A 465,480-nucleotide genomic window follows, 5' to 3' on the forward strand; every position below is an offset into this window, starting at 1 on the left:
CAGCAGGCCAAGCACATAATTTTTTGTTTCATTTCAGTGCATGCAAAGCCAGAAAGGGCTAAAGACCTACTGTCTGTAGATCTCTAAACATTGGCCATCTTTTAAACTTGACAGTCAGTCTGTTTTAAAACTGGTGGCCACAGAGCAAAACTAGGAATTCTTTGCCTCATCTTTTATTCTACATTTCTTCCTGTTTTTCTCAGATGGGGACAGACCCCTCACTGGTGAAGTCTCTCATTTATTTCCAAGCATTTTCTCCTGGATCACAGTCCTTTAACAGGGTTAAACTCAAACCATTATAAAGCAAACTGAATTCAACATGCACATATTTGCCAGACAAATTGAATTTGCTTTCACTCAGTTAATTAGGATAAGCATCAATTCTCACATCAACTGTTTTGCATTCGTACACAGACACGGCCTCCTCTTCTTCTCCCTGCAATTGCCAGCAGAAGGCCAGCAGATTTGCTGACACACACCTCGTGGTTCCTCTGTGGCTCATTCAAAACCATCTTCTGGTTCTCACAAGACTCTTCCTAGACTCTGATATCCAACACCTCCTGGAGAAGGCATCTCAGTTTTCACAGTCACATCTCAAGCTTCAAAAGAAAAACCTACCAAAAAAACAAACAAACAAACAAACAAACAAACAAACAAAACAAAAAAAAAAACCAACAAAAAACACCCAAAACCAAACCAAACCAAACCAAAAAAAAGCAGACCAAAATTGCTAAAGAAAGAAGAAAGTAGATAAAAAAGAAAACATATTTCTTTTTTTTTCACCTTGCCCTAAACAGATAGCTTCAACCCTCTTGTAGACAAGCACAGATTAGTTTAGGAAATCAGGAACAAGAAGTGGCCTAGAAAACACCAATCCCAGGACTTGGTGTTGCTGTGGCTGTTACCCCATCCCAGTGGCAGGGATGGTCACATGAACTTGTCTTTCTTTGTCCTTCATTATATGCCAAAGCACAAAGCCACAGGACACTATTAATTTACTACACTATTAATTTATCATTATTATCATCCAAGGTTTCCTGTTTGCTGTATCTTAAGGCACTCCCAAAGAATGGTTATTCAAAGATGGGAGCTCAGCTCACAATGAACATTCAAAATTTAAATATTATATCAAATCTTTGCCTTTTCTTCCCTTTCTCCCCCACATGCTCCAGAGGCCTGAAGTGCAATATTATTGCTTTTAGCTTCACTAAGATCTGCAGAATAAGGCCAAATTCACTCATCCACACTCATCGACTTAGCCCAGTTCTTCTAAGATAGATGCAAGCACACAGGAGCCTAAAGCACTACAAAAGCTGAATCTTAATCAGAGATATTTGGTTACACCAAGGTCCCAAGAACATCCTTACCTAGCGGCAACCTTTGTCTTTCAACCCTTCTTCCATGTGTTTTCCTTTGAATCTAAGTCCATGCAGCTTCTTAATCAAATCACAAAATAATCAGCTCATGATCACATTTTAAGGGATAAATAGCACCTGACCAGCATTAATCACTCATTACACCCCACGTGGGTGGCTAATTCCCAAGGACTTCCAATGAAATCTAGAAAGTGTTATGTTTTCCCTAGAACACAGTAGCCTTCATCCAAATCAAATGGAATTTTTCTATCACGTCTGATTTGTTAACACTGCAGATCTCAGAATAGATATTGGCAATGTTGCTAATAAAAACATGTTGAAGTTATTACCCTCATTGAAGTCCTATAGGATTTCATTAAAGCTAATGCAATTGCCCCAAACTTTAATGGTTAAACCACACTTTTCAAATCATCTTACAGGCAGATCATTGCCATTACTGTACTTATTGGTTTCCTTAAATACCAAAATATATCAAGGAGTAAAAAGAGATTGTTTAAGCAGGTACATTTCCCACAAAACATTGTATTAACCACGCTCTAGCATAGCTCTAAAATCAATAGATTTCTATCTGGGAGACAAAAGCAGGAAAGGTCAGGGGGTGGGTTATTGTGAACTGGTTGGTGATCAATCCTGGCTGAAGACATGACTTTCCAGTTCCCATACTACAAAAAACCCCAGCCCCCACTGCATTTTGTTGTGTTATGCTTTTCCCATTATGCAATGTGGTTTTAAGAAGTGCACCCTACAGATTGTGACTACTTTGCTAATATTCTCATCAAGCCAAAGTGTTCAGTTGTTGCAGCACAGTGGGTGGAGGGGGGGGGGATATAATCTTTAAAAATAGATCCTAAAGTCTTTACTTAGATTGCAAAAAAAAATTCTTAAAAAAAAATTAAAAGAAATCCAAGCTACCACATACTCCCCCATTCATCTGAAAGTGATTTGTTGGCAAGAATAGAAATTTGGTTTCCAAGGTACAGTGGAAGAGCATAGAGACAGCCTGAGGAATGGGATAAATATGCCATATTTCTCAGTTACACAAGGTGCTGTAGCTAAGGGAAGAGGCAAAGGGGGTACCAGTATGAAGCTGCTTGCCAAAAACGCCCCAGAACATTTGCATGTAATGCCTTGTGCTGGAAAGTGGAGTACAGGTGTGACTCACTGCTGAGGCAGCCGTGCCAGCCACTCTGCACAGACCCTGCAGGGCTCAGAGATCCTTTACAGCTTGCTCAGACAAATTCCATGTGCCAGCTGCTCCTTGAATGGGGACAGGCTCCCTCCAGCTTTCACAGAAGGACCCAGTGACACTTGCACTGCTGTGATCCTTCAATGGGTCTGAATCCTGCGGGAGTTTCTGGCAGCGCTGGCGCCTTTGCTGCAAAAATCAGTATTTAGGGAGATGCAGCCCTGCATGGCCCTTTCACAGGCTGCCAGCTCTCCTTGCCTGCAGAAACACAGCCAGACCTGCCAGATGTACCAAGGGACAGGGAGGGTTTCCATATGCACCTGAGGCCAGGAGAGAGATGGTGACAAGTTGGGTGTAGGGGCATGACACCCAGATCCTTGGGGTGGCTGCTCCCTGCAGAGCCCCTTGCAAGAGAGGGGGGATTTAACTCCACTTTAATTTGCACACAGCTCTGAGGCTCCTGCTGAGCATGGGGCAAAGCAGAAGAGGCTGTGGGAGAAGGGTTTGGATGAGCAGTCCCTTCACAGGCTGAGCTGCTTTGTGGGAGTCACAGCCTGTGGTGGGATGAGTTTCACTAAGACTGGAGTGTTCTCAGCGCTGCTTTTCATTGAGAGGTCTGTTCTCATGCTCAGCCTGCAGGCCAGAGGTCCTCAGCTGGATGTCCACCCATTGTTCAGGTGCTGGCTCAAGTCTGCCTGGGCTCCTGTTGCAGCTTGGCCAGTTCTCCACACAGGGCCCCTTTTGCTCCTGTGCACCCAGAGGGTCCTGGAACCCAACTGCAAAGGGGGCACTGTCACCTCAGATGGCAAGGTGGGCTCAACTGGATTGTGAACGAGTCACAAATGAGAGATAGAAAACAACACCAGTGAGGAGAGAGCAATGTGCTTCAGGCTGCCACGGCTGGAGTAGCCTGGGAAAGCTCCAGTACGTGAAGTAAAGACCAGGCTAACTGTGCTGACCTCCTTGTGAGGTTCATTCTGTGACCCAGCTTTCTCCAGACACCATTTTTAGCATAAGAAATTGCTTTAGCTGTCAATCAGTCAATCAATCAATCAATCAATCAATGATTCAGCCTCATTGATGTTAAACCTCTACCCTTAGTGGAATATTACCTGGGAACTGATACACAACAATGGATACACAACAATTTCATTCCAACTTCTTCCCTTCAGAAGTAAGAGATATCAGTTCTGTCTTATGCAGAGAAGTCCCTCAACCCATATTTCCCATTCCACAGCCCACGTGAACTTCTCCTCAATCTTGCGGTGATGTAAAAGTCATCCAAGGGCAAGGAGATGCCCTAGATTCACTACAGAGAAAACATCCAAAGACACTCATAGTTACATATTTTCTTCTCCTGTGAAGTACTTTTGCATTCCTGGTTTATCCCATAAAAACTCTCAGCCCAGGACCCTTTTTCCAGGTGGCCCCAGCTGGAAGAATCTACAAACTCCCATGGTGGTGTGGGAAAAGACACCAACTTTCTGTGTGTCCTTCCAGCCTGTGGGAATGCTGGGGGGAAGAATGAACAGTTTGAAAGACATCAAGACTCAGACATATCCGTCTGTGAACTGCCTACAGTGCAAAGCTTCTTGCACATTATTTTGAATTGTATCCTGTAAGTCAATAAAAGAAAAAAGAGACAGAGATAAGACACCAAGCACACTTCTTGTGCTTCTGCCTGAAACCATAGCACAGAAATACCCCAGCTCAGTGATGTCCTGGCTCCTGCATGGCAGTGGGCTGCACAGCACTGATCTACCCCTTGGGCAGAGATATTTCTCACAGTTACTTTTGAGGCTGAGAGACCCCTTACCCAACACCTGATATCTAGAAGGAGATAATAAATATTTCACATTGGGCTTACAAGTATATCGTATGCAAACACCGTACATCCAGCTATAGGTTAAGTATTTGAAGTTAAGTAAGTAGAAGAGCGTTTGATCACTTTTTAAATCACTTTTGGAATCATTGTCAAATCACTGTCTGTACTATCATTCAAATAATCACCAAAATCAGCATTAAATATCTGCCAAATCATTGTCAATTCCTTGTTAAATCTCTGTTTCACTAACATTCAATTATTGTTTAATCACCAATTGATTTTCACTCAATCACCAATTAATTTCCATCTGATCATCATTTGATCATTAATAAAAACTTTAAGTTAACCCCATAGCTATGCCTTCTCATACTTCTCCTCTGACAGAAGTCTCAAGGAAACATGGTAAAGTAAAGCAATTTTGGCACATTCAGCCCCAAGCCCCCCAGCTGTGCCCAGAGGTCACCTCACTGAAACACCACACTCCCCGTGGAGCATGGAACTCTACTGAAGCTGAGCTGGAAATGCATATGATTCATAATGCAGATAGCATCTAATGGTTGGGTTATTTTCCTTCAATAAACCTTTCCTGAACCCAACAATTTTTCCTTTCTGTGTCCCCACCCCTCATCCTGCTTCCGCCAATAAAGGCATTTCCTATTGCAGCCACAGGAATGCTCCATCATATCCATGCCAAAATTTCCTACAGCCTTCCCAACATTTGTCCTCTGAAATGCCTGAATCTGCATGAAGGCTTTCACACAGCTGAACAGTTCTCACAGAGCAACTGGAGAAGAGCTCAGCAAGATGTTGAAAAGCCAACCAGCAGGTAGCTGGGTCAGCTCTGCTCCTCCTTCCCTGACAGCAGCTGGTGTAAACCTCTGCAGGGAGTGGAGGAGGGAATGGAGCATCCCTGTGTTGAAGCAATGCTCTGTCTCCTCTGGACTCAGCCATCACAAGTTTCAGCTCCAGGCTTTTGTTTTGAAATCCCTAATTTTCATGGTGTGCTTATTGATTTGAGCCGATAAAGCATTGGGTAGATCAAATACCTCATTAACTTTCAAGAGAGCTACATTGCATCCTGATTCCATAATTTAGATATTTTGTTGCAGAGCTATACTAGGTTTGGGTATTAAACCACCTTTTAAATATTTTTTTTTTTCAATGAATATGAACATGGGTTATTCCTGGGTGGAGAAACATTATTGTTGCAAGCCTGAACTGTGCTCAGTCTCACCTGGAACAGTCTACACCTGGGGGAAAGGTGTAGCTCTGGTGACGTGGTGGGTGCTATCATCTGTGTTTTGCTCACTGGAAAGGTCCCACCCAAGCCCTGCTTGCACTCAGTGAGCATGAGGTGTCCCTGCTGCAGAGATAAGGGGGGATTGGTGACACTGGGGTGGCACTGCAGGGCTGGCAGTGCTCGTGTGGCTGCAGCATCTGGCTGGAGGGATCAGTGCAGGGAAGATTTCAGGCTGTGCTATGCAGTTCCTAGGGGAAACAGCAGCACTGCTTTTCAGAAAGATTATTTTTCATTTGATTTCACTTTTTCTTGCCAGTAAAAGATTCCTGCAAACACTGAGCTTTTAAATTAAAGGGAGTTAATGAAAGTGTACCTGTGGTAACTATTACCAGGTCCCTTGTACATTCAACGGTCGCATTAAGATGATTTCTTATTATCTCTAAATCCATTCCAGAGGTATGTTCTTGCTGTTACAGCCCTCCTGTGCACCATTGCAGGTGCAGGTTTGCTGTCCAGCATGGAAGATAAAATACAGTCCAACTGTGTTGCTACAGCCCTGACTTGGTTTTTCATTTTTTTATTTTTTTTTCTGAGACAGAGGAGCTGGGGCTTACCAAGATTCCTGCTCAACCTTGCCTGTGGATAAAGCATGTTCTTGTATCCACATCCCCTGGGCATTCCTAATGCAAATGGATACTCCACCTAAAAGGAGAGATCTTTTGTTCTAAGAACAGAAATGCAGTTTTCAGCTGAGACTGTGCTGCGTTGTATGAAACAATATTAAACAAGACATAAATTGAATATTATTTTGGTATAGACAAGGCTGTCGCAGCCTCTCCAGCCCCCTGGATGGATTAGGCTGGGTTTACTAGTAAGACAGACTGTCCAAAATATATTTGGTGCATTGTCAGTCACAGGCAGCTCATGAAATACACATTTTCATACAGCAGTTGCTTCATTTTGATTGAACCAGGCTTTCATCCCTGAGCTCTTCTCTCTGATACAGATGGGGAGTTTTGCCACTCTTTTAATTTTGGTCCAATTCTGAGTGATTAATTGTTCCTAATTCATGATGTCTTGGCTTTTCTTGAGTGGGATATTTATTCACTGAGGGGTCAGGTCAAACAATAGAAGCAGCTTCCTAGAGAACTGGTCAGTTCCCCAAGCTCGTCAGTACTTAAGAATGATTTGGATAATGACTTTAATAACTTGCTTTAATTTTTGGTCAGCCCTGAAGTGGTCAGGCAGTTGGACTGGATTACCATTTTAGGTCCCTTCCAACTGAAACAGGCTCCCCTCCCCTCCCCTCCCCTCCCCTCCCCTCCCCTCCCCTCCCCTCCCCTCCCCTCCCCTCCCCTCCCCTCCCCTCCCCTCCCCTCCCCTCCCCTCCCCTCCCCTCCCCTCCCCTCCCCTCCCCTCCCCTCCCCTCCCCTCCCCTCCCCTCCCCTCCCCTCCCCTCCCCTCCCCTCCCCTCCCCTCTCCTCCCCTCCCCTCTCCTCCCCTCCCCTCCCCTCCCCTCCCCTCCCCTCCCCTCCCCTCCCCTCTCCTCTCCTCTCCTCTCCTCTCCTCTCCTCTCCTCTCCTCTCCTCTCCTCTCCTCTCCTCTCCTCTCCTCTCCTCTCCTCTCCTCTCCTCTCCTCTCCTCTCCTCTCCTCTCCTCTCCTCTCCTCTCCTCTCCTCTCCTCTCCTCTCCTCTCCTCTCCTCTCCTCTCCTCTCCACCTGCAGCTCCTGAGCCTCCTTTACTAATGTGAATTACAGTATCCACCAGACAGAGGCTTGAAAACAGTTAGGAGTTGCCTTTTTATCTTCAGGTGGAAGTGAGAAAAAGAGCTGCTGAAGTGTTTCCTCCTGGGAAAGACTGTGGAATAAAAATAAACTTTGGGTCAAAGTAAGCAAAGCCATTTCTACACATGTGTGAGACTGTTGTCTTTCACTCCTGAGCTCTGTGGGCTGGTCTGAGGAATTCTGTCCTTCTAGGCAGCAAGAATCTTCTCCCAGATCCCATTCCACCCTCCCCTGGACACAAGCAATATTTGGGAAGTTCTGAATATGGCAGAGAGCCACCACTGCTTTGGAGTGCCATGGAGCTGGGGGGTGGCTGTGCCCTTCTGCAGTGCCAGGGCCTGATGTGCCCTTAAAGGTTTGGAAGAGGAGCTGGGAGCCTCATCAGCAGTGCTGGGTGAGATGTGGCATTTAGCAAAGCTAAACTTGCTGCATGGCAGCTTCACATTCAGCATTCCATGTGTGGCACTGGGACCGAGTACAAAGATGTTGTCACTAAGCAACAAAACAAGAATTTGGCAGGAGATTGTGAGGTGATACTAAACCTCCTCCCCTCCTGCCTCCTCTCCACTGCACCAAGGCCACCAGAACCAATCTTACCTATGTGGTGGTGGGGAGCCAGCAGTGGACAAGAGTGTTGTGGATTAATTCAAACCAAATGTGCCAGGTGTGAAGAGAGAGCCCACACAGGCAGGAGCCTTGGTGTTCTCTCAGTGCCTGACCTTGGGATCAGGCAGACAGCAGAGCAAGGCAGGAGGTGGACAAGGCATGAGATGCACTTGAGCACAGAGAGGGAAGATTCCATCCCCAGCACAGGGCTCAAGACTCTCTGAGCATTCCAAACCCAGAAACCCAGGGCTTGAATGAACACGAAAAATTGTGTGGTCTACTTGCAGAAAAGAGATACTGAGAACAGTGGAGGGCTATGAAACACATAAATCTGATGTCAGAAAAAAACACCTTGAAACTAAAAATCTAAAGAAACTAGGGGAGAAAGATGTTTGGAACCAAGCAAGAGAGAGTGAGCAAGACTGGTGCAGGGGATATTTTGGTATTGAAAACTGACATCTGCCTGGTCTGTGCCTTTGCATTGCCATCAAAACAAACAGCCAATGTCCCCAGCATTACAAGAAGAGGCAAAGTGACCCCAGTGATGGTGATGGGTGGCATGTTTCCATTAGTGTCCTGCATGTGCAAACAGATAGAGCGTCACCTCCCAGCTGCCAAAACACTGCTGCCTTATCTACAGCACAGCCAGGGTCGCAGGGAACAGAGAGAGAGAAAATATGACCATGCTCATTCAGGAACAGCTCAAAAAGCCTCTCAGCTGAAGGTCTCATCAGGGCAGGTTTGCACAAAGCTGAGATAAAGCTGCAGCAGGTTTTCCTCTTGCCCTGGACATTTCACATGGGTGTCCCCCAGGAGAGCTGCATTTCCCCATCATGTGGCTCCTTGCTGACAGGCTGCCTGGTGCCCTGATCACCCAGAAGGTCACCCTGCACCTGGCCCATAGTGGGTGTAGTGAAAAGGAAAAGTACTGGGAATGACACATAGTCCTCGTGTTTGTACCACAGAGCCTGAAGATTCCATGTTTAAAAAGCTGAACCCCATGGAACTGCATTATGGATGGAGAGGGAAAGGGGTTTGGTCTGTCTCATCTCCAATGAAATGAGTCTCCTGTGCTCAGAGTTGGCGTTCAGAGATGTGTCCCTGGGTCCTCTGAAACTTTCAAACACATTTGCTATCTTCATCCATGTTTGATGGAACAGGACATGGGGATTTATAGAACAAGGGGGAATGGCTTTAAACTGTCAGAAATTAGGTTTAGATTTCTCATTAGGAAAAAATTCTTTACTGTGAGCATGGTGAGGGCCTGGCAGAGGCTGCCCAGAGAAGCTGTGGATGCTCTATCCCTGGAAATTTGGAAGGCCAGGCTGGATGGGGCTTTGAGCAACCTGGTTTAGTGAAAGGTGTCTCAAGGTTCCTTCCAAGCCAGATTTTTTGAGAAGCACAGATCATATGGGTCCTGTTCATATCCAGTGTTTTTTAATAAAGAGGCTTGTGTTAAGAACATCACTGATCCCTCCTGTTGTTTCTTTCAACAGAGCTTATGTGACCCTGAGCCCCCAGCATGGACAAGCTTTAAAGAATGTGATTTCATATTGAAACCAACAGCAGCAACATTTGGAGAGCTACACAAAAGGGAAAATGTTGGTAGATTCACCCAATACTTGTGTTGAAAATAATATTCCAAAGCATTTGCACCTATTTTGTCTTATTTTTGTGTGACATTTAAATGCACATTACCTATGGGCTTTGTTCTGATACCACATGCAATGGTTAATATTGATACTCAATTCAAATACTCTGGAGCTGGGCCAGGTCCCAGTGCCCTCCTGAAGAAACTTGGGAAGACACAGACCCAGCCAGGACTTCAGCCAAGAGTGGAAAGACAGGAGCATCTTCTTTCTCTTCCACTTGTGAAAAGAGACTTGTGAGAGTCAGCTCTGCACAGGAATGAGAGATGGGATCAATGGGATGGGATGGGATGGGATGGGATGGGATGGGATGGGATGGGATGGGATGGGATGGGATGGGATGGGATGGGATGGGATGGCACAGGATGGGCAGGCTTTATGCCTTCCTACAGGATTATGGAGGACGCCATGCTAGGGAAGGACAATTCTTACCTGGCCTGCCTTGTGCAGATGCAATGCTAGCATCTTCTCTGGTGACATCTTCCATGTAAGCAAATGGCCAGAGCTGGATGTAGGGTTGATTTTAATAAATTATCATGTTCAAGTCTTATTTCATGACTCTTCTGTTCTTCTCTTTACTTAATTTACATTTACATTACCTTTGCACTTGTGCTTTCTCCAGGGATCTGCAGACACCCTGGCTGGCAAGGTGACATCCTGCTGGGGTGACATCCTTCTGCATCCCTGCAGTCCATACCCCCAAAACACACCACACACATTTGTGGCAGACCCATCCAAATGTTGTATGTGTTCCATAAAACCTTTTAATTCTCAGGAGCCTGTGGCCTTTCTCAAGCCAGAGGTGAGGAAAACCAATCATTATTAAACTGGTGAATTGAGAGTTAGAGGTGGGGGTTTGGGGGGGGGTGGGGGCGGGAATTGGTGTTTTAGTGTTTCGGTTTGGGGTTTTTAGGACCAAAAAAAAATGACAGGGGCAAAAGTTCCCTGTTTCACAGTTCCTAAGGTCACACTTCATATTAAGGTTCCATTTAGAAAGAGCACATAATTCCTTGATACATGTTGAGGTGATTGATGAATCATTTATTGTGCATTGCTATTGAACTGCTGCTCTCCAGAGCTGTGATTTAACCATCTATAATACCTGCAGCTGCTGTGGACACAGCCATCGATAATGCTGGGACACAAAGTATTTGTGTGCATAACGTGCTTACCACATCTAACATTTATGAATGCTTTATAAACAATTTATAAATGAAATCTTAATATACAGCATAACCTATTTTTAATGTTGTGGCAGTTACATAACCTGTTTCACCTTGATTCATCTCAGTTAACTTCGGGCACCTTGTGGAGGTGTCTCTCTTTGTAGCCCTGTACCATTTCCCTCTGAATTTTTTTCCCCTCCCTTCTTCCCACTGCTCGTTTACTCCTGTTCTGCCTGAAAAGTTCTGGTCTGGGATGCTGCAACCTCACAACCTCCTGTGTGATGATGCTGCTTCACATCAGCAACTCACTCACATGTGCACACACTAAAGGAAAACACTCCCCTGCCTTTTCTTTGCCCTTTTTGACCCAAACCCATTGCATGGGTTCAGCCTTGTGTGGCCACACAAAGAGGTGATTCAGGCAGAGGAATGGGGAGGGAATAGCATCTCTGGATGTGAACTGTTGGGAAAGGTGCTGGAAAGAAGATGCCTGAATCAGATCATGGCATCACTTCAGCCACTGGCCTGGACCAGTTTGTAAGGACATGGGTAGACCCTGGAAAGCAAAAGGGCCCAGTTTCTGACATAGATTAGTGATGACATCCTCATAGTCATTAACGAGATGCTCATTGTTAAACTGTTTCAAAAGTTGGCCTGATTTCTCTCTGGCAGTGTATACGTTGTTTTGTTCAAGCTGAATCCAGGCTGAAGAGGGGCTGGAATTGCTCTTCTCCAGCCACGGCACCAGAGAACGCTGGGCTGTAACAAGTTCTTCTCTGCAGAGGATCCATCACAGAAACAGTGCTGAGCTGCCTCATTGTTAACACATGCCTTCCCTTATGCCAAGAGATTCCTGAGCAGCTCCTGAGGAGTTTTCCTGTGGCTGTGAAGATGGAGAGGCTGGGAGGATGTGCAGGCACCAGCCCTTGGAGGAGAAACTCTTGGAAGAGCGGCTGCAAGCAGGAGGTGGCTGAGCACTGCTTTGCCTGGTGCACAGTGCTGGGGACAACGTGGCTTCCCAGACAAGCCTGTGCATCTGATTTACACCTCCAGGGTGCATTTCTGTGATTTGTATAGCCTCACACTGAGCACATATTGGCCTGGAAGGACTCTCTGCACTCCCAGACTTGTATAAATGCAGTGCAGATTTTGGTGAGATGCCTTCTCCCTGTGCCAGGGTTCCAGGGAGCCAGTGGTGGTGACAGCCCATGCAACACAATGGCATGTGGGCCTCCATGTCAAAATTGCACATCTGGGCACAGGGTTTGCAAATTTCCCAGGGAGTGTGTGCCCGAGTTAGCTGTCAAAAGAGGGCCTATTAATGTGTTATTAATGTGTTTTTATTGATGTGTTTAACATTAGGAACATGCTTGCATATCTGCTGAATCAGGAACACAGGGACAGGAAGTGAGCAATGCATGTTAAATGACATGTCATTTACACACAAAACCCACTGGTGTTATGGAATTGATGCATCGTGAATGCAGTGGCCCAAAGTATCCTTCCAACAAGAAACACCAGATGGTAACAAAACAGACAAGTTCCTTTTCAACTGAAATAGCTCAACATGCTTTAAGGAGAGCATCAAACTCCAGTTTAACAGCTGAAATTGGGTTTGAAGCAATTTTTTCCCCAATATGAACCAAGTGTTAGAAGGGCTCTAGCAGCGATGCAGAGGAAGGAAAAAAAAGAAAGGGACAAGTTGATCCTTTCTGTTGGGACCAAACAAAGACAAGCAGAAAAGTGCAGCAAGTGGAAGAATCAGTGGGAAGGATGAGGTGAGAAAGAGCAAAATGAGAAGCTGAGAGCTAAAGAGATGCTGAACAATCCAAGAACCCTGACCTAACCCCAGAAGGAAACAGCTATCATGGAACACTTGACACAAAAATTTTGTTCAGATCTTTTGTGTCTTCTGTATTAAGAAAAGAACATGAGTGTTTGAAAAGCTCTGTAAAGCAGCTACCTGTAGGAAAGCCTTCAAATCCCCCCTGTGCCCACACAGCTGAGCTGCAAGCCCAGAGCTGCAGAAGGTTTGGGTCCATCCCAGGAGCTGGCAGCCAGCACTGCTCTGGGGTGTGCAGGGAAGCAGGACGGATGCCCAGCCCCACTTCAGGGACAAACAAAGTGCCCACACCCAGGAAGGGAGCCAGAGGACTCAAGGAAGGGAGGGTGCAGCTGGCCCTCTCCAAGGAAACCTTAAGAGCTTCTAGATTGGGAATCCAATCACAGGAGCCCCAGGACTGACAGAAGGAGCTCATACAAGGCTGGGTATCAAATGGTTTTTAAGTGCTTGCAGTCAGCCTTCCAAGATGGTCCTTCCAGCCTTTGAGCTGTTTCTTGAAGGATGGAAAGAGTGATAGACTCATAGAAGGCTTTGGGCTGCAAGGAACATTTAGAGGTCTAGTTCCAATCCTCCAGCAATGAGCAGGAATCTCCTCAGCTGGATCAGGCTGTTCAGAGCCCTGTCTAACCCAACTTTGAATGTTTCCAGGGGTGGGGCAGCCCATGTGGGCAACCTGTGCCAGGGCCTCACCACCCCCAACATCAGCATTGGGACACTGAGACATTTCACAGAGTCACAGATTAGGCCAAGTTAGAAGGGATCCACAAGAATCAGCAAATCTGACTCCCACCCCTTCCCAGGACCATCCCCACGAGTCCCACCATGTGCCTGAGAGCATTGTCCAAACACTTCTTGAGCTCTATTGGGCTGTGACCCCTTCCCTGGGGAGCTTGTTCCAGCACCCAGCCACCCTCTGAGTGAAGAATCTTTACCTAATATCCAACCTAAGCCTCCCTGGACACAACCTCTGCCCATTTCTTGACTTTCATGTGAGTGCCTCTCCCTCTCCTCAGTGGACAGTGAATAGGCACTGACACAGGAGCCACACTGTGGAGCAGACAGGGTTCACCACCTCTGAGTCCATCTAGGAAGAGAAAGTTTGAGTGAAGTTGAAATTTCAGTTCCAGGGTACAACACATTGTTTCAGAGACACAATGCAGAATCAAGAGATATGCATTATTATCAGCAAAACACACAACGCAACCAAGAGCTACAGACTAAAGAGATTAGCAGAGGTATAAATAACAAGCCACAAGTATTTATTCAGTTAAAGCTACATAACTTATGCTTCTCCAGTGCATTCATACATGGGATCAACATCTGCTCACAGCAATGGCCATTTAAATTAGGAATAATTTATTGCAGCCACTGGTTTGTATCAGATTTACAATGAACAGCTCAGCTCATCATGTTCAAAATAATTGCTGGGTGTTTCAGAGAAAAAAAAATAAGTTTTCAGTACTGAAAAAGGAAAGCAGATAAGAAAGGTATCATCCTTCTTTCAAGCAGTACAAGGACCAATCCTGACAGCAACCCCAGTGATTTTAAGCACCTTTCCCTCAACCCTTCTCCAAATTACACATACCCTTAAATATCTTCCTTCTGGACAAGTTAAAAGTGATCCCCAGAAAGAACTTCTTGTGTTTCATCTCCCTCACCAAGACAAGTAGAAGTCTGAGAAAATTGGGGAAGATATCATAAATGCCAAAAGCAACTAAGTGTCCAAGTTGACAAGGGACAGAGGAGTCTGCTATATAATGAACAGATAGACCCTTAAGGGTCAGATCACACATAAGAACTTCTATTTATGCACACATATTTCAGATTTATAATGTCATATTGGATACCTAGAAAATATGCAGCCAACTTTTGTTATAATAAAGCCTGTTCCCATTCCAACAGCTTCAGTGGGCTGTAGATAAGGATCCTGTCTAAGTAAAAGGCACAGGAATGTTGCATCCCAGGACGGGCTCCACAGAACAAGACCCTCTCTTCTCAGAGAACACTGTCAAAAATTAAGTAGAGAACAGTCCCTTAGCTGGATAAATTGAAGAATCCTCACTGCAACAGCATCTACTTTACAATATTTTTATTTCAATTTGGTCCTTATAAAACCTTAAGTGTATTCCTAGAATCTGCAGATTATCTTCTGGGAGCACTAAAACCCAATTTGGATTTTACTGCAACAGTGTTGTGCAACATGGTACAGACACTCATGTCAAAACCCAGCTTTTACAGAGAAGATATACTGGTTTCAGTTCCTGCTCTCCTCGGATCTTATTTTTCTGTGTGTTGCCTATCCAGTGACAGAGAATTCAGCCTCATGGCCCAATCTGGTCAGCCAAGCTCCACCAGCACAGAAAAACAGGCCCAGCTCAGCTGTGGGACCCTTTTTTCCAGGGGTGTCTCAGGCCCAGAGCCAGTGCCAGTCTAAGGAACAGTTTTGTTACTGGACCTCACTGACAGAGCAGTGAATCATTGCAAATAAACCTTCAGCAGGGCTCAGATTTCCAGCAGGTCAAGACTGAAAACTCCACTTTCAAGGCTGAGTCCAGAGCCACAGCTCAAGCACAGACTTAGATAACACTGCCACAACACAGGTTTTTAGAGATAATACCCTGCATACACTGGAAATGCAGCTACCATGCTACAGCCACAGTCCCTCTGGTTGGGAATATATTTAGGATGAACAGTCACTTGCAAGCATGCAATGAATGGGGTTTGGAGCACTGTCTTTCCTGTGGAAAACACCAGGCACATCTAAAAGTCCCCCTGGGCATGATGCAGAGAGCCAGAACTGAGCAGGAAGGGTTAGGCCAGGCATTCAGTGGGGGCCTGTGTTTGCATGAATTCTAAAGAAACAAAGAATCTGCAAAGAGGTTGTACATGTAGATTTAAATAATGTAGAGCTAACTGGAGTGTCCCTGCCACATCTTGGTGTATCCACCCCCAAAGCATACTACCACCAAATTTAACTATGTATTTGAGAAAAGACTGAGATAGGTTTTAAACACATGATCCACAAAATAATGTATTAATCATACAACTAAGACATCTTCCTGCTTTACATGGGGTAAAAACATGTCTCACTATACAAAAACATTATTCTGAAACATAGGCTAAATTATCAGTACATTCAACAACTACTTTCACATTCAGGAATTCCATGGCCTTAACTGCCTAATAATTAAACTTAAAAAAACCCCAAACCTTAGGAAAACCAAAAAGAAAAAAAGAAAAAAAAAAGGAAAAAGGAGACACATTTAAAAAGCAGTATATTACTATGAAAAATCTGATAAGAAGAGTTTGCAGAAACTCACAAAAAGTTATATTAATGATCATCTCATTAATTCTTGTGGACCTTTAAGAGTCTGCAAATGTTTCAAGTGACTATGACGGTGTAAAACAGAACTGTGAAAACCTAAACTCACAGCCAAGCCTTAGGCAGCCCAAAAGTTGGCTTATTTATTCTCTCAAGGACAAAACTCTTCTGCTCTTCCTCACCCTCTCTCCTTTCTAGTTCATAGATCTGCCAAACTAAAGGCAGTGACTTTACCAGAAGCAAGTGGCACTGGGCTCAGGGGAAGGAGAGAATAACTGGAGGCTATTCTTACTTTCAGTAACACACTAAAAAGCACCACTACTTCTATTTGCTACCAAAGACACCAAATTCTCAGCAAACAAATAAACAAGAGCAAGCCAGTGAACAAATCTAACAGAGATCTATATCCCAAGGGAATATGCCATGAGTCCAGCATAAATCAGCAGTAATTTCATACAGATAACACAAATCTTATTAAAAAATGATCAAACAGGATTATTCAAACAGGATTTAAGACCTTCAAACACATTGAAAAATTCAGCCCTCAAGACTCTTTCAAACCACTGATGTCAATGGAGTATATTGAAGTACAATACATATAGTTTCAAAGGCTTTCTGGAAACAGAGGAAAACTTCAGCATAGTTATAATCTCTCTCTCCCTCTGAAATTAGCTAAAGCAGCTGTCCAAATGACTATCAGCCAATTCAGAAAGTGTTCAGCTGTTCCTCCAAAGCAGAGACTGTGTCCTGGGGTTGGACAGAACAAGCTGGGGTCAAGCAGAGGATGTGCCAAGCATGGCTGTGTGCTGTGGGTAATCAAGGAGCACAAAGTGCATTTACAGCTTGGTTGGGACCACGGGCTCTGTGGCACGGATGTGGACACTGGGAAGGCAGAGCCAGGACAGAGGCAGCTCCCTGCTGCAGTTGTCTTCATGGAATTTGATATTCAGGTAGAAGTCACCCGTGTAGAGGAAGAGAAGTGCTCCAAAGTACACAGAGTCTTTGGTTGGCTTTACCTGGCAAAGAGAATACAAAAATCAGTACAAATAAACCATCAACAAAGTAAATGGATTGCAGTTTGAAATTCATTAGCTCCTTCAAAGGATCTCAGAGTACTCCAGATTCACATCTTAATAATGCTTTCATACAAAAAGGAGTAAACATCTCATCCCTATTCTAGTAAAAACATTACTCTAAGAAATTAATCCTGTTTTTCAATCATGCAGTAAACCTGTTCCAGAGCTCAAAACAGAAAATGAACCTTTAGGAGTCACTGATTCGAAAACACAATTTGTTTAAGGTAGAGATCACCCTAAATCTCTCCTTGGACTTTATTTACCAACATCTCTAATAAAGTTTTAAATCACATATCTGAATTAATGTTAAATACATGGTTTAAACACCATTTAACAGATTAGCAGTAAGTAAATTCATTCTCACTTATTACTGAGACACAATCTGACTGCAAATTCTGATCAGGAACTTAGGTGACTATCATTGAAATAATGAAGTTTAGCAAGAAACTTCCCAGAAACAGTAGCCATCCTGATTTTACTTGTCCAAATTAAATATACAGAGTTCACACTGTTTCTACATTTATGTATCTTCCTTCATCACAAATCCATCCACAATCCATATCTTCACAACAAATAATATATCTCAGTCCATCATTTCAGCAAGACACTTCAGTAATTTCTAACTTTAACACTCCCACCACTGTTCAGCATGTGATAATGTTTGAATTAGTATCTGCTTCCACAAGATGTTAAATCCAGTTTCAGGATGCCTAGAACTGAGTTAAAGTTACAGCAAATGCAAAACACTAAATCAACACAAAGCCATTCCACTGGACGGAATTTTTCCAAAAATTGTGAAAAGGCAGCTTCATCCAAGCAGAAAAATCCCAATAAAGGTTGAGGCTCTGAGACAGGTGATCAGGGCTGTTCCCCACTACAAAAAATTTCATTGCATGGTAAACTGGGACATGGACAATGGGGTGTGAACTGGGAAAGTGCTCGTGGACACCCTTTGCTGAAAGACAACTTGCCACTGCTTGGGAATACCAGAACAGGGATGATGGGAAGGTCATGGTGGGGCTGAGGGGGAAGGCAAATGATCAACAGAAGATTTCAGGGATGGAGGGAACTCAAGAATATTTCAGAGAGCTGAAAACTTGCAGCCACGATCTTCCACAAGGCAGATTCTCTGTAGCTTTTAGAAGTGAAGGGAATGAGCTGTTTCCATTTTCTCCTGTTCTAGCTGTTTTTTGGACTTTCACTGCTGGGTTCTTTAGCCAGGAGACATGTATCTTGTATAGTCCCCTGGGCTATCAGTCAGCTTTGTTGGACCTCCCTAAACTGGAAGAAGTCCAGAGAGGAGCCACAAAGTTGCTAAAGGTACTGGAGCAGCTTTTCTATGAAGACAGGCTGAGAAAGTTGGGGTTGCTCAGCCTGGAGAAGAGAAGGTTGAGTAGAGGCCTCACAGCACCTTCCAGTATTTGAAGGAGCTACAGAGAAGCTGGAAAAGGCTCTCCATAAGGATCTGTAGTGACAGGACAAAGAGTAATGGGATCAAATTTAAAGAGGGGAAATTTAGGATACATATATGGAAAAAATTCTTTACTGTGAGGGTGGTGAGGCTCTGGCACAGGCTGCCCTGGGAATCTATGAATGCCTCATCCCTGGAAGTGTTCAAGGCCAGGAGAAACCTGGGATAGAAGAAGGTGTCCCTGCCTATGGCAGAGGGGCTGGAATGAGATGAGCTTTAAGTTCCAATCCAAACCATTCTGTACTTCTATGACTCTAAATGGCAGCTCCTGCACAAGGGCCTGTCTGTTCACAAGCAGCCACATCCTCAGAGCTGGAGAGCCCAGGCTCCCTTTGGTTTTGGTGCTGAGCACTTCTGCTGACCTACAGCAAACTTGCATCAGCCTCGTGCCATCCACGTGAAGGATCAGAGCAGCCACAGCTGTTCCCTGACCCCGTCCTTGGCATCTCCCCTCCTCGCTGGGTACAATTCCTGCCCTCTGGCCCTGCGTCTGGACACGCAGAACAACATCCAGCCATGTCCCCTCTCACTCCTTCCCCTTCTCCCAGGGCTGCCTGCCTCACTTCTGCCTCACTGGAACTGATTGACTTTCACCCAGAGGAGGGCAGAGGCAGGCACTAATGCCAGCAGTGGGTGCAGGCAAACAGCAAACGAAGCCTCCTGTGCACCCTTAGCTGTGTCAGGCTCCTGGTCCATGTTTCCTGATCTCACTGCACCATGAAGGAATGTCTGTCACAGCACAGCTCAGAGCCCTTGGCAAGCAGGAAGGAGGCTTCAGGCTCATCAGCATCAACACCAAACACCACAGTCATGGTTTGGGCTCTACCCACATCTGCTGTGCCACAGCCGCTGTATCAACACTTGTGGTTTGGAGAAGAAACAGGGAAGAAAAATGAGCTTGAAACCTTCACCTTGATCAAGTGTAAGTGGCTCTGCAGAAGTTACAAGAGGTTTCCTTCAAAATAGGAACCAACTTTGGAATGTAAGGCTGAGTCTCCAGTGGGGCTGCCTACAAAGATTCCCAAAAGATCAGACATTCAGCTGCAGCAGTCAGATCAGTAGAGGGTCACATCCAGCCCAGCTGCTACACCAGGCACAGGACTAATTTTGAGGTTAAACCTACATTTAGGACTCCAAGGTGTCCAAACTACACTACAAAAGGAAGATACCTAGTCAATGAGACAATGGAGCAGGCACAGAATGGTCTCCCTAGGCAGCTTTGCAGAGCCAGAATAGAGTTGCCTAAACACAGGCAATGTGATGGCCTAAGGCACTGAGACACCTGCACAGAACTGGGAAGATGCCCAGGATGTCTTACAGGATTTCTGGCAGCACCTGGTGCCTGGTAGGATACCCACAGCACCTGTGTGATGGCAAACATCTACTTTTAGGCAACTGAATCTCAGCCCTGTGTTAATGAGCCAGGTTCTACCTGCTGCTGGCCACACCTCCACGGACTCATGGGAGCTTAGTGGGCCAGCACCCCTGGTAACACCTCCTCATTCAGGTGTCTCAGTCTGGAACTGAATCCACCCCAATGTCTGTAAAGTGGATGTCCACATCTAAGCCAGCTGCTCAATTCAAGGACTCACCTGATCAAATGCAGAATGAGGCAAAATGTTCCCTAAGCTGCATAAGCTCTGATGACTTGCTCAGCCATTCAGGTGGTCACCTCTGGAGCTGGCAGGACACACCACCCCACAGTCTGCAGTGCCTGACCCAGCTCAGCTGTGAGGAACACGACTCGTGCCTGACCCAAATCCATGTTGTCCTCCAGTCCAGCAGCACGCAGCTCTGGTGGTGCCACTGCCCAGATCTGTGCCTCTGTGTCTGTTGAATCATTCATCAGGATGCTGACATTCCCATGTCAGGGCAGAGCTAAAACAGGTTTTATTAAAATTCCACCATTCATGGAAACAAAGAGGAGCAGCTCGTACCTCGGAAAATAATGATCGAAAATCAACGAAAAAGGTCCACATTACTCCTTTGTTCCACCAAGATAGAAGAAAAATTAAGTTTCTAGTGCGTCCTAATCCTTCCCTGATTTAGGCTACCATGTGGGACTGCGATTGCTTAGAACTAATTACTACTTATTTATACTGCTGTAGTACTTAGGGAGCTCAGTTGGAGATTAGGGCTGCTGCCAGCTACTGCTCGCTGCCCCAAAGAGTTTACAGTGTGAATAAAACAGTGCCAAGAAAAATAATTTGTTCCAGATGGGCCACAGAGGACCTGCCAGAAGTGAGCAAATGTTCACCATGGCTTCTGAGCTGATTCAAAATGACCATCTACTAATGAATTTCTCCTCATCTCCCACTACCAATCGCTTGAGCTTGTGCATGATAACACACACAGGAAAAAATCCTGCTTGAGGATAAGTAATGGCACAAGCAGGAACAACAAGAGAGGATGGATTGCTGAAAGTTACAGGATTCTCCACAGAAGGCAATATTTTAGGTTTTAATTTGGCAAAAAAGCAACTCTGTCTGATCAACTAATTATTCAACAAAAACCAGAGGTAAGAACTATGAAAATTTAATAAACTTTATGTTGTGAAGCAAGATAAAAAAAATAAATAAATCCACTGTATTTTAATGGGTAAGTCCATCATGTTAACTCATGTTTCAAAATCACCCACTGAATAAAAAATGTCAAATATTTAAGTCATAATGGAGAAAGTCACTTTTTCTGTCAAATACAGAGAAAAGTAAGGTTAGCCAAATTAGAAGTTGTGCTTAAAAATGCAGACTTTACTTAATTTAAAATGCATGGAAATAACTCAATATCCTTCAAAATTTTCCAGAAAATACTTTGCTTTTTGAAGTAGCATATCCAGCAGAGACTTTGTGACACAAACCCAGGCTGCTGCATCGAACTGAGTTAAAAGCACAAAGAGGTGAATGAGCATCATTACATTACTTCCAAGATAAATCTTCTAATTTGGACTTCAAGGCACAAGAAAGGGAAATACAAAATTTTGTGACTTTTGCCCTTTCAACAATTTATATTCACGCTGCAAAGTAGCATGTGCATCCTTAAAATTCCTGTATATGCCCCCTGTCTTCCAGGTAGCAGCAGAAACTGCTTTGAGACTTTTTAGTCTGGAACCAAAAATAATAATTTTTGAGCATAAGACTTAATCTGAAACTAACACTTAGGAAGACAGAGGGATCTGTTGGGGTTTTTTTGTCCCAATAATGAAGTTCCTGCATGACAACAGAGTGAATTCTCAGGGTGTGAGGAGTGTCTGCCCTTGCTGCAATACCTGATGCTCCCACTCGTTCTTGACCACGCACCAGTGATACACCAAACCAGACTTGATTCTCCATCCTTCCTCCCACCCAGCTCAGCCCTGCAATAAATCATGTCAGCATCCCTGTGCTAGTGTCAGTGTGAAGTCAGCCCAATTAACTTAAACTGCTGACCAATGTCATTTTTGCTAAACTGGACAACTTTGGTCAGAAACAAGTGCTCTCAGTGTCTGTCCTGATGGGCCTGCTGGGGGAGAGGGAAGCATCTTTCACAAGCAACTGGGAAAGGGCAGCACCTCAAGCCACTTCTACTAAACAAGGAAAATAGTCAAGTACCCATGAAATCAGGTTAGAAAAGTGGTGGGGACATTTTTAACAGCTTCCATACAGCAGCACTGAGTTGAAAACCAGTAGGGAATCTGGTCCAGTATCTCAATTTTTATTTATAAAAAAGAGAAACTCTGTCTTTCAGCTCACCCAGACATGAGCTTCTTTGATTTTTTTAAACTACTCCTGTCTGATTTTTGGCCAAACTCAGAGCATAAGCACAATTCTGAGTATGGCGGTTCTTCCCCAAAGCATCAAATGCACAAACCAGTGCTTTCCTTGTCCCCCCAAGACAGGTGGAAGTTTCTGAAATCTATTTTCTGTTCCTAAATTAGTTATTATGAGGGGAGAAAGGGCCTCTGGCAGACATAAAGGATTCTTTTCCACAATCAGGGCTCTATGCCCCAAAGAACGTGACCAAGCACTTTCCCTAGGAGCCTGTGTAGCATCCACACTACACACAGCGAAATGTAACACTTCTTGCCTAAGAGTCGACATTTTGTTCATTTCACCTTTTTGTATGGAAAGGAGGACAAGCAGCAGAAAACAATTCTATTTTTAACTTCTTGGGGATTGTGTTTACAGGAGAAATGTCAAAATACTGAGCAGTGGGGCAAAGGCAGGGACCGTAACGTATGAGAAGGCTGCCTGGGCAGGCACCAGAGATGTGACCTCCTGACTTTTTGCCCCATAGGAGACTCAATCAGAAGGTAAGAATACATCACACTGACATCTCCCTTTTCCCTCATTAGCCTGGAGGGTCAGGCCCTTTGGCAGCTGGGCATCCAAACACCACCACCCTGATTAAAAACTCCACATTGTCAGAACCAGAGTCAAAGAAAGCCATCCCTGGATGATTTCTGCTGGCATATTTAAATTATTCAGCTACAAGAATGCAGTTAGCCCCCATTAAAAATCAAGCTGATGGTATATTTCATGCTCATTAGCTTTTAGAAATATTTTCTTCTGTGATGCGTAATTGAAAAATATGCATGGTGACTATCTCTCTGTGATTAACCTTTAATTTCTTTCTAACTAAGGTTCACTTATATATTTAATTTTGACAGGTACATTTTATTACCAATCTGAAGAGCTGACCTAAACAAAGGTCCTAAGCACTATCTCAAACACTCACCCCATTCTTCATGTTTATTTAATGAGTTACCAGAAATGCTGCTCATTCCATTCTGCAGCACTGACTGTGAATTTTCATTCCAGGTATTTTGTTGTTGTATTTTTGGGAGGGAAAGATGTGGGAGATGCTAGTGTTATCTGTATTTTCAGTGTCTTGCCTAAAAGTGAAAAGCTCCTAGACTTGAATTTTCTACAGAAATTGAGAGAAAAATCATAATCTCAATTGTTTTTAAAAAGAGGCACTTTTTTGCCTCATTTTATGCATTTCTTTATGGTTTTATAACAGTATGCTAAGCATCCAGGAAATGAACCAGCTCATCAGATTGGCCATTAATGCTTAGCATTTTCTTTTTGCAGTCTGTTGCGTTTCCTCAGGACCTGACTAAAACTGATTTGCTGAGTTCCTTGGCTTAGCCTGGGGAATGTTTCTTATGGACTAAGGAAAAAAAAAAAGTTATTTAAAATCTATTACTGCAGGCTGCGCTGGGAGACTCAAGGGACTGGCAATATGGTATTGAACATTCAATCTAGGGTAACCCATTCACATTCAGCCAGATCTGGAGTGACCAGAGATTGCTGCCTCTGATAATTTACTAGTGGTTTACATGGTAGGAAATTGCAGTCTTAAACCATTTCTGAGAGACCATTCCAGATGAACACAGCAGCGCTGTTAGCAATAGCTGCCATAATCATGGGGCTTTCCAAAAATTAATCTGCTTTAAAATGCACAATAGAGTAATGAAGCCCCTTTCAAATGCACATCATTCAAAATCCTGATACTTGCGATCAGACAACTCACGGTGTCGATGTAGAAGGTGTTGGAGCCCACGAAAGTGATGGCATCCTGCAGCTCGTAGTTGTGCACCCCATTCTGGTAATCCTGGTAGGGCATCATGGTCAGAGCAAAGGGCCCCACGCTGTGCTTGCTCCAGTTGGTCAACTTCACCTGCAAGGGGACAGGGTCCCCCACCTGGCAGGTCACCACTGCGTCGCAGTCACACACCTTGCCATCAACCAGGATGTCTGCAAATCAAGAAAACGAGTCCTCATTAGGCTGGACACCTGCTTCAGAAACAGCACTAATCTTGGCAGGAGGCTCAACAAGACAAAAGTAACCTTGGTGAAACCAGGAGTGTGGGACAGTTAATTCTGGAAAAGGAAACCCGGTGCTGTGCTGTTGTGCAGGGCACCTACTTGAGAAAAACCAGCCCATGAGGGCCTGATATCTGTCCACAGCTGTTGAAAGACCTGTGAAAAAAACACAATTATGATTTATACACAGGCACCAGAAGATACTTTTTAACCACCTCCCTTGAAGGCCAAAGCCACAGACCATTTCTCATGGTTCTGCAATCAACAGCATGAGGTGAAGGGAAATACAAACAGGAGCCATCAACACAAACAACAGCTAGAGAGATCCAGGGCTGGAGGCCCATACTCATGTGTTACAGCCAGAATAAATCCTTCTGTACAGAGGTGAGCTTTTGGAGCAGGACAGACATTGGCAGAATTTGCAATGTAATACATAAATTAAAGTACAGATTATAAGTAAAAGAGGGATTTAAAAATTATACCAGAGTACTACAAGCTTGTTCACTCTTTGCACTTTAAATCACTCTGGGATTTCTATTTTTAATTTTCTACTTTTCTTTCCCTTACTGGGACAGCAGAAAATATAAAGCCTCTAAATTGGTTACTGCTGGGACAATGACAGCCAGAGTAATGTGTCCATTAACCTTGCCCATTTGCTTATACAGAACCAAAATGTTTCATTACCAACACACTATGAAATTGCCAGTCCAATTCCCTGCTCTGAAAGGGTTCCCAGTTGTGCAGTTTTACTGTATTTTTCAGATGAGGGTTATCTCCAATGCACTATTAATACAGGAACATTTCTATTTCACTATGGGTTCATGTTCAGAGATAAGAGAAAGCCCTGGGCACATGTAAGAAAGCATCCTTTGTGTGAGTACCTATCCCCACAATCTCATATGCCCATGGGGCATTTCCATCACTCCTGCTCCTCGTCAGTTGCTTGCCTTTTGACATACATCATATTATTCACATTAATCCTCTGCACTGAATTTTAGTAATACCCCTTCTTCAAGGAAAGACACTATTTTTATACTTCAGGAGTTTTCACAGGAGAAGGAAATTACACCAAAGTGATTTTTTTTTAATCTTTGTTGTGTTTTGTTGCCTTGGACAAAAATTACAAAATGATGCATATTTTTGTGATGGTCTTTAGATTGGCAAACTGAACAAGCCTCAACACAGCCACTGGATAAAAAACAAACCAAAGTTATTGCCAGAGAAGAAAAAAGTTCAGACAGGAACATTTACTCCAGAGGTCAGGCCAGCAAAGTTTAGGTACCCAGATGAAAACCTCTCCTTAACCAAAGCTGCCCAAATGCAGCAGCGTCAGATACAAGAGGTTTAGCAAGAAGAGCACAAAAAAGCCCTTCAGTGCTCAAGCTGAAGCTGTCCAAAACCGGGGTTGGTGTCCCAGTTGGAACAGCCCCTGTCCCAAACTTTCCTTTTTTTTTTTTTTTTTTTTTTTTTGACAATTAGAACACTGTTGAAGAGTCCTGGAGTGCTGTGTCCAGCTCTGGCTCCTCATTACAAGACAGCCATGGACACACTGGGGAGACTCCAATGCAGGGTCATGAAGAGGATTAAGCACTGCTCAGGCTGGGGAAGACTTCAGGGGATCCTAAAAGTGTGGATGAACACCTGGAGGAAGGGTGCAAAGATGACAGAGACAGGCTCTTTGACTCAGTGTTGCCCAGTGGCAGGATCAATGTGCACACACATAAAAACACAGAAGCTTCCCTCTGGCCAGCAGGAAATAATTTCTTTACTGTGAAGGTGACCCAGCACTGGCACAGGCTGCCCAGGGAGGTTGTGGAGTCTCCATCCCTGGAGATACTCAAAAGCCATCTGCACATGGCCCATGGCAAGTGGCTTTAGGTGGCCCTGCTTGAACAGGGATAGGACCAAATGATTTCCAGAGGTCCCTGCACATCCCTGTGATCCTCTGGTAACTGATAATCACCACTGCATCTTAGGGAAGGACTAGAAAACATTTATGGCATTGGATTTCTTCTGCAACAGCACACTCTAATGCCATGGCTGTCCTGCCCAACGTGATCAATCTGCTTCTTGCAGTATTGCCCTTCACCATGGAGGTGAAGTAGTGGTTATAATGGCATCCCATTATCAGGGATTAACTGACTTGGGTTTCCCAAAACACAAAGAATGTGTGTCTGAGGATAACCTTTGTGCTTCCCTGTCTCCCAGCACAGAGCTGAAGTCCAGTTGCTTCCTTCTAAAGCAGTGCATTTGTATCAATTCATTACTTTATATCAGTTCATGTTTCCAAGCTTCTCCCTGCAAGGTGACTCCTTCCATTAACTCAAAAAAAACCCAACCCACTTGTTTTCTGCTTCCTTCACCCAGTGGGTTTTACTGCTGTACAAAGGGTTAGATCCATAGACCAGCACAAACCTTTGCAAATACTCCCTAAGCTTAGTGGTTGAATCTATATTTTCAAGCTGCTCATCAATTGCCTTTTAGCTTCAATGGTCTGCTGTAGGAATTGTAAATGAACCCTTTGCCCTCTATCTCTACCTTTGTATCTAATAATAGCTCAGAGAATTTCTTTTTAGTATCTTCATGAGAAAACAGAAAATCCAAACAAAATGGAAGAATTTAAATCTGGCTCAACCAGATTAATTTTTCTTCTCATTCCTAAATAAAACCCAAAAAAATCAATTATTTTAGGTTGATTTAAAAGTGTGTGTGTGTGTGTGCACGTGTGTTTGTGTACATATTGAGAGATTATTTCCTTCCTTCCCAGAACACACTTCCCTCCTGCAGTACCAGAGCCAAGGATCTCAATGAGATGTCAGATGAGAGAGCACACATGGCTGGCGTGCAAAATACGATGGAAAGGAGTGTTTAAAAACAGCCCCTTTCATCAGGGAGAACAGCTTGGTTTGACAGGCAGCTTTACTCCCTTCCTGACACAGAAAACATCTCACGGACCATACGGATTTGCTTTAATATTTTCATCCATGAGCAGAGGAAAAGCCATGTGCACAAGGTCCCATTTCTGCAGATTCAGCTCACTCACACAGATGGCACATAAAAGCTGAGACTGCTCACACCACTGCTGTGAGAGTGAATCATTACTGGCTTTGGAGTACAGGAGCTCTGAATCAGAAGGTGCAGTCACTAGCACAGAAATCAGTCGTGGCTGTCTCTCCATCCTACGAAGATTCAGATACGAGAGAAACAGCACTTCAGAAAATTAGAAGGACCAACTTTAATTCCAACTGCCAACATAAATTGCATTTTAAAAGTGGCAGCATAAAATATGGATGACAGAAGAGGGAAGGGGGGAAGCATAAAGAACTAGCAATCTCCCAAACTCCTTCTAATTAAAAGTTAGATCATTTTTGAAGTAATGCAATAAGCCAATGGAATGCTGTCCTCCCCACCCTTTTTCATGTTCATTTACCTACAATGCCCACTTGTGTTGGCATCCTTGGGTGCCAAAATTACCATGCAATGCCTGGCAGCCATGGAAAAAGGACCGACATTGTCTCTGCCACACATCAATGAACAGGCACAGGACATGTTCTCTTTTCTCTGTAGAACATTTCCCAAGTGATTATTGTATCAAGGGAGAAAATGTTATCCAACACATTTTGGAAGGTGGAGGATGAGGCTGCTACAGCCACTGAGAAGGGTGATTGGAAAGCTTTTCTTTTTCATTGACAGCCTTTGCCAAGCCTTTTAGGATCTCCATGAATTAATTAATCTTTAAGATGGAAAAACTGCTTAATGGCCCAGTTGATGGGTGATGATTATTGTCACCACAGGAAGTCTGTGAGTGATCACTATGCAAAAATAATATATCAGAATTCTTATAATGCATTCTTTCAGGACCTCAGAACTCTCAAGAAAAAGGAATTAATGTTACTATCAGGAAGACAGTGACTATTCCACAAGAAAAACATCATTTACCATCACCTGCCAGGTGCACTTCTGTCTATATCACCCAAAGGAGCCACTTGGAAATGAACACCAAACAAGAATAACATTTTGTGTTATTTACTCTGCTCATATTAACACACAGTAAATTGTTCTTGACACTTTGTCAAGTTCCCATGCAAGAACTCACAACTCATTTGCCCTCCTGTATATCAAGAGTCCTGAGTCATGGCTAATTGTATTTTCACACCCAAGTCACTCTTTGCCACTATCAAAGTTTAATTTTGGAAAGCCACATACAAATACATTTAATCCCAGTAGAAATGCATATTCCAGCAATGTTTTCTCTCCTCATTCATTTCTGAGCTGATTTTAAAAAAACAGGCTGCAGAGAAAGGCAGGGTAGTTTTGCTTATCTTTACAGGGAGGGATGGAGAAATTTCCATTGGATATTACCCTTTAAACTGGAAGTGGAATCCCCAGCTGAGGCACTTGCACTGGCCTCTGCCATTCTCTGCAGCTGGGAACTTGGCCCAGGACTTTAGGCAAACACCTCACAGAAGGAATGGCTTTGCACAAACAAGTTGGCCAACAAAACACAAGGCATCAGATGCCCAGATTAATAAATACTGCTCACACAAAAGCTAAAGAAATCTTCAAAACCAGAAAAGCAAGTCATGCCTAGCTTTGCTGTTATAGTTAAGGTACTCCATCAGTCAACCACTGCAATTGTTAATTAAAAAATACTAGTTTTACTCATCTTGGTCTGTGAACCAGGAGAGCCATAGCCTGGGGTGGGAGAGGAGCAGCATCACTGACACCTCTGGATAATGTCCATCAGGTACTTTGATGAAGGAAAGCCAAAGACCCAGAGCCCATGCTAGAGTTGCTGCAATGAAGATCTCATGGAATGATTCCGATTTTCTGTGCTCAAAAAATCTAAAATACTGATTAAAATATTTGCCCAGGCCAGCTTTCATTCTAATTGCCTTAAAAGAACACAGAAAGGGCCAGCCGTGGTGTCTGGAACAACTTCTCTATATTTATTTTCTTTCCCCTTAACTCTTTTTGCAAGAGTATTGTTTGCAAGGAACTTAACACTGAAAAGGGAATTCTTTTTGAAGTCATTTATTCAGAAATAGGCTTAATCAATTCTCTCCATTCCTGATCTTACATTTTATGCAGCTGCAAGAAAACTCAGAAAGGAGGAAAAAAATCTGTACTACAGGCAAACTCTCTGTACAGAGCAATTCCTGCCTGTCTCCACACAAGCAAGTTTCCCATCCCTCCCTTCATGCTCTGTATCAAGTCAGCAAAAGATTTGTCAGTCTGGTTTTTGGGGCAGCTCAGAGGAGCAGGTGACATGTGCCATTCTATTGAGACAACAGGACCCCTGGATTTTCCTGTGTCTCCTCTAAAGAATGAACCTAAACACTGTTTCTGTTTCCCCTCTTTGCACTTGCTCTCCCTAGTGTAGACCAATTTCCCTTCATTTTCCAAACCGTTCCTGCAAATTATTTGCACACAGAGAGGCAGATTTGGTTACATTCATTTGTGCACGATGAGGTCCGGCAGCACTTTCAGAGCTGAATACATCCATACAAAAGATATTTCTATGAATATAAAAACTATGTTCCCTGTCACTTTCATCAGGAAAATGCTGAATAGTTATTTAATACCACAAGACCCTCTTAGCTATTTGCATTAAACCTTCTGTCTATGATTTGGACCTGCTCCCTGCACCAAACCTGAACATCTTAATTTGGAATAACATCCTCATATTCATTCATTGTTGTAGTGACACAATAGTGAGGCAAATCCAGCCCCTGCTGAACTTCCCTGCAGTCAGAAGTACCAGAGCACAGAGGCATACAGATGTTTGTGTTGTAACAGGGTCAAACTACACAGATATCTCACCTCGTCAACCACTGCTACTCCTGTCCTAAAAACTGTCCTTGTACTCAGAGCCTGCTTCTCCAAACCCCCTGTGGACCTGAAGATTTCAGCTCCTCTTTGGGTCAAGGTCCTTGGACAGCAATGAATGAAAAATACAGAAAAGGATATGAATAAACTATTGCAGCTTCCTGCAAGTAACAACAACCCAGAGACCTTCAGCCAACATGGGGGCATGAACCAGAAAACAGGAAAGCTGGCGGTGGATGGGATAACTGGACATGAATATAGGCTGGTAAAAGAGGCAATTGCTTTCACAAGACCTCTGAGCTGCCCCGTTCCTGGCAGACTTCCCATTCCCAAACATTTTAGAATTAAATTAAGGACACTTTTTTTTTTTTTTTGCTCCAAAAGTAATTAAAAAGAAAAATACACTTAAAATATAGTTCTAGCAACAATGAGCAATTAGTGTTTGATAATTGTCCGTGTCTTCCTATTTAATCACTCTTTTGCAGTGCCCAGTATGCTGATGACAGATCCCAACTGGTACCATTATCATTCTTGCCAAATTGTTCCCAGTCTGTGTCTGCTCTTAACTCTGTGATGGCAACGGGGCTGAGGATGCTGCAGCATCCCCTGGGACTCGCTTGCAAAAGAATTCCTCAACCTTGTCATTTGCCCTGAGTAAGATTTCTTCCTCCAAATCAGTGCAATGTTTATGTCCAGTTTTAAACTCCAAGACATGTGACCAGCATTCTGTTTTAGCACTACTTGATCTTGGCTATGAACATTTAAATGTGGTACAACCTTCTTCCATTAACTCCAAAAAACAGGGTCACGCTGGCTGAGGAGGGAAGCATGAACGTGACTCGTGCTCTGGGGTTTGACTGCCTCCAGCTTCTACTTGGGCTCTTAAAACCTGAATGCACATTAACCACAGATTTATTTCAGAAATGTGTCAGTTCAGTTTAACCTCCCTGGTTTTGGTGGGAGTTATTTTACTTCACACATGCCTTTTATGACAGACATTCCTCCTTCCCTAAGAAACTGATGGCACATGGATGGCACCTGCTTGTCTCATCCTCTGGCAGCCAAGATAACCTGTGATTTGGTGCTTTGCCCACTTTGCTATCAAGTGAAAATAATTTCTGACTTGATAGTGCTTGTGCCCAGTCCTAATCTAAATGCACAAGGGCAGATCCCTAAGATTTTAAGATGCTCAAAGCTCTGTGTTTTCCAGTAAGCCTTTTTGACTTATCTTAAAATATTCCATGACATGGCCCCAGCTTGCTTAAACAGCCTCGTTTATGAACGTAGGCCAACCCTTTTTTGTCTGCTAATCACAAGCAGGTTTGACAAAATTTCTTCTTATTATCTGCTACACAGCCTGGAGGTCAGGCTGGCATACAGTGTGTGTCTTGTGTTTGAAATCTCACAATCCTGGGATTTGCATGTTATTTTAAGTTATTGAAAACTTTATTTCTATAGCTTTTCTGTGTCATGACTACTTTCAGAGCATTTTTTTCCAGCCCTGTAGGAAAAAAAAAAAAAAAAAAGAGAGAGGGAAAAAAGCCCTATAATACATTTAAACAAAACTAAAACCTAATAGGAAGTATCATTTAACACTGGTTTAGGTATATTGGCAGCTTTGTGCAAAACCTCTGCAGGAACTGAACTGAATCATAGAATGCCCTGAATTAGAAGGGAACACACAAGGATCATTGAGTCCAACTTCTGGCTCTGCACAGGACAAACCTAAAAATCACACCATGATGTGACTTAACCCATAGTTTACTGAAAGCAAATCACCTCTTTCCTCACTGGTTGCTTAAAGAGACTTTAAATTTTCTCCCTTTTTCCTGCCATTCTGCAGTGATGGATGTTGGACAAACCTCTCCCTCTGTAGAAGAGACTTTGAAAAGCCTCATGCCAACTTTGTCAGAGTGTCTGGCTTGTGGCTGCAAAAATTAATGGTAAAAAAGGAGCCTATAGCACTTTGTGCTGTTTTGAGAGCATGTCTCAACCTCAAAGCAGGTTTAGTCTAGACACTGGATGGATTGCAGACCTCCAGGGAGTGTTACCTGCTCTACAAATCAGTGACAAGGGCAGTGATTGTGGCACGTTTGCCATGGAAATGGCAGTGAACTACAACTGCTCACAAGAGAAGTAATGCCTATTTAACAGCAGAGACACAAAACTAGGCCCCGATACTCAATTTTGTGCATGTAAAGTCTAATATGTGAGTTCAGTCACACAGCTTACCGACCCAAAATCTCGTGGAATTAGGCAATATGGAAGTGGATTTTTTTTTTTTTCCTTCTACCATTTCAAGTGGAAACAGTATTTTCTATATTACCCATTCAACAAGCACACAGTGGTGCTCTGGACTCTTACAGAGATAAAACCTAACAGGGAGGTTTTTGCATTTTTTTTCTAAGTTGCTGGTTAAGCTAATCCTATGTGTAGTATAATTGTCTTTTTTGTGGCCTGTAGGAAGAGATCTGTGAGGTACTGTCTGAAGCAGAAGGAACTCAAATGCAGGTGAGAAGAGAGAGGACACAGCAGTATCTTCAGATGTACAGAGTCACTGGTGCAAGATGTTTTAAGTACGTAAAAAAAAGTTATACTGACTATTTGCGGAAAACCTGTGGGTCTGTGACTCATTTTCCATACTTGTCTTAAAAAATAACCATGATACACTGCATGAGATGTCCAAGCCATAAGAATTTTTGTGTCTTCAGAGATCAGGCACAGCCTGGTACGAGATAATGTATAACCCCCTATTAACAGGCAGGTAGATGATTTACCACATTTCAGTGCCTGTGTAAACATGAGCAGGAGGGCACTGAGCCTCACAGGCCTCCTTTAGCCCAGCCACGACGGAAATGCACTGAGCTGAGCTAAATGAGGGTACCAAACGTGGCCAGGCACAGACACTGCCACTGCAGCACTCAGCAGGGCAGGGCTGATGTGGGAGGACCAGACCACCTGTGCCCAATGTCCACACACTGGGGGTGCCCACCAAAATTAACATATTCTCCACGAAGTTTCTTTGAATGTCACTCACAGCCTATTTCAGTCTGATGACTCTTAATTGTTTCACTTGCCACTGGAGTGTCTTAATTTTTTCCAATTTTCCCTATGTATGATTAGTCCACTTTTGCATTAAGACATGAGACAATAATCCAGGCAGACGTGAGTTGGAAACCCTTAAAACCTACTATGTGATCTTTATTCTGATTGCATCCTGCTTCTATATCATAACCTGTCTCAAATTCCAATTTGAATGAACAAAAGAACTGCAGTAATAGATACGTGTAGATGGAAGTTTACAGTCATCCTCTGTGACACAAATCCATATTTTTCCTTGCTATATTGGATATGAACACTCAAATAACAATCAGGCTTAGAGAAAAAAAGAAATCTTTAAGACTAGAGTCATCAAACCAAACTACTTTTGGCCTTTCTCTGAGATATTTCTGTTAATAATTTACTACTTCTAAAACTGAACATGCTCAACACCTCACTTCTGAATTTTTCATGAAGTCCTTTTCTCCCCATATCTGTCTTAATTTCAGAAATAAAATCAGATTCCTTCCTGCCAATCTCAGCTTTCACTTTGACTTGATATCCTCTCATGACTCATGCCTCCACAGCCTGTGATTAAATCCTGATGCTGTTTTCTAGAGAACTTCTCCAAAACTGACCTTTTTGCTCTGCTTACACTGCCAAGCCCTTCTCTGAGATCTAACTGGATTGTACACCTTAAAAATTAGAGTCACTTCATCTCTGCTTTTGAGACCTTCAAACTTTCTATTCTCCTGAAGCCCTTGAACCAAGTATCACCCTGTAGGTCCATGACCTGGCTATGTCCACATGGACCTTGCATGGATCTCATTCCCAGCTTTCTAGATATGGCAGTAGAGCTCAGCCCAGGCTAAATTCCCACATAATGACCCATCTTTTCCTGTGCCAGAAGAAACCCATTGCTGAGGTCACACTGCAATAACCCAGAAACCTGGTGATTGCTGCAGAGGTGGCAAACTGTGCCCACTGCTACCTGAGGGCTACCACCTGTGTGCAAAACTACTTCTCTCTCATTACTCTGTTAGATTATTTTTCCTATTCCTCCTCCCTGCTCACTTTTTTTTTTACATATACAATATGTATCTTTATAGCATACAACATATATATTTACATGGTATATATAAAACATAAATAACATATATTTACATGTGTGTATATATCTATATCATCTATATCTATATCTATATCTACATCTATAGCTATATCTATATCTATATATCTCTATCTCTATCTCTATCTCTATCTCTATCTATATCTATATCTATATCTATCTATATCTATATATATCTATATCTATATCTATATCTATATCTATCTATATCTATATCATCTATAGATATAGACATAGATTATATAGATGTAGATGTATAGATTAGATAGATAGATAGATAGATAGATAGATAGATAGATAGATAGATAGATTTTAGATAGATATAGACAGAGATATGGATATAGATAGATAGATACAGATATAAAATGCTGGACTATAAGCACTCAGGGACAAAGACTTATAAACTCTTAGGGATCGCAATATTCATGCTCCTAAGAGCTTAGCAGAACAATATGCATGGCACCTAGGAGTACACAGACCTATTTTCCTGGAATGTGAAGATGGCACTGCTAGAGAATCAGAAACAATTAAATTAAAAAAAAACAAACCCAACCCTAAATAAATTTTAAAAAAATCTTTATTTAAGTATCTCACATCTCAAATCTGGTGGGGCAAGGAAGTGAGCACTGCACCAGGTTTCCATGTGGGACACTGAGACATTTTAGGGAGGAGTTAACCTGTCCTGGGAAGTGAAGTAAGGATTTCTCAATAAGCAGAAATTAACTAATAAACTACCAAAAAGAACTAAGAGGGGAAGTGACTTCCAGAAGATAGAGAAAAACATCTTAATTGTAAGTCTTCAAAATCCCCATGCTGGCTCATTGAGGTACCAGCTCCTTACAGGAATAACTCTTACACTAAACCAAATGTAAAGCCTGAGGATTCACAGGACATGCAGGAAGAGTGCACAGGGGATAAAAGAAAACCCAACCACAAGGAAAAGTAAATTGAAATAAAAATAATGCTGTTTCAAAGAGAATTCTCTGAGAAAAGACTTAAAGTAAGAGCCTAGAAATCCTTTCTTTCCCATCACTGCATTTTGTGGGAAAGAAATATCAGCACAACAGAGTGCACAGAGGATGACAATTTTGTCTTTAAATAAAACTGCAAATATGACATTGTGGGAAGAGAAGAAAAGAAATACTGAGTTCAGCTAGACAGAGTAAAAAATTAAATCTTCTCCATACCCAAGACTGCAAGGCATGCCTTGGGCTTCATCTGTCAAGTGCTGCAAAGCATTCCTGCAAACCCCTCTCCTTTCCATTGACAATCTGGGTGCCAAAACCTTTTTCCTCACTCAAACCCTGCAACTGTGCTCCAGCCTGGAGAGCTGCTGGGGAAATGAGCAATGAGCAGGTGTCAAATTCTGTCCTTTTATCTCTGGCTTTAAAAGACAGACACAATTATGTGCAAATCAGCGTAGTGAGGCAGCTGATTAAGTCCCTTTTCTAAGAATTATTTTCCCAAGGCTCTGTGCACGGGCCAGCCAGAGTTATCAGCTCATCTGCAGACACAGTATGGTGGCTGCTCCACCTTCTAGAGACCCACAGACATAGAAACAGAGATGAGAAATGACTAATTCTTCACCCTCCACATCAGGCAAAGAGCCCTGCACTGTCTGACAAGGCCTCTCTGGCACAATCTTTCCCTGTTTTATGTATTTTGAGATTATGTGGGTATGTTTGATACACATTACTAGAATGCCTGGGAAATGAAATGAGATTGTAAAGTATAGGAAGTTAAGAAAGGTGAAAAAACTAAAGGTGAAAGTCTTCAAAATTCACTGTATGGAAAGACTTTATGGCTTCTTCAGTCTACCTCTGAAGTCACGTATCGTTCTGTGGTTTTACATGTGAAGTGCAAAGAACTGCATCGTGTTTCAACCTACAAAACAGGAACAGAAAATCCTCCCAAGCCCTATCACCTGTTGAGACCAGATTTTTGACTTTATGAAAAATCCATGGATTTAAATTACTTAGGGGTCTGGCAAATGGTTTTTACTTCGCCATGCTGGAATATAGAGTTGGGGGTTTTTAAATTTAAATTTAAAAAAAAAAGGATAAAAGGATAAAAGAAAAATAGCTTTTGATGGTTTGAACAGACCTAAGAAAGGAAGTTACTCATATAATATCAAAAGGAAATTTTCCTTGTAGTCTTAATACAAAGCTTGAGTGTACTTCCAGGGATCCTGGTTGCCAGCCCAGCCCCAGAAGTTGTGCCCCTGGGAGGGCAGTATTAAATAAAGCCTCCTGATGCCATCTACATCAGTGCTGCTGTTTGCAGAAGCACAGCTCCAAACTGTGCATGTGGGATATGACCCTCAGTGCTAACTTATCATCCTTACATCCATACCAAGAGAGGCTTCATATGCATCCTCATTATGCAAAGAGGAAAGGAGAGAGGATCATTTTGTCCTGATCCTTTCTAAACAAAAGAAGCAGAAATTTTCAGTGCCAGGGAAATTTTTTCCAGAATTTTTCAGGTCTCTAGCAACACTTTAGCCTATGTTTTTCCAAAAATATCTTTGAAGTAAGAGAGTGAAGAGAAGCTCATTAGTTGCTTGGAAAGTATATAAAGCAAACAGTGACATATAATGGAAACTGTTCCCAAGAGCATTTGGATTTCAGCAAGTACATGGCGCTGGGAGTTAACCACTCTATTATGTGGGTTGTCTTTTCCAGCATTAATTTGTGAAAAAGTCCATCTTTTACACACTTGCAATCCAAACAAAAGGACAAATTAAGAGAACCAAGCACAGAAACCATGCTGGGCAATGGAGTGCTGCAGACAAATGCTGCCAGTAATCTATATTCACATTGTATTGCACGAACTGACCCAGAATTAACTATGGCTGCCCTCTCCTGGAAAACTCTCGGGAACAAATGAAGTTTTCTCATCCACTTCCATTAATGGCATTAGCATGCTTGGTGGCAAAACCAGAACAACTGGATAAACAGCTACAAGGAAGCAGTAACAAGAGACAATAGAACGGAACCATTTTTCCACAGAGGTCCTGAATAGATATTCCAGTCCCACTTGTAAAGCAGGGATACAACTGAGCTCACTCAGAGAATGCAAACTGAGCTTCCTTGCTTCAGGTTTTAAAATGGATGTCAAATATCAGGATGGGAGTAGGAAGAAAACAACCTCCAGTCAATTCATAGAAGTTCTTCACATTCAGATACCTGAGAGCTTTAGGAAGCTTTATTGGAAATCTTAATCTCCTTGAGGTTCACTGATCAAATACAACATGAACCTATGAGCTCCAAGGGACTAAGTGCTGGCTCCAGGCTCAGCAGATCATCCTGCTGGTATGTCTTTGTGCACATCTAGAGAGCTCTTTCTTCACTCTTCAAATAAAGATGGAATTCCCAGAACAAATGAGGATGGGCAAGGATGTTACTATGAGTCAGCAAAATGTCCTGACCCATAGCCTCAATGTTATTGCTAGAATGGAGGAAGGGTACAGGTGGTTTCAGCCTCCAAACCACAGCTACATAATCACCTATTAGGAAATCATTCAGAGACCTTTCCTCTGAAGGCATTTTTGGTTGAGCTTATTCAGTAGGAAGCTCTTAAAATCATTTCTTGAGAAACAATGGCATAAGATGATAATTTCGGAAGATCATTGGTGAAATCCAAGTTATTACTTCTTCCATGAAGGTATCACTGAATCATATCTAGTGATAAGAGCACGGAATTACATGCTAATATTGTAGAAACACAGTGAGATTTCATTAGATTTAGTTATCAAATTGATCAATAGAGTATCCCTGATCAAAACAAATGAAAGGAATTCACCTTTCTTCACCTTCATGAATTAATCACCTTCATGAGAGGTTTGACTTTGAAAGCATTTTAAAAATTGCATTAATCCTAAACATCCATCAGAGTAGAATAATCTGTTAAATTAAGCATTTTATTCAAAATTGCAAAGTTCAGTTCAAGCATTTTAGAAGCTCAGTAGTAAATATCTACAAATGTAGGGATTTCCTAAAGTTTCTTCACTATTTTCCTCTTTATCCACATTGTTCCTGACAATTTTTTAATGTCTCTTGCATTTGCCTCTGACAGTATCCACAGAGCACGAGGCCCTCCATGAAAACAGGCAAAATCTGTGCCCTTAAATAATCACTTTGTCACATAATGACCAGAAATCTCCATGTATGCAATGAGCCCTTTCAAATGCCACATTGAATCTGCCTCAACGAAAAGTAGCTGTAATAGGAGGCAGATGCTCCCCAACAAGTTTGCCAGCTGTTGAAGCCATATCCAGATGCTGTGCTCACGGAACTCCAAACACATGACCTTTCAGGAAAACAGAAACTTGTTCCCTGTCTTAAAATTGCTGAGCCAAGACTTTTATCTGCATAAAATGCAATAAATTAACTCTACTCCTGGGGTTCCTTCACAAGTATGGAACAACGAACTCACAAAACAAAGCAACAAAAAATTACAGTAAAATAGAGGAGAATTGTGTTTGACAGGAAAGATCAATTCCAGTTGTCTTTAATTACCTGAATGATATAAAATTCAGCTATAGCATCCACTCTCTTGTTTTCTCAATTCTATTTGTAGCTGGGCTCCATTTTTACCTTCCAGAACATGGCAGCCTCAAGGAAAAAAATGCTTTGCATGAGCAAAGGTTTATTTACTCTGATTATTTTCTTCGAAATCTAATATAAATAAATATCACTATCTTCTCTGTATAAAAGACTAATAAAATTGTTAAATTGCTTGAAAATTAGGCAAGCTTGAGCTAGTCTTAAATGAATCTAAGTATTTCTCTAAGAAAATAAAGCTGTTTCTGCCACAATGTGTCAATGCTTGCTATTAACAACAATCTGAAAATGAATTTTTCTTGAAGGTGTGGCACTAACAGGAATGGAATATTCTCTTGCATCAAAGAGCAACTACCGGTAAAGACCAGCAGGAGGTCTGTTGGTGTTTTATTTAATTTTTAACATCTCAAAGTCATTCAGCAGAATGGATTGCTGTCTTTACCATCCCAAAGCACCTCATTAAACAAGTGAGTTAATCAAGTATACTCCGCTAATGAGAAAACATGATTAAAAAAGTTCAGAGAAGTGGGAATGAGGAACAAAATTCACAAGAATGAAACATCCTTTCAAGCCAGAAACATGCCCATGGTTCTTAAAATGTAAGGTGCAGTTTGGTTAATAAAATATAAGTGATAATTACGTCTTCTATGAGTAAACAGTAAATAACCTGGTCAAAAATACAAGAGGATACTTTCTGATAGGAGTCTGTGGGGATAATTTTTGTCCTGACCATGGTTTGATGGTCTAGAAAGGAAGAGTCTTCCAGCTTTATGATAAGATTCTGTAATTAATATACAGGACTGTATACCCTGTATGGCTTTGGCATTTGGGTTATTTGCATTTATTGAAAATTGGTATTAGGACCTGCTGAAAGGTATGCACCCACTAGGTTTAAAGGGAAATACAAGTAATCACATATTCTAGGTATCAGGTTCATTTTTAAGATAGCTAATTGATTAACTATTAATAATAGTTAATAATGGATTAATAGCTGGGAGCTATCTATACATAACAGCTAAACCAGGGACATTTAACCATGGCAACTTCCTCTGCCCTTTGACTGCACATTTGAGAGTCACTGTAGCATTTCAGATCTTGGGAGTTCTCATACATTCCTTACCCATCCCTGTCCATAGCTCACTAAATATAGACTTTTATTCTGAATTATGCCTGTCCAGAAGGACTCCTTCCTATTCCAGTAACAGCTTTTCTGTGCCTAGAAGTACAAGGTGTGGTAATACCTGGAATATTTCTACCTGATACCAAAATGGAGAATGGGCTTCATTTACTCAGTCAGCCTTTCCCCTGCAAATGCAGGAGTATTTAATGCACATATTTACTCATGCATTGTGAATTCATGGACTCACAATAACCCCAGCAATATATCTAAATATTTGAAAGCAACTGTGGCAGAATCACTTTGGAAAATCCTTCTGAGACTGGCGTGATGTTCATTTTCTTGCAGCCTGCTGAAATATTTACACAAATCTTTGTTCTGTGATGCGATTTGCCTGTTAATAATACTGAGCAGCAATCTACCTTGCCTAGACTTCTCAAAATGGTCCTAAATACATGAAGTCTGTAATGAGAATATGCATTGTCTGGAGCTTTGGACTGTAATGTTCTCTTGGATCATTTGCAAGCGTGGCTCTTTATTACTTGGCCATGGCATGAAATGCCATCAAAGCCAGCAAACACCATTTCCCTGACTGCCCACTCACCAAGTCCTGAGTAGAACAAAAATATGGCACAGGCTCTACTGAGAGCCCTGGAAAACCACCTGCCATCTTTGGTTCTGGGAGTTGAGAAATTTGTCCTTTGCAGTCACAGGAATGGCCTTTCTGTTGAGATTTCCAGGAAAGAAAAATATAGCTGTTAATAAAACAGCCAAAGTTTATCTGCAGGTTGTTCCACTAATAAGCAGAGCCAGTATTAAAATTGCAGCTTTTCCAGCTTCTCTGCTGACTTGCAGAAAGAGACCTGGAGCAATGAAGGTAACAGTGATTATATGAAGTGTGTCCTAATACTAATACTTCTGAAAGAGTTAGAGCAGATTATTAGATTCAGAAAGATCACTCAGGTTCGGGGGAGATAAAAATTCCTTTCTTCTCCAAAGACTAAAAATTATTTTAATTGTCTGGTTGCTTTCTCTTATATTTCTCTCCTTTATCTTCACTGCATTGCTGTCACGGGTCTGTTAAATTGGAGCACCCAAAGGATGCCTCAGGAAAGAATGAATCCCTACTGAAAGCAGGTATCACATATCTAACACACCAAAAAGTAGTGATCACGACACAAGGACTCAAAGAAGAAGACTCAAAAGTGGCAAAATAGCCTGGATTTATGTCCTGCCCCATCATTCTGGTCATATGAACCTGTCTTTGGATGCTGGCCCTGACTGCCTATGTTTCACTGAAAAAAAAAAAAAAAAAAGTCACAGTTGCTACTTAGAATCACAGAATTGTTTTGGTCTGTAATGCTGTGCCCCCATGACCATGGCATTGGTTTTCCTCACACTCTGCCCTGCCACCAGTTGGTCTCAAATGCTCTCCAGCTTCTCCTAAAATACCTCTTATCAAATCCAGCTCTTCAGAAAGGCACATACCTCAAATGAAGAATCAAAATTCAATTTTATTGTGTAACTCCTGTCAACACAGCCATCCAAAGAAATATCTTATTCTGCATTCTGCATATTTTGTCTCAGAAAATGTTGTTAACAATGGAAATAACTGGTCTTATTAGTTCTTTAGGGAGCAAGGCAGAGAACAGGCATAGCACTGCTCTCCCCAGCAGGTAGAAATGGAGAAAAGTCAGAGCTCTGATGCTTCTCGAATATACTGGAAAAAGCTACAGATGTCTTTTGCAGTGCAGCTTTCTCAGGTAATCCTCTACACAAATACAGCAAACTCTCTTCTCTGTAAATTCTTTGCAGTCCCACTGAATGAGCTCGATAAAGCAAGGGAGGAGAAATAACCAAATTTGAGATTGAAAAGACAGGTAATCTTCAACTGTAAGAACACTATGATTGCTTCATGTACAGTAGTTCTTCTGAATTATCCAGTCTAGTTTCAACTTAAAAATGATGAGACTTCCACCATATCCTGCAGAAAATACCTCCACAGTTCAACACATCTTAAGATCTTATTGTCAAGGCTCCTTCAGTCTCAGTCTAAATGTTCCCATTCTAATTTTACCCCATTACTCTTAGTTATAGCCCATATTCTGGCCTCAAAGTAATTCCACTCTCACATGGTGTTGGTATCCTAATATTTCTTTCCTTCTCTACCCTCTGGCAAAGGAAGACATTAGAAAAATACACTAGAATAAATTAAAATTGTCAGAAAAGCCAATGAATGCCAGATAATTTTAAGATAAATACAATTAGAGCAGTTAAAAATGGAGGAGGACTATTAGATTACCGAATGCATCCCTGAATACAGGATACCTTAAATTAATCCAATATTAGATGTGATGCAAGACAAAAGGTCAAGAAGAATCCTGCTTATCTTCTTTAATTTAGAATTTCCTGGCCTTTATACAGTATCTAAAAATACTATACAGCTGCACCCGAAGGTGTGTTAATTTATTTCTCAGAAACCAACTTAATTTCTTTTTAAAAAATGATGCACTTTGTCTTTCAGCAAACTTATCTCCAGTGGGAAGACCTTGAATAGGACTTAAGCTGTCTGTCAAGCCTGTGTTTTCTCCAAGCTGAGTGGGAAATATTTCTGTGCCTGCCTGCAGTCAGGTACAACTGCTGCATCAAATCCCATTTCAGCTGCAGTTTCAACAAACACACATGGGAATGAGGTACTGGAAGAATATTTGATTGTGTTTGTTTACCAACAGTGTTGATGTCAAGCAGCTCTGCCTGGCAAAAAAAAAAAAAATTAAAAAAAAAATACATTTGATTTTTAATAATTCCACAACTCTGATAGGAACTGTGCTACAAGAAATACCATTTCAGGGCATCAGAAGAAAGATAGTCCTCATGAAACAGCAATACATCAAAATCTCAAACTTGTAATTCTTGTGAAAGTTATTTTTAAAGGGAATAATAAACTTAAATACATTTTCCCAAAGTCATACCATGTACCATGACTGTGATTACCAGCAGTCTCACTTCAGTTTGGTGTGGTTTTTTAGTTTAGTTTTCTTTGTGATTTTACCTGGATTACTTCATGATACAAGGAATTTCACTTTTTTTCAACATAGGAGCCTCAGGGAAGAACATTAAAGTTGTTCCTAAACTTTTTAAACTAATAAATCCCAGTCAATTTCCAAAATATCTAGCAGGCTTCATGTGTTACACAGTCTGCCTTTACTTTTAAACACTTTTCTGAAGGACTGAAAAATTGCTTTGAAAACATCAGACAGTCCAGAATGAATTCTGTTCCTTTGAATGACATTGATTCAGATATCTAGACTCAAGAAAGCATTTTCATGTAACAAAACTCTTCATTTTGGGGTCAATTAAAAATAGATTTAGGAGCAAATAAGGTTCCTTAGCAACTTAAACAAAGCAGGAAAAACCAGCCATTGCCAACCACCGAGGGAAAACCAAAGTGTCTCATCTCTTTGCTAAATTACCTTCATTTATTTCATTAGCAGCCTCTTCAGGCCTCTTGTATGAGGGACATTTGGTGCCATGTGTAACCATTTCAGAAAGGATATTTTCATTCTGCTAACCAGAGGAGGAAGTCAGGCTGTGCTCAGGTGTCCCCGTTTTTGTCACTGGGGTGACTTTGCCCTTTGCTCTCATGGGACCCCACCCTGAACTTGGGGGTTCCCAGCACAGCGAGGACCTGCTGGAAGGAGCCACCAAGTTGAGGGAGGATGGAGCACCTCTGTTATGAGGAAAGGCTGAGAGAATTGGGATTGTTCAGCCTGGAAAATAGAAGGTTTTGGGGTGACCTCATCATGGACTTTCAGTACCTGAAAGGACCTTACAAGAAAAATGGAGACTTTTTCCAAGGCATGGAGTGACAGGACAAGGCAGTATGGCTTCACTCTGAAGATCTAGACTAGATATAGGAAGAAATTCTTTACTGTGAGGATGGTGAGGCCCTGGCACAGGATGTCCATAAAAAAATGTCCCATCCTGAGAAGTGTTCAAGGCCAGGGAGGGAGCTCTGAGCAACCTGGTCTAGTAAAAGGTGTCCCTGCTAATGTCAGGGGATTGAAAAGAGGTGATCTTTGAGGTCCCTTCTAATTTAAACCATTCTGTGATTCTGTGTTTTGCTTTGTGCTTCTTTGGCATCTCATTTAAGAGGTCATTGCTTTGCTGTTTTGGTTCTCAGGCACTATGAAGAGCAAGCACTTCAATAACAATACTCTGGTTTGTATGGAAAAAGTAGTGTATACAGCAACAATTATGACACCTTCTACTTGGAAAGTGCAGGGAAAGAGATCTGATAGAACATGAATAAATGAAAAAAAGCTTTTATTCATGATGATAAAAGCCTGAAGAGTCCAGAATATCTTCTTCAAAAACTTCTTTCTTCTCAAGATATGTCTGGCAGACTGTAGCTTGAACCATATGCCCCAAACACTATTTGGATTCTCATCAATCTTTGGAAGGTCAAAGGGATCAATTAAGATTTTCAGAATTTTAATCCAGGGCCAATTAGTTTTGCAACAAACTCTTAAACCAGGTCTGAACAGCATAATTTGGATATCAATTATAACTCTTTTGATTCAGATTTTGCAAATAGCCTCCTGAGTCATAGGCTGTGTTTAAGAAGCTGCACTCACTGTGTTACCATACACTGCAGGAAAACATACTACTTTTTTTGGTTACTAATTACCAATTAAGTGATTGCTATTTCATATTAAAGTGAGAATTTAAAAGCCTCAAATATGTGTATGACCTTACAGACTTAGACTTTAGGGAGAATAACTGGCAAAACCAGATGAGAAAGGCAAAGAGAGCACAAAGCACTGGGAAAAAAACAGCCACAACTCCCTGTTTATGACAATATATTTTAGAATCTCGCAAATATTTTTTTTCTCTTCAGCTGGAAAGCCAGGTTGAATCAGGTCAAGGGTTTATTATTTATGCTAATAGTGTAAACAAAAAAAGCCCTGCTAATATACCTCAGCTCTTCCATCCTATATATCACAGTGACTTCTGTGAGAAGGAGAAATTTCCTTGCAATTCTTCCTGAGCCACTGTCCTGGCTTTTAAGATAAGCATGTATTCTATTGCCATCTGTTGGAGGTTGGGCAGTTTATCTCTTCCAAGAACAATGTCTCCCTCCGGGGAGATATCTTCTGTTAATGGGCCATTGAATGATTCACTGCATGACTGGTAAAGTTACATCATCCCGTTGTGAGATGCTCCACCCAGAGGGAGGAGCCAAGCATTCTTACCTGCATAAAATCAGCACTTTTTGGGACACTGGGAAGCCCCTTCACTGGATTCCCAGAGAAGCAGCTCTCTTCTCTGCTGAATTCCCAGAGGAAGACCAGGCCCAACTACTGCCAGACCTTCAGAGAAAACTCCACCATTCTAGAGATCACCACTTCTGCAGCATTTCATCTGCCACTCCAGGAGGAGCAGCCACCATTTAACTGGACTACTACCAACACCCTGACTCCTCAGGGTGTCAGATTACTGACTCTATCACTAGTTTTGTTTGTACTAATTACATTTTTTTTTTTTTTTTTTTTTAGTTAGCTTTTCTCCTAGTAAAGAACTGTTATTCCCATTCCCATATTTTTGCCTGACAGCCTTTTTTAAAACTGTGGTCATTCAGAGGGAGGGAGTTTACGTTTTCCATTTCACAGGAGGCTCTTTCCTTCCTTCACAGACTCCTGTCTTTTCAAACCAAGACAGCCACTGCCAGCAGAGCAAAGCAGAGCTGTGCTGCTGATGTTCGCCTCTTCCTCGAGCAGTGTGCACCAGCTTCCCTCCATTCCTATTTTGCACACAGGATGAGATTTTGGTGAGTAGACTAAATCCACAGAGCCCTGGAAATGACAGCAACATTTTCCATCACCTGCTGGCTAAAGGAAAGGCTGCTTTGCCTTGGTGTCCTTCTGCAGCATTTTGTATCATTAAATGTTAGACTACAAGGACTGGTAAGAGAGAAGTAGATGGCTCATGCCCTTCTCTCTTTTTACCTGTTTTCCAGGGGATAGTTCCCTTTTTATCCTCCTCCTTAGCAAAATAACTGAGTTCTGTGTGTGCCTCAGGATTCAAGTAATTTTTAGATGCTACATCAAAGCACTTACACTAAATAGCTCATCAAATAAAGGGTCTAATAACTGGTATGAAAAAGGTACATAAGTATCACTCCAGACTTAGAAGACCAGACTTTGTTTGTTTTTTTTATAATCGTAGCAGAAAAGTATCACCTGCTAAAATAACAAATATTATTATTATTAAGAACAGCTATTAACATAAAACTAAATTCTTTCCTTTGCTTGACTAACCTATGGCTTCCTTTTCTCCAGCATTTTACTTGCCAACACAAATAGAGCACACACACTTCACAATCCTTTTTAACTGATACTTTCAAATTTTTACACTATTTTAAGGTTCAAATTAATTTTTAGCCATGTTTGAGGTGAAAGCTCAATAAAAGTCATAAGCCAAGTTGCACGGGGTCTGATCATGACATAATGGGGGCAGCTCAGGGAAACATTGTGCTGCAAAAATGTGTCCTTTTTTCCCAAAAAAGGCCTGGGTACAGTTGTTGTAGGTTTTACATGGAAGACATGAAGCCAAGAAGCTGCAACTGTTTTTAGAAAATCATAGAATATCCTGACTTGGAAGAGACCCACAAGGATTATAGAGTTCAGCTCCCAGCTCTAAACAGGGCAGCCTGAAGGACCACCAAGAATCTACAATTAAAATTACAATTTTCAAGGGAGTAACAGAGTTGAGGGGTGGAAGAAACCCTTTCATTTACCTCAACTTCAAGCTGGATAAAGCAAGCTTTTCCTTCCTCTTAATCTGTTTTTTAATGATGCTTGCACAGTGCAGAGAATTATTTAATCCTGCCCCAGCAGCCACTGTGCTGGACTTGCACAGGAAATGCACAGCAGTGGCCAAAGGGAGGATCAGATCACAGCCCCCAGGTGCCTGGGGGTTTATCCTTGGACAAGAACCCCAATTCCTACCTCCAGATAAACATCCCATCCCTATCCATCAAACAAAAAGTTGTAAGGGAGGTGCTCCTAACATGAATAGCAGGGCTAAGGCAATATTCCCCCCCTACCACGGTGTTAGATGAAGGGCAATTTTCCCATTTCTCCCATTGCTTCCAACATTTGCCATGAACACTAATCCTGAGAGTGGAACATCCTGGCTGTTAGGGCTCTCAAATGCTGACTACCCTGCTCATTTTGACTAATAAAAATGAAAGCAAGCAGCACATTGAATGTATCCAGCCATTCTATATTGCTCACAAATTCCCCTGTATTAACATCTCATCTACAGTGTAATGATCTACAATTTTACAGCTTTCCAGCAGCAAAATAAGGCACTATTTGGAACATTCTGTAGAGTTATTTCACATCAAAATAATGGTATATTTGCAAACGGTTTTTCAATCCCTGGATAAGTTTTATCCATCTGCCCCTGAAACCAATCTGTCTTCAATTTTTTTAGCTGATCCTCACCTATATAGCCGTATAACAAGCTCCAGTCTTCTACTTGCAAAATGAGTCTGTGATGAGGTATAAAGTTACAAAGGTACAGAGGAGATTTCCACACTCTGGCATAGGTAAAGAACAGGGAAGAAAAATTATTTCTGATATTAAGCTTTTTTGCTCTTTCTCTTAAAATATCCCCTGCTGTGCCTCAGGAGTTGCAGGGAGAAACTCGAGTTGCACAAGCATGGACTGTACAACTCAATTACCAAGATCTGAAGGAAACTCATGTCCTCAGACAGCATCTCTGAGGTTTCACCATGAACACTGCCTGATCTAATTAGGAAACACTCAGCATCTTCATGGCAATTACTAAAGAAAATAATTATGACATGATATGACCACTGTCTTCTTTCAGCTGGAAAAGCAGCATAAAATGACAGGAAATGGAAGTTGGACAGGAATTAATAAAACAGCCTTGGGCAGGAGAGCAGAGAAGAGATGGTTTCATGAGAAGGTACAAGCGTTTTTGACTGGAAAATGAGGAAAAAGTAGCACATTGCAATCTAAGGACCAACAGAAAACAAGTCCATTTAGTCATAAATGAGCCAGGGACTCACCATGATAAAACAGGTTATGCTTGCAGACAAATGCCTACCACATCTTATCATAAGAAAAGAGCTTTTATGGTGTTCAGTTCATGGCTGTCCTACTGTCACATGCTTGCCCTCAAGAGATAGCAAGGTGACAAGGTATTGACAATCCTACACCCATTAATGGCATGAATTAAATCTCTTCCAACACAGAAACCAATCTGAATAATTGAAAATACTTTGAAGTCTGCACAGGAGTTAATCTGGTGGTTACAAGGGAGAACTGGAAAGCAAGACACTCTTAAGTGCAGCCCCAGCCCTAATTACTGATCTGCAGGAATTTTATCACGTGAACTTAACTTCCCTGCCTCAGTTTACTGATGAGTACAATATTAACAGGTGGCTCTGGAGTAATAAAAATAAGGCAATCACTTTCTAAAACAATGCAGCTGATCAATGCAGTGCTCATGCAATGCAGAGGTGCGAGTCTTAATTAATGTTTATAAAGTGCCTGAAGAACCTGAGAGAGCTGGCGCCGAGGGAATAGAAAGTATCATTACACTTATTTTGCAAAAAGGCATGAATATGTGATTATAATTTTATTACCCACGCAGATTTATAAGGAGAGTTTGAGCACAAAAGAAATTAAACTTTTTTGACACTTTCTCTGCAGCGCAGGTTCATTATCAGAGCCGTGTATCAAATGAAAAATGTAAATTTAACAACTCACTCTTAAGATCAACTATGAAATCATACCCAAACCCTCACTATCTTCAAGCAATGTATAAGCAAAACACTGTGTGACAAGAGTGTTTTAAAAGTCAGGATTGTTATGTGCTTACAGCATGACACAATCTCAGTACTTTCAGAGCATTCATTTACTATAGCAGCTGTATTTTCCCCTATATTTTGATTATCTTGACATTTTCTAATCATGAGAGTTATAAAATTTAAAATTATATGGCAGGCTTGATAGGCTGCAGATTCACAACTTCAAGTGAAGTTATTTTTTAAATAAATGTTAAATTGCATTTCTACAGAAGGAGAGTTGTGTTTTGGTTAATTTTTGCTTTTTGAATGCTACCACAAATTTCTTCTGATAATACAGTGGTCTGAGTGACAGCAGAGAGATTTTTCTTTTCAATAATCCTTGTTAAATATTGACCAAAGATGCCAGTTCTGTCTTTCACCATTGAAATGAATTCATTTTGGCACAATAACAGCAGGGTTTTTTTTAGTATGGTTCCTAGTATGACTCAAAAGTTTCTAATCTGATCTTAGAATTTGCACAGATTTCTTTTTCCTCAGCAGCTCTATTAGTTTCAGGCATTTTAGTCAGGGTCTGAAATTTGACTGGGGAGGTACAGCTGCTTTCATGTAAAGCACGATGCTTTTCCCCCTCAACCCAAATTCTTATAAATAATACTCTCTGTAAAATACTGTCCTCTGTATTTGTAATCAAGAATTTTTATCCAGATGCCCTCCATGTTCCTTTTACTGAGCAGTCCCATTTCCAGTACCAGGTTTCCCTCCCAAGCTCCATGTCCAGCCCAATCTCTAAAAGCTGTGAATCAACTTACAGGCAACTCTACAACTACTTTGTTTGCAGGCAGATTTACAGCACAACTATAAAACAATTCTTTAGCATGACCAGGTTACCTATCTCTTACCCTCTGTTCCTTTTCAGAAATTATTTGGCTAATAATAATGGTCTATCACATGGTTTCAGTTAGGAATTTAAACTTTTAGTTTAACTTTTTAACACAGAACACTATCAAGACTCACTTCTTCACAGGTATCATTTGGAATAGTATTTTTTAATATTATCAACTGCTTAATAAATAGACATAAAGGATTAAAAAAAAAAAAATTACTGAATATCCTGGCAAAGAAACATCCCAATGCGTGATTACAGTCCTCTGTCCTGAATCTACAGTTCTACACATTGGAAAATGGTGTAAAAGACTTCTATATTATGACAGATGAAATGTAATGAAAGATGAAAACATATTCCAAGGCAGTACAATTCATAGGTTTTCAAACTGTAAATGAGTTTTGGCTTTGAACCCCCCTAACATCACAGGGAGGAATGTGACCCCTATTAGCCCTGGAAGCATGATGTGAATTTGGATTTGAAGCTCAGCTCTCAAAGGGGGGTGTTTGTGTACACTGAAGTCTTCTCCTCTCTGCTTAAACAACAAATAAAGCAGATGCAGACATCAGGTGGATAAAAAGGACTGAGATCTTGAACCATTTCTCAGAAGACAACACTTAGCAAATCTGCACCGAATACCAACAGAGAGCTTAAACTGAGATTAACACACTGATTTCAGTGCTGAGATTCATGCCAACCCTTGCAGCAAACACATCTGAAATATTATTCCTTAGTCATATTTTCCAAGAAATTACAGGTTTAGTCAGGCTGACCTACAGCTCCTCCAGAAATTCAGTGTGCTAAGAAGTCTATTACTTTTATTCATCTATGTCTTTCCCCATGGAAGGGCTGAGAAAAAGAGGTCTCAACGCCACGTCTGCATTGTTTGCAGAACTTAGTCTTCCTGCATATATTTACAGTGACCAAACTCTTTGTTTAGACACAGTTTCACTGAAAATACAGCTATCTCAGAAGGCAAACAGCAAGGCAGAAAGGAAAACAGATTATCAATGTTGTCTCTGCAGCAGAGTCAAATGAACTCCCTAAAACACTTAACCCATGAATAAAAGTTCTGATGGAAACATCATTACCCAAGAACTTCAGAGAGACCAACGTGGGATGACCAAATGTTTACAGACACAAGGAGCTCAAAGTTAGATTGCCTTTGAAGTAATCAGATCACATCACTCTGTACTGTAATAAAAATACAATGCCTTGGAGAAATAAAGGAAGAAAAGGACTATTTTTCATTCTTTTTTGGTAGATCCTGTGGTGTCCTAGTAACAGAACCACATCCCTTAAACTCACTGTAAAGCTTATGGTGCTGAAGCCTCTCAAAGCCACTGCAACTACACGTTTTATAGCATAGCAGAAATAACCTCATTTTACATTCTGTAAGGAGAGGAAGGTGGTTTAGAAATACATCCATTTATGTACTTGTTTCTATTCTTGGCAATTTAAAAAGATCTACACAGTCAAAAGAGGATGGTGGGTAATAGAAGAAATATCCTCTTCTACATATGAACAACCAGCCACATAAAACATAAAAATGTGGATTGGGCACCAACTCCTATTTATTTGGATTCTTAGGTCTTTATATTCCAGCTGTAATGCTTCAGGCTGACTTTGGCTAAACATAGATGTGTCCTCTTCTAAATTTTAAAAGAAGCCTACAAAATATTTTGCTGTGTAATAGCAGCAGGATATGTACATTTCATAGCTTGGATCTCCAATTAGACTGAAAAAGCTTTATGAAAGAAAGATCATTAGACCTACTTGATCATGAGAAACAGGTTCAGAGGGGGAAAACAATTTGCTAATAGTTACACCACCACTAAACCTATGGGTGGGAATAGAACCCCCAACTCCTCAGCTCTGTCCCCTCTGATACTGCCTCTAACAACAAATCTGTTTTCAACACGTATAAGAAATAATTGTTCTGCACTTCAAAAAAGTAAAGAACTTAAAGCTAGGTAAAAATAATTTTATTCCATTTTCTGAAGAATGACACCTTTTGAGGCTTCTTTTTATTTAATTCGTAGTTTATTCTCTTTCAGCAGAGCAACCAACAGACTCATCACTCCTTTGAAGTCACTTTCTTTTTCCCACACTGGCATAGACAATTCTTTTCTCCCCTTCAACAGGAAAGGTGAGCTGCAGTAGAGATGTCTGGCATAGATTTAGGATATTATTTGCTATGTATCTGTAAATGCTGTAGTGTATCTAGTTTCACAGCTAACTTTCAAAGCAACACAATGATAAATAATAATGGATTTTCTAGGAATCATGAAAAAGGAGACAAGGGGGTACAGCCCTGCACAAAGCACACTTCATGAAATGAAGCTGACAAGAAGAGAAGGAATAAGTAAAATTTTTATGTCAAGGTGAAGAGAAGCAACAGAGAGGGTGGAAGAGTGCAGCCCCTGAAATGATCTTCCAGTTGAATGCCAAAGAAGTTCCAGAGGGAAAGAGGAAGTGGTCAGTCTCTGTCAGCAACAGAGTAATGAGACAATGAGAAATAAGCAAGGTAAGAAGGAAACCTTGCTGGTCGTCACATCAACCTTGGCCAGATGTTGCAACTGGAGATACCAGAGGTAGGAGAGAGGCTGTGGGGATGAGCCACCATCCACCCTTGAGGCATTTGCACTCTGCAGGAAGAGCGGCTGTAGCTTTGCTGCAAACTGGCAGAACGTAAATGGCACCTGCCAAAACCCAGCACAAAATCTCTCATCACTCCATCGCTGGTGATCCTGCACATCCTGGGCAGCAGGAGAGAACTGATCCCATTGTGCAAGGCAGCTCCGCAACGCCTCTGCCAACACTTCTGTTCATTACAGCTGCTCTGGGCAGGGCTCTGGCTGTCTCATCTACCATCCAACATGCTCTGACTGACTGCTGGTAACTTGGATGAATTTGCAAACTTTGTTTCCACAGCTGCCTTCAGTCCAAAAAATGCATTACTTCAGTCAAACAAGTTTACCATGACACTGACTTTCCCTTTGCTACCATTTCTGATTTAACCAAACATCTTATTTTTCTGTGTTACTTGTTTTCTGTTTCTGCCTTCGGTCCAAAAAATGCTTTACTTCAGTTAAACAAGTTTACCATGACACTGACTTTCCCTTTGCTACCATTTCTGATTTAACCAAACAGCTTATTTTTCTGTGTTACTTGAATGGTCCTTAAAACATTCCCTCAAGTGTTAAACCTACCTATCATAAAGTATGTTTAATTGAATACAATGTATGAATGACTGAAATTGAGTACTTAGAAAACTACCTACATCTAACACAATTTGCTACAATTTGTACATGAATTTGTTACTCATTGCTGCTCTTTTCAGAATAAATGTTAAAAATATTTTCAAAATATTGGTTTATGAATAAAACCAACTATTGTCTGACTATGAGCCTGTGAAATCTTTTCTTTTGTCCAGTTTGAGCTGAAATCCAGATATTTACTATCCAGCATCTGCCTGGTCATTATCTTCTTGCTTTCCTTCCTCCACCTGCAAGGGCATCACATCACTTAATCTCTACCAACTGTACCAAAATGCTGTGGCCTATTCTGTCTCTGGAAGATTTCCAATACTTTCAGAAAGCAGATTGCAGTGTACCAGTAATTGCAGTTAAAAAGAGTATATAGCTCCAGTAGCTGTTATTTATCCATTTGACATTCTTAAACATACACTTGGAATACCTACAGAGTTTCAACAAAGCTTCAGTGAAGTCTACACCTGCACTTAGGTTTTCATCCCTGTAATTTGCAGGTCGATCTTGTGGTTTCTTTTATTGCCAATAATTAAGTGATTCAAGGTAGATTATTTCACTCATGAAAACTTACATTTTGCTCCAAGGAAACATGCCCTGGGAAAGTTATGCTGCAAATCCTTCCCACTTGTTGTCTCTTCATGGAAACTCCAAGCACATCCCCAGAAATCAAGAACCTTGTTCCTCATGCCTGTGTGTTGCTTCACCAATGTACAGGAAAAAAAAGGAATGTGTTTTCTCACAGAGCTGTGGAATCACTGAGGCTGGTAGGGACCTCTGAGCATCACCCAGTGCAACCTGTGCTCAAAGCAGGGTCAGGCACAGCAGTTTCCCAGGTTTGAATAACTGCAAGGATGGTAAGTCCACAACCTCTCTGGACAGCCAGTGTCAGCTTTCAGACACTCTCATTAAAAAAAAAAAAAAAAAAAAAAAAAGGTTTCTTATGTTTAAATGGCATTTCCTGAATTTCAGTGTGTGCCCATCACCTCTTGTACCACTAAAAACCTGGCTCTGTCTCTACATCCTCCCATCAGATATTTATACACATGAGTAAAATTCCCTTCTCTGGGGTGGCTTCTTCCTGCTGTCCAAAGAAGGCCTCATGTCCTTCTTTCACTGTCAGTCTGTGGTAAATGTTCACCACTGCACCAGCTGCATTGCTCTGCTCTCTGAGAGTGACCCAGCAGCTCCCAGCTGATCCATCGTCCATCTCAAGGCAGAGTTCCATCCATTCTCCCTCCACTCTCATGCAAAGTGCAAAACCTGCTGTGGATCCTTGCTACCCTCCCCTGTCACTCCTGTTCCTATTTTTTGCCTCACTTGGTCAGGCAGATCCTGTCTCTCTGGAGCCACCTTTGATTCCCAAAGAAGATCCCATTGTCATAGAAGCTATATCCTCATTGCTGACCTGCAGAATCTGTCCACTCCTTCTCTGGTCCTCCCCACTTAAGGAGAAAACAGAAAACAAAAACCTGGGCTGCATATGCTCAGTCACAGCCTATGAAACCATCTGGAAATACCTGCTGTGCTCCAGGTTTCCTTGACTGGATCAGAGGTGCCCACTTGGAAGTGGACAAATGCCCAGTGGCTGGACAGGCCTCAGCAGTCTACAACACCCTAGGACTGAGCCCCTGGTCAGCAGAAAACATCCCCAGAGTGCTCAGGCTGAGAGATGGGGGTTACAGCCCCCGTGGGAGGGAGCCACCTGCTGCTATCAGCACCCTGCTCTGGCTCAGATGCTTCACTGGACAGAGCTCCCAGACCCTCATCCACACCCAGAAGCTGTTCTGGAGCTGCAGGTGGAGCAGGAGCCTTCCTCCAGAGGCCAGATGTCACAAGTTCCGGAGTTTGCCATCACAGAAATCTTCATTTCCCACTCTGATTAGCTGACTCCCAGCATGTCCCTCAGTACTGTTGGGAGCTCAAGTTTTTTGTGTCTTCGGCATCTTGGGGAAGAACCAGCCACTGTCTCTCTGGACCACTTACTGAACCAGCTGCTGAGCTGTGTTTAAGGCCTGCAGCTAAATGGGCTTCTCCATAGCACCTGCTGAAAGGGTGCTTGATTTCCCCCAACCAGGAGTCAGCTGGAAAAGGAGAAACTCGAAGCACACACTGATCAGGAATGACTGGAAGAAGCTATTAGAGCCTGCTGGAAGTTATCCTTTCCAACCAAAGCCAGCATCACAAAAATCCTTGAAGAGCTCCCAGGAGACCTGTGACAGCCCTAGATGTTCCCAGGAGACCTCAAAGTAAAGCACAGAAACTGCTCGTCTGTTGGCTGCCTGTTCCAGCTGCATTCACCTCCTGAATTTACTGCTGAAAGCATCCTTTTTTATTTGGAAATAGAGAGAACAGTACAACTTTAAGGATAAAAAATACAAAAGCCATCAAGTGGAACCTGCTTAGCTTGTAGTGGAATAGGGTTGCTAAATCCTATCCCATCACTGGCCCAGACAGTGAAAATTGACATTTAATCAGAAATACTGCAAATTTCTACATTGCTTTGACATTATCCATTTTTCTTGGTGCCTTTATTTTCCTGTGCAACCAACAGCTGTTACAAATATCCGTGTAAAAAAATAAAATGGAAATACTTTAAAGATTTTTTTAAAGTGATGTGGGAAACAGAGAAACAATTAAGTTTGTGATGTTGCAATTATTTAAAACCCATCTACCAAAACTCAAACTTCCAAACATTAAGGGGCCATTATGGTAGATCAATGAGGCATTACATAAACTCTACAAATGAGGTGCTGATTAGAAACTCCACTACAGAGAACAGTATCTGAACTTCCCATGGAACAGACAATGTTGGCAGACAGATGACTGATTTCTCTTCTATAATGCTGACATCACTAGCCCAGAAAGAAAGCATTTGTAGTTGTTCTTCTCCTTCTGTCTTTTGCATTTATAAAAGAGAAAGTAATTCCAAGGGTACTGATAACTTAGAGCTTCTTTTTCTTATGGTTGATTGACTCAATATCAGCTTCTTTTGTGAAGAGGAGGCTAAGGGGGCTATAGTCTCTATAGATTATAGGCCTACCACTCTTCCAAGGGGATTGTAAAGATGATGGAGACAAGTGCTTCTCAGTCATGAGCAGAAGATCACAATTTGGAGGTTTAGACTGGATATCAGGAAATGATTCTTCACTTGCAGAGTAGTGAAGTGCTGGAAATGGTCATCAAGGGACCAAATCTCTGTTCCCTGGTCAAATCTCCAGCCTTAGAGGTATTTGAGACACATTACAGGCAAAGCTGACCTGATACTCTTTGGACTGCAGGACTTCCAGCAGCCCCATCCAAGGGACATTCTCACCTCCTATGGAAGGGGCTTTGTGGTGCCTGCAAAGGTTTTTGCCCAAACTGCAACCCGCTCATTAGTGTCACTCCCTCATTCTCTCAAGTGTGTCTCCTCTCCTCCAGATTTCACAAATTTGCAGGAATTTCATTGTCACTGAACTCTCTACCTCTCTATCAAATTGCATAAAAAATTGGTAAACAAATTCAAAAGACATTTGGGGAGACTGAAGGAGAAAAGAAATTCAGAAATGCAAGCACACTTTCTCTTTTTTCCAGACAGGAATGATCACACATTTAGTTTTCATTTTGCTCTCACAAAATGGTTCCAGAACCAGTGCCTGTGGTAATTCCTGTCCTTTTCAGGATGTCCTGAACACAGATGTTTGAAGGCACAGAACTACCATTCATCTTCCCAACACATGTACAGTCTTACTCTCCAGAACACTTTTTCTGAAACCTATGGTGCCAACTCTGCCAGACAGGATCCCAGACAGGGCAGACAACTGCTCTGACCTGCTATTGTGATTCCTCTGTCCTGGCTCCCATGTAACATTTATTTCCACGACCTGATCTGCAAATCCAGATGAGGATATAGGGCAGGACAGAGCAGATGGAACAGCATGTTATGACCTCCTGGTGTTATTTCTCCTCATGTAATGACTGAGTAGAGAAAAAAAGTTCCAATGTCAGACTCTCCAAAATGCTAAAGCTGAGATCAAAGTCAGCAAATAAAAATGTCAAGTGAAAGATGTTCCTGTGCATCACAAATAGCAGCACTGTCAGGCAGTGAGTCCTGTGGGACAGATCTAGCTGCCCATGTTGGGAAGTTGTTAGGACAGAAGATGGAACACTTCATGCTTCATGTATTTAACTGGTCATTTCCACACTTAATGATTAATACAATGTGCACCTACACAGTGCATGAACGATGCCTGAAATACCAGCCATTATCTCAACTGGGTTGAGAAAAGACAATTTTGGCTTGCTTGGAAGAGATTAATTGTCCATTATACACTCCCAGGCAGATCTGCTGGCCCAAATGCTATGGGAAGAAGACAGACAGACCTCTTTTGAGCTCTGACTCCATCATAAAATGTCTTTTATTTACCACCACCTTTCACCAAAACCTCCTCAAACCTTACATGTAAAAAAAAATACCAAAAGTCCTTTGGGTTTCTTAACAGCAACCTCAGTCCTGATAACAACCCTGAATGAGAGAGAGCTGTTTGATCTTTCTTTTGTTTCACTATTTGACAAGGTTGGCTTCTGCCTGGTAAGTGACAGCAGCAGCCCTGTGAATGCCATTCATCAATTTCCTCTTTTGGAAAGAAGCTCAGGCCAATTCCTGAGTGATGGTCAAGGCTTCTATGGGCACCACCTGTCCACAGGCACATCCCCGAGGCAGATCTCTGTTGTCATAAATTCCTCACCGACAGCTGAACACATCCAGAGCTTTCTGACCCACCTCACTCCTTCCATTTACAGAGGGGGAAATCAGAAGTCTCATTATGTTAAACCACTCAAAACAGGCAGAACTTTTTGTGTCCATCTGAGCCAATGGGGTTTTGAGAGACTGACAGCATTCATCTGCTTCACCTCAGAGGTTCTACTCCAAAAAATATCTTATGAGCTTTCCACCTGGATTTGGGACTCTGTATTATGTATCACTTGTCTTTTCTGCATCTTATTCCTCTCTCATTTTCATTGTTCTAATTATTCCTGGTTTTGTTGGTGGGATCGATATTTTTATTATCATATTTCACTTTATTTCAATTATTAAACTGCTTTTATCTCCACCTATTGATCTTACCTTTCCCTGCTCTCCTCCCCATCCCCCTGGGGAGTGGGGAGTGAGCTACACAGTTAAACTGCAACAGAGATAACAACAGTACTTTGTTCATATTCTTTAAGACTCAGAGTATTAGTCAGCTAAAACCCATTAGAAAACCACCCACAAACTTCCAATTCTTTTTTCTCTTTTTTTTTTTTTTTTTTGAGAGGCTAAAATCATCTTTGTCAGAAATATGCAAAAGAATTGTGTAATGCATGTTTTATTCTGGTTTTCTTAGCTTTTCCTACACTTCTGAGCTAAAGCATCCCCATTTTCTCTATTTTTTGTCTCCTATTTGCACAAGTTTTTTATTCACCCATGAAATTCATTAGACATTACTGAACACAACTCTAAGCACAACACACACCAACTAACAAATGGGGAAAAAACCCAAACAAGGATGAGTGAGCATAATGACTCATATGGGACAATTAAAATGTGTCTGTAATTATTACTAGTGCTGAAATTTTACAGCATGACAATGAGTTAAAACCAACATACAACTAAAAAAAGCAAAGCCTTGCAAAACCACCTTGACAACAAGCAACCATATGAAAAAGATAAAGAGCAACAGTGAATAAGTGAGTTCTGCTAAATATATTCATTGGCTTCACCATTATCAGCTAAACAAAATCCCATTTCCAATGCAAGACCTTTCTTTCTGCAGTTCATTTCACTTCTGTTTTACAAGCTCCTGACTGAACACAGGATTTCCCCATTGTGTATTACTCAATCCTTGCCCAAAAATATGCATGGGCACTGGGGAAAGCACCATTACTTCCTATTTTCTCCTTATGTTTTTTCCCCTAAATTTTACCTTGAAGTTAACCAGATTTTCATGTTCCTCCACAGCTATTAAATTAGGAAATCAGAGCTAAGCAATGTGCACACTTCCATCCTTTTGGGTCTCCAGCTGTTTCAACGACCTTTTTTTTGTTAAACTATACAAGAACTTCCTTCCATTCCTAAATTCAAAGCTTTATTCAGAATAATCTGCTCCCAGTAGCTAATTTAGACATCACAACTGCTCTTCTGCATTGACAACACAGCCAGCCTGGTCTGGCAGCACTGGATTGTAGGTGGCCTGAATCACTGATCACTTTCCCAAATTCAGATGCTAAAGATAGGCTCCTATAGAAAAACAGTCTGAATATGGCCCCACATCTCTGCCAGCTTTTCTCCCATGATTTGTGTTTGCCCAGCCCTGAACCTCTCAACATCTCATCAAGGATGCTGCAAGAAACACTCATCACTTGTGTGTCTCTTTCCTGGAACTTGCACCACAACCATGTCTCTGCTTCTATCCCTCCTTCTTAATGCTTCCCTTGATTTAAATTATGCAATCCCTATTTGCAAATAATTTGTAGATCCTGTTCATAATCTGCTTAATAAAATTTACAGACTGCTGCTCAGAATGGGGCTGCTACTGCACAAAGCATTACTGACCATGCAATCCAAATGCCCTCCCAACAGGACAGAAATGCTCTCTCATTCAAGCCATCATCTCTATCTACCTAAGACTTTTTTTTCCCCTTTAGCATCTCTTCAAACTTTTTTGAGTTAGTTGAGCTGACTATTAATTCATCTGCTTGCTATTTGCCAGGCTTTGTTGCAGTCAAAGCAAGCACAGTCAGGTGACTGACATGAAATTTGGTCTGAAATACAAATGGCTGTGAGAATTTTAGTGCTTGATTCTGCCAGCCTTCATTCTAAGAAGAAATCCTGATTTATAAAAAAGGTCACCTTTGAATGAGCAGCAGCAGTGTTGATAAAAATCTGCAGGACTGAGCCTTATAAATGCAATTTTTTGCAGGTTATTTAGAGAGAACAAAACAAGCAGACAATCAGATTTAGACATCTGTTTTAAAGACAACTCTGCAAATTGTCTGGAGACAAAAATAGATTATTAGCAGGAAATGGAGTTTTCTTAATATTGAATTTGATCCTGCCCTACTGAAAATCAATGGAATTTTGTCGCAGATTTTCATGTGAAAGGGACTTAACAAGCAACATATACAAAAGCAGACTTACAGGAACTGTCAAGGAGAAAGCTCAGTTAGGATAAACCTTCCATTTCAATATAAAAGTGTTCCTGCTTGAGAATGAAAGAGAAACATGGGAAGAGATAAATGTCTGATTTGAGTGGAATTGCTGAATGCAGTAGTGGAACCATACAGCTTTCTGCATAATCCATGAAGTATAAAAACTGAGGGAAAGCAAAGAAAATCCAAAATACTTAGGTCCACAAGAGTGCAGTTCCATGCAAAAGTGTTCAGATGGAAAACACTGGTGCTTACCTTAGTGAAGCTATTTTCATTTTTGTATCTTCAAACAAAAATATCAGAATATTTTACCCATGCCAATTAACCCAGAATCCTTCTCGGACACACATCCTTATTATACCAATTTTTACAGACTACAATGACACAGAGTTTGACTCATTAAAGGCCAGAAAATGAGTCAGCAAATGAAAAGAACCCCAAAGCCCAGTCATCCATTGTCTGTGATAACCACTGAATAACCTCTCTCTTCATCACTACTCAGCCTTGGGAATAAAGTCACTTATCTGAGAAATAAAACTATTCCTTACTTGATGTTTGCCTTTCTTTTTAAGTTTGTTTTCTGCTATGATTGCCTCCCAACATTTCCCAGCCTTGCACACAGACTGATGCACTTAATTTTGACAGATACAAAATCCGTCTTAAATCTGCTGCAGTGTTTATACTGGGATGCATAAAAATGACTTTGTGAAACAGAATCTTGGAATAGAAAATGAGATTAAAAATATTTTGCACAAGAAGACTTCTCTAGGCTATGAGAGAATAAGGCTATACAAACCTTATTCTCCTTCTCCAGATCGCCTAAAGGGGCCCCTACAGCAGAACTACTATCTTTAATCTTGTTTTTGCTTTTCAGCATGTATTTTATTTTCTTCTCTCTGCTAACAATACCCTTAGCCTCTCAATAGCTCCTGAGTTCACCTCCTAAAAAGATATTCTAGGATAAGCCTCGTCAGTATTAGATTTGCAAAGGTTTAGAAACAGCTTGGGTTCTCTCTGCTAACAAACACTTAGTGATAAATGCCTTCTCAAGGAGTGTATTTCACAAGTGATTTGGTCAGTATATGAGCCAGTTTGCTTTACAAGCATGAACTTCCCTGGCCTGTCAGTATTACTGCAAAATAGAATCATTTTCCTAAATGGTTTCATTAAAGGGACATTGTGAGGCTGAGTAGGAGCTATTGAATGAAAATGGACACAGTGCATTCTTAGTCATGCCAAACCGATCTGTGGCATCAGTCACAGAGGTTTCACTAAGAAAAAAATAAGAAAGAAGAAGGAAAAAAAAAAAGTCTCCATTGCTTTATTTGGAGTTGAACTCATTTGCAATAATTCTGAAAGATTCACTGCCACTGTGGCTACAGAGCCCTCATAAGCCATCATCGAGCCAATCTGTCAGGAGAACCCAGGATGAGTTATTGTCTGACAATGCCAAGACTTTCATTTGCTGTGGAAAATCATAATTCTCCCTTTGCTTCAAACAATTCCCTTTCAATTGCCCCCCACCTTATTCAACCCATACAAAGCCATGATGGGAATATCAAGAAGGAAGAGCAAGCCACATGGAGCAACCACAGCCTCTCCTCGAAGGGGTGTCACTCTGAGCAGCAACAAATTCTGCATTTTAATGAAAACCAGGAAGATGAGGGCCAGGAGAGCATCATGTGAGACAGCTGTTGCTATTTTTAATGTACAGCGACGCTGGAGCACAGACTGTGCCTCCCATGCTTTGGGATTTTTCAACTTTCTCTGGAAGATGGGAGGATGGGATATCCTGAAGGAACTCCACCTACACAGTAATTTAACATGGCCCATGGGCATGGGCACCAGGATTTTTCTTGCTTCTTTTTCTGCCTGAAGCCCACATTTGAATTTCTGGAAGACTGAAACATATATCCCTAACGTCTTCAGGCTGGTAATATTGTAGTTGAGTGACACTTAGCGGGCTGTGACAAAAAGAGTTGATGATCTGTCCTTCATTTCTGCTGAATCTCTGTGTGCACTTCCACATAGGAGGGTTTTCTGGTCAGGTACAACACACTTTTTCCTAACCTGTCCCATAAAACATGTGCAATTGCAAAGCCTTCCACATAAAAGCCATATAAACAAATACAACCATTCTCATCAATAGGATTCATCTCCTCATACTGCAGCCATGCAAAAGCAAAATCCTCTCTAAGTTCATGGAGATAAATACACTTCCAAATGTATTTCCACTCCATCTGTCCTGGGCAGCTCTTGTAGGTTGGGAAGAACTGGCCTGGGACTGTATATATCACTCCACTGACAGTGGACAGAGCCTGGACTTTCAGACATTTCAAATTAAAGGAGATTAATATCTATAACTATGCCTATAGTTCACAAGTGAGATAATTATGCACAGACTCCTACAGTCACAACCTTGACAGTAATTCAGTGGTCTGCCTTTTTATTGTTGTCAATATTTTGAAGGGTTTTTTCTAATGCCAAATCCATTTTCAGATAGCATGAGCATAAGAACAGTTGAGAAATATGTAGGTGTCACAAGTGTAGGTGGGGTTTCTGTAATTCATCTTGCTTCATATCCACTGTAAAGATAAATATCAGTGCATGGCAATACACTTGGAATTTGTTTATCTTGCTGCTGATTCATGGCTTATTGGTCATTAAAGGGAAATCAGTGACATGAAGTTATATTTTTGTTTAAGTAGCAAGCAATGCCAAAACATAATGAGGACAAGCAGATATAAACTTTCAATGGTCTAGGGAAAATACATGATTTAGCAAATGTGTGGTGTTATGCACAACCTCCTATAAAATAAAAGGAAGAAGAGAAAGAAACAAGAAAAGTGAAAGAAAGGAAAAAAGCTGCCTAATTTCCCTGGACTCTCACCCACCTTTCCTTCCAGCTTGCTCTACATTACAGATCCCACATGCATCTCTGTCAAGACAGCCTATGTGGGCTCACTGAAAGCTTCTGTCACCCAAGCTGGAGCCTGAAACAAAACTGAGAGACAAATAAATCATGCTACAAAAAACTCACACACCACATAGTGGGCTCTTTTCTCCTTCCTCTTTTGATTTCCCAGTGCCTTTTTTTGGTCTTATGTGATGCATCTTGCAAAGGCATTTGGCAGATCAACAAAGCTCTTGCACCAAGACAATTAATCCTCATCATCCTTAGTGTGACTTGTGCTAGCCAACTAAATCTAAGATCATTTTCTTTGTGAAATGGGATCAGATCAAAACCCTGATATCAGAAAGCAACTGAACTTTCCAGAAGTTCACCAGAGTGAATTTTCTTGATATTAAGAGTTCCAGAATATGACCTCAAATATTTATTGATGGAACCTATTCATTCCATAGATTGATTGAACCTTCCAAGTACTGTGGGATGGCTTTTTTTTTAGACTTAATTCTGGTGTTACCTGCAATAATAATATATTTGTGCAACAGCTGTACATCTGTGTAGTTAATGAATTAACAGAGCTGAATCAGACCAGTCATTCACTGTGTCTGCTTGTCTAGATACTGAATTTGATAATAGACTGTGCTCTTAGCAACAGGATGAGTATTTCAGGATGGATATATTATGGGGGAAAAAACCCTAAATGAAATGACTACTGACTACAGCAGAGTGAGGGATGGGAGAAGGACTGATCCTTGGAGAGGGCTTTAACTGAGCTAAGCAGGAAGCTTTAGCCACACACAGGGTATATTCATAAAGAATAAAACAAAAACAAATTGGCATATCCTACCCAGTGTTTCACTCCTGTTCTTAACAGATAATGATCAGTGCTAAAAATACATCCGAAAAAAAGCAGTCTGGGTACCCAAAGGTTTCTTACTTCAACAGAAAACCTTTCAGAGAGGCCTCTTTGCTGTGATGACAATCATCTCTATGGAGGATTTAAATCTCCAGCATTTTTAAGAGAACAGTCTTAACCAATCTTAACAATCTTAAATGTTCTCCTCCCATTCAAATCATCACTACCATGGCAAAACCAAAATTCATCCCTGGGCAAATATTCAAACCATTTTGCTGCAGTATTTTATGGGGGGTTGTTTGTTGGGTTTTGTTTGGGTTTTTTGGGTTGTTTTTTGTTTTGTTTTGGTTTGTTGTGGGGTTTTTTTTTGGTGGTGGTTTGCTATTTTTCTTCCTCTGTACTTCAAATGAGTTGCCCTAGAGGCTGTTCAGAGCAGAGTACCACACTCCTTACTCCAAGTCCTGTGCTCTCAAATTTCAGATGTAATTACTCCACTCTGACCCCTGGAAGTGAGAGGAGTTGGGCAGAAAAATCTCAGTGAAAAACAACTCAGAAGTGGGTGATATTTACAGGCAAACAGTAATTTGCCAAACCTGTGGTTGGGAGGCAATTTCACACATTGCTTTCCAAGATCCAAGGGCCTCTGTACCATGTTTTATGCAACTGCAGCTGAAAGCCTTTTGCACAGTGTGAACTGCCCAATTTAGTGCAAATAAGTTAGTTTGCCTCCTATATCAATACCTGCCAATGTTTTAGCATAAAAAGAAATGAGGATATTAAGGCTATTTCTTTTTCAGACAGCATCTGGTTGGCTATTGTGAAAATGCTAGGGTAGTTGTTCACATCCATTTTCCATTTAGCCTAAATTAGCCTTTTAAATTTAAAAATACCCTAGATTTCCCTAGTTTATAGTTTTTGCCTTTGATACTATTTCTGAACTGATGGAAACTTCAATCAGAATGTTCTTAACCTCTGACAAATTGAATATTGAGAGAGTATATTAAGCAGAACACAAAAACTAAATAGATTTTTGGAAGGGTTGTAAAAGACATGAAGCAAACTAGAATAAAAGATAGTTGGAAAAAAAATAAGATTGATTTGTAAGACTGAGATCTGATTTAGGGCCAGCACTCATTGAGAAAGAGTGCCTTGTGTTATAATAAAAAAAGAAGTAATGATTAATGTTAAAATAATAGTTTCCATTTCAATTTGTGTGGGTACAAGTAAGTTTAAAAAATGTTATGCTTTCACAGTGGTAAATTAGTGCATTTTGCCCACACACTTTTTTTTTTTTTTTTTTTTTTAAAGACAAAGTTATAAAAACCACAATTTCCCTTTTGCAATGCCTAGTCACCAAGCCAGGTGCAAAGTTTTAAGGCTCAGGATTCTCAGTCTCGTGTTCAGACCCCAGAATTAAATTACATCATCTCTTCTTTCATTTTCTTGAACACAAATTCAAAAATACCTTCTACCTCAGGGTGCCTGTTTCATACAGGCACAGATATAACATTTTTACAGGTTACCTGCTTTTAAATCCTCACTCTGGCTGAGACAGGGCTACAAAATCGAGCTGATCCAGACAATAATTATTGATAATCAGAGAATTTCCTGCTTTCAGATGGGATGGAAGAACAGCAGTGACAGCCTGTGCCATGGCACTTCACTGTCTGTCTTTCCATTTGTGATCTGAATCTGTGCGTAATGCATGTGATTCAAAGATAATGGAAAATCTGGCTTCAGAGGGAGATCATTGAAAATGTGATCTTTATTTTTCAAAAAATATTTCAAAGAGATGAAACCCACAAGGGTGAGCCCTGAGACCTATCCAATATTTCCATTGAGACTTTAAGTTTGAGAAGAATAATCTAAAAAAATAAAGGTAAATTAATTTAACTTAGAAGTGTTACTGATGATTTGGAGCAAACAATAAAACTCAACAGGATTTTGATGACAGCCCAAAAATCAGCAAAATGCAATCCACTGAAGAGGAAGATAAAATACTAACACACAAATGTTTGAGAGATTTGTGAGAGAATGCAAATGTAAATATCTAGCTGCTAAAAAAAGAAATTGCCCAAAAACCTGGCTTGGGGACCAGCAGCTCTGGTCCAGACTGGGTAACTAGGCACAAGTGGCTTGTAAAGGAAAATACCAGAGGTTCCTCTGGGCTGTGCTGGGAGAGCATCACTCCATGCCAGGCAGTGCTGCTGGAGTTCCAGCACCAGCCCAGCTTTGGGTTTGGCCATCACTGCGTGACTCAGCCAAGGTCAGTGGGAGAAGAGGTCAGAAATATGGTAGGAGAGGTAAGAGGCTTTCCCTTCACCAAGAGGGAGTGTGTTCAGTTCTGCTAGTGAACAGGGAGAAGCTGTGAGGGGGAAGCCAGCTCCTACCAGAAAGGTTTTTAAACAGGATGGGAATGGAGACCACAACAGGACTCAAGTGTCTAGTGGGAATCTGGTGTTTATTAATCTTGAAAGTCTGTTTCAGGTAAGATTGTATTTAAATCTCAGCTCCAAGAGAGACATAAATTCCTGCTTCTCATATAAATTTTTAATGCACTTCCATTATTAAAGCAAATTTTATTCCAAGGAGCTTTGCCTCTAAAATTAATCAAAATATTTTTGTTGTACTCCAGATGAAGCAAAGACAGAATTCCAGGAGCCTAACACAGAAACCAGACTTCTATAAATAGACTGTGTGGAGTCTGATTTGCTGCAAGTTGAGAGGGTAGGTCACATATCACATCTCTCCAGGCTGATCAGCATCGGCCAGGTAGTGCTTGAAAGGCAGCCCAAGATGGAAAGCAAATAGATTGATTCAGCACTGAGCTCAGAAACACACACTGAAATGAAATGAGAGCTGAAACTACATTAAATGCACTGATTTCTTTACACATTTGAAAACAGAGTTTGAGGTGTCTTTTTTCCTCCCCTCCCTGTTTATCATTCTGCATGCAAATGCTGAAAATAAAGCATGTTGGCTATGAATAGGTGGAAGTTGCATCTCTGTCCCAAACAGAAATAAACCCTAAAGCATCTCTCTTGGTTCTTCCCAGTTTGGGCAAATTAACCCCTGTCAACAGCAGAGGTGTTTTTCATGGCCAAAACCAACAAAAGCTCCAGCCGGGAGAACTAAATCTAATGGGCCACGCCTATGGTCTACCCTCAAAGCCCAGCAGAAGACCATGGAAGGGGATTTCTGATTCTGGACTCCATGTCAAGGCAGAGATGTTCAGCATAGCAGCACTCAGACATGACCCAATGAAGGGATGAAGATCTAAGGGAGGCAACAGTGAGGCACAAAAAAAGTGTTTGCAGATACAGAGAGGTCTTTTGCCTGCCCCTCCAACTGTTTGTGGGGTTACACAGAGCCATGCTCACATTCATGAATTTTATGCTATGGATTTTGTTGAAAACAGGCTTGAAAATGCCGTCCCAATCCTCTTTCCTTTTATTTGGTATATGAGAAATAGTCACATACCTAAATACAGAGCAAGATGCCTTTAATGAGAAAATCTTTCTCCTTGAGAGAAGGAATTTGGTCCAAAAATCAATTTTCTCATTAATTATTTGTATCAACAGAAGTGCTGACACATCAAACAATTTACTTGTCTTCCTGTATATTACCTTCAGGTGACAGCCTTTTGCTCAGTGCCCAGAAAAATATTTCAAGGATTTCAAAGCTGCTACTTTTGGGGACCTCTCCCCAAGACTGCAGAGATGAAGCAGTTCCAAGCACCTGGCATTCAACCACTGAGCTTCACTCAACGCTTTCACATCCTTTTCTTTCAACCACATACTCAAAAAGGACAGTCATTTTCTAACCCATTCCTTCAGAAATGGAGAGGGGAAAAAAGAACATTCATAACCTTTGTTTGAAGGTTTGTCCCACAAAATATCTTTTGTGAGACTCAAGAGAAAATGGGAGAGTAAAAACCTCCATGGATGCCACTTTGATCTTACACCAGGAGCCCATAACACTCTCTGTCTGACTCCATTTTGGCTAGACAGGACTGGCTTTCCTCAATGTAGGAGACAGTGGAGGAGTTAGGTCACGTGCCTGGTTCCATTCCAGCTTCAATCCAAAGTTGCTCTTGACACAAAACCAGAGAAAACTTGGCAGCATCATCTCCCAACCTTGGGTTGAGTCCCAAGCAAAATTCCAAATGAAACACAAGGTCCCAGATCTGCATGGAGAGAAAATGCTGGCACTGATGCTGGCAAGACAAGCAGCCAAGTTTTGCTGGTATCTACATGGTGCTTCTCTTTCAGCTGCCCACAAAGAACTAATATTGCTTTGTGTGGGCTATCTGCCCTGGAAATTGGGATCTAAAGCCAATGAGAGGGATGTCATGGGAAGCAAAGCTGGTGTCAATCCTTGTGGCAGGGTCATGATCTCCCAGGCCACCAAGAGACTGGAGCCAAGCAATGTTGAAAATCCCAACAAAGAGAACGAAAAGGAAAATTTAAAGAATAACTAAACAGTTGATCACATCAAAAAAAACAGCTGTACTTTTGCTCATGAGGATGGATGGATGGATGGATGGATGGATGGATGGATGGATGGATGGATGGATGGATGGATGACTATTCAAATTGTCTCTATGTAAGACAGAGGATTGGGGCCTAATCTTTCCAGAACATTTCTGGCATGAATAGGCCAAAATCACCAGAACTGTGATATCTTTGCTTGCATCAAGCAGGATATTTACACAGGGGTTGAAAGAGAATGAGTAAGGATGCCAAATTGCCACTTGATGCTTTCCATGATTCAGCCCTGGCTGCTCCCTGGGATGCAAAGCAGGACTGGTAACCACCCAAAGTCAAAGCAGCCCCTCACAGCCATGAAGTCATACCACAGATTACACTGCACAGACACTAAATAAGCCTGTGACCAGCTTCTTCCTCACACAGACTCACTTTTTCATTAGCCTAAACTAAATGGTGCCCACAGAATGGAGTCAGACCTCACGGCAAGCGCTCAGGAGGACGATATTCTCAGTGCTTTACAGACTGGGAGGAAATTTTTCATTCCCTGGAAGTGGGCAGAGAATCAATAGCTCATTTTTCATGTTATGGTTATTATGCCCAGTGCTTCACAGGGATTGTGTCATATACAGCCTCTATAGCAACAGCTCAGATTCCTCACTCCTGTTTGCTCTGTCAGTGGCAGTAATTGCAAAAAATCCCCAGGGCTCAGGAGTGTTTAGCTCCAACTGGGAAATACAATAGTGGACCCAGTAAAAGTAAAGTAATAAAGAGAGGCCACACAAAAATGAAAACAACTGCAGCATGACACCTTTCCAGTTCCATTAGAGAGACTACCCCAGTGGCAACCCAGGTCCTCAAAGAAAGCGTGTGGTAAATGGTTGGGGTTTTATTGCAAGTGCCTTTCACTATTCTACAGGAATTGCTCCTGAGCACTGCAGCAACATCACAACACTGCAGACACTGCATTCCTTGAGCAGCAGAAGGCTGGGAAGCTGATAATAACTTGGAGCATGACTCTCCCCTCCCAGGCTCACCTTCAGGCCAGGGCAGGGCAACCTCATCTCTGTATTCAACTTTAATCAACCTGTGAGTGCAGAATGGACCTGCCATGAGTACAGAGCTGGGAGTTGAGGGGAGGGAACAAATACTGTCTGCTGAAACACACCAAGCTATGAATCCCCCAGACCACAGCACAGAACTGAACATACTTTTGGTTTGGGCTTGCAAAAGAGACCTGACAGCTAAGAGAAATATTAAGACAACAACAGAAATAAAAGCAAGCAGGTTGCTAAATACTCCTGCAATGGGTTTGTCTTTCAGGTAAGTGAAACATGGCATTGAGTATAAAATGGGTCCTTGGTGGCAAAGACTTCTAAACCAGTTTAAGAATTGTAGACTTGCTTGGGCTAGAAGAGACCATTAAGGGTTACCCAGTCCAACCCCCCTGCAATGATCAGGGACATCAGCTAGATCAGGTTGCTCACAGTTCCATCCAAGCTGATCTTGAATATTTCCAGGGACGGAGCATCCACCACCTCTCTGGGCAAACAGTGAAAAATTCCAAAGGCTTGTGGGTCAAGGGCTGATTCCAAACCAGGGACTGGACCTGCAGCCCCACCCCTGCACTGAGCAGGATGGACATTGCAACAATGCACCATCAGCAGGTAAAGCCACCCTGTCTCACAAAGACCTAATCCCAGCTCAGAACGATTTAATCCCAGCTCAGAATGATCTAGTCCCAGCTCACACCCCCTGTGACAGGTGAGCAATCCAGTGCCGGGTGAACTCTGCTTCCCAAGGATAGGAAGAGCCAATATGAAAGGATCAAAAAGCAAGGTTGCTATGAGCACTTGGCTGCCACAAGCCAGACCCCCCTGTGGTAACTTTCCTAACACCTCCTGCTTAAAACACCAAAAGGCAGAAGAATCATGATGCCTCACTTTCATGGGCTGTGTTTGTTCTGAAAATGGGCATGGAGTGAGTTTCTGCCCTTGTGCTCCATGGGAGGGTTCTGTCCCCACTGAGTTCCCTCAGGACACCCACGCCAGGCTGTGACAGCTGTACCACCCCAGTCACATCCCCAGCCTGCTCTGTCCCTGCAGCACATCCCTCCTGCACGTGCCAGGCTCCTGGTGCCAGGGAGGAGCAGGAGGCAGAAACTTCTCTCACTTCACTGGGGAAGTGAAAACTCAATCAGAATGAAGAAGGTGTTGAAGAAAGACCCCCTCACCTGGCTTTCTTCATGTTCCACTGACTGCCAACTTCTGTTCAGGGCTGCTTTTCATTCAGTGCAGACTTACAGAGGAGATATATAGAGGAGAATCATTTTTTAAGAGCTGTCCTGCAGAGACAATGACAGGATACACTGCCACTGTTACCCTGCTACCTTCCATTCCTAACCTCTATAACAATTCCTCTGACAGCTTGTGTAGCAAATAGAAGTCATTTGCTACACCTTCAATTCACAACTATAAAATTCCAGAATTTCTTATTTCTGCAAAACATACATATTCATATATATATATATATATATATATATATATCTGTATGTATGTATGTATGTATGTATATATTTTCTTATAAATGTCCTTCAGTGCAAAGAAAACAAGAATATTTTATTTTCACCCAGATATACAGTAGGAAGGTTGAAGCTAGACCTAACAAACCTTTGCAGCCTAAATGGAAGTTGCCTGTTTGTATTTACAGGAATGTGGAAAACATTTCCATGAAATTCCTTATAGACAAGAAATGAAAAGCACTGATGATTGAACAGCAGAAAAAGATTGAGAAAGCTGGTTAGACTCTCATTTTCTCCTGACTACACAAGCAAATGGTCTATCAATAAAACTAAAAGATAAAAATTGATAGGATGAAGCAGCACACACAGACCCTAATTCAATTAACCTGCAGAAATCCCTGCCAAGAGTTTCAAACCAGGGCTGATTTTCCTGTGTATTAATACAGTTTTCACTCACTAGATTTGAAATGTCAGAATAATTTATAGCACCAGAGAGCAAACTGATGGTTGTCTCTGATCAAAAAACCTGCAGAAATGTTCCACCACTGTTTACAGTATTTACAATTGCTGATACACGTTTGTCTTCTGGTACAAATATTTGGCTATGGCCATTGCCAGAGCAAAACCAATTTGGTCCTGAAAAGATATTCTACTATTTGCCTTATTCAGTGTCTCTAAAAGGGCTATCTCTGCATATAAATAAAGGGTATTTGATGAAGGTTTTGCAGGCTCAGTAGTGGCCAGTTTTACCATCAGCCTGTGCTGAAGTGGTAATACATGTTCTTGACCCAAGTTGTGTTGAGCACTGTATCTCCAGGCAGTGAAAGAGGCTGGAATGACAAATTTCATTAATTCACTTCATCCAGCAACTGCTTTAAAAGGATTTAGCATGAGAAGCAGAGCACAAAGCTATCAGAAGAACACTGCACGAGTGAATAGAAATTGAAGACAAATGAGTTCCTTGTGAAATCCTGCAATCACTTCTTTAAGCAATAAAGAGGTGGTTTGTTAAATAATAGACTAGAACAAGTCCAATAAAATAGAAACTGTCAAAGTATCCTTTTCAAAGTTGCTACATAATCTTCCAATTTTGCTTTCATTTGTAAACAGTAACAGATGATCAGATTCTATCGTCATCTTGTCTGGACAATATCTTAGCAGCATTTGAATACATTACAAAATGAAAGAATACCAGAAGAAGAAAATTTAATGTAATTACCACTTTCTGAAAATAGATTGTGCATAACATTCACTTAATATAGCTCAAATAAAGTGAGAAAGAAATCAAGGATGAAGAAACTGTTTCTTATTTAAGACCAGATACAAACAGCTTGTCCTAACCATCTCTTCAGCATCTACTTCCCTTCCCTGTGTGTTGGACCAAATGAGCAAAAATATTTCTGCCAAAAGTAGCAGCACGTTACTGCCTGACCAGCAGCCTCAGCCTCAATCAGCCCAAGGATGCTCTGGCTTCACTGGCTCCAGACCTTGAGTCGGATGAATCCTCTCCCCCAGACACTTTTTCCTTCACAAAAAGAGAATGAAAGGACAGAAAGTGAGAAATTTGCAGTAAATTGTGTCCCAGTGCAGCAGCAGCTCTGCCCTTGCACAGTGCCCTCCCATGTGCACACAGAGAATATGTTTTCCTGGAAGTAAGAGGATAAAAAATGCCCAATTTTCCTCAAAAGCTCGTGATTACTGTCCCATATCATGTCCCTGGCTCCCACCCAGTCTCTTGTGACCCCATCAGGGGTACAAGAAACCCTCTCTGTCCCACTGAGATCTTCACCTCTGCCAACTTGTAGAACATAATTACTTTCTGAGATTTCTGTCCTGTTTCAAATACTGTTGAAATCAATCACTAACTTGAAAAATTACTGGGGACAGGCATACAGGCAGCATTGAGGATACCAATTTCCTTAGGAAATAAAGATAAAAAACAGTTTCCTGCCTGTAGTGCCAGACAGAAATCTTCCTTCCTTAACCCCATGTATCTCAAGCTCTACCTACAGCCATCCTAACTTACAGCCAAGCTAAAGAAACAAGGTACAGCCTTGGTTACATCAATCATTAACACAAGAGCAGCTGATAACGAAAGTGCACAATGTCCATGTATCTGTTAATCATTAGAACTGCAAACATCCCTTGGCCTTTTTTTTTTAATTCTCAATCAGCAAAGAAAAAAGGCACAGTTTTGAAGGAAGAACTACTACATTAGGGCTTTTCTCAAAGCCCTTTACCCAGAGAAAGTTTTTTGTCCTTTTCTCAACTAGTCTTCACCTGTTGGGCACAAACTGAAAGGCAGAATGGAGAAAAATGAACCATCACCTGGGTCACCATATCTGCTCAAGAAACTGATATTAGAGTCTGCCTTCATTTAGTTGACATTGAAAAGGTGCTCCACTCTAGCAAAATCAGCATGACATCCACTGGCAGAGGCTAAACCTAGAGGAATTAGAATGGGAAATTAATGATGAATCATAGGGATGGCTGACTTTTAAAAGACATGAAAAATTCAAAGCAAAATTATGGTATTTGTCTGAAAATCCTGTGACATCAACCAGAATTTAGTGGGTCCAGTGCAGAAATGAAGAAATTAAGTAGTAGCATCTGTGATATTTAGGAATAAAATCACCACAGCAATTCTCCTTCAGACCCAGTCACCAGATCTGTGAAAAGGAAGGAGATAAGAAAGCAGGATGCCTTAAAGGAGAAGAATACACTGGTCAAGAACTCTGATACCAGGTTTTTGCAAAGAGATTTCACGCGCAGTTTGTCATTCCAATATTTCTTTGATGTTTCTTGAACAGTAGATGGGCACTCATTGACCTCCCTGTGCCTCAGTGCAGATGCCCGTGGCACTGAGAGCACCCAGGGACACAGAAGAATTCTGAAACCCTGAATTTGGGGCAGGGCCATGCCACTGGTGTGCTGGGCAAAATGGTGGCTCACTGTGAGCTTTGTTTTTGCCACCTGTCAAGTGTGAAGGATTCCCTTGTGGGTTTTCTGTTTACTGCTTCAAGGTCTACCTCTGAAAAATATTTCAGCAAAGGCATGTTACTGTTAATTCAGGAAACTTTTTCAGGGGTTAATTGTAAATCTTCAATACAAAAGATAAGACTGTAATTTTCTCCTAAAATAATAGGCTCACACTATAGCAGGCATCTGCTTTGGAAATTAAACACCTTACTCAAAGTGAAGGCAAAACCCTTTGAAAAGAGAACAAAAAGCTTACTCTTTTTTTTTTTTTTTTTTACTGCTAAGTTCTTTCAATGCTTTTCTTTTACTCCTCTGCTGAAATCCAGAATTAAAACAAAATTCTAAGTTATGTATCTCCAGTTTTATCAATTGACACCTTTGATTTTTGTTTGAAAGGCTGCTTACTTGTCACCCCCCATCTGAAAAGAATATACAAGATTTCTGCTGCATTGATAATTTACATGTCTATTGTTAGGAATAAATTTCAGGAAAGGTTAGATGAGACATAACTTACTGGGAACCACTCTGTAGGATTGCAGGGAAGGTTACAGTAATGTCCTTTCAACAGGATAAATAACATATCCATTCACTACAAGCCAACCCTGTCATGTTACCTCATTTTAATCAGCTCTTTTATGATACAATATTCATGTGGAAATTGGGCTAAAAATACCCCCTGCCAAGGTGATTGAAGAAATAAAACTGAGAACTTTATTTTGCATATTTTAAGATCAGGTTTTGTCCAGAAATAATGTAGCACATTAATTGAATTCCATGTGGGGAAGAGAGGGAATGAAAGCAAGGGGAGGGAAGGAGGAGATGGGCCAGGAGCTATTGCCTGTCCATCAATGATTAACCAGCCCAGGCTAAAGCTAACACCATCTTCTTGCACTCCTCAGAAGCAGTCATTCAGCACCTGTGATTGCATTCAAACAATAAAAATTACAAAGCCAAATGCTGGGCTTGCAGGCTGGACCGTGGCCACTCAGCAGCACCCACAGAAACACAGGGGGCCAAGCCAGCCCTGGCACACATGTCCTTTCCCAGGAGAGGAAAATATTGCTCCTGGGGAGCTCTAATCTCCACCACACAGCAAGACTCAGCTGCCTAGGGAGTCATTAGGAAGGAGAAAAAAATCATCTTGGTCTATTTGAAGAGGTTTATGAAGGAAAGGGGGAAGCACTGACTTTGCAGAAAAGCCACGGACAGCCATGGCGTTATGTGGTCTCAGAGCGATTCCCCCAGTGGGTGTCATTCTCTGCTCGTTCAGTTTAAAATCAAAAGAAGATATTTCATGTTGCTCATCCTGCAAGCCCAGCCTGGTGCACTGAAAGATCAGCCAGCGACCTTTTCCCACCAGTATTCCATCCTCATCCCTGCGCCGAGGAGTCCAGAGACACAACCCAGCCCTGCTTGATCCTTCACTCTCATATTGGCTGTGCCACGCTGACAGGAGAGAAATTTGTATCTGTCAGGTTATTAAATTGATCTAAGAGAAAAGAATCACAGGGGACTGAGGCTGGGATGAGGTAGCTCTCTCCACAGCCACACGCTGAAAACTTCCTCCTCCTTTTCCCCCAAATCCTTCAACCAAGCACATGCAACCTCCTGTCAATCAAACTCATGTGAGGCTCAGCGTGTTCATCTTCCACAGGCATAAGGACACATCAATATAATGGAGACCAGGACCAGTCCTGGAAGTTCCATACCAGTGGTTCTGTGAAGCTGTAAGCTGGTTTTTGAAAGGACATTTTGTCAAGAATAACTGCAGCAGTACTTTTGACTTTTTGCAGCTGAACTGAAATAGATGAGAAGTAATAGTAAACCAATTAGAACAAAATTGACTATCACAATGCATAGAAAAATTACAAGAAGATCCATTTCTGCTTTTTCAGGTAATAATTCCACTCTACTACATTGTCATAATACTCTGCAAAGAAAATTCTCATTCAAAAAGCTCCCATCTGACATTAAGAATTGGACTTTCTCATTCTAAGTAAAAAAGAGCCTCTGTTTCCTCTAGTTATTTTCCTTTTCCCTGCATAGAAAGAAACTGAGCATAACCAGAGTGGTGCTTCTGAGCATGAACTGTTACAGGGTTCCAAGGGATGTTTCTCAGGGGTCAGTACCACAGCTGACACCGTTTCCCATCTACACTTGGCTGATCAGATGCAATGAGCTCTCAGCAAGTTTGCAGATGACCCCAAACTGGGGAGGAAGAGCTGTCAAGGTGCTGGAGGATTTTGCTGTTCACAGGGACATCCAGAAGCTGGAAGAATGTGCTCCCAGGAGCTGCACAAGGCCAGTCCTGCATCTGGGAAGGAACAATCTCAGGAGAGATGTCCAGGCAGCTAAATGCACATTGGATTGCTGCCCTGAGAGCCCAGTCTGCAAGTTCTCTGCTCAGCTGCTTCACCTGGGATACAAAAAACAGTTTTGGAATGCTCCCAGCACAAGAGAGATGTTGACAAAGTGGAATGAACTCACAGGGCCAGGGGCTGGAGTACACAATGGATGTGGAAAAGCTAAAACAACTGGGAGAGGAGGCTCAGGAGCTGCTCAATGCCCTGAGAACAGGGGGCTTACACAGAAGGCAGGGTAAGATTTTGTCAGAGGTGCAGAGAAGGAAGGGAAATGATTAAAAGTTTTAATGAAGGAAATCTTGATCAGAGATATGGGAAAAAATATTTACACCAGCAGAAATCTCCCTATCCATGAAGATGTGCTAAACGTGCTGGTACTATCCATGCAATATGACCTAACCTTGGAGGTTACAGCTCCTGTGAGCAGTTGGCTTCCAGAAGGCCCTTCCAAAAAAAGGTTTTCTATGATGCTCAATACCTAGATCTCTATTCTATTTTTTTTTTTTTTATGATATCTGCTACAGGTAAAGGCAGGCAAGAAGGCAAGACAGTCAGGATCCCACCACTGCTTTTCAAGAAAAGAGAAGTAAGGGTACAACTCAGACTTGGCACAACTTATCCACATCTTTAAGGACTTCAGAAATGGAGAAACAGAAGGAAAGCCAAAATCTACTGGTCTTTAGATAGGAGGTGACCTCCCTGTTTCTTCTGGTGTTAAGAGAAAGAGCACCTTCAGCTTTCAAACCATCGGGAGATCTCAGGCTGACCAAAAGCAGTTGATCTGCTGTGACTCAGTTCCCAGTTTTCCCTCTGAGGGAGTGAAGAAATAAAATCCAGAGGGCAATAGCAAGCACAGAGACAATGACTATGTTCTTCACAACAGCAGCTGTGTCTCTATTTCATCGTGTCATGCTTAGATCATTTTGAAAACCAGCACCCCTGCTATGCACCCTGCTGCACACGGGGAGCTCATCATGCAGCAGCACAACTTCAGCAGCCAAACAGTGGCAGAAAATCACTCCTGCTTTTCAAGTTAAAAAATTAGAGATCAAAGAACAGGGTGTTTTCTAGGTCATGGTGTCAGATTCCAGAGCTCACAGTTAACAGGCTTCCTGAAGAACAGCACAAAGACACAAACCTGCACAGTGGTTTTATCTGGTTAGTCCAGAGAATAGTTTCACTACAGGCTGGGCTGGGGAACAACAGCTCTAAGTGTGCTGAAAACTTCCTAGCTTGTACTTTTAATTGTAATTAAGCATCTGTATGTTTTGCTAATTTAACAACCTTTTGACAAAAGAGACAATTTTACTTTAAGAGCAATAGAGCATGGAAAGAAAAAATGGTTTTGGGATACTATCCTTTTAGTATTTTGCCTCAAAAACACATGTCTTAATGACCTCAACAAAGGTTTAACAGAGAATTTACACCTGGCAAAATTATTTTAAAAATTCCTGAATTTAGACTACATGGAGTTAGATTAAATCCATTAAAATATTCAGGAGGAATGTAAAATCATTGTAGAAATAGTCCCTGACAGAGCTCTGGTGATCAGGACAGTAAAAAAGGAAAAAAAGGAAAAGCAGTTATTTGAGTGTCTGTGTCTCTTCTCCTATGACTACTGATTGAAACAATAATTGGGTAGCAAAAGTAAAACTACTTTTTGTTTTCATTCATAATAAAGTCACTCATATACTGGTATAACAACACTTATTTTGTTCTGAGCTTTTAAAAAGTTTCCAGGGCATTAAGATGATGTATGAAATACAAACTCTTAGAGGGAAATCTTTAAAAATAAATAAATAAAACAAAAAAAAAAACAACAAAGCAAAATGAAACACCTACAGTTTTAGTGCCTTGCAGCATCCATACCCAAAACTTGAAATTAAGGAAGCAGCAGCTGAACAAAGAGTTGACTATTTCTTTGCAAAACTTTTCATGCTGGGATAATAGATTATGCTTCATTTTTATGAAAGATATGTCCTTAGCAAAGAGGCATATCTAAATGTCTATAGGCATTGATCCAAATTTAGCAACTGGAATTGCTGCATTCTATAAAGCACAATATGCACAGGCTTTCCACATGGGATCTCTAGCAAACAACTCCTAAAGAGGCAGTCTGGAAACTAGGAAGGAAACAAACACAGCTTCTTTGTAATAGCAGAGCACCCCAAGGACACGCATTTCTATACAGGTAGCAGAAAATTGAAGGAAAAAGGAAAGCATAAAAATTAAATAGAAAGTTTCTGGTTAATCTATCAGAACTCCTTTGCTAATTTTAACCCAGCGAGTCAGAGAAGTGTCATTGCTTTATTGACTAATCTGTTTGGAACATCAAAACAGTTTTGGTTCTGTTATTGATTTCCTTTGTTAAGTGATTAATTAGTTGGGGTATTGCATTCCTCTTTTTTCCTCATGCTTTATCATTTTATGAAGATATTCAGGGCTGCAAAGCTTCACAGAATCCTAGAATATTCTGAGTTTGAAGTGACTTTGCACAGGGCACCCCAACAATCCCACCTTGTGCCTGAGAGCATTGTCCAAACTCTCCTTGAGCTCTGTCAGGCTTGGGGCTGTGACCCCTTCCTGGGGAGCCTTTTCCAGTGCCCAACCACCCTCTGGGTGAAAAACAATAACCTTTTCCTAATATCTAACTTAAATTCAAACGAGGGAAACTCTTTGGGTTTTTTATCTGTGGAAAGACATTTCTGATAACTCATTGCCTTAACAGCAATATCTAAGTGAACTAGAAATTTAGGAAGAAAAATAACATGAACATTTTCAATTACTTCCTCTAGAATTTAGAGACTAGAACTAGACATGCAGTTCTCAACAAATGATGCTCTAGCACCAATAATGTCTTTAAACTGCATGGGTGAACTGAAGCAATTAAAAAAGGGTAAAAGCATGGTGCAGTTCCTTCTCCTGTGCACTATTTTCTTTACTCATACACAAAGAAATGAGATGACTTCCATTTAAACTGAAGGATTAATAGCACTATGGAGCAAATACTCATTACTCAGGAGAAAGGATCTTTGAAGACAAACCAGCCACCATCAATCTCAAAATTCTAGCTGACCCTAGTTACACACACACATTTTGTCAGCACTCCTTTACTTCAGAGTTAAAGACTCAACTTCTTACTAATATGATAAGGCAAGAAAGTTTATATCAAAGCTATAAAAAGTAGCAACATTTTTAAGAAAACAGAGGCCTATTAATTTTTCTACAAGCTAAAACAGGCCTTTGAAGCACAACCCAAAATTAGATGCTAGGTACTGCTTTAATCTGTAGCTCGCTGGGCCCCCTACAAAATATTCAGAATATTAAGAAAATTATCTTAAAAATTTAAAACAGGAAAGTTGTCAGTCATGCAGGGGGAAAAATGGCAATGCTGGGTTCAAAAGGGGGAAGTGGGGAAGAGAAAAAAACTGTTATTCCTGAAATGAAACTTTAGAAAGCAATTTTTTCTCTTCCTTATTTCCTGCAGAAATAGCTCTTCAAAGGCCATCTTCATGCTCTTTGGGTGACCTTTCTGCCATTACATTTCACTGCCTCCCCTGAAGAATATCTTTTTAATATCTTGTTAAACGGGGAGGGAAACGTGCAACGAGCAAAACCCTCTGAAATGGAGGCACTTCTGCCTCAGTAAATACTTTGAGGATGTATAAAGTGCAAAAAAGGGTCTCTTATTTCCAAAGGCCAGAGATATTTATAGAGTGCTTTTTATCAGTGTGTAGGGAAAGTGGCTCCTATACAGTAAAAGAAAACTAAATGAGTGAGGGTTTTATTGACTGCTGTACATACTGTCAATGAGAATATCATTATTAATTCAACTAAACCCACAATTTTAAAATAAAACCAATAGTGGCCAATCCCCTAAAGTCTTTGAACACAGTCTGACATTTTATTAGGGATTCCAGAATGCAGGAGGAGAGGCATTGCCCTGATCAAGCATTAAATGAGATACTTGGCTGGGAACATCTTTCAGTATCACTGCGAAATAACACACTGATCCCATTCACCTATAATGAACAGAAAAACATCTTTTTCAAAAACTTATAGATGATCTTTTCTTTCTTACCCTCATTTTTCCTGCAGTGAGAATTTGTTAAGCTTTTGTCACCTAACATTGGTTCCCCCAGTTCCTCCCCTTCTGTGGGACACAGAAAACTTGAAAGTCTCTTTTGTCTAAAAATTTTGTGCTACATTTTCTGCAAAAGACACCAAATTACCTGTATTCAGATAGACTGCATTTCATATGTATCTTTTCTTTGGAAGAAAATTCTGGCTAAGATTAACAGGCAAGCAGAACACTGGTTACTATTTTAAGGGCATTTTAAGGGGACAGAAATCAGGCTTTGACATTAGAACACTGCTTGAGTCAGAAAGTTTATTTAAAAAATAAAATGTTGGGAGAAACAACAATGCAAAATCCCAAGGTCTTGAACAGAAAAGATTTCTAATTATCCACTTTCATCCTTTCTGATTTGTTCAGCAGCACCAACTGCCTTGTATGGTCCCTTCCACTCAAAAGTGCTTGACAGGAAGGCTGTCAAGTTAAAATTACTTTTTTTTTTTTAAAGATAACTTTAAAAATAATTCATTCCCACAAATCGTTGGGACAGCCAGGGAGGAGAAGCAGAAAAGCAAAGAGGGATAATTTACCACCCTTTGCACTCATAAAATGGATACTTAGAAACATCAGGACAGTAAATTTCTCCAATTTCTCCACTTCGTAGTCTGGGGGCACCACGCCCATGAAGCAAACCAGAGTTATGAATCCCAAGACCTCTGCAATTCCCCTCCAGCATGGCATTTCTGGCAATGTGTCCCCTCAAACCCAAGGCACAGCTCAGCCTAAACCTGGTGTGTTGCCCCAGGCAGTTCCCAGCCAATTTGCTGATAAATACAGAGAAATCTGTATTTCTCTGGAAAATGCCCAAGAGGTGCCTGAGGTGAGGCAGTGCTGTTAGAAAAAGCAAATTCTCTTATTGGTCATGATCCTCCACACCTGGTGATCCTTCAGTGATCAGTCTTGACTCCCTAGATCTTACTGGAAAGCTTTTGGGCTTAAAACCATGCTTCATTTCCCTTTTTTTGATATGTCTATCAAGTAAAGCTTTTTATTCCACCTAATGCCTTCACTCACTTGGACATTATCAATTTAAGCTTTAGCTCTCAACCTTAGACCAGACTGTAAAATAAACTTGTAAAAGATTATTTCATTCTCCTCTAAATCAGCACTGGAGTAAGAGGTAGAAGAATGCATCTGACAGGAACTGCCCAGGACACCTCATCAAATAATTGAACAGAGATTCAGTGATAATCACTGAAAAAGTCATTTACTCAGTTATTCAATCAATATTATGCTATTTATGAGTTACTGCTCAAGTATTTATAAATACTGAGGATAGTTAATCAAAAGAAATTAAAATCCACGAGATGCATTGTTTCCTTGAGCAAAATACCCATTCTACATATTTTAACATCTTTATGCTATTGTCACTGAGTCTATATATCCTTCTGAAAATAAAAATTCTGCTTTCAAATTACAGCTCTCCCCACCTACGTGATTTTATACTTTCAACAGTATAAATTACAACTTTCAATACTCTGAATTTAGACTACAGATTTATTTTAGAGTTTTCAACATATGCTCTGACACACAATTAATTAAATCAACATTCTTTGCTATTATCCTTGTACTGATGTGCTGGCAAGTAAAAGCAAAACTTTTAGCACTTAGGAAAATATACTACTGGTATAAAGAGACATTTGCTTGGACTAAGAAATTTTATAATGTAAATTAGATGGTTTTGAAGGGTTAGAGAATTTAGGTTTCTAGCAAAACATAAGGCTCAGGTTTGCTCTCTGGGACAGACTTTTACTACATTTTACTGCTGTATTATATTTTGATGGGAAGGTCATTCTGCACTGAAAAAGTGAATTATCTCATCTATGGGTCTAGAGTTTGGATTTATATCTTGAATTATGTCATGGCTGATGGACACAGGTGCTCAGCTCCAGAGTCCTGGTTCCCCAAAATCCAAACCAGGGTCCTCTTGGAGTGCACCATGGCTCCCTTGCTTTTTGCCACCTGACTACTGAGAAATATAAAATACAACTCTATGGCAATAATGAGATTTAAAATTTTTATTAATCAGAAAGCATTTTGAAGGTGACATTTTTAGACTCCATTTAAAGCTTAGATGTACACAAGATTGTCAGAGCAGAGTTGGGCATTTGGAGATTTTGTAGTGACAATACAATGTAAAATCATTGTCAAACAACTGTAGTATGAAAGTGTTGAGATATTTCCATGCAGTTCTGTGTGAATATCATAAAAACTATTTCACACCCAGCCCTCCAGCAGCACCTCAGCAGCTGTTCCAGGCCAGGTTGGATGAAGCTTTGAACAACCTGCTCGAGTAGAAGGTGTCCCTGCCTTTGGCAGGGGATTAGAACAAGATGAGCTTTTATGTCCCTTCCAACCCATTCTGTGATTCTGTTGAAGGAACCAGAAAAAAGTGCTATTCCCTTTCAATGCTGCAGGACCATCAGAAAGCACTCACAGAGCGTGTAGATGGAACATCTCCACACTCCACATCTTTAAAGTCCCATCTGGACAGTTTATTTAATCTTCATTTTTAGTGCAGCATAAAACCCTGTAAAAAGCAATGCCCAGAATGGGGGCCCTGAGGAAGCAGCACAAACTGCCTGTGGCTGGAACAACTCCTTGTTTAGACCACGGAGGGAGGATGGAGATGGAAAGCCATAAAAGTGATCCATGAGATTGAGTCTCTGGAAAACAATGTGTTCCTACAGCAAACCAGGCTTTCATCACACAAGATGTATTTCATTATGTGCAAAGCCATTCTGAAAATATTGCTTATGCTATTGAGCAATCAAAGGGATTTTTTTGGGGTGCAGTTGCTCGTCATTTCTGTTCTTTGTACAGATGGTGGAAGCACAGCAGACCCTGCCTCACTGTTAACTTTGGCAATCCTCCCCATCAAACCCTGACTGCCTCACCAGGACATGAGGCTGGAAAAGTGAAACCAGAAATTTTAGAAAGCCCTCACCAATATACTGATGACCTCCCCTCTCTCCAAAGGACCAATCAGAAAAAGGAGACCTAATATTTTGGCAGACCTGAAGAAAGAAAAATCCTCACTTGTTTTTATCATTTGTCACTTACAGATTAGCATTTGGTTGGTCAAGGGAAATGCAACACACTGGAGGATCTAGCTTTACATGCAAAAGAAGCTCCCATCATTTACATTTAGAAAATTGCCTTCCTTATCTGGAAATTGCCTTCCATACCCCTTACCCCACTATTTTAAAGGAAAAAATATATCTATTCTCACATATATACATTTTTTTTTTAATAAGCTTTCTATCTGGGGATACCCAAAACCTCATTTAAATTACTGGAGTTATGTCCAGAATGCCAGAATGCACAAAAGTTTGCAGAGCCCAGCTCAGAAATGAATAAGGGAGATTGCTGCAGTCCTCATTAACATGCTGCATTTCAGTTTTTGTCTTTCCCTTTGGGTAGTTACAGGCACAGCATTTTCTTCTGACTTCATTAATTTTTGCTGCTATCAGGTTTTGATTACTTTCCTCTCAGACATGCTCTTAAAGCCAACCAATACAGTCACATTCTAGCAAAATCAGACCAACATCAAAGAAGCCTGTGTTTATGCCATAAAGTCCACACAATCCAAAATTATCCCCTCAGTGACAGCACCAAATCATCACACAGGGAGACAGGAGTTTCTCAAGAGCACGAGATGTCACAGCAGGGTTTTAATTTGCCCACTGGAAAATCCATTCTCAAGTGTTTACAGAAAAAAGGAAAGATAATAGATGTGAGACACTGGAGACAGATTGTATCATCTTTTCACGAAATCCATTCATATTCCAGTTCCTCCTTGCATTCAAACGAAAAGTCTTGCAGAGCTGTGCTGTGACAGCTGTCCCTGCTCACAGCAGCAGTTCCAGGCATGTCTCACCCAAGTGCCCGTGCCAGGCCGTGTGTACTCTGAAAAAAGAGCAGATTATGCTCATCTTTGTCACCTCCCTGCTCTCTTTACTGTCAACAGCTGGAGTCTTTTTTGGTGTTTAGATGATAAATTCACTGTATCTTCTCTGCATGCCACGTCTACTGCAGTAAGTCTGGGAGCTGTACAATAACAGCAACACCAAAAAAAAAACCAAACCAAAACCCAAAACCTAAAATATATTCTGTAAGACTTTCACTGTATTATTATTGCACTATAGCCCATAATTACTGCTAGCATAAGACTACACACAAGTAATGTTTTCCACTATATGTTTTAACAAAGTTCAGGTATATATAAGAGTATTCCAAGTGAGAAACAAGTAACCACATAACTTAAATCATTAACTGATTTGTTTAGGAAGGGAACAAATTCCCAGAGCACCAGGCAGAAGTTAGTTCATCCCCTGGGTGAATGGAGAGATGAATTCAGCTTCCTGAACTATGCAATTGTCTTTATTTGTCACTATAGAAGTCTTATTAAAATTCAATTCAAACTTCTATTAAAATTCAACCAATCATGACATCAAACACCACTGTCTGAATTTATACAGATGCCTAAAGGAAAGATAAAGGCTAAAAAGCCTTATCTCCTCCAGTGTTAGACAACATCCTGTCAGTCAGTTCACAAGTTTCTCTCAGAAGAAGTTCATCCCCTTGAAAAGGGCAGTTTAGTATGTGAAGGGAGCAGAGAATGAGAAACTCAATGTAAGAAGTCACAATAATTGACTGGGAAGTTCTGAAGAGAAAAAAAAAGCAGACTTTTCTTGTTCCCTCCACTGACTGAGCAATAGAAATGCTGTCACAAATCACTGGTGCAGCAGGGATTTACAGGAGGAGGAATCCTTCCAGGTCAGATACTATCCCTGCAAAAAGGTAGAAAAAGGAGCAAAGTCTAGCACAGTTCCCTCCATCACTCACATTTCCATATTTTCTCCTTCAAGACTTCTTTACTCTTCAGGAAATGAAATAAAAAAAAAAAAAAAAAAAAAAGAAGAAAAAAACAAAAACTCTAAGCCTTCTGGAAATCCAGAAGTTAATTTGTCCTTCAGTCAGAATTTATATAGTTCCTCTATGTTATATTAGATATTCCATCATGCAGATCCTCTCACCCATCCACAAAACACCACCCCAAAATGTAGCTGCTCTTTATAAAATATGCTTATGGATACTGTCTCTTGAAGAAGGTCCTGATGAAGACAAAAGGTTTAATAAACAGCATTGCAGAAGAGTTGTAGAGGTATCAGGAAAAAAGTCTGTCTCTCAGCCTCTCAGAATACATTTATACTGGATTTAAAGACAGCAAGGTCAGAGACTTAAGCTGTACAGAGAAATTACTACATTTTTGCAAAATTAAACAGAATTCTGATTAGTAAGGAGAGGAAGACAGGGCTAAAAATGCTTCTTTAATGTCAGCTACTGAGGGATGGTAATGAGCAGGTCTCTGAGTGTGCTGAACCACAGATCTCCTTGCACAAAGTCCATCATTTGGAAATGTGCACCCATCAAACCTTCACCCCTGGGGAACAGAGAGCAGCATTTCCCTTAAGGCTGCCTTTGAAAGGCAGAAAAGAGCAGAAATGCCATAAACTCTCTACAGCTTACAGACTTTCAGCATATAAAGGATTGCTCTGGGACTTTTAACTAGATCTCAGTATTCTTCAGATGCTTGAGGCCAATTGCCCAAGTAATGTCCACACAGAAGAACCAGAAGCTCCCTAGAGATGGAGAGCTTGGAGAACTTCCAAAGACAAAACTGTTCTTACTCAAAACAGTGAGTAATCCAGAACCATATGGATCATGGTCTGGACCATCTGGACCCAAACATGCTACTGAAAGGGCCCCACCATGATGGATAATTATCATGTTACAGATTCATAATAAAACTTTAAGGAAGCAGCCTCTGAAGTTGACATCACCCAGGGAAAATGGGAAGAACAGGAGGGCTGAAGCTCCCTGAGAAACGTGTCAACAAAAATGTATCAATAATGTCTTACTGTACTGGAGGTACAAAATCCTGAGATACAGGAGAGCTCTCAAAGTGCCCTTTTTATCCTCCTTGTACATCCTTCAGAGTAGAGACTCCCTGCGTGGTAATGGAAGGAGAGGCACAGCAGAAGGAATTCCAGATGAGCTCCTGGATGGGTAGATTTGCTGTAAAAACCCAAATCCTGCCACTGCCTTGTTCTGACAGGACACCCAGAGCAAAATGAGAGGGAATCTTTCAGCTTGGACATCTTCCAGTCTGTTAGAAGATATTGCAGAGCCGGATCCTTTTCCCTGCACAGCCCCAAGCAGCCACATCTGAGGCTTTTCCTCCATCCACTCAGCTGGGATTTGAGAAGCCCCAGTTGCCTTCCTAGAGCTGGATGCAAACAACAGAAAGGATAAAACACAGAGGCCAGCTTGTCCATGGAAAGAGTGCAGCCTGGCAGGAAGAAAACCTGGAGAACCAGTGCCCTGCCCGGCTGCTTTGGAAAGAGCAGCACAGGAAAACCCTTTGGCCAAGGTGATAAAAATAAATTAGCATCACTTACTTCCTGTTTCCTCAGCTGGACACCTTTCCACCACAGGCACAAAGTATTGGAAGGTTATTTTCTCTTGCCACTGGAAGCTTCTACCTCTTCAAGAGCCTGTGTACTGCCTGGCAAGCAGACCATGCAGACTCATGACATTACAGATTATTGGGTTTCCCACTGTTTGTTTTCCATCTCAGCCCTTCGTAATGCCATCAATTAAAGGCTAAATTTATAACTGGCGTGTTTTTTGTAAAAGAAATTTACTCAACACTTCTCACTTGTAATGTGATTATTTTTTCTTATGGTCTTCTAAAGTGTTTCATGAAATTAAAAATTGCAGTTAGCTCCAAGACAGGAAAGAAATACTGGAGATTATTCTAAGCAGCATAGCATCAACCCCCAATTACCATAAAAAACTATTTATTTAATATGTCAAGGCTAATTGTGGCAGCCAATCCAAAACTTTCAAATAAATAATTAACAGCTGAATTTAGGAGCATGACATAATCAAGTTATCCACGGCATATGACAAGTTAAAAAAATGTATTGGTTTTATTTGAAAAGAGAGGAATCTTTGCATGAAGAATATGCTATTTCTGAGTGTGAATATATATGTATGAGTAGAAGGGAAAGCTGGAGGAAGAGTCATTATTCACTTATAGCCCTAATTCATAGAAATTTCAACAGAGAATTTACAGAGCAAGTAATCTACTTTTCCTCTCCTCCTGGTAAACTGGAAGTTAGGAAAGTAAGAGAAAAGTGGGAGAGCATGTCTGAGTCTCCGTTTCTATTCTGATATGCATTTAGTTGCACCTAGGAAAGTTTAAATCAGTCCCAGTGAGGTCCTATGTAGGAAATAGTTTATAGTTAACTCTGAATTTCTCACAGCATCTATTCTTTTTCTGTGAAGTAGCACCCAAGCCTATTCTCACTCTCAAATTGGCTTATGATTTTGGATCAACAGGCTAATTGGTTATTCCAACAATTCAATGTAATACAAGAAAAGTTAAATTCTATTTCAATGTGCCAAGAAGGAAAATTACCTTCTCAAAATCCCAGAGTCACTACTTGGGACAGTATTGATATTGAGACCCAGCATCCATCTGAATTACCAAAAATTACTTTATGAGAATCCACATTAATTAAAAAAAAAAACCAACCAAACAAAACAAAACAAAAACCCAAAAAAAACCCCAAATACAAAAGGCAGGGCAGGTTCATAGGACACTACTGCTGTAGCTCATGATTAAATGATACTTTAAAAAGTTGGGCAGGTCTGAGGGGGGCTGTCAAAATACTGAACTTTGTGGTTTCACACACAAGTCCACAAATCAATTCTGTCATCCTTGCTAGAACTGGTGAATCTTTACCTTCCCCAAATACCAGCCACAAGTGTGTGAAAGACTCATCTTCTCTCTTCATTCTGGCAGGGAGCTGTGGTCAGTCTCTAGGCATGTTTTTCAGTGTATTGCAGGGATTGTTCCAAGTTTCTACATAAGATTATTCCAGGTTTTGTACAGATTCTCATTAAAGGGACCAAGCCCTGTTTGTATAAGGATCATAAGAGGCAAACACAGCACAGAACATGGATTATTACATGGAAATATCCCCATTCTGCTCACATGTACTGGAATCAAAAGTCTGTTTAACTCAAATCCTGGAAATGTCCCAGGAATCACTGACTACCCAGGTGAGGATACCCCCTCTTCAAGGCTGAAAAAAACTGCTTCTCTCCAAGCCTTTTGCCAGAATTCCTTTTGGAATTCCTTGGGAAGAGCATTCAGCACTACACTCTCAACACTTTTAACAGACCAGTGCCAAGCCACTGCCCATTACTTCCTGTGTTCCCATTTTAATTAGACTTATTTTTGTTTAAATAACTTGAATTTCACTCTAAGATTATTTGTATTAAATATTTTTCAGGTTATTTTTTTCAAATTATCACCACCATCATGTTGAAAAGCACTCCACCACTGAAACCCTTTTATGCAATGCTGTTGCCTTAGGAGACCAAACACATGGAACAGGCAACGCATTCAGGAGGTGACTTTGTGCCAGTGTGTGACACAGCCAAGAAGGGACAAGACTTGCTTTTGGTTTTTTTCTAACAAGGAGTTCATAATTGATCCTCTCCACATGAGCCAGTGTTTGAAGAGCTGATCTTTCCATGTTGGAGTGAACCCTTGATATTTTATATGGATAAGAATGTATTTTAACTATGCAAAATAAAATATTTCAGCAACAGCAGATCAGGGGGTTAAATTCACCAGAAGTCATGGAGCTTTCCTAGTCTGCCTCCCTAGAAGAGAAGAATTCATTGAGTTTTTTGTAAGTATGAGGTACAGCAATCCTTTACATTAGGGGATGGTGTATATTGCCCCATCCTTGGAAGTGTTCAAGGCCAGGTTGGATGGGGGTTGGAGCAACCTGGGATAGGGGAAGGTGACCCTGCCCATGGCAGAGGGGTGGAATGAGATGATATTTAAGGTCCCATCCAATCCAAACCATTTTATCATTTTTATCATTTTTATTTTATAATTTTTATCAAATGGATAACTTTTCCTTCTAATGCCAGACTGTGTTAAAAAAAAATAAATGAAATACATAAAGAGGTGATAAGCAGAAATGAATAAGTTACTTTTGCATTTTCCATTGGTAACATTAAACCTATAACCACAATGCTGTTCTGATGTCAGAACAGAATGCAGGACAGTAGGGAGGCAGGAAAGAGAGGGAAAAAAACCTTGAAGGTTGGCTCATTTTCAGTAACAGACTTTAAAAGCCTAATCTGTTTAGTTTATCAGAAAGATTGTAAAAATTGCTTGATTAGTGAGTATCTCTGGAAAGAAAATTGCGAGCAATAAAGGACTCTCTAGTGGGGAAAATTGTTACTAAAAGTAAGGGCTGGAAGCTGGAGCCGAAATTAAAATTAGGCAGGGAACAGGAGGATTACTCCTACCCTGACCTCTTCTTAGGAAGACCAGGGCCTTTCTACAACCAAACCTAAGCTTCTGAGCACAATGTATTAGCAAGGAGGGCCAGATAAGCTCCCAGAACAAGGAGGAGATCAGATGGAATGGCATCTTCTCACTGAAGATGTTTCTAAATCCCATGGAGTCAAGGAGATCCATTTGCAGTGGTTAGTGGGAGAGGAAGGAACGACAGCAATAAGCTGGGGCTTAGAATGGGATATAAGAAAGTCTCTTGTTAAAAATGGGGAAAGAATCTGCCAAAAAGTGCACTCAGCAGCTGTGAAGGGCAAGGCTGGGAAGGCTGGGTGGGAGGATCAGGAGTGAAGGATGTGAAGGGTGAATGCAAATAACTGCAGCTCAAGCAATTACTGAAGGGACACAAGCAGGGAATGACAAGAGCAGGGTGGTTTCTTAAATCAGGGAATATGGGGGATGAGCCCCTCCCCTGAGACAGGGATTCAATCCCTCATGGTTTTGCTCATGTTCCTGCTCTTTAGTCACCTTCTGAGGGTGAGCAGGAGTTGGGGTAACACATACTCATAAAGATGGAGACAGAGCAGACAGAGACAAAGCAATAAGCCTAAAACACAAATACAAAATACATCTTTTCTAGGTATCATATCTATTTTATATCAAATAGATGATATCTGAGTTGGTTTTGGAAAATCAGGGAGTGTCTGACAGGGATCTAATTTTATTGGGTCAAAATAGCCATTAACAAAGAGTTCTCTATAGAAGAGGAGATAATTTCCATATATCTTCTTAAATGCAATGCTTTGTAAAGAGACATCAAGTCCATATTAGCTTGTATTGAATGCAAAAGGGAGGAAAGATCCAGTCAGAGGTCTGCAAGAACTAGGAGTTTTTCCATCTTCTTGGACTCAGAGCTTTTCATAAAACTGATTGACTGTTCACCCTCTCACATATTTATTCATTTGGCAGCCTGGTTTCCCAGAAAGCTATCTCAATTCAACAATGCCTGTGGAGCAGAGACAAAACCTGGAAAAAGGGAATGATGGATGATTTGCTGGTGTGGCAGTGTAAGAATGGAATGGCAAGGGCCTCATCCAGACATCCTCACAACAAATAGAAGAGCATAAAAATATTCACTACCAGCTAAGAAAGAAGGCAGCATCAGAAAACAAATGGGAGCTAAAGGAAGCCAGGCAGAGCAGCCTGAAGAGAGAGGGGATGAGGAAGCAGGAAAGGAAATATCTGAACTGGTGCTAAGCACAAAGATGTCACCCCTCAGAAAACAAAAGCAGCATGTTAATCTTTGTATCATGCAAGAGGCAGAAGCCAAAACCAGTCTGCAGCTCCTTTGAGCACAGCTGAAGGCATTGCTGCTGCCCCTGCTAAGTGGAACTCAAGGTGCAGCCTCCAATTCCATTTCTGTGTTGTTCTTCCTATATTGTTTTATGTCATTTTAAATAACTACACCCAGTGGGTCTCAGTTCGGGCTGGTCTGTGGACCAAGTGATTTCACTAACAGCTGTTTCCTTCATTTTCCTTTTCCACATGAAATCATTTTGTGTGAAGTTATAGTTCCCCATGCAACTCTGAAGAATTTCTGGGAGCGACTTAGCAGTGGGCAGGGGTGAATTAGTTAACACAGAAAACTTTCTCCAAATTTCTTCTTGGACAGTGAGCAGTACCCAAGAATACACACAGGAAAGACAGGACCATTAAGTTTTTTGAAGCTTTGTTGTGTGAACTGGAGTCTGTCACACCCTACATCCCAGTGCACCTCAGGACCAGTTCTGTAGTCCAGTTTGTCTGTGCAGATTTATGGGAAACTGTGTCAAAAAATGCTCTCCTGAAGTCCAGGGCAGTGAAACCACCATTTCTCTCATCTCCTCAGGATCCTGAACTCCACTATCCCATGGTCACTGCAGCCAAGGCTTCCCTTGAATTCCACAGCAAGAACTAGTTCTTCTCTGTTTAAAGGGTCAGGCCGAAGCTGATCATGCCCACCCACCAGCTCCTCATTCACCTGTGTCTGGAAGCTGGCACCAATGTACTCCATGAGCCTCCTGAATTACTTTTGTCCTGCTCCGATGTCCTTCCAGCAGTTTTTGGGATGGTGAAGGTCTCCTGTGAGGACCTTAACCAGTGTCAGTGTAAATCCAGGTGTGGCTTCTTCCAGCTCCTTGCATAGGGACACCTAGCACAGAATCTGCCCTCTGAACCCAACCCAGCAGCTCCCAGTTGCCTCTTCACCAGTTTATGTTTGCATCCTTCTGTCTAAGCATATTGCACTACTTACAGCTTTGTTTTCCTTTGGGGATCAAAACCAGAGAGTGACAAAGTGCTCTGGTTTATCTTTCCTGCTTGCGACACTCCGGCGCTTCCCTGCTGCACTTGCAGGGATCCTGCTTACCCTACCTCAGCTCCACATGGAGAATAAAACTAGAAAAGGCTGCATAAAAAATACTGAGAAACTATTTAGAAAGGAATCACAGATGGAGATTTTTCTTGGCCATTGGTATTGTGGAGTGTCCCTGACCTCACTAAAGTTCCTTCCTTTCTTCCAGGATCATTCACTGTGAAATCAGCACATATTTAGATTTGCATCTCTGCAGCCAAAACCATGCTCTTGAATGTCTTTATTTTCCATTGCTTTGAGAAAATCTGCAAATAAAGTGTTGTTTTAACAGTTTGCATGAAAACACAGCAGTGACTAAGATCCATTACACTACGTTTTGAGCCCAGACACCTAGAGAATTAGCTAAATGTGCACAATCTACCTCCTACATAAGTGAAGATTATGGTTAACTCCCTTGAAGTCAATGCAGTTAAGTCAGTGTAAGGTAATATAAACAGGAGTAAAGTCTACAGCATTATTTTAAAAAGGAGGAAATACAAAAAATAGAAGTAAACAGACCACAGTCTTTCTGCTAGAAAGTACAAACAACCACCTACATGAAGAAAAGTGGAGTAGGTGTGTGTTGGCCATTATTGATATAATTAGGATCTGGTTTTAAAAAATATGTTTTTACAGAGGAGAAGATACACAGTAAAAATGTGTGTCAGCAAGTTATGTCATTTCAGTTATGTAATTGAAAATTAGGCTTACATACATGACATTTTTATCTGCAGATAAATCTCAGAGGATGCAGGAGATGAATATTACAGAATTTAATGTTGCTCTTAAAGCTATAATTTCAACATTTGACATCCTAAAAGTCGCAAGAAGATCAGAGCTTTATTTGAAAGAAGACACTGCTGGACCTTGCTCACCTTTTTAAGGTGTTTTCACCTAAACAAGGTGAACTGAATTAAATAAACAATTTCTTTCTCAGAGAGCTGTGTACATGAGGAAGACTGGGATGAGCCCTGGAAGTTTTGTACTGGCAGCAGAGAGCAGAGCTGGTGGGATGGAATGGGAAGGGCTGAAGGAGAGAAAGCTGAGGATCACAGGAGGTTAACAGATGAACTCTGGCTGCAGTGGCTGGGTGGCACTGAAGTGCAGGAGCAAAATGTGACCAGAGTGGCCAATTAAAAGAGATGAAAAACTGCTGGAAAAAGAGCCAGGCATTAATTTAAGAAGCCTGACTGTGAAGTGAACATATTCCAAGCTAGGAATGAAACTAAGTTTGTGGATAATAAAAAACACTGTAAATCTTATTAAGCAGGAAGTCTAAAGAGGCTTTTCTCTCGTTTTGTACATAGGAGTCTGAAAATCATTGCATTATTAGATTAGCTTACAGAAAGGTAGTCATTCAGTATCCCAATCTTATCCATGGGGAAAAAAATTTTGAAGAAAAAGATTTATAAAAACCACTGATGCCAAGGCCTATAATTGGAGAAGAAGGATGGTTTAGCCCAGAGTTGGGATAACAAATGCTAGCCCAGGGAACTCAGACACTGAGTTCAATGGGGATTATAAAGCTTAATAAAAGGCAATACTAGTCAGCTCTGGCTCATTTTTTTTTCCCAGCATTGAGACAAGAAGTAGTTGCAAGTGCTGGCTGCAATTGTTCATACTCACTGAACAGTTTCTCTCTGGCCCTAATCAGAGTCAGAGGAAATGTCCCTACCTAAAATGAGTTCTCACTCCTCGGTCCAAGTGTGACTGAAAGGCTGCATGTAAAGAAACAAATCAAGAAGGCAGCTCATAACTGCAAGATTTAGTCACATTGCTCTAGTCAAGGACTTGAGGAACCCAGGCTTCTTTCCCTGCTCTGCCACAGTGCTCTTGCACACCTTGAGGCATGCAATGAATTCTCTCCCCTTGCTTCTCAGCTGCACAGCAGAGATAAAAGTTCCTCCCTAATTTAGGAGAGTGCTGTCAGCCAAACAAAAAACAAACAGGGGGTGCTCAGAACTAACCACACTGTATAAAGTCAAATCTTAAAATTAAAAATTCAGGAAAGGACTTGTATTCAAAACAATGTTAAAGTACAAGCTAAATATACAGGTTTATTTAAACCACTGTGGAATAATTAAACATTTAAGGGCACTTCAGTTTCAGCATATTTTCATTCACTGTCCTAAACAACATTTCAAATGCAGCCAAAGCATGTTCATTAATTCCTAAAGATGCACATAAAATCCTGAAACTGTCATAAGAAAATTTAGCTGAAAGGAGTCCAGGAATTCAAATTCCAAACTAGCCTGGCATAATTAGCACAGCAGAAACAAGGCCCTACTGGGAAGTAAAAGGAACTTTTAATTTCATACAATTTTGTACCAAAATTCTCTAACCTATAAATCAATTTACCAGCTCAATGTAATGCAAGCTACAAGCTTTCTCAAGTATTAATTATTCCTAAGTATTTAATACTTAAAGCAAACCAAGCATAGTCTCAACTACTGTGACTCCCTCAGATGAAACAGAAAAAATTCAGTTTTCTAAACCATCACTATATTATAACAAACCTCCTTTTTTTCAGGTGTTGAAGGATAGTCTTTGCAATTAGATATCAACATGGAGAGACAGTTAAATATTTTTCTATCTGCTCTTCACCGCTGAAATTTAATCTCATATGTTACATGCCAGCCATGAAGGTATTAAGAGAGCTTCATGTCCATCACTTTTTAATCATATGCCTGTTGTACTTTCAACCTCTCCTAGTAAAAAAACCCCAGACATTGGATTTATCTTAGCAGCATTTTGGAGTTCTTTTTGGTTATTTCCTATATATCAGCAAACATTGCCTGCCAGGTTGTTTGTCTGATAGTCTTGATAATATTAACAGTTTTATTCTCTCGAATGTTATGCTTTGGTTTTTGTTAACAGATCTGTTTTCTAAAACTCTCTGTAGCATCAAACATGATCAAAAAAGAGAAAAACACGTGGACTTTAAGCTAGTAAAGAAGCCTTAACCAAACTGATAAACTGGCTTCAATCTGAAGGGTTCACAGTTTTTTTTTAACTGATTATCTCAGCATAAGCTCTACCCAATATCCCACACACACTCAGCACCTACTAGCAGAGACAAATAACATATTACTCTGCATTTACAGAACAGTAATTCTAATTGACCAGAAAATATGCATATTCAAGCACAGGATGTCTGCACCAGTCTCAGTGGGGTGTTCTCTTCAAGAGACACTGGTACAAGCCAGAGATGAAGCCAGAGGGCACCTTTGTGTCCCCACTTCTGATGCTGCATAGTTGGCACTGGCTGAACAAGATCCTAAAGTGTCAAGATATGGGACAATTCCGTATTTCTAGAATTTAAACGTAAAACATTATTTTTTATCTATATTAAAAAAAATAGGGGAAAAGAAGATAATATGCCATTTCCTTCTGGTAATATCCTTTTTAAGCAAAACTAATATATTCCTAGTTGAGAAGTAATTACAAATTTTTGCTGGTTCCAGTTTTATTTAAGTTCCTCTTATTTCTCATTACCCAGTCTTTGCAGATATTACACTTATTGTCACTGATACCTCTCCAGAGGTTTCCTGTCAATTTCTGATGAATTACCAACACAATGAACAATTTCTCTGTACCATTAATATCACAGAACACAGAATGGTTTGGGTTGGAAGGAGCCTCACAGATCATCCTGTTCCAACCATCCTTGCATGTGCAAGGACACTTTCCACTAGACCAAGATGGTCAGAGACTTTTTATTATAATTACCATTTTACTTTAAAGGAAGCACACAATCCACACACTGCATAACTTCACGTTGTAGAAAATATTGAGTTTTTTTTTCTGGTTGCTTTCTATATGCTGCAAAAGACTGTTTTTCCTCTGCTGTGTCATTCTCATTAATTTGCCTTCCAGGTTTTCCCATTTATTAACAAAAGGTCTGAATCACCTGAATGTGAACAGTCAGAGCCCCTACAAGAGGTTTTGTAGGGATCCACCAAGTCTCCATTCCTAAACCACACAATTTCAAATAATTTTTTCCAGAGATAATGACAGCTACAAAATGAGTTTTAATGTACTATCTTGGGATAAGTGGGAAACATTCTGGCACTCCCTAAAAATACATTTTTGAATCAAGAATAGCAATGTCCTGATACAAGCAGCTCTAACACATTTTCCCACATGAATCTCCATCTTCCTTCAGCTGTTGTTTGTGTCTTTGTAGTGCCTATGTTGCATCCTTTGTTATGTTTATATTCCTTGTAGACAATGATGGAGACCATAACTACTTAAGGTCTAAAGTAAGGAATTATTTCCCTTTACAAGTTTTAAAATTGAAAAAGTGGTTGAAAACCTTGGATCCCCTTCTGGCCCCAGTGGTTCTTGGGTTTGTACTTTTTGTTTCAAATGTGTAGACTAACATTGAACCCTAAGCTGATCAGAGATGTAAATCAACATATTCTCCTGAAATCATCTTAAATTCACAGAAATCTTCATTCAAAAGTGGAGAAAAATATCCTAGCACTGACTGAAAGCAACTTCCTGGTGTGGTCACTTGGCTCATCAGTGCATCTCCAGGCATTGCACCAAGAGAACATTTCTTCCATAACTTTATTTCTGTGACTACCAAGGCTGCTCCAAGCTGTTCTGAGTGATTATCTAGCACTCATTTTCACTTTCTTAATAATAAGATGACAGCATGCAGCAGATAAATTGATTCACACAGCCCCAGAATTGATAAATTCTGAACTGTAAGGAGATTGCTGTTGCCATGCAAGTCAGCAGGAATCCTGAGTTTGCTTGCTTTCCTCCTCCTCTCTTTTCCACAAGCTCAGGCAGAAGGGAGTTTGTCAAGAAAACTTTGGGAGGGGTAAGAACAATTAGAAGAAGCACAAACAGAACAAATAAAAGAGCAACTGTGCATGTACACACAGAGAAGAAAAAAGCTGTATAAAGCTTTATCACCTAAAGCTCTCTTAAGGACCACATCTGTAGTGTGTCCATTCCAGAAGGGAAAAGGAGACTGCTCACAAGGTGTCAGCAATGGCAGGAGTGGGAATAAAGCAGTGTGGCTGTTAAACATCTCCAAACCTCCCTCAGGTGCTTCCCCACATACAATAAATCCCAGGAAAGGAAGCCAAAGAATCCTGTCAGCTTCCCATAAATGTGGTTTTCCCAATAGATTCCACATCTAAGATAATGAAAGAAAAATAAGGAGATTTTAACCAAAATGTGTTCACATGTAAAATAATAAGAATCAACCATGGTAGGTCCCACATCTGTATTTTGAGCCAGGCCATTGACTGGAACCTATGAAAAGCTTCAATGTCCATCAAGATTCAGAGTCCTACAAGAAGCCTTAATTTCTCAATTTCCTGACTCCTTAGGGATTTGACTTTGCCATTCAGTCTTACCTTTCCTGGCCTAACCCTCTTTCAGCCTCATTTTTAGAAATCAGACACTGACTCCAGCAGCAAACTGGTTTTGGGGTGTCTCATAACCAACATGTTTTGATGATGAATCAAAGAAAAGCTGACCAAGAACCTCACTGCTGAGATTTACAGACACACAAATCATGGACTCACCTTGAAACTGTCTTGAGTAAAGAAACTGAAATTCTCCTTCCATCTGCAGAACCTGATATTGTCACATTACAGCTGAGGATCCTGTGCCCCACTTTGTGGAATAAACACTGTTTTTAAGCAAAATGCAGCTTTAGAATACTGTGGTATTTTTAGTGACTAAGAAAAACTACCAAAGGGAATTCCCAAGCAGTAATGCAATTTAGCACGCTAATACTCACTTGTACTTTGAAAAAAAGCCATTAAATTATGTCAGTATAAAATATGCTGAAGAAATATTTGTAATGTGTGTACACAAACAACTGACACAAACATATTTAAGGAAAGCTGCCACCCAATGAGACGGTGGTAGGGTTTAATTTCAAATAAAATCAATTTAAGGTACTTGATGTGTCCATACCAAGGCAGAGGCTTTTTGTAGTGAGAACAGAAGGCAAAGTATTGGGAAGAAACTATTCACTGTGAGGGTGCTGAAGCCCTGGCACAGGTGGCCCAGAGAAGCTGTGGCAGCCCCTGGATGCCTGGAGGTGTCCAAGGGCAGCTTTGATGGGGCTTGGAGCAACCTGGGATAGTGGAAGGTGTCCCTGCCCAGGGCAGGGGGTGGAACTGGATGATCTTTATGGTCCCTTCCAACCCAAACCACTCCATGAAACTCTTTGTACAGCTACTCTTAAGGAGCTGATGTTCCCAAGGAGTCCATCCATACTCTCTAATACTTCCCTCACCTGTCAGACTTGAAGTGATTTTTAATTGCTTTCTAATTAAATCAGGATGTTATTTTTCTCTACATTTGCCCTGATTTAAATATTTGGTTAAATACTTTCTAATTAAGATAGGATATTATTTATATGAGAAGTCTGATACTTAATGATGCAAAGCAGAGAGCTGCAGTTCTTTCCCATGGAACAGTCTCAGATCACAAGGTTTTCAAAATTGTAACTTAAAACCTGAAAGCCTGAGATTTATTCCCTCCCTGTTGACCTCAATAATAAAATCTAAGAATTTCAAAACTTGGTGTCTGGAGTGAAGGAGACTTTCTTCTTCAGAATATTCCCTCTAAAGATTGATTTTTTGAGGAAAAGCTGAAACAATTTCTGAAACTGTGATGGGTTAATTTTCCAGAAATGAAGCTGCACTGAAGGCAGCAATGAAAATTGACATTTGACAACAGTATTACATTATTTAGTGCTGACATTAAACAAGTAATATCTTTTGCTGCCACTGCAAAGCTTTATATTGCATCTATCAAGCACTTTTCAGGTTTTCAATGCAGTCAAAATGCTAATCAAGTTAAATAGTTACTGGGAACATCCTGATTTAACGTTTGCTTTGATTTCAGTACTGGCAAACTTCATATTTCTTTATTGTGCCTAAAGTTCAAAATACTGCATGGTGTCAGAAAGGAGGAGAAGAGCCATAAGAACCCAGTTATCAGAAAAATGAAGTATCAGCAATCAAGGGTCTAGAAATCAGCCTATTTGGACCCAAGTTAAACAAAAAGCCAGAAGTAGGGAGATGAATGTTAAACCACACAGGCTTTCCATTTGCAAGATTAAATAAAGATAATGAAATAATGATTCCTCTTCCTTCTGCACAAACTAAGTCAGCCTCTGATCTCTGAATACTAGAATACTGTCATTATTATGCTGCATTAATATGCAATATAATACTTTTCCACTATTTTGAACACTCTGCAGGAGTCTGGTGGTTAACATTCCATTTTAGAGAAGGCAACACTGTGAAAGGGATGGCAAGTAGCAGGCTCTAGACCACACAATAAGACAGAAGCATCTATTAAGGTAATTGCTTCATTCTCAGGATATTACAGCATGCTAATATTTCCCAATGAAAATTCAAAGTCTCAGCCCAAACGCAGCATGAAAACAGTGCCCAGCCCTAGCTCCTGGACAAACATCACAAGCAGCATTTTGACTGGATACATGCAGAAAGCACACAGACTCTGCAGTGCCAGCAGTGCCTGCCTAGTGAATCAGCCCATTTTTGCAGGCTCTCCAGCTACAACAGCAAGAGCCTGAACCACCTGTTGGCGGCATAATGAGCTATTAGCACCTTTGCTTCAGCAATTCACTGACCAGAGGTGTCCCAGCACAGCTCTTTGGGGCTGTAAATGAAAATCCTGCAATTGACAGATGCTACCACTACAGGCCTGCCTGCTCCCACAGCCAAATATGTTGTTGCCCCAATTATTAAACTTTATAAACCCCACTGGGGAGAGTCATGGCCATCTAAACAACTCCTGTAAGGATCATCATCTATTTTACAGCTGATTTGTGTGTTTCCTGCTGAGAAGTAACACCATGCTTTTAACTGCAGCTGTTTGTTTTGATCTCACCACACTCAGTGTGGGTGTCAGAGGAGGACTGGGATGAGCCAGAGGCCCTGGTGGGAGGAGGACACTGCACTTGGTCTGACCACCCTTTTCTTTTTTTCTTTAATCAGTAGAATCACAGAATCATTAAGATTGAAAAAGACCCCCAAGATCATTGAGTCCAACTTTTGACCAAGCACAACCACGCCAACTAAACCACAGCACCGAGTGCCACATCCAACAGTTCCCTGAACACCTCCAGGGATGGTGATGCCACCACCCCTCTGGGTAGAACCTTCCAAAGCCTGACAAACCTTTCAGAGAACAAATTCTTCTGATTTCCAACCTGAATCTCCCCTGGTGCAGCTTGAGGCCATCCTGTCACTGGTCACCTAGGAGAAGAGGCTGATCCCAAGCTTCTGTCAGGGAGTTGTGAAGAGCAATGAGATCTCTCCAATGTTCACATAAAGAAAAGAGTCAAATACTGGAGGCAAGTGTGTCTAAATATTTGAGATAATCTGACACAAAAGAAAGTATTAACAGGAGTCTCTTCAGTAATTTCTTCCAAAGAGAAAAGGCAGCCTGAAGGCAGAGACATGATAATTAAGCTATTTAATGAAAACTGAAGAGGGGGAAAGGCTGCTACAGAGCACCTCTCACTGCCACACAGGAATCCACTGTCCAGCCACAGGAAAGAAGGAAATAAAATCTCAGTATTGCCCAGAGGATGAAGATAAGGTTCTGCCCGACGGTCTGGGATAACAGACAAGTCATATTTTGGGAAAAGTTGGAGAAGGGAAACAAAATCCATTCTGAAGTAGGAAAAGGAGATGCCACTTAAAACCTATTAAAATAGTGAAAATCAGTGATGATAAAAATTGCTCTGACATTTGGCAGGGAAGGAGAGCTCCCCAGGAGATCTTATAACAGTCGAGAAACACAAACACGCCTGCATTTGGTAAGATAAAAAATTTGAGTCCAAGTGATTCAACTGATTTGCCTCAGGCCATATGAAAGCTTCACAAAACCTGGGTGTCCACACAGAGACCCCCACCAAAAGCCAGCCTCTGCAGGGGGAACTTCTCTGGCTTGGTCTGCAAAATCAGTGTAGCAACACAAACTTCTTCTGATCCTCATCCACATCATCACACTACCCAACAGAGTAACTTTCCCTGTGAAAGGACTGGTACCTTCACTTGTATTTTTTGGAGCTGATCTGCACTCCACTGATCATCTCACTTTTTCTTCAGTAGGAAAAAATCAGCAGTGAAAAGAAAATTCAAAGAATTTGTAAGTTTTATATAATAATTTTTTTCTATTCTTTTCACCTGGATTATGATTTTGTTTATGACCCAATTTCTAAATATTATACTCTAGATAACCTCTAACTTTTTCCTTGAATATGTGAGGTCATACTGTCTTATTAATAACTATAATATAAAACATATCAAATACAAGACCAAATACCAAAAAATTCCTCTTCTTTTACTAGATCCATTCTCATCTTCCATAGATATAAATACAGAAGAGATTGATGTTTTCTTAAATAAAAAAAAATACAAACCAAAAACCAAAGAATAAGATATTTTTATGATATATTTTGGAAATAATTTAAAATTATAAATCAGTGGTTCATTTTTTAATTGTACAGCTTTTCCTGATACTTTGAGAATACATTAGCTCAGCAGTATCTGTAGTTTACAGTAGCAATTAGCATCCTGGGGAGTCAGCCACAAATAACAAATTCATAAACAAAGTAGAATTAATCAAGGGAAAAATTAAAATAAGGAGGAGCATGCATAATCTTAGGATGACAGAACACCTAAGAGAAGCCCTTGCTCCAGGCAAGGATTAGTCTGTCAAAATTATGGTCAAATATTTAAACACTATTCTTTCTCCTTAATGGTTTCTGAAGTTAATGCAAAGTAATGATATAATTAAATAATAACCGTATTATGGCCTGTCTAAAAATTAAATTCAAACCATAATCACCTCGCTAAACTTCAAATTGTCCCTTCAAATTTTTCATTTCAGTAGGAGAAGGTACAGGGGAGATGCTCTTACCCATCAATGCATAGGCAGAGAAAATAATGGGCAGCAGTGAACAAAATCCCAAAGCTAAACTGCTCCTAAATGGAAAGATGTGGGAGAAATGTCTTCTGCCATCACATGATTAGATTATCAGACCAACAGCAAGTAAAAATCAGCCCATCCATTATTTTATGTACACAAGATGGAAAAGGAATGGGAACAGCACAGAGCTGCAATCTCACCTCTGCCAGCTGAAACCTGCCCTTGCTCAAAGGGAACCCCAGGCTGGCTTTGGCTAAGCCAGGCTTTTCTCAGGAGTGTCCCCTCACTGTCATGTGCTGGATATCAGCTACAGACACAATTCCCTCGTGGATTTCTTCAGCTGCAGTGAGGGAAGAGGATGGACAGAGAGAAGGGAAGAGGATGGACAGAGAGAAGGCAAAGAGGTCACTTTTCTCAATTCCCTTTTCTTACAGGTAACAACTCACAGCAGAAACACAATTCTGAAATCCCAGTCATACTGCTGCATGAAGGGACCACACACTTCAGAGTCTGCTAAAATTGTCTGCCAAATCAGGCCAAGGCCACTGGCCAGCCCTTTATGCTGAGATTCCAGTGCTGGAATCTCAGACTGGGCAGCAATGCATTTCCACTGATTCTTCTATTCAACTGTTCATATTATCAGGGCTATAATTTCACTGGCAATATGTTGGGGTTTTTTTATTGTTCCCAATCCATGACAGTCTGGAAAAAGTACTCTTTAAGGAAGATATTTTTAACAAAGCTCAGCACAAAACAAAACAGAGATGGGGCTATAGCACTTCTGACCAGCAGACAACTCCCCCAAGAACACCAGGATCAGAGATGTTTTACCAGCAGCACACAACTTGTAGTTTGGGATTTTTTTTGTGAAGCTTACCCATACTTTGTGTAACAGTACTTTAATGAGCATATTTTTAAGGAGAAACTCTTGGAAGAAGAGTCCATGCAGTCTACTGGAAGGCTTGCTGTGGTAAATCTAATTTACCTAGAAGTGCTGAAGTACTGACAAAGACAGAAACTTCAAAAAAGAAAAAAAGAAAAAACCAACAAAACAAAATAAAACAAAACCAGAAAGAACAAAGACAGAACAGAGATAGAATCATCCAAGCTTGTCAGAAAGGCAGGAAACACTGTCTGTCTTGGACACACTTTACTTAAGTATACCTTGCAAACTCAAACTTACAGGAAAATTTACAAGTGCATCCTTAAACAACAAGATAAGGCAGTTATTGAAGTGCTATGATTTGTTTTGCATCTCAATCTAAAATAGTTTCCCTTTAGAACATCCTGTTGAAAGGCAGAGAAGGGCTCTGAAGTGCTATTTGTCTTATATTTGTGAGAAAAAGCCTTTGTACTTAATATTGGTTGAGACCCAGAGTATTTTAGGATTGGAAAGGCCACTTAGATTGCCCATCTCGTACATGAAAGACTGAGAACAATTCCAAAACAGCAGAATTAATACAGTCTTAAAAGAGAAAAATCAATGCAGCATTTGTACTTCTTTTTTTTTCTTGCCCCCTTGAGCACCAAAACATTCACTAATTAGACTTCATAACGCTGCTCCTGGCTAGGTAACAATTATCACTTCCATTTACAGGTTGCTAACGAAGGAGTTTTGCTCAATTAGAAGTGAAAGGATCAATATCTGGCCATACCACATCTCAAAAGGACAGAGGCCACTGCAACCTGAAGTGCCTCAATCCACTGGGTGACAAGATAAGGTGCAATTAGTTATGCATTTTCTCTGATCAAAGAGAGACATTTCTAATGGACTGCCCTGCTCTGGCAGAATGTGCCACTATCTTTCCTCTTTGTAACAGCAAAATTACAGTGAAAAGAAACAATTTTCTACAAAGCAAGTCCTAAACACAACAGTGCAGAAGCTATTTTGGCATCTAATGCTTGATGTTCTGTGCTGCCTTTATTCTTAAGGCAAAGGGTACACATTTCATCAGCTGCAAGCTGAGAAGGAGATCTGTACACAAAATGAAGATATCCCATAACTTAACAGAAAGGAAAGCAAATGAGTCACTTTAAATTAGAATCAATGGGAACAATAATCCTACAGCTAAGTCTTGATATTTCTCAAGTACTTTCATAAATTTTCAGAAGGGGCATTTATACCACTTAAACTAATACAAAGCAAGGGATCAATATTACAAGGGTTTATTGCACCAGAGAGATTTAAAAAAATTCAACTTGCTTCTGTGCTTCAGCTCTTCCTATCTCAATTCTCTCTGTTCTCACTGTCCTTCAGTAATATATAGTAATTAAATGAATAAGCTCAAATTGTTTAAAATATTTGCAATATTTTATTATTTGCACCATTTTATGCAAGTTATGTATCTTAAAAGTGTTTCAAGGATATTTATGAGCTCAAACAGAACTGATGGAGGGCTAAAAATCCATGCTATCCATGAAGACCTATTTTAATTTCCCAGAGCCTTGTACTAACCAGGGCTAGTTTACTAGGAAAACTCAGTACTGGCCAGGTGTTTCAATTCTTGGAAGATTTCAATTCTTGGCTACATAAATACTTAATCTTCCTTCTCCTCACATTTCTTTCAGTCTCTGGCCTTCATTATAAATCTCTGCAAGGTCTTCAGAAAGCAGAGTTGGTCTGACAATCAAACCGAAAGCCTGAAACTCTGTGGAATGTCCTGCACAGTAAAACCTCCTGTGCATTGTTTCAAGAACCACCTTGCCCCACAGACTGCTCCACGCAGTGTGTCTCTCCCACCACTTGGGACAAGACCCAAAAAGGCAGCTGGGCCATCCTGGCTCCAGCAGGGAGGTTGTCAGTGCTGTCAGCTCAGGAATCTGTGTTCCAGTCCATCATCTTCTGGCCAAGACTGTGATGCACTTATAAACAAGGAGACAGATTATAAACTGACTTGATGTAGTGCAATGATGGAAGTGACATACATGGAAACACTTTCTCTCTTCTGGCTGTGTCTCATAATCTCTCTCTGCCTTCCCCCATGACTTGATGCTTTCTATTTATTCTCTTCCATATGTTTCTGTATAATGGAGAAAGCACAAATAAACTACAAAGTACAAAAAGGAGAAGAGACATCTCTCTATAATTACAAACCTTGTTGTGTGATGCTTTGTATCTGTTGAGCATTTGGGGAAACAGATTTTAAGAACAGGTTCCATTAACAATAATGGGACAAGTTTCCAAAGTAATACAAGCTGGTGCACTTCACAGGAGCAAAGGCTTTCATTACAGACTTCAGGCAGTTTTTCCCTTTGCTCTGCTAAATCACTAAATCTAAAGAGTAAAATCTGCAGCTTTTGCCTACTTCCATAGTGACAAATGCTAGAGAGTAAAACTCTGTCCAGGCACGCCAATAGTGTTGCAGTGAAAGAATAAACTGTACTGTTTCCAAAGCAGAGTCAAATTCTTGATCTCTAACACTGCTGGTTCACTATCTCTATAGAGTGTCCACTAAAGTGCTCAAAATAAGCAGAACTACCCAGACAAGTTAATTGATGGCCAATTTGGCATAAGTAGCACGACAGAGGAGCATGTGAACTATCAGCACACCCAGCTTAGTTATTTCCATGAAACAACAGATTTACAGTAATGGGTTTTAGCATGCTTCTCATTAAGGAATTCTTTTGGACCCCAAGAAGGAATAGGTGTACATCTGTGTTCATGAGGATTCCTGAAGCCAATGGAAAGGAAAACTCTTGAGATGTGAAGAGGAATGTGAAAAGATAATGTGAAAAGATAATGTGAAAAGATAACCAGGACCCACTGTGGTCCCTTCACACTTCACCCATTCTGTGATTCTATGGTTATGAATTTTCCCTCTCTATCCAATTAACCTGGTGATCATTTTCATGTAAGAATTTGCAACCAGGCTCTACTTTTAATATGCAGAGTGCTAGAAAACACTTTTGCTAAGACACTTTGCTAGATATATTTCTAGTTATGCATGCAAATCTACTGAATTTCACAGAAGCTGGTGTACCAGACCTCTGCTTTACCAACATATATCTCCAATGTTCTTTTTTCCCTTAGTTCTTTAAATAATTTAACACATGAAATTGGAAGGTGCTGATTTTTTTTAGTAAGTTAGAACTATTTCACAAAGTTCAAAGATGCTCTAATGACATTGGATGGGACAGCTGGAAGCCAGCAACAAGCATTGCTGCAGCTCTCTCTTAGCAGGCACAGAGAAGTTTTAAAATACATACCGAGGATGAAGCAGATACTGCTGTTGAAAAGCAAGTGCTTTGCTTAAGTTTGCTCGGTAAATTTCAGAAATGTTTTCATTAAAAATTGAAATTAACTTTCAGTTGCTTGGGCTCTATATTCTGTTTCAAGTGTTTTAGATGCAGTGGTCTGGTTTTCATAAAAAATTCTAAATTTTTGCTTCAGGATGTTTCTGTATGATTGCCAAGTCTCCCTTTAAACTAATCTCCCCTCCCTTCCCGTCTACTGAGCATTTATCATTACCGCACTTATTAATTTTTAAAGGCTGCCCTTCTTCACAAGAGCTAAATAGGAAAAAATGGGAAGGTGGAACCATGACAGATAATATAAATCTGGAAAACAATTTCCTTCTCCATTCACAGCTGCCAAAACTCAAAATACCCCCCTCTTTATGACTTCATGCACTGCTGGTGACTTACAAGTGAAGTAGAATTCGTTCCCTTGCATTTCAACAAATATGAGGAACAGCAGATTGGCATGGATGCTTCTTTTCAGTAGCAGTCATCTTGTCTGGCCAAATACACTTTTTCCTCCTTCTGTGGAGACAGAGAGATCTCCTGGCTGGCCCCTTTCCTACAGAGCAAAGCAATACAAATCCAGACGAATCCTGTAACTTCCAAGCATTTTGTCAATTCTGAGCATCCTGCCAGTGATCAAACCAAAAAATTTCCTGCTGAAAATATCACCTGCACTGAGCTAGGGATGGTGCTTTTCCAAGATCTGCCCCAGTTCTTTTCCACAACAAAACTGTTGCCATTTATTGTTATGGCATTTAGCAAAAGAAATTCCTGGACCAAACCCCTCTCAGTGCTCCCCTAAAGTGGTACTTTAATACAGATTAAAGAGGCTGAATAGCCTCAACAGAAATAAGAGATTGGGTTGCTTTTATACAAACCAATGTCTTTGAGATCATGTTGTGGCCTACAGGACATATGGTGCCATTTTTTGATACAAAGCAGTTGCTAAACTGCTGAATTTCTACCCAGAAGTCTTTTGTTTCGGTTTGGTTTGGTTTGGTTTTTTCACAAGCAGTCACATTTGAAATTATAGTTTAAAGCCCTATGTGTTTTCTCTTTAGCCATAAGAAAACTTTCTTTAAAGGAACTGCAAAGTCTAAAGCAAGAAAAAACTATTACAGAATCAGAGAATCACAGAATGGATTAAGCTGGAAAGGACCACAGCAGAGTCATCTGGTACAGACTCAAACATTCTATACTCTGTTTAACCCTTTAAGGGTTAATTTATCCCTTAAAGTTCCCTTAAGAAAAATTATAAATCACTAAAGTCTCTAAATGTATTCAAGCTGTGGCTGATGCTGCTCTATACAACCAAAAATATAACCTGAGCTGCAAGATCTATTTGCTTGTGCTTATTTAATATTAAGAAAAATACTATTTCTGTCTCCCATTCTGTTCAAAAGTAGATGAACAAGTTTTATTCAAAGTTGAAAAGCCATGTATTAGGCTTCAGGCAGATATCAGGATGGGAAAAAATTCTCCTCAGAGGAAAAATTCAGAAAGGTTTAATGTCACAGGCAAAGAATTAGAATGGAAATATTCATGCAACCCTAAACGTGAAGATTTTTGCAGCACTTTTTGTAATCAGTGCGGATGTATTTAGGTAAAATTTAATTTTCCAGGGCAATCATAAATGCCTCATTTTCCCAAGAAGCCTGAGGGAGACTGTATGTACGAGAGATAACACAGAGATTCTATCAGAAGGCAATATCTTTGGATATAAATAACATGAGGAAGCACAGATGCAATTTCATCAAATATCACCTCCCCGGAGTACAGACAAGACTCAACCTCTTTCCTGGTGCACACTGAGCATCGTCCTGCTGCATTTAGAGGGCTCTGGATGGCAGCATGCACAACTCTCCTGTTGCCATGTTCCAAACTGTGCCCCTCACCTGCCAGGTGGTGTTGGGATTTCTCTGGGTAGGCTCAGACAGGGCTAAAAACTGCTTTGCAAAATAGGAAATGGTGCTGGTTTCAAAGTGTTTTACAGCACAGGTCTGTATCCACTTCTTGCAGCTCAGTTCATCCCTCTAGCTACGAGGCTGGATGCTTTAGCTCTTGGCTAGGAAGAACCACAATATCTGCAGCTTTTCCTAATATGGTTTTATTTCTCTCAAGAGAGGACAGAAAAAAAATTGCCATAATTTGGCGATTGTAAAATGCTGTTCAGCCCAAAAATTTCAAGAGAAATGCAAATATTTCCATGTTTTATGAATACTAAAATAACAGCCATTAATCAAGTAAAAAACCTGATATTTTATCCATCATTAACAGGGATACTCTCATTACTTGAAATAAAATACTGATGTTTCCTCATTCTTTTCTTTCAGAGAAAGGCTGCAGCACAGCTGTTCTAAAAATACTCTTTCTTTTACTTTTTTTTTTTTTTTCAGAATCATCATTATCACCTTTGAAATTTATAGCTATAACTTCAATTGGATGTGGAAGAACAGGACAGTTCTGAGTACTCTTTCAGATCCTGGCAAACATCTTGGAAATAATAGATGAGCATCCAAAACCACCAGCTGAGGAAGTGGTAGAAATCCCATTGCTAGATCTCAAGAGTAGATTAAAAATAAATACAAAGAAAGCAATCAGCTTTCCACAGAGGTGCTGGAATAGGCCAGGTTTGTTTGAGTCTCAAAAGTTCAGGTCTCAGAACCTGACAGAACTCCAAATGCAATTCCTTACATTAATATCCACTCTCCAGACACACAGGGCTGGATGCCCATTGGGCTCCCTCTCCTCAGGACACTGGTGATGTTCTTGTGAACCAAAACACTGATGGCACCACCTTACACAGAGCACTTTGCACATGCAGGTACATGACCAGCAGCAGGGCTGGGCACTCATCCAGGAAAAGAAATCCTTATTTAGCCCCATGTGCCACAGTGTTTCTTTAACACAGGCTAATCTTGTTTTCATTCTGCAAAACTTTCAAAAGGCCAAACTTTCTTTTTGTTGTTCTGCTGAAGAACATTCAAATCATATCAACAATTTGTGTCTTTATTTTTTTCCTGTTTTCCCTATCACTATGTTTCTTTTTAAAAAAGATTAAAATAGAGTTTTTCTTCTCCTAAGATCAGTTTTTCACAGGGAAATCCCCAGCTTTAGTGTTTGGTCAGGCTGGCTCTTTCCACCTTTCTCTCTCATCCAACAGAGACTCAGGAAAAGAATATCAGGAAGTCAAAACACAAATGGAATAATGTCCTCTTCCGGCCAGTTGTACTGGGCTGATCCAGTCTCACCCACATATAAGGAACCTCCCCAAGCAACTTCAGATAAATTTACAGGAGACTGAGCAGAAATTCCACCCCAGTCTTCTCAGACCTTGGAGATGCCCATCCTTCACTGCTGCCAGGTTTAATGACCAAGACACAGCCAAAAAGCAGAAATCCACCACAGGATTCCTCCAGGGCATTGAGAGAGGGGGATGGAAGAGAGCTCTAGGATCAATGTTGAGAACAGACCAGTTTCACCAGCGCTAGAGTGATGAGCCACCACAGCACCCAGAAGGTATAAAGTTGTCAGAAGAACAGAATTATCTTTTAATTGTGGCACTTGCAAGCATCTATCTGGAGACAAAGATGCAAAGTCATGGCAGTTTGCAGTAGTGGTTTCTAAACGCTTCCAACCACAAATTCTCCTCCCTGAGCAATGAACTTGCTTTCATTTACTCTGCCAGGGTCTTTCCCCCATTCTGACAAATGCTGGTCTAATGGGGATGCACATAACCCATCACACTCACAACTCATTTCTGGGATGCTGCATGACCTAAAGGTTCCCACCAGGCACAGGATGGCTTAACCTCACCTCTTCTGTGGAGATCAGAGCCATAACTTAAATCAAATTCTGATGACAAGGCCCTGACCCAAGGCAGAACACATGAGTGTTTGTGGAAGAGCAGCACAAATACTCATTGGAATATGGTTTCTTTTTTAATATTTTATAATTTTTTAGTGGATTTTTGCCTCCCCTCAGCAACTGACTTGCCATTAAATAAAGTCAAATATTATTATCCTCCACCAAAAATTAAGACCTCAATTGTTTGCTGGTCACTGCAATCAAAGCAAGTCTAATCAGACAGAACAGCTCACAGTGCTCTGCCTTTCCTACAACCATTTGTTAAATGTATCTGATTTAAAACAAAAAAAAACCAACCCAAATGCAAATTTTACACATATGAAAACACCCCACATTGACACCAACTACCTGATTAGCATTTTAGATGCAGTAAAATCGAAAGGTAACTTCATACAAGTCTTTCAAACCTATTTCTCCAAAGTAAATCCAATGGCTCAGTAAGACTATAAACTTTCCTTCCTCTACCCCAGGAATGGGTTATTATTTCAATTAATAAAGAACATGTGTTGGAGATGCACATTTTGACCTTCAGAGAAGCAGGTGAGACTGTGGGAGAGCTGTGAAGCCATTTTGTCTCTTGTCAAGTATTTTCAGACTCCAGGTGTGTTCAACTCTGCTCAGAAGACCAAGACGAGCCTGGAAAAGTGAATGTCAGGAACCACAGGAAAGCTGGTAGGACAGATTTTATGTTCCTATTTCATTTTATATCTACTGTCAATGAGAAGACAGAAAAAATGGAGAAGCCAACAACCAGATTTTATGAAGGTTTATTGCCTAAATATTACTTTTGAATTTTGTACTCACAGACAACACAATAATGAGGTGTGTTTATTGATGGAGGGGAGACTGGGCTCTGTTTAGCACTATAACAGACTGAGAGACATTGCAGTGATATGTCAGGAGGGCTTGGTAGAGACTAAAATTAAAAGCAAGCCTCACTAAATCTTAAAAATGGGATTGCTACATCAACAGCTTGATGTATATCTTCTATTGTTGTTCACAGATAATAGTTATTTTCTGTACCTATGAAGTACTTTCTGTATTAAAGTACTCCTGCCATCATAAAACACTTGTGAAAATTAACAGCCAACTTCTCTTCTGCACTGAATATTAATTACTGTATGAACATTTCTTGCCACACAGCTTTCAAAACATCTTCTCTCCTAGGATACTTAATTTTATGTGGAAAGCAATTTTTCATCAGCCCACACAAATTAGTGAATGGAGAGGACATGCTGCATCTGACTGCCTGTCTGAACTCCGAGCAAGCGCTCTCCCCACTGCGAGTTACAGGGCTTGAAATGAAACATTAATTATGTTTTTTATTTATAAACAGGATTTGATCAAAGGACAGATATGGAGTGGTAATGGTAGATGTCAGTGGGTTTATTAATAAATGTTAGAGCTGTGAGGCAAATGCTGGACCTGGGTTTAGTTAAAATGAAATGTTTCATACATGTCACTGGAGTGAGCACTGCCAATACTGTCAAGATGGAAAGGTTAAAACACAGGTATGAATGAATACAGAGTGATCAGAATTAGAGTTACAGCAAGCATTGTAGGTGAGGGGGATTAATATAAAAAAGGTGTTCAGGAGGAGAGAAAACTCTTGAAAGCAACAACCCTAGAGCCCCCAGAGAACCAATAGACAGTAACTCAGACACAGCCTTAAACTGGCCAAGACAGCAAGGTCACTGGCTGCTTATGGAATACATACATTAGCCCAAATTAGTTATTCCTGTTTGTCACAGAGGACTTCACATCAAAACCAGTTCATACATTTCTCAAGGCTGGAAAGGTTCAATGAGATTTCTGAGCACAGTCAACATTAATCATTCAAGAGCTGAAGTGCCTAAATTAGTATGAAAGATACTGCAGTAAGTGCAGCTCAGCCAAATAATAATTAAATTACTACTGTGAAGAAAAGAAAAAAGACAGAACGACAGCACTGTACAAGTCCTTGGTTTGAAGAAGGAGGGCAGGACCCAGCAGAGGCACCTCTCACTGCTGCATCTCCTTCTGAACTCTACTCTATTGGATACAAGGTGAATTAAAACCTCTACTAGCTATTTTCTCTTTTTAGACTTAGCCCTAGAAACATTTATAAACAACACTAAATCTTTGCTCCTACACATCCAAGTTGAGGTCACTGCAAAAATGTTTCCGAGATCAGCTTTCTCCAACCCTACTGAAAATTTACAAGGGATTTCTTAACCTGTTCATAAAACACAGTCTAAAAGTTCATGCCTTATTTCCCTAGCAAAAGCAATTGAAATGATACTCCATGCTATAAACTAATTAAGATGTTGCTTCCTTTCACAGGAGTCAAATATTCAAACCTCTCATATTATTTTCATTTTCTTTCTGCTTTTAACTGCTATCAGATAGCCCAAATAAAATATTTTTCTGGTCAAAACCTTAAAGAAAGAAAAGGGAAAAATATACCAGCTTTCTAAGTTTTTTTATATTAAGAACATCTTTTGTTCCTGATAGTATGCTTATAAATAATTAAAATACATGAACAGCAATAATAGCAAAATATTTTTCTTATAAGGCTTGAACTCAACTTTCTATCACCATGCTGAGCCCCTATTTATCTTGCCTGTGGTAATACTTTATAATGATTACATAAAGAGGTCTATTTTAGGGAGGCTATATCTTTGATCTCCCTTTATATACATATAGAAATCACTTGCAGCTGACAGATCCATTACACTTACACATGATACTCTTTGCCTGCAAACAAAATACTTATGGAATCATTTTGTTTCCTGTAGAAAAGTGTTTTCCTGCTTCTCTCAGCACATATCATGGAATCACAAAATGCTTTGGCTTAGAAGAGACCTTAAAGATCATCTCAACCCATCCCCCTGCCATGGGCAGGGACACCTTCCACTGTCCCAGTTTGCTCCAAGCTCCTCCAACCTTGGGACACTTCCAGGGATGGTGCAGCCTCAGCTTCTCTGGGCAGCCTCTGCCAGGGCCTCACCACCCTCTGGGTATTGAATTTCTTCCCAATATCCCAACCAACCCTGTCCTCTGTCATTGTGGAGATGCTGCCCCATGTCCCATCACTCCATCCCTTTTCCAAAAGTCGCTCTCCATCTCTCCTGTGTGCACTGGAATGGGCTCTAAGGTCTCCCCAGAGCCTGTTCTTCTCCAGGCTGAACACCCAAGCTGTCTCAGACTGTCAGAAATAACTGAAAACACACTGTGAAAATCAAAGAGGGCACTGATTTCTCAGGCAAGCACATAGAATTTATCACATAGAAGTTTGTTATTTAGATTTTTTTTTCTATTAACTGACACATAAATACATCCAATTTAAAAAAATCCTGCCTGCAAACAAGGCATTTCTAAGGCTGCTATAGTTTGTTAGAATTTTCTAGAAAGCAGAGGAAGCGAGAAAGGTGAAGGTGGCTTTTTTTAGTTTGCCTTATGGAGGAAGCACACAGCCAAGCCCTTTGAAGCACAGGACTTATTCCAGTTCTGCTGAGCCAATGGTGCCTCCAGCACCACCTTTCCCATCATGTGCTTCACCCCCTCCTTCTGAGGTCTTGTCTTTTGTAAGATCATTCAGTTCTTCATGTATTCTTAGTCAACTGAAGAAGTTCCAGGAATTATGGACCAAATAAATTTCCAGGTGCTTTTCCCTCAAAGTTCTCAGTAAATGCCTTACACAGGTTGTGTTCATTATGTGCTTCACCAGAAAATAGTTACAGTAATAGTTACTAGACCATAAGGGAGACACACAGGGACAAAGCCAAGATGTCTTGATGTCTTCTATCAAATTTGGCCTACATATTCCAAAGAAAGAGCAAGGTCAAGACTACTGGGAAAAGGAGTTTCTCAGGACCCATATACCAAGGAAACAGTATCATCTCAAGTTTCTCATCAACAAACCTGTCCATATCTAAGTGTCAAATAAAAAAAAAAATTCCTCTGCCTTGAAATTTGATTCCTGAATAAGAACAGCTCATGGGTTTCTCATGTTTCAAAGGGTTCTGGAAATATTGTTCTGTTTTATCTTTTTTATCTTTTTATCTTTGTATTTATCCCATACAAAATACACACCCTGATTTAAGTCAGATTTAAACATGGTATTAAATGGGGAGAACTGCTGTTAGGATGACACAGACTTATTTACATTAGTCCCAGATTGATCTCAATGACCTGCAAGCAGTTTCCTCTGATTTGATGAACCATATTGACAAAATAGAATGAATGCTGCAAAGCACTTATTTATGTCCAAATAAATATGCATTTGCCACCAAGACTTTGTACAATATAAGCTCTAAACTCCAGAGACAGGGAAAATATGTGCCCCACTGGGGTACAGGCTCTCTGTTAGAGTGTGACTAAATCTACTCCGCTGGCAGAACTAGATTTAATAACGTTCTTCTCCCTCCCAAGAATGTTATAAAGCTGCATTAACATCCTCAGGCAAAAGTCTTCAAAAATGAAAAGGAATATTGTTTCTATTTTAGAGATGTGATAAAACCCTATAGCCAGCCACCTACATAGTAAGTACTTCCATTCATCTTGGTAGCTGAAAACCCTACATTCAGATCACTTCTAAGTTTAGAATAAAGTAGTATGGGAAGTTAAACACTTGAGCAAATTCAGGCTTGCAGTTACCTTAGTTAAAGTGCAATCCTAATTTATCACCCGATTCTTACTAGGAATCTTTCTGTCATCTTTCTAGAATGAATACAGATGACTGCACAGAAGACTTAAGGCATATAGCAAATAATATGTACTACATGGATTTTGGAGAAGACATCCTTTCATGCATCTATCAAAACCTAAACACTTCATTAAGAGACAAATCCACATCCAGTAGAATGGAAAAGAAACCACCAGAAAAAGAAAGGTAAAAAATCATTTCAGCACAAGGAATCAAACAGGCAGACCCAAACTGCACTTCCCAAAATAATTTGTATTTATGACACTGCTTTAGGTCTCTTTGCTAAACTACCTGAAAAACAGACCACAGAGTTCATGCACAGAAACTTTCAGCAAAGCTCTTGTTTTATTGTTAATGTGGAATATGAAACAATAATTCATTGTTCATGACCAGATACTATGACAATGAGCAAATTTAAAATAGGCTCAGCACTGGTATCTGCAGCAGCAAGAACTGGGCACGTTACCAGCACTTGCTGTACAACTGCTGCCTTACAGTTGTACTAACACTTAATCCTTACCTCTTTCACTTCTCTTTTACAAAGCCTAAGTGTAAAATGGCACTAAATGCAGTGTGAAAACACAGTAATTCCCAGTTGTCTTATTAAAACATTGACAAGGTTGCAGTGAGATGTGCTGGAGAGGCAGCTCTGCAATGTAATTACCATGTGGTGGAAGGAAACCTTGTCTAGAAAGTGAGTTCACTGAGATGATATCTTCATATTTCTTCTGACTGATTACCTGTTCAATAAATAAATATAATCCTATTTTAAATAAAAAAGAAATTTGTAGACTCCTTCATTATTACTTAATCTCCACCAATAAAAGCTTTTCTGTAGAGGAAGGGCACAGTACCAGGCAGAGATTCACCAAAATGTTTCCAAATGCTGTAATGTCATAGTGGCAGCACAAACTACCCATAAAAGCACTTAAGCTGCCAGTACCCAGAACAGCACATAAAATCCAAAAAACTTATGGGAATTACAATGGTACTTACAGAAAAGCTTAGTACACAGACAAATTTCTAACAACATTAGAAAGCTCCATCACTGCCACCAAGATGGACAAATCATGGACAGGGCCAGTGTTTAGGTGACACTGTACAAGCAGGAATAATCCACTTGAGTGACATCTTAATTAATGGTTCTTGAATTGCTGGGGAATAAATGCATTTTTCAGATACTTCTGAATTGCTAAATAATGTGGTGAATCCATTACAACAACCTGCCTGAACTTCCTGCAAGTCTTTGAAAAGTTCCTGTAAGTCTTTCTGATTACTGCTGTGATCTTTAATGCTCCACTATCCCCTACACCCTTGGCAGACAGCAGCACGTAGGCAGGGGCATGGCATTGCTGGGAAGCTGGAAGATGCTGTTCTTAGCAGAAAAGGAACGTGGTAAAGTGGGTGAAATGAGTAAAAGTGCTGGAGCTGATTTCAAGCTGCAGTTGCAGATCAGCTGCACTTGCATCCTCCTGTCTCCTCCACCCAGACCTGGACCTGACTCCTGGGCTTCCTGGCTTGGCCCTGGAGCTGTCTCCAGGCTGTGGATTTCCTGGGCTGTGTGTGATGCTGAGCAGAGCCTCTGGACCCACTCCTGGCTCAGCCTCTGTGTGCTTTGCCATCACCTGTTCCAGGTGGAGCCACTGGCCACCATGGCACCCTCCGGCCTTTGGAGCATCACTCCTCAAAAAGAGGCACCTGAAATCCTCACAAATCTTCCTGAAATGCTGCTGGGCACAAAGCAACCCCAGGGAAGGCATGTTGGGCTGATGATGTGACAAAGCAGTCGGTGCCTTGTTCCATGACTGAGGGCTGACAGATGTCTGCTCCTTCAAAGTGATCTCATTGCAGGAACACTGCAATTAAACATTAAACACTACCTGTGCCTGCTCCTGGAACAAGGAGCCAGTAACTGGAATTCTTTCTTACTAACTGCAGCATCATTCTAATATGAGGATGAAAAGGTCCATGCTCCTGGTGGTCCTCAGCTTTGTGTGAGAGGCAAAGACCATCATTTCCCAAAACATTTACAGTGACAAAATTACCAAGATTGTAGAAATTAAAAAATGCTTTTATTATTACTATCATTTTGTTGTTTTAATTCTTCAGACAAATTTGGAAGACAAATTCTGCTCTGTTAAGAATTTTATAATCCTTTTTGCTCCTGGCCTTGTCACCCATCCTGACTCAACCAGCTTTCCAGGAAAGAAAGAATTTACAGTAGGGACATCTTTCCATGAGAACAGGGGTGGTGGAACCTTAAACTGTGAAGTTTTTGAGAAGCACCCCCAACATGGGCACATGTTATCAAGTTTTCCATGTGCCAATACCAAGATGAATCCACTTTTATCTTTTTATTTTATGTGGTGCCTGGCAACAAAGATGGAGATTCTGCTGTAAACTTGTATCCCAAAATGGATTTTGAGTTGTAAAGCACACTTGGACAGTGGGAAAACTTGGTTACAACTGTGATTCCTTCATACTGTTTTTGCTTCTAGCTCAAATGTTTAACCTTGTCCTGTGACCAAAAGGGACAGTAGAATGCCCTTGCCTAGACAAACATAGTCTAGATATAGAACATGAAAAATTCAGATGCATCTCTGAGATAATATTAAATCCACAAATTTATTTGAAAACTAGATTCCTTATTCAAAGGATAATTCATAAATGCCTTCAAGAATAATGATTCAATGCCATGAACATGGAATTAACAACACAAATCCATTGCTCATTTGTGGCAATTTCACGGTGAACAGAGATGAAATGTCTTCCAAACCAAAGAGAGGATTTTTCTAAGATTAAAAGTAATATGTAGCTTTAAGTGGGTTAATATTTATGTTAGACCAGTGTAGCAAATCTAAATACACAAAGAGATGTAATTCAAGCTTTAGAGAAAACTGCAATTTAAAAATGAATTAAAATCAAATTAATCTTTGCCCCGTCCCAGTGTAATGATTTAATTGCAATTATGAAATCTGTAGCAGAAAATAATTTAAATGAAGAATAAATTACACATATAACTGAACAACGGCAGAGAAAGCTAAAGGAGAAGTACAGCAACTGAACAATAAAAGGGCTTTGCTAGAGGTCAGTGCTCATTATTTGCATTAGAGGTACTTGGGAGTCAGCTGCACTGCAGAAGAAAACAATTTTATAGCAAACTTGTGAATTTTTGAATGAAGTAGACTGGCATCTGGGAAAGGGTATTTCCATAAACAAATGTTGACACGTGACAGATGGATAGAAGGGCTACTTGAGGACTACTGTATGCATTCATGCTTTTCATACCACATTTCTCTTTCCAGGCTTCCTAGCAACAGAATTTTTAACTAAATCCCTCAGAAACCACATGTTCTCTGAAGGACTCACTACCCTCCCTCTAAAGGAGCATTTGTGGGGGGAATTCAAGAAAGTCATTCAAGAAAAGTATTAAACAAATGCTCCTCCTGGTTAGCAGAGAAGTACATGAGCGATCTGAGCTGGTTGAGATGGAAAATTTTAAAAAATATCTTCCAGACAGGATTTGTTCCAATTGTGCCCCATTTTGTTTCATTAAAGCTGAGCCCTGAAAACATTTCCATCACCCAGGAGAGGACAAACCACGCATGGTGAAGGTGCGATTCCTCAAAGGTTTTACAAGGAGAATTCATGCTCTCAGGGCATGAGCCAGGTAACCACTGGCAGCAAACTGAAATCTGTGAGCACCTGTAGCTGTAAGCTCCTTGTTGGCCTCTATTTTGGCTTTTACATTTCCTCTGTCTGTCAGCAATGCTGGAGATATTGTCTGAGAATATTGGCTCAAACACCATGAGGTTCAAGACCTGAAAGTGACATGAAGCAACCCTAGAGGACAGTGAAAAAGAGAATGCCCAGGGAGCTGACTGTGGAGCAGTAAATTTAAAATAATCAAACCACACAAGGTCTTAAAGGCATTAGACTACACATTTCCCCAAATGACAAGCATATATTGCTTCTCTGCAACTGAAAAATAAAATTCTGTAGAAAAATCACTGAAGAATAAGGGTAACTTCCCTCATTTCCCAAAGGAACAGTGAAAAATAAAAAACCAAACTATTCTGCTACAATCTGGTATTTCTACAATATTTTTCTAAATTTCAGAATGAAAGATGTCAGATTTGCACTGGAGACAGTCCTAGTAAGGTTTGACCCTGACTCCATCTCACATTTTTTAACACATTGCAGCAGATATACTATTTGGAGCCATTAATTCAACCCAGGAAGAATATTTGGGAGTATCCAGGACAATGAAAACAAGATGAGAAAAAAAGAGTATTATCATTAAATGCATTTTTATTCGTAGCCATGAACATACTAGTTGTTGCCTTGGGGTATGCTTATTAATATATTTATCTGTTTTTTCCTTTTTTTTTTCCCCAATTGAAGCCACGTAGGTTTTTATAGCATTTAACACACACAGCTCAAATAGGGAGACTCTGGATATGAACACATACAAGTTAAAATCATGGACTGCCATTAATTCACTAACAGAGAGCTACATGATTTCCCAAAGATCAAAGCATGCATTTTTTAAGTCACAGAGTGTGAATTTATCGCAAATTAATCTTGATTCACTGACATATCATACGGATCCTTTCATGATTTAACCATGCATTGCATATGTGAACTTGCTGAAGTGCCAAATACTCCTACTACCTCAGCATGTATGATCCTAAAAATCTTGAAGACACAAAGATGTTCCTCGTAGTCTCCTCACATGTCTTTCAGGCACCTCTTCACCTTCCATTTTAACCAAGACATTTTTTTAGAAGGCACAAATGCCCTGTTTGGTTGTCCAATTTACACTGAAAATTTCTTATTTGCCACACAGCAATTTGTCTGGAGATTAAAACCCTTCAAATGGATAATTAGTCCTGTGCTTGCTCTTATTTCCACTCTGGACATGCTTTCTACAGAGTCAGGGCAATGCTTCATCCCACTGCCAGTTCCAGAGCCCTTTCTTGGCACGTTCCTGTTATTTTAATACATACACCAAGAATCCACAGGCTGTCAGCTTCTCTCAGAAGACACAGGGATCAAAGAGAATATACTCTTTTCCTTCTAATCAAAACTAACACACAGGAAGTATTCTGCTAAAGCCTGTATTGACTGTAGTCTTTTTGAGTATCATCAGCAAAACGTGGAAACACAAATCCCTGGAGGCAGCATGGACACCAGTGGATATGGGAGCACTGCACACCTTGCACCACTCATTTACCCAAGTCCTTGCTATTGCCTCAAAAACCTCATTTACTGACATTAGAGCCAGCTCAGTTTTTATGCTCTACTTTTGATAATTCATGTACTGGTTTTGATATATTATTGGGCATGTTGTCTTTTTTTCTTTTTTGCCATGGATTTGGCCATGTCCTTTTATTGCCATGGGACTTTTTGCCATATATTCATTACGATATGGGTCATAATTTTTAGAGAATCTATTACTCTATAGTTCAATGAGATATTTCTTAACTCCTGTCACAAGGAAAACTGTAAGTTTTAGCATTTAAAAGATGCAAAAAACCTCACAAACTTCTGGAATAATTTATTGGATTTATGCCACTTGGTGCTTTTAAATCACAGGGCTGATGACAGATGCATTCACCTTCCAAATGATGACTGGGCTCATGATACAGAAGTTTTTCATCTCAGACGTCCAACATCACAGCATTTACAAAACTAAAGACATCTCTCCCTCCATGGTCAGTCCCCTGGCAGACACTCCAGCTATGTCAAGTCCCTTTGCAGCGATGTTTAACTTTTCCCTGGGTTTTTATTATATAAAAACAACTTTTAGTGAAGATGTATTTGGCTACTTTACCACTGGGAAAGGAAAGCAATAAGGAATGGTGCATTTTTGACTGCTGCATACCTTCAGGGATCAGGTTTATAAGAACCACAAATTAAATGGAACAGATAAATGAAAATCCATCTGCTGTTGGGAAAACCAAGCCTCATAGCCCTGAATCCCCCAAAAGAAACTGTACAAATTTGTCTCCTGAATTAACATCAAAGGTTGTGGGGAACAGACACATATGAAATCAAAATATGAATGTACCACTGACTTTGCCATGGTTCTGCCTGGTAAACTTTTGAGGGAAAGGAACTGTGATTTATTTTGCTGAATAGTAGGGCATAAAGTGATGCTGTTTGGGTTCTGCCTTTTTTCCTATCTTCTCTGTATTCTTCACACATATATTTGTAGCACTGTAGCCTATTGTATTAGTGACTTGTTTACCTGTACTTATCCTTGGTCTTTCCCTAGGCAGAAAGATTCAACAAATTCCAGAGCTTCAAGCTCCAGGAAGTAGAAGGTCCTCTACTAATTTGGTTCTTCCTGGGAACCAAGCCCAAGAACCACTCATGGACTTTGAGATCCATTCTCATGGACAAAGCACAGCTAGTGCTAAAGGGAGGCTCCAGAGAAGGGGCTTGACCTGGGGGGAATTGCATCACCACTTGTTCTCCTAACTGGTACTTTTTATCAATTCTGCTAATTTCCTAAAACCTATAAAAATGTACTTTCCCTGGGGGAAAGTGGGCTATTGTGGACATCTTTCCATACCTGCCCCTGAAGGCCCTTAAAGATCCCCCTTTATTTTACCTCCTTACTAAAATTATCTTGAGTTTAATTTGAGGTTGGGCAAAAGGCAACAGTAGTAGTCAAAAAGACCCCGGTATGTCCTCAGGTAGAACTTCAAAGACATTAAATCGGTGGTTTAGTTTTCAGTGGTTAAAGGAAAACACAAGAAATAACATTTATTTGATGTAATACTAATAACAGCTGCAAGTACCTAGATGGTGAAATTCATCTTACTGGCAAACATATTTGAAAAACTATTCAAATTTACTCACCTATGTTTATCACAACATTCTGAATCAAAATGTCAATCCCTAATTTAATTTTGCTGAGGAAGAAATCAAGTCACAGTTCAATGGCTCTTTCAAGACCCAAAAAGGCCTCAGTGAGAAGCTCCTAATTACATTTCCTATCACTGTATAACCCATCTTCCTTTGCACACAGCTCAGTAAGTGCTTTATTTAATCCCCTTCTCATTCAAAATATCAGAAGCTGAAACTTTGCTCTTAATTTTGTGTTACAGATTAGCACCTTTGTTTTTGCTGTTTCTGAGGGAAATCCCAATTATGCTTTATTTCCCAACATCACACATAAAACTGCAGTTTCTTACTGTATTCCTTTACTAGTTTCCTTTAAGCTGAACTTAAATTTTACAGCTTGGCTGTGAAAGATATAACTGGAATAATTTCTTCCTGAGGTGACAATTGGAAGAGACCTGAGGTGACAATTGGAAAAGAAAAAAAAAATTACAGAGGAGGCACATGGCCTTTTAATTGACTATCATGACAATTGTATTACCCCAGAGATAGTCATTTGAAGAAATAGTCCTGGCAATAAGACATTAAAACAACTATATTTTCTATGTCTTGGGTATCTTTCATCAGAGGTTCTCAGTGCATCTACAGTCATTCATTAATTAAAGTGTAAGAGCTCCCAGTGTCATCAAACAATTACTGCTTATCTCCCCTTAGTAAATACCAAATCAGGGACAGGGACATTTAATTTCTAGGAAGATTTTCAATAAACCCTTCCCATCTGACATTCTTTTATAGATGAATTAGGTTTCCTAGGTGGATAGTTGAGGCACTGATGAGCTGTATGTGAGGCAGAAAGAGATGTGAGGCACAAGCTGGTGCACACAAATGATTGAACATCCCAGGCAGCTCAGAGCCAAAGGCACTGCAGAGAAGTGAACCAAAGGAGTCCCAAGATAACTCTAGCCCTCCCTATCTCATAAAATGCACAGCAGCCTCAAGGTCCAAAGTTCCTTTACAAGGAAAGCTACTATAATGGTTGAAACTTATTATTTCATTGATTTATACAACAGGTTACATCCTTATGTACCTTTTTTGGCTTCCCTGAACAATGCTTTCCTCAGGTTTTTGGACACAATTTTCAATTTTTTTGGACCCAGATGCAAGCCTGTTACAAGATCTTGTAGCAATGAAGTCACACCCAACTCTCTTGTAGGATCAAAATGCAGATCTAATACCAAAAATATAAAGTCCCCCCCTCCTTTAAACAAATCCAGGACATGAATTCTTCTCCTGTCTGCTAATATTCAGCTTTGTAAAGTATTTTAGATGCAGTTTTTATGCTGGACTCTACTCATTATGCTTTTAATGTCCAGGAATTCTGAAGCCCTTGTAAAAGCCTTATGGTTTAAATAAGAATGTATTAATTACTTCAGTTTAACTTTAATTAGACCTTTGCCACAAGTTAGACTTAAAAAGAGAAGGCTGCCTTCCTCTGTCAAGTAGGTGTTTTAATCACCCTGAATGAGCAGAAATATTTCTTTGGGGCAGATAAGTACAATAAACTTTGAGACATTCCAGGGCACAATGGTTTGCATATAATACAACAGCCTTTTCAATTCAGGGAGCTGAGATTCGTATCTACATGGGACAGAAAAATTAATTTGTGGGCCTCAGTACAGACCTCTTGGACCTAATCAACATTCCAAGCCTCTCTCAGAAACAGTACTTGAGTAGTTTCTTAAATGAGAGCCCAAACGAAATAACTCTGTAAAGCCTGAAGTGACAAAGCTCAAAGGGAACAGTAATTTTGGTTCATGATTATGTTTTCTATAGAAGACGGAACAGAAATGCATATTAATGAGAATGAAAGGTTTGGAGAGAGATGACCTCTTCTTACAAACTTTATGTCTTTTATTTCATTAGCTATTGAAAAGAGTCAGGCCACCCTTTTTGCACTGTTGTTCCAACTTTTCACCACTTACTTCACTATTGTCCAATAGTGAAGATAGAGAAACTCAAATTCTGTTTCATCTTCAGTGCTTAAAAGATACTGTGGATTAAGATCTTTTACCAGCACTAAGCAATGCATGACTCAAAAATGAGTTCCATGAACATCATCCCTCAGCAGGCTCCAGAGCAGATCTAAAGCCACTGGTACAGTATGACACCTCAGCCTCCACCTGCCTCTTTATGGAGCTCTTTGAGTGGTAGAGCTAAAGAAAAAGAAACATAAAACATGTTCCTACTCACAATTTTAATCAAATGAAAATATTAAACTGGGGAGATAATTTCCCTTGTTTTAGGCCAAGAGAAACCATGGTCAGAGTGTAAGACAATGAAAATGAAGTTTCTTAGAAACAAGGAAACCTAACCAAATCCCATGCTAATTCTAATTCTCCTTGCAGTGTTTAAAAAGACTTCTGAGAAATTTCACTTGTGTAAGTTTGATGCCAAGAAAGCATCAGCTGTGCAATGAATGGAGCAAAAGTGATAACTTAGCAGAGCCCAAGTGAATCAGTGAGGTGATCTTGTCTTACCCTTTAGCCTTAAGCAGTCACTTGGCACATGCATGGGATGAGGCCTTTTCCCCATTTCTCATACAGAACAGAATTGCCTCCTATCAGCAGAAATGAACATTTCTCCATCCTTTTAAAACAATCTCCTTCATGTCTCTCTAGTCTGTGTGAGCACACTAAAAACTCCAACAGCAAGACAACAATCTCTGCTCCTGTAAAATAAACAGCAGGAAACTTCCTAGCTTCTCACATTCAACAAAAAATTTATTTTAGTCCAGCAGACCAAAGACACATTCCTGCTAAAGCGTCCCTTGCTTGATGAAACAGCAAAGCCATTTTCAACACTGCTGACTCCTATTTTGAGCTGCATTGCATCAAACTGCACTATGTGGGGAAGCAGCCTACAGAAAGCACAATAGCAAGTTGGTCTCTAGGGCATCACACCTGGCTTTTCATGGACCTCCCTCATGAAGAGTGTGGGCACATACGTGAAGGCAGCAAGAGAACTCATAGTGTTACAGAGCCTTGCTGTGAGCCAGACGTCTGAGCTACTTGAAAGTCCCAGCAAGTCTTTGTCTGAGAAAACAAGTAAATAGCTCTTTTTATTTGGCCTTTATTGGAATAATTGATGTTGCTATAGAGAACACAGTCATAAATTTGATCATCATTCTCTCAGAAAACCAAAATAATCTTTCTAAGGAATAGTCTGAAAGCAAGCACAGTAATTTAGCAGATAGATTAAACATGACCATAACTGCAGAGAGAATTTACCTTGCAAATTAAGAGCCTACAGGTCTAAATCTATACATTTAAAATGGTACACAATGCTACCTTTCCTCAAAGGCAGTTCCAAATATCAAGTGAAAACAGAATTTTCAGATATCATACACTTCAAACATTGACTTTTGACAGTTTGTACTTACACAGGAGAAAATCATCCCAAAGAACCGAGGTTCCAATTAAATCTCAAACTTTTTTATCTGAGAATTTGGTGGCCAAAAAACTCTTTCAACTATGGGCACAGGAACAGAAGGGATTCAGGATAGGTTTTTTTCTCCCTACCCAAAATAACTTTCAGCAGATTTTCTCAAAACTCTCTTGCTCTTCATCCTTTTGAGTACAGATGCCAGTGGCTCCATGGCGGGAGTTGGGAAAGCACCCTTAGAGACACTTCTTGCCCTTTTTTGCTTGAGTTCTGTCTTGGCAATCACTTGTTTTTCTTTGAGTGGTGGACTAGGTTCACAGTTCAGACAAAGGCAGCTTGCTCAAGGCATTTTCCATTGGGGAAACCATCCACAAGGCCACTTACACTATCTTTCCCCCTCCTCACAGCAATTAATTAAAAAAAAAAAATTAAAATACTCCAGACTGCAAGGTTGAAACTTTTATTATCCAGACAAAACCACCTCAACTGGAGCTTTCAGCTGGTTCTTTAAAATCCCTTCTCTCAAGATGGAAAGATGTAACAATTTTCCCACCAGTATGTCTCAGAACTGTGAAATTTCACTCATCTTTACATCCTCTGTCAGAAGGAATCTGTGGCTTCAGTACACAAAACATTAGCAATGTTATTTTATGGAAGTTCATGTTTGTGGAAATCAGATGCTGAATTGCACACGAGACTCATCTAGACCAACACTGCCCCTGCACCAAGTACTCCAGGAGGAAAGAGCTTCATCCTCTGGGACAGTGGAAGGGGGGGAGACAAAAACTGAGCAACTCTTTTAATTTTTTTGCCATGGTCCCAAAAAACCTTGCATTTAAAAAAAACCTTGAACAGAGGCTGGAAAATGGTACTAAACTTTTTCTAAAGTTTCTTCAAAAAACACCAAAGAAATAGAAAGTGAGTTCTATTTTTAAAATAAAAGTAACTTTACCCATTTCCCAAAAGTTTCTCAGTTTTCTGAAATGACACTCAGGTCGGCATAAAGTGATTTAATGAAGGTTCCTCTGCACCAAGGCATTCCTTCCCAAGCAGCAGGGAGAAGCTGGCAATCACCCCCTCAGCATGCCAGTGGCACAAAACAGGATTTTTATGGGTCTGCAGACAAGATCAGACAGAAAGAAATAAATTCTCCCTGGATGAGCCAACGGGAATTGCGTGTCAGCACTTCATGAGGAATCAAATTTCCTTCATTTACTACAAATCACATTATATTCCAGGAATTCCTATATGAAATAGTCATTCCTCAGGCAAGGTCTCTTGCCTGAGGTAGACTCTGAGTCAGATCTTCAGAGCTGGGCTCCTGGGTGTTGGTGACACAATGTCACGTGCTGATGAGGGCAGATCCCCTTAATTTCAACAGGAACATGGCTTGGGCCCATCACTTCTGCCTTTTAGAACCAAAATGCATAAATAATATCTCAGGGAGTTCTTTAATTGACAGCTTTATCTGAAGAGAAGCCCTGATCTGTTAGTAAAGTAATACTGGTAAAAATTCTCAAATATCTTTACTCTTAAAGGGTAGAAAATTGAGTTTGTACCTCTAGTCTGGCCTGTTTCCAAAACTTGAACATCTGCAAACTTTAAATCCCCTTTTTACTATAAACTCAAAACAGGCTTAACCAGGAAAAAGTTCATATTAATTACTGAAGCTAAACAGTGCTAAAAAAAAAACAACAAACCCTGAAATACTAATTATTAATTTATCCTTTCCTGAGACAAGAGTGCTTTGTAAGAACATGAGCAAAAATAAGAGTAATATCCAAAAAATTACAATTCTGCTTCACATTTTGGGATTTTGATTTGCCAGCAAGGGCCTGTGACTTTAACAGATGATTCAAAACCCAGGAAAAAACCAAAACAATAACTGTATTTCCTGGAGAACTTGCCCAAAGTTAAGACATTTATAATTTCTGCATTTTAATGAAACAAACAAGACAACCTCATCTATTTTTCAGGGTGTTAGAAAGAAAATAAACAAAAATTCTCCATTGCCTTAAGCTTTCCTTAGTCTGTCCAACAATCATGTTAGATATCTTTTCACTTCACAGTTAACCCTTGAAAAGGAACACTATTGATAACAACTATGAATATTCAAGAGCTCTTTCCTTTCCTTTCCTTTCCTTTCCTTTCCTTTCCTTTCCTTTCCTTTCCTTTCCTTTCCTTTCCTTTCCTTTCCTTTCCTTTCCTTTCCTTTCCTTTCCTTTCCTTTCCTTTCCTTTCCTTTCCTTTCCTTTCCTTTCCTTTCCTTTCCTTTCCTTTCCTTTCCTTTCCTTTCCTTTCCTTTCCTTTCCTTTCCTTTCCTTTCCTTTCCTTTCCTTTCCTTTCCATCATTTGGGGTCACAATCAAAGAGATGCTGAGGATCATGAATTAACCTGAATCACCAAAGACTGTGGAATCAAAGGACATGCACAAATCTCATCAAGGTGAGATGTTTTATGCCATGTTCTGATATTTATACCCTTAAAAAGCAAACCTGAAGACTGATGGAGTTTGAAGGCTCAAGGGGAAAATGGACATCTACTCTTTTTCACACAACTATTAATGGTCAAAATGTTTGGGGCTGTGTGCAGGAAGTGTTCATATAGAATGTCCAAGGCTTAGAAAGAGCATTATCTGGCACAGAAACACACTTTTGGTGACAGAAACCCAAATTTTACTAGCAAAATCCCCCTCAACAGAACCCTAAACATACTGTGGTGGAAGGCAAAGATAATTTCTGAGAAATTATTTCCCAATGGCTTCCACCAGAGAAAGGAAAGGAAGATAACTGAGAACAGAGCATGCAGACCTGCCTTTGCTCTAGTCCTGTGGCAGAAAGACATACATTATTCTCAAATTCAGTTTCACTTATTTTCTCTAAGTTCTAATTACTACCAGTACTTTAATTACTGCATTTTGCAGAAGACCCATACAATAACCATTGAAAAAAAGTCATTAATGCTAATGAAAAATTCAATTCCAATGACTTCACTAGGTTGGCTTCCAAATTCAGCTTTTAGAGCCTTGGAATAAAAAACTTTGACAGTTTACATTGTTAAATAATTGAATGTCATATAAATGTCCTCTTTTAGTCATCATTCATTTAATTATCTCCACTGTTGAAATAATGCAATAAACCCATGCTGATCAGTATGACTTAGCACTTCCAAGTCTGGATCTAAGAATACAAAACCAATTATAGTATTTTCCTCCAGAAAGTTCAATTTCCATTTCAGTTTATATCTTCTAATATACATGATTATTAGCTCCTACTCTTGGGTTCACCATTCAACTCAGACTATAAGAGAAATATATATTTACATGTATTAAAAAAAAAAAAATAAGAGGGCAAGAACTGCTGAAATCAACTAGGGATTGAAATAAAGAAGAAGATCAAACATTACTTTTTTTTTCTCTGCATCTCTACAAAGAGATTATTTTCCCTTTTTCAGTAACTTGTCAACCTTTTGTCCCTGGAGTGTAGTTGGTATTTCTTGTTTAAAACTCCATAGTAGCAAACTGATCACAGTTAGCCCAGATGTGGGATTTGAATTGCTATAAATTTTTTTGAAGTGTACGTGTATTAAAGTCCATATTGGAGTTTGTAACATAGTCGTATCTGAGGTATTCTTAGAATGGATGACACAATGCACAGAAAACACATATTTTGTGTTCTGCTGATTAATACATATCAGTAAATGTGTATTTTATTATGATTTATTGGTCAGTAATAATTTATTGGTCAGTAATAATTTTCCCATTTAATATAATTTCAAGTGGCAGTATCTCTGTATTACGTCCTTATACCAAAATATTTACAGGAACTCGCAAATATGGATATAGTTACATGTGTGTGCTACTGCTACAGGTTTCTGTCTGCAAAAGGGAGATGCTGTATGTGAAACACAGGTACTGTTCCTCAAGACTGTAAGTCACTTTTATTCACATTAAAAATAATCAAGCATTTGCTGGCTACCAGGAAGAATCCTCAAGCTTTTCTAATCCAAAAGGGGCATTTCTGCTTCTTACAGATTGTCCACTTGCAACAAAAGAAACTTGTAGCTTAAATCACCACCACTTCTTTTTAAATATTTAATATTCCAGCTTCATTCATCCCATTCTCTGAATTGTTTTCAGCAACTCTAAAATGAAGAGTAACAACAATTTTTTCAGGGGAGCAGGTTCACTGGAAGCATGAATCAATAATCAACCAAGAGTCTAAGCCTTTGTGACATTCTTCCAATATTGTACTACCTTCAGTGAGGGATGAATGAAAAAAAAACTAAAGGAATCCTACATCCTTCTCTCTGATCACTGCAGACTTGTATCAAAGGAAATCTCAATTTAGAAAGAAAACAAAACAGGAAAAATAAACCAAATCTGTACACAAGGTCTTGAAATATAACAGGCAGAATTCTTGCCATCAATAAGCATGGACTTTTTAACCTTCTCTGGAGAACTCAGCTTTTGGCATTAAGCTTGCACTGGGAAAAAAAATGCAAACTGTAACATTCTCATTTTCAATCTAAGTCATGCAATGGGATGAATCATGTGCCCGAGAGTGGAGCAGAAAAGCTTGTAATTTTTAAAAGTCATTAGCTAGGTATGCTGGCTAGAATGATTTTCCTCCAACACTACTGAGTAATGAGGAGAACAACTGAACTTCACCTTCTCTCATGGTGGAGCAGCGACTGCTCCTGCCAGTCTGCCTACCACACATAAAGCACTTAGGGCATGAGGAGTATTGCCAAAAAATTCAAGAATTCACAGAGCAGTCCCATCCCTGAGGACACCTGGGACCAAGGATGGTTGAGCTCATCCAGAGACCAAGCTGCCACTTCCACAGGTTGCACCACCTCTAACACACCCACCAGCCCCAGCTCAGGGAGAAAACAGAATTTCTCAGAACTTGGAGTGTGACCTCTACAACACATGCCACCAGAATCCTGCAATTTATCTGTGCTCACATGGGAACAACTTCTAGAAAAACATCAGGTGCTGAGTGCTGGTAAATCCAAACTCTTCATGTGAGTGCCCCTCAGTGATTACTGAGTTGTTCTCCCTGTTCAGAAAAGCAACCTGGTTCAAGTCTGATATCCAGCTTCAGACTCCAGTTTGTTGAATCATTTTTTTGTCACCACCAGGTTTTTTCTCCAATTTCCCAACTCCATTCCTTGAAAAAGATATGCACAGATTGTAACCAACAGCCCAGATCCTTGTCTTCCTACAACAAAATACACTGAACTCCCTCCCAATCCTTTTAACACATTTTTCTAGTCATCTGAGCATTTCTGAATCTCATTCAATTTTTCAAAACTATTGCTATTTTTCTTTATATCAACAAGCTAGGTGTGACTATGATGGTCTAAAGATGTAAGTACACCAACATCTGCTCACGTGTTGGGAGCCCATATAGCTTTAACTTAAAATCTTTATTATAAAATAATTACTGAACAAAAAAGGAAAGATAAAAATAACCTACAACTGAAAATGTGCAAAGAGTATATATAAAATGGATATATATAGCTATATATATATATTTGGATTACCATATTCAGGTTTCATCCAGATTTCCATAATGCTGTTACATAAAGATAACTGGAAAAAGACTGAATTTAATACACTGTACATGATGTCTTCTGCCTTTAACAATGAAATATTGCTAGTTAACATTTTCTCAAAGGTTTCTTTGTAAGGAACAGGGCCAGCTCAGAGAAGAGGAAGGACATAGACCACCTCAGTCTGGGAAACTGAAACCATGGACAGTGAAGTAAACCTCTAGGGCATAGCAAGTCTTCCTTTGCATGCAAACACCTAAGAAAAATAAAAATGTCCACAGCCTATAATGACATTTTTATAAATAATTCTTATTCTGGGCTGGCAAGGGATAGCTGGTTAAAAGACACACATCAAACACATGCAACTGAGGCAGTGTGACACACCATATGGGTGTAGACAGCCTACAAAACCTGCGTTATTCCATGATGCAAATTTCTTTTAAATCTAAAACATTTCTGACATTGAAGTATTTGTCCTGCCTTAATGGCAATTTCAAGTGATGAGCTTACAACATTATTACAACAACACAGTAGGAATCAATTGGAACCTTTTAATTTCACATTTTGCAGGAGTCATGTAAATTAAGTAACTCTGGTTATCAGTCTCATAAGCAGCTCTAAATTCACTGATACCTAAAAAATGCTTCAGCTAATCAACAAGCTAAGTGAAAATATTTCTGTTTTATAGAGTTAGTTGCTTCCAGATTTGAAAATAAGCATTTGGGTGGAGTGAAATGAAAGAGGCAATTGGAAACCAATTAGCTGAACTGAAAATGGAAATGGTTTCAGCCCCAGATCTGCAATCTGCACTGAGACTTGCATCAGTGTTCTTATTATATCTTATGCTTTGAATTGGGCTTCACGTGATGAAGAGCTGCAAACACTCCCTGGTTTAGTAGAACTGGAGTATTTTGATATTTATCAACAATGGCAGCAACACAACCAACACCCACATTTTGGTTTATTTGCATTCCTGAGTTTACAGCTGTTTAGGCAGGTGGGATTTTGTCTATTTAGAGATATTAAATTCAGACTGGGAACTTTCACCCAAGGTTGCTCCTCCACCCTGTTAGAAGTTTATTCACCAGTGGGATTTACCACAACTAATACAGCCAGAGTCAGGACACTAGAGAAAGCATTCCTGGGCTTCCCACTTCCCTGGAATGGGCATTTGAAAAGCAGATATTTGGTCACAGTTGGGCTTATACATTGTGTTAAGGGGCAGCACATGAAACACAATTATTTCTTTGGAGCTGCAGATATGTTAATGAGACTTGGCAACGTGGCCTGCTTGCTCCCATTTAATAACTTTGCTGTAATGGTAACTGGTGAGTGATCTCCCATTCTTATTTCACCTCTTACTCTCTTCTATCCTGTTGAGGTAGAGGAGCAATCCATAGGCTGGGGGGACATCTGGCAGCTGGTTACCATCACTCCACTACACACCTCCCCCAGGCAATGACTGCTCATGTGCTAGATAAATTAAATTCTGTGTGTACATCCCTTCCACACACATCTAGAGTTCCAGTGTCACACACTTCATCCTGAATGCACATGGTATTCCTCAGAGACTATCATGTGGCTACAGCCAGACAGAAATACTCCATATGGTGTTGCTACTATACCTATAAAAAGGCTTTAATGAATTCTTACTTCATCCTGCCACAGAAGAAGTATGGAAATGTAATGCCTGCCACATTTTGTTGCTCTCAGCCTCTCCTGCAGTCTGTCCTCCTGTGTCTTTTCCTCTCTCATTCTGCACTAGGAGACTGTGCTCACCTCTAGCAGGCATCTAAGAACATCCATCGCCCATCTGTTTGAGTTTAAATCAAGCTTCTTTCTTCAATCTGTTGCTCATGCTGCCCATTGGCTCTTGGAAGAGTTATTCTGCTTTATCCCCTCCTTGAAGCATTTCCTTGGCTTCACAAGGGTGGTGCTGTTGACATGTTAGAGATCACTGCCTATTGTGGTGAGCCACAGCATCTCCTGGTTTTCTTGTGCCCTCCCCAGCTCATTCAGTAATTTCCTCCCCTCTTTCACATAGATGGTTATTTCTGGACACAATCTCCTTTTTTTGTCTCTTTGCTTGCAGTGCACCAGTTATTCAGCAGGATTAGCAGGATTTCGAGGTTCCATGATTACACAAATAAGAAATAATAATTAACTGATGAGGAGTTTGGGAAAATAAATAACTAATTTTTCCATTTTCATAGATGGTATTTTCTAATTTGTTTTCCCACTTTAGCACTTATTAATGTTTTCAAAAAGGGTATTTTATTTTAGGTTTCTCCTTATTTTTTCCTCTTTTTTAAAGACAAATTATCACAATATTACTACTAAAACTATTTATAAACACTAGAAAATTATTCCTATACATTAGACACAGACACATGGAAATACAGTCTAGCTTGAAGATAGCAAGGGGATTTTCATTGTTGAATAGGAACAATTTATATCTCTGGCTAGTGGCTGGCTTTCCAAAATCCTCGCCAGGATTCATAGACATGGACAGAAAAAGCAGCACTATTTTAGGTTTCTGGAAGAAGGCCATTAGTCACCATGAACACTTTACAGCTGGTGTGCATTGCAGGGGCTGTTGACCAAATGAACCTTTAAAGGAGAGCAATTTTAAGCCTACTAAACTTGGACACATGCCAACTCATGAGGAAAAAAAAATATCTTAGGAATTAAGGAGAAAAAATCTCTGTTAAATCCCACAACTTCTTGCTCAACTTGTGCAAGAATCCTCCTACAGCCTCAAGAATACAGAGAATCCCATGGAAGGGTAAGTTGAATATTGTCCATTTAGAAGGTGCTAATGAGCTCAATCAGTTCTAAATATATAGAATAAGGGGAGGTTAGGGTTGATTTTATGTTTGAGGGTTTTTCTAAGTTTCTGGATGCATAATTTCAGGTGATATTTTACCTGAATTGTCTGGTGGCCAAATGTGTCATGAAAGGCATTCAAGCTTTCAATGGGAAACGAGAGAAGGATGTTATGAGGCTGAGGCAGTTTCAGCTGAATATTTCATTTTGTGGTAGGAAATACACTGAGGAGTTCAAGCTTATGAAACAGAAAAGGCTTGGTCCATATTTTCCCATGTTTTTTTCTTAAATAGTGACAAAGGCCCTGCAGTGATGGAACAATCACAACTTTTCTTACAAGACCTAACATACAGAATTTTCCTTTTTTCTTTGGCTTTAAATTACATTCCTTTGCATCACATAAAAATTCGTGGTCTACACTGCTGAAGAGCAAAACTGTAACAATAGAAAGTAGGTATTGCAGAGGAAACAAAGGAAAATTGCTACTATATTTACAGAAATTCAGTATAATGCATTACAGCTTCCTTTGGCAATGCTCTAGAGAGGGCCCTACAGCCCTCTGTCAACAGAGGCTTCAGCTCAGAAGATCTCATTTGTTTTGAAAATGATCTCTCTTTATCTGAGTAGCATCTGATTTCTAGTCTGCAATTTAAAACAAAATATAATAAAGAAAGTTACTCGACTCCAACACCTCCAAAGATCAAGGGAACAGAGGAAAGCAAGCAAACAAGAACAGTTTAGAAGCCAGTTTGATTTACTTCCACATTTTCAGAAAACAAATTGGTGTTTTAATATTCCAGGGGCAAAGTACAGTAGTTGAGCTGTCAGATTTCAAGACACACTCCAAAGCTGTTCCTCCACTCAATTTTGTGTATTAAACATACCATCTGGTTTGGGTCTGATCCAGTAAAACTAACCTGCATCCTTCAAATATCCTTTAAATGCTGCCTGCTGAAGTTTTAATAATTTTATGAATATAATGTGTATTCTGCTCTTCCTTCTCAATGAATCAAGAGCTTGCTTATATTTTAGTGTTTAGCAGTTTGTGTGCTCCTTAAATCCTGCCCTCAGACACATTTAGGAATATTACAGAGCATTCCAGATTTCCCAGAAGCAAATTCCATTCTGAAACTTTATCTGAGACAATAAACATTCCCTAAATTACTTTAGTGCACAAAGCAACTATTTAAGTAGAGTTCTTCAAACGGTATCACCTTTTGGTATTACTGATCTCATCTCATTTATAGTTTATATGCACAGTGCTTGCACATTCCCTTCAACATTTAAATATTTATATACCAGTACTGCTCTGGGAGGGAACACACGCCAGTGGCTGTTAGCAGGATGTAAAGCAACATTTGGATTGGTAGTCAGTGCAAACCTTGCTTGACTTCTTAATAACCATCCAGATTTCATCACCATGCCACCCGAAAGCATGTGGCATGGCTGGAGTTGTGCCAGTGCATTTTCTGCAACTCATAGAGCTGGGAAAGAAAACCAAACTTAGTTCCTTAATACAGGAAGTAATTAGGGCAGAATTCAACTGAGCAGAAGTAACTGGGATTCAGCACTTTTACACCTCCCTCTGCTCCCCTCAAGGCTGGTGGGGGACACAGACATCCTGACCCAGACAACAATTCCAACCTTGCCTCTTGCTACACTCCCAGTATTAAAGGCAGCCTCATACAACAAGATAAGTCATGGACAACTATGCAGGGTAACTGAATCTTGTCCTTACTCATTCTGTTTGAATACATCTTCCTTTCGCCAAATATCACCTGAGATAATTTTAAAAATACATATTTTTTTTTTCTTGGGTGTTTATACAAACAAATGAAGAGTCTCTCTAATGAATGCAAGGTTCTATTTGCTTTCTCCTTCGCTACTCAAATCAAAACCCTGCTTTGAATGGAATGGATTTGTTGATTTGTTGGTTCTCTTCCACAGCCTATAGCAACCTTTCTTCCAATAACCCTGCTTTGCACCTCTGATGCCAAATGGTAGATTGGTTTTGAGGGGTTTTTTTTGGTGTTTTTTTGCTGTTGGCTAGAAATGGAAAGGGAAATAGTAGTGTGTCATAATATACCTTCATCAAACAGTAAAATGTGATGTCAACCCTTCATGTAAACTTTGGGCAGACCAGGAAGTAGGAAATTACAGTCATGGTCTTCCCTCTTTTATGGATTTCATGGAGCTATGCAGATCAGTGGAAAAATAGGCAGGAACATTTATAATTTCTGCAAAGATAATCTGAGATTTCAGGTTCTTATATACCAAGTGAAGTGACTTTGCTGCTGTTCATAGTGCAGAGAGGCCAAACACCAACCCAGCAGTTTGGCTTAGAATAAATTCAGCAGGGAAGTTGCTCAGATTTATGGATGTTTCCTTGGGGAGTTTGTCCCTGATTCACAGACATTACCACCAACAGCTAATATTATATCTTCTTCTCTGACCTCTTGTATGTCCCAGGACATATAACTTCATTTCTTTCTCCTACTGAAACTCCAGTCCCTTGAGTTAGGACACAAATCTCCTCCACAGGTTTTCAGGAGATAAAGTTTATGGTTTTCCCTTTCCAAGGGTCACAGATGAATCTCTCCTGAGAGATGCTGGAAATTCAGTCTTCTAAAGGAGCTCCAATGGCCTCAAACACTAAATTTGTATAAAGAAATAAAGCCTGACCAGGCAGGTAAGAGCCATGGCAAGTCTCACAGGGTTAAACTCCCTTCCTCCCCAAAAGAGTACATCCTCACAGCTCCTATTATTCCCTTTAAGGCTGAAAAATTGTATGATTTGTGATTGCAGAACTAGAAGAAATGCTGGAGAGATCTTTACATATATAGATACTTTATTCCATATTGTCCTTCTCATTTTCTCCTGAAGGAAATGGAAGACAGGGATGGAAGGGGTGATACCTCAGCAGGAGCCAGCTACTCTGGTTCTTTTATTTGCCTCTTATATCAGCAAAAAGCTAAAAGAAGACACTGTGGCACAAGGTTAATGGCTCAGAATGGACTCATGCCTTTGATTTTCTGGCTTTGCTTCCTGAAACATCTACTGGCAAAAAAAACCCCAAAAACTTTCCTGAGAGAGCTCAGCAAAAGGACTGTTTTTTCCCCAAAGTAAGTGTAATTCCAGGTGTAATTCAGAACTAGAAAAACACACTGCAAAGACAAATCATTATCTAGAAATAGTGATTTAACTGTTTCAAAGATAGGAATTTCCCTCCAAATGAGAAGAACTAACAATCAGGAGTGCAGGAAAAATAATGGAGGCTCTAAAGACCCAAAGTTGAATGGCAGAAGCAACACAACTTCCTCCACTATGGTCCCTAAAAGAGTTGATTTACCTTTTTAATGACCTATAAGCAACATGTAGAAAGCTACAAATGAAGTTATTTGCTGCAGTTAATAACATTAATAATATGTAATACAATAGATTATATAATATGCTATAATAAATAAAACACAAATCCAAGGGGGTGGGAAACCATTTGGCAAACTGAGTAACATCCTTGCTTGGTTCACAGTAGTGTGAGGAAGAACCTGTGGTCACTTCCACAAGGAAATTTCCTGCATGGCAAAATAACAAAACAGAATCTAAAATGAGAATGTCTATTTTGGAACCCTGTGGTTAGAAGGAAAAAATCCCAGAATCTTTATCTCTATATTAATTATTTCTTAGTTTTCTTTCCCCTAATGTTGTTTTTATGCAACTATTTGCATTTATTAAATTACAATTTATTTCAGATCAGAAGGAAAATAAACATCTGAATGCCTTGTACTGGAAGAGAAAATCAATATGACAAAGAAAATTTCTAATATGATAAAAAATTTACATCTAACCAAGGCAGAATATCAATCCTGCTGCTTCTGGCTCACATTCAGTCTCATGAGGAGGCGGAATGAAAATTTTAAAAAATATATTAACAAGTAACACCACCACTGTTAAAAACAGGATGCCAGGGCAAAAAGAGCCTAAGCAAAAGCACACTCTGAAAAATTTAGATGCAGGAAGGGTAAGCAGAGCAAATATCAATTTTTTCCCTATCTATTTTTACCAATGAAAGTACTAATGGACCAAAAGGAGTCAAGAATAGTAAGTCCTTGGGTATTTATTTATTGCATTCATAGCCAGTGACAAACCAGGTGCCTTAACTTGGTCTCATCGTGACTGGCAAATGGTCACAACCAGCTGACAAGGAAAGCAGAGAGAGAGCCAAGAGAAATCTCTCACCTCCCCAGATTTCAGCAGCTCTAGAATCCCTCGCAGGGTTGGAGATCACTGATGTGACTTGTGGATGTTCACAGCTCTGCTCCCCCCCCCAGCACAGCTCCAGGCACGACACCAGCGCTGCTCTCTGTTCTCAGAGCCAGCTCTGCAATCTGCACAGAACTTCCAGGGCAATTATGTTACACGATGCTCTCAAATAAATTCAATTATTAAACAACACCATATGTCACTCCCCTCCAGCTGGAAGTGCAGCATACACTTACTTTGGTAAAAAAATCAAAACCTGCTGGAGGAAATAGTATTGGGTGTGACTAAAAGCCCCATTCTCTGCTGTGGGATGGGGTGATAGTGTGATTATAAGTTTGGGTAAACTTTCACCTCCTCTCTTAGAACTTGTTCAGTTTCTCTTTCATTTCACTCTCCCACCTGCAAAATGTTTGCCTATGTAAATTCTCACTCCTGCTGTTGAAATTACCTTCCTAGCCTGATAATCTGGAAATATCCTTCCCTTCCTCCCAGATTACCTAAACTATTACTGTGCAGAGTCATCCCCTCCACCCAATGTGTCATCTCTAAAAACAGCCCCTGCATGTTCTTGGCTCTTGATCCTTGCTTTGTATCTTGGGTTTTATTCCTTTGTGTGGCCCTTTGCTCCTTCTTGAAGCCACCAAGCCCACAGCCTTTATTTTCTCCTCATTTTTGTTCTCATTGTTTCTCTTTTATCCTCCCTCAGTTTTCCACAAATGGAGCTGAAGAGTATCTACTGCTGCAAGGTTTTCCATTAAAAGACTTTTCATTACAGGAAAAAACTCAACAATTTCCAGACAAATTGTATATAAACTACAAAAATTTGAAACACTTAACATGTTATAATCTTAAAACCAGTGCTTTATAACAAGACCAAATTTTGGATTCTTTAAACTATATTTTCCTCCTGTGCAGAAATCATTACCTGCAGAAGTTTTACAATTTCCTTTGGGGTTTATAAGGATACATATAATGATAATAAGGAACACTGGCAGCATGGATTGGCAATTTAAAAGCAAGTTCAGTACTTTAAAGTCTGTAAGACACACATACTCTGGTATTAATCTTCTACAACCACCTGTTAATTGCATCCAAATAGTTTTTTCATTTCTGATTTTGCCTTTATGTTTAAATTGTTAAAAATATAAAAAGCATGAGCAACACTAAAGAGACCAGGAGCCTAGAGTGCCACTGCTTGATGCCAGAGTTTGAAGGTGGAGAAGTCAAAATTTTCCAAAAATTCCAGTCCCTGTTAACTCCCTACCTGTACTCCTCTGGTTGTGAAACAGACACTCCTTGGAAGGGAGGAATTTCCTGTGCTATTCCCAACAGAAATGCCCAGGAAATTTCAAAACTCTGGACAACACATGGGATTTGGCAAATAAAATAGGGTGGCTCAAGTAGGAAACAGAAAATGCAGAGGAGATAAAAAAGAGCCTTTACAAGGGGAGAGGCTCCTGATGAGCTGGGATCACAAATCCAATCTCCAAAACTGATTCAAAAAGGCACTGCAGTACAGGCTCTATGCCTGAGATAAATGCATTTACAAGCTACACCTAAGACCAGCAAAATAAAGATTATTGAAGAAAAAAAAAAAGAAAAAAAAAAGAAGAAGAAATAAAAAGTGCCCTACAGAGAATATGGAGAAGAAGAAAAGCTTTGTGTTATAAGGCTTCCAGAGGAGATATCCTATTAAATATTAAAGTAAACCCATTATTCCCTTCTGCCTGCTAAGAAATACACTGAACACTGTAGATACAAGATCACCCACCAATTTAAGGTGAAGAGGCTGGAAATAAAAAAAAGCAACACCCTTAGAGATTCAGACCCTTAAAATTATGAAAGATTTCTCAGAACTGGAAGGATAAAGAAGAAATACATAAAACCCAGAATTGGCTACCAGCATGGCTATGATGAAAAGCACCCTTAATTGATAAAGCTTCCAATCCTAAAACCCAGGCACTGAATGCTATCTGACAAAAATCTCATTAGCCCTGGAATTTAAACACAAGGAGATCTAAAACTTCACAAAGAAAATAGGGGAAGGAGAAACAGCAAAAGACAAGGTAAAGAAAACAGTAGGATGCTAAGTTTAAGGGGGAAAATGAACAGTGAGTCCATTCAGTTCATTAGGAATAGCAAGAAATACCTGATAACTAGTTCAGAACAAACAATGCAAGTTTTTTTGACATATTTTTTAAAGGATTATGTGGAACAAATACATCTTCACATAAAAGACAACCAACCCTGCTATGGATTGACATCAACTTCAGTAAAAACAAGAAGGTGAGAGGATAAGGCTGGATAATCCAGTTATACTTGAGTTCATATCTGAATTTGACATGCTTTAAAAGAGCTTAAAACATTTATTAGTAAGTCTCTTTTGTAAAATCTAGCAAGTAAAAACATTTCCTTCTCCCACAACTAAGGAGAGTTGTACACAGGAACTGGAATAACAGCTTCTTATATAAATCTGTTGATTAAAATTTTGATGCAGAAATGCCTACCAAAATGGCAACAGATAGAATAAAAGCTATACTAATTGGATTTATGCACTTAGAAAAGGATTTATGGTAAACAAAAAACCCACAACTGCAGGTAGTCATAGGAGCTCCTTTAGGCTGCCTCAAAATATGCATTAAAAAAACACTCCCCGTGATACAGGCACTGAAAAGTACAAATGGTTTCAAAGACTAATTAGATAAATCCATCTGAAAAGTTCAGCATGACCTAATAAACACAAAGCTGTGGATCAAACCTCTGGCTCAAAAAGTGTCCAGGATGCAGTTTTCCAGAAGTAGAAGGCCACCCATTTGGTAAAGTGTTGCTTTAGGCTTGACATTTTATTCCCTAAAAAACCCCTTAATGCTACTGGCCACTGTCAGAAGAGGGGTGCTAGGTTGGGGGACACCTCTGGCATCATTAAAACAACTTTTGGTGTGGCTGCTCTTTCTACACCCCAAAAATCTGAAGAGAAGAATTGAAGTGCTCTAAGAAAATATTTATTTTTCAGTGTAACCTATGGGCACCTGGTTTTGGTTTGTATGAAGGCCTTACACCTGCTGCATGGAAACACAGGAGGGTCAGGTTGAGAGTTTCTGATATGTGACATCCCACAAGCCCAGACACAGGGGATGCTACTGAGAAGTTCAGCAGTAAAATGCAGGAAAAGGCTTGTTATTTATAGGTAGGTACCAGACAGAGAACAAAAGGGGCAAAAGGGCTTCTCAGGTCTGAAAAAATTCAGATCACTCTGTCTAGAAAATAAATGAAAACCCAGTTATTTTTCCATATGCCTTCACTCCCCTACCTAAATCTGAGAAATTGTCATCTTCTCCTATTAAATAACACTTTTAAAGGTGGTATGATTTGGGTTCCAAACCTCCCTGGTAAAATATAAGAAATCTTACTAAGAAAAATATACAATATCCCAATTTTCTATTGTTTTCCAAAGAAGAAAAAAATAAGTAAATAGGAAAGAGGCCTCTGCTGACCCCGTTTTGAGGAACTGAAATGCACAGACCAATGGTTATTTTTACTTGCTTCCAGACTACAAACTTTTCAAATGTAGAAGGGATGAGCTTCTTCCTTTTCTAAAAACTTTCTGTGTTCCAAGAAATGCTCAGAGCTAAAAGCAGACCTCAGTTCCACCTCTCAGAGTAGCCAACTTCCCAGAGTCTGAGTTGCAAGGGCTGAAATGCTGCCCTATTCTGTATTTTAAGGCACTTCAGAAAATATCCAAACATGCTTGGGGTTTAAATGTGATTGTCACCTAACACAGAAAGTATCAACAGTAAAAACAATGCACACAAGCTAACATTTGTCCTCTCACACAAACATTTATCTCTATCCATGTGACTTTACAATCTCCCCTGTTCATCCTCAAATTATCTACACTGAAAAACATGGAAGTTTTCTATTTCTTCCCCAAAATTATGTTAAATATATCTGTAGATGAAGAACTCAGATTTTTTTCCTTTTTTCTATTTCCTCCTGCTGAACTTCCAGCATCAGGTGACAGATTCCAACAACAGCTGGGACTCTAAACTTTGGGAATAAATTATTTCTTTGGTGTGAGCAAGCTTTCTAGAAGAGATAATCCTTTTGGGTTAGACCAGCTACCTTGGCTGGCTACCACAGGTGTCCAGAGCTCTTCCCCACATCCTGAAGTAAAGCAGAGCAGTGATGATGATCCCATGAGGTAAAGATTGGCCTCACATTGAAAGGCACTGAGAAAGCAGATTCTACCAGGGCTCCAGAAAGTGATGAATCCTCTGTAAGGACATTTTCACCATTGGATTGGGAAGGTGTCAGTGAAGCCAAAAGGATGATCCTGTACAGAGAGCAGCAGACATTTGCTTAAGCTGGTGACTTGCCACGATGTGAATCTAGGACCTTTGTTTCTCGAGAAAACAACTGAAAGGGCTTTTTTTGGCCTAAAATAAGAGAGTAAATCCATCAGATTTTCCATTTTGCATCCCAATGAGGAATAACTGAGCGACTTCCAAATCACTGCTGCCAAAATAGGAAACCATTTGAGATGGCCTGATGAGAAAGAGGCCACTGAGTGACCATTAGCCCCTGACATAAAAGATGTACATCAGAAAGAAGTGGGAACAATGACACACAAGATCAACTTGCAGCATTGCTTGTCCAGCTATGGTATTTTTTTTTGCTTTTGGATGTGCTGCAGACAATCTTTATTTTACTCAAATCTGCCACGTGCCACCAGGCAGTGGCTTACCCAAGAGATGTACTGTACTCACTGCTTAACAACACAGGACATTTTCATGTGAGCCACAAACACATTTGGATACAGGACTGATACACCCCACTCTAAAGATTGTCCTGGGCTCTTCCAGTCCTATCCCACAGCCATGTGCTGAAAAGCAACCTAAATTCACCCCAGCTTGGTACCTCTGTTTGAGGTACCTTTAGCTGAGGTGTCAGGGAACAGGTTGGACTTGATGATCTTGAAGGTCTCTTCCAACCTTGTGATTCTGGGATTCTGGGATTCTCTGCTGTGACAGCCAAGATCTGGAATTACTTCAGTGCCTATGGCAAAGCAGAGCTCTCTGCTAAGGCACCCAAGCAGGAACCTTGTCCAAACAAAAAACCCACATCCCACTGACAGAAACACTGTGACAAACACCATTTACACAGCACAAATGTGTGATTTTAGGGGTTTCCTCCAGGCATTGGATGAGTCAGCTAACAGAGGCAATTCTGTTTTGGTGGGAACTTAATTCTGTTCTAAGCCCTCTATACCAGACACCACAGCCAATCTTCATGACCACTGGGTGCTGGCAAATGTGCTCAGTCTAGACTTACATATAAAAATCTGCCTGCAGAGGGACTGGGGGTAAAAACATATTGCTATTAATTAAGACAATGAAAACGGGGTAGATTTTGTCTATAAATTAATTTTTGGAAATAAAAAAAGGGGTAAGGGATATTCTAATTTTTCTGCATTTTATAGTCATTACCATTTATTCAGTTACATAAAAAAGCCTGACTTCTACACCTGGATGTTCATACAGCAGTTGAAGTCGTCACCAGCAGGGACTTCCTAATTGCAATGAGAATTTCTCAACCTGTAGAATAGAAGGGACCATTTCAGATCCACACTTTACCTTCTCCCAGTCCAGTTCCACTAATAATTCCCATCGCCAAACATATTTTGCTGTCATGAATGAAGCAGGGTCAAAATGAACCCCTTGAATGTGGGTTTCTTTAGGAATTTGTACCTAAACTGATGAGATACACAAGTGGGAGAAAAGGAATAGCAAGGATGAGACATCACTAAACAATGTCCTTCAAGGCATGACACTGACACCAACAACACTTCTAAAAATTGAATTCTGTCACTTATGAGCAAAACAGACTACTCTATTTTGTAAAAGGGTGCTCAGTAGTATTTAACATTTAAAACAGTTTGACTGCAGCACACACAAGACTGGACACATCAACCACCCAAGATGTCACCCAATGAGGGAAAGTTGAACCAGTTTGCCAAATTTGATAGGGAGGAGTTGAATCCTGGCCAATATGCTCTCTTCTCTCATCAGAGAAGTTTCAAGAGTCTCTGTATGCCAGTAAGCAGTGCTTTGTTTTCACATCAAACCCATAAAAGGGTGGGAGAGTTGTGGTGCTCAAAGCTCATTTTGAGCTAACTCAAAGGACACAAGAGAAAAGGCTGCAGAGATTAAAAAACTCTGCTGGTCATTTTCAACCAGCTGTGAGATCTGGCAATTGATTAAAAACCTTAGCTGAATATGGATTACTGACTCAGGAAACAAAAGAAGGAGACAACTTTTAAAAAATTGGAATTTCAGAACATAATAAAGAAACCCCCTTTTTCCTCCACTTGTAAGTTTGAGGCCTGGAGGTGACCCTTCAGAACAACACGCTGTACTTACAGAAAAATAAAGTTTTATATTTTTATATGAGGCTAAAACAGATCTAAGATTGAAAGTCTACAAAATTGAAAGGAAACATATGGCTGTTTTAAACTGTTATTAGCCTCATTCAACTTTATCATTAGCTCAACTCAGAGGTTAACACATTACATATTTCAAATTAGCCAGTCATATCTGCTACAGGCTTGCTGAATAAATATCATATAAATCACAGATCCTGACAAGACTTAATAGGAAAAGCTGCTAAACTGACCTATAAATATAATATATTACAATGCATCAGCTGGTGTTGCCACTTTCTTGGAAACAGTGGAAGAATTGGGAGAGTTGTCTAATACCCTCTTAAGAGGTTTTTTACATGAATACGGGGTGAATATTCAAAAACTTAAACCCAGGGAAGCAATCCCACAATCAATGTTTTACATCTGAATTAGTCTTCAATAATATGTTGAAATTCACAGCAAGACTCCAACACCATCCCCTATTCTAATCTTCTCTGATCTGTCTGAAGCAACAGTTCACCTCTTTGACAAGTGCATTTACAGTTATTTTAAAATCACTTTTTTGAAATCCAGCAGTTCTGCAAACCCAATTTGCTTTGAATCTCATTCCCTCTTTGCTGGGGGAAGCAGGATTTAATATTCATGATCTGTGCTCCTGTAAGGGAGTATTTGCAATTCTTCTGATACATGTTACTGGGTTAATCATATTTTCTTTCTTGAAATGTATCTTTTGTTCCTACAAAGGTAATGAAGGAGAGTTACTCATCTCCATAATGAATCTTGAATTTTAATTAAACCTATTAACTGAACATGTCAAATGTTTGTCACTTTCAAAGCAGCATAAAAATTACAATTAGCAATAAATATTACTTATTCCCATATTGCCCTGGATTATATTGCAGCCACAGTATCTATAACAAGATCCTTATGCTATTTTATTCGATATTAATATGATTTATTATGTTATAACAATGTATTTTATTCACTCCTCTGCACCACCAGCTGCACAAAGGATAAATTGTGTTGTAGAACATGCTGGCATGTTCTGTACAGTACCCCCTGAAATAAATGAGTCTGCAATGACACAGACACACTTTCCCTTATCTCCCTTAACTTTGCATAACACGCTCAAAATGCATCTCCTATTCTGCAACAAGTCTAGTCAAATGAAGAATCCACATGAATAAACATAAGGATGTAAGAAAGCATTTGAAAGATCAGAGAACAGCAGGGTTGGGATATCCTTTGCCATGGTACCTGAATATCTGATAAAAGTGTACAGTTTGAAGGACATTGGAGATGAGAAGCAGACTCTGCTTGGAAAAGAACTCCTAGACTAGCAGCCTTATGGATTTCCGTGCTGGCAATCCATCCTGCCATGCTCAGCACAACAATTCTGATCTCCTCTAAAACCCCAGGATCTAAAACTGAACCTCTGTTACCATCTCCTCACAGAGCATCACCAACAGCAAAGATCCCAGTGCCATCAACACCAGTTAATTAACACAGCCCTACAGTTCTTAATGCCTCCAACGGATCTGCAGACACCCAAATTATCTCCAAATATTCATTTTGGAGATAAAAATTCTATTCCTCAGATAAAACAGGATCTGAAGGCTGAAAAAATGCTGGCCATGCCCTCACATCCCAAACAGCTTTGCCTTTGCTAAAAGAAATATATCATGTTAATGGATTATTCACTTAAGTAGCTCCTTTATTTCCTTACATCCATTTTTCCTTGGAAGCATGGCAAGAAGACCAAGAATGTTTATAAAGTGAGATGTCATGATGGATGCAGTACAGGCAACTGCATCAAAGGGAACAGAAGAGCATGCTTGCAACAATCCAGCACAGCCCTTTCAGGAAGGCTTTAAAGCCTGATGATGATGATGCACAGGCATTAGTTGGCTGTCTCTGATGAACTGCCTTCTAGGGTCCCAAGGAATAAAAGCAGAAAAAACACTTTGCCACACAACTCAGCAAAAAAACTACGTAGAAGCTACATAGAAAAAACTACAGAGCCATAAGCAAGCTTTGAAGAGTGGCATCAAGCTCCTTTCTAGATAACTCCTTTCTAAGTAAAACTGGGAAAAATAAGGTTGCTTTATTATTATTGTTGTTGTTATTATTATTACTACTGTCTGATAACTCCAGCTGACAGAAACACAGTCAGCTCTCTGCACATTAATATGCAAGTGTGACAGTGTCATTCTAGTTTTCATTACTATTAGTCTGTAGGGCAGGAGAACAAAGCACATTAGCACTGAGATATTTGGCTGCTAGAAATCAGTGCTTTCACTCCTGTTTTGATGTGCTTGGTAGAAAAGTAAATATAGAAGTGTTTTGATCAAGGAGGGGGATGATTTGGAATATTCCCTGTAGGTACAAGATAAATAAAAACTAACTGCCTTCACAGTGGGCTTTAGATTATAGCATAAAGCACCCTGGTTTACTCTGTTAAAACATAACACAAGCAACAAACAGGACTCTTTACCTGGACTCCTAGGAAAGCAAACATCACATGAACCATCTATTTTATACAATTTTTGTCAGTCAGCATCATCCCAGTCTTCTGAAGGGCTGAAATACAGAACACTAAACAACATCAGAGACACTACCATAATTCACAATCTTAATGGATATATTCTTGTTCCATTACACCAAATATTGATTTACTCTGTATTATTACAAATATTATGGAAGCTGCTTGACACTGATCTGCTTTGAATGTTGGTAATCAAATAGAAAGAAGTGCATTTCCCAAATCTATAAAGAGAAACATTGTTTTCCAATCAGATAATTGCCAGAGCAAAGTATGATGATGCTAAAGTTATAGAGATAAGAACAATCATGAATGTTCATATGGAAAAAAAATCCATCTAAACCCTTTCCTCTCCTGATTAACTAAGTGCTAAAGCCAAGGTGGTCACATGGAAGCACTTGGAATGATTTAGAATTTCAGTGACACCCATAACTTGCAGAATTACAATAATATTCATAAATAGTCCTTAGAAAGTGACTGAAACAGTAGAATTAGGAAAACACACACAGACAATGCCTTATATCTAAATGAGATTACACTAAATGAAAAGTGAACAAGAATGGTATTTAACACCAAAATCTGATTAACATGGATGGGGACAGAAATACCAAATTTTGGCCAAAGGGAGAATCAACCTCAGGCTGGCAAAACCAAGATTTCCTCTGCATTTTCAAAGGCACCGTGAACTCCCTGGTTCAGGCTCCAAGTAGTGGAAATGACAGAGGACAGACCTGCAGCTGTTATGGCAAAAAACCCTGAAGGAACTCCAACAGGAGACACTGCTGGAGACCAGGGGAGGTGGGAGGGAGAACCAGACAACTTCTGCCAGATGCCTTGGGGAGACTTTCTCGCTTGCTCCAAGTGACAGTCACACATCCTCAGCTGAGCACAGAGGCACATTACACATCTATTTCCATGGATCTCAAAATTATCAACTCCAACTTCCAGCCTTACATAAGTGCTTTTCCTCCTTGCTCTCCAATATTCCCAAAACTTCCTCTAGGAGGCTGATCGAGTTGGTCAGGAGACTCCTCAAACCACTTTTTCTCAGTTATTTAATCAAGATAACCATGGTCTTCTGTGGCCAGCCTAGCATATCCATAATTCCATAGAATTATAAAATGATTTGGGTTGAGAGGGACCTTCATGATCATCAAGTTCTAACCTCCTGCTATGGACACCTTCCACCATCCCAGGTTGCTCCAAGCCAGTCCAACCCGGCTTTGAACACTCTCAGGGATGGAGCATCCACAGCTTCCCTGGGCAGCCTGTGCCAAGGCCTCCCCATCCTCACAGGGAAGAATTTCTTCCTCATATCCTGTCTTCTGTCAGTTGGAAGCCATTCCCTTTGTCCTATCACTCCATGCCCTTGTCCAAAGTCCCTCTCCAGCTCTCCTGTTGCTCCTTTAGGGACTGGAAGATGTCCTAAGGTGTCCTCAGAGCCTCCTCCAGGCTGAGCCCCAACTCTCTGAGTCTGTCCTCACAGCAGAGCTACTCCAGCCCTCTGAGCATCCCCGTGGCCTCCTCTGGACCTGCTACAACAAGGTCCAGGTCCAGGTCCTTTCCATGATGGTGGCCCTTGAGCTGGATGCTGTGCTCCAGGTGGAGTCTATTGATGTACAATAGATACAAAACATCTTCTCAGCATCTTAACAACACACAAAACACTGCTCCACATAATCATTATGTGGGTACATTTCTATTGACTTAATAAATGTCTTATGTACAATTTTATCACCTCTACAGCAGTAACAACTCAGGACAGTCTTTGGAAACTCCATCCAAGCAGCCAATCAATGCTGCTGGGCACTCAATTCAGACTAGACAAAGCAGGATGATCCTCCAATGAAAAAAAAGTCCAAAATTTGGCTACATTTTTATTGCAGCTATTAGACAGTCAACATGCAACTTCTTGCAGCTGATAGATTTAATTAGCTATTGTCTGATACAGAGCCAAAACTATTTTAATCATCTGTCTTAAATAATTATGTACAAATTTAAAAAGTACTCTGATCACAGAAAAAAAAAAGAAGGTACAAGTGGCACTCATTCTCAAAGCAACTAGTGAAGGAAAAGCCTTCAACTCCTGCAGGAAGAATGATTTTTTAAGTCAAGGACAATAGTTTAGACATGGAAATAGATCAGAGCAACTTCCCAGGACTTGCTCTGTGTGTCCAAATATAGACTGCCTTGAAATTTATCATGATACCTTATAGCCACAGAACTGATTTAGGAAATTCAGACCAGTCTGTCTGGAAGCATTTGGAGAAAGGAAGATAAAGAGATAAAACCTACAGTTACAGCTAAAAAAGAACAAATAATTTTTTGATCACTGTGCACATGAAGTTATCAACTGAAACACATGCAATTACATTAAATTAATTCAGATTAAAAAAAAAAACAACAAAACCAAAAACACAAAAAAAAAACCTAAAAAAAAAAAAAAACTAGAAAGATTAGATGACTGAAGTCTCTTACTAAAGATACAAATCCAGAGCTGTGTAAAACTTCTAGGAACAGAGATTTCCCCACATGTCCATACAAGCCAATGTGTGGAGAAGCACATCTGTTTCTGATAGACTGACAGAAAGGATGTAGAAAGGATGCAGTTACAGATCCTCCAGCCTTATACAAATACAAACCTGTATTGCTTCTCTTCTTTTCCCTCTCCTCTTAAATATTCATTTACAGAGGGCAAGCAAACACTCTGTAGGCTAAAAGATGCTTGCTTCATTTTTCTTTACAGAAGACACTGAGCAAGGATGCTACAATGATGAATCACTTCAAGAGAGGCAGATGGATGTTTTTGGTCTGATGATCTGATGTTGCACCACATACCAATGTTGATTAACTATTACTGCTTAGCATATGAAAAGACAGAGTCCAGAAGCACAGCCCATTCATTACTTTGCTAGTTCACATGTACTTTAAATAAGTATTTAAAAATGCTGCATCCTATCAGTAATGGATACAAAAAAAGTGATCATCAATTTACAGGCCTAATTATGCTTAATTTTCTAGAAATGACATGAAGGGTAGAATTAGGGAAACATTTTTCCTCCTTGCACCAAACCATGCAGAAGGAATTTAAACCCAAAGAAAGATGCCCCTTACTAATGTACTCTGTAAAACAACAGGTGTGCATACATACTGAAAACTGTTTCTCCTCTCCCATTTCTTTGTCTTCCACAATGAAACTTTTCTGTTCTACACAAACATCAAAAGGTTTGGGTTGGAAGGGACCTTAAAGGTCAGCTAGATCCAAGGTTACTGCCATGGGCATGGAAACACCTGTTCTGATAAAACTTCCCCAAGACCCACAGAATTCCCTGTGTGTAGTTCACACCTCAGGCAGGGTTCACACCAGAACAGACACTCCACAGACACGTGGAGCTTTTGTTGCTGGTTGTGTCAGTCTGAATTTCTGCAGTGTGCACATTCCACTGGCTGACAGGAAACAGCATCAATGTGGGGTGTCCACCTGCACACCCAGGGGCTTCTCCTTCTGGCAATGAAGGCAGAGATGAGACAGAAGTGGGAACTTTATGTAACACAATAATAAAAGAAAAGCCTTTTGGTAAGAATATAATCAGATAAGCTATATTCCTCAAGAAACTCTTAAACCTGAAGGATTAAAAAGTGTAAAATATGGAAATATTTCTTCGGGAGGAATCCATACGTGCTTTGCTGTAGCTGTAAGTTAATTCACTGCCTCACTTTCAATTTAACCCATTCCATCCAGACAAGCTGATGTACCTTTTGAGCTTCAGTTGGTGTAGAGGACAAAAGGAGCCACAGAGTGTTACCATGATCTTTTAAAGAGGACAAAAGGAAAGCCACAGAAATACAGAAACACAGAAATACAGAATGGTTTAGGTTAGAAGGGACCTTCAAGATCATCCAACCTCCTGCCATGGGCAGGGACACCTTCCACTAAACCAGGCTGCCCAAAGGCCCATCCAGCCTGGCCCTGAACACTTCCAGGGATGGGACAGCCACAGCTTGCCTGGGAAACTTGTGTCAGTGTCTCGCTACACTCACAGCAAAGAATTTATTCCTAATATCCAATCATCTCTTGACTGAATATTGGATATTGATTGGTACTCTCTTTCAGTTCAAAACTATTCCTTCTTGCCCTATCATTCCATTCCCTTATCTGAAGTCTCTCTCCAGCTCTCTTGGAGCCTTTTTAGGGACTGGAAAGGGGCTCCAAGGACTCCCTGGAGCCTACTCTTCCTCAGACTGAACAGACCCAACTCTCTCAGCCTTTCTCCATAGCAGAGGTGCTCCAAACCTCTCATGAACTTTGTGGTCTCCTCTGGGCCTGCACCAACATTCTGGGGGTCCCAGGGCTGGATGGCATCCATGTAAACAGAGCACTGTGATTAGGTACTACAGTCCTGCCTTCAGATGTTCTTTATTTTATAGATTTTGATGGCTTCTGCCACATGAGCTCACTAACATTTTAAATCTGTGCCTTGTGAATAACACAACTTCCACAGACCTTGAAAATACAGGATCAGCCCTAAAGGGCCAAGTGCTCCCCACTCATTTTGTAGCCCCTATATAAATGGCATTTTGAGTATTTAATTCCTTGCATACCAAGCTCATGTGGGGAGCAGGAGCACCTTCTGAAGATGACTCAGCACTGACTTTCCAGGGAAAGGTGTTCTGATATTGTATAGTCATGACAGCAGCACCAATTGTGGGCACGGAGGTATTCACATCATATACAAGGGGAAAAAATTGAAGCATCAAGAACACGATTAAATGAATAGATCAGACAGCAGAGTCTATTTTTAAAGTTCCAACAATAGCCACTTATGAGAAAACAAAATAAAAGTGCTTTAGGAGATCAGCCCTAACATCAGCTGCCCAGTGTGCTCCTCAGATTTAGGGACACAGATAACGTAGAATGAGAATATAAAAGCTATTTTGGTCATAGTTTTATGTACTTTTAAGTTCTTGCTTTCTTGACACAATATAAACCATCCCTTGACAATGTCGTTCTGCTGCCACACCTTTCCCTACCAGAAAACATTTGCTTGATATTTTTTAATTGATTATACCGAGAAAGTTCCAGGACTGTCTGCCTGATTTGGGATGAGTCTGCAATGCACTGAGATGTAGCAGTTTGATTATAAGGTGTAAGAACTAAGAGGTGTAACCTCTTAGGAGCACACAGCAGTTGCTCTTCCCATGGAGCAGTGCTATGGATGTTATCCAACTGCACGTACAATCTAACACATGTACTCTACTAGTTGTAGAGTCTGCAAGCCTAAAGGAGAGGCAAAACAAAACATTTTTTAAAAAGTCTTTCCTTCCCACCCTAACTGCCAAACTCTGAACTTCTCTTCCTGTTCCTTGGAGACAAGCAGTAGTATTTCTGGGTTTGCACAAGCTTCCATGCAGCTCCATGCTGCACTTCAGTCTGCTGCCTCTTCCGTGCAGAGCAGAGAGGCTTTTGCAGAGCTCGAGGGCAGGTGATCCGTGCCAGGCCAAGTGCAAACCTCTCCCAGCCCGCGACACGAGCTGAACACATCCTTGGCAGAACTGCTGCCCGAGCACCGAGCGCCGCCTGAAGCTCTCTCCTCCTCCTCCAAACGGATTAATTTTTTAAGATAACTTGCTTTTCTCTTCCAGCAGGGAAAGAGTGGGGACAGACTTCCAAAAATAGGCTAGCCTGTCACAACTGCTAACTGTCACACAGTGCCGAGATTGGAGCTGATCTCTTGGGGAGGCGGCTGAGAACAGAGGGGAGTAAGGAAGCAAAGAGAAAGAGTAATTTCTCTCTCCATAGCCCAGCCAGAATGGAAATGAATAGGCAACCTGTAATCAATCACAAATAATACATAAGCCAAAAATCAGTCATTCTGAGTAAAAATACATAAACCTATCAGTTTACCAGCATTTATTAGCACAAGTGCTATATTCTGCAGCATCAAAAATGATGCCCAAATGTACTCTCTGACCAAGGTCTCACCAGGAAAAAGACAAGATTATTGCCCATTTAAACAAATTGATCCAGCAAATTAAACAAAAATGCTCTCTTTAAATTCAATTTTCAAAATGCTGTCCTAAAAAGGCTCCTGTCCACGTGGCCTCTGCAGTACCCAGACACTGAAGTCACAAGATGACTAGAAAAAATGATGTTTAGATTTTTGTGAAATGAAGCTCCATTCAGATTATGCAAATTGAAAGCTTATTAAAAAAAAAATTATAATAAACCCACTTAAACCCAGGCAAAATTTGCCCAGTACCAAATATTTAAAATTAAAGGATAGGAAAAAAAAAAAAACAAACCTAAAATGCATAATTATTAAATGGACGAGAACATAATCTCATTGATCAGTGATCTTAGCTCTGTGCATTCATTTTATTAACAGGTCTGAAAAGGAATATTTAAAAACAAAATCCTATTAAGACAGTCTTCATCATCCTTGCTGATGTTTTTTCCTTACCACTGCATGAAGGAAATGTATTTTTTTCTGTACAATCTTTGCCAATATCAGATATTAAGTATGCACTTAGTTGAACTGCAAGACAAGATGTTTTCTGATGCATCTGTGTAAGATACTAACCTCAGCATCAGGACAAAAAAGTAAAAGATTAAATAAAATTGGATATCATCACTAATTCATGAATTTAATTTCCCTTTTTAGGTCTAAAACACAGCCCACTTGTCTGCAGACAACAACAGCCTTTTGTTGTGTAGAGTCATGAAACACTGATTTAATAAGACAGAGATATGACTGAAGAAGATTATTTGATTTTTTGAATGATGACCATACCTAGAGGCCCTGGGAATGACACAGCCATGATTTCAGGTGCTGAGTACAAACCGTGGGCTCTGCCTGACAGACCCTTCCTTCTGTGTGCTCCCTTCTTTATTTGTACTTCTGATACCACTCTCACAAAATAGAACAGACATGGGAGCTAAACTTTATTATTATAATACTTCCTGAATCCTGTATAAAGCATTGCTTTGCTCCAGATATGAATGTGCAGTACAAACACCAAGTATTATCACTTTCCATGGATCCCATGCCAGAGTCCAGGAAAGGACAAGAGAGCAACAGCTTCAATTCCTGCTCCTCAAGAGAAAATTCTTCTACTAAATATCTATGATAACCTATTAAAACAAGGTTGATTTGATAGGGAACACGGATGAGTAAGGCCTGTGACAATGCACACCATCATTACAGTCATCAAATATAACTGAGGGCTCTTACACAGGTATATCACAGCTTTGTCCTCTCCTCCAAACTTCAATTACCAAAATAAAAGCCTACTTAAAGAAATAATAACCAGTGACATTTTTTCCCTTAATGTCAGATATAAGATAAAATTATTTCCAGTAAACAACTCTCGAACTAAGAGTTTGAAGAACAGCACATAAAAAAACACAACACACCCTTTCAACAAGCCCTCACCAGGAGCTCTTTATTCTCACCCAGTGTTTATGAGAGGTTTTTATGAGAGCTTCTGTGGGGCTCATCCCTATCAGAGCAGACACAGTGATTACTGTCGGGGAGAGAGCTCTAATAACACACGTGGCACCTCGCCGGGAGCCAAAACACCGCGGCAAAATATCACACAGATCACAAAGCAGCCAGATGGGAACAAAACAGCAGCTCCCTCTGGTACAGCAGGAGAAATCCTTCTGCAACGAGGAGGTGACTGGAGTCCCAAGGCAATTATTTTGTTATCTAAAAGTGGCTTTCAAATTCAGACATTCTGCCCTAAGACCCCAGCAAAAGCAGTGTTTAGGTGGCTGCATGGAGGTTTGTCGCAACAGTTTTCAATATTAACTCTCTTCTGGTACAATATTAACTCTCTTCTGGTACAAGTAGCTCAGGGAGAACCAACAGATTTTATGTGTATCACTGACTCTTTGATCACCTCCTAATGGAAAATTAGACCTAACTTGGATCTTCTCTTTTTGTGTGAAAGATACCCATGAATTATTGGTGGGTTAATAGAAAGAAGGGGGGAAAAAGGCAGATATCTCTAATAAAGTAATTATAAAAGACCATGGCTTTAAAACAACTGATTCTGTACAGAATAAGGCATCTAGAAACAATTACTGCAATTTCTTCCCTGATCTGAATCTCCTCAAAGATAGTTCTTTCAAGCAGATGGCAAGGAAAAAAATACTGAATGTACAACATGGACATTACTTATCTCCTGAAACACCTTGGCAGCCTCAAAAATTGGCACATCCCATAACTCCAGCTCAGGGACTGACCCTCACTCAGAACATCCATCTTATGCAGTCATCCTAATGAAGGAGCCAGTGTCAAGAAGCAAACTTTGCACTGCTGGGGAAAATCTTCTCAATTCCACATTTCTGTGTGGAAGGGCAGGATGGAAAAGACAACTCTTCGGGGCACACAAAAAAATCCTCTTCCACTTATTTTCTCAAGTCAAATCTAAAGGCTTGCCAAATTGCTTGGACACTAACCTGCATTTACCAAAGCAAAATACTGATTCACTGCCCTCACTGGAACAGAATGATGGTTAATACTTTTTGCCAATTATCTGCTCCTACCTTTCCATTACTGAGATGGCAATGCATGTATCACAAAGGGGTTTTGAGTGTGTGACAAGGAGTTTTGGCTACTGAAAAATAGTGCTGCACAATTTGCAAACTCAGAAGGTTATTTCAAGACAAAATTGCCATGAAACACTGTCATTTAAATAATGAATGGCTATGCTTGCTCGCTTGATTTCTTTCTTCTAAAATAATTTTTCTTGCTTTCTGTCAGTTGGCAACAAATTCATCTTAACATTTGCATTTCAAGCAAGAAGAGAAACCCAGACAGTTGCTCCAAAAGGACTGGAAAATGTTCTCTGAACTCTGGTATGTACAAGCTATCAGAGCCATCCAAACTAAGCCATTAGTAGTTTGCCAGGAATTCAGAAGGAACCTCAACTTTGCTTAGAGGATTTGGAAGTTGCTCTTCTCTCCCACTTGAAAAAGCTTTTCAGTCTCATCCCAGTCTGCAACATCCATTCATTCAGATGAAAAAGGGCACCTCATTCTGCTCCCTCCCCATATCCACAAAAAGAGACACAAAATGTCTTTTGCATAATTTATGAGCAAAATGGCTCATATGGGGGTCAAGTTTGTAGTTGTTGCATTGGGATATTTTTTGGTGGTGCTGTTTTGTCACCACCAGTCACCATGGAAATCACAGGTCAAGTATTCAAGAAATAAATGGCCATCCAAGAGTCATCAAATAGGTCCAACTCTCATTATTATTCAGCAATAAACCAAAAAATGGTTCCTGTTTGCAACAGTCTACCTTAAGCAAAAGAAAGATGTGGAAAGAAATCATATTTCAATTGCTTGCACCACTATAGAGAGCAGGGCAATTTTGGGCAACAGATTTTAACCCTGTTAGTAAGAAAGAATAAAAAAATAGAGCATTTGTTTGGGCAGAAGGGAAAATAAAATTAACACCTCCCCACCAGGTTTTGTACAAATATTGACTATGAGATGCCTATGAAGCCAACTGGTCAACATTTTGTCTGATAATTTGAGTTTGCAGCCTCACAGACACAAAACATCTCCTTTAGAAGTCATCTCAGCTGATTTCTTTGTGTACTGTGGGTGTTTGTCAGAGGTCCCAGGCTGAAAGGCTGGCACGTTCTCGTCCCCTCTCAAATAGAAAGGAGCACACAACAAGTCTTCCTAACCCTAAATTCCACCACAAAGGCAGCCTCACCATCTCTTTGCTGCAGTGCCTTACCAAGTTTACAGTAAAAGAAAACACAGTGCACAGACAACACTGCTCAGGAATAGTCTTGGATTTTTTTACTCTAAAGTAATACTGATGTTAAATGTGATTACTTCACTGAATCAGTACCATATCAGAATTCACCATATATAATTGACTGTATATGTTGGCACTTAACTAATGGTATGTAATATAAAGAATCTGATTGGGAACTGGACACAGGCTTTATACAAATTCAGATAAACACACATGTGTATAAATGCATTTAGAGAGACAATAAAGATCTCCACACATATTTCCACTCTTGACTCTCATTTTACTGGGTGGGATGCTTTTAAAGACTGTGTCATTTTATTTCTGCCTCTAAGACAGCTTCTTTGTGAAAAGAGAGAAAATAATCAAAGAGTTTAATTATTTTTTAATCTCTTCCTGAGCATTCAGCAATCCTTCAGTGAATTATTTCTACTGCATTCAAACAGGCAAAATAAATCCACCACAGGCTAACTCCTAACTCCCTCCCACCCACATATAAATCCTAACTGTTGCCCACTTTCAAACACAAAAGAATAACAAACAGCAACACCACAGACTTTTAGGTTAAGCTGAAATGAAGAAAGACATAACATTCAAAACTATTTTAAAATATGGGCAACATAAAAAACACAGAAGAAAGACACAAGATACAGAGGCACTGGTTGAAAACTATTTCACTGAGAAATTCTATGAAAGATTAGCATTGAGGAAATGCAGATGTGAGAAAACAAGAGATTTCTTATCCATATTATTTAAAATGGCACAATGCTTTTGTTATACACAAATATATATATTAAGACTGGTGAACTTGTACAGGCAGAGGGTGGGTGAGATGACCTGCAGAAACTGTCATCTTTGGAATTGAAATTATTCTATGGAAAGGAAGAAATTACTTTACAGGATGAACTGAGGGTGGTAAATCTTTGTGGAGAAAACATCTTCCTAGGTACTTGAATAATTTATAGCAGAATGGTGCAATGGTCACTCCTGGTAAAATTCTGCTGTATTCAAAGATTCCACAAATTCAGAAGTTTTAATCATTTTATATATTAAACTCATGTCTCTGCATTAACACAGCCTCTCAGAATTAAAAAGGTTTTCACAGTAGCATATCAAGTGGATGATTTTAATGGTCTTTCAAACCCAGTGCCAGGCAGAGACTCAAGTGACATAGCTTTGAGGAGAGAAAGTGAATTTAGAGGCTGCTATTTATGTCTTCCTTATATTCCAATTTATTTCAAAATATAACACCAGTTCTAAGGGATTATAAATGCAACAATTTAACATTAATGCCTATTGTTTGAGTCTCTAATGAAGAAATTAAGCCCCAAATCCATTTGCAGCCTCATACACGATTGTCCTTTGCATTTTTTATCCATAAAGATGCTCTAACTCAGAGTGACTTTTGGCTACATTTTTTCTCAAAAACTAAAATAAATACCAAGAGAAGCTGGCAACATTCAAAACAATCATCCCTGAGCTGAAAACACAAAGATAACAACCCCAAACAACAGTTATTAAAGAAAATAGGCAGAAAGCAGTCCTGTCATCCAAACCTGGAGGCCCAAGGCCATCATCACAGACAGCTCCAGCACCCAGGAGGTGACAGAGGTGTGTATAAAACCTCTCACAGCTCTGAGTGTACCCAGCACCTCCAGCTGCCCAGAGCCAAGCAGGAAATAAAGCAAAGCTAGGTAATAAACCCTGCCTTAGGGTACAAAATGTGGTGCAACTTTGTTCATGGGCATATTTGTACACACACATCCCATTAGGCAAAAAGAATCCTTCCAGTTTCCAAGATGTGCTCTACAACCATTGCTCACTGTCACAGCTTCTGCTCCTTGCTGACATGTTGCATTTTTTTAACTCCTGTGAAATAAACTCATGGACAATGACAGTCCAGATCCAAAAACAGTTTTTACCTGGCTAATGAGAAGTCTGGCAGGAGCTCAGCCTGAAACCAGAACTTTCTTTGAGGTGTTCTGCACACAGGTGCAGTGTTCAGCACCTTCTGCATCAGTGTATCAGGGTTTATTTTAGCCTAAAATAAACAGCTGCAGGCTCCCAGATCAACAATTCCAGCAACAGCCTGGCAAACCTGGCAGTCAGATTTCGGTGATCATGTTCCCATCTTAAAATACTCATCTCTGCTATGTTTTACTATTTGCAAGGATATTCCTAAAACTGAATACTTGGTAAACCAAGTGATAGAAATTTCTTCCTTGGATTTTTCTCTGTGTGTTCAGATTATTCTTCACACTGTGTGTAAGGATGCTTTTAAACTCAGCAGCAGGAGGGCTCATCTCTCATGCACCACACGGCTCTGAGGAGACACAGCTTTTTTTTCTTCAGGACCTTTGGTCCTACTGGCCTCAGAAGGACAACTTAGGCACAGACTTTAATTGTGCCCTTCATTATCTCACAAGAACGTGGTCAGTGATCAGGACCTTGAAGCATGCTAGCTCTTCCCCATGCAATTTTCTCTATTTTGTTACCCAGAAAGTCAATCAGTGAATGCAGTGATTTTCCTCTCAGAATATGCATTTATTTTTAAAAAAACGTGATTAATGGGTCTTAATGTAGCAGCAGATCTTACACTTGACAGAAAATAAAATCTCAACCCAACATGCTCAACTTTAAAAAATGCATAAGGGTAACTAGAGCAAAAGCAAAGCAGTTATGTTCTACAATGCCATCTCAGGTCTGCTCCCAGAAAGCATTAGCAAACTAAGATATATTGAGTAAAAATTAAGGTGGCACTATATGTCTGATTTATTCAAAAACCTCAGAGAACTGAGGAAAAAAAAAAAAAAAAAAAAAGACTTTTACTTTCATCCCTGCTTTTGTGCTTCCTGAAATGTTAGCAACCATGGCTACCAGACGTCAGTGTGCTCTCATTTTCATCACCATGAACTACCAAAAAGCAATACATCATTCCCACTAAACTTTCTTCCTCTCTCTCTCTCTCTTTTTTTTTTTTTTTTAAATAAGCTTCACATAGTTCAGTATCAGCACAATGGCAAGGTGACCCCACATATGTTACCCTTTTTGCCTAAGAACTTGTGAAATCAGCATTACTTAACCTGCAGGGCAGATTAAAATCAGGACCTACAGTGGTAAAAATCCACAGAAACATAAAACCATAGAATATCCTGAGCTGGGAGAGATCCACAAGGATTATCAAGTCCAACTCCTGGTCCTGCACAGTAACCCCAACATTCCCACCATGTGAACGGGAACATTGTCCAAACACTTCTTGAGCTCTCTCAGGCTTGGGGCTGTGAGCACTGCCCTGGGAGCTCTTCCAGTGCCCATCCCCTCTCTGGGTGAAGAACATTTTTCTAAGACCCAACCTAAACCTCCCCTGACACAGCTCCAGCCATTCCCTTGGGTCCTGTCACTGATCACCCCAGAGATCAATGCCTGCCCCTCCTCTTCCCCTCATGAGGAAGCTGCAGACCAAAACTGAGCAGCATCAGTCTTAAACAACCTTAGGACATTGGTCTTCAGTAACACCTGGGCCAGCATAATCTACAAAAAGAACAATAAAGCCCCTTTTATTCAGTGTTCACTTACTTTGGAGACAGGAAAATTAATAAATAAACAAAACATGTAACCCCTGGGAGCTATGAACAGTGGTTGTACTTGCTGGGAGGTGAATTTTGGTTACCTTCAGACACATCTTGGTTCTCCCATCCCAAGCCAGAGCAGCATTTGTGGGATAAGAGACTGCCTGTCTCCTCTCCTCCCAGAATCAGCATCTGCAGCAGCTTAATTATCAAGCTACAAATAAACATATTCAGCTTGGTGCATACATTCAATTACAGATAATGAGCTCTAGACAAAAGCTATTGAACTATAACTGAAATTCTATGAGCCCGTACACAACAAACCAAGATTAAATCATATGGGCTAAGGACAAGCAAAAAATATTCTTCCCTTGAAAAGCATGCAAAGTAAGGAGATTTTCTGGGGAAAATCCGACAAAGAGGTAATTGTCAATACCTATTATTCTCTCTAGTCTCATCCATTTTTCATAATGTTCCAGCAAAAGTTCAAGTGGTACTCAAATATTTTCACTCTCACTGTTGCTGTTAAAATGAGATGTTTACAAATAAAACCTTAGTGTTTGCTCAAAGTCCAACTTTATAGTACCATCAGGGTGAACCATAATGTGCCACATGCCTGCAAATAAAAGCTAAGACAAAGTGAAGCCTGAAAGGCACATTTTGGAAATTTCTGTAATTTCAAACTCTGTAGTAATTCACCAAATAAACTCCAAGTATTAGAAAGTTGGGAAATTCAGAAATACAGTTTACGTTAAAGGAAATGAAAACATCAAGGGTTCAGAGAGGGAGAGATGAAGTCAGTGGAAAACCCTGACGTCTGTCCAATGCGTCAGGAACAGGCAGGAGCTGCACAGATTAATTTCTCCAGCTCCAAGACAATTTACAAATGTACATAGAGTTCTTTGAACACATTATGACTATGAAAATGTTTTGCTCTTTCAGTTTTCTGACATATGGGAGTGTTCTTTACATTGGCTTTTTTCCTTATAAACTGAGTTTTCGTTTGCAATGGAATGAAGATTCTAGGATTGTGCATGCAAACCTTATCAGAAATACAGTTTATTTATCTCTTCAAAAAGGGAGTGTTGTAGTGTTCCATCTGAAAGGTTTGCTGTAATCCTTCATCCTGGATTTAGTTTATTCAGATTCTAAATATAAAATAATCTGGAAACGCTAACAATTGCTTCTGCTCAGTATCTGTCCAGTGGCTGCAAGTTCATCACAATTTTTTATTTTGGACACGTCAGTTCAGACTGCACTCTCCTGATAGCACAAAATTAAAACCTCAAGTGCTGCCTCCGACTTCCAGCACAGCAAAACCCAGACACAGACAAGAAGGATGATTACAGATCACAGAGGGCTTTTGGAAGAGGTATTTCACTTTGTTGCCTATTGCTAGAGAAAATTGATCTCTCTAGCCACAACCTGTAGCAAGCTTTCACAAGACTGCAGCTATGCCCTTACAAGCATCCCAGTCAGCCCCTGGACAACCAGGGAGGGAGAGCAGGCAACTCTGAACAGATTCTAAAACTGACTTCTTCCACATCAGCAAGATGTTGAGAACTTGCTACACAGCAAGAAGAGACATTTTCCCTTCTTTCCAGGGTAACTGCAAATTAATGCAACCTGCCAACAGCCAAGGAAAGTTCACCTCATACAAAAGAACATCTTCCAGTAGACCTGGAGCATGTTAGCCTGACAAAACCCAGCTGCTTTCTCATAACTCAGCTGTCAGATGGCCACTGTCTTGGAAAATATTGCTCTGTGAAAATACCTGCCTCCATAACCCATTGTCACAGTATTCCATACACAATGTTTCTACATCTCCTCTTGGAGCCACCACACTCTGCTGTTGGGGCTCTGAGGTCACTTTCTTGCCCTCTTTAGTGTCACAGCTGAGGACTGGAGTTGTATCTGGAAGTGGCCTGGCAGAGTTTGGGGAGTGTCTGGATGAGGCTTTAAGTCAAGTCATATGGGTTAGTTTTAGGTAGCTCTGAAAAGAGCAAAACCTGGACTCCGTGATCCCTATGGATCCCTTCCAACTTGATATTTTCTATTATTTTATTATTTTATAGCACCCCTTTTCTGTTATGCAAACTCCAAAACTGTCAACTGACTCCTGTCATCCAGGACTTATTGTACGGATGAAGAAATTTTTCTCAGAAGATTTAGTCTGAATGATTAGACAGAGTGAGAAAAACTGGGCTAGACAGCAATAACAGAACAAAAGAACAGAGTTTTGGGTGAAAAAGTGTTGAATTTGCTTCATGTTCCTGTAGTAGCCATCGGCTGCTGCATGGCAGTAGCCAATGAATCACACTTGCTAATGAGGTGGGAGTCAATCCTTTGCAAGGATAAGCTTTGGATTTATTTTCTCAGGTATTTTTACAGCATAGGGCACAGCTTGTCATTTCAAATGATCTGGTTCTCTCTCAGCTGTATCAATTCTTCTGCTCCAAGCTTGGCACTGAGGCACTTTTGTTGATTACTCGGTGCCTGGCACAAACTGTGTGTCCTGAGAGGTGAAACAGTCACACTCTGTGTGCAGCTGGCCTCACACAGGCTGAGGTTAAACACAGCAATCAGTGCCAGCAGCTGAAGAACAGATCATCCAGCAGCTCCCCTGGAGGGTCAGGGATGGGTAACTGCAAGGATGGAGACCAAGGTGCAGGAACTCCTGAGGAGACAAAGCTCCCTGCAGGACAAGTGACATCTGACCTGCCCCACCTCTCTCTGAATGGGAGATGGGACTCAAGACCACCATGGGGTCACCAAAGTGTCTGCAGCTCAGCGGAAGCTGAAATTACACAAACATTTTATAAATACCCAAAGAGAAAACTTCCAGCCCCATACAAAAGGCTGCTCTAAGCAATTTAATATTGAAGGTCAGGAGGACAAAGCAATCAGTAAAACCACAGAGGGGATTAACCAAACAGATCCTCAGGCTCTGCTGCTGTTCCCAAAAATACTTTCTGCCCCAGGTTGATGCCTAAATCTTATCAACAGGCTGATTTAAACCCATCCTTTTTGGTCAGTCACATTTAAATCTGTTTTACACATCAAGTAAATTGTGGTGTCTCCATGTCTCTATCATATATTTCATATTTCTGAAAACTATTTTCTATTTATGACTATCCTGTCAGAAGACTCCAAAAGAACACAAAAAATAAAAGACCCACCCAAAAAGAAACAAGCCACAAACTTGCTACTTTAAATAATGTGCAAGCACACCAAGCAAAAATCAATACCTAGACATGTGTTGGTTCCATTACAATTGACATGTTCTTTTAAGTAAACTATTATTAAGACATAATTATAGGAGTACTTGTGCTTTTAGCAATCTCTGCTCCCAAAAAGGCCTGCACAGCTTTTTCCTTCCTCAATTCTTTCACATAACTTAAATAAAACAGAAAAGCAATATATCTGCTCAATGAAACTATAGGGTAAATTCCATTAATTCATCCAAAAGCAAGACAACAGATAAGCACATGAAAGCTCTATAGTAGAAAAAGACATTTCCTGGGACAGGCAGCAATGGGAAGAAATTGCAAAGATTCCTGTTAAAAATATTTTTCTTGAACTTAAATCCGCTTGTCACCAATGATCCAAGCTGTGAGAGTGCAGAAAATTCTTCCCCTAGTCCCACCAATTATCTCCACTTCATTCTATTTATAAACTGTGCTCATTTGTGCATTTCTTGCACAGAAGAGGAAGGGAACTCGAAGAAGCCAGAGATGGTCAGAACCATGGCAAACCAATGTGGCACTTATTCTGCTATGAATAATGTGCAGTGATGAACAGAGACAATGAGTGCCAAAGTGCCACATCTTTGTCAAGAACTGAACTTCCAGCTCTTGGTCACTGTCACATTTTCAGGATGCAATTTTAGAAATAATTTGTGTTACACTTGTAAAGAGTTGGAGCAAAATCACAATGCAGTTTTAGAAAGAATTCCCAGTAATAACATCACCATTTAACTGCAAAAAAAATCTACAAGATTAAGTCTTCTGCCACGGAATGTGACAATGTCTGATGCAAACACTTTAAGAATGAAGCAAATTTAAAAATAAGCTTCAAAACCTCTGAAGCTCTCTGGAACAAAAAATAGAACTGAAGCACAAAAGCTGAGGGCCAAGGCAAACTAAAGTGAGATGCAAGCAAATAAGGTTTGGTACAGGATTTTCATGGACTTACAGTCTGGTCAACAGAGGTTCAGGAAAGGAAAATCATCCTTTTAATATTAATTTAAACAAACCAGTTCTGACAAGGAATCTACATGATCTTAAAAGTGAGCTAAAAGTGCCACAAGATATGTTACAGGCCACAAGAGGAGAAAAGAAGGCAATTTGCTAAAAGCTGAAAAAATTAAAGGAAAGCAGAGAATATGGAACTTGATTTGAGAGGTGAGAGCCACATCATTCGGAAGTGAAGCCAAAGCTCTTGCTATCTGATCAAATGATGAGCTGGAACCCATGTGGGAGTGTTTGGTACAGCCAAATACACGAGTGAGGATGCTCACTGCAATGATTTCAGCTCACATGGTATCAGAAAGGTACAAAGAGTGTCAAGAGGGTCAATTTAGAACATTTATGAGAAGCTGAAGGACACTGCCACAAATCTCTCCAACAACCTGAATTCCCCAATGTCTTTTGCATCCTGTATCCAATGCCTGGGCATGGCAGTAGCTGAAATAGCACTGGCTGAAATGACCCACAAGGGCACCTTAACATAAAAACAAAGGCCCAAGTCAAAATGCATGTGTGAAAGAAGCTGATGTTACTCCCCTTGAAGTGGATTTGCTTTGCTCTGCTGTGGGGAAGACATAAAATTCAGACAGCCCAGCTACTACACCCACAGCCTCTGTCATTAATATACACTACAGTGAAATTGTTAAATAATGAGCATTAAATGCATTTTCTGCCTTTCCTCTAAGAGTTAGGTAAGTCAAAAAGAGATACAGCAAGTAAACTGCAATAAAATCATATCCCTAACATCTTGAAATAATTGCTTTTGATGACTATCTCACTGTCCACATTTAATTTTTTTAAAAGTCCAAATGAGTAAAAAATAGAAGAGCCAGCACAGTGCTGTTGTTTGATGTAATACTTGAAGGCAACTATAAACAGATCCACATCAGGGCATTTCCTCTCATCATCTAATTTCAGACTGGCTGGAGTCACACACCTGATGGGAAGTGTGAAGGACACCTGGGCTGATGAGCTGCTGCTGGACCCACAGATCCAGGGAAGCTCCAGAGGGGACTCTGAGCTCAGCTGGGGGGACTGTGGAGGTGACAGGTGCATATTACATCCTACCCCTGACTGAGAGCAAATCCTTTCAAACAGCAGGGACGCAGTTTTGTTTCACTGAAAGCCACAATTCTAATTTGTCTTGAGTGAAATGCAAGTGTCAGCCTTCCTGAAGAAACAGTCACAGGGTAAAGAACTGGTACCGCCTTTCTTGGAGTCTCCTAAAATGTGGGAATCTGCCTCTCCCACTGCCCCCAGCATGAAGAATCTTCATCAGAACACCATACTTCTCCCACTGTTACATCCTTGGGACAAAAAAGTAACAATCACACAAGAAAAAAGGGAAAGACAATGAAAATGGCTGTGATGCTCTGCATTGCCTTCCAGGTAAGATCCCCCAAGCCAGGTATGTTGAAGAATCTCTACACTGTGGCTCATGATAACAATTTTGCTTTCAAACACACAGGGCCAGTCTTCCAAAAAATCATGCAACTGGTGTGGTTGACCACTCCTGTAACAAATCACGCCTGCTCCCATCATTCAACAGCTTTGTCCAATCTTCTCTTTATCACTTCTGCTAATCATAAATCCTCTGCATATTTCACAAGTAGTTTGGACACAAAAATATTCACTTAAATAATCAGCAGTGTGATCTCTCCACTGGTACACATGTATTATTCATTACTACGTGATCTAAACAGCTTGCTCAACATGCCTGGGGCTTCTTTAACTTCCCACAAAAAGGCTGACAGAGAACTTTTTTTTCCCATTTTTAAGCACCCACAAATTCAGTTTAGTCTATATGCTAAAGCTTTTCTGCTTTCTCTTCCCCCAGCTCCTGAGCATAACAAATCACAGGAAAATCCATCAGGAAAAAGTCTGACGAAATGATTTCTAAATTCATCACCAGACTATAGTTTCAGTCTGTTGTTGGGATATGAGTAAACCTGATTGTGTTTGCACAATCCTCTCCTTCTATGCGAATAAAGGACAAAGAATCTAAAATGAAATTCTGACCTGTTTTCTGCACAGGACTTTAAAATCCCCCATGTATGATAGCAAAACCACTTTTGCTTCAAGAAGCAGAAATTTAAAATGAGTAAAATCCTTACACAAATACTTAGGAAGTGAGTACCACCACAGGAGAAGGGGAAGGACAGAGAAACATGAGGAACTTCATCCTGTTTAGGACAATCAGGTTGGCACAAGCATCTTTTTCAGGGAAGTTTTTACTCTTGAGTAAAAACAAATCAGTATGACTCACTAGATCTCACTCACCTTGTAGTCACCAGATGCCTTTCCACTGCTGAATTTTGAAGCTCTCAAATGTAGATTCAAGCAGGGTAATGAGTGTTGTCAGGCTCAGAACAGCTTATTTCTACTTGCCACTCATTCCTGCAATTGTTTCTTCCTGAGGTAAACTCATCATATGAGCTACACTGAAACAACTCACCAGAATACCCAAAGCTCTGCAGTAACTGATTCCTGCTATTGCAAAGGAAACCAGGCTGTAAAGCAAGGCTCTTCTTGAGAATGAAAGGCGTTTTGTTCCTCCTTTCCTTACTTTAATCACATCTTTGTCTTCCCCAGCTAGCACCATATGAATGCTGGCCGTCACTTCAGTGACCTTGCCATTCCAGTGTGCCACGTTATTTCCCCAGGCATAACGTGCTTTCTTCTAAGCCCTATGGGATGAAGGATTCTGGGCTGCCACCTCCAAAAAATTCTTTTCTTTCCCGCCCCTTTTCATCATTGTCCAGCAGCTCAGATAGAAGCCAAAACAGTATTTCCAAATAACTTCGCACATGCCAATCTCTCGTGTCCCAGTGTGGCTGAGCAAGTGTGTGAGGATTGACTCTGCACCTCTAAACTGCATTCAGTGTTCTCATACACTAGTCAATAAGCAATTCACTCACAAGCACATACTAAAATGACATTGATAAAAACCTCATGAATGTGATTCAAAAGCAATTGAACAGGTGAATAGCCAGGTGCCAGCTGTGTGCAGCCCATGAGAAGAAACATGAAGCATCTTCTCAAAAGCCTAAGTCTGGATTCTACTGGCAAATGGATTTACAGGAGGTTTTTTGCCTCATGAATTAATTTCTAAATTCAAAATAGCTATTTTTGATTAGCCATCAATAATGCAGGATGCCTCTGAAATAACAGTTATTCTTTCCATTCCACTACAAAAAGTGCCAAGAATAAATCCTTCCATATTTTATGATAACTGAGTAATGGAAAAATTCTACTAACCCAAAGCATATTGCACTGAATCTCACTAACTCACTGATTCCAGCAAAGAAGCCTTTCAATGACAGCTCAAAGTCATATGGACAATCAGGCAAGAAAAACAAAGCACTTCTAAAAATCAGAGCCTGTGTTTATGGTCTGACAATTAACAGATGACCAGGTTTTTAAACAGGTATTAAGTAAATATTCTGACTTGATTTTAAAACTAAAAAGACCTCTTGTTGATTATATTAACATCCTCCACTATTTGACATACAGGCTTGAACAGTGTTTTACCACATATGACAGTTCAGGTCAGGTCCCAAGGAAGCAGGTTGTGAAATTCACATCAGTGACAAAAATAACTGGGTCTGTAACACACCTTGAGAACTGCCAGAAATGCATGATGCTTATGAAGAAGCGTGATCTTTTTAAGCATGACTTTTGATGTCGTACAGCACTGCCCCATATGTCCAACCAAATGCCATTTTTAAACCCCGAGGATATATTTAGCACAACATACATCATCCTACTGTCGTCATTTCACTGAACAAAGCAAAAGACAGGCTCGTGCTAAATGATGCAGCCTCGGCTTGTGTCAGGAGCACAGCAGTGGAAGGACTGCAAGACCAACGACGGCTAAAACGCAGCCAAGGAAGCTGAAGAAATAAGATGGCAAGATAGATATCAATAGATTTGAATTGTGAAGTCAAGAATAAAGAATGGAAACATAAAACACGCTGACATAGGAACTGTATCTGCTCCTGACTAATCTCTGCTCCCCTGCCATTCGCATAAGGCACCATCTGATCTTTCAAGTTCCTGCATGCATGATGAGCTCTTGGCTACAGCCTGGGCTGGTACAGCCAAATCTTTGTGATTCCACCTGGGCAGGACAGAATGCAAGTTATCACTTCCGACTGGCACCATTTCCTATGCCCAGAGTGACCCTGCATGACAACTCTATGCCTCATTACACCAGCCAAGAAATTAATGTACATCGCCAGCCCTGTAAAGCTTACTGTCATCTCAGCAGAAGCTTGAATTATTTACCACAATTCAGAACAACTGAGTTGTTTTTTGATTTTTGAGAGCAACATTTAGTAAAGAATAAAACATAACTGTTTTGGGAAAAAACCTACAAATATCTTTTGTTATTCTGTACTCGATGTCCATTGCAACAAATCATTTGTTCATCTCACCTTCCTGCTAATAAACTGCCTTTCTGATGCCTTTGGAGCCTCATCAATCACACTGTAAATGATGAGATCCCCTTTCCCCAGCAAACTTGAGTGCACAATCCTTTACTGCACAAAGGAGATCAAAAAGCAAAGCCAACTAATTCAGCCTGCACTGAAGGACAGAAAAAGCAAAACAGCACTTGGCATGTACCCGAGTTTTAAAGTAGGCTTTAGGATGTGAGTTTTGTTCAGTTTTTAGGGAGGTATAGAAGGTAGTTAGACACTTCAGAGAGATATTTCACCATCAGATACTGCTGATCAATCCTAAGGGAATAATTTTGTTTTTACCATTTACCCACAACAAAAAACAGTGTTTGTGTTGAGCAGTATAAACAAAAATATCATCTAGCAAAGAAGCAGCAGAGTGAACCAGCTTTAAAACCAGGAGTTTGAGAGGAAAGCAAAGCACAGCCAAGGCCTCGTGCAGGAGTCTGTGATGCACTTCAGGTGTCCACACCAGACAGCTGCTATTTCCTACGCCTTTTCTCCAGAGCTTGCCTTAAGACACAAAATAACTTGTCCAAGCTGCTAAAATCCACCAGAGCAAATGGGAGAAATGCCAAAGGATGTGTGTGCTCTGCTCCTCCATCCTCTCCATCACAAGGTCAACTCCACTAAGCAAAAGCAGTTAAGCACTGGGGTTAATTTGGACCTACAAATAGTTGCTGCCAAACACAAAATTATTAAGGTTGGAAAAGACCTCTAAGATCATTGAGTCCAAGCATTAGTCTAGCAATTCCAGGTTCACCACTAAACCATGTCCCTAAGCACCACATCCACACCAACCAGGCAAATTCTTCAGATTCTTCCAAGTTCAATAGCATTTGGGATCCCTTTCTTCAATTTTTTTGTAAAACTGGTAGATCTTTAAATGACATTTGAGTCCTCCTCCACTATTTTTAAATTTGGGGTTGGTTACCTGATAAATTAAAATGTAGTGAGAGTGAACAGAGATAAGTAAAAGCCTAATTCCACAGGGATCAGTCAAAACATACTAATAAATGCAGGGAATAACAAGTGAATTCTGCAGTGAAATATCCTCCCTTTCTGGCCTGGTAGTTTCCCTTTGTAAATGCTATGCCTGCACTTGACTTTTATACACATTTAGTGCCCAAATGTCCCACAGTTTGCTCAGAGTTCATGAATCTTGAAACTTTTGACATGCCTGGGAGATCACCCCTGAGGGGCAGGTTACCCACTAGGTCCTGTGCTACTTGCTGCTACAATTAAACAAAACCTCAATTTCTTCTTCTCAGCACTTGTCTTGCAGAGTTTGCTGGGCAGTGGAATCCCCAGAGCTCCCACAGCTGCTCCTTCTCTGCCTACACCTCTGACACACCTCAGGGGACTTTAACTCTGCTCTTCCTGTAAGTGAGAGAAAACCCCAACTACCAGAAAAAACTTCATTATAATACAGAAAAAAAAAAAAAAAAAGCCAGAAGGTAAAGATGGATTAATCCAGGTTCTCAACCACAGAGAGGGATGACTGAGAACTTTCACCAGTGCCCAGGTCCCAGCACATCTGAGGTTCACACGAAGGTGTCCCATCTCAAATCACACTTATCAGCATCTTGGCAATCTCTTCAAGGCTTCAGGGGTGAAACATCCAAATTTCAATTGGAAGAAGATCTACAGAGCAAACAGGGGTTGAAAGCAGGGCAAATGGAGGAAAATTTCTAACAGAAGTGGGAATGAGAGGATAATCAATTTAGAGATAGGCAACACTCCATACCAAGCACACCAGTGATAGCAGCAATTGCCAAATATTCCAATTCTTTCTGCCACCAGACAGCACAAATAACAAATGACTGAAAACTAAAGTAAAGAATCTAAGCATAGAAATAATCTCCTGGTCATGACTGCCAGCCCCTATAGATAACAAGGGCTGAAAATTTCAGGACACAAGAATAATTTGTAGGGAGTCAGACTGACACCTGGGACTTCAGATAGAGAATATATTCTCAGCAGGAAGGGTGGAAGGGCAGAACACAGCTGACAGTCTAAGGCACACAATTTTTTTCCTGTAGCACAAATATTTAGATATGCTACCAAGAATGCCCAGACACAGAAAAACATTCTTTATTAAGAGTGGCTTGATTTACTCTGAATCCAAATACATTTCCTCTTGTTATGCTACAAAAATGAATACCAAGAATACAACAGCACTGCAAGACAAAAGCACAAGTACTGCATGTACCATTTACCTTGTGTATATACACTGCCTGTGTGTGTCAAGATGACATCTACTTTTTCATCTAATTCCAGGAAGTATGAAATATTTAAACTATGGTCAACCCTTACATCCGAACTACAGCAAAATGAGATGTCCCATGAAATGAACCTTGCCCTCCTCCTATCAGTTCTTTTGTGACACCTTTGCTGAAGAAGCTTCCAAGTCCTTCTTTAACAACATCCTTTCTGAAGCACCCACTCCTGTTTGGAGAAGTTCCAGGATTCAGGGTAGCATTTTACAAACAAGGGACATCACTGCTGTGAGATTAATGTGCTGAGATGAAACACTTCACCTGTGTTTGGACAATACTCTTATTTAATCACAGTAATACAGAGCTGCCTGTGCCACAGCAGTGTGAAAGGCATCACACCACTGATCCTGATTTTTAACTATGACAATATGTTTAGGAAGAAGATGTGTGAGGAAATGTTTAGGGTGAACATTAGGAAAAGGTTCTTCACCCAGATGAAATCTGAGCATTGAACAGGCATCCCAGGGCAGTGGTCACAGCACAAAGACTGACAGAGCTCAAGGAGCATTTGGACAATGATTTTGGACACATGGTGTGACACTTGAGGTGTCCTGCGCAGGGGCAGGAGTTGAACTCAATGGTCCCTTTGGATCCCTTCCAACTCAGGATATTCTTTGATCCTATACATAACAAAAGCTTTTTTTTTTTTTTTCCAGTAGAACACATTCAATTTTTCCTCTTGCCCCTCCAGATGTACATGCCATCAGATAAGGACTCTTCTACACCATCTTCTCAGGCCATTGCTAAAGAAATTAATGCCCAAATTCTAGCATTTTATATGAACTTTGACTGGAAACAGGTTCTGAAGCATTTTAAACACTTCAAACTTATTGCATAAACTATAAAACAAATTCTGCCCTTCCCTTCATACATAAAAAGTTCTGCTTCTATAATAAGAACAGGGCATAAACCATGGTGATATGATGACTTTCAAGGCTTAGATGGAACATGTAGAGAATAGTTAAATAGATGTCTGTGCAGAAAAAAACCACCCTCATTTTCTCTTGGAAGCTCTCCTGTGTCCCCAGGGGAGTTTAAACAAAGTCTGCTTACTTCACTCAGTCATTGCTGAATAGTGGAACACATGAAGAGGTTCCTGGATAAATTTTGAGGAGAAAGTCCCACTCCTCTGGATGTCTAAGGACCTTCTAACTGTCTTGTTTTGAGTTTCTGACTTTAATATCTTTTTTAAAAATCACAAATTTTAAAATAAAATTCAATTAAAAATGAAAAGGCTTTGGTTTAATTATTAAGGATTAGATAAATTGCCTGATAGTCTGAAGTGCTGAGCATCCAGCAAGTCCCAAAATATTGTCTGGCACTGGACTGACCATAATTTCTACATGAATTTAGGAACATAACTGCATGGATTTGGGTTTTGGGTGAGTTTCGTTCAACTCCCTGGGCAGCTTCACAGTACAAAACATTTTACTATTCATAATTCAGAACTACAATACTGGTAAATTTGATTAACATTAATCTATTTGTAAACCTAAAAAATCCAATGCCACCAGTGGAGTCCTTATGAGTAACCCAGAAGTGTCATACTTATGGAAATGCTGCCTTCCATACTTGAAAATCATTTGGGCAAAGCCAAATAACACAGGAAGATCAATATAACAACTGAAAAAAAAAAAAAAAAAAAACAACAACACCAAAAAACCAACCTGAACTGAGACAAACACCAAACCAGAAATAAATTATACATTATTATCAAAAAAACAGTAAATAGCCTATAGAAATGGAGGCTCCATGGAATGCTGCCATCTACAAATTGCTTTATTTAGGATTAGCTGATACACAAAAATGATTAAAAACCTGCCTGTAGAAAGAATATTATAAATGGTTTTAACTAGCCATGTGAACATGTTTCGAAAAGCACCAGCTTGTGTAGGAGCACACATGAGCAATATGGCAATTTTATGGTTGGACTCGGCGATCTCAAGGGTTTTTTCCAACCTAAATGATTCCATGATTCTATGATTGGTGGTGTGCAGCTATGGTGCTTCTCAGATGGAAAAGACACAGGACCAAAATAGTTGTTGGCATCACCACTTATGGGGACAACATCAAAGAACAGCAAAGACAGAGACACAACTCTTAATTAGTTCTTAATTGTCTTACCTTCCTATTAATAAAGGTGATGAACCCCAACAGGGCAGAGAAAGGAGCTGTTTCATACAGGTACATACATGAAACCTCTTTGGCTCCTTACCTGGCACCTTGGGGCTCTAGGCTTGTCCCACACTTAAAACTCTAATTTCATGATTCTGAGGATCATTTTTAAGAAGTACCAATGAGCTGTATTCAGTCCTTAATTTTTGGCACTGATGTGAAAGCTCCATTTGGTGATGCATCTGCAGCGCCGGGGAGGTGTTTGAAAGGTGGGAGAGAGGGTGATTTCCCTCCTCCAGCATATGCTGTGATTATTTGGTGATTTCAATACACATTCCAAACACCAGCTGTGGTCAAGGGGACCTTCTGTTTCTGTGTGTGTTGTGTTTCTGTGTGAATTGCTGCAGCTCAGGAAAAATCAAAGAATGGTTTGGGTTCGCAAAGGCTCTTAAAATCATTGAGTTCCATCCCCCTTCCATGGGCAGGGACATCTTCCACTATCCCAGGTTGCTCCAAGCCCCATCCAACCTGGTCTTGGACACTTCTAGGGATGGGGCAGCCACAGCTTCTCTGGGCAACCTGTGCCAGGGCCTCACCACCCTCTCAGTAAAGAATTTCTTCTTAATATCTGATCTCAATCTCTCTTCTTTTAGTCTGAAGCCATTCCTCTTGTCCTGCCACTCCAGGATCTTATCCAAAGTCTCTTTCCAGATCTCCTGGAGCCCCTTTTAGGCACTGGAAGCAGTTGTAAGGTCTCCCTGGAGCCTTTTCTTCTCCAGGCTGAACAGCCTGAATCCATAGTGGAGGTTCTGTATCACTGCCTGATCACCTTTGTAGCCCCGTGCCACAAAATGCAGCTGATTTCTGTGCTGGAACATTGTCAATGGGTGGAATTCATGCTCAGATACACAGATTTTTGCAAAACATGTATTTTTTATCATCCACTGCACCTGATTGGAACTTTTGGGCGTAAAACATATCTACAAATGCTCCTTTCTAATGTTAAGTATTCTTTATGATCTAACTAGGCTAATTACCACTGAACAGCATAGCAGCTATGTCCTGGAAAAAAAACAGGTAAACTTTTTTTAATCTTTAGACCCAATCTTTTTTACATGCTTTTGCTTCACTTTGTTTCTAAATAGGCAAAAATAAAACTTGTCTTTTCCCTTTTTTTTTTTTTTCCTTGAAATTCTGGTAGAAACTTTATTCTGTTTCCCTTTGTACTAAATACTGTAGATAAATAGCCTGAGAACAAATAAAAAGTAAAGAAATAATTCATCCTGTGATCCTGGATTCTGCTGACACCAAACTTTTTCTAAGAATATGCATTTCCTATTCACAGTACTGTTAATTCCTGCAGCACTCTCATGTTTTGTTCATTAACTTCCTTTTAGCACTACTGTAGATTCAGGGAAAAATATATGCAAATGGAGCAGAAAACAGAGCAGGGAATACAGAAGTTTGCTAGTTTTACATGAAGCTCCAGGAGCAATAACATTCTCAAACAAATGCAACAAAAAAATCCTCCCACGCTGCAGTGTAACAATCAATTTGTTTGCCCAGAGAACTTCTAAAGCTCTCATAAGGGAAGAAATATCTGAGACAGGCACCTCAAAAATATCAGGGGATGGAATCCGTAGCAAAAGCTCCCTACAGCAAACTGCAGGAAAAAAAAAAAGCTTCCAATGAATAGACAAATTAATTTAAAAGCAATAATTAGCAGTCCTGTCCTTATTTCAGTAACACTGACCCCTTTTACATGAATTTTCATGCAGGGAATGCTCAAAATAAAGTACCAAAGTTGGGATTTTTTTGCAAAGGTAAAAAACACTCAAAAAGGAAGATTTCTGGGAAAAACTGGAAACTGTACGAACATGGAAGGCTCCAATAATACCTTATTTCAGAAGCAATCTACCAAATCTCATCCCAAATCCATTAATGGCACCATAAAACTGTGAATAAGGCCACACTTCTATGCATGTGCCTACAAATTTAGCCATTTACACAGAATAAATGAGAACATGGACACATTTGAGAGGAGTGAGAAGGGTTCATAGAGATCCAGAAATAAAATACAAATAAAATCATGAAGAGTGAAAATACCACCTGTGATGCTAGAACGTGTACCCTGTTTCCCTTAAATAAAATTCCCTGCAAAGATGTATTTCATTATAAATTCTAGAAGTTTAAAATAAATGGCTTCCCTGAAAGAGAAATCTTTAATAAAGACAGATGCTCTGCAGATGCATCAGTGCCTGTTCATTTTTTCCTTCTAATTAAAAGACCATTTTAACTCCTGGTTGAATTTTTCCCATTCCAGTGCAGTGTATTCCAGAGGGCTGCAATAACACAACTTCACACACCCATCCAAACAGGATTTCACATCTGCCCAACAGGAACTTTGCCTCAGATTCCAATTTACTCCATAATGGATTACATGGCAGAGATTCATTCAGCTGATTTCCATAATGACAACAGTAGCTGAAAAGAAGTACTTGCCCACTAAATGGAAATGTGACATCAATATTAAAGTAAACATTCGAGTCTGTTGAATACTTTATTGGCAGCCACACTATTTTAGCTTCAAAATAAATTTTTCCCAATAGCAGCTTTTATTTCATTTCAAATCCATCAGCTCTTCTGCCTGCTAATTCCCAGAGCTGCCCCTTCAAGTTTTTAATCTTATCTTTCTAGTGTGAAAGTGCTGCAGACCAGCATTTTAAACACAACAGTGCAACAGTTTTTGAAAGCTATATAAATCGTGTGAAAGACTATCCTATTAATTCCCTTTCTTGTTACCAATTTTTCTCTTTTATTTACAGGGCTTGGGGACTTGAAAATTCAGTTACTCTGAGGGAAGGACAAACTTCAATTTCACTGGGACCTCTCCTCTGGCTCTTGACATTTTCAGAAACCTGTGGGACAATACCATTTGGGTCAGCCAGACATGGAAATTATGCTAAGCCTAAACCAGATCAATTTTAGTTTGTAGCTCTCAGATAATGACTTTGTGCTCAAGGCATTTTACAGAGACACCAGCAAAACAAGATATCTACCTTCAGAGTATCAGACTGGTAGTACTAAGAAAACCCTGGCTGGAAAATAGGTTGGTAAACTGATTAAAGAGCACCAGAGGGTAGAGAGGCAACTGGTTGTTTTATTCTGCTCACAAGGACCAGTATCTTTGTGCCAGCTATTAAAGAAATTATCCTGTGAGCTGTAAATAGACAACTTCCCTGGTTTAGATGCAAACATCTGCAAGTAGCAGACACAGAGGAACTGAAAACAAATATTTATTAGATAATTACCAGAGTGCAAGCCTAATGTTTTATGGGATTTTTGTTTTTTAAACATTAATTCTCCAAGGAGAGAAAGGATTAAGATGATGCCACATGCCACTAATAAGCCACTGCTGAAATATTTTATTTATATTTTTTGAGTTAGAAGGATTGATCTAAGTATCTGAAAGTTATAAATATTAAAGATAAGCAAAAAAACTTGTCTCTAAGGCAGCAAGTTCTTGCTGATAATATAACCTTTTGCACCTCTCTAATCTGAGCCATAAAATTGCACCAGCCATCTGGATCAGGATCTCCCTAGACCGGTCTCCTTTTCCCTCCAGTGGTGCAGTGGCAGCTGGAAGCACTTTAAGAAAATAAGATTTGCATCTCTCCAAGCCCCCTTAAAGGAGATGCACATAAGAAAATTCTGTGCTTGCCCACTGCAGATAAAAAAACTGAGTTTGCTGCAATAGATGATCTTACAAACATCAACATCTGCCGGGTCAACTCACACCACCAAATGACCTCCACCAGCTCACCCAACCTCTTGAACACCCATTTGAGACAGTGTCCCCATCCCATCCATCTCCCCAAGCTCAGACATCAATGGCATTTGGTGCCACCAAGACACTTCTGGAATTTCACAGGCTCAAAAGTTTCTTTCCTGCATCCCATCCAAAAATAAACCTTCAAAGATAGGAGTACCCTTGAGCCGTGCTCAATTCCTCCTTGTCACACATTTGGTTTGCTCAGAGAATTAATTGGCTTTGTGGAGCATGAAGAAACAGAAATGGCAATATGTACCTCAATTAGACACTATTTTTAAAATAATTTTTAAACTTCATAAATTATGAGACTTTAAGGACTTTAACAAGTTTGCTTGATTCACTTTGATCAAACAAGGTTAGGGACTCATTATACCATACATGCAGCTGTTTAACAACATTAAAATACACCATCAAGTCAATCTTTCTCTAAGTGACTTCGCATCACACAGCAAGCAGCTCTAAAAAGCCCTGTCATTTGCAACTGGCAATCATAATTCTGGCAGCACTGTAAGAGGCTTTCTTAATTCCACTGGTGTTTAAATTCATGAGCCAAAAATCATCATAAATTGTCTTTTATGGCTGTCAAGAACAATGATGGATATTCTCTTATTTAGCCTTTTGTGACTTATTGGGAGCCTTTGAGTGCCTGAGAAGTGTTTGCTACACTGAACAGTAGATTGAGACTCTCCTATTTTTATATTGGAAAGACACAGCACATAAAGTAACAACCTTAGAGCCTGCAGTCAGAACCCACTGGCTCTTTATAAGCAGACTTACATCAGCTCTTAATAATTTTTATAGATATTTGTTAGAAATTTTCAGCATAGTGAAAATAGAGGGTGAATACTCCAAAAGAAAATGCCACCTTCTGCCAGAAAACTGAGGCTGCTTTGCCATGCTCTGCCAGAGCCTAAGGGGAATATAAATGGACTGACAAGGAAACACATGATGTGTCACTGATAAAATAATCTGGCATTACGAAAGGACCAGTAGCTATGGCTCCACCAAGAGACCAATAAAAGTGCAAATAGCAGCCTCTTTAGAAATCATTGCTCTCCCTCCAATATGTGGTGACAAACTCTGTGACAGAATTTACTTCATGCTATCAGCCTCATTAAATAAAGCAGCCTGTCCCCATCCACCCACAAGGCCAACTCCAGAAGTCTATGGAAAATATTGATTTTTCTTGACTATGTTCAGGTCAACGATGCAGTGCAATAAAACAGTTTAAGACAACTATTCCCTTTCCAGCTCATAATTAGAGCCTTGAAACTCTGTTTCTAGGTCTTGGTCTGAGATCTCTTATCAATTCACTTTGACCTTAGGCAAGCAAATTTCAACACTGGGGAACTTGCTGCTTGCTGTAAAATGAGCAGAGTGAACTTCTGTCAGAAGGCTGGTTTGCTGGCTTTGAGACTTTTTGATCCTTTAACATTTAATGATGTGATAAAATGTATTTCAGTTTGAGATTGTTAGATAAAACACATCCTCAAGTGAAATCATTACATGTGAATGATTATGCACCCAAGGATCTGCCAGGAATTGAGCCTCCCTGTATATCAAGGAAGAGGAACAGGCTCTGCAGAACAGGATCTCCAGAGATACCCTGCACCATCAGTGGAAGAAGTTTTTCCTGCATTCCCACTCCTAGGAGGACCTGCAGATTTTCCTGAAAAAGATGAAATTTTGAACAGCAAAGAGACACTGGTGAGAGAGTTAAATCCAGAAAACAAGAAAAAGCAATTTCAATTTCTAGGTTTAGGTAAGACACAGAACTATTTCCCTGCTATTGCAAGGACCAAAATCAGCCTTTTCCTGCTATCTACTCTATGTATATCCTATATATACACTACACAAAGGATGGAGCCTTGAGGAACCAGCAGAGATATCAAAGCTCATCTTGCCAGACCTTCCATATAGACCCATCCTTAAGGAATGGACATAGAACTTTGCAATTTTTTTCCTGTTTGGATTACCTGATCTTTTTTTGATTAGTTCTGCCATTTATAGTGGGCATGTATAAACACCATTTTTTTCCTAACTCCACACAGCAGATGATAGCTGGAGTGGGTGCACCCAACAACAGCTACCAGAAGAACCTTTGAGTCACACTCTACACACACAGAAGGAAAAAAAATAATCTTCAGGTTCTGAAATATATTAAAATGGAAACAGTTCAATGTTTTAAGAGAAGTGGGAAAAATTTGCTGGCCTCTTCAGTAGTGTTATTTTTATTGCTCTGCAAATTTAGACATTGATCTATGGGGGATTCCTGTGTGATTCCAAAACTTTGAGGAAAATCCTCTTCATCCTAAAGTGCTCAGACAGGCCTCAACAATAGAATCAAGGATTCCCATCTTTCCAGACTAGGACCAAGAAAACATTGGTTTGCTTATCCACATTATAAATTCAACCTTTTTCACTCTCTTTTCTCATGCTGTCTGCTTCAATTTTTGAAGCTGACAGCGTAAGAAGAACCTGAGTTTTGTGGCTTTTCATGAGGTTATAACCTCTTTCTAATTTAGGAGCTGAATATTGAAGGATGTACCTTGCCTTCAATAAGATACACAAAATCATACAAAGTCCTTGAGACATTTGGAGTTTGAGGCTCAGCTTTGAAACAAGAGCTATCATCTTGTTTCCCATTTCTGAGAGTACAGCCCATAACAGCACTGTGCTGACTGCTCTTGCTTAACTCTGTGATTTCAAGGTGATTTACTTTTCTTGGGCACTGAACACACACCTGCTGAGAGTTAAACAAAATTTCCATCTTTCTTTACCATTTGGGTGATCACATAACTCTCAAAGGAACTATGATGTATATGTACCAAAAATATCCATCCAATCACTTGAAAGTAAATCTTGTTCCCTCTCTTCTTTATGGAAAACAGAGTAATAAAAGGACAATTTTTGAATCCAAATGTTGGTGCAAATGCTATGTACTTTTTCAGCTTTGGCTTAAGATTTTCCCAGCAGCTGCATCCCAAAAATTGTGCACATGAGCTACACAGAATCTCAAAAATATTTTGAAGAGAAAAATGCTATTTAGTAGTGAAGTATCAAAAATACTGAAATTTAAATCTTTAGATCTGATTTTTGTTAGATGGCATACAAGATGCACATTCAGGTTGTTAAACTGCCTCTTCAGGATATATTTATAGGATTTGTATTAGCAAAGAGCTCCACAGAGGCAGGGAGCTTGATTCCCATGGAAAAACACCTGCTCCTCCAGCCAGCAAAGCAAGGCACTCACTTGGGCTCTTACAAAACCTCCAGGTCAACACTGGGCTGTCACTGACTCATTTCATACTTTAGGTCAAGGCCACCATCCAAAAAGTGACAGAAATCCACTATATAAACAAAAATAATAGAGTGGTTTGGATTGGAAGTGACCTTAAAGATCACCTCATCCCACCCTCCCACCATGGGCAGGGACACCTTCCCCTAGACCAGGCTGCTCAGAGCCCATCCAAACCTTGAACACCTCCAGGGATGGGGCACTCACAGTTTCTCTGGGCAGCCTGTGCCAGGGCCTCCTCACCCTCACAGGGAAGAATTTCTTCCCAATATCCCATCAAAACCTTCCCTCTGTCATTTGAAGCCATTCCCCCTTGCTCTATCACTTCATGCACTTGTCCAAATTCCCTCTCCAGCTCTCTTGGAGCCCCCTCTATGCACTGGAAGGGGCTCTGAGGTCTCCTCAGAGCCTTCTCATCCCAGGCTGGACATTCCCAGCTCTCTCAGCCTGAGCCCAAAGGCAGCTTTAACCTTGTCACCAGTCCCCACGCTGGCCCCAGCGGTGTGGGACCATGGGCTGATCCACCTCGCTCTCCTGGAATGGTTCAACCCCAGCAGCAGCAAGAGCACACAGGCAAGGACTCCTTTTCCATCTCCAAACCACAAGTGCTGTCTGAGTGTGGCCTCCAGTACCACTGGAAGAGCTCTGAGTGATCCATCAGAACTGGTTTTCCTCCAGCAGTGAGAAGTCTGGTAACACAACATCCCATTGTAAAGGAAAGGTTTTTTGGTTCCTTACCCCATAGGCACTTGAAACCCCCATGCTGGGCAAAATCTTTCTGTCCTGGTACAAACAAAACCACTTCAACTTACAAAGGACATGAGATTTAAAATATAGGACTAAGAATTTATTTTTTTATAATGTTACGCAGCTTTCAAAACTGTTCAGAACAGGAAATGGCCACCAGCAAAAAGAAAGCAGAGAGATAAATAAAACTGCATCACCAAATGAAAGAGCAGCACCCAAGTCTCTCCTTTTTTGGGTGCTTTCACCATAACTTGTTGCCATGAGCACGCTAAGCCTAGAACATTGTTTTCATATTGATATGGGAAAAAAACTGCATAAAGCACTACTCATAATGCAATGACAATGTACCCATCTTATTAAAACTGTCCTTTTGTTTAGTTTTATGAAATTGCAGGAAAATTAAGAGGTCTTGAATACAAATACAGTTCCAATGCTACACTGCAAGGAGGAGAAGAGGAGAAACAAAAACATGAACATGCTGAAACATGAACAAGCTGAACACTTTTTTAAAGCCATCAGGATTTTAAACTGATCCAAAAAAAAAAAAAAAGTTAGTCTTTGATGGAATTTGAAATCAAAAGTAGAAGCTTTTAGAAAAAGCTGGTATATAGAATCTCTTCTTTATTTGCAAAAAGCAATAGGATTTTGTGATGGGCCCCTGCCTCACAGTGCTGGAAGGTTTCTTATCACCATCCTTTTCCTTCTGGTTTGCTGTGTTATGACACCTAGTGATGTTAAACGGCTGTATGAAAGCCATGAAGTCTGGTATATGGAGTGCAAAAGTAGACATGAAAAATGAGGAAAATAAGAATGTGATGGTTCAGCTCAGGTCCTTCCTATCAAGGCAAAGCATCAGCTAAATATAATAATAACAGCAGCCTTAATTACAATAGTCATCTTCAAATATTACACAGCTTGACAAAGCCAGCTAAGGGACAATCGGGGGGACAGCATCAGAGCTGGAAGCAAAAAACAACTCATTGACTTTTAGGAAATAATAAAAAAAAACAAGTGTTAACATGCAAACACAACTAAGACTATTAAATATTTCAAGATATTCTGTATTGTCATTTGTCACTCAAATGCAAGCTGCCAGAGATGTGGCTGTGCTTGATCTCAGCAAATCTTAAGCCATTTTTTGAATGAACTTTTAAAACACACTTTGGAACATCTCTCAGGTTGAGAGATTAAATTCCAACCTAATGAGGTTGTAATTTAAATTAAATTCCCACCTGATGAGGCTTTGGAGTTCTTTGTTTCCCTGTTCTCCCATTTACCCTTGGATACTTCCCTGTTCCTCAGCATGTGGTTTCTGAAGAAAGGGTAAAAATGAAAACTTTCTATTGCTCCTTTTTCTATATTCTGCAGAACCTTAAACATAACTTCACCATTTTAAAATTAGATGTTAAATTTGTAAAGCTTACTACACATTCCTGCTTCCACTGCTAATTAACAGCTTAAAATAAAGACATTCATGTTCTTCAACTCTGCTGGAACACATTTATAGAACAAAATGCTGTAGGAAAGTTGAAGTTACTGAGACAGGCTGTTACTAAAATGCAAAACCAAGCAGGAGAGTAACCAGCAATGTCAACTTGTCTATGAAGAAAATACTGGACAACTGAAACTTAGAAGATATTTTGGGGACCAAAAACAGGATGTCTATTGGAAGGAGAGTAAAAAAGAATTGGAAATTGGTAGCAAAATTAGTCAAAGCAAAGGAACTGCTCTTAACAGCATCAAATTCTTGTACTTTAGTCCTACTGTACATAACAGCTACTAAAAGCAGACTGAATATTTATAAGTGAACTGGCAAAGTAGCAGTTTTGCTGTGTCTTTTTTATTTAAAATCATCACCGTTCAAGAAATGGTTCAAGGATGGAAGAAGTCTCATGAAAAGACCTACAATCTTGAAAAAGAGGAAAGAATCAATCCGGTCATCCTAATGGAAAATGTCAAACCCAACAACTTCCAGGCTGATAGCTCTGACAAATATTATTTATGCACACAAAAGTAAAAGCTGTGTCCTTTTCTCTATGCAGCAATCTCAGAAACAAGTTAGCACTACTGACTTGGGGCCAGGGTGTTATACTCAAGGATTTAAGGATGAAGCATTTCAGATCAAAGAGAGCACCTGGCAGCCCAGGATGCACCTGAAGTGAGAAGTTGCCTCAAACAGGGGAAAAAGCTACTGATATTTAGCTGCATCCATCCAATGAGGGTTCAAATTCCAGATTTTCAGCTAACAGGACAATAATCAGAGGGAGAGATGTTACAATGAAGGGGAATTTAAAATTTAGCAGAATGCTTTGAATAGTACAACTATTTAAGAAGAAATCTATTTCTGAATGGTAACATGCAACACATGGTCAAGTTGTGAAAACAACTCTTAAATCCCCATAATCTTCCTCTTTCCTAAGTGACCTTTTTTTATTTCCCCGTTAAAAAAATCCTCCCTGAGGTCCTGTGTCCTATGTAATGTCCCTGACCTTTTCCTTAATTCCCTGACAAACTTTTCCTGGTAAAATCTGTTATTTCTAGGAAAGAATGAGGACAGAAGAGAGGGATGCAGTGCTGAGGTCTAACCCAGGGAAGCACAGCCCCCACTGGGTGGCTGAGGCAGCCACTGTCAAGGAGTGAAGGAGCAGAACTCGAGTGCTGCTCACTCTGGTGGAAGGTTTTGCTTTGTGCTTTATTTCCTCCTCTCAAGTAGCACAAGCCAAGCTCTCAGAACACCACTGATGTGGGGCTTCATTCACCCAGCACTCCTGTGTGTCCTGGAGCCTCGTGGATGTAAAGAAGCTGATGGAAACAAGGGAATTCAGAGTTAGGGACAGGGTCTTAAAGGAGTAATTTCATTCTGCTTTCTGCAGCTCCCACCTGACAGTGGGAAAGGAGAATTAAATGGATACAGATTTCTCCACTTCTTGAAGCTCAAGTCAGAACCAAGTGTAACTCAGGAATCTTTATAACTTTACACAATATTACATCTCCTATAGAAGTGATCCAGAACTCTACTCCAACTTCCCATTGAAGAAGAACTGCTGTACTTTGCAATGTTTGAACCACAGGCCTACAGAACACTGCCATTAAGAGAGAGCTCCAGTAGTTTTCAAAGAATGATACAATGGTTTGGGTTGGAAGGGACCTCCCATGGGCAGGGACACCTTCCACTACCCCAGGCTGCTCCAAGCCCTGCCCAGCCTGCCCTTGGACACTTCCAGGGGTGGGGCAGCCACAGCTTCTCTGGGCACTTTTCAGTTTACCCCACAGGTTTGAAAAACCAATCACTTCCCCTGCCATACAAATGACATATGAGGAATAGGTAATCTCTAAGCACAGCGAAAAGGCAAGTGTTTATTTTGGTAATTGATGCTCCACAAAGGGCTGGGCAAAAGAAACCCTCTAAGACTAAGCTCAGTGTTTCAATATATACTTCTCTTTTTTTTTTTTTCTTTTTTTTTTTTTTCTTTTTTTCCTTCCCCCCACCCCCCCCCAGTTTTACCTGATTTGTGCCTGTACAGACAACTCCCCCATTTCTGGAAAGCTGTTAGACAGCACCGTCTTTAACACAAAGACATTCTGTTATTTTTTCAGAAAGTACTGCAGCATGTACCCAAATACAAAAATATCTGCTATTTGGCTTCTTACATAAATTGAATAATAACAGCTAAATTATTTCCAAATATTCCATGAAAACTTCCCATTGTCATTCAAGTCAGTTTTTTCAAATGTCTGAGCATTATTAAATGTCTCAGCATCTGCTTTTTTCTTTTGATTTTTTGATTTAAAAGCTTGCTTTTAAATTGCTTTTGATTTAAAAGCTTGTTTCTGGTAATGCTATATTCACATGTCAAACAGTTCTATGTGTTGTTCTGTAATTAAGCAAAATTTAATATTGGGTAATTAAAATATCAGATTTCTAAGAACTGAGCTTCTCCAATATCTTATTTTCAATTAAATTGAAATTCTAAATAAATTCTTAATTGAAGAACAAACAGTAAAGAAAGAGAATTTTTCACTTAGCACTTGCTTTTCTAAAGTTTTTCTCAAACAATGCCAATCTGATTCTGAGGCTGATATACTTCCAGTATAAACACTGCATACTCTCTTATACTTTTCAGATTTAAAAAATTACATGATTAAAATGATTAAAAAAGCTGAGTACAACACAGGCCTTTGATAGATCAGTGTTTTCTGGTATTCTGCCTCCACCCTTTTTAGCCAATTGCAACCACTCAATCACACACAAGAATGCCAACTCCTGCCAAAAGAGAAATGTTTAAAATTTCCATTTCACCTATTATTACAACTTTTGCTTCTAGTAGGAAGATAGAAAGGTAAACATGGGGGTAAAAAAAGAAATCAGTCAGTATTCAACATGTTTGTGTACATGAAAAGCCATTATTTTAGATTTTTTTCTTGAAGTACTGTTTCTCAACTCTGCTGATGGAATCAATCACAGCATCAGCAAGAGCACACAGTATCAATAGCAACATCTCAAAATTTTGACATATTTTTAAACAAGTCAGTAATTACACGGTTTTTATGTTTTTTCTTCTACATTCAGAAGATAAGACTAAGGAATACTAAAATTCAAAACAAATATACTATTATGAAAGTAATCATTAATTTGAGAGTGAACTACTAAACATACAGGAAGTCAAGGAAGAGGTTCTGGTTATTAACAAAATAAAATATTAAAGGGAATATCCATATTATCCTCTGTTCCACCCTAGAATAAAATATTATCAGCAGTAAATAAAAAGGAAACAGAGAAATTTTCAGCCTTCTGCTTGCACAGCTTTAGTTAGACACAGAAATCAAGGTGTGGGCTGAATTTCACTGAATCAGTGAATTTATACTGACATAAAATTGCAATGAGACAGAGCTGAATGGGAACTATATTCCTGCAGGCTCAGCTATTTCACCTTCTCTAATAATACCTGTAGACCACTGAGCTGTTGACATATTTTTTCCCACTAGTAAGAAATGCTGATGGCAAAGGTAAATGTAAATCTCTATGTACATAGAGATTATAAAAATTGTAATTACTTCCACCTATATCAATTCCTTACATTTTTCTCTTACATTATGACACCTCTCTTGCAATTTTAATTCTTTTTTTTTAAGTTAATTTTTATTCAGACTGCACCTCTTCTCAAAGTTTGGTTTGTTTTTTTTTGGTTTTTTTTTTTTTTTTGTTGGTTGGTTGGATTTTTTTTGCAAAGGGAAATCTGAAACATGAATATTGTTAGGGCTTGGGCCCATTGAGTTATCTTTTTATATTTATAGGGTACACACAGAAATGAGATGATCCATTCTTGGCAGCACACTCTCTGTATCACACACTAACATAGCATCAAAATATGGAATAGCAACAACCTCAACCACAGTTTTTCATTGTTATTCACTACATGTGAAGGGAATCCATTTGTTTCAAATTCTTTATGAATTCAACTCAATATGTTGCAAAACAGTCCTGAAAAAGCCTGGAGTCAAATTGCCTAAAGTAAATAAAGAAAAGCAAATTACTTTAAATTCTTCACCTCTTACACTTCCTGCAAAAACACAAGGTTGTGCATATTGCCAAGCATCTTTTCACAATAATCAGTTTCAGAAAAATTGAGATAAAACAAAATTAGCAGACTCTTGCATCCACTCCCCTGAAATATTAATTTCTGCATATTTTCCAGTGTTTTCAAGCAGAGGAGAGAGTCCCACACGTTTGGGCACAGAGACCACTGCTAAAGGTGACTTTTCATGGGCCAGCTGGTGCCTTCCTGCCAAAATGCTCAATCAAAATCCTGCCCGGGGGTAGGATCCAGCTCAAGAGCAAGACATCTAAATTTAGTCAGCTGCAGGTAGGTTTGTTCACATGCAGTTGGCATTTCCAGCCCCATGGAATGGAGATGGAGCTACCAAAGCTGGTGATGTGCGGGAGGAGGAGGAGCACGACAAAAACTCCTGGGAACTGCTCTACCACCTCCAACCTTTCACTGTTTAATATCCAGCAGGCACCCAGTCACACTGAAAAATCCCTTTCAAACATATCATAACATATATATTGTGTAAATTTTTTGCATGCATATTATAACGTCATAATCTACCATATGCATTTGAAATTTCTTTGGTAAGTTTTAAGACATTTTCATGTGCTTCAGAAGTATTTTATTTCTGGCAACTTCTCCCACTATTAAGTCTGTAGATTGATCAACATCAAGCGATAAATTTGTACCATGTCCATCAAACATAATAAAAAATCCAACCTGTTTGGATTCTCACCTGGTTATTCTCTTGTTAAATGTCATGCTCATGAACATAACCCCTACATCTCACATTCCAGGTTTAATAAAACCACCTCCCTTCCCACTCTTCCACTTGCATTAGAAGCCACAATTTAATACCTTCAAAGAACAGCTGACACCTTGTGGAAAACTTAAATAAAACATTCCATTTTTAAGTTTTCATCATGTCACGTATGAGTTTTTTGTTGGCTTGTTCATGATATATAACATCAAACTACTTGTTCAAGCAACACCTCTTTTAAAAGTCCTGTTCTCAAAGAGAGAAGTGGTTTCTACAGCAACCAGATGTGAAATCTTAAGTCCAAGATTAGCACATAAATAAAGCAAAGTGTGAAGGAAAAGGTTCCTTTCTGCTATAAAGAACCAGGAAAAAACAGCCTCAATGAGGTCTAGTGAAAGAGCTATACATAAATATGAAGTTTCAGGAACTTTATCAGCCACATCAATTTACCAAAAATTTCTTCAGCAGTTATACTGAATCATAAACATCCTCATCCTGTGTGCAACAAAATTCTCAAAGTCTACTCTTGTATCACATTTATTTCATGGATCTTCATAACTCAATATCTTAATGTCTTTTCTCCTGATTCTCCCCTTTTTGGCATAACCAAGCAGAATCAAATCTTTCTGGAGGCTCCAGTGTATAGCAGTGTGCAATATGGAAAAAAAATCATATTTGGAGGAAGACCCAACATAAGTAGCATCTCTGGGGCTAGAGAAATGGCTTTATCAGAGTGACACACACAAATTAAAAAGGTCCATGTGTCTGGACAATAATTGGAGCATCAAGATGTGGATGAGATGACAGCACTGAATGAGAAAAGAGCAGGGAAGGGTGCTAGAACATTTGCAAGGCAGTCATGGGGTTATACTTTTAAGCAGAGATTAAGCAGCTAATTAATTGATTAATCAAAACAATTAGCTAGATGTCAAATCACCACAGCGACAAATTTAAAGTCAATTAATTCAAATATTCAAAAGAACAGCAAATAATTAATAAGGAATTAAAGAGTTTGTTAATTATGTGGCAGTAGATTAGTTATGCAGAAAACTAAGTGAGAAGCAATTAATTAATTATGCAGAGAATCAAATGAACCACAAAATATTTATGCAAAGAATCCCCACAAATGGGCAGTTTAAAAGCAGATGGTGGGAAAATGCTAGGGTATGTTTAAAAAAAATGTTTAATAAGTTTCAATTGCTGGCAACTGTAGTTAGATGAGCTATTAAAAAAACTGTTTGAAATAAGAATGAAAGTCAGGACAGGAAGCAATTGACTGAGGAGAATCAGGTTGTCAAACAGATCTGTGGCAAAAACTCATCGGGACTCTGGTTGTTATTGACATCTCCAAGGGGCAGGTCTGCTTTAGAAACACAGGACAGTGAAATTCAAATGCATACTGGAAGTAGACCTGTGTCAGATTATTTTATTATCATAATGTCACCATATGCTTTGCCTCTCCCCTTTGCTCACTGCCCCAGTGCTGCACCCTGCACTGTGTTCAGTTTGGACTAGAAGTTAATTAGGATTCATGTCTTACATTCATGTGTAAATTGTCGTGCATACAGCTGTAGTTTCAGACAAAAATAACACTCTGCACGAATATTATCTCCAAAATTTAACTTCCCCAACATGCCTTGGTTAAAATTGTAAATGAGCTGCATATGGGAGCTGAGAAAAAGGCTCTGTTTACATCAGTAGAAGGGAGTGAGATTCACATTGTGGTGCCAGTGTAGCTGGAATGGAATTTACACAGATGTGATGCTACAAACTTATCTAACGCTAGGCCTCAGTAAGATGAAATGTGGTGTCTGCTGAGAAGAGTTATTTCATTTCAAATGCCTGATTCATTATTCAGAAGACAGAGATGAATTTTTAACACTTCAGCTAATGCTGACTTATGGGAAAAAAGCCCCACTCAGATGGAAATGATGACAGGGCTGGAGCACCTTCCTCACGGAGAGAGCTGGGGGTGCTCACCTGGAGAAGAGAAGCTCCAGGGACACCTGAGACCTCCTTCCAGGGCCCAAAGGGGCTCCAGGAGAGCTGGAGAGGAGCCTGGTGGAGTGACAGGAGAAGGGGAAATGGCGTCAAACTGAAAGAGAGCAGGGTTAGATTAAGTTTCAAGAAGAAATTCTTTACTGTGAGGATGGTGAGGCCTTGGCATCACTGGCCCAGGTGGAAGCTGTGGCTGCCCCATCCTTCCCAGACAGCAAGGTACAAGCTTTTCAAATGGAAAAAAGAACCGCTTGTATTTTTCCATACTTAGAAAATCTAGCCTAAAAATTTCTGTTCAGAATTTTAAATTAAACTTTTCAGGAAAAACATTCACCCACAACAGCCTGACCTGAGGTCTGGAGCTCTAATAGGATACACTTCAACAGTTGTGTGAAATTTGGGATAGAAGCACTATTTATCAAAGTAACACTTCACATATTCAGGACCATGGTCAGAAACAACACAGAGTTTTGCAAATGTGCACAGAGCAGAAGTGGAATAAATAAATGGGGATAATAAACCACCATGTTAACCTCTTTTTCATTTAAAACTGACCCCCCACTATCACTTCAAGACAAGTCTCAACAGAAAGAGACCATCACCATAGCTGAAAAGGCCATTGTGCTCTCTTAACAGCTGCAATGAAAATCACTTTTAGGAACTGCAGTTTTATAACCTGGATGTTTTCTGGAAGTATATTTGTCATTTGTCAATATATGACATTTGTCATTTGTCATGTAACCTGACAGGTTATATGCACTGCAGTGAAAAGCAAATAATTTTTATTTTTCTGACACACACCAACTACTGAATGATGTCATAAGAATAAAATATGTAAACTCATCTTGGTATATAAAGGCATTTGGAAGGTATATTCCAAATATATTGAATATATTCCAATATATTTCAATATAAAGAATTGGAAGGTATAGTCTTACAAGTGCCCTCTCTCTCAGACTTCTCTACAGCCACTGTGGTAGCCCTGTGAGATGCTCAGTCATAAATAAGAAAGAAAATAAAACCAGTAAATGATACTTTAAATTGTATTAGAGATAGAGTGGAATGAGATTCTTGCCAAGTGGGGGGAAAAAAATCAATATTATTTAACACATTTCTAGATTGCCAACCACCGCAGCACATAGGAGCTTACAACAATAAAAATACATTTCAATACAGTACCAACAGCGAGCAGCAACAGAATCGATCAAAAGCTAAGTGAAATGCATGAGGCTTTGGTTCCAGCTGAGAAAGCTCTCCTGTCCTCCCAGAGCAGCCTGCACAAAGGACAGTGGGTTCTGGCTAGAAATTCCCGTGGTTACAGCAAATCTAAGGGAAGCCAGACTACAGCCAAGGTTTAGTTCAAGAAAAAAATGTTATTAAGTGGAAGTCAAACAACTGAATGCACAGTGTTTCAAAGTGACTCAAAGGTACAAGAGATGAAAATGCACCCCAGTATTATTTTTCAAAAAATAATTCTGGATTCATTGCAAGACTCCATATTTAGAGCTAGGAATACATATATTAGTCAGGGACAGTCACAAGATATTTTTTTTTCCAGGAAGAAAAACCTAAAGCATTCAATAAAAAAGCCTATTGACATCAAAGATCTTAGTGTACCACTTTACTCTGACTAGGGAGTCGCTTAGAGCAATGAGCATTTCCTAGATTTACAACTGAATTTTAAATGAAAAGTTACTTTCTTCCAAGTGTTCATTCATTAGTAAATGAGAAATAAGAAAAAATGTTGAATGTTTTCTCATACAGTGCTTTATCTGACTAGGAAATTACTTCTGTTTTCAGGCAAATATATCATTTTACACATACCCTTAGTATCCCCCACACAAAATACATGGCCACATTGCTGTGACTCTTAGCAGCTCTGAGCATATGAGGAAAAGGGGGAGGCAGCCTCAACCTTCTGATTTAGATAAGGGTTGACGAGGTTTTCTCAGATATCTCTGTTAGGAAATGATGTTCAGCCAAATTCTGAGGTATTTTTCCAGATGGCTGAGAGGCAACTCTGAGCTACTGAGTCAATTTGAGTGTCCAGAAACTCAACCCTCAGTGCACGTGCACATCAACTCCACAAGCAGCAATTCCACATAACCCAGCAAACAGCATCCAAAAGAGTGTGCTGATATTGCCATGAGGCCCAGAGACCTGTGAGGGAACATGCAAATGCAACCTAATTCACAATGAAATTTCTCTCCAAGAAAACCCTGTAGAGGAACATGCAGACGTGCTAAACATCTGATCCGTGCATGGCAGCTGTTGCCCACCTCCTGTGCAGCCACAGGCTCTGCTGCTCTCCCCTCTGGCTCTTGCTGGTTGCAGCACAAGCAGATCTAAAGCTGAGAAATGCAGGAGTGCCCCAGCATCCCCACAGAAAGGCAAGGATCCCCAAAGCAAAGCACAGGACAAGTAAGGAGAGAGGCAGGGAGGATGGCTTTTAGCCTGGGGAATCTGCAGCTGAAGGTTCACAAACCAGAAAACTGAAACCCAGGCAAAAATTACTTCTATCCCATTCCACCCAGTCACAGCAGTGTTTTCATCAAAGTTAAGCTACTCAGCCCAGTGTCTGATTCACTGGATGAAATTAGGTGCTTTCAGCCCTCAATTTAAACAAAAATTAATGAATTTTAGTATTAGGCCTGGCAGTGTGATACCACCCAGGGCACTGACATCTCACAGCCCAAACCCTGGCTTTGCAATATGCAGAAGCAGAACATCTCACATTCCAGACCTCCAACTGGCCTCATGCCTTTTCCAGTTAGGCAGTCTTTATTAATATTATTAATACAAAGAAACATATGAGCCAAATGCTTTCATTGCTTTCCTAATCACCTTTATTGATATTTGCATGGAACCTGACTGTTTTCTCAGTCCATCTGTTCCTGCTGCTCATTTATAATGTGAACTCTTAATTCTGCCTTGTTAGAACTGGCTCATATGGAGAATTATGTCAGAAAAAACAAAGGGTTGTGATTTCTAGAGGAGAATGGGAAGCAGAAGCTACTAGGCTTGCTATTAATGGCATTTCTAATAATCCTTAAATAGAACTGCTTGTACATACAGACCTTTTCAGGATGTATTGACTGTATTAAAAAGTCAAATAAATGTTACATTAAACTAAAAAGCCAATCTTTTTTTAAAAAGAGTAAAAATATTATCTCTTTTAACCTTTCTTGAATGCAACCAGAGCAATAAGCAATAAGATCTATGGTATTTAAAAGACCCCAAGCTATCTTCACTACCTATGAAATGTTTAATTACACTGGCCAAGAAAGAATAATTTTTGACAGGATAAATTATATCTCCTCTATACCACCATGGGAGCAGCCCACTAAAACATTTGTAATGTAGACTATTGATCATGTGCTTCGTTGTGCCACAGTAAATCTGAGATTCAAGCCTGCTTCACACATCCTAATCCATATGCCCAATTTTATTTTTGAAATAAATATATATGAGAAGGACCTGAAAATTCCCTGAGCTCACATCAGGCCTATTCAAGAATCTATTTAATTAATTGTAGTTCATTTTTCACTGGGAAAATAAAATGGTATGTGTAAGACATTCACTACTTCATTAGCAACTTTCATGTATTTCTAGTTTGAAACTCATTTCAATTTGCCAAGATAAATGCCTTGATTTTTCCTCTCTGCTTAGTAACAGCATGCAGGGTAATAGAAGCTGGGAAAGGCAGCATTTTTCTTTGAGCAAATTCTACTCAGCAGGATCCAAAACCTTAACTGGAGAAAAGCACCATAATTTGTTGAACATTAAATGCTCAAAAAACACCAAGCCCCACCTTTCTGAGAAGTTCTGAGGAAAAAAAAAAAAAAAAAAACAACAACAAAAAAAAAAAAAACACCAACAAAAAAACCCAAAAATTCAAACAAACAAAACCTGTACTTTTGTTATTAGTGTGTTAGCCTGCAGAAGTTAAATTTGATTAGGGTAGTCAATAATGCTTGGAAAGGGTGATACATAGCCCCAAAGAGCTCTTTCCTAGAAAACTGAGATGTAATGAATGAACCAGGCACAGCCGCAATGCAGAGCTCTCCCAACAGCCAGAGCTGAGAACTTCCCTACCAATCCTCCAAACAGCAGCTGTGATTTCTTTTTCTAATTACAATTCACTCCCATCTCCCCCCCCAGCCCAAACTAATTTTAACCTAGCTTCTTGTTAATTAACTATGTTAATTGCTAATGATTCTTGGCAGATTTAGGAGGTTTCTGCAAGCACTGGCTCTAATATCTGTGTCTAAATGCATAGTCATCCTAATAAAGTTAATAAAAGATTTCTCCCTCCAGCCTTGACATACTTTTAATTCAAAAATCTATCTCCTCTTTACCTGAAATCTGGCTGTGAAGTCCCAAAAAATTGAGAGAAAATCACTGCTGAATATACTATAAGCCAGAAACCTCTATTCTTTGGGATATTTTCACCTGAGGGTCTCTGGATACACCATAGTTACTAATTTCTGAATTTATTAGGGGAAGAAAAATAACATAAAAGTGCAAACTAATTTCATCCAGCCATTAAAATGCATTACTAAGTACTGAATCTTCTCTAAGATTTGGAATTTAATGAATTAAATCACCTGTAATGGCATGGAGCTGAATTTAGCCACAACCATTACTGAGTCAATGGAAGCCACTGGGATTCAGCTTCATTGAAAGCTGTTTATTTATTTAGGCTTTCAATTGTTTGTTTACCCAGGCGCCAGCTAACTATAGATTTCAAAATGCTGGCTTTTATAATTTTAAATTAGTTTTTAAACACTTATCTGTGCATTACAACAATGCAACCAAAGGATGTCATCACAGTGATGTTTTAGCAGGATTTTAGAGAAGGGAATCTTGAATCATCTTCCCTTTAATTAGCCAGGATCTCCCACCCCAGGAACCCAACACCTTGCACTGAGGAAATGCTCTGGATGCCCTTTATAAACAAACACTTATTGAAAATAGTTGCAGAATGCTACTGCACAACTCAATATTCAGGTTTTGTGCTTAGAAAATAAAATTAGTAGACAGTAGCATCCTCCCCAGTCCTGTCTTGCCCTCCTTCCTCATTCACTTTGCACACAATCTGCAGCAGGACAAAGGGCTTTTAGGATATTACTTTCTAGAGAAGCACATGCTTTCCTGCCATACTGTTCACTGCAGGGATGATCCTGCAGTACCTAGAAACAAGTGACCTCCCCCAGAAGTGTGGAAACCACTCCAAGCTGTGATTCCAATTTGTGCTAATAGGTATATCCAGGGGAAGCCATTCCCCCTTGCCTCCTTGCTGCTGTTCTCAGGACAGGACCACTTCCAGCGTGTTTTGCTGGAGGTTTGTTAACCACAGCTCTGCAACAAGACTGGTGAGAAGGGGGAAAAAAAAATACTTGAAAGTATTTGAAAGCAATTTTAGAGCGAATTCTGCAGCCACGTAATAACAGCACTGGGCCCTGGGAAACAGGAGCTGCCCACTCAGCCAGCAGGTAACTTAGCAAACAGGAGAGTGAAACTGCTAGAAAATAACTGCTAATAGGACTGGGAAGAAAAGTGACAACTTCATCTGTACCAGGATTCACATCCACAGCAACATGCATGTCTGACCTGCAGCAAAATGAGCAGTTCACAAGTCTTAGTCCACAGGGTAATGAAAAGCTCTAAAAGCTATAAATTTTTCACTCACTCATTACAAAGTGACAAACATTTCCGTGTCACAAAGGTGTCATCACTAATTTGTCTCTGCACCTCTTTGATATGTTGTGAATTTAATATATGTCTAACAAAATACTCTGTGATTGTCCTCTCTATTCAATCTTTAAAACCAATTTTTATGATTTTGTGTACTGTTTCAGTTTTTCCTAGTGAAGTTCAGAAATACTACTGAAGATTTTCCTCCTCAAATCCAGCATAAACTCTTCTTTCAGAAGCCCTTCAGAATTGAGAGACCACAACTTCCAGAAGATAAAGGACTGAACTACCATTAATACAAGGGGAAGAAGCCATTCAGGAATAAAACCCACCCTAATTCAAAACTGTCTTCTGAAAAATATTCTTCACAGCTCATCAGTCCAGAACCCTGCCAAGATTCTTCATTCTCTCAGATCCTAATCTCCAGCAATGGGAAGAATAGCCAAATACATCAGCAAACCAAAATTAAGTGTGAGTTAAAGTAGCAAGTAGACAGAAGCAGCTCACAGAATGCATCCTCAACGAAACATGAACAGCAGCAGTTGGGATTTGCCAGAATTGTCACAGCATGTGACTCCTGCCAGATTCCCTGAACAATTTTAATGTACAGCCATAGAAAATTCCCTGCCATTTCACAGTATAGAAGAGCTCTCAAGCTTTAGGTCCAATATTATATTAACTTAATAAACTTCAATATATGTATTTCCACAGTGGAGTTTCCTCTGTACCAAAACTCCAATAAATGTACCAGTCTTCAATGTACCAGGTGGATTTTGGTCTAATTACCACTCATACTGAACTTTTTTTTTTTTTTTTTTTTTTGCATAAAATATTTCACACACTCATTTTTATTATTTTTCATTTTGGCTACTTCCAAGAAGATATAAATTCAACCCTTAACATTAATAATCAAAGTCTCCGAGGGTTCCACTTACACCTGCATAAAAAGCACTAAATTAAAGAAAAGTCATTGCATCCAGCTAAACTTCAAATCTTGTGTGAGATTCCTTGAATTTAACTACACATGGTTAAGTATCTCTTAAGTAAATAAAATGCTTACAAATAACGTGCTGATTTACTGTTAGCCTGCCCCATTGCAGGAATACCTTAATTTATTACAGAATCACAGAATGACTTGGGTTGAAGGGACCTTCAAGATCATCTCATTCCAACATTCCACTCCCTGCCATCATTTCTGTAGGAACTTTCCTCAGATTGACAGAATTTAGCTTTCTCTTAAAAAAAAAGGCAGAACGACAAAAACAACAAGAAAACCAGCAATCTAAATATATCAATGCATCTGGTAAACAGCTCACATGATGACCATTAAAATCTATCACTAGAATACTACTGAAAACTATTGCAATATAAACTTTTGATACATTATGCTGTCTAGAGTTTTATTCCACCATGGCAGCATACACTATCATACAATTTAAGAAAATACAGCAAAGGATATTAAATACAGCAGCATTGATCAGACAGCTCTGCCTTAGAAAAAAAGGACCATAAAACTGATATATGCAAACATTACTTCATTGTGATGGCCAGCCTAGGGCCATAGAGCAAACCAACAAAGGGAAATTATACTTATGTGCATCTAAATATGGGGACTATCAGATGATCAATAGTTACTTGCTTGCTATTTTTCTGTCTAAAGAATCATAACACAGTAATGGCTGCAACAAAAAATCATTGCACAGCTTCATAAATTTTCCTAAAAAAAAAAAAATAAGCACTTTTCATTTATGAGCAATGCCTCAAGGCTGATGGTGATTCATCCTTAAATGTCCATCTAATCTCAAAAGAGGGGCTGAACCTCTCCCAGCCAAGGCAGTCCTGAGCCTCCCTCCAAAGCAAAGAAGGTGAAGGGAGCTCCCTTCAGCACCTGCTCAAGCCCCTGCTCAGTTGTAACTTGGTGGTGCTGAGAGCCACGTGCAGAAGACCAAAGACCACCAAATTCTTTACATGCAGTTCACTGGGAAGTTTCAAAAAGAGACGTGTTTGGATATTGCAGGAAAAAAATTCCATAGCTTTCTAAAATTACAGCTCGTTTATCAGTTCTCCACAGCAGGGAAACACACAGGAGACCTGTGGATTTGAAAAGATTAACACATGATCTGGAAAATGATTGACTAACATAGGCATGATGTTTGCTGTCAATGGAAAATCATTTGGAATAATCAAAATCAAAAGTTTGCTGCAGCCTTGCACAAGGCACCCAAGTGATGGGGAGATAAAATGGGAGCCCCAGCTACCCTGTTGATAAAGGATATGAGAGTGAACTTAAGTCCAAGAAGAAGGGAATGGTAGGGGAAGGTGTTTTAAGATTTATTGTTTATTTCTCATTATCCTACTCTGATTTCATTGGTAATAAATTACGTTTTCCCCCCAGTCAAGCCTGTTTTGCCCATGACAGTACCCAGTGAATGATCACTCCCTTCCCTTTCTCACCTCATGAGCCTTTCCTTATGTTTTCTCTCCCTGTCCAGCCCAGGAGAGCAGTGACAAAGTGCTTTGTGAGCACCTGATGTCCAGCCAAGGTCAATCCACCTGGATAAAGCACCTGAGGGATGGGGTGATGAAAGAGCAGCTGGAATGCAAAGGGAAGCAGAGAGCTCTGGAATATGAGGGAAGCACTGACAGCTTCTTACTCATCACCACTCTGTAAAGCAATCTGAGCTGCATGGCCAACAGCTCTGTGAGTGCCACAGCACACAACAAAAAACAATTATTATTGTGAGACAATAATAAAGGGAGCAGGAAAAAAAAAAAGAAAAAAAAAAAACACTCCAAAAGGTATAACCAAAAAAAAAAAAAAAAAAAAGAAAATCAAATAAACTCCTCCCAAAAGCCCACAGCTCTTTCAACATGAGAAAAAAAGCCAAGCATTTTCATTATATAACTGGTAAAGCAGGAACTGATACAGATGTATAAAATCAGGAACTACAAAATAAAGATGACAAGGGACTAATTCTTCCGCAGTTCCACGTGACACAACTGGACAACTGGGACACGAATAAAGTTATCAAGTGACAAATATAAAGCAAACCCTCGAAAATACATTTCAGACAGCACAGATGAGCTGTGGGACTTTACCACCACCAAATGCTGTAGGGGCCATGAGTCCAGAAGCCCACAGAGACATCAATCTCACTTCTGTAGCATCACACCATTAGCAGCTTTTAATTCACTGTAGCTGCAGATGAGAAAGTCCTGAACGGGTTGTTCCCAGAAGCTGGGAATGTAAATTCTGGCCGTGCATTTATGGGAAAGGATCATGTGGCATTGTCCCTGCTCCTTACACTCCCTTCTGAGCCACCAGCTGGGATTGGAAGACAACTTGTGCCATCAGAAGAAATAAATCTGTGTCCTCCTCCTGCAGGGCTGCTCCTGTGGGCAGGTGAACAAACACTGAAAGAAGGTGAACTGGAGTGTCCCAAGGGGATCACAACTGAACTGGGAAGTTGAAAGGACACATCACACAAGCCCAGCCTCCCAGGAGGTGCACTGGAGTGTCCCAAGGGGAACATAAATGAACTGGGAAGTTGAAAGGACACATCACACAAGCCCATCCTCCTCCTCCCTGCTTCTGTCTGCAAAGGAGAGTCTGATTTTGATGCACTGAGCAGCCACCTCACTGCTCCTCCCAGTTTAAGTACTCCAGTGCTGTGGGAGCCTTTCACTTTCCTATTCAGTTTACTGAGCCTCTAATACCACAGATCTATCTTCCTGCTCCTGGGAAACTTCAGGCGGTCACTTCTTCCCCAAGAGAATATTTAAGGGCAGAAATGTGGTTTACAATACCAAATTGTCTAATGTTTACAGTCTGTTTCTGTGTAAAGGTGATTATTTTTCCAAGAAATACTAAAGAAAAAATACAACAGATAGCAAGGGCTGGATAAATAGTCTCCCAATTTAAAATCTACAGTATTTTACACAAAATAATTTTAACTGAAAGGAAAATCTAAGTGCTCATTCATCACTGGGCAGAAATGCTGTTATGAGTCTCCAAGTCTAAGAGCTGAAGCTGTGAGAGGCTGAGATCACTGTTCCCAACAAGTAAAAAATGTTTTTTTTAAAGTACTGACATAAAATTCTGCTGCTTGGTATTTCCATTATGACAACTTCCAAGAAAATTTTAAACCTGTGATACATATTTAATAACATAGATACCTTACACATCATTAACTTCTGCTGACACTTTATCTTTTCCCCTCTTTTCCTTTAATAATATTTAAATTACAGAGGATGATTTTAAAGTATCATTTCCCAGATCTAAGAGTACTACTGTTAATGTCTAATAGGTTTGCCAGCACTATTCTAATGAGATTTTGGGGATGATTCCTACTGTTGCAGTTGAGTTTAGACATTTGAACAATCTGTAGGTAATTTGTAGGCAACTACTTCAGAAAGATGACAATTAAAAGACAGTTATTTGGAGAACACTCAAATTCCCTTTATTTTCTTTTTTTTTTTTCTCCTTGTAATCAATATGCAAATTTAGGCATTTAAAACCAGATGAGAATTAGAGAAAAATGGTGCATGTATAAATAAAACAGGCAATGTGATTACACTCCCCTTTTAGTAAATGCCTTTAAATAATAAAATGCCTATAAAATTCATGGCTATAGTTTGTGTACAGTTTTGTCACCATCATAACAGAAATAAATCTTCTGAGGGGATCTGAATTTTACAAGGAGAGTAGGCATGGGGCTGGTTAGAGATGAAATAAAGACAAGGGCAGATGTTAGGCATGGAAAAAAGCAAGAAGCTTGATGTAACAGAAGTGATGGATACTGCCTAAAAATCTAGAAACAAAGGCACTATGAAAAAAATAAAAGTATATGTAAGAATTATCTGCTCCAAACAAGATGAGAAAAAAATTTGAAAGCCAAGAGAATATAATTTATATGGCAGTAAAATGAAAATGAGGAACATCAGAAGCAGACCTAAAGCCTCCATCTGATGATTGAAGCTGACATTGTGTTTGTGTGTCCAAGACCACTATAAAAGAATTCCACTAAGTGTTTAAGAGATAAATTAGAAATATCTCCATCTAGTAACACAGAAAACTTATTTCTAATCACATAAATCACTCTATTGTTCAACACATCCAGTACCAGTTTATTTTTATAATAAGGTTGACTATCTTATAACATGGATTAAAAAAAGACATTTTTGAAGCCTATATTATCCATTACCACAATGATTCTGAGTACAGCTTCCAGCTTGAACAGTTACTTGTTTCAACTCTTTATCATACAATTTCAGAATTCATTTTATCATCAGTCTTCAATATGAGAATATCAATCATGATGCAATTTTCACTGGAATCACAATCACTAAGAATTATGTACTAAAGGACTTGAGGAAGAGGCACTCCAGTGCACCAGACAAGGAAAAGGTATTGTCCCTCAGAAGACTTAAAAAGCACCTAAGGGTCTATAATAAAATTGATGACTTCAAGAGTTTTTATACTGCTAAAAGATTTTAAACCACAAGTCTTAAAGTTTTATGTACACATTGGGTGGCAGGAGGTTAAATGCCTTTGCTGACTCTCATGGATTTATAGTCTCACAAATGCAAAACAACCAGCTATGAAAAGCTTGCAAGGACTGAAACTAAACAACTACATCCTAATAAAAAGGGGAAAGTCCTTACTCTTGATTATCATAAGTAATGAGCTAAAACAAAAATAAAATCTAAAAAAACCCAGGTTGTCATATCACCTCCAGGTGTAGTTTTATCTAAGTGATCCTAAGGACCAAGCCAGTTCTCAGTTACAAAGGACAAGAAAAGCCCTGATGTAAGAAGAGATTGATTGATTGATTGATTGGAGTTCATGCTATTCAAAAAGGGACATTTGCAAGTAATGTCCCTGCTGCTTGGAAAGTGCAAATTCTCCATCTCAAAACAGCTGTAACAATGCACATTTAAAAAGTCAAATCTTCTCTCAAGAGAGAGTGCACAGAGACATTTTAAACATTTACAGAGAGAGCAGAGCTTTCCACAGCAACCAAACAGTGCCTGTTAATGAAGAAAACCTCAAAATCCCAAACATTATTTGAAAATAAGTGTAGTATTCAGAATAATCAAGTTATAGCTTGCAGTTGCATTGAAATTAATGTTTATATCCCATTCCAGAATTGCATAAACCATAATTTCAGAGAAAACAGTGTAAAACTGTAATAATTTTAAATTTTAATTAAGAAAAAATACTAAAGATACCTTTTTCACTTAATCCAGGAAACTTTAATTGCATGTCCTGATGGGCAGGCCATCTTAACATATGACATTAGAGGTGAAATTCTTGTTGTCACTCACCCAAAAATCAAATTCTTAAGAACTGAAGTCAAACCAGGATTTATCTCTGAGAACTTAAAACCACACCCATAGGATGAATGACATGTTCCAGTCAGGGAAACATTCAACACCTGTGGAAGCACCTAGAAATACACTGTGCAACATTCAGATGGAAATTCAAATTGCTTCAGGAAAATAATTCCTGGGTTTTATTCACATGGAGGAGGGAGGACTAAAGCTCAGCAGCATCAGTTGCTGTATTTTGCAAAGATAAAAAGAAGCAGCAAAGTTCCCCTTCACCACAGCTACAGTGGAGTGTCTCCCAGGAGTACAAATATTCAGTAATTAAGAGGGTCTAATCAGCTCCCAGGACCCACCTCACCATTTCATTTTCTTCAGACTGCCAATAAAGATGCCAATTACAGCTAAATATAACAGAACAAGATATGCTCTTGTGAAGTACAAAGAAAGATCACATCTCATTTCAAATTGGTCATCAAATAGCTAATAAATTCTAATGGGCTTTCATTGCTTTGATTTTGATTACAAAAGAGTACATTGCAGAAAAAAGCTTTCAGAGCAGTTGTACCACAACTCAGCCAACTCTGTCAGGTCTGGGAATGTGATAAATACATTATTTTTTCATAGAATTGGAGAATCATGAAGGTTGGAAAAGACCCCTAAGACCAACTATTAACATAACACTGCCAGGTTCACCACTAAACCATGTCCTAAACATCATAATGTGATTTTGATACATATGTTGAATTTCGTAACTTTCCCCAAAATAGCAATAGTAGGGTTGATAACCCACACCATCCTAAATGAAACTGTGAAAATTGAAGTAAAATGCACAGCATTTCACTTTTTCTCCTTCAATCATCATGGCCTGTCATGAAAAAAAAAAAAAAAACAAATAAGTAACACCCCACATTTTACCTGCTCTACTTATTGCCAAAAGTAATCTATCTTTACACAGTGGGCAATTAAATATTGAATATAAAAGGCACTGACACCATTAGAGCTTCCTCCCCCTGGCTGAGTAGCAATGTGCAGAGCCTGCAATTTTATTTTTACAGAAGGAAGTCATATACCCCTTAAGGATACCACAGCACAGCTGCTAATCTTGAATACCTCTCTTACATCTGGATCAGTAAACTCCAAATGGGGATGAATAAACAAGATAGGTGGTGGATTTTTAAAAGGCAAGTGAAACAAAAATAGAAGGATCTTTTTATAGTAAGAAAAGCCTGGGGGAGATCTCACCACCTCTTCTCTCTGCTGAAAAATGCTATTTGCTTTTTAATTAAAGCTTCTCCAGTCTCTTTTTGCAGCCTAATTTTCTCTGAGCGCCAGCACGTCTGAGGAGATGAAAAATTCACTGAGTAATGAATTTTAGATTTGAAGAAGTCAGCTCTAGAAATAAAAAAGGCCTCCACACATAGCCAAGATTTGAAGGTGAAGTGATTTAATGGCTGACTTGACTTATTATAATTATCATTATTCATGTTGTGGTGCCACCCAGAGGCTTTGTGTTAGGTACCATACCAATAATACAATTTCAACAATAAATCTGTTTGCAGAACTGTGCAGGGGTTGAAGAGACCAGGCAGACTTCAAGCAAGAGGAAGAGCAGAGGCGTGGCAAGAGGTGGGAAATGAAGCTCCAGCAGCTACCAGCACTTTATCCACCATGGGTTTGCTTGTTAGCAGGAAACCAAACACTTCTAGGGAAAATCACCTGGCACAGGTCACTGGCCCTGGAGCAAGGGAGAGGACACCAAGAGTGACAAATATTGCAGCAGGACACTCATGATAGAATGGGATCCACCCACCTTCTGTGCTGTGAACCTCAGTATTTCAATAGGTATGGCAGGAAGAAGGAAATACAGTGTACACTGCAAGCTGAGGGGAGGTGGAAGGTCAAGATGAGAAGTTGGGGCCAAGAGGGAATAAAACCAGAGGTGGCATCACGAAAGGCACTAGGAGCAAGGGAGGTGGCTGTGGAGCAAATGTGAAGGGTTGGTATCATGTGGATAGTTTATAGTAAGTCAAAACAAAACAACAATGCATGGCAATGTTGGTATAATGGAATGGCAAAAGGCAATTTGATGTGTCAAGTGATTATCTTTGGGCTTTTTAATTTTAGATTATTCCTTGCCCAGTGACAATGCTGCTCTTTCTTCATAGTGAATTTAGCAAAACTCTTTGTGGGCAGCTGCCCACCACCTTTTTTACACAAGAAAATCCACTCTTTATATAACTCTCCAAATTAATAATTAAAAATAATTATGTAGAAATTCTGATTAGACATATCTAAACAAAATCAGAATTGTAGGATGGGGGAACAGCTTGAAAATGCATGTACAGAGGAGAGGGAGGGGTCAAGTTACTGTCAGTAAGTTTTTTCTTCACTCTGCCAATCACAGAGCTCATGCAAACTTCTCACCAATATTTAAATCCAATATAATAGACATGAAATTCAACTTTGCTAAATTGATAGAAATCTGACCTTAATTGTAACAACAACAAAAAATAAGCCAGTAACTTTCTGTGATGCTGTGGCTATGCCCTGGAAGCTCTGCAAGGTTTACTGATGTTTAGTAGCCATCCTCAGACTCTTTTCAAAGGATATTCACATCTGTGATGATAACAACTACAGAGATGTTTTGACCTGTGTGTTCATCAGATCCAACTAAAGGAAACAATAATATCACTAAAATAATTCCAATTATTATACCCAAAATCATGCTGTTCCATAACTGCCTTGGGACTTTGTTGTGGGACTGTAAAGGAAATATTCTGTATGTGCCATGAGAACCTAAAATCAGCAGCAGTTATATTAATGTATATTTTCTGCTTCACTTCCTTTTGACTTTATTGCTGCTCATCATTCACAAGGCATTTTCAGTCCCAATTTGTGCAATCAGAAGGTTATCAAGCACCAAAAATCTTTAACCATTTAACCAGCCCATCCTCTGTGTTTATTAAAGACAGGTGTCCTTTTATTCTCACAGGCACTACTGCTTAAATAAAACATAACTGCAACTACTAAATCCCAGCCAGCCCTGTAAGGACATAGAGTCAATTCTTTCATCCTTGTAAATTAAAGACTGGAAACAGCATACCAAACAACTAAAAGCCTAACAAACAGGCTGTTTTCATTACACTTCATATCAATAACAGTTGTCAAAATGAAAAGAACCAAATTCAAGCTTCATTTGCTTCCCACAAGCCATTAGGAAATGTGTAAGTTTCTGTTTTGATATGTGAAGGAAGCCTTTATAGTCTCATAAATGTAAAAATAAAGGAGCTAATTTATGCACTCATCAACAATGGAGGATATAGCTTGACAAGTTTATATGCCTGAACACACACCCACCAATTAAAATGGTGAGGATGGGTGATCACATAGATTTCTGGTGTACCACACAGGGCAACCTCACGAGGCTGTCATCAAAATCAGATGGTCTTGTTCTGGAGAAGACATCTGCTCCGTCTCCTTTTCCCACATGAGTGTCTTGCTACACCCAATCACTTCTGAGACATTTCTGTCTTGTTGGACCTCAGAGGCTTCCACAGTGAAGCCTCCACAGCCTCCCAAGACAACCTCTTCCCATAACTTTGTGGTTTTTTGGGGGTTTTTTTCCCAAATACATGGTATAAAAATACACTTTTCATTGAACTGTACATAATTTTTTTTTTTAACCATGAAAACAAGAAATCTGTTATTTTTGTGTTGTGGTTAACCCCAACCAGCAACGCCGCCCTGCAGGGCTACACACTCACCCCCCTTGCTGGGATGTGGGGACACCTGGAAAGGTAGAACTGAGAAAACTCATGGGTTGAGACAAAGTTTAAGAGGGAAAGTAAAAGCTGTGAACACAAGCAAAGCAAACCAAGGAATTAATTCACTCCTCCCCATGGGCAGGCAGGAAAGCCAGGCTCCACCCACAGAATGGTGACTTGGGCAGAAAACATCACTCCTTCCTCCCTCTTGCCCCAGATTTTACTGCTGTGCACAGCCTGACAGGGTTTATGGAACATCCCTTGGGCCAGTTTGGGACAGCTGTCCTGGCTGTCCCCTCCCAGCTCCTGGTGCATCCCCAGTCTCCACTGGCAGGGCAGAGGGAGGAGCAGAAATGGTCTTGATGCTCTGTAAGAAATACCTAAAACATCCTCATGTTATCAACACTGCTTTCATCACAAATACAAACCACCTTGCAAGTCACTGTGAAGAAAATTAACTATCCCAGCCAAAATCAGTACAAGAAGTAACATATTACAGGGCTGTCATGTACCTCCTGGTCTCCTGTCAAGTCAAAAAAGATTCTCTCCTTCTGCTCTCAGATCCCGCTGTGCAGATGTCTAATCAAAACCATGGCTGTACTCTGAATTTTCTGTGTACCCTGCTAGAAAGGATCACCAGAAAATCAACAAAGGCTTCTCTCCTAAACTTAGGAGCTCATCTTCATTCCTATAAAAATCCTTACATTCTTCACTCTAGTTCTTCAAGTAATTTCTCTCCCAGCTTTCCTGTATATTTAATGTCTTCTAGGCAACCAACAGGACTGGTAATGAAAATACTCATCAGAAAGTCTTTGCTGAGCTCCATTCCACACATCCTGTCAGTCTCAATGAATCACTCATAATTTTTCTACAGGTGGTTTTCCAAGGAATTCCACATTCCTGTACAGAAGAGTAATCCAAACCATGTGTCTTCAGCTTCAAGTGTTATGAGAAGGAATGTCAAAAACCTTACTAAGCTCCCCAAAATACATAACCTGGTTCTTCTCTCTCCATAGAGATTGTCACTTCCTCCTGCAAAACCAGATTTCTTTTTTCTTGATCATTTCCTGCTCATTAATTTCATATTGAGGGTAGCAATGCCTTTGGTGGTTTTTTTTTTTTTGTTGGTTTTTTTTTGGTTTTTTTTTGGTTTTGGTTTTTTTTTTTTTTTGTTGTTATTTTTTTTTCAACTCCAAAGGATAACAACAATTTTAATCTGTGTAAAAGTTCCAAATAATGAGGTGGACATACCAACACATCAGAACCTGTGTTACTGTCAGTTTGATGAGCAGCACACATACAAAATTCACCAGAAGTGCCAAAAACCAACTCCAAGTAGAAAATTCAGCTGTTTGAAAGAGCAGAAGCATGGCACACATATTCTTTACATTCCAGCCATTGCAAACAGGTCGTTGCCCACTTTAAAGGGTGAGTGCAGTGCTCATTCTTGGTGCACTCCTGATTTATGCCTCCTTTTGCACAGAGCACTGTGGCTCTGCCATATGAGACTATTTCAGAAAGACAGTAATAAATGGCTTTATAGGAAAACTGATATTTTTGTGACTCAAGGTTTCTTGCCTGGCAATGGCTGCAGATTAAAATGGCTGAGTGTGCACTTAGCAGGCCATTTTTTCAATTATGTACCTTCACAGACCCTCAGGTTGATATAGGTGTCATAAAGAATGAACACAATACACCAAACCTAAACAAAGTATTATTTAAAAATATACAGATTTATGTTCCTGGACCAACACTAGCAAATACCTGCTGCTTTATATGAAAAAAAATGTGCACCAGGACAGCTGCAAAGTATTCCTGAAATATTATTTCTTTTTAATGTAGGAAGTTCCAAATGTCATTAAGCTGATTGTTTCGAAACAGAAAATCAAAGGGAATGAGAAGCACGAGCAGCACAAACAGACACATTCTAGTTCAAAAATTGGGATTTCCCAGGTGAATGCAGCTCTACATTCACTATAGATAAAAATTAGCATAAGAATAATAAGGAGGAATGGGGAATGTTATTGCAGAACTATTTAAAAACTTGGTTGTACACCCATCCTCTCTGTGAGCAGAGCTTTGTAGAATTGCAGGGATTTTAGAAAGCTGAGAGATTTCAGAAAATGCAGACTCCTTTCTGATGGAAAAATAATTCCTTTCTGCAGAAACTCAGATGAAAGTGAGAAGAAAAACATTTTTGTCCTGCATTTGTAAATTAGAATTCACACTTGTAAGAGCTGAGCAAACAGGAATTTTGTATTCTCACATCACAAGCACAGGTCTCCTTTAACACAGCTCACTTACTGGAGTTCTCACACCAAAAAGGAGAGGAAACTTTGGGTTTTGTTCATGAATATTGAGTGAGGTGCTAAGAAAGTGTATCTTCAAGACAACAGTTTTTGACTGAAAGCTGCTCAGCACACACTTCCCACTGCATGGGAAGGACAGAGGGAGGCTGGGAAATGCAGTGAATATTGGTCCCCAGTTCTGGTTTTTCCACACTTATTCCAGAGTATTGAAGAGCTCAGTGGAAGCTCTTAAAAACCTCATCTTACAACAGTAAGAAGTTATAAATATTCAAGTAAAATTTCAAGAAGGCCACTCTATTTCCCTGTCAACACAACAAAATGCCAAATGCATTAGCCAGAATTTCAGAGGTTAAAATTCTATCAGGTAAACTTGAAAGGTTTGATACAAGATTCAGAGACAACCATAGTGACCCATCTTTACACTCTGCTCCCAATCCTTTCCTATACCCAAGACAAAAATTGGAGCAAAACAGAAGCAGCAACAGTTTAACACTGCAAGACACCAATCCTTCCTTGGATAAGTAAGAAAGAAATAATTTTATGAATCTACTTGCTTAGGAAAACCTGTGATAGAGATGTGATTTGTATGTGTGATGATTAATCTAATCAGGATGGATAAAAGAAAGCCTTTATTGATAAACAATCTCTTTTTTTCATCAAAAGTTTTGTGGTGAAAGAAAGCAGACTTGAAAAAAAAAACTTCTACCCCATCTGGTTTAAAGCATATGGTTATAATGCTACTCTAACAAATGTTTCTCTGATCCAAAACACTGCACACTTCAATACTTCTCCCTGTGCCATAAAAATTAGTTCCAGGGGAAAATCAACTGACATAAAGTGATTTTATAGCAGGATGACATTTATAAAAAATTAATGTTCCACTAATTGGTTGGCTGGGGCAAAACATGGAGCAACTCAGCTGAGTTTGAGTTTTATGATGATGCTTGCAGAGTGGAAAAGGCAAAACTTTGTGTATCTCACTCAGATTTGCTGAAGTGTATCAGGTTCCATAATCAAACAAGGTTTAGTCAATCACCATCTCCAAATTAAGTTGTCCCTTTCCAGTAACTTTTTTTAAAACACATTTTATTACTTCAACCAAATTTGACAAAATGAGCAGAGTTCTTAAGGTATAATATTCTGAAGGGCTTCTCAAAAAATTAATGTTATAGAGATGAGGAACTCCACCAGTTCTCAAATTAAGTTACATGAAAGAAGAAATCAAATACCTTTTAGCTATTACATCCAACACTTCCATTTTCAAGTCTCCTCCTTCATCCCTGCCTACAAAGGAAAAATTATATCAACCTCCCTGCATCTCCAAAATGTCACCTTCCAAAATCAGGCACAAAGTTTTGCTGTCACAGGATGTTCCAACATGGGCCTGGGGAGACATCTCAGCATCATTTGTGCAAAACACTCTGGCAAGGTAAAGCAAAGATAACATTAATGCACATAAAAGCTGTTACTTGCTTTTTGTTCTGTTTTCTAAAGTGGCTGAAACAGAAATGGGAGATATCAGAGTTGGTTCAGGTCTGAAACATCATCTGAGAGTCCAAAGCAACTTTTGTGTTCAGTTTCATTCTTCCACTCGGGGCACAAATGCAAACTAAAAATAGTATTATTTTTAATTAATAGAAAAAATGTTCCTGTGTCATTTTAAAAAGCAGCATATCAGCATCACACACACACACACAAAAAAAAGTCTCTGTTGAATCTCCCTCTTTATAACAAAAAAACTAGAGACAAGATGTGGGACTTAAAACTTTTCCTCTGCTGGTTTCCAGCCAGATGTCTCCTCCTGTGATGAAATTAGAAGTAACTAATACCTTCTATTAGTTATCAATTTTAAATCTTGTCCAGTCATCTGGGGAGTAATTTTTAAAGTATTTATAAATGCATTTTATTTCAACTCTCTCTGTAATTTTTCTAAAGATCTAATTTGCATTTTCTTTGTCATTTCATCATGACAAAATCCCATTTATTTAGACCCCCATTGCCACGAAAATGACAAATACTTCAAAATAAATTTACTCAGCTAAGTTATTTGAATTAATTAACACAATTTGGACAGTTTTTTAAGCAGTCCTAAAGAAAATACTTTAACAGCTCATTTCAGCAGCAGCCTACAATAAGCAGGCACATTTTCCTAAAAGCAGAGTTCAGAGTGAGGTCATATTTGCCAATATTCTGCCTGAATCTGGGAAAGAAACCTTGCAGAACTTTTGATTGATAATTTCCCTTCCAAGGTGATTGATGCTGACCTTTCTGCCAAGGTCTGAGGTGCCATTTCAGACCAGAGACTCCTTCCCTCAACATCCAGCAGCTTAAGTAAATGATAATATTTTCCTGAGAACTAAACACAGCATCCACAGCATCCTGTAATATTTCACATTTCCAGCCCCAACTCTTTTTCCACCTTATGGCATATTCTCAAGTCAACAGTTTATGCTTTCCCTTTTCTTTTTTCCCCAAGAGGAATTCATGATGCTAATGAACACTTGGAAAATAAAACCCACATATTAAGTGCTCTCTTATCCCACCAATAAAATGACAGCTCAGAGTCACCGGTTCAGCATCCTGGAAATCACTGAGGGATTATTCCACTTGGCACTGTGTAAGTGAATTACTCATTATTAGACTTCAAGCAATACAAATAATAGATTTAAACATAACAGAACGTAATTTTTATCTTTGTTTCATCTACACAAGCCAGGGAAAACTGATGACTTCCAAGCCTGCAGAGCAGACAAGGAAACTCTTATTTCAGGAGCTAAGATTACCAAATGAACTGAAAAATTTGCAGAACTGTGTGTTTTCCCAGAAAAAAAAAAAAATTTATCACCAGCAAAAGCATCCACCAGTATTGTTTCACCAACTCTCAAAATTTGCCTTAAATAAAAATAAAAATCCATACTTCAGAAAACAAGCTGAAAACAGACTTTTTTCTTCTAGTTCTTAGGAAAACTTATTTCCAAATAAGGAAGTAAATACTGTTTTCTCTAAGCCCATGTCACACTTCATACAAATGACACAATTTGCAACAGGTCTGCAAGGCTGGAGCACTGCAATAAGTCTCCCCTCAGCCTTCCCTAAATATCTGGGGTTTGTTAGAAGTGTTCAGAACTGGACTGCTTCCTCAAGAAAACAGGATTTCTTTATCTTGTCCCTTCCTGACAATTTAGGATGCAAAGAACACAGTGGCCTCTGCAATAATCCCTTTTTCTGTGCTATGCAAATGCAGTCACTGCTTTCCCTCTGACACCCCAAACTGAGCCATGGACAGGATTTATTTTCTGAAATTTTTTAAAACTGTGGTTGCATTTGACATTTACCTTAAAACCAGGAGCACTCATAGCCACCCTCGTCCCCCTTAGCTCCTGACAGAGCCCCAAAGAGAAGGAGCTGAGGAAAAACTGAATTAATGCATACAAGAACCACCTGCTTTGTGCCTCCAAATCTCTCAGCTTCATCAGAGCCCAGGGCAACACTGCTTAATGTCAAAATTACCCATTCCCTCTGCTACCAAAATACATCAGCACTCTGAAACCAGTGAATAAAACCCATTTCTATTATTAATGTAGATCTCATTCATTTCCATTGCCATCAACATTTGGAAACTTTTTACTTGTTACTTTTTTCTCCTTGCAGGAGCACACATTTCCTAGGAGTGTAAACACTGACAAATTTAAGGTAAAAAAAATATGAAAAATAGATGAGCACATAATATAATGGAACATTCACTGGGATGAGTACAAAAAGATTTATAATTTATTTATATTTTATGAGAAAGAAGAATTTGCAGTTTGCTTTGGGAATCAGGAGAAGCACTTACAATGCCTCCTAAAGCAGCACAAATGAAACAGCAAGAGTCTGAAGCAGCTCCCACATTCCTACTCCATCCCCTGCCTTTACAGTATATTGCTTCCATTTCTACTAATGCTTACTCCAGGTAACATCACTTTAAGCACCTAAAACAAAATACTACACACATGTTAACAAACTATGCACCTTCCAGTGTAATTATGAAGGATTTCTCAGACTCTCATTCCAAAGTGAATATCTTATTACTATGGCTTCATAAAAATGAATGTTAAAAAAAGGAAGAAATTAACACGAAAAAATAGATGTTAGAATACATACTGTTATCTACTTTTTAAAAATTTCTTCTTGATTGGTAGTGCTGCAGGAACACAGTCTGATGTGTTCAGGGGGAGCCATCCCAACTCTCTGCAGCTGCCCCTTGCAGGCATGGGGATCACACAGCAGGGTGGGAAATCCATCCTGCTGCCCTGAGAAGTGCCAGGGTGTGATGGAAATCAGAGGACCTGTCACTGAGGTCAAAGCTCTGGCACATAAAATCAGGAACAGGGAAGGCAGCCAGTACAGTATAGTAATCTAAAGCTGATTCTGTCAATATTTGGGCAATTTTGGATTTTTTAGAAAGCTTTCAACTGCTTTGCAGACATTGACAGAGAACCTTGTACATGTGTTGTATTATTGTGCCCTTAACACTAGAACAAATCTGTGAATGATCTTCTGACAGTGGTGAAACTTTAAACCTGAAAAGAAGAAAACCACTTTTTTTAGTGGTTGAAAAACCCCCCATTTTCTACATTTCCTGTTGAAGAAAGGCCAGACTTTGTGCCAAGCCTTCTGAGCAGGGCATAAAAAACACCAGTAAAACACAGTGTACAGGGAATAATCCCCACTCAGGAGGCAAATCTCAGAATGCTCTCATGGGAAACCTTTGGTTGAATGTGAATGTGAATCTTTGCATCTGGCAAGACCAAATTTCAAAGCTGCAGCTGTACATAGGGGCTGAAAGGAAACTCTGCCATGAGAACCATTCCAATTTTCCACACTGTCAAGAAGACACAGACTACACACACAAGGTTTAAAATACTGACAGTTCTATAAAGGTTTCCAGCATTAAAAAAAAAATAAAAATCCCTGAGTACAGGCTGGGATGGTTACTTGACATCAAAACAAAATAATCTCTAATTTGTTTCCCATGTTGCACGGCACATCAGCAACAACCTCAAAAATTCAGTATTATCCACCTAACATTCTGACCAAAACAAAATAACTTCAGACACTACCTGAGATGTTGTTGAAAGAAGTTAAAAAGTACCTCAAAAACAATTGATGGATGGCTTTGTAAACTTCCATGATACTTAAACAAGGATAAATCTTGCTGGAATTCTTCTCTAGTGAGGGCTATTTTGTACAAGGGAATGGACTGATCACTGACCATAAAAGAGAGGAGAATCCTTTTATTTTTATTTTTATTTTCTTTCCCTGAAAGCTTCCTGTTAAATTCCTTGTCTTGGATGAAATATTACTGTAGCAAATTGTGAAATTGCAAGAACATGCTGCAGTAATAAAAGCCCAGCTTGCTGCAGGAGCTATCAGGGAAAGAAGAACAAATACAACAAGGCTGAAGTGAGACAGGACACAACCCTCAGAACTTCTGGTGGAATAAGCACCAATTTTTCTATGATATGAACTACAACATGAAATTTTCTTTGAATAGAATTTAGATTTAATTTACTAAACCATTCCATGATTCTGTGACATTGCAGGGTCACTCTCACACCAGGCTCTGTACATGGGACGTGGCTGCAGATTCAGGTGACCGAAGGAGGTTATCACTCATAAAGATCCTAAATGAAACTAAGATGTTTCCAAACAATTTTAACTGACAGCAGGGAGCCTGTTGCTTTAACAGCAGCATGTTCTGATGGTGAAATAGCTGCCCTTTGCTTAAATTTAAAAATGAGGGAGAAATGGAATGTTAAATTGAGCATTTTATATAATAAATATGATTTTGTTCACTCCAGCTTCCTGCAGTTAGGCAGGTGCCTAGATTTATGCCCTGGATGAAACCACTACATTGAACTTCATTTGAAAAATGTATTAAACTTTAGTAAGTTTGATGAAAAAAGACAGAAAAAAATGCCAAATGAGGTGAGGATTAGCTGAAAGCTGGAGTTTGTATGCAATCACCTGCTGTTTCACTCCACAGGCAATGCAAACTATGGTACAGCAGGACCCCCTTGTGCCCTTTTAACCCTTACATCCCCCGCATGGTCACTCACGTTTGGTTTGTAAAATATTTCAGTATGAACTGATTCTTGATACTACTTATATTTCCACTTTCAACTTCTGTTCTGTCAATTCAGTTCCTAAAAGATGAAGAATGGAACAAAAAAAGAAAAAAATGTAGGTATGGAAATTATTTTTAGTCTGGCCACAGAAAGCAGTAGTGCAGAGAAGATAAGCTCTCCTGGTATGTCATGAAAGAATTAGGTGCAGACAGAAAAATTAAATTACACAGCCTATAGAAACACCTTTTTGATAGCTTTGCTGCAGTTACAGCCTGCCCAGAGCCCACAGAAAAGCCCAAGTCAGGTCAGAGCAGCTCAGTGTGCACCAGGAGAAGATGTGTGAATGAGCATCCCTAAGAAAGAAGAGTTCACTCAAGTGTGAGACTGCTTCTGGTTTTAATTCTGATTTTATTATAGGTCCCCTTTAGGATCTGTCTCTACAGATCTGTGTCCCATTTATGCACAGGGTAAAAGGAACTGCACAGTCAAACAGGGATTTATAAATTAGGGAAGTAGTGGGAGATTTCCTACAGGTCGATTTTCCTGAAAATATAGAAATATAAAGGCAACAGCAATTTTTCCAATGAAATGGGAGAAGGGCTGGGCTTCCAGGATAAGGGGTAGAATGAGGAGCTGACAGATGAAGGCTCTATTGCTCTGCTCCTGATGTCTTGGAGCAGAATTTGGGAAATTTTTGACACAGTGTCAGAATTTTCCCTTAGAAATATCAGCAGAACCCCAGAAGGCCTCAAGGTCTGGATATTTTTGGTTTATCAACAAGACTGATGGAGACATCAGGGTCTCTGGTAATATTGGATTGATGCTGTACAATTATTAAAACTGCTGCATCACTAAGACTTCTGTCAATATGAAGCATTTTTAATTAAACATATATGATTTTAATTCACTTTCCATGGTATGGTTTGCAATAAGATCTGCCAGGTGTGCTTGACAGCCAGAGTGGGTTAAACAACTGAAATCCAGTAAAATAAACCTAATTTGAGTCTATCCTGTGGTACTTTTTATAGAGAAAATGGCATTTTTTCACTTGCTTTCTTAGGCAGAACAGGAACTACATAAAATTAGAGGGATGTAACTATATAAAAACCACAGGGGAACTTGGCTCCGTGTGTGTATCACTTTACACTTGGTTTTTAATGATTATTTTGTAAAACACGTTCTCACTGAAAATTATTTTTCTGAATATAGTTTTACATTTCTTACTTTCCTGGAACCACACAAGGAACTTCAACAAATACTGGTGCCCACTCACTCAGCCAGAACTGGTGGAAAGTTAAATATGAAGTACATAGTGAGCAGGGGAAAATGCAGCCAATCTCCTCTTCTGATACAAGATTCAATTACTCTAAATTGAAATGTATAAGCAAAAATAGTGGAAAATAAAATTGTTTAGAAAATAATCAAAATAAGTCATAACTCTAAATGCATCATATTTGGCTTTTTTTTAAAGGCACTGCAATTGCAATTTTTTTTAGTTCTATAGGAACATAAACATGCAAAATATCTCATTTAAAGAGAGAAGTTTTAAAAATATTTGTAATGATTACTGGAAAGAAAGAAGTCTTCAGAAAAAAGTCTCCTTGGGATTAAATGCTTGTTAATCAATTTGATTTGTATTTTCAAAAGCTCTTCTGCTAGCCATCATGTACAGATGCACTGCCAAATTGAAATAAGAAGTTGGTTAAATTCAAATAGATTTTTGCAATTAAGAGCAAAGAAAATTAATCAACCCAATACATACAATCCTCAATATTGTTCCAAAATACAGAGATGCAGCTAATAAATTTCCACATTCTTCTCTTCCAAACATTTTTCAACTCACGGAACTGCAATCCACAACTGAAAGTGCCCCATAAGGGAAACTGTGTTAATACATGAAAACTGATTTTCCATAATCTCACCAACAGGCAAATGCCAGAGCATCCAACACCAGAAATAACCTGAGATTCCTGAACTAAAATAAGATCACTGCAGGTTTCCCACCATCATCATCCCCACTGAGTTCCTGAGAAGATGAGATGAGCTACACAGGGTATTCTTCAGGCATCAAACCAAGTTAAAATCAACTTGAAAGTCAAGAAAGCCACCCTCTTCCTAAGCACAAACTTCTTTTCAGGCTTCTCTGCGTCACAGGAAAACTGAAAGCAAATTTTGCAGCTAAAGTCTCACTCTGAAAATCTTAAAAAAAAATTTGTAATTTGAAACTGGTTCTTAAGGCAGGATTTGGTTAAGGCTGGTGAGTAGAGTTTAAAATCCTCCTTGTAAGCCTGAAAGGTCTGGGATGTTCCCCTGCCTAGAGATCAAAGGACTGGGCCAACTTTATCAGCTGCTGCAGAATTTTACATTTCTGTTGAAATAAGCAGCTGTTGTGGTCCTCCAGAGCAGAAAGAAATCTCTCAGAAATCTGCATCATAACTTCTCCTGGATGTGCTGCTGGTCACACTTGGGCTCAAAAGGAGAACTGTGCATTAAATTATATTGAGAAGGTAAAATCTGGGGCTTCCAAGCTAAATTTGAAGGGATGTTAAAGATCATCTCATTCCAGCCCCTGCCATGTCAGGGACACTTTTCACTGTCCCAGGGTGCTCAGAGCCTCACCCAGCCTGGCCCTGGGCACTTCCAGGTGTCACCAAAATGAAAACCAGAAGCAGCAGCACCAACTGCTGCACTGGGAGTGCACAAAGAGAGCTGTGATTGGCTTTGACCAGAGAAAATAAATGAATTTTTAAGATTTCTTTCCACTCTTTTTTGCCCCTTCAAAGCAGCTTTCAGGCCACAAGCATAACAGCATGTGGGAATCCAAAGCTCATTGAGCCATTTCTGTAACACCTGATTTTATCAAATACGGTGATTTCCTTATAATAAAAATATTGAAGGAAAAATACTGAATGCCCTGACTATACTACAGAGATTTTCAGAAACATCTAGAATAGAATTTTTATTTGTCTCAAGTTCATATCTTTCACTCTAACTTTTAATATTTAATCTGAAATGAAAGGAGAATGATTTTTATTTTATTTGCTGCTTTGCAAGGGATTTTAAACCTGTATAAATCAATCTCTTCTATTGTAATTATTTACCCTCACCTTAAAGAAGAATTACCACTTGCCATTTTTTTCCTGCATTACAAATTATTTCAGATTTCATAACAACTGGAAACATTTAACAAATTTTTCTTTTCCTCCTATTGTAACATCATACATTGTTTGTGCAACTTTCCTATTTTTCCACACAGTATTTTTCATGTTAAGCCTCGTGGAGCTAATTTTTGAGATTAAGCCTATCCTGAGATGAGCTGGTTTTTCTAACAGCCTTTGTCACTGAAGAGAACAGAAAAAAAAATTCACCTCAGAGTAATTTGGAACAATGGAATTAAAGAACTACAAAACAATTTCAAGGGACACAGGTCAGCACAAATGGCAGCATTATGAATGGCCTAGAAAAATACAATGGGGAGAGGGAGATGAGGAAAGAACAGGTCCTTAATTCTGGATTGTAATGAAACATTAAAATTCTTTCTGTGGTGAAGAGGGATCCCTGCTTGTTCACTGGGGCTGATGAATGCCACCAATTTTGGTTCAGCTTCACTTTGCTAAAGGGCTTGGAGAAAATTTCAGTAACAAAAAAATAGAGCAATAATGTCATTATGGCTCTTTTCTCTTTCTGAGTTGGAAAATCACAAGTGTGTCTAATAAAATTCAGCAAAGAGGGAACAAGGGTACTTCAGGTGACCTGGGGATGATCATTCAAGAAACAGGTTATTGGAAAGCATTGTACTGCCAGCCTTTGCAGTGCATGCATTATTTAGATAAACTCACTTTATTTACCTCTAAATGTTATGCAATTCCTGTGTGCAGCACAAGAATTAATAAGCTAATTTGCTGACTTTATTTGTCCCTGTTTGCACTGAAAGGACCACATCAGTTTGTTCACCCACAGATTCAGAGTTTGGGAAGAAAATGGTTCCAGGAAAAGACAGTCAATTATCCTAACTATTCTAATTTTAAAATGCTAAAATTTGTTTTCAAATCCAGTAGAAATCTCTTCAGCAGCCTGTTGCCAGTTTAGAACTCAAGGTCCACGTTTCTGCCCTCTTCAGCATTGCTTTTCCATTTATCATTTGTCACACATTTCTGCCATGCTTAAGAATATGGAAATATCACAAATACAAGACAATTCTAACAAAAATATGAAGTCACATCATTGCCCAAAGTCCCAGTAATACAAAGAGCTCTTTCTTTACAGTGCTTCTAACTTCCTATTTAGTTTTGAACATTTTTATTAATTTTCAACAGCCATACATCACACTTTGACAAAGATGGTGTGTGTGTACCTTGTAGGATTTATTAATTACTCTTTATGAAATGTTTGTAGAATTCAGTACAAAGCTTAATTAAGAAATACAGAAGTTTAAATCAAACACATTATGAATTTTACACATTTGCAAAGCAGCTAGTTAGAGTATATTTTCATCCCTTAAGGATTTGCTTACTGCAGAGTAGCCAAAATATTCATGATACCTAATTACTTCCTTAAAAAAAAAAAAAAAAAGAAAAAAAGACAAAAAAAGTCCTTCATTTGAAATATTAATTCGTTTCAATATTTCTTTAGGACTTTTTTTTGCCTCTTTTTGATACTCTAGATTGTTCCATTTAGTGAAAAGCCAAAATGTAACAGCAACAAATATATATGCAGTATCAGGCTATGCTCCCTGTATTCCATCTGTACTCACATCTACTTTATGTTTGGTCATTTACACTTGAACACACAATATATGAACTGAAAGAGCTGCTCCCTCCTCAAACATGACTCAGAATCCTTGGTGTCCACACAAGGTCCTGAGGCTGGAAATGCTTCACAAAACCAGCTAAAACTACATTGAGTCCTTTTTAAATTTTCTTTCTTATATTTTCTCTTTTTTTTTTTTTTTTTAATATATGGGTTTAATATAACCATATTCAAACTTTAATTTGGTATGCCTGGGATGGTAAATAGCAAAGCACCATACTCAGCTGTTATTATGAAGAATGAGCTGCCCATAATCTGTGTAATAGAACAACTCTTGCTAATCCATCAAGCACTTTGCCAAGGACACTGCAGGGACACCACAAGCACCAATTCCAGGATTTCTGCTCAGGACAGAAGCATTTGCTGGGATAAGGGAGAATATACTTTGTTGTGATTAAGAGATTTCAAATAAAATAAAAGTCATTCCACAGCAAAGCCCTTTGCTGTTGATCATTTTTTTACCACTGTTAACCTATGGAAGCTCTGAGGTTTGCTGGGCCACAGCATAAGTTTCTCCCTGAACTTCAGTTCTAGACAGGCAAATCAAGAATGGATGATTTGACTGGAATGTGACACTGCACACAGGTCTGAGTGCACAGTCCACTGAAACCACACCTTGTCAATCAGCTTCTCAGATTGTTCTGAAAATCTTTTGATTAGCCAGTACTAAATTCTTTCAGAAATTCACTGAGAATTCACATTTTCTCCCTCTTTATCTTCAAGCAATAAAATCATATTGCCTGCCAGAAAGGCAAAAAAAAGAAAAAAAAAATCCCCAAAACCCAGCACTTCTATACTGCTCATAACACTGCAACATTTATGAACCAGTGAGCTTTAATGAAAGCTGCAGCATTCAGCTTTTCCATGAAGCATGATGAGCTTTCCATAAATTGCTGCCACGTTTCTCCTAGAGGGATATGAATAAAGTCTATTTATGGAATATTCAGCAAGTGGTTACAGGGTGAAAATATTACTTGTTTCTTCAAAAAACGAAATTACCAAGTTTCTGTATCCTGGATTCCACAATCTTTTCTTCCCCTCCAAATCTGAATTTCTTTTGCACAAATACACACTAACCATATAAACTAAGCTGACCCACATACAGCCTTAGTGCGTTTTTTTTACAGTTAAACATGCAAAAGGAACACTATAAATACAAACATATTAAACTATGTCTAGAAATAGAAACAGCAGCAAAAACATTTTATGGAAAAACGTGAAAGCAGAGACAGAAAATATGGACATGCTTGAACGAATACAAGGATGATCAGGGTAAAGGAACAAAGACCACTAAATCTTGAAAACTCCCAATTTACCTTGGCCAATTTGATTTAGGTGGCAGGTATATGTGCCACAGTGTGACAACCACAGGTAATAATTATTCATCCAGAATTCATTATGTGGTAAAATCCTATTTCCAAGGAAATCAGATATCCATTAGTCTCATGTTTAGCTTTAACTCGATATATAAAAGTTGTATGTTCCTAGACAAGCAGGGCGTAATTCCAGAATTATTTTTTTCATAAGTTATACAAAAGAATGTGCATAATTAGGAGCCAAAAGCCCTTTCTTATCACATCAGACAGTTGAGTCTAGCTAAAAGGTAAGAATAATAGTCAGCAGTGTACTTAAGTCAGGGATCCAAATATTGCTAATGCTAAAACAAATGAATGACTGCCTTCAACAGACAATTAAATTTTTTTAAATCACCTGTTTTGAAAAGGTCTGAGGCTGTTAAAATTCCATGTGCCTTTTCTCTCTTGGAATGATACATGCAGCCATCAGCTGATAGGATGTTCTAACATAGGTTATATTATTAAGCCATGTGAAAAGGCATTGGCAATTATTACTAATTTTATTTTAGGCATCAGCACAGAAAAGTAGCTGGAGAAGTTCTTTTCAAGAAGTTCTCTCAGTCTGTCCAGACAGATAAAATGCAGCCATCTTCCCAAAGAAAATGTGTGAGGTTTCAATACCTTGAAAGGTCAACCATTCTCACAGAATTAAGTTCTTAGAAGTTCTGGTGTTATTTCTTGGAAGGAAAAACTAAATAATAATAGCACCATGAAGTTAGCTTGGCAACAAGCTTCTAGGAAAAAGCAACTTTCTAAAGAAAATATTAGAGAAAAATTATTAAAATCTCTGAGATGGAGATTTTGACAGAAAGCATTCTCAGGGTGCCAAGGAAAAAATGGGAGTTAAAATACATAAAAATCTATTACATGTACTACACAACTTATTTATATGCATTAATAGCAATACACACAGCAAATCTCAGGAACAATGAGAAATACAAACATGTAACTGTAAATACCACAAATTTTCTCAATGGGTGCAAGTAAATCTGGATTATTTTCAGTATATGTGCTGATCCAGAAGGATAAGCACTGAACACAAATACCTGCTGCTTTGGATTAAAGCTTATTTTGTGTGTTTTTTTAAATAAAAATCATGTTGTCACACTTCCAAGATGATGCCATATACTTTAGCAGATGAAACTACAGAAGGAGAAAACAGTTGTCTATGAACAAGTTTTCCTGTGTTAACCTTGAACCTTTTTAACACCTTAAACTAAGGCAACAGATTCCGAGCTCCCATTCTAGAAAAGCTTTTTAACCCTCAAACTTGTTTTTCCCTTTCCTCTCCAAAACCCTAAGTCCTTCCTCTCACCTTAAATTCTAAATATAAATAATGTAACTACTGAAGAAAAGATTCAGTGCATGTAAGAGACCTCAGCAAGAGATCTGTGAGGAAATTGCCTGGGAGTGTTGGGGTGGAAACGTGGAGCCAAACCTGGCTCTAGCGCACGTTGGCGTTGGAAATTACAAAACAAGGATGGTATCACTCCTTCCCAAAGACTGGCTTGGCATTTATTTTTAATAACAGGACTGGTCCTTCTCTGAGTGGGGTCTGGAATGGATGATGGCACAGCTCCAGTTCACCTGCATTCTTTAAAACTTCAGCAGCTCGCTTACAATACCCCTTTGCCAAAATTAAACCAAACTAACCTCTCCAAAGCATCACAGTAGATTTACAATAATGGTGGGAGACAAAACCAGATATTCTGAGAGTTGAAACTGCAAGATTTTTCAGAAATTTATTCCTTCCTTTTCAATCCTTCTTATTTAAGGGCCTCCACCTTTAATCTAAATGCTATATTCTGAAACTCTGGGTTTATGGTATTTAGATGTGTTTGCAAAGCACTTCAAAAGTGGAATGTAACTACTAGGAGTAATTTTATAACTATCAATGTAATAAATGGCATGTTTCATTTCTCTTTATTCCTGTTCCAAAACATGCAGTGACAGTGTTAAATAAAAGGTGTTACGGTACAGTCTCTACACAACATAGATTAGATTAGATTTAGAACAAATTTTAGCAAGAAATTCTTTACAGTGAGGGTGGGGAGACCCTGGCACAGGGTGCCCAGAGAAGCTGTGGCTGCCCCATCCCTGGAAGTGTTCAAGACCAGGCTGGATGGGGCTTGGAGCAACCTGGTCCAGTGGAAGAGGTCCCTGCCCATGGCAGGGGGGTGGAATGAGGTTTAAACCCAAATCCAACCCAAACCATTCTATGATTCTATGATTTTACAACTCCAGGAAACTAGAAACAGTATAGATACTAAATAAAGTGTTTCCATCTGTGATTCAAAGCAAACTTCATACTCAAATAACAACTACACAAATCTCCATAACCTCCCACATCATTATGTGGGTATCAAATTTAATTCCAATTCTGTATTTCCAACCCTCTGGGACAAAGCAAAAACATCTGTCTTTATTTCAGCTGCCAGTCTAACAGTATGTTTTAAGATAAATCACCCTCTATGAATAATTAATACTGTTTTCTCAGTCAGATTTGTGATTATTAAGTCATTATTTGTTTGTTTTCAGTGATGATTAATCTGTTTTCCCTTCTCATGCTTAGTCATACAACTCTGAAGGAAAACAAAACCCTCAGATAACTTGCAAATTCTGGTTAGAACTGAGCAGTCAGAAGAGTTTTGTATTTCAAAACATCCAGCTGAAAAAGTACACAGCCCAAAGGATATTCTGCAGTGGGGTTTCCTGTGCACAGAAAAAAGCCTGGGTTATAAATTGCTCCAGCACTGGAAGGTGTTGAGGTTGGCACACTGAAGCCCAGGGACACAAGCATCGACCACAAAACACAATTTTAATGAGGATCACATAAAGAAGGGTTGGGATAGGAATGAAGGAAATTTCATGTCCTTAACAATCCATTTTGTGTCTCTTTTTGGGATCAGATTATCTGAGTCTGCAATTCTCAAAGCAATCAAGACAATCATCCCACCAGCCTTTCCAATCACTGATGTCATAGAAAAACTGGCATTACTCACTGGGTTTGTCTTCTGTCAGACTGGTCTGGTAAATCAGTACAGAGTATCTGAAACAAATCAGGTAGTAAAAATACACTAAGTAATTGAGGAAATAATCTAGAGGAAGACTTGGCAATGATAGGTGAAAACTCCTTAATTTGCCTTACCTGGCATCAGTACAAACACCAGAGGCAAAACCCAGTACACAGCTGGGAAGTGGGGGATGCACAAAGACTGTAGCAGCCCTAATCTTAGGACAATAAAAAAATTCTCCTCAAACTACACTTGAGGAAGGAGAAGGAAAGCAACAGGTTGCAGCATCAGGAAGACACTGGGTATTTGACATCCCATCTGAAGTTCCTCTGAGCCTCAATAATGGGCTTGGAATAAACTGAGCACAGATTTGTGGATCCTCTATCTGTAGCTAAAAATAAGACCTCTTCCTAGAGGTGGCTTCTTGCAATTCCAAGATCAGGAAGGTCTCTGGATATAAATATTGCTGTGATGCTGAGGGAGATACTCAGAAGTCCTCTCAATTGAAAGGACAGAAGCCTAATTCCACCTTGTTGCCAAGCCAGTGACAGGCAAATGCAGCAACAAAATAAGATCTGCCAAAAAGGCAAAACCACAACAGAAAGGACTGATCTGATGCTCTGAAGATACTGACAGCAAGTCAGTACAAAAAACATTTGCTTTGCTTATTAACCAGGGATGCTGCCAGCAGCAAAATACAGTCACACAGTTTTAGTTTAATCTCAAAATGGTTGTGAAAGTCCCAGGTTATTAAAATCCCTGAACAGGATGCTCTGTTCTGACCAATCATTTCCAAGCTTTATTCACCACCATTCACTCCCAGAGCCTTTTTCAGCCAGTATAATGAGTCATTCACTGGTTAAACCAGGAGGCTGTGAGACTGAGCTTCTCACTATATTACTGTCATATTTTGTAGCCTGAGGCAAAGTAATGATCTTTTCTCAGTCTGTCTATATGTAATATGCACATTATGCTTCTCACAGGGATATGATTTGTTCACTGATGATAAAAAACATCTCGGCATTCTCAAAAAAAACAGCATCATAAATCCACAAGAGGGAAGCAACAGGGGGAAAACAACTATTTCCCCATACCAGTGCAGCTGGACAATTTAGAAGCGGCAAGAAACTTTTTACCTAGAATTATACCATTCTCCAATATCAAGTTCTTAAATATTTCTAATTTTTTTTTTAAATCTTTCCAAGAGAGCTTCCAGTCTTATTAACCTAATGTTGGCCAGAAGAAGAAAGTCAGAAGTTCATTCTGCCCTCAGAGAAAAAACCCATTTGACAATTCCTGGACATCTAATCTGGACCCAGAAGGGATGAGATCTTCCACATCATCCCATGAATCCTGAGAGAATGGGAACAGCAAGACTTGAGCTCTGTCAGCTCAGGAGAACCACACAAGCCCAAAAAAATCATGGAGATGCTGTAGAGCATCTCCAACAAGCTGAGTTGGAAAGCAGGCATGGGAGAAGATGTTCAGGAAAGCAACCAGATAAAATGGAGAAGATAGAATTTGCTTCTGCAGCTAATCAGACTTGCTCATTTATTTTATCAAATTCCACTGTAGCCTTGGTCAGCAATGCAGTAGCAGAGACTGATAATGACATTTCTTCAGAAAGGCACAGCACGAAAGAGGAGTTCCAGCAGTTCCACAGGAAAATTTTGCAACCTTTTTTTTTTTTTTAAACTATTTAGACACTTGACCTATCCAAGATGTTTTTTGCTCAGAATCATGTTTCATGTTTCTAACTCACATTTCACTTTGTTAGATGCAAACCATGATGTCCAAATTAGACATCTTCATAGGCTGTGCTTCCACACACCATACCAACATTCTCCTTCCATGTTTTTAAAAACATGTTTGAATTATTCACTCTGCATTTCTGAAGCTCAGAGTTACTGGGTGAATTGGCAAAATTATCCTTTAATCTTCAACTTTTAATACCTAGGAACAGACTGATTATGTTAGAAGTCACAGGTATTCCCTTCAGAAGTGTCAAGGAATCTTTTGAAAAGAATTTTTTTGGCCTACTGAAATACAACTTGGCAGAAACATAGTTCTCCCTAATGAAGTCTTGGGTTTGTCTATATTTGTCTTGAACACAACACAGAAAAATTCTGTGAATTAACAAAACCAGTATATGTTTCTATGTAGCTGCTGAGGCCTCTGCATAGAGCAAGCCTGTAGGTGTATTTATGCAGCAAACAAATTCCATATGTGGGCAGGCAATAGTAACAGTACCTTTTATCACATCTTATCTGCTTTTCCAGCATGTCAATGACACACAAGTGAGAATCTTGAACAAAGAGGAAGATTTTACACTGAGACTTACTCATTTAATCAACAACAAGAACAACAAAGGTAATTTCCAGAATGCTTTAGTCTTTCAGTATCCTAATTTATATTTTGTCAACATGAATTGCATTGGATCCCAAATGTTGAAATGCCACATAGAGAAAGATGCAGCCAGACAAGGCAAACTTACAGCTCTCAATTCCTTACAAATCTTGAATGACACTCAACCACAAGCAGGAAACCACAGCAAAAATGAATCTTAAGACCCTTCCAGAGATTCATGAGAGCTTTAAACAGACAATAAAACACATCAGCACTTACCATCCACCAGCAGCAAGCCATTAGCTGCAAATGAAATACATTCACTTAACAAATAGGACTGGAATCACAAGTCATCCTGGTTTTGCATGAGGGATACAGCATTAGCATTGACAAGACTCCCAAAATGAGCAAATTTAAAGGACAGGACAATTAAAATGTTAACCACTGCCTGCAGCCTTCTTTGCAAAAGTGTTCCCAACATTGCCACCATCAAGCAACTGCTGCTTCAGATAGGAGTGAAGTGCCAAGATCTTGCACTTTGTTTTAATTTGAACTGGATCTGCAGCATAGGCTGGGTATATACAATAAACTGAAGTCACAGATTAACTCAAGTAGATAAGCTGAACTCTCCAGACACTGCTCTGTAACAGCCAATAAAGTGAAGTGAAAAGATGACACCCTCAGATGTACATACACAGCTTTGCACCCTTCCCACACCTCCTGAAACAACTCAATGTGCCTCTAATAACAATCCTTGATATTTCAGATGTTGCAATGAGATTTAAACTGAAAAGTCTAAACTGGAACTTCAGCTGTGTCAGGAATCATTAATCCTTTTATAGAGTAAACAGGAGCCAAATCCATTTTGTGATGACAGACTGCAAATAAAGGGACTTGCAGGGCCATCAAACATGCCAAGAGCATCACTGCAAGATGCAACGTAGGTATATCAGGTCAGAACTAGGTCAGAACTATATCATTTCCATATTTCATAAGGTTTGCCAAGTTCCAAATTAGAGGCAATCACATAAATCTCAAAACATGACAGCAAGAAGATAAAAATTCCCCTTGGTTAACAAACAAATGAAGACAAGAGTGTACACGTCTCAGATAAAGCAGAAAGGTGAACAGATGAAACCTCCCTCAAAAAGAAAATCATTCAGATAACAGTAATTATAGGCAAGTATTCTTGTCTTCACTACAGACACAGATTTGACACTTCCACTCTCTCAGAAAAACTATGTATTTGAAGTATGAAACCAGTAAAAAACAACTGCCAACTGCTGCATGTCCACTGACTCTGTGTCAATACAGGCTGGAATTTCTTTACTCTGTGATTGTTTTCAACCTATCTCTGCACAAGGAAGAAATTTAGGGGAGAATTTAATGATTACAAAGTGTTTTAGCAACAGACTTGCACTGATTTTTTTCAAATTTACAGCAATTTTGAGTGTCAGTAGATACCAAATTTACCAGTCTTCAGTTTCAGGACAAGACACAACCAAGCAGGAGCATTTGCCCACCGGACTACAAAAGACCCTTCTTTGTTTTTACTAACCAAACTACCAATGGTAAAAAAATAAACACCAAAAACCCCCCAAAAACCCACAACAAAAAACCCAAACAATTTTTTTAAATCCCTTTGTCTCAGAAATGTTTGTCTAATAAAGCAAAGTGGGTGGTATGTGAACAGGTAACTGTGAAAACAGCAACCATGGGGGAAAAGGAAAAGATTGCCATACTGACTGTAAAATTTCAACAAAGACACAACCACTAAAGTAATTACAGCCAGTCTAAGCCCTAACAGGAGTGCAATAGTCTAAGACAGCAAGAGAGATTGCAAACATGGGATTGCTCAGGGCTAATGAGTATGAAAAGCAACAAGATTAACTAGAGAGGTGGAGGAAAACTCACATACAGCCATACTCTAGCAGCTAGAGCACTTAAATCATATGCATTTTCACAGAAAATAAACACAATTTTATTTTATTCTAGGTCACTAGTCTGTGACCCAGAACTTTCTTTCCCTACAACACCTGGGCTGTAAAAGGTACAAACCTATGAAGCTGTAATAGATGTGGAAGCCATAAACAAATAACTTATTAATCTGCAGTTAAGATCATGGATTATAAATTTCTGTCATTTTTTTATCACATGCTGACTCTTTTTGCAGTCCAAATGAGCCTCTCTCCACCTATGGTCCCTGTTCTCTGACTGGCTCCTGTTTCAGTGATGGCAAAGCTGAGTTAGGAGCTGCCTCCTGCCCTCCTCTGTGCCCATCCCTGGGGGTGCAGGACACGCTGACCCAGCCTGATCCCACCCAAAACCAGAAGCTACTATTTTTTTCTGGTTTGGTTTTCATTTGTTTTTTCCTGCTGTTTTAGTGAGTTGAATTGAGTCACTGTGCCATGAAGTGACACAGCCAGAAACACCCGAGTTTCTTTCACACAAGAGTGAGAGATAAGAGATAATGTGACTAAGCAACATCTGGCAGTTTTGATAGGAGCAACCCATTACTGCCTTGTCTTTTCACAAAGCCATACCCTCCTTCCTCTGTCTTTCCCTTCAGTCAATGCCTATTTACCTAAATCTCATTCATGTATGAAAAAAAAAATTGACTTGAGATCCATTCAGTTTCCCCAATTCTTTTTTGACAATTTTTCAATTTTTTGGTTTATCTATGTAGTGAGGACAGGAGCTGCCTGTTAATGTGTGCTCACTCTGTGCTGCTGCCTGGCACAATTCTTGCAGAGGGAACAATTTATCAGTTATAACCACATGGATTTAGCCAAATACTGCATATACAGAAAGCTTGGGAAAGATGGTGTTAAAAACTGCTTTGGGTATACAGAAAGAGTAGAATTAAAATAATTTCCTGACATGAAAGAAACTCTTTTAAAAGGTATGGGTTAATGGACTCCATGTGTCAGAAGACAGGAACCTTCAGCAGCAAGACCTTGAATAAATTCTTTGTGAAGTACAATTAATTTCATTATACCCTGAGAAGAAAGTGTACCCATCAGTGTATTATTGTACTCATACTTTTCCTATGCTACGTTTGGTGAATAAAAGGGTTACATAGCAGCTTATTATTATTAAAATATTATTATAGTGCCTGTGTCTCCCTAAGGAGCAAAAAAACCCCTCTAAACTCATATCCTCCAAAAAATCTTTTCATTTTTGTAAGCCATCTGTCAACAGGCCATTTCTTCTCTGTCTTCCCTTTGATCATAAAACCCTAATTTTCTCAATGTGGCAATTAATCTCTTTTTCCCCTGATTTTTATATAAAGATATTAGAAAACTCTCTGAAGCTGCCACACTGTAGTCTCAGCTAATATATGCAGACTTGTATTCCTATAATTATGCTTTCTCCCCCCACTCATTTCTCCCTTCTCCCTTTCGCGTATCATCTATCGTATCTTGTCTCAATAGGACCACATGATCTTTTTGTGCTCACTGAGTTCCTACCCAGCGTGCTACAAGCTGTCCTGTGCCAGATATAATTCACCCACCACCCACAATTCTGCTCCTCAAATTACCAACAGAAATGTCCAGGTTCTTTTTCCTTTGGCAAACACTGATTTTATGCCTCCCGTTCATGCACTGCACTGATACAAAAATGAATGGTGTAGATGTCAGGCAGAAAAGTGTGTGCCTGAAATCTTTCACTACTTCAGCAGATTGTCTTTTGCTCACATTAGGTCTTATTTAATTTAAAAAAAAAAAAAATTGAAAAAAACCCAACTTTCCTAGAATGAATCTTTTGAAGAATGGGTATTGAGACAGTCTTTGGGAAAATAAAATCATCCTCCTAAGAAGCAGAACATTTAATGTGATTGGATACATCACTCCCCAAGCCTTCATTTCATGCACAAAGTCCTTTTGATGCTTTATACCTTTGGTGTCACAATAAAAATATCTTCTTATTACTGAGGCACGATAAGAGAGTAAACAGCAGCTGTGTGATAGCACTGATGTAGCAGAACAAATCCCCCTGAGGATTCTTGACCTTTCAGCCTTGGTTTTCAATGCTGCACCTAAAAATAGCTTTTCTCCACTGACAAACACTACAGCTCCGTGCTGCAGAATAGCAATGAGGAGCTTTATGCTCTAATGGCTTTGCTATAAATAGAATCTCTTCAATGCTAAAAGCTCTTCATTAAAAGGATTAGTGACTACAACACACAACAGGAACAGCCAATACCAAACCTCAGGTTTTGTAGCACAAGCTGATTTTAAATTTATTCAATTTTAAGGTTTATGAAGTGACTGTGCAATTTGGTGAGTAAAAAAGAATGAAAAAGAACCCCCTCCCCCCTTCCAGGCAATTTTTGGGGGGGCTGATTTTGGTATAAAATTAATAGTTTGAGGAATCAGCTTCCTACTATTCCCATTTTCTCCAGTTCGATGCCAAATTGACTGTATAATGCAATGTCAAAATGGAGCACAAAGTCACAACAGAACTGATGTCAATGCTTGAGCATAACAAATGATCAGTTCTCTGCTAGAGCAGAAAAATTCCCATTCCTGCCTGGCTAAAACAGGAACACAAATTCTCCCAGGGCTGGGCTGTGGCTCGTCTGTGCTGCAGCAGGAGTCACATTTGGGGACTGAAGCAGCAGGTGACAAAGACAGGGACGAGAGGTGAGCAGTAGAATGGGAACCCCACTTCCCATGTCTGGGTAAATACCTAAGAAAGCCAGCATTAGGGGATTACTTTGAGATATACTGGCAAATACCATTGGTGATGCCTCAAAATACCCAGCCATGGTAAGAAGACCAAAGACAAAATGTAAATAATGCAGAAATAAGGCAATTTTTTTAAGTGACGAGTTATCCCAACATGGCAATAGTAAAATGTTGCCCAGCAAGTCTGAAACTTCCAGGAAAAATATAAACTTTACTTGCCAAATATTGCTGTTGAGAAAGGACAGGAATGAAGAGAACTCTGATTCAGAAGGCTGTGAGAGTAAAACTCCCTTTTATTCAAAATGCTCTGCTCTTTTATACAGAGCTCCGCAAGGACCAAATCCCTTGGTTCTGAAGTGAAAACAACCCACCACCACTGGTGCAGAGTGCTTGATGCACAGTGATAGAACTTAACTATAAACAATGTGAAAAACAAGACAGATAAAGAATTATTTACATTCTTTCCCAGCTCTTTCCCAGGCCTCTGCCTGGATAGAAACTCTCAGTTTCTTCCTTTGACTGAATCTGAGTCCCACAGCCAAATGCAAGATAAATTGACCATCTACAAATATTAGAAGAAGACAAGCTCATCAAATACTCTGTTAACAAAAACGCGTCTGAAGCCTTCAGAGATTTTTAAATTTCACTGATACAAATGCTGGTGAATGTGTAGTCAGTCAAGGAAATTCAACCCCCCTGAGACTGATTGTTTTTGAAGATATGCAGTAACTTTGCAGATCCACTGGAAAAAGGAAACTGTCCCATTCCCAGGTGCAGTTTTTCCTCCCATCTTAGCCTGGCCTGCAGAGCCACCTGTCCACGAGCCACAGCAGCCAGCGGCGCTCACAATGAGCCCACAAATGGGCAACTGCACGTTCCAGGCACTGGCCAGTCCTGGGCCCATACAAGCAAGATTTCAGCCTCAAATAAAAGCCTATTTCTTGGGATAAGATGTATACTGAATATCTTATCCCAAAACAGAAGGTAATTGGAAGATATATACTGAATTTCAAGCCTGCAACCCACTGAGGTGGTTAAGGACAGGAACATCTGTCTATGGAGCCATTCTATATTTTAAATTGACAAACCAGTGCACCTCTGATTGCCCATCAATGAATTCCACTCATGGGTCTTTGATTTTTTTTTTTTCCTAAGGTTCTGCAAACATGGTCTTGCTTCAGTACTTTTAATTTGTTTGAATTAAAGCAGATGTGGTAATGTAATTCATTTTTTTTTTTTTTTAATAAAAGCCACAGATCTGAGTAGTTGAAAGCAACCGCACATTTAACTATATTCTGGGTTTTCCTCTTTTATATTTGTTTACTTTTAGAGAACAGAAATTTTATCAAACATAAGCCAAATTTAGATTTCTAAAATAACTAAAGATGGCTTTTCCCCCTCTGACATTTAGACAAATGGGACATTTTGATTGCCTGCAAAAATTGCTAATACGCAGAACTGCATAGTTTTTTCATTTTAAATTAGAGGATTTGCTACTAACATGCCATATGCTGTGTGATATGTTTAACAGAATGTTACACTTCTAATTGCATACCAATCAAGGCCTCGTATTTTTCAACAATTAGCAGAGTAAAGTATACATTTCCTCGTGTCGTTGGTGCTTTCAGGCATCCAACAACGCCTACAATATTTTAATCCACACTTCTTCCAAATCACAAACAAGATTTCTCTTCAGCGAGAGACCTCCAGATACTGGAGAACGAAAAGGAGAGGATGGGGCAGAGGAGAAAGAAAATTGTATTTCTACTGACAGCATCATCCTTCTGACTTCTCAGGATTTCCCACAAAAGTCTGAGATGTTCAACCCCATAAACAGGGAGAGGATCTTAGCTGGGGTTTTATGTGAATCTGTTCATAATGTCTTGACTGGATGATGTGTATGTATATGTGTATATATATATATATATATATATATATATATATATATATATATATATATATACACACACACACATAAAAGAAGTCCGCAGCTATTTCTGACACCTTAAGGATCTTAGAAAATGAATTTATCTGTAATTTCAAAAATCACCCATTTTCAGGGTGAAGAAAACAGAAGCTCTCTAGTCTTGGCAATTACACCTAGTTTGAATGTAGTATGGGATTGGAAAACTCAGAAACAGTTCTCCAGGTAGATCTTGGTAACCTTCATTTTTAGGCAGCAGAAGGTATCCAATCCTGATTTTCACCATACAGTTTTCAAAATTTTCAAGACATTTAATGCTGATTATAGCTAGTTTTTTATTTGTATCTATTAACTCGCTTGCTGATACTCAAATTTCACTAACAATGATGAGTCTCCCCATCATAGAATTTAGTATTTGTAATGGAGCACGAGTGAGCTACCTAATGAATAGTAAGATGCTTTGGATTCATTTTAATCCCTGTTTCAAAACAGAAAAAATCCCCAATTATTTTCTCCTAGACATTATCACAGATAATCTAAATTTTACAGAGTTAAATATTTACTTGTGTTTATTCCTGTGTTTGCAAACTTTAATAAATTCAGTTTTCTATCAGAATATGAAGTAATAAAATTAAAGATTGGAAAATCACTGCTTATAAAGGTAGTTGTAATGTGCTATTAATTGGCACATACCATGTACCCAAATTTAATTTCTAGTGAAATGCTCAGGGCCAGTGGAAACTTTAGCACTGGAAATATTTTAAGCTTCACATGTATCTCCTGCTTCATCAGTGTTGTCTCAGAAAACCTCTTCACACAACCTCCTCTCTAGATTTTTGCCTGCCTGAAAAGGCACAGGAGTCATCATGATATTATTTCAGTTTAAAGCTTCTTCTCAAAGGTGTTTTAAAAATTTAATTACTGCAAGTTTATGTATAAATATTACCATCCAACAGTATTACCTAATGGTATACTGGGAGTAAATAGAAATGCTCTTACCATGAACTTCTGGGAATAAAGACAATAACTGAACAGTCAAGGGTCAGATTTGGAACCTGTGCCACCGAGAAATGCCCACAATCCATACAGAATACAGTGAGGTTCTAATTAGAGGAGTAAACTACAATGTGAGATAACTGATGAGACTGCCAGCCTGCTTCAAAAGCTCAAAGGAGAAATGTTTTAGAACCTACAGGCCACTAAATCTGAATAAAATGTAGTTCCTGGGCTAAATGACATCCGTGGTTTTCTGCAATGTTTTGGTCCCTTCACCTTTAAATTTAGGCATGTAATAATTTTCTGCTGAGTTCATACCATCAAAATATCCAACTTAACTTAAGGTTTGCTGATTATTATGGAACTTTGGCAAACAAACAGCTCCACAGTCTGAAATTCCAGCTGAATGACAGAGGTAAATGCCATCTGTGGTATTTTACATAAATCAGGTAAAATGACTAGATTATTACCAAGCTGCCAGCACCAGAGGAATACAAAAGACATTTCAAAGGAGAATGAGAAGGATTCAGAATGATGTCATACCATATATCAGGGCTGTTGGTAATTTCACTCAATACATAGCCTAATAAATGATTTATTACACTAACAGGAGGGTTTGTGAAGGTTAATTCTGCATGATGAACAAATGGCTGGATTTATTTTACCCTCTCAAAATAACAGAAGAGTTTCATTGTCTGCCACCATGCCTTTTGAAGAACAGCTTCCAGATTATCAGCGCCAACCTCTATTACGAGCTGCCTCCCCTATCAGATGTGTATCACTTCATGTCACACTCCTGCTCCCTTCTGCTCATTTTTACTTGTCTGATTCATGCACAGCATTCTCAGAGGTACAAAACCATGTACCTGTGACAGCCACAAAGCCAAAACAATTCCTCACAAGCAAACAATCCTGTATTGCATCTTTGTCATTCCTTGTCTTGTGTCATTCAAGAATTTTTTTTTTACCTTCGTGTAGCATCTATTTGTACTGCAGGGATTCCTGAGTATTACTGACTCCAAACAACTGCACTACAACCTTCCCAAAAATGCAGTTATTGTGTAAGGAAAACTAACATGAATTTTTTAATTCACTTGCACATCTGCAGTTGCTAACTGTTAAATTTCCAGCTGGTAAGGCTGACACTGCTTTATTACACTATTGGTCATGGTGCTGAGTACTTGAAACTTGAAATTTAATCAAAATTAACTTCTAATGATTTTGGTGTTTTAATTATTCTGTATTTAATCAGAGTGACTACATTATTATCCATCTTAAACATTCAAGATCCTACTAGAGATACACTAGAGAGACACAGCAGCAACTTGTCAAATGCTGTGTTGTAGTCAGGCACCAGCAACTCTCACATTGGTCTTAATTCATAAACTTCAGTTTGAGCCAGAAGGTTTAACAAGCTGGATCTACTCCATCATTGCCTGTTTCAAACTCCTGCTTCTGAGACAGGCAATGCTGGTTTCAACAGCTTACATCATGTTCTATGAAATACTAAATATTCACTATAACTTGGTGGTTAAAGAAGGACAACAGAGAGCCTTGGAAATTATAGCAGAGATTCATTTTAAGGTGGATAATTAAGGATCCATGTCAGGAATAATGCTACTGAAGATCTAAGCTTGTCAAGCAGATCTAAGAAAATGAAAAATACACTTTCTACCAGACACAGACAAAGGCTACTGAGATAATTGTGGGGTGAGAAATAAAAAAAAAAAAAAAACAAACAAACCAACCCTCTGCTATCAAAGAGACTGGGAGAGTTAGTCCTGACTGCTGTCTCAAGATGCACAAAAGAAAGAGCAAGAGTGGTAAAAAGCAAACATAAGAGACCGAGAAAAGCTATTTCAACTAAAGAACAATATTGACATGAGAACAAAAGAGCTGGAAATGAGTCACAAATAAATTTAATCTTGAAATTCCTATTTGCAGTAAGGATCTAAAGACGGAGCTCAATAAGTTTACAAAAGGCTCTCCAAACAAAATTATATTGAGACACCTTCTGCAGTCTACTGAATTAAATAACATGAAGATGTATATTTCATGTTATGAGATTAATTTAAAGCAATATGAAGACAAAGCACAATCTACCAAGTACTCATGAGCAGAAATCATTCCCTTCAAACACAGCCAAAATGTTTGACAAAACCAGTTCATAATTAGCGAATGGTGAGCGCATTGCTGATTAATACCTTCATTAGGAACAGATGTTCAGAAACACACTCGTTGATCCAGCAAAAATACATACAAAATTATAGTTGCTAGGAAAACAGAAGAGGTCATTTTGACTCTAACAGGCAAAAGTTCAGTTTGTTCACTCCAACTGACAGCTGCTCACTGACCTTATTTGCATCCCAGCCTCAGATCTGAGATCACATTTCTCACTGGTTTTTATTTTCTGTGCTTCACAACTGCTTTTTGACTATTTGGTTAGTGAGATAAACCTGGATGTTTTCTTCCTAGAAGTGAAACATGTATGAGAAAAGAGAGGTTGGGAGTTAAGCACCAGAAAGGAGCTCAGTGGTCAGGCCAGTGTGGACACCCATCCCTGGGGGGTCAGCGCCTGTTTTGGGGGATTTACGCCTGACCTCAATTACTGGGCACAATGAAGAAACTATAAATATGTCTAATTTCAGAGAAAGGTTCCAAGTGGCCTAATGCAGAGCTGCAAAGTCGTGCTTTACCCAGCCTGAGCTCTGAGTAAGGCCAAGCCCCAGCCAAGAAGCCCTGCCAGGTCTGGGCTGCTGATTGCACCCCAGCAGGTGAAATCTCCAGCTGAAATCTGCAGCTTGTGAGCAGCCCCAAAGCAGCTCTGAGGCTCTATGTCCTGCTAAAACAAATTTACTAAATTTACTAAATGCTTCCACACCTTCGAGCACTGATGGAAGGCTTCCCACCAGAACCATTGAGGCTGGTGGCACCTGCTTCTGCTCTCAAGTTTCTGATTTATGGTCTCCAACGCTTTTCATACCTGGGTTTTTCCTTTGACTTGAACAACTCAACCCCATCTTTCACTCAAAAAACTGACTTGATTCTTTATCAAAGCACAGAAATGTAATTATCCTCTGACACTTCTTTTAATTATTGACTATTCCTCCTGCTGCCTTTTTTTTCTTTCCTGAAGTTTTCACATGAAGCAACCAATCACTTCTCTGCGTAATTCCAAACACTGTTGAGATATTTTACCCTTTCCATATCCTACTAACTTTTTTAATTGACTCTTCCTTATTTCATCTCATGTGTCTGGCTTTGATATAGAAATTCTGTAACAGCTCTGTATGTGTCTGGTATTACTGAGCCACAACTTCATATGACACTATGCAAAATGTAATGAGTAATAAAAACAAACTCGAGTATCATTTGACAAAAGCCCTTTTGTACAAAGCCATCCTACAGAATGCATTTGCTCAGCTTCCCTTCTATATTCTGAGATGGAAAAAATGTCTCTTCTTCTGTAACTTTTTCTAATGTGTCCACAGGTAATGAGAAATGTTACTAAAGTGACCCTGAATTTATGCATAGTAACGAAACAAACATTAAACAAAAAGTCCAAGTTCCCTATTAAGTATACATTATGAATAAATACACACAATTACAGCTCAGAAAATATTTTCTGTTTCACTGGCTTCTTTTGTAAAATCAAATTGATTAATGATTCAAACAAAACAAATTAAATTAAGTTTTATTATTTAAATTAAATTTATTAAGTGTGTTAATCCAAAGGTCTGAGATAGAAAATAAAAACCAAAAGTAATACCTAGTTCTGATATTGTTTTAGTAAAGGGACAACAGGGAAATGCAATAGGCTAAGAAAAATGGAGAAAAAAAAATCTCATATGCTAAAAAATAGACTGCTAGATGTCAAACTTGAGAAAGACTGAAAAGGAGAAAATGAGAGGACATGAAAGAAAGCATTTCAGTCAAAGCATAAGTTTCTTCATACAAATCTGTCTGCTCTGATCTCTGTGCTGCTGAGGTTTTGACAGTTGGAAGCTATTAATTTCAGAATTACAAGGCTTATTGGGCTGGATTTATGGTCTTTGCAGTTGGTAATTCACTTCTGCTTCCTTGATGAAGTAAAGGACTACTTCAGAATGAACAATGAAAATGAAGCCAACTTCCCTCTCCTCAAAACGTCTGGAGAGCTTCTGCTGATGGAAGGTCACACCGGCCTTAACCAATGAGTCAAAATACATGAGGTGGGGGAAGAACTCGTGGAAATACTTGGAAAAATTTGCTTTTAGTATAACAAAATAAGAGGGAAACGTTCAATTTATCTTGATTAAGTACAAACTTCAAACTACAGCAGAGTACACGGGCACTTTTACCAAGAAGATGTCATGGCCCAGTGAAATGACAAATTTTCCTGGTGAGAAAGGGCCTGATCCCAAGCACAGCACGGCCAGTGAGGCAGCTGCTTTCATTTACAGCAGTCCTGGCTTTCAGGTCCAAGCATGTGCATTGGGTTTTTAAAGTGAAATAAAACAAAAGCTGAGAAGCGTCAGCAGCCAGAGAAGAAAAGCCCAATGTCAGCCTCTGGACTGAGGCTCCCCTCCTGTTTATTGCCCCAAATCAATCTCATGTAAAACCCGACCTCCCCAGGCTGTTCAGATTAGTCCTCCACTACAATTAGCATATTTTCCATTTCTCATTCTCTACACACTTAACTGTACAATTCGGTTAATTGTTGAGCAATTAAAATATTGCCTGATCAAAGCATTTTTCTTGCTTTTCTTGTTAATACATACATTTTCTGATCTAATTTCCATTTTTTAAGTTGTCCACAAGCTGAAACATATTTTTTCTAATTTTTTATTCAAATGGTATTTTCTATATTCATCAAAGTAATAGAAATCTATTTCCCTGCAGATTCACTGATATGTTTTCACCAACTACCTTACAAGACAGCTTTTTTGTCTTTTCAATCTTCTTCCTTACAATTATCTTCACACAGTTCTTTTTGAACATGTAACCCATTGTCATAATTATTACAGTAGCTTTTCATTTTTTAATTTGGATGTTCATTTAATCTATTATTCAATTTTCTTCTAACAATACCTAGAAAATGAAGTACCTTGCATAACTGCATGACAATTTATCATCATTATGGTGTTTCTCAATCACCTGTTATGGCTTAACTGAAATGTCATAAGGAATACTCCTATACAGAAGTAAATAAGGCATGGCTGCTCTTTTTTTTTTTTTCCTTTAAAAATATAATGGTTTTCTAAATTAAATATTGAACATAGTCACTCAACACAAAAAAAAAAAAAAATTCATTAGGCCTGATCAAGCTTGAATGAGTTAGTTTTTCTTCTTCCACAATGTGCTATTTCTTTTCCTTTTTCTGTATCTGATTAAGCACCAGTTTTTGGTACTTTCCTCTCCACCAGTATTTCTACTTGAAAGTTATTCTAAAACCCTTAACATTGTGCTGAAAACCATCTGTGCTCCCATGCCAAAAGTTGCCCTACTTCAGCAATTTTTCTGCTCTCCTGGTCTTCTGATGGATTCCTGGAGAACAGTCAATTTTTGATTTTGCTAATTAAAAAACTGCATCTCAGAGATACTGCAATTCAAATCAAGCAGACTGTAGATTTTCTAAGTAGTGAACACAACTTACTCGCCAGATTTTCTCAACTTCGGAAAATTGATCAAATTTTATTCAGTGTAATATCTTTGTAGTATAAACCTGTTAATAGTCTTCATTCCTAGATCACCTATGAAACTTTACATTTGCTTGTTCTGGTTTGATTTGAGCTCTTCTGCTAAGAAGTTTCATTAGCGGTTTGGACAAATGTCACGTACATATTTCCTCACACCTGAATTACTCTGGTAGCTCAGAGTGACACCCAATTAAATAATTTCTAATCACTTCAGACAGATGAACATGTAGCAGATTTCTGTGTAACTTGTCTTGGAACATTTCATCCATTTCATTTATGGCACACGGTTTTTGAGATTACTGAAATATTGTAGAAATACAGAGGGAGACTTCTGACCAAGACCTGCAGTGACAAGATGAGGGGAAAGGGGTTTAAACTGAAAATGGCAGGTTTAGACTGGACTTAAGGAAATAGTTCTTTACAATGAGGGTGGTGACACAGTGGAACAGGTTGCCCAGAATATCTGTGGATGATCCTAGACCAGTACTTAGACTTCTCCATCAGTAATTATTATCCCATTTTTCTTCCCAGTCTTCTCATTGCTTTGTTAGAAGTAGTGGACCTGAAGCTCCAGCTGCCAGTCCCTTCAGAAATCTGGCATGAAGTAACCACTGACACTCACACAACCTCTCTCAGGCCAGTCCCTAAGAGGCTTTGTTGATTTATTTTCACTTTAGGGTGCTATCTTTATTCTTAGCATCTTTCCTTTGAAATCTCTACTGATCTGGTTGTATCTGAAACCTTTTCTGTATGAGTTTTTCTTTTCAGTTTTGAGTTCCTACCCAAGGCTTGGGTAGGAATTAGAAACAACAGCTGCTTCAAAACACATCACACAATAGTGTGTTTTGACATGAGAGACCATTATTCCTGTGCCAGATGCCCCAATTTCACCAAGTTAGTCCATTTTTTCTGAGTACTACCCCAGTCCCTCAACACTTCCAGGAACTAAAGCATGTTGCTTGCTTGACATTGCCAAAATATCCTCCAAAACAGCCTGCACACAAGCTGCTAAGATATGAAAGTGTTCCCACCTCTCTTGGATCTTAAAAATAAAAATGAAAAACCTGAAGTTTTTTCTAAATGGATGAGAAAGGTCGGTTACCTTGCAAAATCCATTTATCACCAGATTGTTGGTTGTCCTGTGAATCAGACTGTGATTTTCTACCTTACAGACAGCTTACTCTTGAGATTTCCTGGCTAATGCTCTTGGTTTCATCTTTCCAATGATGACAGTGGCCAGACTACCATAATGCTAAAATAGAAATAATTGCAGATTATTTTAGTTTGGTGAACAAACACAACAATATTCACCATTTTTCTCAAGGGCAAGCCCTTATATACCCTGCTGATTAGTTTGCATTTCCAAGCCTGTATCTATATAATATAAATTATCCTGTCTAGGGCCTAGGAGGGGTTTGCTTATTAAAAGAGAAAGTAAAACTACTTCCTTACAGTTCCCCAATAAGTTCAGTTTCTGAAAACATATCCAATACAGCCTTGGAATTTCAAATACGGAGCAGGAACATTGTAGGACTGCCCTGGCTAAAACCAAACTCTAAATAATGGTCATGTGTGCAGAAATCTGGCTCATTTTAACTAAGCCCATGGGGTTGAGATTGTTCAGGGGACATCCAAAACACAGCTTAGAGGTGCATCATTTACTCACTGGTGGACAACACAAAACATTTTCCTGTGTATTTTGGATGCAGTGATCTCACACTGCTGAAATCCCTTAATCACATGAATTATGGAAAGATTTAATTATTGTCTAAGGTCAGGCTGGAAACTACAAAATAAAATTGGTGAGCAGCTTCAGTAATTAATGTTAATATCCGCAAAACATAAAGCTGTGAAAACTGATTATGATTTGGTGCTAAGACATACAGTTAATTATTAAGATAATTTATTTTTAAAGTAATGCTTCCATAAGATGCTTTGTGAAACTGAACCAGACTGAACTTCCAAACAAGCTGACATGAACCATATGCTCATAAAACATTTCAAAATACTTTTAAATCAACATCTTCTATTGATTCCAACCACCTGTAAGGAACAATTTAACACCACCTTCACTTCTGAGTTTTTTAGTTTTCTCTAAGTACAATATTCTTACATGCTGCAGGTAGGCACAGAATTTATTGTGGACCCACAACAAGGTGTAGCATTTTCTACCAATAAGTAAATAATCAAGACTTTGTCTACTGCCCATCCTTTTTCTTATTTATGACCTGAGCAGCACCCAGCAGCAGTGATTTTAGTTCTCCTGTAATCACATACTAGGAAATAAAATGCACTGCATTGTGAAAAGGCATCCAAGTGCACTTAAACATTAAAACTGTACTGAAATTCACTTTTTTTTTTTTTTTTTTTTTTTAAGACGAAGGGAAGAATAAATGAAATTAACAAACGAAATGAGTGAATGGAAGCAAAATCTATTTCTGGACTTTTTCCATGGTGAAGCTTGACAAATGCATGTTTCTTGGAACACTACTGTTAGTAATATTAGAGTTCATGTATGATCATTGATTTTCAGTTTTTCAGTTAGTTGCTGTGGAGAAAGAAAAGAATTTGCTTGATATATTAAAACCTCTAGCACTTTTCAGTGTCTACATTCTAAGTTCCTAAACCAATTTGCTCCAATAAATCTTGCCTCTTATACACATGAGGGTCATCAGGAAAAGATTTCTATACCTGGTGCTTGCAGTCAGTGAAGGAAGTTAAGTTTATTTTGGTTTATGTAGGAGAATTCAAGGTAAGTTTCTGTTGTGAAATTGTTTTCAGCATTCAAAGTGTTAGGAGACTCTTGTTTCAGAGGAACTTCTCCCTGAATGCAGGAAAGTCCCAAGCCCAGCCTGTTCCAGGGTCAATCAGGAACCACTTTCAAACTCAGTTCAAGTTCAAACTCTACTTGAAGTTCAGTAAAATCTTGAGCACACATTTCTACCTAAGATAATTTTGCTATGGAAATCAGAAGAGCACCATCAAAACTGAGAAGTGTTCTGTCCTGGGACTTTGCTTGATTGCAAAGTCAGTGGCATAAATCAAATAAAGATTGAAAAAATCCTGCACAGGCAGCAGCTACAGATGACTCCATCAGATCATTTCCAACCCCAGCATGGCACACGCCTTTGAGGAGGTTTACTTCTCCTCATTATGATTTGCAGGCTCTGTTTCCTTGATTTGATGATATTAATGTATTCACCTCAAAACCACATCTATGCCTACATTTGGTTTGTTGCCCAGCTGCAAAAAGAAAATATGTCATAAATTTTAGAGAACATTGAACCTGCTGGTGTTGAGCAAGATGATGCTTTTCAATTATGTATGATTTACTCACCTGCCTCACAGACAACTTCATTTTACAGAGACGTCCTAAATCTTAAAATCAATTCTAACAACATATTAAGAACTCTCACACCAGCCTTTGAAGTATTTTCTTTTTTATGATTCCTCATGTCTTAAATACTTTTCCCTTCCCCAGTCATTAAATCATATGAAATCAAAACAAACTCTTCACTACAGATCACTTTTTTCCCTTCTCTATGACAAATTTCAAAGGTAACTTCTTATCCTCAGACTAAAATTTCAATGTCACTGACTTTTGATTCTACTCTTTGCCTTGTATTTAATGAAAAAAGGACAGGATTGTCAAATTTACATGAAAAATTGTTTCAATATGCTTTCATAATTCTAGAGATGTAATATTAACTCTTATATGAATTAAATATGCCAATTTTAAAAGGAATGTTGGAGTACAGCTTCTACAAATTTGAATAAGAGCCAGTCATTTTTTTAATCAAAACCATGTTAAATATTCATTCATGTTTCACTGTGAGCACTTATAATAAAGTAAACCCTTCAGTGTGACCATCAGTATAGCAAAATCCTTGAATAATCATAGAATCAATTTTTTTGCATGAAACTAAGCCAAAATTTTAGCCAGTTTATGCAACGGCTATGTCACAATGATGGCTAGTGGTAAAGAGTTTATATTAAAACACAAGTTATTGTTAACATATGGAAAAACAAAACTCAAAGCAAAGCCAAGTTGTAAATACAAGCAGTGTAATTATTAAAAGAAAAAAAAAATCCAGCTGATACTACACTAGTACAGTATTTTAAACTCTTAACTTGTTTCCATGCTTATAAGAATTGAATAGGAAATACATTCTGGCACTGAAAGAGAATTGAAGTCCAAAAGACAGTGTGTCACATTGTCTAAGTGCATGTACAAGGCACACACATCCCCTGGCTGTCCAAACATTTCAACAGCTCCTTATGACTTCCACCTACCAAACAATAATAACAATCTCTTAATTTCTCCTGCATCCCACACATTATTAAATAAAAAATTATTCTGTTTTGCCATGGTGCAGTCTGGAGGGACTGCAGGAGCTGCAGGTAGGGTTACCTGGCTACAGCACTACCAAAGGTTTAACTGCTGAATATTCAAAATTATGGTGAACTAAAAGAAGCTAAAATGTCTCCATTGTCTTTAATTTTCCATTTTTGTTTTTGTTTTCAATGCAATCAGGCATTTAACCAAAATGTCCTTTTCAATAATCTCTGCAGTAAACTACAGCTTCCACATGAACATACTTTGTGTGTTATACAAAATAGATGATATTCATTATCAATTTAGGACTAGGGAAAATGAAACAAAAAATGTTAAGTAGACTTCTGCAAAACTGAACTTTCTCCTAGTAAATATCATATGTAAGTGGTGGCAAACCAAGCATTCAATATTCCATAGGATCTCCCTTTCCCTGCTTTGCTCAGTGTAGAAAATTAAAATGTACAACAGCATCAGTCAACAGACTGTGCTTCAAAAGATTTTGCAGCTATGAAGCAGAGAATATCACAGAGTTTTGGCTGAAAACTCAAGTAACTGGGACTCTTTAACTGAATTAATCAGCAGCGTGAGAAATAAGTAACTCCTCAGGAGATTTTATTGTAAATCACTGTTTTTCAACCAGTGCATCAAAGATCACTATTCAGGCAGGAATGCCAGGCACAATTCTGTGATTCAAAAAGCCTCTTTTCCTAACAAAACAGTGGAATTTGGCATAAAGAGAATTTAAAGGAGCAAACCAAGGGTACAGGGAAAGAAGAAAAACACATTTTTCATCCTTAAGGTGATGTCCTATGCAGAAGTGCCAAAGGAAGGTTTTCCACCACAGAGCCCAGGTTACAAACCTGCTGATGGTCAAAGCCACCCTGCAGAGACAAGGAGGGACTGCTCACAACACACACCTGACACAGCCACTGCTTTTACTGGTGACTCACGGCCAAAACCCTTCAATCATACCAAAAAATGCTGCCAAATCTTTGAATTCTCTGAAGAACTGAGGCCAGGTAAGCTTGATTTCAGAGGTAGTTGATTATGGCTAAAGTTGGACATACTTACAAGAAACGACTTTAAACCATTTTTAATCTTCTCATTTGTAAACAAAGCGCTCACAGGTTTTAGCATATGAGTTGAGGGTGATCAACATGCTTGAAAAAGACCAAACAATTAAAAGAGTACACAAATCATGGAGTTTGGGGTCATTTCAATTTTAATAATTAACACAGGCAATAGGGATGGATCATTGTACCTTAATTTTGCTCCCCATGTGGTCATCAAAATATTGAAATAGAGTTAAATAGAGCACAGAGTTAAATTTGCTTTAAAAGCAAAAGCTTTGGCAACAATTCGCTGATGACCTGGGGACTTTATCTGAAACTTGTAACTCACATGGAAGTGCTGGGGAGGAAACATCCCCAGCACTTCCTCTGAACAAGCTTTGTTGAGAACCTCAGACAGAAGTTACATTATTATGACTCTTCAAAATGAAATTAATTTAGATTTTTACTGTGGGAACATCAATCTAAATGGACAATTAAGGCAAGTAATTCTTCCCAGGTCCAGGAGTAAAAACATTTTCTGCACCTCAAAAGCTAGTAATGCAATTGTCTGGGCCATAATAAGAAATATATCACAAGGACATTACCATTCATATGAAAAAAAATCAGAGAAATTACTTTAAAAACACACACTGTAAGAATAAGGAGAAGACAACTAGGACTGAAAATTACAGGAAAAAGTGCACAATCAGGTTTCATATTTACTACCAATGAACAATGGTTTTTAAAATAAAACAGATATCAATTCTACATTTATCTTCAACTAAGTAAAACAGCTAAAGGAAAATAAAATTTCTACCAAATTCTCTGCTATCACAGATTGTCAGTAAATTAAAACATTATCATTCTCATGCTGCTGAAAATTACGAGCCAGTAGATTCTCTAAAAAAGATCATCAATCCATTTTGACACCACTCACCCCACTGGAGAGGAGCCAACTGCAGATGCTCCAGGACCAGCTGATTCAGAACCCCTTCCACACTTGCTTCCCCTTCACGCTTCAAGGAAGGGTAAATTGGAATTAAGGAAAATTTTGTTTCAGAGAGGAAAAGGGCATGTGATATGCACAACTTTTATTATTGCAAATCAAAACGGCAATCTACAGATTCATTCATATGGTTTATTAATCCATAAATTGAGTGTCAGTAAAAGTACAGCAGTTGATATCTTCTGAAAATAAAAATTTAATTCCACTGAGAAGTGTTAAAGCAAAGGTAAAATATACTTGAACCATAATACACCACAAGGGTAAAAAAGTCTGGGAGCTGCAAAAATGCAAAACCTTTAAGTATATGCTACAGGATGAGAATTCAAAATAATAAATTAGGAACAATCTGAAAACAAAGAGGTTAACATTTGATAGGGCAATAGAAAACAGAACAAAATTTAACAGGGCAACAGAAAACAGAACAAATGTCTGTCAGGATAGTCCTGACTGCTGACTTGGTGCCATTTCCATGGGGGTGCAGGGACAGTGACAATGCCATTACCAAGGGCAAACATCAGACCAGAACCACAGGCACAGAACTTGCAAGCTTCCATTTCTACCCTGCATGAGCTCAGAAACAGGCCCAGATTGAAAAGAGAACAAATTAGGAAATGGTTCTGACTATTAAGGACAGCAGAGCACTGAAATAAACTGTTGTGGACAGAAGAATCTCTTTTGAAAGGGCTTCAAAACAGGTTATACAAGTGCTAAAATAAAAGCATAGACAATATCCAATGTCATGCAAAGCCAGTATTATCCATTTAAACAAATTAGTAATAATTTTGTGTGATGAGTCAATCAAGATAACTTTTATTTATAACAGGAAGAGCACTGGATTTCTTTATTTTAATTCCCTGACTGCAGAAAGGCACTGAATTCACAGGGCTTGGATGCAGATGTCAGCACCATCTTGTATCCAGGCATCTGTCCCACCATAATTAAGGAATAAGCTCCTAGTGAGATTCATCAAGATTTCCACCAGCTGCTCCAAAAGTATTGGAACCCTGGTTCTCAAAAATATATATATAAAAAAAAATAATAATATCTGAGCTTTTATCAACAGCTTCTAAATGTGATCAGCTCCTTTTCTGTAAACTCTGGAGAGGGACACACATCATCTGACTGCTGAAGTACATATTCACCTGTGTCAAAGAAAGAAAATTAACAAGCACCGCAGATAACTAATTTCTACCACAGGACATAATCTTGCAGGGTCTCCAGGAGATTAAAGAAAAGTCTTGAAAGCTCAGAACAAAAGCAAATATAACAGTGATTGAGACTCAAGAACTCAGAGATGACAGAAGAGGAAAATCAATACCACGTATAGGATTCTTGCCATAATTTTTTTAAATATTCTCATTATACCCTGAAAAATGTCATATATAGCACGTTTTTTCCTCCTAAAGAGACCACAAATAAAGAATTCACAAAGCCCAAAGAATCTGAAAGTTGTAAAAACATCATTAAAGAAAAGCATCTATTTGGAAAAATGAAGGCAGCAGAATATCACCTTAGAATAGTGCTGCTACTGACAAATGAGATTCAGAACACCAGCACAACTAAAATAATTTCCATAAAACACACTGGAGGGTAGAGAATAATTTGAATTACTTCACAGATACAGCAGATAAATAATTCTCTTATCACATCTTTAATCTAAAGACTGTAAATGAGAGAAAACACTAATAAAAAGGCAATATTTAAAAGATGCTTTAAAATAGAGTGGCTGCCATTAACTGTAACATTAAACAAACTTTTATGTAATTTACTCACAACAGACTCACAGTGGTGCCTGGAATATCACAAATTTTCACTGCTTACAGCTTCATAGAAAGCTTAATGTCTCAACTAACACTATAAAGTAACTATAAAACAGGTGATTCTCCCTTCTTTATTGCTGGTAAATGTTACCAAAGCAGATCCATGTATTCAGAGGTAGAATATTCCTCCTGGAACATACAACCACAGGAGGCAGTGAGGCACATCTGGGCTGCTGTGTCCACTCAGGGCTGCTCAGGACAGGAGAGATGTGGAGCTCCTGGAGCAGGGCCAGTGCAGGACAACAAAATGAAAGGATGGAGCATTTCTCTGGAAGGGAAAGGATGAGGGAGCTGGGGATGTGCAGCCTTAAAAAGAAAAAACCGAGAGGGGAGCTCATCCCTGTCTGTCAGTGTCTGCAAGGAGAGCTCAGAGCAGGGCCAGGCTCTGCTCAGTGTGCCCAGCAAAGGGACAAGAGGAAAGGCAGGAACTGATGCTCAGGAAGTTCCACCTGGACATGAGGAATAATTTCTTTCCTGTGCAGTGACCAAGCACTGAACAGATTGCCCAGGGAGGGTGTGGGGTCTCCCTCTCTGCAGATATTCCAGCACTGTCTGGACACACTCCTGTGCCTGTGCTCTGGGATGGTCCTGCTGGAGCAGGGAGGTGGCACCAGGTGACCCCACTTTGGTCTCTTCCAGCCTGAACCACTCTCTGATATTATTCGTGGTTTTCTGGTCACACATTTCAGGAAAAAAAAAAAGTTAGAAATCAAACTGAATGGCTCTTTGCAAAAGCTAAAAATATATAAAAAAAAAAAACCACCACCGGCAAAAACAAAAAACAAAAACAAACAAACAAAAAAAAACCACCAAAACAAACCAACAACAACAAAAAAAAAACACATAATAACCAAAAAAAACCACACCAAAAAAAACCCAAAAAAACCCACAAAAAAAGCCACAATAAAAAAAAACACTAACAGAAACAAACAAGCAAGCAAACTAAAAGTGGCAAAAAACCAAAATAAAAACAACAAAAAACCCACAAACCAACAAACAACAAAAAAAGAAACTCACCAGAAAAACCCACAAACTGATTAACAGAGACAATTGTGTAACAACCCAAAAGCAGTTTAAGTTCTCACAGCCCAAATTTTCAGATAAATATATTTCCTTATTCCATCACAAGCACCAAGCTCATTTTTAGCCCACTGCTTATTGTCATCTAGAGGCAAAATGAATTCTATAGACAACAAATAGCTCAGTGAGTGTTCTTGTGCATTAATCTGGAGGTTCAGGGTCTTATTTGTTTATTTGTCAAAAAAATTGTTGTATTAGTTTATCTTAGATACATGGCGATGGCTTGTAGAACTGATGAGAAATTTAAACTTTCACAATTCCATGTGAAAGAAAAATGTAGCATTTAAGTGGTTAGGCCATGCACAGATTATTTGACTCATGAAATAAATTGAATTTGTCTAATAAGATCATTGAAAGAAGCAGCAGAAAGGAGCCTGGAGGCAAAGGAAGGAAAGGTGAGACTGAGATGCAACCAAAAAAATGAACTTGTTAAAATATAAAGGAATAAACACATAAAGGAATTATATGTTCACATGGACCTACAGACAGAGATGGATCATGGAATTCCATCTCACTGATCTCTGTCTCCTGAATTTATTATCAGGCAATTACATAAAATTGTTCATTACAGGACAAATATGAAACTTAAATTTGCAACAAACTCATTACCTTGGAGATGAAAAGTGACAAAAATACGCAATAAGAAAATATAAAAGGAACACTAGAGAAAAGTTTACTCCAGAGTTTGCCTAAGACAAAGCCTTTAGAAGTCAATGAAAGCAAAGGAGTTGAACAGGGGTTGCCAAGATTCCCTTTTATTCTTAGCTCAAAGTCAAAGCTGATAAAAGACACAAGTATAAGATCCAGGATTTAAAATTCATTGAAAAAGACTGCCCAGATAAACACAAGTACAGACTGCCAAGGTTAAGTCTGACCTTGCAGAATTTATCTACTTAACCAAATCTCCACACATTTTGCTGAGGTCTCACTGCCATCACAAACCTGCTCTTCTGCTGGAGCCACTTTGCTGACCCAGGTCTCATTTCCTGAAGTTAAATCTTTGTTATTAACAACACAGGCATCAGCCACGATCCCAACATTGACTTCCAGCACAACAGTTCATATTTAACAGTTCAAGACATTTTCATCTGCACAATCAAATCAGCCCCAGCAGGGCCTCAGAGCTAACAAACACACAATCACCAGATGCTGTTTAAAAAACAAAACAAAACAAAACAAACCTAAAAACCTATTTTTTCACAGTTGACACGCTTATTTCACGTTTCTGTAGCAACAGATTGAGTATGATATAAACTGTTTTGTACCAAAAACCTAAATGACAGTCAAATGAACCAGTTATTTCCCCAGGGAAAACTTTGGTCTTTTACACTCCCTGGATTGCCTCATGTGTAGCTGGGTACTCACAATTAGAACATAGTCTGTTACCTAAAACCTACTGCTTAAAAAGACAATAGTTTTTTAAAATGGCTTCTATCTGGAAGTTACTCATGTTTTTTCTCCCTACAGCACTGCATATCTTGCATCCTAAAAGAAATTATTTTCAATACATATGTCCTTTGCAAATAAATGCAGGTGGGAGAATACACATAATCATAAGAAAAATAGCAAATGTTCATAAATAAGTATTATACTAATTAAAAATAAATCTGCATTAATTGCACATTTTATTTACAGCTGTTGCCTTATTCTTATTTTAAGCTTTCTGCTTGATTATTACTGTGGAATTTTAATATTAAAACTAATTATAAGCAGTTATTTATGGTATTAAATAAAAGTTATTTTTGCAAACAATAAGAAGCAGCATAGAAATTTAAAGAAACCTTTACTGATGCACAGAAATTACACAGGATGTAATACTCTCATAGCTGATGATTCATATTTATGATCAAGATAAAGTCATCAAAAATGGAATAGACACAGAAAAGTGAATCTCAATAAGAGTTATCAGTGATTTGCTGTCAAGCAAATGATTTGCCTCAAGGTTCTGTCTGATAGATAATAATTTCAAAATTCTGATTGGCTGCTTTGATGATGAAATACAAAAACATTCATAATTTCAATGTATTGGAAAAGATGTCAGTGTTCACAAACCAAATAAATGAGTGGAATTTATGAAGATCACTGAGATGAAATGATGAAAAGTTTCAAGTACCACCCTAGAAAAAATCAACAAATCTATAAATAAAAGTTGGGAATAATAATTCAGTCAGTTATGCTGGATCACATGTACAAAAAAAAAAGTCAACCAGACAATAGAATTAAAGACTAGTTCTCAGAGAAAGCATCATCTTTGAAACCTGGTAGGTACAATTTTATTCTGTGAGAAATTTCACCTGCAGTATTGCCTCCAGCTTTGGATCCCACATACTGAGAAAAATAGACCTGTAGTGCAGGACAAAATCAGCAATATGACGGAAAGAAAATGTGCTTTGAAAGACATTTTAGCAATTAGGTTTAAATATGGCAAACAAACTGAAGAAATGGCACAAAATACAATTCAAAAAATGTAAGGAAACATTGCAAATAGGACAGGCTTCCTATACATCATAGATATTAAGGTTGAAGTAAAAAAAAAAAAAAAAAGTCTAACTACTAGAAAAGTTAAATATGGAACATGATATTTGAGGTGGCACTGGAAGTCTGTCTCTCTTTTTTTAAAGGCTGCTAGGGCCAGGTTTAGAATATTTTCAAGAAAATGACCCCAAAATGTTATGGTCTCATTTCACTGAAATAGCAATTCCTTCACAGTACATTAGAAAATTTCTCTGGCTGCAATCAAACCTGGGGATAGCAAAAAGATGGATGAAAGAAAGAGTTTAGTTTTCAGAAGTCATTCTCTGACCCATCCCTCTGCCCAGCTGCACAATTCACAGAATAATTTATACTGAAAGGCAATTCCAGTCACTGTCCAGCCCTGTGCTCAAAGCATGGAAAAGACTGAAATTGCACCAGGCTGTTCAAGGCATTGTCCAGAATTTTTTAACGTCTTCAAAGACAGCAATTTTACAGCACTTTTGGACAACCTGTTCCAGTATCTGAGCACCCTCATTGTGAAAAGGAATTTTCCTAGTACCTAACTGGAATTTAGCAGTCTCCTCACAACACACCTTGCCCCAAGAGTCAGATGAACTTCGTTGACTGCTGTAACTCCCAGGCTTTGAGGAGGCTGCTCCTGGATGCCCAGCAACTCCACTGGGACCAGGACCAGCACCTCTTCCAATCCTGCCTTCCCCAAAGTCTCCTCTGCTCAAGTCCAGAGTCATTATCCTGCCATGTGTCCTCCTCACTTCCTTCAGGATATTGAGCTCCATCATCCCAGGACAGCTCCAGCCAAACTTCAAACACTCCTGCTGGATCATTTGTTCAGGGAGCAGATCTCACACAGCACCTACCAAATCAAACCATCCGACACCTGTACACAAAAACTGCCCTGAAATTATTTCAGAAATAAGCTCACCTGCAACTGGGAGACTTCTTCCAGTCCTTAAAGAAAAGCTCATCCATCTTTGCTTCTTGTTTGGGTGGTCTGTAACAAATGCACAGCACCTCACTCTGTTGGACAACTCTGTCCTTGGTCAAAAAGCTTTCAATTGTCTCATCCCTCCTTTCCTAATAATTCCCTGTGCACACTCTAATTTCTCTTCCACATGCTTTTGCAAGTCCTGGTATAAGCATCTGGCGTGGGCCTTGGATCACACCTCAGGGCAGGGTCTGTGACATGACCTCACCTCACCATCCCTTTCCCATGTCATGCACAGCCAGGACAGAAAAGTTATCTGGGGAGCTCTGCGTAGTTCGGAGATGATGGATAACAAAGGGATCATTTGGCAATACCATTCAAGAGACTTGCAAAATGCCTCCTCTGGTAGGAAATATCAGTAATTCTACTCCTTTGTAATTTTGCAAATTCTTTTCCTCCCTTGGCTGCACTGAGTCTGACTCCTGAAGGAAAACAAGGCCAATGCAGCTGAACTATCCATCCATTTCTCTGCCTGTCTGTCCATCAGGATAAACTCTCCTGACCTGTGTCCAATTACTCTGATGGGAGAAAAATATCTCAGAAACCAAGTTCCTTAAACTTAGCAGAATGAAGAGTAGAATATATTTTTTTAAAATTGACTGGTTCATATCTAAATATTGCTGAAGGAAATAAAAGGATGAAGCCAGAGAGGTTCAGGTAGGACATCAGGAAGTATTTCTTTATGGAAAGGGTTGTCAAGCATTGGAAAGGACTGCCCAAGGAGGTGGTGCAGTCACCATGCCTGGAGGTGTTCAAGAAAAGACTCAAGTGTGGCACTAGTGCTGTGGTTTAGTTGGTGGTATTTGGTCCAAGTTTGAACTTGATGATTTTGGAGGTCTTTTGAGGTCTTTTCCAAAATTAATGATTCTACAAAGACTAACTCTAGTTGGAACATTTTGAAAAAGAATGTACACATTTCTTCAAGGATTTTTAAGCATATGTGAAACTTGTTGCCTTTCATTAATTAGATGAGTTTTAGTTCCTGGAACAGAAAGAAAAATCATAGCAAGTATTAAAAATACAGAAACTAATGGTAGCACTGAATTTAACACACAGCATCCACACACTATTCTACTGGTGTCTAAAGTTCTGACTTTCATGTCAGCCACAATGGTTCTAGGATCAAAGCTGGGGTTAAATCCAGAACACAGAATGGATGCAAACAGTGTTGCCCAGCAACTGGAATGAGTGAGGATGAATTTTTACACCTTGACAAAATTATTACAACTATGCATTCAATTCCAGTGTAAGAATTCATCTGTGCTATCACAGAATATTTATATCTTCCCATAACACAGACATTTTCTAAGTGAGTTCTGGTTAAATATTGACATTTTTTTGCATAAAAGGAGCTTTCTGAAATGTTGCTTGGGGAGTCTGGACTGAACCAGGCATTAGGAATCTCATTTATGTCTCAAGCCTTGCCTTTGACAAATCCTGATGTGAGTTAATCATCACAGGATGGTTAAGGTTGAAAGGGACCAGTGGAGGTCATCTTGTCCACCCCCTTTTCAAGCAGGGTCCCCAGAGCACAGGGCTGTGTCCAGGACAGCTCTTGAATATCTCCAGGGAAGCAGATCCCAGAGCCTCTCTGGCCAACCTGTGCCAGTGCTCAGCCACCCTCACAGTACAGAAGCTCATCCTCACAATAATTAGTAATGAAACATCATTTCAGATCACTGGATAAAAGTACAATTAAAAGTACAAACAAATCAAGCATGATTTGATTGCAGTTCTTCTCTCATCTTCTGCCACCCCCTATCATGTGAATTTGAGGATGATCCGAGTGAAAAATATAAATCTCCAGGGAAGTGCTGAGTACCATCACATGGCTTGGGGGACTGTTTACTGTACAGAATGTTTCCTGAAGAAAATCATGAGAAAGTGTATTTTTGACAAGCCAAGCACAAGATTTTTTTATAGAAATCACGACATTTATAGCAACACCATTGGTTTATTTTAACTCTAAACTGAATGTAATTTCTTATTAATAATCATAAGGCAATATTCTACTGCATTTAGAATTATTGTGGGGATTTTATGTTTAGAATGATTAAATCATCACACAAGTCTTGTCTAAGCCTTAAAAAGCTACCTAAGATTAGATACATTACTAAATCTATAAAGAGGACTTGGGAATAAATTATTCTAATATGTTCTAATTTACCCAAATTTAATTAAATATATGCAAACTCTCTAAATCCAGCTTCATTAATTTCTTCATGATTCAGTGACTCGGTGTGGGGGAGAAGAGAAAAATTTGACCCCATGAATCTACTACTCAGCAATCCTAACTACACTTCCTGAGTTCCCTAAAAGCTGGAAAAAACACACAGCATTTATGTCATGCCCAGTGACTCAGAAAAAGCCATTATAGGATGACCCAAGCATTGCCTAAATAATATACAGCACAATTAACCTTAAACAGTCTATAATTATGATAAGCTTCATAGTTCTAATTATTTTCTTTTCAGTAACACTGCCATGAAGTGAGTTGAATTATAAAATAAAATGTATCAGAGGGCATCTATTTATATACTTTTAAAGCAAGTATTTATGAAAGGATATAATTTTCCAGCAAATATCCAGCTTGCTGTTAATCTCCAGGCCTCTTGCTTGCTGCCTTTCTTCTTCCAGCTGCTTTGCATTCGCCAACTGTGCCCCATCAGTTGGGGACTCTGGGAAGCTCTCAAAATTGAACTTGTCCACCTGGATAGCCATGCTGCAGCAAAGGAAAAGAAAGAAAAAAGCCAACGTCATCATTCCTGCTGATATCATTTCTGCAGAAACTGCACACTGTGAACACAGGCACTACAATATCTATATATTGGTTTCAGTGGCAGCCAGTCTGTAATTAATGATATATAAACCATATGGTTTATGCTACTGAAAACAGAAGTCTAAGCCTGTTGATGGTAAAAATATTTTACAGATCATCAATCAACATCTTAATGACTTTGTGAGTGGTGCACAGACATTTATTTTGCAGTTGCAAGCAGATGACCTCATGGTTCTGCAGAGGTTCACCTGCCTCCACCCTTGGTAGGTGCTCAAGGGTTGCTGAAAAAAGCAACAAGACTGGGCCAAAAGCTGAAGAATATTCTATTTAAAGTTGTTTATTAATACCAAGCCATACAAAAGGGAAGCAGAATATTATAAATGAAAGTGTCTCCTGAAGTGAGCTATAACACACTTAAAGAGCCCATTGGTTTCACAAGGCAACTTCTTTACTTTTCCTTGCAAAACTCAGGAAGGAAAAACAAAATAACCACAGAAGAAGGGCCTTAATGTGGCCCTTGACTTTTTTTAAGAAGACATTTCTCTCCTGCTTTGTCCATCTTCATGAATTACAGACTGTATTAATTTCAATATCACAGTAAAATTCATTGGTAGCAAATGATTAAATAATTGCTTTATTAAATGTACTGTAAGGCATAAAAGGTAATCAAATTAAATATAGTACACTATAATGCATACTAAATACTGATATGTTAAATTAGAATCACTAATCTAATATAAAAGGGATTTTAGACCAGCTCACATCACATGAAATGTGGTTATGGAAGATCTAATATACTATGCTGCCAAAGCAGCTGTAATTTCCTGAATTGTATGAAATAGAAAATAATTAGGGAAGAATTAAAATATATTGCTCTTGAGATGACTTTGCACTTAAGAAGACCAAGCAACAGCTTTGAAAACCATTCAGGCGGAAATGCAACTACAAAACTGAGAAGCAGTCTGGGAAGGATATTTCACAAAACACAGGATTACTATCATCCTTTATCTATTTCTCCATAAAAAAAGGGAAACATATTCCATGAATGTTGCCAAAAGGAAAACACCAGCAACAAATGTCAACAAGAAAGCGCATTGAAATCCCTCCAGACCAGAAAATATTTTCTATCATTCTCATTAATTTAAAAGAATCTTGACCGCAAAAGAAACTAGGTGAATACAGATGGCAATTACAAGGAATAATCTAGAAGTTTGCAGTGGGAAGATGAATTCAAATAGGCTTTATCAACACTGAGCAAAAACTGACACCTGAGGAGAAGCTTCTGAAGTTTCCCCTTCACCATTCTAGTGGGAGACGTCCATGCCCATGGCAGGGGGGTGGAACTAAATGGCCTTTAAGGTCCCTTCAACCCAAAGAATTCTATGATTTTATGACAAAAAAGTTCAAATACAGCACTCGGGCAAAGGTTTCTACAAGCTCCCACTTCTGCATCTTTGCTGATCCTCACATCTCAAAGGTGGAGGAATTAATCTGTTCCTCTCTAAAGGGAGGGGTTGTTTTGGCTATTTTTAATGCAGTAAGAGATCATCAGAAGTTCTCCATTTGCATGCAGAATCCATCAAGTGCTGGGCATATTCAAAAGCTGAAGATGAGTTATAAAAGTGGATCACAGTAACTGCCAGAATCAAGCCAGAAATAAAGACAATAATGAAAAACACCCAGATACAATCTGAAGAGTGGATTCTGAAACAAAATGACCCGGCCTGAAACTATGACTAACAACATCAATTCTTACTGGCACTGAAGTATGATTTGATTCTGCAATGGCAGGATGGGTTTCCTGGATTTTGCACATGGATGACACAACTGGAATATTTTGAATTTCATAGTCCTTGTTTCCAGCCCTCTGTGGCATGTGAGCAGAGGCAAACCCAGTACTTCATTTCTATGATATACACAATAATGCTTATATTCTCCCAGAAATATAGTTTGTTTCCTATAGCTGTATTTTAACAAATTGTCTTTGCGTCTGGACAGTCAGAAATATTTAGAATCCATCTCTGAAGGGACCAGGAAAACAGCTCCCATCTAATTAGTGTTGCACTTTTCTAAGTGATTGGTATTTGATAAAAATATTCCTGCCTAATAATATTTAATATGCAACTGCAGCATTCAGATTGAATTCCTCTGTTGAAGGATCATTGCTGGCAGTATGGTCAGTATAGTAATTTTTGTCTGGAAATTAAATATGCATGTAAGCACTTTGTATCCCAACAACCTCCAATAAATCCACATCAGCTTTAGGAATACAGCCTGGATTGCTCTGAACTGTTCATTGTTCATTTCTGCTTGAAGTAACTTTTATTAAGCTCTAAGTTATGGAAAACTTTAGTAAACAGGGCTCTCAGTACTCAGAGACTCTACTAAGTTTTCAAATCTTCTATGTTTTTATTTATAATGTTTATACTGTATTTAGCACAGTGACACCTCACATCACATGAGAAGCTACAAAAACACCCCCAGCGACACACTTGCCAGCTAGAAAGTGAAGAGTCTGAGTAAAAGAGAACTGCAGAGAGAAAAATATCCCACAAAACAGTACTATGAACACAGCTCTAGGTAGGATATATGAAAGCAATAAACAGAGATAAAATAAAATGTTCAAGACTATAATTTCTCTCAAAGCAAAGCACAAAAGAATTAAATCCTTGCTCTTTTTCTTAAACATATCTGCCTTTCATCATGCGTATTCTGCTTTCTCTTGTGCTAAAAATATTAATTTTAAGTTTTGTCTCTGCATTTTTTATCTGTAATATTCTTCAGTATTTTTTCCTCAGCCTATGGAACAGTACATGGGAAGGCTTTGCACAAGAACCAAAACAAAAAATAAACACCATAACCTAAATCAGTCATTCATCCTGAAAAGCGTGCCCCTACTCAAATCCAGCTTCTTCACTTTCTTTTTCAATATGAAGGTTTCTCCCCTCTCAAGTGATGCATTTCACCAGGAGGTGTTAACGAGTGGACAAACATTTCCCAGAGCCAGCTGATGGAATGAGAAAATGGATAAGCTGGACAATGAATTACATCCACCAACTGGAAAAAGATCTTTTTCAACTTTTAAGTGATCTCTAGAGACCACATGAACCTCACCCTGAGGAAGGAGAGGGCAGTGAAAGGCAACCTTTTGAACATCATCAACTTTGTCACTGGGCTGTGCATCAGAACAGTGAGACTGAAATGTATTTTAGCCAAAGAAGTCGTTCTCTGCTGTCTTCTGCAGTTACTTTGTGACCTGTTTCCTGTCAAGAGTTCTCTGCACCTCTCCCCAAATTTGTCTTTGCTTGTTGTGGTATATAATAATCTATGGATCTATATAGAAAAAGGTAAAATTAGACAATTCAGTCTGAAACAGGCATTCAATTTATTGCAAACAGCCAGGATAATGACAGCTCACATCGTGCAAGGGCACCTGTTTCTTGCCCTTCACAGTAATTATATATCAGGGAAAACAGAGATCTTAAAACTCAAAAGTTCAGAAATAAACTTGTTCCAGGAAAAGGGACTAGAATTCCATTTTAACTTCTTTGCCTCATGAGGAGCTATTGAAATTTCTTACTAGATGAGCTTTCAATAAATAATAAGATATTTGTATAAAAACATTGCATTATGCAAAAAAAAAAAAAAAAATTAAATATCCAATCCTGCAAATGCAAAACAGGTTTTGTTTCTCTCTGGCCAAATTTGTCTGAGCAGGAGGAGGAATAAAGCAACAACAGTATTCATGAATAATGAAACAACCATGTTTTGAAACTACTGGGTTTTGTCACGAAACCAGCGCAAGCCGTTGTGACAGCTCCTCAGACAACTGAGCATCGTTACAGGGATGCAAATTATTCAAATACAAATGAAATGGATGAAGAGGAGAAGGTCAGCTCATTGGCAATGCTGATGATGGGTCTGCACGCTATCATCTCACGTCATCTGTCAGGATGGCTCACAGGGAAAGAAGTGACAAACCTGATGGCACAGCCAACATCTCCATGACAGTCACCTAAAGTCCCATTAGAGTCACAGTGCAGAGCTACTAAGGGCACTGGACAGCTCATTTCACCTCTTCTCAGAAAAAGAGTTGCAACTTTACTGGAAATCCTACCCTGCCCTGACAACAAAATGTTCAGCAGAAAGGATTTGCAGGGAGGAAAACAACTTCCTGCAAATGACATCACGACCGCTCCCGAGCCAGTTCCTTCCAAATCCCCCTTTCCCAAAGCAGGGCCACTTAAAACCAAGCAGCACTGACAGCTTCACAGAAATGCAACTGGCAGAGAAAATTCACAGGGGAAAAACTGAGGAAGAGAGTATCACTGGGCACGCTGCAAACTCCTGCCTTTGTTCAGGAGGCAGTGGGCAGGTCCCAGGCACATCCCATCCACCAGTGACCCAGCTCAGATCTTTCCATGGCCTCCTCTAAATCTATAAAGTGGAATTAATTACGTGATACTCTCCAAATAAAATGAGGTTAAGAGCAAGCCTGGTATTAAAAGAAAAGCAGCAATATAGTGAACATAAATAGATTTCATCTTTCATTAAGTAAATAAAACACTGCTGCTTAGCTTGGAAGAATAAAATATAGAGATAGTCCTTATTTAATTATTCTTAGGAAGAAACAATATAACAGGAACCCAAAAACTCTTCCTTATGGCTAACTATCTATTTAAATACTATAATCCACAGAGGAGTTTGCAAGCTGCTTCTAAAATGAAGCTGACAGGAGGCAGTTGGAGACTTTATTCAATATTATGTTTCCTGTGTATGCTCCTTTCTTATATAAAGTACACAGTAGGGACACTATGCCAGACCATGCTCCTGCCACTTATGCAGAATGCTTATGTGCATGAAGAGTCCCTGCACATTCAATGATTTTAAATTTCACGAAAACTTTAAGTGATGATGATCTTATTGTTCTCAAATTCAAGAGGGGAAAAAAAATGCATAAGGCAAGTTTCCTTTTAAAATTTTGCCTTGATTCTTTCATTGTGTAATCTCACTTGTAATGTATAACCTCATGTTTCAGGTGCACATAATTCCACTCTAAATGCAAGTCCTGCAGTTGACACCAAACTGGATGTGATGCCCCAGTATATAATAATTTACAGGCAAAGAGGGATCTCTAGTGAGGTGAACACATATGTCTCATTGGCTGGAAATAATAATGTAAAGTAATGCAAATTAACATATACCTTGTGTTTACTTGTAATTGCTTCAAAGATTTAGAAGTACAACCTGTATTTCATTCACTACTTCGAAATACAACTATAAAATTCAGTAGCTCAAGTGACCCAAAAGTAATGGTCTCTCCTCCTGGCCTAAAACTGACAGCAGAAAGAAAAACAATGGCTTTAATATCTGAACTGTGCAGAGCAGAAGATAATTTTTTCTATTAATCTTTAGAAAGGTCAATTAAATTTAAAAATTTGCATTTAGAACTTATTTATTTAAAATAATTGAAGAGGAGATGAAAGTCAAACTATAGCACTGAATATGCAACAGCTTAGACTTATCTGAGCGACAAAATTAAAGACAATAAAAAGTTAAACCAGGAAAGAATTGTTCCACTGGATATAATGTAATATTTGAAAATGGAGCAGTGCTAAGAGATAGTTGGCTACATAAATCTTCTGCTTAAATGTGATTATGCTATGCGTGCTGGGCATATAGCTTCTTAATTCCTAACTCCAAATCTGAAAACCATAAACTGCAAATGAAGAGGCAGGACAATTAACTTCAACTTGCCTCTTTTTGTACTTGCCCATTTAAATAATTTGGACTCTCATGGCAATTGCCATGCAGCAAAGCTCTTAGCTACCCAAAGAAATAGGAAATTTAAAATAATAATAATTATGGTTATAGCCTACTTTACAAATACACTTATTTCCATAGGGGGAATATAAGACCATTAATCAATAGCCTTTCATTAGGAAATTTGGAAAAGCCTAAGTACAGTAATACTTAAAGATTGAGTTAAATATCCTCCCTTTAATGCAGCTGAAGTACACAAGGATTTCAAAATTCTCTTTATCCAAAATAATGCCATACTGTACCTCCTACCTCTCTCTCTGGAATACCACTAATCAGAGAAATAAATGTCAAAACATATATGTTTATTTTCAGCTGCTCATTTGTGTAATTCATTATTGTCTTCATATGGCAGGAAGGTCAGAAGAAAATCTATGCAAATCAAAACCGTGGAATTTTGTGCCAGATATAACAAACAAGACCAAAAAAATCTCAATTCTACAGTCATGCAGTTATCACTCCAGCTGTCTGAATACCCCCAGGAAAAGACTGAGAAGATTGCCCACCCCAAAATACAAACAGCAAAAATAAGAGTGGAATGAGGTCAGGACTGCTGTTCAAAGCATCTTTACCAGGAGCCTGACATGAATAAACCAGGGGCTCACCTGGCGCAAATCTGATTTCCATTCTGAATCTGCTCACATTGAACACTGAGGGACAAAACCACCAAATGTCTCTGCTCCTGGAACGTCCCAAAGAAACCAGAAATGCTGGTCATGAATCACCCCTGGATCATTTCCCAGCCTGGGCTCTGTCCTGACCCAGCACTGATGGTTTTTGCTGCTCCCAGAGCCCTGCAGGATGATCCAAAGGGGTGGAGCTGGGTGTTTGCAGCACCCCAAAGCACTCAGAGGGATCTCACAGCCTCCTGCACATTATAAACCTGGAGCACCAATGCACTTTTGCATGAAAAAGAAAGACAAAAAAGAACAGAAAGAAAAATTGCCAAATTCCCATAGCTCCTCTTTTAAAGGAATGTGACTGTGATACGTGGCACACAGCTGGAAGGTTACTTCAGAGAAGATGCTGAGATCCTAGTCAAAAACCAAATTAGGGAGCAAAAACCCCCAGGACAGCCTGTACATCTGGGAAATTATTCACATGAAAGGACTCCATCTCAGTGGCTACTCTAGGGAAAATGCAGAGACACGGAGCTTTACACACAACATAAGGAAAATATAAGTTTTTTCACAAAGGAAATGATTCAAACATTTTTTGGGTACAATCACAGGATGTATGAATGCTCTCAGTGTGCAAGAATACACATTTTACCATGGACTGTCACTTCAAGATACAATTAGATGTTACATTCATAATGAATTATTAATTTACCATCTACTTGCTTGTCTTCTCTTTTTATACACAAAGGTAGTATTTTCCCTTTTCCCAAAGCGCTGCAGTAGAAGTTCACCTCAAGATGATTTAGTGTAATAAACAGATTCTTTTTCAAGTCACTGTTTTCCTAGTATAAGCTGTATAATTTTATCACGCCTGCAAACTTCACATTTTCTGTTCAGAGCACTCACTCTTTGGTGAGTCTCTTGAAGAGTCTTTTATTTCAAGCTAACCCAGTCCATTGACTTTAAAATATTTATTTTGCCCACAGACATCGATTCTTTTCACCTCCAGAGTTGCACAGATTCTATTACAGATTCTCAAGTCCCAGATGCAAGTTTTGTGAGTGATGCCACATTTAAAAAAGGAACTCTAGAATCTTTGTCAAAGAGCAAATATGGGGGAACAGCCTGGACACCCTCAGTTTAAGAAACCAAAGTACCAGAACAACAGTGAACATCTCCCAACAAAGCAATGTGGTCCATGAGGTTCAACCTACAAAACTCATTCTTTAACTAGAGACAGGAATAATGTTCACAGACATGAGTGGGAGCACAAAAGCTTTAATTATGCTCCCAAAATCTCAGCTCACAGTGAGCGTGTGTCACAGGTTCCATAGCAGTCAAATGCTCAGCACTAATAACACAAATGATACACATCTCACTCACCCACACACAATTTCACCTAAACCATTTTTTTTCCAAAAATCACTGTATATATTAGAAGTTTATTTAATGCTTTCACCAGCAATGACACCTGTATGTGTGTTTAGAAGCATGCTCAGAAACAAGCTATTTTCAGAAAACAAACCAGCAGGGATTGTTCACCCTAGAGAGGAAAAATGCACTGAGGAAACCTCAAAGCAATCTTTCAGTACTTAAAAGAGGGTTATAAGAAAGATGGGGACAGATTTTTCATCAGGACTTGTACTGATAGAACAAGGGATAATGGTTTTAAACTGAAGACAATAATGGGTAATAAACCAAGATGCTGCTTCTACTGCTTCTGCTGCTCATTATACTCAGCCTTTGGCTCATTATACTCAGCCCTGGGTGCAGCTTCAGCCAAATGCAGAGCAGGGGTTGCCTTCACTTTCATCATGTTTATGTTGATTTACCCTTGCACACTTTGCCCCACACATATTGCTGAGCTGTGTTAGTTGTCTGTTGTGCTTTACCAGTTTATCAGAAAATAAGTACAGCTCTAAAACACCTTGTAATTTTAGCCAAAACTCCCCGTGTGGAAATCACCATCCCAAATAACTGCCCTGCCAGGTGCCCTCCTACTCAATGAGCCTTGATCTTGAGCTCCCCTGGGAAAGGGCAGCAAAGCCAAATGTCCACCAGACTCTGATCTGAACACTACAGCTAGAAATTCAGTATTTATTTAATTATTGTGATGGAATGATACTCATTTAGGAGCAGTTTCCTGCCACATTAACTTCCTTTGGTCAATTAGGGTGGTATAGAGCACATATTATGTATGGACAATGGGTCCTGCTCACAAGTGGCCTGATGTCCAGGCAGTGGCCAACTCATCTTCAAAGAACTAAAACAAATCAAACAAACCCACTAAAGTCAAATGAGATCACGGGGATTTTTACTCCTGCTTCCTGTGGTTCAGAAATAGTTTGAACAAAGTAGTTTAAATTTTGGCCAGGGAAATCTCACCTGTTATCAAAGTCATGCTTGGGAAGCTTTCACAGACTATGCAGCTGTGTAAAGGATCTCATAGGTAAACCCAGGAGATTGGGGTTTGTGCCACTTATAAAGCAACTTTCTTGTCAACTTCATATACACAGATCTCTTATGTGAGAATGGATTTCTTCACTACATTAGGAGGAAGTGAAGGAAAAGGAACTATAAATACTACAAGTCACAAGCAGTCAGCTAATGATGTCTGCAAGTCACCTCAGTTTTAAAAATCAACTTGTCCGAGCATCCTTTCTTATCATGGCAAGCACAAAGCCTCCAGCTGTGGAACAATTTAAAACAAAACCCTCAAAATATAACATTTCCATTACAAGTTCACACTGAAGGTATAATTTGAAGACTGCTACTAAACATCTTTAGAATTTTCATGATTTTTAGGAGAAACTATTCTTCTTAAAATAAGGCATACATGATAAAGGAGTGATAAAACTTTATATTTAAGTATTTAATTAATATCTACTTGAAATAACTCTTAGAAAATGTCTAGCTTTAAAAATATGGAGATTTTAGACTAACCTTTATAATGCCTCAGAAACTAAGAAGGGATTACTTCAAGTAAAACATTAATGAGGTATTATTTAGAAGCTTTGGCAATGTTTTAAAATATTTAAATATTGAAGGTGTTTTTTTGTCATCACTTATGTTTAGCATAGAAATTTTAAAAGTCTTTTCATTCACCTAAATCTAAATTTTATGAACTAAGAAACTATTTTAATCAATATTCTGTTATTCTCTGTTAATTTGTAATATTCCTTTACATAGAATAAAAGTCTAGAAGATGATGCTATCTAAACTTCTGCCAGTCAAATTTTCCATTAGGAAAAAAGGGAAATTGTGAGGTAAAATTCAAAGCTATTGAAATAGAAAAGAGTGCTTTGCCATCTCTTTTATGAAAATTACATCTACTTTTCACTCATTTACTAGATTTTTCTAACTATAAAAAACACAGGCATATCTGGATTTAGGCATCTATTTTAAACTGAATTCCTGTTTAGGAATCAGATTTGTTCTCTACCTTTAAAGAATGGCAAAATTATCATAGTTTCACTTCTAGCTTATGGAAGAGTTTAAATTCATTTTTATATAGATCACCAACATGATTTATCTTAAAATCATGCTGTGCCATCAGGCTGCCAGTTTCTGCAAAGAAGACAGAACCCCCAAAAAAACAGAGAAAGAACAGACATCAATATACACAGAGCTTTGGGCCTATATGACAGTTCAAAGGAAAAATATTTTTTGTTCTTTTCCATCTTTTCCAAAGAGCAATTTAACACAGAAATTTCAGACTCAGATTATCCCAAAAAGATAGATTACTACTACCAGAAAAAACTGTACCCCAGATTGTGTAGCAGTTTTATAAAACTCCCCATCTACATCTGAAAAGTCACCATGGTTCTGATGCACTGATTTGCCCTGAGTTACTCAATTAAACAGTTATAAATGGATTAGAGGGTTAATACAAAAACTGAAAGTACATTATTATTAAAATTGGTTGTATATATCCTATGCCAAGCAAATAATGCTGTAAATACAAAAAGCAAAGATTACACGATCTGCTTTGTTCCCAATGTAAGCCTTTCACACAAAAGATTTCCTTTTATTACTTACTATTCTCCATTTCTCTTCTTCCATACAACTACAAAAGAGATGCCATCAAGCAAGTAAATCGAGGAATAAAGCTGCAGAGATTTTTTACTCCCATTTATTCCCTTTGAGTCTCCCTCAGGGATATACAAATTGGAAATTGCTAAATTGTCATCTAATAGGCAGAAACAACGTAGGCGAGACCAATTAAGTAAAAGGCAGAAAGTTGTATTACACATGTAATTAAATTAAATTCTTTGACTAGACTACATTAGAATTATTCCCAAAAAGGACAAAACTCGACTTCAATCAGCTCATGACACATTGTAGGACACGTCACTAAAATAGTATATTAGGAGTTTGGATATTACTAAAAACAGCACTTTTCTTAATTGTAAATCAAGTTACTTCCAGGTGGTGAGAAATTGGCTAAACAGCAGCATTACCTCCTAGATATGCAAGACTTTAATGGTGCATAATTGAGTAGAAAGTCATAAAAAGTAGTTTTCTTCTCATTTTTTTAGCTGTAATATCCTTCAGCTTGGTCAGAACCCAGGAAAGCACCAGATCAAATCACCACCTTAGCTGCCAAATGTGAGTGACAGTAACTGGGGATAATTTGGCTTGTATTCACAAACATCATCAAAAGGAACAATGCATTGGGGAAGAAAAAAAGTGCAGTGCAAACAATTCTGACCTACAAGGTTTGGGTGCTTCATCTCTTGCCATTCTCAGCACTGAGCCCAAAACCTCCTCGTTGTAGGCACCAGCTCAGCCTTCTCCTTGTGCCACTGCACAACCCCTGGAGCCCAGGCTGAGATGGAAATAAATTCCAAAATACTGGAGCTGGAGCCCAGGCTGAGATGGAAACAAATTCCAGGGACTGTCCTGGACTACAGGAAGCAGAGGAGGAGGAGGAGGAGAAGAAACATTTACCTCTGCCCATGGTGCTTTTCCACACTTTTCTTTCTGAAAATTGGCTAAAGCAGGCAAAAAGCCATCAGCACCCCATTTTGAGATGAGCACTATTCAGCTAAACTATTAATTGTTCATCTAGATGATAATCAAAATATCAGAAATGGATTGGCAGCTCTAAGCACAAACTGCCTTTTGGAATTAAATCAATTCTGCCATTGTCCAGCAACCAAGGGAGACAAACATTTTCACAACCTCTGTACCCTAATCCAAATTGGTATTTCCTCCCGGTAATTCTCAATAACTCACTTTTTATCTATTTCTTTTTTTATTATGTTTCTTAGATAATACAATTTCAATGGAAAATCTGTGACTTTTTGTCTAAGATTTCTATCCTATAGAAACACATTTGCCAGACAGGCTGAAAATCTCTGGTTGAAGCACTATCATTATTTCAATATTGTAAAAATCAGCTTATTGTTTATGTCATACACATACACAAATTAAAATGGAGACCTGGAAAGGAAAAAAAAGTGATTTGCTTTCTTGATTGAATAGCATGGAAATGCAGAAAATGAAAAAAACACATGGCTTAAATTGCCTTAGGAAAAAATTAATCCATTTACATGAAATGAACAAACAGCTTTTAAAAATCATAGATATTTTTAAATGCTAATTATTTGTATAAACCAGTTCCTGTGCACAAGGGATCAAATATAAGTGAGTTAGTGTAGCTGACAGCAGCAGTGAGAAAAGCAAGAGGCCATGAGAAAGACAAAAACCAGGGCTTGTTTTGGTGAGCCTGTTCTGAGGACAAGTAGTACAGACATAACCCACTGCGTAATGTCACCATGTGCTTGCAAATATCACTGTACAGGAGTCCAGCCTGCACAGCCTCTCAGATAATGCCAGATAAATGGCAAGAAGCTCTCCTTCAAATTACAGATGAATGATTCTTCCCAGAAAGGGAGGCATAACAGCAAAACACAAGAGACAACTCAACAAAGAAGCTGCTCTGAGCCCACATGGAACGGCCCCAGAAACAATGAGCACTGACATGAAAATATTCCTCATGTAAATTCAAATTCCATCGTAAGAGTTGTGTACATGTAGTTATTGCCTGCTGTCACCATGTAATCAGCATCACTAATCATCCCATAGCTTAGTCCCATAAAATTCTCTATTTCATATTGGAGATCATGACTGAATATTCCAAAGTCCCATCCTATTTAAGTCCTTGTGATTCAGAAAGAAAATAAGTGACAGCTTGAAATAAGCTGCTAGTGATGCCCATCTTAAGAGATGCTTTCCATCAACATATCAAGAGGTAAAAACGAAATATTGGTGAAGTGTGATGTGGATTTATTGTGCCTGAAATTGTTGGGCTCGACAGAGTTGCTGTAGGAAGAGATGGGGTAAAGGCTGCTCACGAGTAACACAAAACATAATAGTAAGAAACAGGTTACTGCATTATTTAAAGAACACAGCACAGCTCAGTATTTTATGTATTATTATTACTGATATTTTAAAAAATATCTCAATGACTTAAAACAGATTTCCCTTTCCAAATTTATTACTTAATGAGTCTAGATCCAAATGAAAAATAGGACTTCACTCAACTTTCATCATGATGCCTCTGCTCTTCTACCTTAAAATTAAGTTTTGAATTTCTTAACATTCACCTTTCATTTTATTTTACATACATACTCTGCTTTTCCCTCTAGTGGATAATAAATAATATACAATATAGAGTGTAATGCCTGGGAATAAATCTAAACTGAATTCAGGGGGGGAAATGAAACAGAGTTGTTACATTCATGTCAGGATCCAAAACAGTAAGGTCTGATCAAGCAGCTAAAAAGACAATGCTTGTAACAATAATGGGTATCAAATATGCAAGAAGAGAAAAAAAAAAAAAAAAAAAAAAAAAAACCAAACCCTAAAGATTTCCAAGTGCATGGTTTTAAAAATGGTGAAATATTTACTCAGTCTACCAATGTCACCACATTTTTTAATCATATTTCCTCCGAAAGTCAGTAGACTTCATTATTTCTTCTCTACAGGTGAATACTCTGATTGTTTCATGATTTTTATTGTCACAAGCCTTTCTACAACAATAAATTATCCTTTCTTAGGACAGCTTTAGGAGAGATGTAGGTTTCATGATGTGAAGGTATAAAAACATGTTCTGTTTTGAGGTTCCCTTTTTATTATAGTGGAGAAATCATCTATTCTCAATCTCAACTCTATTAATAATTAAAAAGGGGTTTTCTGCAGCACAAAAGCATTTTCAAAATATTGACAAGTCTTTAGACAATACCTTTGCCCTGCCCATAAATGCTCATTGCTTAAACTGAGTTAACTTGAGGCATAATAACATTTTCTTTAATATGCACTTGTATTCTAAAAAACTATCCTACAGTTTAGTGGGTCACTGACTCCAAATCAAATTTCTTTTGTTTATTATTCTATTCCTTCCTTCCAGTCCTCTAATCCGCACACTCAGATTATTAATGGGGTTTTCTTCTATTCATTTCTATCAATAACAAACTTTTCCAAAGTCACTGTTATTCTTAGAAGAGGAAGAAAAGCAAAAGAAGGACAAAATTTGGCAAAGGAACAAGAATTCATTTAAAAGTTCTGTAGATAATGCACAGTCCAGGCTATAATGACTCTCCATATCACACTCCTGCCCCCCAGTAGGTAATAAGTTTTTAGCATTTATAAATATGAAAATTTATTTACCAAAAACTGGAAGCTCTTTTAAGATGCCCATGTCCTCTTCAGTGTTTATGTTCTGCTTACACTCACCTCTGATTTAAATCACTCTTTTAATGTCAGCCCTATAACCTCACTCAACATCTCACTCAAGCTCTGACCCATCCACATGCTGCTGGAAAATGACCCAAAAAAGGACACTGTCATTCCCTGGCACCCTCCAGCTTCTCTCAGTGTTCAAACTGAATTCAATATAAAAAATGAGAAAGATAAAGGGAAAAAATCAGCTGAGTATTGCAGGCCTTACAGAGTTTGTCATCAACTCCATCAAGCTGGGTGTTAAATCATTCTCTGGCCTCTCCACCACCATTAAGAGAGGAGTTGCATCTTTTCCTGCTGTCAGTGCCTGTCTGGCTGATTTGGGCTAAATTCACCACTCAGTTAAGTGCGGAGAGGCTTCCAGACCATGCACTTCCATCCTGAACTTCAGGGCATTTTCATAAATCAAAAGATCAAGCAGCTGTTGGAAACTCATTTATGGTAATATGAATATAATTACTGCAGCTTCAGTGAGCTCTTCCTAAGGTATTTTTAATAAGAGCTGGAACTGAGGTAAAGCAACCATCGTTAATCACAACAAGTGAATCAGACACACAGCTGGGCTGGGCCAGTAAAAGCACCCACAGCAGAATCCAAGCTTTGGTTGGCATCCCCCTCACGTGAAATTCCAGGTGTGTTCCGTGCTGAAAATTAGGTAAAAGACATTGTGTTTGATGTTACCTCTTTTGTTTGGAACCCAGAAATGGCTCAAGCACATCAAGGTGCTTTGGGCTTCAATTTGCACTGTGAGCACTCACCAGGACCTGGAACACAACGGAGCCCAGAGCTCCAAAGCACTTCCATGGAACACAGATCCTGTCTCCTAACCAGAGAAAAACCTAAACACGGTAAGGGCTGAAGATGAAAGGTTCCTTTTTGCAGATGCTGGCCATGAATCATCATCAAACAAAAAGCATGGCTCAAATTAACTCCAGTAAGTGAAACAGCTGCACAATCATCTCTAGAAATCTTTGTACCTGTTTGAGGAAATGACAAAAAGCCCCTTTAGTTAACCTGAAGTGCCCATATCCACTGGTGCAGAGACCTCCATATGCAGCTTTGGAGTTTCAGAGAATTCAGCTGCACATCCTGGTACGGAGAGAGCTTCTCACCTATGAAAAGCTGATTCTATTTACATAAGAGCATGCAAAATATGAAATGTACACCAGCCCTCCCCCCCCGAAGATGGATAGATACACATCAGTTTTCCCCATGAAGAGATATAATTTTATTTCAACCTCAATCACAATACTTAACTTGAACCACCATTTTCTGAAATTCATAGTGAGTCTCTGTATTCTGTTCCAAGTGAGAGGAAACCTTGTGAGGAAGACACTGAGTAGTGTTTCCAAGCAGCTTTCACAAGCCTTTTCCTAAGGATGGAGGAAAAACTGGCAGGCAAAGCAGTTGTTTTCACCAGCAAAGACCACCAGAGCTGTCTACACTGGTGTAGAAATACCCATTAACCTGAGGGAAGGTGACAAAGAGGATGTTCCTGCAAGATCTGGGGTGCCACCATTCCTGCTGTGTTTCAACACCTGCCCCCAAGGCAGATAAAGGGGAAAGACAATCTCCCTGTGAAGCTGTAGATCCTTGCAGGAGCTCCATCACAGGGTCAGACGATGATGATGGCAGCTGATGGCAGCTTTTGCAAAGCCAGGTCAAGCCCCAGAGGCCCCCACTGGGCACAAGGAACTGCATTTTCCTTTTCTCCAGCTCCTTAAACAATTGGATTTCTCACTGGCAGAGTGCTTTGTCTCCTTCTGTCTTAGCAAACAAGATCTAAGCTGCAGAACGTGCCCACTGCACCCACCTGTGACACAGCAGTGACACAGACCTGCCTTAATTCAGCACATCAGCTTTGACATGTGTGTTGGGAATAATGCTGTGCATGGGAAGAATTCCAGGTATCTCAAGGATGCAGAGAGATTATACACTTCCATTAACATTAACTGTGTTACCAAGAAAAGGCTTGCAAGGTGTTATTGGAATTTCTGTTGAAGTTTCATGGAAAGACTGAGACAGATTTCCCTGGAATATCTGAGGAACAGTGGAGGCTGCAGGAGGCCATTGATGGCAGAAAGGCTCACAGGCACAATCAAAGCTGAGGAAGACAATTTTCCTCTCTGGCTGGGGTTGCTAAATGCAGCTTGACTGAAGTCTGCTCCACCTCTCCCTTTGAACACTGAGACCTTCCTCAAGACTGGGTGTTCTGAGACTTCTGTTGTTTTCATTTAAATAGAGGAAACCAAGGAAGATCAAACATCAAAAATCGAGTGAGGCCATCAAAGCCCAACATCTTCAAAGTCAACACCCACAAATTCAAACCCCCTGTACATATTTTTTTGTCAAAGCTCTCAGAACACGAGCAAAGCAATATTCTAGAAGAGACAGCAAGGATAATAAATGCAGCTGCAATGTGATGTTAAGAATGACACAGGTAGATTAATCTCCTCCCACAGATACCCACAGATTTTAAGGGCATTAATTAATTGAGGAGAAGTTGAAGTATTTGGTGACAAGCAGAAGGAAACACATCCCTGCTAGAAAGCATACATGAGGTGATCACTGAAAGAGGAAAAAAAGCCCATCTATATCTATTTTAACAACACAAAAATGTGTCAAAAGCCAACTACACAAAGAGAACTGACGTAGTTGCTGTAAAACATTTTTTCCACAGCCAGTTTTTATTAACAGAAAAATACCTGCAGATCCTAGACTTTGATCAAATAATGTGTGCAGAAGAAGCAAGGTATTTTATGAGATTCCAAGACAAGCTTCTCTCAATCCCATCAAAATGCAAGTCATTGCTGGTGAAACTTCACTCTACCAGTACCTTACACATCAGTCTTTCTCTGGGCATCTTCAATTGTAAATGTATTGAAAAAATAATGATTAATGTGCAGGTAATTATGGTATCTATTTTTTTCTTCTCGTTTAAATTGCTGATTCAAACCTTAGGCTAGTTTAGGTAAAGCTGGGGCTTGGGTTTTACGCAGTGGTTTTCAGAAATGTCTACAAATATAGCATAAAGATGATACACAGTACAAACTATACCTATTTGGGTTTTTTTAAGGCAGAAAGCCACACAACCAGACCAAAGCAGACAGAAGCTGCTTCCCAGCAAACATAGAGATGCACTGAATCATTAAGCCACCACAAGGCTTAAAAGGATAAATCTCAGCTTTTAAGTGCAAAATAGAATTCAATTTTAACCACGGAGCCATGACCACTGCCTCTTTAACAATGCTATGAAAAGCTACTTGGCTTGTCAAATTTAAAAAAGTCAGTGGCACATAAATACGCTCACAAAAGATCTAAAAATAACTTCAAGCTGTCCACCCTCAAGGTCAGAAGGAGCAGATGCAAAGAAATAAAGCTCTACAAAGAGCTTCCAATAGGAAAATACTACTGACAAAAGTGAAGGTGTAGCCACTGGTCCACAGCTATTTCTTTACAGTTCTTCTGTGTCAACTTCTGCTGAGTTGTACCCATGCAGTTCTCACCAGTGAACAACTTTGCTGGTGCTGAAAGAACATTTATTCAAACTTACCAACTGAAAACAAACTTTGGTGCGAGTCCTTTCCACTCTTTATCAATGATGTACTGAAGGAGAATAAAGATGGATATATTTGAGGTGCATTAAGGCAGAAACCAGCAATTTTCAGTGTTTCAGTGCTGTACAGAATGGCTCATTACCACAAACACAAAGGTCACAAACAATGCTGATCCTGCTACATCAGGAAACTTCTCCATGTTGATCTGCTAATGGATTCCTCTCCAGCTCCTGATGGAAACCAGATCATCACAGCCCAACCATTCCTTTAAGACATTTCACACTTCTCAGAGTAGAAAAATCAGAGGAAATAGTGGCAGTGATGGGGGCTCAAACTGCCTTGAGGATTCCCTTTTTTTTGGCTGTAGCATGTCCACACTTGGCAGAATGTCCTATCCCAAGGGAGAGAGCTGCTCTTTGTGGACCTTGAGAAACAATCTAACAAGAGCATCAATAAGTGTGCTCTGAACACCAATAAAGTAATTCCCTAACACAACAGTTTAGGGATTTCAATGATTCTGCAACGAGCTGAGTTTATGTGGCATGCAAAAGATGAAGGACTGAGCCTACTCTCCTGTGATTTGAGAGTCTGATTAAAGGAATCTAAATATTTCAAATTTGATTTTTCAAGCATGCTCCCATCCCCTGATGCTACAACTTTTTTTGGTTTAATTACTATTATGCCTATTTTAAGCTTTAATGTTTTCCTTAAGAATGAATACAGAAAGTATTCAATTACTGAAGTAAGAAGTTAAGGGCTGAAACAAAGCTGTAAGAAATACTGCAGCCTGTCAAAGGTGATAAGTGCCTCTGATTATCCTTGACTGCATTCCCTGGGCTCAGCATTTCCTTAAATTGCAATACTCTTTTTTAAAAATAGATTTATCACCATATCCTGAGGGTCTTTCCTATTTTTAGCTAAAGCTATGCACAAAAATACCACTTTCCTCACTAATTATATTTGATTTTCAGTTTCAGTGTTACTGGTAAGATTTGTTGAGTTTGGGCAATGCAACCTGAAACAAGTAATGAACATTAAAACAGTTTTTTAAATCTTTTTCATGAATCTCCCTTCAACTGGATGAATAAATAACTTTGGAGAAACTACAAAATGCTTTTAAAAATAGGTATTAAATTAAATGAGGTGAATTTGGCTGTTACATCCTTGAAGAAGAGCAATGTAGTCAACTGTGGATCTATGCCAAAATGGATTTGTTGAAAGGTGAAGAAACAAGCAGAAAGGGTGGTCAGGCACTGGAGCAGGCACAGGCAGAGAAGAGGTGGAATCACCACCCCTGAGGTGTTCCAAAGACAGGCAAATGTGCTTAAGGACAAGGTTCAGTGATGGATCTGGCAGTGCTGGATTAACATTTGGACTCAGAGGTCTTTTCCAGCCTTAAAGATTGTGTAATTCTACAAATTAATGAAGTTTTTTTACTGTGTGTTAACAAAATTCTTCTAGCACACACCAGGTATGTATGGAGAGAAAATGTTTGAAGCAATTGTTTAATAATGCCTGATGAAAAGCTGTGATTGGGTTTTTTTGTTGTTGTTGTTTTTGGGTTTTTTTTTACTGAATATGATAGTAAATAAAATAGCTGACCATGTAGTAAAAACATTGTGTATTTACGTGGGTGGAAATCTTAATGAACCATTGAAAAGAGTAAGTTTATTTTCAAATAAATATTTTTCTTGATACAATGGGCATAAATGGTTCTGCTCCATAGAACAGTTATCTAACTGAGGAAAACAACAGGAAAAGTGAATTGATTTAACTGTTAACTGAAACTCAGAAAAATAACATTTTTTACAAGCTGTCAAATATCCATTTCCATTCTTCGTTGGCAGAAGATTCATCAAACATCAGTCAAAACAGAAAAAAAAAAATTGAAACAAATACTGTGTCTGAGGAGAAAAGTTGTGAAATTCCAGAGATAAACTTTAAGGTGTGACACAACTACAGAATAATTACTTCTAGGAAAAACACAGAATTATCTCATGCTTCCACAAGTCAAGATGTTCTTCTACATAAAAAGCCTAACTCAACTATTGGTAACTTTTTAATAGTTTTGAAATATTTTTAAACTGAAAGAGGAGAGATTTAGATTAGGTATTAGGAAGAAATTCTTAATTGTGTTGTGAGGCTCTGGCACAGGTTGAGAGAATCTGTGGATGCCCCATCCCTGGGAGTGTCCAAGGCCAGGTTGGACAGGGCTTGGAGCAACCTGGGATGGTGGAAGGGGGGTTCCCCATGGCAGGGGGTGGAACTGGATGATCTTTAAGGTCCCTTCCCACCCAAACCATTCCAGGATTCTGTGATCCTTTGAAGACTAAGCACAATCAATGAAAAAGATGAAGATGTGAAAATAAAGAAATGAGGTGTGATCTGGTGTCCCAAATCAACAACCGACTGAAAATATAGCTAAGGCCACAAGGAAAAGGAAACTACATAACAAAAAATATTCAGTATTTTGTATTCCTTCCTTAAAATAAATACAGCAGTGTTTTCAAATAAAGACAAGTCCAGCCCAGGACCATGAAGATGATTAATGGACATGAATGTTTGCCATACAAGGAGAGAACCCAGAGAAAAGAAGGCTCAGGAGGATTTTATCCAAAAATTCTTAATGGGGGCAAGAAGAAGCCAGACCCAGGCTCTTCTCAGTGGTGCCCAGTGCCAGAACAAGAGTCAATGGACACAAATCAAAATATGGGAAATTTCATCTGGACACCTCTAAACTTTTATTATTGTGAAGGTGGTCTGACATTGGAACTGCTCAGAGAGGCTCTGCAGTCCATGACTGTGTCTGTGATTCTGTGACCTTGATCATAAAATTATCAGTTCTGTCTTCAAACCACTTAGGAAAACTAAGAGGGGAAAAAAAAAAAAAAAAACAGTCTGAAAGTTACTCTAGAATTACTCCAGAATGTTTATCCTCTAATATGCCCTGAGTCCAGATTTTGCTTATTAATAAACAATTAGAAAGTAAAGGGGGAAAATCTTCAATGGAAAAATAAATAAAATATTCCAAATTATTAAAGATGCTAAAAAACACAGAACAAAACATTTAGGGGATTGCTCTAGATGAATAAGTCTGTCATCTGCATTTCTATTTATCAGGTGGAGTTTTACAGAGATAGTTTGGGGTTTTTGCATTCAGTGCTTGAAGGATTTCTTGCATACAGCACAGTTAGCTCAGAAAACATGTTTAACATAGTGAAAGAGAAATGTACATAGGAACTTCTGGGATCATCTCCTGCTCATTATCCCTGCCCTCACAAATTATGGAAGTTTTCTGGTACATTCATTTCCCACTGCTGTTTCAATTAATTTCACCAAAATTAATTTTCTGCAAGGAAATCTCCAACCTTCAGTTACTCCCAATGTCTAAACAAAATATTGCCAAAGGGAGAGGGGGAAAAAAAGGAAAATTCTCTTTTGCTTCCAAAATATGTTTAGTTGAGATAGGGAGCAGCTCAAGGTGAAGGAGTGAGAGAAAAACAGAGACTAAACCAGGAAATGAGTGAGAGAGAAAAGAGGAATGAGCTTCAAAATAAGCCCTGAGGAATTTTGTAATTATGGGGTTTATATTGGCTACTTAATGCACCCAAAATTGATACAAGGCAGACAAAATAGACACCCCAGTTCATCATCTGATGGACACAGTCTGCAGAACTTGGAACCTTAGCACCCAGGGGAAAATACAGAGAGAGCACAAAGCCAAGTGAACTCACACAGGTCCTCTGAACCAGCAAACAGCTCTCAAAGTGAGCTCTGAACTTCACAAAAGAGAGTTTTTACAATAAAGCCCAACCATAAAAACAATTGCAGAACTGCATTTTACTAAAACTTTTATTTACTACAGTGTTTATGGGTGCCAGTTCACTCTACAACAACATTCTGTATCAATAAATCACTTTGTTTAAGGAGTTCTTGATGAGCAGGGAACTGGGTTCTAATGAGACTCTCAAGTGCTGAGTTCTGTCACAGAAGGAGGAGGCTGCTGGGTCAGAGAGTTTTAAGGAATATCAACCATAACACACCAAGATAACTCAGGTGAAGCATCATTAAACTCCAGATAGATTAAGGATTTGCTGCAACAGTAAAAGTTTTATTCTCTTTCCATCTGAGAAGGTCAAGTTGGCACAGATAAGCTCAATATCATTTATCTTTTGGAAGCACACTGAATCACTAACAATTGGGATGCAACATACTCCTTCCTAAATTATATTTCAGGGATTCTTTTCTGCTGGATTCAGGGGTGGGGAAAAAAATCCTCCTTGATTACCTTCTCAGATTTTTGATTACCTTGCAACAGATTAATATGCAGTGCTTACATGATTTCCTGCCCATGGCAGGGGGGTGGAATAGATGATCTTTGAGGTCCCTTCCAAGACAAAGCATTCTGTTATTCTATGCCTTTATAAATCAGTTAAAGGAACTCAAAAAAGTATGTTCACTATACAACATTGATTCACTCTTCATGAGCAGACAGCTCTCCTCCACCAGAACTATAAACCTCCTTATTCTCATGTTTTCTCTCTAGCTCATCAAAATGTTCCAAATGTTCCAAAATCTCTCTAGCAAATACCTGACTCAAGGATCACAAAAATACTGACAACAGACAGTTGAGTAGCACAGAAATAGCAATATTGAGAAAACTACAAAAACAAGTAAAGCACTGTTCCAACTTTATGCCAGTATGTTCAAAACAAGTTATTTTAAATTAATTACTACTGGTGAGAAAAAGCAGAAAAGAAAACTAATACCCCATCATTAAATCACACCAAATCAGCTAATTTGGGTATTTTTTAAAATTTACTTTCTTTAACTTTTACGTCCTATACTTGCACTTTTATTCCACTAGCTAGGAAAAAAAAAAAGAAAATTGTAATACAACTCTCCATCATTATCAGGCCTTTTCTGACTCTTGGCTGTTTAATTCCTTATTGATTCTTTCTTTTTTTATTAATATCCAAAATGAAACAGATTCTTTGCCTGCTGAGGACAAATCTGGAAAGAAATCCATGAATTCGCTAAGCAGCATAATAAAGACTACCCTGTCTCATAGACAATGCTCTCTGTAGGAGCAAACCTCTCCTTTACCTTGACAGATGCAATTCAAAATGGGGCTCGGTGTGAAATCAAAATATTGAAACTGTCAAATAGAATCACTCTTCTGGCACATCATGCAAAATGGAACCTTTATCTTATAGACAAGAAAGATGGTTCATTTCTTTAGCAGACCAAGGGCTCAGAGATGGTTCAGACTCTGCTGAGGAATGCAGAGCCCAGGTGGAAGATGAGCACAAAGCAGAGACCAAGCCCAGAGCAGAGGGGAGGAGTTTGCACCTGGGAGGGGACAATTGTCCTGCTGGGCATGGGACAGGTTACAGGCACAATTCTCCTCTTGGTGCTCCTGGAACATGTACTACAAAAGGAGGATGCTGTGCTTTTAAAGCTTTCAGTGAGATCAACCTTCTGTCCTGAACTGATGCTTTCTGCTGTTTCACTGATCTTCCTGTGGCACAGGAACCCATCAATATTCTCATTTCTTTCACTTGTTTTTTCTTTCTACATATGCACTTTATTAGACTGTGACCCTAAAATGCAAGTTTCTTTCCAGTCTAACAATTCCCAGCAGTCTTCTCCATCCCTGGCCAGAATCTCTGTGTAAATCTGAAATGACTGAATGTGGTATACAAACTTGGAAATTTATTTCTCTAGATCAGTTTTTCATGTCCTCCAAACTAATTATTGCTTCTTGCATTTCACAGTCTCGACAAAGATTACAAACACCTCATCAACACCAAATATGACCATCTGCATCATTATTTCCAGAAATATTTAATCTTTATATCCAGATCCCAGACATTCTGAGTTGGAAAGGCATATTACTGCTTCTTTATCTTGTGCATGCTATTAATGTTTTCTAAAACTGCTTCTGGAAAGTCAAGTTTTGTTTCCCTCAGGTTATATAATTTATTTCTTATTTAGTTCTGTACATTATTCAAGACCTTTGACAATAATTACTTTTGCTTCAAACACTAGGAGAACAACACTGGGTTTGGAAACTTGACAGACTTATTTCTGAACTGAAGCAAGGAAAAATGTTTAAAAAACAATGTAATACAGATGTAACAGTGAAGGATGATTATTAAGAAAAATAAATTCCAGTCAAGTAGCAGAATATTGCCATAATATGCATTATTTATATTAAATTCTTTTAAACCCCTGTAGGTTACTATTTCTGTGCAAGAGTGTAACTTTAGTGTAGATGTATTAGACACCACACTTAGCAGTAAGTTTAATTTGCATGATTTGAACTAGACTTGAAAACTGATTAATTGCCAAGTGATCAGCTCTCAGCATATTTGCTTTTCAGTGGATTCAGAAAAGCAAATTCGATTCACTGTTAGTTTTAATGCAACGTATTTGCAACCAAGGAATTGCAATTGTACACTTCTCATGGAATCAGGAGTGCTCATGAGCAATAAGGAGCTAAAATAAAATATGCAACACACCCAGAGGTACCTGTAAGGCATCACTGATGGACTTGCTGGGTACTGACAGAACTTTTGGGAGCCTAAATCAAAACTACACTTCTTTCAGTCCAACCATACAAGGAGCTCATCAGAGTAAAAGGGGTTAATATAAAATTACAACTCCTTCCTCAGATTTGGTGTCCATGAAATAAATTCCTACTGCCTTGTTGCATGCAGTATTGTGACTAAATCATTATTTAATTGGATCCAACATGCAGTGAAGGCACCAAGGCTAAAACTTCCAGCAAATTCCACTATGGAAATCAGGAATGCAGGACCTGTTCTTCTTCCAAACAAGAACTGAGAGCCCAGCACACATTAAATTTCTAAAGATGCCCAAGCACTGACACTGGGGGATATTCCACATCTAAGATACGGCAAAAAATTATATTCTACCTTCTTCAGTTTTACTTCTCATTCCATTTGCAATCATTTCAAGTAAAGTACAGCACAGAATACTCCATTGGCTTAAATCTTCTACTGTGAAGAAGATAGAATCTCATGCCCACAGAGTAATGCCTGCAATTTCCACCATTTTTATTTAAATAATTCCACAGTACTCCATGCCTAAATAAGAAATTTTTTTTTTCTTTAAAAATCTAGCCTAATGTTTTATTTCTGTAATTCCTACCTACATTTTTCTGTCATGCAGTTGCTACTTTTCTATCTGAATCAGCTTAAAATAATCAAAATGTTCCAAATAAAGCAAAGCAAATAATCCCTCAGGTACTCTGTAAAACTGCACTTGGAGATTATTTCATCTTAACTAAAGAAAAAAACATCTACGCTGCTTGTGTTTTCTCAAGCAACCTGCTTGTGAGGCTTAGCTGTAATTTGTATGCAACACAAATATGTTATTGCAACTAAACTAATTCTGAAATCTGCTAGCTTCTTTAAGATACAAGTATTTAATTCTTGATTAGCATGTATTCAGTCTCCATGCACAAATGGACATAACCTATTTGTAGTTTTTCTTCAACAAAATAAAGAAAAATATTTTGCCAGAAAAGAGGGTACAAAAAACCTTAAACCAAAACCAGATTTTCTTTTAACAGTATTGAGATACTGAAGTATCTCTCAGAAGTCAAAAAAAAAGTAAAAATCGTAATAATTTTTAATCTAAGAAATCAGACACCCACCACAAGCACTGCCATCATTTTAAAGGGACAAATTTACTTACACTTCAGAAATTATCCTTCAAGTTATGAAACTCTGATTATTTTTTAATTACTATATGATAGTAAAAGAAAACTCTGAACTACAAAAGCAGCTTCTGGTTTTCTAATATTCTTTCAATACTCCTCAAATAAAGGATAGGAAAGATAAGGAATGCACAAGATAAAACTCAAAAGCCTTCAGTGTGAAAATATAATTATGAATTATACATTATAAAATATATTTTTGAATACAAACATAAGTCTCCACATATATCTGTATATATATCTATAACAGTCTGCAAGAGTGAGGCACCAATCTCTGCCATGGGTCAAATCTGGATTAAAGAGAACTGCAGGAAGCTCACCAATAAATGGAGATAGATCTTTATTTTAAGATCTGATAATGATGAAAATTCCCCCTTAAGACACTTAAAACCAGTGTATTTGCTAGGGAAGAGAACAGCCATGAAAGAGGGAGAATGATAAAAATGAAAGAATCTCCAGATTTTCTGGATCTAGGCAAAAGGCAAGGCTGACTTCACATCCAATCAACAATGTCAACCACCTTTAAAAAGGGATAAGGAAAAGGTCAAAGAAACTGAATGTGATATTGGAACTATTTTTTTATCTTGGAAAGAAAAAAAATAAACATCAAACAAACCAAACCCTTTTTAAAAGCAACAGATCTGAAAAGGTAAGGGTGAGAAGTCATCAGGCTGGACCCCAGAAGTTTTTCTTGGGACACCACATTCCTTGATCATTGGCATTTCAGGGAGGACTTCCAGCATCTCCATAAGTCACTCATCAGCTGCTCTGTGTGGGGACTCCTTTCATCACCCACGACCAAGTCCCATCAGAGGCAGAGATAAATGCCTGGACTTCTAAAAGTGCTCTTCAAAGACTTGGGAGCAGAGAGAAACAGCAGCTTAAAAGGAATCATGTCTGAGTTTCCTCAGTCCTAGAGAAACAGTACACTTAATACTGGGATTCTGTTCTTTGTGAAGTTACTGTGCTCCTTACAGTCAATATAACAACTTGTCTCAGGTGCAGATAAAATCTCAGAATCTTTTATTAAAAAAAAAAAAAGAAAAAGAAAAAGAAAAAGAAAAAAAAGAAGTTGAGGAAAGCTTGGGAAGTATTTGGTCAAAATCCTTCCCTCTGAGAAATTTTAGCAACCACTACATTCAGTACAGCACACCTGTGCTAGGTGACCCTGCTTGAGTAGGGGTATGGCACTATCTGACCTCAAAAGGTCCACTCCAACCTAAAAGACTCTGAATGATGCTGTGACAACACATTTCAGTGATATTTTTGATGGAGAATTCACATCCAAACCAAAATGGTCTTAAAGTTTCTGAGTATTTAAACTACACTATTGTCACTAATGATAGATGAAGAAAAAGCTTGGAATGGCTCAAGCTGTCAGGAGCATATGCTTCATCCTTTAATACATCAGGGTGGAATTTAATGCAATTTTATACAAGTGCATTTTTGCTGCAGGTTTTATTAGAGAATTACTCTCCATGAGCTTTCCCAAGCCTCTTACTGTGAGCCATTGATAAACTGGATTCACACTGCAAGAAAGCACAGAACTGTGTCAACAGCATGAGCACTTCATTCAGTTTCTAACTCTGCTTAGTCCCCCTGAAATATCCAGGTCTAGAATTTAACACAAACTGCAAAGCAAAATCTGGAAAAAAAAAAAAAAAAAAAAAAAAACAAACACAAAAAACACAAAAAACCAAAAAAAAACACACTGACACTTTTGGTAGGTCAACTGAAATTCCTTTAGAATCAGGTGCATGACTAACTTCTATTAAGACATTTTCTAGTTCCTCCAATAATAACAAAACCAGTAATTATGACTTATTAAATACTTTCTTTACACTTAAGTGAAACACATGAGAAAACATTTACTGCTACAACTTAAATTACTATTTTCCTCTTTTCTATAATTTTGTATTACCCCTTAATCTTTTGTAATTCCTGCAAAAGCAAGTTTTCAAACAAGTACTGATCAGAATCACTTTGTGTCAGGGAGAAAACACACACAGGAAAAAGGCAGCCCACTGCCAATGGATCTATGATCAAAATGAAGATATAAAACTGCTGAGAAGAACAAAAACCATAGTCAAAAAGTCACAGTCAACACAATATAAAAGTCAACAGAATAAGAAAAAAAAACCTTCAGTAGGTGTTCAGCTACAAATTCTAAGCAGCAAATGAGCATAATTTGCTACATAAAATTAAAGTTTAAATGCCTCAAAAGCTTGAAAAATTATCACAGCATGTGAACGCTGTTTTATTCAACCCACATTTAATTTCAGATTTCCATCAGGGCTCAGTTATTTCCAGGACAGACCACTGGAAGAAATTATTTGTCTTGAACAATGTTGCAAATTTCTACATGACTGCAAGTCATCATTTTAATTTCAGATCACCATTGCTGATGTATTTGAAATAAAAACTTCTGGAAACCTTGAGGAGGCTCTATCCAATACCCAGCTCTGGTCCCACTCTGTTTCCATCTCCACTCAGGCAGTGCAGGTGCAGCAGCTGCCAGGACAGTGAATTCAGCACTCACCACAGACCCAGAGGAGCAGGTTGTGCTCCTGCTCTTGGCCCTTTCCTGCCCAGAACATCACTCCCTCCTTGGTCTCTCAGGCTCCAAATCACACCTTACATCTCTTTAATAACATACTCACAGTATATGGGCAATAAAAGCCATATGAGAAGGACTTTGTTATCCCAGGTCATCCTTTAGACAAAAAGACCAAAGTTTCCAAAAAATGAGCAAAATGTCAGCTTTCAATTCTGTTCCTGTTCAGATATTCTAAGTGAAAAAAACAGGAAAATCTGGAAAGCTCAAAGTGTGTCAGCAATCGTAGCATCCAAAATCTCAAGGAAGAGAATGAGGAGGGCTCTACAAAGCCCATTGAACTGGCTTCACAGTGACAAAATACCAATTTTGGATCCCACAAAGCTCTGCTAACTTCATTTTAAATTACATGAAAGGCGGACTTACTGTCAACAAGATATAAATCCTGTCCATCTACTTAGCACAGAAAAATCCTTCATCTTATCCTTCATGCTAAAGAAGAATTAAAATTGCTGAAAGCCAATGACAGTCTTCCAGATTTTGGTTGGGTTTTTTTGGGGGTTTTTTTGTTTGTTTTGTTTTGTTTTACATTGTAAAAGAGGCTTCTGTTCAAAGTTATATACAGGAAAAAAACAATGGCAAATAAAACACAGCCCTGCACAGCCCTTGAGGATGAATGTAATTCCCAGGCCCCCATTATTTAATTATTTCTAAAATTTCTAGCTTTGTAGCAAATTCCCATTCTCGGGCACGAAATTACAGTCCTTGTAAATTTCTGCTGAGGAAGCATAGGAAGAAAATGAAATTGTTCTAACCAGTTCTAGTGTATTATCTTGGACTTCAAAGCAATAGAATGCATCATCCTTTGTGCTTCAGAGTCAACACTGAATAAACATCTCTTATATCTTCTAAGCTTGCCTTGTGCTAAACTTAAGTGCTGATCTACATCAGGACTGAATGGATATTACAGTGAGAAAGCTCAGTGTTTAAAGGTTGGGAAGTTTTTGAAAAGAAGAGTTCTTCTCTTACATTTCAAAAAGAAGGAAAAGGTCAAGTGACTGCTGGCTGCACCTTTGGGTGAACTCTGCCACACAGAGATGGGCTGAGTGCAGAACAGTGGTTGGACATGCATCTGTGTGCTGCTCCTCACTGAAAAGCTGAGAACTCCTTTCCTTTCCTTTTTCCTTTCCCCTTTCCTTTCTTTCCTTTCCTTTCCTTTCCTTTCCTTTCCTTTCCTTTCCTTTCCTTTCCTTTCCTTTCCTTTCCTTTCCTTTCCTTTCCTTTCCTTTCCTTTCCTTTCCTTTCCTTTCCTTTCCTTTCCTTTCCTTTCCTTTCCTTTCCTTTCCTTTCCTTTCCTTTCCTTCCCTTCCCTTCCCTTCCCTTCCCTTCCCTTCCCTTCCCTTCCCTTCCCTTCCCTTCCCCTCCTCTCCTCTCCTGCCCTGCCCTGCCCTGCCCTGCCCTGCCCTTGCTCTCCTCTTTCCCCTTTCCATTTTTTCCCCTTTCCTCTTCCCTCACTGCCATGGTCAGATGTCCTGTCACTTTGCTGCCTTCTTTAAGGCCACGTTTTGTACCCCTGGCTGCAATCCCACTTCCCTGCTCAGCAGAACTGAGGAGCAGTGGCAATGCCTGCCAGCCCCACTCCAGCTCAGGCTTCTCCTCTGCGTCCCTGTGCCACCCTGGGAGGGCTCATCAGGTCACTGCTCTCTCCATCCTGGGCCTGGAAAATGGAACTCCAGTCAATCCAGCAATTAATTTTCCACTTCTCAGCCACTGGGAAGTGCAGCAGTCATCCTCTAATACACCTACAGGAAATTAAACAATGATATCATCAGCCTATGAATAACTTTTAATTCAACCTGCTGCAGCAGCAGATGCCAGGTAGCTGCATCTGGACCAATATAGCACCTGGCCCAGGTACCAATATAGCTCAGCACAAGGCAACTCTTCTGTTTATTAGAGGCTTACTTTAAATTAGCTTTTCAGCTCTTCAGGATATGGCTTGTTTCCCTCTATCTCTGCTGGTAGTAATATCTGCTAATAAACAACATGACTAATATTTAATAATAATAGTAGAGGTCTGCACAAACCAAACCCTTGTCTCAAGAGCAATGCTATTGTTTTGTATCGAAACATTTGGAGGACAAATCTGATAACCTTTTAGTTACCACTGGAAGTTATGATTTAGATTTGTTGTTTTCACACTGAGGAGCACAACAGAGTTTAGCTACCAATTAGTCCTACCCTGTAAAGCATTTTCTCACTAATTCTGCTAATTCATTCCACTAAGGATCTGGAACTCAAATGAAGGAGGAGGGGATGAGTTAAAAATAGCAGCAGCAAAAAAAGGAAATTTAAAAAAAAAAAAAAAAGCCAATTAGTAGGCATTGAGGAATTGCCACAGTAACCTTTGTCAGGATAAATTTAAAGTATAATGCTCCAAGATAGTTACTATGGTGACCATGGGCCCTTGCAAGGTACCTCTAATGAGAAATGCAGTACCTGTCACACAAGCAAGTAGATGCAGCAGCAGCAGCCCAACAGACTATTTAAAGACACTTTTCTTTCCTACTCCTGTTTTTCAAAGAGCAACAGGAAAATAAACTGCTACTCAAGTAGCTTTAATATGTGCATTTTTTCATTTTTTTTATTTTTTCTCCACTCCTTCGGTCACTGAACTGTTAAGATCTCAGTGTAAGATTTATCCAAATTGAACAGGTTAGATTTACAAACATTACCCACACTTTGCCTACTCTTTGCAAAATAAATTCAACTCACAAGTCACCCAAAAACTCCAAGGAGTGAAAGGTTTTTACCTAGAAAAATTATATAGACACAGGTTTAGAATAAGAAAACAAGAAAAATGTTTGTGAAAAATCTTCCATAAATTCTCTTTTTTGCCAATACAATGTGCAGGTGTTATCGTTAAAAAAAAAAAAAATGTATTTTACTAGATGGAAACTATCTCAGATTTATGTTTGGTATTTTCTCCAAATACAGATAAGTACTCAAGAGTGAACAGCTTAAAAAAATAAGGTTTCTCTTTTTTCTACACAAAGTTCACTTAATTTTCAGCATTTACAAACAAAGTCTATTTCAAATCTGGGCTGTCACTGCCACCACAAGCACCCTCATTAAGGACAAGCTTCGATTAACTTGTAACAATGCACACAAAATGACACAGTTCCCATCAGGACCCTAAAAAACACACTTCAGGACTGTGAAAAAGAATAAAACTGTGCTGCAGCAACTCCTTAGTACCTGCCAGTGCTGCAGCCAGCTCTGGCTCCCCAGCACAGGAGAGACCTGAGACTGCTCAAGGGGCTCCAGTGAGAGCCATGGAGATGCTCCAGGGCTGGAGCCAGACTGGGAGAGCTGGGAATGTCCAGCCTGGAGAAGGGAAGGTGTGGGAACCCCGGCCTTACTCTGGGGTCTCATGTGGTGGTGAAATTCCTCCTCCAACCCGTGCTTCCAAAGAAAAACTCTGCAGGCTTTTGCTGTTCGGTCTCAAGGCAGTTTATTGTGAGTTATCTAACAGATTGTCTTCTTGGGCTGTGACTATTTGATCAGCGGCCTGGGCAGAGGCACACACACCCCCTGACATCCTCTCTGTCTGCTGTCTTCTTTTTCGCTCTCCCCGCCCAGGGCTGCTGCTATCTTTTATATGATATGTATTACATGTTTACAGTTTTTCCCCAATACCTACTACCTATATTACAAAGTGCTTTTCTACTCTAAACCAATCTGTGAGTGCCAACATCACCAAGAACATGGAGGCAAGGAAGAAGAAGGAGGAAGAACAGGATCAGCCCACTTTCCTCCATCTTAGAACTTCTGACCCCCATGTACAAAGTAAAACCCCCCTGTACATGTGTTAAAACTCCCCTGTACAATACTAAAAAAATTTCCCCTCTGTTTTTTAACTACTTTTACTATACTATCTAACCTTTTGTGACTGCTTGTTCCACCTCCAAAGTTGGTAACTCAAACTCAAAATCACAGCTGTTTCCAGCTGCCTGCCAAGGTCTAAAATGCTTCTGACCAAGACCTGGAACCTCTAAAAATGTCTGAGAGACATTTTGAGTGCCAACTGGAAGGCTCCAGGGAGACCTTAGAGCATCTTCCAGTGCCTAAAAGTAAGTGAGAAAACCTGAGAGAGAATTTCTACCAAGGCCTGCAGTGGTTTCAAGTGGAAAGAGGGCAGGTTTAAATTGGATGTAAGGAAGGTGGCTTTTGTGATGAGGGTGGTTCTGGCACAGGCTGCCCAGAGAAGCTGGAGCCCCTGCTCCCCCCTCACTCTTCACATTGACACACTTCACTGCAGCTTTCCACTCGTAGTTTTTTCCTTGATCAAGTCTGATTTTCTTCATACCAAACTCAGTCTTCATGCAGCAAAAGAATCCTATTCATGCTTCTTAATTAGCAATAAATTACTAAACTGCATTTTTTTTTTACCTTTCCCAATGCTAAAGACACAGCTTCTCTCCCTTTAAACACTGCAAATTAAATACTAAAATCCTTCTTTAAGTAATACATCTAAGCCCAAAGCACTCAGGAGAACACATTGTGAAAACCAGATCAATGGTAGTTTGTGATTTAAATAGGTTAAATGTGGGTTTGGCAGCTTTGCAGCCAAGCTTTTGCATTGATATTAGCAGGTGTTAGATCTCCTTGAAGCTGCAAAAGCTTTGCCAACTCATCAGGAGATGCACAACTCATTAACTCAATTTTGATATAAAAGATAGGGCTGAGAAGCTTCCCTGATGAAGTAACCCTGGAAGGAAACTTTGGTGGTGAGTATAATTTATATGTTAGGCCCTCACTTGTCAAAGGAAAAGGTTTTAGCTGAGATAATTCCCTGGCTGGGATTTTACCACACATTTCACAGCCTACTATTAACAGAATTAATATTCTGCCATGTGTTCTGCAGAGCTGACATATATTTCAGGTTCAACTTTTTTTAAAAAAGACAATTAATAAATAATTCAGGAAAAATACTCCTGACCTAGTAAACTGTTAGAGCAGGAGTCAGTTACAGAGAAAAATGTTGTCATGCAAGCAATGACTCATTAGATTCTTTCTAAAAGAAGTTTTGTTTCTGGAGACTTACACAGGTAAGAGGAAAAAAATCCATTTTAATTCTGTGAAAGGCACACTAAACCAGTGGCCCAACTCTGTTCTGCTACACTGAGTTTATCTAGTTGCAACAAATACCTGAATTTATCCAGATTATAACTGTTTTGTTGTGTCAGCTCTTTCAGCTGACTAGAAAGATTAAATCAAAGGTTGCTCTCCTGCTTGCCCAGTGCCTTCCCCTCTCAGTTACAGCACGGACCTAAAACCACCTGCTTGGCAGCAGTACAATTCAAGGGAAAGAAAACCCTAAAGAGGAGAATAAGCAACAGGGGAGAGGAGAAATAGAGTATTTGAAGCACCCAGAAGAGCACCTGCCATTGGTGAAGAAAATCTCTATTTCACCCCAAAATAATCCATTATAAACAGCCTCCAACCACATCCTCTCCTCAGCAGTGCAAATCCTGTAACAACTGCATGTGTGGGAACACTCCAGAAACCATCAGGTTAGGAGTTCAGGAAAAAATCTGTGGACAACAGCAAAATTTTCACCAAGAAATAAATTATTTAGCTTGTTAAGACAAGAATCAATAATCCAGTTTCCATTTAACCACTTTAACAACAGTTACACCAACCAGCAAAGTTTTATCCTGTAATTGGGTGTGGGTAAAAAACTATACTATCAATCATCTCAGACTATTAAACTTGAAATACTTTCATACTTCATTCTTCTATTCACAATGTGTGCTTGCTTTTATCTTCTCTTTTTTTTCCTTCAAGTGTAACATTGGATTCCTCTCTCATAACAGGTTTCCTTTTGCAAATATTTTTTTTCCTAGCACTTCCTTTCAATTTAAATAGTTTTCAAGTATCTTCTCATTTGGTGAGATCATTCCAAAGAAGTGAAAACATCCTGCCCAGTGCTGATACAAAACATTCTCCTCAAAAAGATGCTTGTTTAGTACTCAAGCACTACTGAGCCAGAGGTAGGATTTTCACAGATGTATTAAAACCTGGATCCAATTCCTAAGAGGTAAAAGGCAGCCCTGAGCTCATCATTCACTATTTAAAGCTCAGATTTTTTTTCCACCCTGTTCATCACTTTGGATTTATTGAGACTGAAGTTCACCTGACACTTCATCATCTTGTCCTCTCTAACTCCTCACATCAGCTCCCTCCTTCACAGTCCAGTGCCAGGGACCTCCCCAGCCCTCTGCTCGCTCCTCTTCCAGCACAGTTCCAAACCCACTGAGCAGTTCAGGGCCCAGCCCACATTCCAGAGGGGCTCCAATGAGAACCTGAGCTCTCCAAGTTATTACTCCCTTTCTTAACTAATTCATAACTTCCCCTTCCTATCCCAGAGCAGCTTGGACTCTCTATCAGCTTCTGGTGGGGAACTCCTTCCCATGTCAAGAATGACATTAATTAAGACATTGTTGGAATTTGTGGTATTGATGATTTTGCGATTGTAAAAAGTCTCTGTTTTTTTGCTTTGTTGCTAAAGAAGAAGTCATAATTTGTTTGTGCTGGTTTTTAAGGTTGTTTATTCTTGCTTATTTATAACATGTTCTGCTGCCCTGCTGTAGGTTTGTTTTGTAGGGCAGCGTGCAGGGCTCTGCCCTTTAGTGGGATGTTATAAACATTATATACTAGAAACTATGTGTGTTATATTTATAATAATGTGCTAATATTTATTGTTTATGTTGAACAGTGTATCTTCAACCTAAACCAATAGAAAAATGCCAATACTACAGTGAAACATGGAGGGCATGAAGAAGGAGAAAAAGGACAAGACACACCCAATTTCTTCTCTCTTGTCTTTTTTGGACCCCTAATCTAGAATCCTAAAATTTTACTTTTGCACCCATGCCACACTTAATTATTACTCATATCAAACACTCAGAGCTTGTAATTCATCCTGTAAGATTGAAAACTCTTTTCCATGGTCAGAGATCACAGACAGTGTCTCTGGGGGATCTGTCCAGGGGGGTTCCTGACCCCTGCCAGGGTCCCAGAACTTCCAGGGCAACCAGAGGGAAGCTCTGGATTCCCACAAGACATGAATTAATTAGAGCCTCCTCACCCAGAAGCTTGTTCATTCCTGACCAGAACTTCAATGGATTTATGAGCTACATCTTCCCTGCACAAAGTCCCCTTTACTCCTTCCTAGTTCAGCAAACTTATTGAATGCAGATGTACACATAAATCTGAAATAAACATGTAAATAACCTTCTTCAGCACAAGTCACCCTCTTTCCTAAGGGTACTTAATTATTATTTCAGATATCAAATCTGGAATGTTTCCATGATGTCAGGATCTTTTATAGACTGAAAGCACCATATAAGATAAGGAGAAATTTGGTAACTGCATATATGGAGGTTTTAAACACACCTCCTGCACTAGGCAGAAATCAAGGTACTACACAACCAAGACAGAGTTGCTCTCCCACTGAGGGCCAGGAAATCAAACAATTCCCAGTGATCTCATTTCAGAATTGTCAATTATACTTCATAATACAAGGCTAGAGCAGAATTCTTCATTGTGATGAAGAATTAGAAAGAATGTGCATTTTTGAAAACCTCAAACATGGCAAAGCTCTCACTGGAAAAGTGGGCTGGAGTGGACAGGAAAAGAGGTTGAAAGAGAAAGATTACAGAATTTACATCCCCCCTTTCCCTGCCAAGATTAGACACTTTAATAGGGTAAATCACAAATTGTATTAAAACTTAGCAGAATACTGGTTTGGTTATTTTTAATTCAGGACCTATAAATATTTCCATTATTTCAAAGAAGGCTTCAACTTTTTGCCTGTGATCCCAGTTATTATGGTGGCATTGGTGATGGGGGAAGAAAACAGAATTTCCAAATCATTATGTGGTGACACATTTCTTAATTGCAAAATGAAAATGTCATTAAAGGTTGGCTTTCTATACTACAGCATTTACTTAACATCTTTCAGTGATCTTTTCAAATCACTGTTGTTTTAGCTTTTGTTTCCAGTTAATGAAGGCAAAATTAAATGGATGTCAGGCATAAGGAGTAAATTCAAGCTGATGAAGCACTAATTTTAAATGAGTGTTCTCTTTGAATAAAATACTCACAAGCCAGCTATTTTAATTATACTTTTGATCATCTAAAATAAATTAATAGAAATTGTATATTTTAATTTCCAAGTTCAGGAAATCCATGCTGCAGCCTCCCGATCTTTTACAGAACATCAGAGAACAGGCAGGAAGCCAAATCTGGGCAACATCCGAGTGTAACTTTCATAAATCCTCAGGCCATTAAGGCAGACATAACTGGCAGCCACTCAAGACAATCTTCTTTCATCCCATTAATGCAGCCACCGTGTCACCACAGCCACAAAATACAGCCAAGTGCTCCTCAATACAGGGAGTACTGTGGTCTAAATTAATCTATTTATCTACAGATATCGATCAAACTAGGTGTGACTTGGAGCTGCACCTACACCCAAAAACTCAGCCTCTTACTGGCAGCATAAACAAAAAATGACCTGAAATGTGTTAGGGAGGTTTTCCACAAAAAAGAAAGATGATGGTTAAGTGGAAAATGGACTAAAACTATTCACTTACCTTCACCACTTTGTCCTGCAATCTCTAAAGAGTCTAAGTACACCCAGATAACCTTCACTCCTTATGTCCAAGTGTCCAAACATCATAATAGAGCAATTTCTTAGGCAAATGAATTCCACAGAGTTTTTTTCATCTGTTAGATGAACATACAGGGCACCAGGTTTAGGTGACAGTGAGCAGAAAAGGTATTGCACCTAACTGAACCTATGGAAGAGGACTGTGCAAATTCACATTGCTCACAATAACATGCTATTTAAAGTAAGACATGAGTTAGAGGTCAAATCCTTACCAAAAAGTGGCACTAGGCCATCTGTAACAGCAGAAAAAACAAGGAAAAAAGGCTAAGGGAAAAAATGTCCTTCAGGGAAGGATAAAAAAAACCCAAGACAGATTAGGACAAATTTTGGAAAGACAGGAAGTCTTGGAGAACAAAAGAAAGCAATAGAGGAACCAGTTCCTATGGGCATATGCCCATAACACATGGGCATTGGAAGAACATTTGGGCTTTGGAAGAACAAACAGGTTTACCAGTAAGTAGGTAGATTTACAAATCAAGGAATAGTGTAGGTTGGGAGGTTCCTCTGGAAGTATCCACTCAAACCTGGAAGTTGTCCAAGAAGCCCCACGCTCACAGCACAGCACCAGACAAGTGAATTATTCTTGGCATTGCTGCTCCCATCCAGGCACAGAGCTCAGGGCAGCTCCCCCTGCCTGCCCTGCCTCGGGCACTGCTGCATCCCACTGGGCAAGAAAGAATTCTGAAACAACCTCTGCAACAACAAGCTCCACAGCCTGCCTGGAATTCACACTGCAAGGCAAGTCTGACAGAAATTTGGGCTGTGCCAGCTGTGCTGGAGCTGCAGAAATGCACACCCCACTTGTCAGAGCTCCTCTGGAGGGCACCTCTTTGTGCCTCGTGGTTGTCTGCCATCGTTTCACTCAGGACTCCCAAGTTTCTGACACGGATTTCACGAGGAGAGACAGAATATCTCAGGTGTGCTGACCACAGGGCAGGTTTGAGACAAAGCAGAAATTTTGATTAAGTATCCATCTCACAGAAATATAGGCAAACGTGGGGAGAAAAAAACCAATGTTGATTAACACAACTTTCCTTTCTCCTTCAGTGTTCAGAAAATCTACTGGAAAAAGGACAAACCCCAAAGTTCCATGGAATCTTTTCTTCCTGGGAATACTGGTATTTTTATATTTTGTTTTAGCAGGGCGACTAATTCATTGTGAAAGGTTGATAATGTTCACCTTCATCCCTCATTTTTTTCCATCACCCATCAATTTTGAAACATGATTTTCTAAAACTACAGTCTGAATGTACTGGTTTGAATATTTGTGAATTAAGAGCAAGCACAATTCATTTCAACTCTGATTTTCTTCAGGAAAAAGTAATTTTTCCTGTTTAGCTTGTTGCTTCATTGCTATCTAACAAAATAAACAATTATAATTTTTCTTTTATTCTTACTTTTTCTTCCTCATTCCTTGCACAAAAATGAAAACCCAATTAAAAAGTATTAGCACTTCAGTCAATTCTTTTAACAAGCCTGCACTTTGTCAAATGCTTCCACAGCTGTGCTTAGCACCTAAAATTTCAATAATGAAATAATTTTTTTTTTCGAGTATTGAAGAAATTAAGGAAGGAAAAAGTCTGGCTTCTTCTATGAGAAAAAAAAAGCTATTTAAAAAAAAAATTCTAAATCAGAATCCTGAAATCAATTACTCTGACTTTTTTCAAAAGACAGCTTTTGAACCCTGCAAGTCCTACAACCTGTAATCTACTTAGGATTTAAGGGGAAAATGAAGTTGACTGCTCTGGATTTTGAGTGATTTATAGCTCATTTAAAACTGGAACAGCAGACTCGTGCTACATCTGTGTGATATTTTGTATAAGGGCCAAACTATCCAGCCATGTTTATGTAGTACCCTATTAAACTTAATAAATCCTGTCAGAGACAAACTTGGCCTGAGCTCACAAAGCTCCTGCTTCCCCAGCTGCATACACAAAATATTATAAATAGTGCAAATTGGGTCTTTTGAGGCCAAGGCAATGTTCAGAGAGGTCAGAAAAACTGCCATGCAGGCCAGATCCAGTGAGTTACTCACCCCTGATTGAGGAAAAGGCAACTGAAGAAGTGGGAAAAGAAAAAGAATCTTATGGAAAGTCATGTAATACCAAAAGAGGTGCCTGCCCAGGGCAGTATCCCAGGGTTGATACAATCCATACACTGAGTTTTGGGGAAGTGAGGGAAGGCAATAGGAGAAATAACCCCATTTTCTCAGACAAGTCTGAGAAAGTTGACCCAAAGGAAGCTCTTCAGCCTCTTTTTACTAGCAGCTGGAGACGAAAGTTCACCTCAAATACACATTTCTTGACAGAAACAAATGCTAAACTCAAATGCAAATCATAGGAAATAGATTGTCTGCACATTCCCTGTGGAAATACATCCTGACTAATCAGAAGGATGATATTGCATTGGGGCCAGGACAGGGAGAGGAACAGGAACGTATTGTCGTAAAACCTACAAGGGCATTTGTTTCACCATCAATTACAGGGATAGAGCACTGGAAAAGTCCTTCCAGTTGGGAAGTGTGGCAGTTGCAGGCAGATCTTTGGCAATTCCATGGAGGACACCTCAGTACCAGCCTTTGTGAAGGTCTTTGCCTCCACTTCTCCATAAGAGAGATGGTCTGATGATGCCCGAGGCCTTGAAATCTCTTTATTTCTAGAAGCATTCATACACAGCTCAAAGTTCATTTTTTATTTCTATGTTCGCTTCTCTCAACCTTAACAGGAGAGCCCTCCTCTGTCCCCACCTCATACAATGCATTAATAATGCCTTTAAATTTTACTGCACTTGTCAGCCCAAAGTCAAAGGTTTTTATTTTCACCGCTCGCCTGCAATTTCTCCCATTTGATCTCCTCTTTGTCCTATGTGTGACCAGAACTGAATATCAAAATTCCCTCCTATCATTCCCTCTTTCTGTTTGCCTCTCCTGCTCTCAGATCACATTTGGGTTTTGCAGTGCAGTCACACCCAGGATCCCTGGGATCAACCCTGGCCTTCGCCCCTTACAAAGGAACCAGGACCAGGCAGGGACACGCTTGGAAGGGACCTTGAAAGAGCATCTGGTTTTCAAGGGATGCAAATGGATTCCTTGAGTGTTTCAGCTACAAAACTGAAACTTCTCTTTATTACTTCTTCTATTGCTCCTTCTTTATTTTTTATTTATTATTTATTATTGTGCGTTATTTTGCCGTTCTGTTTTTGCAGAATCCTCCTGCAGCATCTCCAGTTTTTGCAAAGTGCTTTGAAATAAATATGAACATCATAACTGGTTCATACTGGACCTGAACAGTGGTAGATATATCACCCTTTCCTACCCAAACAATTCCTTTACAATTTTTTGTTGAAAATAACTAATCATTCACTCAAAATTATGTACTATGTTTAAAGATTGATTTGGCTATTAGTTGAAAAAGGCAAGCCTTAAGAAACTTAAAAGTGTATTTAACAACTGCCAAATAGGAGACAAAATAAAAACTATTCCCTGACAACAAAGGGTAATTTTCATACTTTGGTTAATACAATTTGACTTGAAGGTATCTCAGAAATATCCAGCTGGCCATAGATTCAACATGAAGACCAAGGGCAACTGCTGTGAAAGTTTATTTTCTCTTGACAGCAGGCAAAGCCTTAATCATAGCAGCTTTGTCTTTAAAACATAAACTGTAACAGCAATGTATGGAAAAAATCATTAATCTCCCATACAGACAACATGCCCTGTCATAAACAGACACACAAATTAAACAGTGACTTGGCAGCTGTGAGAAATAACAATCATCACTGAGTTACATATGGGTTATAAATTTATTGGGGGAACTTTTGGTTCAGAAAATGGGGCAGAATTTTTAATTCTCGCTCCCTTTGAAATAGGACTTATTTCAAAGAGTTTTCAAAATGTGCATTGTTAACTAATACTGCAGAAATTGCAGCATACCACTGCACAACTTCACAGCTCAATTAATCAACACATTTACATCAAATAATTAAGCAGCAGAAATGGCCCTCATAATTAGTATGCACACAAAGGACTTTTAAAAAAATTCTTTGGTTTCCATGGATGAAAAAAAAACACCAGACTATGGGATAAAAGGTATAAAAGTGAAAATGATAAATTTTTTCTTCAATTATTCTTGTCTCATTAGAACGTAACAGAAAAATATCAAACTGGGTGAACTCAATACACACAAAAGTTCACTTAGCAAAACTGAGCAAAACACCTATAATTCTGCTGATAACAAAAAAAAAAAAAAAAAAGACTCAAAACTTACTGTAGAGTATACGTGTAAGAAAACACACTCATTTAACCTGTAACCCTGCTAAAAGGCAGGGTAAAACTGCTGACCCAGAAAGGAGGTCTGAACTTCAGTGTTGACTTTGCTGCTGCAGTATTTCTTCATCTTATTTTTAATTAGGCAACTTCCAATTAAAAAAAAAAATGAAAAGGCCAAAATTCCATCATGTTCTTTCACATCAGCATCCCCTGGGTCACCAGCACTTGTCAGGACTTGTAAATTTTGCAGAAAAGCCTCTCTGATTTGAATTACCAGCAAAACTATTTCCTCATTTACCATGGCCTGTCCTGTTTGCTCTTCATTTTTCAGCTCCTCACACCAGTCCTGTCCTGGGCATCCAAAGCTTTAACCTCCATGGTCCTCACAGCACGGCCAGACCAGGCTGAAAAATCCAATGTGTGAATGTGCAGAGCCCAGGGTGGAGTGTCACACATGGGGAAGGTTTCAGCAGCTCAGCTTTGCTGTCCCACAAGGACAGAGGAGAGAATTGATCTGCTCAGACCCTCCCCACCATCAATCTTCCCCCAGCGCCTCAGACACACCGTGCACAGAATGGGGATGGAAAGGCAAGGCAGGGTGTGTGGCACAAAATGAGATATCCTGGGGCACACAACGAGATTACATCTATTACCATAAATTATGAGGTGATGTAGGCATAAATGAGGGCTGTCACGAAATTTAATTTTAATGGTTTGATAATCAAGTAAGAAACACAATAATTACCATACCTACGGTTTTTCAATAAATTCAGATCATTGCTAGTGGCAGCACTTTTTTGTTCACAGATATTAATATAATTCCCTCCAAGAGCTGTCTGCTATATTTTTCCATGTCAGAATAACCTGTTGATTACCTCGTTGCTGGGATAAACAAGTTCAGATTTCCCACTGATTACATTCAAAACAGTTTCACTTTGCTCACTGCAAAACTCCTCTAGCAGTGCAGATGACTGCTTCAAGAAACAGCTTTTTTCTTCCTCAAGAAACTGGAGACTCAGCTAGTCCAGAAAAAAATCTCTGGAGGCTGAGCTTTCCAATAGCAGACATGACAGAATTTGCTTCCTTCATCATCATGTGTCATATGTTCAACTGGAGAGGTGAACAAAACATGTTGATGCCACTGTGTGATATTTTAAATTAACTGAAGACATTGCCAACACCTCAGCATCACTCACTGCAGCCAGAACTTCCACAGAGTAACTTGGCTGACACCATTTCCTCAGGACAACAGGTCTCCAGTGTATTTCCCTGTGAATATTGAAGTTGTAAAAAAATTCCTGCAGGTGTAAAGCAGCAAAAATCAATTTGAGTTGGAATCTAGCTTTGCAATGAACCCTAAAATTATTTTCAGGAGTTCAACAAACAACTGTCCAAAACTCTTGCCCCTCTCTTTTCTTCAACCAACTCACAGGAGAGGGAGGACAAATCTCCTCTCTTTTCCTTCTTTACTCCAAAGAAATCTTGTTCTCTTGTCTCCTCATCATAATCTTGTGGGGAAAAAAGACCTCAGACTAAAACATGTCACTAATTGTCCCACAATGGGATACAAAAAAACATTTCAAGTCATGTGGAAAGCAGAGATGGGAATATGAAGTCTCTAATTAACATCTTGGGATACAGGGGAAATAAAAAGGCTGATCCTTTCATTTGTTTGTCTGCAAAACAAGCAGTGATGAAAGACAGAAAGATAAGTGAACAAAATAATCACTGAGCCCAAATTATCATTTCTGACTATAAAATGACAGGGAGCAAAATGTTTCTCTATCCTAAAATAGAGGGAGAAGAGTATCACTTCTCAGAAACACTGCTTATGTATATCTCCGAGAACAGCTACAATGCACACAGTAAATAATCAAAATTATTGGCTTATAAAGTACAGCAAATTGTAAGTTTTAGCTTTTCTGAAAGCTAAAATGATAATTTTCACTAGTCAGCAGAATAATCTTACTGTAGAAAAAGGCATCTATTTTCAGATAGTCTTTTAATGGCCTAAAGGACATATCTTTTCCTAAGTAGTACAATATCAGTTTTTCCAGTGCTATTGTAGCAGCTATTATTGCCCTGTCTCTAAGTTAATTGAAGCAAACTGCCTTTCAGACCTTAAAATAAAAATATTGTGCACTATTCTACACATTTGATCCATTTTACATGAATACAAATAAGACAGAGAACAGGAAAGGGTTGGAACACACCAAATAATGTGAACACTGCAAAATGGATCCCAGGTACTGCCCTTGATGGGCTCAGAAAGATTTGGCAATGCCAGCACTGATCTGCTGACAATCCCAGACTTGTTTTGGCATTTCTGTTTCTATTTCCTCACCCCTCCCATTGTCAGGACCATGGTCAATTGCACAACTGCATTATAAATCAAATATATTACTGAGTGTTCTAATAACTGCAGCACTCAGGAACTTCCATCAGCATTCCTCATTTTCCATGGGAGCAATGCAGGAATCCCCTGCAAATTCCCTCTCAGGAGGGAAAAAATTACATTCTACAGTGACCACTCTGTAATGTGAAGAAGAGAAGCAACACATCAAAATTTCCAAGTTATTTTACTTTCTAAACATCCCAATGGGAAGCAGAAGAGGCCAGAGTAAGCAGGATGCAGAATTATCCTTCCTTGTGGGTCTGGAGGCAGAGAATATGAAAACACTTACAGTCCCCAGCAATAACAAAAGGGACAATGAAAACAATTTCCTGCTGCCTCCACTCTGTCAGGATGGGAGATTTCAAAGTGAGGGTGATGAATGGAGACAGAGTAAATTACAAAAGGAAGAGAAAGTGACCAAAGCTGGCAAAAAGTCGTAATTTAAATAAAGGTGGAATGAGGCAAACATTAAAAATGAGGGGAGCATCAAAAAATGTACAGGGAAAATGAAAGAAATAATGAACTTGATTGAAAAACTTCTCTTGAAATATTAATCAGGTATTAATAACAATTGATATCCAAAGAAAAAAATTCCTAAAAGAAGACTCTAAAAGATGGATGTGTTGAAAAGCTTTGTATATTTGGGTTGTAAGCCTTGGTTCAAAAACAGATTCCAGGGAATTCTTGCCCCATGTTAAAAAGCAAAGATCTGGAGCCATTGCTTAAAAAGGGAAAAAAATTCTCCTTCTTTTTTTTTCTTTTATTTTTCCCCAAAGAGTAGCAAAAGCTTTTTCCTAGGAGTGGGAAGTTAATTTTAAAGCCCAGTGTATGTTTCACCTGCTTTTCTGCAGTAAATCTATTGGAATAAAAACTAAAACTTATAGCAACATAGGAGCCATATACACAGGTTTACAATGAAAAGAAATAGATAATAAATGAGTTTAGAAACAATAGAAAATGTGCAATTTCTAACCAACATGAAAAAGGTATTTGTCAATAAGAATAAAAATAACTTTAAAGGCTTAAATACCTGCAACACATATAAAATCTTATTTGATAAATGACTGTTTCAAAAGACTTATTGAAAGAGTTTATATCCATTGCAATGTAATGATTTAAGGATATTTAAATTTAGATTTAAATCCATAGGAAAAACAAAACTCAATCAAAGGGATGCAAAGAAATTTTATAACCTGATTCGTAGCATAATTTTTATATGTTATATATTGTCCCAAAAACTGGGAATGAAAAATTTCAAGGGGTTTGAAAACTACAAAAACAATGCAGAAAAACAAGAGGCATACAAATAAAATCATAAAACAATATAGATAGGAACAGTAATATTTTGGTGACTGTCTAGACTGCTTTTTAAAAAAGAAAAAAGACAATTCTTTCCAAACAAAAGGAAGAAGCAATGTATGTCACTGACGTTTTTGTCCATCGCTTGGTAAAGTAAAATTCAACCTGAGTTTGAGTCAACACGTTTCCACTTGGTTGTGCTTTGGGAGGCACCAAGGCAAAAAGCATTCCAAATGTACTGCTATTTTACCTATTCTGTAATTCTTTTTGACAGCTGCGTTCCTTGCAATTAACACGGTTTGACTTTGAACTTAATATTCATCCAGGGATTTGCAGACATGAAAACATCCCTCTTTAACCAAGTTTCTCAGCTGCAGCCTTAAAGAGTGCAGCACAACTCTCCCAGAGAAGAGAGCAGTGCAGGGAGCCCAAAAGCAAGAGTCCCTTTTCCACATTATCACCTTTCCAGGATGAAATTGGAATTCAGATGCAATGATCATCTGAAGGAGATTAACCAGGCAACCCTGGGCTACAGCCAGCAGCAGGAATCTGAGGCAGGTGTGTAATGGCAAATAATGGTTAATAATGAGCTGTACATCACTCTAGTAGGGTTGTAAGAATCAATACCCACAACAGTCTGCTTGATCTGAAATATATTTTCCCACAGAGACTGGAATTGCTTTTTCTTCAATTCTATTTTTCGTTCCTGTTGTTTTCTTTGTAGGAAAAGTGAGGAAATGGCTGGAGAACCAATGTAAAGAAAATTTAAAACTGGGAAAGGATAAGAAACTACTGAGGTCAGGTTTTAACATCAGGATTACATTCAGAGCACATGGAAATTACATTCAAACACTGTACAGAAGTTAAATGAGCTGTACACCTCAGTACCAGCTGCTTTGTATTTCATTATTTCCAGGATCACTACATGCAGAGCCCAAATAAACTTACTTGAGATATTGCTAAAACTTAGTGATGCACCTTCAAGAAAGAAAAACTTTTATGTTCTTTGACACATGTACAACATTTAAAAAGAACAACAGGCACCTAAATGTCATCAGATGTGTACAGAAAAATAACAGGGCTAAACCTGGGCCCTTTTGGCAGTGCAGCACTCACCGCTGACACTCCCCGGCGTGCAGAATTAAATCTTCATTGTTCCTGGCACTGATGGTCAACTCATGCTCTGAGGAATTGAAGACATCAAGAAGGAGGTGGCACTGCCGGGTGCTGTTCAGATGGAGGGGAAAAAAAAAAACAATTTCAGTGATGATATTATTGTATGTTTATCAAAATTACTGTTTATTCATGGATATAAATATATATACAAACAATACATGCATTCACATAGAGGTTTTATCTCCTCCTCCAATTGTAAGAGTATTCTTATCCTTCAAAAACAACCTTTTTAAAAATAGATACTTTTTTATTGGTAGAACTAAGCAGAAGGATACATCCTAAAGTGAAGCAATCCCATGACAATTCTGACCTGCACAGTATCAAACCCCACAGTATTTGTTCACCTTTCTATATTCTCACTTTGCAGCTTTCACATTTACTTCTGTGGAGAAAGCCACAGAGATTTTTCAGTTCTTTAAGCCTTCAGGTAAAAAAAAAAAAAAAAAAAAAAAAAAAAAAAAAAAAAAGTTGTATTATTTTAAATTACCTTGACATTATCTCTTTAAGACACAAATTTGCAAACAAAAATTTTAATTGGTTTAAGTTCATAATAAAGGAGAAATTCCATTTCCATGGCCTGTCCACAGAGCAAAACAAGCTGGCAATTGGAATACTTAATCTTAATTTCTCTGAGAGAGAGAAAACTCTTTCCCCCCTGTAAGACAGGCAAACACAGGCACTTCTCACAGAAAAACTGAATATTTTTTGGCTACTATTCTTCAAATCCAAATCGCCTCAGATACATTTGATAGAAATACACCAACTGCATTTCTGGTAACCTCAGAAAATAATAGTGATAAAGTTGCAGAATAGAAACCTTACTGCAATAGTGCATTCCAATAAACTTTTCAATTATAATTAATATTTTATAAACTATTTTAATTATGTTAATTGTAATAAAAATAATTTTCTAATTAATCTACTATTTAATAAAATGAAGTGCTAATATTTTCAGTAATTCTTTTATTCTAGTTAATATTCTGGAAAATTTTATTCTAATTTACAGCCTTTTCTTCCTTGTGAGAATAAGCAGAAATAGCAGCATTAATGATAAAAATATAATACACATGAAAATTTATTTGCACCAGGTATCAAAATGCCAAATCCTATCAGATACCTGCAACAACACTTTAGCAATCTAAATGAAATTCCAAACTTCCCAAGAGGCTGCTGAACAACCCAGAAATATCCCCAAAAGGGAAGAAAGAGGAATATTGGTGGGAGTTGTCAGAGCCATCCTTCAATGTGCATGAACAAGCTACAGTTGTGTGCCTGGGGCAACCAAGAATATTTATATTATTTATATTTATTTTATATGTATTGCATAGCAGTTTACAATTGAACTGAAAGCCATTCCAAAGGCAATTAAACTCAGAGCTACAAGAGTTTAAGACCTGTTCTACCGAGGCTGAGGTCACCAAGTGACAATAATGCCACCTGCAGCCAGGCCCTGCTGGACAAGCAAGCACTGCTGTGGTCAGGACCAGATCTCTAAGCAAAAATAAAAAAGCAAAAGTGGAGGTGGAGGCTTTTTTAATATATATTTTAAGAGATTTCTCTCTCTTTGTAAAACCCCAATGACTACTGAGTACAGAGGGGGATGCAGAGAGGCAGCTGAGTGCCTGAAGCAAGCATGTCAAAACTCAAGAATTCAGAACAAATAAGGAGACGTGGCTCTTGTTAGAAAATTCCTTCCTCGGAACTCACAGGAAAGAAATAACTGGAAGGGCAGTGCTTGAGTCAGGTACCAGGAAGGAATGGAAAAGAAAAGGGGGAACAGCTTTTATCACCTTCTCCCTCATCTTTGGCAGAGTGGGACGAGACCTGTGAAGTCTCAGACGACCTCTGCATCTCCAGCAGATACAACGTGATGGTCTGCAAGAGCAACTTCCAGTGTAGATTAGTTTTAACAACTTAATATGGAAGGAATTTGTTATTTCTGCCACAGCAAACCCAAACAAAAAACATTCAAGCCTGCTGCAAAATCTTCTGGCAGTAGAAGCAAAGTTTTGCAAATAAAACAATTCATGCCACAAAGGACTTACACAAGCAGCTGCCCTTCAGGACTAAACAACATTGATTTTAAAAATTCCTAAATATGAATTCTTGAAAATTATTCATCACCACGACATTTATTTCCTCCTCTTCCAACACTACACGACATAGACACATAGGAAATTTTAAAGTTTATTCTCAAGGGAAATCTTTAGGTAAAAAAATAGAAAACTTTCAAGTTACAGAATTATTACAGTATCTTGAAAACTTAGAAGAATTCAGATAATAGTGTGAAAGAACTGAAAGTAACATTAAGACTGTAGAAAAGGTAGCACTAGATCTTCAGAATAAATACAGGAGAGAATCAAAGAGACTATTACAGCAATGAAAACCAAACACAATTAAAGGTTTGTTGTTTTATTTTTTTTAATTCAAATAGGAAGCTTCAAACAGAAGCTGCATCCAAGTAAGGAAAACAAGAAAGCATAAGCTCTGGCAAATCAGATATAATGCCAAAAAAAAGTTAAAAAAAAAAAAAAAAAAAACCAAAAAAAAAAAGAAGAAAAGAACCCCTGAAGTTGTTAAAAGAACAATTTGATGAAGATCTGAGAACCAGCAGGAAGGTTTTTTTTTTCTTTAACATTCTTTAACATTCTGCAATCAGTAGGATTGTGTAGAACTCAGGATGCTGAGTTACGAAAGTTCCAGGAAACCAAAGAATTAACAAGAAAGCCAAAAATTATTATCAATTTTCCCTCCAGCAGAACATATAGAAGGCCATCCTATGCACAACAGGAATTAAAGAACCTATTTCAGTGTCAGTAAAGATTTGAGAGGCAAATAACATTTATGCAACTGTGATAAAGGAACTCCAGTAAGATTTTGCTGAACTCCTATATTTAAGTGCAGCCAGAAATAGTTGCTTAAACCAAGCTCTTTACCAGAAAATATCAAACATTAAATTGTTTTAAGGATTTTAAAGCAATTCACCAAATCTTAGACCACTAGAGCTGACCTCAACACTATGTAAATCAGGTTTTTTTTAAGTCTGACAGTTTACAAAAAACCCTTAAAACACTCAAAATAATAAATGGATCTAAAGTTGATTACATGATATACCATAACGGCACACTGACACATTTGGCAGAGAAACACCAGTCATAAGCCATGGATTTCTGGAACTGGGAAAGACTTGCCCATATATACACAATTTATACTCCCTTCCCCAAACTGTCCACCACCATGCAATAGTTTACTCTAAATATTTAATTGGTGGAGGAGGGTGGATTTTGAGTCCTCTAAATTTGGTTAAATAGGTGTTAGTCACCATTCATCCCAGAGAAGGCAGAGAACCCCACCCCTCACATTTCACACATTCTGAAGGGTCACCAGTGGCTCCCTGTTCTTTTTTAGGGGTCATTTCATTGTTACCAGCTCCTTTTGAAGGTTTGGGATGAACACATGCAGAATAAATCCCTTTCTGTTCAGGTGGGGTGGGTTTGTGGTTTAGGATGGTGTCAGACACACAACATGAAACCATCACCAGCTGTGCTGGACCATGAACAGACACCAGGATACAGAACAAAAGTTCATGAAAGGGTTTGACTCTTCTTCCCATCTAATGGGAAGTAAGTCTGGTCCAATAAACTCAGCCTACCAAAATATCACAGCACACAAACATTCTTCCATTTTGATCATCTTCCTGATTTGTTCATGATGCTTGCTTTTGAAAAATCTTCCATACATGTCATGTTCAAGGTTTTCTTTGACAAGTGACACAAAATTGCAGAAGGTTGTAGACATAAAAACTAGAATTTGAAGGAGATCTTTTCAGTAGATTGATTTACCATTTGAACATCTCAGAAATACAAGTTTAATCAATGCTGACATCAAAAAACAATTAAGAAAATTTTTTAATTGAAAATTGAGTTAACAGTGTCTTAGATTTCTAGTGCATAAATGAATTTCTGTTATCATCTACTGTAGAACTGAGAACACAGCACAAGCAAGAGTTAGCAGCACAATGAATCATGCTGTATTTTTAAAATCTTACAATGCCAGTTATGGTTCCAAAAACAGTCACAAAACTAGGGCCATGGGAACTTCAGGCAAGTGACAATGACATTGTGATCTAAAAATCTCTTTCAGGAGGATTGTGATTACTTGAAATGACAGCTGAGGATATTCTTCAGTAACACTAAATACAGAATTAAACCCCAAATGCAGCTGCAACGATGGCTCACTTCAGTGAACAATCTCTGCAGTTCTGTCTCCAGCTTAGTTTAAAAGTCACTTTAAACAAGAAATTCTCAGGAAGGTTGGCAAGTTTTCTGCATCCTGACTCATCTCTATTTCCCATCAACAGAAATCATGGAGTATTTTCATATCCACTTATTTTTTTTTTCTTTGAACATCCATTGCTGCACAGAATGGGACAGACAGGGAAGAGAAGCTTTGGCTCTGGTGACAAGGGTGTGACAGATGACAACCCTGTCCTCCAAAATCCACTGACCAACACAAAGAGCAGCACAGCAGAACAACCATCCACACCACCTTTGTTGATGCTCTTGTGTCTTCAGTAGGGTCTCTTTAATTTCATTTTTAATCAATCATCTAAAAATTGAGTTCTCAGTACTAACTTCAGATGATTAAGTCAGTTTCTCCACCTTACTGGCAAAAGGTCTTTTCACAAATTCCAAGAAGCGTCCTCATCTGACTTCTCCCAGTTGGAAACCTTTTCACTTTTGCTAAATATTCCCAGCACATCTATAAATATTTGCAGATTTATGTTCTGACATCTTCATGTGTCAAACCATAGATATTTAACATCTGGATCTCAAAAATCAATTCTCTCAATCTGCAAGCTACTTTCTGCTGCTCTTTCATGAACCCACTGCAATGTTACACCATTAGCAGAAGTTAAATACCTCTGATTACCAAGATAATTTAACTATTGGATGTAACCTCCCACATGTCATGAGCTAGCACTCAGTAGACTCTATATTGAGCTCAATGGTATATAAATAAGGAATATATTTTAGAATGACATCCACTCCTGAGAACATTAATATAAATCCATTGCTTGACAGATTTTCCTAATGATTTGTCAGTTTAATTGCACCAAATGAGAGCTTTATTTCTTTATTTAGTTGAATTTGCCTGGTTCCCAATTTGACTGACTTTTATTATTAATATTTTTCATTAACAAAACAGTGACTTTAATACTAATTATTTTCTCCATGTAAAAACATCAGATCAATTTAAGCAGGTCACATCTCAGTCCTCCTGCAAACCAAACACCCTGCTCCTCAAGCACCCAAACAAGAGAGGTTTTCCTCCACCTTTCAAAGCTCGATGACATTTTGAACACCAAAATACTGAGAAAGAGAAGACCATAAGCAGCTGCCTATCAGTAGGTGACTGATTCTCATTCTGAATGTAGCAAATGTGAACATTTAATTTAAAAAATCTGACTATATAAAATCAACAAGGGTTTCAGAAACTGGTACATAACTTCTTATCATACACCAAAAAAGTCTGTTAGAGCACAGCCGACGAAACAATGCTATTTAGTCTTTCCCTTGTATAATTTGTAAATATATAATAATCAGGATTTCTGAGCCCTGGTATGGAATTAATTCACGTGGTAAGGCAATGACAGGAGACAATTAGGACAATTGTACTACATAGATGCATCTGCATTTTATGGTATGTAAGTGGTTAAACAAGTAGATCCCTGAAACCCTTCAAGATTTCATTGAGCTGCAGGACAGAGTAGGAGAACTTTCAACATTAATTCCTTATCCCTTATACCCCATTCCAGGGCATTCCTGATGATGCTCCTGGGACAGTCCCCTCCCTGCACACACCAGCAAGCAGAGCCAAGGATCACAGGGAACATTTCCCAGCACAAGGCTGCTCTGCCAGCCCCTTTGGGTGCAGGCAGGTGAGGGACCATGGGGTGACACCCAGGGAAGGACCTGGGAGCAGATGAGGAGTTCTTCAGGGATGTTCTGTCAGTTCTTTACTGCCAGAACATGCTCTGTCCCAACAGCAGGGCTGAGATCTGAACCAGAATTGTGGGTTGGAAGAGCAGAGATCTGAGCCAGAATTGGGTGTGGGCAGAGCAGAGATCAGAACCAGAATTAAAAATGGGCAGAGCAGAGATCTGAGCCAGAATTGGGTGTGGGCAGAGCAGAGATCAGAACCAGAATTAAAAATGGACAGAGCAGAGCTCTGAGCCAGACCAGGAGCAGATTAGGCACTGCAGCGTGGCAAGGGCTGCATCCACCCCATCTCAACCCCACAGAGCAGCACAGCCAAAGGTTAAAAGGATCTGTTGTCATGACTAAACAACTGAAGATATATTTGAGATGTGGTTAATGAAGCTTCTCCCCATGAGGCAGGAACTTGTGCATGAGGGGAAGATATAATTTTGCTTAGATATTTAAAAAAAACAAAAGCCAAGCCCAAATCCCCAGTTGCTTCAGTGATATTTCCCATGCATTTCTGCTCCAGCAGCTAAATAGAAGAAATACCAATTAAGTTTGGAAGACTTCTATATAAACCATAATCTTTATGTTACAATGGGGGGTGAAGTGTTTTCATTAACATTTTTCCTGAGATTTTTCCAGTAAAGGCCTAAGGGAAGAATCAATGCTCAAAGTTTTTTTAGTTTGCTTTGACTTTTTAAGCCCAGGAGTTAGTAAGCTGTTTCTTACTTTTGTGGAGGCAAAAAAAATAGAAATAATAAAATAGAAATAATAAAATGAAAAAGAAAAGGAAAAAAATTAGATAATGAAAGCAATGCTAACTTCCATTCTGAAATGACAGCTAAGGAGGCAAATTATAAAATAAAATTTCTTGTAATGACTAAACCAAAATAGCTCAGCACCTCAGACAGTACTTAAGCAATGAAGTCTTAGTGGTAAACCAAAAGGAAATCAGATGTGAGTTTTTACCAGAGCAAGCAAAAGTAAAAAAACCCAAACTTTTAATTCGCTGTCACTTTGTCTCAGATATTGGCAGAGATTATCAACAGTAAAAACCCAAATTTTGTTTCCTCTAATGATGAACAGTTATCCTCAGCAAATTGGGATACACATTTCCGCCATTTTTCATTCTAAATTATAATATCAAATGCCATGACTTCTCCTGATGGAGAACCTGCACAGGGATGCACAAGAGCAATACAGATCACTAAAGCCAAACACATGGTACAAGCAGTAAGAGGTAAGAACACAAAATCCATTAATGACTTAGCAAACAATATATACCTAAAGTAACACCCAAAATGAAAAAAAAAAGCTTTTTGACAGGTCTGGCAAGAAAACATTTCTAAGAGAAATGTAAATATTACTGCCTTTTTCTCCAACTCAGTAAAGGTTTTAGGCACCCTTAAAAGCAGCCACATCTTTAACTAAATCTCCAATCATCAAACCACTGAAAGTTTCCACGGACTTAACTGATCAGAGTGGTGAACAGGCAAAGGATGAAGCAAACACACACAAGGTGAGCTGAATTGGAGCCACTGAATACAGCACCAGCTGCCACATGACCTGGGAAGCTGTGCCCTGCAAACACAGAAACTCTGCCTTTGAATTAGCACCTCCATCTCTGTGTCAGGATTTCAAGATTAAATGCTTGCCCCACATCATGAATTCCAGATTGACAAGGCAGGAGTGGGATAACCTTGGCCTGCACAAAACACAGCTGGGAAAGCCAAGCACAAAAAGCCAAAATCCCAACAAGGGAGAGTCAAATAAAAGCATCAGGTTGCATTTGAATCTTTTATGGAAGGTTTGCAGCTTCACCCCCAGTCCACCCTGTAAGGAATTGCTGTGAACCACATAGCAGTCTGTCCACTAAAAATATACATTTTGAGAGTATGGAGAGCTTTTTTGAAACTAAATGGAGGGAACTAGGAATTCAAATAATAAATGAAATCTAGTTATTTTAACCTCTATAATGAGTCTTTTTGAAAACTATCTTTAGCTGATGCTGTGGTACTTCCAGGTTGTTCAAGAGAGATCACTTATTCAATCTTTAAAACCTTTCAAAGGCTGAAGAATATGCCATTGCAGGGATGAAACTGAACATCATTAAAAAGGGGCCCAGAATTTTGCAAACAGTTGTTCTGAATACTGTGTTCTGCCTTTGCCAAACAGCATCAGATTTGCTTTACTTGAGCAATTCCTAGAATAATAAAAACATGTTATGCTACACTTTCAAGCAGCAAAATGCTCAAGAAACTTGCTTATTGATAGAACCATATGGTTTCATAAAAGCTGGACACAAATGACTCATTAAAAATAATCTTGTCTCATTTTTGAACATTTTCTTAAAAAAACTATTGCAGTGTTTCAGTATCTTTGCCGAACCTAAAACTCCCTTGCTAACTGCAAAGGTCATTATTTGCTGTATCCCCTGTGGAGAAGAACAGAATCCCATCCCTCTTGGCATTAAAAGCTCCACTCCCTTGTCAGTCATCTTCCCTTCAGCAGGAGCAGAAGTTGCTTTAAACATATGTTTTAGCAAAAATCCTATCTTATCACTCTTCTTGCTCTAGACTCTCCAACTTTCCTTCATGTTCAAGCCTAAAACTTTCCTTTATGCTTTTTTTCTTCTGCTCACAGCCCTGATTTTCAGGCTATGTTGCTGCCACAGGCTGTCCATCCATCTTTGGACATTTCTGCCATGGTGTGATACTAGTGACTCAATTCTTTCCTTTGAAAATTAAATCTTCACCCACTATCTCCTAGACTGGCATTTCCTTCTTGCCCATCTTTAAATTTCTGAAGTCTGTCATGAAAGGGTCCCAGGCCCAGCAGGAATCTCTTGGAACAATTAAGTTCCCTCTCAACTATTATTATTATTGGTGTTGCATACGTAACTGCACTGAAATAATCTCAGAATTTAATCAAACCAAATTCTTGTTCCCACTGTGCAATAATCCTACTAATTATTAAAATAGATGCATTCAGTGGCTGATAAATCTTATGCAAACAGATTTTGATTATCACAGCATTTGACCACCATCAAGTGTTGCCTTGATTTTAAAATTCACTAAGACATGTGAAACTACTCTGCAGTTTACAAGAGAAAACAAACACCAAACGAGAGTCTGGTCACAATTTATTTGTAACATCATTCACATGTGCATTTTCAGTAAGATTCTGTTACAAAAACCCAAACTCTGTACTACACAACACACCACAACTGCTAAGAGATATAGAAAAAATATCACCACGTTGTACAATAAACATGAGATTTCCAGTCTCTGCTAAAACACATCATCATGAGAAAACATCTGAACCTCAGAAGCTGCTGAATGCACCTGAATTGCTTCAATAAGCTCCTAAATAAGCAATTTAGAAAATGTCTTCAAATTATTCTTTACCTACATGATTCTGATGATATTAAAAATGTTTCCAATGTGGTCTTTAAGTTGTATTCAATAGGACAGAGACAATGAGTGAGATCTCCAGAGTCAGGGTGAGGCTCACCTTGTTGCTGGCAGGGTACTGATGCGAGTGAAGAAAACAGAGGGCTCCACCTCCACGTGGAGGCCCAGGGCAAGGTTCCTGTAGTATCCTTCAGCATGTCCTGGTCCACCAGAGTACTTGAAATTCATAATGGCTTCCAGTGTCTAGAGGAATAAAAGTCAATTCCTTGTTAGCTATTTTTCACTACTGTGCATTTCACAAGTTCAATTAAATTAGGCCACAGAAGTGATTTGCAAATTTGCTTTCCTAACCCATCCATTCTGTTATCTCAGTAAAAAAGGCAATCTAACAAATAACTGCAGCTTAGGCAAACAGTTGCCTAATCCTTTTGAAAACTAAAGAGTGCATCACAAAGTCAGCTAGACTTCCCTTTATATAACTCCTCTCCATATCACATTCAACATCAAAAAAATAAAAAAAAGATGCTTAAAAGAGTTAGGGTTTATTAAATGCTGCACTCCTTCATACTCTTGAAAAATATTCACCACTTCACTATCTAATCAAATAGAAAAGCTTCAAAGTTTGGGGGCAGATAAAGATTATACAAAGCTAAAAGAATCTGGCCTCTCAACAAGTCACTGAAAACTTACTCTCGTGTCCATGAACTAACTGCATGCATCTTGTCTTTGTGTTCATTTTATAGGAAATGGCTGGTTAATAAATATTAAAAATGAGGATGATTCTCTAGCAGGAGCCCTCTGCACTCAAATTGCTCTCAGCAGCACTGAGCCTTTACTTTTGTGAGGAAATTTGGGGCTTTGTGTCTTTCCCCTCAATGAACAGCACAGGAGCAGCTTCCCAGCACTGTCCCCACGTCATCCTCATGTCCAAGCTCAGACCAACCCTTTGATTGATCCAAAGAGATTATTCACCACCTCCTCTTTCATTATGTTCCTGAAATATGATTTGCTGGAAGCAAGGTGAGAATTTGGGAAATGTCACTGGAGTTGTTTTTTATTTCCTCCCTTTTTATTCTGGTCCTCGGGCAGCTGCTACTGCCACGCCTCCGAGCAAGGACAGAGGCAGTGCCAGCCCTCCAGCCTGAGATGGGCAGCACATATTATGCTGAAGCCTCTATCTGGGAGGACAGACACTTCTTAAAAGGCTTTAGAAACAACACCAATTTTGTCTTTGTTTGGCTTTTAGCTCATTCTTTATTAAAAAAGGCAAAAAATGCCAAACCTCAAGTCAACAACTTATCCAGGAAAGGAAATCTATTTGTCAGACACCATCAAGCCTCAGAAAGGTAAAAGCACTCTGCCTTTCAACTGAAGATTCACAAAAAAATTTATGAGACTTGTTATTTTTTATCATGAGCTCTAAGGAACAATCTAAAGATTTTCAAACTTACAAAAAACTCAATTTCTGTTTGATATCATTGTGTTTATAAGTCTGGCAGAAGGAAAAGAAACCGAGAGAGAATAATCTTCTTAAAATAACCACATTCAGTGATTTAAAGAATACCAAAATCAAGAGTTTAATGTTCTGTTGCATGTGTGCACTTAATTGTTCTGTCTATTTCCAACTCGCTTTTAAGTGGAATAATTTTAATTCTTAATTTAGTTTCATTAAAATTCATGAGAGTCACCTTACAATACAAATAAAACCCTTCACTGGGCACTCTGGACATACCCATCTACTCTGTTTATGTCAATTCATAATTTGTACTTAATGAACTCAAGTTTATGTTATGTCAGCAGAGCTAATCAATATTAAACACAAAAATATAGAAGCACAAACCCATACACAACATATTTCATCCTAATTAACCAGCTGGACTATTTCATAAAAATCAGAGCCAGGCTCTGTAAGTACAGGGATCTGACACTGCTTATGTTGTAATGTGAGAATGGACTTCTATTTCAATTAGGGCATGGTGAAAACACTGTGCATGTTCTGCATTATTGCTGCAATGCTCACAGAGTCCTGCTGGGAAAAGCTCCATGGTTCGTTCTACAGAGGACCATGGAAAAAAGCTGCTTTAGCAGGACCAGCCCTATGTCATTACAGGTAAACACTCAACAGATTTCAGCTTGAAATGTCACAGAGCATCACTATTCCAGATTCAAACTCCTTTCCATCCTAGACTAAGTGAAAAACCTCCAGAAAAAAAGCTAAAACTACAACCATTATGTGCCACTGATGAGCAGGAGAATTTAAGGGCACCATCATAATTTTGGTCCCTTGTTCCTCCCTGCAGTGAGGAATTTCTGGGGAAAATCCTGCTGCTGATGCTGTGTCTCCTGCAATCCCACTGGAGAGAACAGGGAGAAGGAAACTCAACCATCTTCTGTTAATCCAGGCAGCAGCAGGACATCCCTTCTCACCCAAAATGTAAGATCTAACTGGGCACAGTAAACACTGAGGAGACAAGAGATTCTGACAGCTGCAGAGCTGTCAAACCTCTGTTCTTTCTCTGGCCATGATGATTTGCAGGAGTCTATGAATGTGCATGTGCACACAAAGAAAATCATCAGACAGGCTTTACATCAGGACTGTAGATGGATCTGTAGGGGAGGAGCATGACTGAAGGAAATAATTTTTTTTAAGGAGCCTTCAGGTTGTTAGAGAAAGTTTCATTGCTTATGATTTATGTAATATGAAGAGAAAAAATATTTCAAAAACCCCACAACAACAACAAAATTCAATCTCCTTTAAAACCTCAAAAATTACTTAATCTATAACATGAAAGATTTGTCATCTCTATGATAGAACAAAAAATAAATCCTACTTTCATACACCTACAAATCTAAAATAATTGACCACTCTCTCCCACAGCATCTGCAGAGAATGGTCCAAATACTAGAGCCCCCAATTTAAATAATGTTATACCCTGACTCCTTGTGAAACCTACAGAAATCACATCCTGTGCTGCAGATTCTCTTCATCCTTACAAATCCCAATATCATCACTTAGATTTCTCCAAATTGCATCACTGCAGACTGAAAATGAGATGGCAAGGTATCCCTGGGAATGTCATTCTGCCAGCAGATGATCCATAAAAAACAAAGGGAAGGAAGGAGGGAGCACACCAGGCTCTGAGGGCAGGCAGGAAAAGAAGCCTATTGTTAACTATTGAACACATCTGAAATTCAGAAACCTGGGGACTTTGGGGGATTCTTGTTCTTAAGGCAGAGCTCCATTCTGGAAACTCAACAGTAAATATTTACTGTGATAGCTTTTGCTTGATAATTTTTTTATGATTTCATTGGTCCTTCTTCTATTGATGAAGAAAAGGAAACAAAAATGTTTCTGCATCGAAGTTCCAAATGAGAGATTCTTATCCAACAGCACCCACTATCAATGACACCTACCAGAAATACTCTGCAGATAAACTATCAAAAATTGCTGGTTTGGTTTTTCATGCATTTTTTTTCCCTCAAAGTATTTTCAGCATAGAGCTGGCACCAGTTTGTTCTCTCATAATAAAATTTAAAGCACAGTTAGAAAGGAACTGAGGTTTGATGCCACAAATACAAAGTAAACCATTGGGCACTAAAGTTTCTTCACTCACTGGCAACATTCAGCACCCACCTGCCAAAACCTCCGTGGTGACTCTGAGCAGAAACACCTCAAATACTGATTTTCAATTGCCAATTCAATTGCAATCCACAGCTCAGAGCAAGTATTTCTACTGAACTACTACCACAGTACTTCCTCCACAAAAACAGAGGGTCAAATCTAAAGAGATTTTCCACCTAATTCAATAGATTATTGCTGCTCATGCAGAAGTTGGAATGTTACTGAGCACAGAAAACCCCAAAACAGGCAATGACAAAAGAAATTGAGAAATGAATGGAGGAAAAGCTGTGTGAAGGGCATTTCTTGTGCTGCCAAGTGAAATAATGGTGCTCAGTCCTTTCTCTCTGCATGTTCTCAACTGAGGGATGGTTGACTGAATACCACACTCAAGAAAATTTGCCACCCAAAGAAGTGCTCAAAATTCTGTGTGGCAAATAACACCATTTTAGCTCAAGAATTTTCTTAGGCCAAGAGCATGTTAAGGAAGTATAAATCAAGGATAGAAGGGCCCACCTGCAGAGATGCAATCATTATATGCCCTATGTAAAGGAAAATAAAACTTCCACAGAAGAACACAAAGCTTCATCATAATTTGTGAGCAAGGCTCACATACACTGTGCTTTCAGGTCCTCTCTAAATTCCCTTAGTATAGTAAAAATGACACTAAGAAGATATCAGTACTTAATAGAAGATGAAATGTCAGTGCTACAGGCAACTTGCTCCCAAGGAACTGCAGATGCTGACTGCAATGACTGAAGAAATACCAGACTGTAGCACTACAGACTCCTCCTTAAATCCACAACATTTAAAAACTAAAAACTAAGGGGGAAAAAAATAGCATGAAGACCAGACTGAAAAATATACAAATTCATAACATAATCTTTCCATTTTAGCTTCTGAATGGCTTCTAGAATACAATTCTCATTAACGAGTATAACTTCTTATGCAATTAGGGCTTGAAATTTGAAAAATAATTTATTCTAGGTGTGTAACCTTCCAATACACCTTCCTTTGGAAAAGGAAAAAAATACAGATTACTTGCCCAACTGTAAATACAATTTATTCCCAAATCCTATCCTGGCTCCTGATCTGCTTCTCACCCAGATTACCATTAGCAGCACTGGCTCCACACATTTCTGAGTATTCAGCCATTTTTTCTGATTTTAGCCCATTTTCTCACCTATTGCCTTGTGTTTTCTGGTTTGGGCGTGGGTTTTTTTTCCTTAAACTTACTATAAACCCCAGTTTTGTTAAGTTCTCTCTGCCTCCCTCCCTCATTCCTCTTCTCTGACAATTCCACTCTCATTTTCAACTCTGACCAACAATCAGTAAAATCCTCATCAGTAAAAAAAAGACAAAAATGTGCTACTTCATCAGTTCCATCTCACAAAAGGCACCAGAGGATCTGTCTCAACAAAATGAATTTCTCCATTTCTTCTACTGGGTGGAATGCTGAAAATCTTTAAAGGGCTTTGTGTAAATAAACCATGGATCAGGAATTTCAGCTGCCGAGCTGTAACTAATTAAACGATCTGGCAGTAACAAGGAGAAAGTGAGTTTCTCCAGTTAACCACACTCTTTTCAAGGGCAGCAGGTGAGCCTGGCAATGCCCAAGCTCCTGACAACAGCAGAGATGTCCCCAAAAATGTGGAGCACTGGACCAACCTCAAAAGGTCCAGTCCTGCATGCTGCAAGCTTTGAATGCAAGCACGTGGGAAATGCTGGTCCAGGAACACGCTGCAGACACAAATACAGGGCATGGGACACAGCTGAATCTTTTTTATTTTAAGGAAAAGGCCAAAAAGTGAGTATTGGGAAGGAAATGGAGATGTCTAAATAGCTGAAACCAAGGAAGATGAGACTCAAATACATCAAGCTTCCACTTTGTAGCAATTTGTGAACACAAGGGCTGTGTCTATATTGAGCACTGAGCTCCTGGCATTTGGAAATGCACACAGCTCTGCCTGTGTATTCATCTGGCTATCAAAATTAATAGAGATTAGCACTTTCTTGAGCTTTATTTGCAAAAGAATTCCTGACATTTTTGCTTCTTCCTTTCATCACTGAATCTACAGCTCACGGTTCCACATGGTAACCTGACAAAGAAAAAAGTCTGTATAAAAAAAAAAAGAGGCTTAAAGGATGATTTTGTGTAAAAAGAATGAAGCTTAATAGCAGTGTTGGGAGAAGCAAGTGGTGCCTCTATGTCCATGGGCTGAATATCCTCCTGCCCACTTGTTCTCAGGAGGATAAAAGGAAGAAAAAAAAAAAACAAAAACAAAAAAAAAACAACACTCCCACACTGCTAAAGAGATAAAACAGAGACACTTCTGGTTAGCTTCGAATTCTGTAATTCTCCTTGGGAGGACAAAACTCTCCAATCTAATAGGAAAAAAAAATATGCCACTTAAATTTTTATCCTCAAGAAATGTTATCCTCAAAACTTCTTCCCTGCAGGAATTCACAGCATTCCCTTGCACTCAGACCTTCCTTTACTTAAAATGCTGCTATTAAAAAGACATTTGGGAGGAGAAGTGGAGTTCAGCAGCTGCTATGAGGACAGCATCAAGACTTTACACCCCACAAGAGTTAATTCAAGATGAGTATTGTTTCAAAATTGAAAACAAATTGTTTCTCTGTAATGTCTTTAGTGTCTGGCACAATATTAGGCTGCCCAAGAAAGGTCCATATTTAGAAATGAAGATAAGGATTTGAACGCACCAACAAATTTTTCTGCCTGTAGAAAACACTACCTCATTATTATTAAAAAAATATCTATGATAAATTGAATTTTTACTTGAAAATGATTGGTGGGATGAAGTACAAAGCAATATCACAGAATTATAGATTCACTAAGGTTGTAAAAGACTTCCAAGATCATCAAGTCCAACCATTGACTTAGAATAGGCAGGAAGAGATGCATTTGCTTTGCAGAAAGAGATTTATTCATTGCACTCTCACTGGACAGTAGCAGTCTCTTCACTCATGGCTAATCTTTCTGATACACAAAATGTCCTTCAAGCTTTTTGCATTTTCATAGATGATTTGACTGTCCTCTTATTTTTTTTTTCTTTTTTGCTAAAACATATATCCTATGTTTTAAAGAGAAATTAAGCACCCAAGAAAGGGCAGAAATCACCTATACTTTTGTCTGCATTCCAATCCTAAAGCAAATCTGAATCCACTGGAGTACTTCACTGATCAAGGTAAAATTCCTAGTTTTGCCCAAGTAAGAAAAGGAGACTCTCCCTGTAGATATTGTTCCTTAGAGCACCGAACAGAGCAGTAATTGATAGCAGGAGCCCTGAGACATGCATTATAAAAAGGACATGCATATGTAATGATCTTGTAGTGCATATGTAATAATCCTCCTGGACCCAACTGCAGCACACACTCTCCATGCTAATTTTTCTCTTCTGTATTCCATTGAAAATACACTTGGCAACTACAAAAGCCAGGATAAAATTCTTAACAACTGCTTAAGCAATGAAATAAATTATGCCTTTGCAGCAAGTCAGACCTTTACATGTACAAATACAAACAGAGCCCACATTGCCACCCCTGTTAAGCTTCTCTATCAGTCTACCACACAATTCAATGTAATTTGTAGACCTGTGTTAGCAGGTGACTTTACACACCCAGAATAGTGAACAAGGTGCCTGTCGTGTGCAGCTCTGGTGCAGTGTTACTCAAGTGACTTTCAGCAGCAATTCTTGCACCACACCAGAGTTTATGGAGCTCATCCATCCAAATTTCTGTCTAGTTAAACCTCTGAACAATGAAAGTGCTGCATCTCTCAGCAAAAATAGCACAATGGCAAGTAGCTGAAGCTAAATATAGCTCCTGCAGGCATATACTGGGAATTAAATAGTACATTTTACCCCTCCCCAACCTTAAATCAGTAAGCTTCAACAAGGAATCTCTAGTGAATACACACAGGAGCTCAATAAATTCCCCTTAAGCTTACAACGCATATTCTGAATCTGTGCAGGCTAAAAATAGCCATGTTTATAATGAGAATGGAGATGTGAGCAGAATAATATTCAGTTTAAAAGCAGGCCTGGTGTAGTCATTCTGCATTAACAAATAGGGTGAATCAAAGGTCGCTCTGACAAACAGATACACGGGCTGACAGATAAAATATAATATCCAGCAATCTTGTACTGAAGAGCATTCATCTCTCATTAAACTCTGCATTTCCTAATTGACTATTTCAGCCACATATTCACGAGTGATTTTGTGCACATTTTTTAGCTGAATACAAGTTGTTAGTTCCTAAAGACAGAAGGGAGGAATACACAGCATAATTCCCCTGGATAATATTCCCTCCTAGAGTTTAAATCCCCTCTGGAAATATTCAGGAAATACATAATTATTTTTGTTATATTAATCACAGAATTCTGCCTTCTTTAATTAAAGGCAAATTGCACCCAGACCTCCTGGGTCCTACTACTGCAGCTGGATGCCCAAGGGGCTGATGCCCATTCTCAGCTGCCTCAGAGGTTTCACCTCCCTCAGCCTGAATTCCAGCACTGCTGACCACAGCTATCACAGCATCTCAGTCTTGGCTGGGTTACAGATGAGAGATTAAAAATAATTTAAACACAAGTAACTTTTTCGTGGAACATTCCCATGGAGAGTTTTCTGTCTGCTGACACAAAACTGCAAAATGTGTTAGAAAAACGTGCTGGGAAACAAGGCAGCCCTGCACGCTGGTCTTGGAGGATGAGAAGGAATGGAGGGGCAAGTCAGAAATGTTCCTTAATAGCTTCTCTGATTCTGAAATCACAGAATGGCATCAGTAGGAAGGGACTTTAAAGACCATCTCATTCCAACCCCCCTGGCATGGGGACACCTTCCACTAAACCAGGTTGCTCAGAGCCCACCAGTTTGGCCTAGAGCACTTCTGGAAATGGGGCAGCCACAGCTTCTCTGGGCAACCTGTGCCAGGGCCTCATCATCCTCATAGTAAAGAATGTTTTTGTTTTTATCTAAACCAAGCCTACTCTCTTTCAGCTGGAAGCCATTCCTCCTTGTCCTGTCACTCCAGGCCCCTGCAGTCTCTGTCCATCTTTCCTGTTGGCTCCCTGCAGGTACTGGGAGGCCACAATGAGGTCATCCCAAAGCCATCTCTTCTCCAGGCTGAACAATCCCAATTCTCTCAGTTCTTCCTCACAGCAGAGCTGCTCCAGCTCTCCAATCATCTTGGTGGCCTCCTCTGGAATTGCTGCAGCAGCTTCATGTCCTTCCTGTGCTGGGCCCCAGGGCTGGACACAGCACTGCAGGTGAGGTCTGACCAGTGCAGAAGGGCAGAATCTCCTCCCTTGACCAGCTGCCCACAGTGCTTTGGATAAGTCCTGCCCTGACTCTGAAGCAGGAAGGTAGAAAGAGAGAATAAATGCAGGGAGACATGTTGATGAAGAAACCACAGACATACACACACCCTTCCAAGGGGAAATCTCTCTATGTGGAGACCACCTGGTTCTCCCAGCAATGGCTAGGAACGTGCTGGGTGCTGTAAAGCAGCATCACTGCACATATTTCCTCACTGAAACCTGTTCAGATCACCCTCTAGGCAGAGTCCCCAAAGAGTAAAGGCACAAATGCTGGCAGATCCCTTCTCACTAAAGGCACACCCCAGTGAGATGTGGATAAAATCAAGATGTGGGCACAACAAAGATATGTCTCCAGTATAAAAACCCCACATGTCATGAAACCCTAAATGAAATTACATATAAACCTGGTCACAATTCAGAAAGAACTTCAGTAAAAAACAGAAACAAGTGCTGAAGAAGTGACTCCCAGCTGGGACTGACACCTCTGCTCATTGCTGCTGCTTATTCACAGGTAGGTCACCTCTCACTTCAGAGACAGCAAGCACAGAACTTTCTTTAATGGCTCCACACCACATCTGGCTGCCCCAGACTCAGCAAACAAGCATTGCCTCCCAGAATATATTCCCAGTTTACCAAGTGAGATTTTTACAAAGCTCTACAACACTACTAAGGTCTGCAAATGGTGAGTGCAGGGTGAGTCCTCTTTCAACCTTCCCACAAAAGCAACACCACCAAGCCTGAATAGGTTGATATGCAACAACCTCAACCCTGGATAACACCACAAAGTTATTCAGTTTTGTTTTTTCATGCCAAACATTTCTACACTGTTTCACTCTTCCTCAACCCCTTCCTGTTTCTTCTATTTCCACCATGTCCTTTGTGAGAAAAGAGGGTAAGATAGCACACAAAGAGAGGTAAAGAAAAAACTTCTTAGTTTGTTCTCTATTCCTTTACTTTCTAATATTCTGTTTGCCTTTGTAGAGCATCTCATGCTTCCAAGATCTCTACCCTGCACTGCAATAGTTAATTCAGAGCCCATCACTGTGCATTTGGAATTAAGACTCCAGATTCTTCATGTGCATTAATTTCATCATGCACATGTGGATCAGTGATCTTCATCTCAAACTTGAACCCCTATTTCAGGTTAAACCTGTAATCCCTAAGAGCTGGTTTTCATGTGCGCTACCCTTGATGATCTTTGGCACATTCCCAATCACCCTAATGCCCAGATCCATTAAGAGCAGGCACAGGCACAACACAATCCCAAGGAACCAGGCAGGAGGCCCCCCTGCAGTGTGCAATTTATCCTACCTTGAACCAGCTCAACTCATGATAGGACCTTCACTTTCATCTCACAACACACATCTCTCAAAGAGCTTTTTGTCGGTCTCTGGGAGTGTTTTAGGAATCAAGTGAGCAGTATCAATGATTTTCTCTTTTTTCAGGAGCTCTGAACATGCTTCAAAGAACTTGGACAGATTTGCTTACCATGATGCTGCCCTTCATTAACAAAACCCATTTCAACAGTACCTCAACAAATGCATCCTATAATAATACCCTACACCCCTAACAACCTATGTACCCTTTAACCCAAATAATAACCCTGAAACTCTGCAGTTTCATTTACCACATTTATCAACAGTAAGTATAAAGTAACTGTTTTAATTGCTCTGCTTCCCCAATGGCACCATACAACTTAACTTGTCAAAGTTACAGACTTTTGAACCACCAGAGAATATGAAAATAATATTCCAGACTAAGAAGGAAGAATCACATGCACCCCCCTATGGGCACAAGGTCTTACAGAGGTCCAGAGTTTCTATTTTACATCACAGAGATCCATCCCATACAAATGGTTTCATGAAGGTTTCAAATCCACTCACTGTTCAAAACACTCTGCTGAAGCCAGCTCACTTCACTATGTGTATAATTTTTATCATAATATTATTGTACTACACTCTGAAGAAAAAATATACTCACACCCTAAAAGATAAAAATCATCCTTTTCAATAACTGAGGTAACTAAAAGAAACTATGCATCCAGCAAATCAGGAAAAAAGAAATCAAATTCTGTAAAAGATTCTTGGAAATTATCAGATTTTTATTGGAGAGCTCTTTGGAATTCTTGGGTTAAACAATCCTCATTTTTTCAGGAATTCCTCTGATTAGAAGGGATAGGCCCAATTAGTGAATTTTCAAAAGCAGAAGCAAATTGAGAAAGGGGCTTTAAAAGAGGAATACTTGAAGAACTTTATCTATAGATCTGTTTATTCAGCACAGACATTAACACATAAATATGAGAGACTGAGCACTTCAGATTTTTCAGCTGCTGCTTGGGTTGGAAAAAATTGCTCCAGTAGCACAATCACTTTTAAAATCACTGAGCTAAATTTATCACTGATTTAATGAGTTTAATGTGGAATGAATAGTGCAAATTCCTACTCCTTAATATAATGATCAAATCTAACAGAATAAGAAAATAGTGAAATTAGTTTTCAAGAACTAAGACTTCAGAAATTAAAACTGTCCTCTAGTCTGGCTAGAAATGGGTTCTTCGAGTTGCAGAAAAGCAGCACTTTTCATTCTGATATATCTTTCATCTTTCCCTGGGCAGGCTCTTTGAAAGTCAATCTGCCAAGCAACGAAGCCTTTAGTCACACCAAAAAACACATAGTCAGTGCTCCTATAAACTCTGTATATGATTCCCTCAAAAGTTTCCCTTCAGGACAGGGAATCTGGACTTAGCTCTTCAGTAAACATATGAAAAATAATTGAAGATATGAGTCAAATAAAGAAATGACATGAAAATTAGTTTCCACTCTTCATTGACCCCCATTCTGGCATAATTCAGCCAGGTGGACAGAGCCTCTGCTGGCTGGCTCCAGTCCCACCTGCACTGAGGATTCCTGAAGGCTAAGAATACACTTTAAATTCTGTGATATTACCAAAAATACAGACAAATTTTCCAGAGGCAAAGGTCACAAAGCAAATGAGAGGTGTAACATAGTGCTCTCTCAGAAATATAGATTGATAAAGGACTTCTCAGTGACAATTTGACCAGTCTGCAGCAAGGGTTTGGTGCTGATTTCTGAGCATGAGCTCAGACAATACTTCAACCAATCCTGTTTGTAAGCTGCCACATCTGTATTCTCACACAGAGCAATAATGCTCTAAAAATAACAGATCATCCTAGAAAAATAGGGAGGGAAAGGGAAAAAGGGAAAGGGAAAAGGAAAGGGAAAGGGAGAGTCACAGTTCTGGATTTTTGCTTGCAGAAGTGTAGAATCCAGTTTTGCTTTAGCATCATCTGGACTTTTCAGAGGAAAGTTTGTACTAAACAATCACATCCACATGCTGTTTTCCTGCTTAGTCTAGTTACCTGATGTTTAAACCACTATCTTGATTTTATTTAGGATGCTAACTTGATTCCCAACCTAAAGGGTTAGCACATACTTAAAACCATTACAAATGCTTACTTAAAAAACACACTGAGTCACCTCTGAGCACTTCATAAATATGCAGCAGGAAACTCCCAAACAGTGACTCATAACTTCAGAGGTTTAAAACATAATCGTGCATTTTCCAACTGTTACTCATACTCGATTAAATGCTAAGCAAAACTCATCCTTGCTCTGTGAATTCCACTTGACCACCCATTAAGCATGGCAGAAAAAAGAGCACAATGGGAAAATACAACCAAAAGCAGAAAACTGGGAAGAGTGCTGACTCTTAACAGCTCCTGTGGAAACACTATTTCATCTAAACATACACTGAATATTCTTTACCTTACAACTGATGCCATGAGTGGCTTTTGTCTTTACCTTATTTCAAATGAATGACTGAGGAAAACAAACAACTAAACCAATTCAACAACTTGTTTTAATCTAGAAAAAAGAAAACATGCAACAATCTCCAAGTTTCTTCTCCATAAAATTCTATTTGTGTACACTTATTTAGAGATGCAACTCAAGAAACCTGACTCACTCCTGGTCAGACAATGCACTGAGATGCTCTAGCTACCTATTCCTACAGAATTATGATGCTAAGAATACAAGCTTAATGGGCTACTTTGTTAAACATCACCATAATACTTCTATTTCATCCTGAAATGGATTTTTTTTTAATTTTGACATAACTAAAAATGTTATTACTGCAAACACTTTGATTTCTGTAAAATTAAGAAGAACTCCTTACTGGCTTTGTTAGAAATCATTTCACCAAAAGGCAAGTTAATGTATCCACACTGTAACAAACATGGAGGTGTTAATGCTTCAATTTACAGCAGCAACACCAGCTAAAAGACAGGAATAATTTTTGGTATGATCCCACGCAATTATACAATAGTCAGTAGTCAAAAGACACAGAGCCTCCTATTCTTGAAATATTTCTATATTTTCAGGCAGAAAAAGAGAGTAGGGGAAAAGGACAATTCAAATAATTATGCTAGAACAGCAATTTTATTTTTTAATTCAATTTTATTTAAGCAGAATGATGGGTCTTTGCTTAAAACAATTTTTTTTTTTTTTTGGTCTTTAGCTTGTTTGGGAGATTTCAGATATTCTGAGGTTTCTTGGGTGGGTTTTTTGCGTTTTGGTGGGCTTTTTTGACAGAAGTAATTACATTAAAATTAGATTTTTTGAGAAATTAGATTTGTTTCTAAAGTGTCAAAATACGTAATTTCAGCCATCCAGAATTCATTCTATGCCCACTTTTTTAGCTCAAAAATTAGAACACGGCCAGGAATTGTATCATTTAAAGGTCAGGAACTGTTTGGCAATAAATTTAACTTCCCTCTTTTACAGAAGAAAAACAGTAGCCAAAAGTTGCTTTTAAAAGTCAAGCAACAACTAAGCATCAATACTTGACTCCATATTCCTGCATCTACATGACAAGTGTCACACCCTGCTTTAAAAAATATAATAAGATTATAAAGAATCAAGTTGTTCTTGTCCATCTCTAAGATTTTAATTTTATCACACCAAATGGTAAACAATCTGTTTGGCAACTTATGATCTATTTTTACCAGGTAGTAAGAGCATAACTTTTTCCTATTGAAATAAAGACACAGAAGAAATCAGTTTAAATATATCATCATTGCAGCTTTGATATAGGAGAAGTGTAAATTACTCCTAAGGTCTCTGCTTGAGGGTTGATTGATAATTGTTTGCTAAGGTAACCCACCTGCATTCAATCCAGGTCAGAAAGAAAAAGCTAAATGATTTTTAAAAAAGGAAATTAACTTTTCTAAAGCAGGCAAGAAACCCTAATGAGTTCTGAAAAATGAAATTTATTAGACTTGCATGTAATATTACAAATGTTTTTGATAATACACTTGTGCCAAGGCAACTGCATTAATCTCAAAATGTTAAAAAGAATCATCCAAGTTCAAAATACCACAGGATAATATGAACCACAACATTATGATGGGACCTGAAGTCAGCCCAGTTTTGGAAAGAAACTGGGCTTCTGTCTCCTACCATCCTTTCTTTCTATCCACTAGAAGTTATAATATTCTGAGAACTGGTACCATTTAAAAATAAATACATAGAAAATTGAACATAATTTTTAAAGCTCTGTAAGTAAGTTTCCCCTGCCCACTATACTCTCACACTTTTTTAATCAGTTCACCTTGGTGACAATCCACCATGGGACATTATGATGACACTTTCAGGGCTTGGTTTGTCTGGACCAGGAAGATGCTTTTGTGTTCAGTCTCCACCTCATTCTGATTCTTGTCTTTGTTCCCTTTGCAGGGTGGTCTTGAAGGATGAAACTAGATCATTTCTGGGTGAATTATGAGGGCTTCATCAGGAGAACCACCAGCAGGTCAGGCCAGGGGTGATGTTTCCCCTCAGCTCAGCCCTGCTGAGACCCCTCAGGAGAGCTGTGCCCAGTGCTGGGCTCCCCAGCCCAGGAGAGACACAGACATTGGAGCAAGTCCTGCCCAGGGTCACCAAAGGCTGAGGAATGTGACCACCTGAGGAGAGACTGGAGTACTCTGCCTGGATAAGAGAAGGCTCAGGGAGATCACACCTATCCATATAAACATCTCGTGTAATGGCCTAAAGAAGATGGAGCCAAGTGGGCTCCAACAGAAAGATGAGGAGCAATGAAATAAAGAAAATCTCCTTTAATCACAAGGAAGAGTTTTATTACTGTTAGCATAGACAAATACTAGAAGAAGTTATAAAGTGTCCTTGGAAATATACCAAGTGTTCTTGGAGATATCCAAAATCTGAGTGGACACGGCCATGAGAAAGCTGCTGTAGCTGACCATGCTTTGACCAGGTGTGCTGTGCCAAAACATCTTGAGACATCCTTTCCAAAAAAAAAGGATACTGTGATAGCAAATTGGAAGGTGCACTCCATCCACTACCAGACATTCAAGTCCATAAGGTCAGGTTAGAGACAGTCTGAAATAAAATCCACCCCTCCTCAAAAGCATTGGCAGTACAGACATCTTATCCTCAGCACTCCCTGTTTCTCTTTAAAACTCTGCAGGCTTTTTTGCCACATTTCTTACAAATGCAAATACATTTTGTCACCAGAGAGAGATGATGATCCAATTTTTGCAGCTCCAGTGAGTATCCCTGGCTGCTGAGATCTAGCATCCTGATGGCAGAGCTTCCATCCTTTCAGCCATTCCTTTTTCCCCCTTCTCAGTACTCACTTGCTTAATCTCCCCTTGTGAAGCCTTGTGATCTGCTTCCACAAATGGAAAATTCTCTCCCTCTCCAGAAGGTTCATGTGGGTTTTCTGCTTCCTATTTCTACCTCTATTGGGATCAGGATTGAAAGCACTTGAAATGATAGTTTGTGTTCAAACTCAGGTGTTTATTGTTTCTTATCAATGCCACAGCCTCACAGCAATGAGTTCTGCAGTCTTTCATTAGCAGGGCACAAAATGGCCAACTAGCTCTTGTTACAAGGTCTTTTAAGGCTAACCTGTCCAAGAAATGATACCTAAATTATTTTCCCTTTTAACTCAGTAACTGATCACTCAAAGCCTGCAATGTGGACTTTTCTGTCCAATTACAAAATACCACCCAAACTCATGAAGAAGAAGGAAGAAGGTGAAGAAGAAGGAAGAAGAAGGTAAAGAAGAACAACCTGCCTCCACCCTAAAACCGCTATCTTGCTTCATATTCTATATGAATATAGAATTATATATATATATATATAGAATATATATTCTATATACATTACTATATTCTAAAACACCAAACTCTAAGTTTTCCACCCTGTGATATTACACACTTCTAACCAACTACACACCCCTAATGCCAGTGCAGTTAATCAATTTGGAAGCCTGCTCACAGCCTCAGGTCAAATGGGGTGTTCTATTGTAGGTCTGTGTCTTTCAGCACAGAAAGTTTAAAATTCTCAGCATCCAGGGTTCCAACAGTTCAGAACGGGCAGCAGAGGATACAGCAGGCAGGGATCTTCCTGCCACCTTCTCTGCCACCCAGGGAAGCCCTTGGAACAAACACAGCCCACAGCTCCTCTTACCTGAGCACCTCTGAGTTGAGCTGTGTAACAGGTGAGTGACTGAGCATTTTTAAGGGATATCATCAACTTCACCACTTTCCAAAGTGCAGTGCACAACAGTCTGCACCATTCCAAGTATACCCCAAATTCACAAAAGTAACTTGTTCATGCTCTCAGGCACTTAAATGCAGCTTTTGTGCTTGATTGATTAAATCCATGTCCATCATCACCTTGAGCTTCTCTCCAGCTTTTTTGTGTGCTTCGTTGAGCACAAGAGGAACTCCCAAGATTTTTTCAGCAGAGTTCAGCCACCTGCTTCAATGAGCTCTGATGTGTGAAGAGAAATATACAAGATTCCTTTTATTTCCTAATTTTGCTCTAGTTTAATCCTTTCCAGCTACATGACATAAAGAGATCCTAGGGTAGGACAAGCAAGTGTTCATGTAAGGTTTTATAAAAACAAGGCACAGCTAGACAGGATTTCACCCTGTTTCCCATTTAATATTTCAAATCATATAGATAGAAAAATGAGAAGGAAAAGTGAGAAGACAACTCTTACAAATTTAAATAAAAATGGGGTTGCTTTTGACATACATAAATTCCACCTTTTCCATTTACAAGATTGCCAGTTGTCTTGAATTTTGTCACAGGAGACTCCCAGTTTTGATAGACCTGTCATGTGCCCTGTCAAACAAACTTACAAGATATTGTAAAATGTGTAGAGGGAAGAATCTTTCTATTGTGGTGTGGGGATGACAGCTTTATGAACAATGTCAAGGAAAAATGTTGTTCTACAGAGCAAATATCTGGCAAGTTATTATACACTGCTCACCCACTGCCCACATTACTCAAATGTTTCAGGCCTTGCTCTCCCTTTCTTCCTGCTTCAAATTAAAATATTTTACTTTTTTATAGACTATTTAAAAAATATAAAGAAAGGCCAACACAATGAACAACTTAAGTTTGGTAACTGGAGAGAGAATAATTAGGAGGTTAGCCATATAATGAAGATTATAATAGAAACTTAAACTACAAATGTCCTGTTAAGTGGCTGCATGTTTTCACTGGTTCTCTTAAAGTAATAACACTATGTGTACTCTCATATTTTGAAGTGCTTCTTTGAAACATCTGATGCAATAATAAATGCATGAACATACAAATATAAATCAAAAATAAATCCTGGCTTGCACTAAGAGTTCTAATACAAATCCACTCTCTAAAAAGTTACAAATCAGTACAATAATGTAAAGAATAGATGCTTTATACTCCAGATTTCTTGCAGCTCACAGCTCTTAGCACTTGCTAGGATGCATCTTCAAAAATATTTAAGGTAGCATGTTTTAAATGCTCATTTGCTGTTCTGTCTTTCAGTTTAAAAAGTACTACACGACATGTCTGAGGTTTTCCATAGCTGGACACCTGTTCACCTGCATTTACTGAGATTCATTCCTATAATCTAAAAGGAAAGAGCCTTTATCCTAAATGAGATAAAATCCACCAATGACACAGTCTGCAGAGAGAAGTTCTCAGTTCATACTTCTAAGAAATGGCCACATACAGCACCAAAATAGAGTATCTAAAGAACAGTGCCAGAACACAAAATACCTCTCAACCCACTCTCCCAGTCACAAATAGTATGAGATTCCTTGAAAATGATAGGAGAAATGGGTGTGAATGTCTTTTTCTGCACAAAACAAAGCTGAATTCTACGTTATTCAATAACCCTCACTGATCCTCTCTTCTCTGATCCTGCTGAAGGTTTCTCCAGAAGAACTTTCACCATCTCCCTCCTTCAAGTGCATCTTCACATCTTCAAAGACCTCCAGTATGTCAAGCATATGGACTGTGAAGCACTGACTTCAAAAGCAAAATAAAAGCCTGGTCCCCAGTCTATGGGACACACTCATGTGTCCACTAATTCTGCATTACAATTTCTATCAGTGTCCAACAGAGCCATCAGGCTGAGCAGTACACTGTGGAATTCTGGCATCACGTTTGCCATCTGTCAATCAGTGCACAGGCACAGAGATGGCTGAAAGCAGGTGACAAACTGCAATTGGCAACTTAAACCATCACAGCACTTTCCAGAGATGCTCGGTGTGCAGCAATAGTAATATTCTTTTGTTGTTGTTTGTTTTTGTTTTTTCCCACCACAATATTTTCCACATAAAATTTTTCAGACTGGAAAAGGGAAAGCCTCAGGGGGACTTAACTGCAGCCTTCAGCACCTGAAGGGAGCCCACAACAAAGATGGAGAGAGACAATTTACAAAGGCATTTAGTGACAGGACAAGGGGGGACAGCTTCAAATTGAGAGTAGGCTTAAGTTAGATATTAGGAATTCATTTCTTACTGTGAGGATAGCAAAGCTGTGGAACAGGCTGCATGCATTCAATGATTTTATGAAATTCTGTGTTACTCAGTGATATGGTTGATCTATTAATCCATTTTGCTTTAAATCTTCTCTGAGTTGCAGCAATGTGCCACCTTAAAAAAGATCACTGTGAATTCACTGAAATGCCCATCATTCTAATGCAGAGAAAATAATCAAAACCTTGAATTATGTTAACTGAATTTGTAATATTATGTTCTGCAGTTTATCATTTTGCTAAGGTATGGCTGAAGTGCAGCACTGACTTCAAAGCTCAAATATCCACAACCTTGTCTAAAAGATCTCCTTTTATCCCACAACACAGTGAGTCTTCCTCACTTCTAGAATACCTGTCCTGCACTCATCTCTAAGCCTGCAACTATGTGACAGGTAATAAATTCAGGATTAATCTAATATATTTTAAGTCATTATTAATGGAATTCACTAATCTGCCTATGCTTTTAAGTGGTTGTATCACTCAAAACATTAAGAGATGTGACAGACAATTCTTGCATGCAAAGTTCCAGATTGCTGATTTATCCACATGTGTGGAATGTTTATTTCAGTCAAGCTAAGAATTTGGTGTCAAATGTTTTAATGTATAGAAAAACTACTCAGAAATTCAGCTTTGTGCTGCTGCAGATACACAGCACCACATGGAGGAGGGCACAAGGAACAGGAGAAAGTATTGTAGTTTGATTTCCTGCACGATATCTAAAAAAAAAATTATCTCTGAAAGACCAAAACCTCTTCCTTGTAAAAAAGCCCAATACTCCAAATATGCCTGCAAATGTTCTCATTAGAAATTTTCTGAGTATTTTAACAGCAAATTACTCATTAAGTTCACAGCTAAACAAACTAAAATTTGATTCTGCTCTTAAAACAGCAGTTCCTTTGAATGATCATGATGGATGGTGTAATAAGTGCTTTACACAGCAATATTTTCATGTTTTAATTACACACACACTCAGCAGAGCTCCAGGTATCTTTTTCTGCACCAGCTCACAAAGGATCCCTTTATCCACTGTTACTTTGTCCACATCTTGAGAGTCTAAGGGATTTTATAATGAATATCTGACAAGCAAAAAACCAAAAAGGAGGGCAAAAGGATCCTCTCACTTTTGGGTGGAGGTTATTTCCAGACCTCGAAGGCTGCAGGAGGAGAAGGGCAGGAGGAGCAGCCAGCCCAGAGTAGACCTCCCCACTGCAGCCCAGGAATATTTCCAGGGGGATTCTGCCCCTCTGCTCTGCTCTGGGATTCCCACCTGGAATGTTGCATCCAGCTCTGGGGCTCCCAGCATCAGAAGGAAGTGCAGCTGCTGGAGAGTCCAGAGGGGGCCACAAAGATGCTCCAAAGGCTGGGACACCTCTGCTCTGGAGCCAGGCTGGGAGAGCTGGGGCTGTTCAGCCTGGAGAAGAAAGAGAAGGCTCCAGAGAGACCTTAGAGCCCCATGCAGTGCCTACAGGAGAGCTGGAGAGGAACTTGGGACAGAAGCTGGAATGACAGGATAAAGGGGAATGGCTATTAACTGAAAGGGAGTAGGTTTAGATTAGATACAGGAAGAAATTCTGGGCTGTGAAAGTGGTGAGACCCTGGCACAGGTTTCCCACAGAAGAGCTGAATGCCCCATCCCTGTCCAAGGCCAGGCTGGATGAAGCTTCTGGTTAAGTGGGAGGTGTCTCTGCTCATTGGACTGGGCCAAAATCAACACCACCAACACAGGTGGAGAGCTTACACACAGAAACACCAACCCTTGGCCCTTCATAACAAAAGATTCCCCACAATTATTCCACTTCCTGGCAGAGTGCAATCTTGACTCTTGTCTGTTTCTGTGCTTATCACCATCCATGAGCTTTTACATCTTACTCTGCGCCCCATCCTACTGCTGGAAGGAAGCCAGGGGAAGTGTCTGGCAGCCAACCAAGGTCATCTCACAATATTGGAATTGTCTATAAAAACATCGTTTTAATTTAAATTTTCTTCTTACTAAACCTCAAAGGGGTAATTTTCTTCTCTCTTAAAATGGCCTCAGAAAACAACTGCATTCAGTCACTCAATACCATTCTAACATGAACTCACTTCTCTCCTGATTTCTTTTCTGATATCATTTGATGTCAAAATTTTAAGCAATTCTTGGTAGGAGTCTAGTGTACTTGTTAACAATAAAGTATATACTGGAAATAACCTGAAAAACTCAGAAGTTCTGATTCAGGATCACAACAGGAACTCAAAAAGGCTAATCCATAAAATACAGCATGCAGAAACTTAACAATATGTTCTTGTACTTATAAAGACTGTGAAGAACTGAATCTTTCTGGATCTTCAACCCTATGGCTCATGCCAGTTATATTTTTATAACTCAAAAAATAAAGCACTCAGCACTTCATGGATGTCAAACCGACAGATTAAAATTAACAGTAATTAACTGGTGAGTTAACAATAATAATTTTTCTCAATACTTACTTTAAATTGTCTTTCCTAACACATTGTCATTGAATCCTTTATTTTCTGTTCTTTTCAGATTATTAGTTCTCCTGTTCCAGCCCGTGTGTCATCATGGAGAAGTTCTGACTTGGTCTAAATGCAAGCAGCTTGTCAGAAACATGACCAAATCTGAGTTAAATATAGGTGGTGAACCATAGTAAATATGTCACTTACATTGTACTTCACCCTTACCAGTTCCAAAACCAAAAGAAACTATTCACATTTTATATTTTTATTAAGAAAACAAAATGTACAGAGGTCAAGTTACAGAAGATTTCAGAAGTGCATTTGAGCTGTGGAAATAAAGAAAATATAGTTTAGAAGTCAATAACACAGACTAAAGAAAGGAAATCCTTCGTCTTTCAAAAGGCAGCACTCTTACTTTGGGACAAGGCACTGATTTTATATCCTGGCATTTAAATACATTGCTGAAAGGATTCTATTTCTGCTGAGACATAAAACCCAATTGTTTTCACATGCAGAGAATTGTTAACCTTCACGTTTTAGACAAATTTCATTTGGACAATTACATTCCAACTAACTACTCCTGTGATTTCAAATGTCTAAGAGTCACCAGAACAAATGACACCACCTTAGCTCTTAGACCAGAACATGAGGAACTAGAAGGTCACTGAGATAAACAGCAGTGTATGGGTAGACAGTTTTAAATGTCAGCAAGGCAATTTGTGTAGGATATAAAATGCAACTGAGAATTAAGCAGCATTTTTGAAAATTATGCTGAAAAGTTTATGGGATCTTTGGTTAAGTCACAGGTTAGGGACTCATTCACTAACCCATGAAACTAAGTTTTAAACAGTAAGACCATTATTTATTAGTAAAAGCTGCTTCTGAGTTAAGTGGAGTTACTTTCCATAATTTGGCCAAAGAAAACCCTGCTTTGTGTGTATAACATCTGTTTCCAGACACCAGAGATTGGAGTAAGGACAATTCTTCAATATTCCTAACAAGGAACACTACAAGCACACAGGAAATACTGGATCAGAGGGAAACAGGTAATCAACAAGCCAAGAATTTATAAAAAAGTTCATACAAAATAATGACTGACCAAGTGCAAGATTGAAAACATTACCTAAAATAGCCTTGAAAATGGGTAAAGTCAAAGCAACACATTGCTTAGAACTTATTAGGCAAGATTAAAAAGCAGAACTTGCTTGATTTGTTCAAAGACTTAAGATGATAATATCAAAGGTAGAATTTTAGAAATGCTTGAGAAGAGTCAGAGTAGGAAGTGTTTTTTTCATAACATTTATATTTTTTCATATAGGAACTTTCTCTGTTTAAATCAACTCCATGTATCAAGCACTGGAATGGAACCAAGGTGTTTCAATTATTTAAAAAATTGTGCAAAACAAAGACTTTGGAATAATGGAAAAAATAGACAACAAGAAAATAAAATAACTAAATCCTCTTTTTGAAATATGACAGGAAAGTTTAGCACTTACAGTACAGTTTTTTTTAAGATAACAGCCATTCAATAGACTGTAATCTGATAAAAAGAAGTATAAAACTACTTCTTTTATGGTACAAAGAAGTACACCAGGAAAATAAGACAATATTTTCTGACTAGATTTATTTACTTGAGATTACGTTCAAGACCTTGCATTGCCATTGGTGAGATAAAATATCCTGCTAAAATAAGCTATCACTCCTCTGAAAAATAGATAGAAGCAATGAAACAGCACTTGACTGCTTGACATCCAACTGCATCCACCTAGCAAACCACAACCATCTTGCTGAAAAAGTTTCTGAAGCCCTCTCTGATGAGTTTATGCACTTATCCCAGAGTAGATGTATAGATATTTTGTATATTCTGTAGTAGTCCTGTGTATCATGTTTAACTTTTGGAATAAATTGGCACCTAATGTACTAATCCAAAAGGTTAATTTCCTTTAGAAGGGAAGAGATTATCAGTCTGGTTCTTGATGCACCTCAAACTTACACTCTACCACTTCCATTTGATATCACAGACATAAAATCCAGCCTTTCAATGACTCCTCTAAAATTACCCTACATTTTAATCTTTGATGGTAAATTCACTCTTATTTAAACATGAGATCTACTTTTTCCTTTAGTTAACACTATCTTCCATAACACTTCATTCTGTTAAACACGTCAGTAACAGCACAACCCATCTAAATCTTAAAATACAAAAATAAATAAATGCACAACCCATCTTAATCTTAAAATACAAAAACACCTTGTAAAGAAAGAGCTAAAGTGAATGTTGAATGTTGAATTATTTGTTAGCTCACCCTTAACACTTCTAAAAAAATTGTATTAAACATTTGCAGCATGACAGTGATTTGCTCTGCAATATGGTATCTCCTTATGAAGACATTTTTTATTTTTATTATAGACATTTTTTAAAAAGCTCATTAGTACTTTACTTGTAGTGAATCCAATTCATTCATACGACACTCATAAAACACACCTATGCGTTGCTTAAGAAAGAGGAATTTCCTAAATGCTCACAGTCCTCTGTCCATCCACTTAAGGTGAGGAGAAGCAAGTTACGGAAAGGAACTGCCTTCTAAACATACCCCAAAGTGAGATTAAAACACAAACAACATTAAATGTCAGGATCCAAAGCAATAATTCAACTTTATTTTTTCCCCATAAAGGAGGAACAAAAGACAGAAAATAGGAAAGTGGGAGAATGCCAAGGATGATGATGAGAAGCACAGCAAAGGGTTACCCTGGCCATGGCTGCAGCGCTGCTCACAGGTGCCATGGGAGATCTCCCTGGGTGCCACCCAGAGCTGCCAGCCAGGGAGCAGAGCCAGGGCAGCAGCACCAGCGGGGTGGAGCAGCCTCGTGGGAGCAGCCAGGACAGCAAGGCCAGCAAAGACTCCAGCATTTGTGGATTTTGCAGCACCTGTGCCTGTGGAATCCTCTGAATCCTCCCCTTCAGGAAAACCCCCAGTGCCTTGCCTTGGAAGAATAGATCACTGAGTTTTCCCCACCTAGGCTGATAAGGAGGACTCAGGCCATGGTGCTCTGCAGCACCACTGCCAATCTACACTAGATTACTTCTGCCATTGACCAGCTGACACTGCCCACCCCAATTATTCATCCCTAATCCTCCCTACAGGAGGATTGCTGCCCTTGCCCTGCCCTCTGCACCGCCCTGTGCCCTCAAGTCATTGGTCACTGACCCCACACTTAAGCCTGTGCACACCACATGGTTTTGTCTTTGTCCCTGGTCCCTTCAGTCTGCTTTGGAATAAACCTTTGCTGGAATACATCATACAAAGACCCTTCCTGTCTTTCCTCTGCTGAGCTATCCGTGGTGTGCGTGTGTGTGCATGGATTTGAAATAGCTGCTCTTGTGGCCTTACTCTGAGCAGCTCCTGAAAGAGACACTTTGAAGAAGGTTGCAGCATTTCTACCACCCTGCCACGCTGCAACATGGGGCAGGTTGGGCACTTGCTTATTTTGAGGGCTTTGAGAGTGGCAATGTCACATCCACCTCACAGCAGCAGAACTTCATCCACCGTGCAGAACTTCATCTCTGCTCACCAGAAGTTCATTGCCTACCCCTCGGTATCCAGGCCGAGCTTGCCTGATGGATCAGGAAGTTTACTGCTTGCTCACCTGATGGATCAACTACAGGCTTTTTTAATGACCTTCAAACAGCCTGCCTCATTTTCTAAAATAAAGCCGTTTCTAAGGTTTTTGTTAGAGGCAGTTCAAAACCTTAACTTTCAGAGAAAAGGCAATGGAGAAACATTCCTTACTTTTTACTCATTCACCACACCCCCAAAAGTCTGACAGGTTATTGACAGGAAAGCAGAATCACTGTTTTGGAGACAAGAAAATAACTTTAAAATCAGACATTCAGTTTCATAGAACTTTAGACTTTGTAAAATAGCTTTATATTTGTTGGTGAGCTTAGCTAAAGGTACAAGAGAGCAGAAGAGCCCTATTCTCTGCCAGATCCTCATTCATAAGGTCTTTTTGACCCATTTGCTTAGTACTTCAAGGCAAGGGCATTTAAAATTCAGACAATGAAAACAATACCTGGAGCGTTATTAATGCAATGATCAGTTAAATCTGACTAATAATTAAGCAAGCTAGTGAAAGTATATCTAATTACATCGGCGCTCATCAAATTAATGTTCTGATGCTGTCATGCTGTTTAAAAACTACTTTTCTTCAAAGCAACAGCTTGATGAGATTTTTCACAACCAAGCCACTACTTTAGACCTGATGTTTTCTTGACCTTTCACATCTACAAACCCTAAGATCTTGGAGTACAGTGAGTCCCAAACCTATTTAAGTTGGCTGAATTAGGATGTGGCAGTGACTGCAGAAATCACAGCCCAGTACAACATTGCACAGGACAAAGCCAGGCAATCTTGAAGGATGTTAATGTGCAGTCTCAAAAAACAAAGCAACTCAGCAGAAAAGAATGCAGGCTCAATGAATTGCCCAGAATATTGGTTTTGAAGCATTACACCTGTCTCCCATTCTCTGGAGAGATATCATATTACTATACATGACAAAGTCAATGTGCGTTTTAAAGGATTAAGCGACATAATACAATATTGAGACAAAAACAGGATCTGGAAATTGGAGGTTTTAATGGTTTTGTTAAGAAAGCTCATAGCCAATAAACACTGTTTCCAATAACTGTAGTGACTGAAATATAATTGAACATCTGTACAACTCCCAATTAGTACTCTCTCAAAAAAAAATCTACTAGCACAAACTGTCAAAGGGACAACAAAATTGAGAGAAAAATAAATTAAAAGACAGTAAGTACACCCATTGAAAGGAAGTTCCTTCAAAGTTATGGCCCAGAGACAACTACCACAGTACAGAAATGGAGAGCAGTGTAAGCCACTGAGCCAGAACAGACAAAGAATAATATATAAATAAAAAGACTCAAAGTTCCTGTGAAAAATCATATCTGGATAACCAAAGAAACAGACATTTTGCCAAAGATCAATTGAATCCTCCATCCAAAGTCAAAAAAATTCAAGAGGTTCAAGTCCAGCACAAAAACAGCAGCAAGAATATCTAGGGATTCCCCATCCCTGGAAATGTTCCAGGCCAGGTGGATGGGGTTCTGAGCAACCTGGGACAGTGGAAGGTATTCCAACTCCAGGGGACTGGAACTGGTCCCTTCCAACCCAAACCACTCTGTGATTTTGTGATTCTAAGTACATGGCCTAGAGAGGAAAAAAATGTTCCAGCCTTGAGTATTTCATGATGCAGAAAATGCACATTATAAATACACATTAAAGTGTTTTCCGTTCAAAGCCTCTTAATCAAAATTTTAATTTTTCCATGGTATAGCTAGAATCTCCAGAAAGTTTTTACTTGCTATTTTTGCAAGTATTTAACCACTATTTGCTCCTTTATGGTAATAACTATTTACCTGATTATTTCAGCAAGAAGAGAAAAAAAATTCTTCAGAAGTGTCAACCGTGAGCACAAAATTATAGCTGAGTCCACTAAACCAAACTAAATATAACCTTAGAACCAACAAGCTCTCACCATTTTACATCTGGAAATTGAATGAAAGATATATTAATATTACTGTGCACATACTGCAAACACATGGTTACAGAGGAAAAAGTGAGCTGTTTTTCTAGGTTATCTTGAGTAATTATGTACAGGAATATCAAGAGCTGACAAGCAAATCAGGTGACTGCTGAAATTTGGGACAATAACTTCAAATAATGCTGAAGACTTAACAAAACACCATCAGCCTTCATATAAACCAAGACTAACTGAAAAACATTTCACATGTGGGAGGATTACACCTAAAAACATTACACTAAAACATGCAGCTTAGCCTCAAAACTCTGCAGAAACACTGATCTCATTGGCTACACCTGGACAAGTTGGACATCACTAAAACATGCATGGTAATAAGTCTTTCTTCCCTGCAAGAAAACATTGAAAAGACAAAACCATCACAAAAAAGCCAACATTTTCCTTCATATATTATGACTGAGAGTTTTCATGCTTAAGAAGGTTTTATGCAATATTTCATCCTCAGTATAACTTTCTACTGTTACTATAAAAACCTTTGAAACTTCCAAATTACTGACTTAGGAAGGCAATTTTGGTCTAGAGTGTACCAGTTATAGTGTCTTCTAAAATATTTATAACTAATAGTAACTAGAAATAAATGGTTTCATGTGTAGTAAATCACTTAATATATTCTGTGCAAGGTTAAAACTTAATAAAATATCTGCTCTGGCAAGCTGAATTATCACCTCCATGTAGATCACTCTGCTACTTCAAATTAACAAAAAAGAAAAATCAGTCTTCTTTGAATTAAAATGTCTCTGTCAATAGGCTGATTTCTACAAAAAGTAACAGAACTAATGCTCAGTGCACTTAAATCTTTCACAAGCAGTAAAAATAAACTTCATAAACATATATACCATGTATAAATAAAATAAGTCCTGCATCTTTCCACACTTCTGGTGTACACTACTTAACTTGGCCATGTTGAAATTATCCATAGTCAAAAAAATGAAATACATCTCTATAGTCAACCAATACATTCCTTTAACCATTTCATATCTGCAAGGAACTGCTGCATATAATTTAACATTTCATTTCAACACTATCTAGGATCTTGATAAGGAAAAATAAGAGAAGGAAATGGGAGAATGTATTGTTCCATTTCATACCCCTGGTTAGTTGTGAACTTTTAGAAATTGTAATCGCTTAATGCAGTTGAAACTGATTATGGAAGTTTAAAAAAATATATAATTAAATAGAAATTATGAATAATTAATCCATATACTAAAGGTGAAACTATTTCTTTAAGGGAGTCTGTGTTGAACTGAGTTTCCATGATAATGAAGTTACTGGTTGTCTTGGTTCACACATGTCCACTGCATTTCTTGTCCCTGCTGTGTTTGTCAGCATTCTGGACTGCTCAGCCAGGTAATTAACAAAAGCTGTTGTTAATTTGTTTGTTTTAATTCAGAGTCTTCCACAGATTTCCTACCTTTGGCAGTTTAGTGAAAAAAGTTTTGAAAGTGTAAGTGGAGAAAAAAAATATACGGTTTTTTTTCAAGCCCCAATACTGTAACATACTTTTTTTTTTTTCAGTTATTTTACTGCTTGATGACCCATCTGCCTTATGGTACTTAAGTCTGTAACAGCCTAAAGAAAAAACTAAATGCCCTGTTGAATAAAGCCTTAAAATAAATTATAAGTGCATGATACCCAAGAAAGCAAAGGCATTCTAAACTCTGTACCACAGATGAACAAAGAATTCACTCCTACTTTTTCCAGTTGTATGCTAATAGTGCTCACTACTTTTTTCTTACCATACCTGTTAAAATCCTTTTCTAGAAGAAATATCACAATTGCAGAAATTTTAACAATTCTACTGTCACTATAATCAGTTTTAGTTTAATGAACTAGTTCATTAGACCTGACAGCTGATGGCAAAAAAAAGCACAAAACACTAAGATACTATTCAATTTATAATCAAAGTCATTCTGATATTAAATATTTGCCAATTCAACCCAAACATTACAGAATGCCAGAAGCTGGTTTAAAGTTTTTTAATCCATGAAAGTTGTCTACTTCTTAGATGGACCATAGTTTTTAGTTACAGCATTGTTTTTTTTTAATTCAGTTTTGTCTTCCATCTGAAACAGCTTTGTGACTATAAACGAAACCCCAGGAAATGAATTTAGCTCTGCTCAGCCAGATGTAGCAGATCTTCATCTTCAATCAGGTTTTCACTGAAATGACTCTATTACTCATCTCTCCCAAAGCCAACAAGTGAACTAGTGATAGATATTTGGATTAAAATTTGGTTATTTCCTATTTATCCTTTCTCCTAACTTGTAAAACTCAGAGAGTCGCGATAGAAAACATCAAATAACAGCTATTAAGTCATCAAAAATTCAATGTGCAAAGGTGGGAAACAGCTTCCACTGGGGACAGGACAAACATGAAGAGGAAGAACTCGCAGAGAAAAGAGGAAAAGCTGCCTATGATTTCCTGCAATAGCAAGGGCTGGTCAAGATTAAAGGCAGGCTGTGGAACTTTTATGACCACATCTTCTTCCAGAAGGGCTGAGGCATTGCTTCTCTGCAACCTTCGAGGGAGCATGATGGAGAGACTGGATGTCCTATCAAAGTCCTCCCAACTTTACTTTCTGTGGCTTGTTTAGCATCTCTTATGTAAACATGGACAGGAAAATTCATTCATGGCAGCAGGAATAGTTGTTTTAAAAGTCAGTATTGAAACTGAGAACAAACTAACTGAAATCCTGCTTTTCTCTGGGAAAGCTGCTTTCCCATTAGGTCAAATAGGAAGCTTTCTAAAAATATTATGTTACAAAAGCATATCATAAAGCAATATTATTAACTGAAGCTACCTTATCTTAATAGCATACACATAAAAGAACCTAACATTTGCTTTTGGTTAACCAGGAATTTGAAAATAATTTCGGTTTTACTGACTTAGGTCTCAGCTGCAAAAAGGACATCAATGTGTTTGGCAGCTACAGACCAGATAACCTCACCTCTCAATGAAGAAAGATGACAAAGTATAATGAAAAATATAATTTTGTAGTGTTCTGTCACACCAGCAATCTCCCGTGTATGACGGAATCTATAATTTTTCAAGTTCTAAACTTTGTCTATATTACTAGGTTAACCACTCACAAAATCAAGGAAACACCAGGTACCAGAAAGCATTTCATGAATCTTAAATGTTAAAAGAAAACTCTGGTGTTACTGGTAATAATAAATACCATTCCTACAACCTTCAGCAGGTGAATGACTAATACAATCACCAAGACTAGCATGCACATTTTTCTCATCAAATATTTAAAAAATAATATTATTTTATTTTTTAAGGAGTAGTGATCTATCACTCAAAATAATCTGGAGATATGAATGCTTCTATATAGGTGAGAGACTGTCTTTTCTTATGTATGAATTTACTACCAAAACCTCTGAGTGCAAAAATGCTTACACAATTTTTAAAACATTACAGTCTAATAATGCTGTTAATAAATACATAAAGATATAGCCAATATTTGTCTAAAAATTCCTAAGCAAATGTTCTGAAATATGACACAAAAGATAATACTCTTTATAAAAAAAGATAGCACAGCTTTTCAAATACAGGACATTAACCACAGCCCTGCTATCTTCTTAGTTCTAAAAATACATTTTCACTGTTTCTTTCAGCATTTCAGGTCAACTCTTATCCTGCTTCAAAAGTTAGTTTTCACAATGCATTCATCTGTGCATTGAGTTATTTTGTGAATCACAAAGTAATTAACCTTTATTCAGTACATTTCTGGTTCTGTGACAGGAATGGCATTTCTCCCTCAAGCGTTTCCTCAAAAAAAAAAAAAAATTCTACTCTTCAGTTCCCAAAAATGTATAAAAAGACACACTGCTAAATGTATACCAAAAGACAAAAATGTAAGAATGGTCAAGGAAAAACTCATCTCTGCTACATCCCTGTAATATTGCTTATTGGTAACTAGGTCAGAAAATATCCTTTACAGAATGTTCTGGTCACTGCCAGGAGGTTCTTGGGAAACAGCCCCTCTGAATGCCCACCAAGGAGCAACAAAAACCAATGGCAGGAGAGGGAACAGGGATGCCAGCCTAAGGGGGCACTGCCAAGCCTGTCTGGGGACTTCCCCTGTAGCATGAGCAGGACAAAAGGAAGGACATCTCCACCTTGACCACCAGGCCTTTACGACCCATGGTGGCATCGTGCCCTGTCGTGGTTTGACAGGGAAGTGAATTTTCTCAGGAAGTTTGGGTCAAACCAATCAGTGGTAGGGGTTGGATATTGGCACCTGGAGTGACCACTGAAGGCATGGACACACCTCTGAGAACACAGGGGGTTAAAAGCAAGAACACCCAGAACTGTCTCTTTGGTTCCAGTCATTGGAGAGAGCAAACCTCCCCTGCCCAGCCACAAGCTGGGTGAGGGAGGGGAAGCCATGTGGCCTGGGGAGGTAGGGCAGGGACTGAAAGGTCTGGAACCAAGCCAGCTCCTGATGGAAGGGTGGAGGAAATCAGAGATGTCTTTGTTTCCCCCCCACCCAGAGGGAAAGAAAGTGGGCCTGAAGGCACCTGGAAATTTGCCAGCAGAGGAGAAGGAAAATGGGGAGGAAGGTGCCTGGCATGGGAGCTGGAGTCCTGGGCCAGATTTCAGCCATCTGGGGAGTCCAGGACTTTTAACCCTTTCCTGGGAAATGAAAGCCTTATGAAATATTACTCATCCTCAGTTTGAAAGAGAACAGAAACAGTTTTATACCTGAGATGTTAGGAAAAGAAGGCTGTGGGGGAGATGATGGAGTGGCTTTTCACTGGACTTTTCTTGTTAGCCACAGACTGAACCAGTTTCTCCTGCAACAGAGACTACATTTTTAGGGGGGTGCAATGGTGAGGCAAGACACCTGCTTCAGCAACTACCAGCACAGGAATGGAGTGAACAGAGAAAAGCTGAGGAGGGTGAGATGATGCCCTCTGTCTTTAAGAAGATGAAGATCTCTGTTTGCACCCACAGCCCCATGGGAGGAGGAAAATGGGGGGACTGTGGTCCCAAAATGAGACACTGAGCTGTTGTTTCTTTTGGTCCTTGGCAAAGCATCCTTAAGGAAGCCCTATGAGCAGTCTGTCCATGCACGGTGGTGAGAGCACTGTGACATGAAGAGGAGACTGTCACACTGGCAGATTTTCTCCGGGCAGTGCCATGTGTGACATAGAAACACAAGAGGTGACACCTGTGTTTCCTGGAGGTCTGTGGTGCAGGAGAGACTCTTCTCTCGCTTGATGGACTGAGTATTGATTATCTGAAGGGTGATGAATTGATTGAGGGTCCAAGTTGTGTCTCACTGTGGTTTGTTGGAGTTTGGGTGGGGGGAGGAGGAATGTTTAAGAAGGTTTTCATTCTGGATTTAGTGTGTGTCTTTTATCATAGTAGTAGCTTAATAAAGTTCTTTCTCCTTTATTTCTAAGCTGGGCCTGATCTGCTCTGTTCCTGATCGCATCTCACAGCACTTATTTGGGAAGGTGTATTTTCATCGGGACACTAACATTGCGCCAGCATCAAACCATTACATGTCCAGGGGCCATTGTTATGCATGTCTGTACAGTGACCCAGAGGGCAACAAATTCCTGCAGTGGCCACTCCCAGGAGAGCAGCGCTCTGAGGAGGCAGCAGCTTCTCTGGAGGCAGCAGCTCCCCTGGGAGATTGTGGCCAGTGTTCAGCAGAGCACTCCCACAATGTCAGAAAAGCAGGAGGCAAATGCCCATGGCCAGCCCCGTGAGGGGCAGCCGCTGCTGTACCGGCGGCGGCACCAGGTGAGGGCCGGGGATGGAGGGACAGCCTGCAGTGGGAGCTGGGGGAAGCCCTGGGGCAGACACAGCCAGGCCTGGCACCAGCCATGCTCTGCGGAGGGGCCGGTGCTGGGATGGCCCAGGCACAGCAATGCCCCAGAGGCAGCGAGCCCGGCTGGGAACCCGGCCCAGCCTGGCTGCCGTGGCCAGCACCGGCCTTGGGGCCAGGCCTGGGCTTGCAGGCACGTGGGGGACACTGTGCTCACACAGCCGCCTCCATCCCGTGCCTCCTCCTGCTCTCCACAGGTGACCCCCAGGCAGCCACGGGCGGCACCTCAGGTCACCTGGATGAACAACACGGAACACAGCAGTGACACACGGCCACAGAGACTGTCCGTGTCAGACTTGCCAGCTCTCCACGGCCCTAAGTTGCCATTGGCACCTCCCTGCCAGCTCAGCCCTGAAAAGCAAAGAGCAGCAACGGGAACAGTCACGATGCCCCATTAGCCAGCAGCAGCAGCAGGAGGCCCTGGGTCCTCTCCTAGAGGCACAGCACATAGCCAGTGGCCACCAAGAGATTCTACCACCTTCAACAAGGGCCACTTTGCCTATTGGCTGGGCCTGGGAAACACCTTCCCAGGCAAGGAGAACAAAAGCAGCAGGGCCAAGGCAGGGTCATGGCCCGCCACACATGCAAGGCACGTGTGGTATGACAAACTGCACTGCAACCCAGCCAGATTGGAAGCATCTCAGACACTCTGAAACAAAGGAGCTCATCACGGTGCAGGTAGGGCATGGGGGCAACACTGCAGCGACCCATTTGCATGCCTGGGCCCGTATCTGTGGAAAAACAGGTCCATCAAGACCACCTTGACAATCCCCAAGTGGTTAAGTTTCTGACAAGAGCCAGAGGGAATTAATCAGCCAGCTAAGCAAACTGTATGTAGCAAGCAGCTGTGCCCAGAGGAAGATGAGGCTACGATGCGTCGTCTAGGTAAAATGAGAGAGGAGCAGGAGAAGATGGAAGACAAAGTCTATGAAGAGATGTTTAAAGCCATCTTCTCCTCCCTGGATGACAAAGGAAGGCTCATGAGGTCCAGGAGCATCCCCAGTAAAGCATCCAGCCTCACTATGGAGTCAGTTGCAGGCCCCTCAGTCCCACACAACGCACACCATGACCAATGACGCCCCACAAGAGACACAAACGTCCTCACAACTTGTGCCTCCTGAGCAGTTGTTGGCTGACTCGGGCCCTGTCATGGATAATTCGCTGCCCGCCAATGCTCTTGTCACGGACTCCGCAGGAGAGGCACAAAACAACACAGAGATCGAACATCCTGACCTGTTGGCAGGCCTGTGCTCTGTCTCTGGCAACTCCCCATCCTGCGCCTTCCTCTATGACCTCCTGGAAATGTGGGAGGAAGAGGAGCTCCATGAAAGAGCAGCGGCAGCAGAGAGTGACAGTGAGCCAGACAGCCCGTTGTTTCTCTCACTGCAAGAGGAGGAAGCAGAACCACCAGCTTCTTCCATGGACAGGGATCCCTGCATCGAGCACCACAGCCAGCCTCTCCCCATGGCATTGCTCCAAGACTTAAATATGCCAGTGGCTGGTCCCTTGCCTGCTGACCCTGAGGAGGAGGCCGACGCAGTAGGCATGGAGGCTGGCCGTGCCCAGGCTGCCCCTCCCCAGGAAAAGCCCTGTGGGGATGAGCCGCCGGCAGGACCTTGCCCGGTGCCTGCCCAGCCCCAGGCACGCAGCGTTCCTGCCTGCCCCGCTGGCAGCGCGGCCGTCCCGCAGCCCCCGGCCCCGCGGCGATGGCGCTCCATGGCCAGGAGGGCCCGGCGGGCTCTGCGCCGCCTTTTCTCCTTCAGCTGCCTCAGCGGGCAGCAGGAGCAGTGAGCCCGGGGCCAGCACCGGGACGGTCACCAAAGATGCTTCAGGGCTCACCCTGGGCAAGCCGAGCTCCCAAGGGCAGCCACAGCTCCCGGAGAAATTCGCACCAGGGAGAGTAAAACACCTGATGCACTGAATGGATGGATGGCACCCAAGGCAACCACCTGCTCAAGGTAGGTCCTGCTGCCGGCCCCAGCCCCTCACCCCCAAGCCAACAGCAAGGCAGCCTGGTCAGGGAGAGCTGGCTAAGCAAGGATGACAGCTGCCTTGTAGAATCCCAGAGGAGCTTATTCTAAGCCTGGCTACATTTTCCAGGGGCATCCCCACCCTTCCCTTCAAGGCTGCATTAGGAGTTGACAACTTCTACTTGAGCCTCAGCCTTGCAGGTAAATGAAGGCAAACCCATTCTCTCTTCACATGGCAAATAGGAAAACACCTCCCTGGATCCTTGTTACATAAATTGGAGAAAGCTGCTAACTCCTGATGAATGACCCTAGGGCTTCACCTTTACAGGAACATCTGGGATGCCCAATGCAGAGACGTGCAGGGTCAGGATGGACCGAGAGGATGCTGCTGGAATCAAGCATCTTGGACTGACCTCTGCTTGATCTCTCCTCTCCCCACCCTAGTCTTGCTCTTCCGCATATCCCCCCACCCTCGATCTTCCACGCACCATCCTCACTCTTCACCCTCTTTCCTTCTTGCCCTCCTCTGTCCCATTCCTATCTCTCTTCCCCACCTATCTTGTTCAATAAAATCCCCATTGTTAACTTCCATAAATGGTCTCATTGGCACCTTAATTTGCGCACAGAAATCTCTCGCTAATCCCATCTCAACAGGGTCATACATCTTCACACAGCACTCGATATCTGTCCTCCCCATTGGCCACTACAGTTCTACTACCCTGTTCCTGCTGACCACAGTATTGCCACTGGCCTCTCTTCTCACCTGACCACACACCAACCAATATTTGGGCACTGTTGGCCAGCACCCCCAGGGCCTTTCCTGCCTGTCCAGAAATGCCGTTGTGGCCAAAATGTCGCCAGTGGCATCCTGCCGTGCCTTCAGAAGAGCATTGCCCTGCTTGATCAAGTGATCCTGTCTGTCTACTCAGCCCTATCGAGGGGCATCTGGAGTGCTGTCTCTCGTTATGGGCTCCTCAGAACAAGAGAGACTTGGAGCTCCTGCAATGTGTCTACTGGAAAACAAAAAATATGATTAAGGGACTGGAGCATCTCTGACAAGATAAGCTCTGAGAGTCGTGCTTGTTCAGCCTCAAGAAACCCCACCTGAGAGGGGGCTTTTATCACTGTCTCTCAGGTCGGTGTCAGAGGATGGACCTTCACAGTGGTGCCTAATAAAAGGACAAGAGGCAACAGGCAAAAACTGATGCAATGAAGTTCCACCTCAATATGATGAATAATTTTTTTACTGTGCAATGACCCAGCACTGAACAGTTTATCCAAAAAGGATGTGGAGTCTCCCTCACTAGAGATATTCCAGCACTGTTGGGACATAATCCTGTGCCATATGCTCTATGATGACCCTGCTTGAGCAGGAAGGTTGGACCAGACAACCCACTGTGGTCCCTTCTAACTTGATGCATTCCATGATTTGGTGACATTCTAACAAAGACTGGCTCACCCTGAAGTGAACGAAGTCTTATTTAAACAAATCAAAGTCACCTCCCACCTCCTTCAAATGGAGAACAAAAAACTTTCAGCATGCACTAGGAAGGTACCATTGCAGGACACAAGAAATCCATGACACTTTTGTATTATGGAAAGGATAATTTTTTGTCACAGATCTTGGACAGGCCTGCTTTTTTTAATCGTTTGGAGACTTCCATCTGCCTAAAGAAGCATTGTTGCCATATGTCAAGTTACTTTTACCTTGGTAAAACACATACTTTTTGTACTAATCTGCTTACCCAGCACTTTAAAGTAACCAGAGGATATTCTTGGCTGCTCTTTTATCAAGAAGAGAGATGGATGCCCTTTCATTAAGGCTATAAAAATTAGTTCCTTGTACTTATGAGTCAGAGCTTTCTGAAGCAGCTTGCTCCTTTTTCTCATAATGGAGCATTCAGCTTTCATCAGCAGTGCTTCCACTAACAATCCTAAAACCAACAGCCTAAAAAAATCATGATGAGTCCTTACAAGGAGTCTGGCAGCAATAATATTCTCTTAAATACAGACAGACCAGATAAATGCTGAGCTGGCCACAAATTTTCAGACAAACAAGAACTTGATGGATTTTGAAACTAAGAGGAATGGGGCAGCTGGACAACCAATCATTTGCAGGATTTCTCTTACAATATAACAGTGCCAAGCTCTTCTAGAAAAAAAAAATGTAGCAGGGAACGCAAGGTTCCTGGAAGAGTGGATGTGGATGCCAAAATATACATGTCAGTATCAGAGGACATTCAGAAAAAAGTTTTGAGAACCCCATGTAATTAACTCATGACCTCAAAGAAATCTGACCAAGTCCATCAGTCTTCTTTAGAAGACCAGGATGAAGAGAAAGGTCTTTGTGATGTTAGGCAGAACATCCAAAAACATGGCCCATGTCTGCATGGTGAGAATAACATTTCTCCTCTTTTCCAAAGACCAAGTTTCAGGAGTTTTAACTTGAACCACAGCATTCAGGAATTACAAAACTTGATCCCTTGGATCTCCTCATAATTGTCAATGTTCTATACCAGTTTTTAAAGAGATCAAAAATAATATCACACAAACCAGATACAGCTTGTCAAGGAATGTTTTGCAAAATAAATTTCCACTTTGTCTAAGTACATTAAAAATTTCAGCTACAGTTGCCTAAGAATGAATGATTTCTATGCACACATGGGTGGAACTTTCAATGCATGGCTTCAATACACAGAATTCAATACCAATTCTGTGTCTTGAAACCATGCATTGAAAGTTCCACCTTTATGAAGTCAGTAACATTTTCAAAGATTAAGTAACATTTAGGCTTACTGAGTTTTTGATATAACTTCATATCTCTTTTAAATCTCAGTTCAAATACAGGCTATTTGCTTGAGACTTTTAGGCATCTACATGCTACCAAAAACATGTCATGCAGAACATGTCAGTAGAAGGGGATATGAACTGTTGTTGGCCATGCACACTTGATAAATGTGTGATGGAAATTATTATTTCTTAGATGGAAAGCAACAAATATGCCAAGCAGAAGATGAATGACAGCAACTCAATCTACAAACCATATCTTCAGAATTCTATCTGTTCTCAGTCAAGAGAACAGGAAACTGAGATACACAAATGCAAACAAAGTTTGTTTTAGGACTCCAAGCAGAAATAAAATCCATTCTGAGAGGTGATGCTCTTTGCAAAAGGCTGTATATAATGTGTTCTTTGCAAAACACCAGAGGAAGGTACGTGCTGTATCACAGATACTATCAGTAACTGGAATTGAATACACCAAAAGGCAAAGCTACAGAAATGACATTTGATGCCACTACCTAAAACCAGTATCTCATAAGTAAAATAAAAGGAGAAAGTTTCATTTAAAATTAACATTAAGAAATATAACTGGATACCTCTTCTTCTTCATATCTGAAAAGCAAAAACAATGTGACCTAAGCCAAGCATCCTATGTCTTAACAACAATACAGTTCCACATCTTCCTGAAGAAACAAATTCCTACCTTTCCATCTTTTCCCCTTAGTCAACCAGTGTTATCTGCTTCAGTTAGAATGAGTTTCAGCCAACACTCTTAGCCAAAACCCAATTTCAGTGACACACTAATCATCTAAAGAACCTGACCATCTGTGTTTCATGAAAGAGAGACGTAAAAATGAGTATTAGCAGCATATTGATGAAACTGCAAACCAATCTGTCACAACCTTCTTTGCAGTCTCACATAAAAAGCACAGTTGGCAGGAATCTAAAAAATTACATGAGAAAGCTTCTGTAAGAGAACAACTGCTTCAAATAACTCAGTTGTCTGGAAGAGAATAAAAAAGGGAGTAATTAAAGCATGGAACTGCCAAACATTAAGATAACATGGAGACCTGGCAACCATCTCTCATGGCCAGTGAAACCAAACACAGCACTTGTGCTTCACATCCCCTGTTGGCAATATAATACTACTAAGCAATAAACCCAGTGTGGTTTCAAACCCAGCATGTTTGGAGGAAGAAGATTCAATGTACTTGAGAACTTGAAAATTATCAAATTTTTTTACCTTCACAAAGACTCCATAATACTCCATAATATAAAGCAGGAACAGCTGTCCTTTATTACCAATGAGAATGCTCTCCTGGCTCATATTAAACTTGGTATCCACTGTGACTACAAAGACCATTCCATCAGAACTTTGCATTTCTCCTTGCAGAACTTCTGAAATTCCTATTGGTGCCAGTCTCAAATTTCCCAAGATACTTTTACACTCAATCTCTACCACTTAAAATGTTTACTCATCACTCAAGCCTCATTCAGAAATTTGCTGAGGACACATTCTGTTTCACCATCTGGATTTTTCATATATTGGATGGCATCAGCCTCATCATCATCAAAGAATCAGTCATTTCTTCCAAGAAAACAAAGAGGTCAGTCAAGCTTGAGCTGAGGGTGGTAACTCCACACTGATTGTGCTCAACCATGTTCTTCTCTTTCACATGTTTGGAAAAGCTCCATCATCTTATCAGAAACTCAACTAGGCTGAGCAACTTACGCAACCCCAAATCTGCCTCCTTATCTTTCCTTTAGATAAAATGCTAACTTTTTTTCCGTCATCAGGAGCCTTCCTGAGTTACCAATCTCAAACTTTTTGTCCCTTCAATGTGAAAAAAAAAAAAAAACCGTCCTTCACCAGACTTCAAGAAAAAATTGATTGCATCACTTCAAAAATCACACATGGGTGCCATCTGTGGAATGCTACTCAACCATAAGCTAACGCTTTCCTTCAGAATTCTCCTCTCTACCAAGACACTTTTTCATGCCCTCCAGCATAATCTTTACAAATTTTTGAGGTTTTACTATAACTTCAGATATTTTTTTTCTTTCTCTTTCTATACATTCCCTGGACTAAACACCAGGTTCTCCCACAAGAAGCTGGGGATCTACCTCATTTCTAGACACAATCAGGCACATTCCAGTATTGAACAAGAAAGATAAACTGCAGCATGATTCACATTTCTGGTGCAAAATTTAAGCAAACCCATTGAAAGAATCTGCATTTGTGTTCATTCCTTACCATCTTCACTATTAGAAAATACAGACCACATTCCTTCACTGATTAAAACAAGTTACAGCCAAGAACACCAGTTAAACTTATAATTGCTATTAGCTAATTAAACACAAAAACATAAAAGCACCTACATTACTTGAACATTTTTGGGGCTTTTGTTGAAAACTGGGCATAAAGTAAGATTATTAAGGAACAAGGCATTGCATTATATTTTTTTTAATAAACTGCTCAGCAAATTAATGAGATTTGATAAAACCTGCTCAACAGAACAGCAAGAAGCATGAAAAATACAAAAAAATAAAAAAAAACTTCTCTGAGGAGTCAAACCAAACAAACTTGTTTTTTGAATAATGTAGCTCTGGGTCTTAATACAGAGCTTTTGTTTCTGGAACAAACCAGACATTCCCATAGTTCTGCATTCTACAATGGACAGCAGTGCCTGTCTGAGGAGAAATACGACAAGTAAGGCATGAAACAATCATCACTCTCATCTATACTCAGTGTCAAACAAGTTTTTAGCACAGACACTGCCTTTGGACTATCTGGGCAGCAGGCTATCTAGCAAATCCAGTTTCCTGTTTCTCTTGTTCCATGTTGAACCTGTCTTTTGTCATGGCCTTCCTAACATTTAGCTTCCTTTTGATTAGATTAAAATTTCACCACAGCTGAAGAAATCTATTAATACTGGCACTGTCTTCTTCTGAATATTAATCTTACTACAAATCTTCCTAAAAAAACAAAGCTAATTTTAGTTTCCATTTTTTAGGCAGGTGTGATATATATTCCATGTCCAACATATAGCAGAAAATGGATACATTCAATGACAATGATGATGCACTAAAAAAGCATACTGATATTTTTATGATTACAGTCATTGTATAAAAATAAATATAGCTTTTTTAAAACGCTGTAATCAAACAAACAAATTTAAGGGCAAATTAAAATCTATCACTGCTGTCCACGAATCACAGAAGCCCCTTCCCCAACTCCACAACAGTAAAACCAGACTGGGTCCTCTTTTCCAGCATGGTGGATAACAAATCATCCAAGCCCTGTTCAACCATTTTTCAGAGCCTGCTACTGCTACTCATGGCCCCACAGTGCAATTCCCTGCAAACGTGACAGCACAAGCAGAACAAAAATAAACCAAAGATCTCCAAAGTCCTGAAAGCTCCACTACCACACAGGTCTACACTCTCTTCTCTGGTGACTTTTTCAGTCATGCCACAGTGCTGCAGCTGCAGGTTCCTTACAGGGAGCCCATAAACCTCTAAAAAACACTAAAAACAGAGTCTGTTCAAAGGTGGGACCCGATGGCCTCACTCCAGTCACATCTTCAGCCTCCTCCGTGCTCAGACAGAACAAACAAAGCAGCGGGCTCTGCATTAATGCTTGGTAAATACCTACCCCAAAGAGTGACAGAGTCATGGAACTCTCCCAGACACGAGGAGTGGGACTAAGAAAGCTGCAGAGGACTTGGGCCGTGCAGGGTTTAGCCCAAATGAAGGCGCATCCAAGGCTTCCACAGGCACCCAGCCTCAGCCAAGCTGGTGCCAGGCAGCCACGGCTGAGGCCCCGCAGCAGAAAGTCTCACAAACCCACAGCTGCACCACAACACACAAATGTCCAGCCATGGGAAACCTTTCACATCAAACCTCACCAGAACACAGACAAATCACTAATTTGGTACAATTCTGTTATTTCTCCAAAGGGCCGACACTAACCTCATCAGCATAATGACTTTCTACAGTACTGAGTGCATGCCTACACACACTCATGCTGTACTTGGTGTCAATCCATTACTAATCCAACATGAAATAAACCCCACTGAAATCAAACAGCTTAACAATAAACACCAACAAAATGCAGTAAGAAACCTCTTACAGTTTGTTTCACACCCAGACTTCAGAATGTGTAATACTCAAGAAGTTATTACGCTTTTTTTCCAATTTTAATTTTCATGTGCTTTTCTGCATGTATCATTTCTTTGATTATCATGTCTGGCTTTGTTCTTTCTTGCAATGCAAAAACATGTTGGGATATTAAAATGTTACTAAGTGTGTACAGATGTATAGCTTCTATTTGAGCAGCTCAGGGACTGGTAACCATGGCACTGCTTCCAAGAATAGAATTATCATCTGTAACAGCACTCATGCTGTGGCAGTTGACAGAATGGTTATAAATATATCTATTAGCAGCCTGAGCTGAATCTTTAAACAGCACTATAGGGACAGCAGTTGGCTAAAAATAGCTTGACAATATTGCATTTGAACACTTGTCCTCAGAAACACTTTGTCACATCCACAGAGTGAATTTCAATATTTTTTCCTGCATGAAGCTGAAAATGAACTTCTGTGGCACACAGGAGACAGACGGTGTGACATTTTTTGACCTCCCTCCCTCCTAGAACACTACAAATAAAAGCACAACAGCAACAATCTTGAAAAGGCTGCTATAAAACATGAAGTGATGCCTAGAATTCAAAGTACATGAAGCAGGAGCAGAATCAAAACTCATTTTTCAAGGAGGGAAAAAAAAACCTCATGGCAATCAAGAGCAGACAAATAATCTGTGTGAGCTACTGCAGTTCAGCTTCGTTCTAACACACATCCATAGAACTGGAACAGGGAAATGATGGCTACACAGTTGTTACTAACAGCTGTATGAGCCATCACTCAATAAGAAGAAAGAAAAATTGTCTCAAAACAAGTTTCTAAATACAGAAGATTTCATTAATTCAGACATACATTCTCAATAAATACCTTTTGCTTGCCACTTTTAATATTTTCCTCATCTTTTTAATCCTAGTTGATACCAGTGCAGTAATACCACTGTGACCGGTTCATCCAGCTGATGAAAAACAAACCAGTGTCCTTTATTACTCAGGGAAATGCTTGCATTTCTTTACATTATCAAATACAATTGCTAATTGCCTAATAATCATCTGTACACTGGAAAATGTGACTCATCAAAAAAAAAAAAGGTATGAATGATGAAAGTCTCTACTAAGAAAAAAATGTGCTCACAGAGTACATCATGTCATATAGCACAAAGTATTTTAGCTGAGAAGAAATCCCTAGAGGTTCTATGATCAGCCCCACTCAGTGCAGGGCTAAATTACAGCAGGTGGTTTCAGTGAGCCAAATTATGAAAATGGAGATTCTGCAACATCTCTGAGCAGCCATTTTATGTCTGAGTGAACAAGAAACTTCCTAATATGTGACTGCAGTTTCTTATGTTCCAGCTTGTTCCTACTGCTTGTAATTTGGGCAGTGCCCAGTGACAGACAGTGGGCACAGAATGAAACACAGGTGGTTCCTTCTGATTAGGAAACATCCCTCAATGATCAACCTGTTTCCAGCACAAACCCAAACCATAGTCCCACACCAGGCACTATGAACAAAGTTAATTCCACTGCAGCCAAAAGCAGCACAGGGTGGAGCACTGGAATGGGTTTCCCAGGAAGCTGTAGAATCTGCCACCTTAAATATATCCAAAAGTCAACTGGGCACAATCATGGATGCTTGACTGCCTGAGCAAGGTAGAACAAAGACACTGTCCAGATCTGCCTTCCAGTCTCAGCCATTCTGCACTTGTGCTATTGTTTTTTCACTGTGCATTTCCCAGATGAGCCCAGCTCCTTTCACTCTACTCTCTGCCACCAGGGAACACCCTCAGCCACCTCCACCTGGAGCTGCAGGAACCTCAAATGCCACCACATCCATTGTGCCCTCACTCCAGCATCTCCTTGTCCATCTTACACTGAGAACCCGAACTGGGCACAGCATTCCCAAGTGCTGAGCAGAAGGGAAGAATCCCTGACCCTGCTGACCACACATCTCCTGGTACATCCCAGTTGGAGATGGCCTTCACTGACAAGGCACACAGACACTGCTGACTGTTCCTTCATCCATACATCCAGTTTTTTTCTGCCATGACTTTCTATCCAGCCTAAGCCATTGCCTAGGGCAAGAGAAGTATCCAAATTTCTTTTATTTTATAAGCATATATGTGTGTGTGTGTGTGTGTGTGTGTGTGTGTGTGTGTGTGTGTGTATAAAGTTTCATTAACAGTGGTTTTGAAGGGTATTATCTACATTAAAAATAAGAAATTAAACACAGCTTAAAATGCACTGAACTTGTGTTCTTCAGCAGTAAAGGTAAGACCTTTAATATATACTTCCAAATGCAAATGAAAAGAAGACCCTAAGAAAAAATTATCTCCCAGCCAAAACTAAATAAAGCTTCTAAAATAGGTTTGAATTACACCTTCCATCTTTCGTGATGATTACTTAAAGATGAACTACAACTTAAATAGAACAAGTTCCATGTGTTGTATCCTTCTTAAAGCTGAGTTTTGGTAAGGGAATATAATATGACATTTAAAACTTAGACCATGAAAGTCAACTCCATCGTAGTATGAGACTTGAATATTCAGGGGAGAGAATTAAGCTCTTGGGATAATTAGAATTGCTGTTTTCATAAGGCATATGGATCAACTTGACCGTGGCAGTGAACTCAGGCTGCAAGGCAAAAAGAATTAACATGTCTACTTAGATTTGCCCGTTATCAACTACACTTTCTTTAAAGTTTAAACACTTCCAATCTTTTTTCTAGATTTATCACAGGGGAATTAGAACATAGAGCACACATTACAACTGTGAACTTCTGAAAATCTACTGACAGTACTACTCCACATCTCTCTAGGATTTCTGCATATCTGCCAAGTGATATTACCACCATGAAGACTTTACTCAACCAAAGTGTGATGCTGAGGGCTAAAGAAAAATCATGTCAGATCTGGTAAGGTACTTCATCACAGAGAAAAATTAATGAGAGAACAAGCCTTTAGAATGAGCAGTAGCTCAATTGATACCATTCCTTTAAAACATCATCTAGGTAACTGATTTTACAAATAAAACAAAAATTAGGTTAAATCTTTGTGCAAAGGAAATTAATTTTTGTTCCACTTAGCTTTAATGTTGGCTACAAAAGTGCTGTTATTCCAAGGATGCAAAAGCATTGCTATGATCTCCAATTAAACCACAATTATACCACAGATGTAAACAGAATAGTATCTATTACTTTATGACTCTGTCCTGGTATAATTATTTGGTCAAATAGCATTTCAGAGGATCACAGAATGAGTGGAAGAGACCCACAAGAATCATCGAGTCCAACTCCTGGCCCTGCACAGCATCATTCCCAACATTCCTACCGTGTTCCTTGAGAGTGCTGTCCAAACACTTCTTGAGCTCTGTGAGGCTTGGTGCTGTGAACACTGCCCTGGGCAGCCTGTTCAGTGCCCAACCATCCCCTGGGGGAAAAACCTTTTCCTAATATCCAACCTAAACCTTCCCTGGGCACAACTTAGGCCATTCCCTTGGGTCCTGTCACTCACTGGTCACCACAGAGCAAAGATCAGTGCTTGCCTCTCCTCTTCCCCTCAAAAGAAATCATAACTGCAATGAGGTCTCCCCTCAGTCTCCTCCAGGCTGAACAGACCGAGTGTCCTCAGCCACTCCCCATGTGGCTTCACCTCCAGAACCTTCACCATCTTCTGTACCCTCTTTTGGATGCTCTCTAGCAGCTTTACATCTTTCTTATATTGTGGTACCCAAACCCACACACAATACTCAAGGTGAGGCCACCCCAGTGCAGAGCAGAGCAGAGCAGAACAATCCCCTCCCTTGCCCAGCTGGTGATGTTGTGCCTGATGGCCCCAGGACAGGGCTGATCCTTCTGGCTGTGAGGGCACTGCTGACTCACATTCAATTTTCCACTGACCAGGATCCCCAGGTCCCAACCCACAGGTGCTTTCCAGCCTCATTCCCCAGTCTGTCTTGTCCTAGATTGCAAGGCAAGATGTATTCAATTGCCATCTGTTTGAGGTGTGGCAGTTTTCTTTATCTCTTCCACAAACCAATCCTTCCCCCCCTTCCCCCACCCTCCCCCAGGAGACATCTGCTGAGAATGGGCTATTGAATGTCACTGCGTGACTGATAAGAACTAGAACATCCCATTGTGAGATGCTCTGCCCAGAGGGAGGAGCCAAGCATTTCTACCTGGATATAATCTTGAGTTTCTGGAACACCAGCACGACTTTTCCTGTACTGGATTTCCCAGAGGAGCAGCTGCCTCTTCCACTGCAGGAACACTGCACCCTTTTCTACAGGATCACTGCTCCAACAGAACCACACCTGCCCCTCCAGGAGGACTGCAGCCATAATTCCCAATTGGACTGCGGCCAACACCCTGACTAACAGGGAGTCAGGTTGTATTCTGACTCTGACTCTGTCAGTGTTATTTTGGTTCACTGCATTGTTTATTTTAACTTTTTTTTCTTCCCTAATAATGAACTGTTATTCTTACTCCCATATTTTTGCCTAAGAGCCCCCCCCTTAATTTCAAATTTATAACAATTTGCAGGGAGGGGGATCTACATTTTTTTTTTTTCCATTTCAGGGGAGGCTCCTGCCTTCCTTAGCAGACACCTGTCTTTCCAAACCAAGACATGTCTGCACATCCAGGGCTGCCCATCCCAGGTGCAGAATCTGGCACTTGCCCTTGCTGAGCTTCCTCTGGCTGCTGACAGCCCAGTCCATTTGTTCAGGTCTCTCTGTGAGGCCTCCCTGCCTTCGAGGGCATCAAGAGCTCCCCTCAGTTTTGTACCATCTGTGAACTTGCTCAGTGTCTCTTCCAGTCGTGTGTCTATTTATGAGATGTGAAGAGCACAAAGCCGAGAATGGAGCCCTGCAGAAGGCCACCAGTGACAGGTCACCAGTCTGATGCCACCGCTGTCACTGTCACCCTTTGTGCTGACCCCTGAGCCAGTTGCTCGCCCATCCCATAATGTGCTTACCCAGCTGAACAATTTGTCCAGAGGGACACCATGAGAGGCAGTATTGAAAGCTCTACTGCAATCCAACAAGATGACATCAGCTGGCCTCCCCTGCCCACCAGGTGGGTGACCTGCTCACGAAAGGCAGCCAGGTTTGAGAAGCAGAACTTTGCTCTCCTGAAGCCGAACTGGCTGTGACCAATGACTGCATTGTCTTCCAGGTGGTTTTCAGTACCTCCCAAAATAATCTCCATAACTTTACCAGGCACTGAAGTGAGACTCTCATCAAAATGATTTTTTTCTCTTCAAGTAATTTGTTGCATATATTCCCTTAGAAGTAAAAGAATACCAAAAGTTGCCTGAATTTATTATAATTTTATCAGATAGTCTAAAATTAATCATTAGCAAGTATCAATTGGCTGGCTCCATTGACACAAATGGTCTCGATTGGATAAAGCACAAGCTACTGAAGCCAACAGAACTACTGAAGTTCAACACAGATAGAAAAAATAAAAATAAATTAATTTTAAAAAACCCTACCACTGTTTGATATAACAACTTCAGAGCAAACTAACATTTATTCCGAGCTATAGCTGACTATATTTATGGTTTCTGTGTTTTATCTCAGTCACAGTGCCATCTGGTGACTATTTATACCCTTATACATTTTAAATAGATGGTATCTTTTAGGCTCATCCAACCACCTCATGTCATCCATTAACCTCCTCCTAAGTCTGATATGAAAGTGAGGACAGGAACAGTTTTCTAGGAAATGGAATGATTCCAGATTTCCATTTTGCATGTTCTTCTTGTGAACTTAGAAGTTCATTAGGAACAGAGTGGACTTTAAGCACTAAAGTATATGAATATTGCTATAAAAGAATAAAATTTCTATTGCTGGAAATGAAGAGCATGGTCTCAAGAAAGAGATGAATGGATGGGTTTGCTTTTTGTTTGCTTGTCCCTGGAAATTGGCCTCTAAAAGCCAGCTGTGCGAGGACAAAGAGCACAAACTGCCTTTCAAGTCGTACTGCTAAAGTTACCACAGCTTTCACTGAAAAAGTGGTGGTAGATACATACATTTAGTGAAGATAACTCAGTATCGATCAGCTTACTGTGTCCACATATGAAAAATTCAAATAGACTTCCCAGACTTGTTACATATTTTATCTCTTTTAACAATTTATAGCAGTTATGAGCCAGCTCTGACATTTTGATGAAAGCAGCAACATGGGAGAAAGATTTATGTTGGTGTTAACCTTTATTTTTACCCCTTCCCCAAACTCACAAGAAATATTCCCACCATTATTCACCCTTCAACCCTTCCCACAACAAAATAAGTGACAAGATTGTCATATATTGCATATCTATAAAAGAAGAACATACATTATACCTGGCACTGTTTTTCCTTAATAAAAAAATGCTGTATGAAAAATACCTGATTAGCACTTAAGGCAGTATAGACAATTCCCCAAAATCCCCATGGCAGGGAGGCTGGAACCAGAGGGTCTTTAAGGTCCCTTCCAACCCAAACCAGTCTATGATTCTATGCAGCCAGAAACTCTTACAGTAAGAAAGAGGCAGCTGTTGAACACAATTTTTAAATAGGCTGCTGTCTCTCCTTCTTTCTGGAATAAAAGTAATCTATGTAATATTTCACTTATTTCAGGCTTCCAACAGGCAAAACCAACTTCATATAAAATAAATGTACATACCTGATGAGTTAGAAAATTAATTAATATTGTTGTTTCTTATGCTCACTGATACTGCCTCAATTTCCAGTCCAATATCTATTTTGTTATTAAGCATATTCACATGGAATCAAGTGTATAAAACATTAAATATTACTTCAGCTGCTATCAGTACCAGTAGTAACAAAATGTTTCAATCATCCCATAATTAAACAGTTAGGATGCTCAGAGAGAATAATTATCTCCTATTTTTCGGTGGAAGACACTGTCACATTCCATTTAGGGAAGAACTTTTAGCAGGCCTGCTATTCACTGCATATAATAGGAAAGGCTGTTGTTTAAAACCCCAAATCTGCTGCTTCTGATAGTTTCACTGGAAGAAACTGCTCTGATTCCACACTCAGTAAAGCAGAACTGTTCTGAACATGTTATGCAGGTCAACAATTTCTGATTAAGTTTTCTTTCCATAAACCATGCTATTAATAATTTTTCCATTATTCACTGTTTTGTAAAAAGCACTTCACTCCCCAAAAGGAAACAGTTTTGGTTTTCAAGGGTAATACAACCTACTCCTGACAACAATGAGCATACACAACTATTTGATAAATTGGAGGGGGAAAAAAGACCAAATCTTTCCCAAATAATTGTAATTAAACTCATCTATTCTCTTTCATTAACATTCCAGAGTGCCACAGAATCATTTTCTGTTTACTTGAATGAATATTCATTACAAAACTGACTGGAACTCGTGTCCACCTCCTTCATGTGCTCATAATTTAAAACAAACTCTCATCCAGGCTGGGCAGTCTTGTAACACTGCAGTGTCCTAGCCAGGAATTTGTATTTCTGGTGTATTGTACTGAGCTCACAAGGCCTCAGGATTGAGATTTGTTCAGTTTGCTCTGATTCACCTGTCTGCAAATTTATTTTATGAGTTTTAGATGCCACAATAATTTGTCCACCTGACCAGGATACTGTGTCTCATTTGTTTTAGTTGTCTGAGCCAACCACAGCTTCACACACAGAGTTGCAAGAGGCAGTTACTCTACGGAGAATGAGATATTTAGGAACAAGATAATCAAGTGGTGTAAATAAATAAAGGCCCTGTCTGATGAGAGACACTTTGAGAGGTTGCAGCACAGCTGTACAAGCAAAACTCCACAGGCTGTAAATCACTCACTGAGAGTCAGATAAAGAAATGCAGGTACACAGCTGGACAAAACCCTGCTCAGGGCTAACAAGAACAAATAACATCTAACATAGGCTGATTTGGGATGTAACAAGGAACCACAAACCAATGAAGAAAAAGTGAGGTGTAAAAACACATTAGAAAGTGCATCCTAGAAAAGAAACCACCTGTGCTGTGTTCCACCCAGTGAAGGACACTTCACCAGCACTGGGAGGGTGGCCATAGCTCCCGCCCCTCTTCCTCTGCCAAGAATTTGGTGTGTAATAATTCCAGCTGTATTACTGTTCTTCCTGTAATGATTCAATCTGGACTAAGAAGGACTAAAAGGCTACAATTTTAATTCTAAATACTGTACTAATACTGAGCTGGCTTAGCCATTGGCTGTAAAACAATAAAGGGTGGCATTGGGTGACTTCTAGAGGTGCCTCCCAACCTCAACCATTCTGAGTCTGATTCTGTGAATGATGCCTTATCAATAAATAGCTGGATAAATAAGCAGATGAGATTGGAATGTTTCTTGAACTCTCTGTGCTGTGTTCTTCTATCTGACCTTAGACTTACATCTCTGCTATTTTTGGAAGAGATACTGTTCTGATTTTTGCTGTACAGCTCCTAGCCAGTGAACACAACTCTGTAATGCAACTATTAATTTTCCTTAATGGATTATAACCTAAAAGTTCAAATAATTTTGTCCTTTTACTTATGTTTTTCACCCTAACAGTGATGAGTGATGTTCAATTTACCTTGCACCACATATTCTCGAGACTTTTTTGTGTACTGGCAAAAAATGCCACAGGAATGCTGCAATTCACTGAAGAAAAGCAGAAAGATGTAACACAGCTAAAAGAACACAGTTTGATGCAGAAAAAGTATTTCCATTTTTTTATTCTGAACTTGAACCCTGAAATTCTTGGATGAAAAATGGCACAGAGCAACCCACAATAAAATGGAAAAGTAGTCTCCAAAGAGAGTGCACTGTTCTGAACTGGGCTAAGGTCTTGAGAAGGAGACTTTTAATCCAAAATTACTGTGTTAAGATTCTGGGTCCTCTGCAGTTCCTAGAAATATTTATGTCAAGAAAGAACAGTCAACAAAAGTCAACCCTTAAAATCCACTTTTATAATAAGTGAAAAATCTATTCAAAATGCCTTTCCTGCTCGATTCAAGTTGAACCAGGCAAGTGCCCACCCTATCACCAGCCTATTCATCTGCCTGTCATTAACAGCTTGTTGTTCCTCTCGACAAGAGGAAGTTACAAAATTTCATTCCAACTGTGACATCCAGAACACCACCTATCACATCCCCTTTAATGATTAAAACATTCAGCACAGAACCTCGGGGTAAAAATTCAGTTCACAGAACTCCAACAGGGCAAGGTTTCATTGAGGTTTTCAGAGCTTCACAGGAGAAAGGGGAGAAGAATCTTTCTACAACTACACGTATAGACATCCATACAATCTCTTACTCAGTGGAAATAAAACAGCCTCACATTCATATTAAATAAATAATGGTGGCTGGTTTTATTTCCATTATTAAGTTAAAATCAAACAGGAATTCTGGAAGATGCAGTCAAGTTGCAATTGAAATAGATTTCTGAAAGTAAACAGGCTCAAATGCTTGACTTCAGCTTTCACCTAAAGAAGCATCTTCAAAAGTAGCACATTTTCAAGCATGTGTTAAACAGAAACAGCAGCAGTCAACTTTCCATTTTAAATGAACAAATTTGTAAACTTGTTTGGAAAGAAGTAAATTAAGAACTGACAAAAATGACAGCTGAAAGCAGTAGAACAGTCATGGTATTTTTTTTTCTAAATATAAATCAAGTAAGACTGAAATATCTTCAGTTTCATTTATAAAAACAAGTTCTATTTTTCTTTTTTTTAAATCTACCTACTTGCATACAATTTTAACTGGCATTATTCAGTTTTAAATTTTTTTTTATACTGCTCAAGTTACAGTTCTCTTTTTTTTTAATCTCCATGTTTATATACTATCTTAACTGGCATTAATCAGTTTAAATTTTGTTTCATAATGCTGAATGAATTAATTTTATCTTGCAGTTTCCAAGTTACTTGTAGCCTATGCAGCTTAAAACCTGAGCCACAGATTAGAATACTAAAAGCACCAATATATTTTATGAAAGTATACAATTTTCCAGGGAATACAGGATGGAATTATATAGAAAAAAAAGAAAGGATACAACAGGAGAATGTGAAGGCTACATAAAGCACCCAGATTAGTAACCAGGTAGCCTTCAGTAATATTCCTCAAAAATTAGCAGCTCCATATTCCTCTGCTCCAAACCTAAACATTTGTATTCATCAAATCTCTTTCCTGTATGCTCACAAAGCCTTGCTTGCTCTGGGGTTTTCTTCCTGCAAACTCTGTTATTGCATGCTTATATCACAGATCTTCAAACATTTCAGTAACTAAGGGGTATCACTAAGTGTAGACTACAGGCTTAGCCTGGTTACTAACTAAATGGGGATATTTCAATTATTTTATGTAATGGAATCTTAGAAAAATGATCTTTCTGCACACTTTTTAATATTATGCAGTCTGAATATTCCCAAACTGGTTTAGTGCATTATATTATTCAAGTTTTTAAATCTCAGAAATGCAGAAACTCATAAAGGCCTTAAAACTGGTAATTTCAGTCTTTTGTATCAGTGGTATTCAAGATACAACAGATCAATACTTTCAATAGAAACATAAATGTGCCTGCTGAAAAAAGATCTCTCTTCACTGTTATTTCTGGAGCTTTCCCCACCATTTCATGGTACAAACCTCCAACACACACAGACACACAAAATCCATTTTATTTAAAATACACACTCCAGTATGTGGGATAGGAAAATAAACTACTTTCCACGTAATATGAATCCACAAATGAAATATTTGCATGTTTTTATGACATAGGTTTACCATTCACAGTCCACCTTGTGATATTTAATTAATGGGAGGGAAATGTATTTGCATCGTGTCTAAATTTCATTCTTGAAATATTTAATTTGCATCAGGAATTCCTGCTTAGATTACACTTCAATTTCTTAAATTAAATAATGTTCAGTTCCATGTAGGCAACAGATCTTTTCAATTCCCAACAGTCATTTTTCTAGACTCTCTTCAAAATCTATCACAAGCTGGTGATAGAACAGGCAAACTTCAGGTTATAAATCACATGGAATTTAATTTTTTAAATATCATGAACTCTCAGTCATTGATAACTTGCAAGCAAAAAGATGAGTTAATTTACACATGCATTCTCTCACAGTCACTAATTACTTAACTCAGCTTTATCTTAAACTATATATTTATGGAAAATAAAAATTCATTTCAAATTAAACTCTCTGTGAGGCAACGTGGGGAAATTTCATTTAGGTAGCATATTAAATATAAGGCTTAACTTTCAATTAGATTTCTTTAAAAGAAGGTTCAAATTTCAGTAAGGAAAAAAAAAAAAGAAGAAGGAAAAGGCAAAAAAGAAACCACCAGAAGTTGCTGGGATGCTGTGATAATTTAAGCTGAATTTTATCCAAATAGCACACAACTTTGGGTAGGACATAAGGATTAACACATTTAACACTTGCCAAGACTGCCACAACACTGAAATGTCCTCTTGAATTAATTTCAGAACAGGTGCATCCCTACATTTCCAAGAACGATTCCAGCAAGATCCAGCTTGGAGAGGTCCTGGACAGGGACAGGCAGAGTCCCCATGGGGATGGGGACACTGCTGACATTTTCCCATTGCAGTCACAGCAGCCATGCAGAACCCCAGAAGTTTCAGAGCCTTAACTCCTTCTTCTGACTCCCCACATGAAAAAGTAAAGGAAAAGTGAAAACCTTCTCAGGAGGAAGCAAGGGAAGCGATGCAATCGAAAGGGGGGAACATTGACAATTCCCTTCTGCTTATTTGCAGCCAAATTATTTTGTTTATATTACTGCTTAAAACCTCTAGCTGTAGAAAATAATCTTAATTCCTTCTAGGAGATCATAGATTTGTTTTCAATCTCTGCTCTGAATATTCATTAAAGATGCAGTGTAGCAATTTGTAATAAATTATTTGATCATAAGCTGATAGAAAGACCTGAAGAAGTGGCATTGGCAAGCAATTAGGGAAATTCCTGAGACAGGATAAAAAAAAAAAAAAACACCAGCAGCAATCACAAATATTTCAAAGAACTTGGACATTATCAAAGAATGTAAAGGAAAAGGCAAGGAATACTTTCAGATTTCAGAGTTTTTCCTGTTATTTTCCTTGCAGCCTTAGTTATTCCACTGATTGCTACTGAGCTAAAGCAAGGATGGGCACAGAGGAAAACAAGACCTGAACTGAATACAAAGAGGAGATTAAAAGCATCATCCTGATACTGTTAGTTCACAAAAAAGGTGTATCTTTGCCTCATCACAGATAAAGCATTACTCGAATTAGGAACTGTGTATGCCCTGGAGTCAGTTACAGAGAAAATGCTCAGCTATTGCCAAATTTGTGTGACAATAACCAAAAAAGCCTTTCTTATTCTCCCTGTCTCAGCATATTTGGTCACTCTGTCTCTTAATAAAAAGTATTTAGATATGAACAATGTATTATAGAAAAACAGACATCGGATATTCATAATCCCTTCACATTAAAATTCATAAAACAGTAGGATTTACTCAATCCATATTCCTTTCAATTTAGAATTCCCTAGAAAAAGCTCAGAACCTGGCGTTTAGTTTAAAAAATTGAAATATTGAAACTCCACATTAGATCTGCTCCATCATTTCAGAGCAGCCACTCTAGATCTGAACCTACTCCCTGAGTATTAAATGCTGCACAGAAACTCTAAACCTGTAATATCTGTTTTTCATTTAATTGCTTTCAAATCAGAGACAGAACAAAACCCACAGACAAACCTGCAAGGAAATGCATTGTACTACACAGAGCATAATGTGGAAAAAACACTGTTTCAAACCTGCTGCTATTCTTTAAGATTTTCCCAATTCATAAAACAGCAGGAAAATGTAAACCAGCGAGCTGGTGATGCAGAGAGAGAAGTACAGAAAAATTCCGTTTATCCTGGGTGATGAGCTAAAATTCAAGACTTATTTTTAAGGGTCGGAAAAATAAAATGCCCACCCCAACTCCAAACAGGTAACCAAGCAAATGTAAAGGAATACATCTTTAAAACACAGGAACTAAATACTCAAAATAATCTGTAGCTTCCTTCAAAGGAATGCAGCAAGGTAGGGGGAAAAAAAGAGGGGGAAAGAAAATATGTCAGTGAAGCTGAGAAACTGTGCTGTGCTGCAGAACTCCACGCTGCCCCAGAGCCAGTCCTGCCTATTTCTTTAGGTTAGTCCAAAACCAATTTTAATGAAAAGCTCACTGTTCTGAAGATTTTAACAATTTGTGCCTAAAGGATGAACAGCTTCTCACTTTGTTTGCTGCATTGTGGAATTTTCAACTCCTTAAAAAAAAAAAAAAAAAAAAAAAAAGTTTTATTGTCTTAGAGACCAAGTTTATAAAGGTTGTTTTCCATTGTTTTCCTAATCCTGGAACCTGCAGGTTTTGGTGTCCAAAAGCAAGTTCCACTTCTAGAAAATTCAGACTCTGCTGGGAAAGCACAGGGAGCAGTGGCCAAGCAGTTTCCTGTCTTTTCTGAGATACACAGAAAGACTTTCTAACTCTTCTGAAGGCAATTAAACCTTCAGTCACTGAGACAACTGCACAAAGCTTTTACTTTTTAGTTCTTTTTAGCAGGGACAGGAGCCAGATAATAATCACAGAACTATCAATCCAAAATCATCAAGTCCAACCTTTGTCCAAATATCACCATGTCCACTAAACAGCACCACAAAATGCCACATGCAGTCATTTTTTGAACACTTCCAGGGATGTGACTCCCTCAGCTCCCTGGGCTGCCTCTTCCAGTGCTTAACAACTCTTTCAGTGAAGAATTTTTCCTAATACACACTGTGAGTGTTTTGAAATAGGGAGATTTCGTTGCTCTGAGGAAGGAAGGTAAAAATTATGATGCGAAATGAAAATGTACCAGACTCAGAATCACAGACAGACTTCTATCCCCATTGATGTTCTACATACCCTTAAAAAGTCTGATGGTCATAGTTTGCTTTTTTTTCTGAGTAAGATGCAAGCCTGTGAGCTGAACAAATGAGGCAAAGAGAGCATGAGCTGAGCCTTACAGACTTTCACACCTTAGGCTGGTACAAGGTACTCAACAGATGGCAAGATTCCTGAAAAGCAAGCCAGGATTTTGTACATGGCAAAGCAACAGTGAGTAGAAAATACTATGAGAGATGAGAAGAGACAAAAACAAAAACCAAAATAAAAAAGGCAGAAAAGCTTCAAAGAGCTCATTATATCATATGAACAAAAGATTTTCTGGACAAAGGTAGAAGCATGTCGGTGTTCCAGAGGAGGAAAATCAGTGACAGAGACTTTGCTCTTCTGATGTTCTTTGTGCATGGGAGACACTCTGCAGGTGTCAGAACTGATCTGGGCCCCTTCTCCTGTCTCTGGACAGCAGCAATCAGAAGTTATGGGCAAGCAGAGCTATTTGAGATTCCTGCTCTCAGGCTCCTTCTGGTATTATTTTCCATACATTCCTCACTGGAGCGAGCTGGCTATTATGAGAATGAACATTAGAGAAACATCTATGAATTTTGTCTAAAATGCAGAATGTATTTTTTTCTCAAAGCAAAATTATTAAGTCGATTAAGTTAACCTGAATTCCTCCTCCCTTTCTCTCCCAGCCAGTATTCCCTAAATATTTGTTCCTGGAATATGAAGGCCCCTATTTATGCCTTCCTGTTCCTCAGGAGGTAACACACACATCTAGGAGAACCTGGTGTGATGACCACTCCGCTCAGCAGCACTTAGCCTGGGACTGCAGAGTGCAGAAAACATCTTGTTTTGTACACAGTTATGTCACAAATTCTGATTTTCAGGGGAAACAAGGTCCCCTGTATACAGTAAATAAAGAATGTCCACAGGGTCACTGTGTTACCTTTTCCATCAGGGACTTTTCAAAGCAAGTGGCTTTCACAAAGGAGGTGAGGTGAGCAGAGCTGTCACTACACAAACATCTGAGGACTGTATTATTTGGGTTTTGGGGGGAGTTGAGAATTTTTACTCCACAGAAATCATAGTAAAAGTTACTATTCAAAGTTATTAGTAAAATACAGTGTTATAATTGCTCAGATCTGGGGACAGCTTTTGCTTTTCCTCAACTCACCTCTCCTAATTCGAACATTACTCCCAGGAATATTCACTGCAGTAAGTGGTGTAGAACATGATAATAAAATTATTTCTACTTTCTATTTATTTTTCAGTTAAAAATCTAAGGATTACCCATAATTTCAACTCTATTCTATCCAAACTTGGAGATCATAACCCACACTTGGATACCAAGTACAAAGAACAGTAACAATTCAAAATATTTTACTTTTTCTGTGGTAGAAAAATTTGTCATGGTGAAGCTATGCATTATAGTTGCATGACAGTACTACCACAAAGGAAATCCAAAAGGCCAGTTTCAAAACTGAAACATTAAAAAAAAAATGTTAATTATAATTCATACAACTTTAAAACCTTACAGAAATACAGCTTCAAGTGCAAAACCAGCACTTTGAGGGTAATCATCACTGAGCTGTATAATAGTGAAGGAAAAGCACTGTCCTCCTTCCTCCGGAATTTGACATTTCTGTCATACACAAAAGTTAAAAAAAAAAATCTAAAAATAATTGGTCCCATATTATCTCATTTACAATAAGTAGAGAAAAAAGATACCTAGGGCAGAACGTTTTTTATTTGCTTTAAAGTCCAGTGGTGGAAATTGAAGGTAAGACGAATTAGAGCTAATGGTAAAATGCACTTTTAAAAGGCTATTTCACCATTACAGGAACTGCTGTAAGAATGGAGAAAGTTTTCTGCCATTGCAATATTTCCATAAAATTGGCTAACTTCCAAAAATGCCTGCTTCAGCTCAGAGTTCTTGGCTCAATGCTGAAACCTCATAGGTAAATTTATCAGATCAGATTAGATGGATGATCAGTAGAATGTTTTCCACCAAAACTACAAGAATAGATTCCCAGCATCTGGATAACATTTCATCTTTTTTATAATTTAGGTAATTTGCTCTCCATTTGCAGCTATTCCCCTCATTATTCTAGCCTGGAGCACCTATAGTATACAGGAGATTACCAAGCAAGCAGATAAACTCAGGGAGAGGATTTGGATTGCCAACTGCACTGCACTGACCAACAAGAGGTAGAAAAACAAATGAAGAATAACATGGAAAAATTAAAACAAAAAGACACAGACAGCTGCCCATAGGAAACAAGCACCATGCAAAGTGCAAGATACAGAAATGGCTTTTGGTAAAAGCTGGAGGTTCTAGGCAAAGAAAACCTAATGTTGAATTTCTCCAGCAGTGACGAATGCAGGATTTCAGATGATTTTTTCATATTCTTAAGAAAAAAAACTACATCACCTGTTTCTCACCTCTTCATGGGATGGAGCATTTGGTGCTTATTTTGACAATATTTCCAATTTTATATCTTGTGTGATCTTGAGCAAGCCATTTATTCCTTGTTCTGGACTGTCAGCTACTGTATTAAATAGCAGCAACGGTAATAATTGTTTATGACTTGCATTATACAGTAGTAAAAATATTACTTGCATTTGCACAGTGTCTAACCAAAAATGAGTAGAATTTCACATATTTACTCAAGAAAGTTGCTGAAATGGACTGCTCACCTCTCTGGGCATTTGACACAAAAATATAACCCAGCTGAAAGTAAACTTGATAAAATTTAGACACATTTGTTACTGCCATGAAGCTTCCTTGCTCCAGAGATTCACTTTATTACAAAATATGTGTTTTAATTGCTTCTTGTCATTTGTCTTTTTCTCTTCTCAGACCTATTTCAGCTAAACCAATAATGTTTTAAGAGCCCCAGGTTTAAAATTAGCAAGTCATTCTGAGTTCTCCACTCTTACCAATCTGCAAAGTGTGATGTATTATGTTCACTGTATTTAATAACTACAGACAGCTGAAGCACATCCAAGTCACTTAACAGTAATATTTATACTAATTTATCATCAAAATACACACCTCTAAGTGGTGCAGCAAATACTCCACACAAAAACAACATGCACCAGTGGAAAGGATCAATTTCCCAATGTAATATTCATAGTACTTTTGATCTGCTACCAGAGAACGTGCTTTTTATTCCATTTAAACACAAGAACATTAGGAATTTAATTTACTCTAAGATTAAACTTACAGAAAATCAGGTCTAAATGAATCATAGAGAACCATCTAAGAAATGACACTATTTGATCAACACCCTCAAATTCCTACACTTTTCCCTCTTCACATAACATTTTTTTCATCACCTGCTTTTCCCTCTCTCACATCATCAGTCACTGCAATACACAGCAAAATCAGCAATTTAATGACAACACAGAGAAACCAATTTCATAAAATGACCAACAAAATATGAGCTGGATCTTTTTTATCTAACACAATATTAAAAGCTGCACTTATTTTAGTCTCAGGTTTTTTCCTCTTTGTCTTACAAAGAATTTCCTCTCCTCTACTTTTGACAATTTTAGATAATTTTCATTGCTTAGAAATTTCAGTATTTTGAAGTCAATGTTGTCCTACTCCCCCTAAGAACAAGTCAGCCTCTGATTGATCAATGATAAATTTAGCACATCATCATTATTAGTACTAAATTTAAAACCTTTAAACACACTTGTAAATAAATCTAAATTCTCTTAAGCAATTCCTCTTCCAGACCATCTTATTAAAAACTTGCAATCTAGGACATTTAAAACCTGGTTTACCCATAAACATAAAATGTGGAGCTTGCTGGAGTCATTCTCCAGTCACCTCCCTCAGTGAAACAAAGTTGGTAAAGCAGATTCTGAGGTGCCCTTTCAAAAATTCTTTGGCATCAATTACAGCCACCACAGTCTGCACTTCCCATTTCTTCTGAGCAAAACTACAACACCTGACCTGCCCTTCTGGAGTCCCCACAGTGCTAAATTACTAAACTTCATTCTCTTTCTCATACTCCTGGGGAAGGCAGCTATTAAAAATGCCACTTCTAGCTAAACAGAACATTCACAGTCTAAAGACTCTACTTTTCTTTTATCAAGATGTTCTTTATCTCTTTGGCCAGCTGTCCAAAAATCAGAACAAAACTCCAATACTTACTATGATCTGCGTCTATGATTGAGGATTTGAAAATATTTCAACAAAAAAAAAAGTTCTTTGAAATATTAAGAAATTGAACTTGCCTGCAGATTAATTTATTTATTCTCAAATGGAGAGAAAAAAACTATGGCACAGTGTTTATCACAGCCTGCAGTACAGCTATGCTTCATTACTTGTCAATGCACTGAGTTTTGTGGATAAAAGACCACAGAAAATTATTAAATCAATAAAATTTCTGGAATTTCAAAGAAGTTCCATCAAACATTTGGGAAGACAACACTATCATATGCAGGATGAGCAATATTTAAGTAAAAATGCAGCATGAGGTTGAAACCAACTTCAGCAGCAAATGTCTGGATCTACAACGGTGTAAATGTGCACAAATAAGAACCAAGTAAACAAGGCACCTGAAATAAAGAGTGGTCTTTGACCCAAACCCTGTCTGACCTACCTCATCTGTTCTCATTAAAAGAGGAAAACTAATCATGCAAGAACTTGCAAGTGCAAAATTAATTGACCCCCAAAGGGATTCTGAATTTGTGACAACTGACCATGGAGCACACAGCAGGTCCCATTTTGAGAGCTCCAGGCTGCAGAGGCTTTCTGACCTCTGGAAAACATTTTGAGGAACTTTATCATCCAATGCAAGCAGAGCATTCACACAAACATCTCAGTTTCTCAGTATTCTTAAAATTTCTCACAGACCTGACTGGACTTTCACCCTGCTGTTCCAGATGTTTGTTCCAAACCTCCCTCCCTCCACTTCAAGTTTCCAGCTCAGCAGGTCTTCATGTGAGCCCATCTTTATTATTTCTCCATTATTCTAACCCAGTCAACATCCCCCCCTATTCTCCCCTCACTTTCTGTTCAGCCAACACCCTCCTACAAAAGCCAACCTCAGTATTAAGATTTTTTCCTGACTTATCACAATGTCATTATGGATGTGACCACCTCCAGCTGTTCCCATAAGCTCTGTTTATTGTGTTGGTGTCAACTTTCATTTTTCTTTGTTCATCTTTAGACAAGAAGGAGATGAAGTGTGGTTTATACAGGAGACTGCTCCTGCAGCTACTCCTGATGAGAGATTTTTTTGGGTACAAACAGGGTATCATTACTTGTTTTCTGAGTGACAATGCCCAAAAAAAAAAAAAAAAACCCGCTGCTTTTGACAGGCAGACAGTGAATCCATCCAGTATTTTTCTATTAGTACTTCACACAATTTTTAATACTCCTTTCATGTCAAGTAAAATGGGAAAAATAGTAAGTTCTAAAACATAGTGCATTGAAATTGTAGATTCTACTGTGATAATATTGAATGTAAAATACAAGACAAGCTGAATGAATTGAATTTATCCAAATCCAAGAGGTAGTAGGGTTTTTTTCCCACCCCTGGCTCTAGGGAGTAGATTTAGTCAAGTATTTTCTTAGTGCTCTGAATTACAGTCCTCTCTAGGGCACAACAGACCGTTCCTTTCTTGAGAGACCAATTCACAGAAGAAGAGAGGAAGAGGAGTGGACAGCAGAAATTGTGTGGAATACTCAACTATTTATAGAACTCCAGGGAAGGTAAGCAATTCTGAACTGGGCAGGGAAGGAAAATGGAAAGCATTTAGATCCAGACTGCTCAAAAATTGCCAGCTTTCATCCAGATCCAGATCATAATCACATTTTGCCAGACAGGTACCAACTGCCAAAAACCCATCTCTCCCTTGTTTTTGCAGAATAACTCTATTTTTATAATCCACTTTGTCTCAAAGAAAAATGTAATTCTTGGCTGGGAAGGCAAGAAAAATCACCTTGCTGACCTGGCAAAGGTTGATGTGGCTCACAGCTCCAATCTGAGCAGGTTTCAGGAAATGTGAGTGGCCTTCTGGCACTCACATCAGAAATTGTCAATTATAAAAAATAAAATAAGTATTATTTTGATTAAAAATCAGATTTGGAAGTGAAAGAGCTTTGTTTATTTTTTATCTTCTACCATCTTGAAAGTTATTAGGGAAAAAAGAGATAGAAATGTAATAATTGACATGTATAATACTGAGGGAGAACTCAGGGCCACAAAATTTACTAGCATAGTAATAAATTCCAAAATAGGACAGTGTGGAAGTACAACATTTAAACTGGACTATATATTTGTGCCTAAGATCTCCTTCCCATATTCACATTTCTTCAATTAAAAGGAATCTAAATTTCAGTTGTGTTCTACAGACTCAATATCTACTCTAATTTCAGCAGCACCCAAAATTATTTTAAAATTATAAAAAAATATCCCACTTACTCTGTTTAAGGGCTTAAACTTAGAATAGATATAAGGCTTATGAATAAAATGAATTAGAACTTAAAGTATCAACAATAGAAAGTTTAGCAGCTCACTTTCTTTTAGAAGAGTAAAGTCTGAGAACTGAATAGAAAAAAATCCAATTAAGGCCTCTATCTCATCTTAATACACTGCTGAGTAAATCAGAAAAGATACATTAAAGACAGTGTGTTAAATTAAATTAGCTCTACATACTGTATTTTAACACTTCCTACCATTTACTGAGAGTGAAGGAACAGAGCAGTTTTATGAGAGTACTTAAACCTCTCCAGCTTCTGCAGCTGAATCTCCAGCATTACAGCTCACATTCAAGATGCAGAGGGAAATTCTCCTGAACAAACAAGTCTCAAAACAAATAAAGAAGTCAGCCAAATCCCTCATAAATTATAAACCAGCCCTGTCTGCCAAACAACTGGCCAGTAAGCACTGGGAATGTTTAACAGCTTAAACCAAGGTTTTAAAATCTCTCAATATTCTTTCAAAGTCTTCATCACCCAGCTAAAAGAGTTCTCCATTTCAGCTCTTCATTTGGGTTGGACTGATCTCTAAAGCTCAAATCCATATGGAATAAGGACTGAAGTGCCAGGTTGTTTCTTCCATCTGACAAGAACTAGACTACACCACATAATCTCAGCTTCCAAGTATGAAGAGCAGAGCAGAATTCCCCAGGTTAAAACTGACACTGTGTTTGCTGAGAGATGATGGCATCTGGTTAAATTTCTCACTGCAGCTTTTGCATGAAGATATAAAATACTTGAATATCTGAACACACTGCAGTGTTACTCAAAAAATAACAGATTCAGCCTCAAACCTGACAGTCACACACCACAGCAATGGTGAAAGGATGAGTTACCCTAAGCAGTGTAAATCATCCTTTCATGCAGATGCACCCTAGAACGACCAAGTAGTTTAGACAAGGCTCAGCACAAAAACCCATCACTGAACAGCAGAAAAGCGTATTTGAACATAATATTACAGCCTGAGATTCTATTCAGCTTGAGAGTATAAGCAAGCTTTATGATGAGGTCATAAAGCAATTTTTACACGGAATTTATGAGCTCATTTTAACAGTCATTTCCAGAAGCCAGTGACTGGTTTATTAGGAGACAGCCTACAGCAAAATTGGAAGCAGAGATTGCAGAGAAACTCGACTGCAATATCCAAGACTGAAGCACAAAATCTGTAAGGCAAACAAGTAGGGAGGGAAGGTTCTAAGTATGAGGCTTATAAATATCTGAACAAGGACATTTCAGAATCAGCAACATGAGAAGCATTAATTTACACTCACTTTCATTTGCAGAAATTCACTTTTATTTGAAGATGGGCTTATGCACAGTATGCAGGATTGAAAAATAACCATTACCCCTGAATACTCACACCAGACACCTATTGTTAAATCATGAATAAGTGACAGCAGAGTGTTTTCACCACACATACAAATTGTTTAAGATCCATCTTGGTTCTTAACTTAAAAATTCCCACTTGCTTCTTACATTAGTCCTTGTCAAATCAATCTAATTGGCACAACAATAAACCAAATGTAACCCAGAGCTCATCCCAAACTGCACCGTGAGGGACAAGCAGTCCACAAGCCCAGATTTGTTCTGCTGCCACAGGGAGAAACTCAAGGATCATTTAAGGAGGTTCTAGAGAACTCAAGAAGGTTCATAAATATCAAACATTTTGAGACTAAGCATCAAAGGGAACCTTGGATCATCTCTCATGTGCAGATCCCAGCTTGTTTCATTTCAGACAGCAATGTCTGAGAGAAAGCATTTGACAAGTAACATAATTCATGTACTCAAAGACACCCAGTCTAAACCAGAGAGACTCAAATCCAAAACTACAGCAAATTCCTCAAAACTCAGCCAAGATAATTGGACCACAGCACATTCTAATTATATCTGTAAGTTCTTAATCGACTGGATCGTTTACAGTAACTCCCTGTATCTATGGTTTGGAATTTTTCTGGCTTTCATTTTAAGCTATTGGTGGTTCCTATGCTGCTTCCTACTAAAGAGCAGTGTTAAAACAGAAGTCACAAGCAGAAATCCACATTATCACAGAATGCCTGCCTAAAGAGGCAAATACATCTCCTCAGTTATAACAGGTATTTTCTTCTGGTCATTTACCCACTACCCAATATGTCTGTCCTTGTACATGGAGATTTAATTTTGTGCATAGCCCAGTGAATCAAAAAACATTTCTAGCATAATTGTAAATAGTTTTGAGCTCCATAGGCATTTTTAATCCAAGCAGATCCAATTATTGGTTTATAGTAGTTTAACTGGGACAAACTGCAGGCACACTACAGGTGCTGTATAGCAGTGATGCACACCAGGCTCAGGACACAGAGACATTCACTCAGCAAAGAATCCTTTGATGTTGTTGGAATGTGTATTCCATACTCAACATAGTTTTGATCATCTGAATGGTTATTCCATCATGAAATACCAATTAAATCAAAATTCATTCCATGTGCCTGGCAACAGGATCCAGCATGTGCCTTCCCACCACACTGTTTTGCTACACATGTTAAAAACCAAGTTTCTCCTTTACAGCCCTCCAACATCCTTCAAATACTATCACACAGAGCACTGGGAACCTGCAACTTCTTTGTTGCCAGGACAACTGATTGACAAGCAAAAAGTGCACCAAAATGCTTTTTTTCTTCATGTACTTGGTGCAAAGTTCTGCATTTCTAGATTTTTTAGTCCTATCTTGAAGCAACACTGCCATTGCCACAGTGACTGAGAAGTGTCTATAGGTCAGACATTCTACACAAAGCTCTGAACTTAAAAATTAATGCTGGACATTTTGTTCACTAAATAGCAATTTTTTTCCTCAATCATGCTCATTTATATTTATAAACAATTATGAAACACCTTACTATGCCATAAAACACAAAGGCTTTAGTAATTTTGCTAAGACCTTTCCTATGCTGCAGTCATGTTTTCTGTGCTGCAGAAGCAATTAATGATGAATTAGCAGTGCTATTGGTCCAAAAGAAACAGGCTTACAAATTAACAGCTTCACCTGTTTATTGCTCAGATAGAATTGTGAATATTGTCACTGTGAAGGAAGCAAATTCACAGGCAAAGCAAGTCACTGAGAAAAGCAGAGCCTGTGTTTGCTTCTCAAGCACATGTGAAGCCAAATTTTGCCATGTAAAACACTCATTCTAATTCCTGACAGGATGAGCTGATGCAGAACATGGATCTGTGCAGGGAATGTATCAAATACTGCACACAACACAACATTCACCAGAAGTTGGGAAGAGACCAATGAAGTGCTGCAGTCTATTATTTACAATCTTTCTTATTTTCATCTCAAATTGTATCTTCTTCAAATATGGCCATTATGAAGTTAAATTTATTTCATGCTCTAAACAACAACTTTACACCTTCATCAGGTAAGATCTGCTACAGAAAAGCAAAGAGCAGCTTAGGCTGGGGCAGACTCTTGGTAAGCACAGTGCAGCTTCCACCTACACTACTATTCTTCCACCTACACAAATGTTCTTCCACCCTGCTACTTTTATTTACTTTTCTTTTACTCTCTCAACTATTCTGTTTTATTACTTGTATGAACACCACTAAAAAACCTCCCTGCAAGAAGGCCAAGAATTCACAGAGAAGCACCTTCTCACAGAGTAAATAGCATGAGAAAGCACCATGAGGTGAGCTGACAGCTCCCCTAGTACACCACAGGGACAGACAACTCTGCAATTTCCACTCTTAGCCTGATCTTTCTTCACCTTTTTTGTTTGTTGGCTCTAATATAACAATCCAAACTCCGAACATCAAGCTGTGCTAAAGGAAACCAAAGGGAAATATTTATGAGACTAGGAAACCTTTGTTTTTTAATCACACAACAAACCATGGCACAGTACAACAAAAACCAACAGGTTTTACTTATTTTTATGTCATTCCCCTACCTTGACGTGACTGAAATCACCAACTTTGCTGCTTTCTTGGGGATTAAGAGGTTTGGTCTCCACTCTTGGTTTGACAACCTGTCGGAAAGGACTGGAGAGTGGGAGTCCACTGACACTGATTCCATCTGGAAAAAGAACAAAGAGAATTACTTTTGCTTGTCTAATACTATGTTTTGTTCCAATTAATTTATATCTGTATTATCAAAGGGAGAGAAAAGACACAAAAAGTGGTATTAACCTTTTAAACAAAAAGACAGAACAAAAGACAAAAATTATTTGGCTGTTTCTGCCAGGACATCAAAAAAATCAAACTTGAATGCACCAAAAACGGTGAATATCACAGGGAAGGATAGAAACTGCATTTGAAATATCATAACAGAGATATCAGAGTTAATAATATAAAATTAGTTTTAACATTTACAGTATTAAAATAAAAATCAAAGTTTGTGGTTTTCCATGACAGTGTGATCCTATCAGCTCTTTAAGAGCCTTAAATTAATTTATAGTACAATGATTTCGTTTTAAAGTATATATTGTGCAAAATGACAGAAAATAGAGATGTCATGTTTTGTACATCTACTAATGCAAAAATAGATAAAATAATTCTCATTTATAAAGGAGGTAGAATGGAAACTTAATGTTTCAATTGTAAGAGTCAACAAAAAAGCATAAAAATACCCTGAGAGGAATGTCTTAATTTTGGTGCTTAATCCTACTCTGGGTACTGGCACACACAGGATGACAAAGATACAACACAACAACTTAGCAGCCTCTGTTACTGCCAACAAGGTGTAACTTGAAGGTAAATAAATGCACTGCAGCACATTTGGGGTTCTCCACCCAACCAGGCTACACTCTAAGCACAAACTTTAAATGTTTGAAAAATTACTGCTGAATCAAAAGAATTAGAAGAACAAGAAAATTAAAATAAGGAAGCCTTAACAAACAGTAAAACTAGATTCACTATTTGTTATTATTTAGATCTGCATGCAAAGAAGAGAAAGATTTTGTTCCTTGATGCTGTGCAGAGCAACTGTAATCCACAAACACCAACTTAATACAAGCAAAATCTCATGTACAGCAGCAGAGACATACAGCTGAACACACAGGAAAAACCAAATTGCTACACAAAATCCAAACATATTTCCTAAATTGCTCCTATGAAATCTGGACATGTTGAGGATACATTCCTCAAAAGAAGAAACCATAAGGACAAGATGGAACATGAAAGGGGGTTTTGCTTCATTAAACTTCACAGGTATCCAAATGAGAAAATAAAGGGAATATTCCCATATTCCCTTACTTGCAATTTCCTTCACTAAGTAATTCTAAAATGCACCTTAGCGCTGAATAAATATGCTGTTCTCCAATTCCTGGGGGAGAGCAGGACAAGAGGTGAGAGCAACCTACTCGTGCAATGCAGCAGGACCATGAACAAGACAAAAATACAAAAAGAAATACACAACTACATTTGATCACAGGCTTTGAAAGCTGCTCTTTCAAAATAAAAATTAGAAGTTTTAATTGAGGAAAAATATTCTTCCCCAGCTGATGAATGATTTTTACTAGTTCTATATTTAGAACAAAAACTGACACTGACTGGTACATAAAACTGCAAATTAAAACATGAAAAGAACCAAGTATGAAAACCTGCACGGCATTAATCAGATTTTTCACTTTTTAAATGGCATGAGCTTTATTTCTTTGAGAGAAGAATATATAATACCTAAAACAACATCACAGAGATACAAGTAATGCCTTTCTTAATTATTTTATCCTTTAAAATCCCATTTTATTTTTAATTTCTAGAGTTGGGGAAGAAAAGACAATAGTTTAAACATTTTCTCTGGAAAGAAGATATTTTTAACTCTCTAATTTGTATCTGGAAAAGGAGGTTTTCTAGCAAAGGAGACATCAGGATGAAAGGGAAGTCCAAGGTAACTTGTTAGTGGCTGAACTTTCTGTCTCAAGTTTGTGGCACTCACAGAGTCAGTGCCAGGCCCTTTGTTGTGCTGCAAATGCCTCAGCCATTCACAGCCTGGACTGCTCAAGGCAACTTCTCTGCCAGAGAACAAAAAAAAAAAAAAAAAAAAAAATTTCTACCACAAACAACTATTTTTTAAATTATTTTGTTTCTTCTGTTCTTTGATCAGGCAGCAATGGGGGAAAACACCTTGACCAACTCCCTTGCAATACATTAAATAGTCAGAATGGGAGAAATCCTGTTAAAAACTCTGGTAGGCTGCAGAACTTAATGATGGCAGAAGAAAACAGTGAGCATCAATGAAGCAGTTCTCCAGAAGTTTTACATATTTATATTTTTTGAGATTTCATACATTTTCTCTCATGAAGTTTAGAGAGATGGAGATGCTCAATCCTCCAGTTTTCTTTTGTCAATCCCTATTGTCAAACATCCTGAGCAGCCTTGCACTATAAAAAGTATAATTATCTTGCTACTCTGTCCAGAAATTTTCCTAATTTCAACAATCCACACTGAATATTTCCATGGTAACAGCATATGACCAACACTTTTTCCATGGTAACTGCAAAAACACAGCTTGCCTTTCCAACATCCCAGTCACTGCTGTCATAACAGAGCAAAATCTCTTACCAGCATTTCCTCTCTCCTATCAAATGTTAAGTAAATTGTCAATTTAACTTCATTAGCCACTTTCCCAGCACACTGCACAGAACCCTACAAAATTTCTTACTTGAATGAGGGAGAGTGCATTCAGGGAGTTAAACCTGTAGATTTACAATCCAGAAACTGAGCACAGAAGGAAGAGGTGGCATGGGACAGCTCCTGTCCTGTGTCACACTGTGCTGTGCAAGGATCACTGGCCCGACCCAGGGGACAAATCCACTTTTCAACAGGTACATCACAGCTATGGAGGTCCCAAACTCCAAACTCCTTGCTGTCCCAGACAAAAAAAAAACTGTTCCACTGACACCACAGAGGTTGGGATTCAGAGGCTGGGATTCTGTCCAGGCAATTAAATGTCACACAAAATGGAAACAGTGGAACATTTTAGGCTGAAGTGCTGCTTTTTCCAGGAGAATTTCATACAATCCAACAGCAGTGCAGAGCTGCTTCCTGCAGCTTCCTGAACAGCAGCACAGGGACCCTGAGAGAGGCAGGAGGAGGAGGAATCCCAGAATCATTAAGGTTGGAAAAGGCCTCGGAGATCACAGGGTCCAGCCTATGACCAACCATCACCACGTCAATCCCGCTGGCCTGGAGCTGCATCCCCTCCTGCAGCCCAGGGATGTTTCTGGGGGGATTCTGCCCCTCTGGGGAGATCCTCTCTGCTCTGGGGAGATCCTCTCCAGAGTGTTTTGTCCAGCTCTGCGGCTCCAACACCAACAGGATGTGGAGCTGCTGGACCAATTCCAAAGGAGGCATCAAAGATGCTCAAAGGGTTGGGATGCCTCAGCTCTGGAGACTGGCTGGGAGAGCTGGAGCTGTGCAACCTGGAGAAGCCCCCAGAGAAAACTCAGAGCCCCTTTCAGGGCCTAAAAGGGATCCAAGAGAGCTGGAGAGGCACTTTTTGCAAGGCCATGGAGTGACAAGAAAGGGGAGGTGGCATCAAACTGACAAGAAGAAATTCTTTATCCAGAGCATGATGAGGCCCTGCCTGGCACAGGTTGCCCAAAGTGTGGATGCCCCATCCCTGGAAATGTTCAAACCAGGTTGGACAGGGCTTGGAGCAACCTGGGATAGTGGAAGATGTCACTGTCCATGGCAGGGAAGTGGAATGAGATGATCTTTAAGGTCCCTTCCAATCCAAACCATTCTATGATGCTATGTCACAGAATCACAGAGTTTTTGGAAAGTACACAGCTTGATCATAACATATGAAAACTAAATGCAACCTCAAACCATTTGTTTATTTTGTCAATTCCTACCTGATTGAAATTTCAAAACAAAAACCTCCTGGTAGGCAACATCTCATAAGAATACTGTAACAGCTTTGAAGTACTTTAAACATGCAGAAAAATAGAAAAAAACGTGAGACAGGAGACAGACTCTGCTTGCTGAATTTGAATGCCTTTTCTTTTTTTCCCCTAGAAAAAGATAACTATTCTCATGATGCGTGCAGAATTCTAGAAACTTGCTGTGTGCAGCCACAAAGAGCAGAATAAAACGAGAACACACAGAGGTTTTGAGTCAGTATAATCCACCCTCCACACTTCAGGTGGGCACTGAGATGCAGCTCCTTCCCTCTCTCAAAAATGTGCCCAGGACCATCACAGGAGGGACCCCAGGCAGCAGCACTCCAGGCAAAGTTCCTGGGAATGCAGCAGCTCTCTGCCTCCCAGGAGCAGGGCACAGCCAACATGTACCAGACCTGAGTTCTTCTTAGAAACCCCATTACCCTTGAAGACAATAATTAACAATAACAAATGCACTATAAGCAAGGATTTATGTCCTGAGGTTGTTGAACTAAACTAAAATTGGAAGATAAATTTATAATCAGGGTGAACACAATGAAAGAGAACAAATGAAGTGTAAAGAAGTTCATAATAAACACTAGAGATTATGTATGCAGATTACATTAGATGCTAAAATAAAGTGCCTCAACAAAGGAACAGCATAACAGGATGGCAGGTTTATTAGCCTGTATGTGCCAATAATCAATTTATTGTTATTTGCCTCATGTCTGTCTTAGTTATTTACATTGTAAAGATTTGGGGTCTGAAACACCAGCTCTCTGTGTGGTTGTGTAGTGGCTGGTAAAACTGGAATAGCCTGAAGTACTATGGCACTTACATAGGGTTAAAAATCCCACCCTATACTAGTGAAATCATGAGACAAGATGATTTATCTGGTTTAAAGTGCAGTTGGAAGAGAAAAGGGCACCTTATCTTCCATAAGTACTAAAGCTGTAATTCAAGAAGAATTCTCTAGTTCTCAAAAAAATTAAGAATATTTTTTAAAGTTACACAGTGATGAATTTACGGAGGACACAGAAACATCTGTATTTTAAAAAAATAGAACAAAAGAGAAAAAACCCTTATTTATTCATTTTAACAGTACAAACACATCTTCAAACTACAGAGACAAAAGAAAAAGCTTCTTAGAAATGAAGTCACTTCAAAAGAATACTCAGAACAATTAAATGTTATAAAGGCTACCAAGCAGAGTAACATGGAAATGATAACACTGGAACATCTCTGTGGACCCCATCATCATCATCAGTGATACCATTATCCTAATAGAGTCCTCCAGGCTACCTAGTTTCTTGGAATAACTGGCAAGAGAACATTTAAATTCCAAACCAGGTATCATTCCAACAAAAAAAAAAAAAAAAAAAAAAAAAAAAAAAAAAAAGCTTTGTCTGTATACTTGCAGGGACATTTTGAAGTAGATAAAAACTGACCATTAAAGCAGAAAAACAAAACAGTGACTATGAAAAATACACTGGTCTTGCATACCAATGTTAAAAAATATCCAAGATTAGTGCTCCTAGAAATATATTATTATTGTTCTGCAACCTTTTTCCCCCTAGAGTCATGCCTTAAGTTTTAGCTTTCATGTTTCCCAGCTTCTGTACTGCATTAGTGTGTAACTCTGAACTTTATATAAAGTGTTAGCAAGTTCTCCTCACAGTTTAGTCAGACAAAACAATCCTTTTCCAGCCTGAAAACCAAGGACACCATTGCAGCTTCAAGCCCAAAAAGTGCAAAGAACAGCGAATTGAGGAGAGCAAACTGGGAGGGTGGGACTTCATAACCTGCAGCTGTAATTGGACAATTAAGCCAATATGTAAATGAACCAAAACTTATAAAAGTGTGAAAACTCCTGACTCGGGGTCCATCTTGGGCAGAGGCATGGCCAGGCTCTTGTACTGGCCAAGGTGTGTCCTTTGAAGGCCTTTTTAATAAATTCCTGCTTTATTCCTCTAACACTGCCTAGCCTCTGTTCTAGGAGCCTCTCCAGGCACCAAGAGATGGGAAGGAGAGAGACTTAAGGCACAGATTTGCTTCTCTCTCAACATGTAATTAATTAGTTCCTTTGATGAGTTTATGAATTTAAATAGTCTCACATTTGTCTTTAGGTTCCGTATACAGGAAATAAATGAAAATTAACATTCTACATAATGAAGTACTCATTGCAAATTAATTCATTAACTTTGCAAAACACTGTCCCCACGTAACAGGAGCTTTTTTAAAAGCCTCCAACAAGTCACATGTACAATACAATCCAGAAAGAGCAGCTATTGTTCTCACCCCATTCATTGTCAGGGAAATGCTGAATTTCAGACACTTCAGTATAATAGCTGGAAAAGGGAATTCATTATGCTTATAATGTGAATATCCTGTTGACCTTTTTAGTCACCTTAACAGGTGACAGAGATCTCACTGCTTCAGCTGTTTGCAACTGGCTATACCCAGCAGATCAAGGGCTTCCCCTGCCTCACCCAGTGTAACAACCTCAGAATCAAATTAAATGCCCATGCTGACCTTCTCAGCCAGAGGAGGAACCCTGAACCATCCAGCTGAGGGACAAGAGATCCAAAATTTCACTAAGATTTGTTGTAAACATGGATCTCCCTGCATGGATCTTCCAAATCTTGGTCAACTGGCTCTAAGATACGGAATCACAAAATTGTTAAGGTTGGAAAGAAACCTTGAAGATCATCACTGTTCAACTGTCAGCCCACCACCACCATCATGTTCACCACAAAACCATGTCCCCCAAGTGCCACATTCACACATTTTTGGAACACTTTCTGGGCTGGTGATTCCAGGGCTGGTGAACAGGGCAACCTGTTCCAAGGTTTCCCAACCATTTCAGTGAAGAAATGTTTCCTAACATCAAATCTAAACATCTCCTGGTGAAACTTGAGCCCATATCCTCTCATCTTGTTACCTGGGAGAAAAGACCAACACCCAAAAAGATGTCAAAATTCAGCATAAATAAATGGGGGGAAGCAATCCTAAACTTATATGTGCAGTAAGAGGCTCTCAGCATATCATTTCTGTTGAGAAGCAAGATCATGGAGCTGTGGCTCACACATTCATGAATCTCCCAAATTAATGTTTAGCAACAGCCAAACAAGCAAATGATGAATTGTGCATTACCCCACAATTGTAAGGAAAGGAATATAAAACAAAATAAAGAGCACCATTAGGTCATTACTTGAACACATATATCAGCTTTCAAATAGTGTGTACTGCCTCCCTCAGACAGAACTGAGAGTTCAAAAGGGACAAGGCTGTTATGTGGAACAGTTCCCTTAACAGGAACAACTGAGCCCTCAACAGTTGAAATCCCCAATCTGCTGTGACAATACCCTGGGAAAATGCATCAAATCACTGCAGGAACCATGTTTAGAAGATGTCCTGTTGCCTCTCTCATGCAATTAAAAAACCTGGAACACAAGGCCACCAGTAAGTGCAAAGCTGCTAAAAAGTAATTTAGCTGTGACTCCTCTTGCCACAGCATGTTGTGAGGTGGTGACAGGAAGAATGAAGAATTTTAGGAAGGAGAAACCCACTAAGGATAAGTGTCTAGAACCAGAGAAACTATATTCAGCCCTGGAAGCTTCTAAGATAACAACAGTTACAGGCCTAGAGGAAAACAGATGTGCACAATTTTTCCTGTTTTGTCCCACTGGAATCTGCTCTTAGCCACTTTCACAGTCAGGATATTGGCTGGATGGTCACTGATCTGATCCTGTGCAGCCACTTGTGGTTTTTCTTCCTTCAACCTGGAAAAACACCCAACGTTTTTCTCTGTGAGGCAGTACACCATCAACACACCTCAGCAATTCAGATTAATAACCTGGTTTACTTTCCAATTGGATAAATGTGTATCATCAAAAACATCAGTAATTTATCCCTTCTTAACCATGTCCTGCTTACAAACACTGCAAAAGGAAAAATGAAAAGACATGGATGTAAAAATTGCCCTACTAAAGACATGCTGCTTTTAAGAGAGAAAAGAATTTTGATCATCATTGTAAATGTGGTTGGTCTTCAAAAGGAAAAGGTACCACAGTACCCTATGATTAAAAGTCATGTCATAGTTGCCATTGATTTTTCTAGCTCTTTACTGTTCTTCCCATCAGGCTCTTACCTCCTCTTTGGAAACTCCAGCATATGTAAAGTCAAAAGCAATACATAAAAAATAAAGTAGCAACTGAATTTTCAATATACTTAGCATCTCTAATAACATTTTCAAAGGACAGGGAGTACACAGCACACACAGATGCCAAAGTTCCAACAATGCAGTAATGGATGCTACTCCTTTGTCATCGCTAAATGAGGGAAGGTTGAATTGCTTCAGCTACACAACCTTTCAGAGGAGCAGGAGGTAAAAATGGTGTTCAAAGATTTTGTTCATCTGCGGTCCATAAGAGTTGGATGCAGGTAAACAGAGGCCAAAATCCAAATCCCACAAGTGTTCAGTGTCCATACCAAGAAGTAAGATATCTTCACCTCCTACAGAATACTTGGGGTTTATGTTATTGCATCAGAAAACTCCTAGACAAGTGCAGCTTCAGAACATTTTGGACACTGGGCAAATGAAGGAAATTTCATATATATATATGTGTGCATATATATCTATATATACATATCTACTATGAAATCTCACTTGCCATCAAGGGGCATTTCTCAAAGTCCAATTCCCTGGCACCCATGGCTTCAAAATGTCCGGGTGTGCTCTTCCTTCACTTCATCATTTTCAACAAGTTCTGAAATAACTGCAGTGTAGCAACACTGCAGGGTTTGTGCTGTAAAGTCCTAAAATATTTTAAAAGTATCTTTATATTTTACATTAGGAAGGTTTCAAAACCAAAATCTTTCAATCATTACTAACAACTACTATAATTTTTGTCTAAATGCATTTGCAAGGTAATTCACAGAAATCATTCCTATTCAACCTGAATAAGCTCTGCATGTAATTTTGTTGTATTTTTTCTGTACTGAAAGATTACTTATAAAGATAATGCATACCTGCAAGTGGATTCTGGGAAAAAATCCAAATAACAGAGGATTTTTAATACAGGAGTATCTTGTTTTGTCAAGGTAATTTAATCAGTGTAAAACTTATCAGACAAATGAAAAAATATAGAGTAGAGTAATTACTCCAGAAAGAGTGTGTTTATTATAAAAATGAAATCGTTATTACAAGTATCTGGTACTTGTAATTCCAAATAATTCTAATAGAAGCAAACACTGCAGCTTCCTTTTCTTCAAAATAAGTTTAAACACATGGCACTTTCTCTGTAGTACCAATGTTAGGGAAATTCTGCCTTAAATTTCAGTCTGTCACTTTAGGTAAAACTGCACTCAGCAATTATTCAGAATTCTGAAATCCTGGATAATTAAATAATCAACTCAATGCTATTTTTCTTTAAACCCCACTAATGTTTGTGAATTATTTTTGTTTACCCTCATAAGGTAAGGATATAAAAAGATACCTCAAAACCACCTTAAAAAATATTCTAAAACACAAGGGCAAGGTCTCATGATGGGGAAGCTGGGCCAGACTCTCGTGCCCACAACTGTCTCAAAAATTCACCCTTCAATCTGCAGAGCTCAGCCAAGGGTTGTCTTTGCTTTACAAGACACAAATCCTCAAACACGCAGCCACATCACAAATCAGTTTAACGCAAAGGGCACAGCAATTAGAAAAGTGATTCCAGCAGCACACACAACCCTCCTAAACAAGGAGAAACGAAAAACTCACCATCACTGAGATCCTGCAGAAGGTTTTCTTGGCAAGAAAAGTCCAGCTTCACTTTAATGTTTACAACCAATGTTGCAATCTTTCCAGGTTTTAGAGGAAACTGGCAGAGGGTGTCTTCTAGATTCCAACTCAAGAAATCTCCATACAGCTTCTCTGTATCAAAATAAGTAAATATTTCATAAGCATAAGCCCTGCATTAAGGAAGTTTCAGTTTTGAACTGCTGTAGAGAGTACTAATCAATCTGTCATATCCTGTTTAAAATCTAAAATATTCAGAATTAATGTATTGAAATTAATGTAGCAACAGAAAGAGAAACTACTGGGTACTGACATTGACCTGGAATCACACAAATCACAAAGCTCAAAATACGAATTTAAGTGAAGAAGATCACTACTAGAAAAAAACACAAACCCTGCACAATAGGCATCATTAAATATAAACTTTAAATATAGCCTGCAGGGGTTCTAAATGTTCATGTAGTTTTGAATCCTACACAGTTCAGCTCAGGAGGTGTCACATGAATGCAGAGTACTTTTCATCAAAATAACCCAAACTTAATCAGCTGAAATTCTGAAACAGCTGTAACATCATTCTTCAGTTATTTACTGACCAATATAGAAGGGTAAGAAGACTATTGGCTTTCATCTTTTTATAAAGTCCTTTCTAAAAGCTGAGAAGCAGCTTTTTATAAGACCCAATCATTAAGGATGCTAGACAGGATTAGTAAGTGACAAAAGAAAATTTGTTTAATAAATTTTTTTGCCATTGGTCCACTTGATATATGGGATCTGTAATTATTAAGTCCTCCCTCATAAGCCTGACATGCCATAAAATTATACAAGGGGGAAAAAAACCCAGAATTTACTGTTCATCTACACTGAGTCTTCAGCTCTGGCCAGGGTCAACCCACCCCATCCATAAATTTATTCCTATATGCAAGAAGACCAGACAATGCTAAATACTACAAGAAAGTCTATTGGTACAATAAATAAGCATGATGGGTTGATTGGGAGAGTCCTAAAGATACATTTATTGATTTATTATAGCAATGCATGTTATCTCCAAAGTATACAGGAGAATTCTTCTAAAAGCTCATTTAAACACCTTTTGAGCACAGCTTTGCATAACAGGGACCACTGAAAGTCACACAGTTCATCTCCACATCCTCCCAGGCCACCTGGTAAGAACAAAGTAATTAAAATCTGCTGTGATTTCAGAACCTTTCCAAAACCACCATCTAAGATCCACCTGTGAGGGAGCAGGGTGGGCAAACTGCATCAACTACTGCAACCTGCAATAAAGGATCTTTCAAAAGCAGCAATCAGAATTCCAGATCATGTCCAAATCATCTTTGGTCTCCCTTTCTAGGAAAAGGAGAAAACAAAGAGAATATTTTTTCCATTAACTTCTACCTAAACAATAAAAGCCTTGCCTGAAAGATATTCTTCTCACAGATTACCAGATGTTGTTTTGTGTCTTTCCCCGCCAAATCAATAGTATAGATTTCTTTATAAAAACAAAGACGAGGTAAAAATGAAAAATACTCCCAAAAACTTATTTCCTTAAACTCATCTCCACCTTACCTAATGATATAGCTGGAACTATATCACCATTCTGAGTATTTTCTTCTACTTTCAAGAAAAAAAGTAAGTTAATAACTATGGCAATCTCTAGCCCCTTTTCCTGTTAAGTAAAAATCCAGTATGCTCAAGGAGTATTTCCACTCAGTGTAAACAAAGAATGACATATCCCAAGCAGTGGAGCATCAAACTCTTTCCAAAACATGTTTTCATTAAGTAAGAGATCTATTTGAAGACATTACAAGTGAAAAGACTTTTAAAGTGAGAACAGCTCTTGCAGATACTTTCTAATTAACACCAGTAATTACAACACAAGATCTAAATGCTTGAGCTAAAAGCTAAGCTGTAGATGTGAAGAAACAGCTAATTTATATTTATCTGACACTTGGTTATAGTTTAACAATGTTGACCTTGTTCAGTAATCAGTATTACAGTGAATAATTCTCTGGCTTCAGACCTCTCAGTTCAGTGGAAGGCTGAACTGGGGCAAGCCTGCATTCAGCTCTTTCTCAAGCCCAAAATCTGTGTTTAGCAAACATCTTAAGTTACAAGCAACTGTTATCAAGAGTTGTAAATAGCAACCTGTTTCATTTTACTGGGTACTAAATCACTAAAATCCTTACAAGTATCACATAAAAGCTTACCCAGAAACTAACTTTGGGTCATCCTAGACCAGTCTAAATTTTAAGATTTTAAGGTCTGCCAAAGAAAAAGTCCACATTTTGCATAGAGAAACTTGATAGAAAAGTCTTCTGAGAACACAAGAACTTCCATTACTTTCAATCCCAAATCCCCTTTTGCTATAGTTTATTTTATGAACTCAAAATAACAATCAGTTCTAAATGCACAGGCATTGGCATTCACACATTTTAACTTCTCCTAGACCTGGTGGACAGAAATGAACCTGCAGGACTTGTGATGCTCTTTGCAATGAGATAACACATTTAGGAAGGAAAGAAGCTACTGCACAGGAGTAATTGTGCTCAGAGCAGAGTGAGAATATGTGAGAGGAACAACTCTGCAGACACCAAAGGTCTGTGGTGGTGAGGGGCAGGAGATGCTCCAGGTGCCAGAGCTGAGATTTCCCTGCATCCCAGGAGAGCCAGGGGAAGGACTCCTCACCCTGAACAGCAGCAGGACCAATGTGTGATGAACTGAGTGCAACCCCCATCCCCCTCTCCCTGTGCCACTGGGGGAGAGGATGGAAAACCTGGGAAAGAGGGAATGGTGGGGGGACGTGTTTTCAAGATATATTTTACTCCTTATTATCCTATCCAATTTTGTTAGCAATAAAATTCAATTAATATTAATAAAACAGGTGAATTTGTTTTGCCTGTGACAGTGATCAGTGGGCGACCACTCCTGGTCCTTAACTCATGAGATTTCCATTGTATTTTCTTCTCCCTGGCCATTTGTGGAGGGGAGTGACAGAGTAGCTTTGATGTCGTCTGGCATCCAGCCAGGGTCAACCCACCTCAATAACCAATTCCAATTTGAAAGAATTTACAAATCTTTCTTCAGCAAAAAAAGGTAAATAAATATAGTCCCGGATATTCACAGAACTTCCTGAACCTCAGAGCAGATTTTTCATTGTGTTCTGGCAGATGTGTTCAAAGGCCATGGGAAGAATGCAGCTGGACAGGTGAACCTCTTTCTCTACATTTAAATTCCTGAAGTCTGTCACTTCTAGGAAAGATGAGTGAGGATTTTGCTTCATCCAGGTTCATTCCATGTGTGTAGCTGGGCTCACCACTTGTGCTAAGATTGCCAAGTGGGCACTTCTCAAGTTTGAAAACACCAGAGTTATATTTGCTCCTCAGTGGATCCAATAGTTGGTTTATCACAGCCTTTGGACTGCACTCCCTTATCTGTGACACAACAAGCCTCTAACAAAAGCTGACTGGAGCCAAAGGGAAAGCATCCAGCTCTGCACAGGTCATCTTTCCAAAAAAAGGATTAAACTGTATGACCCGGTGAGGGACAGTGTAAGGTGACCCAGAGCTGACCCTGGCAGCATGGACATGTGATGTCCAACCTACAGATGCCCCAGCTTGGCTCAGGGGTGCAGTGAGACACTAAAAGCCATGACAGACACGTCTGTTGTGGCAGCATGACAAGTCCCTCTTGCTGATCTGCCTCGGGATCTGCTCCACAACACACGGCTGCTGAAGGACTCAAAACCCTGTGATGTCCTTCATGAACTGCACAGGGGGAGCTGCAAGTTCTTATTTATCTGAGGGCCAGAGCAGAAAACCCAAAAAGCTGCCCCTGATGGTGACAGAAGTGAAGTAAGGGAAGGCAAGTGTGAAAGTCTTACCTCCTGAGTTTCTCATTAACATGCCACCACTCACAATAATGCCACAGAAGTTGGCTTCCTCAAGGACAGTGACTGGCTATAAATCTAGCAACAGTAAAAAAGAGAATTTTGCCATTTACAGCACTCATCTTTGTGCTAAAAGCTGTGGCTCCAGAAACAGAAAGTAGGGAAATGGGTCAGGCAGGCAGCAGCTGCAGGAGATTCACGAGCAACTGCCAAGGCAAAAAGAAGCAAAGGAAATTTGGTGTAACAAAAGATGCCTGAAAGCTCTTTGTGTTTGGCTGGAATTGGCCAAAGCTTCTCATGGGCTCCTGAGCCAGTGGCAAGCTGTGCTCAGGCAAATGAAGGTGACCACCAGCTCTCAAGAAGACCTTGAGCAGTTTGAACAGGCATATTTCAGTGAGGAGTAGCACAGAACAACCAAGAGACAACTTCTTAACACACTATGGACACCTGCACATGCTCTCAACTTGATGTGTAACACCAAGAGTTTGTGTGGCTGTTAGAGATGGTTTAATGTCCTACCCCCACGAGTTCCATGTCTGTACTTAATGACCGAAAGGAGCTGCTGACATTACAAATCTCTGGTTCCCTGTTGGCCACCACAATCCCATCTCACTGGACAGTCAGCCCAGCTCATGCATTTGTATCAATTTAGGGTCATAACTAAAATGGAAGAGAGCCCATGAAAAAAGACAAAGGTCATCCCCAACACAAGAAAGATCTGTTGGAAAAAGTCCTGAGGGGGCCACTAAGGTGATCACAGCACCTCTGCTATGAAGACTGAGAGAGTTTGGGTTGTTCATCCTGGGAAGAGAAGGCTCTGGGTAGGTCTTAAAGCCCTGTCCAGTGTCTAAAGGACTCCAAGAGAGCTGGAGAGGGACTTTGGATAGGTCATGTAGAGATAGAACAAGGGAGAATGGCTTCAAACTGACAGAGGACAAGTTTAGCTTAAGAATTGAGAATAAATTCTTTACTGTGAGGGGGTGGTGAGGCCCTGGCACATGTTTCCCAGAGAACCTGTGACTCCCCCATACCTGGAAGTGCTCAAGGCCAGGCTGGATGGGGTTTTGAGCAATCTGGAATAGTGGAAGGTGTCCCTGCCCATGGGAGGAAAACTGAACGTCCAAGGTCTTTAAGGTCCCTTTCCACCCAAACCATTCAGTGACTGATTCCATGACACTCTGCAACACCTCCATGCAATCACACTTGAAATAACATAATTATTGTATGCTTAATGTGGACTATTAGTTCTAATTAGCCTTTCTCAGTGCTTCACAGTTTCCATAGCACAGTCATTTAAAAAGTCACACTTCAGTTTCTTTTTGTCCTCCAATAACACAGTTCATCTCAAGCATACAGCTCCAAATACAGGGGTGCATTTCACTTCTGTGAGACAATGCAAGAAACTGAACATTCTACTTGACAGGACCCTGGAACACCTTAAGTTCTGCATTCAAAGGAAGGTTAAGATGATTTCCAGAGGTCCCTGCCCCCACAGACATTTCTGATTGCCTGATTCTGGTGGGACAGTTCTCACACTGTCAGAACAAATATCATTCTCAAAACTCACTTCTGTTTTTCTGAGATAGGGATTTAAGTTACATTTTTTTGAGTATGCATGCTTATAGTATCATCAGAATCTATAGTCAGAAACTTTATTTTTTCTGATAATTATCATGCCTAATAACATTAAAGACACTGACACTGTCAGACACAAAGGGTCTTCATTGCAAACATCTTCAACAGAGAAAGAAAATATAGGATGCAGTACAGTTAAAAGTTTTACTGAACTTAGAGGTGAGTATATCAACTATTCTCCTTTTCTCCCACTGTTTTTAACAAAAGTTGTTATGGAGAGATGGTGTTTTAAAGTTGGCATGAGTCTCTTTTTCAGCATTGTGAACCCATTAACTGTGTAATGTTATGTACAAAAATTCTGATTAACATGTGATTTACAGGCCCATATATTCCACCATTTAATACAAAAATTTCTCCACTTCACCTGAGTATTTCTCAGTTTTCACCTGAGTATTTCTCCATTTCACCTTTATTTGGCCTCCCCGTTCCATACATGCAGCCCCTGGCCCATGAGGAGCATGTTGGAATTTCTGCATTAAGAATAGTAAGTCATCATATGTTTAAACTCCTAAAATTATTCCTGGTAAAAAGTCTCAGACCAAAACTGTATTTTGAGATGATTGACAACTCCTATTCTCTGAGGTTGTGAAGAAGGGGATACTCTGTTATAAAAAAATCATGAGCTTGAATACTGAAATGAACAGAAATCACAAGGTATCACAGTGAATTTAAATGCTCTGGCACTGACAGAATAAAACCTGCAATAAAATAAGGTATTTCTACTGTCAGTAAAGATTATGCTGCCTGTCACCTGCAGTACTTCTGTTAAGATCATTTCCATAACAATCCCTCAGAGGACAAACCAAAAAAAAAAAATAAAACATCACAAAACAAAAACTGGATTCACCTATCAGACCACTTTTTAATACTAACATGGACAGAGCATTTCAAGAGAATTAAGTGTACTCAGGGGATGTGCTGTATTTCATCCAGAGCTTCAATTATTCTTTTAACTCACAATAGCTTATTTTATTTATTGCCTTGTCTTTTAAAGTCTTCTCTCCATTTTTTTTTTCTTACTGCTCACTGAGTAAGATAGAAACAGGCTTATTTACTTCCACTCCCTCAAGTAGGACAACATTACTGCTAATAGTAATTTATTTAATGAACTAATCAGCATATTTAGACATAAGGAGAAAATAATTTAGATCCAAGATTCTTCCTCTTTACCAGTAATTGCCTCAGAATTTTTCCCCAAGTAACACTGCAATTAAATCTAGATTTTTAAAAAGCAGGTGCCCTTTAACACAGAGATGGTTCTACAATTTCCTTCATCTTTCTACATTTCCTTACATTCTCTTTCATTTCTATATTCCTACAATAAAAATAAAATAAAAATATTATTTGAATTATTTCAGCTCTGTAATGGAGACTATGATATTTATTCTAAACTGACCTAAAAGAAGTATAACACAAATAATCTCCCTTTAATAAAGAAGTCAGCATGATTATTTCCATTAGCATACACACCCTTAGTGTTGACTGTTTTTGCTGTCACCTCCAGTTTCTCCAAAGGTTCTGTCCCAATATTTTCTAATTTAATGATGAGCTGCTGGGCCTCTCCATTGTACAGCTGGACAGACACATTAGTGGAGATTTCATCCCCTGAAGAAGGCTGAAGTGTATGAGCAGACCTACAAAATGTGACAAACAAATAATGATGATGAAAACGTTAAAAGCCTGTCCTGGTTACTCCAATCACTATTCTTGGAACTCGCAGAAACTACTGCTGAAGACACTAAATAACGTTTTCCATTCTAATTTTTAGAACAATCGAGGACAAAAATTAATAATTTATGCATAAGACAAGTCAGATTTCAAGCAATATAGAATACATATTCTAACTCTGAAAGCTTGCTAAGCTACCTGCAAAAACTGTAAGGAAGGGGAAATGAAACCAAAAACCAAGAGCAGGTCACTACAATGAGCAGGTTTAGTGGACAGGGCAGGGATAAACCTCACAGCAGAGGGTCCTGGGAAAAATTCCCAGTGTGAAAAGTGAAACAGTGACTAGAGATGAACCCTCTGGAGCATGAATGAGGGAAGGAGGTTGCAGAACAAGACAGATGGGCAGAGCTTCCATTCCTGACTGTACTTCCTGTGCTAATGCAGAGTGGTCAGAAGGAATCAAGGACAGAAGTTACTGAGATTAATGACCAATAATTCCACTTCTTTTTGCAGGTATTCCTGCCATCCTTCCCTTTCACCCTGTCCTTCCTTACCACAAGACAAGCAGCCTCCACAAACAGGATCTTTCAGAACAGATCTGTGACAAGGACTTCAACCAAGTGTTTTTTGATCATTCAGAATGTACTGTCATGTACTGTTAGCATTTCAGGGCTCTGAAATGTGAGCATGTGGAGTGAAAGGGAAGAAGGAATTTCTTTTTCCCCCCCTCATATTGAGACAAAAGTATAATGGAATTGCATGCTAAAAAGCAAAACAAATTATGTTTTCAGTTACTGTATAAAGGTACATGTACCTATTAGTGATTCTTTTTCTGTATATTTTTCTCTCTTATTTTTTTCCTTTCTTCTGTGATAATTGAGCTGAATTAAAAGTCATGCCTGGACTGGATTGTTAAGATATAAACAGTGAATTCTCGGCTTGATACATCCTTCTTTGCCCAAAACCAAAGTTTTGACCACAAAAAAAAAAAAAAATTGCAAAATTATTTCTGCATATTTCTGTGAAATTCCATGGTTTCAAGCAGTAAAACAAAAACTTCAGATTTGCATTCTGAAACAAATAATGCAGATTTAGATTATGTCCTGTTTTACTTAAGCATTGATTATACACTCAGGTAAAAGAGCCTTAATTCAGCATGTGACTAACACTTAAATATGACAAAATAAAATCATCATTTAATTTAATTTTTCACCTTGGAAGGGAGGTGCTGATCTGCAGCCTTGGCAAAGCTGGAATGACTTCAACAGTGCAGCCATTGGTCTTCACTCCTGGCAGATTGTCCAGAAGGCAATCACTGAAGACACCAAAAACTGAAGTATGATAACCTGAGTTTTAGAAGAAAACACCAGTTATGTTGTGAACTGTTCTGTTTTCTGGCAGGTCTAAAAGTACTAAGTCTCCTGGCCAGATCTTGTCAATCTACCTGCTACCCAAATCACTACCTTCTCCACAGGAAATTCTTCTCAGGACACATAGTAAGTACAGGACTTTCAAACCCCTGAAATAACAACATTAATAACTACCTGACAATGTACAAACACATGGTCACCTCTGCATCTGTGGCATGTAAAATAAAAGAAATTGCAAAGAGCCTCTGATTTCTACAATGCATTACAGTGACTTCTGCAGAATTCTTTAGAAGACCAACATCACAAGTCACAGTACGGACACCATTTTATACCTGTCACCAAATTCCCTGGGGCACATAAAATATGTCAACCTTCACCATATATTCCCTGTTTCCTCAGAAAAATGTTTTTGGGAAAGAATCTCAACTACATCTAGAAGGATAGAAGAATCCTAAAGGAAATTATTAATGGAAAAAATATGCATGCATAAACACAAACACCTGCCATGAAAGACCACAGCTTCTGAAAGTTCAATTTAGTGGAAAAATATCTCTCCACTGATTCCTTACCAGGCAATATTTGTGAGTTATATCTGAAGGAAAATTTGATACATTGACATACAAAAAGCTGCCAAGTACAGAAATCAACTCCTGTACTTGCAATACATTTTTAGTATGTGGAACTCAAAAGGAGACAACTACAGTACAAATGTTCTGAGTGCTTTGATGCTATTCTGTATTTACCAAAATAGTTTCTGAGAAAAAAAAAATCACATGAAAAATTGTTTTATGAGCAGACACAAAAGCATTTAAGAAACACTCAGTGAGAACAGAGTGTCTTCAAGTTCAAAGCCATCTTCTTTTAGTGCTTAGCTTTACTAAAATGGTTCTTATCCTGTATCCTAACTTTGCATTCCAGGAAGACATATTTAAAAATCTGATTTGGTAAGATGATTCACTCCTACTACATGTAGAATCCATCCTCTCCACATATGCCTCCTTCTCTAGGTCTGCTAGCCTTTTGTAAAAGCTCTTTAATTTTCTTTCTTACTACAAATAGTTTTATTTAGGCTTATGAATGAAATGATATCTTGACTGCAGCAGGCCATACACCCAGGCTAAATTGTTTCCACGGAAGCAATCTGCAAAAATTTCTGTAATCTTACACAAACACGATTAATTAAGGGAAAAAAAAACCCTGCAAGATTATCTCCTGCATTCTTAAGAAAAAAGTTCAAGTAATCCTCCTCAGAAGCTTTCCAAATGAAAGCATTAATAAAGGGGAGCTGGAGTTCATTATCCTCTTCCTCTCACACATGAGATACTCCAAGAATGTGCTTGTTACTGCAGCCAAGTGATTCATCAGGCTGTTTTTAATGAAGCCTGGTACAGGGAACAGATCCCCTGCATTCCTTTTTTCTTTTACTTGCTGAGGAGAATTCAGATTGGTGAACACACACATGGCAAACAAAGCCATGCAACCCACAGGGGTGTAAAGCTCAGGTTGTTCTGCCAACAAGGAGTGAGAGTCAATCCCTTACCATTGACAGTGATCTGCCCTGTGGTTTGGGGAACACCAACCAGAGTCACGGGATAGAGCCCAGATTCTGCAGGGAGGGAAAGGGCAGCAGGGAGAGATTCAAATTCTACTCCAGCTGTCAAGAGACCCTGAAAAAACACATTACACAGATAAATCCATTTATGATATACACTTACATTTTTATGCTACATTCTTATATTTTATTCCCATGCATTACATCAGCCAAACCTTTATGATTTATTCCCATTTACTCATAGCAGTTATTCTGGGGTTTGAGTTGCAGTGACTGCAGTGTGCAGCCAGAATTACAGCAGGATTTGTATTCAGCATGGAAACGTGTTCCAGGAACTGAGCTGGGAATGACGTATGAAAAACTAATAAAAATTGACACCAAAGTACAGTAAAAAAAATCACAGATATCATCTGCACGGTGCTGTTTTGTACCTACATTTAATTGTACCTGTGACTTTAACTTGAATATTTGATAGTGCAAGTCAAACATCAATCACAGATCTTGCTTAGGTTTAATTATATGCCCAAAATATGTTTTCTAAAAGGAAAAAATAAAGTATTTACAGATAACAGGGCAAGTCTAGCTTAACCATCCAACCTAAACATTTCAGTGAGTTGGAATAATGCATTCATTTTGCTGAACTGATCCTCTCAAGCCTAAATGCCTGCAGTTACTCCCTTAGTGTCACAGAAATCTTTTAGCATTCTAAATTTAAAACATGGGACAAAATGAGAAATGAGGCAGAAAAAAAATCACTGAAGAAATTTCTGAACACAGCATTACTGTTCTTAGTAGACTGGGAGTTTTCTTTAAGCTTGGCTAATGAATTGAAGATGCTTGAGCATAGAATGTGCTATTAAAAGTAAACTTGATTTTGAAAAGCATATAAATCCAAGTTACCCATTGTTTTTTCTATACATGTATTTATTTTTATTTTTGAATAAAGATGCTACAAAGACCTCCATCAATAAAAGCAGTAAGCACAGCTGCATTAAATCTCAACTCTTGTGTGTATGTTTAATGAGAACTGAGAATGCTGTTAAAGAGGAACATATTTTTGTGAAGAGAGATAAAAAACTGATGGCTTGAGCCACAAAAAAACACATAACACTCCCAAAAATCTGTAAAATCTTTGTTCTAGCAATTACTTCTTCATGGACTTGACACTCTTGAGACAGCACCTAATACAGCCAAAGCTACTCTGGCTTTGTGGTAAGCTACATTAGAGAACTCTGTCCTTGAGACTGCACAAAATTCCATTTCACCATTGTACTTGAGTTGTAAGTAAATACTCTGTCACACCCTCATTTCTACTGAATTTTTATTTTCCTCCCATTTCACATACATATTTCAGCCGTCAGAAACCATCCACAAAAACACAAGTAAAACCTAACTTTGTCTTTCTAAATATTCACTACCCAGTGTATCAGAGTATTGAGCCTCTTTGATTCCCACATTAATCCTTCCAGTGGGATTCACCCCACAGAAATGGGATGAACATTCTCTCTTTAATACTGATGTAGCCTCAATTTTCACCACAATTCTGCTGGTTTTGCTTTGGCTGAAGTAAACCTTAGAACACAAACAAAAACTGACCAAAACACGCTTCACAACTCACTTTTAAAATTGGTACAGAAGGCTTTTAAACTTTATTTTAGTCTCAAAACCAATGATGTATCACTTGGCCTAATATTCAAATCTATTTGAATTATTCAGGTTTCATCTCATCTGAAAACTTTCATCCAAGGACTTCAAGTCCTGCAAAATCAGTGATAAAAACCCCACAAACCCTCCAGTGTCTTGTTTACTACCACCTGTAGCAAATGTAAATAAAAAAACTGACAGGGACCCCTAAATATTCTCTAGCATGTACTGCAAACTTTGAAAACAAAGGGATTTTTTAGAGAACAAACAGAATGCAAATGCCAAAACACCTGCACTAAGCACACACTATGCCTGGACTAGAAATTGAAGAGCTTCAAGTGCACTAATACAAAAACATGAAAGCACCAGTCTATTCCCCCACTTTCAGAGTTCTACTGTTCAGTAAAACTTCAAAGTTTTGAAAAGTAAAGACATGAAGAAAGCATTAAAATTAATCTAAATGGGGAAAAAAATCGATATAAAAATCATCTAGACTTCAGATTTCCAGATATAAATTGAAATCAAGATATTTACCCTTAATACTTAGGCCACACAAGTGAGTTTTAAAAGACAGTGACATATCTTAGAATGTCTGAAAGATGATTTCAAGAGCACAATTTGCTGAATTGCACAATTCTGCAATATTTGCCCAACATTGCCCTCTGGTGCCTGAAATTTTGCAGTTTAACAGTGAAAACCTAATAAAGGCTGAAGTACTCTCACACCCATTAACTACAAAATTTCAGCCACACCACCAAAAGTAGGGAAATGTGTTTGATTTCTTTTCCTGAGAGTTAGTATTACATTATTTCAAGTAGTAATATTTACTAATCATTTTGCCTCCACTTGGTAATCATTTCTCTTTCTGACCCTATAGAAAAAGACCATCCAAATCCAAGGTTTCCTCTAGGGAATGTATGAGTCATGTATACACAAAAAAATGTTTACATTATTTGTATTCTTATAAAACAATTTAAATTGTCTTAGAGAGAATGTATGCGTGTTTTTATCACAGCATGTCTTTCAATCACTTCAAATCTCATTTTAGTTTTAGAGGAACAAAACCACTTGCATGTAAATGGCAGCATTTGGGGATGCTGTTAAAATAACATGAGTATGTAACTGCTTTTTTTAGGCTTTACTTACCAATCCCAAAATGCAATCATTCTTTTTTTAAAGTAACGCGACCTTCAAAGTTAGTTTCCATGCTGAACATACTTGTATACCATGTTGTCAAATACTTTACACAAAAACTGTCAAATATTTATTTTAAAGAAAATTTTCCCTACTATTTCTAATATGGTAATTTGAGGCAGACCTAGAAAAACACCAAACAGAGTAATTTTTATTCTTTTTCCCCTTTCACCTTTCTGTGTACATTCTTGACTAATACAGTCTCCACTAAATGTAGTGTAGCAGTAATTAAATATTCTCTCAAGACAGCAGAAGCAGCAAAAGATGTGAACTCAGGAAAGAGCAGTTCATGGAAACAATTCAAACCATCATAAGCAAAGTTGTGGGGTTGATCATACACTCAGATTTACCAAAATTTTAGATGCTCTTTTTAAACATCAACATAGAGCTCTTGACTAATAGCACAATTTAAAGCATCATTAATCAAAATACCACACCTGATTGTGTTCAAATAAATACAGGTCCCAAACAGAAGGAGAACCACAGAACAAATACTTAATTCTTGAATAATAATTAAGTATTATAAATTATAACATTCCCGTGGGTTAGGCAGTAGCTTTTTTTTTTCTTGATATTTATTTATTAAATACAGTTTACACTGTTTGTAAATCTTGTAGCTTTCTTGGAACCATGGCTGTATTTTCCACAGCAAGAGCAGAGAAAATGCTTTCCCTCAATACATAACATTACCTCAAAATGCCTCAGGTTTGGTTTTTTTTGTTTTGTTTTTGTTTTTTGGGTTTTTTTTTTGCTTTTAATAGGAAACTTGATTAAAAAAAATATGAAAAAGCAGTTAAAATCTTAGAGAACATAACATTTTGCACTGCATCTTCATGTGCATTTTAGCAGTTGATCTCCCCAGATTGTACTGTTAACTGCTTTTTGCATTTGTCTCAAGATACAAAACAAATCCACTGGAGATTTCCCAGAGTTTTTTTGGATTTTTTTGAAGGCCTGAAACGTGAAGATCATATTTTCCTGCACAGAAAACTGCAGTAATGGCAGTAACTGCAGAACAGACTGCACAAGGGCTGGAGACCATCACTCACAGACCTGAACAAGGCCATTCAGAAATCAACACTCCTGGCAGAAAAGGGGAAGTGGTGGCACAAATGCACAGCTGAGCATCCCATCTCCAGGTGGATGTCCCCCAGCACCAGCCTGGCAGGAATATTCTGTCTAACCCATCACAGCCAGTTGTGGTTGGGCTCATTTTTATCTCTCATTCTGCTGATTTGAAGTACTTGCTGAGTTTTATTAAAGCATTTGCTCTGATCAACCCCAAGTTCTCTCCTATTTCACTTTATTGACTCACATAATTGTGGGAGCTAATCAATTCCATGCTCCATGATTGAATTATTTGTCATTTTACAAACACTACTGCACTTTCCATTGGAGCAGCTTTCTGACTACATGGACAAAATAGAAACATGAAATAGAAAAAGAAAATGAACACAGAAATGGGGCAGGAATGAATAATAGGTACCTAATTAGAGTCCCAAATTAGGAATATTCATGGCAGGAAATTAACAGTAAAAACAACAAAAATGGGCCAAGATCCTTGAGAACAATAAAATAAAATAACAAAGAAAATCAATGTTCAGGGTTTATCATCAGAGCAACACTAATCAAAGTCTTGTGTCCACAGTCTCACATCAAGCCTAGAAATTCAATGCCTTTTACTTAAGCACACCTCAATTAACCTACATGGACTCAGCATTAATACTTCAATTAATGAAAAAGCTCTGGAAGCCTTTCCATGGAGAATCATTCTCCTTAAAAACCTGTGCTCAATGCTAACTTGTTTACCATCACAAGAGTAAATCAACAAAAAGAAAGACACAGTAGGAAAAGTACCATGGCAAAATCTTGGATTTCATTTAACTCAAGAAATGAGTAATTTATCAGAACAACAAATCTAAATTGAGGGACGGGGGAAAATTTAAAAAAATAAATAAGACTGTAGATTTCAGTACAGTTATATATTGGTGAATGGTGGAGAATGGAAAGGACAAAGAAAAATTAAACCAAACAATGGAGAGCTCAAAGATGATTGGAAACAAGCCTGGATGATCTTGCAAAGGTGAGGTGCTGAGTCAGGCAGGAGGAAAAAAGTTGTGGGGAAGACAATTTGAAACTGCCACTAAACGACAGAAAAGGATACACTTGCTATGAAACTAAATCTGTGAAACTAAATAATCTGAAGGAATGTGATACCTGATAAGAAATCAGACAAGAAAAGGGTATAGGAACTGCAGGCATGAGTACATGTTAATAATAAAACACACCACTTTAAAATATTAACCAGCACTCTGAATTATTAAAATGAAAACAAAAGAGTTTATTCTTATGATAAAGTAATGCCTATTTCCACATTCCACATAGTTCACAGATGAGACTGGAAAATCAACAACTTAGTTTGGAAAGAAATTGTAGAGGTCATCTTGTTTAGCCCAGTGCTCAAAACAGGAGTAATTTTGGTGATCATTTAAGTTTTTCATACCCTGTTCACTCAAGTTCTGAAGATTTCTAAAGATGGAGGTGTCAGGTTCTCTCTGGACAAGAAGCCCCAGTGTATGATCCCCTTGTGCTTGGGAAAAGGGAGTTTTTATTAGGGAGGGAGGTTTCCCATGGCTGGAGCTCATTCCCTGATTCTCATCCTCAGCTGGGAACCTCTGGATGAGCCCAACTCTGATTTTGCTGCACTTTCCCATTTTGGGATTGAGCAGAGCAGTAGGAATTACCCCGATATTCCTCTCCTCTACAGGCTGAACAGATGTCAGTGGTTTTGTCATTTCGGGACTTCCAAACTGGCCTCAGCTCCAAAAGAAATTGTCTCTAAAATTCCAAATCAAGGGGAAGAAGCACTTTCCTCAACTTGCTACAGTCTTGATAAAGATACAAATCTACCAAAATCAACCAATTTCTCCAAGTGAACACATTAGTGAGGAGCAGAATTTCTCAAAGCACTGACTAGAGTTACATTAATCAATGATTTGCATCTAGTTGGCAAATTAATTCCTCTTGTGCTTTCCAGTGGAACTGGAATTCATTGTTAATTCCAAGACAGAACTTTATCGTGAGAACAGTAAAGAGAAGCATTGGTGCTACTACAATTAATTTGCTCTGGGAATGGATGTCGTGAAGATCTACACAAATAACTGCATGTAAGCACTCAGAAGGAATTTCCTCATTAAGAAATTTTCCAAGTTTTTTAAATATATAACATCATTATTTACACAATACAAATCAAACTGTCACTCAAAATGTTCTTAATCAATTAATTCCTACAGAGACTCTTCTGATGTGCAGCTTTACAACTACTTTTTCTATTAATCCCTAAAAAATTTGAATACTTCTGTGAAGGTGATTGAAAATGCTGCTGGAGAAAGCAGCATGTTAGCTTCCAAGGATTAACTTTATTGTGCTATAAAAACAAAATCTTTGGGCATGTTCACTTCCCATGGAAAACCACTTTATTATATGTGGTTTATTATCAGTAATTTAGGTCAACTTGTTTGACTAGACACTGCAGTAGACATATCAATAAAAACAAAACCCAAACAAAAATCATGAGCAAATAAATGTACACTGATTCAATTACCTTGACAGAACAAAGGGCTCTAAGAGATGTGATTTATATTTAAAGCAATACTAAAGGTAAAAATATTTAACGTAAAGGAAAACACAGGATTAGGACTGAGTGGATATTAAGTTGGTCTGGTAGTTACAGAACTTTTAACCTTTAAATGGATAACAATTTTTTTACATCCTGTTAGCTGGAATAAAGAAAGGGAAAAAAACCCCACTATTTCCTTTTTTTCAGGATGCACTGCAAGCAGCCAGCTTAAGTAGTAGAGAACTTGGGCTTGATCCTTCCAATCTCACATATTTCTCCAGTGGTTTGACCATTCTTTTCATTTTTTTTTCACTCCCTTCTGATCATCTGATTAGAGTGTTTTCAAATAACAAAAATCACTGGGAACAACAGATCCATGAGCTGAAGTTTTTATTAAAACCCAAAGCTTCTCATATCTAACTATTTTAGTTCATCATTTTTTTAAACTGTGGTCAGAATGAGAATTTGAAAAGCAAGGATGAATGTGGACTTTTAAACAACAGTAACAAGCGTACAATAATTATTAGGTTTCAGGTATAATTATTAGTTGAAAATTAGTCTATGTAAATCATGTAGCAGGAGTTTTACTCAATGCAGAAATGTACAGAACTGATTTATGGGTCAGTGCCAGTAAAGTATTTAAGGATCCTGAGTTGCAGAGATTTTTCTTTTCAATACCTCATCACCAAAAATATAAGACAATTGATAACACCACATCGTTAAACTGAGGTTATGCTGGCTTAAACCATCTTTAAAGAATATTTATACAAAAACATGTTTGAAAGTCTAAATGAGATTCTTCTTCAGAAAATAGCAGAAAGAGAAGATTTAGAAAGATGCATACCATGTTTTCTACTCGGAGCTCAAAAGGCATAGGGTTGTACACCATCAGCTGGACTTCACACACATCTCCCTGGACCCACTGGAAGTCTGCAAGGAATAATCACAGAATTAAGGCAGGAATTACCTAATCACAGGGTTATAAATAAACAGCACCAGCTGAGCTGTCACATTGCTATAATGCTTAATATCTCTCTGTAATCTCCACAGCCCAAGTCCTACTCAAGAGCATTGTGTGACACCAGCTCTAAATCCCAGGCAAAGCAATGGGTGAAGAGACTGGAAACATTCATTAACACAACAACAGTGCTCTAAAGACCCAGTGCTTCATTGGCAAAAATAACTCAGGCATCAATTCAAAACACTACTTCAACACATCCTTCATGTTCAACATTTAAAGGTTTCCATACTTGGAGTTATGTAGAGTACACATGGCCTTGATATTGGAGACCTGGAGAAGAATCAACCAGGTAAGAAATGAACACAACTGGAAGAAGAAAATCACAAGTCTTCATACAGGCACAGCTGATTATATGGAGTAAATAAAGAGACAGTGAAGTAAAGTGGGCCAGGTAAAAAGATGTACTGCAGTTTATATCTTAGCACAAGGGAGGCCAACTTTAAAGATACTTCACTCTGCCAATTTTAATATTTTTTGAGTTTTATAATTTAAGCAGGTAATGTTGGACTAGTGGAAGGTGTCTCTGCCCATGGCAAGGGAGGTTGGAACTGGATGATCTTTAAGGTCCCTTCCAACCCAAACCATTCTGTAATTCTATGGTTCTGTAGGAGATTATGGAGAACAGCAGCAGAGATGCAAATTCTGAGTAATTGTTCAATGCAAAAAGATTCTTTTATATCAGCACTTCATAACCTTTTCAACCCTCAAGCTCCTGTTTACATTCCAAATTTCTCACAGTGAACCACATACACCTGAATTCAGATTCTGAATGTGGCAAGATTCTCCCTGCAAGCTGAGGATCTGCAGTCCAAGTAAACAAAAGGTGGCTTAATTACATTTGTTAAATAAATCATGATTATAAGCTAAATTAGAGCATACATAGATTAGTTCTTACTAGTTTACCCAATGATTTTAACATACATTGCTAACAGTTTTTTACTAGGATATTAGGAAATGTCCAGTAAAAAACCTGGATAATCAATACTAAGACTTTAATGCACAGTTGAAGCAATCTGTACTCTAATTGTACATTCACAATCATTTACTTTCTGATTACATTTTGCAGGCAATATTAGAGAGCTCAAGGGAGATGTACTTAATGTAAATGTTTAACTCAAATTAATGCTAGTGGAAATTAAACACATACATTCACAGATGTTAATGGGTTATATTACTGTGAAACCTGAAAAGCAAAACTGTTGATTAAAACAAAACATTCAAATTCACTGTGGTATGAGATGTTCTCTGCATTTTATATTTAATTGTTTATTAGTGTCCATGATGTCTTGTGCATTCTGTAGCCTCCAAAACAGCCTGCACGGGTACAGAGTTAACCATTGTGGTTTACTACAGCAACAGAGGCACCTGCAGTAGCACAGCAGCACTGCAGTCCTGATCTCCACATTCTATCACCACTGAGGGATGTCTTTTCTGAGCCCAACAGGGCCCTCCAGGCCCAGGATTCATCCCACCATGATTCACGTATGCCAATGATGTCAAACCTCTGGGACTGGGCCAAAGCTTCCAGCTGGTGTTTGTTCCTCATGCTGTGGGCATCAGGGTAGAAACATTTCAGGTGTGGTACCTTGTGGCCAACTCCTGGTGAAGCAGATTGAGGGATCCCATCAGGATCCTCAAGGTTTGGCACAAAATCCCATTGCTTATCACTGGGGAGCCTGGTTTTCTCCCTTTCCCCTTTCCAAACTAGTTCAAAACTCTGTTACCAAGCCCCATTGCTCCTGTGCTGGAACTCCTTTTCCCATCCAAGAAAGGCTCATCCCATTAGGTGTCAGCAGGCCAAGTGTTGATAGATCATCCCATGATCAAAAAGCCCACATTTTTTCCATTTACACCAACCTTGGAGCCACGCATCAATGGAGCTGCCTGTTCCTATCAACGCTATTCCTTGCTTCTGGAAAGATCAAGGAAATCACTCCCTGTGCTCCTGATCCCCCCACCAACTGTCCCAGGGCCTTGAAGTCTCTTTTGATTGGCCTCAGACTACTCTTTGTCGTTTTGTTGCTGCCAGTCGGAAAAACCAATAGCAGACAGTAATCAGAGGGTCTTTCTAGACTTGAATTTTCCAGTGATGTCCCTTTCCTGAGCCCCTGGGAGACAGCAGACCTCCCGTGAGTTGGGCAGGTCTGCACATGGGGCCCTCTGCTCCCCTTGGAAGGGAGGGAGTCTCCAATGAGGACAACACTTCTACTGCTAACAGAGGAGGTTGTCATGCAGAGTTTGGGGGACCTTGCTTTAGGAGGTCCCTCTGCCCCAGAAGAACCCTCAGCCACCTCTTCAGTTGTTTGGCCTTCTCATTCCAGAATCTCACCCCTGTTGTAGAAGGTGCAAGTCCTACTTGTCACATTCTGAGGAGGAGGAGGAGGAACCTTCCTCCTGTTACGTGCAGTGACCTGGTTCCATCCTTCCCCTGTAACAGACCCCTGACTGACAATCCCTCCACTCATCACCCTGCTGGGTTCTGAGTCCATCTGCTCTGTTTCTGAGTCCATCAGCTCTGGGTTCTGAGTCCATCTGCTCTGGTTCTGAGTCCATCAGCTCTGGGCTCTGAGTCCATCTGCTCTGGTTCTGAGTCCGTCTGCTCTGGTTCTGAGTCCATCTGCTTTGGGCTCTGAGTCCATCTGCTTTGGGCTCTGAGTCCATCAGCTCTGGGCTCTGAGTCCATCAGCTCTGGGTTCTGAGTCCATCTGCTTTGGGCTCTGAGTCCATCAGCTCTGGGTTCTGAGTCCATCTGCTCTGGGCTCTGAGTCCATCAGCTCTGGGTTCTGAGTCCATCAGCTCTGGGCTCTGAGTCCATCTGCTTTGGGCTCTGAGTCCATCTGCTCTGGGCTCTCAGTCCATCTTCTCTGGGTTCTGAGTCCATCAGCTCTGGGTTCTGAGTCCATCAGCTCTGGGCTCTGAGTCCATCAGCTCTGGGCCCTGAGTCCATCAGCTCTGGGCTCTGAGTCCATCAGCTCTGGGCCCTGAGTCCATCAGCTCTGGGCTCTGAGTCCATCTGCTCTGGGCTCTGAGTCCATCTGCTCTGGGCTCTGAGTCCATCAGCTCTGGGCTCTGAGTCCATCAGCTCTGGGCCCTGAGTCCATCAGCTCTGGGTTCTGAGTCCATCTGCTCTGGGCTCTGAGTCCATCAGCTCTGGGCTCTGAGTCCATCTCCTTCTCCACTGCAGAGACAGAGAGGTGACCACTCAACTCCACCCTGGGCTTGAGGCACAGCTGTGCCCAGTTCTGGTCCCACAGCTGGCAGGGACACAGACAGACTGGAGAGGATCCCAAGCACCACAAAGGTGATCAAGGACAGGCAAGGAAGGAGTAAAGGAGTGAAATATCCTCTCTGGGGTGAAGAGAAGGTTCAGGGGCAATATCATCACAGTATTCCAGAACTTCAAGGACTGCATAAAGAGGACAGAAGTCCTTTCCTCATAAGGAGCCACAGGAAGAAGACCAAGGGTGATAGACACCAGTTGGACTGAAAGAAGTTTTAATTTCTTACTTTTTTTTTGGTTTTGTTTCAGTAAGAACAGTGATTCAGTGGAACAACCTCCCCAGAGACATGGTGGAGTCTGAATCAATGGAAGTTTTTGAGATGAGTTTGAAATCCCCTGTGAAAAATGTGGGCAATGCTACAGAATTGCTCCCTTAGGGGAAAAGGTTTTGAAAGAAAAGGTAAAATGAGCTGTATTTGTATCAGCTAATGCAGGTATGACAGAGCTGTTGGACTTACTAACACAACTATATTATATATTCTTCCTGCTTTAGACTATCAGCACTCAAAACCAACAAAACACTTCATGTCAAAAATCAGTAGGTTTATTTTTTATGACTAGCATGTTATTAAGGCAATTTAACTACAATATAATTATCCCTGTTATTGTTTCCAATCAGAAAAGCTTATCAAGTTGAAGGCTGAAAACATTTCAAGACTTTCTAAATGGGTTTTGTTTCCCTTTGGTTTGTCAGCAGTGCTTGATTTCCTTTGCTGTAAAATAATAATTTAACCAAAATATGGAGTACTATCTCCATGTAAGAAAAACAGTTCATTTGTTATTGTTGTTTTTAATTAATGTTAAACACATGCTATTAAAATACTCTCATTAATTTTGAAGTTAATAAATTTCTCAGCTTCTTTCAAAGGAAGTATCTGCTTTTATTTTGTATTTCCTTTTGTTCATTAAACTTTGAAACATTAGAGGCTTTTAGCAGTGACTGCAATGTTTATATACTTCAAAAGACAAACGCTGTACAGGATCAGAAGCAATCAGACATCTCCTTAGGCTAAATAAAATCCTAAAAGAAGAATGTTCACTGTAAAATGTAAATCTCCCACACAAAGCACTGAAACAAATCCTAACCAGTTAAAAAATGCAGGTTCCTTTTGTATGCATCAAGGAATCAGAATACTGCTTTATACAATTATGTGACAAAACTGGGAATAAGATTTTATTTAAATGAAGAAAACATGACACAGTATAGCTAAGAGATTAAATGTTGAAAAATTAATAGTACTTAAATTTTCAATAAATTATTAAGAGAAATCAAGAGAGCACTTCAAGATGTTCCCCTACATGAACATTTTTTCAATTTATCCTTTAACTAATTCGTCTTAATCTTTTTATCATTTCTTATCCTTTCTGTTTTGAAATTGAAGCAGTGCTGCAGCAAAGTCACACTGAGCCAAGTGCATCCGAACTGCCAGACCATCGTCCCTGCCTCTGCATCCCAACTGTCCTGCTGCAGCTATTTACTGAAAATACACATCACCATAAACCCAACTGGAAAATGTGCATGTTCTACTCAGGGTGAGGGATTTCACCTTACTCATAATCAGTGTCCTCAGCAGGGGCACAACCCATTTTTGTGGGAAAGAGGAAACCACAGAGATTCTTGGAGAGCTGGCCCTGCAGGCAGGCACAGCCCAGTGAACAAGGAGCCAAGTTAAAGCATCCTGCAAGTTTCTGGAGTTTTTACAATCAGTTCTGTTCCACAGTCACACAGATGTTTTTGTGCTGACATTGATGCCTCTGGTAAAAATTATCACCTACATGATATGCACAAAGGCCACAAAAAGAACCACCAATATTTGTAACTTCATCCAGGATTTAAACAAACTTCTGATCTTTTTCCAATGGCATGATTACTGCACTGACAGGCTTTACAAGTTTTATAAAAAGGAAACTACTGATATTCCTAACAGGGTTGAAAAACTTCCACTTGTCTGACCTGTCCTTGAGTAAAAGAAGACAGTTCATCACTCTGAGTTTATATGAAACCAGAATAGGAAAAGGAAAAACCACAACAGTGCATTTTCCCCAGGGCACTGAAATGGTGATGGCTGCCAAGCAGAGCGTGTTAGAACTAAGTTTTCCCTGAATTTTCTTTGTTTGAGAAGAAAATAAAACTAGTTTATCTCTTCTGAAAAATCAATATTACCATCTATGAGACTTTATTCCTCTTTTGAATATCAAACTCTGCCCCAGAGAAAAAAAGATTTGTTCCTTCAGGACTTGAGGCTAAAACACTGGTTATCTCAAATAAAAGACAGCAAAGTTCAGATTTGCTTTCCTTAACCACAGAAGATTCTGTAATATTGTAAATTATTCTTACCTATTTTCTTATTTCGTTCTTCCCCACGACTATGTGCAATAATTGGAGAATATATGAAGGGGCTTTTAGTTGACACATTCTGACCAAGTAAATTTTTCATTTTGTGAGGTCGGAGACTGGTTGGGAGGTTCAAGAGCTTCACAGATCTGTTGAGTAAAAGAAATTTCTAATTATTTCATTTATTCTATTTTGTAACAGGTGGCTGTGTTAAAAAATAAAACCCTGATAAATATGAAATATCAGTCTGAGAATATCTGAAATGGAAAACTTGAAGCAAACATTTACAGTACAAAAGGAAGAAACACCAACCCAAGGAAACTAAAGTTTCAGAAAGCTCTCAAAAAATAAACAACAAAGGAAAAAAATCTTCTTTAGACACCAACAAAACCCAAACTAGAATCCAGACAAGATTTCACTAGGCAACACAAATAAAGAAGCTTCTCCACAGTGAATAAAGCTGATTTTAATACAGTGAAAATGCAGAGTAGGTGCTGGAAGGAAGAAAATGTCCCAGAACTTTGAGTGGGTTTGTTAAACAACCAGAAAGCAATTACAAACAGAAAACAAATGATTTATCAGATTTCATCCCTGCTATACCCAATTCCCTACAATGCCATGCAGGGAAATCAATGCTCTTCCAATGCTGAGGGGAAAGTAAAGACTAAACTTTGGGCAGAAGAACAAGCAATAAATTGGTGGATATTCAGTAAAATCAGCAGCATTCTATAAACCTGTAGGACACCTAATTACCTCTAATCAGGAACTCAGCACAATAAAGAACAGATATATCAGTATCACACTAATAGAAAGTAGACACACACAAGAAACCAAGATAATGTGTTTCTGCTGAAAAATAATGAAGCTGTAAGAGGAACACTACACAGAGTTCTCGCTGTGAAACAAAGCACCTGATAAGAAATTACTAAATAACACTACAAGTAGATTGAATAAGAGATAAATCACATCCATATGTTACATGTTGGTGATACTTAGTGTGGGCATCAAAATCATATAAAAATTGCTGCCAATGAGCCTGAGGAATAAGAAGGAAACTGTAAGAGACTCCTGATATTTCATATTTTTAAACCTCTTCTGATAGAGTTTTTTACAAATTAGAATGCAACTTAAAGCAAAAGTGTGAATTGTACTTATTTGAGGAAACAAACATTGAATTTGATATAGCAGTAATAAAAAGGAATTTTCTTTGATATACAGAGGAAAGTGCTTTGCCTCCTTCATGGTTATTATATAAATACTGGTGGATAACCTGCTTTAACTGAATGCATGACAGTGGAAGGAATTTTCCTCCAACATGTGTCAGAGAGCTGTACCCTCACAGGTCAGACACAGAAGAGGGCAGATTTTTTAATTCCTTTGAGTGAAAAGCTTCAGTCAGGTCCCCTGGCCTGACAGCACTGAATGCAAATGAGTGACAATTAAGAATTACTGATTTCACTAGCTACCCAGAAGATCAAAATCCTATATTTGGAAAATGTTAACTAAAAACAACCTTGCTTAGATGGAAAAGGATTTTTTTTTTTTTTTTAAGAAATCCCACTATACTAAGAAAACAGAGGGAAGGGAAAAAATGGCACTGATCAATTTGAAGTAGTAAGGAAAGTACGTAAGGATGACTAAAACCAGCAGTGGTGAAAAGAAAGAAAATTTTCTGCTTTTAAATAGATTAGCAAGACAATTACCTTTAACATAGGTAAACCATAAAAATGGAAATAGTGCATTTTTTATCTAAGAAAATACCAGATGATGATTTTATATTGAATATGAGTAATAGAATATAGTGATTTTGCTTTGCCAAATCTCTTCTATTGCTTTTAAAGTACTGGGGAGAAAAGGTAACATTGCCACTGTGTTCCTATTTCACTGTGTTCCTATTTCCATGTCTGACAGTATTTTGATTAAGAAATCCACATCCAAAATAAGCACCCCACATTAAATGGATTAAAACTCATTAGACCATGAAATGCCAACAGTAAATAGAAGTCATCCCCATCAGTAAATGTGTGTTTCTACAGGGCTCTAACATGGGTTGAATCGTAAGCTAAGGTTATTCAACATTCATCAAAATGACATTTCCACACATTTATAATTGATGTCACAAAAATTAGCACGATTTAGCTCAGAGAACTCTGCAGTCCAGCAGCACAGCTGGTTCCCAATAGGCTGGGCAGCTCTACAGCACCAGATCTGCTGGGCAGATGTAACTGGAGCCTTTATATCTAAATTCAACTAAAATTGTATTGGAGCACAAATTTTTATTACTATGGCTTTTATAGAAATTTTAACAGACAAGAAGGAGGAGGAGAGGAGCAGCAGTTCTTAAATGTTAAATAAAGTTGATGCTGGGTTCCTTGCCCTACAACAAAACAGAAGGAGCTATTCCCAACATTCAAAACACAGCCAGGTCAAGACAAATTGATGATGTGTGGATATGTTTGTCCCCTTCTCTCAGCATACAAAACATTTTCATTGACATGAAGTCTTTCCCACTGAAGTCTTGGGAATCTCCTGTCAGAGTTCTAACTGGCCTCTTCTTCCAGCCTCTTCTCCCAGGTAACAAGTGACAGGATGAGAGGAAACAGCCTCAAGTTGCACCAGGGGAGGTTATAAATTTGATCTTAGAAGAATTTTCTTCATGGAAAGGGTTGTCAAGTATTGGAAGGGGCTGCCCAGGGAGGTGGTGGAGTCACCATCCCTTAAAGTGTTCAAAAAATGTGTGGATGTGGCATCTGAAGATATGGTTAAATGGTGAACATGGTGGTGGTGCTGGGTTAATGGTTGGACTTGATCACCTCAAAGGTCTTCTCCAGTTTTATCTATACCATGGTTCTATGATGCTATGACTAAATTCATGACTCCCATTAAGGAGGATTCAATCAGCATTTCCCCCATTTTCTTCACTATTCAGCATACTTCTTCTGAATAGGAATTATCTTTCCTTCAAAAGAAAATATTTTCTTTCAGTCTTCTATTACTGATACCCAGTGGGTATTTGTCTCTTTCTGACCCTCTCTAATGTTTCATGCCAGGCTTCAACCTGAGCAAGTTCATTGGCCTGACTGCATGATGTGCCTGAATGGAACTGAGATTTAGAACAGGCCAGCTTGAAGGTGCCAGTTTGAAAATGCAGCATCTGGAAAGGGAGAGGTACAAAAAGCACCATTTCCAGGTGAGTTCCAAGCTCTGTGGATGGAGACTGCATCCAATTCCTGGACCTTCAGTGTTGAAATGATCAAGTATTCAACTAAAATCTCAGCTGTAGCAAAATACCTTCCTTCAATTGAATAACAAACTGTTGAAGGACTGTTCTTCAAAAAACAAAAGTTCTCTCTTTCTGAAACTAAAGGCCACAAAGTATTTTCTGGTCAAAGGCTCTATTTTTGATCAAGAGCTTCTCAAAACAATTTGACATTTTGACATTCTTCCATGTTCCTGTGATCCACACGCATAAAGTGAGATGACTGCATCCTTTCAGTATCCTTTAAAATCTGACAGGTACTGTGAAAAAGTTAAAGATTGTGTTTTGGTCTTACTTCACAATAGGCAATTTGGTGAAGGGAACAGGAGGTAGCTTCAAACCATCTGGAAGAGTGATGACTTCCATTGTCCCAGGGCATTTTGCCGTGTAGCTTTCCAAGCTCTGCGTGACATCTTTCTTTTCTAGAAAATAAAATTGAAAAACAATTTCAAACTCACATTTCATTGAGACTATAGCCTTTTTTTGTACAAAATAACTCAACTGGCATGCCAACTAATTTATGCATTCAGCACTTGCAGTTATGTTCAACCTCGACAGATGGATCAAATATAATTAAGTGACCTTAAGCAAAAGAGTTTTCTAGATTACTCAGAATTTTTTAAATGCCAGTCTATACCTACTTTTTGTTAGGGTTTTTTATTGTCAAAATACAATTTTTTACAATTCCACCTATTAAATCTATATATCCAAACAAAAGAATCAGCTTCACACACATTAAGGTTATTAATAATAGCATTGTATGGGAACAAGGACTGCTCTGAAACATTCGATAAAATAATATCAAAGGCAATGAAGAGAAACAAATTACTTTTGATGTTAGCTTGTGTGAAAACTATCTAATCCTCAAAATAATTGTATTGTGTTATGCTACTAAATCATAACAGGAAAGAAAGATTTTCTTTGGTTTTGCTTATAAATACAAGAACATTAAAACAAATATATATTATTTGGGTTATCTTCAAGAATGTACAAAAACTTCATATTAGTTTTATCCAGCAATTATTTTCAACAATACATAAAACTGCGTCTCCAGAAAAAAAAATCTATTTGGAAATACACAAAATTGTATTTGATCTTTATGATGCCTTCCAACCCAAACCTTTCTACGACTCTACGATTCCACATTTCTCTGATGAAATGGAAGTCTGCAAACAGAGAAAAGCCTGGCAGTATTTGTTTAGAGGTGAGAATGAGGCAGCTGAAGACCTGTGTTGTTTTAAAGTGAGTATTTACAGACTGTTGGAAGGAACCTTAAAGTCCAAACCTGCTGCCATGGGCAGAGACACATTCCACTAGACCAGGCTGTTCCAGGTATGTGCTACCAATAAAAATAATTATTCAATATCAAAACTGTATCTAGAAAATACTTAAAATACCAATGATAAAACTAAACAGGGAAGGGTGATAACAAGTAGTCATCAGTAGTAGTACTACCAAATAAACCTGTTTAGAGGGGTGTACTGGGTTATGCAGCAAGATTTTAGTAGCAAGGAGTGGCTCTGGGAGAAGGCACCAGGGTATCTCCATTCCAAACAACCCCAAAACAAACCTGCTGCTGCCCAGAGCTGGGCCAGTCAGTTATGCTGGTGGCACCTCTGTGAGAACATATCTAAGAAAGGGAAAAAAATGCTGCATAGCAGCTGGAGAGGGAGGAGTGAGAAAAATGTGAAAGAAACATATCCTGTAAACTGTGCCAAAAGTACCAAAACCTGCCCAAAACACCATCTTGGGTCTTGAAAAGCACAAACATCCAGCAATGCTTGTGCTGCCCACACCAACCCAGCTCAGTTTGTGAATTTACAGCCACAAGGAGTACACACTCCTTCAAAGCAAATCAACATTGATTGTAACCCCCTTCACTATGTAATTAATGGCACATAACTGACAAATTGCCTTGCTTGTGTCTGTGTTTCACTGAACAGTCTCTTGAGCCATTCCCCACATTTTAATTGCCTGTAAGGAATATTCCCAAAACCACATTAATTAGACATCCATATATACTCGGAGCAGCACAGCACAGCCAGGAGTTGTAGTGGTTCAAGGCTGAGTATTACCATCAAACTTTCAGGTTATTTGCCATATTATGAGCAAGGGCACACAGTGCAAGCAGAATCCACCGAGATGGAAATCTTCACAGCTACCAGGAATGATGAAGGTAATACTACAGCATGTGCTTAACTGTGCTTGAAACCAAAGGTCTGCCATTCCAGAGCACTGCTTTTCATTCCCTAGTGTGAAACACTGTCAGTTGTTGTTCTCAAAGAATGCAGGCTGCCATCTGCAAGAAGAATTTGTTTATAGATTTTTGAGTCATGTGGTTATTTCCTGGTAGCAGCTCCCCACACCTTCTATGAGAAAAAAAGCCAAACCAAACCATTTTTCTATGTCGATGTGGTATGAAACACAGCTTTAAACATGCTGCTGCCAGGCCAGAAGCTCAGCTCCTTTTTCTTAGCACCACATCTCAGCCAAGATGCTGAAGGAATCCACATCAGCAGGACACGATGGGAAGCATTCACAATGCAAAAGAGCTGCTGGTCCTGCCCAAGAGCCACTTCTGAAAGCAAACACTGGAACCTTCTCCCTCGAGGAGCATCTCAGCTCCCTGACCTCTGTGGCCTAATGGTAGCCAAAAACCTGCTACAGTCTTTGCAGCTCTGAATTCTCACTGGCAGCTCTGAGTTCTCAGCTTCTGGCTGCCTGACATCCTCTTCTGACAGAATCTCCTGGAAGGAGCCACTGAACTCCTCAGCCTCCCTCCTGACCCATAGTTAGGAGATTTCTGTGACTGTTATCACCAGCACTTACCTTTTTGAAAAGAAGAGACAAAAACCAGCTGCTCTTGGAGGTCTTTACCCACCTGGTGCCTTCATGCTTGTACAGGTCAGCAGAAAGGCAATCACCACTTGATCCTGTGACCTGTGATTCACCTCAATTGCTTTAAAAGCCTGTCCTGCAGCTGGGAACACTACTGGATACTCTTGTGTATTAGAGAATCATTTATTGAGTGAGGAGTGACAGCTTATTTTCTCATCTGTATTAACTATGTTCACAATTTTTTTTTTTTCCCCTCACTTTCTCTCCAGACTCACTGAAAGACTAGGATCACAGAATGGCTGTAACCAAAGAAAGCTGAGCAAAGCCTCTGGCAGCACTGGCATGTGAGCACATTCTGCTCAGTTTGTTCAATATAACCCCACTGTATTTTCCCCATTTCATACTAAATGGGCTTTGACTGCTTCTGACAACTGAAAATCTTGCAAGTCCACCCATACTCTTAAGAATTTCACTGCTCAACTACTTCGCCTCAACATAACAAGCACTGGTTTTGTGTCCAAGCTGCTTCAAACCTTTTAATATGAGAACACAAAAATCTGAGAGCTTCAGATGCACAGTCAGAAACCATTAATGATTGAAAGTTACTAAATGTGAAAAAGACAAGACTTTCTGCTCGTTTCACAGTCATGTGGAGCAGTATTTCACAATAATGGAGCCATTGAAAAATCAGACCAGGACAGGACAGAAGGTCAGTTATAGACTAACATTTTTAAGCACTTTAGTAACTGTGATTTAACAGTGTAACACAAACAGCAGTTCATGTCTTGGCAGATAACACAGAAAATGAGAAGAACACAATTCCTATAACTGTGCTGTTTAATATTTGAAGAAATTTTAAATAGCTGTACTTGGGTTCAGTCACTACCCATTGAACACTAAGGCAAAGAATAAAAGCACAACATTTGTTCTTTGGCAACAATTAGTTGATGTTGTGTTGATCAAGTCACAGTGTCCTCTGCAGAACAACCTACAGCCAGGTGGAATAAAGAAAGGGAACATTTCCTGTCTGACCCACCAACCCCACTGGAACAACTTCATTTCCTTATGGAGCTCACTAAAGTATTGAAAACAAATAGCCCAACACCTTCTGACTCCATTTTTACCTCAGTGATAGACCCAGAATCAACATTTTAACAAAAACCCTCATTGCCCAGGGTGTTTTGTGCTGGCTGAGCTTTCTCCTTCTCCCTAGAAGACATCAAATAATGGTCACAAAGGGGAAGTCTGAGGAGAGCTCCTGCAGCTGTCCTGACCCAAGTCTCTCAGGACAGACACAAACTTATCTCCTCAATGAGTTAACAATAATATATAAAAAGACAGAAAAGGCAGTCTAATGACAGAAATAAAACAAGAAGGTTTTGTACCCATAAACATAAAATAGCCTTCCAGTGCCTGGAGGGAGTGTACAAGAAAGCTGGAGAGAGACTTTTTACAAGAGCATGTAGTGACAGGATAAGGGGAAATGGATTCAGACTGACAGAGGGCAAGTTTAGATTAGATATTAGGAAAAAAACTATTTTCTGAAGCTGGTGAGGGTCTGGCACAGGTTGCCCAGAGAAGCTGTGGCTGCCCCAGCCTCGGAAGTGTTCAAGGCCTGGTTGGATGGGACTTGGAGCAACCTGAGATAGTGGAAGGTGTCCCTGCCCATGGCAGAGAACTTTAAGCTTATTCAGACTATTCTGTGATTCTGTGTATTTCCTTCACACACACACACAAAATGAGAATTGCTTGGTGAGCCCTGGAGAAGAGAAAGTCCATGTCTGCTTCAAGTGAATCTTCAGCCTCACTCTGCCACAAAGATGCAGATTCTTTAAACTAAAGAATTTCAAAAAGGCAAAAAACCACATTAAGACCATCACAAAAGCTGCAGTAGAAATTGATTATTCACATACAGCAACCACTACACACCTTTTACTCTGCAGTTAATCACAGATTGCAGGGGGTGTGCAAAGCTCCTCAGCCTTTCAGGTAGTGCCTGAGCTCTGGTTTGGGCAGGGAGCACCACATTTGTGTATTCAGGGCATCCTCCTTTTCCTAAGCACAGCCAGGCCAGAGGTGTGAGCAAAGCACCTGGGCAGGAGCTGCAGGATCAATCCACTCCTGCATCACCAGGGCTGGAACTCAGCAGACAGAGCAGCTCCTCTCCCCTGCAGGCAGCACCTGCTGCTCTTCCACCCCATTAACTCTGACAGGGATTGGGTGATGGCACTTTCTACAGTTTCAGTAACAACAGCACCACTAATATTTTTCTGAAAAATACATGCAGCAGGTAAACACAACTTCAGACTGCTCAGAAATCTCCTACTTGAACAAGCTGCTTTGACAGCAACACAGGAACCCTGAGTGTTCATCCCACTACTGCAATAAATGTGTGTTCCCCACAGACTCCAAAGCTGTTCTCATGCAGAAAGGCACTGGCAGTCAGCAGAAAGTATGAATCCCATTTCTTTAAGAAATCAAGCAACATAAAGCTCTAAATAAACACAGCAGAGATTAATGAAATTCACTGTTTGACAGAGAAAAGAGCAGAAACTGGAAGAAAATAATTAATCTATGCTATGAGACAGATCTGCTTTAATGAACAGAGCATCATCAACTATATCAGAGACTGACTCCACCCACAAAAAGGATTCAGTTATTTGCTGTATAATAGCTCATCTTTGAAAAATAAGATCTCAATTTACTACTAACTTTGCAGGAAAGGGAAAGGAAATAATATTTTACACACAAATAAAAATAGCTCTCTTTTATAAGCAGAATGTTTTCTGCTTCTAAAAAGACTGTCACAGAGACAAAGAATAGGAAGAGACTACTAAACACATCACAGTCTTCCATTACAATGTTTTTAATGATTGTATAAAATGTATACATATGACGTCCCAGCCAGTTTGCACAAAAATATTTCTATTTAAAACCTAACTTTAAAAAATCGACATAGCTGAAAACAGTTCATAAAGATACCATTAAAAATTCAGTGTCTGGTTCTTCACCATATCTCAGAAATTCAGATGTCTGCATACTTTCAATATTAAAAAATATATATTTTGTACACACAAAATCAGTATATAAACCACTGAAATCAATACTAATTTTTTCAGGTTAAGGAATACCAGGAGTCCTATTTTTACAAAAAGTGGGGTAAAGCAAACATAGATAACTTCTATAAAAATAAATGAAGTTCAGGACTGCTGCAAAGCTGCTTATGGGCAAGGCAGGTTGTAAATATTCAGAGATACAAAGTAGTAACTGTTAAACACATCTGATCCTGGATTTCATGTGGAAGAAGCAGAGGCAGAGGATGGAAAGAACACCACACTGATTTCTGCAGAATACTTTCCCCAATACACTGCTATGCAACAGGAATTTGGCCAGAAAGGTTTATCAGGATTCAAAATTTCAATGCCTCCACCAGTGTTGCCTCAGAACAGGATGATTTAATTGTTGAAAAAACTGGGAAAGTGTCTGAAAACTTAAAATGAAAACATGTCAGGTCTCTCTCCTAATGTACAGTTGAGTTTTCCTATCCCTCTGTAAAAACATCTCTTCAGTACCACTCCTACCCCACTCATCTTTCCTTGGCACATCCAATCAGGCTCAATGGACATCAGATGGGGAGCTCACTAAGGTACAGGGATGATCCATTTTTAAACATGGATATTTCTTTTTCCATATGGAATGCCAATTTCAACAGCAGCCTTGATTCCAGTGCTTTAATTTGAATTTAGGGTGAGAGAGTAGTACTGAGTCTGTGAAATGTCATATAAAATATATTTGAATTTTAGTAATATAGCACCTCCTAAAATAGCTTCCTTTGGTACAAAAAAAATTACCACTTAATAAAACAGCACAAATTCTTCATTTTTTCATCTTGCCAATTGAAGTAGCTCTTCCCCAATGGAATTTTTTTTTTCCCCCGGAATAAAAACCTTGCAATGTGCCTCCACTTGCACACCTGTATCTTTTCCCTCAGTTAACTGAGGGAAATCACACTTCAAGATCAGAGGTACCTACATGAAGACAGCAATTTTGGGCTAAAGCTCAAAGACTTCATTTTGTTCATGAGTGACCTTAAAAAATTAATAGGAAATTTTTGCCATAAAAAAGCACTATTTTACTGTAACAACTGATCATAGCCTAAGAACTTAGCAATGGCATTGGCTGGAGTTTTTGTCATACCTCACTGACACACAAGTCTAAGCAAAGATAAATCTTGTGTGAGACTTGCAGGCTGGCCTGTAATGCTAAATATTTGATGCACAGCACATTATTTTTGTCATATAACACATGACTTAAAAAATTGTTGTGTTTCATATTTACTGCTATGCAAATGAATTTAAATATTTTATTCCAGTTGCTAGTTTACGCCATTTCATTCAAACTTAAAAAAAATCAAAGTCTAAAATATATATAATTTAGGGAAATAAATTACACTCTCTTAATAAAGCAGTTTGAGAGAAGTTATTAAGTAAGTTGGCTTGTCTCTACAAAACACAAATTCCAGGGAGACATTCTAAAAGTGTGGGGTTTAAAAAAAGCAGGAAGAAGTGTAGCAGTGCTAAAATTTGATAGCACAGAACTGATGAAAACACAAAAGCAGATGAAAAGCAGCAGAAGTCACAGTACCATGATGAATAAGACTTAACTGGCTTCTAAGGAGTCTCCTACTTCACAGAAAATCTCCCAGGTCTTTTATTCCAACCCATCAGATAGCATTTTCATTCAGGCTTTTTCAATATATTCATTCTTAGACCACGTTGTGCCACTGCTATACATCAAGCACACAAGGTGACAAGCCTGTTTAATTACATTTTTATACATATATACACACACACACTTATTTTTATATAAGTACAAAGGCAAGATATGGCATTAAGCTGTGAAATATTTCAAAATAATGGCTAAGAACTACCCAGGCTGCTATAAATATTCCCTGGTAATTATACTGTAGATTTCCATCTTCATCCTGAAATCAGTTAATTTCAGTATTATAAGACCAACCAAAGTTGCTCCCTTTTGAAAGGTTTATTGGTTGGGCAACACCAACTTGCAGGTACTTTTGTCAGCTAAAATACAACACAGTGCATTAAAACCAGTTCATCAGTGTCAGTTAAGTAAACCTCACTCCAACTCTGAAGTTTACATCAAGTTTTAATTTGCACTAAATTCTCTGTTCAGTCTGATTGAAGCATTATTCTTTTTAGCCCTTGCAATCAGTAACATTTACCTTTCTAAAAATGAATTTACATACTACAGATGATCTAGGAGAAATGCTGCCGTAATTCAAATGCAATTTAAAGTATTTAAAGCATTGCAGCACAAAAGAGAAGCTACAAAAGAGCAAAGCAGTTGTGCTTTCATTGCACAGCTTTGGGGATTACCTGTGACAGCATCAGCAGACTCTGGAAAAGCAGGATTCCATCACAGCATCTCTTATCCTCCACTCTCAAGAAACATTATCACAATCAAGTCTACTCTAGAAATTTTTCCAAATAACCTTTGCTTGGCAACAAATTGTGATATTGTCACTTTGCCAGTTTCTTAATAGCTGACATGTGTTTTGACAAGTGCTGCTTTGGGCTGGGGTAGAGTTAATTTCCTTGACAGTAGCTGGGCTGGGGCTGTGTTTTGGGATTTGTGCTGAAAACAGCATTGATAATACAGGGATGATTTGGTTATTGCTGAGTACATGACTGGGAATCTCTTTCCTCAACACCCTAAACTCGTTCTCTAATTGTTTCTATCTCTTCTAATCATTAATGAACCAACATACCCATAGATGGTTTTTTTGTTTGTTTTTGATTTTTTTTTTTAAATTCAGGACATTGACTAAATCACACTCATTTAAATGTTCCATCATTCCTTGAAAATAAATCATACTTCAAGGATATTCTAACCTCTTCCTATTAAATCACAATTATCCACACACCTCCTATTATTTATTAGAGCTTCTTATAATGCATCCAGTACTGAGGCCAAACTTACTGAATTCCAGAGGGGTTCAAAGGATGGAATTTGGTTTACCTCACTTCAAGAGAAGCATCCACAACCAGGGTCACTTAGTACTGAGACAGCCATAGGTGTGTAAGGGGAGTGATGAATCTTGGAAAAAGAACCACTGCTGTGGCCAGGGTCACTAGGAAGACTATGACATAGATATATCAGTTTGAAGAACTTCCATCCCTCTTGAACTCTTAAAAAATACAGCAAAGCACTTGTCATTTGTAATTTTAAAGGGAAGATAAAAACACTTTAAGAAATTAACTGCAACTGTAATTCAGCTGTTTAAAATTAAAAGGCTTTTAGTGCCTTTGAACCTTATCTGGTACCTGAAATTTATTACTGTTCATTTTACAGTTCAGATCACTCCCCACCATAAACCACTTCTAATTACATTTCAAAATAATTTCACAGATTTATTCTCTGTAGAGAAAGGACCAGCCTTGGAATCTTCTTTCCTAAACAGAAAACCTTGATCCAAATTTTCTGATACAGCTCAATCTTCCCTGAGTGTCTCTTTCCATATCTCAACTATCTTTCAGTTCTGGCAGGCTTCCTGCTTCTGTGTGAAGTTATTATTTTTCATGAGTTGAGCAAGTTACACCTCAAAATCTTTTCAGGGCTTATGTCTTTATTTGTAATATTTATCATCTTGTTTCCTCTAACCTAAATATGAAAAACAGGAGGAAAAAAAAGAAGAGCAGCATTAGGAGAATAGGCAGGAGAAATGGCAAACAGAAAGGAGAAATAATGAGCAACCAGCTCAAACTGAAATGAGCTGAAACTCAACAACTCTGGCTACAGCTCTGAAAACATGGGGAAATCAGAAAGTCACAGCAAGACTTGGACAAGAGAGCAGGAGGCAGTGAGGTGAACAGAGTCACAAGCTGCTCCAGCTCCCTCAGAAAAATATGGCATTTTAAATTATTCCACGGCCAAAAGGTATTTATAGGCTCACAGGTTACTCTCATCCCCTGCTCCAGTGAAATCCATTTAGCCCAATCTCATCCCCTGCTCCAGTGAAATCCATTTAGCCCAGTCTCTCCCTGTAGAACCCACCAAGTGCCTGTGCAGCTTCACTTCATTTTCCCAGGTTTGGATGGAAATTCAGGACAATGTTTCATATTTAAGTAAAGATCCTCAGAAACTGAGTCTAGTCCTTACTGCTGCTTGGCAGGAGGGCTACAAAGGGTTAAAGTCATTTCCACATTCACTTCTGGCCTAGCTGTCAATTTTCAGGAACCCAGTTTAATATTCTTCTTTATTTTCCATACTTCCACATAGCAATTTGAAATTTAAATGACACTGAGGGAATGCATATGCAATCTGTTCTATTTATAAAAATGTCTAAAATACTGCATAATTTCCTCTTTCAAACTGCAAGATGGGAAGACATATTTTAAGAGTTGTAAGACACCACGTCTGACATCACCAAATTACATTCAGCCCAGGCTTATCCATAATTTCTAAAGATAAACAAGGTTTGGGTTTTCTTTCTTAGACCAAGCTCATCACTTCCTTGCAGAAGGCACAACCTCACCCTGCCAGCTGACAACAACCATCACCTGAGCACAGCAGACTTGAAAGGAAAAGGTTCCAAAAGTACTCTCACATTAATGGTGTGAAGTCCCTCAGCTACCAAGAAGTCCAAGCTGTCAAGGCATCAAGGTGGCCTGGCCAGCCAACACTGACAAGTCCATCCCAACTCATCCACCAGATGAGGAGAACTAAAACAGCATTCATCAGAAATTTGGGAGAAATTCTTCACTAGTTACAATGATCTCAGTACAGGCTGAAAATAAACATCTTTGTTAGTATCCAATGATTTAAGAAACAAACACACAGATGAGGAGGAACAGACACCAGGATATTCTGGGAAGTTCTCTCCATCACCTACTGTCAGTTCAAAAACAAAGACATCCAAACCCCTGGTAAACAGATGAAAAAAATGACTTCTGCATGTTTAATGTAGAATCATCACAGAGTCAGTAGTTTAATTTATTAAGTACATGAGCAGTTGAGAGCTCAGATGTGAAAGTTCTCACCTCACCAGAAGACTGGAAAGAACTCAAGTGCAGCAACAATAATCACAGGACAGGAAGATCTTGCTACACTGAGAAGCACTGAGAAGTGCACATTATTTCCCAAACAACAAAACAGATGAACCTTGGGGATCTTTAAGAAATTAGCTCACCAAAAAAAAAAAAAAAAAAAAAAAAAAAGAGTGGAATAGTCCTATCCTAGTTTCATCCCATGCTATGCATGGTGGGTGAGAAAACATCACCTCAGCACATCAAAATCCCTGCCACCAGAAGCAAAGAGAAGGAATCCTGAAATCCTGGAAACCTGCTGAATGTATGAAAGAACATGAACTTGCAGGGGTGAGGGACTGTTCTGATCTGCTCAAGCTGAAGAGAGACAAGTTTTACCTTGATCCACAAAAGCAGGAAGTAATTAGGTTCTGAACATACCCAAAAAAGAAGATTAAAACACAAACAAGGTTACATGTTGGGATCCAAAACTATAACTTCATTTTTTTCATAGAGGATAAAAAAGGAAAAAATAGGAAAATGGGAGAATGCCAAGATTGATGAGGAGTAGCACAGGAAAGGGTTACCCTGACCATGGCTGCAGCATTGCTCACAGAATGCCATGGGAGATCTCACCAGGTGCTCCCCAGAGCTGCCCAGCCAGGGCAGCAGCACCAGCAGGATGGAGCAGCCTTGTGGGAGCAGCCAGGACAAAGACTCCAACACTTTGTAGACCTCACAGATTTTTGGCAGGTTGGGCACTTAGTTAGAGAGGGTTTTGTGAATGGCAACCTCACATCCAGCTCCCAGCAACAGCACATCACTGGTGACCATCATCTCTGCTCTCCAAAAATCCATTGGCTGCTCCTCAGTACCCAGGCCAAGTTCACCTGATGTGCCCAAAGTTCATTGCTCCTTTCCCTAAAAGATCAACTGCAAGGTCTTCCAATGGTCTTCTAACAGGGTGCCTCATTTTCTAAAAGTTAGCAGTTCAAAGCTTTCCCTTTTAAACCACAAATCTTCCAAGAGGTGATGGAGAAACATTCTCAGCTCTGTACTTGTTCACCACAGGACTGCCTGGTGAGTGGAGTCACATTCCTTAGCAGCTGTCTCCAAATAGTTCTGTGTTTAGAGAGGCTGTAACAGATGAGCCAACTCAGAATTATTTGCACTCAATGCAAGTCACAGCCCTTTAAAGAAGAATGAATATTATCAGTGAAGAGCCACAGTAAGACAATGGCATTTTTTCCAAATACCTGACATTACTCAATTCAGATTCACTGAGCTGTACACACAGTTTTGTTTCAAAAAGCATTATGCAAAAGGTAGGTTCAATTCCAAGCAATTGTACATTTTAATTCTTATTTAAAGAAAGTGATTCTTAAGGGCGTGTTACCATTAAAACATAATAGCTTGAGATTTGAGGTTTTACACAGAACTTAGTACCTCTTTTTGCTTAGCGAAAGACTGCATTTTACATATTTATGCAACTAAATAGCTTAATTTTAAATCAAACTTTTAGCTTCCATGTTGTTAAAATAGTGACTGACATCTCCCATTTACTTGATGATACTCTTTATTTAGATTTGCCAGGCTGCCTGGTTGGAGATTCAAGTAAATTCAAGTAAACATAGACAAGCTGTATTTTAAAATGCATCATTAAATTCAAACATTAAATTTTGTTTTAAACACAAACCAGTTTTGACTATGCATTTCTGTTCCATTAATAGAAGCAAGAGTTTCTAATTAATAGATCTAGATTTCATTGGAACAAATAAATCTCAGCAGCTGAATTTCTATTTGGAGAATAAATATTTTTTTCTGTTTTCTGAAGTATCAGCAACCCAACTTCAACTGAACTAGTAAATGAACAGAATTAAATTTAAAAACTAGAAAATGTTCCCTTTCTGTGTCTAGAGGCAGCTAATCCTAGAGAGAAAAAGGGTTAGAAGGTGAAGTTCCAGAGCCAAATGCTTAGCTGGTAACTTCCTCTCAGCTTAAGAGTTTTCACTTCTATTTAATCTGATTTTAAAAATGATCTGCAAACTACATGAACTTCAAATACAATAATAGAATTTAGCAGATAATCAGGAACAAGCTTTAAAAATATGAAGTCTATTTAGGAAAGAACACATTCAAGTGAAAACTGACTTTTGAAAAGAGTGAGTTTTCCTCCACCCTTAGGAACTCGTGACTTTCTGTGCAGCATATAAAATGTGGAGTTCTGAGCACTCTTGAACTCCAATACACTGCATAATTTTTGTTTTCTAATTAAACCTACAATTGATTAACAAAACCTGGACATTTCAGTCATGTGGCATCAGAGAAGAGCACTAATGACACCTTTTCACCAGTTTATAAGGGAACTGTTCCCAGTAAGTAAAATAGTAACCTAATCCTCTGCCTTCAATTCTCTTGCTTTTGTCCTTTACTACAACTCAAGACTGAAGAAGTTTTGTTGGTTTATTTTTTCCTAATATTCCAATCTTTTTAGAAGAACTATAAGGTAATTTTTATGCTAAATGGTCCCTTGCACAATATCAGGTTGGACTTCATGATCCTGGAGGCCTTTTGCAACCTTAATGATTCTATGGTAACAAAATATCAATCTCAGCAGAGCTACAGAAAAAAAAAAAAAATACAGGCCAGAAATACATTTCTGGCATTTCTTAACAATAAAAGACACCAAACTCAACAGCAAGTTCCATTTTGGATGCATTCAGGATAAAAGGAAAAAAAAATACTCAAATGTTTTTTAAACAAATAGGAGAATATTTAGTTTGATTTTTTCAAAGGCACTAAACATCACAGAAATATAGAGGAACTTAAGGCCACTGTCCCAGCTAAACACTGCTTAACTCAGGTCCATCACATTCAGCTTCTGAAAGTTAGAAAGAGAAAATGGTTTGGGTTGGAAAGAACCTTAAAGATCATCTAATTTCAACTCTCTGTTGACTGTCTACCATCAACAACCCACTCAGAATTCCCCAACTTCCCTGCTCTCCATTCCTTCCCAAATTACTTCTATTTCAAAACGTAATCACATTATTTGACTGAGGGTCAGAAGAAAGTGCAAATATCTGCTTCTTTAAGAAGTCCTACCTTGGTCAGAAAGGAAATCCAGCATGGTCTGGAGCAGGAAGGAGAGATGCCTGACACACAGGGCAGGATTGCCCATCCTCCTGGAAGCATAGACCAGCTCGTGGAGCAGACGCATCTGCACTGCAGCCCATCCCCTGTGAGTTCCTGGGGAAAATGCAGGTATTTCATGTATTATAAAGCTGGAAATCATCACAAACACGTTGGTTTTGGTTTTCTTCACATGCTAAGCAGTAATTTTATGGCACTTATACCAATCACCCAATGGTTGTTACAAAATCCAACCCCTGTACTCAACACAAAAAATAAGACTGTTCTATTTGCTTGAATATCTAAACATGAAATCAAGTTTTGTTTTATATACTTGTCTATTGACTAATAAATGTTAAATTCAAATTCTGAGTACAAAGTTAACACTTCCCAAAAAGCAAAATAATACACAAACCTTTAAAGTTTTATATATTTTTTTTAATTCTCTAGACAATGTACATGAGATTTCATACAGAAATTGAAATAATAGAATCACAGAATGGTTTGGATTGTAAAGGACTTTAAAGATCATCTATTTCCAGCTCCCTGCCATAAGCAGGGACACCCTCCCCTAGACCAGGTGGCTTAAAGGCCCATCCAACCTGGCTGTGGACACTTCCAGGAATGGTGCAGCTGTGTCAGGGCCTCCCCACCCTCACAGTAAAGAATTTCTTCCTAATATTCAGTTGAAAGCTACTCTGTCAGTTTGAAACCATTCCCCCTTGTCCTGTCACTCCATGCCCTCGTAAAGAAAAAAAACTTCCTGGGAACTCTTAACTCTCTTTAAAGATCAAGCAAGAGATATTTTCCCTAAATGCTTTCCCGGCCAATAAAAGCAATAAAACTTCAGAACACATGGCACATATCCTGATTTTCAGTCTTTAAGTTTCAGACTGTGAACTACTTCATATTTGTAGAATATCTATGGGAAAAATAAATAGATCATCTTAACATAACCTTCATTTCAGAACCATAATATGCAGAACTCTTCATGAAGCTTAACCTGCTTTTAGTAGTAAGCAACAGCGATAATTTTTAAATAACAGATATTTCAAGATGTGCAATACTTCATAAACTTCAACAGCCTTCCTTGTAATATCACCCATCAGTATTTGGCAAACTGTTTTAGGAATATTTACTGCAACCAAACCTTGAGAGTTTATATTTTGAGAGTCTCATTATTTTTCATGTGTGAAATGTCATTTCTATCTTAGAGTTTGCAGTGATCTTTCCATATGTCTCTAAAAGAGCCATTTCAGGGATAGAAAACGAGACAACATACTTCAGTGCAACATGAAGGCAAGGTAAAAATTAAATATAAACACCAATCACGTCCTCTCTTTGCTTTTTTCATTATAATTTCTTAAAGAACTTCTACAACTTCTTCTCCCAACACAGTTCTATCCCAGGGCACAGCATATTTTCCCCAGCACATTCCCTTTTCCTAGATTCTTAGCGTTTTTCCTCCCAGTCTGCTTGGCATTTGCTACCTCCTCTCATATATAACCTGACTGCCAAATCACAACAGTTTTAAAAAACCCCAACACTAACCATCCACAAATACAGCTCAGCCCATCACTTCCTGCTCCTCTCCTGCAACTACAACATTTAGAGAATGGACCCCAAAACTGCTTCTGTATAACACAATGCAAGGTTTTGGAAAGGTTTACTCAAAAGGAGCTGCAAAGCAGCAATTTAGTTCTCTCTGATCTCATTTATGGGAAAATGTGACATATTTGATCCTATTAATTACATTATATGTATCTATATACAAAAATATGTAAAAGGATTTTTACTCTTTCCTTATAAGATCAAACAGCCACAAAACAAAAAGAAATACAATTTCTGATGGAACAGCTGAAGGCACTTTAATTGAAAAAATAATCCAGAACAATGTATGACCTTTTTATGTACTGAGAAGCATATTATCAAAACAAAGACATTTTTGACAATCATAAGAAACAAAGTTTTCATAAATAACCCATAATTACTTCCTGCAACCTGGGAACCATAGCAACACATTCAGCAGTGGCTTGCAGAAATTTGAAATTACTGGAACAACACTAGAAAAAGTGAAGGTACAGTGTTAACCAGCTGCTTTACCTGCTGCAAGTAGTTTCAGATTAGCAAACGATTTAGGTCCAGTATGAAATCTCTCAAGGAAATTATTATGGAAAGCCAGCTAAGTGGCAATCCACACCGACCTTTGCTGAAGTCCTGAGGGTCCAGGGAGAGGCTGTAGCCAGGCAGGGTCTCCAGCAGCAGTTTGTAGCAGGCCCTCCAGCCGGGCTCGGGGATGCTGGGCGCCGCGCACTGCATGGCCGCGATGCGCTTGAAGAACGCCGACTTGCGGTGGAAACCGATGCGCTCGTACAGCTCCGACAGGATGCTGTAACGCTGGATCTTCTCCTCTTCTGAGAGCTGCAGTTCGAAGGGAAAAGAGGAAAGGACTGGTTTTTATCAAAGATTTAAAGTGCTGAGTTTTGAAAAACAACCAGGAGGAAAGACACAGTAGCAGACATTGGCACTGCAGAAGGCCAGAGATTTGCACACAGCCAGGCATGACAGCTTCTGCAGCCAGAAGTTAAGCTTGGTTCAACTGTTAACAGAAACTGCTAAGATTAAGTTCTGCACCTTCAATTTTATTTGTCAGTGGTACTAACAAGTAAACAGTCCAAGCAATCAGTAACAGCTAAACAGCTCCACATTATATAGAAGATACTTAACATGATATTAGTGTGAATGAAAGGAGTGCAAAAATATACCACTTCCAAGATTTACTGATTCACTAAAATTTTCATCCCTTGAAGATTAAATCTAATCTTGAAATCTCAGGCTATGAAAGCAAGAAACTACCGTCTGGATTTTTATGTCTCTAATCTTGTAAACCATAAATTTTTCATTCCATTAAACCATACTGTGATTTATACACTGTGAGATTGAATCACAGAATCATAAAATGGCTTGGGTTGGAAGGGACCTTAAACATCATTTTGTTCCAACTTCCTGCCATGGGCAGGAATGTCTTTTTCTAGACCAGGTGGTTCCAAGCCCCATCCAACCTGGCCTTGAACACTCCCAGGGATGGGGCGTCCACAGCTCCTCTGGCAAACCTGTGCCAGTGCCTCACCACTGCCTTGCACAAACAAGTTTTGAAGGGCAGCAGTGAGTTCAACGGGAGCTTTTCCCAATAAGGTAAAAAGTAATGCTAAAGTAGCAAAATGTCATAGAAGGACACAGACCCGGATTTCTTCACTGAGTCAAGTATTGGAACTGCCTGCCTGGTAGAGTCACCATCCCTGAATGGCTTTAAAAGATGTGTAGATGTGACACTTGGGGACATGGTTTAGTGTTGAGCTTGGCAGTGCTGAGTTAATGGCTGGTCTTGAGCTCTACTCCAACCTAAACAATTCCATGACACATTTGCACACTGCCAAGAAGTGAGGTGGGATTTACTTAAAGTCCTCTTAGGCTTAAAGTTGAAACCAACTTGATAAGGAACTACCACCATGTGCTTCTTTAGCTTATCAGTGTATTGGCCTAAGTCCCAGGAAACTTAATTCTTTTTGCCTCTGACCTGAATGATAATCTTGCTTTGGAGTCAGCCAGCCATGAAGAAACTGCCACAGAAACTCTGGATGATTTCTGCTCTGTGTCCCACGAACCAGCAGTGCAGAGCAATGCTGACACCTAGTGCACAGGATCTGGCACACTCAAAAGCAAAATGGACTTGAAATTACTCTAAAGCTGCCAACACTTTTTGCAAAGGCGTTTCAAGTGACAAACTTCACCCAAAAATAGCCCTAAAGGACAGAAACAGCAACTCATTCTTCAAAGCTGGAAGTATCAATCAGTGTGCTTAACTTCAGGCACTTAATGGATTGGACAGTCAAAGGGAAGCTGCTCACCACACTGGTTGGTTTTTACAGAAAGGATTAGGTCTTGTAAGCAGAGCTTCAAAATGTCTTTTAGCCACTCAAATCCTGATATAATTACAAAAATCAGTCTGTTCTCAAAAGTCACTTCTAATTTTGGGCATAGGGATATGAGACACATCAAAGAGGAGTTATCAGAGGGCACCACAACCTTATCTGACAGTTCAGATTTTCATACTTCAGGATATGAAGAAACACACAGAGCAGCAAAGCATTTTGCAAAGTTTCAGACATTTTTTGAAGCTGAAATTGCTATTTTTTTCAGAAATGACAACAGCAGACAGGGACCGAAGAAAAAGTACCACCCGTCCCTAAGACCAAGCCCTGTATCACAAATTGTGAAAAAAGATAATTGTACCAGGGTGAAAACTTTCAGAAAACAATGCAGCTGGGGAAAAAAAAAAAAAAAAAAAAAAAAGGAAAACACAGAAAAATTTTGGAGAAGTTATCATAGTTCCCAAAAGCAATCACTCAGAACACGAGGTGTCCTAGTGAAGTCACTTATTTATGCCATTTTTACAGGTTAGAACAATTAAAAAATGGCAGCAAAGTTTAAAAGGGCACAAGCACATGATCAGGAAATAAAGAAAGAAAACTTTTAAAAACCCTATCAAAAGCTATTCCTTAAATACAAATTCTGACAATGTTCACTAAATTCTTTAAGATGATAAAACAAAGGGAAATGCTATATAGGCAGACAGGAGCACTCACTAATAATTGGAACAACTACAAGAGAGGCAGCAGATTCCCAGAAAGTTTTATTTTCATAATATCTAAGTTTTTACCACTGTTACATAAGTTGCTGCTTAATGGTTGTCCCCAAAGTTAATCAAGTATTTTCCTCAGCTGCAGGAAACTTTTTCTTATCACCACAAAGACAGCAAAATTGCATTTTCCTGAGCATGAACAGTTATGTGTTACCATCCAGGAATTTAAAAGAAGAAAAAATGAGAAAAAACCCACACAGACACTACAAGTAATTAACCCTGGGAAGATTGCAGCAGTTATTCTGCAGGCCATTGTTGTAGCACCTACAAGCATCTTTCCTGACCTCACAAATTTATAAAAGCTTAATGCCTGTAAAGTGGCTGCAAAACAGCCACCACCTGAAGCACAGCATTATTTCCACCTGGTTAATTTTTATTTGACTTCTCTAACAGACAAAGCTACAACTGCACCTGGAAAGGCTGTAGGTCACTCTTCAGGTAATAAAACCAGTTTATTTCTCAGGCTTTTTTCAAGTCAGGCTTTCAAAGAATGCAGCTTTTTATTTGTTTCTTAATTATTCCTTACAACATTAAAATTTTATAATCTCACTTTCTCTGTAATTATATTTTACAATTTATTCCTCATACTGGATGCAAAGTCTTAGTACCCTGCAGCTCATCAGAAAATACCAATTACATTATATTACTAGACTGAGTATGAAATTAAATTTATGGGTAGGAACTAGTTTTCCTGTTTATAAGTCTTTAAACTGTGAGGTAGTTTTTCTGCTGCATAATGTTGGTTGTGCTGATGTTCTATTTACCTACAAATGAAAAGCACTGTCCTACAGTTTATTCCCTCAGCTATCACAGGATGACTCCTCCTCTGAGTTAGACCAAATCATAAATAAAACTCTTATTTGTTTCCATGCTGTATACATTAAATCTTAAAAAGCTGTACATACAATTCCCAGCCATACCTCTATTTACGGAAAATGCATTTCCCAGCCCTGGGGAAAGTCCTGAAAAAAAATATCCTACTATCCTATTTCACATGATAATGCCAAGTTGCTCTCCAGCCACAGAGATCCCTGTCTGTACTGGCTTGGGCTGAACTGGTTGCAGGTTCACTGGCAGCTTAGATCAGGATGTTTTTCATGCTGCCAAGCTGTGTGCTTGTCTACTATTAGGCAATATATATTAACTATTGAAGTGGCAAGTACTTTGCCATACACTGGGTGTTGAGGGTTAAGATTTTTCCTTTTGGAAAAATCTTTCCTTTGGTTCTTTCTCTCATGGAATTTTGTCACATCTGTTGGTAAGAGACAATAATGACCAGTACTTAAGAGTGACAAATAAAATGGCCAAGGTGGGGAAGGGTGCAGCTGGGTCCTGTCTTATCTGGGGATTTCTCTTTGGGAAAAGCAAAGACACCAAGAGATTTTGGCCAGGGTGTGAGGGGCTGGGATCCTCTCTGGCTCCTCTCCTTCTCAGCGCTGGAGGACAGACAGGCTGTGCTGGCTGTGGGAAGAATTCACCACCACTGCAGGGCTCTGGCTCCTGCTGTCCTGCCCTGCCCTGAGGGGAGCTTTGCTCATTAGATCAGCTGTTGAACTGGGACCTTATCAGCACCAGGTCTGCCTGGAAAGGACCCTCACCATCTCCTTGGGTGCCTTGAGAGAACCCAGGAGAGGAGCCCGGCCCTCTCCCCCTTCCTGGGGAGCGCGTGTTCGTTCCCAGCTGCTGCTGCTGCAGAGCCCAGCCTTGTTCCACACACCAGTGAAGAACTGTGACACCTTTTCCCAGGTCTTTGCTTGAAAGCCCCAGATTTTCAGAGTTATTTGGAGAAAAGGAGGTCACTTTTTCTATTCCAAGGGAGGCTTCTGCCTTCCAAGTCAGACAAAACCAAGACGCCAGGTCTTACAGGTTTCCTCTGATAAGAAGTGAAAGTTGCAATATCAGTGGTGCCAGGGAGAACAGGGTATTTATTCTCTTAATGACACTATTTGCTTCCAGAAAAAGAAACAAAAACAATGTTGGAGTTTGCAGGCAACAAGAATAACAGCACCAGAACAAGAGGATGCATGAACAACAAAGGGTGCAGAATGGCCAGCAAAAAAAAACAGGTTACAGAGCTAAAGAGAGAGTCTTTAGCACTACAAGGATTTTGACAATTAAGGCACTCTCTAACATGACTGATGGTTTTTATGACAGCTTATCAATTAATTATTGCCCCATTTATGTTTTGCTAGAAAATTGATTCCAGAGAGAGGATTCTTTGCAAGTGAAAGAAAATATTCTATCTCCCTCATTGTCCATGTCTGGGTCTAATAAGGTCAATGGTGTGGACTTAAACTGCTCATCTTACCAAGATGTAATGAGCAAAAACCAAAAATCAGTATGAAACCTAACAACTTTTTATTAGTTCTTTCAACCACAGCAATCTCTGTGTGAGCAGTGACACCTAGCTTGAGACACTGCTCAAGTATTAATGTTGTTTTGTGGTGATACTGAGCACTTTCCACACAGTTCCAAACACTGATTTCCCCCCTGAATTCCTTTCTGGTTTGGCTTAATTAAGACTTTGCACTACATAACAAAAATTCAGTTGATTAAGAACACTAATCAGACCCTTCAGCTCACTCTGCAAGAAGCCATTCCTGATTTTTTCAGTTTCATTGAATGAGATGCAATCACGAAAATTTGAAAAATCCTCTGCAGAGCAGTCCCAGGCAGCTGTTTTTCCCTACTACAGCATCACAAGAGAACAATGGGATTTTTTTTTTTTACCTTCACAAGGGAGAAGAAGCAACAGAGTTTAATCTCAAACTAAGTCCTCATGTTTTTAGATGAACTTTCTATACCTTGTTACCCAGACTCACAGATGTTAAAATCCTCAAGAAGTCAGAAGGAAGGCAGTGGTACAGAAAATAAACTGGAGACTACTGAATCCAAGTAACTTTCAGTATATTCTGTCAAATTACAAGAGGAAAAACCTGGACTTTCCAACTGACCTGACGAAGGTTGATATAAACTGCATTTTGCAGAAACTCAGAGGCTTCCATGCTCCTCTTCTGCATTGCCAGGACTCTCACAGCCTTCACACAAGCTTCCAGTTCAATCACCCCAGCATTCTTGTACTTGGAGAAGAAGAAAATTAAAATAATATTGAAGGATTGCACCTGTTAGATTTTATAAGCATTTCTGCTCAGCACATACATCAGCTGTCACATCCTCCAAACCCAGCAATTCCTTAATGCTAATGACTACACTGTTAAATTATCACCATATGCCCAAGTGAAAGTTAAGGTGTCATCTAAAATATTATTGTGCAAAAGAGCTGTTTTCAGCCTCTTCACTCACTGCTCTCATTTTGAGACAGAGCACAGCTTCAGTCTGCGAGTTCAGGTGAGGAGAAAAGCTGGGAACATTGGAACCATTTGGGGTAATCTCATGAATGTTGGTTGTGGGTGCTGCATCTAAAATAAATTCTACCTTTACAATGCAAATATTTTTATTACTGCATCCATTTTCTCTTTAGTTAAAACAATATTCCTGATGACAAGAGAATTAGAAACCAATCTGAGTGTTCAAATATTTGTTTGCAAAACCTTTGCTGTAAATGACTGTCCAGTGATTTAGCTTGCTTGAGGAAGCTAAGGAGACAATACAGATGTGCATTAAACTGTTTGTGCTCAGATAACAAACAGGCAATTTTCTAGCCAGACAATCCACTCTGGTGATTTCCTCAAACAACACAGATACTGGGTATTTGATTTGGACCACCTTCTGCTGAAGTTAAGCTCTCTTCAGGTATTTGTATTTGAAAACTAATGGGGGAAAGAAAGTTCAATAACAAAATGCAAGAGTTACGCCAGCAAAGCTGTCTCGTATTTCTCTCGTGCATTTATATTAGCAAAAGCAAATCAGTGGAGATTGAATCTATTTTAGAAGGTGCTACCAAAGTTTTTTCAGCTGAGTGAGAACATAAAAAATATACAGAAAGTGCTGCTTCCTCAGCATTAGAGCGAGTTACTCTGTATGTCTGGAACAGACAGGAGGTAACTGTGCTTGTCTTGAAGGGTTATAAATCAGTCCTGACACAAACCCCTTTGTTATTTCAATGAAGCTGCAGTGAAGCACAGTTATTACTTGCTGAGAGCACAGTGCATATTATAAATAATCAAAATATAAATATCCTGCCTTAAGCCCATCTAAGTCAAATAATTTTATACTCCTAGAGATATCACACCCTTTCTACATGAGCAACATACCCTTAAGGTAACATTAAAAAGCTGAATGCATCCTTGACAGTTATTGTTTTACTGATGGATTCTCATTTATCTGACACTGTGCCCAGAACTATCACCTTTCATTGCTCCTGATGATAAATTAACTCATGCACACAATTGAAATTGTTTCACTTGGAGAGTCACCCTTCAACATGGACATGAAAATGCCTGTAATAAATATTCATAAGCTTAGTCTAAAGATACTTTATTGAACAAGAGAAATACCCGAAATTAAAAAGTGATTAAATAACTCCACTGCAGTACAATTAAGATTATCTTTAGTGTTGATGTGGACATTGAGCTACTATTTTCACAGTAAAAAACAATTCTTTTTCTTATTATGATTGCAGACATTAAGCTCCTTTTCCATCTCAGACTCTGAGCATTTGCATAAAAACCTTAAAACTGGTTCAGTAGAGCTGGAATCTGTTTTACAAACCTCACTGCCATGCTTTAAAAGATCCTCAAAAACCAAAGCCTCAGCAGTTCACTGTTGAAAAGGTAAACACCTTAAGGTGTTTAGTTAAAAATAACGAGGATTACCTTGCCATAGTAAGAAATGGCTTCTTTATATTTTTCTATGATGTCTTCAGGACTCAGGCAGTTCTTGGCACGTCCTATCTCACCACTGGTATCTGCATTTATCCCATTGGAAGTCAGAGCACCTAGAACAGAACAGGGTCAGAAATGAGCACAAGGACTCTTGGCAAATGCTAAATATCTAAAAAGCAAGCTAGAGTATGCTGTAGATTTGATACAGAATACACAAGGTACATTTGCCCTACCTAGAAAGAAATTAAATAATCTTTCACTTAGTAAAATACAAATATATTCATGATTTTTAGCCCTTATCTGAATGCTTAGACCATGAATAAAATATAGATTGCTAAAATTATATTATGGCCACATCTGAATAGACAGTTTTAATCTTTGAATTATTCCTTCTACTTTAAAATCGCGTTTCTCAAAAAATAAGAAAAAAAAAGGCTCAGACAAAACAGTAAGAAATTGGTTTTCTTATATAAGAAAGAAGGCAAGAGACAGAAAGGGTCTATATAAGGGATAGGAATTTGAAATAGATGCCAAGGAAATCTGGGGTATTAGAAAGAACATGAAAATTTTATTTTAGGAATTTGATTTTATTGGAGTTAACATCATAGAAGTGGAAACATATCAAAGGTTTGGCAAGGCTTGATACTTTCTTACATATTACTTAATCCGTAGCATTATACTGTAATTTATTTAGGATTATAGACTAACTGATTTCTCCAATAGGTTTCTATGCAAAAATGGCAAAAAAATCTCTTTGTTTCAGAGCTGGCCCTAACTGCCAACAGACAGTTAAAAACTACTGTGAAAGGCATTCCTAAATTTACTGAGGGAGCAGAAAGTTTTTTTGCATACTTAAATGCTAAGGCAACTTTTTTAATATATTTATTAACCTTAGGGAATCAGACCAAGTACATCTGGATATTAAGAGTACATTTATGGAAATGAAAGATGTTTGTTCATGACGACTGAGGGAGCACCATGACACTACAGAACCACATATGACCATTCAGGTTGGTCACTTCAAAAATATTTTAAAATCCTCACTATTCATGGAAAGAAATCCTGTTGATTAGAATTTATTGAGATACAATCATGGAACTACAGCATTTATTTTGTGCCAGTTACCCTTCAGTCTCTGTAATTTCTCAAGATTTATAGCCAAAATCTGAAGCAGCAGGGATCACTACTAATTTTGGCAAGGGGCAATAACTATCTATACAATTGCAAAACACATCGAGTAATACAAGAAAATACTTTGGAAACATGCAGGAAAATAATGTACCTGGATCAATGAGAACTTCTTGTGCCCCTAAAAGGAGGAACAAAAATGATTTTTTTCAGCCTTAAATAGAGCCAGCAAAATAAGTTCTTATAATGTTTTATAACATCAGGCTTGAACAAAATCATCAGATTCATCAGGATTATCGCTGCTGTTGTGAAGGACTACCAATTAAAATTCAAGTAGTCCCCATATGTTAAATTTTATTTTGTTAATAAATAAAAGTCTATAAATTTGTAATGAGTTCTAAGACACACTAAGAAGAATTTCAGAATTTTCAGTGTATAATTTAAAGCCACATCCTCTTTCCTTTATCTTTATCATTTTGGTTAGCAAGTTTCCATTACAGTCCACTTAGTATTAATGCCAGGACCTGCAGTACTTAAATCTTCTTGTGGGAGCTCATTTAATCTACCCAATACTCTAGAATAAAATTTCCAATTAATGTTATCCCATTTAATTGTCATTAATTTCTCTCCATCCAATTTTCTAAATAATTGAGTCATGTCAACCTAATAAGCCAGACTGTCCATGTAAGAGCTGCCAAGAGTACTGCAGTGTTGGATTACCAGGTATGGACACCTTGTTGCCCTAAACTTTGGTTAAACATGGCAAGAAAATTGCTCCTATCAAGGGTTAAGCAGTCAAAAACGATTATTTCATCAAGACAGACCCTCCCTTCAGCTGACTTGCTCAGATTCCAGACAAGTGAAGCAGAGATTTAGATCTAGATCCAAACATACACCAACACTTCACTCATGTGTCATAATTCTGCCTGAGGAAAGAGGAAAATTAACAAAATCAACATCTTAGAGCTCCCAACAAATAAAATCCAGTGGAGAAATCCAAAACAGCCAGTGCTAAGCATAAAGCAATCCAGACTCATCTTGTTTGACATACAAATCCCACAACTGACAGACCACATCCAGATTTCCTGGCCAGGAAGAACTGAGCAACTCAGAATCTTCCTGCACACTGAAGGCTGCAGAGACACATCCAGGAATTCCAGGGGACACAGCCTAAACCTGTCCCCATACAAACAAAGGGGTTCAGATACCTGAGATGGCAGATACCACAGAATGGCTTGGGAAGGGACCTTAAAGACCATCAAGTTCCAATCCCCTGTGCATGTGCACCTTCCACTAGAGCAGACTGCTCAAAAACCCATCCAACCTGACCCTGAACACTTCCAGGGATGGGCAGCAACAGGACAGAGCGCAAGCTCATTTGTATTTTGGAGCTTTCTTTTCAAAGATGTTTCTACATAAAGCAGACACCTCATTTGCTGAGGAGCCAGGTCCAGTGCTGTAGCCTAAAAATGCCAAATGATGGAAATCACAAGGGATTCCAGAGGAAGATGTTTCTCTTGGCTGGATCTGGGCAGGAAGCTTCATCCTGTGAAGGCTTAAGTACAGACACAAGAAGAGGTGCAATTCCAGGTACAAGAGGAAGCATTAAAGGTAACTCTCACATCTATATGCCTCAAAATCAGGCACAAATTTCAGTTCCAAGTGTGTTATTTCTTGATTTGTGCAGAATTTGTAATCCCTTTTTTCCCCTGGCTTTATCCCACAGAAAGGTACAGTGGAATTTGTTCCATAAATTAAGCACTGTCTTCACAAAATCAATTACAGCCAAAAAGACTATAACCAAAGGTGCAGTTTGAAAGGATTTCATATGAAAGGCACTGCAGAGTAAGGAATAGGTAATAAAAAGAAACTTTCAGAAAACTTCGTAAGAAAATGACACCACAGCAACAGCTGTTTGGCCAGAGGGAGCGCAGCAATTCACACCTCAAAACACAGAGATCATAACTAGAGTTAGGGAACAGTATCTAATGGGCCACAAAGTAATATTTTTGTCTGCAATGTCTGCAAAGGATGACAAAAAAATCTGTCAATTTTTCTTCACAGAAAAGTCCTTTGAAAAATCTTGTCATATGAAACTAAAATATTTTTAAAATACAACTACACTAACGAGTTTGCAAATTGGACTTTAAAATAGAACACAACTTAAATAGAGACCCAGCAATAATATTCCCAAAATATATTCAATTATTCTGATAGCTGTGACTTGTTACCTTCTTTAGTAACCAGAAGTACCTACAACAAACAAACAGATTGCAACATCTCCTACTAAGTATTCATTTAAAAATATATAAAGGTCACTAATCAGGTGAAATGGTAACAGCCAATGTAAAATGCATTCATAGGTCATAGGACCAAATGCATAGATTTTAATTACTAGGTATTGTATAAAAATTAGTATTCTGTCCTGAAATAAGGTAATTCTACAATCACAGTTATCTGATTTCCATACACACAGTTCATAATAAAGGTAATACAAAGCAAGTGTTTACTAGATTGTGACTTATAAATAATAAAGATGGATGGTTGCCTCTTTTAGATTAAGGAATTCATTTTAACCACACTGCACACAAAAGAACTTAACACCAGCACTTAAACCCAGCTATGTTTCAGTCCTGAGTGAATGCATACACAGCAGCAGCTGTGCTGGCTTAGCCCAAAGGCCTGTGTAGCTCACATTAATCAATGTATTTCCATTTTCCTACCCCAGCCCAGCCTCTCCTGAAAGCCACAGAACTTTTCAGGAGCTGTAACACCATGTGACAAGTGTCAGGTTATGTGACAGGCTCATCTGCACAACCACAAAGGAATGGAGAGGATCAGTGACCCTCAACAACCAAATCAGAGCAAACAGAGCTGTGGGGGTGAAGCCGCAGCAGCTCTCTGGATCCCCTTACAGACAGACTGGGAGGTCACTCCCTAGAGGAATATGGGGCTCACTGTAGGGAAAGAACACCCTGGGATTGTACAAGATTCCTTCTGGGGTGTCGGGGATGAGTCAAAGACAAGGAGAAGGAGGGACTGAGGCAGTTTAGGGAACAAGCACAGAAAAACAGAGGGGAGTGCATGTTTGTGTGCTGGTCTAAGCACCAACAACTGGAATGGGCTGAGTCTCAAGCCTTGTGGGTTGAGGTGCAGTGGCCAGCTCAACTGAGGCTGTGTGTGTTCCCTGTGTGTTCTCCAGGCCCGATGGGAATTCCTGCCCAGCCTCCTGTTGGCCTGGACCTGGAGCCATGGAGCTGCAGCAGCCTTGCCTCTCACACACACCACCAGATCTGGTAACTCTGAATGACAAGGAGTTCCATGTCATACCTGTAGGCTGGATAAACAGCAACTCCTTTCATCATCTTCTCCATCTGCTAAGCTCTGCTTGATGTCCTCCAGTTCTTCTCTTAAAAGAAACACTGAACCTTTGAGCCCTACCCATCCTTTCCCACAATATTCATTGTATTACAGATTGCTCTCATATTTCTCCTCAGCCACCTCTTTTACAGTCCAAGAGTTTAGAAAAAGTATATTAAATCTTAAAAATTATGTGGCACTTCATTTAAAAAAAAAAATCTGTTACTCACTGACTTTAGAATAGCAAAAAAACTCTGAATAAAATGTACCCAGCTTAATTCTTTTGAATACATGCAACTCTGCCAGATCATATTTTATGAAAACTGCCTGCATCTCCTCCAGCAAAATTATTCAAACTATCACAGACACTACTGACAATCAGGTGAAGAAATCAAAAGCTTTGCAATTCTATGCAAAGCACATGTGTTGATATTAACACCAAAACAGAAAAATAATTGCAAAAATCTAAAAAAAACCACCAAAACAACAAATGCTTCCCCAAACCTCCCTCCTCCGATCAATGCTGTCATCTGTATAATTTTACAGAGTTAGGACACAGAGAGAAGTTTTCAGATGCTTAGTGGTGCAAACAGAATAAAACTGAAATGCCATGCTTACCTGGCCTGTGCCTGTTGCCTGCCTCAGCAGAAAGAGAACCTCCTTGAGCCCTGCGAGACCCAACTTTACCCCCAGTGCCACCTGGGTAGTGATAGATGACAGATGCTGAGCACAGCCCCTCAAGGGCAGCTGCAGAAAAAACAAAAAAACAAAACAAAAAAAAAAAGCCAACAGATTAATAGAAACATTTGCAAGAAGTGAAGTATCCTGTGGTAAAGTCCATTTACACAAACAAAAATGTGCCTGAAATTAGAGGTCTAATGACAAAGACCATGGAAAATTCTGAGATGTGTTTTTCATCTCTAGTGTTCACCCTCAGAGCCCCCATTGCCTCAACCCACTGAGAATCCGCAGGAGCAAGAACTTGTCACAGCAGAGGAAGCTCACATGAAAAGCATTTAATCCAACTGGATGCAATTCCACAAAACCAGATAAGATGCCAAGAGAGCTGACCAAGGTAAGACCACTCTCTCATCACTTCCAACAGGTTCATGCTCACTGGGGGAGGTTTCTAGTGGCTGGGAAAATGGAAAAATCATCTTCTTTGAGAAGGAAGTACCAGCACAGATAGATCAACATCAGCTCCCTGGAGAGGCTACAAAGAAATCCTGCTGGAAGCACAAAAAGTGAAAGAAGGTGTCTGTGAACAGCTCACATCCATTTATTGAGGATAAATCAGCCTTTGGCAACCTCACTGCCCCCTGTGAGGAGATGCTAAGTTCAGTGAACAAAGGAACAGCAGTGGATGTTGCGTATTTTGGCTTTCAAAACATCTTTGGACAAGGTCTCCCACAAAATGCTTGTAGCCAAATTGGGAAGACTGGGATAACTGGCCTATAAAGTAGGTGGAAAATCAGCTGGGCAGCCAGACTCAAAGGCTTGTGATGAGCCACATGGCTGCCTGTGAGCAGTGGTGTCCTCAGGGGGACAATACTCATGCCTTCATTAACTGCCTGGATGATTGCATAGAGCACACCCAGAAACTTCCTGGGTGACACCAAACTGGAGGGAACAGAAGGGCAGGGCTTCAATGCAGAGAGAACTTGCCAGGCTGGAGACAGGGGCTGGCAGGAGCCTCATCCCAAAGCAAGGCTGGTGGGAGGCCATCAGAAGGGTCGGGGGACTGGAGTTCCTGGTATGTGAGAAGCGAGAGAACTGGGTTTGCTCAGCCTTACAGAGCAAGAGGCTGAAGGCTGGTGTTCTTGCTGCCTTTAAAACACCAAAAATTTTGGTGTTTAAAAAAAACAGCAAAATTTTAAAAGAGGTTGCTCAAAGACAGCAAAACTTCCATCATTAAATATAACTGAAATTCAACTGGACAGGTCCCTGAACAACCTGATGTAACTGGACATGATAAGAGCAGGATATCAGACTTAACAGACTTATCAAACTATTTGGATTGGAAGAGTCCTCTGGAGGTCTTTAAGTAGAATTTGAGGAATCCTGAGCCATTTAAGTTTTTGGAATTGCAGAAGGAAAGAAGTGGGAGGTCAAAAAGTGTTAAGGTTTTCATGGTATGTAATCTACAGGGCCATTAGAAAGATAAATGGTTTCCAGGTGGAATGAGAAAGCTAAAAGCAGAACTAAGACACTGTCCTGAAAGGGTATGAAACTGAGAAGCAGAAATTGTGCTCAAAGATCATTTGTATGGCCAATAAATAACAAAAAACAGGCATGAAAACAAAAAAAAAAAAAAAAAGAAGGAAAGGATGGAAAAAAGGCAGGGAAAAAAAGCAAATCCTAGGACCTTATATGAAAGGAAATTATGTCAGTGGAAATTTAACATTTGTGGCTTTGGGAGATGTAAAGACAAAAATCTTTTCCCAACAGTCCATAGTGGACACCCATAGGAAACATTTTTAAAACACCTATACAACCCAGTGAATAAAAATCAAGTACTTTCCAAGGAATCACTAAAAAATCAGACACAAGTTTTTTTAAGTACATGCTTTACTACAGTAACATGAATTTATCCTGTTTAGGTTTTCCTAAACCCATTCCTTTCTCACGTCTTATTAACCAACTTTTGCTTCAACTTCATTCTTATTCACACCCAATAATCCAGATTTTGGTCACTAGAATCATTCCTACCTTTCACAATGCCTACGGAAATTACAGAGGATAGTTTGATTTACTTGGGTTTACAACTACCAGCACCTGATCCTACCTCCAAGCCACAGGAAGTCGTTGACAGAGCGCAGCAGCTCCACTGCCATGTGATAGTGCACCAAGGAGTCCTGCAGCATTCCGGCCTGCAGACACAGATCCCCCACGTGCTTCCGCATCCGGCCCTGGCAGCGCTTCTTGTAGTGTCTGCAAAATGAGAGGGGCACTTCAGTTACTGCCACGGAAGGCTGGTCTGGGCCAACACACAAAAGTCAGTTTTCTTTCCTCCCTAATAGCAGATCTACATTGATTTACTCTCTGCCTCTAAGCAAACATGAATGCTAACTAATGTAATATGCAAAAGGACCGACAATTTGAGGATATATTGGGAAAAAAGCAATGTATCACATGTTTTGGCTACACAGCATTTACACAGCTAGAGCCACGTGCCCTGAAAACCTCCAAAGCAAGGCTCCTGCAGACTACAGTGAGTATTTGGCTGCCTGTCAATAGCTGATATGCTGGTTTTTTGCTCTTCAGCAAAAGGCTCATTGTTAAGCCAAGGTGGTCTCTTGTTCTGCCTTTTTCCTTTCCCTGTTCCTGTGCTTCCAGGAAGCTGTTCTTGAACAAATCCCACAACTCCATGGATGCTTCCCATGGAATCCCTCACATTTTGGCTCTGAGCATATTAAAGGTGACCTTTCCAAAATCCTGCTCTGGGCCTCTGTCTCCTCTGCTGGGACCTCTCCACACACAGCCCAAAGGTATTGGGGGCCCAGAACCCCCTCAGACCTCACAAACCTCCCCTGCTCCCAGCCCCTTCTTTTAAAGGGATGATGAGTGGAAAAGCACCATCATTTCAGGCAACAGCTGACAGAGTTTCTCCTCCTACTCTTTTTTACATGTTAAAATAAATGGTGTTTTTCCCAAATGAACAAAGTCTACTGAATATATTCAGCAGACACCTTGGTACAGCTGAAAAGGCAATTTGGGCATGAATCCGTGTGACAAAGGCACTAATCCTACTATTTTGTTTGTTTTTTTAGTAGGTTTCAGCTAAAGAAACATAAGAGATACAAAGCAAGACACACTGGACTTGGAAAACACCTCATGATTGAAGTGACAGCTCAGAACAACTGTGCTCTCCCAAGTCCACGAACAATCCTCTTGTTCTCCTTCCTATAAAAGCACTCCCTGGCAAGAACACCCTTGCACTATAATTATAAACTTGTTTTATGAGGAAGACATTTAAATGTCAACTGAGATATTTTATTAATTTATCTATTGTTGTTTTCAATAGTAGATCCTGTTGTTCTAACAGTGTCTTCTAAGTACATCCAGAGAGGTATGAAAGTTTACTTTCCATGCGTCACACCAAGGAAAAACAGACTCTTATTTTTTTGGATAATTTAAACTAAAATAAAAGTCAATCAAAACTGAAATTTTAATTAGAAGAACTGCTGCAGATGTCACTCTTTGTTGTATACATGAAGTCCAAAGAATCTGGTAAAAATACAAAGAACCATCTTGGATTGACACACCTGTAAACTTTAAGCTTTTAGGAGATGTCATGATACTTTTTCAATTTAATTAATTTAATTTAAATTAAGTTGAATAGGTTGACCAGTGAAGCTGTGGCTGCCCCATCCCTGGAAGTGTTCCAGGCCAGGTTAGATGGGGCTTGGAGCAACCTGGGCTAGTGAAAGGTGTCCTGTCCATGGCAGAGGGGCTGGAATAAGATGATCTTTAAGGTTTGTTCCAGCTCAAATCAGCCTGTGATTTTTTACAAAGTTACTGACACTATTTGAACTTAGCAACTTTAAACAAAAAAGAAACCCAAAAAAAACCCCTAAGGTTACTCCCACTCTGCAGATGATGAACTCTTATCCCTGGAGTGATACCAGAATATAAGGGGAATGCCAATGTTATGGAATGAAACCAGGTTTGGGGCAGTGGGGTGGTTTTTTTTCAAGTGGGGAACTTCCCAGAGGACCCTAGAGATAAACTGAAATGTCACTGAAATAATCTCCATAAGGCATCTGAACAAACTGTCTTCATGAAGTCTGTAATGTAGAAATGACAAAAGGAGGAGAGGCACAGAACATATGAAATGTAAGGGTAGGAATAAGGACATTCATTTATTTCCTTTAGATTTGAAGGCAGGAAGGAGGAATGGCAAGAAACCAAACAATTCCATGTCACTGGTTTATCAAGGCTATCAGTTTGGCTTGGGTAGTTTACACCACAGAGAAGAATCTTTGCAGCCACAAAATAATGTCGTATTCCTTGCAGTCAGTTTGGAAAAAGCAGATGAAGAGAAAGTAACTGATTTATATGCATAGGTGACAGAAATTGAAAAAGAGAAGATATTTAGAAATACAGACAATAAAAACTAAAGAGAGAAGCTATCAGAACCAGTGTTATTGTCTACAAAAAAAAAAGAAATAATAAAAGGAGACAAGCAATAGGTCTCCAATTGCTCCTCTCCATCTAAAAAGTTACAAATAATTCCTATATAAATGTTTGCACTTTTCTGATCTAGCACACCATATTCACAATTGATGTAAAGGTTTTGACATTAAATGAAATTCAGTACAACTGTTGTTTGCTATCTTTCAGATGTATCAGGAATTGAAATATTTGTCTTTTATTTTTCAACAAGCATGTATTTTATAGATCTTTTAAGAACAAAAATGCAAGAAAATTCAAAGTGAAAGCTAAAGCTGCTCTGTAGGAACTGTGGAAGGGCACCAAATCTTACCAAGATTTCAGTCTAAACTTTGAAAACTTTGAGTTATAGAAAAATAACTCCATCAAAAAGTTCCGTCGTAATCTGGAATCAGCATTGCACAGCAGAGTTTAAATTGGTTATAAATCAGATTTTCCTACTCTGCACTCCAGAATGAAAAAAAAACATTTTAAATGTTATATTGCTTTAACTTTTTTGTTTGTTTTTTTTACATAAATAGTGGAATTGGAGAATCACTGTTTCCTTCACAGCTATAATTCCTCTCAAAGATGCCACTGCCTCCAACTCCGTCTCTACGCTTTCAAGCAATCTTTATCTTTATGAACAAATTAAAGTTCTTATTCTCTCAAAACTGTACTTTATAAACATTCTTCCAGATTTTCCAGCTAGCAGATAATTAAGTTCATAAATATGAGTCATACAGCAAAGGAAAAGAGATGATGCCTGACTCCTAAATCAGGACCTAATACCAGAATAGTTTCAATCACACAGCCTCACCACCAGCTTTACTAACCTAATTCTCCTGCTGATTTATGCCCATGTCAATATATCTGAAGTTTGAAAGCATTTATTCACACAGGCATCAATAAATATTGCTCATAAAACCACTGTTCTTTGGGAAACTCTCCTTATTTATAGACAAACGGATAATTTATTCCTGGTGATGAATAAATTTATTACTAATTATTCAAAAACTGAATTCACTACACCTATTTTTAGGCTCTTCAAGGTATTGCCAAGATAGGATTCACCTCCTACAGTCCCTGCAAGTCATTGCCATCCTCTTGGAAAATACCTTCTCACTAATTATAGAGTAAGTTTGTCCGAAACAAATGTATAAACTGTCTTTATTAGGCAGTCACAATTAAGTACAGTGAATTCAATTACTTCAAGTATGTCCAAAAAGACAAAAGGCAAAGACTTCATGGAAATTAAACCCACTCTCTACAGACAGCAAAACTTAATTCACTTGACATTTGGGAAAAAAACAGTATCCACAATATCAGGCCCTTAAAATCATGTCCAAGGGACTCATTGTTCCTTCTATGCATCCTGGGGTGCAAATTAATTGGGAAAAAAATCCTATTGCATATATATTCATATTTATATCATATATATATATATATATATATATCTCAGTATAAAATGATTGCTCATTTTAACACCAAGCTAGTTTTGCTTCACAGCTTTAGCTGAAGATCCTGAAAGTGAGAAGCTTACAGATATCTTCTCTCTGAATTATTTTTTATTAAAACACTGTTTAAATATTTCAGCTCTCTCCTGCTTAATCCTAACCTATCTAGGGACAGAAAACCCACGTGATTTAACAACTACTTCCTCTAGATAAGAGGACAACCTCTCTCTAGGCCAGTTCCTTGCAGCACCCTACTGCCAAGAGCAGCTCCTTTTAATTTTTCCTCTAGAAGATAATTCACAACATTAAATTTCAAAGAAGGACACAAAGTGTCCCCATACAAACCCCTTCCTGAGTGTGATGCCCTCAGAAACATCCCCAGGGAAGGCAGTGCCACTTCCTGCAGGTCTACCCATGGAATGCTTGCTTGGTGTCAGTCACCTCCTCTTAAGGTCCTCACCACACAGAAAAATTCCACTGACTACAAAACTAATTTAAAATCTAATTTTCTAAAGTTAGTTGGGTTAATGCTCTACCAAACACACTCTTATATTCAGAGGAATCACCACAATCATGACCACTGACCACTGCTACCACTTCAAAGTGGAGGACAATAAATCAGTTCCAGGAACTATGAAGAACTACTTGATTTCCATTTCTGCCTTCTTTGCTCTATAGGATATGTGCTTTATTCTTTCATCTCCAGCTCTTTTCTAGGATTCCAGGATAATATTATGGAAAATTTAGTGCAACAGTGTTGTAGTTCAAGACAGAATTTATTTTCACTGCAAACCATCCAGAAACAAGTTTGACGGAATTTCTGGATCCTCAAAATTTGGCTAAATTTACAAACAAGAAACATGCAAAATCAATTCTCAAAAGTGTATTCATGCAAAATGCTCCAACAAAAATTTCCATCAAGTTCTACTAATTCCAGTTAGCATGCAGAGCTATAGATATCACCAATCATAACATTATCCAGACTTCAAGAGACACGGCTACGGCACTGAATCAACTGCCAGAACTTTTGAATTTGGAAATCAAACACAGGCAGCAACAGCTTCATGGCTTTGGAGTTTAAAAAATAAAGCAAATTCCAGAGGCCAGCAGCCACCTAAGCAGACTATGTGTGTCCTACAAAAAAACTCAGCATTGCTACCAAATATAATTGCCAAATGCGCCAAAAGGGGGCAACTGCAGTGGTGAGGCTCCAGGCAGCAATTATTTTTGTGTGTGGTGAAAAAATAAAAATAAAAAGCAACACTAGAATATGCAATGAAGGCGAAGTGAAGAGGCAGGACATGGGAAAAAAGCTAACTATTTTCAAAGATACACAATCACATCCTACCTTTTTAGACCCAACAACAAACTCACAGGGCAGTATGAGAGAAGAAGGGGGGGAAAAAACAGAAAGGAACAAAACAGAAATTAGAAGGACAGAGAACAGAAAGAAAATTAACAGCCACATACACATACTGAGATCATCAACTTTGATAAATCAGTGCACAAATCCCAGCTATGACACATCTATAAAAAGGGCCCTACAGCCTCATCCCTCCACAGCATTAAATGATGCCAGTATTGAAAAAGAAAGAACCTAAGACACAAACTGATGTAAACAACATTAAAATGAGCTTATCCAAGTAGATTTACAATCACACCTAAGTATGTTTATTTTTAGCTGAAAACAGAAATAAAATAGAAAACTTAAAACAAATGGGATTTTCAGTATTTCTGGCACAGATGTTTCCTAGTTTTTAGTTTGTAGGACGTTTTTATCATCATGAGAACATGTGCTTCCATCGTTCTCCATCAATCTCACACCCTCTAAAAGTAACTATCAAGTGCAACTGATTTCAGAAACTTTTTCAACTATCCTCAGCAGTCCTGTGACCACATAAATATTTTATCCAATTTACAGCTGAAGAAACAGAAAGAAAAAATAAATCAATTTGCCAAAATCCCTTTTGGCTGAATGCTCCAGGAATCAAACCAAGCCTCTCAGTCCTACAATGTCCCTTTAACAGGACAACTTTTCATTTTAGGACATAACCCATTATGTTTCAAACATATAGTTTTCTACCAGCTAAAAAAAGTTCTTCTGCACACAAACTTCAGTGAGTTTGTGTATGTTGTCATCTCAGTCAGCTCTGGGAATGTGCTTCTCCTGCTCATTACACAAATAACCTGCAAAAGACAAAGATCATCCTCACTTTTCCCATTAATTACCCTATTTGAAATAATAACTCCTCTTCCTAATTTACGAACTTTGCATCTTAAAAGAAGCCAATCAGTTTACTTCCATGGCAATTATCATGCATCCAAGCTAATGAAAGTCTTCTAACTGAGTGAGGGAGATGATCAGGTTTATATATAAAGCTCTGATCATCACATAAGTATTAACGTTAATATTTGACCATAAAATACTTGAAGAGCATCTTTTAAGATACAAATTATGTTCAATAGTTTTAATTAGTCTCCAAATCAAGTGATCAGAATTATGTAGCCCATGTAAATTCTTAACATATTTTCCCTCAATCTATCATCCCAATAGCTCCAGGTTACAGTTGCACCACACATTTAATTATACTTTTGCTACACACTGCCATTTAACTTCAATTTTAGAAGATAGAGGAAAAGACATGTTTATTTATCCTAAGTAGGTATCCACAACTACAGCAGCAGAGACACACCCTCTGTTACAAGAACAGAGTGTGTCTTCTCCGCCATCTATTTAATAGAGAACATTTGTGGTTTTAAATAATTGATTACACACTGACTAGGATGTCAGGGTACATGATATACAAAATTTGCAAATAGACAGAAAGTATATAGAAAAGATCAAGGGACTTTCTTTGCCTTTAACCCTTTAGAAATTTCCATCTGTTCTAGAAAAAGCTGTTTCATTTGCCTCAATATCTAAGTATCGTCATGTTTTTATTTCTTTCTGTAAAATCATGATGCTGACAGACTCAAAACAAAGTAGCAAAAGCTGTTCTACCAGATGTACCCACTTCCTGCATTCAAACAACCTTGAGCCCTCCCTGAACAACATTACACATCCAATCCTGCAAAAACAGAAACTGGTCTCTACTGAGGAAGGTCCTTCCTAGCCCTGTTTCTCCCTGGCATGGAGTGCTTTCCCTTAATTAGTCAATCTGTCACTACAGAAGGGAATGTGCTAAAATAAAATCCTGTGAATTGCAAACCAAGCACCAAAAAACTCACAAATAATAAAATGGAATGTTATTATCACCAGCTCACATCCAAAGGCTTTGGCTTGAAAGTCTAAGTTAGTTTAGTAAACTGATCTGAGTTCAACCTTATTTAATGGACTTGAGCTTCTGCTTTAGAACAGAGGGCAGAGATGCATCAGGCTACATTAAAGGTACCTAGAAAGGCTCCTGTGCAGAGATGCTGGAAATATATTTTCATTTAGCTTTCTGAAGTTTTAACGTATAAATCCTAAGTATTATAACAATCAGAAGTACTAACTCCACAGCAAAATAGAACTGAAGAACTTTCTTACTATGGAACTGAAAAATTAGAATATTTAACACCTTCTCCTTGAGCAGTTTGGTGCAGCAAACATTTCAAGTACATCCATTGATCCAGACCTACTGAAAATCTGTTTGATATTCAAACCTCCCAGCAAGGGTGTGTGCAGAGCTGAGCCAGTGATTAACTCTGGATAAACCCCTGTGTCTACACACAGGGTCACACACCTTCCATTCTGCAAAGAGCTAAAGCACCACACGGAATCTCTTTCAAACACCTGCTTGGAGATGTGTGGGCACACATTCTGCTGTCACTCCAGCTCCCCACCAGCTCAGAACTTCACAAGGAGTATTTCCCACTAGTAACAACACAGCTATTGCTCAGAAGTAATTCATTCATCTAAGAAAGCAATTTCCAAAACGCAATTTTTTATAAGACACAACTGAACAGCAGAATTCATTTTGATTTGGAGATTCTTGGCCAACAATTATAATTTTCTACCTATCTGGAAGAGGAAAATTTGATTACGTTCAGCCAAATTTCTTTCAAACTGAGTAAAAGACAAGATTGTAAAAAGGCTTGTCCAGTCTTCTCAACTTTGCCACCCACAAGCAAAAAGTAATAACACAGTAATTCATATTGATAACTGAATAATAGTTCAGGGACAAACAGGAACCAACAAGTCACAGCCAGTTCAAGTGCTCATCAAAGAGGTGCAGGGCACTGGGGTACTGATGGTCCTTCAAGCCACCAAAGGGAATTTAACAAAAGACTTCAAACTAATTAGCTGGAATTCTTTCTTCCTGTTTCCAAGGCAGGACCAACTACAGAGGCAGAGCTGATTATTTTGATCTAAAACCTTCACAAAATTGCCTGGACTCCTCTGAGCTTTTACACACAGTAGAAACCTCTGCTGGCATCCCTATAGTACAACACAAATATGAACACCACTATTTACACACATAGTGTGAGTTTTCTTTGGACTTCCCCACCTCTGCCAGGACAAAAGGTGGATGCTTCCATCCCCTGGATTTGACTGCAAACAGCAGAGTCAAACAGATTTTGCACCTGCCTGTAGCTATCAAGCCAGAATTACTTATCCCTTGCACAGGAACTATGCAACACTCAAATCTGACAGATGAGTATGCAAATGAGGAGGAAGAAAAATGGGGGACTAAAACTCTAACCTACAAAAAACCAAACAGGTAGCAAAACAAGACAGGTAAAAAGCAATAACAAATAATTACATAAAACAAAGAAGGACAGGGAAAGATGCTGGACTTTGTCATCAAAATAAACAGGCACTATCTCATAGAATGAAAAAGTAGACAGAGGTTTAAAGGGAAAAAATACAGTAAGTATGATTAGTCAAATACTACTCAACATGACATAAGAATAGTTTCACTGATGCTGATTTTTTTTGTTAATACAGTATATCTGTAAAATATTGGAAGTCTTCCAGCAAAAAGTCTTATTACAGCAGAACCTGTCAAACCACTCCTGTGACTTCTTCCTGCTATTTGATGAGCTTCATCAATTAAATGTATATATAAAAACAAGCTCAGAACATCAACTACAGTGAGACTACATGTTAGATTTCCTTAAAACTACAGCAAGAAAACACAGAAAGATCAGAGCACAGCCCCTGTTGGAACAAGGCTCACCTTGTCCTTTCTAATAGGCTTATCCTAAAGGCTGGCAAGTGTCACAGATGTGTTTTTTTAAGAGCTGACAAAAGTAGCTGCTTACCTACTATCAGTGTCCAGACCTACAAAATCCTTCTTCTCAAAAGGAACACAGAGCAGGGGGATCTTGTCTCCGGACTTATCAGTGGCTCTGTCAAGACGCTTGGACTCCAGCACTATGAAGAGAGACTCAATAAAATCTTCTATTCTCTTCTCCACAGTGTCACACTCATCATAACTGGGATAAAACGCCACATCTGTGCGGGGCTGCTCTGCAATCTCTCCTTGAAGCCCAAAGACAAACAGCCGGGAATCATAGAGAGTAGAGCCATACATTTCCTTCTGAAGATGGAATTTTTCAAAAGTCTGAGGCCATTCTTTTGCTGAAGAGCACTCTGTGATAGTGATCAGCCCCACGACTTTGCGGTGTGTCTGAAAATCCCCCCACTCGTTGTTCTCTGGGGGATAATGGTGCCTGTATCGGATGTAGAGCACTCGCTGCGAGTCGCGCACGTTAACCTGGCTCACGGCTGAAATCCGCTTGTAGATCCTGAAAAAGCTCTCTTCAGGTACAATGCCAATGGGCTGAACGACGACCAGGAGGGTCTGATGATCCTCAGCACACTGCATGTAGTCAGGAACACTCATTTTGCATCAACTGCAGGCTAGTGAAAGAAAAACGCATATTATTATTTAACCTTCAGAAGTACACAGGGTTGTTGAATCAAACCAGGGCTTTGATGCTAAACACTTCTGCAGCCTGAATTTATGTGTTACGATATCACTGTTTGTTTCATTATTTTACTAAATCTTCAACCATGCAACCTCCTGACGTTACACTGTACACAAGGAGAACTTTTAGTCACTTTTCAAACAAAAATCTGTAAATAAGGGCTTTCCAAGTGAATCTCACTCCCTGTGCAGCTACACAAGCCAGCTCACACAAGTCTCTACCACAGTGACTGGGCAGAAATACCAGTTCAGGAGAGCCTGTCAGACTCAGGCTCTTCAGTCCCATTTTCTTGGTGAAATATCCAAAATTGCATGAGGTGAGATGTAAACAGGCACCAAATCAGGATCACCAAACTTTACACAGCTGTCAGTACTCACACATGGCCAAACAGAGAAAAATTAGGACCAGAACACCTATTTTTGAGGAAAAGCAAAGTCTTGCTTTATCAAAACACACATAGGAAAGGATCAGGCATTGTTTTCTGCCTTTACATTTAAGTATTTAGAATCCCTTTTCTCCTGAGCTCTCTAAAACCGATTACTGCAGCTGAGCCTTGAATGAAGATGCACATCCCCCGAGTCCTTTCATGTCTGAGACCTCCGGGACACCAGAGATCCCCTTCGTCGTGAACTCCAGCTCCAAAGCCCTGAACCGTAAATACCACCAAAAAAAACATAAACAATACCCCGAACCTTCACAAAAACAAACACACAGACAAAAGAAAAAAAAAAAAAAAAAAACAAAAACGCAGCCCATCTTTAGACTTGACACTATTGGTTTTACAAGCAGAACGATGAGTTCCGAGTCCATGGGGACACATGAGACAGAGGAATAGATGCTTGAGGAAACGGGCTCCTCAGAACTGTGGACCGTAGCTCCTTTTCCCACCGCACTGCCCGGCTCTTCCCAGCAGCCTCATTCCCGGGCTGCAGCCCCATTCCCGAGGTGCAGCCCCATTCCCGGGCTGCCGCCCCATTCCCGAGGTGCAGCCCCATTCCCGGGCTGCCGCCCCATTCCCGGGCTGCAGCCCCACTCCCAAGGTGCAGCCCCATTCCCGGGCTGCAGCCCGATTCCCGGGCTGCAGCCCCATTCCCAAGGTGCAGCCCCATTCCCGGGCTGCAGCCCCATTCCCGGGCTGCAGCCCCATTCCCAAGCTGCAGCCCCATTCCCAAGGTGCAGCCCCACTCCCAAGGTTCAGCCCCATTCCCAAGCTGCAGCCCCATTCCCAAGGTGCAGCCCCATTCCCGAGGTGCAGCCCCATTCCCGAGGTGCAGCCCCATTCCCAAGGCGCAGCCCCATTCCCAAGGCGCAGCCCCATTCCCAAGGTGCAGCCCCATTCCCGAGGTGCAGCCCCATTCCCAAGGTGCAGCCCCATTCCCGAGCTGCAGCCCCATTCCCAAGGTGCAGCCCCATTCCCAAGGTGCAGCCCCATTCCCAAGGTGCAGCCCCATTCCCGGGGTGCAGCCCCATTCCCGAGGTGCAGCCCCATTCCCAAGGTGCAGCCCCATTCCCGAGCTGCAGCCCCATTCCCAAGGTGCAGCCCCATTCCCAAGGCGCAGCCCCATTCCCAAGGTGCAGCCCCATTCCCGAGCTGCAGCCCCATTCCCAAGGCGCAGCCCCATTCCCGGGCTGCAGCCCCATTCCCAAGGTGCAGCCCCATTCCCAAGGTGCAGCCCCATTCCCGGGCTGCAGCCCCATTCCCAAGGTGCAGCCCCATTCCCAAAGTGCAGCCCCATTCCCAAGGTGCTTCCCCATTCCCAAGGTGCCTCCCCATTCCCAAGGTGCCGCCCCATTCCCAAGGTGCAGCCCTATTCCCAAGGTGCAGCCCCATTCCCGAGGTGCAGCCCTATTCCCAAGGTGCAGCCCCATTCCCGAGGTGCAGCCCTATTCCCAAGGTGCAGCCCTATTCCCGAGGTGCAGCCCTATTCCCGAGGTGCAGCCCCATTCCCAAGGTGCAGCCCCATTCCCAAGGTGCAGCCCCATTCCCGGGCTGCAGCCCCATTCCCAGGGCAGCAGCACCGTCCTGACACCTCCCCCAGCAGAGGCCGCAGCGGGTGGGAGCTCCCCCCTTTCCCCGTCCCCGGGCATACGGCACTTTGGGCCAAGTCCAGCAGGGAAAATGAACTGCAGCAGAGCGAAGCGGAGCGGAGGCGCGGCAGAGGCGCACACCCCGCTGAGGCCGTCAGGGACAGCGGCTCTGGGGCAGCGGCTGCCGGAGGTAACCGGGGAAGGGGCACTGACAGCCCGGGCAGGAGGCGCTATGTGGGCAGCGGGGGCTGGCGGTAACCGGGGAGGGGGCACTCACAGCCGGGACAGGAACCGCTCTAGGACAGGGGGAAGCGGCACTCACAGCCGGGACGGGGGACGCGGCTGCCGGGCGGGGAGCGGCACCCACAGCGGGAGCGGAGCCGCCCCGCCGCCGCCGGAACTGACGGCAATGGCCGCTCGGCTCCGCCCCGCATGCGCGGCGGGCCATGGCGGGAGAGTCCTGAGGGGAGCGGGGCCGTTCCCCGCTGCCGTCCGCGGTGCTGCCCCCGGGGCTTCCGCGGGGACTGGAAGCCTCTGCCTGTGAACGCGAGGAACGCAAAACAGGAGTGGACGGATGACTGATTCACCTGGTGAATTTCAGCCGACTGTGTATGGAAACCTGAAGGGCTCTAGCTGGCCCTTTGAACGAAGTGAGCCTTCCTGGCATTCCCAAATCCCGAAGTTGGTGTGGTGTCATAGAATCATCCAGTCCAGCTGTCAGCCCAGCACTGCCACTGTAACCCCTAAACCACATTGCCAGACTCAGATGCCTCTTAGACCCTTACAGGAATGGTGATTCCACCACCACCCTGGGCAGTGTATTCCAATGCCTGACCACCCGAACAGTAAAAAAACCTTTTTTTTCTAACATCTAACCTGCACCTCCCCTCTCTCAGCTGCAGTCCATTTTCTCTGGTCCTCACCCCCTTGGCACAGCAAAAGATGCTGGCCCCAGCTCTCTACGAGTTCCTTTGAGGTAGTTGTAAAGAGTGACAAAGTCCTCCCTGAGCCTCCTTGAGAAGAGGGACATCATCCTCTGAGAGGATTTCTCAGTCATGCAGCTTAAATGGCAAAAGTCTGAAAACTCTGGAAGTACAAAAACTCCCGAACTATAAGCCTTGTACGAGAGTTCAGGTGAATTTCTGGTGGAGGATGTGGGAAACTTAATGATGTTCAGTGAGGCAAAGTGTAAGATGCTGCACCTGGATGACCAAACCCTGGTATCAATACAGGCTGGGGAGGGAATAAGTGGATTGAGAGCAGCCCCACCAAGAAGGACTTGGGGGTGCTGGTGGATGAGAGGCTGGACATGAGCTGGCCGTGTGTGCACTTGCATCCAGAAAGCCAAACATGTCCTGGGTTGATCCCACAGCATGGGCAGCAGTGAGGCAGGGGATTCTGCCCCTCTGCTCCACTCTGGTGAGACCTCACCTGTAATGCTTCATCCAGGTCTGGAATCCCCACACAAGAAATTTCTTGGAGCAGGTCCAGAGGAAGCCATGGAAATCAGAAGGCTGAAGTGCCCCTCCTGTGGAATCAGCCTGAGAGAGTTTGGGTTGCTCAGCCTGGAGAAGGGTCCATGAACACCTTATTGCAGCCTTTCATAAGGGGCCATGTCATGACTTAAAGCAGTGGCACGCCAACCAAATAACTTCAACAGAACTCACAGTGTTTGAAAAATTTGCATTTAGGTAGAATCATAAAATCATTTAGGTTGGAAAAGACCCTTAATATCATCAAGTCACACCTAGTACTGCCAAGGCCACCCCTAAACCATGTCCCTAAGAGTCCCATCCACATGGCTTTTACATCCCTCATGGGATGGTGATTCAACCACTTCCCTAGGCTGATGGTATGAATGCTTGACAACCCTTTTGATGGAGAAAATTTTCTTAATATCCAATCTAAACCTGCCCTGGCACATTTGAAGCTATTTCCTCTTGTACTGTCACTTATTACTTAGAAGAAGAGATTAACCTTCACCTGGCCACAACCTCTTTTCAGGTCTCCTCAGCCACTGTGGCACAAGATGTGGTCTCCTGGCAAGTCTCTCTGCTTCTCTTGCGTTTCCCCAGTCTGGGAGTTGTGAAGAAAAATAACAGCATAAAAGGAACTGAACAAGCTTTAGCCTTGACCTTTGGTTATCTTCCAAAAAAATGACAACATTTCCCAGAGGGAAAGGAGCTGGAGAGATGGCAGTACAAGCTGGCCTCAGAGTCTCAGACAGAAGCTGACCAAGCCCAAGAGCAGCACACCCTTAGGGCCAGAGAGGGGTGGGGAGTGCTCAGCCCAGTCAATCACAGCCTCTCTTCTCCTGCCAGGGCAGCTCCTGCTCCCGTTGTCCCTTCTCTGGGAGACAGAGACTCACAGAGGCAACTACACCTGGCCAAGCTCTCAGCTGGCAGAGGGGGAAAGAACGGCTCTGAGGAGCTCAGAGCTCCTTCACCTGTGCCTTCCCACCACCAAGCTCAATACCCTCAGAAATCCTGGTAGTTTGATGAGGGTTCATTTGTATATTGAAATTTCTTTCTCATGAAAGGCTGCAGTAGTATTTTTTAAAAATTCACTGCTGGAGTAATGTCAGCTGTCTCCACAAGATGTCACAAGACAGTAAGGATCGAGAAAGAAACCAATCCTTCCAGACATCCAGGCAGCATCCCAAGATATTTGTGCTTCCTTTCAGATATAACATACACACAGTGGCCTCACAGAAGATGTAATCTCAAGAGAATTATACAGCCTAAAATATACTGATTATCTGCAATAGCTAACTATAAATTATGTCCCCAAATACAGTAATTTTGAAATTTATCACATACTGTTGTTATCCTTGTACTTCCAGCTGCTCATGGTGCTGTATTTTATTAATAAATCAGGATAATCTATAGCCTTGGCCTTATGTACTGGGCAAATTCTGTATCAGATAGTGACATTCAGTCAACAAATTCGCTGTGTTTTCCATTTAATGATTCTTCATGGGTACAGTTCTTTCTCCCCTAAATTCCATGTGAATTATTATTGTGTATTCTGAAAAAGCTCCTGCTTTTCTCTCTCATATTTAGATAGTTTAGTGGCCTTAGCAGATTTCTTACCAATACAAACCATCAGGCATGTTGTTTATAAAGCATATTGGAAACTTTTTGATTGAAACCATTAATGAATTGATGCAAATGATGTGTCATTACTTCTGGAAGCGCTCACACAACCTTCAGCTCTTACCCAAACAGGCACAGGCAAACTTCTGAAGCAAACACTCCCAGCATCAAAACCCCATCCACAAGCATGTTACAAGCAGCCCCATCATCACTTCATAGTTTACACGTACCCTCCACACCTCCTCCCCAGCTCTGACAAGTGTCAGGATGACCAGACACATTCCCTGGGACTGTACTACAGCGGCAGAGGTGTTGAGCAGCCTGTAATTGCAGTTTGGGTTAACAACTTTGTAGGCAGTGGCCTGTAATCCTGGCATACACACAGATCGAGATGCCCAGTTGGCACTGAGAACAAGCTCCCCACCCTCCTGTGCCAGCCTGGAGCTGAGGAGCCACGGTGAGAGGTGAGGAAGGGGAAGCCCCAAGGCTGCTCCTGCCTGTGCTGGGACAGCAGGAATCCACACAGGTGGGAAGAGTGACTGGAAAGCACTGGAGCTGCTCAGCACAAAATGACCTGGTGGAAAAGGACCTGGAAGTGCTGGTTGACAGCAGGTGAACGTGAGCCAGGGTGTGCCCAGGTGGGCAAGGAGCCCAGTGGCCTCCTGGCTTTCCATGTCAGCACTAGTGTGGCCAGCAGGACCAGGGCAGTGACTGTCCCTCTGTGCTGGGCACTGGGGAGGCCACACCTCGAGTGCTGTGTCCAGTTCTGGGCCCATCAATTTAGGAAGGACATTGAGGTGCTGGAGCAGGTCCAGAGATGGGACACAAAGCTGCTGAAGGGGCTGGAGCACAAGTCTGATGAGGAGCAGCCGAGCGAGCTGGGGCTGTTGAGCCTGGAGAAAAGGAGGCTCGGGGGTGTGACCTTATCACTCTACAACCACCTGGCGATCGGTCACAGGTTGGACTCGATGATCTCAGAGACCTTTTCCAGCCTACTTAATTCTGTGATTCTATGAAGGGACTCGCAGCCGCCGGAGCCTCAGCGCGCCCGGGCACCGCCGGGGCCGCCGTCCGCCCGCGGCGGGGAGGAGAGAGCCGGGGGAGCCGGGGGCTGCGGCGGGCGCGTCCCTGTATTGCGGGGAGATGTAGGGAGCTGTAGTCCCGGTGCTGCAGGGAGCTGTAGTCCCGATGCTGTAGGGAGCTGTAGGGAGCTTTAGGGAGCTTTAGGGAGCTGTAGTCCCGGTGCTGTAGGGATCTGTAGTCCCGATGCTGTAGGGAGCTGTAGGGAGCTTTAGGGAGCTTTAGGGAGCTGTAGTCCCGGTGCTGTAGGGAGCTGCAGGGAGCTGTAGGGAGCTGCAGTCCCGGTGCTGTAGGGATCTGTAGTCCCGGTGCTGTAGGGATCTGTAGTCCCGGAGCTGTAGGGATCTGTAGTCCCGGAGCTGCAGGGAGCTGTAGTCCCGGAGCTGCAGGGAGCTGCAATCCCGGTGCTGCAGGGAGCTGCAGTCCCGATGCTGTAGGGAGCTGTAGTCCCGGTGCTGTAGTCCCGGAGCTGCAGGGAGCTGTAGTCCCGATGCTGTAGGGAGCTGTAGTCCCGGAGCTGCAGGGAGCTGCAGTCCCGGTGCTGCAGGGATCTGTAGTCCCGGTGCTGCAGGGAGCTGTAGTCCCGATGCTGTAGGGAGCTGCAGGGAGCTGCAGGGAGCTGCAGGGAGTTGTAGGGAGCTGTAGTCCCGGAGCTGTAGGGAGCTGTAGTCGGGTTCCCGGTGCTGTAGGGATCTGCAGTCCCGATGCTGTAGGGAGCTGTAGTCCCGGAGCTGCAGGGATCTGTAGTCCCGGTGCTGTAGGGAGCTGTAGTCGGGTTCCCGGTGCTGTAGGGAGCTGTAGTCCCGGAGCTGCAGGGAGCTGCAGTCCCGGTGCTGTAGGGAGCTGTAGTCCCGGAGCTGCAGGGAGCTGTAGTCCCGGTGCTGTAGGGAGCTGTAGTCCCGGAGCTGCAGGGAGCTGTAGTCCCGGAGCTGTAGGGAGCTGTAGTCCCGGTGCTGCAGGGAGCTGTAGTCGGGTTCCCGGTGCTGTAGGGATCTGTAGTCCCGGAGCTGTAGGGATCTGTAGTCCCGGAGCTGCAGGGAGCTGCAGTCCCGGTGCTGTAGGGAGCTGTAGTCCCGATGCTGTAGGGAGCTGCAGGGAGCTGTAGTCCCGATGCTGTAGGGATCTGTAGTCCCGGTGCTGTAGGGATCTGCAGTCCCGGTGCTGCAGGGAGCTGTAGTCCCGGAGCTGTAGGGAGCTGCAGTCCCGATGCTGTAGGGATCTGTAGTCCCGGAGCTGCAGGGAGCTGCAGTCCCCGCTCCGCCGCCTACAGCTCCCGGCGGGCCGCGCCCTCGCCGCCGCGGGGACGGGCTGAGATGGCGGCGGCGCGGCTGAGCGGCAGCGAGAACCGTCTGGTGTCGCTGCCCCTGTCGCGGATCCGCGTCATCATGAAGAGCTCCCCGGAGGTCTCCAGCATCAACCAGGACGCGCTGTTCCTCACCGCCAAGGCCACGGTACCGCTCGCCCTGCCCTGCCCTCGGGCCCCGCGCCTCCCCGTGCCCGTGCTGCGGAGAGCTGCCGCGGCCCGGCTCCCGCTTCCCTTCTCTGTCCGCGCCCGAGACGGAGCTGGCCTCAAGCTGCCCGAGTCTGGACTCATAGAATGGCTTGTGTGCGAAGGAACCTTAAAGAACATCTATTTCACAGCCCTGCCACGGCCAGGGACACTTTACACTGTCCCAGGGTGCTCCGAGCTCCGTCCAGCCTGGCCTTGGACGGCTCCAGGGATGGGGCGGCCGCAGCTTCTCCGAGCAACCTGTGCCAGGGCCGCAGCACCCTCAGAGGGAAGGATTTCTTCCTATTAACTGATCTAAACCTACTTTCTGCCAGTTTGATGCCATTCCCCCTTGTCCTGTCACTACATGCCCTTGTAAATATTCTCTCTCCATCTTTCCTGTAGACTGCCTTCAGGTACTGAAAGGTAATGAGTCTGTGCACTGAGTGCCCAGTGTACGTGAAGTTAAATATGGTGCTTCTGCCTGTAGACAGGGATCAAAGATATGTGTGCATACTTAGTCTGACTACGCAGTTTTGTTTTAATTTTTTAGGAGCTTTTTGTTCAGTATTTGGCTACATACTCCTACAAACACGGCAGAGGGAAAGAGAAGAATGCTTTGACTTACAGTGACCTGTCTCATACAGCAGAAGAGTGTGAGACCTTTCAGTTCCTTGCAGGTATTGATAACACAAGGGTAAATCCTGTGTCTACTTTGGAAAGTGAAATCTTGCTCTTTATGCTCTGTTTTGTGAGGACCCAGTTCTCCTACAGGTCGTTTATCTCTTGGTTAGCATTCAACTGGAACTCATTAACTACTTGATGCTTCTGCCCCTCTCAGCCCCAAATTATTAGGCTAGCCCAGAGATACGAGGCCTTGAGGGGAGGAACATCAGGAGATGGGCAAAGATTCAAAAGAGACTCTCACCCCGATGTGGTGTCCAGCTTCTTTATTCCATGAGGTCCAGGGGGAAAGCGAGCAAACAGAGTTATGGGTTTATCTAGGCTCTGGGCAGGGAGGGCTTCTCTGCCTCTCAGCCAACCCTGTCAGGGCAGGAAGGAGTGGACACTTACCTGATCAGAGTCACAGGGGTCCCTGGAAATGGGGAAAAGCATAGCCCAAGCGCACTGTAACACTACTTTCCTAAAAACATTTCTCTGTGAATAGGGATTTTTCTGCTGTCTCTAAATTACAATCATACTGTATACAGTTCTCAGGATATTGCCTTAAGCATTTCCTAAATTCCAGCAGTTCCATCTGAAAGCTTTCAGCTTGTGAAAGAAGATCATTGCACATCTTTAGGTGAGGAGTTATGTGGACAAAAATGACACATAGGATTCTATAAGTTTTGAGAAAAGAAACTTCATCATATTGGTCCCTCTATGCTTCTAGATACACGCACAGACACGTTTTTACTGATACTTGGATTTTATATCAATGGCTTATTGGATCTAAGGCAGTTGGGCTCTGTTTTACATCAAATAATTCACATCAGCAGACACTAAAAGGTGCCAGTAATCAGTCACAAAATAGAGTCCTTATCTTTGGTTACTTGTACTGTAAGTGGGTAACTCCCTCCTACTCTTACAGCTTACAGTGTGTGGGTCAGGCTGACTTACCTGGTTATTCACCTAAGGTTTGTTAAAAGTATTAATATTTCTTTTTGACTTAATTTCTTTAGTGATTTTGATGGAACAGTATTCATGAGGCAATACACATATTCAAATTGACTAAAAAAGCAATAATTCTGCCTTTCAGATATCTTGCCAAAGAAGATCCTAGCTAGCAAATACCTAAAAATGCTTGAAAAAGAGAAGCGAGATGGAGAAATGAGGGAAGACGATGATGAGGCTGAGGAGGAACAGGATGAAGATGAAGGTGTTGGTGCTGCTGTTGGATCTTAAGGCCAATGGAGAATTGTTTCATAGTTGATCCATTTTCTATTGTATAAAGCATGTTATTTTTGTGACTGAGAATCCAGATGCTGGATGTATTTATACACTGAGCCATCTGCTTTTGCTTTAAGAAGTTTATACTCGTTGGAGAATGGAATTCTTCCCTCCGAAACATGGTGGGGTAGGAAGAGACACTGCAAACCTGCCAGCAGAGCTTGGTCAGATGATTTGAAATTACTTTGTCTGACAATCATTACCCAAATTTAAAATTTCTTACAGGCAGCTTTCAATTCAAAAGCTCCAAAAGTGGACCAAGTGCATTAAAAAGGTCTGTAAAAACAGCCATTTGGGCACCCAAATGGGAGAGGAGATCCTATCCCAAGAGCTAATGGTGGTTCTGTAGCTGTGATGGTAAATGGGGTAGAAAATTAAGTACATATGTGCATCCAGAACCCTTTTCTTGAGTGAACTCCACTTCTGCAGTTTCTCTTGCCAAAATGCACATTGAAGTCTGTTAATTGTGGGTTCTTGAGAAAGAGCAGCTCCTTTACCATGTGCATGACAGAGATGATTTTTTAATGTGGTTTTGGTTTGCTTTTCTTTTTTTTTACTACAGAAATGGCAACCATCCTGTGTAGAACTTTACATGCAACTTTTTCAAATAAATGTTTTGTATGAAAACTTGACAATGGATGCAGAAACTTCCTGCAATTCTTTCCAGTTTCAGTCACACACGGGCAGTGTGGCCATGTCTGAGAGAGAAAAGTGACCAAGATCTGTCCCCAGGGGTGAAGAATGCCCCAGGTAGGCACAGGAATGTTAACAGGTAATAAGGACCTCCCACTCCAAAAAAGTTGGGCAGCAAGTCAGCCAGGAATTTGTCTCAAGCAACACCCTAATTTGGAGGGTATGGTAAAGACTTACTAGAAGTGAATAGCTGAACAGCTTCTCTTGGGTTGAAGGCACAACCATGCTCAGCTTCTTTTAAAACTTAGCCGGGAGCTCCAGCATATCCACAATCCAGCACATTCCATGTTCTTAGAAAGCCAAATGGAGCTTAGGCAGGTAGGGTCAGGGACTGGCAGAGCTTCTGAGCCATACCAGAAATGCTCCTGCTATTTTAACAGATCAGAGGATGCTGCACTGTAAAAAATGTTCCTGAAGTTGCCATAAATGAAAATCATGCTGTACCATGAATTCTGCAGTGAGTGCTGAGTGGGGCTGGATCCCTGGGGAAATTCCCAAATGGGTAAAGGCAGAACTAAACTATTGTTCCAAGAGCTGGTTTGTGCTTTTTTGCTTTTTTTTTTTTTTTTTTTTTTTTTTAATATTATTAAAAGTGCATGGAGCTGTGTGGAAAACAGTGTGGAATGGTGTTTGAGGGGAGGGGCTGGCAATTTTTTGTGAAGCAAAAAAAACCACCACCACAGAATTGCACAGTGACTCTCTAGCAGAAACAGGGATGGGGGCAACAATCAAATACCTGAACCATGGATGGGTCACAACCAGAGAGAGGAACATCCTGAAACAGCCTTGGCAGGGCTCTGACCACAGCCCCATCCCCACCCCTGCACCCTGGGGCGGGAAGGCAGGAGAGGGAAGGGGAGAAGGGACTGGGAAAGGGTTGGAAAACTTTTTAATTTTTGACTTGGCTTCTCACCACCTAATTCCACCTAATTTGTCAGTAAATTATATAATTTTCCCTCCAGTCACATCTGTTTTGCTCATCACAGCAACTTTTCAGTGACCTTGAGTCTGTACCTCAACCCTTGAGCTTTTTAATCCTATTTTCCCTTTGCGTCTGCATCATTTAAAAGGAACTTCCTCAAAAGTGACCAAGTATCTTGCTTGACCTGTTTAAGGTGTTGCGGGATTTTAGGCAGTGGAACGCAGGCCAGGGGACACTTTTGGATTAATTATTATTAGTACAGACACGTTTCTATCTTTTTCCCCCAACAACACCAGCTTGTGAGACCCTTCCCCACCCCAGCCAATGCTGCTCAAAGGACATGACAAAAGAACTATGGTTACTAAGTGTAAATCATTGCTTTTCATCCCTCTTAGAAGTTTCCTGTGGGACCATGAACATATCCTGTGAATTCCTGAGTCCAGAAGAACGTGCACACCCTTCTGGATTCATTCAGCCAGAATCCTCAATGGGGACTTCAGAGCTGTCAAAATTTGCCACAGCCCTCTCCGAGGCCCTGCAGCTGCCAAAGCTTGTTGCCATCAAATCAGTGAAGGGTTTTTTGTTTTCTCCAAGAGCCTGACACAGAGCAAAATCTCATCCAATTCAAAGTGGTGTTTCAAAACACGAGGGAAAAAATAAAAGGAAGAAACAGCTCTGACAGTATTTTGTATTACTGAGTAAAACCAATCTGTGTTTGTAGGGTTGGGCTCCCAAAGGAAGCTCCTTGGCATCCTTGGAATTCTGTTGGATGCTTTATAGTTACCACCAGGTGCTACATTTTCTTCATTTAAAAATGAATCACTGTAGGGATTCACTCAAAAAATAATAAAAAATTCAGGCAAGTGGTTTCCAAAATGTTAATCTTCCAAACACAGTTCCAGGATTATAACTTGTAAGCAGTTAAAGCAGCACGGATTGTCTCTGGCTGGGCACGGAGAGGGTGGAAGCACAGGGAAACATCCAAACAAACAAGGGCAGAAATGGAAAGGAGAGCAATGGATGAGAGATTTTGGCAGAGTCTCATTGTGCACAAATAATTGCAAAAATGGCCAAATATTAAATGAAAAGACATCAAACAATACCTTGTAAAGATGAGGAATTTTATTTTATTGACATACTATGAGGCAAAACAAAATCGACACCATACAAAATAACTTTATAAAATATCATTCACATCATTATTTTGTCAGGAATTACAGCATTTTGAGCTTGTTACAAGTCTTATGTTTTGAGGTGAAAAACACTATGCTAAATCTTTAGTATTAGTTGTATATATACAGTAAGAAACCAGAACAGAACCTGTTAGGTTTTTCATGAGTTTATTGCAAAAGTAGTGCAAACTATTTTACCTTGCAAGCTGTAAAACAAACTTGGAAAAGGACCCACCTAAGCTTAAAAACATGACAATAAATGCTCAATTTCACAGCCTTTGAAGCTTCCTTCAACAGTTCCCCAAAAAAATTCCCCATCTCTGCACATTTTTAGATTTTCACTGACTCGGAAATGAAGGAGTAGAGGGTGGACCTGCAGTAGGGAGCAGGCAGAGCAGGAGGGTCCTGCTCTGACGTGGGGCACTGCTCTTACCCATGGATTTGGGGAATCACCCCCAAAACTCCCACCAGTGGGGCAGGTTTGGTCACTGTGTGCCCCCAATAATCAATTGCTCCTTTCCACACTCGTATTTGAGAAAAGAGTCAAGAAAGCTTAACGAGCCAAAAAAACCCCGCAAACCATAATTAAGAATTAGGAACAAGTATTGTCTGTTTTAGGAATATAGTATCCTTTTCCTCCTTTTCTGAAGTCTATAAAGCAAATTTCCATGGTCCCCCTCCCCGTGTGTGCACACTGCAGGGCACATTCCACCCCAAACTCCTGCATGATCCCAAGGCAGGATACTACATTCTGTGAGATCCAGAGAAAACAACAGCTAAAACACTACTGGTGTCCCCCAAAGCAAACAGGTAGCTAAGTCATCTCCTAAAAAACCAGAAAAGCAAACAAATGCTACATGAAAAATGTTAAAGAAACAAAATGCAGCATATTCAGGCTCTTTTTTTTTTTTTAATCTTGAGGTACCTATATAAATATTACCTTCTGCCCAAAGTACGATTGGTTTTGTTAAAAAACTAAAGTCCTTATCACGAGCCAATTGCAGGGCAAACATTATTACTGAGA

General features: G+C 39.5%; 2 protein-coding genes across 5 annotated transcripts; one reads left to right on the plus strand and one right to left on the minus strand.

Moving 5' to 3' along the window:
• Positions 1 to 13,912: 13,912 nt before the first annotated feature.
• Positions 13,913 to 454,480, minus strand: TRAPPC9 (trafficking protein particle complex subunit 9). Of its 3 annotated transcripts, none has more exons than XM_021532473.4 (23): positions 454,378 to 454,480; positions 451,359 to 451,959; positions 442,289 to 442,434; positions 440,122 to 440,250; positions 436,298 to 436,324; positions 435,007 to 435,128; positions 433,186 to 433,311; positions 427,734 to 427,950; positions 425,503 to 425,646; positions 411,810 to 411,936; positions 408,259 to 408,404; positions 402,464 to 402,549; positions 395,151 to 395,277; positions 393,454 to 393,586; positions 392,043 to 392,206; positions 385,034 to 385,186; positions 375,334 to 375,458; positions 309,498 to 309,640; positions 299,938 to 300,048; positions 253,866 to 254,019; positions 244,848 to 244,938; positions 24,057 to 24,280; positions 13,913 to 17,014 (listed from the first exon to the last, which is right to left on the minus strand). In XM_021532473.4, the coding sequence occupies exons 2-23, from the start codon at positions 451,940 to 451,942 to the stop codon at positions 16,835 to 16,837; spliced, it is 3,459 nt and encodes a 1,152-aa protein (XP_021388148.1). In that variant the 5' UTR covers positions 451,943 to 451,959; positions 454,378 to 454,480; the 3' UTR covers positions 13,913 to 16,834. The 3 variants fall into 3 exon arrangements, with proteins under 3 accessions (XP_021388148.1, XP_077638024.1, XP_021388150.1); XM_077781898.2 differs by having other exon boundaries at positions 454,333 to 454,473; XM_021532475.3 differs by lacking the exon at positions 436,298 to 436,324.
• Positions 454,481 to 459,521: 5,041 nt separating this feature from the next.
• On the plus strand, positions 459,522 to 462,304 carry CHRAC1 (chromatin accessibility complex subunit 1). Of its 2 annotated transcripts, none has more exons than XR_014953461.1 (3): positions 459,522 to 460,145; positions 460,273 to 460,399; positions 461,479 to 462,304. XR_014953461.1 is itself a non-coding variant. In XM_021532494.4 (3 exons), the coding sequence occupies exons 1-3, from the start codon at positions 459,544 to 459,546 to the stop codon at positions 461,622 to 461,624; spliced, it is 411 nt and encodes a 136-aa protein (XP_021388169.2). In that variant the 5' UTR covers positions 459,522 to 459,543; the 3' UTR covers positions 461,625 to 462,304. The 2 variants fall into 2 exon arrangements, 1 of the variants encoding a protein (XP_021388169.2); XM_021532494.4 differs by having other exon boundaries at positions 459,522 to 459,681.
• The last annotated feature ends 3,176 nt before the right edge of the window (positions 462,305 to 465,480 follow it).

This window comes from Lonchura striata, chromosome 2 (genome assembly GCF_050655825.1).
Source record: "Lonchura striata isolate lonStrDom1 chromosome 2, ASM5065582v1, whole genome shotgun sequence".
Taxonomy (NCBI): domain Eukaryota; kingdom Metazoa; phylum Chordata; class Aves; order Passeriformes; family Estrildidae; genus Lonchura; species Lonchura striata.

Excerpts from the sequence above, each read along its gene's own strand:
- TRAPPC9 (XM_021532473.4), bottom strand. The coding sequence starts at position 451,942 with ATGAGTGTTCCTGACTACATGCAGTGTGCTGAGGATCATCAGACCCTC. Across the intron at positions 433,312-435,006 it reads CCATTTCTTACTATGGCAAG|TACAAGAATGCTGGGGTGAT; the intron begins GTAATCCTCGTT and ends TTCTTCTCCAAG. Across the intron at positions 385,187-392,042 it reads AAAAACAGTCAACACTAAGG|AGAAGCTGTATGGAGATTTC; the intron begins GTGTGTATGCTA and ends ATTTTGATACAG.
- CHRAC1 (XM_021532494.4), top strand. The coding sequence starts at position 459,544 with ATGGCGGCGGCGCGGCTGAGCGGCAGCGAGAACCGTCTGGTGTCGCTG. Across the intron at positions 459,682-460,272 it reads TCCTCACCGCCAAGGCCACG|GAGCTTTTTGTTCAGTATTT; the intron begins GTACCGCTCGCC and ends TTAATTTTTTAG. Across the intron at positions 460,400-461,478 it reads GACCTTTCAGTTCCTTGCAG|ATATCTTGCCAAAGAAGATC; the intron begins GTATTGATAACA and ends TCTGCCTTTCAG.